Here is a 562,660-nt window from a genome sequence, read left to right as displayed (position 1 = left end):
GAGTAAGGAGAATGCTCAAGCTGCATACATAGCCTTAATTCTGACCTCTTTTATGTCTTCATTATTCTCCTCCATTTTTTCTAACTTTAGTGATACCTTCCTGACATCTTGAAGTACTAGATACTGCCATGCACACTGTAGCTTTTGGCTACAAACTATTTTATAATTTTACTGCAAGGTCAAGGAAATACAAACAGGAAAGGATCAAGGAAATAAAAGCAAACATACAGCAAGAAAAAAGCAACCGTGGGGAAGACAGCATGAAATACTACACAGTGAGGATCAAGAAAACAGAATTGGAGATTAAGGTTTACAAATTTAAATTAATTTAAAAGATTATGGGGATTTTTGAGAACTGAAAACTTTATAGGGATAGGAGGAGAATGGATAAACAGACTGACAGGTCCCATGAGTATCATTCACATAAAGAAATTCCACCTTTTTCAAAAAAACTCAGTAGTCTAGACACACCCAAGGGCTGATTTCCATTAGAGCTCAGCACCCATAGCTCTTGCTTATTTCATTTGGAGTTGCAGTGCTTCGCACCTTTGTAAATCAGACCTTTCTAAGGTCACATCTATATGTATCGGCGGATCAACACTCCAGAGGTTGATCTTCTGGCATTCGATTTAGCAGGTCTAATATAGACCCATAAAGTGAACACTGAGGGCAGCTCTGGCCAGCCTCTGTACTCCTTGCAGTCGCAAGGAGTAAGTGAAGCCAATGGGAGTGTTTGCTCCCACTGTCCTCAAGCTGCATGGATGGCACAGAAATGAGATTTAAGATATATCGACTCCAGCTACATAATTAACATAGCTGGAGTTCCATATCTTAATTCGACCTCCCACTGTAGTGTAAAACTGTGCGCCCCAGTTTTCCCAGGTGTAAAATAAGGATAAATAATATTTGCTACCTATCTTATTGCAAGACTAATTAACGTTTGCAGAGAACTTTAAAGGGGAAACATATTGGCTACGTCTAGACTGGCATGATTTTCCGAAAATGCTTTTAAGGGAAAAGTTTTCCGTTAAAAACATTTGCAGAAAAGAGCGTCTAGATTGGCCCGGACGCTTTTCCGCAAAAGCACTTTTTGCAGAAAAGCGTCCGTGCCAATCTAGACGCGCTTTTGCGCAAAAAAGCCCCAATCGCCATTTTTGCGATCGGGGCTTTTTTGCGCAAAACAAATCTGAGCTGTCTACAGTGGCCCTTTTGCGCAAAAGCTTTGCAAAAAAGGACTTTTGCCCGAACGGGAGCAGCATAGTATTTCCGCAAGAAGCACTGATTTCAGACAGTAGGAAGTCAGTGTTCTTGTGGAAATTCAAGCGGCCAGTGTAGACAGCTGGCAAGATTTTCCGCAAAAGCAGCTGCTTCTGCAGAAAAACTTGCCAGTCTAGATGCAGCCATTAAGTATAGTTATTTAAAAGCTATACTTGGCTCTTTAGGGGAAAAAAAGCTTAAAAAACGAATGGCCCTGTAGCACCTTAGGCTGTGTCCAGACTCAAGGGTTTTTTCGAAAAAAGTAGCCTTTTTCGAAAAAGCTTCACCTGCGTCTAGACTACAGCCGCGTTCTTTCGAAATTAAATCGAAAGAACGCGGCTTTTCTTTCGACGGCGGAAAACCTCATTTCACGAGGAAGAACGCCTTTTTTCTAAAGTGCTCTTTCGAAAAAGGCGTTCTTGAATGCAAACAGAGCTTTTTTGAAAGAGAGCATCCAGACTGCCTGAGTGCTTTCTTTCGAAAAAGCGGCTTGCTTTTTTGAAAGTACTGCTTGCAGTCTAGACTCTCTTTTTCGAAAGAGGATTGCAGTCTAGACGTAGCCTTAGAGACTAACAAAAAATATAAATAGTAACTGTATGAGTCGGTGGGTTTTCTGTAGAGAGTGGTGTCTAATTTTCCATTGTTGATTTGTACGGTGGTGTCCAGGAAGTGGATCTCTCGTGTAGAATGGTCCAGGCTGAGGTTGATGGTGGGGTGAAGACGGATTACAAGCAATTAGAAACACTATCCCAGAGGACACTACTGCCAACCTGATAGCAGACCTATGTAACTTTGTTCTCACCCACAATTATTTCCGGTTTGAGAACAACTTATACCTCCAGATCAGCGGCACAGCCATGGGTACACGCATGGCCCCACAGTATGCTAACATCTTTATGGCTGACCTAGAACAACGTTTCCTCAACTCCCGTCCCCTTTCACCCCTCCTCTACCTACGGTACATCGATGACATCTTTATGATCTGGACACATGGCCAAGAAACACTGGAGATATTCCACAGAGATTTCAACAACCTACACCCCACCATCAACCTCAGCCTGGACCATTCTACACGAGAGATCCACTTCCTGGACACCACCGTACAAATCAACAATGGAAAATTAGACACCACTCTCTACAGAAAACCCACCGACTCATACAGTTACCTACATGCATCCAGCTCCCATCCAGAACACACCACACGATCCATCGTCTATAGCCAAGCCCTTCGATACAACCGCATCTGCTCTAACCCCACTGACAGAGACCAGAAGCTTCAGGATCTCTACCAAGCATTTATAAATCTCAACTACCCACCCAGAGAAACAAAAAAGCAAATTGAAAGAGCCAGACGAATACCTAGAAACCATCTACTTCAAGACAAACCCAAGAAAACCAACAATAGAACACCACTTGTCATCACCTACAACCCCCAACTTAAACCTGTCCAACACATTATCAATAAACTACAGCCTATATTGGAACAGGATACCATACTCAAAGAGGCTCTGGGAGACAGACCCATAGTCTCCTATAGACAACCACCTAACCTCAAGATGATTCTTACCAACCACCACAGGACATACCACACTAATACCAACCCTGGTACCTTCCCTTGCAACAAACCCCGTTGCCAGCTTTGTCCACATATTCATTCTGCTGATACCATTATTGGACCTAACCAAGTGAGTTATAAGATCAAGAACACATATTCCTGCGCATCCAGAAATATAATCTACGCTATCATGTGCCGAAAGTGTCCGTCTGCTATGTACATTGGACAAACATCTCAGACACTTTGCCAAAGGATTAATGCCCACAAAACAGATATCAGACAAGATCACAAAGAGAAAACAGTTTCTTGCCACTTTAACCAGAAAGGACACTCTCTAAATGACTTAGCCACCTGCATTCTGCTACAAAGACCTTTTACATCTGCACTTGAAAGGGAATCCTCTGAACTGTCATTCATGTTAAAATTCGACACTTGCCAACAAGGACTTAACAAGTCTTTGAACTTTCTCACCCATTACCAAGACAGTTTCCCCAATTATCACCTGTAATACCATTAACTCACAAACATCCCACTCTCCCTACCTTTAATATCAGCAATTCACAGACACTTACCTTCCTTCCTCCCCCTTCCCACCCCCCCGCATCCCCCTTCTGTTCTGCAATGTGATTTGTCCTTTTCATATTTGTTCATTTTTTTAATTGTATCCTTTGGTATATATGGTTGTGACTACTTTCTTCCACTATTTGATCTGAGGAAGTGGGTCTGGCCCACGAAAGCTCATCATCTAATAAACCATCTTGTTAGTCTTTAAAGTGCTACATTGTCCTTCTGTCTAGTTGGTTCCTGACAACTCTTATTTTGTAAGAGAATGGCCACTTTCAGTTTCATTAGTGAGTGAGTGTCTGAGCAAGTTAAAATGTTCCCCAACTGGTTTCTGTGTGTTGCCATTTTGAATATCTGATTTGTGTCCATTAATCCTTTGTCATAGAGTGTGTAGTCTGGCCAATATACATGGCAGAGGGGATTGCTGGCACTTGATGGCACAGATCACATTAGTTGTATGAGCCTCTGATGTTGTGGCTTATGTGGTTAGGTCTTGGGATGATGTTGCTTGTATAGCTATGTGGAGAGAGCTGGCAACAGAGTTTATTTCAGGGGTAAGTTCCTGAGTGAGTATGTTTGAGGTGTGATGTGTGGTTGGTGGAAAGAATTTGTTTGAAGTTCGGGGGTTGTCTGTAGGCGAATACGGGCATGTCTCCCAAGGCCTGTGAAAATGAGGGATCTTTTTCCAGGATAGGTTGCAGATTGTTAATGATGTGCTGCAAGGGTTTAAGTTGGGGGCTGTAGGTGATGCCAGTGATGTTCTGTTATTTTGGTTTTGGGCCTATCTTGAAGAAGCTGATGCCTGGGTACTTGTCTGCAGTGGCAGATTTGGAGTTAGTGGGGCCCTGTGCACAGCTTCCTTTTTGCCCCTTTTTCCTGGACCAACCCAAGAAAAGGAACATTCCCTCTTCTTGAACCTCCCATTTTTCATTATTTTTTCATCCTCCTCTTTCTGTATGATAAGTCCTAAGAAGTAAATGAAAACAAGCGAGGTGTCTTGATTGTTTTGTAGTCGAACTTTTTTTCACAGACCACTTGAAAATTGCTGAGGGTCTCAGTGGACGACTTAATGAGCTTTCCAAATATTCTGTGTGCGATTAGCTATTGTACAGTGCTTTGGATAAAGGCACTTTATAAAAAAGACATCTCCATGGCCGCGGAGGGCGGCTTCAAGCAACCCAGTGGCTCTGCACTGGCTGGCCCAGAGAAGGGGGCAGTGACCCACACGTTCTCTATCTAAAAGTCAGGGGGGCACAGTTCCAACGGCCACCTGAGTGCCCCCCCCCAACCCCGGCCTCTCTATCCCTCTGCCACTCTCCTCTCGCCAGGAGACAGCTGCCACTAATTAGGTGGCAGCCAATAGCAGGAACACAGGCTGGAAGGTCTCAGAGGGGCTCTAGTAGCCACCCAAGCAGTGACTGGAGAGAAGCAGCACTTTCCTGCTTCAAAGTGCTGCTTTTCTCTGACCCGCTGTGTGGCTGCCCGATGCTCCTCTGAAGCCTTCCAGCCCGTGTTTGTGAGGCTTGACACCTCCTGCTGGTTCTCCTGAGGCTGCAGCCTGCAGGTGAGCCTCCCTGCTCTCTTTCCCCTCCCCCCGCCAAACCTCGCTGCGGTGTGACTGGTCCCCTCACAGAGCAGCTACCCTCTGCATGAGGGGTAGGGAGTGCCGGACCCCGTGCTGCACTGCCCCGCCCTGGGAGCCCCATGTCTCTAGGGGGAAGACCGTGCCAGGGCACAGTATATTTCGTTGTTCTACTCGTCTGGTTCTGTCGATCTGTATTTTAACTTCCCTGGGTGGGTATTTAAGTTTTAAGAATGCCTGAAAGAGATCCTGTAGGTGTTTGTCTCTGTGAGATTGGAGCTATTCCAGTTGTATCTTAGGGCCTGGCTGTAAACAATTGATCAGGTGATGTGTCCAGGCATGTAGGTAAAGTATAAACATCGGTAGCTTTTTGGTATAAGGTGGTGGAAAAGTGGCCATCACTTAATTGTACTATAGTGTCAAGGAAGTGGATGTCTTGTGTGGACTGGTCCAGGCTAACTAGGATCTACATTATATGTCCCCTGCTATGCCCAGTGCAAAGAGAATATGTCTGTTACAGAGCATTCCTCTTTAATCTAAACTTCAAAAACTCACACAGTTAGCTGTTCCAGTCCCCACAGCATCCACAAAGATGGGAGCTGTAATACAACCTTGACATCTGTGTGCCAATTGACAAGGAAGGTGTCATCCTTACTGTTATTTTCAACGTAGAATCAAGATTTAGATTAATTAATTAGTTAGTTCTAGTTCAGCAATGAAACGCTCCTGTGTTTGGCCCTATGTTTGTGTTTACAAACATTTGGATACACTGTTTTTCAGTGCAGGTTCACCACATGTTCTTCCACATTCTCTCTCAATGCTGTGATACCTTGAGAAGGTACACCTATTATCCAAGAGTAAAATAGTTATAGGAGTAAGTTTCGCTAAATGCACAACCAGTTTCCACATTGAATAATTTGGCAACATTTACAGGATTGCACAATGGGAAGCCAGCTGGATCTTATGCTAATGTAAGATTACTTTCTCCCTAATGCAAAACATTTTACTTTATTATGCTTAGACGGGAGGGGAGGGGGGGGAATGTAAACTAAAACATTAGAGAGAGAGAGAGCACATTTTGGCTTTTAAATGTTTTTTTTTTAATGTAGAGAACAAATTTGTCATTGCTCAAAAGTCACATTGGAAAAGTAATGGAAATATTAAGAAATCATCTTGTATGTCATCAGATCCCTCTCAGCTGGTAGAGTCATGTGAATGTGATGTTTAATGACTGTTTTACATCTCCATGACTCTTCTATCTTTGATGGCCTTCCATGCCTTTTGCGGTCCTAAGCCAAAGCCTTCAAGAAATGTTTTAAATTTCAGTTATCATAAGTGGGCAATTACATTCTAGAACTGGGTCAGACTAAAGCCTGATGAACTTGTCTACATGGGAAGAGAACATGGCAAACCAGGATATGAATCTACTAGTTTGCTACATGTTGATATCCTGGGTGGACGCTGCTACAGTGCATTATAAAGTTCTATAGTGTGATTTGAGTAACTGCCATTTCAAACATCAATATGTCAAAATGCATGTGCACTAAAAAACTTTTTATGGGATGTTACTTCCCAACAAGCTAGTCCATTGCAAATTCGTACTCTGGCTTGCCGTGCAAGGCTGCCACTTATGGGGGGGGGCTACGGCAGCAGTGCTCCCCCTCCTGAGTTTGAACCCCCCACCCCTGGATTTCATACTTGAGGTCTGCTTACAGCTGCATGCCCTGACTCCAGAAGCAGTTCTTAAATGCAACAGAGTTTGAGCTGCTTGCAACTTTGCCTTTGGGGCAGGATGATTAAAAATAACAAAAGGCTGAGCATTCCAGTAATTGAAGGGTAGTTAGATCATCATGAAAACATTCTGGGGTACTCCACTTAAAAGATAGGCGGGAAGAGTTGGAATGAGTGTTATGCTGCTGGGATTTGTGTAAGCTGGGGAATGGTCCCGCTATTGTGGGGAACTTTCCTGGCTTCTATACACCCCGGTGAAATGGACCAGCGAAAGGATCTGAGTCCTCGCTCCCACTTCCTTTACCCCACGGCTCCCCTGATCATGAAGGCTACCCCTCCACTCTCCTGAGTAGCAGAGTCCTCGAAACCCCAACAAGACTGGGCCCAGGTTTCCTGGGGCTTAATCCCTGACCTTGTAGTCACTAGGGGCAAGAGTTAGGGTGTCCCCACTCTGAGGTGCTCTCTTTACACTGCCTGCTTTCTTGGCCCAGTGATCATTTCATCAGGTTCAAAGCAAATACAATTTATTAAACATCAACTGATTAAAGAGAAAAGAATAAGAAAAAAATGAGAATGGTTAAATGAGAACACACAGCCCTGCTCTGTAGCACAGGGACATCAAAACAGCAGTCTGCAGAGTGTAAGGACAGTTCACAGTCTCTTCCTTAGAGGCCCTGGATGTGCTGCAGGGGCTGCAGGCTGGACACGCTTGCTCTGGCAGTGACCACACAGCCTCAAGCTCTAAATTGCCAGACCCCTCTCCCAGTCCAGAGCCTCTCCCAACACTTTGCAGTTCCCAGCTGCTCACCACATCCAGCTGTGCTGTGTGGCCAGTCTCTAGCTCCTTGCGTTGCTTCTCTGTTCCTTTTGGCTCTCTGAGCACTGCCAGTCTGCTGCTCAACACAGGGTCTGCACTCCTTGAGCTGTGTATACCTGGCTCTTGTGCTGTAAAACTGTCTCTCCACACACCTTGCACTCCTTGGGCTCTCTGTGTCTGGCTCTGCTGCTGCAAAGCTTCTTCTGCACACAGCTTGCACTGCTCCTAGCTGTCTCTCAGCTCTCTCCTTGCTCAGAGAGACCCAGAACAATCCCAGCTCACACGGAGGCCAGGTCCTGGCCTCTTGCTTTTCTCACTGGCCTGTCCAGCTTGTCAATCAGGCTGAGCTGGAGTGTTGGCTGCTTTCCATTGTCTCTGGAGTCTGTCAGTCTCATGGACCCTTCCCCTTTTGATATTGGGAGCTGGCAAACCAAAAAACTCCCACAGAGTTTCAGTAAGGGGCTAACAGTCCCCTTACATTTGCATTTAGATGACAACGTTAAAACTTACAAATGTTCTTTAAAAAAGGCATGAACAGGAACTAATCCAAAGCTAACTGTGAAGAGCTATAAAGGGATTTCACCAAACTGGGTGATTGGGCAACACAAAGGCAGATGGAATTCCGTGTTGATAAGTGTAAAGTAATACACATGGAAAAATAAAATCCTAACTATAGATATAAAATAGGTGTTACCACTCAAGAGAAAGATCTTGGAATCATTGTGGATAGTTCTTTGAAAACATCTGTTCAATAAGCAGTGGCAGTCTAAAAACTAAAATAGCTAACAGAATATTTGGAATCATGAAGAAAGGAATAAAAAATAAGGCAAAATACCATATTGCCTCTACATAAAGTCATTGTATGCCCACATCTTGAATACGGTATGCAGGTCTGGAACCCCATCTAAAAAAAGATGTATTGTATTTGGAAAAGGCACAACAAGGGCAATAGAAATGATTAGGGGTAAGGCACACTTCCATATGAAGAGAGATTAACAAGACAGGGATTTGTCAGCTTGGAAAAGAAATGACTAAAGGGAAGGGGGGTTTTAGATGTCCAGAAAATCATGAAAGGTGAGGAAAAATAGAATAAGGAAATGTTATTTATTCCTTCACTAATATAACACAAGGGCTACGTCTACACTGGCATGATTTTCCGGAAATGCTTTTAATGGAAAAGTTTTCCGTTAAAAGCATTTTCAGAAAAGTGCGTCTAGATTGGCAGGATGCTTTTCCGCAAAAGCACTTTTTGCGGAAAAGCGTCCTTGTCCAATCTAGACGCCTTTTCCGCAAAAAAGCCCCAATCGCCATTTTCGCGATCGGGGCTTTTTTGCAGAAAATAAATCTCTGCTGTCTACACTGGCCCTTTTGCGCAAAAGTTTTTCGGAAAAAGACTTTTGCCCAATTGGGAGCAGCATAGTATTTCCGCAAAAGCACTGACAATCTTACATGAGCTCGTCAGTGCTTTTGCGGAAATTCAAGCAGCCAGTGTAGACAGCTGGCAAGTTTTTCCGGAAAAGCGGCTGATTTTCCAGAAAAACTGGCCAGTCTAGACACAGCCAAGAAGCTGACCCATACATTTATAGGCAGCTGATTTTAAAAGAAGCAAAATAAATTATTTTTTCACGATCAGCCTGTGGAACTCTTTGTCAGGAGGTGTTGGTAAGGCCCAAACTATAGCAGGGTTCCAACAAGAACAAAATAAGTCCAAGGAGGATAGGTCCACCAGTGGCTACTAGCCAGAATGAGCAGTCCCGGTGTTTTCCAGAAGCTGGGATTGAGCGACAGGGGATGGATCATGATGATTGCCTCTTCTGTTTATTCCTTCTGAAGCACCTGGCATTGGCCACTGTCAGAAAACAGGATAATGGGCTAGAAGGACCTTTGGTCTGACCCAGTATGGCCGTTCTAATGTTTCTATATAGAGCTGAAATGTATCTACCCCCTTGCTGTAACTCACTAGACCCTTCCAGAGCTGAGATAGAGCCCAGGAATCTTGACAGGGTCTCTCTCTCCCCACAGAGTTAGTAACAAAGTAAGAATATACATTAAATATATATACATTTTAAGACTAACCAGTGTCCCTTAAGTGACTTGCCACAAGATGTCAGATTATGTTGGTTTTAGAGCTGTGTGGGTCTAATATTTATGCATCTGACGAAGTGGGTCTTTGCCCACGAAAGCTTATGCTCCTACACTTCAGTTAGTCTATAAGGTGCCACAGGACTCCTCGTCGCTTTTTAATATTTATTTAATTTTCTTTCTTTATATTGGGATGTAAGCAACTAATCGAGTAGACTACTTGACTACTTGCATTCTCCTCCACACACCCCCACTTGCTGCCTCTGTATTAGAGGCAGCAAGGGGGGGGGGGGGAAGCAGAAGTTGGTGCTGCAGTGGGGAAGCAGGAGTTGGTGCTGCAGGGAGACGACATAAAAGCCGGTTCCCCTCTGCACTATCTCTGTGGTGCCGCTGCCTGCCCCCTGCCAGCGCAGCTGCCTCTATCAGAGGAGAGGGTGGATGGGACTGGTTCCCCCCATCTTCATTTGATGCTTGGCTTGTACTGAGCATGCTCAGAATCATTACTGAAACTTCAGTCCTTGGTTCGCCCCCCCACCCATGATTTCACTCTCTCCCTCCCCCTTCAGCCCATCATGGCATGCACTGGTTGGTCCGTCCTCTCCCCTCCCCACCAAAATCTGAAATGACACCCTTGTTGCCGTGTACCAATTCACTATTTAAATCCCTTAGAAGACAATGGAGATGCACTTTGGATGAATTTAACTTATTAAATCCTCATTGTCCCTCCTCGTATTCCTTATTTTCATTAATTGTCCAAGCCAAGTAGTTAAAACATCAGTGCTGTTCCCTATTAATGTCTCCATGTTTAAAGAATGTAAACAGCTATTTGGATGGTATGTACATGATTCATAGACAGCTAATTATATTCAACTGGAAGATTTACCTGACAATGCTTGGGTCCTAAACTCAGTTCATTTTTGTTTTTGTCTGGCTGGTCCTCACTCTGGCACTCTGACTGCAGAAGATGGGGCCCCACAAGAGACTTTAAGTACCTTGCGTCTATAGGCTCTGCTTACAAAAACTACCCAGAGTCACAGATTCCCTGACTTTTGGGGGGAAGTAGCTGCCACCACCAAGTGAAATAAAAGAAAGCCCCCTTTCTTCTTGAACCCAGGCAGAAGGCACTTGGACTTCTTCCAGAGGGGTACCCACGAGCTCCTTTACCACAAAAGAGCTTGAACACAAAAAAACAACAACTGCAGTCTCTGATTGCTGACTTTTTAGTCTGAGGCATGCATACACACAGAGAGATACATAGACCTCTTACTTGTTTCCAGGACGCAAGACTCAAATCATTTCCTTTTAAAAGGTGATTTTATTAACAAAACAAAAAGATATACTTGATAAAGCATACTTAGTTGTTAGGTGTTACAGAGCAACTTAGTAAAACAAATTAAAACACAGAGAACATCTCTGCGTATGCTCTTAGATAGTGAGTGGGGGAGGGAAGACACAGATTCATACGGAGAAGTTTAACCAAACAACCAATACAAAGAAAAATACCCTGATCACGACTGAATACCCCTTTCCCCTCTACTCATGATCCATGCTGATCCGTACTTCAAGGCCCAGTTAACTCCCATGTCCAGTGTTTCTTATAGGCATGGTAATTCTGATTACTGCATCTGCTCCCTCCGGTCCTTAACTTAGAATTCTCTTTCAAAGAAAGCAGGAAAGCTATCTAAATACAATTCCAATTGCAGCACTTTATCCCTATTGGTTCTTCTGGCCCCCTGCCAACCTGAGTTGGCTACCTGAGTTTAACCCCTTAGTCACCAGGTGCTGGCCAGTTCTCCTATCCATCCCAGGTTTTATTTAAATCACTGCAGTGGCGTAGGGCTAGAGATGAGGGGTTCAGTGTGCAGGCTGCCCCAGGGAGAGAGGACTACCCCAGCCCTCTCTCACCACAGCAGCTTAGGGCCAGGCGTGAAGCTGCTTAATGAGTCCCACCCATGGGCTCAAGGCTGTGTCACATGGAGCTGCCTGGCTGGGGGAGGGACACTTCTTCAGCGACAAGAGCAGCTCCCTGCTGAGGACAGAGCAGCAAGTCTAATGGTCCCTTTGTGTAAGAAATCTGGCTGCTACTCTGTCCTCAGCAGGGAGGTGCTGCTGTAGCTGAGGGAGAAATGCCCCTCCGCCAGCGAGGCAGATCCATTTGCTAGGGTTGTCAGGTGTCCGGTTTTCGCCTGGACTGTCCGTTTTTCGGGTCCCCCATCCGGTAAAAAGACCAGAAAATACTGGACATGTGAAATGTCCTGTATCCCTCGGATGAAAGCCCAGCGGGGACAATTTTCCCCTGCCGTGTCTGGCGGGAGGGGGGAGTGAGGAGCGCGGGGCCAGCATCCTTTTTTTTTTTTTTTTTGCTCAACAGATTTTTTTCCCCAATGTTTGTTTGTTTTTTTGGTGGGGGGGAGGGGTCGATATTTTTGTTAAACCATCTGGCAACCCTACCATCTGCAGCAGTCCTGAGCACCTGGGCACATCCTATTCCAAGCAGATGCCATTTTCCTGGCACAACCAAACCCTTACCTTGCTCTAAGTCCTACCTCTTACTGCAGAGGAGGGGAACCTAAGGGCCAGGGGCTGTATCAAGCCCCTGGCTTGTCGGGATCTGGGCCCAGAGGCTTGGAGCTCTCCCTCCACCCCTGTGTCAGGGAGCTGGAGCTGGCCAAGCTCCTCGCTGGGAGGTCAGGCCAGAGTCAGGCAAGCTGGGGCCAGATCTGACCTATGGGCTCTGCCTAGCGGAGGAAGGAAGCAGCAGTGCATGCTGCTGCTCCCCCTCCTCCACTCCCCAGCTGCGGAAAAGGCAGAGCAGCAAACGCTGCAGTGAGGCTTTTCCCCCACCACTCCGATTGGCTGGAATCGTGGTCAATCGGAGCAACAGGGGTGGTGCCTGGGAGCAGTGGGGAACACAGAGCCATGTGTGTCCTTGCAGAGCTGTGCCAGGTAAGCATCCCCCATTGCTCAGACTCTGCACTTCCAGCCTGTTCCTGCAACCCCCTTCATGTGCACATCCTCCACCCCAGCCCACTTCTGCAACTCCCTCCCCATCCAGACCCCACTCTGCATCCTCCCTCCTGTCCAGCCCTCCCACCCCAGCCCACTCCTGCACCTTATCACCCTCCCAGACCTACCAACTCCCAGCCAACTTCTGTACCCTCCTTCTTGCCCAGACCCCACACTCCAACCCCACTTCCCTGCAGCCCTCTCCCCCACACTGAACCCCTCACTTTTTACTCCACCCCAGAGCCTAGGGGTACATCAGTCCACCCAGGCTCTGGTGTACAAGGGGAATATGGGGAGTGTCTTTCTGCTTCTGTCAGGGGCCATGTCAGTGAGGTGATTTTGTTTTTTTTTGGGGGGGGGGGGAACAGTTGCTTTTTTGTGTGGCCCCCAACTGATTTTTCTGTAGGTGAGCAGCCCCCAACCCAAAAAAGATTCCTCATCCCATCTTACCATTTAGGAGTTATTGAACAAACAGAAAGACAGACTCTTTCAAATATAGAGTGCATTGTAGATTAGTACCATGTGAAACTGGAGCTTCAGGGGGTAGCCAAGTTAGTCTGTTACAGAAAAAAACAACAAATGGTCTAGTAGCACTTATAGACTAACAAAACATGTAGATGGTATCATGAGGTTTCGTGGGCACAGCCCGCTTCTTCAGATGACTGGAGTTATGAGTAGGAGATTTGAAAACCCGAAATAAATAGGAGAAGGGAAGAGGGGGAGAGAATGATGCTCTGTCTCCCATCCTCCTTACTGTTGTTTTTTTTAAGCATCTGGAGAATGGGTGCTAAACCTAAGCAGATAAAGATCAAAGTCAATAGATAGATTGCTAAAACAGGAAGGATACCACTCAGAAAGGATACCACTCAGAAACTGGGATTGTCATCACGGCAAAAAGTACATGTGGGGGGAAGATACTGGGATTGTGGATGTGGCAGTTGGGGAGAGGAATGCTGAGATGGTGAGGATGAAAAGTACAGTAAAACTCCATTAGTCCGGCAGCCAATGCTCCGGGACTCCTGATGGTCCGGCACCATCAGGAACCCGGAAGTGCTGGGGCAGCTGGACAGGCTTCCCCCATTCAGCTGCTGCTGAAACTGACCAGTAGTTGAATCGGGGAAGCCGGGAGCAGAGCAACTGGGGTGCTGCCGGGTTGGTCTCGTAGCGCTGCCCCTCGGGCAGCTCTGCCCCGGGCTTCCTGGAATCAGCGGCTGACTTGGGGACCCCTGGGGCAGAGCAGCTGAGGTGCTGCCGGGTTGGTCCCGCAGCACCGAGGGGCGGCGCTATGGGACCAACCTGGCAGCACCCCAGCTGCTCTATTGCAGGCATCCCCGATTCAGCTGCTGCTGAAACTGACCAGCAGCGGCTGAATCAGGGATGCCTGGGGCAGAGCCGGACTATCATAAGGGGGGGCTATGAGGGGTCTGGGGTGACATCCTCTCCCACCCCACTCCAGACCCCTCATAGCCCCCCCTTCTGATAGTCCGGCATATCTGATAATCCGGCACCCTCTGGGTCCTAAAGGTGCCGGATTATCGGAAGTTTACTGTACTTCATGGGTAAACGGGTCTGACAACCAGGGGTTCTGTTTGTAGGTAGGGCTGTCAACAACTTTCCTGACTGGATGGACAGACCAAACACTATATACAGCCATGGTGACATCTGGACAGTCCTGTTGGGAAAGTTGGCACCCTATTTGTAGGGCACTCAGACACAAAGGCAAGGGGAGCCATGAATGTTTCTACATAGATAGGAGAGTGGGAAAAGAGAAATGCTGGGATTGTGTGTGGCCACTATGAACCATGCATGTGACAAATGAGGCTGGAGAGTATAGGACATGGTTTCCTCCTAATTAGGACCAGCAGGGAGATGAAACAGAGTAACAAGGATTGCATTTTACCCCTGGTTATTCACAGGCATTTAAAGAGCTGTTTAATCATCAGATGGAGGGATTAAACAGCCTCCAAAACATAGGATATAGTTACAGTACCGAAAGTATGTAACAAGATAATTTTCAAAGTAATAATGTATTTGTCAAAACAGTCCAATTAAAGCTACAATGTAAAAAGTTTCACTTACTTCAGTTGGCTACCACCGCAGATATAGATCTAAACCATCTGCTTGAGTGTCCCTGTCTCTGTAACTGCTGCAATATATTATCGGTACTTGACATGAATGCCAATTCATCACACAGCCAAAAACAGAGAGAGAGAGAGAGAGAGAGAGCTGCATGCAGTGGAAAACTATGGGGAAAGTATTAAGGATTTAAAAGTAGTCTAATATAACAGCAAAAACCCGCATAGCTAGTGTTTTCCTGAACTGATTTTGCTTGAGTGTATGATCTTATAGAACTTTAAAGAGTTAATATCCCTACAATGGCTTGATTTAAAGCAGGGGTGGGAGGCTGGATGTGGCCTTCAGCTTCCCTGTATCTGATCCGCAAAGGTCAGTGCTCCTTTCCCACCCGGCACTGGGGAGAGTTTGCTGGCACTCTAGCCTACCCCACCCCACCATGGGGCTGGACCACACAAAATCTACAAGTTTATGCCCCCCTAGGGTCTGCTATGCAAAGGGAATGTGTGGAGTGGCTTTCTGCTTCTCAGTCAGGGGCCATGCAAATGAGGGTTTTTTGTTCTGTTTTGTTTTGCTTTGCTTCTCACTTGTGTGCAGCCCCGACTGATTTTTTCTGTGGATGAGTGTCTTCTGACCTAAAAAAAGTTCCCCATCCCTGATTTAAAGTAAAGGAGACTGAGCAAATAGGTGAGTGGCAGCTCACAAGATATTGCAAAATAAAGTGAGAGGAAGGATTATATCTGTAAAAATCCCCTGTGGTGTTTTGCAAACTGCATAATTTGCAATAGTCCCCAGCTCTCCTATATACAAGTTAGATGTGAACAGCAGATGGTGTGAAATTGAGCAAGGCAAGTGTCTGACTTTTGTTACTGATACCTCTTCCTGTTATAGAAAATGAATGTATAACAATTCATTATTTTACAGGAAAGTATGTAACTGCTGAAAAAAGTGCATGTGTTTATACTTGTGGTTTTACTGTACTTTTTCATTTGCTATTGCTATTTTCTCCTACAATGAAGTCATCTATATTTCAGCATCTGCTCTGAACCTAAGTTAAATTATGTTTTCAGTTGTAAATGTAGGTAGACTTTATCATACAGTTCTAGTAAAAGATGTGCCATCTATTCAGTAAACTCTCTCCAGTAATCTTAGTCTTAAGTACATTGTGGGATATTGACAATCTCAAATAAGATAATTTAAATCATATAAAGCCTGATCTTTCAGAACTGCCTTGCCTCCCATAAAAGTATTTGGATACCGAGGTGAGAAGCACATTAACCTAGCTAGCTAATTTAATGTGAATGAAACAGGATCAGGTTCCTTAATGATTATTTTCTCTATTTAAGAAGTGTTTGAATTCTTTTTCATTTTGTATCTTAAACTCCTATTTACTTGGCAACTTTCAGTCTCTTAATTGGAATCTTTACAACAATCTTAAGGGACTGATTACTTACTAACAGGAAACAAGGAATAGTGTCTCAAGCCAGTATTTGCACAGATTATCGGAAGTACAGGTACAAGCCTGATCTGAATCTCTTTCAATTCACTGGGGTCTTCCTGTGTGTATAGCTCTCATGGGCAATCTCAGGGTCCTTGAAGGACTCCTTTTAAAGTGTTGTGTTTCTGTTATTATTGTTATTTGTATGATGGTGGTGATCTTTAGATAATGGCTCCATTGTGTTAGGGCATAGTGCAAGCATGTGATGATCAGTTTTTTTACTTATAAAATCTAAAGTGGGTCCTAAACTTCCTGACACTGACCTTTTAATGATCTTGTCTGACTACCTCTAAATAATTATCTTTTCCCTATTTATGCCTGTGTACGCTGTGTAGGGGAGAAATCTTATTTGGAACACTGGTGCACAGATATCAATGGATTCCCTGTGTGGCATAACACTGGTGTTGCTGCTTTGGTGTGGAGGATCAGGGATTGACAGGAAGCAGGAGGGAATGTATTTCGAATGCTCTGGGCTTCAATAATTGCTTATAAATGGAGCAGTCCTCTGAGGGCATTCTTGCCAACATGTGCACAGCAGCCCTTGGTGTAGTTTCCAGCCAGTATTAGGATATGGGAACAGAACGGTAGCTTATATTTCTCAACCCAAGTCTACACTATGCATATTTGATGGGCCCCAGAAATCTGGCTGATTTTGTTTAATCAAGAACAGAGGTAAGCAAAATAAACACTTATGCAGCGAAGTAGATAGCCAATGGAGATTCTCCAAAAGGAATGATTCTGCTAGAGCTTATATCAGTTCTTACATTTTCAGCAGAGTGACTGGCAAGGTTTTCTTCTCACCCTTTATTCTTTAGGTGTGAAGGTCCAACTCCTACTGTTCTTATTACTCATTTTGGCAGGATTTGGTCCTAAAAGCAAACCTAAAAGCACAAGGCAAGTTAACACAGGGAACTGAATACATCTCACTCTTTTGCATGGTATGCATTGTTTACAATGCACTGACTCCTCCACTCCCGTGGGTCTGGTATATAAAAACAAACGCATTGTGAAAGGCTGGTGTTATTTCAGAAAACAGAGACCACTTATTTATTTACCTGGAGCCTCATTTTAGCATCTTTTACTCTCACTAGTAGTGCTGTTGTAACCCACACACCTAGTGGGTGTGGTTCATGGTCCCATGTAGTGGCATCTAAATCATTTACAGAGAGATTGAGTTTTCTAAGAATCAGTTGGCTTTATAGTTCAAGCTATAGAGGCTCGTGTACTAAACTCCAAAGGTCCCGGGTTCCATTGCACCTTTTGGTGTGACACCGTGACTTCGGTGGGTTTACTAAGATGAATAAGTGTTGCAGTGATTTGGCCATTTATTTAAAAATCTGCTTGCTGGGATAGTCTCATGAGAAATACTTTTAGTTTTCCTGAGGGCATCAGTAGACACTAGTCATACAACCTGATCCCATCACCCTTCAGCACTGCATAAAAAACTTAAGGATACTCAATGAAACCAGAAGACAAAATGCAGCAGTCACAATTTCACTTTGCTTCAGGAATTAAACATGTTTTCTGTAGTACAGTGAGCCCTCGCTACTTCGCGGTTCGACCATCGCGGATTCACGACTTCGCGGACTTTTTTCATTACATTATGTATATACGTGAATCCGCGATGGTCGAACCGCGAAGTAGCGAGGGCTCGCTGTATACATGTTAAATATACATGTCCCTACTTCGCGGATTTTCAACTATCGCGGTCGGGTTTGGAACCTATCTACCGCGATAAACGAGGGTTCACTGTATGTCTACACAAGGATGGTCTCAGTACTGGGTCCTGCCATGGGGGCAGAGGACTGGACTCAATGACCTCTCGTGGTCCCTTCCAGTCCTAGTGTTCTATGATGCTATGACTGCAGTTAAAGACCTAGGGTTGACCTGGATCAGCTGATTTGGGCTCAGTGACTCTATAAAACACCAGTGCAGACATTGGGAGGGAGGAGGAGAAGGAAGGTCCCAGAGCTGAGACTCCAGCCCAACTCCAAATATCTACACTGCCATTTCTAAACCTCACAGACAGCCCAAGTCTGCTGACCAGGACCAGCTGCGGCTTTACTGCAGGTCTTGTGTCAAAGGTAGCCACACTCTTAAAAGAACTTGGAGGCCCTATTTCCCAAGAACAGATACGTTACTCCAGAGTTTTTTGATGATAATGCCTCCATCCCTTAGGTAGTTAAATTCTAGCCTGAAGGGAAAATATTAATACTTGGATTTCTATGGCACCTTTCATCCAAGGGTCATATATCACCTTACAAACCTCACTGAGCCACCTGATTCCATAATATGTGAGAGAGGTCGATATTATCATCTCACTGATCTTGTCTCAGTAGGTCAGTGTTTCTCCAAGTGGTCTGTGGACCCACTCGGAGAAGGCTGCTACAGGGCTGCTCCAGTTCATTTACTTACCAGCTCCACAGGCACTGAGCCTTGCAGCTCCCATTGGCTACAGTTCGCTGGCTGCAGCCAAGGGGAGCCGTAGGGAGCAGCGGCCCAGGCAGCAATGTGACAAAGTTTACACAGGCTGTCCTCACTATAAGTCCAAGGTACGTTCCAAAAAACTTGGACTTAACAGCGAAACAACTTAAAGAAGGGATTTTTCCCCTGCAGCTGATTTCCATTTGCACAAATTGGGAGGGGGGGGGGGCGGTGTTGTGCGACTTAAGAACTGGGAATGGGAGGACTTATAACGCATCAGTTCCTACAACTTTAGTGCAGAATGGAAGTATATCGAGGCAACTTATAGTGGGGACACCCAGTATTTGGCCAGGAGGCTCCGTGGGTGTTGAGCTGGTAAGTAAACAAACTGGAGCAGCCCAGTAGAAGTTATCTCAGAGTGGGCCCACGCACCACTTTGAGAAACACCACAGTAGGTGACATAACTTGCTCCCTGTCACAGCATGGCAAGGCAAGAGCACAAGAAAAATAAGTGGATTCTTGCACTCCCATGAAAGTTTGGTAACACACTACCCACCATAATCTACCTTTGACTAGGGGGATGCAAAGTGTGTGTGTGTATGTATATGTTGAGGTGCATGGTGGACAGCATCTCAGTGCCCAGTCTGACAGCAGAGAGGGAAAAAATGTATTTTCAGGACTGATTTCTGCCCATCCACCTTTTCTTTGTCTTACCAAACATACAGTTAGGCTATATCTACACTACACTGAACTATTGGAAAAAGGTACGCAAATTGCGCTCCGCAATTGTAGACATGCCCTAAACGGCTGGGACTGGGCCAGCCCTAGCCATTTTGGTGCCCTGGGCACGCAGCGCTGCCCCCGGGTGCACAGTGCATGTGCGGACCTGCCTCTGGGGCGCGGGCCCACCCCCCCAGCATGCACAGGCCTGCCCCCGGGGCACACGGTGCATATGCAGCCATGGCCGCTGGCGTGAAGCCTGGGGCCCGCCCCTGGGGTGCACGGCGCATGCACTACCCAGCCCAGCTCAGCCACCACTGCTGGCTCATAGCCCGGGGCGGGCCATGCTTGGCAGTACAGGGGTAAGGGCGCTGCTGGCCGGTGCCGTGGGGATGGGGGGACCGGCACTGCAGGAGCCGGTGTGCGGCTCCTGATGGCAGCTATAAGGGGAGCTGTGTGCCCCTTACAGCTGCCATCAGGCACTCCCCATAGGTTGGCGCCCTAGGCAGCTGCCCAGCTCGCCCACCCTTTAGTCTGGCCCTGGGCTGGGAGATGGTGCTAGGGAAGGGGTGGAGCCTAAAACGGAAGGGGCAGGGGCAGGATGCTTCCAGGCTTCTCCACCCACAGACTATGATTAATTGGTTGATACAGCCAGGTCAGGCCCCAGGCCAACTAGGGCCTGGGGATGGGGGAAGCACATGAAACTTCCTCTGCCCTGCCCCCACCCTGCGAGGCACACATGCCACTTAGAAAAGTCCGGCGCAGGCCAGATCAAACCGCTTGGCGGCCCAGATCCAGCCCTTGGAGGCCCTTTTGCCCACCCCTGTGCTAGGGAACCAAGTTTTAAGCCAGCTCCCCCCAGCACTGGCTTCTGCTTCCCCCTTGCAGCCTCTCTCTGATGGAGACAGGGGGAGGAGGGGGGGGGGAAGGCTGTTCAAGTCACTAGTCGACTATACTATAAGCGTATGCTTAATTGGATATTCGACTAGTCGCTCACATCCCTCATTCCCGTATGCAAGTGATTCCAGGTGTGAGGACCTCAGGTGGAAATGACACCTTGCACCGCAATGCGGATGTACCCTTAGGGACAGCGGTGACCTGCTAGGGGGCAACGGGTTTATTGCCCTGTTTTATAGGTGGGGGAGAACTGGAGGCACAGAGAGAGGATGTCCCCCACCCCCAAGCACCCCACAACTCCTAAGAGGGGGGCTGGCACAGACCCTGGTGACTTCCCCTCGAGAGACAGGCTCCCTGCTCTGACCATTAGACCCTTCTGCCCTGCTCCAGCCCTGAGTTCTACCCCCCAGCTCTACCCACTGGCCCAGCCGGAGGGGCGCCGCTACTCCACACAGTACGGTAGGGGTGAGCTCCGCCCCTCTCCCCTCCCCTCCCCCGGCCCGGGCGCCGCCAGCGCAGCAATGCGAGCCGGGCGGGCGCCCCGCGCACGGTGCCTGGGGGCGCGCCCCGCCAGCCCGGGGGCGGCCAGCGCGCGGGGTGAGGCGCGAGCCCCGCGCCCGGCTGCAGCATGAGGCTCTACTGCAAGGTGGCGGCCGCGCTGCTGTGCCTGGGCAGCCTGCTGCTGCTCTGCCGCCGCGCCGCCCCCCCGCCCGCGGGCCGCGCCCCCTTCCCGGCCGGGCAGGCGGCGGCTCCGCTCCCCAACCGGGAGCCGCGGCTCCGCAAAAGCCCCGGCCGGCGCGGCGCGGCGAGGGGGCGGCTGGCGGACGCCGGGTAAGCGGGGCCGCTGTTGTGGGAGTGGCGGGGGCGGGGGGGAAATCAGGGGAGGGGCGGCCCAGCCGCGGCAGCCCCCCCCTGCCCCCGGGGAGCGGGCGCTCGGAGGCGGAGCGGCGGCCCCGGTCGCGCATCCTGCGGAAGGTTCGGCCCGGGGCCGCCGGAGGCTCCTCCCGGGTCGAGTCGTGGCAAAGCCAGACCGGAGGGCGCCCCCCCGGGGCTTAGCGCACTGGGCTTCTCCGCGGCTTTCCCGGTGCTCTGCCCTGCGGCCCCTTTCCACACTCAATCGCCTGCTCTCTGAAGTGACTCCTAGCTGCAAAAAACCCGGCTACCTCCGGGAGATTCTTCCAGTTGAGTATGAGGCGCTTTCCTAGGCAAACCCGGTTCACCATATGCAGTGGTTTGCCCTCCAAAGCTCACCCTACTCTTTCTAAATATATAGGATTTGTTAGTCTCTATGGTACCACGGGAGTGCTCGCTTTTTTCTTAAAGTTGTTTTTAAAGTTACAGACTGACTAACAGGGCGATCCCTCTGAGACCGATGTTGTAAGGAAAAGTTGATGATCAGACAGGGGGAAGAGGTTTACATACTTACAACTGCTGTATGCAGTGCAACTAATCCCTGGCCTTGTATCCTAAAGGAGAGAGGGTGATGCCAAACTCATCTGCAAGTTGAAACAAAAGACAGGACTGTGTAGCACTTTAAAGACGAACAAGATGGTTTATTAGGTGATGAGCTTTTGTAGGCCAGACCCACTTCCTTAGATCAATATGTAGAAGAAAATTGGCACAACCATATATACCAACGTGATATAATAATAATAAAAAAAAGTGAACGCATGTGAAATTGACAAATCAAATTTTAGAACAGAGTGGAGGGTGAGGGGGGAAGGTAAGTTTCTGTGAGATAGTGACATATGGGGTGATAAAAGGGGAAGTTTCTGTGAGGTGATGACATTAGGGTGATAATTACAAAGCAATCTTTGTAATGGGTGAGATAATTAGGGTTTGTCCACAAAAGCTCATGATATTATACATACATTTTGTTAGTTTTTAAGGTGCCACATGACTACTTGTTTTTTTTTAAGTGGTTTTTAAAACACTAGTATCTAAAACCTTTGGTATATATGGTTGTGACCCTTTTCTTCCACTATTTGATCTGAGGAAGTGGGTCTGGCCCACGAAAGCTTATCATCTAATAAACCATCTTGTTAGTCTTTAAAGTGCTACATAGTCCTGTATTTTGTTTCAGCTACACCAGACTAACACGGCTACATTTCTATCACCAGTATCTAAGACATCCAAATGTTTCCAGGGTATCACACAGCGCTCTGTTTCTGACCTTTAGAGAAGAATTCCCATTTTTGTACAGGTAACAGACTTGTGCGGCTCACCTTTGTGAGAGAGGTTTTGCTTATAAAGACTTCCTTCTGGCTGGTCTTGTGGTTCTTTTGAAGTATAAGACCAATTTTTTAAAAAAGATGTGTAATATGGTAGTGATAGATCACAAGTAAATGAGGCACTACTGTCAACCTCAAAGGCTAATCTTGTGCTCATTTTGTACTGAAATGGTGTGAAAACAAAATGGAATGAGATGAAAGGTGAATATCTATTTGTGTGTGACATTAGTAACATTCTAATGTGTTTTATAGAATTATTTGATATAAAACACATAAGAGAATAAGGAATACATCTTGTTTTAAAATAGCTATTTTTTGTATATGAGTGCTGTTAACAAAACGTTGCTAAGTGACATGTAAATGAATGGTTTATATATGATTTAGCTTTTAAAATATTTTGCAACTGCCGTTTTTAAAAAAGTTACTGTGATTATTGAATCAGAAAAGTACAAATATTTGCACTGTTTTTACTGTGAGTAGACTACTGCTTTTCTCTGCATTTTAGCTGTATTATGGTGAATGTGACTAAACTATCTAATAAACATTGTATCTTTGATTCATGATTTCACAGAGAAGTTGTGAATGAGACTGTCTCATTGTATAAAACCTTATTCTTTAAGCAGTTAAAGCAGTTGGTTTCTTACACGCATTGTTTCATACTGAGTGCAAGTGATGTTTACTGTGACGGGCATGAATCATGAACGGAATTCAAATTGATGTAGTGAAGCAGAATTACTTACATTAGCAACTGTACAGCCTGAAGTCATTTTTCTTTGGAGCATATCTCTAGATTATCATGGAAATCATAGACAGTACTAAAAGAATGAAGAGCAAAAGTAGCAAAATCTTCTGAAGAGGGTAAACAACTCTCCCATTTCAATGAATAAGAATCATCTTATGTTCTGAAATTTGACATTATCAGGCTTTTATTTATTTATTCAGTTCAAGTACTTTTTACAAGGTCTGCACAAGGAAACATTCTTAATCAGGAGCACTGCAAAAAATGCTGCATTTAAAAACTGCTTTTTTGTTTGTTTTGTTTTTCATTACATTTCTGTGCTCAAACAGTATGATCCTGCACCACTGAGGTTAATGAGAGTTGTGTCCCTGACTTCACCTGGAGCAAGAGAAAACAGTTAGGGGACAATTCTGATATCCTTACTGATACGTTCCTTATTGCACTAGCCATTCCTTTGTTTTCTCTGGGACTGCAGCCAAAGAGTATTACTCAGTTCAAGTGAGGATATAATTTGGAAAATATGAAAAAGTTGTGTCATGGCTAGAAAAAAATATTTCTTTAAGTAGTCAGAAGAATAGTGAGAGACCTGGATTTAGGCTCAACTTCTCCTCACTGGCCTGGTGATGTCCAGGACTTGACATCAGGCCCTGGAGAAATAGCCCCTGATTTAGTAAGCTCCTTTTGCCCTTGCCTAACTTAAGGTATGTGAGTAGTCCCATGCATGTAACTAGGGTTACCCATGTGTTCACAGTTAGACATAAGTTTAAGGGGCCTTACGCCACTTTATCACTGCCATACTCTCTACATGGGCAAAAAACTTGGGTTTTATTTTTTTCAAATGAGTTAACTACCTTGATTGAAACCCCAGTGCCATAATTCGTTTAATTTGCCTATAGCGAGAACATCATTTCACACCCTTACAATCATTTGACCTGTAACTAGGTAGGCTGCCACAAGACCAGACTTTGTAAACACAAAGTCTGTCAACACGGGCATTGTGTGTGTGTGCGGGGGGGGGGGGGGGCAATAATTGATTTAACCCAGTTGAATAATATGGCTTGATTGGGTAAAACGCACCATTTTTATTAATGTAGACAGAACCATGTCAATGGTAGGAAAAAGGCATGTTTTTAAAACGTAAGAGCTCATTTGTTTTAAAATATTGTTGGAGACTAAATAAATGTAATTTTAACACATTAGATACTACCACCTGCTCATCTGAAATGGAAGATTAAATCCTCTTAGCTGAATTGTTTTCAAAACGTTCCATTTTTCCTAGTATGGACAGAGCTTTTAGAAGGTGATAGTTTTACTCAGCCAAGGACAGCAGCAAATATCCCCACTTGTGCTGTTTTGCTTAAGTATGGTTTTGGGATTATCTTTGCATTAGTCTCTTAAAGATCAGCGTTGTTTGCAAATTCTCTATTGCAGTAGTTGGCGAAGGGCTTGGTCTTGCAAATACTGAACACTTTGAGTAATTTTCGGTGGGATTGATGATGTGAATGAGGGTTAGCCGACTCTGGTCCAGGAATGTAAAAGGCTGTCTCACATCTAAGGGAGGGGAAAAACAAACTAGGATTTATAATAAACCCATGTGGGGTTTTCCCCTTGGGAAATAGGACTGGAATATCTTAAAATGATTCTTGTCAATATATTTAGGCTTCCCCAAAGTGCTTGCTTTAAAGAAAGATGCTCTTTCTTTATATACTATATTATTATTAGTTTTTACAAATATCCTTTGTTTGACTCTTCATCAACCCAAACAGGAAATGTTCAAAAAAAAACCCACCCCACCCCACGTTGTGGGGATTTTTAAAAAAAAATTGCTGTTTTTCCCCCATCCTCAAATTTAGAAATGTGACATTTCAGCAACATGTTTAATATTAGGAAATTTCAGTCACATCTAATGGTAAAAAAAATCATACAGGCAGTCCCCGGGTTACATGGATCCGACTTACATCGGATCCCTACTTACAAACGGGGTGAGGCAACCCCGCACTAGCTGCTTCCCCCCAGCAGACCAGGGAGACGCGAAGCTAGCGTCCCCCCCCAGCAGACCAGGGAGACGCGGAGCGGCTTTTCTCAGCAGACACCTCAGCTTGAGAATAAAGGACTGAGGGCAGTGAGGTGTGGTAGAATAAAACTGAGCTCTGGAGAAATGTTTGCTATAGTTTCCCCTACAATATGTACCAGTTCCGACTTACATACAAATTCAACTTAAGAACAAACCTACAGTCCCTATCTTGTACGTAACCTGGGGACTGCCTGTATTTTTAATTCACAAAATTTTTAGCCTCTCTAATATAATTTAAAATGTCAGTGAATGTATTTTAGTTCATCCACAGCTATTTTTTCAGTGCCAACACCCAGGAAAGAAGCTTATTAATGAATCACCAGTCCCTGTAAGATTTTCTTTTATAGGTCAACTCTCCAAGCATTGCCTAAATCTAACCCTATTTATATTGTGAAAGAGGATGAGATTAAAAAATGCCTCATGTTTTGAAGTATGACATCGTGTCCTATAGGAATGCTGCATGGACTCTACCTTCTTCCAAAAAATGTTGCAGCCTTGAATAGATTAGCAGTCTGTGTAAGGAGGCACAGATGCTTTGTTTTGTATGGATCTGGATTGATTCCAGGCAGCTTATGGACTGATTATGTTCAAGACTTTGGGTGTGACAAATGAAAAAATTAGATTTAATGTAAACCCCATGGAGTGGAAAGTGTACTCATGTGCATGGGACCTCAGTCTCTTGCCACTGTGTCTGTGCCCAGGAGACCATGAATATAAACAGTGTTAAAGTCAACAGGTAGACAACTGAGGTGGGGGTGAGGGGGTCGGTGATGCTGTATCCTTGAAGGGCCAGAACTGGACAGCATTTTTATACACTATTGGGTGTTAACAGAGCTGGCTTAAATTTCTCTATCATAGATGTTGAATGTTTATGATATGCTTTGCGAGTGCTTGCCAGTATTTATATAATACTTATTGTAAGTACTCCTACTTAATATTAAAGCTGTCTATACTTGGACTAGTATGTAGTTAAGGCTGTTGATGACATATTAAAATCCGTCTTAGATGGATACTGTGGGGAAGTTTCTGTTCTGAATTAATCCTTATCCGTTTCTTTTCTCCTGTCTTTCTTCCTGCTCCCCACTCTGCCTAAATCCACCTTCTTAAACTAGGTTTATTTATTGGGCTTAGTGAAAGATGATCAAGATTGCAGAAAGCTCCCATTTTATGTAATCACTTTCTGTCTTAATGTCCATCAAATATCATCAGCTTTAGACCTGTGTCATTCTAATATTTTAAAATTCAGTATTCTATTCATTTAAAAATGGAAAGAACATGATGAAATCCAGATGTGTAACAGCCATTAAAAAAACAACTTCTTCAGTGACCACTCAATCAGTTTACAGATAAATGAACACAAGTATGCAAACATAGGGAGGGTTTGTTACTAATTGATGATATAAAGCACTAGAAGTGTTTGAGATTCCCGTGAAGCAGGTGGCTGTTGTTGTTGTTATAAGCTCCATTTTACAGATGAGGAAACAGAGTCTTAAAGACTTGATGTGTTGCCCAAAGCCTCATAGAGAAAGTGTCAAAGATGGAATGCTTTGTTTGCAGTCCATTTCAGGTCATAACTAGTTATGCCTCTCTCTAACGAAACTATTTTAATATCTTAAACTGCTGATAGGATAAAACCAGAATTTTTCTTAGCTTCAGTAACTTCTTATGTCTCACTTAAACACATCCTGGAGCCTTTATGGAGGTTACCACAGGATTTCATAAATGTGTGTTCTTTGTTAAAATTATTTTAGGCATCTAATTTGCATCAGTCATCTTATTGACTGATGTAGCAGTTTCCAACCAGACAAAATGTCTGAAAACTCTCTGCTTCCAAATGCAATTGTGACAATTAGTGGTTAAACACTAGCCAAATATAAAACAAATTGGAGAAGACTTTATATAATAGCTGGATTCACTGAGTGTGGGCCCTGTACGAGACTGGGGCCCAGATGCAAAGTGGACCTCTCTTGTCCCAAAATAAAAGCTCTGTTTAGTGAGCTAACAGTGTATTTTTCCTCTTACTTAGTGTTACTCACCAAGCTTCTCTAAAAAGTAATTGTGTTGTGTCCATCACTAGTGGTTTTTCTACACAGAGACTAAGATTGCTACTACTGCTGTTAATGCATTTTCTTCTTTAGGTTAGCTAGAGACTTGTGCTTTTGTGTGGAATGTTCCAGGTTATATGCCAGATCTGTAGCCAAGGTAAATGGCTGAACCTGCAGTGAAGTTAATGGGATTATATCAGTGTTTCTCAACCTTTTTCTAGAAGTACCACTTTAAAAAAGTATTCCCAGTACCTAGTTTTCAGACACAAAATCTTTTTCTACTATGGAACACATTTGTTTAAACAAAAGCAGGTGATGAAATTTTTGGGTGTAAAAAGGACAAAAATAATAAAGCGCTGTAAAGCTTAAAACAAAAATTCAGATTTCTCCAAATTTCAGTTGTGTTGGCGTACCCCCCAGACTTCTCTCAAGTACCCCTAAGGGTACTTGTACCCCTGGTTGAGAAACATTGGGCTACATCAATTTACTCCAATTGAGGATCTGGCTTTGTATCTCTCTTTGCAATCCATAATGATATTTAAGAGCTGATTCTGTCCATTACTTGGTAACCTGATACTCCAGCAAAAGTAACCATATAGGGTGTGTCTAGAGTACATGGCTCTGTCGACGGAGCCATGTAAAGTAGTTTACTTGACATACTCAATGAAGCGGGGATTTAAATAATCCCCGCTTCATTAAAATAAAAATGGCTGCCGTGCTGTGCTGACAATCAGCTGATCCGGCACAGCGCAGCAGTCTAGATGCGGATCGGTTGACAAGGGAAGCCTTTGTCGACCGTTTCCTTATGCCTCGTGAAATGAGGTTTACAGGAAGTGCGCTGGCTGCTCACCTCCTAGAGCTCTGTGGCGTGCTGGGCGCGCTGTGGGAGGGGATGTCGGCTCTGGAGGAGGAGTGCAGCATGGGGTGAGTCGAGCGAAGGGTTTGGCCCCGGGGCAGGCGCCCGCGGGGGTTTGGCTGCGCCGCGGGAGGGGGTTGGCCCCGGGGCAGGCGCCCGCGGGGGTTTGGCTGTGCCGCAGGAGAGGGCTGGTGCGTGCAGAGGTTTGGCTGTGCCACGGGAGGGGGGTTTGGCCCCGGGGCAGGGTTTGGATGCGCTGCAGGAGGGGGGGTTGGTCCCGGGACAGGCACCCGTGGGGGTTTGACTGTGATGCAGGAGGAGGGTTTGGCCCCGGGACAGGCACGCACAGGGGGGTTTGGCTGCGCTGTGGGAGGCACGCTCCAGCCCTGGAGGGGGCACGCACCGTTTTCCCTCTGGGGAGGGGAGGTGGGAGAATCTTGGGAGGAGGTGGGTGCAGGGGCGTTTCTGTCCCCACTGCCCCCTTGTTCCCTCTCCCCACCCTCAGAAACCTGTCCCCACTGGCACCCTGTCCTCTGCCCTCCCGGCACCCTGTTCCCTCTCCCCGCTCCCCAGCCCCCTTTCTCTACTCCCCAGCCCCCTGTTCCCTCTCCCCACTCCCCAGCCTCAGAAACCTGTTCCCTGTCCCCTGCCCTCCCAGCACCCTGTTCCCTCTCCTCACTCCCCAGCCTCAGAAACCTGTTCCCACTGGCACCCTGTCCCCTGCCCTCCCAGCACCCTGTCCCCAGCTGCAGAACTCTGTCCCCACTGGCACCCTGTCCCCTGCCGAAGCACCCACTAGCACCCTTCCCCAGTACTATGTCCCCTGCTCCCACCAACACAGTTGGGGCCACAACAGTGAAACCTGCCCTGAGCCCCTCACATACCCCAACCTAAATGCCTGAACCCTCACATCCAGAAGTCTGTGGCTTACTTAGTACCCTAACCCTACATCTGACCCCAACACTGCCCGGCCTGGAGCCCCCTCCCCGAGCCAGTGTTCCCTTATCCACCTTCTCCTGCATCCAGATTTCCTCCCAGAGCTTGCACCTCTCACCCCTTCCCGCACCCAAATCCTTCATTCCCACCCCAGAGCCTACCCATCCTTTTTCAACCCAGGGAGGGTACAGCTAGACTGCAGGAGTTTTTCAGGATTTCGGAGATATCCCAGAAAACTCTTCTGCTTCTAGGGATGCATTTGTTCTTCCAATTCTTTTAGTGGAAGAGCAAACATGATCTTTCGGTCAACCCTATATTCCTCTTTCCACAAGGAATAAGGGGGCTTCCAAAAGAAGGGGTTTTTCTGACATTTGGTCCAGTCTAGACAGGCCAAATGTTGGAAAAACTTCTTCCTACAGAAGAATTGGGGAAAAAAGCAGCAGTATAAGGGTTGGGGATAGCAAGTGACGGAGAGGAGGAGAGGGGCTTCAAGGAAGGAGCGGGGCTTCAAGGAAGCGGTGGGGCGGGGTGGTAGATCTTGTCTTGTTCTGTCATTTAAAAAGTGATCTTGGGTGTAAAAAGGTCGGAGATCCACTGACTTAAGGTCTGCAACTCCAGCTACATAGAATACATAGCTGGAGTCGGTTTACTTTAAGCCGAGCTTGGCAGCATCCCCATAGGGGAGGCCAAAAGGAGCCAACAATCCTGTTGGCTTTCCTTACTCCTGGTAAGAGCAGGAGTACCAGATGCTGGCTGGGGTGCCCTCTGAGTTCGATTTAGTGAGACTTAACTAGACTCGCTAAATCAAACACCAGAAGATAGATTGCGGCAGTGGCAATCCTCCACGGAGTGAAGATGTGTGAAGATGTGACCTGCATCACACAGGGCACAGAATTTTTCACAGCACTTTGTTATAAGTTTTAAGTGTAGACCAAGCCTAAAGACATCAGTCATACTAGGAGGACCAATAGGGAACCGCCTTTAGAGTGAACCCATTAAGGCTTTGCTGAACATAGGGAAGAAGACCTTTTTCACATGGCTTGGGAGGTTTCATTTTGAGATCGCTCTCTGCATTTGTGGCCAAGAATTGACATTGGTTAATGTCCAAAAAAACAAAACCAACCAACCAACAAAAAAACCAGGGCTTTGGGCATTGACACAGGGATTTGAAGAGTCCTAATGCAAGGTTAGAGCTTCTCCCTGCTCCCATTGAAGTCTAGTGGCCATAAGCTGTATCAAAGTAATGCATGTTTATATTCTACATATGGCTTGATTTAGAGACTCAATTAAGAGGGAGCATTAAAGAGATGGTTAGAAGGAGGGAGGGGGAAACAGGATCTGTATGAGGAGCCAATTACTCATTTTAATAATTCAGTGGTTTTTACACTAATAGTCTAGAAAGTAAATACCACTTCACATAAATGTGGTATTTCATTATTTATACACTGTTGAAATTGAGGCTTAATTATGACTAAAGACTTCTAAACCATTAATGCAACATGTTGCTTTGTGCAGTCTGTAAAATACTGGTGGCCTAAACTATAAGCAGATTATTCTGCAGTACCGGACAACAGCTCTCATGCTAGGTCATTATGAATATTATGTTAGTTTCTAGAAAGAGAGATTAATTAATTGCCATTTCTCTTTGTTATTTATTTAAGCCTACATTTTGTTTTGTTGGGAATATTAGCAATACTGATTAGTTGTGTGCAGGTCAGTTTGTTTCTATTGAGCTGGGACCAGACTAGGAAAGGAATTATTCCCTCCCTTCAACCATATATCACCTTTTCCTTTTGAACAACCACCCGGTGATACCTGTGATACTTATGGTATTTTTTTCTGTCAGCATGCAAATAGGACAAACCAACAGGAATACATTCTAGAAAGGGCTTTATTTCTATACTAATAAAGACAAAAATTAAGGTCAGAGTTTTCAAACATGACGAGCCATTTTTGTGTGGCCAATTTGAGGTGCCTTACAAGCACTATATCAGAGTTGGGTACTTTGTTATAAAAGGGTCTGGTTTTTCAGAAAGTGTTGGAAACTCATTCTGTAAATACCAGACCCGTTGAAACTAAAGTGTCTCAAGTAGCGCAGCCAGAAATTTGAAGCATCTGAAATTACTATAGCTTGAACCTCTCTAATCCGGCAATATCTGTGGTCCGGCATGATTTTACTTAGTTGGATGTCCACTTATCATGGGTGTGGCCAAGTTTCTCATGGTCCCATAAAGTTTACTTACAGCCACCAGTCTTGGCTCTCAGTGTTCTGTGCTGTTATTTAGCTCTAATTTACTCCAAATGTCTTCTAAGAGCCGAGTAAGTAGTGAAAGCATTGGTAACGGAGCTAGATAATATCGTTTGGCTCCTATGGTTTGGCAAATTCTCTGGTTTGGCACTGGGCAGGTCTAGGGATATAATAGTGTAGTCGATTAACCAATAAGTAAAGCTTATAAGTTAATGCTATAGACTACACATGTTTCCTTTTCTTCCCCCACCAGCAAATTTTTTAGCAGGCTGGCCAGAAGCCCAGCTCAGTCCTGGCTTGCAACAATTCCAGGACCTCCCCCTGCTGTGGCTCTACATTTTAAGTGTATTAGGAGCCAGGCGGGCAAGCAACCCAACTCAGTTCTGGCTTGTGCCGGGTCCGGGAACTCAGAGGCGACAGGCAGCCAGTCTGTGAGGGGAGCTATTTTTTAAACTGGCTCCTCCTTATGTACCAGCTCGTGTCTGGCACCCCATGCTGCTGCCTTTGATACAGAGGCAGCAGCGCAGAGTTGCAGGGGACTCCTTAGGAGTGGGGCCTGAGCACACTGGCTGCCGGCCCCACCCCCCAGGACTATAGAATAGTCAACTAATCGATAAGAATTCATGAAGTTACTCGACGAGTCAGTTAATTGATATTTAACATCTCTAGTTGGGTCCCAAGGCTGCTAGACTAGAGAGGTTCAACCTGTAGTCACTTTTTAAATGGAGGTAATGGGCCCATCCCTTTTCTGACTGAAGTTAGTGACCCAGGATACAATGGGAATAAGATGAGGCATAATATGATGATTATAAAGGGTGCCTGAAAATGCCTTTTACCTGTCAATTTTGGATCTGTATGTTCCCCTTTTATGTACTAGTCAAACGTTCTACTGCAACTAAAAAAAAAAAAAAAAAATCTGGATGTGAAAGACACTCTACTCATAGACATAATGGACTTGATGGAGGTGGCCAGACTAGATCCATGGCAACCTGCAGCCGAGGAGAGTCCTTTGTGTGGCCCACAGGACATTTTGTTTACTGTTGCCCATACACAGGGTTGCCAGATTCTGCTCGTTTCTGTTCAGGTAGTTTTTTTTCCTGCCGATATTATTAAAGTGACAAACGCACAAAGCAAAGGCACGTGAAGTGAGGTGCATGCTGATTGCACACAACGTTGACTGTGAATCGTGCTCCCTGTGCAGCTAATCCAAGTGTTGCTGTAGTTTGTGCCGTGAACAGATACGGATTTTGTACCTGCTTTTGCAAAAATGATCCGCAGGTATCTGCAGACGTGGATACCCGCAGATATAAAGCGGATGTCTGGGGATTTGCAGGGCCGTCGCTATGGTTCAGTTGGCACATACTGCAAACCCAGGTACCTGTACCAAGTGCAGTTAGCAAAACTACCCTATCCTCAAAGACCATCTTGGTTATGACAATCGTGTGGCCCACTGAGATGGAGGAGGGCCACTCATGCGGCCTACTCGCTAACCTAGGTTGCCCATCACTGGACTAGATGATGAATTGTTCCTGTTCGGCTGTAAAGTCACTGAATCTAGAATAAAAACCTCACTCTTCAAAAGCCAAAAGAGTGTGCTGTTAATTCAGTTTAACTTGAATGTATAGAGCTAGACATGAATGCAGACAGGAAGAGCCATCCAATCTTTTATAGCTAAAGAGACAGAAAATAACATATTTCTTCACGTTCTAATCTGATAGCATTTTTGACTGGAACCAGTGGTTCATGTTCAACATCCTGTTAACATTACTCTTGTAAATCCACCTCCAGGTAGATGTACAAAAATCTTCCTCCATTCTCACTTCAGTGGAGTCTTTTTAATTTATATTTTATTTTGATACACACACACTTACTTTTTCAGAAGGCCTGGTGAACAGAAACACTTGAAAGATGTCCCATCTCTGCAATGGATGCACCTGGCAGTGGTGGCATGTGGTGACCGCCTGGAAGAGACCCTTATCATGCTGAAATCAGCAGTTCTGTTTAGCTACAGGAAGCTCAAGTTTCACATCTTTGCTGAAGATTCCTTGAAGCCTGAATTTGAGAAAAAGGTGAGTCTGCTTCTGTTTCATTTTTAAAAGTTAAAATGCAACGATTGTAGCCTGCATATCTCTGATAACAAATACGTGGCTACCAACAAGTTAATTAGTCAATAGCATTTTTTAAAAGAGCTTTTTCGCTAAACTTGGTCTTTATAAGCTTATCTTTTTAAAAATTGTTTGATTATTTAATAGTGTTGCAGAAAACAATGTGTCTGAATTTTAATCCTTCCCCCCCATGTTTTTCAGTTAAGGGAATGGCCTCCCGCTTACACAAAGAAGTTTGACTACCAAGTCTACCCAATTGCCTTTTCAGTAGGAAATGCTCAGGAATGGAAAAAATTATTCAAGCCTTGTGCTGCCCAGCGCCTCTTTCTTCCGGTAAGGCACCTGGATTTCTGAATATGCAGCTTCAGGACAAGGCCTGCTGTGCCAGTAGGAGATTGGAAACATGTTCCCAGATGTAATTTCCTTTCTAGGACATCTTTATCTGTTCCTTTATCCACTTAAAAAAACAATCTGAGCATTCCTCCCCCTGGCAAAGAGTGCATGCTGCTTGTCGGATGCCAGCTCCTTTTGTGTGTCAGTGCTGTTTGGCTATAGTACTGCACACTTTCCAAATGTCGCACTCCTTTAAAGATCCAGTCAGCAGTCCCCTTTTTCTTATTCCTAGGGGCCCCCTTTGAATGGAGGGCGGATGATTTTAGGACTCCTCCTCCCTTGCAAACCCATTCTGTACCCAGGAGGCATTTCTCTCAGGGCTGTTCCTAGCAAATGCAATTCCGCAGCTCAGAAAAATGTGATGCCATGTGAGACTCAAAATTGTGGCATGTAAAAAGCCCATCTGTTAGCTCCTCCAGTGTCTGTGCATGGCGCATTGGCACCCTCGTGCTTCACTGGTACTGCCAACCGTTCTGTTTGGTAAATAACAGTTAGGAGGGAGGCTTACAAAGGTGCCTGATTCCCATGGAAAGTCAGTGACAGACCGGAGGGAATGGTGGGGCTAGAGGCAGACAGAGCTGGGGGCCTCAGTGAAGGGTGTACACACGAGGTGTGCAGGCCAGCCATGCTAGTAGCGGTAGTGCGGCTTTCCTATGCTGCCCACTGCACAGATGCAGAGCTTGCCTTCTCATAGATAGAGCTTTGACTTTGTACGAGTCCCGCAGCTAAACCCCACCACACACCAGGAAAATGGACCCTGAGCTCAGGGGTGGCGCGCCTAAGACCTGGGGGCTGGTTGTGGTCCCAGGCTTGCTTGGATCCAGCCCCTGAGGCTCAGGGCAGTCCCCCAGCACTGGGGAGCCCATGCTGGAGTTCCAGCCCTTCCACTGCTCCCCTTCTCCCCCCGGTGGGGCTGGAGAACACAAAATCTACTAGCCTGGGCTCCACTAGGCTCTGGTGTATGAGCGGAATGTGGGGAGCATCTTTCTGCTTCTGTCGGGGGCCACATCAGTGCGTCTGTGTGTTGTTTTGTTTTTGCTACTCACTTGTATGTGACCCCCGACAGATTTTTTTCCTGTGGTTCAGCGGCCCTCGACCCCACCCCTGCTTTAACTTAGTTCATGGAACAGCACTTTCGTTCTGAGCATAACTCAATTTAAGAAGAGCCTTGCTGTAAATGTGCCTGATCCTCCGATTCCTTGCACTTCTGTAATGCCACTTGGATTGAGGCTTGTTGGGCACAGAGACTGCTCATTGACTGCTGGTCCCTGTACGTCCTTCTGGTGATGGACAAAGGTCAGGTGTCCATGTTGATGCTATTAGGGCTGTCAGCAGCGTTCACCTGCTTCTGCTACAAGGTGATTGTGGAACCTGCATGCCCTTCCAGGGACAGGGGGAGTTGTTCTCGAGTAGCTGTGTTCTTTGAGAAGATGCAGAGGGGAGTATTGGACAACTATTGTTAGCTCCAAGGGCTGGCTTGTGTAGGGTGCCCTGAGGTGCTGTCATGATTGCTGTACAGAGGAGGCGAGATGATTGAGTGACCTGCCTCCGGTGTCTCTTTCCTCAGAGCAAATCAGTTTGGTTTTTCAGCTTTGCTTGTGTCTGGCTGAAACTGGGGCTTGGATGAGAGCGAGGTGGCTGAGCACCATTGGGACTGAAGCTAAGGTGATGATGGTGAACTTGGGGGAAAAGAAGTGGTGGAAATAGCTGGGATGGTGAGCGACCCTTCGGTTGAGGGAGCACACTTACCTATTGTTACTCTCGCTATCTGGAGTCTTACTGGACCCTGAGCTCTTTCTGGGTAACCAGGGTGGTAGTTAAAGCTTTCTTCCTATATGCTCAGCTACAGGGTTCCAGCCCTTCCTTGTGAGTACCCATTCCTAACTTTGTCCCTTGGTGCTGAATCACTGCAGCACATGCTCTGTTTGCCCATACGAAAACTGGCTGAGACAATTCAGCTAGTGCAGAAAGCAAATATTTCACTGAAGAATATTGCACCTGTGATACAGAGGTTACACCAGCTCCTAGTTTGTGTCATTGCGGAGTTCAAGGTGTTTGCTTTACACCCAGGAAGCTCCTCCTGGTTTGTCCCTTGACTGTCTAAGGCCATGTCTTCTCTTGCTGCGCTGGAGATCAGTCTTCTGGTGTTCAGTTTAGCAGGTCTAGTTAAGATGGCTTGGAAAGGCGCATGTGTCAAAGGGACGGGGACCATGTGTTTGTACCGCATCTAACACAGCCAGGGCCTTGTCCAGGACAAGGACTGCTATGGGCTACTGCAAAAGAAATAATAACAACAACTACAAGCACCTGCTTTTCTAATGAGCAAGACGCTGCTGAGATGGAGCCCTGTTTGTGTGAGCAATTTACAGACATCTGAGTGAAAACAAGATGTGTCTTGGATACACAGAGGCTATATCCCATCCCAAGAGCTGGGGTGGTCCTTTCTAGTTGCTGCATGGAGCTGCCAGAAACACTAAAAATATACAGAGCATTTAAGGAAGATTTTCATCTTAACAATAGCTACATTTCTACAGAATCTTCCATCCCAAATTCTCCCAGTACTTCACACAAATAAACCTGTGAGGTAGATTAGTATCATCTGAGTCTGTTGAAGTGACCTGCCAATGGCCATGTAGTGGGATCAGGAGCAGAACTGACAATAGACTCTAGGGCAGGGGTCTGCAGCCTGTGGCTCTTGAGCCAGATATGGCTCTGTATGGAACCAAATATGGTTCTTTTGTCATTCCCAAAATGCCTGCAACTTTTTAAATTAAAATGAAAAATTAATTCAAAATTTTAAAAATGCGTAATTACTCATGTCCTTTGAATGTGTGCATGAGCCTGAATTTGACCAGTGATGATGTAAGCGTCAAAGAAATGTATGAAAGATGCAGCAGCAGAAGTCCCATTAAACTGAGTCTGTGACAACAGTGTTTCATTGATGCTGTTTTTAATCATCCTGTCAATTATCAATAATATTAAGTTGCATATTTTCAGTCATGCAAATGGGCATTCTGATACTGGCTCTTTGTTGACCACTTGTTCTGAATTTTGATGTAGTTTGGCTCTTTGGTTTGAAAAGGTTGCCGACCCCTGCTCTAAGGCATGGTTCTGAGGAGTGTTTTTGGATCTATTGTAAGTGGAGATAGCTCAGTGTAATTGACGTCCATTAAGATAGCTGTGGGTGCTAATGTCGATATTTCCCAAACCTGTAATCCTGGTACTGGGCCAGCTGGACAACATGCAGGAGTCTGGACTCACTGGCCAGTTTGAATCAGTCTGCCACACTGTCTCTCTTGGCACTGGCATATGCATACCTGCCAGCATGTTATGACTTGCCAACCTTGCTAACGTAGGGAGAATCCACAGAGACAGAAGTTGTGGAATCAAATTACAGATAATTGAGTGTTTAACGGAAGTGTCAAGTTAAATATAGCAAGCTCTGGAGAGAACTCTCAAAAGATTTATTAGCAGAATGCTTCGCAGCTGCAAAAAACATTGAGATGATACTCTTCGCAACTGTAAATGGCTTGTAGGAGGAAGGAAGGGGACAAGGAAAAGCAGGAATCCCATATTTCCAGTTGGTCCTGTTCAAAAGTCACATAAATGGGAGGCTGTGATAGACTTCCTTTGTCTTAAAACTTGTCTGGAGACTTGTTTGTTAGCATCGAGTACATCTGCTATTGACAAAGAGACGTTAAAAGCTGGGATTTTCAAAAGCAACTCAGTGAGATAAGCAAAGCATCCAGTGAGAAGGGAGCGACTGTCTCCCTTAGCAGCATATGGAAATCTCACCCTAGCAGAGCTCCAAGGTAATTGTAAATATTGCATGTGACTTGATCACGGGCAGCACCAGAGCTGCTCAAACCAAATTCCCTCCTTGGTTTGACCCCATTGACTGCAGTGAGGTTATGTGAGGGACTCATTTGGCCAAGTTATGCTAGAAGTTAAATTGCTGTGCTGAAAGCCAAATCAAACGCACGTCCAGGAAGAGATGTGATCTAATCACACTGAGCTCTGCAGCTTAAAGATGAATAAGAAAAGTGCTAATAACTTAGAATAGGGGGTGGGGAGGGCCCTTAAATTTTGGTGCATGGTCACAGGCTGGCTCTACCCCTTGGACTAGCCTCTCCCCAGAATTGTCTGGGGCTGGAGACTTTGAATTAAAAATACAGCAAAGGGATCGCGGCTCGTGGCCCCGTCACTACCATAGAATCATAGATTCCTAGGACTGGAAGGGACCTCAAGAGGTCATCGAGTCCAGTCCCCTGCCCACGTGGCAGGACCAAATACTGTCTAGACCATCCCTGATAGACAGTTATCTAACCTACTCTTAAATATCTCCAGAGATGGGGATTCCACAACCTCCCTGGACAATTTATTCCAGTATTTAACCACCCTGACAACTAGGAACTTTTTCCTAATGTCCAACCTAAACCTCCCTTGCTGCAGTTTAAGCCCATTGCTTCTTGTTCTATCCCCAGAGGCCAAGATAAACAAGTTTTCTCCCTCCTCCTTATGACACCCTTTTAGATACCTGAAAACTGCTATCATGTCCCCCCTCAGTCTTCTCTTTTCTAAACTAAACAAATGCAATTCCTTCAGCCTTCTCTCATAGGTCATGTTCTCTAGACCTTTAATCATTCTCATTGCTCTTCTCTGGACCCTCTCCAATTTTTCCACATCTTTCTTGAAATGCGGTTCCCAGAACTGGACACAATACTCCAATTGAGGCCTAACCAGCGCAGAATAGAGGGGAAGAATGACTTCTCGTGTCTTGCTTACAACACACCTGTTAATACATCCCAGAATTATGTTTGCTTTCTTTGCAACAGCATCACACTGCTGACTCATATTTAACTTGTGGTCCACTATAACCCCTAGATCCCCTTCTGCCGTACTCCTTCCCAGACCGTTGCTTCCCGTTCTGTATGTGTGAAACTGATTGTTCCTTCCTAAGTGGAGCACTTTGCATTTGTCTTTATTAAACTTCATCCTATTTACCTCAGACCATTTCTCCAATTTGTCCAGGTCATTTTGAATTATGACCCTATCCTCTAGATTAGTCGCAATCCCTCCCAGCTTGGTGGTATCTGCAAATTTAATATGCGTACTTTCTATACCAATATCTAAATCGTTGATGAATATACTGAACAGAGCCGGTCCCAAAACAGACTCCTGCGGAACCCCACTTGTTATGCCTTTCCAGCAGGATTGTGAACCATTAATAACTACTCTCTGAGTACGGTTATCCAGCCAGTTATGCACCCACCTTATAGTAGCCCCATCTAAGTTGTATTTACCTAGTTTATTGATAAGAAGATCATGCAAGACCGTATCAAACGCCTTACTACAGTCTAGGTATACCACATCCACCGCTTCTCCCTTATCCACAGGACTCGTTATCCTATTAAAGAAAGCTATCAGATTGGTTTGACATGATGCTGGCTGTTCCCTATCATGTTGCCACTTTCCAAGTGTTTACAGATGATTTTCCTTAATTACTTGCTCCATTATCTTCCCTGGCATAGAAGTTAAACTAACTGGTCTGCAGTTTCCTGGGTTGTTCTTATTTCCCTTTTTATAGATGGGCACTATATTTGCCCTTTTCCAGTCCTCTGGAATCTCTCCTGTCTCCCATGATTTTCCAAAGATGATAGTTAGAGGCTCAGATACCTCCTCTATCAGCTCCTTGAGTATTCTAGGATGCATTTCATCAAGCCCTGGTGACGTGCAGGCATCTAACTTTTCTAGGTCATTTTTAACTTGTTCTTTTTTTATTTTGCCTTCTAAAACTACCCCCTTTCCACTAGCATTCACTATGTTAGGCATTCCTACAGACTTCTCGGTGAAGACCGAAACAAAGAAGTCATTGAGCATCTCTGCCATTTCCAAGTTTCCTGTTACTGTTTCTCCCTCTTCACTGACCAGTGGGCCTACCCTCTCCTTGGTCTTCCTCTTGCTTCTAATATATTTATAAAAAGTCTTCTTGTTTCCCTTTATTCCAATAGCTAGTTTGAGCTCATTCTGTGCCTTTGCCTTTCTAATCTTGCCCCTGCATTCCCGTGCTGTTTGCCTATATTTATTTTTTGTAATTTGTCCTACTTTCCATTTTTTATATGACTCCTTTTTTATTTTTAGATCATTCAAGATCTCGTCATTGCCTGGTAGCCTCCTGGGGTTGCTGTGGCTATTTAAAAGGCTCACGGCTCTGGCCCCTCCTGCAGTAACGCTGCAACTGGGAGCTGGGAGCCATTTAAATATGAGCTTGCTGCCTGAGCCACCTCCTGGAAACTTGGTTTCATGGGCAGCAGGATATAAATAGAGAGTGGCCAGATGTAGTCTCAGGGCCGGATCAAAGTGTTAGGTGGACCAGATTTGGCCCTCCAGGCTGCATCTTGCTCAGTCCTGGCTTAGAACAAATAGCCGTGCCTCCTTTCAGCCTGCTAGGAAGATTTTTGAAGGACACCAATGAGTGAGTTACGCAGGTCCTTAAAACTCTTTTTTCCCATGCTGCCTACAAAAACTTGACTGTGGTTGCCCAGTGGTGTGCTGAGACCACTCACTGCCTGTTATGCTAATATTCATTGTTTCCTTGCACTCCCCTGCTTGTCTGGGTCCATCTGTTAGCTCTTGTCTTATACTTAAGCCTTGCCTGCACTTAAAATTTAGGTCAACATAGCTTCTTCAATTGGAAGGAGGTTGAAAAATCCAACTGCCTGCTGACATAATCTCCAGAGTAGAAACAGGTAGGTGCTTCCGTCAATGTAGCTGCTATTGCTTGGAGGTGGTGTTCATACATCCACGGAAAAACACCTTCCTTGGGTGTAGGTTGCATCTTCACTACTGGATTATGCCAGCATGGCTGTGGTGCCATATCTGTGCCAGTGTGGCTGCCGTACTGTAGACAAGGCTTCATTTTGTAAGCTCTTTAGGACAAGGACTGTGTTTGTACAGCTCCTAGCACAACAGGGTTCCGAGCCCCGAGCAGAGTTTGTAATAGGGATGTAAAATCCTGTTTAAAAAGTTAACTGGGATCCTGTGGGTGGGAACTACTCCAGCCAGGCCAGGCCATCGGTCAATCAGTTACCCCAGTAAGCATGCCACTAAGGCAAATCAGTTAACTGTATAACCCTTTACATCCCTAGTTTCTAAGTGCTATGATAACTCTAATAATAATAATAGACTCGACTACAGTGTGCTGCCAGGGAAGGGATTTTTAGCCAGCTGCCAGGGAAAGGATTTTCAGCTTATCTTCATTTAGCTTCCTCCAGATCTAGCAAGAGAAACTCAAGGCCCAGTTCTCTATCTGTCCTCAGGAGCCCTGACTCCCAGTCTAAACCAGTGTTTCCCAATTTTATTTGGCTACGGAACCCTTCTTCAGATTGAAAAAATTTCAAGGAACCCCTGGGGTTGTCAGGGTAAAATTTGTCGAGCAAAAAAAAAAAAAGACCGGAGTCCTGCTGCAAATTGTTGAGCAAAAAAAAGTCTGTCTCTTTAAGAGGAGGCGAGGGAGTGCCCAGTTCTTGTGGAACTCCAGGGTTCTAAACCAAGCTCCTGCCTCTCTAATCTATAGCTTTGGACTAATAATAGTATATGGTTTCATTGCCATCTCCCTGTCACTGGTTGTGTTGTCTAGTAACAACCAGTGCCCCAATATTCTGCACCACTCAGATATTGTGTATGCCATTATCTACAGCAGGGCTACTCAACTTTGGAAGCCCCGGGGGCCACAATGATACTCACAGCACATGCCGAGGGCCGCAACTTAAGTGTGGTTGCATATGTAAGAAAATATGTATGCAAATAGCTTCTTTCACACTGACAGGCGTGAATGAAAAGAGTAAGGCAAGACTATACAACACACCGGTCCCATTTAAGTCAGTCCTGCTGATACTAATAAAATGCAATATTTACCCGATTTCCACCCATATGACAGCACTTTTAATGAGCAATGACAGTCCAGAAATTTAACTGCTAAAATGCATCTCAACTGAAGACCATTATATTGACTCCTTTTTTGTTTTGGTGCCCACCTATGGGCCATGTGTTGATCCCCGTGTAAACCCAAACTGCACCACGGGCCACAAACAAACGGGCCACATGTTGAGTAGCCCTGATCTACAGTTAGAGCCGAATGTATTATTCAATAGCCAAGTGAGTAATTCTCTGCGTGAAGCCCTCATTAGAGATATTCTTTTTCACTCTAAATAGTACAGGCATCTCTTTTACTTATCAGGCTGGGCAGGAAGAATGTGCGTTGGTGTTGTCAGAATGGGGTGAGGCTTTCATTAGGCTAAATATTGATCCAAATCCCAAAGCCCTGAGTAAGGAGAAAATGGCATTTAAGGAGTTAGTCCACTTTTAACAGAACCCTATTGAGCATGCTCAGAAGTCGTTGGGTTTTTTTGGGTCACTTGTCACGTTAATATTAATAACTCAGTTTATCCCATGGTTGCAAGGCAAGGGAGGTGGGGGGGAAACCTCAATGAGCATTGTGTAAAAATTCAGCTGGGCTTTGAGTAATTGAGTAAGGAGGGAAATGTGGCTGCTGTGTCTGATTGTTTGTCTTCTTCCCCAACCTGACTGCGATCAATGGCTGAACGGAAGTGACAAACAAACAAAATTTGGGTGAGACCAAGGCTAACAAGTGTCAGCCCTTCAGCTTTTTGGATAGTTTTGGCAAATCAAAAAGTAGCATGGGAAGGTTATAATGACAACTGATTTTCAACTTTGACTTATAGCATTTACTATTTAGCAAACAGCATAATGAATAGCTGACTGTCTCTCTGGCTACATCTAAACTACACCCCTCTGTTGGCACAAGGATGTAAATGAAGCTCTTCAAAAGTGCAAATGAAGCGGGGATTTAAATATCCTGCGCTTCATTTGCAAAATTGCGTCATGGCACTGTTTCTAACAAACGCCATTTCAAAACTGAAAGAGCAGTTTAGACACGTTTTTTTTCGACAATGGGGTGATTTTTTGAAAGAGTACAGGATCAGGAGTACAGGATCTTTCAAAAAATTGCCCCATTGTCCAAAAAAAGCATCTAAACTGTGGTTTCAGTTTCAAAATGGCGCCTGTTTGAAACGGGATATTTAAATCCCCGCTTCATTTGCACTTTCAAAGTGCTTCATTTACATCCCTCTGCCAACAGATGGGTGTAGTTTAGACACACCCTCTGATGGAACCATCAAAGGAATGTTCACACTGTTAAAGTTCTGTATTCTCTTCCTGGTAAAATTATCAGTGAATGTGTAAGTAAATGGAGTTCCACAAGAGGGCATATTGCAAGCAAGAATAGACTAGATATGCTGGGCCTGATTCTATTCTCCCTTATGCCAGCTTTCCCCCTGTGTAACTGAATTGACGGCCATAACTCCTGACTTACACTGTGGCAACCGAGATGAGTTTCTGGCCCACCACTTGCTTTTTAAGACTTCTTTCATTTGGCTGGTTGCATGTTTTCCTAAAAGGCAAAGAATTAAAAACTCTTTAGTGCAGGTGATCTACAGTTAATGTTTTTACATTTAAATTGCATGAAAGCGCATGGCTTTCGTTCATGTCAGTAAGTGGGTATGATTTGCCCAATGAGGGAGCTGAGAGCTGTAACAGGAAAAGTAGGCAATGGACAGGAGTAAGGAAACATGAATCACTAGTGTCCATTATAGCCAATCTGGGATCTAGGTTTGGCTGTCTGGCTAGACTCCTATCCCCGTTGTGGTGCATACTGTGGTTTTATATAGATAGATGGTTGTAAAACGGTTTCTTTTTTTTAATAATTGTTTTCCAAAACGTTTGCCTTATGACATGCCTAAATTACATACCTACATTTTGCAAATGGGCAATTGGTAGTAAATGCACAAGCAATTGGTCTTCGGAAAAACTAGCGAAGTTAAACTAGTGCAGAGGTAAGTGTTTTATTCGTAAAATCAATATGAAATAAGCTTTGTGGATTAGATCTCAAGTTTTTATGACAGCGAAGTGGATTATTGTTGTGTGAAGACTGGCCTTTGATTATTGCACTTTGCCCTAGCTATTTGTCATGCTGGTTGCTTTTTTTTTTTTTTTTTTTTTTTTAAATCTACCTACTCTCTGTGACTCCCACAGCAGTTGGCAATGTCAGTCTTTTGCACGAGTGCATAATTTAAAATACAAGTAATTCTTGAGAAGGAATCAATTTCCTTTTTTCTCTCTGTCTGGTTTCTTTTCCCATCTTCCCTTACTCCCCCACCTTGTAACCCCCTAAAGGTGATTTTGAAGGATGTGGATTCTCTTCTTTATGTGGACACTGACGTTCTCTTCCTGAGGCCCATTGATGACATCTGGAGCTTTCTGAAAGAGTTCAACTCCACACAGCTGGCTGCAATGGCCCCAGAGCATGAAATACCAAAGATTGGCTGGTATAGTCGATTTGCTCGCCACCCTTACTATGGAACAACTGGAGTCAATTCCGGAGTCATGCTGATGAATTTAACCCGGATAAGAAACACAAAGTTCAAGGTGAAAACTCTTTAGGGGCACCTATGCTTGCATAAATCAACTTGTATAGTATGGAATTAAAGGATGCTGGACACACTTTGTCAGAACCAAGCTTTTAGAAAAACTGATACACGTTAAACCTCCCTAGTCTGGCACACTCTGGTCTGGCAACTTCCATGGTCCAGCATGATTTTAGTTAGCCAGATGTCCACTTAACATGGGTGTGGCCAAGTTTCCAGTGGTCTCATACATTTGTGTATAGACACCAGTCCTGGCTTTCAGTGTTCTGTGCTGTTACTTAGCTCTAATTTACCCCCATATGCCTTCTAAGAGCCCCGTAAGCAGTGGAAGTGTTGGTAATGCTGCTAGACAATATTGACCTCTCATGGTTCTGCAAATTCTCTGGTTTGGCACCAGTCAGGTCCTGAGAGTGCCAGACTAGAGAGGTTCAACGTGTAGAAAGGTGTCCTGATATTAAACAACACCAATGAAAATTATTATTTTTAACAAATAAACATTTTCCCCAAAACCAGAGTTTTAAGACCCTGAAAGTTCAGCCGCCTAAAGGCAAAAGGAAATCTGGTATCATTGATTGTGTCTTCTCCCATTGGAGACACATGGAAAAAATAAACTCAGTGCTGAGCATGCTGGAACTTTTAAAAAAAAAATCTCACTGGTAATGAAATGAGGGCAGCGTGACTGAAATAAGGTGCTTTCTTTGCATTGAATGAGGCCTGCTATTGTGCTCCCTGACACTCTTGCAAATCGCAAGTGGATGTCAGTGGAGCTACTGGAGGAAGCAGGGAGAGCATTGTGCCCGTTGGCTTTGTCCTTTGCATGTCAAAGGGCTGGGCCTGTGGAACCGTTATTTACCATGGTGAGCACATGTTCGCCTCACTCCTCTTGTGAGTAAGTGCCTGGCAGTGTGAAGAAATGCAAGGCTCCGGGCATAGCTGTGCCAGCTCATAGGCAGCCCCAGGAACGAATCGTTTCTCCAAAGTTCTGACTGTCCCCTGCTCAGAAAGGGAAGTAAGTTACCTCAGCATTTGAGAAGGTGCCGCAAGCTTCCCCCAACTGGCACATGCTCCCTCTCTGGCCAGTGAGTAGGAAGGCTGGAGCCAGAGCTGTACCCACTCCCACTCTTCTTTTCCCTCTCCCCGGCCTATTGCTCTCAAGGGCAAACAGGCCGCGCGCCACGCCAGTCCAATACTCAAGTGGTTTTGCTTCTCTGTTCAGCTGAGTAAGATGAGCGTGGCCCAACCTTCAGTGAGTCCTGCCACTCCACTGGTGGCCCGGCCCAACACTTCCTCAAAGTGCCCCTCCACTCCTCTGGGTGCGGGAGCAGGGCTGGGGAGAGTTCTGCAGATGTGGGCATTAAGCCGGGGCTTTATTACCCTGTTGTTTGGTAAAACATTAACCCTCTGGCTCTGATTTCTTTCTGCCTTGTAGAACAGCATGATACCAACAGGCTTGACGTGGGAGGAAATGTTGTACCCTTTATACCAAAAGTATAAAAACTACATTACATGGGGAGACCAGGACTTGCTAAATATTATTTTTTACTTTAACCCAGGTAGGTAATGATTCCTGTTAGTCTCACGCTTCTCTCGTAGCAAATGACGGGCTAGACCTGGTGTAATCCAGTCATGGGGTGGTTCGTATTGAAACACGTACATGAGATTGAATTCTGGCCTGAAATGAATAACCTAAGGAAGTGGTGGGACTCTGCACCCTGCAGGCCACATCTGGCCCATTGGGGTTCCATGCATTCCCATTCTGACCCCCTCCCCTATACCTCTTGCACATGGGGGGCCCCGCACTTACCTACTTCTTCCCCTTCCTCCCAGCATTTCCGGAGCATCGTGAATCAGCTGATTCAAAGTGTTTAAGCTTGAGAGGAAGGAGCAGGGATGGGGTGCGTCAACCAATTAATGGGGCTCAGGAAGTGCTGGGAGGGAGGGGGAGGAGCAGGGATGGGACACACTTGGGTGAGGAGGCAAGGAAGAGGCAGACTGAGATTTTATGATGTATTGTAAAGGAAGTGTTATTTCAAGTAGATAACAGTTCTATTAATATATGAATGGTTCAAGCATTTCCATTTGTTCTGAAGGATGCAGCATGCCATGTGTTCGTGTATTTCATCTTATTCCTGGGGTCATGGCTAGTGCACATGCCCGATTCCAGTCTCATGGCCCACTGAGATGAAGAGCCACTCATGTGGCCCACTCATTAGCTTTGGTTGCCCATCCTAAACTGCAGTCAGGTATACACATGGGATTTACACCCACTGGGACTACTCTGGGACATAAGGGATGGAGCCAACTTCCTGTGCAGAAGTCTATTTATATTCTCTAAAGAGTCTGGAAAATGGAGAAGAGTTTTCTGGGCATGGTACTATCTGCAGGCTGAATCCTGAGTTGAAGTTAGTCACGCACATACTTACATGCTTTGCTGCTTTGGAGCCTAGCTAAGCGACATTTTTGTCTTCCAATTCATGGATGTTTATCTGAATCTGACATTGCCCGCCTTTGTCCAAATCCACAGCTACTTCCTGACGTTCAGCTCAATCCCAAAATTGATTAAAGGGCTGACCGTGTCAAAGCTGACAGAGGCAACTGCTCTGAAAACAGCATTTAAAACCCTTTTTTCTCCCTTGAAAAATGTCTTCCCTTTCCAACCCTGTGCGAAAAGCCAGACCTTCCAGACAGACATTGTGCTGGTTCTTTGGCTGAGTTACCCAGCCCAGTAACCTCAGGATGTTCAGATCATTTGTATTCCCAAATGCGTTGCATTCTGTGCTCTCCTTTTTCCTGCCTGCTCTGGGCCTGTGAACAGGAAGGAAAGGAAAACCCTACAAGACCATTTGTTATTAGAGAGCAAATTTGATACCCCACTTGCCTAAGAGAGTAGATAAAACAAGCAGAGGGACAGTGTAAGCTACAAACGCAGGCCACGAACCCAAACAAAACAGCATATTTGTTTCTGACTTATGCCCACCAGCCTGGCACAGGGTCTTTTTAAGCAGCTTACTTTATTTTTGGCTTTTCCCCTAGTTCGTCTTGAATGTACGTCTTAATCACAAAGCTGCTGTATGTTTAGAAGTGGCTAGTGATTTTTGGCTTCCTCAATTTTAAAGGGGTCTGAATTTCAAAAAGGTGCTAGGCACCCTCCTGTGAAATCAGGCCCCTTGAAAGGGCCTCATGTTGGTCTCGGACTTTTCCACAATCATGTCTCAGTTTTGAAAACTTAGTCTGAAGTTCTGTGGCAGGGTCCCTGCTATGGATGTTAAATTGCAGCTATATGACTAATCGTGGAGTCGATACAATTTGTATCGACTACACGATTCGTTGATAAGGACCTCTCTGCAGAGTCATAGCAGGGTTAACTCCAGGAGCCGGGATTGAGCAGTCCCGGCTCATGCTGGCTCCAGGAGCCACCTTTGCTGCGGCTCTGCATTCTAAAGGTAGGAAGAACCACTGGGGCTCTTGATACATTTAAAATGCAGAGGTGCAGCATCCTGGACCAGCATGAGCTGGGACTGCTCAGTCCTGGCTCATGCTGAGTCCAGCAGCCCCTGTTCGCGGCGGCCCACCCTGCTGGAGCAGCCTTAGCCCACTGTGTGCCTCGGCAGCTGCAGGCAGCGGCTTCTTCGCAGCAGCTTCCTCCACCCCCCACTGCCTGTGATAGAAGCAGTGGAGTGAGGAGGAGGCAGTACTGTGGAGCTTGTGCTTGGCCAGCACTGGTTCCTGTCCCCCTCCTCCCTTGCAGCGAGTAGTCGATATTCCAGTCGACTACCTGGTAAGTACAAGCTTATTGGAGTTGTCGCCTAGTCAACCACTCGCTAACCTAGTCCCTGCTCACTTGAAGAATTTGGGGCCTTTTTTCTGGACCTACACCATCATGCTGGTATGCCAGTCTGACCTGCTTTGACTCTTCCCCCTTGTTCCCTAGCATGATCTGGAGCACAGCTTGAATATGGAAGAACTTTTATTCTGTTCCTTTTTGTCAGTCTATCAAATTGTCAGGCAAGCGACAAGGGCTATAATAAAATCCAAACAAAAATCAGAAAGTCGAAACGGGAAATGCAATACAGTAAAACAACTGTTATGGCAACAGATATTTAATGCAGATAAATGTCAAGGCAGAGATATGTAGTAAATGTCTGGTCATTCTCACTGGGGCACCTGGCATTGGCCACTGTCAGAAGAAAGGATACTAAGGTAGATGGACCTTTAGTCTGACCCAGTCTGGGTGTTTTTATGCTCTTATGTCCCCAATTAATGTTTTGGTTGCACAAGTAATAGCCTCATAATCCTAGAAAAAGGCTAATGTCGCAGAGTTCAAAATCTGCATACTCCTCATTATTAAATGTTATAATAATTTCCAAAAAGAAACCGACATTTTGGGCAATACAGCCTTGTGCTGCAGTTTGTGGGGAAGGAAAGAAGACAAAGCTAGTTCAGACTCGCAATGATCCTTTATCGTGGGGGAGAAAATGGAGAAACCACTTGAATTCTGGGACTAGCAAAGTCCTGATTAGTTCCACATGTGAATATTGCTTTTCATTTCATAGGCCCTGTGTTTTCTTCACATCTGGTAAATATGCTCACAGGAACTATTTGGTATTTTCAGCCTTTCAGAACAAACAACAAAACTTTCCTTTCCATTGCCAATTTAGAAAGCCCTATTACAAAGGGCTATCAATTTAAAAACAGAGAAATTAGAGGACAATTAAATTATCTAGTCCCATCCCCTGCAGCTTTTCCAGTGAATTAGCCAGGCATATACCTAGCCATTTTATCTGGGCAAGTATAACCTCGGTCTCCTGAAATAACCCAGCCATGCAAAAGAAACCAAATCCAATCCGATAACCCTTGCACCCCCCAGGCAGCTCTGATATTAATAGACTTGAAGGAGTGACTCTAATCAGCACCTCATTGAGTGCTGAGACAGTGGAGGGGTGGGAGAGAGGAGAATGGGTAAACGCTACATGTGAAAGCTTAATGCAGTATGGTGCTTTGTTCAAGGGATGCCAATATCCATGCCAGAAGTTAATCGGTTAAATGACATAATTGTAATTGTTTAACCAGTGAACTGTGCAGCTGAGGAGTGGGGGTGGGGACTGCTTAGGTCAGGATTCTGCCAGACGGGGTGCAGTAGGCAGGGGGGCTGTTCCCCCTGCTCGGCCCCCTGTTAACTGGTTACTAAGCAAGCATGCCGGTAAGGCTAATGCTTACTGGTTAACCTTTAACCTTTTATATCCCTATCTTGTTCAGTATTAACGGCCAGGCGGGGAGGGAGGGTTTATGCTTGTGCAGAATGCTGAGTACTGGCATCATTCTGATAGAGCCCTTGTTCTAGAGCTCATTGTATCCAGTGGAAAGACCCCCATTGGCATTAAGGACCTGAATCCAAACCCATTGCAGCTTCCACTGATTCTAGCATGGATGGAGCTAAGCATGAGAAATGTCGTGCTGAACTGAAGGAGCTTGGAGAGAGGCCATCACGGCCACCTCCTGCATTGCGGGAGGTCAAAGTACTTCTGCTTCCCCCTGCATGAACGCACACAAGGGCCAGTTGCAGCTGTACTGGGCAGGATGAGTGGAGGCCCAGGGAAGGCCAAATGAAAGAGTCATTCTTCAGTGCTTATGGTTCAGCCATGATTCTGCTGTCACGGAGCCGCAGCCAGTGAGTGCTTCATTCTCTGGCTGGGAGGTGACCTCCCGGACTTGTCATGAGTGTGCCTAGCATGCTGTGGGTGCTGGGACTGTACAGAGTCAATTGAGAGAACAGGAATAACATAAGCCTGTTCCTACGACACTTTGCAAGGCAGTAGCTGGCTTTGGGACTCCATCTGGAACTGCATCGCTCGCAGACAGAAGGGCTTAGAAACAAGAAGAGTGGTTCTGTGCATACAGCGTGCGCTGTGTGCTAGTGACCACACAGATCCCCGTGGAAATAAACCATCTCATTGTATGCTCTGGGAATCCATGGTGCAACAAATGGCCTTCATCAGGCTTGGCAAGTCAGCAGCCTAGGTGAGAGTTTCAGTGGGAAGCATGGAAATAGTTGGAAAGCTTTGTCGTGCTGCACCAGTTGGAGTCCAATTCAGCCAACCACTGCAAGTCTGCCTTCAAGTGGGATGTAGGTGACGGTGGCTTGCACGGCCTCTCTCTCATTGCGTAGCTTGCCTGTACACAGACATGGCTAGAGAGGATGCTGGACCTCAGGCACGGGGCCAAATCTCCAGTGGTAACAATCCCTAGGCCCTTAATGGTGGGACTCTGTCATTTCCTGAAGAAACCTGGGTTAGAATGCTAGGCTCTCTTCCCTGAGCCACTACCAACAAAATGACTGACAACCTTCCTGACTAAAACCATGAGCAGTCCTGTCGCACCTCAGAAATAAATAAATATGGTATCGTGAGCTTTCGTGGGCAGAGCCCACTTCTTCAGATGAGCAGAGTGGAGAGAAGAGGGGGAATCTCAAAATTTATAACAAAGGGTTCCCCCTTTTCTCTCCACTCTGCTCATCTGAGGAAGTGGGTTTTGCCTAAGGTGCTGCAGAACTACTCATTGTTTTTAAAGCTACAGATGAACGCAGCTATCGCTCGGAAACCTTCCTGACTGACAATCCGCTTGTGGTAATCGTTGAGTTCAATCTCTCTCTCTCTCTCTCTCTCTCTCTCTCTCATTGATCTTGCCAGAGTGTCTCTATGTGTTTCCCTGTCAGTGGAACTACCGGCCTGACCACTGTATGTATGGGAGTAACTGTAAAGGCGCAGAAGAGGAAGGTATATCGGTTCTGCATGGTAACAGAGGGGTCTACCATGACGACAAGCAGCCTACTTTTAAGGCACTCTATGAAGTGATACGTGATGTAAGTGTTTTGCTTTCTGGTGTTTTTTATTTGGGAGAAAGTAGTGCAAGATCTTATGGCAGAGTGCTCCATGGACTGAGTAGATCAAGTTTGAGGTAGGGATGTTATGTTGCGGTTAATCAGCTAATTGAGTAGTCTGTGGAATTTCCATCGAGTACTCGCTTAGTTGATAAGGGGGGAGGGCACTGGCTACCACCACTGCGGCTCTGCAATTTAAAAGTAGTTGAAGCCAGGCATGCAGCAGGGTTAACGGGCATGTCTAAGGACTAAGCAGTCCCAGCTTGCACCGGCCTCAGGAGCTAATCCTGCTGCGGCTCTGCGTTTTAAATATATTTTAATGCATTTTAAATGTGTTTTAAATTTAAAATGCAGAGTTGCAGTGGGGCTTGTTCCTGAGGTTGGTGCGAACCGGAACTGAACAGTCCTGGCTCATGCCAGCTCCGGGACACTGCAGCTCTGCCTCCCATCCCCCCGCACTGTGGAGATGGTGCTGGGGGGAACTGGCTCCTGCTTCCCACCCTCCCCAGACACAGAGGCAGCGGGGTGGGGGTGGGATGGGGGAAGCAAGTAATTGACTTGACTACCCGATGTACTTATTGGGTAGTCAAGTCAATTACTCATTTCCCCCGCCCCCCACCCGGTGCTGCCTCTGACATTTATGCTTATCGGGTAGTTGACTACTCCCTTACATCCCTAGTCTGAGGCTACGGGTCCTGTATACATACACATTGTTCACAAAACTGTGCTGGTCTCCTCCATCTTACAAAGTGTGTGCACAAAGGTTGATTGAAACTTTCATCCTCGGTGTTAAACTTCAAACACTAAGGCCTGGTAAACTGCTTCTCTAGGGTACCAATGGAAACAGGGCTTTGAATGAGCTGGCTCTTACATCCTTAGCTATGGCATTAGAACAGACTCCAGAACTGTCCTAAAGAGCCTGATCCTGGCAAGGGCTGAGCACTCTCAAATGCTCTGTACCTTCAAGTGAATGCACGGTGCTCAGCACCTTGTACAAGTTGTCCCTTGTTTCCCCTCGATGGGATGGAATTCTAAGGTCAGCTGCTGAGCTGGGGGTTTTGCTAAGTGTTTCAGGGATTCTCTTTGTTTCTTCTTGAGAAGCTGGATTTAGTTCTCTTCCCGTATTCGTTAACTAGAAGATTTACCTGGCGTTGCTCAGGTCCTTAACTCAGATGAGTTTTATTTTTCTTCATTTAAATCATTGCTCTGGGGTGGGGTTGGAGCGGGGAAGGGGAGGTTCGGTATACAAGCTGCCCCAGGGGGAGAGAACAACCCCAGCCCTCTCTCACCGCAGTAGCTTGTGGCCAGGTGAGAAGTGCCTCTCCATGGTCACTGCAGCTCCAGTGGGCACAGCCAGAGGGGAAGTGCAAGTCCCCTGGCTGAGGGACAAACACACAGACAGACAAATTCTCTGAAATATATAGTAGATAGCTGTCCGTTTCTCCACCCCTGCTGGCCCAGTGAGGTTATAGATGTCTCAGTCCCCATCTCTGGCCCCTTGCTGTCCCCCTGTGGTCATTCTGCAATACCACTCCCTTCTACCTGACTCCTCCATTTTCATTTTATGAGAAACAATCAAATTCCAGGCATGTCCCGTTGTCCTGGCACAACGTAATCCTGACCTTGCTTTAAGTTAGATTGAGAGGAAGCTGCAAACCAAATTTGGTGGTGCTAGCACTTACTGTTTAGGAGGAGTTCCTGAACAAACTGACTCATAGACAGACAGATGCACGTGTCTAAATATATATAATATGGGACCTATGTGTAAGCTGCATAAGCACAGCAAAAAACCTCCAGTTACTCTGGCTTCCTGCTACTTAGCAGGCTGACTATAAGTGTCATGGTCTCATGTAGCAACAGGTCCACATACGGGATAACAGCCTGCTAATGCAGCCAATTAATGAAGTTATTCCTAGCACAAGTGGCATAGGCTTGTGCTTAATGAGCTGAAGTCCCTGGTTTAGGTTTCCGCTGCTGACCCCAATTGGGGATTTTTACAGCAGCCTATCATTCTACAACATAGTATTCTGTAGTATCTCAAAGATTGGAATAGAGCTGCCTCAGACTTCTCAGTGGAAGAAAGATTTCCATCAATGAGCATAAGAAAATGCATGGCCCCAGTTGTATTTCCCCCTAGTCTAGGCTTTAAATATGTGATTTCTGAGAAGCTGGCTGTGCCACACAACATGGCTGGGCAGAGCTTTCTGAAAGCTCACAGTCTCAAATGGATTTGACAAGTGGTTTCAGTGCATCAGAAGTCAGTGGAGACTCGGGAGCAATCCAGTGCCAATTTGTATAGGACCAGTTTATGGGCTGAATAGTGGCCCTGTGGGAATTGAGGATGTTTAGCTCCCTGGGAATATCTCCTAACTAAAAGTCGTTTTAAATTTTCAAATGTTATTTACAGCTACTAAAAATAATCAGTTCTCTTCTCTGGTTTCCTTCCCTTTCAGTTTCCCTTTGAAGACAATCTCTTCCAGTCCTTGTTCTACCCTCTTCAGTCTAAGTTTCTGGATACTGTGCACACTTTATGTGGGCGAATTCCACAAGTTTTTCTGAAGCAGATTGAGAAAACAATGAAGAAGGCTTACGAAAATCGTGTCATTGTTCGTTTGGGAGTCAATTATCGATACTGAACATTGCTAAATTTTATGTGGTCTTTTTCATCCTTGTATCCAAATATTGGGAGGCAGATGAAATGAAGGTTAGTTTAAGATTCATGTTAGAAACAAACCATTGTCTAAATTGGAACAATTAACCAAGGATCACAGTCAGTGTTTCCTCTAATCTTTTCCTTCCATGTGCGGAATACATTTTAATATGTACAATGGCATGTGCAAATGTGCACCACCAGTAGGAACAGAACACCGAGCTGTGGGCATTTTGCTAATCAGCGGGGTGGCAATTGAATCTCTCCTGAGCCATACAAGCTAAAGGCCACACAAGCTTGCAGTGAATTCGGATCATGGTGGATTCTGCATCGCTGATCACTTTTAAATCAAGCGTGGGTCTTTTTCTGAAAGATCTGCTCTAGGAATTATTGTAGAAAAGTTCTGTGACCTGTATTATACAGGGAGGTGTGAGTAGATGATCACAATGTTCTGTTCCAGCCTTGGAATTCATGAATTTATCTGTTATGTTAAAAACTCCTTAAATTATTAAAACAGAATTTTAAAAATCCATGAAAATTGCCACTGCTCATGCTCTTTGTTCACGTTCTGCATTTCTCTCAGCTTGAGCAAGGAGAACCAATGGTTTGATTGTCACTAGTATGAGTTACATGTTTTTAGTTGTGCCCTGTTTAAGTTTAAACACTTCAGGATTTGTTTAAAAACAAATGTTTTCATTGGCAGTGTTTTTAAGTTGTTGAATTATCGCTATAATATTTTATAAAGGGTTTTTTTTCATTCTGCCAGATTTAAATTTGGGTCTAGATATAAATTGACATCATCACTGACTTAAAAATAGATGTTCAAATCATCATGACAAGGTAGGTTAAAAATGACTGTGTGAAAGGGAAACCATCTGCTTAAAAATCATTGAAAGGTGGGGGGGGGGGGAGACTGTTTACTTCGTGCATTTGACAGCACTTTGTATCTAGTGAGTATTATTGTTCCTGAGGTTGAGTTTCCCTGTTTTGTGTGGGCCTTTCACACAGCAACAGGAAGGAGACCCATTAAAGCCACTAAGAACAACATATGCACAGATATTGGGAGAGGGCTGTGGAGATAAGTACATACCTGAAACTTTGTGTGAAATTGCCTAGATTTTAAGTGTCTGTTTTTAAATTCCCCTCTGTGTTTTAAATGCATTACCTTTTCTTGCTATTATGTGGATTTAATTATGTTAAAAATAGGCCAAGAACATTGTGAATGAACTGTAGGAAAATAGGTACTATTGATCTGTTTTCCTCATTAACCTTCTTTTAATTGCTATTTACTGCTTGGGAATAATTCTGTACCACCGAGAACCTTTCTTCCAGCCAAGCATGACTGGGAGACTGAGATTGGATTGTTGCATGTGACTGTTTTTCCAGTATGCCAGAAATCCACTTGGTTCTTGGACATAAAAAAATAAAATCCACATCTTTGCTTGGCACTTTCATCCCTTGAAGTTCACTATCTGTGTAGGATTTTAACTAATAGCCTCAAAGTGGAATGGGCTACAAGATGGGTTTGATTATTGTTTTACTTAAAATATCTAATTTAGGTTAGATTTCAAAAGAATGTTCATGTTGTAAGTAATTAGAAGGTTACAGACAGTGTTAACACAGCTCATTAAAATTTGCAATAGTTAAGATGCTGAGAAGAAGCTGTTGGAAATCTGAAACTAAGGAAACTGTAAGGCCTTGTCTATACTTACCAGGAGGTCGGTGCTGCAGAGATTGATCTCCTGGGCTCAATTTAGTGAATCTAGTAAAGACTAAATCGACCACTGATTGTGCTCCTGTCGACTCCAGTACTCCACCGGTTTGAGAAGAGTAAGGGGAGTCAACAGGAGAGGTTCTCCCGTTGACTCCCTGCAGTGGTAACATGAATTAAGGTATGTTGACCTAGCTACACTATTCACATAGCTGGTGTTGCGTACCTTAGTTTGATATTGCCTCCTAGCATAGACCTGGCCTAAGTTAAAATCTTGAGGGATGTATACAGCTGAAGGGTGGTTTTGTTCAGCATGTGGAAGGCAACTGAATAGAAGTCCTTACCTTATCTGTTCATCTGAAAAAATCAGCCATCACTTGGAACTCTCTCTTAAGTGTAGTACACAAGGAGTTGAGGGTGAACTATTCTGTAATGAGCCAGTTGCTATGGACTGCACTGTACTATGCATGTAATAGCAGTGCTTTTCCAGACATACCTACTTACCTTGCGTGGCTGGTGAGTGTAAAGGGCAGATCATTTTAATAAGACTCTAGAAGTTCAAGACAGCCAGCAGTGTTGGTATTGCTGCCTTCACCACTCATGATTGATAGTTTTGCAAGGGAACTGGTGCCAACCGAAAATCCTTATGTTTGTCCCTATTCTCCAGTAACAGCAGACTGTCTGTCTCTCTCTTTCCCTTTGCCTAATCAGAATGGTTTACACAAATGTGCCTAAATATAATATCTGGCTAGGGAAGAGGAAGACCTGAAGTTTGCTGGCAGCTAACACTGCCAAATGGGCAGGTTGTACACAGTGGTAAGTGTCTGTGGAAACCTTTCACAAATACCTGGGGTGTGAAAACATGTGACACATCTGTAGGCATATCCGCTTAATGTCCTGACCTCACCAAAGTCAGTGATTTCACCCCAGGGCTGGACTAGTCTTTAGAAGAGACACAACAGACAAAAGAGCAGTTCTTGGACACGGACACGCACGCACACACACGCACCGTGTACCTTTGACTCATGTGCACATTATCTCATACTCTTATGATATAAGAGATCAAAGTACCTTAACTAGCAATGGACAGAAGCGGGCATTCTAAACAGTCATGCACTCATCACTCTTACGAGGACCAGAAAGGCATTTAAACCTATGTAGTGCAGTCGTGGAATATTTAATTTTAATTCCTGGAGGCAGGCGAAGTCTTCAGAACTTGAGTTTTCATTTAAAAAAAAAAAAAAAAAGGAAGTTTTTGGCCCTGGTGATTGCAGAAACGAGCTTGAAAACGTGACCTGAGTGCACCGCAACTACTTAAAAGCTAGACAACAAATAAAATGACCCTGAAGTGCTTTCTCTCAAAAGCTTCATGGAACGTATTTTAAATATATCCTCATGCTGTCTCTGAGCTTAAGTCATGATTTGGGGTTGGCAATAGTGCACACTTAAGAAATAGTTTTATTCTTCCTATGTCAGGATAAAGCAGCCTGTCTGTAGGTTATATTGTGTTAGCTTTGATGTCTTCTGAGCATTTATAAATTGCTCATCTCTGGTATCTACAAGCTACAGAAGTTAGTAGAGCAAAAGTCTTCTTGCTCAGAACTTGAAACTCTGGATTTTAGAACAGTTGGGCTCCTCATATTGCAGTAAAGTTGCTAACTCTTAGACGCTTCTTAGGCTATGATTATGTTCATTATGATGCAATAGAACTGGAAACCATGAAGACGTTTGTAATGAAGGAATCAAATAAGATACTCTAGTTAATTATGAAATAAAGGCATTATTACTTAAACTTTATTCGGTATTGAAACTGTTTACAGGAGGTGCTATATTTTTATAAAGAATAATGTTATAGTAACAGTAGAGTAAGGCATAAGAAATACGCATTTTAATGTGAAAATAACTTTCAGTATAATCTCCAGGCAATTTATGCAGGAAAAAGTAATTTTTTTGTAAAGTGCTTTTCTGAAAAAATTAATTGAACTGTAATTTGAAAACATCAAAGCCTTTTTTAAAAGTGGCGTCATTTTGTTTGTTCTCATTCCAACTAGAATTATTAATTTATATTTTATTACTGCTTTCAAAAACATATTATGTCTTAATTTCAACAGCAGTTGGTTTTAATATTAAGCTTACTTTAATCATATTCCATACTCATGGCTAATTACTTGTAAATTACCCTCATTTACTTTAATAATGGTAAATAATTATCTAAGATTTATATTTGTTTCTCCCCCTCATATGTACTATTACTTATTAAGTTTAAAAAAAAAAAAAAAGCCAGCAAACCTCCCACATTGTTCATGTACCACACTAAACAATTACACCATAATGTATGGTGTACTAAAAGAGGAAACACAAATGTAGTTATCTATAAATGAATACAGATTCCTTCTTTAGCACATTCAGAGTGTTGGTAATCCATATTTCATGAAGAAAAATTAATCTGCTGCATTCAGAACAGTGTGGTCTGATACAGCCTAAGGAACCGACTCCTAGTTAATTGAACGCAGGCTGTGATCCTGCAAAGTCTTACTCATGTGCTTAAACTTTTCACACTGTGAGTAGCCCCACTGCAGACCAGGGAACTACTCACCTGTGCCTAAGGGCATGTCTTCACAACAGGCTGGATTGATAGGCAGCAATCAATCCAGCAGAGGTCAATTTATCATGTCTAGTATAGATGCAATAAACCGATTGCTGAGCGCTCTTCTGATGACTCCAGTGTTCCACCAAAACAAGAAGAATAAGCCAAGTCAACAGGAGAGCATCAGCTGTCGACGTGCCCTGGTGAAAATACTGTGGTAAGCACACCAAAGTACATCAACTTCAGCTACATGAGTCATGTAACTAAAGTTGTATAACTTAGGTCGACGGCCCACAGTAGTGTAGATAAGGCCTATGTCTTGGAATGATCAAGGCTGTAAAAGCACATTTCCAGGTTTTAAATTTTCAGTGTTGTACTTGAACTTGTTAAAATTAGACACATAAGGGCCTGACACTGAGAGGTGCTGAGCACTTCCTTTCAGCCCTAAGCCCATTAAGGAAGTGTCAGAATAACAATATTCATTATACAGTGAGTAACTGCCAAGCGGGGAGGCATTTGTTTGTAACATTTTTATAATGTGTGGCTATTTGGCTGACCATTTTGCTGTAATTTCTTTTTCTTTACAGGTGGAAACTGGATAACATTTTGGGATATGGGTGTGCATGTATGAGTGTGTGTGTATGTGTGTTTGCAAAGAATTATGATCAATTTCTGTATCATTTAAATGCTTGTATATTTCTATCTGACAAGTGCACCAATTGTTTATAGCTCCCAAGGAGGCATTCCAGTGCATTTCTATGTTTAAGATTCTTTGGCTTACAGTATAAATAAATACACTTTTAAGCAGACTTCGTGTTTTCATGGTTGTTGGTTTTTTTTGTTTTTTTAATCAGAACAGAGTGAAAGGATCCTAGTAATAGGTCTCGTTACTTTAAGAACCATATTTTGCCCTGACCTCCTAAATGCACAACACAATGGAGGTTTGGCAATTGCTGAGTGTGGTTAAGCAGTTCTGAATTAGACTGTTCTGAAGATGTTGCACATTAAACATAAATGATCATTTTCTGTTATACTGTTTTGAAGTACAAAACTTTATTTTTCCATAATGATTTAAGATTAGATTGTAAAACTTTGGTTTTTTTAAATTCCATTCTGTGGAATTTTTAACATTTAGCAATGAAAATATAATCCAGAATGTTCCAGATCAAACTGTTCTCCTAGTACATCTATGTACCAGATACACCCACAGAACTGCACCCTCTTTCACCAACAATGAATTTGGCTCTTTGATGTCAGAAGTCTGTATTTGCGTAACTGATGGCATAGTGGGCACTAATCTTTATACCTCCCCCAGGTTTATTTCAGTCATCCTTTCTTGGTGAGCTAGTTTGTATAAAATTGACATCAGAGCTCTGAGCTTTCTCTTGAATACATTTGTGCCTTTGTAAATTCATTACTATGATTTGTGTGCCTTTAAAGATCTTACCTGTTCAAGATAAATGGCATGTGCAACGATCGAGCCTAAAGAGAAATTGGTCCTCTTTCTGTCATGGGTGGTTGGTGAAGATAGGGCTGAGCGAGGCTAGCCCCCATCCTCATCCCCACCTCTTCTGCTGAGGCTCTGCCAGCCATGGGAGCCAAGCTGCCTCCCCGCCCCCTTCACCATGGAGAGAGAAGAGGTGGGCACATGTGAACCCAGTCTCCCTGGCCCTGGAGCAGGAGGAGGGCGGGTGGCCCCAGCCTCCCCACCCCCAGAGCAAAGGGAGGGAGAGTGGCTTGTGGCTCCAGCCACCCCAGAGCACGGGGAGGGCGGGTGGTGCATGGCTATAGACTCCCTGGCCACAAGCACTGGGGGCAGCAACACTCTATCCCCAGAACACCTACAGCAGCATTCCGGGGGCAGAGTGGGGCCAGGCTGGCAGTTTGGGAAGGCTGTGCCTTCCCCCTCCTATTATTCCGGATGCTCTTCATACTCATTAAATTCAACAAAGAAATTTGGGCCTATCCCAGCAGAATAATAAATATGGCTACTGAAAAGGACAAAATACGTGAATTTCCTTCATAACGACAAGTGCTTCTGTTCCTTACTCACTTGACTTACAGTGGTGTAACAGAAGACTCTGACCCAATATGTGTGTTATATAATACAGGCAGTCCCCGGGTTACGTACAAGATAGGGACTATAGGTTTGTTCTTAAGTTGAATTTGTATGTAAGTCAGAACTGGCTCCAGATTGAGCAGCTGCTGCTGAAACTGACCAGGGGCTGAGTACAGGAAGCTGGAGGCGAATTGCTCTGCCCCCAGCTTCCTGGAATCAGCCACTGATCAGTTTCAACAGCAGCTGAATCTCGAGCCTGGGACAGAACAGCTGGGCTGCCAGGTAGGTCCCTGCAGGACCAACCCGGCAGCACCCCAGCTGCTCTACCCCAGGGTCCACAACAAAAGCCTGGTCTGCTGGGGAGGGGGGTGCGCACTAGCTGGGGGGGGCGCGGGACCCCGCCGCCGCTGCGGCTTTGCTCCCCGTGTCCCTGGTCTGCTGGGGACGGTCCCCAGCAGACCAGAGGCACCCGGAGCAAAGCCGGGGAGGCGGAGGGGTCCCGCGCCTCTGAGGCTTTGCTCCCGGTGTCCCTGATCTGCTGGAGACGGTCCCCAGCAGACCAGAGGCACCGGGAGCAAAGCCGCCGCGGCAGCGGGGTCCCGTGCCTCCCCGGCTTTGCCACAGCAAAGCCTCAGAGGCGCGGGACCCCTCCGCCTCCCCGGCTATGCTCCGGGTATCCCTGGTCTGCTGGGGACCGTCTCCAGCAGACCAGGGACACGGGGAGCAAAGCCGCAGCGGCGGCGGGACCCCTCAGCCTCCCCAGCTTTGCTCCGGGTGTCCCTGGTCTGCTGGAGACGGTCCCCAGCAGACCAGGGGCACCCGGAGCAGCTTTTCTCACCCCGGAGGTCGAGGTGGCGGGACCGCTGCACTCTGGGCGGTCCCGCTGCCTGCGAGCTCCGGGGCGAGAGAGCCCCATTCGTAAGTGCGGATCCGACATAAGTCGGATCCGCGTAAGTCGGGGACTGCCTGTACAGCAACATCTTAGTCTAATATTAACTAAAATAGAGATGGTCAGTTGTACATGGACTTTCAGGATTCAACCATTAAGCATAATTTTTCTTCCTTTCTCTACTGATTCTTCATTATCCTTTATTGTCTTTCCTCTTAGTATCTGTCTCCTTATGAACTCAGTCTCATACAATTGCTGCTATGAGTGAACTGGCTTCTCTGAAGGACAGAAAATTTCCAGTCTGTTTCTACAGCCAGACCAAGTTGCCCATATGACGATGGTGTCTCCTTTTTTTTTTTTTTTTTTTTTTTTTTTTTTTGAAGGAGAGAAAGGGGATCTGATGCAGTTCTGTGGCATTGCTCATTTGTGTTGCATGTTGGGCCTCATCCTCTTTTTAAAGTCAAGGACAAAACTCCTTAATGACTCTAGTGACAGCAGGATTAGGCCAATATGGAATAAAGTGGTTCTCTATCTATGAACCATTAATGGTCCTGGAGTGCTTTCTGGCTGTCCCCATGATAAATTAAGTGGTAGGGAACTGAGGTGTCGGGAGTGTGAGTGGATCCATTAGAAAATTCTGAAGGAACAGTGTGTTCCACAGAAAGGGAAGACTGGAGAAAAGTTAGTGAGAGTTGGATTAGCCATCTCCAGCACTTTGCTTTCCAGAGTGAAGATGGATATTCTCCTTTTTGTCATGGGAATTGCGAGTAAGAACAAAACATTTTTAAAATTGAAGTATGTTGTCTTATCAAAGCTGAAAGTCTTGTGGTGAGAGAGATGCATCTGTTTTGATTATATTTTGAAGGGCGAAGGTTTCTAGGATCCAGGGTAAGATCTCCAGAGAGAGCGAGATAACATAACCTGACCTGTCTGTTCCAAAAACAGATGTGTTGACCCTATTCCATTTTGATGCCGTTCTGTTTCACAAAAACACTTAGTTTGTTTTTATTCCAACACGGAACAAAAAACAAACCTTGAAAGTAATATTGGGATGTAGCAAATCAAACATAAGCAAGGAGCAGCTTTGCAGAATCTCTACCTATTGGCTTCCCCTAAGGCACTGTTTAGCAACAGCCAGACCAGGCAATCTCTATAAGCTTTGTCCCACAAGGACTCCTATCCTCTTTAGGGATGAATGGGTGATGCTCTATCACTCCTTGGCCTTTCTGCAGATGTTATTAATTCATTTATTTACCACACTCATTTCTAAAGAACTGATCACTGTAATAAGTGGGCACCATTCACACAATTTAGTTAATGCAACACTTCCCAGTGTCTTTTCGTTCTGTGCTCCATTTCAGCCACTGCTCTCCAGATTGTCAGTACAGGCAGTCCCCAGGTTACGTACAAGATAGGGACTGTAGGTTTGTTCTTAAGTTGAATCTGTATGTAAGTCGGAACTGGCATCAGCCGCTGCTGACACTGATCAGTTTCAACAGCCGCTGAATCTGGACACCAGTTCCACTTACATACAGATTCAAGGTAAGAACACCAGGCGTCCCCAAGTCAGCTGCTGCTGAAACTGATCAGCAGCTGATTCCAGGAAGCCCAGGGCAGAGCAACTCTGCCTCGGGCTTCCTGTAGTCAGCCGCTGGTCAGTTTCAGCAGCGGCTGACTTTGGGACGCCTGGGGCAGAGCAGCTGGGGTGCTGCTGGCTTGGTCCAGTAGCGCGGCCGCTCCTCGGAGCTACTGGACCAACCCAGCAGCACCCCAGCTGCTCTGCCCCAAGCATTTTGATTCAGCCACTGCTGAAACTGATCAGCAGCTGAATCAGGACGCCTGGGGCAGAGCAGCTGGGGTGCTGCCGGGTTGGTCCAGTAGCGCCAAGGAGTGGTGCTGCGGGACCAACCGGCAGTGCCCCACCTGCTCTACCACAGGCCCCCGGCTTTGCTCCACGTCTCCCTCGTCTGCTGGGGGGGGGGGGGGGGGAACGCAGCCAGTGCCCCCCCAGCAGATCAGGGAGACGCTGAACAAAGCGGTGGAGCACCCGGCAGGACCCGCGCCGCTTCCAGCTGATCTGGAAGCGGCCACGGGTCCGGCCCCTGGTGCTCTGCCACTTTGCTTCCGTGTCCCTGGTCTGCTGGCGGAGCCAGCAGACCAGGAAGACGGGGAGCAGCTTTTCTCACCCCGGAGAACGTGGGCGGTGGGACCAGGCGTCCCGCTGCTCTAGTTCTCCGGGGCGAGAAATCCCCGTTCGTAACTGCGGATCCGACATAAGTCGGATCCGCGTAACTCGGGGGCTGCCTGTACTGTTGGTGCATTTTATCATGTGCGTCTCTCCACTAGGAATTGGCCTGAGACCTGCTCGTTTCTTCACATTGCCTGTTGGAATGCTGTTACACAGTGATAGCTTTTGGCTACCTACAACCCAGGGCTGACTTGAATTAGTATCCTTGGAGTGAAAAAGCTCACTGTACTCACTACCAATTCCCTGTCTTGAAAGTGCTGCAAAGTGGAATTGTTCTCTAGACAGCTCTAGTCATGGGCACTCAAACAAACAAACGAACAAAAGAACCCAACACAATCCCAAAACAACAACAAAAAATGGATTTGTGGTACCAACAGTAGCATTATAGAAGAATACTGTCTTTCATAATTCAATTGGAACAATTGATGTTGAGGTATCTGTTGTCAAACAACTTTTCTGCATAGGGATGTCTGAATTTGTCAGCAATTCTCCATCTTCTCCTTAATGTGGATGCTCAGGCCTGCTCTTTGGCTTTGTCTACACTGCAGGGTTTTTTGCGCAAGAAGCTTTTTGCGGAAGAGATCTTCTGCAAAAACTTCACGCAAAAGTGTGTCCACACCTCAAAAGCAAACCGCAAAAGCAAGGTTTTTTTGCGCAAGAGAGCATCCACACTGCATGGACGCTCTTGTGCAAGAAAGCTCTGATTGCCATTAAGGGAATGGCCATTAGAGCACCTGTGCTTTTTCTGATAGGCTCTCTTTGTGCAAGAAACCCCTGCGGAGCATCCACACATGCCTTTTTGTGCAAGAGCTGTAGTGCAAAAAGAAGTTATTCCTCGTGGGAAGAGGAATAACTACTGGCAAAAGCCATCTTCCCTGTTGATTTACTGTGTTGTTGTTGTTTTTTTTTTTTGTACAAAAATGTGCTTGAGGTGTAGATGCTCCGCCATTTTTTGTGCAAAAACCTTGTAGTGTAGACATAGCCTTTGGGTAAATGCACACCTGTGGTCTTCTCTCTCACTCCAGGACTGCCACTCCAACTAACTGCACACGTCCACTTGCATGGTTCCAGTTCAAAAACAGTCAAAAGCTTAATTCAGCTGAGCAATAATCTATCTGAACTTCATATTATCTGTCTGGTTGTGCTCACTCAACCTTGAAGAGTCCTCTTGCAGTTGTGTGGAATGGTAGCCGCTAACTTGGACTTCAGTGCCTCTTGTTGGCTGACTCCAGATCTTCTGGGACTCAGCTTTCTAGCCAAGTCACAAAGTTGTAACCTCTTCCAGGAGAAGTCCAAATGAATCTGGATAATTCTTCCATCCCCTCGGGCTACCAAAGTGGTTGTCTTGTAAAAACACATTTTGGAGCTTCCCTTGCAAGAGCCTGCATTGCCCTCATTAGTGTTGTCTGTTACCCTTCCTTGGGCTTCTTTCAGCCAGAGAGACTTCACTCTACCTACTATGGCTTAGTTTTGCTCCCTCTGGCTGGGAGCCGGTTAACTACTCACTTCTAGAGGAGCAGAACATCCCTAAGTGGATGCATTTTTTAGCCTTGCAAGTCAAGGGGGTTAAACCCCATCTCAGTTCAATAACATACAGGAGCACGCTTGCCAAAATGTGATTTAGGACTTTGCTAAATGCTATGGGAGACCATAAACTCTTCCTCCTCCTCACTTGAAATAATTTGCTAGAATATTTTTCCAGTAATTTCTTCTGAGTATTTGGATAATTATCTACTGTCAAGGTCAATTTTGGGTTTAAAATATCATCTGCTGTAATAAAAAAATTGGGGTAAGTGTAGCGTAGCTCTTTGCCCCCAACATCAGGTCCTAACAAAACACCTGTTCTAATCAGTGTTCCACAAATGATACCAGGGAAATCAAAGTGCTCCTGAAAATCCAACTACAAGCTCAGTGCTCAACTGTATTTCATGTATATGCATTATGACCTGTTGTGTGCAGTCTGGAAAGCAGTTGCCATCAACCAGTTCTTCCTGGAAAGGGTTTTGAGATCCTTATTATAAAGCAATCAAAAATAGTCCATGTTAGCCAGTTAATGCAGTGATGAATTGGCAGTGCTCATCTGAAAACTGAAATATCAGAAAGGTTTTCCTTCTGCACCAGAAGAACTTGTGAAAAATGACTTGTATTGCACAATAATAATTCATAAAAGTCTTTCAGCAAATGATCGAGTGTCTTCTCTGAGTGCGCATTCTCTCCATTTTACATGAGGCATCTTTGACTTTGACCGTAAGTGACCTCTGACCCCTACTTCCTGACCCAGGCATAGGCAGGCTGGCTCCAAGAGGCTATAGGACCTGCGGGGTTGGGGGTGTTCCCTTCAGAAAGCAGAGTCATAGCAGGGAATGAGAGAGACTTGAGTCAAGTTCATCTTCTGCTTCAGTGGAGATCCTGGGGACTTTAAAGGGACCATGTTCCAACCCCTGCCCCAGCTAGGTTCATGCCTGGCTTTGGGTCCCTTCTTGTCTTCCTCGAGGAGCTGGGGGTGCAAGCCCTCATGCAGGGGCCTGCCCACATCCCTTTGCTTCAGGATCCCATGGGGGCAGAAGGAGCTGAGGGTCTCCTCTCCCTCAGGGTGTGTCTAGACTACATGCCTCCGTCGACGGAGGCATGTAGATTAGACAGATCGGCAGAGGGAAATGAAGCCGCGATTAAAATAATCGCGGCTTCATTTAAATTTAAATGGCTGCCCCGCTCTGCCGATCAGCTGTTTGTCGGCAGATCGGGGCAGTCTGGACGTTCCCCTGTCGACAGAAAACCCTTTTGTCGACCGCCCCGTTATGCCTCGTGGGATGAGGTTTACCGGGGCGGTCGACAAAAGGGTTTTCTGTCGACAGGGGAACGTCCAGACTGCCCCGATCTGCCGACAAACAGCTGATCGGCAGAGCGGGGCAGCCATTTAAATTTAAATGAAGCCGCGATTATTTTAATCGTGGCTTCATTTCCCTCTGCCGATCTGTCTAATCTACATGCCTCCGTCGACGGAGGCATGTAGTCTAGACACACCCTCAGTGTCTCCAGCAGAGGGACTTGGGGAAAAGACTCCTGGCCCAGGGGAGATTGGGAGCTGACTGTAGAATGCTGATGGAGCCCCCTCTCCTTCCCTTCCATTAGAACTCAGCACCGTTCCCCAAAGCCGGGAAAATGTGGCCTACACGCAACTGTCCATCAGTGACCCAGCCAAAGACGTTGGCCAGCTGGCCAGGGAGGGGATTTACCAGGTTCACAAAGTGCTGCTATGCCAGAGGGCCGGCAGGTTGTGTGGAAGGCAGAGGATCAGGGCGGGGAAACCAGGGCCTGGAGGATTGGATCCGATGGGGCTCGGAGGCAGAGCAGTCAGCAGGGGCCAAGGGATGGGGGCCACTAGAGCTGGTGCTACCCACAGCACACAAGGAAGGGAAGCGGTATGGCACCTGGTCAGGCACCCAGCCTGGCTGGCAATGTTGCCACTAGCAACAGCACAGATGGAAGGGGGTGACATGGTCTGCTGTTGCCCCCCTTCCTTCGGTGCCACTGCTGGGGGCAGCGCTGCTTTTCATGCTGAGGGGCTGGAGAGTGGTGGTTACTGGCGGGACACCTAGCTCGGAAGTCAGTGCTGGCCCCTGGGGCAGCACAGAAGGGCGGCATGGTAGGGTATTGCCACCTTTCCTCTTGCACTGTTGCTAGTGGCCGTGGTGCCTTCTGAGATGGGTGGCCACAGAGCAATGGCTTCTAGTCACGTGCTTAGCTCAGTGGGCAGCATCACTGCCAGCAAGAGCACAGAAGAAGGGTGGTGAGGCTCGGGATGGCCACCTTTCCGTCTGTGCTGCTGCTGGTGGCATTTCTACCTTCCACGCTGGGTGGCCAGAGAGAGCGGGAGCCCAGCTTTGAAGTCAGTGCTGCTACCAGCAGCAGCGCAGAAGGCAGTGTAGCAAGCTAGGGCATTGCTTGTGAGCTGCTGCTGGCAGTGGCAATGTTTTCCAGGCTGGGTGGCTGAGAGCAGCTGCTGCTCCTGCCCCCCAGCTCTGAAGGCAAGGAAAAACCCTGGACATGTTCTCCTATTTCCAACGTCTGCCTGGATGGAGATCAGGTCACTAAAGAAAAGGCCACAGTCAGGCAAACCCAAAAGCATATAGTGACCTGTGTCAGGGTGCTTGCCCTGCACTGGCCCTTGAAGGGAAAAATCCTAGCCTGGAGCAGGAGCTAGGAGCAAATCCCCAGTTGAGGCAGTGGTAGCTGATGAGGGCCCAGCTGGTAGCTAAATAAGGGGGAACTGAGAGCTGCTCTGAGAGGAGAGCAGTGAGGGCCTGGCTGCTGGGGAAGCTGGAGGCTCCCTGGAGCTAGAGCAGTGCTGGGGAGGCAAGGGAAGGTTAGGGGAGTGCTAGCCAAGGAAGTTCCCAGGCTGCAGTGCCTGAGGAGAACAGGGTGCTCTGGGAAAGAGAGGGCCCTGGGGTGTGAGCAGAGTGGACAACAACTACCCCAGAAGGGGGGCTTGGACACGTGTGGGCACTGCCGGAGGGCAGTGTCTGGAAGAGGATGCTGTGACATGAGGAGAAACATGGGGTGACACCACCTAGAGAAAGGCACCCAGCGAGGCACACAGAGCTAATTCGCAGGACAGTGGCTGGTGGCACTGTGGCGGTGAGTTGGCTCCTCACATGACCCTACTAGCAACCCTCCTGTATTTGCGTTGTCATCCTTTTTGGGGTGGGACCCCCAGTGTGAGAAACCCTGTACTAGGGGATTCCTCTACAGCCCTGAGGTCCAACACGACCAGTAGTTCTTTGCAGGCCCTTTCCCACAACTTCCAGGGAAGTTCTTGTAGATTCTCAGCGAAGTTTTTCATATTTCAAATAGCTGGAGACTGGAGGATCACAACGGAGGTAAAGTCCAGGAAAACAGATTCATAATATGCCTGTCAAACATCAGCATCCCTTGCATTAAGTGACCATATGCTTCTTTGTATAAAGAAGCCTGTTACTTACCCTGGAACAAAAATATTGTCTACGTGCCATTTGAATCAGCCAGAATTCATACAACCTTCTGCTAGCTCTGTAGTCTCCTGCCGCCTACTGCCGCCGCCTCAATTTCCTGGAAGAGCAAAAATGAAACAGCCTCCGAGAGATGCTACATCAATGCAAAATTCTTCATCCTGGGAGCATAGAATCATAGGACACTAGAACTGGAAGGGACCTTGAGAGGTCATTGAGTCCAGTCCCCTGCCCTCATGGCAGGACCCAGTACTTTCTAGATCATCTCTGATAGATGTCTATATAACCTGCTCTTATATATCTCCAGAGATGGAGATTCCACAACCTCCCTGGGCAACTTATTCCAGTGTTTAACCCCCCTGACAGGAAGTTTTTCCTAATGTCCAGCCTAAATCTACCTTGCTGCAATTTAAGTCCATTGCTTCTTGTCCTATCCTAAGAGGCTAAAGAGAACAATTTTTCTCCCTCCTCCTTGTGACACCGTTTTAGATACCTGAAAACTGCTCTCATGTCCCCTCTGTCTTTTCCCTTCCAAATTAAACAAGCCCAAATGACCTCTGCCTCATGTTGCAGAGGAAGGCAGCCTTGCCCACGCAACCCCCCACAGTCTGCAAATATGACCCATTTAAAATTCCTTCCCAGCCCCAAACATGGGATGAGTCAGACCATGAGTATTTTGGCAAAACCCATGAGCCAAACACACACATGGGAAAGAATTCTCTGTAGTAACTTAGCGTGCGTCTACACAGCAGGGCTTAACTCCAAATAAGCTACACAAATTGAGTTACATCAATTGTGTAACTTTATTTTGAAATTGGGAGCGTCTACGCAGCACTATTTCAAAATAGAGCACTCTTCCTCTGACTTTTCTTACTCCTCATATACTGAGGCTATGTCTAGACTGGCATGATTTTCCGCAAATGCTTTTAACATAAAAGTTTTTCTGTTAAAAGCATTTGCAGAAAAGAGCAACTAGATTGACACGGATGCTTTTCCGCAATAGCACTTTTTGTGGAAAAGCGTCCATGCCAATCTAGACGCGGTTTTGCGCAAGAAAGCCCCAATCGCCATTTTCGCCATTGGGGCTTTTTTGCGCAAAACAGTTTTCAGCTGTCTACGCTGGCCCTTTTGCGCAAAAGCATTTCCGGAAAAGGGCTTTTGCCCGAACGGGAACGTCAAAGCATTTGCGTAAGAAGCACTGATTTCAGACAGTAGAATGTCAGTGTAGACAGCTGGCAAGTTTTTCAGCTGCTTTTGCGGAAAAACTTGCTGGTCTAGACGCAGCCTGAGGGTTACAGGAGTCAGAGTACTGTCAAGCTGGAGGACTTCTTAATTTGACATTATTTCAAAATAACTGCCTGCTGTGTAGACACAGACTAAGTTATTTTCTCTTCTGCTCATTCTGTCATGGCACCTGGCATTGGTGGATCAGATACTGGCTAGATGGACCTTTGAGCTGACCCAGCATGGCTGTTCCTATGTTCATAGAAAAATAAGAACAGGCTTGCCTGTCCCTGTGGTATACACTCCTATTTTAGCTGATACGACATCAATTAGTTACGGATTTTTTTCTAATCAATTTTAGTTCCAACTGACTTGAAATGCTACACATACTGCTGTCACACTCTAATGAATTAAATTACTCCAGGTCAGGTCAGGTCAAAGATCACTAGATACCTAATCTGAGTTTGATTACTAAAAGCAAAGGTAACTGCTGGACACATGCCTTACACTTTTTAATCAGTTAGGCCTATTTATGATCAAATGGTGCTGCAGGAATTCTCCAGTCTAGTGTATGATTCCATAGAACCTTTAAAAAGTCTTTACAATGCTGGGGCTCAAGAACCAGACTTTCTACCACATCCTGGGAGAACGACACACCTTCCACCCCTGGCAGGATCAACCTGTCCCCAGTGTGATGATTCCAGAGAAGCTCATTGTACTAAGTTCTGAGCCTTCTGCCTCCCCCTCCCGTGTACGGCATGATCGGGACATAATACTGTCCCTCTTATGTTCGCTCTGTCTAAAGTGCCTTAGGCCTGTGGAGCCTGGGAGTGAGTGATCATGTACAAATCAAAAAACTGCAAGATCTCAACATAAGGCTCAACTATGCAGTCTTCACTGTGCATTGCCTCACTCTGGGAAGTGTGACTGAGAGCTCACGTCTGCCCTGTAGCACAGGTGTAAAGGTCTATACAAGTTGTAAGAATGTGAAGAATCAGGTTTTGTGCGCTTCTTGGTTAAAATTCTGCTGTGTTCTGAAGCAGCAGTCTTTCTTTTATTGCTTCAAGAGGTATATCTGCACTATGCAACTTTTAGCGACAAGGCTGCGTGAATGCTGTTTGTCATCACTTTTGCCAATCAAATACTCCTACCTCCTGATAAAATAATGTTCACATTCTTACTTACAATGACAAAACTTTGTCATGGGCAAGGGGGGAATTGAGCACCTGTGTATAGCAAGTTTTGACAATCAAGTGCAAGTGTAGACGTACACAAGGACACATTACAATAATGTTGTATTGACTATGCCGAGATACACAAATGGTAGAGGCTACTAACTAAAAGAGCTAATTGCGGAACAGGTGCTGGTGAGCTGTTAGTTCAGAGGCCACTGGCTACCCCCAGCTTAGAAGATAGTAAAAGTGATGCACAGAGAAGCTGTAAGGAACTTTTCCCTCACACTCAGATCCTACAAAGAGGTGATCGTGACTTATGCCCTCCATCAGCAGATGAACTGTGGGGGTGGGGGGGCCATTGATGATATTTTCTACCCCCTAAAATAGGAGTATCCTTGTTACACAGCAATATCAATGGACTGTATTACTCGTCAGTAATGTAAAACAAGTCCAAAACATAACGTAAAACACACATCAAATGCAAGTATAGGAAACCAGCATTTGAATCTAATCTTTAAATCATAGAATCATAAGATTGGGGTGGAAGAGATCTCAGGTGCTCATCTTTGTCAAGCCTGCCTGGCCTTGAAAACCTCTAGGGATGGAGATTCCACCACCTCCCAAGGCAACCCGTTCCAGTGCTTCACTACCGTCCCAGTGAAATGGATATTAGGAAAAACTAATCTAGATCTCCCACACTTGAGATCATTACTTCTTGTTCTGTTATCTGCCACCACTGAGACTAGGCTAGCTCTGTCCTCTTTGGAACCCCCCTTCAGGTAGTTGAAGATTGCTATACAATTCCCCCTCATTCTTTTCTTCTGCAGATTAAGTAGACCCAGTTCCCTTAGTCTCTCCTCATTACTCATGTGCCCCTGTCTCCTAATCAGTTTAGTTGCCCTCCGCTGGCCTCTGACTGATTTGTTCACATCCTTTCTGTAGTGGGGGGGACCAAAACTGGATGCAGTACTCCAGATGTGGCCTCACCAGTGACAAATAACAGAGAATCACTTCCTTCAGTCTGCTAGCAATGACCCTAGTAATGCAGCCCAATATGCCATTAGCTTTCTTGGGAAGACAGGATGCTGAGTTAGATGGACCATTGGTCTAACCCAGTATGGGCATTCTCATGACAACAAGGGCACACTGTTTACTCGTATCCAGCTTCACGGTTATTCTCAGGTCCTTTTCTGCAGAACTCCCACTTAGACAATCAGTCCCCACCCTGCAGCAGTCCATGGGATTCTTCTATCCTAAGTGCAGGACACTGCACTTGTTCTTGTTGATCCCTTTTGATCCAATCCTCCAATTTGTCTAGGTCACTCTGGAGCCTATCCCTACCCTCCAGTGTATCTACCTCTGCCACCAATTTAGCGTCATCCAGGAACTTGCTGAGGGTGCAATCCATCACATCATGCAGATCATTAATGAAGATGTTACTTTAAGGTGGTGTATAACTGGTTGGATAACCATTCTCAGAGAGTACTTATCAGTGGTTCACAGTCATGCTGGAAGGGCATAACAAGTGGGGTTCCTCAGGAATTAGTTTTGAGACTAATTCTGTTTAATATCTTCATCGACAATTTAGATAATGGCATAAAGAGTACACATATAAAGTTTGTTGATCATGCCAAGCTGGGAGGGGTTGCAACTGATTTGGAGGATAGGGTCATAATTCAAAATGATCTAGACAAACTGGAGAAATGGTCTGAGGTAAATAGGATGAGATACAATAAGGACAAATGCAAAGTACTCCACTTAGGGAGGAAAAATTAGTTTCACACATACAGAATGGGAAGTGACTGTCTACGAAGAAGCAGTGCAGAAACGGATCTAGGGGACCACGGCTAAAACAGCGTGACACTGTTGCAAAAAAGCAAACACCATTCTGGGTTTCACATCGTAAGCAAGACATGAGAAGGAATTCTGCTCTACTTTGCACTGATTAGGCCTCAACTCTAGTATTGTGTCCTGTTCTGGGCACTACATTTCAAGAAAGATGTGGAAAAGTTCAAGAAGGTCCAAAGAAAAGCAACAAACATGATTAAAGGTCCTGAAAACATGACTTACGTGGGAAGACTGGAAGAACTGGCTTTGTTTAGTTGTGAAAAGAAAAGACTGAGAGGGGACATAACTTTCAAGTAGCTAAAAGGGTGTTACAAGGTGGAGGGAGAAAAAACATTCTCATTAACATCTGATGATAGGACAAGAAGCAGTGGGCTTAAATTGCAGAAAGGGAGGTTTAGGTAGGACATTAGGAAAAACTTTGTCAGGGTGGTAAAGAACTGGAATAAATTATCTAAGGAGATTGTGGAATATCCATCATTGGAGATATGTAAGAGCAAGTTAGATAAATATCTCTCAGGGATGATCTAAACAGTGCTTGGTCCAGCCGTGAGTGCAGGGGACTGAGCTTAATGACCTCTCAAGGTCCCTTCCAGTCCTAGTATTCTATGATTCTATGTTGAACAAAACCAGCTGCAGGTCTGACTCCTGGGACACTCCACCTGAGACCAGCTACAAACTAGACATCAAGCTTTTGATCACTACCCGCAATTAAGTTGGTCAGGCATGACTTGCCCTTGGAGAATCCATTTTAACTGTTCTGATCACCATCCTCTCCTCCAAGTGTTTCAAAATGGATTTCTTGAGGATGTGCTGCTCCATGATTTTTCCAGGGACTGAGGTGAGGCTGGCTGGTCTGTAGTTCTCCAGATTCTCTTTCTTACCTTGTTTAAAGATGGACACTACATTTGCCTTTTTCCAATTGTCCAGGACCTCCTCTGTTCACCACATGTGTTCAAGGGTAATGATCAATGGCTCTGTAATCACATCAGCCAATGAGAAGGGTCACCTGGCTGAGCCTGCTAAGACTGAGATAATTCTGCATTTATTCCCAGAACTTGTCAGTCTTCAAAAGACGAACCCAAATCTTCTAAAATCCGAATTTGTAGCACTGATGTGTTTCTTTAGGCTCAGAAGTGAAATATTTAATAAAAACTGTATGGGTGTTGTATAGTTCTATTACAAATTATGCTGATGAGAATTCATATTTGATAACAATATAGTTCTGCAGTTTAGAAAAAACACTATCAGAGTTCTAAATTATCTCAATTTAGAGAAAACACATTCTTCATTGTCTGTAACATGCTTTTCAGGGTACTCTACTGAACTATTTCAATACACGTTTCCTGGGAATTTTTTGTTTGTTTGATTGATTGATTGATTTGACCGAGGCTGATACATAATTTTTTGAATGGACACTTAGAATATAGGCCATATGCTGATCTCTATAACACCAGCAAATGGAAAGCAGTTTCACAAGAGGGGTGGTTTGGCCTAGTGATGTTTTTGTAGTGGGCAACATAACAGGACCCATACATATGTCCTGGTATGTCTGTTATGGCTCTTAGTCTCTCCCAGGGAATTCCATTTCCTAGAACTCTTGTTTTTAAAGAGCCTAAGTCATGGTCATGTGATCAGAGAATCAGGTGACCAACTTTGAGAACTACGGGAGAAGGCTAGGAGAATTCTGGGGAATTAGTCCCTGGGGGCATGTCTACACTAGGAAGCTATTTCGAAATAACTAAAATTGATTTAATAACTCCCAAAATAACAAAATCGAAATAGCGTGTCCTCATTACAGGGAAGCCTCAAAATTAGTCTGAGGCAGGCTCTTTTAATGGGAATGTGCTACCTTAACTTAGAGTCCCTGGAAGCACTGGGGAATAATTAGTTTGAATTACTCTGGGGAGTAGTTATTTCGAAATAGTGGCACCGGAGCATCTATACTACTGCTATTTCGAAATAACTCTTTCAAAATTTGCATTATTCTTCGAGGAAAGTAGGAGTACAGATTTTGAAATAAGCATCCTGTTATTTTGAAATAACGGGCTTGGTAGTGTGGACACTTTGCTTATTAATTCGGCCTAAGGGGGGTTATTTCAAAATAAAGCCCTAGTGTATACCTGGGCTTGGGGAACTGTAATGGGGCATAAGGAGACAGGAGCAACTACTCAATGGAAAGAGTGTATCTTCCTTCCTCCCTCCTTCACTGCTTCGGAAAGCCGAAGATGCCTGACTTGTCTGTTGCCAGTATTTTCTGCTACTTTGTGTTTTGGCATCTGCCCTACGTAAAGCAGGGTGGGCCCTCCGGAAAAGAACTTAAGCTGAACTATAGTTTTTAAGCTTATATTTTCCCTTCTCCCTTGCAGTGGTGGATTTGGAGTTAGTGGGGCTTTGTGCTCAACTTCATTTTTGGGGTCCCCCTGGAATCCAGCCAAGAAAAAGAACATTCACTCTTCCTGTCTCTCCCACTTTTCATTCTTTTTTCTTCATCTTCCCTCCTATATTATAAGCAATAAGAAGTAAATGAATATAAAGTGAGGTGCTTTGATTGTTTTTGTAGTCTAACCTTTCTTTCACAGATCACTAGAAAACTGCTGAGGGTCTCCATGACTGGATCTCCATTGCTGGATCCAGTGTTGGACTTGGGGGCCCTGTGTCTTTTGGGGAGCCCCTGTGCTAGGGCACGGTATGTTTCATTGAAAATCCACCTCTGCTCCCTTGCAGGCATACCAGCTCTCAAGCCACAACACCTACATTTGCTATTACATATCCATTCCTTGCACTGAAATTTTCTCCTGCCTTCAACATGCTCTATGGGCAAAATTCTTTCCTTCCTCCACTGCAGTAGAGCTATGATGTAAGTCTTTTCCTACAAGGGCAAAATCACCAGTAATAAAAAAATTAATATGGGGTGGGCAACACATCAGGAACAAAAGCAGTAGTGATTTTCTCAATGGGAGCATTCCTTCCTTCTTTCACTGCCACTCAACTTTCCACTGTAGATCTGTTGAGGGAATAGCGTGGTCACTGCATAGGACCAGGAGCTAGGAACTCTAGCATTCTAATTCCACTTCAGACACTGAATCCCTCAATGGCTGAGCAAATCATAGCCCCTTTTCCTCAGTTTGCTTATGTATACAATGTTGCTAATGTTACCACTTCAAAAGGATGCTATAATACTTAGTGTGTGGAAAATACATTGAAAATGAAAAATTTTGTAAATCTTAAGTACTGCTAGTCTCAATACTATTGCTGTTTTCCCCTGGAAATTGAGTTCAGGGAGCAATGCTATTTTTCTTTTTTAAATTTGAGGGTTGACCTATGGCACAAAAAATAACATTCTTTTGTAAAATATTTATAATTCCACTGTCTCTACTTCCTTTGGGTTATTAGCAGATATCCAGCTTCAGCCAGGGAGGACCTCAAAGTGTTAAATCTGAGATATTTCTACAGGATTAAAAATATTTTAGAAAGTTTACAAAACATTTAGAATACATTTTATACAGTGTGTTTTAACAAAGTGTATTTTTATATTGCATCACAAAACAGTTGATTTATATAGCATGTTATAAATATGAAGTGGTACGTAGCATTAATCTTACTAACATTAAATGGTACTCCAAGCTCCAAAAGGTCTACAAGGATCTCAGTTCTAAAGCCCATGGAGTTCTAAATACGGGTTGTGGTTCTCCACTTTATAGAAAAAAAAACATGTGTGTGGACATGGTTAGACTCTAGGAACTGGATTATCCCTGATGCATGCCAAAACTCACACAGAGAGCTCCTGGGGAAGTGGTCCCCAGGCAGAGCACCCCATATTGTTTGGTCAAAATTACTGGTTTTGTCCTCATCCAGAAAATAGACTGTACCCAAACCAGGTTAATCTCTTAGAGCACATCAGCAGTCTGGCAATGCAACTTTATTGGAATTGTTCTGCCAAGGACCCTGAACTGGAATATTCAGGAAATCTCACTGGGATTGGAGGGTGGACAATGTACATCATTATCAGCCATGCTCTGGCCCTCCTACTGTTCCTTGCGGTCTGTCAAATCTCTAACTCATGCTATTCATACTCTGTATTCTCAGGAAAAGTTGGTAGAGGACGACGAAGAATGGTTCACAGAGATTACTGATTCCCCCTTCCTCCTTTTTTTGTATGAGAAGAGGGAAATCTATGGGCACACGTCCCTGCATATTCAGATCCGGGGTAGAGTGTGGGAGATGATCCAGGCCTATTCAGGATTTTACCTAATAGTAAATGACAGCAGATGTGCCAGCTCACATATGCCTAAAATAACAGTTAACTGCAATATTTGGCTACTTTATTTATGACTTCATTTTTATGGGCATTTCCATTTCCTTCTAGGAATCATGATCCCGAGTGCCTCAAAGTGTCCACAGTAGATACGTTTGTGTGTGTGCAGCTGGCTGGCTGGTTAAAATCTGCAGAGCTGGGCGCTCAGATTCCCATGAATCCCACGTCTCTCTGTTTCAGTTAACATCCCTGTTGATTCTGGGACTCAGTCCAGGGAAGTATGGGGAAGATTGTACAGATTTTACCACTGCTCTGGGTGTTTGTCCTTTGTGGGCTTTTGTGTAGGGAAATTGATGGACCATTACAAGAATATATATCGAAAAGACATTTCTAAAAGTGCTTTTAGAAGTCCTTCACACTTTTTCAGTATTTCTGTTTAGTGCATAGATCTGTTTTCTCCCTCGCCAGAGGCTGTCATTTTAATTAAACTTCTCAATAGAAGTCCCTTTTGATGATTTTCAAACTAATGCCATGGCACTGTAAATTACTACATATGTGCTTAATTTTAAGCATGTGAGTGGTCCCATTGCCTTCAATACAACATCAATGGGAACCACTCATGCTCAAAATTAAGCACACCACTGTTTGCCAAATTAGGGTCTCAGACTGAAAGGATCAGCTTTTCCATTACAAATAATAGAAAGCATTGAAAATCAAGGTTCTGTAATTTTTAGAAATATATTTGCATAGTTTTGTTGTGCAAAAGCGGTTTAACTATCATTTCCTATTTATCAATTCCCAAACATGATTTTTCTAAAATTGTCAGATCAAATATGAGTGACCATCTAAATATGTGAGTCAATGTGTGTGTGCTTATATATAGCATAATTCATTTCATTTGTGGAAAATCATGCATTTGTATAATTGTGTATGTTCCTTTTCGTGATTACTGCTCAAAGTGTACCCCTTAATTAATGGATATGGGACTCAAAGATATTATATCTCAAATAAGGAATATCCTTCCAAGTTTGGCTGGATGATCATCCTAGTCAATTCTATTAGATGTATACATAAGAAATGATTACTGACTTTTAATGCAGCTGGTCAGTTGCACCTATACCTGAAAGCAATAGAAAACAGTAATTCATACCATGGTGTACAATGGTATTATAGTACAAAGCATGCTTATTTTAGATGGCATCTTTCATATAAAAATTACTGCAAAAATACTTAAGGTAAATAATATAATAGTCAAATAGCAGAGACAGTGCAGCTGGTGTGCAGGTAGTGCATAAGGGAGTATGGAGTCTCCTCAAATCTGAGTGTGGCAGAAGTGTGTGTGTGGAAGGTGATGGGAGACGAGAAACCCCTCCCCAGAGTACGGATGTTGTGTGGGGGGCTAAGTATCCCCTCAGTCAGAGTGTGGAATGTGGGAGATTGGGAAGCCTCTGTGGAAGGGCCAGAAGGGGTGGGGAAGCCCCTATTGGAAACATGTGGGTGTGGGAGAGGGGTTGGGTAGCCCCCCAGTCAGTATGGAAGATGGGGGGAGCTAGGGGAGACCCCTGTGGAAGGGGCAGGAGGGATTGGGAAACCCATATGACAGGGGTGAGAGGATGGGGAAGCCCCCCCAGTCAGTGTGGAAAGGGGGGTGAGGAGGCCCCATGGGCAGATGCAGGGGGATGGGGTAGCCCTCCCCAGTCAGTGTGTGTGGGGGGGTTAGGAGGCCCCTGGGCCAGATGCAGGGGGATGGGGTAGCCCCCCCAGTCAGTGTGTGGGGGGGGGGTTAGGAAGCCCCTGGAGCAGATGCAGGGGGGATGGGGTAGCCCCCCCAGTCCGTGTGTGTGGGGGGGTTAGGTGGCCCCTGGGGCAGATGCAGAGGGAGGGGGTAGCCCCCCACAGAGTGTGTTTGGGGGGGTTAGGAGGCTCCTGGGACAGATGCAGGGGGATGGGGTAGCCCCCCCCCCGAGTCAGTGTGGAATGGGGGTGAGGTGGCCCCTGGGGCAGATGCAGGGGGAGGGGGTAGCCCCCCAGTCAGTGTGTGGGGGGGGTTAGGAGGCCCCTGGGGCAGATGCAGGGGGATTGGATAGGCACCCCAGTCAGTGTGGAGGGGGGGTGAGGTGGCCCCTGGAGCAGAGGCAGGGGGGTGGGGTAGCCCCCCCCAGTCAGTGTGGAGGGGGGGTGAGGTGGCCCCTGGAGCAGAGGCAGGGGGGTGGGGTAGCCCCCCCCAGTCAGTGTGGGGGGGGGGTGAGGTGGCCCCTGGAGCAGAGGCAGGGGGGTGGGGTAGCCCCCCCCAGTCAGTGTGGGGGGAGCGAGGTGGCCCCTGGGGCAGAGGGAGGGGTGACCCCCCCCAGTCAGTGTGGGGGGGCGAGGTGGCCCCTGGGGCAGAGGGAGGGGTGACCCCCCCCAGTCAGTGTGGGGGGGGCGAGGTGGCCCCCACTCAGAACGCAGAAGGCGAGGGCGGGGCCCCCTCCCCGCGGTACGTGCGCAAGCGGTGCGCGTACCGGCCGCCCGCCCGCGCCGAGCCCATCCCCTCGCGCTCCCGCCTCACCCAGCCCCGCCCCCCGGCGCGCCACCGCTCCCCCCGGGAGGGGGCGGGCCGTCGGGGGCGCGCACGGTGGCGGCCCGGCGCCATGTTGGAGGCTTGCTAAGCCCGCGGTGTGTGTTCGTGCCGCTGCCGGTGCCTGTTTCCTGTGCGGGGCGGGGGGGCAGGAGGCGGGAGCGGCGCCGCGGCGGACCATGGATGTCGAGAGGCTGCAGGAGGCGCTGAAAGGTGGGGGCCGGGCCGCGCGGGGGGCGCTCGCGCCGCCGCGGGTGGGTCCTGGCGCTGAGGGAGGCCACGGCCCCTGGGGCAGGCGAGGAGGCGGCGCCCCAGGCCGGGCGGAGGAGGCGGTGAGGAGCAAAGTCCCCTCCCCCCCGTCGCTGAGGCGGCAGCGCTCCCTGGGACACGAGGGAGAGCGCGCGGGGGGGGGTGTAGGTGGGCGGCTGGGGGGGGCAGTGTCTCTTCTCTGCCCTTGACCCCCCCCCTTGCCCCGCGGAGCCCAGCGCCCCCGTTGTCCCCCCTCCCCCTATCCCCCGCCTGCCTCCCTGGGCGCAGCCGGCTCTCTCGTGGCTCCAGCCGCTCCTGGGAAGTTGCGAGTCAACTTCGAGTGACTTTCCGCCGTTCAGGTGCAGGCGGTTCCCCCCTCAGACAGCGGCGGGAGTGGGGTACCGGGGGGGGGGGGTCTCGCTTTCCCGCACACTGGGACTTGGCAAAGCGTCTTGTGGGACCAAGGCCACTGATGGTAACTGGGATTTTCTCATCCCCCTCCCCCGCTTCCCTTACCTGCAGATTTTGAGAAGCGAGGGAAGAAGGAATCGTGTCCAGTGCTGGATCAATTTCTTGGTCATGTTGCCAAGACTGGGGAGACAATGTAAGTCTGATTCCTTCCCCACTCTTATCAGTTGAGGCTCATAAGAGCTTTTACCAATTTTAGGCCCAGAGCTAGATTTAATGCCCGAGTTTTGTTGACATGTAGCTTGATTTTGTGACCTAAATATTTTGCCCTTCATTCTAGTGGCAGTTCTTAGTGATTGAAGACCTCTCCAGTTTTGTTGGTTTCTTTCCTTTCATGCTTGTAGTTGACCCACAGGAGTCTGATATGATTGAGAAGTTTCTCCTTGTGTGTTGTATAGACTTGGTTCAGGGTCATCTGTCGGGTTTTGTGGATCCTGTTAATGCCTGTTGCTTTCGCCGCATTTTATATAATACTCATATCTGGTTGCATAGCCTGAAAGAGGAGAAGTTTTTTTTAGTGTGTATTGTGAAGTCTTTCAAACGTGATATCCCATAGCATGATTCACAAAAGCAAGTGACTTGGTGATTTAGATGAATGTTTGCAGGCTTTGTGTACTATACTCACAGGCTGCCTTGCATTCAGTTTCTGTTTTTTAAGTCAAAGGTGAAAAACATAATTTAGAAACTGTCTGCCCAAAAGGGTATGGGAACTAACTTGTTACCTTGCATTTCATTAGGTCCTCCTTTCTTAGTCTACACAACTGTTCCCACTTCACTCTCCCTAGGCTTTTCTTTCATAGATCAGCATTAACTGGGGTTAGGGCCGCTTTTTTTTTTTGGAAGGGACATTGTATTTATCAAAGAGCTGGAATATCTCTCCTTGTCAGAGATAATCTCTGGTGCTGCATTGTGTTACTTCCTCGGTGCCTCACCATTTGGCAGGAAGGAGAAAGGCTTCCCTGGGTGCCTTGCTGGTGAATTGCTCACTTTCTGGCTCCCAGGCTGCCTCCTTGTTTTTTGAGGCCTAGTACAGGCTTCAGAAAGGAATGTGTGTCTATACCAGTGTTTTATTAGGAACTACTGATTCACAGAGGCTTTGTTCTAGCTTATAGTGTGTCTAACTTGCAAGAGATCTGATTTTTAATATAGTGTGCTATTACTCGTTGAATTTGTGGCCTTTAAAGGGAAAACTCAAGTCCCGAAATGCACTTTGCTCTTTGAATCAAAGGTTTCAGCTCAGCAGAAAAAGGCACAGCTGTAATACAGATATTTTTGCTTAATGGATTGTTAGATGGTCTGACTTGAAAAAAATGCTATTTTTGTAAAGTGTAAAATTACTCTTTAAATATGATAGCTTATATTTTGTCTGAAATTTTGTCAGGCTTTTGTTGACTAGTCTGTGTATATGGTATTTTGGAAGCTATAAGATATTTGTAAAAGTCACCTCACAGGAAATATGTAAGAAAACATATATGATAGGGAATTTAGACCCAGGTGCTTTTGCTTGCTTTCTTTTTAGGAAATATGTGGATTAATTTTGTATTCATTTACACAAAGGCCTTGATCCTGCAATGAGCTCTGTTTGAGATACAAATCATGGACCTGTACATTCTCAATATTTCTCTTAATTTCTTAATTACTTGGTATTGTAGTTGCTGTAGCTGCTTACTAGTTTCTCATTTGTTAGTAATAGTTCAACAAGTCTCTAGTGTTCTCTTTTGTACACAAACAAGGCAATATATGGAGTGACTTTGCCATTACATTTAATTTTGCTCCCATTAGACTGCAAGGTCTACATTATTTCTTCATCTGATATTTTGCAAAATTTATTTACCAAATTCATTTTGAAATATTCAAATAATTAGGACCCTCTATTTAGGGAGAGTCCACCATGTTAGTGATTCTGCGTGTTGGCAATGTTTCTCTTTTACAAGTACTGTGTAGAGTTGTACATATTTCTGCTGACATGTAACATAACGAACAAAAAAGGATTTTGTGTTAGGGAAGGAAACAAATGATATAATATAACAGGCTATTTTGCTGTGTTTCATTTCAGTTAATGTTATTTCTCTGGTTTTCAAGTAAAGGTATTGTGGCTTTCATAATGTTTTTTCCAAACTCTGTGTATCCTTGATTTAAAAAAAAAAAAGATAACTTCTGTGGCATTTGTACTTTCTGGTAGATTAAGTTATTAAATGTAATTAATGTGGTATTGAAAAATAAGATAAAATGTTTAAAAAAAGGTCTTTGAGGCTCTCATGGACATGCTATAAATTGCACATCTAGCATTGTAGGTGTTAATCATACAAATACTAACTTAAGTGAGTTGTTCCACCTGACTCAGTGGGACTTATTCACTCAAAATTACTTTTTATGTCGATTGGGTTAGAAATTAAGAATCTTATACGTACATTGTGAAGCCTGAGTATAAATGTGCAGCTGCTAAACTTAGTTTCTAAGGTTTGTGGCATCTTGCAATAAAAGCTGCAAATACTCAAGTACATGCATAACTTCACTTATTGAAAGTCTCAGTGGGGTAGCCCTGTTAATCTGTAACTTTAAAAGAGTAGTCCTGTGGCACTTTAGAGACTAACAAAAATGTATAGAATCATGAGCTTTCTTGGGCAAAACCCAGTATTTCAGATTAGGGATGTAAGCGAGTAGTCGCTCAGACCTCCCCCCTCCTGCCTCTATCAGAGAGCGGCAGCAAATGGGGGGAGCAGGAGCTGGTGCTGTGGGGAACCATCTTAAAAGCTAGTTCTCCCCAGTACTGTCTCCGTGGGTGGAGGGCAGGGGCCTAGCGAGGAACTAGTGGCACTTCGGTCTTTGGAATGTAGTAGGAGCAGGCCTCTTGCTACATTTCAAAAGCAAAGCACAGGTGGGGAATACAGGCCCAGCAGGGGACTCAAGCAGTCCCCCCACTAGCTTCGCGCTCCCTGCTTTTGAAATTTAACGAGCTGGCAGGGCTATATTTCAAAGGTGCAGGTGCCCTTATCGACTGTTCGAATTATTTGATCTAAATTTAACCTCCTTAGTTTAGATGAGATGATCTTGAGACTTACTGAAGTCAATGGGACTATTATTGTGAGTAAAGTTAAACACATTCTTAGGTGTTTGAAAGACTATGGCCTGAATCTTTAACCATTAAACACCAGGGAGCTGTGCAAAATAATATTGATGTCTTCTAATTTGAGAAGTACATTATTGAACAAGACTTATGCTTATCTTTTCCCTTTTAAGTGCTCTTGTTTTCTAAGTTATCCCAACTCTAACTGAATACATAGGATGCCACCAAGAGCCATTATTCAGTTCCTCGTGTTGGCCATTCTCCCTAGTCAGGTTGCTTTGATCTGGCCTGAGAGGCTTGGGGCTCCTTCCCTGGGCAGTGGGGAGCCAGCGCTGGTGCTCCAGCCATGCTGGGGTGTGCCTAGGGTTGCCAGGTGTCTGGTATTCAACTGGACAGTCTGGTTTTTGGGCCCTCTGTCTGTTTTTAAAAAAAAATCAGAGAATACCGGACATGTGCAGTGTCCGGTATTTTCTGGTTGGGCGCCCAACGGAAGCCTGGCGGGGGGGAGTGTCTGGGATGCTACCTGGTAACCCTAGGTGTGCCAAACAGCCGCAGGGAGATAGTGGGAGTGGCCCTTCTAGTTGGATCCAGGCAAGCCTTGGGCCAAATCCAGCTCATGGGCTGTAGGATCCCTATTCGAGCATTACAGTGTAGTGCTTTTAGTAGTAAGTATAGATAAGATCACAGTACTACTTATCTGACTTTCATTTTTAACTTCTTTGTAAAGCTCCTTTTTATACTGAAAGAAACACAGAATGGAGTTGGATTAATGTTGATGGGGGGGGGGAAAGAGGTGAATTGATTCAACTGTTTAAGTTACAAGAGATTTTTTTGTTTGTTTGTTTTTTTACTTTGATGTCTTGTGGCAAGCAGACTTTCAAACATAAGTCAGAGAACATAGGTGATTCTTAGTGAGGAATGCATTTTTTTGCTTAGTCAAGTGAATTAACTATGACTTAAAAATGCTTTGCCAAGTACAATATAACACTTTCAAATAAATACTGTGCATCCATTCTTTATCCCATACCAAAATGGGCTTATTTTTGGATGATCTAACATCGTTAAACCCTTAGTTAAATTTCTGAGGTTTTTGGGTTTAAGGATATAATAGTATAACCATTTAAATCAGGGCCACTCAACTTTGGAACCCCCAGGGGCCACAATGATACTCACGGCACATGCTGAGGGCCTCAATTAAGTGTGGTTGCATATGCATGCAAATATATACACACACATATGGAAATAACTTTTCACACTGACAGGCATGAATACGAAGGTTAAAGCAAGACTACACAACACACAGGCCCCATTTAAGTCAATTCTGCTGATATTAATAAAATGCAGTATTTATCCGATTTCCATATGACAGCACTTGCAATGAGCAATGACAGTCCAAAATTTAACTACTAAAACTCATATCAACTGAAGACCATTATATTGACTACTTTTTTGTTTTGACTCCCCCCACCCACAGTCCGCAAACAAGCAGGCAATGTGTTGAGTACCCCTGATTTAAACGGTTAACCAGTAAGCCTGGACTTATTGGTTACTGTTAACGATTACACATGGCTTCCAGCCCTGCACATGTGGAGCAAGCTGTCACCCTGTGATGCAGGCTCTGTAACAGAGGCAACAGTGCAGAGTGGCAGCCAGATGTATCCCTGGGAGCGGGGCTGGGAGGTGGGAGCTTATACTTCAGAGCCTGCAACGCAGCTGGCTCCCCGGGAATGAAGACCGCTGGCTCTGCTCCCTGGGAGTGTGCAGTTTATAACCACTACGATCTTCAGTGGTTACATGGTTATCTAATTAATCTCTTTTTAATATTCCTAGTTGAGTTACTACACCAGGGCACGGGTTCTCAATTGTTTTTTTTTTCCCCCCAAGCCCCACCTAATATGTTATAACAACTGTACAGCCCATGTGTGCCCAACTATCTTTGGCATATGAAAGCTAGAGCCAGCATTATAGGGTAACAAGCAGAGCTGTTGTCCTGGGTCCCACGCCATAGGGGGCACCATGAAGCAAATTTCTCAAACTTTGGCTTCAGCCGTGGGTGACGGGGATTGGGGTCTCAGGCTGCAATCCTGCATGATGAGGCTTTGGCTTTCTGACCTGGGTCTAGTGAGTCTTAATCCTTGATGGACCCCCTGAAACCTGCCTGCTCCCCTCTTCTGGGTCCTGTTCTCTCTCATATGTCCATGTACAGAATTAATTTTATGTGCACCAGTATGGAGGTGATGTGACACATCACATCCATATTGGTGCATATTGCAAAACTCATTCTGCACATGGTGTGTGTGTGTGTGGTGGGGCTGGGTCAAGGGGGTTACCTGTGTTTGGGAGGGGACTCAGAGTTGGGGTGTGTAGGGTGAGATCTCTGGGGGTGTGAGAGCAGGAAGGGGCTCTGATCTAGGGTGTGATGGTGGTGAGGAGGAGTGAGTGCTCCAGATGGGGGATGTTGGCTCTAGGGTGCAGCTAGAGGGGGTGTAGGCTGCCCTGGGGGGGAGATTAATTGAAGCCCCCTCTCACCTGAAGAAGTTTGGGGCCAAGTGAGAAGTGCTTCAATACATCTGCTCCAGTGGAGCCTAGGCAGGGAAAGGTGCCACTTCGTGACTGTGGCATGTTCAGGCTAGGCTGGATGGGAACTGGGGAAGGGGCAGGTCTGTACTGGGGCTAGAGTAAGGATGCCTTTCCCTCGGCCATGGCAAGTCTAGCGCAGCTCTACCTTGGGACTGGCAAGCGCTGGTGTCTTTCCCCACCACAGCCCTGAGCCCCTGTGCAGAGTTTGATAGGCAGCTGCTGAGGCACACATCTTAGAGGAAACTTAGCCCGGGACTCCTAGTTGATAACCACTGCCCCAGAGTACAGTCAGGCCTAGAAAGCACAGGAAGTTTAACTGAAGGAACCTTCCCATTTGTCTTTTCCCTGGTGGTATATTTGTTCTCTGGTTGCTATGGAAGTATAGAAGTAGTGCTTATGCTTCAAGGATTATCTGTGTAGTTACGGTGACCATACACCTCTTTTTCCAGAAGCAGCTGGGGCAGGAGCTGTGGCGACTTCTGGGGCCCGACCACAGACTCCAGCCCCGCAAACTGGAGGGGAGAAGGTGGGGGAGGGGCAGGGGGAAAACTAGAGGGGTGGAAGAGGAAGGGAGTCGTGCCGAGGGGAGGGGGCAGGGCAGGAGAAGAAAGGGGAAGGCACCAAGGGGCTGGGTGGAGGAGAGACAAATGCCAGGGGGCCAAATGGAGACAATGAGGAAAAGGGCAGGAAAAGAGAGTGGAGGTGTCAGTGGGAGGGAACAGGGTGATGCTGGGAGAGGAGAGGGGAGGGGGATTGGGGGCAAGAGGCTGGAGGAGGAGATGCTGGGAGAAGGGTTTAAAGGAGGAGTGGGTATGAGGAAGGCAGGGATGGAGCAAGGGCACAGAGGGGCAAGGGGAGAACTTGGGCAGAGGGTGTGGGGGGTGGGCATCAGGGAAAAAGAAGGCAAGGGGAGCAGGGACAGTGAGGGAAGGGGGAGGCACCAGGAGGTTGCAGGCGTAAGGGAAGGTGCAGGTGACGGGATTCTGGGGGTGAAGCAGAAGGCCAGACACCTGCAGGGGAGGGACCGCAACCAGAGGAGAGAGATGAGGGATGTGTTAGGAGAGGGGATGAGGAAGGGTAGTTCAAATGATCCAAGTGGGACTACTGGAGGAGTGGGCACGGGGGGTGAGAGAGGCTGGTGCAGGTGGGCAGGTCCTACGAGGGCTGAGGACAGTGAAAAGGGCAGTAGTCAGGAGGACAGCAGAGGAGGGTGAGGGGGGCAGCAGGGAAGCTGATGGAGTAAGGGGAGGAGACAAGGTGGTAGAGGTTTATAAGATATTTATTAATAACTTCGGTGCCACAGTGGTACATCCAGACAAGCTGCATGAACTCAGTAGTGATGCACAACACAAAAATGATTCTGCTCATGGGAGGAAACTCTTATAGGGAACACTCTTTTCCTACCCCCCGAGTTAATGTGACACTAATTGGGTTAATGCAATTGCAGGATATTTGCATGAGAGGGGGGGGTTGGGTGGAGGCCAAACTCATCCCTATTGGTAGGCAGATGGTGGGAAAAGTTCTTGGGGGGGGGGGGGGCGGGTCACATGATACTTTTACTTTTTGGTCATGTATCCATCTTGATCCTGAGAGTTACCTCTAGGGATGTGGTTAATGGCCATCAGGAGGTGTGGCTAATGTGTCCCTAATTTTGGTTCAGAAAATATGGTCACCGTATGTATAGTAATTATTCAATTTCAGTATGGTACCTTTCAGAGGCATCATTGTGGTGTACACAAAGTGTAGGGCTCATATTCCTGTACGTCCAGCAATGTGATTTATGCCACCATGTGCCAGCAATGTCCTTCTGCAATGTATATTGGACAAACTGCTCAGTCACTTTGCCAAAGAATTAATGCCCACAAATCAGACGTCTTCAAACAGAAAAACCTGTTTGTCAACATTTTAATCTAACTGGCCATTCTCTTAAAGACCTGACAACATGCCTCTTACTTCAAAGAGACTTTAACACCAGATTACAGAGAGAGACTTCAAAACTTTTATTCATGCTTAAATTCGACACTTTGCGAATGGGCCTTAATAAAGATACTAATTACCTTACACATTACAAAGACAGACCAGAAACTTCAGAATCTCTACCACGCATTATAAACCTCAACTACGCACCCGGAGAAATAAAAAAGTAAATTGAAAGAGCCAGACGAATACCTAGAAACCATCTACTTCAAGACAGACCCAAGAAAACCAACAATAGAACACCACTTGTCATCACCTACAACCCCCAACTTAAACCTGTCCAACACATTATCAATAAACTACAGCCTATACTGGAACAGGATACCATACTCAAAGAGGCTCTGGGAGACAGACCCATAGTCTCCTATAGACAACCACCTAACCTCAAGATGATTCTTACCAACCACCACAGGACATACCACACTAATACCAACCCTGGTACCTTCCCTTGCAACAAACTCCATTGCCAGCTTTGTCCACATATTCACTCTGCTGATACCATTATTGGACCTAACCAAGTGAGTTATAAGATCAAGAACACACATTCCTGCGCATCCAGAAAAATAATTTATGCTATCATGTGCCGAAAGTGTCCGTCTGCTTTGGACAAACATCTCAGACACTTCGCCAAAGGATCAATGCCCACAAAACTGATATTAGACAGGATCACAAAGAAAAAACAGTTTCTCAACCAGAAAGGACATTGTCTCAATGACTTAATTACCTGCATCCTGCTTCAAAAGCCTTTTAAAACTGCACTTGAAAGGGAATCCTCTGAATTGTCGTTCATGCCAAAATTCGACCCTTTACACCGGGGTCTTAACAAAGACTCTAGTTATCTTACCCATTACAAAGATAGCTTCCCCTATTATCACCTCTAATACCATTAGCTCACAGACATTTACCTCTCCCCGCATCCCCTTTCTGTTCTGAAGTTTGATTTGTCCTTTTTATATGTTCATTTTTTTTAATTGTATCCTTTGGTATATATTGTTGTGACTATTTTCTTCCACTCTTTGATCTGAGGAAGTGGGTCTGGCCCACGAAAGCTCATCATCTAATAAACCATCTTGTTAGTCTTTAAAGTGCTACATAGTCCTGTATTTTGTTCCCTACCTATTGATAATGTAGTAACTCCAGATTAGCCACTTATTGACTTACAAGAAGCTATTTCATCCTTGCTTATCTCTTCCTTGCCCCTCACCCCACCTTCTATTCTAATATCTGATTTGTTAGTTCATCATTTGTTTACTTTTCATTGTATTCCTTTGTTAAATATAGCCATGCCAATTCACTTTCATAATATGATCTGAAGAAGTGGGTCTGCCTCTCAAAAGCTAATAAACTATCATGTTAGTCTTTAAAGTCCTACATATTTTTTCCTTTTCTTTTACAAAGTGCAGTGGTGCCTCCCAGAAATGTGAACTAGTCTGTGTGGTGTTAGGGATGTTAGAGCAGGGCTGGGCAAAATACGGCCAGGGGGCCAGATCCGGCTTGCCAAGCCAGTGGATCTGGCCTGCGGACCACCCTGCTGGGACCCTCAGGCACGCTGCTGTGGTTTAAAGTGCAGTCTCTGCCCTACTGGGAGGGGGAGGCTTTATGTGATCTCCCAGCCCAATCCTCAGTTCCTACTGGCTGGTTGTTTCCAGCCTATAGGAATTGACCCCAGCCAGTCTATCAGCCCCTATTGTCTGGAAACAACCAGCCAGTGGGAGCTGAGATATTGGCCTGGGATATGGGGGCAACTCAAGCTCCTTCCTGGAGCTGAGAATCATGTGGCAGGAACAAGCCTGCTGTTTATAGTGACCTAGGGCTGCAGCAGGCAGGGAGCCCAGACTGCCTTGGGGGTGCTGCAGGGCTGCTGGCTTAGGTAAGTGCCACTTAGTCAGAGCTTGGCACCCTCTGCCCCTCTCATACCCCAGTTCCCTCCCCCAGGTTACCATCCAAATCCTCTGCATCCCCCTGCCCCAGGTCACAATTCCCTCCCAGACTTTGTACCTCCTCCTAGAGCCCCTCCCCCAGCACATTATCCTCTCCTTCACCCTTACTTCTTCCCTGACCCTACACCTCAATCCCCTGGCCCAGGTCACAACTCCCTCCTTCACCCAGACTCCCTCTCAGATCTCACACCATCTCCTTCATCCTAGGCCCTTTACCCTGTGTGTCCTTCTGCACCCAACCTCCACCCTAGACCCCACATCTCATCCACAGAGAAGTGTGGCCCTTGACCAGTTTCCAAAATCTTGGAGTGACTTCCCCCCAAAAATTATTGCCCACCCTGTGTTAGAGTATAGCTGATTAACCCCTAATGGATAAGCTGATGCTTATCTGTTAATGATCTTGGTTATTCAGCTGGCTCACGGGGAGGCATTTCCACTACAGCAAGGCAGCGAAGCCACCTCCCCAGGAGCTGGGTGGGCAATGGCTGACTGATGGGGTTACATGGTCATGCTATTACACAATTTTTAACATCTCTGGTACTTCGTTGTGATTTTTGGGACTGAAGAGAAAGGGACAAATAATCAAAAGGTCAGATTGTCTGCATCTAGTGGCTCAAGTTGTGGAATTTGGGTGCTAAGTGCTTCTGATTCTGTTTCAGAAATTAAATGTTTAAGAAACATTAGGGCAGAATTTACATTTTTGATTAAGAAATGCATAATCCAAGATTCTCATAGTAATGCTAACATGCCACATTGAATGAATGTACAGGCAGTCCCCGACTTACGCGGATCCAACTTACGTCAGATCCACACTTACGAACGGGGCTTTTCTCGCCCCGGAGCTCACGGGCGGCGGGTCGCTGCCCGTGTCCTCCAGGGCGAGAAAAGCTTCTCCCGGTCTCCCTGGTCTGCTGGGGGGGCATCCAGCGAAGCCGCTGGACCCCCCCAGCAGACCAGAGACACCCGAGCAAAGCCGCTGCCTGGGCGGCTTTGCTCGTTTGCCCGGGAGCAAAGCCGCCCAGGCAGTGGTACCCACGCTGCCTGGGTGGCTTTGCTCCTGTCCCCCTGGTCTGCTGCGGGGGGGGTTCAGCACCTTTGCTGGACCCCCCCCCAGCAGACCAGGGAGACAGGAGCAAAGCCACACGGGCGGTGGGGTCCCTCCGCCTGTGCGGCTTTGCTCGGGTCTCCCTGGTGTGCTGGGGGGACTCCCCCCCAGCACCCCAGGGAGACGGGAGCAAAGCCACACGGGCGGTGGGGTCCCTCCGCCTGTGCGGCTTTGCTCGGGTCTCCCTGGTGTGCTGGGGGGACTCCCCCCCAGCACCCCAGGGAGACGGGAGCAAAGCCACACGGGCAGCGGGGTCCCTCCGCCTGTGCGGCTTCGCTTGGGTCTCCCTGGTCTGTTGGGGGGGAGGGGGCGTAGCTAGTGCGCCTCCTCCCTCCCCCCCCCCCCCAGCAGACTAGGCTTTTCTTGCGGGATGCCTCGGGTAGAGCAGCTGGGGTGCTGCCGGGTTGGTCCTGTGGGAACCTACCGGGCAGCGCCCCAGCTGTTCTGTCCCAGGCTCCAGATTCAGCAGCTGTTGAAACTGATCAGGCTGATTCCAGGAAGCTGGGGGCAGAGCAACTCTGCCTCCGGCTTCCTGTAGTCAGCCCCTGGTCAGTTTCAGCAGGAGTGGCTCAATCTGGAGCCAGTTCTGACTTACATACAAATTCAACTTAAGAACAAACCTATAGTCCCTATCTTGTACGTAACCCGGGGACTGCCTGTATTGTGTATCAACCTTGCAGAAAGTACATTATTGCTTAGGCTGGAAAATTTTCTATCTTACAATGACAAAGTCCATGTGTGTGAGCATATACTGTTACATACAGCTGTCTGATGTTTCTGTACATACTCGTGTGTATACCAGGCTTCCCAAGCTCACTTCACATAATTGCTGCTGTTCTTGTAAATTTCAAGCTGTTGCTCTCTCAGGCTTTTCCTACAGTAGCACTTTCATTGGTAAAATTGTCATTTGAGGGTTGAAAAAAACACCCTCTCCTCCCCCGACGGACATAAATTTCACCCAAGTTGGTGGGAGATTGTCCTACTGATTTAGTTACCACCATTGGAGATGGCTTAATTATGCCAACAGGAGAGTTCTCTTGCTGACATGAAGCAGTTACACAAGAGACTATACAGTAGTGCAGCTGTACAATTGCTAGGTTTATGTGTGAGGCCATATCTACACGGCAGAACGCCTCTTCCCCAACCAAATATGCACACTAGGGATGTAAACAAGTATTCAGGTGTACAATTAACCAATAAGCCTAAGGTTAATCTTCTCTACTATTCACATTTCCCCTTTCCGCTGCCTTTCTGAGACGAGCTGGTGCTGGGGGAGCTGGCTTAAAAGCCAGTTCCCCCCAGCACCAGCTCTGCGGTGCTCCCCCTCACCACCTTCTTCCCCCTCCTCCCCCCACTTGCTGCCTCTTCTGCTGTGCCTGCTGTGGGCCTAAGCTGCTTTGCAGCAGTAGACCCTGACGGCAGCATAGAGGGGATGTCCACCGGGAGCTGGGACCAATGTTTCCTCTAATAGTTGGTTTTTTTCCATCCACTAGTGTGATAAATTTTATGTGTACCCTAATGTGTCTGTGCACCACCAGTAAAAATAAAAACCTAGCTGTGGGCACTCTGCTAATCAGCTATGTGGAATTGGAATATCTCCTGAGCGGCTGCACAAGTGCACAACTTACAGGGAACACTGGCTGGGACCCCGCGCAGACGGGCTGTTGTTGGATCAATCTCTGTTGGTGGCCATTCCAGGCCTCCATGGATAGAGGTTGCGTCGCAGCAGCCTCCTGCATTGGAGGCAGTAGTACGGAGAAGCAGGCAGCCAGTCTGCATGGGGAGCTGGTTTTTAAACTGGCTCCCGCATGCCACCTGGCGCTGCAGCCTCTAATATAGAGGCAGCAGCATGGGGTGGTAGGGGCTCCCCAGGAGTGGGGCTGGATTGCATTGGCTGCCTGCCCTGCCCCCAGGACTATAGAATAATTGAGAAACTGCTAAGGTTTCATGCAGTTACACGACTGTTCTATTACCCGCCACCTAACATCCCTGATGCACACTTTACCGTTGATTCACTCTGCCAACCAATTTAATCATACCCAGGCCTATTCACTTTCCCCTTCTAGTCATTCATTAATGTTCTCATAAGTTGTTACTTCCACTAATTAGGTTTTTTCTCCTCCGTATCTTCATAGGTTCTTGTCCTCTGTAGCACAGATGCTGTAAGCACTTCAGTGTAAAGGAGTTCTGGAACAAACGGACTCACTGATGGACAGACACACATTTCTAAAACACATAGACTAATCATGTTAACCTGGTATAGCACCACACTAGTTTTAAACGGTTATAATTTCTCCTGTTGAATTAGCTCATTTACTTGCATATCATCTCTATGATACATTAAAGTAAGTATCAGGGAGTGAAATTCTGGCTACATTGACATTAATGGGACTTTTGCCATTGACTGTAATGCCACCAGGATCTCATCCCAGGTGTTTCAGAGTTGAACAAATGTCCTCCACTTCCTAGCTGTCACCAGGACTTGTGGTAAAAATTGTGGGTACACAATGATCCTTTTTTTTAAAAAAGTGAAAGAAAAATGTGAGCATTGAGGTATATCCAAAAATAGTCAAGGGTAATTTAGTTACTGTTTGCATCAAGGGCAGGGAAGAATATTGCAGAATATTACTCCTGAAGTTGATGTTTAAATGGATGCAAATTTCCAGGAGTGCATTGTTTCCTGGCTTCAGTCTGAATTTTTAGATAATCCTAGTAATAAATGTATTTCAGTTCGGTTTTCCCAGCATTTGCTAACACTAGGAGACTAAATTAGACCATTTCATGCTAGTACTGCCAGTACCTCTGGGGAAGTAGTATGTTCAGGAGCATATCTTTCTCAACAGTGGTGTTGTACAAATGGATAGGAAGAGGACAAACTGGGGCTGTTAAATGGCATTTAATCAGCTAATCGACTAGTTGATAAGGGGTGGGGGATTGCAGAGCCACAGTGGGGTTAGCTACCAGCCCTGGGAACTAACCCCGCTGCAGCTCTGCCTTTTTATATGTATTAAGAGCCATCATTCCTGGCTCACGTCCGGTCCCCTGCTACACCTCTGCCTCCTATGGAGATCGTGCTGGGGGGCGGGGTGGGACTGTCTTTTAAGCCAGCTTCCCCCCAGCACAGGTTCCTGCTTCTTTCACCTGCTTGCTGTGCCTCTCTTTGGTAGAGGCAGCAAGCGGGTGGAAAGTAACTAGTTGAGTCACTAGTCAACTATCCAATCAGCGTATGCTAATCGGATAGTCGACTAGTTATTAACATCCCTAAGACAAACAGTGACTGAGAGCTAAAAACATAACTCTATTTTTGTTTTGTTGTATTTAAAAAGTCATAGTCTGTACTAAGCAAACCCATACAGAAATAAAAGAAACTGGAAGAAAAAATGCACAGCACTCAGTTGGCTTCAAAGTCAACAATAATACTTTTGGGGATAACTATTAACATATGGAATTCTTTTGCTCTCTCCCCCTATCACAGAGTATACTGAATAAAGCCTTCATTCTGCTAAGTTAGTTTTCAGCTTGTCCTTTGGTTTTGAATATTCATGTTTCATGAACTTCTCCCAGAAAATGTACTTTGTTTTTTCTTTAGGCTAACTGGAAATGGAATGCTTGATTGTACTTTCGCAGTAAAGCTGTTTCAAATCTTTGTTCTTTTTTCACTTTTCACTGGGCTGCTGTTCAGGGTGGGGGGAATAACAATCCTCTTCTATATCTGAAACTTGTTTCTTTTGTGGCCTCACAAGATCACAAAATGTAGTAGTAGGTGCCTATTGTTTCCCTTTATTTTTTTGCTTGCTTTCTAGTGTTATGACTGGTTTATTTTCAGAACACATAGGGGTCCTCTTAACATTTAAACCAATAACTCCTTAAATTCAGCATAATCAAAATATTGCCATCCACTGAGATTCCTTGGATTCTAATATTACAAGATAACCAAGTTCTCCAAAAGTTCAACATTTCCCCAGGATGATGTGATTTTTTTTTTTAATTAGACCCTTATTCTGTGACACAATTCCAGTAAGATTAAGAGAATTTCAGTATCTTCATTTAAGATTGTGCTCTGATCTAAATCACATTTTCTCCCCCTCTGTTCATATTTCTTTAGACCTCATTCTGACTTTCCTGCCCATAGATACTACTGAAGTTTACAATTTTGTTCTGCTATGTTAAATGTCCCATCTACTGAACAGAAACAGTAGGGGATGTGTTTACTATACAGTAGTGTTTTATAGGGATGTGAAAATGTAACCATTGTACATGGTTAACCAATGAGCCTGGGCATACGGTAGCAGTTACATGGTTACTTAAACAAAATACAGGACTATGTAGCACTTTAAAGACTAACAAGATGGTTTATTAGATGATGAGCTTTCGTGGGCCAGACCCACTTCCTCAGATCAAATAGTGGAAGAATTTGAACTTCCACTATTTGATCTGAGGAAGTGGGTCTGGCCCACGAAAGCTCATAATCTAATAAACCATCTTGTTAGTCTTTAAAGTGCTACATAGTCCTGTATTTTGTTACAGCTACACCAGACTAACACGGCTACATTTCTATCACCATGGTTACTTAAACACGTTTTAACATCCCTTGTCTCTTACATAATTAAAACAAGATGTTAATGTCATCGTGTGGGCAGATCTGAAACTTGCTTTAACTGTATTCTATGCTGTAATTCTGTTAAGACCTGTGCTGTAACAACACAGATAAAATATGGTAATGCACCTCAAGATCAAACCTTATAGTAGTGTCAGATACTTAATGCAATACTGTTACCAAGGCCTCAGGCCAGATTAACTCTTCCAGGATTCATGGATTTTGTGGGCCCCCTAGGCTCTGGGTTCGGGTGTGGGCCACATCAATGAGGATTGAGCGTTTTTGGAGGAGCTTTTTTGATTTTCACTTAAGTGGACCCCAACTGATTTTTCTGTGGCTCATTGGCCCCCCTACCCAAAAAAGTTCACCACCCCTCCCATGCATAAAGACAATGTTGAAACATTTTAGTGTTGGGCATAATATTTTAATTTATTTAAAATTAAGCATGACCAGCCAGGCCCCTAGTAGGGCCCAGCCCCCATCTGGCTGCAGCGTCCTGTTCCCAGCCCCGATCCTGGGGCAGGCCCTGTGGTCCAGCCCCTATCTGACCACAGACAGGGATGCTGGTAGCCCCCCTTCTGCTGCAGTGGGGGTAGGAGGAGCAGCCATGATCATGCTGCCCTGGACAGAGGAGGGTTGGCAAGCATAGCAAGCAGGGGGTGCAGCCTGCAGTAAAGCTTCGCTTTATACTGCAGAGCCTGCAGTGAAGCTTCCCTGGGAGCCCGGTTGCCAGTCCCTTCCGGCCTGGCTCCCAGGAACGTGGCTTCTCTGCCAGAGGGAAACCTCCTCCCTGGGACCTGGACTGCTAGCCCCTGGTGGCTTCCCTGCTGCAGCCACCTTTTCACTGAGTATATCCAATACTGTTAACCGATAAGCATCAGTGTATTGCTTATATGGTTATTCTGCTATGTTCTTAACATCCCTAGTTCAAACATATCTTGAATAGTTCTCTTCAGGAACATATCAATGGGCAGATGTGTTTGTATGTTGAGGACAGCTGCAGTTTCACTTTTATTTATGTATTTAGGCACTTCTCTTTGTGGTCTGTTACCTGTCAGAGATCCAGCACTGAGGTACTATTCTAAAATCCTTTGGATTCTAGGATTTTCATCATTTCTAGTTTTTATGCTGCTTTTTCAGTCATTTGGATGCTTCATTTTGTGCCAGTTCCTTTGTTTAAATGCATTAAGAGAGTTTATGGGTTTTTTAAAAGTTTTTTTGTTTTTCTTGATTACGAAATGTGAAGTCTGATCATTCCAGGTAGGATAGTTGAAAGGCTAGTGAGGAGATAATAAAACTTACCTGGTGCATGCAAAATGCTTTCACTGGTGGTGAGTAGGAAATGGCCTGATACTGAATGGGAACAGATGGAAAAAGCTTCCCCTTTTCCTAGTAGTCAGGGAGAAGGGCTTCCATGGTAGACTGGGTGAAGAGGGGGAGAGATACTTTTCCTACTTAAGCGAATGTAAGGCCTCCAAGTAAGTGATTGGTGGAGCAAAAAAGGGGGCCTAGCACTTCATTGCTGTCCTTTCAAAGCTCCCAAAGAGGTGAGAGTAACAGCGTGATTGGGCTCCTTCAGTTTGCAGTGAAACTATGGATTTTCTGTTAGTTGGTTAGAACAAGCTTTTGTATCATGTACCGTATTTTACAACTTGGTAGTGAACTACAAAGTGAGCGCATTTCGTAAAGCGTTTCATGTGCTTCAGTTCTTGCATGAAATCAAAGTGTAGCACTAGATTCTGAATGAACTACTGTTCTTTACATTCTTTAAAAGGCTTGTTAATGCATTTCAGTAATGAAGCCATGGTAACGAGGAATGAAAACTGTAGCAGACAATGTCAAGCTATGGGGGAAAGGCAGCCTTTCCTTAGGTTGGAAAAGTATTCCTCAAAGAATTGGTATAACTTTAAACTGTGACAAGGAATCTATATTGGGTAATATGTGCACTTTTGAAGAAGCAGTTCTTATTCCCGCTCGTCTTTATGCAATATAATTGCAACTTGAATTACCTTTGACTCTTCAGTTTTATTTCCTTTTTCATTCAGGTCCTCAGCAAATTTTGCTTCTTTCATTTCTAAAATTCACTGTTGCCTGTCTATTTCCAGTTCTAGGCTTATTATGATCTTTCCCATGAAATAGGGATGTAAAAGAGTAGCTGATTAGTTGACTACTTGTTCCCCCTCCCTCACTGCCTCTATCAGAGGCAGCAAGTGGAGGGAAGTGGGAGCTGGCTTAAAATCCAGTTCCCGCTAGCACCATTTCCCCAGGTAGAAGGGGGGAGAAGTCAGCTTGTGCTGGATCCCCGAACTTAGCCTGCGATTACTCGGCCTTTTAAATGTGGTAAGCTGCAGCGGGGTACGTTCAGGTCCTGGTGCAAGCCAGGACTCATCAGTTGCAGCTCGTGCTGGGTTTGGGACCTTTCCCTGTTGTGGCTCTGCAGTTTAAATGTAATAGGAGCTGGGCTGTCCTGCTGCAGCGGGCCCTCTTATTTACTAATTGTGTACTTGATACAAATTGACTAATTATGTACTCAATACAGTTACTTGGTTTTTAACATTCTCGCCATGAAGTATTATATTTTTTTGCTATCTCCTCACTAACTTTCTTCTCTCTCTCATTCAACTTTTAGCCAATAAAACCCATCTTTGTGTTCTGCTTTGACCATGCTATTGTTCCCAGCAACTTATTGCTTTGACCCATAAGGGTCAAACTCCTTGGCAAAACAGTGTACAATGGAGACCTCATCTTTTCCTTTTGTTTCCCATCTTGCATCTTCATCTCTGTCCACTCTTCTTATTGCTTCAGTTTGTCTATTCCTCACTCTGTCCTTTGTTCCTGTCCGTATAATGGATTCTATGTCTCTGTGCAAGCCTCCTCTTTTCATCAAATCTCACTTTCTACTTGGAAAATCTCTGAGTATCAACTCCAGTGTTGGTTGCTTCCTTATTTATTTTCTTCAGTCCCGGGTTTAAATTTCAACCTATTTCTATAACTTTTTTGTTTTTAAATCTTTCTTTCTGTTCCCTACATGTTTTCTTTATTCTTTAGTTGTTAGAGTTTAATATCAGAGACTGCTTTTTTATGCTAGTGCAGAGTGTTTGGTTACTGTTGCTATGTAGCAGTAGTGATTAACAGGTTTTTAAAACTAGAACATTGTGTCTTGTTTGATTTGTGGAGTACAGCATGAAATAGGAAATCTCAACTGGAGAAACCAAACTGCAGATAACATTAAAGTGTAGCAGTTTCCAGGTTTAAGTTACTGTACCATTTTAATACTTTGGTGTTTCAAGCCTTGGGTTGCATTAGCCATTATTATTGATAAAAATGCTGCTTGTTACATACTTGCATCATAGCTGGGAATTAATTTTTTTTCTTGTTGCACTGTTATTGACATTAAATACATTGATAGTAGGTGACCAAGCTATTTGAGCACTTAAGAAATGCATAGAATTTGGGTATACTTAAAAATATTTGTTAGCCAGAGTGTTCTAGTTTTTACTTTTTAAGACAAGCTGATTTTCTTTCACTCAGAGTACTGTTTCTAAAAGTATTTGTACAATGTGGAGGAATACTCATTGGAACATGTTTTAAAACATAAGTTACACATGTAAATAATCTGCCATCCAGGGTTCTTTTAAATTGCTAGTATAAACTCTTAGTGTCAAGAAAAAACTTGTGGCACCATTATTTACCTCAGCTTGCATTTGGGAAGAACTACTTACCTTAGTGTGCAGATATGGAGATGACATATGTCAGGGGAAAGTTTTTGCATGCCTATTCAGTGGGTGCATTATCTTGAGAGTACTGTCTTTTCCATGCAGAATCCTCAGTTGGATATTTTTTTAAGAGCTTGACGTTTTTCTAAATTATTCTTTATTGTAAGAACTTCACATATACAATTACTTTCTTCTGTTTTTATTTTCATTAAGCTGCTCATTGGTGGAAGCTTTCTGTAGTTCAGCTTCTGCTATTCCTCAAGGGGAGAAATTCTGTTGATTCACACAAACATCTGCCTTTGTAGCAAAAGGCTATGTTTACGTATCTTAGTTTGAAGAGGGCATTCTCAAGGTGTTTTTGACAAACTGTACATATTGCTTTACTTAAAACAGAAATCAGCCTATTTTCATTTTTTCCTTTCTGATTACTGACTTCTTGTGGGAATGCTTCAGGTGCTGAATTATTGGCATGCATTTTGTTTGTCATGTTTAGAATAGATCTAAGTATTTGTGCTTTTGACAAATAATAAACTTCATATACCTGTTAAACAGTCCACCTTTGATAGTCTTTTGTAAATTGATTTAAGGGTTCAATTTTCAAACTATAGGTGTGCAATTGTATGTCTAAATTGTGCCCATAACTTCCAAAGTTGAATTAGGAGTCTTGATTTTTAAATCAAATTGATGCAAATTACTAAGATGGTTGTGTGTGAAAATTCTTGTGTTCAGTGATGGTGTATTGGAAAACCAAATTCATACCCTCAGTCTCTTAAATTTCACTTTCATGGTCTAACTTTTCTAGCAGGTGCAAGCAAAAAGCACTAACTTAAGCTTGTGCGAGGTGATACAATATTCTTAAAGATTCAGTGAAGTTGTGTGTTCAGCAATTCTTCTAAACAAGGAACTTGTTTCTAGCAGTCCTACCTAGATAAATGTCTTCACTTGAAATCTGCACATGGGAAACAGTCACAACAGTCTAGGAATGATAGGATTATAGGCAGAAAACGTATCTGTTGGTGATGACTCTCGTCTTTTTTTGTTAGTTGCTATCCCACCCTGCTGTTAAGCATGCATTACTGCACTCAATAGCCCTAGTCTGCCTCTGTGCCAGTTTTTTGGTTGCTTTTCTGCTTCTCCCATCAACCTAACATTTTTTGGTAGGAAGATATTCCTGGACAGATTGGGAATCTGGGGATGGCTTGCTTATGGCTTCTATAGTGATTGACCTTTCTTTACACAGAGTTCCATTTCAAAGGGGCTTCTACTTCTGACTAAATTCTATGAGTTTGCAGCAATGCAAGGAAAAAATATTAACTGCTAAAGGTTGTTTGCCTGGGCCAGCACTTGGCATTGATCGGTACATACAATAAGCTAGAGAAGATAGATACATCTGCTCAATATGGCAGCTGTGGAAAAAGAGACAAGTGAACAGGTTAATAAGAGGGAATGGAAGTATTTCATATGAGATACTGTTGATGCTGAAGCAGCATCAAGTGATGGTGACTTCTTTTGATCTAAATGGCCAACGGATGGCCATGGCTCCAGTGTTCATTCCTTGTTTTGCTCTTTCTCCTCAACTGCCTCTTCATTAGGGAAGTGAAAGGTTAGCCAGTTAACAGGTGATGCTTACTGGTTCCTGTTAACTGTTAACCTGTTGTCTGGAGGACCAGAGTAGCCCTTACCCAGACCCACCACAGACAGGGCTAGAGCAGCCCATGCCTTTGCTGGGGGGCCTGTGGCTAGAGCAGCCCTTGCCTGCACCCATGCTCCCTTTAACTGGTTAAACATTTTACATGCCTACTCCCCATTATCAAGCAGCTGTGGTCTATATCATTTCATCTTTAACACACTTTCCACTATCTGCTCCTACTTCATTCAAAAATTCTGCAAGATCTTAGATATTTAAAATGAGAACAAGAATTCTAAAAGCAGCGTGTGATGTTATCATGTGTCTTATCTGCTTTGTGGACTCTAAGTGTGCTGTTGGTTCTTTTTAGGGATGTTAGTGTGTGGTCAGTTACATGATTAACAAGTAAGTCTGGGCTTATTGGGTAATCCTAATGACTAGGCAGCAAGTGTAGGGTGGGGAGAAAGTTGGGAGCTGGCTTTTAAACCAGCTCTCTGCATGTCAGCTCCTGCGAGCCAGCTCTCCCACCCTTGCTGCCTCTGGGGGAGGGGAGTGGGTGGGAGCTGGTACACATGGAAAGCCAGCTTTCACTTTCAGGGTCCTTCATAGAGAACCTTCTGCCCTACCTGTTCTCTCATTCACTGTCTGGCAGTTGACACTCACCTCTGGTAAAAATGGTGTTGATGTCCTTCTTGTTAAAGATAGTATTTACTTTCGTCCTGTGTACAATTCTTGGAAGAGTCTTAGCCAACTGAGACATTTTATATGCTTAAAATCATTAAATCTTTGAACTCCCTGGCTGTAAAAATTCATCTCTTTTAAGATTTTTGCTTTTGATCTAAACAAAGTTATAATATGGATATTTTGTGTGTGTCTTAAACCACTTTTTATTTAACCTTTTTTATTTAGGATTCAGTGGTCTCAGTTTAAAGGCTATTTTATTTTCAAACTGGAGAAAGTGATGGATGACTTCAGAACCTCTGCACCTGAACCGAGAGGCCCCCCTAATCCAAATGTGGAATATATTCCCTTTGAGGAGATGAAGGAGCGAATCCTGAAAATTGTCACTGGATTTAATGGGTATGTAATTTTTAATCAAATCTCATTTGGTTTTAAACAATTTTTATCTCAAGACTAAGCAATAATCGTTAACCTTCACAGTTGACCTCTTGAGGTCCTTTCCAGCCTTACTGTGATTTAGTTCCACCTGTTCATTTTGCTCAACGCTTGCCATAGACCACTTAATTTCCAATAAATTGATACCTATCAACTTAAACTTATCAACTATTTTATTGTATATGGTATCATGAGCTTTCATGAGCAAAGCCCACTTCTTCAGAATCTGAAGAACTGGGTTTTGCCCTCGAAAGCTCATGGTACCATCTACATGTTTTGTTAGTCTTTAAAGTGCTACCAGACTATTTGTTGTTTACATTTTTCCTGTTACAGACTAACTCGGCTACCCCTCTGAATATTTTGTGATAACTTTTAAAAACCAAAGTCCAAAATCTGTTTAATTATTACTCTAATATCTTGTCACTCTTGTAAGTATCTTCAGTTGTTTTAAAAGCTGTGATTAACTTTTATTATTCATACAATACAAAAAGGATGCATAAAAAGGGGTATGTTGGTAGAAATAGGCACTAAAATTTACATTTATTTTAACCCATTTTTAAGTGCTTAGATTTTATGAACTGTAACCCTTTGATATTTGTCCACTTAATTTGCATGTGGCAGTTCAACAGCTCATTCAAGACAGTGATTTATGTGACAAACAGTGCGACTAAGATGGTGTATCTATCATGAATTGTTAAAACTACAAATTCAGATTTGTAGGCCAACCCCTTCCCCCCCCATGGGTTTACTGGCTGTTAAACTATCTTTTTAACATTGAAAGTTTATTAATTTCTCTAGACTACCAAGTGTATTCTTTTGTAAAAGGACTTTTCTGAAGTTCACTTTTGTTTCATTTAAATAAAACTTTTGTTTTCCATGGGCGTCTATTCTCATTTGCTATTTCTTTGTAATGGCTTCAGAGTGCTTTCTTGAGCCTAAACTGAGCCGCGGATTTGTTGTCCAGTTAATCAGTGTTCTGTTTATTTGCACCAACCACATACCTGATGTATTTTCATCTTATCAGTAAATGGACATGTTGGAGCCTTCCTCCATGTTACCCCTGAGAATACCAATTTTAAAGGATTGTGATGATTCCTCTTGAGATTCACACAGTGGACTTAGATCAATGGTTTTTACAGTTACGTTACACTAAGACTGACATTAAAACACGGATTGTGCTTCAGAATTGACTCCATTGAAATAAATACGTCTGCATATTCAACGTTTCAGGTATTTTCACATTCAAATTTCTGGCTTAGCAAATCTTGGCATAAAATTTATTAAGAAACCTAAAAATGGTAACATGAAGTCTGGCATTCTGCTGGCTAGTATTAATAGTAGCCTACTTCAAGGAAACCTGTTCTTGCGTGTGGGCTTTTTGTTCTAGTACAGGCAGTCCCCGACTTACATGGATCCGACTTACGTCGGATCCCTAGATACGAACGGGGTGAGGCAACTCCTGCACATGCGCAGCAGCATTCCCGGGCTCGCTCACCTGGGTCCTAGGATCCTCCTCCTCCTCGGGCCGGCTCCGACTGGGGTCCCGCAGAGCTGCTGGGCAGAGGAAAAGTGCCTCCCCCTGCCAGCAACAGGCTGCCCCCTCCCCTGAGCAACAGGCTGCCGAAGAGACAAAAGCAGCCTCTCTGCCCCTCCTCCCCTCTATACATGCCGGGCTCCCGGAGCGCAGCAGCGTCCCCGGGGCTCACTCACCTGGGTCCTAGAATCCACCTTCTCCTCCTCTTCGGCCGGCTCCAACTGGCCTCTGCCTGCAGCAGCTGGCCACAGGGACAGGGATCCCGCAAAGCTGCCGGGCAGAGGAAAAGTGCCTCCCCACGCCCGCTGCCCCCTCCCCCCCACGGCCTCGCATCCTGCACGCCTCCCCCCTCCCCCTCTGCCAGCAACAGGCTGCCCCCTCCCCTGAGCAACAGGCTGCTGAACAGCAGACAAAAGCAGCCTCTCCGCCCCTCCTCCCCCTATACATGCTGGGCTCCCTGGGCAAACAAAGACTCCACCAAAACAAACAAAGTGCTGGCCTCATTGTGTTAGCAAAAAAAGGACCCTCCTCCTAGAACCCTGGGTGGTGTGTGGAAATAAAGCTATTAGCTCAAAGCATGGTGCAGAGCTGTTTGGTATTTGATGAGTTACTCCTTTAGTCCTGAGTTTGTCACAGGGACAGAAATAGATGTGAAATCTTCTGAACAGGGGAACAGACAGCAAAACAAACATTAGAGGGGAGTTAACCTTTCCCTATGCTATCCAAAACTAAAAAAAATGTTTGGCTAGAGTTTCCCCTACAATATGTACCAGTTCCAACTTACATACAAATTCAACTTAAGAACAAACCTACAGTCCCTATCTTGTACGTAACCCGGGGACTGCCTGTATGTCAAAATTGTTTTTTGCTTACATTGCATAGCTTACATAAACTCATAAACCACGCAGAGGAAATGAATATCTAGGCAACCACCACATCATATAGTTCCAAGGCACATGTGATACTTCTGGGTGTCTGACCATCTTTCACTACAAAAAAAAATTTGCTTTGTTGCTCCAGTATTTTAAAACGTTAGTGTTCTGCTAATTGAGAACTCCCAGCACTTTCCTCATGTGTTCTTTAAAAGTGGAAACCAGCTGGTGTCACCAGTTGGAAAAAGCAGAGGCCATGTAGTAATTGCTTCTAAACAAATGCTAAAATTCAAAATGTTTCACAACCAAGAATGAAATAATTTCATATACAGCTTTGTTTTGGACTATGATTCCAAAACTACTTACGTGATCACAGTCCAATGATGTATTTTCTAAAGCAGGGGTGTGCAACCTAAGGCCCGGGGGCTGCATGCTGCCCCCAGCATTGGGGAGCCCATGCTGGCTCTCCAGGCCCTCCAGCCCCCTGCTATCCCCCTGCAGGGCTGGAGCACCCAATCTATCTTGGGCCCCCCTAGGCTCTGGTGAGTGTCCTTCTCAGTCAGAGGCCACATGAGCAAGGATTTGGTTTTGGGTTTTTATGCTTCTCGCTTTTGTGTAGCCCCTGACTGATTTTTCTGTGGCTGTGGCCCCTGACCCCAAAAAAGATCCCCACCCCTGATCTAAAGCAACATAACACAGACTATAGTTTTTACAGTCTGATACTCATTTGCTCTTTTGCCATCCATTAACTAAACTGGCTCAGTTTAACAAATTTGAGACCGTTCTACACTTGGGCCTTTAATACAATAGCAATGCATACAGTTCAAAGGCTTTAAAATATGGTATATGTAGCCTGCTCCAGAAAGCCCATGCCAGTGAAGACCTCAGTAACTTTGTTAGCAGAGTAAAAATACTTAATTTACTAGAGTTGCATAAAATGAGCATTTTTTTGTAATGTGATGTTGGACGTTTATTTACTAGAAAGTAAATAACTCATTTGTATCCTTAGGCTCATCAGTCTTTTTCTTTGAGCTCTTCTTATCTGCTCCTGACAACCAAGTCAGCAGCAGCCAATCAGCTGAAGATTTCATGTTACCATTATAGGCGGCCTCCTGCAGACGCCACTTCTCTTTATAAGAATGTAGGATTTTTCCCTTCCTCGTTGGGATAATGGGCCCTCTTATTTTTTTTCTATACCATTGCTATCATTTAACTCCTTTGGAAATCTTGACCTGAGAGAGTACCAGTGGCCTTAGAGCAGTTGTTTTCAGGCCTTTTACCATTTTAGTTTATGGATCTTCTTCAGATCATTGCAGGGTAGTCTGAAAATGCAGATACTTATTATGACCTGACCTAACAGGGTTTTTCCTAGCCTTGATTCCCGTGTGCATAAAATAGGAAGAAAGGGGGCACATTTAATCTTTCCACTTCATCTGTAAAGGAAAGGATCATATAACAGTAGTTACTAAAGAGTGATTTTCTTCTCCAGCAGTCAGTAACTTTGGATGAAATGACTGACAGACAGAAGAAATATGCTTTTTCTTTCAGGTGGCTGCAAAGTGACATAGTAGTACTTGTTTAAACCCAGAATATCAGTTTGTATTCATCTGACATTGTATGGGACATGGCCAGAGTCTCCTGCCACATGTAAGACACTTTTATGCCAAAAAGACTCTTGAGACATTTCCCATGTCCCTTTTTCCCCTTTCCTAGTAAAGTGAAACTATTTCCAAAACTAACGACTGGAGGTTTATGGCTCATGGAAAATTCTTTGCAACAAGAAGTAACTCTTCCCTGGTACAAATAGGGCTAATTTTCATATGTATGCATTGCACACATCTGAGTTAAGGTTTCTGGCTTTTTAGCACCACTTCCATCCAACACAGTGGTAGAAGTATGCTCGGTTTTTTTTGGTTTTATTTTTAAAAATAGAGGTAAGCTTTTTTTAATCTTGAATATTTTTGGATAGGTACTGGTCCTCAGTTGTGATGACTAGGTTAGGACTCTTGTTTGGTGACCACTGTTCTAAGGTACCTAACCAGTAGATTGAGATCTATTGGTACATGTTGGAGCCTCTGACTGATGGTCTGGACTGGTTTGGCCAAGAGGCTATTAAGTGCAGCACTTCAGCTGTCCCTCCCCCTACTGCTGTGCACCTCCTGCCCTTTGCCTTGGAGTTGTTTCCCTCTCCCATCCTGTATTCTGTCTCCATGGAACGGGGGTGGGGCGGGGGCACAACAGGTTTTGGGATGGAGGGAATTTGCTGGCTGCTTTTGAGAGTGGTTCAGGGCCAGGGCAGTGGTAAGCCTGCCTTAGGCCCCCTGCACCACCACACAGGAGCCACCTGTGGTAAGCAGAGTCCAGCTAGAACCTGCATCCTGAATCCCTGTCTGTCATGTACCCTTTCCTGCATCCCAAGCCCCTGTCCTAGCTCTGAGCCCCCTTAGATCCAGACTCCATTACAGAGCTTTACCCTGAACCATCTCCTGCACCCCAACCCCTGCCCCAGGCTCAGCTCAGAGCCCTTCTCTCACTCCAGATACCTTAGTCCAAGACCAAAGCCTGTGCCCCAACCCTCTGTTCCTGCCTGATGAAAGGAAGGAAAGATGGAGTGAGCAGGTGTGGGGCCTTTGAGAAGGGGCACTGAGGAGGTGGGGCAAAGGTATTTGGGTTTGAGTTAGATCCTGGATTGCACTTATATTCAAAAAGTGATCTCATACTTTAAGAGGTTGGAGACCACTGCCTTAGAGAAATGGTCATGTTTGATGATGATAACTTTGTCTTGGCTCACCTTTATAATTTAATCATGTGACCAACTAAGATGGTGAAGCTGACATGTTCTCACTCTTAGAGCACTGTGAACAATGGTACTGGGAAGGGCAGTTCATAATTAAATGAAAATGAGCAGGAATTCCTAATCTCTTTGCTCACTTGAAGAAATCTTAGGCTTTAGTGCATTCTGTGCATGGATTTAGGTAAGAGTTTAGAAACCTGTTTTGTACAATAGGTGTAACTTCCTCAGTATGCTCATTCTGAAATTGGTTTGTCCATGAACAAAGCTATCCTGATTTTAATTAAATCCATTTAAAGCCACAGCATTAAAATTTCTGTATTATGTACTTGTATATGATTTTTACATAGTTTGTACCTGAGATGACATTCCCACTGGAAGTCTAATTAAAACATTTTTTACAAAAAATCAGTAACTCAATGTTGTCATTTTCTTGGAAAGCACATACTATAGTACTGGTGCCATCTACTTTGTGTTAAACAACATTCACTATTTTATAGCTGCTTAAAGTGACAGTACTGCTGCTCTTCAGATCAAAGATTATAGTGTAGGTTAAAATAAATAATTAGAACTTAAAATTTACTTTGAAGCAAACCCTATAAAATAAGATTTGCAGTTATCACCTAACTAAGCTGAAATCATGAGTTTCATGAACTACTTTCTGTATGTTTGTCTTTGTAGTTGTATCACATGTCCTATGGTAAAAATTAACAAGCTTCTACATACCATTTTTAATTTTTGTTACTGCTTAAGTTCTGTGTAACTGGATGTTTAAGGCTACAGATAATTTGGAGTTAAATGGTTATTTGTTACAACCTTTGGAAGTCTAGTACTGTCCCGTGCCTCCCTACAGCGCTCGCCCCCCCCCCCCCAAAGTATCTGACAAATGGGCAGCAGTTACATCTTTATACCTCTGAGAAATTACCAAAATTGGGGTGGTAAGTGACTGAAACTACTAACAAGGGAGACAAATTGAAGAATTTGAAGAGGGATTGGAAAACTCGACCTCATTTTACTCAAACTGTGTAAGGAACAAAGTTAGAAAAGTCAAAATATCACTTTGGACCATGGTAAGCAGATGAGGTCCAGCACCTGGTGGACGGGTAAAATGTGTTTGATATAACATTCACTCACTTACTACCTTTCAAGTAATTTTCTTTTATGATGCAAAATAAATTTACAATGAAGGTCTGTTTTGGGAATATTCTTGTCCTCTTGCTCTTTTGCTCTTCTAGCAAGCCTCACATGCATTTAATTTTCTACCATTTGAAGTAGCTCTGTACTGACCCACAAAGATTCGCCTATCAGAGTGACGGTCTTTTTTTGTTCTTCAGGAGTGAAATAAAGATGAGATTATCATAATTTAGATGTATAATAAATATTGATCCACTGCATAGTTGTGTTGGCAACATGCCATAAATGAAGATTCTGCTAGCTCCTGTCTTATAGCATACCTCTTAATTGTTTTGGGTCCACTGTACCACAACACATGGTAGACGCTGCAAAACGCAATAAAATCAGTGATATTTAGCCTGGTTCAGTTTCTGCTTATTTATAGGAAAAGCATTGGCCTTGAGGGCTTTCCAATAGAATTAATGCCAGTAACCAATATGACTGGTTGACAATTCCTGACTAAACCGGCATATTCTTGGTGGAAAAATCAGATCTGTATACATTTGAACAAGATCAATTTTTTATCAAATGAAGTAGGCATAAATATGCTTTTCTAGCTTGAGTAATTTACCCATTGCAAACTTGATTTCATCTTGTTTTCTTATAGCAATTAGCACTATAATTTCTGAACAAGACAGTTGTAACCATTCATAGTAGGAATGAAATTATGTTCAGTGTGTGTACAAACTGTTTTGGTATAATGTTTTAAATGTCTTGCATATATAAAATATAGTACTCATTCTTCAGATTGTACTAAGCAATTTGTGTTTCAAGTATAATGACTTCAAACTCAGCTAGAATAATGCTTAAAAATATAGTAATTCTGTACCATAACTCAGTTTTGCTAGAAATGCCTAATTATGTAACTATACTGTAAATGTATATTAAATATTGTTATAGGAAGTGCATATAGGATCAGCTGATCTTAATGTTTGATCCCATTATACATTGCTAAAATGAAAAATGTTAGTTGATCTTGCTAATGTTTGTGTTAAATCAATTACAAAATTTCTAGACAGATGCATCTGTATGAACAAAATATTTAATATGGGTATATAGTCTGGTCATATTTCAGTACATTAGAAAAACTAATACTTGGTGTTTTATGTGTATATGGATATACCAGCAGCACTAAATGTATAAATACCATATTTTTCTGAATGAACTGGTTGTACTGTTTACAAAATTTAACAATTACATATGGACTGTAATGCCGAAGTAAGTCTTGAGAATCACCTTTTTTTTGCCAGGTCTAGAAATGTGAATCTTGATTTTAAAACAATTTTTACTGTTTTTACATTTTACCCCCATAATTTTCCTAATAAATGTAACCTTAAATTGTAACTGACTTTTGATTTCCTGAATTGAAATCTACATGTAACTTAATTATTGAATATAGTGTACTTACTAACTTGTGATTTTTGGGATGGGTTTTTGGGGGGCTTTTAATTAAAGGCATGGTGAATGATGTATTTCCCAAAAGTTTGTGCTGTGTTTTCTAAGTGTTTATGCAAAATGAGAAATGTAAATCAGAGATTAAAACTATGTCTGCACTTGGGAGTTAGGAGTGTGAGATTCCCAGCTTGCATAGATGTAATGGTACTAAAGAATCGAGCTACTTATTAAAAGTGGTAGCATAGATGCAATATCATGGGAAGAGGCAAGTTGTAGCATGGGCTACCCAAGGTACCTATCCACAGCATGTATGTACTCAAGGCAGCTAGCCCAGACCATGACTGCGCATGTTACTATGCCTGCACTGCTGTTTTCGCATTCTAGCTCAGTGACAACTAGTGAGATGTGTTTACATGATCTGGGAATTATACCTTACTCCCAAGTGCAGAAGTAGCCAACTATGTTTTTACTGCAAGCTTTCAGTTAAATTCCACTTTCTCTGTTTGAACCTTTTCACCCTGCTGGGAGAGCAATAGTGCTGTTGCTTCCTAGCAGCCTTTTACACATTGTTTTACATTGCTACGTATTTCATTGCAGTATCCCCTTTACTATTCAGCGACTTTGTGAGTTGCTGACAGATCCAAGGAGGAATTACACAGGAACAGACAAGTTTCTTAGAGGAGTGGAAAAGGTAAGTAGTCTTCATTTCAGAGGCATTGGAGCTAAATTGTAACTACTGATTGTATAACATTTAAATGACTCCCAAAGTTTTATTGGTTTCATTATGACTGTAATAGCAACTGCAATTTGGTTAATTTTAAAAAAAGAACTGCAAAAAGCTATTCTAAAATGTTTGACCCAAATGCAAATGCAGAATTGAGTCTTTTTCTGTTACTGTTGGAGTGCGCCAGTATTGCTATGTATACAGGAAATAATATTGCTTACTGTTCTGAGCCCCACCAGTAAATAACTGAGTGATAAGAAATGCAATGGGTACAACCATGTAAGTTATTAAGTCTAGCAAGTTCTTCCTTCCTTGCTTTGTAGGTTTGAATTAGACTAAAAAGCTGAAGCAAAGATTTGTTTTTCTCAGATCTCCAGCAATTTTAAGCACATTAAAATCCTCATTAATTGCATACCAAACTTTTTTTATAGTCTCTTATTTAGAATGTTTTCCAAAAGCATCCAGTAATACTTCCAGAATTGATGTCAAACTTGTTCACCTGGGAGTGCCCAGTTCGATTCAGGGCATGTGGAAATGTGCATGGTTTGCAAATTAGGGCCCTATACTGCTGTTGGTCAGTAGTGGATCTGCCAGTGATGCCTATGGTTGGTTTGAGGGTAGATGATAGCCCTCATTTAGTAACTAAGCTTCTGTTAAGTAATGCTGATGTAGTGTGCAGCAGTCAGTGAAAAATTAAGTATTGTGGTTCATTCCTCTAGTTGCAGCACTGTACCTGCCCTTTCCATATGGCTATATGTAAATGTGGCTATTGATCATGGGCATCTAAAACCCCACTGAAAAGAATACAGCACCACTTAAGAGTTGTTGCACACTAAGCTGGTGCTACATTTGAGTTACAGATTTAGGCACTCAAATTTAAAAATCTTGGCCTTGATTTTTTTTTAAGTGTAGATTTTACAGTCTGACTTTATCATGGGGGAACAAGAGCAGTTTGACACATACGATAAATCTACTACTAGTTTGACATCTTCGTTATAAAACTAATCACTGCTGCCTTTTACTTCTGTTGATGTTCTGTTGAAAGATGTTTGTGGTGGTGGACTATGTTTTGGGCTGTAATTAGTAGTAACCAACACATCTTTTAGTATTAACATTTCATGTTGTAGGCTTCTCATAATTCACCCTAAACTATTTTGGAATAGTACTCTTGTATATGCATTACCTATTTTTCTACCCATCAGCCATTTCTTTCTGAAATTCTCACAGTTGCTGTAGCACTAGTGAAGCTCTTCTGGGGCTAGTACTGTTGGGTGCACTAGTATAAACCAGCAGTTGGTGATTATGTGACATAAGGTTATAACTAGTATAACTTTGCCACCTACCACTGGGGAAGAGCACTGACTAGCAGCAACTTGAGATTTTCAGCTTCATGTGGAGCATCAGCTGCTTGTAATTAGAATCATCTAAGTTACAGACCTCACCAAAATGTGGTTTACATTGCTTTGACCTCCATTGTAATTGCAATATGGTGTAAGTCTTATTTGGTTTGTATTCTTCTCATCAGCAAAGCACCTTTACCATTGTTTGAGGATTTTAGTAGGTGAAAACTACTCTGAAGGTCGTATTTGCCTTCAGAATAATCTAATTTAACATTCTGTAGTGTTACTTTTATCAGGTAATTTTTTTGTTTAAATCTTGCTTTCATGTATAAAACTTCAAGTTCTGTCTGGATCAGAAACGTTTCCTTCTGCTTCTAAACTCACAATGCTTTTTTTTCCTCTTGGTATTACAGAATGTCATGGTTGTGAGCTGTGTATACCCGTCTTCAGAGTAAGCATAAGATTAATTTCAACTATTTAAAGATTTGGGAGTAACATAAGAGGTTTTTTGTTCTCCATGTTGCTGGCAGTAATGATATCTCCTTGCCAAGATTCATACATGTACTACAAAATTCAACTTCCATGTCAATGAGTTAAACAGATGCTCTTCAAATCTCTCAGGCTTTGTGTGGCAAAAGAGGTGAAGGTGTCCTGCAGGGATGTATTGCTTGCTTTTCTACCTGTATAGTAATTTTGGGATGAAAACCAAGCTCCTGAGCCAAAATGTACAGCACAGGTTATTCATACAAAGCAATGCATAAGTGCATTACACAACGACTCAGTTATAAGAGTGAGGATGATGCCATTCTATTAGTGGTTTGTCAGCTTTTTTAATAAACTCTTTTCTTCAGAGATTAATTCTTTCTGCAAAAATTTGCTCTGAACAGCAGTTTGGCACACACAGTGCTAAGTGAGGGCACAAAAGTGGGGGTAAATTTGGGTCTTTTAAAAAAAGATTAGGATTTTATTTGAACAGAATCAAAGGGAATATAGATTCTTGCCTTCCACGGATCCTTTCAAGAGAGGATACCTACCCCTACCAAGGTTGCCCTACAGTAGATAGTTTGGTGCTCCTATGACTATTTACATAAAACAAGATCAAGTCTGAGTGCCTAGAAGATTGCAAAGTAATATACAGGACCTGGAGACAGTGAAGGGGAAATGAAGGGGAGTAATTTGATAGAGAAATGCTAGTTGTATGAAAGAAAATTGACTTCAGAAAAGTGGCTTTAGTGCCATTGAGTTGTCTAGGAGAGGAAAGCCGCCTCTTACCATACTCATTCGAAGAAGCTAGGTAAAGCACAGAGAAAAATTCTTCCAAACCTTTTGTTTTAAAATGAAGTTATAATATAGCAGTGTAGAAGTGGTAGGTCATGTAGTCTAGATGCCTTCATTGAGGCAGGACTAAGTATTACAAGGACAGTACTGCGCTTGTCATATTGGTTAAGGACGGCACGTGTTACACACAGGTAAATGAAAACCCCACATGTCAGAACCTGAAGATGTTGAATAGGATCATATAGTGTAGGACAGGGATGGGCAATAATTTTTGCCTGGGGGCCACTTCAAAAAATTTTAAAATATCCCCTGACCACCCCGGAAGGGGCGGGGCCTGAACAGGAAGGGGTGGGGCTACCCACCCCCAGACCATGACTTTGCCCTCCCTTTGCCCTCCCCCTTCCCACTAGGCACCCATGCCCTGGAAGAAGATTGGCATGCTCCCCCACCCCCAGGCTAATCGTCCTGGGGGGTGGGGGAGTGCAGGAAGCCTCCTCCCTCTGTGAGAGGAGCATGTGGCACTTTGAAGTGCTGCGGGCTTCTCGCAGGGCCGGGGCAGGGCAAAGGAAGCTTCATGCAGCTCCTTCTCACCCAGGTCTTGATTGGTCCTGAGGCAGGGGAGCGCACAAAGCCTCCTCTGCTCCCTCCTCACTCCCTTCCTCCCTGCCTGCCCTGCAAGCAGCATGAGGTGCTTCAAAGCACCATGTGCGCCTGGCAGGGCGGGAGGAGGCTTCATGCACTCCCCTGTCCCCAGATCAATTAATGCCTGGGGGTGGGAGAGTAGCAAGGCCTCCATGGGCAAGATCCACCCGCTTGGCGGGCCGGATCCGGCCCCCGGAGGCCCTTCTGCCTACCCATGGTATAGGATATCAAGGTATTCTTACTGGATCAGCACCTGTTCTGTGAGAAGAGTATTGTCCTCCAAAGTATGTGATATGAGGGAAACTGACGTTTAATGAAGGTTTGTTGTCATGGCAGTTTTATTTTTTGTATCTATCCATGGTGGCTTACATATCCAGTAGACACTGTTCCTGCCTGCAGAGTTTAAAATGTAGAACCCCAGTCCAGCAAACACTTACGCATATGCTTCACTTTAAATGTGTGTATAGTCCTGTTGAACATAAATATGCCTTTTATTTTATTTATAGGAAATTAGAGGATGTCAAGATACGCAGGGCAAAGGCAGATGACAGTGTGCTTAATTAGTCACTTAATGGGTATTGAAGTCATTTTAGTTAAAGTATTCCTATACTCTGTTTTAATTGAAATCTGTAATTACGTTTAATCAAGAAATTATTTTTTTGATCTCCTTCTGGGAACTAAGGAGCCTTAAGTTGCTAAGTGTAATTTTTGATTTCTCATAGGAAAAATAATTCCAATAGTTTAAACAGGATGAATGGTGTTATGTTTCCAGGAAACTCACCAGGTTATTCAGAGAGGTAAGTTGAGTAGTTTCAAGAGGCAACATGTTTGTGTGGGGGTGTGATAGGATGAAGAAAAGTTCTACGGTTTTGGAAGCAACTGGCCAGGACATCTTGCCATAGTAGTGTTATTGACATGTGAAAATTTTTTTAGTCCTGTTCATATAGAGGTGGACTTGATTGATTTTTGCATGATGAGATGTGTTGGAATTTGAGCTAAATAATTCAGCTTTGAAAATGAAAATAAGTGACCAGGTTCCTTTTCCAGGTTTTTTTAATTTAGAGCAGGGGTGGGCAATAATTTTTGTTGAGGGGAGCCACTCTAAGATTTTTATAAGTGGTCAATGGTTGCACTTTTCTGTGGAGATGTGGGGCCTAGGGTGGAGGTTGGGTGCAGAAGGGCACAAGGGACTGGGGTGCAGGAGATGGTATGAGGTCTGAGAGGGAATTTGGGAGAAGGAGGGGGTTGTTAACTGGGTCAGGGGATTGGGGTGTAGGATCAGGGAGGAAGTAAGGGTGCAGGAGAGGATTCTGGGCTGGGGAAGGTGCTCTAAGAGGAGGTGCAAAGTCTGGGAGGGAATTGTGACTTGGGGCAGAGGGGTGCAGAGGTTTTGGATGGTAACCTGGGGGAGGGAGTTGGGGTGCAGGAGGGGCAGGGGTGCCAGGCTCTGACTGGGAGGCGCATACCTAAGCCAGCTGCCCTATAGCAACCCAAAGGCAGGCTGGCCTCCCCGCTTGCTGCAGCCCTAGGTTACTTCAAACTGCGGGCTTGTTCCCTCCACATGATTCTGAGCTCTAGGAAGGAAAAGAGGCTTGTGCTGCCCCAGGCCAATCTCTCAGCTCCTATTGACTGGTTGTTTCCAGCCAATAGGAGCTGAGGATTGGGCTGGAGGCTGGGAGATAACATACAGCCTCCCCCTCCCAGTAGAGCAGAGAGCCTCATGGACTGCACTTTAAACTGTGGCAGCAGCGTGCCTGAGGGTTCCAGCAGGGTGGTCTGTGGGCCAGATCCGGTGACTTGGCAGGCCCGATTTAGAGTGTATTTTAATTGTTTAACTAAAAGGTGTAAAATGAATTGTTGTTTTTTAGATCTAATATAAATGGTCCTGGAACTCCCAGACCAGTAAATCGGCCAAAGGTTTCTTTGTCGACGCCTATGACAACAAATGGTTTGCCAGACAGCACAGACAACAAAGAATCAAGCTTGCAACAAAAGGAAGAAAAAACCCACAGGTTTGTAGAAAATAATACCTAATTCAATATTTCATTACTTTCATGGTCTGCACTTACAATTTTGTAAAGATTTTTAAAGCAAAATGTACCTTTGGTAAGAATCAGTTCTGCAATATGAATTTTCAAAAAGATTGTGGTACATACTCACCTCCATTAGATATATACTTTCTATTTTTTGTTGTTCTGGATATGCAAAGTGAAGATTTGTATTAGTGTGACTCTCTGTAATGGAATAATGTGTAATTGAAACTGTTCCTCGGCTTTACTTGCTGAGTTTTTATATATTTATAATAGTCCAGTTCTTTTCTGATTGTGTAAATATCTGGTAAGAGTGCGAATGAAAAATAATGTTGCATTAAGATGGGATTCCATGTTTCCACATTTAACTACTGCTGGGATGGTGCATTAAAACCAGTATATTTAAAATCATAAATGCTTGTTACTTATAGATCTTCTTTTCCTCAAATTATAATAAAACATAGTCTAGGCCTATTATATATCAGCCCAATTCACTCTTCTGGCAAAAAGAGTGGTCTGTACTTCACACGTGAAAATTTAATAATGCCAGACTTTGGCCAGTAATGAGCAGATTGAGTTCTACAGTGTAGAACCTCTCATGGAGAACAATACCTTGCAAGGAACAACCTCCCATATATATCTCTGTTGATCTCAGAGGGGCAGTTTGAGAAATGGGGCAAGATGTGAATGTTTTTTGATACCCAGACATGACTTCTTTGGGTCTTACAGTGAATCACCAGCATCTGAATCAGAAGGTACTCAAGGCAGCCCTATAAAAAATAAGCATCCTGAAGATGATCCTGTGGAAGCAGAGGGACATGAGGTAAAAAGACTTAAATTTGACAAAGAAGGGGAAGCAAGAGAGACATCTAACCAAACTGCCTCGAGTGAAGTCTCCTCAGTCATGGCAGAAGAGACTGAAACATCTACATCTCAGGATAAAGAAAAAGATACTAGCTGTGCCAGACAGCACTGTACAGAGGAAGAGGAAGAAGGTATTTCAGATTTACCCATATTATGTAATCTTTAGCTAGGGACAGGGAATCCTCTAGATTGTATCCAGTTCTACTCTGGGACCTTCCTTCTCTTGAAGTCTGGTTACGGTGGGACTACACTTGACAGTTTGCTGTAATTTAGGAATAAAACTAAGTGAACATAAGATGATTCTTTTCTTTGGGGCTGAGCATCATTCAGCAGTTTGTAAATCTCTCCAACAGTGGCAGGGTAGCAAATCAAAAACGTAACCACCATGTGAGTTACAATGCTGAGCACTACCCAAAGGTCCATGAATCAGGCACTAGTGCAGAGTAAAGAAATATATATTACTATCTAGAAGAAGCTGGCATGAATTGATATCAAGGTTGTACTTCATATTCTTTCTCTTTTCTGTTCTGATTGCCTATATTCAAGGTTCACTGCTTAGTTTGTAAAATATCCTGCTGGATGGAATTTTTGATGTACACTTTGTTCAATCTTGTGCTTAACTATTATCAAGAACAGTAGCTATCCTTGGGGAATGTGGAAAAGTAAGAAAAGTCCATTCATCATTTAAAAGCTTCTGTGTATAAAATCACACAGCTGAATGTAGTCTGACACCATTAAAATTTATAATATAATATTGTATATAACATGATGTTGTGGAAGTTGGTAACTTTAAGTATGTTTAAGACAGGGCTACTCAACTTTGGAAGCCCTGGGGGCCACAATGATACTCTCAGCACATGCAGACGATGCAACTTAAGTGTGGTTGCATATACATGCAAATAGCTTCTTTCACACTGACAGGCATGAATATAAAGATTAAGCCTTAAGCTGCAACGCTGGACACAAATGTGGCCAGTCTGAGTCAGTTAGCACCTCTCAGGCTCTGCACACAAGGCTAAGCAGCCAGCACTTCCCAAAGTGCCCCGGCACACCCAGCACCTCCTCCCTCGGGGCTAGAAACACGAACACCCTGTACCTGTCTGTCCTAGCCAGCCTCTTGCATCTTTCAGTGCTCACCCTCCCTGGGAGATGCCTCACAGTTGTGGAGCATGTTCCTAGTCCAGGTCATGTTCAAAGGATTCCACTCGTGGGCAATGTGTTGAGCCCCGCATAAACCTGAACCGCACGGTGGGCCACAAACAAACAGACCGTGGGCCGCATTCGGGCTGCATGTGGAGTAGCCCTGATTTAAGCTGACTCAGTTTAAAATTTACATCAGCTCACTTTTCTATAGAGGAAAAATAGACGAATGCATTTTTATATTATAAATCAGTTTCCTAGTGTAAATGTTTGGGGATTCAAACTAATTTAATACTATTGATGATGTCTTTTAAAAAGAATGCATTGTTAACACTGTCATTAATGTAAATGCTTTCAGAGTCCTTCATGTCCTCAAGAGATGTTGCTCCAGAAAGAAAAAATCAAGAAAAAGACACTGAATCCTTAAGTGTGAATGAAGAGATCTCAGAGGAAAATAATCAAATGGAAGAATCTGACCAGTCTCAAGTAGAGAAGGTTTTACGTTCTGAAGACAGTGAAAGTAGTGGATCTGTCATTAGGGGAGCTGACTGCAATGAAACTGAAGAATTAGAATCATATGCCAGTGAAACTCCTGAAACTTCATCAGAGACCCCTATGGAAAACAGTGATGAAGCCACAGAAGCTGCAGAAGAACCAATGGAGCAAGACTAATAATTTAAATACACTTAGATGCAGTATTTTCCATAAGGCTCTGATTTTACACTGTATAAATAATTTTATGTAATAAAGTGGACCTTTAGTTTTACAAGAGAAGCAGGCTGTAAAATAAACTTCTCCATGGATTGAACCCTGAAGGAGTCATACATGTTAAGAACTGTGAATACCAGCTCCTTCAGGTCCTGCTTACCGCTGACTTTTCGGTTTGGTCAAATCAGTGGTTTGTGTATAGTTTTTTTTATTTAGAATAAAAGTTTTTAAACTGGAAGGTGATTATAATTTTGACAACTTTTTTGGAGATTATCACATTTAGTTATACGTATGCAAGAAAGCTTAGTGTCTGGTCTTTCTCTGACAGCTATAGCAGTTACTTCATAATTTGGTTACAGTTTCAACATGTGAACCATAAGGTTTCATGCTGGTTTCCAGACTTTTGACTACATACTGTGGAATCTTAAATTGTGTTTAAAATGTTACTATACACACACACACACTATTCTAAGGGGGGAAAATGTTATATTTTTCTGTTTCTACAAAAGATGAATACAGTGTACACTTTTTCTATTGGAAAAGACTGAGTTCACCTCTCAAGGCAGTTTTTTGCCTCTTAAGAAACCAAATAAAATCTGGCCCATATGGAACACTGGACATCCTAGCATTATTGTAAACACCAGGTTACACACATTCCAAGAAAACTGTTCAGACTACAATGCTTTTATATACTTCTGAGGTGCCTGAGTGAAAAGATTTCATTTGAGAAAATGTGCTTTATGTTGAGAACAAAGTAATCAAAACTCGAGCTTAAACTTTTGTAGATGGAACATTTGCAAACTTGATAACAAATTGTCTGAAAAATTGGACAGCTACCTGCCTTCAAGTGCTTCTCAGAGCATTGTGAATATTAGAGGGTTTCTTTCAGAATTATTCAAATGTATGCAAATGGCATTGGTAGGGTACAACACTGTATTAGAAGAATTAATATATTACCTTAGTTATGTACCTGAGCTAAATAACTAAACATTTTAGGAGTGCATATAAATCACCATAATTTATAAAACATTTTGGAAGTGAACTAAATATTTTTGAACATGCTACTTTGACAGCCAGTGTTATTTTTTTTTCAAACCAGCTCAAAGCACAACTACTGCTTTAAACTCACAATCTTTTCAAATTCCCATATTTAAAGACATGCAAGCTGCAACCTCCCAGTCACAATTACTGGTTGCCAAATTTATACCTGTTTCTTCAATTGTACCTTTTTGATATTTAGAGTTTTTAAATTTCTGTAGATTTTTGTAGATTGTAATGAGTGCTCACTGCCATTGTGAAACGGTATATAATTGTATAATTTCTGTGTGTAAACTGAATGCTTGGGCTTTCAATACAGTATTCATATAAAGCAATAAATATTAATGTTATAAAACATTCGAGTACATTTTTATCACAATATAAAAGGATCCCATTTTTTAGTTGAAGTTCAGATTCCTGAAGTACAAAAATGACCCCCAAAAACGCATGCTTAACAGTATCTTGTTACTATGTGGTATGCTTTATATATATGTTTGGGAAAATACAGCTTTTGAATAATACCTGAATAATTTGGCTCAGTTTGTATATTTGTAAGGTAATGTACTACTTACTGACTTTGTTGCCCATCTAGTTCAAAGCTGACAGGATGAGTTCAGGGGAGAGGCTTGCTTGGTTTTTTGTTTTGTTTTGTTTTTTTTAATATATTCTAGGGGTTAGTGTTCCCTGAACAGAAATCAAACATCCATTTTTCTTTTTTGCTGAAGGATAAGATATGTATAATAAAAAATGAAAGGACTGCACCAACATGTTGGAATTAGGGAAGCTTTTTCAAAAAATGACAGCTAGTGACATCTTACTTTTTTGAAAATATTTTGCCAATGAGAACAAAACTCAATTTTTAAAATTTAGAGATTTCTGAAATTTTCTTTAGAATGTTTGTTTGTGAAAATATTGTCAATAAACCTATTCTTTAAACATCTATGACCTTTTGATATGTTTATTTTAGCAACGTTACTGTTGCAGAACGGTTTTAAAACTTGCTTGAATGAATGAGAAGGATCCCCTTGTTAATCAGCAAATTTTACTTTTTTGCAGAATTTTTTTTAAAGTAAATTCAGCTTGAATACATCCCATACAGAGTTAGTTAATGGTTAAATGCAGAAATATTTAATAACTTACAAAATAGCACAGGTAAGTGCACACATTGCAAACATTCTGCATATGCTAGTAGTTGGTATCCTGTGATTCCAAAGTAAAGGCATAGTCAGATCTCCAATATGTGTGACTGCATAGACAGCCTTTGTTTCCTACCATTATAAATGAATGTAACTACATGTACTCCTATCTCCACATTTATGGCTTTATTTTTAAAGAAGACTAATATCTACAACTACCACAACTGCATACATTTTGTACATGCTATTTTAGCATTTACATACATGAATTAAGCATGTAGCAGCATGTGCCATCTTTTTTTTAATTGTACACCCTCACTTGTAAGGAATAGCCAGTTATTCTAAGAATAGTCCTGTGCTCGTTTTGATGAGTGTTAGTCTCTCAGACTTAAGGCTGCAAACAGTCAACATTCAGAATTCAGTGGTATTGCGGAAGATGCAATACTACTCTAAAAATCTACATTACTAATTAACATTTTTCAACTAAAATATTTGGGTGCTATATAACACTATTACAATTTAGACCTGACTGCTGTGGCACGTGGTTAAGTCTAGTTGGTTTTACTTTACACTGTGTTCATGCTACAACTATTAATACTGTAATAGGGAAAAACTGAAGATGGAATAGTCCTTTTAGTTTTCCTGCACTGGAATTAGAATTTGGAGTTGACGTTTTTAAATGTACCCATTTGAGGCATTTTAATGGAAATTGCAGGTGCCCATCACCTTTCAGAATCTGGCCCTCAGGCAGCAGACTAAATAAGTGATGGGTCTGATGGAGTGCTTTTACATGCTCACACCTTCAAGATTGTCTATTTACGATCCCAGAACTACTGGGCCTACATGAACAAGTTCAGTTTTACAGAACGAGAGAGGATGTATAGTTCCTTATTTCACAAACTGAGCATGATAAAACCTGACCCCTTTGTTATTTCCTTTGGATTATCCAATGTGTGCAGCACCCACCCCCCCCAAAAAAGTTAGACCCTCCCATACCATCTTAGAATCTATCTTTTGCATACCACACACAGCCAAGTACAGGTTGGATCTAAACTAGTACCCTAGGATCATCTGTTGATGTAGATGGGCAAGGTAAAAATCCATATCCAAACTTTTATATCAAATCTATGCCTAAGGCTTTTCTGTACACAGCACAAATGTTTATTTAGCCCTCTGGCTAAATAAACATTTCAGGAGGGAGTACTTAATTTGGAAATTGAGTTTGAACTGCATTCAGCTCTCTTGGTGTAGTTTGTTCATGAAATAGTTGAAACCTGCTCTGTTAAAATGGGCTTTTAATAGGTTTTCCTCCCTAAAGAGGCAGGGTTTACCTCTGGTAGTTAGTGCAAAGGAACTGATTGCCTGGTTTCTCCTGACTGCCACAGAATCTCATTGTGTGAGCAGGGCAAAGTATTTAAAATTCTCCAAATGCAAAATGGACTGTATTGGGGGGGCTTGCTTTTCTTTTTCCAAGTGGATGCCAAACTTGCATGTGCAATTGCTGTAGGTAAAATATAATAGAGCAGGTAGGTACTTGCAGTAATGGGAGGTTTGTATGTCTCTTGATGCAAGCACATGCATTTGCTTCTGAGATAATAGATGTTGTTCTTTGAGTGATGTCCCTGTGAGTACTCCAGTGTAGGTATCGGGTTTGTCCCAGTACTGCAGATTGGAGATTGGTCAGCAGTGGTCTGCTGGACCGCGCATGTACTCTAGGCGCCTTGTGCCCTTCACAACATTTCTTAGTGCACATGGTCTGGCTCCTGCCAGTTCATCCTAACTTTTCCTCGGTCGCAGATGGAGTGAGCTCCCTCTCCTGAAATCCTGTCAGAACAACAAAAAATTAGTTAGTTCTTAGTAGTAGTAGTAGTTTTTAGTAGTAGTTAATTAGTCTTCAACAATAGCTTTACTAGTTATACAATCATTTTAAAAAAAGAGAGAAAAGGAAAAGACAAATGTCTCAGTACTGCCCATTTAAAAAAAAAAAAAAGAAAGGGGTGGGGAGGAGGGAGAAGACATGATGATGCCTGGATCACCCAGGTTTAAAAATGTGATACTGGCTGGGACCTGATGCCCACGTCAGATGGCACTCCCGCTGTATTCGGTGTTTGGGAGAAAGGCATATTCCCCAAAAATGCCTTCATTGCTCTAAATTAACAACTCAAGCAAGAAGAGAGAGGGAAATGAGGCTTAGGATGCTTTTGTTTGACACAGCACTCCAGTAGTCCCTAGGGACGGAGCCCTCCCCACCTTGGTCGACTCCACCAGAGCCGACAAAACACCAGGCCACTTTGCTGCCATTTTGCTATTTGGTGAAAAAGAGACCCTCTCCACCAGATCTCTGCCACCAACCTCTGTCAGCGTCCATGACAAACCAGGCACTTCGGGCACAGCTCTTGCCCGCTGCCCTGACAAAATGAAGATGGGTCACAATATGTCTACACCGGATTCCAGCCTGGTGCAGAAATTGCTACTGGCCCATGAGTCGGCACCGATGTCACCTGTGGCACAGCTACCAGTGTCGGAATCAGCACCAATACTCAAGCCAGCATTGACAGAGTGCTCTGCACCGGTGGCACATTCCGCACCAGCACCACTTGCCTCACCATAGCCGTTGCTGGCACTGATGTCAGCACCAGACAGAGCCTCTACTTTACCGAGTCCATTGGAGGTGGCATCAGCACAACTCTCAGCACCAACTAAGGCCCGGCGTCAATCACATTGGGTTGCTACCCCCTCCCCCAGCCCTGAATGCATCACTTTTTCTCTGGAGCCTCTTTTGCCATCACCGGCACCATCACCTCCACCTGTTCAAGTTCCAAGACATTGTACTACTGCGGAATACCATAATGCAATGGCACACTGTTCCTTTTCACCTCATTATTATGATCAGCACTGGCACACATCTGTCTCCTGTATCGTCAAGATCCAGATTGCCCACACTGCCAGCTTATGCTTGCTGTCATGGCGATTGCAGGAACACCATCTCCTCTAGACATTCCTCGCCTACCAGGCATTACTGTGGTTGCCACCGCAGTTACAATTGTTATGAATATCATCGTTCAGCACATCATTTCACTATTCTCGCCACTGGTCACTTTGCTGTCACCGATGAGATTCACGATGAAGCTGTGTGGCCTCTCCTATTCCAGTTGACATGCCCCCTCACCTCCCCGCACACAAATTCCATCCCAGACACCCCAACTCACTGACCCTGAAGAAGGTCAACTTTCTGACCACAACCAGCCACAGAGAGTCTCCCTGACGAATCCATCTTCTTTGCCCGACGAGGCAGTAATTCCATGGGTCTCATTGCTGACTGATGACCCTCTGACAGTTTCAGGACCTCTTTAAGCGAGTTGCTGCTAGTCAGGAGGTCCAGATTACAGAGGTGCAAGAGAAACAACACCATCTCCTGAAAAAGTATAGCTCTCCCAAAAATCAAAGGTTACCTTGCCCCTTGACAAGGCTATTTTAGAGATAGTGGATGACATTTGGCAAACACCTGCTTCAGTCCCCGCAACCAACAAGAGAGCGGATAAAAAATATTCCATACCCGCCAAAGGGATGGATTTTCTCTTCACACATTCTCAACCCAACTCCTTTGTGGTTGATGTGGCACAGCAGAAGGCCAAGTCCCCACAATATAAAAACAACAATGACAAAGATGCCAAAAGAATGGATCTTTTTGACAGAAAAGTTTATTTGTTGACCACATTGACGTTTAGAATGGCCAACTATGTGGCCCTCCTCGCTAACCATAACTTTGATAATTATACAAACTTGACCACACTTATAGAACGTCTTCCAGACAATGACAGATTTTAAAATCGGTGGTACAGGAAGGTTATGCTTCTTCTTGTACAGCCCTCCAAATTGCGTCGGACATTGCAGATATAGCCGCGTCAGCTACTGCAACATCAGTAGTGATTCACAGAGCTTCATGGCTTCAGTCTGCGGGGATGCCCAAAGGACTACAGTCTAAGGTGGAGGATCTCTCCTTTGACAGACAGAAACTATTTTCAGAGAAAACAGATGAAGTCCTCCATACCAGTAAGGACTCAAGAACTGCCCTAACAACATTAGGCATGTATACGCCTCCCTACAGGTGCAGATGCTACGCACCCCTACCAAAGTCACCAATCCTTCCCTTACTCTGCACCTCAGCATAGAGGATTCAAACAGCATCGTCCAAAGCAGCACCCCCAAAACACCCGCATGGTGAATCAGCAGAATAACAGGCTGAAAGTTGAGGTTGAGGGTTTGCAAACCATCCTGCTTACCAGTCACCAATGCAAAGATGCTTGGTTGTTTCATCATGGCCTAAGACCATACCAGCAGTGGTGGGCTGCTATCACCACCCATCAATGGATTCTTGAGCTAGTAACATCCAGCTACTCGATTCCCTTCACTTCTCTCCCTCCCTACCCTCCCTGTCCCTCTTCAGGGACTCCTCTCATGAGACTTTCCTAAAACATCAGAGCGGTAGAGAGAGAACCTGAAGAGTTCAAGGGAAGAGGCTTTTACTCCCATTATTTCCTCACCCAGAAAAAGTCAGGAAGATGGAGGTCCATCTTAGACCTCCGCCGACTCAACCGACATCTTCGCAAAAAGAGATTCCGGATAGTGATGTTAGCATCTATTATCCCAGCTTTTGACTCTGGGGATTGGTTTGCATCCCTCAACCTACGGGATGCTTATTTTCATGTCATGATTCATCCGGCACACAGGTGCTTCCTGAGATTTTTGTCAGATCTGAACACTTCCAGTTGCTAATTTTACCCTTTGTCCTGTACTCAGCACCAAGGGTGTTTTTTTTTGTTTTTTTTTTGTTTTTAAGACTCTTGCAGTTGTCATGGCACATCTGCGTCAAGCTGGGATTATCATATTCCCCTATCTCAACAACTGGTTGATCAAAGGTCCCTCCTTTGCCGACACACTCCAATCCACCATTACAATGAGAGCAGTTTTCGAAGCTCTCAGTCTTATAATCAACTTCAAAAAATTGGCTATAACACTGCTACAATTGCTGGAATTCATTGGTCTGTACTCCTCCAGTGCTCGAGCCTACCTACTGCTACACAGATTTCAAGCCATTCAAGATCTTATTCAGATCCTATCCATGAGCCCCACAGTTCCCGTACTTACCTGTCTCCAGCTCATGGGACGCATGGCAGCTACCACATATGTCATATATCATGCAAGGCTCCACCTACGGTGTCTCCAACACTGGATAGTTTCCATCTAAATTCCTGGCAAGCACAATGTTCACAGATGCATTTCAGTGCCACCAAAAGTAATAGAATCCTTGAAATGGTGGACCGTTCCCACAATCATGTTAGCTGGTGTTCCCTTCCACCGGCCTCAACCCATGATGCAAATTATGACGGACGCATCTTTGGTAGGCTGGGGAGCATATCTCAATGATCATCGAATTCAGAATCACTGGTCTAGAACAGAAACCTCTCATCATATCAACCTTCTAGAATTGAGAGCAGTTTTCAATGCATGCAAACACTTTGCCACTCTTATCCGGGGCCTCATCATCAGGGTCCTTACTGACAACATGACTACTGTTTTCTACATCATCAGCAAGGAGCTTGATTGCATTCCCTCTGGGTAGAGGCAATATGTCTATGGAACTGGTGCATCCGGCACAATGTAACAATTCTGGTGGCATATTTACCAAGCAAGGATATTCTCAGCAAATACTTCATCGTGGACCATGAGTGGGAAATACACCATTGGGTACTATGAGGTATTTTTTGTCTCTGGGGTTTCCCCATCATAGCTCTATTTGCAACACATCGCAATGCAAAATGCTAATACTTCTGCTCAAGAGCGGGAATTGGACCAAGATCCTTGGGATGCCTTTCTTCTCGACTGGAGCAGTCAATTGTTCTACACCTTTCCTCCGACTCCTCTGATCCCAAGGGTCTTAGAGAAGATCACCAGGGACAACACAACAGCCTCATAGCCTTGTTTTGGCCCCGCCAGACGTGGCTTCCCTATCTTTTTTGTATGTCTCCGCACCCACCTAATCCCTTGCTCACACGCCACAACCTCCTGACTCAGGATCAGGGAACCCTAGTACATCCTCAATCCAATCACCTCCACCTCACAGCATGATTTCTAATTGGTTCCAGGATGAGGTCAACTGGATGAGATGAACTGTTCCCAAGAGGTCAAACAGATCCTGCTATAAAGCAGAAAACCCACCACCCGGACCACTTACTTGCATAAGTGGCGTAGGTTTAGTTCTTGGTGCATGGACAACAGTCTACATTCCACCTCGCTTCCGATCCATTGCATTCTGGATTACATACTATTTTTAAAGCAGTCCGTCCTAGCTCTGTCATCTCTCAAGGTCCACATTGCTGCTATCACCGCTTTTCACCATACAGTGGATGACTATTCAGTGTTTGCTCACCCAACCACCAGAAGATTCATGAAAGGGTTGGCAAATCTCTACCTGCCACATAGAGAGCTCCCTCAGCCATGGAATTTCTTAGAGCTGGTCCTGGATGCCTTAACACGACCTCCCTTTGAACCCTTGGCGACCTGCTCACTACTGCTGTTACCTACCAAGTTTGCTTTCTTACTAGCAGTAATGTCTACACGCAGGGTAGGAGAGCTTGCCGCTCTCTCTGTTACACCTCCCTGTACAGTGTTTACAAGTCAGGGGGTGATACTCTGCCCTCAACCAACCTTTCTACCAAAAATAAACTCTGAATGTCACATCAATGAGCCAATCGTCCTTCCAACTTTCTGCCCCAAGCCACACTCCTCCCAATGGGACGCTAGGCTTCACACGAGATGTATGCAGGTCACTGGCCTGACCTTCTACATCAATAGGGCATGACCTTTCTGGAAATCTCAACGTCTGCTCATTTTGATGGCTCACCGTTCTAAAGGCGAGTTTCTCTCTGCACAACGCATCTCCAGACTCATCATTTCCTGTATAGTTCGTTGTTACTCATTACAGAATTACATCTCTGCCAGAAACACCAAGACCCCATTGTACCAGGGCAGCATCAGCTTCTACAGCATTTCTAAAGGGGGTTCCCCTGCGTGATATTGTCGAGTTGCCACATGGTCCTCTAATTACACCTCATTACACTATTTTCAACAATTTCATTAGTGACTCAGCAGTTGCCTCCGCAGTGCTATCCACAGTGGTAAAACTTTAACTACGAATCCCGCCTTTCTTATTCTCGGGTTTCTGCTACAAAGTCACCTACAGTGTAGCACCCACAGGGACATCACTTGAAGAGGAAGTTACTCACTTCGATGCAGTAATATCATTTCTTTGAGATGTGTGTCCCTGTGGGTACTCCACTACCTGCCTTCCTCCCTGCTTCTGAGTTTCTCCTTTATGTCTTTTAGCTACTCTATTAGGAGTCACTGGCGGGAGCTGGACCTTAGAAAGCCACTCTAAGAAACAGCACGAATGGCATGAGGCGCCTAGCACGTATGCACGCTCCAGCAGACCACTGGTAACGAATCTCCCATCTGTGGCACCAGGACAAGCCTGACACCTACAGTGGAGCACTCACGGGGACACACATCTTGAAGAACCGTCGTTACTGCACCGAGGGTGAGTAACTTCCTCTTTCATAAAACAAATCGAGATGACATTGTGAGTCTGAGTGGGCCCCTTTCTGGCTGAGACGGTGTGCTGTGGTGGTCTTGGGAGATGCTTCCAAGCTGTGGGTGGACTTGGTCTAGTTAGAACTGCTATTGTTTTGTTTTTTTCTGGCGGAGCCAAGGGTTGTGAGGAGGCGCAGGGCTGGCTGTGAGCAGATGGCATTCAGGAAGCCCCCAGCCTTCCTGATTTGGGTCTGACCCAGGATACTAAAGCTACTGCTTTCCTGAGAGCAGTTTGGTAGCTCCGATGAAATGAGGATGTCATCTCTGGCCCCCAATTTTACAGCATGTCCACATTGCGAAAAAGGTGAGTTCTTAATTCAGTTTACAATAGCAGTGAGTGAGGACACAGCAACTGGGGTCAGCATCTTGAGTTGAACCTCAGGTTCCTTTCGGATTTTACTTACGTGGCCTTTTGGAGTGAGTGGGAGGGGACAGGCTCTGTCTAGTGGAGCTTGCTCTAGTGGTCAAAAACAACTACATAGACTGTGCTTGCAGGTTGCAGTTTGGGTGGAGTTTGGGATCCATAGGCTTGAACTGGAGCTGTTACAACCCAAATTGCCGTGTCTTTGCTGTTATAGCCAAGTTGTCTAATGGGGTTTGTCTAATCTGAATTATGAACACTTTTTTTTTCTTTTGCATTATAGAGAGATCCAAAGTCCAGACCACACATTCAAATTGGCACCCTTCTGGCATCCCCCTCCAGAGTAAGAGAGAGGTACAAGTGGAGCAGAACATGGAATTTAACGCTACAGCTTCCTGAGCTTACTGTCATCCTGGACACACACACGTGACTAGATTGTTCTGTAATTTTCAGCTGAGACTTGTGAGTATCAAACTCCCTAAAAATAAAGGGAATTAACAAGCTATATCAGAAAGTTTCAGAGGAGCAGCCATGTTTGTCTGGAACTTTAAAAGTGAGTAGTCCCGTGGCACCATAGAGTCTATGAATATATAGGATCATGAGCTTTTGTGGCTAAAACCCACTTCGTTAGATGACCTATGGAGGAGGGAAATGAAATGGGGAGCATTCAAAAATGCAGCTAGTGTCAGTCCTTGGAATAAATGTTGTCTTGCTCTAGTGAGTCCCACTGTGAAATTCTGTTAAATTTTCACAATTGGACCATTTCCATGTGCAGAAAGGGAATACAATAGTTGTATCAAAGTACTATCTTTTGCTTCTGCCAACATCTCTTCCACAGCAGCCCTTCTACAGCCTGTTCAAGTGGGTTCGTTCTGCCACCTACTGGCAACAAAGGGAAAGTTCAGGTCTGTGGTGTATTTTATGGTCTTTATTTTTTTATGCTCCATATGTTTTGAGTCAAGTACAAACTCTGAAATCTGACAGTTCAGTCAAAACAATGTATTCCATGGAACTTAAAAGTAACCGCAACAGAGGAACTGTGGAAAACATTCAACTTTCATTGCAAAGCACTCACAATTAAAGGAGCCAAGATATTTTGAAGGAATAACAATGAGCATTAGTACAGAAGCGAAGGTTAAGTCAGATGGGGAAACAAAAGGGAATGAGATTAAACACTTCAGATGTGTAATAAATCTAACAGGATGAAAAGAAAAATAATCAAGCAGTAAAGAAAGAGGAAGGCTGGAATTTGCCTTTCTTAATGCTTCTGGAAAGCAAGATTGAATGGCTAGAAATGGATGAAATAATCTTGTGACTGCACCATATCACTTTCATGGTTAATCTTTTTAGTTCCCTGTTGTCTCTAAGTTTTGCATCAGGAAACCGTGGAGTTTAGCAGTCTAATTTAGAGATGTAAGCAGCTAATTGAGGAGTTGACTACCTGATAATGGGATAGTTGAGTCGACTACTTGACTACTTGCATTTCGTGCCCCCCTTGCTGCTTCTGTATCAGAGGCAGCAATGGGTGGGGAAACAGGAGCTGGTGCTGGGGGCAGCCGGCTTAAAAGCTGGTTCCCCCCAGCACTGTCGGCCAGGTGCCACCTCCCTCCACTTGCTGCTGCCTCTATCAGCAGGACAGTGGCTGCTGTCGGAGCTGCTTGTGTTCGTGGCTAGCCGGGGCCGCCATGGATGGGGGCTGCTGCCGTGAAGCAACCCCTGTCCTTGACGGCTTGGGCTGGCCGCAAACAGAGGCTGCTTCCGCAACAGCCCCTGTCCGGAGGGAGGTCCCAGCTTCCTTGGGTCCCCCCTGCAGACAGTGGCTGCTGGATCTGGCGCATGCTGGGACTGAGCCAGTCTGCATCCAGGACCTACCCCATTGCACCTCTACATTTTAAATTCAGTTCTTTAAAGCACTATATTTAAAATGCAGAGCTGCAGTGGGGGTAGTTCCCGGTCCTGGCCTGAGTCAGGACTGAGTAGTCCCAGCTTGTGTCAGGATCGGGACCTCTGCAGCTCTGGATTTTAAATGCAATAAAGGTGGCTCAGCAGCGGCGGTAGCTCCTGGACCCGGTTCCAGCTGGGACAAAGCGCCTTCCCTTATTGATGAATCACGTAGATCAGGGGTCTCCAAACTTTTCAGCCCGAGGGCCGCATTAACTATCAAATAGCAGTTCGGGGGCCGACTACACACTTGAGGTCCAAATAAAAAACAATCAAAACATGGATGTTGTTTTTAATTATTTATTTAATATTATTTTATTCAGTTATTATTTAATAACACATTGATACACTACACATGAACACCTGTATTAGTGTGAATGGTGAAATTGTTTCCTGGATGCCAAAATAGCAGACATTTCTGGCTTTAGATTTGTTGTCCCTAACATCAACAGTGACCTGAGATTATCATCGGACAAGTTTGTTCTCAAATTGTTCTTCACGTATTTCATTCTTGAAAATGTTTGTTCACACAGGTATGTTGTTCCAAAGATTGAAAGGTACCTTGATGCAAAAGTTTTTTCCGTAGACAAAAAGGTCTCCACGGGCCGGATGAGAGGGCCTCGCGGGCCGCATCCGGCCCGCGGGCCGTAGTTTGGAGACCCCTGACGTAGATGATACAAATTATCGACTACACGATTACCCAATTATGTGCCTCTTAAATTCCTACGTCTAATTGCACAGCCTACCATGAGGACAAAATTACCAGCTAGACCCTTCAAAAATTTGCCCCCACCATGTCCATTACTTATTATGGTACATGTGGGTAGTCCAACAGAGAGAACATCCATCTTAAAATCCATTTGGATTTTTGCCCCAGTGCCATGGAGGCTAGCAGTTGTGGGTGACCTGGATCTGTGATTGGCTAAGCTACAAAATGATAGTGTTCAGTCAGGCTTGAGGAAAAAAATCACATTGTTTGATGGCATAAGGATCATGAGATTTTGGAAAGCATAGAGTAGGGCAGGGGAGCGGAACCTTTTTTGGTTCGGGGGCCGTTGACCCACAGAAGTGTCAGCTAGGGGCCGCACACAAGTGAGAACTGATGTGGCACCTGAATGAGGAGGAGAAACGCACTCCCCACATTCCCCTCACGCACCAGAACCTAAAGGGACCCAGGCTAGTTGATTTTGTGTGTGCCAGTCCAGCTGTGGGGTAGCAAGGAGGCTGGGCTGGAGCACAGTGTAGGCATCCCCAATGCTGAGGGAGATGCCCCTGAGCCTTGGGGCTTGGATCCATTCAGCCCCCAGGCCTGATGTTCCCCACCCCTGCAGTTCAGGCAAAGCGAAGGGAGGTTTCAGGTCTGTGGCGTGGTCTCATGTCTGCCAAGGGTTTTTCTCATTATCAGCTGATATGATGCTCAACAAGCTGTTGCAATAGTGGGTCTCATGGGTTCTAAGGCAGAGAGAAACGAACCTTAAAACCACTGAAAAAGCTGGGCACAGATGAGTGCAGTGCATTTCTGGTTATATTAGTGTGACACACAGGAGTCATTGAATGGTTGTGGATTTGAGGTCAGCCAGAACTCTCTACCAGCTCCCCCGCCTTGCTCTCCCCACAGCAGGGAGTCAGCGTGGGTGCTACAGTGTTACGGTCCCCTGCAAGACTGGAGCGTCAGCGCTGGCTTCCTTGGGGATATGGCGGATGGGGGAGGCGGGGGAGAAAGCCCCGAGGGTCTCCACCGGATACAGAGTGCAGGGATCAAGTGGAGCAAAAAATGTCTCAGTGCGCTGCTCTTTTCCTTCCCTCTGCATACGGAATACAAGCAGTCAAAATGGCTCCACCATGCGCAGGGCCCTTTTTTGTTCTCTGGGAAACTTCTCTGGAGACTTCCCCTGCGAATCCTTTCTGGAATCTTCCGGGGAATGGGAGCAGCGGGGAGCCATGTTACACGGTGCCTGCCACGTGGCATGCAAACAAGTGCCTTCCACCCCCTCATGCCCAGACCCCCCCACTTATCCCTGCAGCCAGACATCCCCCTGGCCAGACACCCCCATCCCTCTTGCCAAAATCCTCCCAGCCCCCTGGCCAGACACCCCCTGCTTCCCTAGCTGGAATCTCCCCCACACACACTGCCCTCTGCCCCCTGGCCAGGCAGCCTGCCCCTTGGCCAGACCTCGCACCCTCACCTCCTTGTAGACTCCACTTCCCCTGCTTAGATCCTGCACTCCCATCTCTAGCCCATTCATTGGCAGTCCTGTCCTGCACACTTAACCCCTCATTTCTCCCCCCCAAGCCGGGGGGGGGGGGGAGGGCACAAAATCCACTATCCCTGAAACCCCAGACGAGGCCTGAAGCCTTGAACCACAGTCCTTCCTGCCCTTTCCCCTATTATGGGAGTGGAGCACCAGGAGAGTGAGGTGTTTCAGTTGGGGGTCCCATCAGGTAGGGTTTTTGGAGGGTTTTCTTTTGCTTTTCACTTGTGTGGTCCCCGACTGATTTTTCTGTGCGTCAGTGGACCCCCACAGCCCAAAAAAGGTACGTCACTACTGCCATAAATCAAGACAATGTTGAAACTTTTTTTGTGTTGGACATAATATTTTACTTTATTTAAAAATGAAGCCTGGCCAACAAGCCCCCAACTGGGGCCAAGCCCCCATCTAGCCACAGCGTCATGATATTCCTGACCCCCGCACACACCAACCTGAAGTCCATCATAAACTTGAACCTCCTGCCCTGAGCCCCTCATACCCCCCAGACTCCTGCACCCCCATGTCCTAGTCCCCTGACATAACAATCCTGAATCTCCACTCACTTCAGTCTTGTGCCCTGAGTCCATCATACACCCAGGCTCCTGCCCTGAGCCCCTCGTATACCCCAGCCCTCTGCCACAAGATTGACAGAAGACAGCCTGAATGCATGCATGGAGTTGAATTTAATCAGTTACAATGTAAACTTCAAAGAAATGTGTGAAAAGATGCAGCAGCAGAAATCCCATTAAATAAAATCTGTGAGTATGTTTCATTTATGCTATTATTAATCATCATGTCAATTATCAGTAATATTCCATTATATTTTTTCAGTCCAGCAAATGGGCATTCTTATACAACACTTTGTTGATCACTTGTTCTGAATTTTGATGTAGTTTGGCTCTTTTGTTTGAATAGGTTGCTGACTCCTGTTCTAGTGGTATCATGAAGAGGTCTAGACAGTGTGTCCTTTTCGTCTACGACTGGAAAATCAAATTACAATAGGGTTAAACAACTCTGAGTTAAACTAGACAATTGAGCTGAATTCTTGCCAGTTTAACTGAAACACTTTTCAAAGCCAGTTTATTTTAACCCAGCTGAAGACTGGGAAAAAATGCCTCAATTTTCTCTTGTATCCTGTCAAAGGTGTTTGGACTGGTTAACAGTAAACAGCCCTTACCCATATTCAGGGAATGGGTGAAAACTTGGGCTCCTTATTCTCCTCTCCCACCTCCAATTCAGTTTCTTTTGTATCTGTTATTGTGTAAACCAGAGCAATTCTGCTTGGTACTTGCAGGAGCGGCTTGAGGCGGGCTGCGGTAGCTGGCACCCCAGGGGAACACGCAATTAGCGCCCCGGCCGTCAATGAGGTGACGTCGTCATTGGGTGCCCTGGGCACCCCGTGATGTCATTATCGGGCGCCCTGTGCACCCCGTTGAAGGTGGCGCCATAGGTCACTGCCAAGTCGGCCTAGAGTCATGGGCCGCCCCTAGGTACTTGTAATATTAGAAACAAACTGTTCTCTAAGAAGCAAAATGCTGTAATTTAATTTATTGGTATGTAAAAAGGAGATGTTAAATGCAGGGAAGGTTGGCTTTATAATGCAACATCCAGTTAATGTCTTTGGTCAAGCCCAGGGAAACTGTCAAATTTGTAGATGAATATCAATTCTGCACTCTCTGTAATTGGCTGGTGAAATTCCTTTGTAGAAGAATAGCTACTTTTAAATCCATGATTGAGTGATGAGGCAGGTTAAAATGTTCCTCTACAGGTTTATGAGTGTTAGTTACCATTTCTGATGTCTCACTTGTGTCCATTTATGCTTTGTTATAGACTCTGTCCAGTTTGGCCAATATACATGGTAGGGGGGCATTGCTGGCACTTGTTACTGTTTGTGTTAGTCTATAGGACCTTAGTTAAAAATCCCCTTTAAAATATTTTATTAGTCTGTTGCTGAAGATTATAAAACCATATCTTTAAAAAAAAATCCTCCTCCTCTCCTACCCCTGCGTTGCTGTCAGGCATAGAGGCATCATTTAATAGTATTGTGTAGGGGCCCCCTAAATCTTAAGGATGGCCCTGGCTTTAGTTGTTTGTCAGGTTGTAACAGTGATGCTCTTACCACAGGAAGTCCAAGGGTCAATCAGAGTGTGTCGGCGAAGATGGAGACTGTCACGCTTAGAGATAGTTACAGCACCATTTGCTTCTTTCTGTCACTAGACTATCGACAACTGGAGGATACATGACACTGAGCCTGCCTCCCATTGCTGATCTGCAAGTGCTTGCGAAAATTACCTTTGCTCAGAATACAATCGATCCAATGAGCAAAGGAAGCCATCTTAATGTCAGGAACTCTGCTTGCCTTTTCACAGACATGACAATCCCTACCGTTCAAGACTTATACCAGAGCAGAATTGGAATATAAATAGGCTAACACAGATACTCGAAAATCATTTAACATTTTAGCCCCTCTGAGCAGTGATTACAACTTCCTTGTAACTAACAAATATAGATTAAACCCTGTAAATAAATTCCTTAGTGTAGCACAAACATTGGTGTAGCACACCAAGAGGATTTAGACTTTGCTGCTGGTATTGTGTTGTTTACCAGCATCCCAAAAAAGAGCCAGCCTGGCAAAAACAGAAGGCCAAGTAGGACTCTCAATGAATTATGCCAGCACCAACACCCTCAAAACCCAGACATCAAGCAGTGACATCACACAAGAAGGCAAAAGCATAAAAAAGGATAATATAGTTCATCTACCTGGGCATACTGGCCAATGGAGACCACAAGAGGGAAGTGACTCCCAAGGATAGAAAAGGCATCCACAGTATTTACTAAGCTCACCATGGTATGGAAATGAAAGAGATGCAGCACCAGAACAAACCTGAGACTTGTCAATTCAGTGCTAACATGGCTGTAAGAGCTAGAGATCTACCAAAATGCTCAACAACACTTTCCAAATAAGTGCCTACGAAAGATCCTGGGCATTGAATGGGAAATCTTTATCACCAATGAAGAGACCTGACCAATTCCCAACAAGCAGCTCGTCTCTACTAGATTTTGTAGGAAGCTTGGGATGTATAGATGCCAACACAGATTCCCACATGAAGTCATCAAGCAGAACCCAACTGATGTGTGCCAAAAAGGGCACCCAAAAGATACCCCATGAAGAACATTTAGCAGAGAGGGCAGAAGAGTTGACCGTGACACCATAGAACAGATGGAAAATGTCAGAGATGAAAGGAAGAGACTAGCATCTGTGTAGCAGGCATGTGAATGGTTAACCCCTAAGCCTCATCCTCAATGGATGAGATTTACCAGTTCTGGTTAACCAGTGGGGGCTGGAGCAGTTCCCCATCCGCTGCAGGCAGAAGGCTGCTCTAGCCCAAAGGAACCTGCAGCGGGAGCTCCTGCTGAGCTGGAGAAGCCTCTGTCTGCAGTGGGCCGTCCTGGGTGCACTGCCAGCAGGGGTGCTCCAGCCTGACCGGAACAGCCTCTGTTGGCAATAGGGGATTTTACATCTCTAGCCCTGGTCTACACTAGGGAGTTAATTTATTTAGAAATAATAAGTGGAACGTCCACACTAGGAAGCCTGTTATTTCAAACGGGCTGGTTATTTTGAAATCTGTAGTTCTGCTTTCCTCGGGGAATAACACTTGTAACCCCCTTTTTCCTCCCTGGGTTACTGGGGAGCAGGTCACACTCACAGGTGTGCCTGGGCGCCTGGTGTTTTAACCCAAAAGAGATCCTGAGCACCCCAGTGGTGATGGTGTTTAGCTGGGGAAAGCCCTATCCACCCCTTTGCTGCAGTCCCTTGCTGGCAATGAATGTAAAGTGGCGGCGTCTCCACCTGGCTGGCCTTGTACACGCACTGGTGCCTTGAGAGCCTCCAGGAATATACTCATTCCAACATAAAGCTGGATCTAATTCCAGAACAACTACAAATCATATACATCTAATAGAATACTTTAAAATAAACCATCTTTACTTAAACAGGGATTAACAGATTAGCAAGGAATAGCATTAACAAAACACATAACAATAACTGAAGCTTATATAGCTAGACAACAGTGACCCCACCCCAGAGTGTGCACACCCTTAGACTCAGTCCTAGACACTTGCTTGCGTTGGCGCACTGATGTTGCAGCTGGGTTTGGTTTGGTCCAGGCTAAACAGCAGCTCTGTCCCAGGCAGCACTCTTCCAGCAAGGCCCAAACTTACTGCCTCATGCTGTGCCTATAGGAAGCAGCCTGCTAACTCCCAGTTCCAACAGGCATGTAGTAGCTGCATCCAACAGCCCTGCACTGGGTCAATGTCCTTGGCAGCAGCCTGGCTCCCCCTCTGGTTCCAAACTCCAAGGCAGAGTCCCAGACTGCTAGGCCTCTTCTTCAAGCCCATGGAGAGAGCCTCCTCTCTCTCACAAGAGTCCCCCCTACCTCTTTTGTTCCAAGGGCTCATGGGAATTGTAGTCTGGATTGTAGCACACAGGGTCTTTTTAGAATAAAACAGAAGCCCCTTTAGTAAGGGGACTACACACTTATTTAAAAATAGCTGTTTCGAAACGACGGAAGTGTGGATGCTACACGGCTGCTATTTCAAAATAACTACTCCCCAGAGTAATTCATAGTAATTACTCCCCAGTGCTTCTTGGGGCTCTGAGTCGAGGTCGTGTCTGTAGTAAAGGAGCCTGCCTCAGACTAATTTTGAGACTCTCCTGTAATGAGGACACACTATTTCAATTTTATTTCGGGAGTTTTTTAGAATTTAGTTATTTCAAAATAATTTCCTAATGTAGACATGCCCCTACTGTGCACTGCATCAGCATTGTGCAGGAATGATGTAAAAATACACAGCTCTTTGTATGAGGGTTGTTTTTTTTTTAAAGAGTATAAGCAGGAGGCAAGCAGTGCCTTGGCCTTCTGCAGGCCCTTTGCAGAAGGGTGAATATCATTCATACATATTTATGGCTTCTCTGCAACTTCTAATATGCAAGCTTAAACGAGCCTGCAAATGGAAAAAACATACCTCATGGTGCTATTTTGTCTTGTACAGATCAAATAAAAGGAAAAAACCCGATCATCTCTATTCACAGCTGTTTTATCACATAATTCTACCCCCAATATACTATATGCCATTGTTTCACCCTGTTATCTCTCTACTAAACCCAGTACCTTGTATTTAATTAAATCCTATCGTCTTTGCTAGATTAAAGTTCTTTAGTATTCAGTATTTTCTCACCTTTGAAGGTACTTACATACCATTATAAAATCACCTCTCAGTCTTTTTATAAATGAAATAAGCAAATTTAGCGCTTTTATCTCTATCTAGTAGACATTTTCTTCAAACCCTGAATAAATGTGTGTCTTTTCTCATTCTTTCCAGTTTTTCATCATCCTTTTAAAAATGCAGAGCCCAGAACTTTAAGCAATATCCCAGTAATGGTCTCATCAATACTGCATAGGGAGATAAAAATCACTTCCCAAATTACTACAGTTTGAACCTCCCTGATCCGGCATCCTGGGGACCTCACTGGTCTCGGGCCAGGGAATTTGCTGGATCAGGGAAGGCTAGTGCACTATGGTCTCTACTTTCCTCCTGTCTGCTCCTCCTCCTATCTCCCCACGGCTCTGCTGCCACCCAGAGCTCCACGTTTGCCCAGTGGCTCTGCTGCTGCTTGGGAGGGGAGACTCTGTGCTCTTCCCGGCAGCTCCGCTGCCACCAGTGGTCCTGTGCCCGGAGCACCGTGCTCCATCTGGCAGCCCCTGACCCCATGGGCTCACCCTGATGATACAAGATCAGCGGTATTGCCAGACGAGGGAAGCCCGGATTATGGAGTGTTAACCTGTACTTGTTTATACATCTGTAATGAATAGGAGGAGTGCTGGCCAGCAGCCAGTTACAAAGGGATTAAACTCAGGTAGCTGGCAAGAGTGTTGGCAGGGAGCCGGAAGACCCAATGGGAATACGGTGCTGAAATTTGAATTGTATAATGTACCTTGCCTGCTTTCTTTGTGTGGGGAAGTTAAGACAGGAGTTGCGAGATGCAGAATGATTTAAATCCAGGTAGGACTACCATGTCTCCAAGGAATTCAGGGCATGGAAGTGGACTGAACCAGGAGGGACAGAGAGTAAATAAAAGGGAAAAGTGTATCTAGTCACAATCAGGGAATTTTTCTTTATTTTTGTGTTTTGGTTTGAACTGCTCTGTGAGAATCTATGCCTCTCCTGCCCTATTCACAATCTAAGAGTTGTTCCCGGAGATTTTCTCTGTGTTTTAATTTGTTTTACTTAGTTGCTCTGTAATATTTAGCATCAAGTATGCTTTATCAAGTTTATCTTTTGTTTTGTTAATAAAAATAACTTTTTTAAGGTGATTTGATTCTTGTGCCCTGGAAACTAACAGGGGTATGTGTGTGCCTGCCGGAGACTGGGTGGTTAGCTACCAGAGGTGGCAGCTAGTTTCTCTCTTCTCTTTTTTTCAAGCTTTTAGGGGCAAAAGAGCTTGGGGTACCACGTGGGGAGGAATTCAAATGTTCCCCCTGTTTTTTTTAGTGTAAATCACTTGATGGTGGCAGCTTTTGTTTTTTTCTCAGAGCCAGGACATCTGTGACTCGGGGAGTTTTTAGAAGCAGAGCCTAGAGGCAAAGATATTTAAGGTCTTTGCGGGCCCCCACCTTCTGCACTCGCATGCCAGAGTGGGGATCAGCCCTGACAACATCCAAGGGTTGCATTATCCCTTTTGTGCCACGGCATCTTGTGAGAGCTCATGTTGAATTGCTTGTACTCTCTGAACTCTAAATCATTTTCAGAGTCTTTGTATTCCAGGATAGTCTCCTATTCTGGAGGTTTGGCTTTATTAAAATGCATTTTGTTTCAATGGGCCCGGATTATCAAGTGATCCAGATGACTTTGTATGACTTCGTTGGCCTTATCATTTCTTCTGTCAGTCTTTATCATCTGCATATTTTATTAGCAATGGTTGTATGTTTTTTCCCACATAATTGATGAAAATATTCAATAATAGTGGGCCTAGTCCTGATCCTGTGGAATCCCTATGATGGGTTGAATCACAGAAGTTCAATTGGGGTTATCTCCTGGTATGCTAATCATGCTACTTATACCTGCTTTTTTTTCTCTCTGGGGCTCCCCATCACTCTTTCCTTATGGGCCAGATCCAGAAGTTACCAACCCCCTGCAGAGCAACACAGATGCTATAAAGCAGTTCAGCTCCTGGAGGGCTTAGCTATAAAGCAGTGGTCTCCAACCTTTTCAACCCCAGATCATTTTTTGAATATAAGTGCAATCCAGGATCCACCACAAACCCAAAAACTCTTTCCCCGCCTCTTTCCCACCCCTTCTCCAAGGCCCTGTCCCTGCTCACTCCATCCTCCCTCCCCCATCCTCACTCACTTTTATCAGGCTAGTGGGGGTAGTGGGCTGGAGTGGGAGGGGAGGGAGGAGGATGCGGTTTCTGATTTGGGGCTAAAGGATTTGGAGTATGAGAAGGGTTCTGAGATGAGCCTGGGGCAGAGAGTTGAGGTGCAAGAGTGGTGCAGGCTCTGGGAAAGAGTTTGGGTGCAGGGGGACTCAGGGCTAGGACTGGGGTTTGAGGTGCAGGAGGGATTCAGGCCTGGGGCCAGGGTTTGAAATGCAGGCTCCAGCTGAGCACCATTTATCACAGGTGGGTGGTGGTGCAGGGAACTAAGGCAGGCTCTCCCCCACACTGGCTCTGCACCACTCCCAAATGCAGCCAGCAAACTCTCTCCATCCCTGCCCCCCCTCTGCTCTGTGGAGATGGGGTATACGGTGGAGGGAGGGGCACCCTGACATCAGCACCCCCTCCTCTTCTTCCTATGCCCTGCACAGCAAGCAAGAGACTCCCAAGGCTAGGAGGCAGCTCCTGTCATAATTATGAGAGTTAGCCAGCAGCCTGGGGATTAAGGGGTTAACTACACCTAGCCAGATGGAGTGACCAGTAGGAGTGTAGGTGGGACTTTCAAACTGGGACAAAGGAATTTGTTTTTTTTTTTCCTTTCTCCCTTTTGTCTCTCTGGGTGAGTTCTCTGCAGCTACAGAGAGGGACGAGCAGGTCTCTCTCTTTCCAGGACACCATTCTTCATTTTCTGTAAGTAGGGTAAAGTTTAGGTAGTTTCGTTAGGCTTTATTGTTTTAAGGATTGGGTATGGGATCTGATGTCTGGCACTGTTTAAAAGATGTTTTGGCTTTTCTTTGTAACTAAGTTCTAGGCCCATGGAGTTTCTCCATGAGTATATTTTGTTACCTTCCCATCTAGTCATTATGCTTGCAACAGGAATATTGTTGTAATAATAAAGGTTCTTTCTTTTCTTTTTATTAACCTGGCAGTGGTTAATTGTGTGCCTTGATTTTTATTTTAGGGGTGAGATTTTCCAAATGATCTTTCCCCTGATTTCTTTATCAACATTTGGGTGGTGGCAGCGGAAGTTTTATTCCCAAGATCTAGGTTTTTAAGATTTTGGGGGAAGTTTTATACCAAAGCCTGGTAGATAAGGCTTTGGGGTACTTGCTGGCCCCCACTTCTGCATTTATCATGCCAGAGTGGGGAGGAACCATGACAGCTGCAAGGCAGAGGGCAGGAGCAGCATGGTATTGCTGAGAAGAGCAGATGAAGTGCCAGCGCTTGTTAGCCTCCCAGCCAAACCAGTCAGGATCACCTGTCAAAGGCTCCGAGATCTACCAGTAGACCCTGATCTACTGGTTGGTGACCACTGCTATAAGGTCTCAACACCCAGGAAACTAACTTCACAACCCCATAAATGTCCATCTTCTCTGCATAAAAGTTTACACAGAAAACGCTCACAAGGGTCCACCCCTTTATCAATGATAGAGAGAGATGCACAGTGGTTGTTCCCCTCCCCAAGTTATTTACAATGGGCTTGATAATAAACAAAAGTGTTTTATTATGTATAAAAGTAGGATTTAAGTGGTTGCAAGTGAAAACAGATCAAGATAAATTACAAAATAAAAATAAACAAAAAATGTGTAGATAGTTCTAATCCACTAAGAAACTGGTTACACACTAAACAGCTGTTTTTTTCTCAGGCAAAAAGCTTCAAGTCAAAGTTGATCTTTACTTTGGCCCAGGTCTTCGGCTTCTTTAAAGTACATGGTATCCTCTTAGGGCGGGTCAGACAGTTTCAAAGGTCAGCTGAAGACAAAGGACTGATGACTTCCCATTGCTTAAATAGTCTTTTCACCATTGCAGAACCTTTGTTCGGCACTCTTCATTCCTATGGAAAAATACCAGGTTTAAGATGGATCCTAGTACCAGATGGCATGGTCATATGTTTTTCTGGGACCAAAAACAAGTTGGACTTACAGGACAAACACAGCCATTCACAGATAGTTGGTTTGAGTACTGAGTCATTATGTTTCTGGAGCATCAATTATATTCCTTATTAGCATATTTAGAATTATAAACAGATTCACACCTTATATTTCTAACTTCAAAGACAACAATGCACACAAATAGGATATACAGATTCATCTGATTGTGACTGAAAAATTAATGTTACATGACCTGTTTTGCATAAAGCATCTTCGAGTTGTGCACATTCATATCCATAAGCCAATTTTTCATTAAGCACCCAATCAATGAGTTTTCATTGACAGTTACTTTTTTCTATTAAAGATGTGGTTTACTTGATATTGAATAGCGTTAAACTCTAGACGTACTGTTTTGTGATGCTTAATCAGATGCCTAACAAAAGTTCAAGTATGCCACACTCATGGAAAATAAGTCTTGTCAGACAAACCTGTCTTCATTTTTTTTATTGAATTACAAATGTGGTTGATACAGGAAACTACATCTATGCAGTTTTTCAAAATAGCTGTCAGCAAGTGTGTCTGTAAAAATACAGACAAGCAGCAAGATTCAAGAAAATATTTTTGACAAAAAAGATTCTCTATTAGCATATTAACGCAGAACTTTGAGGAATAATTCATTGAAACGACAGCACAGTATTTCCTGCACTTCTTAGAAGCAGTGCAACGGCTTGGGAGAGCCAGGGGTAATGGAGGAGCTGAGGGAGAGAAGTAATTGCTTGGGAAGGAGCGTTGGGGGGTTGTTGGGTGTAGGTGGGAGAAGAATGGAACAGAATTTTGAGGAGGATGGTTGCTGGGGTAGAATTTTTAGGGTGTAGCCCAGTAGGACTCTGGGTGGGGCTCCTCCCCCTCTTGGTCAGTGGGTGGCCACTTCGCCCCACTATATGCCCGCTCAGTTTCTCTGGAGGAATCAGTTGCATTGGGTTTTGGCTTTAAGGTAGTCCACAGTCACAGATAGCAAACCCAGGCCCTGGTTCAGGGCAGGACCATGATAAACCGTTCAAGCTCAGGCCTTGGTTCAGGGCCCGGCAGCCACACACAGTCCTTAGACTTTGGCCCTGGTTCAGGGTGGGGCAACAAACAGTTCACAGTTCAAATGGCAGCAACCACAGTTGGGTCCCCTTGCTCAAGCGGAGGTCTGACAAATGCAGGCTGTTGTTGAGGAACAGCCGAGGGGGGAGACTGTCACCCAGGAGTGGGGTGGCGGGCAAGGAGAGGGGGGATGCAGGCCCGCCCAGTTCACTGCGTCCCGGCCCAGGACCCTAACAGCAGCAGATTGGTCTGCTGCTGAGTCAGTGGGGATCCTCACTGCAACTCACAGACCCCGGTTCTGGCTCAGCCAAACTATTGGTAGCTATCCCTGCGCTGCTTCCATTTCTCCCCCTCGGCATGTACCTGGCTCCGGTGCAGGTCTGCTGTGCTCTCCAGGGCTGGAACCTCTGGCCAGGCAAGCATTTCTTCCAAACTGTGGCTCCACTGGGGGGCTGGTGGACCAGGCCAGTTCTCAGCTTCCTGCGGGTCTAGCTCCCCATTTGGAAGTGCAGGGGAGGCCTCAGGTTCCTCTGGGGGTTGAGGGCTGACTGGCCTTTCAGGCTGGTCTTCTATAGTCCTAGCTCTGCCTCCTGACTTCCAGTCAGGTGGGGTGCTGGGGCCAGGCACCTGCCCACCAGGGCTCTGGGAGGGGCTCCTCCCCCTCTGGGTCGGTGGGCGGCCACTCCACCCCACTACATAGACACCTGCCCCCATCCCAGACACCTGCCCCTTTTGCGGCGTGAGGGAGAACCTGGCGCATGCCTACCTTGAATGCGCCAGGTTGCAGCCCCTATTCCGGCTCCTCCAGAACCTTATTGAGGTTCTGGCTGCACTTCTCCCCTCACCTTTTCCTGTACGCCCGCCCTATCCGTGGCCCCACAAAGTCGCGAGACCTCCTCGTCAACCTGCTCCTGGCCCTAGCAAAGACTACCATCTACAATACCAGGAGCAAGATGGTGGGCGAGGGGGTTCTCTGCGACTGTGGGGGCCTATTTCTGTTCCTCCCTGGTTTCACGAATCCGGGCAGAGTTCCTCTGGGCGACGTCCACTGGCTCCTTCGATAGCTTTGAGGAGCAGTAGGCGCTGTCCGGGGTTCTCTGCTCGGTGTCCCCATCCGGTTCCCTAGTTATAAACCTTTAGCCTGCACCCCTTGTCCCTTTTGTCATTATTTGTCCCAAGTAATTGATTGAGCACGGGTCCAGTCATCCCTCCCGCAAGGCTGGGGGAGGGGCTTTTAGAAAGTGGGTGGGCTTTGCCCGCCCACTCTCCCGTGTCCTCAAATAGGACCCCACTACATAGGACTTTGGGGAGCCTCCCGCTGGCAAACCCTGGCTGATCCTTAGCCTCTCTCATTGTCAGGGACATCTGCCCCATCTCCGTGGGACCTCACCCCCCCCTCCCCCGTCGGTCTGCTTCACAAGCCCTTCTGAGTCACAGTCTCTGGGACACCCCGGCCCCCCCAGCATTTCAGGTGCTCTCCTCTGTCTGTCTCTTCCCTCCTCCCTGATAACTGAGGCCCCTTCATCTGGCTTTGTGGGCAGGGCACTGAGGAATGCAACCTCTCTTCCTCCCTGTCTGGTGCTGGCTGCTATGTGTTGTGAGCCAGCTGCCTTCGGTTCTGGTGTTACAACAGCCCCTGGTGGACAAAAGACACAACTGCAGCACTTCTCTGGCAGAATGTATTTTCTGCAGAGAAAGAAAAGCCTGCAGGGGATATGAATTCTGTGCATGCTCAGTGGCACAAAATTCTCCTAGGAGTAGTAGTTAATCTTCCTCTTGTCATCCTATACTTCTTCCAGCTATAGAGCAGAAATAATCAATGTTTTTATTGTCTCATCTTGTAATGGGCCCACGCCATTCGTTAGGATTTCTTTGGTTCCTAATCTAAGTAAAATGCTTCAGAGCAGTGGTTCCCAAACTTTTCGGCATCATGCCCCCTTTGGATTTTTGAGGAAACCCTCATCCCTCCCCATCTCTTCTTCACCATCATCCAACCCCCCCTTTTAACAAAAAATTCCATTTGTAATTTAAAATTAAAAATAAACACAAAAACTTGGAATAAAAATGTTTATTTAAAATTAAAAATAAGCACAAATAGTTTTTCTTGGCACAAAAATGTAATAAAAATGTAATTTAACATAAGAAATAGCAGAAACAAAACGATTTAATGTGAAGGATGATCCTGGATTTTCTTCACAAGTTGGGAAATCCTAGATTTGAAAGATGAAAGGGCACAATGCAAATCGTTTTCAACATCCAGTCGATTTCTTCGTTTTGTTTTTAATGTGACTAAACTTGAAAAGCTTAGGTGCAAGCTCAAGGAGGGAATTTGGGTGGAGAAGGGGCTACTGGCTCAGGGAAGGGGCTCCAGGCTTGAAAGTGTTGGGGTCAGGTGGAGGGTCGGGGTGCTGAGTAAACCACAGGCTTGTGGATGTGAGGGTGTAGGAGTTCAGATTCGGGTGTATGAGGGGCTCAGAGCAGGGGGGTTGGGACTATGATGGGCTCAGGACCCAGATTTGCAGTGTGTGGATTGTGCAGTAGTGTTGTGGCAGAAGACTGGGGATGTGAGAGGCCTAGGACAGGCGGTTCCAGTGTGTGATAGGCTCAGGGTTGGGGGGGATGCAGGGGTGTTATGATGCTGCGGCCAGATGGGGGCTTGGCCCCAATTGGAGGCTTGTTGGCCAGGCTTCATTTTTAAATAAAAATGAGTCAGGGACCACACAAGTGAGATGCCAAAAAAAATCCCCTCCAAGTCCTCCCAAGCCTCACTGGTGTGGCCCCAACTGAGATACCTCCCTCCCCAGGTACCCCAGCCCCATGGTGGGGGGGGAAGGTAGGTAGGACTGAGGTTCAAGGTCTCAGGCCAGATTAACTCTTCTGGGGTTCCAGGGTTAGTGGAATTTATAGGCCCTTCTACACTCTGAGGTGGAGCCAAAAATGAGGGATCCAGTGTGCAGGATAGGGATGGGGTGCAGAATCTGGGTGGAAAATAGGGCACAGGAGCAAGCTGGGGGTATGTGTCTGGCCAGGAGGGAGGGGGCAGGAGCAGGGTGCTGGTGGGTGTCTGGCTACGAGGCAGAGGCAGGGTGCTGGATGGGGTCTGGCCAGGGGGCAAGAGCAGAGTGCAGGTGGGGCCCTGGGCAGAGGTCAGGTGGGAGCCTGGCCAGCGGACAAGTTGCTGGTGAGGCCCTGGGCAGGGTACTCATGGGGGTCTGGGCAGGGGGCAGGGTACTCGTGGGGCTCTGGGCAGGGGGAGGGGACAGCTCAGCTGGTACCTAGGGCTCCCACAGCTGCACTCCTGGTCCAAGACTCAGGAAGTGTGTGCGCTGCTTCCCTCTTCCCAAACAGTGCGTTTCCTGAACCTCCGAGTCTGTTGTGCCACTGGGGACTTCCTTCCCCCTGCTGCCTTTGTGTGTGAGGGGAGAGAGGGGAAGGAGAGTAGGAGTCCTGGGACTGCACCAGCTCAAACTGCTCAAGCAGCGTGCACCCTGCTCCTCCGCTCCCCATGGAAGCTGCACGCTGCCTGAGCAGTTGGAGCTGGCGCAGTCCCGGGACTGCTTCACCTCCTCCACTCCCCACGCAAGCAGGAAGCAGGGGAAAGGAAGTCCCTGGAGTCATGACAGACCTGGCATTTCAGGAAAAGCGCTGGCGGTTTGGGGGAGGGGAAGCAGCGCACATGTTTCCTGAGATGCCGGGTCTGGCTTGCTGCTACGGGACTTCCTATTTCTTCCCTCCCCACTGCAGGAAGCCGCCCAGTGTGGGAACCGATGCTTTAGAGGTTGAGCCATCAGTGGATCTATTGATGGAATTAGAACGATTCAGTAATAACAACAAATATGGCTAGGTCTGGCTCAGAAAACTTTGGGCCAGATCTGTGCTGGATGAAGTCTATATGCAGAAAGCAATCTTGCGCTGACCTGGGGGATTGGCTAATCCACCTACAAATCTCTTGCAACTCAGATTCTGGACCTTGATCTGAATCTCCTAAGAGTTCTGGGAGAACTCATGTAAACCTTCCTTTCCCTGCTTGAGAGTCTACAGGCTTAGGGGTCATAGTACAAGTGTATCCCAATCTTCAGCGTGTGTGAGGCCTGATTCAAAGAGGATATGAAGTCTGCTGCAGTGCTAGCTGTGGGACTAATTTAACACAAGGCACAGATGCTCATGCAGGTAGTTCTATAGGGCCCAGTTCAATCCCTAGTGATAGTCACCATCTGAGCAGTTTGGGTACAAAATAAACAAGTTCTCTGAGTGAGATGGTGGATGAAATGAGCAGGAGACAATTGACTGGTTCTAGCACATTATGGCTGGGGCTACTAGAAGTTACAAGAAAAGGCAAATTGTGTCTTCGACTGTCGTGCAGCAAAGGCAGAGAAACTTTTTCCTCTATGTGCATTGAATGCGATATGTGCACTTACCTGCACCCTTAGAAAGTGCCCAGTCCACTCCGTAGGCTGGTGCAGGGAGGTGGGTGCAGGATCCCACCTTTCCCCTTTCTCTGGTGGTAATGGATGTTGGAAAGAAATGGTCCTAGCCTAGTGAGATCTGTTAATGTGTTTCTATCAATGATTTAGATATCGGCATAGAGAGCACACTTATTAAGTTTGCAGATGATACCGAGCTGGGATGGGTTGCAACTTTGGAGGATAGGGTCATCTTTCAAAATGATCTGGACAAATTGGAGAAATGGTCTGAGGTAAACAGGATGAAGTTTAATAAGGACAAATGCAAAGTGCTCCATGTAGGAAGGAACAATCAGTTTCACACATACAGAATGGGAAGCGACTGTCTAGGAAGGAGTACGGCAGAAAGTGATCTAGGGCTTATGGTGGACCACAAGCTAAACATGAGTCAACAGTGTGACGCTGTTGTAAAAAAAAAAAAGCCAACATGATTCTAGGATGCATTAACATGTGTATTGTGAGCAAGGCATGAGAAGTCATTCTTCCGCTCTACTCTGTGCTGCTTAGGCCTCAGTTGGAGTATTGTGTCCAGTTCTGGGCACCACATTTCAAGAAAGATGTGGTGAAATTGGAGAAGGTCCAGAGAAGAGCAACAAGAATGATTAAAGATCTAGAGAACATAAACCTATGAAGGAAGACTGAAAGAACTGGGCTTGTTTGGTTTGGAAAAGAAAAGATCGAGAGCGGACATGATAGTAATTTTCAGGTATCTAAAAGGGTGTCACAAGGAGGAGAGAGAAAAATTGTTCTTCCTGGCCTCTGAGGATAGAACTGCAGTAAGGGAAGTTTAGGTTGGACATTAGGAAAAATTTCCTAGTTGTCAGGGTGGTTAAACACTGGAATAAATTGCCTAGGGAGGTTGTGGAATCTCCATCTCTGGAGATATTTAAGAGTAGGTTAGATAAATGTCTATCAGGGATGGTCTAGACAGTACTGGGTCCTGCCATGAGGGCAGGGGACAGGACTCGATGACCTCTCGAGGTCCCTTCCAGTCCTAGTATTCTATGATTCTACCCTTAGGGTGAGTGTGCCAGGAAGGTGGAAGAAGACTCCGTTCACTCCTCTCCCACCTGCACATCTTGTACACCCTTAGAAGGACCAGGCAGGATTGGACCACAACTTGCCAAACCTAGGTAGCTTCTGTGCATGCCATTCTCCAAGTCCCTGGTAGACACAGCAGTTCCTGATCATTAAAGGTAAATCCAAAAGTCCCATTTCTGTTATTAGTTACTTACACAGCAAATCCAGGTTGCCAAAGAACCTGAATCCCATGCCTCTGAAGTGTTCAGAAGGGGACTGCTAACACCTAGGCTTATACTATGATCTGTGCAACCAAAATACCCCAAAGCAGGCTTGCATCTAATGGGGTAGCAAAAAGCTGGAAAGAAATTTGCATAAAGAACTAGTGCAGCCAATGGGAGGCCAGTGCAGCAGATTTTGTTCCCTGAGTTGGTTTTTAATAACGAATAGCATGCCATCTAATTTAAAAGGCTGGTATCGTTTATGGGGGTGGAGGGAGGCAGGGGAAAAGGAGTAATGTTTAAAATAGAGGGCAAAGAGATCTTTGAGTAAGAGCCAAAGAGGAATGACAGAATCTCAATCTTTTGGAAAACTACAACTAGAAGACAAATGCGAAGCAGAAATACAAAAGGAGGCATGTCAAGCCAGTGACTGACAGGTAACTGTAGCAGTGCTGCTTCAGCAGGGCCAATGACGATTTAGGGCCAATAACATGAGGCAGGCCAGATGGGAGGGAACACCGCCCAGGTTTATACAGAAGCTGTGTGGGAGTTGGGGAGGTGTGTGTGTGTGTGTGTGTGTGTGTGTGTTGTGCATTCCCTTGAGAGACTCTTGATGACTCAGTGGTTAATTATTAGCTGCGAACAAAAAAGATACTTGATCTCCATAATTGGCTGGTGGCTATCTGGCTTGCTTTTGTCCCTCCCAGATGGGGTCCGTATCTCTCCAGGGAGGCATATCTTGCTGTTGAAGGACACTGTTCTGTGTTGATTTAGTCTTGCAAACTGTACAAAGATAGGTTTTCAAGTATATTGAGTTTTCAGAAGGGCATTGCTATGATACTTAGAGTATGGCTAGCTGTACCCCCTTGCCCAACTTTCTGTATGACAAAATTGTCGGCAATGGGGGAAGTCTGTAGTATAGTTCAGTGGTCTCCAACCTTGTTAAGCATTAGATCACTTTTTGAATTTAAGTGCAATCCAGGATCCACCTCAAATCCGAACGCCCTTGCCCCGCCTCCTTCCCACCCCTTCTCTGAAGCCCCGCCCTGCTCACTCTATCCTCCCTCCCTCCCTTCCTCATCCTCCCTCATTTTATCAGTCTGGGCGCAGAGAGCTGGGATGCAGGGGATGGGAATATGGACTCTGATCTTGGGCTAACAGTGGTCTCCAACCTTTTTACACCCAAGATCACTTTTTAAGTCTCAGAACAGGTGAAGATCTACCGCCACGCCCCTTCCTTGAAGTCCCGCCCTCTCTATTCTCCTGTCCATCACTTGCTATCCTCAGCTCTTAGACACTCTGCTAAACAGTTTATTTTTAAATTATGCAATATATAAAATTAAAATCACATGTTTATAGTTATGAAATAAATGGTCTGTTTTTAATTCATGCTATTTAAATGTCAAATGAAGCATTTACAATTATACATTTTGTTCTCTGCTATTTTGTAAATCTAAAACCAAGTATTGATAATTACATATTTTTTCTTCCAATAACAAAGTCTCAGTGTGACACCTGTGACTGAACAGTATCTGCCAGTGTCTTGAAGTCTGGGTTGTAGTCTGAGATTGCTAGTTGTATACAGTCCATCAGATGGGCATCTGTGATCCTGCGCTCAGCTTGGGAAGCTTGCTCCAGCACAGCCGGAGGTAGAGGCAGCCTCCCTGGGCTGAGCGCAGGGCAGCCGGGCTGGAGGGAAGAGAAGTGGCTGCCCGGCCAGCTGGCCATGGCGCTCAGCCAGGGTGCACCAAGCTCCGCGTGGGCAGGCGCAGAGGAGAAGCTGCCGATCAGCTAGAGCACGGGGCAGCCTCTTTCAGCTGAAAGCCACAGTCAGCTGGCTGGGGTGTTTCAGCCCTCCCGACCTCCCAGCTCCCACCATTCCTCGCAGCTTCTCACCTGTGTTGTTGCTGGGTGAGTAGCTGCTCCTCAAATGAGGAAATCTAATGTAAACATACTGTGCATGTGCGCAGTTCAGAGAGGGCTCAAAAGCTACTCTTAGAGCCCCTGAGATCTACCAGTAGATCGCGATCTACTGGTTGGTGACCATGGGGCTAAAGGATCTGGAGTGTGGGAGGGGTTCTGAGCTGAGGTTGTTGAACAGCAGGGGGGGCTCTGGGAGGGAGTTTGTGTGCAGGTGGATTCAGGGCTAGGGCACGGATTTAGGGTTCAGGACTGGGGCCGGGGTTTGAGAGCAGGCTTCAGCTGGGCATCGCTTACCACAGATAGCTTCTGGGTGGTGGTGCAGGGGACTACGGTAGGCTCATCCCTCCTCCCAAAAGCAGCCAGCAAACTCTCTCCATCCCTGTTGTCCCGCCCCCCCCGCTCTGTGGAGATGGGGTACAAGGTGCAGTGTGGAGAGGGGCACTCTGAGATCAGCACCCCTTCCTCCTCCTCTTGTGCCCTGCACAGCAAGCAAGAGGCTCCCAGGTGTGGGAGGCAGCTCCAAGGCAGAGGGCAGGAGCAGCAGGGCAGTGCTGAGAGGCGCAGCTGAAGTGCCGGCACTTGATAGCCTCGTGGCCAAACCAGTCAGGATCACCTGTCAGAGGCTCCATGATCTACCAGTCGATCCCGATCTACTGGTTGGTGACCACTGGTATAGTGAATGAGACATCTCACAAACTTCTCATAGCTGTAGAGCAGAGAAAATAATGTGTCATAATATACATATAACACACGACAATGAAAGCCTATGGACAGTTATATCGAGAGAGATTAATTCCCTGGCAGGAAAGCTACTCAACAATTAGACAGAGAGAATTTTTCCCCACAAACAAACCATTAGTTATTGTGAATGTACCATCTACTTTGTAATGCTGGCATACTTCTATATACTTCTGCAGATAAAATAATTTCTCATAAATATATGGCTCGGCAATTAATTATTTATCAAAGAATAGCATTAACATTATCTGTGCATATCTGTCTATAAGCCTGGTCACTTGTATACTATATCTGGTTGTGCAATATTTCTAATGGCCAGTAGAGAGAGCACTGTGTTTTGTAAACCAACCAAAAAAAAACCATATTTAGTAAGAATATTTTAATATTTGATAAAAAACTGTGAATAATGTAAAAACGATAATCACCCACTCTATGTATGCTCTGTAGCAAATGAGATAAAGCTGGAAGGTCCCGCTCTGGAACGATGAAAAGTTTAAGCATAAACATGGCCAATATACATACATTAACTTTCTTAAATAATTAATGACAGGAGTGCAACATTAAAGGAGGTAATATTTGTAATTGGTTGGTGCTGAGATGTGTATTCATCTCTTAATGAATAAATAACTATCTTTCCTCACAGGACTTGTTAGTTAATACATGTCATGAAAAGCATTGTATACACGTATCAATTAATATCAGTCTATCACACAACATAGCTATCTAATCATTATGCTCATGTATTTAAAATGGTCATTAAGAGACGAGAACATACATCATTTTCTTCTCCCTCCCTCTGGAATGGATCTGAGGTACAGTGTAGATATCGGCTGTGAAAGATTAACTATCACGGGGAGAGTGGAGAGGAAGGAAGTGGACATGAAATATGTTTACTAGTTTTGTGTGGATTTAAATTTAAAATAATCTTAAACCTTTCAGAGTTGGATGTAAGTTTGAACACAGCTAACGGTGGATGTTTCCAGCCTTAATTTATGATATTGCCAATCCCCAAGTGTTGAAAACTTGAGTGACTTTCTGGGAAGATTTTCCTGGTGTTCATCCTAAATTTTCCTTTTCTTTATTTCATCGCATAATTAGACAGACCTCTGGGTATCCTAATAATGTTCTTAATCCTTGAAGTTCAAATATCTATAGGTGATATCAAGTCTGCTTTTTTCCTTCCAGTCACCACTTAGTCAAGCAATTTGTACTTAACTCTTTTTATCTTCCTTCATTAGCATTCCAGACTAACATTGCCAACTTTGTGATGTTTAAAAACCAGACTTCAGCAGGAGTGCTGGAATCTCCCCTGTCCCACCTCTTTTCCCAGTGGCCTTCCCCTCCTTTTCTCCTTTTCCCCCCTCCTCCCCATGGCTCTCTGCTTTTCCCTTTTCCCCCCAGGGAATCGTCTACAGAATCGGTATGGGGAGCTGCAGTTGCCTGTTGCAGATAGGAGGTAGCCCTGGCTGAGCAGAGGCTGGTGCTGGTCATGACCCAGTGTCCCTGTGGTCAGTAAATCTGACTGGATGTTGTGATGTCCCCAGGCCCACTGATAGGAGCGGGTGAGAGACAAACAGGACGATTGCATAGGGGCCTGGTGTTTCAGAGGGCCCTAGAGCTCCTGGACGCTTCTGTTGCCACAGTAGCAGCAGTGGTGGCCATTAGCTCCACGCCTCTTTGAAATGCCATGGGAGTGCTGCTCTGCAGATCTCTGAGGGAAGAGGGAGGACTCAGTGCTGTGCTCTGGGCAGTGCTAAGGACTGACTGCCCTTGGCCCTGCCCCTTCTGCCTGAAACTTTGCCTCTTCTGGGGTTAGGGAGCTGGTTCTCCCCCCCCCGCACCTTGCCCCCAGGCCCATGGTGGCTGTCGGCTCTGCTGGATGTCCCCTTTTCGACTGGACTTACCAGTAGAAAAGTGGGCACCTGGCCACCATCAAGTCCCCTGATACTTTTGTTGCTCCTCTCTGAACGTCCTCCAATTTGTGTACGTTTTTCTCAAAGGGAGATGCCCAGATCTGAACACAGTGTTCCTGGCAAAGTCTAACCAGAATTCTAGGTATGTTTTTGCTGAGTGATGTATGTAACTTGCGGAGGGTGTCTAGAACCTTGGGCAAGCGTTTTCTTACATCACCGTCTCTTGGGAGCACCTTTTCACATAGCCACTTTTATTTAAAAAAAGTTTGAATGCTGCTGAGTTGTGTATTTCCTCAGAAAACTGCTATATTGCATGTGCACAGCTGTGCCCAATATATAGGGGATATGAAGATGAGAGAGCAATTCAAACCCTAACAGAAAATGAAGAAATCAAAGCGGAAATAGTTGATCCAAAGTTCACTGAAAGTCACCATCTTCAGTGGGCCCACAGAGAGCAGCCCTTCGAAGGCAGAAAGCAAAACTACAACATTAATTCCATGGCCTGTGTTGAGCAATGCTTTTCCTGTACTCCAGGTTATATGGGAAAAGAATTACCACGGATGAGTGACTGGAAGTAATGGACTCAGAAATCCTCAGTGGGAACCACCATCCTTCCATGTGTGTAGGTTTCCAAATAGGCTTTACCCTCTTTAAGATGAATTACTTCTTGTCTTCATCTTCTGGATAGGACCCTAATGACTTAGGCACTGATATTGTCAGTTTACTCCTCCAGACCAGGTTGGCTTGAAGCCTGTGGGTTCTCTTATTATTTATTCATTCAGCACCCAAAAGTCCTATGCAGAAAATAACAAGAAGAAAAGGTACATTTTTCAAAATACCTCAGTGGTTTAGAAGCCTGGGTATCACTGAAAATCAAGATGTGGGATTTAGGAGACTAAATCAGGTCATTTTGAAAATGGAAATTAGGAAAGCTTGAAAAAAATTAGCCACAGTCCTTTCCCCCAAACAGCTTGTAATCTAAAAAAAGACATGACAAGGCCAAGGATGAAACAGAGGGAGTGGGTAGGTGTGCTGGAGGCAAGGTAGTTAATTAGAAGTTCATCAATTTAGAGGGCTTGTTTTAAATTATGGACAGTATTGGTGGCGTCACTTATAGTTAAGGTTGCTTAAGGCTTTCTATCACAAACCACTGTTTTAAATTCTTTATAATTTGGCCAAATTATAAACTTTTAGACTGAAAATTTCCACACTTGCTCTGTACCCTAAGGCTGAATTCAGCCCCTTTATGACTATGTAGTAGGTGTCAGTAATTGATTGTATATCTCAGACTATTTGTTTTGGTTGCCTCATTCAGTGCACAGTGAGGATAGCAGAGGGCTTGAGAAGAGAGGCTGTTCCTTTATGCTTAAGGCACTGGATTGAGAATCAGGAGATCTGCATTCTATTCCTGGCTTTCCAAGATTTCCAATGGAACATTTGCCAATGTAGCATCATGCCTACGCACAAGAGGTCCAATTAATATTGTGTAGTGTGATGGGGAATACTTGGCCTTTGCAGCTCTCTACCAGAGGCCCTACTATACTCCACCCCAGAAAGCAATGATGTGGGAGGAGAGAAGCAGAGGTGGATCTTGTAGGCCTGTGTGGAGAGGCCTCTCTGGAGCAGCCATCTTGGAAACTACAGAGACCTGATCCTTCAAGGGCTAGAAGGGTTAACAGCCAATCAGAGCCAGGAGGCTCAGATAAAAGGAGCCGCAAGCCCCTAGGTGGGCGGTCTCTGAGTAGGATTAGAGTGGTGTGGTATGGTGTGCCATACCTCACCTCTCTGACCAGATGAGGCTGAAACTAGGTAGGGTTTATTTATGGTTGCGAGGTGTTGAGAGACCTGAGAACTTTGGACGTGAGCTAGGTGTGAAGATAAAGGAGCCAGCTGAGAAGAGGCCCAGGAAAGTAGCAACAGCAAATTGAATTCAGCCATACATGGATACTGTTCGTAGGGACCGAGAGGACAGGATGGGTCTAGATTCCTCCACTGGCAAAGTGGTATGAACCCTGAGAAGAGGGTGGGAACAAACATAAGCTAAGCCCCAGAAGGGGACAGAGCTCATTTGGAAGTCCAAGTGAAGGGCTAAATTTACAGGCTCTAGGATGGGGCTAAAGACCATGGTGATGGCAGATAAATGTTTTGGACTCTGTTACCCAGGAAGGGGTTCATTTTGACTGTGTGGCCCCACTTAAGGGCTGACTCAGAAGGCCAGCTGGGGCAGACAGATGGGTCACAGCGGGTGGCAGGACCAGGAAAAGGGATGCAATATGACACCTACTCACAAGGAGATGCTGAAGTGGTGAGTAACTCCCTTGGGCACAGACAACCCTAACACTCAGTGTGTTGGGGGTAATTTTATGTAATACACAACCATAGGCATGTGTTGTATTATTACAAAATGGATTTCTTTAAATGCTTATTTTCTTGGTACACTCTTAACACAAAATACAGTTCTGCACCAATCCGAAACTTACAGGTTACATTGCACTTCCTCCTTTTGATTCTTTATTCCCTTTTTCATTCTGTTTGACTTTCAACTTGGTTGAAGAGCTTTGCTCCAGACTCCAAAGGCCTCTCTCTTCTGATCTCGCTCCCTGACTGTGGGTCTTAGATACATTTTAAAATATATTTCTAAAAAGGAAAGGGAGGGGTGTGTGTGTTAGGATCAGGTCCTTTCTCTGGCTTCAGGAGAGATTTTCCTGCATGCAAGGATTTATAAGTTAACAGGACTTGGCCAGCTCCTGTGAATTAATTTCCCTCTCCTCCTCACCTCCCTGAAGCATATAAAAGGGATGTGCTGGTCAGAGGTAAATTTTAACGATGAGAATCAGCGAGGGATTATCTCTTTGAAAAATGTTGGAGTGGAACAGAGCACTGGTGGCGTCCTTTTCTCCCTGGACTTGCCTGAAGAAAACCAGGCCACGAAGCTTTTTACTCCGGACTTCGATTAAAGGATGCCCTTTTGTAGTAGGTCCTTCAGCCAGTCCTGCCTGTTTACTTTGCTGGTGCAACACACAGAGGTGTTCAAATCCACATGGGGATGCAGAATCCATTTCTGCCTGTTACACAAATCCCTTTATAAACAGTGTTTTCTAAAATGTCAGAGATTGGCAATTTCCTAGTTCTAGGGTTCTCTTTAGAAAGTGGATCTCTGCCTTTGGAGTCCAAAAGGACAAAAGGGCACCTGAACACAGAAGGTTATGCACGTTCCACGATTGTTCTAAGCCAAAGCCATTAATGTAGGATTCAGAAGGCTCTCGGCAGGGGCAGATGACCGTTTTGCGGGGCCCAGGGCAGCATAATCTTGCGGGGCCCCCCTTTGCCACGGCACATGCGCGGTGATGCAACGCGCATGCGCGGTGGCGCCATGGCGCATGTGCGGGGCTTTTTGAAGCACGGGGCCCGGGCGGCCACCCCACTCGCCCTGCCGTATATCCGCCCCTGGCTCTCGGTGTCTTTTTTGGAGGACAAATATGTCCCCCAAGAGCATATGGATATCTTGTATATCTGACAACTATGTGTGGACATGAAATTCACAAGTGAAAGTCTTTGGAATTAGAATAGAAAATTGTTTCTGTGCATTTACAGTAGTTGGCCTTTCAAAGGAAATATTTTCTGCATTTTAGGTTCATCAAACTGGAGGCAATTAATGGTCATGTTTTGATTTTTAAAGTCTTCAACACTTGCTCTATTTTTTTTTAAATTAATAAAATGATTTGTTTTTCGCTTGAGGACTTAACACATTTTGGCTTCAGCCCATAGTGTGGGTGTTCCCTCTAAGTGCCAAGAGACAACTGTTTGTGGGAGAAGCTGCTTTTCTCTTTCTCTTCTGCGGTGCTGTGCACATGCTCACTTCAGAAGAACCAGTCACTTGAAATCTGGATATTAAACCTACAGAAATTGCTTAATAAGTGGGGGGAGGGCTAGAGCTCTAATAGGGTAGATAGACCATGCTCTTAGTGGAATGGGAATAAAATAATATAAAACCAGGATGAGGAATGAGATACATTCACCTTCCCTTGAATGGGCCATCAGAAGGGTTTGAAGCTGGAACCTGCACTGCCAACTTTCTGACTCAAATAAACCCAACATACTGGTCCCACTCTTTCTCCGAGCTCCTGCCTCACTCACTCCATCCCTTCCTCTTCCATCGCTCACTCTTCCCCACCTCACACGCTCATTTTCACTGGGGTGGGGAGAGCCCCCTTTTGACTTGGTGTTCAGTTGAAAACTAGACACCAGGCAACCCTATGCAGCATAGATTTCTACTACCTGGTAGTAGTAGTAGATTTGTATTCTCTAGTCAACCAGACACTAGAGGGGAATATAACATACACTTGGCCAGTGGGTTATGTTCTTCCCTGATAAGAGGAAGCTTGTCCTGAGTATCTGTGGCCTACCAGCAGAAGCCAGCCCTTGGTGGGATGTTGCCTTTACAATAATACCGCTGCATGGATCATTAGCAGTGTTAGAATCTGGATCCTTTATTGTCACAGGACAGACTTCTGTTACCTGAGCAAAAGGAGCAGCTTCACTGCCTAGTACCAGGAGCAAGTTGTCATCCTTTATTGTATCAACAGGTGTGTTGTAAGCAAAACTCGTGAAGTCATTCTGCCGCTCCACTCTGCACTAGTTAGGCCTCAGCTGGAGTACTGTGTCCAGTTCTGGGCGCCACATTTCAAGAAAGATGTGGAGAAATTGGAAAGGGTACAGAGAAGAGCGACAAGAATGATTAAAGGTCTAGAGAACATGACCTATGAAGCCAGGCTTCGTGAACTGGGCTTGTTTAGTTTGGAAAAAAAAAGATTAAGGGGGGACATGATAGCGGTTTTCAAATATCTAAAAGGGTGTCACAAGGAGGAAGGAGAAAATTTATTCCTCTTGGTTTCTAAGGACAGGACAAGGAGTAATGGGCTTAAAGTGCAGCAAGGGAGGTTTAGATTGGACATTAGGAAAAAATTCCTAACTGTCAGGGTGGTCAAATATTGGAATAAATAGCCAAGGGAGGTGGTGGAATCTCCCTCTCTGGAGATATTTAAGAACAGGTTAGATAGACATCTGTCAGGGATGGTGTAGACGGAGCTTGGTCCTGCCTTGAGGGCGGGGGGCTGGACTCGATGACCTCTTGAGGTCCCTTCCAGTCCTATGATTCTATGATTCTATGGACCTGGCAGTAGAAGGGGGTTTACATGAATGGGTTACACTAGATCTAAAATGAAAAGGCTAAGCTTAGGAAACCCCCAAACCTAGCTGGTTGCAACAGCCTGGAGGAGATTGAAATTCAACATATATTTCAACACATTGAGGGTGCAGTCTGGTTTTCATCACCTTTCTGTTTAATAGGACAAAAAAGCAACTAATCTGCTCCTTAAAAATTTCCCATATGACTATAGGAAGCAATAATGTATGGAACAACCTCCTTGCCCCAATTCGGGGTTGTTGACTTCAACATGCAGGGCTTATGAAAGAAAGAAAGTGTGAGGTGGATTCTGTAGGGAAATGAAGCACTAAAAAGGGTATGAACTTCTTTTACTGGTTACCAAAACGTGTTTTGATGTGGTTTAGGTAAAGCGGAAGATACAGGATTAGTAGTATCCCATTCTGAGTTGGATGGGGCAGTCCCAAAAGGTATATGTCAAGTTCCAGTCCTGGACTGAATGACTTCAACAGAGCATTTGTGCCGGATTCTTTGCAGTGCTGTTCCACACCTGGTGTGGGGGGAGTCTTAGCCTCCCCTTACCATGGAGCCCTGATTTTCCTCTTCCTGCCCTTAAGGCCATGCCCAGGAGCTGGAGCTGGAGCTGGGTAGCAATGAAAGCTACCTAGGTAGCCATGAAAGCTACCTAGGTAGCCTGGCTGCTTTGGGGAGGCCTCAGACCCTTTACCTACTCTAGGTGGTGAAACCCACAGTTGTGGTTTTGGAGCTGAGGGAACTAGAGCAGAATAATTCCTCATTATTTAAAAAAAAAAAAACTTTCTCACATTACCTGACTCAAAATCCCACGAATCGGGGTGAGAGTCAGCGTGAACAGGGAAAGGGCGGGAAGGGAGAAGTGGGGATGGAAAAGATGTCATTGAGTCATTCGAATCTCATTTTTACTTACACCCTAAACCAACTTTCATCTGAAATCACCAAGGGCACCAACATCCCGCACCACAAAAGCATTCTGTCGTGTTTTATTTTCTGACGTGAGGTTATGCACAGAATCTGGCTTTGTCTGACAGTGCTAATGGATGGAAGAGCTGGTTGTGTGAAAGGTTATTCGGTAGCTAAGATTGCTTTAGGTGGCTCAGCTGTATCGTGTCATAAGATGTGCCATCAAAGCAGGAATTGGCAGTAAAGTATCCTTTGTATGCTTGTAAATGGAAAACACATTTACGATGTGGCAATAGAATGTTTGGCAGACAGTCAGCTGGTGTACCTTTTACAAACCCCATTTATCTAGGATTTAGTGTTTGAATCTGATTAACTGCAATGGGTTAATTTGATATAAAGCAAGTTGTACCTTGGGTACAACTTTTATTCTCAATAGTTGGACTCAGATTATATTTGCTTGTTGTCCACATATGAATCTAGTGAGAGCTGTGCATGTACGCTAATGGGATGATAAGCATCTCTGCGTCGTACTGACTGTGACATGCTGTAGGATAAAAAATGGCAAATCTTTGCTGTTGCAGTGGGAAGAGGTGATCTTACCAAACTGCAAACTTTTCACAGGTATCAGCATGTTATTTTAGTCTCTCTTGTGTATGTTTTACAGTTAGAGATGGTCTCAATCTGTTCCCTTGTGTAGCTTCTTGCTCTGTGCAGAGATTAGAATAAACACTGGTGTGAATAACACAGGCTGATACCTTGAAGAAGAACGATGTTGTGGTTAAGGGACTGGACTGGAACTCAGTATATCTGGGTTGACTCCTGGTTGTGGCCAGACTCTGTGACTTGGTGCAAGTCACTTAATTTTGTTGTGCTTTGGTTCGCTACTTTTTGTCTTGTCTTTTCTGTTTTAGGCTGTAAGCTCTTTAGGGCAGGCACAATGTTTTTATACTTTTGTGACACACCAGGGTACAATCCAGTCTGATGAGCAGCTGTCACTCCTGCTCTGCAACCTCCCATGCCTTTGAAGATCTTGCTGATTCAGCCCCTGTCTGGCACCATCACAAACAGCTTTGCATCTTGCAAGCCACACTGAGTGACTGTGTCTAACAGCGGCCTGCCAGCCAGGCTTGGTTTACATTCTGGCTGTCACCAGCCTTGGTTACTGCTGGGTGACCCCAACACACCCCAGTCTCAGTTTTTTCATATAGTGTACTGTCCTGCTCAGACCTCTTCTGGACAGTGCAAATTATACTGAGTCTATTATTCCTTAAGAAAATAATGAAGAGAGATTTTAAGCGAGTACAAATAGTGCAGCATAACAGTCAGCAGTGGTTACAAGAAAATAAAGAAAACATTTACAAATGCCTGATTTCACAACCTATATCAGATTTAAGTAAAGTTTCTTACCACATGCTTTCAACAGTTTTAGGGTATGTCTACACAGCAGGGCTAAAGTTGGAATAAGCTACGCAACTTCAGCTATGTCAGTTGCGTAGCTGAAGTTGAAATAGATTAATTTGGCTTTTAGCGCTGTCTACACAGCAGGGGATCGAAGGAAAAACACTCTTCCTTCAACTTCTCCTTACTCCTTGTAAAATGAGGGTTACCATGAGTCGGAGTAAGAAGTCCTCCAGCTTGACGTTATTTTGAAATAAAGGCTTGTAGTGTAGACGCTATTCCAAAATAACACTGCTATGTAGACATATCCTTACACACCAAGACTTGTAGGTCAGGGTTTCATTAAATAGTTCAGCCAGAGCTTGGCCATCCCAGGACATTAACCCACAGAACGGTAATGATCATTTTGACTCTCTGCAAGTCATTAACATTTCAAGGAAAGTTTAAAAATCAATTAGGCTGCTCTCCTGCTGAACAATTATACAGGGCATGAAGATCAGATGATTCTATTGTCTGCAGTCTTGGGAAAACAACAGTCTCTCCTTTCAGTGCTGGCGAAAGTGACCATCTCCCCCGACATTAATACAGCGAGGGAGGAAGGATTGGAATCTCCATTAATCAAAGTGAATATCTATAATCATAATACTTTGTATGAGCTTGTTTTGGACTTAGCCTTTATTGAAAGGTCTTGACCATGGAAATATTCTAGGGCAGTGATTCTCAAACTTTTGTTGTTCTTTGTTGTGGATCACTTCACATTTTGGATAAAAGTGCTAAATTAAAAAAAAATTTGTCTGGACAAGTGATTTCCATTAAGTTTGTGTCTCTTCCCCTCTGCAGCAACTTCCAAGCTAGGGCTGGGAAGGAGGGTGGGGTTTCCCCAGCTGGAGCTGAGGAAATTCACCTCTTTTTCGGGCAGCCACTCCCCCTCTAAGCTGAGCACTTGGGTAGCTGCCCAGCTGATTAGCAGAGCACCCACAGCTGGCAGCAGCCATCAGCATGTGTTTCTAGTGGAGGTTCACATGTGCACATGCCTCGGTACACATAACATTTATTCCACACATGGATGGGAAAAATTAGAGAGAACACTGACTGCATCCCCCACCTACACCATATCCTCTCCCAAGGTCACCACCTCACCTTACATGTGCATCTTCCCCATGGTGCAGGCACCATGGAGCCAAGCCTGCATGAATAAAACGTGAATAAATAAAGAACAGCTAGTTCCTTCTAGTGCTACTTAAGTGTAAGTGAACAATGAGCATACACCTGCCTGTGCTATAATGACACTTTCCCTTTGCATTGTAGACATATCCTTACGCACTTCTCCCCCACTGGTGCGGTATACGAGCACACCACAATGTTTGTTCTATTTATCCTCACAGCATCCCTGTGCGGTTGGGATAGTCTACTGTCCTGATTTTACAGATGGGGAACCAGGGCACAGAAAAACAAAGTGACTTGCCACAAAGGAAGTCTGTTTCACAGCCAGGAACTGAATCCAGCTCTCCAAAGTCTCAGGGTAGCGTCTAATTCCCTGTCTAGCAACAATAGTATGATCCAGACCAGAGGTAGGCAAAAGCCAGTCAGTGGACCTTCTGAGATCTCTTCCAGTTCTATGATTCTATGATCCAGCCCGTCTAGCTCTTTGATTCAGCCGGTGCAGCAATTCCTGGCCCTGCCCCCACAGTGCGCCCTTTCAACTGCTTCTATTTAAAGGGCTTGCATCTTCCCCGTGGCTGCCAGGCAATGGCAGCTGCAGGGAAGGCACAAGCCCTTTAAATAGAAGCAGTTGAAAGAGCTCATATGTTCCGGCTCCGAGGCAACGCGCTAGCAGCAAGGCTGAGAGCAGTGAGCCCTTTAAAAAGCAAGAGTTGAAAGGGCTCACAGCTCCCGCCCCTGGCTAATGTGATGCCTGGGAGTCCAGGGGAGGTGTGAGCCCTTTCAACAACTATTTAAAGGACCTGCCCCTTCCGCCTGAGGCCCCACCACTTCCGGGGTGGCCCACGATTACTTCAAACATTTTCAAAGTGGCCCCCCCTTCAAAAATGATTGCCCCCCCACCCCCTTCAAAAATGATTGCTCTAGACTCAATAGGAACATGGTCTGGAAAAAACTCAAAACTATATGGTAGATCTCTATTCAGACTGGATAGAATGTTTTGTTGGCAGACACGGAATGTAACTGAACGTAAGGCATTGTTTCTTTTCTGATCAGGACTGTTCCTGTTTTAATTATAAAACCTGAGTAAACATACCTATTGATATAAATATTACTAATGTTGGCAGCAATTGAAGGTGTCAAATATGTGTATCAAGACATTTTACAAAGTAATCATTTATGAACATAGCCCTATTAATTTGTTTAGTCAGATACAGAGAAGCAATAAAAGTGATTGACTAAAAACAATTAAAACAGTAAAAGTAAATTGTTTGTGTCCATTAAAACCTGCTGAGCCTGTCAGATGAAAATTGTGGGTTTAAATGCGAAAATTAGAACTATTGATTTTATCTATCTAGTATGTATGTGAATACCCAAGTCCTAATTTGTTTTCGTTTTCCTAGCTAAAAGCCCTGGAGCTCAGAATAAAGGTATTCCCTAAATTAGCTCCTGCAGACACAATTTATAAATCTTCAGAAAGTCATATGTGATAACATCTCAGGGAATATTTTTTGGAGAGAGAGCTAATGTTCAATATCAGTAGCTCTATGTTGCTGAACTGAAAATAAATATGTACCAATAATGATAATTTATTGCATTTTGAAGGAAGGGAAAAATGAGAAATCGACATCAGAAAAATATGACATTTATACAGGTTAGATTTTAGGGCTTCTCTCTTAATTTGTATGGGTGACTTTATTATCATTTTATATTTTACATGGTATACTAAATCTTTGACTCTCTGAACTATTATTTTTTAGTGTTCAATTAAAATCATAGCATAAAAGGAGTGTTGTGTCTGAGCTGGTATAAAGAGAGCAGGGGATAAGACTCCAGCTGTCATGTAGGGCTTCAGAAAGGGCTAATGTCATGAAATTAAACAAACCAGGGCTTTAAAGGAGTATAGCATGTGTTGACGTACCAATGTTAAAAGTTAGATCTCTGCATTAGGCTGGATATTCCTTTGTATAGTCCATTTATGTCCTTAAGAAATCACACCTTTAGACTGTATAATGTAGCATTTGGTGGTTAACTATTTGATCAATGAAGAGCGTCTTTTCATCTTGCTTTGGGGGATGCAAGTCACTTTTCCAGATCATCACTGTTTTTAGAGAGGTGTCATTAGCAGCATACCTGCACACAACCTCTGTTTCTCCTCTTGCTTTTTAAACGCAGGCAGGAAAGATCAGATGTGTTGTGATGCATGAATCTAATAGTGGTCCAATATTTCTAAATCTGGTCATGGCAGGGGGATGGATGACCTCCAGGCATGAGTCCCTCCCTCTGATAAGTATACATGGAACAGATACTCAGCCACCAATGCAATATGGGTCTCGGCTGCAAAGGGTGGTGGGTCTCTGCCAGGTGTGGTGGTCAGGCTTTGCAGCCTTTACTAAAGCAAAGAGGTAAACACAGACACCCCATCTTCATCCCATGAACAACTGAAGAGAATTACTATAAATGGATCCCTTGGGTTTTGCTCTAGCAGGGAATGATTTGGCCATTTTATTTCACAGAGGTGTAATAAGGAAGGGTCTTTTCCTGAAGGAGAGAGGGGAGGATTTTATCAAGCACATGGGGAAACCTCTCAAGTTCTGGCTGTTTTGCACCTCCCCAGGGAGTGAGGACTGGGTGAATGGGAGACCTGGGCCCTTCAGTACTTTTGGGTTCTCCTGTTGTAAAATGTGATGAGAAAATACAGCAGTAAATGTGGAGCTATGCCAAGGGATTAATGTTGGATACAAAGGGACAGGAAGGGCATGGCAGTGTTAAGTGCTGCTCTATGTTCAGAGTCCTCCATTCTTTCACATTCTCTCTCTTTTTTTCCCTTGTGTGAATTTAGTGCTGCTGAAAGATGAGGTACTGACATCTCCCCTGTTTATCTTGGAGCTGCTACACTATGGGAAGCGGCAGTATGAGTCTCCCCATGCCACCTGGTGGATGTACCCCAAGCCTGGCCTGACAGGAAAGGAAGCATATTCTGTTGCACACAGAGGTGCTACTTCCCTGCTAATAGGGTGACCAGATAGCAAGTGTGAAAAAGAGACAGGCAGTGAGAGGTGCCTATGCAAGACAGAACCACAAATATCAGAACTGTCCCTATAAAATGGGGACATCTGGTCACCCTGCCTCAGGGCTGGGCAAAATATGGCCTGCGGGCTGTATCCGGCCTGTCAAGCCACTGGATCCAGGCCGGGGATATCACTGGATCCTGCCCCACACCTGCTGCTGAGGAAAGCAGTTGCTATGGGGCCCTGTTTGAACAGCTGAGAGCCCTGGGGAGGAAGGAGAGCCTTTGTGAGCTGCCCCCGCCCCCGCCCAATCCCTTTGGCTGGTTTCTGGCCAGTGAGAGCTGCCTGTTGTTAACCAGCAGCTTGCAAAGCACCTTCCCCCCTCTTCTGAGGTAGCTTTTCAAAGACCAGTGGCTCCTGCAGCCAGCGCGAGAGCAGGACAAGCAGGGAGTCTGCCTAAGAAGGCTGCTGGCCGGGAGTCCAGCAGGTAAGTTTCCTAGCCAGAACCTGCCCCCCTCCTGCATCCCAGTCCCCTGCCCTGGTCACAATTGCCTCCTTCACCCAAACTCCCTCCCAGACCCCATTCTCCCTCCTGCACCCTAATCCCTTCCCAAAGCTCCCTTCTGCACCCGGCCTCCATCCCGGACCCCACACCTCCTACATTAATATTGTGAAAGAGTGATACCCTCGACCACTTTCCAAATTCTTGGTGTGGCCCCCCCCATCAAAACCTATTGCCCACCTCTGCCCTACCTACTAGTATCAGGTTTGCCTGCAGGCACTTTGGACTCTGCTTTGCAATGGTGTCACCTATTCTACCTTCCTAATGACATGATACCATTGCAGCCGAACAGTGCGTAAGCACGAGTGCATGGGGAAAATAAAGCAGGAGAATCAGAAGCAACCACTGGGAAAGGGTGAAACCCAATTAACAGGCTCAAGAGGCAGCGGGAGCCCCCTTGCTTGTCTTACTAGCAAGAGCAGCACAGCCAGAATTCACAGGCAGTTTTTCTCTTCATACGTGAATGAGGTTTTTCTTGCCCTATGAAAAATTCAAACACTATAGGCCAGAGAACATAAGAACATAAGAACGGCCGTACTGGGTCAGACCAAAGGTCCATCTAGCCCAGTATCCTGTCTACCGACAGTGGCCAACACCAGGTACCCCAGAGAGGGTTGACTGAAGACAATGATCAAGCAATTTGTCTCCTGCCATCCCTCTCCAGCCTCTGACAAACAGAGGCCAAGGACACCATTTTATCCCCTGGCTAATAGCCTTTTATGGACCTAACCTCCATGAATTTATCCAGCTTCTCTTTAAACTCTGTTATAGTCCTAGCCTTCACCGCCTCCTCTGGCAAGGAGTTCCACAGGTTGACAACACGCTGTGTGAAGAAGAACTTCCTTTTATTAGTTTTAAACCTGCTACCCATTAATTTCATTTGGTGACCTCTAGTTCTTCTATTATGGGAACTAATAAATAACTTTTCTTTATCAGCCCTCTCCACACCACTCATGATTTTATAGACCTCTATCATATCCCCCCTCAGAGGCACCGGTTTTTTCGTTTCCCTGGGGATGCTCGACCGTCACTCCTCTCCTTCCCTCAAAGTTCCACCTCCACTTCTTCCTGTCCCATTTCACCCCTTCTGAGTGTGCCTCTCACTGTTCTTGCCCCCACTCTACCCTTCCCTGCCTCAGGCCCACCAATGGGGGCGGGGGAAGGGCAGTTGCCCCAGGGCCCAGCAATCCAAAGGTGCCTGGGGCTCCTGGAAGCTGCTGCTACTGCGGCAGTGGCTAGAGACCCTGGCCCTTTAAATCACTTCTGGAATGACACCCAGGGCACTCTGCATGGCTCAGAGGTGGGGGGAGGGAGAGGACGTGTTCTGTGTGGTGCAGATTCCCGGCCCTACCCCTTCTGCCCACATCCATGCCCTTTCCAGTGGCACGGAGCCAGCCCCTTCCCATCTTGCCCAGCGGTCTACAAGCCACTGAACAGCTGGTCACCAGAAGGCAAGAGGCACTCGGGGCGGGGGAAAGAGCTAACTGGTGGGGCTGCCAGTGACTTTTGAGCGCCCACTATTTTTTCCTGTGGGTGCTTCGGTGCCTTTATTGTGGTCAATCTGCTCCATTTCCAACAGTCTCTTAGGAAATGCTTTGTCAGTTCCGGTAGAGGAACTTGTTCAACATAATACACGTGGGAGAACTAATAACAGGCAGTTGCAATCTGGCATCTAAATTGGACTGTTCTGACTGTCATAAATGGACCTTCATTAGTGTGGGACAACGTGAGCATTTCAATATCCAATACTCCGTCAGAAAAGTCTTGAAGGAGCGTTGGTTAAGGTGACTGTGTATGATGCGGCTATTTAAACCCATTACTCCTCATTTAGCAGGCAAGGCAGAGGTGCTGTTTTTCTACTGCCTGTACCTTGCCAGACTGGATTTTTTAAGTGAAAAAGCTACGCAAACCTGCGTTTTCAGCTCCACTACTAATCCACGCTGTACTCCAGTGAGGTGTCTCCCCCTCGGCCCTGCCTCTTCCAGGAGCACAGAGCTGCCCCCTCCCATCTTGCCTGGGGACCTGTGGAGGCTATTGGCTTTGCAGAACCCAGCAGTCCTGACTCCAAATCCAGTGCCTTAGCTGCTAGGCCAGTGGTCACCAACCTTTTTCAGCACAAGCTCGCTTTTTGAATTTACATGCAACCCAAGAACTACCCCAAGGCAATGTTGCGGAATAAACAGTCTACTTTTAATGTATGTGGCTATGTCTACACTACTGGGTTTTTGTGCAAAAACACATATTTTTGCGCAAAAACCCGCAGAGCGTCCACACCTTAAGCATGTTTTTGCACAGGAAAATCTACAGTGAATCGACCGAACAGAGGGCTTTTTGCGGTGTAGATATACCTCCATCTACGAGGCATAACTCCTTTTGCAAGAGTTCTTGCACAAAAAGGCGTGCGTGGATGCTCTGCAGGGGTTTCTTGCGCAAAAAGAGCCTTTCACAAAAAGCACAGGTGCTCTGATGGCCGTTCTGTGAATGGCAATCAGAACATTCTTACGCAAGAGTGTCCATGCAGTGTGGACGCTCTCTTGTACAAAAACGCATTGCTTTTGTGGTGTGGATGTACTTGTGCACAAGAAGTTTTTGTGGAATATCTCTTTCGCAAAAAACTTCTTCCCTAAAACCCTGCAGTATAGACACAGCCTGGTACATAAATCTAAATCAAGTATATATAATTATACCTTCTGTCCTACTCACCAAGTCTCAGTGTGACACCTGTGACTGCACATTATCTGCCAAATGTATACTTCTCGCTGTCCGTCAGTATATGATCTGCTAGAGTTTGAACCCAGCAGGAACAACCTCACCCCACCCTGGCTTCAGTTGGAGCAAAGGGGGGGCGGTTGCCTGCCCACCACGCAACCCATCCAGAACCCACCAGGACGACGTTGCCTCCACCACTCACCTTCTGATCCAGCAAGACAGTGAGTTGCGGCTCTGCAAATGAGGTGGGTGGACCTAAAATTTCTTGTGTGCAGCCGCGCAGCTCAGAGGGAATCCTGAGATCAGCTGTTGGAGACACCACGGTTGACCAGTCGATCATGATCGATGGGTTGGAGACCATTGCTCTTAGACTGTGGAAGAGAGCCTTCCTGTCACTTTATTAACTCTTACCTCCACAAGAGGCAATGTGAGGAGTTCTCCCACCAACCTAGCACTGTCCACACAAACACTTACTGGTATAATTTACATCACCTAGGGATGTGGCTTATTCACACCACTTAGCCTTGTAGGTTATACGAAGTAATTTGTAGTGTAGATGTTACCTGGGTGAATGACTCACTCTCCTTACTGAAATACAGAGAAGGGATAAAACACTATTGCCTGCTTCGAAGCTGATCTTTTAATTCCATGTATTAGAAGGGGGGAGGGATAGCTCAGTGGTTTGAGAATTGGCCTGCTAAACCCAGGGTTATGAGTTCAATCCTTGTGGAGACCATTTAGAGATTTGGGGCAAAAGTTTGTCAGGGATGGTACTTGGTCCTGCTGTGAAGGCAGGGGACTGGACTCAATGACCTTCAAGGTCCCTTTCAGTTCTAGGAGATAAGCAATCTCCATTAATTAGAATGTGTATTTGTAGGTACACAGGTTTATAAAAGACAATAATGGAATTAACCCCCTTCCTTTTTCTTTAAGAATTAATCTTTTATTCTAGCTAATGAGGGATCAGGGCCAGTATGACTGATTGGGAATGAACCATAGCTCACAGTGGGCTGCTGTTCCTACAGAGCAGTGAAATGGTTAAATTTTATGGTCCTATATATGCAGCAGATGTTCTGACTGTGCATTTTTTATATAAATAAGCATTTATTCACACCAATTTTATTTTATATTCAGTGGTCTTAACACTCAATGTGTTTTACATTTTGGATTATCACAGGAGGAAACTATTCCCTTGGTAGCAGAAATATAGTGAATTTCCACATAAGCACCATCCTCGCGTTTCCTTGCTTGCAAAGACTGCAACATTCAGCAATTCCAATTCTGCTGGGACCCATAGAATGGCACCATGATAGCAAATAATTTGAGCAGTTATGTTCCTAAGTACTGTTCCTGGCAATACCATGCTGAGCATTTCAGGCGAAGCAGGTGTGATTTTTATCTCTGGCTTTAAGAAGAAGAGGGTTTGCTTTGCTTTTCATAAAGATACAGCTCAGTGCAAAGGCCAGTGCATCAATATATCAAAGTGAGTGATGTGAGGTTAAAAAAAAATACAAAGATCAGGCTTTCCCTCCTCTGCCATCTAGCCTCTAATCCTATTAGATTAAGTGCCAATTAGAGATTAAGGGTAAAACAACTTTTAAGGGAAAAATTCTGCTCTTTTTCACACCAGTGTAAATCTAGAGCATTTCCATTAATGCAGTGGATTTACACCAGCGTGGTTTAGAGCAGATTATGGTTACAAAATCTTATCCAAAAACTGCTGAAACAAATGGGACACTTTCCATCGACTTCAATGGGCTGTAGATTGTACCTTGAAAGACCTAGGTCTTTTCAACAACAGACATATGGCAAACTTGACATGTAGAGCCTGGTATGGGAATCTTTACTCGCATGAGTAGTCCTTCCTCGAGCAGTCCCATTAATGTCAGTGGATTTGTGCGTGTGAGTAATTGTGGGATTGGGCCCATAGTTACAGTTTACTTATTAAGGGACAAGACTTTTGTGTTAATAAAACAAGTAGATATCTATTAAAAGTAATATTAAAAACACAGGTTCTTGGTCAGTGTATAAATCTGAAGTGATTTATGGAAGATAGCAATAACTAGCAGGTTGCTGAGGGCTAGAATAGATGCTAATGCTGTTAAGCTGCCTGCAGCTAAAGCCTCCTAGTCCCTAATAAAACCGCTGTGTTGATTCTTTTCAGCACAAACCTCGGAGCCTTCCTGGTGAAGCTCACAGCAATGAAGGTGAAATATTCATTATATTCGCTTTGAAGTGGTTTAACATAGTTTTGATTAATAGAATATTGGTGGTTGCATGTATTCCATTTTGTATGGCGAGCTCTGCTCAGCTACAGAGACCAGGAGGAGCTTGGAGCAGAGAAATGGAATGATTCTAATTAATTGCTTTAGGATGAACTGAATATTACTTTTCTTTTTTTAAAAAACCACAAGCCTTTCTGGAATGATATTTTGTCTTGGTTGTAATGCTGAGTGATGTGCGATCAGAACAGAGGGGACTGTTTTCACCTGCTGTACTCGCTCCTCTAGGCCCCAATCCAGCAAATTGCTTAAGCAGACACTTAACTTTAAGCATGCACACGATACCCAGCCATGCAATGAGATGAATGCAGGCGGACCTTTGTGGTAGGCCTCAGTGGAGTTCTGTGCAGGCTCAGCAGTTCTGTGCATGTCTCGTTGCAGATGCGGACTAATGGGGCTATGCCTAAGTGCACTGCTGCATCGGGGCCCTATTGATACTTTTCCCCCTCATTCCAAACATAAGTATCATTAATATTTGTGTGTGCACGGGGAGATGTGCCTCTTTGATATAATTAACCCAGATGATTGATGCCCATGTGCATAGGGTTGAACTGGTTATTAGAATTGGGGTTGGGAAATAAATTTCCCTTAGCAGGGCATATTTGGCAGGGAATAGGGGGTTTCTACAGTTCATAGGGCACTGAGGAGGAATCATCTGTTAGGATCATGCTAACAAACTGCATATGATTGATTTCCTGCAGTCCTATGGAGCAGGCACTGGTGGGCCTCGATCCAGCTCACTTTTAGTTTCTGGGATGAATTAGAAATGATCTAGCGTAACTAACCAGTAGGGATGTTAAATATGGGTTAATTGAATAGTTGATTAACCTCATGAATTTTTATCCGTTACTTAACTATCCTATAGTCCCCAGAGGTGGAGTCGGCAGGCAGTGTGCTCCGGCCCCACTCCCGAGGAGCCCCTCACACTCCTTGCTGCTGCCTCTGTATCAAGTGGGAGATGGACTGTGAGGGAATCCAGTTTAAAAACCAGCTCCCCATACAGAGTGGCTGCCTATTGCCCTGCGCTGCAGCCTCTGTATCAGAGGCAGCAGCATGGTGTGGCAGCAGCCCCTGTCCAGGGAGGGGTCTGAGCTTCCGGACCCAGTGCAAGCCAGAACTGAGCCGGGCTGCCTGCCCACCTGGCTCCTAATACACTTTAAATGCAGAGCCACAGTGGGGGTAGGTCCTGGACCCAGCGTAAGCCAGGACTGAGCTGGACTGCTGGCCAGCCTGCTAAAAAAATTATTGGCTGGGGGAGGGGGGGGCGAAGAATGGGTGTACTCTATAGCATTAACCAATAAGCTTTTCCTTATCAATGAATCGACTATACTTTAACATCCCTACTAAATAGCAGGTGTTAGGCAGCTACACACAAAGGGACAAATCGTAGCCTGACCTTCAGGGTGACACAAGAAGATGTGGGATGACCCCTTGTTCCCTTGCTCCAGCTACATGCATTACAAGGAGCGGAAGCAGGCTCTACTGTATCGTTATGTTCCCTTTCCACTCTTCCAGGTGGGTGGGTGGAGCCAAGGTGCTGATACCTGAGTGTTCCCAGCCACGTAGCTGCACTGGCATGGTGACTGTGTAAGTGGGCTGGGTACCAATTCCAGGTGGATCCATTACTTACCTGGAGCAGATGGGAAATTTTGAGTCAGTCTTCCTCCTGGCCTACTCAGAGGGCAAGGCAACAATTGTTACCTCATGATATAGCCCCAAAGAGCATTCCCAATGGGAAACAGGAAACCCCGCCCCCCATTCTGTTCCACAGTGATAACTCGACCCACGCTGTATAACCATTTGACCTGCACTCCTTTCCCAAGCGAGAGTTAGCATCCCGCAAAGTCACAGGGTGTGTCTAGACTACAGGGTTTTGTCGACAAAAGTGGCCTTTTGCCGACAAAACTATACCTGCGTCTACATTACCGCTGAGTTCTGTTGAAATAACGTCGACAGAACTCGGCAGTTTTGTCGACGGTGGTAAACCTCATTCTACGAGGAATAATGCCTTTTGTCGACAGAGTTCTGTCGATAGAAGGCGTCATTTCATCTACTCTGTCCTTTGCGTCTACACTCTCATGTCGATAAAGTGGCTTGCTTTGTCGACAGAACTGGATGTAGTCTAGAAGCTTTGTTGACAGAAGCTTTGTCGACAGTATATGTCGACAAAGCCTCTGTCGACAAAAGCCTGTAGTCTAGACGTACCCACAGATATCCACTTTATTTCCATGGGTATTCGCATTCTAATGTCCACGGCTCATTTTTGTATCAGTACAGGGCTCTAATTATAGTTTTCCAAAATATGAGACTCTGACTGAAGTCTCAAGCCACTCCTGTTTTTGCCAATCTGCAGACCTGGATCAGAACATACATCAATTTACCAACCCCCAAATGTTGCAGGTTCCAGCCAGTAAGGAGGACTCAGTGCAAATGCATGGTTTGGGTTTTGCAGAACTGCTATCAGTTTTGCTAGTCTCTAGTTCCCCAGGGAGAGTGTAATCAGAATATTTTGAGGTAACAACATATTCTAAAACAAATTAATAACATTTAACCTGCTTTTGTTCCCATTGAAATTAGTGAGAGTCTTATTGTTCACTTCAATCAGAGCAGAATTACGCCCGTGTAGGCAATTTTTTCAAAAGCCACCCCCATGACTCACAAGTGGACTAGTTGAATATTTTCAGATGAAACCTTTTTTTGTGTGCCAAAAATGCAGATTCATCTTGACCAGAACATTTCACAAATGTGTCAAATTTACCACATTGCTTTGCATGGGGAACTCGCCTCCCTAAACCCTCTGGCCAAACTGAAATGATTAATTTTGCCATTTTCAAGACAAAATGTTTTGATTTTTTGTATTCAAAACATTTTTTTTGTTTAGAAGTTTATTTTAGTTTTGTTATAAAAAAAAAACCAAACCAACCTTCAGAAAAAATGAACTGGTTTGTTCATCCCCCAAACTATTTTTTCTCTCTCTTTTTTTTTTTAGGTTGGCCAGGAAATCAAACAATTAATCACTCACATACAACTCTGCTCAGGAGCTGAGGTCCTGGGGATTTTGAAAAATTTCCCCATTGTCTCTTGCACTGAAGCAGATTAACATTATTTTGTGAACTGCTTGTTTTAATTTTAATCTGCTTTTATCTTTAGATTATGAGACTTGAGGGATTTCCACCACTTGTGTGTCCTTATGAAAAAAACAAGAGTGCTCTAAAAGATACTGCCCTTTGAAGAGTGGTTAACATTCAACATTCAATAGTTGACTTCCATGGGAGCATAGTTAGGTCAAATACTGAATGCTTTTGAAAATGTCACCCTTATATATTTAGTCTCCCAGTGTGTTATTTTTTCTAATTTAAAGGAAAAGAATTAATTAAATTTAAACAAACCAAAAGAGACAGAAAATCCTGTTGGAAAAGGTAATTTTGGTGGTAGTAATGTTTTGTAATTAAGCAAATTTATCTCTAGTTGATTTTAAGAACTCATAGTGTGAAACAGTGTTATGTAAAAAAAAAAAACCCTAAATAAAATCATGAAAGTTTATTATTTATATCTATATTTTACATCTCTCTCTAGTTCCCAAGTAAGATCAGGGACCCATTACGTTAGGCACTGTAAAAGCCTTGTCAGAAACAGTCACAGCAGTTCTCCCTGTTGACATAAGATATAAAATCGAACTTTATTATAGCGCGTTAATGCATAACACTTCCTGCAGTGCTATTTCAAATGCATATCGTGGTTAATATATATGCAAATAATTTGTTTTATAGAAGTAAAACTTCATATAAATTAAGTAGATAATTAGTGATCCAATTTGTACAGTTAATGTGCATCATGAAATTAAACTGTTAAACAGACTCTGTACAAGATTTTAACTAAGATTTTAACTAGTATAAAACAGCCCAATAAACAAACATGATGTTTTTCTTAAAGGCACAACCCACCTCATACAGAATTGTTGGCTTCACTGGGACTTGGATCAGGTCCTTACATCTGGAATTTGTATACCACCATCATTAAGGTTTACCAACTGCTTGAAATAGGATCCATCCAAGATTATATTTATGGGAACGTTTTTATATGTGAGTTTTATCACATTAAAATCAAATGTGAAAAAGAACTAGTCTGGTTTTTATTCTGTTAGGGCAAAACACTTCCCTAAGGCTTTGTCTATACCAAAAAGTTAGATTAACCCACATCGCTCCGGGCTGTGAAAAATGTTATTCCCTGTGCAACATAGCCAGTCAAACAATTCCCGCTATAGACACACCGAGGTCGACAGAAGAATTTCTTTGTCCACTTCGTTACCACCTCTCAGAAAGGTGGGTTAACTACATTGCAGCCTATTCTGTTGATGTAGGTAGCATCTACTGTATGGTGCTGCTGTGCAGCTATAGTGTTGTAGACATACCCCGAGTGCAGGTCTTTAGTTTTCTAAGTTGATATTGGTCTGCTGCCAAGCTTGTGAGTTTTGGTGGGAAAGAGCACTGTCTAGCAATTAAAGAAGTGTGTTCCCTTCTGGCTGGATGATGGAACGATAGTGAACCCATGAGTGTCCAGGAACATCTCTTCTGATTGTCTAGAACCCAGATTCTCTTAGGTGGTGGTAAGGGAAATAGCGGGGAATGATAACTCAGGCTCCTGTGCTGTAGGTTGATTTCAGAGGAGGCTATGGATATAGTGGCCAGCACATCCACTTTTGTTTCTAGCCAGGGTTAAGTGTACCTTACCAAACATTTCTCATGGCTGGTGCGTCTAGAGAATGTTTTACTTTCGAAAGAAGATATGCAAATTCAGTGGGAATTTGCACATGTTCTTCCGATTGCTTTTTCGGAAGATTTTTTTTTAAAAAGCAAGCAGTCTAGATGCAGTTCTTTTGGAAAAAAAAACAACCCTTTTTTAGAAAGAACCTTATTTCTCAAAAATTGAGGTTTACAGGTTCTTTTGAAAAAAGGGTTTTTTTTTCCCAAAAGAACCGCGTCTAGACTGCTTGCTTTTTCGAAAAAAACTCTTTTGAAAAAGCGACTGGAAGAAAATATGCAACTTCCCACCAAATTTGCATATCTTTTTTTGAAAGTAAAACATAGTCTAGACGGACCAAGAGAGTAGAGCTGTGTGAAGTTTTTCATTCACATGATGTCAAGTATCAGAGGGGTAGCCGTGTTAGTCTGAATCTGCAAAAGTGGCGAGGAGTCCTGTGGCACCTTATAGACTAACTGAAGTGTAGGAGCATAAGCTTTCGTGGGCAAAGACCCACTTCGTCAGATGCACCTGACGAAGTGGGTCTTTGCCCACGAAAGCTTATGCTCCTACACTTCAGTTAGTCTATAAGGTGCCACAGGACTCCTCGCCGCTCTTTAATTCACATGGTTAATTTGCTGGAAAAGAGTATGTCAGGGTGATAGAAAAAAATTGCAAACTTTGCAAATAGTTCCATGATGGACATTTTTCTTCTTGTTGAAAATGTCATAATGTTCATTTCACCTTGAAAGTTTCAAAATGTGTTGACTCTCTTTCAAAATGATGTTCTGTTTAGAAATGTAGCAAAATTTGTCTTCAACTTGATGTAAAATGTTCTAAATTAGAACAAAATAGAAATGAAACTAGTAAAACTGAAAAAAGAGGTTTAATTCAAAATACAATTTTTCTTTGGATTTTTTGATTCAGTCACCAAACTGAAGAACCAAAGAACTCTGTGATAGAGAGAGACAGACATGTTTTGGTGTCACTTGAGCATGTTCTCATGGGTGGAGAAGCCCCATAATGAAACTTTTACCACTGAGCCACTCTAAGAGGGATGATCTGTCAGAGAAAGCAAAAATCTTTCCTTTCCTCTGATAGATTTTCTAATAAATTACTTGACTGGATGGAGAGATGCAATACCTAACTTGCCATGCATGGTATAAAATAATTGTTGAATAGTATAGAGCACCAGTTTTCAGTCATAGATCTAATAACACATTCAATGTATTGGCAACAAAACACGCAGAGCTGCTGAAAGATTTTTTTTTCTTTTCCAGTTTTGGCTGTAATATCTTGTCCGTTACTTTTATAAAGCATCTACTTAAACACTTTATACCAGCAAAGCTCAAATACTAATGGGCAGTGTCATCAAACAGATAGAATCTCATTGACATTTTCAGCTGGTTAATTACTTCGTTTCCTTGCAGCCAGCAGCATAATTCACAGTATATACAGTTGTATTTTTGGCCAGTTCTATGAACACTGCAGATTCTTCAATGCTATACTGCTCTTCCAACCATCTTTTTGTGACACATTTGAGTTCAGCTTTTATGTTTAAACAAATATTTTGCAGCTGTAATGTCGATGAAAATCTCTTTGTTGGCTTTAATGAAGTTGTTTTTATGGAGCCAAATAACATCAGTGCCTTAATTACTACAAATGGATAATAAACCCTTTCGCATATATGCGAATGGGAGACACACAGAGTGAATGTCATTAGGAACAATTGGATTTTTTCACTTGATAATTTAGTAAAAAATGTAAATACTACAAATAACTGCCCTGAAGGGAAGTTGGGTATCTATCTACATCAGGAACTATATAGCATAACTGATTTTACAGAGATTGTTCTCTGTACTGTCTGGCTGTGCTGAGAACAACAGCAACAAAACACCCATTCACCCACAAAGTACAATAATTTTTCATTCTGTGAGAACTGTTTCATTTCTTCCCATAGTTTTAAGGTTTCCGGTACTTAATTTTCTAATAGGACATGAGAGAGCTGAATATTTGCATATGTTTTGCAGAGTTATAGCCATGTCTGGGAGCCAGTTTTCTTGGTTACAACATAATTCCCCTGGCTTCGGATAATAAAACCAATCCCTTGTTTCATGGCACGATAGCTGGAGCAGTCTCTGTGCTTTCATATATTAAACAGCTTTATCTCTTGTGATTTGGGGGCAAACAAGAACTGCTGATCACTCTGTTGGTCTGGAAATCGGCCATCTCTTTTGCTGTCTGTCTACCTCCTAAACCAGGGTTGCAGTCCTGCAAATGCTTACACCCATGCTTAACGTTAGACACATGAACATTCCCACTGATTGCAAGAGGGGTCAATGAGTAGTCTTATTTGGGGAACTTCAAGAGTAGCTTCACTGGGCATGCATAAGACTTTGAAGAATTGAGTCCCAAATCATCACCCAATCAAGGTAAGGAGGCACCCTATGGAAGAACTCTCCTGGGTTCTGACACAGTGATCTTGGATACATCACTTGACTTTGCTAAATCAGTTTGTGTAAAATGTGTGAGGCTTAGCTAAGGTTTATAAAGTTGTCTGACAGGCTTCGATGGACAATGTTATAGAAAGGCAAAATATTCATAATAGCTAGATAAATAATAACCCACCTACCTCAACTACTCTGCATTAGAGTGGGAGGGCAGTGTGTGTCCTTCCTACCTTCTCCATGCTCTGCTGTGGTATTGGAAGGCCATGCAGTACTCTGGGTAGATAGACACTGATTTAAAAGAACGACCACAGCATTCTTTGTAAGCACCCCTCTCCTGTGATGAGTTGGTCTTAGCCTTTCAAAAACCCTCTTAACCCTGTATGTGGCCTTTACCAGCTGCCTATTGTGTTTCCTCACTAAGGAGCATCTTATTGTAGACCCTAAATGTTCACCCTCTCTTGTTCAGTTGACACTTGGTCTGGAAAAAGTGTAAACAGCCCCACAGGGATTTTGTGAATCAATATAAAAAAGGACCATTCTCAACGCGGATTTTCTTTTTGTTATGACTTCAGGCAATTAGAGCTTAGGGGGACTGATACTGTTGGAACATTTTTTTTTCATTGCTGACACTTGGTTGACATTTCTTGCTTTTGTGGCCAGTCATAACGGAGCATTCATTTTACCCTTTCTTCTCTGGACACTTTCAGGTGTCACAAGAGAACTATAGCAGAAGACTTGTCCCATTCCAACACTCTCTCTAGGAAAAACTGGAGTATTCTGAAAAATATTCGCAGTAGACGAGGAAAGCGAAAGCTAGGGCAGGTTGGGTATTCTAGTGATGAGGGCTTAAAAGTTTTCTGTGTTTCAGAACATACACCAGGATTTGGGATGCTGTGTCAAATGATGGAGAAATCAGATGCTGGAACTGTCAGAATGCCTAGCTCAAATTTTTTTTTTAAGGGCATCTGTCTTGACTGAAAATATAAAAAGCTCAGATATTGGAATATTGTCCAGGATAGACAGGAGATCAAGTTAGCAGCTAATCTTAGGCTCTTAATTCCATATTTGGGTGCTTAAATAAGTAGCCTGAATTTCAAAAGGGCTGAGCATCCCTGCCTTGGAGTCCAGAAGAGTGTCTGACTGTTCAGATAGTGATAGAGATGCAGCCGTGTTAGTCTGGTGTAGCTGAAACAAAAAACAGAACTATGTAGCGCTTTAAAGACTAACAAGATGGTTTATTAGGTGATGAGCTTTCGTGGGCCAGACCCACTTCCTCAGATCAATATGTGGAAGAAAATCGGCACAACCATATATACCAAAGTGATACAATCAAGAAAAAGTGAACGCATGTGAAATTGACAAATCAAAGTTTAGAACAGAGTAGGGGTGAGGGGGGAAGGTAAGTTTCTGTGAGGTAGTGACAGGGGCGGTAATAGGGGAAGTTTCTGTGAGGTAATGACATTAGGGGTGATAACTGGAGAAGCTATCCCATTACAAAGATAGCTTCCCCAGTTCTCACCCTAATGTCATTACCTCACAGAAACTTCCCCTATTATCACCCCTATGTCATTACCTCACAGAAACTTACCTCCTCCTCCCCCACACTCTGTTCTAAAATTTGATTTGTCAATTTCACATGCGTTCACTTTTTCTTGATTGTATCACTTTGGTATATATGGTTGTGCAGATTTTCTTCCACATATTGGTCTGAGGACATGGGTCTGGCCCACGAAAGCTCATCATCTAATAAACCATCTTGTTAGTCTTTAAAGTGCTACATAGTTCTGTCTTTTGTGACTGTTCAGAGGTTTTGTGATTCAGGCCATGTATTTGGGTACCTCATGGATTTGGAGCCTAATTTTAGATTCCTGGAAAATCTACTAGAAAGGAGTGATACCTCAGACAAAAAAGCTCCTGCCACCCCACCCCCAACCAACACTTCTCAGGTGAAGATTTGTGAAGGTATAAACATGCTGACTCTCACCATGAGCATTTGCAGTGAAGAGCAAAATATCAACAGGTCCTGAAGAGAGCTAAAAGTCAGATGGCTGAGAGCTTTCAATGTGATTAAATTTGAAACTTTGCCAGGAGCAAATGTCAGAGTAACTTAACCTTGCCGTGAAGATGAGCAGAACTTTGCATGTATTGAAAACATTGGTTTTGGCTAGAGGGGAGGCCAGCTAAGAGGAGCGTAGTATGGAATAAACTGAACTCCTGTCAATGCTGCTGAGCGATGGGGGAGTTAACCTGAGTTTTCCTAGTTGCCTTCAACAGAAAGGTGACAGATAGCTCAACCCTTCAGCCAAATTAAAAAGAAGGGAGTAGAGTCACCAAGTCTACTTCTTCCTGAGACCACTTTTTTTTGAATAACAAATACATTTAAAGAAAAATACTACCTGCTTGTGAACACGTCATGGGAAGGAAAAGAAGTGAAATGTATAGAATAATTGGCACAATACAAACTTTTTCTGTGCTGAACCGTCACTTGAATAATGTTTGAAGTTTTCTACACATCTATAATGGCTTACCTTTTAATATTACAGGGAATGGGAAAAGAAAAAGGTGGTTACAATGAACTATATAGTCTACTATATTATTTTTATGCCTGGGACCAGAAGTAATCAGGCTGAAGGGAGACTATTTGCCATTACAGAGTCAATAGAGAAGTTAAAAAAATTAGTAACTACATGTGGATGTTCCCAATGGTGATTTCTTAATCAAACCCAATAGTGAGCTTTTTATTTAAAAAAAAATGTTAGAAATGGATTCATTTTTAAAGGACACATAGGGGCTATGGATTTAATATCTTTTAGCATCTATTATTGGTTTGTTTTAGGGTTTAGTGACTATTTTTATCTACACAGAGCTGCAAGTCATATGTCTAGAAAACTGTGTCTGGTAGAATTTCCTCAGAACATGTACAGAATAGCTTCTGGTTTATTATCTCTGTGTCTTGATTGTTAAAGAAAAAACAAATCCAAGGCTTTTTGCAAGTATCGTGAGTAGTTTGCACGGGACAACAGATGAACGCCGATAGGGAGGGTCATTTTTCTTTCTTTTTTAGAAAGATGGTCACAAAAGTGGAGTGTTTCCTGGTGCTGCCTCTCTTTTGAGGATTTAAATGGAATTTAAGTTCCGCAGAGATTTTTATATTGCCTATCTGCATGGGGTCAATGCTACCCAAAGGAAATTGACCACCTGGAGGCTGAAGTCCTCTGCCTTAGCCATAAAGAAGTGCAGTGCTAGCAGTTCACTGCAAATTGCCGTGAGCAAAAGAGACCTCCTGTAGCTCTAAGGGTTTCATCCTCCTAGGCCCTTCTTTCACTAAATGCAGAAACTCACCCCCAAGGGTGACAGTAAGTGCCCATGGGTATGTTTTTCTGGAATGAGCACACCAATGTACTTCATGTGGACCATCCAACCAAGTACCTGAAGGCCTTGACTCTTCAAGTCCTTTAGTGGTATGTGAGAAGAAATGCAAGTGTGAGCATTCCCTGTGATGAGGCTTAAACAATAGCAAAACTGTCCTGCAATAAAAAACAGTAAGGCTATGTCTACACTTGCGTCGTCTTGCGCGAGAAATATGCAAATGAGGCTAAGCATGGAATATCGCTGGGCCTCAATTGCATACCTAATGAGCCACCATTTTTGCAGAAGAGGTTCTTGCACCAGAAGGAGCTGTCTACCCCTTTCTGCGCAAGAAAACCCCTCTTGCGTAATGCTGTTCTTCCTGAAAATAATCGGCGTAATGGCATTGCAAAAGAGGGGTTTTCTTGCGCAAGAAGGGGCAGTGTAGACAACTCCCCATTAGGCTCATTATGTATGCAAATGAGGCTCAGCGATATTCCACACTTAGACTCATTTGCATATTTCTCGCACAAGAAGCTGCGAGTGTAGACATAGCCTAAGTCTCCAGACACATGTGTGAACCCCTGTCTTATTCTAAAAGCAGAGGGTCAAAAAGCTACAGGTAGAGAACGGTGAAGTCTAATAGCTTCCGGGTGATCTAAGAACACAAATGAATCACTCAGCTACATAGTGTCTAACTCCTATTAGGTAGAAATAATGTGGAGACGATGGTGTGCCATGGCTAGCAATGCAGGCTCAGGTTCCTCTACGCGTCACTTTTAACCAGTTGCTGATGCACATTCTATATAGCACAGGATTAAGGCTGGAGTGCAGAGGTGCGTTGTCAATAAAAACCTGTTATCTCTTTTGCTTGCAGATATTAAAATCAATGAGCAGGCCTTCTGAGGGAGATAAAGAATACAGAGGACTCTCCTTGACACTCTGTGTGTAGGCTTGCACTTTGCTTGCTCTTTTCCCTGGTTTCTATTGCACTGTAAATCTTCATTTGTAGGAAGCGGCTATAAATCGAGAAGAAGGCAAACATAAGACAAATTAGCCAGACCGTGCTGTAGACGGAAGATTTCACGAGACATTTCTCACATACAATGTTGCTCCACCAGTACTGCCATTGTCTCTAGCTCTCAGAATGAAGACCAATGAATAATGGCTTAGCCAAGCAATAAATACATAATGCAACATCACCTTTGAACTTTGTAGCTGATGCTGAGGTCAAAGATTATATGGGTTGTAATCATGATTTATGCTTTCAGTCTCTTTGCATTTTTCAGACCCTCTTTGCCTGTCTCTTGGTTTGATCTAAATTATTTAATTGTTCTATTTTTTATAGTAAAGTACAACAATATGCCCATGTCGTTTGTATTGTACAAAGTTCAATTTTCTGTGCAGCTTAATTTTTGATTTTTTTTCTGTACATATAACTTATTCTTTCTGCTTAGGTAAATTTACTTTGCTAACTTACTTACGAAGTGGGTTTTGCCCATAAAAAATTCATGACACTATATGTTTTTGTTAGTCTCTATGGTGCCACAGGACTACTCATTGTTTTTATTGTAAAAATGTAATTCCATATCAACAGATTAAATAAAAAGTGTCCTGTCCATGGGACTTATTTTCAAGGAATGCCATATCGTAGTTGTAAAAAATTGTGCTTTATTATTGTCAGCAGGTTTAGCAATCACATGTCTGTTTCATTATTTGAAATGTGAACTTGTTTTCTAATTGCTATGCAACAGAAATCATAATTTCAAGGCAGCCTGATGGCCTCTTAATTCCTTTCTCTCACACTTAATTCTGTTGATCAGATGGTTTAACTGATGATGAAAATGTATCCCTGATTGCTTTCAAGCTTAATACTATTTGATGTTAAAGTAGATCAGTCAACTTTTTAGTATAATTTGAGACTACAATTTGACAGTGATAAATATTTAGTTCTTACATTGCTCCTGTTGATTCTCTGGCTTTGTGCCTCAGTCAGAGCAATGTACATTAAGGACACAGAAATAAAGCTGAAAAAAAATGGCATCCGTTTCCAAAGCCTCCTACTTCATCCCTTCACGGTAGCCAGGGAACATTTAACATGCTACTTTACACAAAGCCAAATCCACTCCTTCCCTCTTTTCACCTCCCAGCCCAAGCCTGAGTTGTCAGCCTTCCTGCATTGGATTTGTCTTTAGGTGTGAAGAAACAGCAAAGCGACTCTACAAACACAACTTCAGCCTAGCTCAGTCATGCTAGTGCTCCATCCTTTCTCCCTGGGGTCACTAGCTGATGGTTCTCTGCACCTGTGGATACTCCAACCCCCACCTCCAGTCTCTTCAGTAATCTAAGAATACTTTGCTAGTGCTGTGCTGTGCAGTAATAGCTGGGAGACCAGGCTTTGAATCTCACTCCTAGTTCCTTGGTTCCTGGATCAGCTGGGAATGCCTCAACTCTTCAAGAAGGGGGAATTTGTTTACTATAGTTCAGTAATTGTGACACAGGCCTCCAAGAATCAACATGAGTGGCAAAATGAGCTCCCAACATACTAGCTATCTGCTAGGGATATATTAGAGCAATGAATCTGTTCTGTATATGGGTGGGAAGATAATGAAACCTCTGTCTTGGTTTGTTCTCTTTCTGTTCCCCTCAGTGATATGTATTGCCAACACCTCTAATTTCCAACCTGATTTTTACCAGCTGTATGTCTTGTGACTGTTTCCTGAACATTTCACATTTACACTGTTAAACTTTTGTACTTGGGAGCGGATTGTAGGGAAGCACGGAACATAGGGGTTTCCCAGCTGGTTCAGGTCTGTGGTTTATCTAGTCTGGTGACTGGCTGCTGCTGAGGTTGGCTGGGATTAGATGCGTTGGGGATGCAGGCAGCCATAAGCTGGGTAATGATGGAATCCTCTGTCCATAGGGGAAGTTTCTTCCTTACCTCTTCAGTTTGAGGTCAACGTGTGTCCTGAAGCACGAGGATTTATACCCCCCGGGAGCAGGCAAGCCTTGACCTTGTAGAGAGGAAGCTAAGATGCTCTTCTGAGCGCAGTCAGTGCTAGCTAGACCAGCCTGCAAGGCTTGTTCTGCCTGGAGGGAGGGTGTTTAAAAGGGGCAAGTCCCGCCTCCTCTCCCCCAAGAAGCGGGAAGTACTTAGGCGAAGGCAGCTCTATCTTGGAGATAGCTGGCTATAGGGAAGAGGAAAAGAGTTGTGGCGCCTGCCACAAGCGACAGAGCAGGGTTATTAAAAAGAGAGAACGTAAGGACAGATACTAGCCCTGATCAGGGACACACAGGCCTGCAGATGAGTTGACACCCAAAGGGGTGACTGAGAGACTGCCCAAGAGACTGAACACCCTCTGGCTTTCTTTGGAGACAATCTCGTGTTTCACATGCAGAAGGATTCTGTAAGTGCCAATAAATAAATTAATGGAGATTGCATATCTCCTAGAACTGGAAGGGACCTTGAAAGGTCATCGAGTCTAGTCCCCTGCCTTCACAGCAGGACCAAGTATCATCCCTGCCAGCAAAGAGAAGCCACCCCAAACTGTGGCCTTATGAGGCCGTCCCCCTCTCAATTTTTTTTTTTAAATAAAGATCCAGTCTAATGTGACTGGATATGTTAATTGTCCATATATGAGTCCAGTCCCAATATTTTGTGCAGGGAGTTCCTCTGGTTGATTGAACGCTAAGAATAAACCTACTTCCTCTGGTCTGTTTTACAGTGGTTGCCTTTCAAGTTATATAGGTTATCAATGATATTTCAAAATACACTGAGTTGAATTTTCTTCCAGTTTCACCTGTGCCATTGGATCCAAATCCATTGGGTTAGACATAGGTCTAACTGGGGTCCTCAGTTTGGCCATTTTGAAGACAACCTGAGATACAGGCTTTGGTAAAACGTAACCCATTCTAAACGTATGCAGTTAACAGCAGAGTGTAATTGCAAGGAATAGTATTTGGCTTGAACAACTATATTCTGGCCCCAGGACATTGTGGCAGATGTAGCATAGGGTCTAATAAACTATAAGTCCCTGTTGCCAGTATTGCTATATAAGAAGAGTAATAAAAACACAATCCGAGAGTGAAAACATCCATCAAAAGCTGACAAACCTCTGATACAGATTTTATTTTATTTTTATATTACTAAAGAAGCTACTTAAGTCTGATGGAGCTGCTAATAAAATTTTGCTGGTGGTCTGAATGAAACATCGTTTTGTGCTTATTACTTCTTTTGTGTGAGGTTTGTGTTAAGAAACAAGCCTTTGAGTGTTGTTAAAATTACAAAAAATAAATAGTAATATGCACTCTGATGAATCATAGGCACAATAGCTGTGTTCAGAGAGGGGACATGCACTCCAAGACATTGCGAAGAGTGAATCTACATATGTTTATTTTTAGCATACCAGCTGTGCCTTTTTTAACACACCCAGAAAATTTGGTAAACAAATGACTTATTTCAGATTGTGGGTGGCCCAGATGCAGATGTGTGGTGTTTTTCTCTTAAAGCCCCATAAAAAATGGATTCTGGTGCATGAGATTTTTATGCCAATGGGACAACTTGTGAGTAAAATAAAGCTCATACATATTTCATTTGCTACTGTCACTGTAAGGGCTGGGTTAAGATTCCTTTGAAAATCCCCCACCCCCAAAAAAGCAACAAAATTTGGTTTAGACTTTCTAGCAGGGGAAGAAGTTGCAAGTAGAATTATGACATTCTTTCTCCTGTTGTAGTGTTTATTGCTTGATGGCCTTAATTTGTACTATTCAGAATGGTATTATTATTTATATTGTATCTTCTTGCTAGAAGAAAGGTTTAAAGTAGAGAGTGAGACTGCAAGAGAGAGAGAGCGAACCCTTGATGAAATCAAGATGTGGATTCAAGTTCAGATTTCAAAGATGCAGAAAAACATTGGGATTTGTTCAAAATCTTGAGTTTGTCATCAAGCTCGTCCCTAGTGCTTACATAAGTCAATAAGATCTGAATATTAATTATTATTATTTAAAGTATGTCAGCACCACAGTGTGCTAACGCACTTTCCAATCCCAGAAGAGGAAAGCAACCTCTGCTGCTGCAGAGAATGTCTGGACTAATCTGACCTGTGTTGTTAAAATGAATTTCTTTTGTCAAAAATATGTTTTTTATGTGTCTTACCAGATATTATATTTGTGACCAAATGGCTAAAAAATACACTGACTTCACAAATACAATTTATGCAGTCCTTACAGCTCTTTACCTAGAGATGGTTTCTGGCAGATTTAAATGAACCACAAAACTATGTAACTTAACTTAAACTGTTAATTTTTGTCTTGATTAGAGTCAAAGAACACAAAGCCCAATCAAGGATAAAAGCATAACAGGAACAGGCACAGTTCCCCCATTGACTGAATAAAGGAACTGTGTTCACCATATCCAAGCTGAGGGGTTGCTTAATGTTGCATTGTTCAGTTGGAATAGCTAATATATTAGACATATCCCCAAAGGATTGTTGTGGTCTTTAATTAAGTTCTTTCCCATAGGCTTGCAATATAGCATTGTACAATATTTGGTCACTTCCATAGCTTTGCCCTTCCACTCATATATCGGACTTATTGGTTCTCATTTCCTGGGGGAGTGTTATGAGCACAGACAAGAAGGATTCATCAAAGGAGAAGTTAATTGTGTTTAAAGTGTGTGTGTGTGAGTGAGAGAGAGAGACAGAAAGAGAAAAATTCCATCCCATTGTGCATCTGTTGTAAGATAGGTAGACACCTGTGTGTTGGCTTATTAACCTGGTAACACAGCAGAGATGTTACTACTTGTGCCACAGAAAGGACAAGTACATCACAACAAAAGTATGTGAGAAAAGACTAGGATCACACAACCTGGAAATGATCAGCAAATCTAATTGACATCAAAGCAAGACACAGTGAAGAGGCTTGTGCTAATTGGGGATGACTGTTTTATTTTAGGCCACATCTCCATTTATCAGAGGATCAGGGCTCTGGTGATCAATATTCCAGCATTTGATTTATCAGGTCTAGCAAAGACCCACTAAATCGAACACTGTGGGCTGGTACACCTTGCATGAGGAATAAGGGACATTAATGGGAGCATTTCTCCAGTCATCCTCCCGTTACGGAGACAACGCTAAGCTTGGCTTAAGGTACATTGACTCAGGCTACGTTATTTATGTAACGAGTTCATCAGCTTAAGCTGACCTCCTGGATGTAGTGTGGACCTAGTCTTATAGTTTATAGTCAGGACCTTCCTGCTAGATTGCATTATTTAAATTAACAAGCAGCACAAATATGCAATCATAACCAAAAGTGATTAGATTTAATCTTTTTCAAACCAAATATAGAACAAACACATCAGATCTATTATCTTTGTCTCCTTTAAACATTGATTATGTGGGATCACGAGGCCTGTCAAATCCCGTTGTCTTTGGCTGCCATTGAGGATGGTCAGCATTTTGTAGGATCAGGTCCTTACTTAGGGAGGATGAAATTCTGCTCCCTTGCCCCCAATGCATGGTCAGAATTGAGCAAGCCAGCCTAGTTCTGCTGTATGTTGGAGCCCGGATTAGGTAGTTCTTGTATGGGGACTCAGCCCCTTGTGCATTGTGGCTCTACTCAGTGGTAGCACAAGTAGAAGAGGGGGAAAGTAGGCAACCTGGGGAAGTTATGGCATGATCAGAGCATCCATGGGCATGACCCCTGCATGGCAATTAGAGGGTGTCTGTATTGGACTGAGCTTCCTAACTACCATCCATTGTGAGTGCTCTAGGCCCTGCCCGCCTGGCTCACTTATGCCACAGCTACTTGGGCCTTGTGCAGTGACATGAATTCCCAAGTGAATAATAACATGAAGAATAGCAGCTGTTTCCAAGCAGGATTTGCAATATCCTTCTCATTTGAGATGTCCCTGGTGTTTAGTGGGGGGAGGGCTTCATAGGAACAGCTCTAGCCATGCAATCTCTGCAGCTCTTTACCTAGAGATAGTTCCTGGCAAGTTTAAATGAACCAAAAATCGATATAACTCAACCTACACTGCCAATTTTGTCTTGAGTAGAGTCATAAGAACACCTAGCTCCAATCAAGGGTAAAGGCGTAACACTATTCCCCTATTCACTGAATCAAAAAAACCATCCTTGCTTAAAATCTAAGGCCCAGATCTTGTAAAACTGTCTGCCAAGTACTTAACTATACTATGTAATCAATAGGACTGCTCCTTATTATAAGCTAGCATGACTGCTAGTATTTTATGAGGCTTGGTGCTTAAGTAATATATCTGCATATACATGAATATCATCATTGCAGGGCCAGTCGTGAAGATTACATTTCTGATCTATCTTAAACATACCTCTGCCTGTGAAAAAGCATGCAAATGTACCCTGTTATGTTTTCACGCCTTGCCTCATGCTCCGGTTATGTCAATCAGCGAGCATGCAGTCTGAATAATACTACACTATTAAAAAGAATCCTGTCAGATAACTAATAGTTAAGAATAGTTAAGACATTGACTTAACAGCACTATTGCTATAAAATGCAGAGTCATGTTTACATCTCGGGTTGATGTGGACATATATTTTGAAAACCGAGTTTAATAAAGTTTGCAACTGTGCTTTGTTGCAGCCATGCCAGGCAGAACAATGAGCTAAAATCAACAAATCCAGATCTGGTACACACCAGTGTTCCCTCTAATGCAGGGATGGGAAACCTCTTTTGGGGCAGGGACCACTGACCTACAGAAAAATCAGTCAGGGGCCTCACACTAGTGAGAAGCAAAACAAAAAACAAACCCTCCATGACCAGGCCCCCGACTGAGAAGGAGAAAGACACTCCCCACATTCTCCTCGCACACCAGAACCTAAGTGGGCCCAAGCGAGTAGATTTTGTGCGCTCCAGCCACACGGGGTGGGCGGGAGAATGGAGTCCTGAGTCTCAGGGGCTGGATCAAGGCAAGCGGGGGGCCGCATCTGGCCCCCAGGTCTTTGGTTCCCCACCCCGAGTTTAATTTTCCCACACACGGGCAGAATTTTGTTACGTATGATTTGGTGCACATAAAATTTGTCATGTAGTGGGGGTGGGGCCAAAGGATTTGGTGTATAGGAGGGAGCTCAGGGTGGGTGGAGAGGTTGGGAAGGCTCTGGCATGGAGCCGGATGAAAGGTTTGGGATGCAGGATGCCTGGGGGAGAGGGGATGGTGAGGACTTCCTGCAGCTCTCTCCCCCCGCAGGAGCACCTGGGCTGGTGGGGGGAGGGAGAGGAGGAGGGGGAAGAAGTGCCTCTGCCCTGGTCATGGCAGCTCTGGACTGGGCCTGGGTTTGAGCTGGGGGATGGGTATTTCTCCCCTGGCTGTGGCAGGTCAGGGTTTGGCTGAGTGCCTGCCCCTGGCTGTGGCAGGTCCAAGCCATGCCTGTGATGCGGCTGGGGCAGAGGCATCTCTTTGATGGCTGGGGAAAGGACTCCTATTCCCAGCTGCATTAGGTTGGGGGAGGGGGAGTGGGGCACCTATTGCCCAGCCCGGGCCGGTCAGAGGCCAGGATGGGCTTGGGCCAGAGGCTCTGTCTCCTGCCTATGGCAGGTAAGGGGCTGAGCTAAGTTGGGGCTGGGAGAGGGTGGGGTCCCTGAGTACCTGTGCATTTCTTAATAGACTGATGAGCAGCTGCAACTTAGGTGCACGTGGAACCCACACACCTGCTGGGTGTGGCGCGCTGTCCCAGCTAGTGGCACTGAGACTACTCACAGAGAGAATAATGAGTCTGCTCCATAGCGTTAGCTGAGATCCAGCTGGCTTTTAGCTCATGCGGTAGAGGCTCACGCACTAAGCTCCAGAGATCCCAAGTGAAATTCTGTCTATCAGCATTATATACGCCTAATATCCACTCAAGGAACAGAGCTGGGACATGGCAGGGCAGGAAACCGGCAGGAAGAACAGTGCAGTGGTTCAGACACTACCTAGAGAACCCAGTTCCATTTATGTCTCTTCCAGACTTCCTGTGTGATCTGAGTTAAGTCATTCAGCCAGTCCGTGCCTCAGTTTCCCTTGTGTACAGTGGGATAATAGCCTTGGCCTGCCCTGCAGGGACATTGTGAGGATAGACAACAAGACTATGAGATACTTGGAAACTCTGGTAAGAGAGGCCATATAAGTACCTAAGCTGTATAGAGAGGCTGTGTCTAGACTGGCAAGTTTTTCCGCAAAAGCAGCTGCTTTTGCGGAAAAACTTGCCAGCTGTCTAACTGGCTGCTTGAATTTCCGCAAGAACACTGACTTCCTACTGTTTGAAATCAGTGCTTCTTGCGGAAATACTATGCTGCTCCCATAAGGGCAAAAGTCCTTTTGTGCAAAGCTTTTGCGCAAAAGGGCCAGTGTAGACAGCTCAGATTTGTTTTGCGCAAAAAAGCCCCGATTGCGAAAATGGCGATCGGGGCTTTTTTGCGCAAAAGTGCGTCTAGATTGCACGGACACTTTTCCGCAAAAAGTGCTTTTGCTGAAAAGCGTCCGTGCCAATCTAGACGCTCTTTTACACATACGCTTTTAATGGAAAACTTTTCCGTTAAAAGCATTTGCGGAAAATCATGCCAGTCTAGACGTAGCCAGAGGAAAATGCTACCTGTCTCATTTAAGAATAGTGTGAGACTACAAATAATCAATAGACTGACCATAAAGAGTCCATAACACAAACTGCTAATGGAAAATGGTTCTGACCAGCCCATATAAACTATCCTGGATCCCTCTCAGCTAATCCGTGCTGACTAACCTCTAACCTAGGGTTGTTCATTAAGTCCTATCAGCACCTGAAGCTAGGGGTGTGCTTCAAGCAGACACAATTACAGTCACTCACATGACCTCAGCACAGTGAAAGTAGTAGTGTAGCAAAGGCAATAGTACAGGCTCACTGCTTCTAGCCAGAGGTCCAGAAGATTTGCACTTAGGACTGTTAGCCTGTGCCACTGCCCTCATTGCCAGGACTAGTCTACTATTTTTAGTGTGGGGCTTCAGTGAGAGCTAGCAAGACTGTGTCTACTGGAGCTGCTCCACTATAAATATACAGAGCTCTAGGCCCGCCCCACTGGTCCAATCAGAATAAGTTTGTTTGAGGGAGGGGCTTCTTTTAGAAATGGCTTGGCCTCCACGTTGTTTTTGTTACCCAAGGCAAGCAGTGCGCCTGCTGCAGAGGAGCAGGTAAGGGTTAAACAAACACAACCTTATAAACAGAGCAGGGGAAGCAATGTCATTAACTGGGATGGAGGGGTCACTCCCCCTTCCCTTTTCTCCTCTTTTATTAAAACAAGAAATGAGGGAAGTGCACCCTCTCTCTCCTTTGTACTCCTTGGGATTGTCTGGGGCTGGAGAATTGCAGGTCAGAGATATAAATAATTAACATTAGAAATCTGAAATGATGGCTTCCAAAAGAAACTATTGAGTTATTAGAATGCTGTTTGCAAACTTGTGTTTTGTGTCTCTGATGGCCATTACTTCTGCTTGATAGGGATGTATGTGTATGTGTTTGCAGGTTTATTCAATTATAAATCTGAGTTGATTCATTGTCCTCTTTCTGTGCTCTGAACTTTTCTCCCCCAAACAGAAAAAGTAAACTAAATCCCTGTTTGGATGAAGCTTAAAACTTTGTAGCTGGATTCCCTGTGATTAATCTTGATGTTTTTCTAAATCATTTGTCTGTTTTGCTGCTGCTGGAGAGCCAAATAGGATTTCAGACTAGGGTTTGTGGTTGAGGATTTTGTAATTTTTTAGTATTCAATGGTCTTTTTATTAAAAAAGATAAAGAAACATACAAAATGAATTTTAGTTTACAGGGATCTATAAATATGTTGTAATTATTAATTACATAATTGAATTATAGGTGAATAGAAACTGATAAAAGCTCTGAATTAATGTATATTTAAGAAAAAATTTATTATGTCCCACCTTAATAAATGCCAGGTGCTGCACCTTAATATTCATTTAGCCATTTACTCTGGTTGAGATGCTGAGATTTTTAACTTGGTTTTTACTCTGCTATCCTCTGTCAAGAATTTTGTCTGAGGAAGAAACTTGCAATTTTCTCTGTTGTTTCTGACTGCAGAAAATGGTTTAAATCTAGAAGAGAATATTTTCCAGCACAGCATGGTTGCAGATCACTCTTGGCTCTGTTGCAATAGCTCTTGTAAAACTTAGCACCTGTACACTTTATAGCAAAGAGATTTTCTGCTAATTAAACAAGAGGTTATCAGGACTTTTAAAAAAATGCTTTGCACATGTATTTAATATGTACTATCTACAATCAGGAGTTGATAGCACATATTAAATAAACGTCTTGAGAAGGGAGATCTACTCACCTTTTTCAAGGCATAAGACAAATCCTGGTTCCAACAGACGAGGAAGAAACTTTCCTGGAGGTTTACTACTTACTACCCCTCTATTTCACCTTCCATTGAAGCATCCACCAGCAGAGACAAGATACTGGACTAGAGCAGTCATTTTCAAATTTTTTTTTCTAATGACCCAATTGAAGAAGTATTGATGCCTATGACCCAACATCATTCGACTAAAATGTGGACTCTGGGGTAGGGCAAAGGATGAGAGCTTTGGCTTGGTGGGGGAGGGGCAGGGCTGGGGCTTACTTCGGGTGGCTCTGGGAACTACAGTTACTTCAGCGGCTGGGAGCCCTCGGCCCCTTTGATTCGCTAGAGTCCAGAGCAGTTGCTCCCTCTGTGCCCCCCCCACCCTGTCAGCAGGACTGTTCCTAAGTACACTGTTGCACTTATGTCAGAAATATTAAAGTTAGTGAGCACAATGGTAGCATAAAGCCGTAAAACTCTTTTTGTTACATTTTTATTTAGGGTTACAAATAAAGCTGGGTGCGGTATTTATAAGACCGGTAACATCTGAGTATGGCACTGTCTCCTAATGCTGTTTGTGAAGTTTGCTGTTAGCCTTGGCTTATATAGTTTGTGAGGACCTGGTAACAGGCAACAAAGAAGCGTCATTTTATAAGACGTTGCTATTGAGGCTGCAGTCTCAGATGGAATTAGATGCCACTGATCTTGACTTGCTATGTTTGTTCATCAAGACAAGGACTCCGAAGGTGGCAGGTTTGTGCTTTATAATTTCATGCAGAGGTCTCCCATTTTTGGTTGCTGCAGGGATCCATATTGTCTTCATGTTGATGATACTCTGTGATGCAATTTTTTTCTCTTTCCCTCCCCTTTCCCCCCAGATGAGCCATTCAAGATTATCTCTTGGCCACTGGACCATTGAGGTGGCATTTCTGTTTTGCTGAACAGAGGAAGCACTTTCTCTTCCAGCTGCATAGATGACATATGCAAGCCCAGAAAGAATATTAAGGACGTGCCTTCATTTATTAATGGTGGCCCTTAGAACTCACTGTGAAGCAGAAATAACCCCCAAAGAGCATACTGACCCATACTGAGCCTGCTCCCTGAGGTGGCAAGCATATGTTTTTGATGATTGCCGCTGGTAGGCAGGCCAGCTGGCTGCCCTCAGCCTGCTGTAGTGTGTGTACATAGCGTACTTGTCAGGTGCTCTTGTCAGCTACTCCTGCTGTCCCTCCCTCTCTGGTGGGCTGGAGGCGTTTGCACCTGGCATGTAGCATCCTCCACGTCTGGGTGGGACTAGTGGTGGGGCTGGAACAGAGTCTACCCGGGGGATGTGCGAGCTGAGCTCCATTCTCAGATCCAGCAGAGGCTGGTGCTTGGGGTGTGTGTCACACAGGTCAGGTGTGTGTGTGCGCGCGCATATGAAAACCATGTGTCCCCCTTGCAAGAGTAAAACCTGTAAAAATGGTGTGCCCTCTTCGTGGTTGGGATGGGGTAAAAGCTGCACATTCCTCAGTGCTCCTCCTCTGCTGGTTCTTCCTGCCTTCAGCTGGTAGCTCAAGTGTCTTGCTGTAAGTGGCTGTCCTGTGAGTGAGGGTGGGGACAGGCAGCCCAGATGTGCCTACCTTTAAGATGCAATATGGGCACAGTATAACACTTGCTTTTCACATTTTTGTTTTGTCTCTAATGCTGCCTGATTGGTTACTGTCAGTTTTACATGGGGTCTAGTTGACTAGTCTAGTTAAATCACATGATGCCTAGTCTATAACTCTAGTGTTCCTATCTTCGAAGTTCTACTCCACTACACACATTCATGCTCTAAAGAATCTTCAAAGTAAATGTTCTTTGGCATATATTTATTATTCATTTATTATGGAAGATCAATACTGGTGTTTGGCACCATGCCACAGAGAAATATAAAGATCCAAATTGCTCACAACCTGTTATAAATCCAAAACAAATTGCAGATTTATACTGAAACTAATTCAAGGCACAAGACAGACAGAAATCCATTAAAAAACATGTTTGCACCTCTTCGGTACATTTCCTAGGAGGTTTTGTCTCATTGGGTTGAAACATTACATATTTTGCCCACAATAGTGGATTAAGCCTCTTGGAAACGAAGTACAGTGGCAGGAAAACCCCAAGACCCAACAGCTGGTATCGAGGCAATGTTTTAGATGCAGGGATATCTGACTGTGAGTCAAGTTTCTCCAGCCTACACAAATAAATCTGCCCCATGTGCTTGGTCCTGCCGTGAGGCCAGGGACTGGACTTGATAATCTCTCGAGGTCCCTTCCACTGCTGGTATTCTATTCTATGATTCTGTCTGAGCTGTTCGGCACCAAGTTATCTTTATGGCATTTGGCATAGGTACAGGGTATGTGTAAGCTACCCACTTGGAGCGTTCAGCCGGCTCTTGATAATAGGCATAAAAGAAGGGATGGCATTAGGGAGGTTATTTGATTAAATAGGTAACCATGTAACTGCTGAAAATCTTTCAGGGCTATATTACTTCAGGGCTTTATACATGTTGCAGGCTTTATACTTCAGAGCCAATAGCAAAACCTCCCTGGGGCGGGACTTCCAGCCCCTGCCGGCTTGGCTTTCAAGGAGGTGGCTTCCCTGCCACAGAGATGCTGCCTCCCCAGAATCCGGGTGGCCAGCAGCAAAGCCCGCAGCCCTGGCCTACCTAGTTTCCAGCAGGGAGGCTTTGCTGCCATGAAACTGCCTCCCCGGGAGCTGGCTGAGTATAACTGACACCGTTAACCGGTTAAATGTTATTCCGTTGCATTCTAACATCCCTACATCAGGGCTGGCCTTACCATGAGGCGAACTGAGGCAGCCGGGTGGGGAGGGGGGGTGCCACTAGGACCCAGAGTGTCTGCTGCTGGTGTAGCAAGAGGGCATGGGGCTGGTGTAGCGAGGGGGCTCTTGAGCTCCCCGCCTCAGGTGCCAAAATGTTGTGGGCCGGCCCTGCCCCAGATGGTATGTGAGAGAAGACTGTGAGGCTGGGAGCTGATACAACAGATCATACTTTTTGTATGTGTTTCCAGGGGATGTAAGCAGGGTTGCTAGCTCTGTGAGATTGGCCTGGAGGCTCCCAGGATCGGCATGCATCTCCCAGTGACCTCTGAAAGCGAGCCTGGCCATTTTAATAGGCTATTTTAAGAAAATGGCATTGCATTATGTTGGGGGGTGGGAGGAATGTCCCAGAATAGCTTCAGTCAGAGCTGGCTACTCTAGATCTAATGAAATAGTTAAATCCCTTCCATGGGCAGCAAACAGAAATCTGCAGGAAAGGTGGATTCTGTAGAAGTGGAAATACAGAAACTTGTGCCTATTTTATTGCTGTTCCCGCTTTAGAACTCATTATAACATACAGATGGTTTCTCCTTGGCCTACTAGAGAATCTGCTGCTGAGTACTGCAGAAAATATCATTGCTTGGGCTGTCACCAGGGCAAACCCACCTTTGACCACAGCAGTTTTACCAACTGATTTTTAACACCTACTTTGCAGAGTGTGTCACTGGTGAAGCTTTAAGTCCCAACAGAGATGAATTATTTAATATTTTCCTTCCCCTGCTGGAGATTTATGGCTCTTGGTAAAAGAATACTCTGGGCTTTGGAGTATGATGCCAAGTATCAGTTCTCCAAAGATCCGTTACAGGAGGAGGTTTCATGCTGAGGTGCAAATAATACTCCAAAGCTACCGTTGCACATATGCCCTTCTGCAGCTAAAATTCCCCAAGGAGACTGGCAGTTCAGCTTCTACTATCCTGTCACAGTTTGTTCCATCTGCCACGGCTGCTTCCCTGACTACACTGTGAGCCTTCTGAAATAAATAAGGGTTGGTCAAACCCATTTTGCTAGATTGACAGCTCACTACAAAACTGTGTTTCTAAATTTAGTACCCACCTGAAAATGATAAAGGTCTAGATTAAAGCCCCCCATCCTGTAAAGACGCGTATGCATGCTTAATGTCACGATCGGAGTTTTCCCCATTGATTTAAATAGTGCTATTCATAGTATGGTAATTTAAGCGTCTTTGTGGGATTAGGGCCTGAAGGAGAATTCAAATAATTTGAATTTGTAGTTTTTTGGCTCCTGGAGATTATGCATTCTAGGCTGATACATGTTTTTAAAATGTATTTTGCAGGAAACAGGGCAAGAATTATTTTCAGTCAATAACTTCATTATCTATAAAGTAATGATTTCCAATTAATGCATGTATACGTGACTCCAGTCTGGACTTTGGGATGTGAATTCTAGTGTGCTCAATCTGCCCTGGGTAAATCCTGTTGGCACAAGCTAACAGATACCTAAGTCACTTCATACAGCCCTGTTTGAAATGGGACTATGCCCATGAGAACTAAGTATCTTTTCATTTGTCTGTGTGGGGCAGTTAGACTGAGACAGTTTAAAGAGCTCTACAATTCACACATCCCTAGTCTGCACCATGGCATTGTGTAGACAAGCAGTTAGACACTGGAGTGAGTTTATTATGCTCCTTTGGGGAAACAAATGAAAGAAAAATGTTCCAAAATTGTATCAAATCCAAAGTTTTCTTTAAAACTGGTTTTGTGAAAAGTGAATCTGCACCCTGGTTCTCATGGGGAACTTGAATCACCCTGACATCTGTTGGGAGACCAATACAGAAGTACACAGACAATCCAGGAAGTTCTTGGAGAATGTTGGGGACAACTTCTTGGTACAAGTGCTAAAGGAACCAACCAGAGGGCTATGTGCACTTGACCTGCTGCTTGCAAACAGGGAGGAATTAGTAGGCGAAGTAGATGTGGGTGGCAACATGGGCAGCAGTGATCATGAAATGGTCGATTTTAGGATCCTTAAGTAAAGAGACAGCAGCAAAATACCCTCCCTGGACTTCAGAAAAGCAGACTTTGACTCCCTTAGAGAACTGATGGGCAGGATCCCTATGGATGTTAACATGAGGGGGAATGGAGTCCGGGAGAGCTGGCAGTATTTTAAAGAAGCCTCATTGAAGGCACAGGAACAAACCATCCCATTGTGCAGTAAGAAAAGCAAATATGGTAGGCAACCAGCATGGCTTAGCAGTGAAATCTTTGGTGAGCTTAAACACAAAAAGGAAGCTTACAGGAAGTGGAAACTTGGACAGATGACTATGGAAGAGTATAAACATATTGCTCAAGCATGAAGGGGTGTAATGAGGAAGGCAAAAGCACAGTTGGAATTGTGGCTAGCAAGGGATGTGAAGGGTAATAAGAGAGGCTTCTACAGGAATATTAGCAATAAGAGGGTGATCAGGGAAGGTGTGGGACCCTTACTAGATGAGGGAGGTAATCTAGTGACAGATGATGTGGGAAAAGCTGAAGTACTCAATGATTTTCTTTTCTTTGCCTGTGTCTTCAAAGACAAAGTCAGCTCCTAGACTACTGCATTCCCTAGTGCAGTAAAGGGAAGGAGATGGGCAGGAGTGGAGAAAGAATGGGTTAGAAAAGTTTAGACTGTTTAGAAAAGTTAGACATACACAAATCCATGGGGCCGGTTTTAATGCATGCGAGGGTGCTGAGGGAGTTTGCAGATGTCATTGCAGAGCCATTGGCTATTATCTTTGAAAACATGTGGCGATCAGAGGAGGTCCCAGATGACTGGGAAAAGGCAAATGTAGTGCCCATCATTAAAAAATAGAAGAAGGACAATCCAGGGAACTCCAGACTGGTCAGCCTCACTTCAGTCCCTGGAAAAATCATGGAGGGGATCCTCAAGGAATCCATTTTGAAGCCGTTGGAAGAGAGGAAAGTGATCAGGAACAGCCAATATGGATTTACCAAGGTAAGTCATGCCTGACCAACCTGATTGCCTTCTATAATGAGGTAACTGGCTGTGTGGACATGGGGAAGTCAGTGGATGTGATAGATCTTGACTTTAGCAAAGCTTTTGATACGGTCTCCTACATAATTCTTGCTATCAAATTAAGGTGGTATGGATTGAATAAATGGTCTGAAAGGTGTATTGAAAGCTGGCTAGATTGTCAGGCTCAACAGGTAGCGTTCAATGGCTTGAGGTCTAGTTGGCGGTGGGTGTCATATGGAGTGCCTCAAGGATCGGTTCTAGGGCTGTTTTTTTTTTTCAACAGAATTATAGAACTAAAAGGGACCTCCAGAGGCCACCTACTCCAGTCCCATGCCCTTACGACAGAACATCGTTATTAATGACCTGCACAAGGGGAAGGAGATTACACCCTTGGCATTTTGGCAGATGACATTAAGCTAGGGGGAGAGGCAGATACGATGGAGGGTAGGGATAGCGTCCAGAGTGACCTAGACAAATTGGAGGACTGGGCCAAAAGTAATCTGAAGAGGTTCAACAAGGAGAAGTGTAGAGTCCTGCACTTAGGATGGAAGAATCCCAAGCACTGTTACAGGCGGGGAACTGACTGGATAAGCAACAGTTCAGCAGAAAAGGACCGGGGGGATATAGTGGATGAGAAGGTGAATGAGTCAGCAACGTGCCCTTGTAGCTAAGAAGGCTAATGACATATTAGGGTGCATTAGGAGGAGCATTTTTAGCAGATCCAGAGAAGTGATTATCCCACTTTATTTGGCACTGGTAAGGCCACATCTGGAGTATTGCATCCAGTTCTGCTCCCTCCACCACTACAGAAAAGATGTGGATGTATTAGAGAGGGTTCAGAGGAGGGCAACCAAAATAATTAAGGGGTTGGAGCACATGACCTACGAAGAGAGGCTGAGGAATTTCAGCTTATTTAGTCTGCAGGAAAGAAGATTGAGAGGGGGATTTGATAGCAGCCTTCAACTTCCTGAAGGGAGGTTCCAAAGAGGATGGAGAGAGGCTGTTCTCAGTGGTGACAGATGACAGAACGAGGAGCAAGATCTCCAGTTGCAGTGGGGGAGGTCTAGGTTGGATAGCAGAAAAAACTATTTCACAATGAGGGCGGTGAAGCACTGGAATGGGTTTCCGAGAGAGGAGGTGAAATCTCCTTCCCTAGAGGTGTTTAACTCCCTGCTTGACAAATCCCTGGCTGGGTTGATTTAGTTAGGATTGGCCCTGCTTTGGGCAGGGGGCTGGACTTGATAACCTCCTGAGGTCTCTTCGAGCCCTAGCAGTCTATGATTCTACCAGTTTCTCCAAGGGTTGCAAACTTTCCAATGGCACAAAACTGAACACTCTTACTTTGCCCCTGGTCCCTGAGGCCCTGCTCCTTCTCCGAGGCTCTGCCACCTGGCTTACTCCATCTCATGTCACTCGTCTCCCCCAACCTCACTCAGATGCTTATTTTCACTCAGCTGAGGCAGGAAGTAAGGTGCAAAGGGTATTGACTGAGGTGTAGACTCTGGAGTGGGCCAGGGATGAGGGGCTTGGAGTGAAGGAGGGGGTACCAGGATGAGATGGGGTTTGGGGTGTGGGAAAGGTTATGGGCCCTTGGCTAGGTATGCAGGCTCTGAGCTGGGGATGCAGGCACCACGGCCACAGCTCCCATTGGATGTGATTCCTGGCCAATGGGAGCTGCAGACTCATTGCACAGAATCCTCATGGCCATCTCTCCACCTGGGAGACAAGGGACATATTGGTGTTTCTGGGGCGTCACGCAGAGCCAGGTATGGAGCTTGTCAGCATTGGGATCATATTTTCAAAAGTGGTCAGCACCCAGCATTTCCGAATATGACACTTAGGCACTGAACATTTGGAAAATATGGCCACTGATTTTGGTGCCTGAATGGAAAGCTGACACAGAATAGGGGTTACTAAGATTTTTGAAAAATCTGGTCTTTGAAGACTTCCCCCCTCTAAAATCTCCTCCTCCCACATCTGTCTCTTCCTGTGACAATTCTTTCATTAAATCTTTAAAAAAATCTGCCCAGTCTAGTGAAACGGAAAAGTCAGAGTTGCGATAGCTTGGACTTTCCCCAAAGAAATGAGAAACAGCTACAGACCAAGCATTCAAAGATGAAATGGTAACACACAGAATACAAGGGCCAGAAGCAAGGGTCTGCAATAATGTTTATAGATTTTTGTTTGAGAAGATCCAGTGGCACCAAGCGAGAGGCATCTAGAGCCTGTCAGAAGTAATGATCGTGTATAGAGTGTGTGTCAACTAGCTAAAACTGTAATGGCTTCTCAGGAGAGGGAGAGCAGCCAGTCTGTGAAATCTGTGGGGAAGAGAGGGAGGATTCTCTTGATACACATAATGGAAAGTGGCAAGGAAGACGCAGGGCAGTGTCTCATGGAAATGTAATGGGGGGATCAAGTCCAGGCTCCTGTGCTGAGGCAGGTCTAAGGAAGCTCTGATCTTTCCTAAGCAGCGTTAGTTTCACCTCTTCTTAAAAACCTCCAGGGATAAGGATTCCATCACCTCTCTGGGAAGCCTATCCCAGAGCTACCTACTCCTATAACTGGATTCCCCTCCCCCAACCTAAATCCCCTTTGCTATAGATGAAGTCCTTTACTTCCTGTCTGACCTTGAGTGGCAATGGTGAACAATTCATCACTTTCCCCTTTATGACAGCCCTTAACGTAGCTGGTGAGTGACACAGAGGACAGTTCATTGACAGAGAGCAATCTGGATTGTTTGGGAAACTGAGGGGCAAGCTAAAATGTCAGTCATGCTTAGAGAATACGGGACTCTAGCCTGGAAAGCAGCGACTCTCAAAAAGAGTAGGGGGTGAGGAGGATAATCCCTGGAACATGAGCTCCGGTGTGACGCTGGACAAAAGAGCGAGTGAAATCCTGGGACACATGAATATGGCCTGTCCGGGTAGGAGTTGAGAGGTTATTTATATTTGGGACTGGTTCAGGGGGGCCCGATGGACTCCTGGACCAAGTGGGGGCGGAGACAGCTCTGTGCTCCCAGGAGATGCAGGGCCAGGACAGCCTCCCCAGCGTGTGCCGCCCTCCTTGTACCATCTGAATGCGCTGCCTGGGGCATAGGGCTCCAGCAGCAATTTAAAGGGCCTGGGGTTCTGGCTACCACCACTCCACAGTAGCCATGGTGGCTGGGAGCTCCTGGCCCCTCTGAATTGTTGGGCCCCAGGGCAGTTGCCCCTTCTGTCTTCCACCTGCCCCCATTGGCAGACCTGGGTGCGTGTGACCATTGCTGGGACACTGTGCCTGGTTCTGGTGCCCGCAATTTGAGAAGGATGTTAATAAATTGGAGAAGGTTCAGAAAAGAGACAGTGGAATGATCAAAGGCCTAAAAACATGCCTTACAGCACTAGACTCAAAGAGCTCAATCTATTTAGCTTAACTGAGTGAAAGCTAAGAAGTGACTGTTTTTCGTATCTATAGGTATTTACTCGGGGAACAAATATTTTAGAAAAGTCTCGTCACTCTAGCAGAGAAAGGTCTAATTCAATCCAGTGGCTGAAAGTTGAAGGTAGACAAATCAGAGTGGAACTGTGCCGTCAATTTTTGCCAGTGAGGGTAATTTAGCACCGGAACGTTTCACCAGGGTTGTGGTGGATTCTCCATCCTCGACAATTTTAAAATCAAGATAGATGATCTTCTAAAAGGTCTGATGTATGAATTATTTTGGATAGCTACTATGGCCTGTCTTTTAAAGGGGTGAGACTAGATGACCACGGTGGTCCCTTCTGAACTTGGAATCTATCAATATTTGAAGACTTTATCATGTCTCCCCTTAGTCTCATTTTCTCAAGATTAAACGTGCCCAGTTTCTTAACCTTTCCTCGGACATCAGATTTTCTGAAACTTTTATCATTTTGTTCTCGTTTGGACTTTTCCCAATTTATCTCCATATTTCCTAAACTCTGATGCTTAGAACTGGACACAGTACTCCAGGTAAGGTCTCACCATGGCTGAGTGGTATGGCACAATTACCTCCCATGTCTCCACTCCTATCATGTAATAATATTACTTTTTTTTTTTTTTTTTTTTTGCAACTGTATCACACTATTGATTCATATTCAATTTGTGACCCATAAAATCCCCCAGATCTTTTTCAGTAGTATTATTGCCTGGCTTGTTTAGTCACCATTTTATATTTGCGTGTTTGATTTTCCCCCCCTTTCCTGGGTATAGTGCTTTGCACTTGTTTTTATTGTACCTTGTTGATTTCAGAACCTTTCTCCTGTTTGTCAATATTGTTCTGAATTCTAATCCTATCTGCCAAAATGCTAGCACCCATCTCAGCATGGTGTCATCTGCACGTTTTATAATCCTACTCTCCACTCCATTATCCAAATCAGTAATGAAAATACTGACTAGTACCAGATCCAGGACTTGACCCCTGTGTGACCTCATTACACGCCTGCTGGTTTGACAGCAAGCCATTGATAACTAGCCTTTGAGTTTGGTCTTTCAGCCAATTTTGCACCCACCTCCATAGTAATTTCATCGACACCACCTTTTCCTAGTTTGCTTTTGAGAATGTCAGGTGGGATGTGTCAAAAGTTTTACTAAAATCAAGATCTATCACATCTATTGCTCCCCCACCCTATCTATTAAGCTAGTAATCTGTCAAAGAAGCAAATGATAGATTGGCAAGATTCTTATATTCCTTTAATTCTGTTATCCTCTAGATGCTTACAAATTGTTTAATGTGTTGCAGTGTCTTTTCAGGTACTGAAGTTGGGTTGACTGGTCTGCAATTTCCTGGGTCCTCTTGGTTCCCCCTTTTAAAGCTATGTAGTATTTTTGCCTTTCTCTAGTCATCTGGGATCTCTCCAGTCCTCCATGAGTCCTCATAGAGAATTGCTAATGGTCTGAGATGACATCATCTAGTTCTTTAACTACCCTAGGATGAATTTCATCAGGATGAATTTCATTTCATCATTAGAGTACACAGGGATGATAGCAGAGAATGGAAGCAGGTTTAGGGAGCCGTGTCACAGTGGATGTGGTTGTAGACACTGTCATTGTTCAACCACTGGAGAGAGAGAGAGGCTGACAAGCCATGGAATATCATGCTCTGCTGTGAAGCACAGGGTGTATTTATGCTGCTCCTGAGTCTTTTCCTTTGGGACACATGACATTAGTCACAATTATGTTATGTGCCAGGAAACAGAAACTGAGTCAATGGGCATATCATCTGCTTTTTGGATATGACACGTCCCATATGGTAAATGTAGCATGTGTAAATGGAAAAGGAGTTGGCCGGCTTAGGATATTTCATAAAGTTTTACTAGAAGTTGAGAAAGTGAAAGAATAAAAAAGTTGGCATGAATCTGAATCTCAGAATCAGCTATGGATGTCATTTGGCAATTTCAGATGAAAATGAGCTTTGAAAAGTCAAGTATTTGTTGTTGTTGTTTTCTTACCTAGCTGCACAGTTATAATTCTGAAAGAGCTGATTTTTGGATAAGAAAGGAAACTGAGGGAAACAAATTTATCCAAGACAAATTCTTCCCATGTTCATTCTATGGTGCACATTCTGCAGCAATTTGATCCTTACTAAATGTCTCAAGCTTTGGCAGTACATTTTGAAGCAACCTGATGGGGATGGTGGAATTCTGAGAACAATTGTGGGTGATATTATCAGTTCTCATTCTGCAATCTTGTGATCCTTGGTGAAAGCTCCAACCCTTGAATGCTAATGAATGCAGAGGTTACAGTCCAAAGCCCTGTGGTCTGTTCCTAGTTTTGTCATTGACCTCCCTTGTGCAGGTCACTTCGCCTGTCTATTTCACTTTCCCCCTCATGATTTGTCTATTTGGTCTGTTTAGATTGTAAGCTCTTTGGGACGGAGACTCTCCCTCATCCTGTATGTGTATAGTGTATGGCATGGCGAGGTTAAAATGTAAGTTGGGGGTTACTAGGGTCATTTAAAATCTAAATAAATAACAGTAATTAAAGAAATTAGCAATAATATGCATAGAACCATAACTCCTTAGCTGCTACCGCAACATGGGCTCTCCCCTTTTGATTTGGGCAATCTGTAAAGGTGACTGCTTCTGATTCCTTGTTCTCTGATTACCAGTCTGTTCAAGCTGTACTGTTAATACTTGACTATCCAAAGAGGAATTTTTTTAAATCATGAGCTTGCATATGCTTAGTTATCAATGTAAACAGATGTGCTGTGATCAATCTTGTGTGAGCTGATGTCTGAGTACAGTTGAATTACTGCTAGCTACAGCAAGAAGGAAACCTTCACTGTGACTTTCTTTTGGTTTTCTGTTTCAGGGAAGAAATGTCTTCAGGATCAAGTAGAGATGCTTTCTAGATTCAGGGTACTGCACCAAGATCAGTTATCTCGTCGACCACCTCTCCAAGTTATTGGTAGCCACTGTAGAGCTTCTTTCTGCTCAATGACCTGAGTCTTTATATAAGCAGCAGCTAGTTTGGTTTGTTTGGAGAAATATGTAGAAACCCCGTAAAAACAAATGAAAGGCAAAATCTTGGTTCTTCTGAAGTCAATAGCAAAACTATTGACTTCACTAGGAATAGCCTATGTCCCTAAATGCATATTCTTGCTCAATTTTATTTATTTTTATTGCTTTCTTAAAATTATCAGCTGTTTGCAAGGTTTTTCCTGTAACTCCCATATATTTTTCCAAATAATCTGGGTGGGAACGGTTCTGTTAATTTGATTATGCTGTGTATATATGCAACATGGCAGAATTCGGGCTCATAATGAACCTGGAAAGCTAGAGTAAAAAAAAAAAAAAATTGGTATGTTTTTGTTTCATTTTTTTAACATTACCCAGAAGACACAAAATATTACTTCTGTGTTGTAAAGACTCAATAATGTTTGCCTTGATAGCAATTTTTCTGTCAATAGTTTATAAAAACCAGGCTGCAGAGGGTTTTTGCTGCTCACAAGTATTGACTTTTGTTTCAGCCATATATGCCAGAGTATTTTATATTTCCACTTCCAGTCCTCCCTATGAGAGTCTTCAGCAAAGTCGGTCTCACTCTGTGGATTTCTGACTTGGAGTTGTGTCAGATTGACTGACTTTTTTTCTACTAAGTGGAGGGTCTCCCGACATCTAAACCACCAAAAAACAGTAGCTTAAGGGACTGCTCTCTCAACTCTCGGTGTTGACAATAAATAGAACATAAATGCAGCACTTTTTGGACTATTTCCAATACTTCCTCCCTGATTTAAACCTCCATCTCCACCTCTGCTTCATAGCAACGGTGTTGGCTGTATCCAATCTTCAGCAAGGCAGATGGGTTGACAGCCTCCAAGCAGTTCCCTAATGACTTGCTGGCAGGAGCTAAAGGGTCTGACACAGCAGGATGGTCTGTGACATTCCCCCCCACCTCCCAAGAGGAAGAATGTCACTTCCATGTGGTATCTGTGCATAGAGGCGATTTTAAAAGTAGCATTTTGGCCCAATAGATCAGAACAGATTCCTGGTACAGTAAAATCTCTGTTACTCGGCAGCGGGGCGGATGAGAGTTTTGCAGGGCCTATTGAAGCGTGAGGCCTGGGGCAGCACAATTTCGCGCATGCGTCACGGCCACAGCCGACAGGTAGTAGCACGTGCGTGGGGCCTATTGAAGTGCGGGGCTCGGGGCAGCTGCCCCGCTCACCCTGCTCTATATCTGCCACTCCCCGGCAGAAAGCTCAATTAACCGGCATTTCTGATGTCTCCCAACACAAAACTTCAATCTAGTAGTTAGGACTAGCTTACTGCCAGCATGTTATGCAATTGCATATTCAGCACTCAAGAGCCACACTTGCAAATGTCCCCTTTTTCTATAATTGACCAAACTCAACCCTGAGAATTTTGGAATGATTAAGAATCCTGCCACTCAGGCTCTTCTTTAGGCATATTGCAATGCCTGTTGAAGTCACTGAGGGTCTGCCCATTGTCTTGGAAGGACTTTGAGCCTAGACATTATCCTTACAAATGCTAAGGAGATAGTGCTATACAGGCAGTCCCCCGGGTTACATGGATCCGACTTACATCAGATCCCTACTTACAAACGGGGTGAGGCAACCCCGCACTAGCTGCTTCCCCCCAGCAGACCAGGGAGACGCAAAGCTAGCCGCCCCCCCCCCCCCAGCAGACCAGGGAGATGCGGAGCGGCTTTTCTCAGCAGACACCTCAGCTTGAGAATAAAGGACTGAGGGAAGTGAGGTGTGAGAGAATAAAACAGCTCTGGAGAAATGTTTGGCTAGAGTTTCCCCTACAATATGTACCAGTTCCGACTTACATACAAATTCAACTTAAGAACAAACCTATAGTCCCTATCTTGTACGTAACCCGGGGACTGCCTGTACATTGGTGACAAGGTGGACAAGATCCAGATGATAGTCATTTTGAAAAGTTTAGGAGCAAGAATGGGGGTGGGAAATCCATCATTTGAAATTAAAAGTGGTACCATATTTTAACTATTCATTAGGTCCTTGACTCAGCAAAGTATGTTAGCAAAGATTGAACATGTCAGTGGGAATAAGGACATGCTCAAAATTTGCTTATTGACTAAAGTGCTTTGCTAAAGAGAGAAATTTAAGAACATGCTTAAGTGTGTAATGGCCAACTTTGAGGATCAGAGTCAAAAGTCAAACAGAAGCTCAATGATTTCCACAAAGAGCTAGTTAATTTTCAATTAGAATTTCCACGATGTACCCAAACTAAGACATATGCAGTGATCTTTGCCTTTAAGTATTTCTTGATACATATAACTAGCTCATGTATTCCAGAGGCATTCTGTTATTAAAATAGCTTATATAGTGTGGTAAATTTGTATGGACTTCACTATCATAAAGCATAATAAATCGCTGTCCTGAAAATCTCATCTCAACCCATTATGCCACATATACTGTGCATGTGGCGTTGAAAAATAAAGCAATAAAACAGATTATTTAAAAAAATTGGCTGAAGAGGATGCTGATTTGTAAGAACGTTATGTGAAAAAAATTAATATGGCTGGTGTCTGTACGCATGAGTGAACAGAACTGCATGCTTGATGCTCTGACTTATTTAATCACATAATCACCACCGCTTGGATTGTGAATTACCAGAGCAAATAATACGCTGCCTCCAATGGGAGCCATAATAAGGTAATGCGTGCCACAAAATACCCATTTAAATTATTTTAACCCCTTTGGAAACTGTGGACTAATGTACATGCTCTTTGGGATGTTTGTCAGACTGAAAGCTCTGATCATGTCAATGCTAGAGGCATTTGCAATGTTCCGCCTGCTGTCTGTCAATGAGATCTGTATTGTTTCTTGTATACGCCTATAGAGAGTCAGATAAATATAGAGTTCAGCTGGACTTGAAACATCAAATCCATATAACTACCTTCCAGGAAGCACAGGGAACCCGGTACCTTAACTCCTATGAAGAAAGAACATTCATGTACCAAGGAGGAATGTGACTAACCAGGAATAAGGCTTTGTCCATTGAGAGAGGCCCAAAACACTGCACCTCACTTTATGTTGGCAAAAGCTGCTTAGTCTTAGTTAGTCATCTCACTTGATAAAATTTGCTCTTCCCATTCTAAATCCCATTTGGGTCCCACTAGATCATCTCATCCAGGCCCTCCAGGTGGTGGTGGTGGTAGGGAAAATGGTCAGTTGCCAGATCCAGGTGATTCAAAAGGCTCTGGGGCTCCTGAGGACCAGCGCTACTTCTGTGACAGAGGCCTCAGCCCTTTAAATTGTCACTGGAGTGCTGTGTGCTCCATGCGGCTGAGGGATGGAGCGGGGGCACCGTGCTCTGGTTGGCACTGAGGGCTGGCTGGCCCTGGCCCTGGCCCTGCCCCTTCCACCTGAGGCCCTGCCTCTTCTGGGAGTGCAGAGCCAGGCCCCCCTCCTTACCCAAAGGGCCACACAGGCTATCGGTTCCCCATATCTCATCAGACCTGCGAGTCACAGGCCATCATCACCCCTCGGCACCCACACACTAAACCCAACAACAATTAGACCAAAGCAGTACAGCCCCTAGAAGACTAGGCTAAATTATGTGCTCCAGGCAAGGAATAGGATGGACAGAGTGAGACAAACCACCCACCTTTCTCATAAGCGTGGAAACTGAACCACCCCTCTGGGTCCTTTTAACTGACCCGGAGGAAGAACTCTTTCCAGACCCCCACGTACGGCAACCAATTAGTCCCTGAACACGGGAGCAAGAACCACCCAGCCATGCACCTGAGAAAAACGATGCTTGGTGCCACCAGATCATCAGCCAAACTGTCCTGTGTCTCATCACTTACTGCCCATTTCTGAATTTTCAGAGGAAACAGACACACACGAACTCCCTCCCCCTCTCCAGTACAAAGAAAAAACCCAGAATACATTTGGGGAAGGAGAGGGATAGTCCTTGCTGATCTCAGCAGGTGACTGCCAGCATGAGATTTAAGAGCATCAGACTCCCAGGGTTCCTGAGCCTGGTCTCCCACGATAAGAATCAACCTCATCATAGTATTTCTTCTCATAAATGTGTCTGGCTGTCATTCAGAATTGTTTGTCTCCAATTCTTACTCCTGTTTCAAGAAGAAGCTGGGTTGGAAAGTTTATATGCATGTAGCCCTCAAAAACATAGAAAGATTTGGGGGTCTAGGTGTTGTAAGAGGCAACTAAAGCCACCTAGACCTGAAAGATGGGCTTACGCTATACAGCTCCAGCTATGTAAAAGGAAGAGGGTTGATAGAAGCAAATGAGAGGAGTACCAGTGCTGAGCAGAGCCACCCTCAGCATTTGATTGAGCAGGTCTTAAGAAGACCTGCTAAATCGAATACCACAAGGGCAGTCTCCGGTGTGGTAAGTCCCACTTTCGGCTAGTTCAGCTTTGGGCAGGGAGCTGGACTTGATGACCTCCTGAGGTCTCTTTGAGCGGTAGGATTCTATGATTCTAAGTGAAGGTGAGGCCTTAAAGAAAGCTACTTTGGCTAAATCCAGCTGTGAATGCTCCATCATGCAGCTGTGCTCTGCCAAGCACTGTGCGTGCAGATGGGATGGCAGCTTGGTATTCAGTAGGTGGGCAGTCTTCTCTTTTTCTAGGCATTGTCCTTCATTGCAGTCATTGTTTTTTTTACATTCACTTCCCTTTTTTCAATCAGTATGATGAATCCGTTCATGTGGTTAAATAATAGACCAGGAGTGCGTTAGTTGGCAGTTATGTTAAAATACCTTGTAATAAGCAAAGGAGTAAAGAGATCTTTAATTAGTGAGAGCCAGTTGAAGCTTTGTGTTAAGAAGACGGTGCTGAAATGTGAGTCCTTAGAAGCGTAGATTTTTCTAAAGCATCCTTAGATATCAAATAATGGGGAACATCCAATAACAGGGATGTACCAAACAAGGGACGAGATGTGTACTGAAGCTAGTGTAGGAAATAATGTTCTCATTACACTCAGTGGGAATATGAGGATCAGCAGCATTTCCTTGTGTTGCACTCATATACAGACTCAGCAAGGTATGCATTCCGCCACCAGCAGCATGCTGATGAAAGCATAATTGCAATGATGAGTCGACTGGAAGTTGTTCTTCCTATGTGCATTTAAGCTAACAGCAGCTTTCTCTGCTATTATTATTTAGCCATGGAAATAGTAACTCTCTCTAAAAATATCTTATTAGCACATTTTATTTAATTTGTTTTTTGTTACCAATTTACTCTTGTGCAATTATTCCTGCAAATTGTAGCATTGAATTTGTTAAAAGCATTTAGTGCCATGATGAATTCTGCTGCGATTAGCAAAGAATAATAGCTTCAAAGTCAAGACATTCCTTAGTCTGAAAAAATAAGAAATGTAATTGCAATATAAAGTTTACTGGTTTGAACCTTTTATCTTCTCCTTTCTTATATTGCCTAAATCTATGAATATAGGACTCATTTAGAGATGGCCTGAACAAGAATTCCTAGAATACAGGTCTGTGTTGGTGATATGTTAGAACTGATACCCAAACCAGATTCAACTTTTGTACATGTCCTTTGGGTAAATTTTTTCAGAATCCCGTTCCATTGATTTTCACTGAACCTTAGATTCCTATATGGAACTAGGTGAAGTTTTCATTTAAGTGGCTGGAAAAAATAATTTTGGTTAGGAAGGTTTTGTTCAGTCTGAAATTAAATATTTAATTTTGGGGTATTTCCCCATTTTTTTTCTTTTTGAAATTTAACTTACATCTAGGTACATTTCTTAAAAAGCAATTTCAAAACATTCTATTTTTTTAAAATGTCAAAATAAAACCTTTGGACATTTTGGACTTTTTTCCTAATTTATTTTTTCTGGTTGAAACAATTCACAAAGTCTATGAAAACAATTTTTAAAATGCTGAGACTTCATTTTTACCAATGGATCAACTATATTTCGAGTTCATAAGAAAATGTGAAGATAAGGAGATACCCCCCCCAGAAAATCAGTGATTATTTTCCATTCCTTTTCTAGATTCTGTGAGGATTTATGTAAATTGGACTTCGAGTCACTAACCTTTCTAGCGATGCCAAGGCCCGAGGGTGACCAGATGCCCTGTTTTTAAAGAGATTGTGCCATACTTAAACTCTCCTGCAGGTGTCCTGACTTTTTCTTAAAAAGTGACAAATTGTCCCATATTTCCTGCCTCCCTTCAGTCAGTACTGGCTGGTCTTGCTGCTGACTGGATCCCTGTTTGCCAGATGTCTGGCCACTAGCTGAGTGTGTGTGCACGGGGTAGGGGAGAGGTTGTCTAGTGGCAGCTGATGGGGGTGGGTGTGTAAGGCTGGTGGCAGGGCAAAGAGGCACCACAGAGAGCCAGCCACCCCCCATGTTGATTCAGCCACGCAGACCGTGCTGTGTGTCAGCTCTTGGCCAGCAGGGCCCAGTCCCTACATCACATAGTCAGTGCTGGCCAGAAATGAGTTGTGAATTGTGGCCAGTGACATGCTGCCTCTGCTGCCCACCCATTGGTGCCTTACATGCCCCCACCCTGGCTGTCCTCTCCGTGCTTTGCTTTGCTGCTTCAGCCCTGCAGGTCTGCTGCTGCTCCATATCACCCCTCCCTAGCGGCACGTGCCCCACCCTCAGCACTCTGCAGAAAACCAGCCTCTGGTCAGAGCGCTGAGCTTGTCAATAGTCTCATTGGAAGGTCCTTCCTTCTCCCCTGCCTCTGGCTGGAATGGAAAAGCCGAAGACCCTCTGGTCTGGGGCGCTGACCAAAAGAGCTGAGCGTTCATGTGCCAGAGCCCTGCACAGTGCTGGCAGGGGGAAGCCTCTTTGCCCCTCAGCGGAGCTGTGGACAGGGGTGGGAGTGATTTCTATCCAGCTCCCATCACGAGCCTGCAGGATCTATAGCAGCCCAACCTTGAGTCATGCTCTTGGACTAATCCATCTCCTAGGCACTGGATCCTGCTGAGCCACCTCTCTGTCCAGATTTGCTGAAGCCCTTCCTGTCAGAATCCCTGAGCCCTGGTGCACAGTGTATCCTTAGGGCTTAATTCCTTCCTGCCCATGCTGTAGCCGGAGGGAATGGGAGACGATTGGGGTATGTTGGTGACCAGTAGCAGCTTGGAGATGTTAATTGCCTTTTGATATTGTATGGGCAGGAAGGGCCAAACTGCTTCTCACCACACAGGGGTGGAAAGGTGGGAGGAGAGATGAACTCTGCAAGCACACGGGCCAGCTCATCCCTTCCTCTTCAGGAACAACTCTTCCCTTCCCTCCCAAACAGTGTTGAAAGGCGGCTGCTGGCCACATTCTGGTGTGAACTCTGGCAGAAAGCTGGCGAGGGCGGGCACGTGACCTTTCATGTCCACCATGTGTGGTCTCAGGAAGTCATGGTGCCAGGAAAGAGGGATTCATCCCTGGGGACCGTCCAGGTCTGGAGGGTGGAGACTGCTGGGGCAGACAGAGTTGGGCTGGTTGCTGAACCCCTTTGTGTGTGAGAGAGATGGGTGGAAGTGTGTCTGTGTGTGTGTGGGGGGGAGGGACAGGGTGTGTGGAATCCCCACCCCTTTTGAATTCCAAGGTCTGAGCGATAAGAAGGTAAATTAAAAAGAATCCAACAATGCGATATTTCTTTTTAACAGCAGCTCAGTCAGCTTCTATTAATTTGAATGTATTGCTTAGTTCTGATTGATTGCTGCTGAGCTTGCTTGAATACATGTCATTTTACCAGGTGTCCCATATTCAGCATAGGGAAATATGGTCCCCCTAAACAGGGAGAACAGTCTGTTTTTGAGATGGGGATATTAGACAGCTGTTTATAGCTTCCAGTCAGGCACACGCTGGCTTTGTAGGAAGGATGTAGATTGTTTTACTTTAGGCTGTTCTTTGATTCATTGGTCAGAGGATTGATGTATCACAGTCATGTTTTGCCATGTCCTGGAAAACGCCTTTCAGCAGTTTACATTCTTGGACATATGCCTGCTAGTGTGCTTCTGCCCGTTTTGCTAGCATAGAATCACAGAACACTAGAACTGGAAGGAACCTCAAGAGATCATCAAATCCAGGCCCCTGCCCTCACGGCAAGACTAAGCACCATAGATCATCCCTGGTAGATGTCTATCTAACCTGCTCTTAAATATCTCCCTAGGCAATGTATTCCGGTGTTTAACCACCCTAACAGTTAGGAAGTTTTTCCTAATGTCCCACCTAAACCTCCCTTGATGCAATTTAAACCCATTCTTCTTGTCCTACCATCAGAGGCCCTCCTCCATGTAACACTTAGATACTTGAAAACTGCTACCATGTCCCCTCTCAGTCTTCTCTTTTCTAAACTGAACAAGCCCAATTCTTTCAGTCTACCCTCAGCTCATGTTCTCTAGACCTTTAATCATTCTTGTTGCTCTTCTCTGGACTCTCTCCAATTTCTATACATCTTTCTTGAAATGTGGTGCCCAGAACTGGACCCAATACTCCAAGGCTGTGTCTACACTGCACCCCTTTTCCGGAAAAGGGATGCAGATTAGACACTTTGGAATAGCAAAATCTGCGGGGGATTTAAATATCCCCGCGGTATTTGCATTAACATGGCTGCTGCTTTTTTCCGGCTTGGGGATAAGCTGGAGAAGAGCGGCAGTCTAGACGTGATTCTCCGGAAAATAAACCCTTTTCCGGAGGATCTTTTATTCCTACTTTCCAAGTAGGGAAAAAAGCGGCAGCCATGTTAATGCAAATACCGCGGGGGATATTTAAATCCCCCGTGGATTTTGCTATTCCAAAGTGTCTAATCTTCATCCCTTTTCCTGAAAAGGGGTGCAGTGTAGACACAGCCAAACTGAGACCTAATCAGCACAGAGTAGAGTGGAAGAATGACTTCTCGTGTCTTGCTCACAACACTCCAGTTAATACATTCCAGAATCAAGTTTGCTTATTTTACAACAGTGTCACACTGTTGGCTCATATTTAGCTTGTGGTCCACTATGATCCCTAGATCTCTTTCTGCACTACTCCTTCCCAAACAGTCATTTCCCATTCTGTATGTATGGGTTTCTTCAGAAAGCTAAGGTGTTACTGTCCAAAGCTGAAAGTTTTACTGGCATCATGTGATACAAAATCATGTACACCACTCCAGATGATCTCCACTTCATTTGAGCAGGTGTTGAGATTAGGTTGACAATCATTAATGGTTTCTGCGTATTTCACAAATTCAAGAGGATCCTTTGAAAGAGGCCAGGTATTATAATGTTGATGGGCATCTGGCTTATGAGGAGCTGAAAGATGTTGCTGCACAAGGGCTAATTTATGGTTTGAGTTCGCTGTGTGCTTCTTTGTCACCAAAGACCCAGTGAGATTTCATTATGGAACGATTTCTGAAGAGGATGGGGTCAATTTCTTCTGTGCCACCTTCACTGTTGGAAATCCAGTTTCAGTGATGCTTTTTAGAGTTCCTGAGCCAGGAACCTGTAACAGACAAGTCACTGTTGGCACAGAATGACAAAAGCTGTGTGTCATTTTCATTTGGCAAATTCAAACCCAAGGCACCTCTCAGAACTTCATACCCAGTTTATTGCATGCAGTCTCAGCATTGAAAGCTCCAAGTGCCAGCAGGGTGTCACTCCTAGCTGGTGGTACAATGTGTCCTTCTTTGCAGGTATTCTATCTTCTGCTATAGAATAGGCCACAACAACACATTTTAAGTGTCTATCAATCTTCCCTCTAATCTTTTCCATCCACAGGCATTTTTTTATGTGCAAATGTGTACCACCAATAGAAACACAAAACCTAGCTGAACGCGCTGCTAAATCAGTTGGGTGGCATCCGGATCTCTCCTGAGTGGCCGCAGAAGCGCACAGCTTACAACACAGGCGGGGAGCCTTTTTTGGGTCGGCAGCCGCTGATGCACAGAAGAATCAGCCGGGGTCCGCATAAAAATGAGAATTGACATGACCCCTGACTGAGGAGAAAGACACTCCCCTTGGGGACCCTGGCTAACAGATTTTGTGGGGCTCCCAAGGCTCTGGTACGGGGTCAAAAATGAGGGGTTCAGTGTGTGGAAGTAGGCTTCTGGGAAGCAGGTTTGAGGTGTGGCGTTTGGGCAGGAGGGAAGGAGGCTCAGGCCAGATCCAGGCAAGCTGAGATCCATATGTTCCCCTCCCCTGGCTTACAGGGAACACTGGTGTCCCCCACCAAGTTGGAGGCAAACATAGGGTAAGCATGGGGAGATGGGGTTAAGTCTGTGCTAAGCTCTGTCTAACAACAAGTGCTGTACCCTGAGTTTGGAGTAGACCCCTGCAATAGAGGGAAGTTGCTCCTTCTATGGTAACTTGATCGCTTTGTGGCAGATGGGTCTGTGTGATGTCATCAATTATGATCTTCTTTTAGCAGATGAGTTCTCATTTCCAGTGCCATTTTCAGTGTTAAGATGCTCCATGCTGGGACTGGGGAGACACAGAGGAGATTTATTTTGGGAGACACCGTCCCCCTTTCCAAAGGCTCTTCTGCCAGATGCCATTAGTTCTTCAGTTTGCAGATGAGCATTAGCTAGATTTAACTCTTTCTGTGCTATGCCATCCATGTATCTTCAGTTGTAACTCATACACCTTCACCACGGATGGGGAAATTGGCCTGTTGCTGGCCTTGGTTCATTATCCTGGGCAGGGGCCCTTCTCAATCCAGTTGGACCCAAGTCTCACATGAGCAGGCACACTCACATCATGAAGTAAAGCAACTTACACCACTTCTTGCCTCTGTGAGCAGAGGCAAGAAGACTGTCAAGGAAATTGTATGTGGGTTTCTATGCAGTTTTCATAGCTATAGTATTTGATTGTTGTGACAGGAGAGAGCCTGTTACTTTCTATTAAGGGACACTACTCCAAAATAAGTCAATGGTCTAAATCCTTAGCCATATTCTTTATTCCCTTGTGAGAAGATCAGTTGCTGGGCTGATGCTTTTAATGCAGTGGCTTTCTTTAAAACTTTCTCAAAGGCTCTGTGTACTTAAGGTCGCTAGTTTGCGTAACGCTGACAGGCGGAACTGACCCTGGGATCTGTGGAGCTTAGAACATGAGCCTCTACTCTTTGAGCTAAAAGCCAGCTGACTCTCAGCTAAGGCTGGAGGGCAATCTCATCCTTTCTCTCTCTAAGTGGTCTACGTGCCACTAGACAGGACAGTGAACCACACTTGGTGGGGAGGTTACATTTGCATCACGCTAATGCTATTTTGATGCCTTTTTAGGTCAAAGCTCCAGGTAGACAGAGGAGCTCCTTATATTCTGCATGGACCATGCTAGAAGCTTTAAGGCGTGCTCAATCTTCCTTGATTTCTATAGATCAGTGTTCCTCAAAGTGTTCTGCAGCTCCTCTTGGCTGTAAATAGCAAACCAGAGCCAATGGGAGCCGCAAGGCTCTGTGGCTATGGGCCCTTTAGGTAAATGAAGTGGCATGGGCCTGCTAGTGGCTTCTGCAAAGTGGACCTGTGGCTTACTTTGAGGAACACTGCTCTAGGTGAATCACAATGCCGAACAGTTGACCACACTGCTCCGTATGTTTTGCAGTACCTACTCTGTGCAGCATTTTGGCCTTGAACTCTAAATTCCCTGGCTTTCTGAGAGCTTCAATTTGCCTGTTTTGGCTGTATAACAAGCAAAGTCCTGTATGAAATATCTAAACCAAGCATATTACTTAACCAAAGTAAATTGATACTAATTATATACTTTTTAGGGCTCTCTTGATTTTTTTCCCCGCTTCTATAAGCAAGAAAAAAACCTCTCTTTAAACTGGAACGAAATACATAATCCACCCGTTTGCTTAAATCCTCCCAATTCACAGCAGGCTCACCACCTGCTTTGCTTTCACACATGCAGCCTGGGCTCTGCAGGAAATAGTTGATTGCAATCAAGATTTCAATACAATCACAAGAGGAAAAGCAACAACTCAATTTTCCAGCGAAGAGAAAAATGATAAACAAATACATTAGCGGTTAGGTTTGTGGTCATTAAGAGCAGCAGTTTTCAAACTTTTTTTTTCTTGTAACCGAGTTGAACCAAATTGATGCTCACGACCCAACATAATTTCACTACTGTGGTCTCCAGGATGGGGCTGAGGATGAGAGCTTTGGGATGTAGGTGAGGGCTCTGACTTTGGGAGTGGGGTCAGGACTTGGGCAGGAGGGGCTTACATTGAGCGGCTCCCAGTCAGTGGTGCAGCGGGGGTGCTAAGGCAGCTTTCTGCCTCTCCTAGCACCACAGATCATGCTGCCCCCAGAAGCAGCCAGCAGCAGGTTTCCAGCCAATGCAGAGAATGCAGAGCTAGTGTTCGGGGAAAGAGCACTGTGCAGGGCCCTGTGTGCTCTTCTCCCCTCCTAGGAGCCAGGCCTGTTGCTGGCCACTTCTGGGGCGCAGCGCAATCTGCGATGCCAGGACAGGCAGGCAGCTGCCTTGGCACCCCCAGTGATCACCCTGCAGCAACGAGAGCCAGTGCATGACATTCTGAGACCCAGTACTGGGTCGTGACCCGTAGTTTGAAAGCCACTGATTAAGAGCATATTTTGTGTGCATGCACCTAGGAACTTGAATATACGGAGTGGGGGACAGGAACCTGGCCTTTCTGTAGGGGGTATTGTACATTGAAATTAGGGGAAACAGATCACGTGTATGTATATGTGTGTGTGTGTGTGTATATATATATATATATACACTCTCCTCTTTGGAACATTTCTGCATGACATTAAAGAACCCCAGTCAACCATCCCGCCTAAGTGCAACACTGAACTTTAATTTGCCTATTCCACCTTCAGAGTAAAACCACACAGCTCAGATGCTTGGATGAATTTATCATCTGTGCAGGTTGGCAACACTCTGAGCCCCACTAGGAAATCTAGTCAGTGACTCCAAAAGCAGAATGCAGACTCTGTTCCCTGAAGCCCTTCTCTGCCCTTCTGTAGCACTCACAGGCTTGCTGTTAACTGTACACAATGCTGCCTCCATGTCTGACGCTTTGATAGCATCCCGATGAAAAACAATGTAATCACAAAAATGACAAAAGTAATCCACGAGGATCTGGAAAGCCATTACTTATACAGGAAAGGCTTGGCAAATATTGACCTTCCCTTGTACTCGTTACTAACCCAATAGCTGATAACCAGGCACTGTAGTTATTAACAAAGACAGTCCTATGAGTCTGATATGGTCAAATGATTTAGCACCTGCAGGTAAAACTTTTATACTGAGACTTAATTTACTACTCACTAGTGACCCCTTTTTTAATCAGTCAGAACAGGGTAGATTAGATCTTGCATGTAAATTTTATGTTTTGTCATCTAGTAGATTTATGATTTTAGTTGTACCTAGTGCATTCAATGAGGTAAAGCCATGTAATAGTCAGACAAGCCATCTTACATTGCCTGAAACAGTAAATCATTATATAGTATTATACCCAGAAAAGCAGCAGACACATGAGGGTTTTTCAACCAAAATCTAGTTCCGGCTTGTTAAACTTTAAAATGGAAGAAAGAGTAGACTATCACAGGATAATTAATCCATTTGGGCCTTAGGAGCAGTGAGTTCCTCTGTCGGAAAAAACGATAGTCTATTGTTAACAAAAACCAGTATGTCTGAAGTTAAACTCAGCCTTTCTGGGATGGGAGGGAGAGTGTTTTACTCTGTCCACATGTTACTGTCCCTCTTTAGAATCTGTTTCTACCACTTGACATGTTATATTTTCCCTGGAGTTGAGATGTTCAAAGAAGTCCAGGGAATTTAGACACACAGATCCAAGGAGCATACATGTGGATGAATGCATCCCAGGACCATTTCTTCTCACCATGAAGGCTCTTACACCCTTAGGGATCTAGACTACATAACCTAACTAAGGCCTGGTCTACACTGGAGCGGAAGGTTGACCTAAGATATGCAACTCTAGCTATGTTAACTGTGTAACTGGAGTTGACTTATCTTAAATCACCATCCACACAGCATGAGGTAGATGGGGCTTCCCTTACTTCTCAGACAGTGGTGTTCTCTGAGTTCGATTTAGTGTGTCTTCACTAGACCCACTAAATTGAACCCCAGAAAATCAACCACAGCATTGTCAATCTTCCCTGTAGTGTAAACGTACCATAAGGGCCTGACCTAAAGCCCAATAAAGTCAAAGGGAGCTAAGTCAGACTCTAAAGCCTGAGCCTGAACCAAAGAGGCACTGAAAAGCCACAGTCCCAAGAGTTTCAACGGACACTGATGATGCTCAGAGGAGCAGGCAACACCTAAATAGTATAAAATAGCTGTGCAAGACATTACTTTAAACACAATGCCCAGACTTCCTGTATCCACTATCAATCATTCTTAACCCTTTATATTATGCTAGTGTCTATGTACCTATCGGCGCCACGTTTGGTTTGCAACAAATGCTCAAAGGTAACTTTAATATAGAGCCCTTTGGGAGGGAGGAGAGAATGAGTCCATTTATAAAGTGGCGTTAAGAGGTGAGAGCAATGCTAGATTCAGGGGTTGGTATCTGATCAGAAAAACTCATTTGAAGGCATTTCTGGACTCCGAGACATGCCGTAACCTAATTTTCAAAGGGCTTTTCCATCAGGTTCTCAAGCCAAATGAGATTACTTGCTAAAGCGCACGTGGGGAGAGATCAATTAGATTAGAAAGAATGATTTAACTTGATGCCTCCTTTCAGGTTCAGCTACAATAAAACAGAATTTTGTTTTCATGTGTAGTTGCTGTAGTGCTTCCACCACCTTCCCACCTGTCCCTTCCCCAGATATAACCTTTCAATGAAGATTAAAAATATCGATGCTGGGGAAGCATAGATCACCAAAGATGATATTTCCTTTTCTTTTGGGCTTCTTTTTCCTCTATATCCCAATCAGAAAGGACTAAAATAGGCTTGGAAATAATTTTTCCTTAACTTTCAATTTTTTTAAGTTGCTGGGAAACGAGGCGTAATTAAAGAAAACGTATCTATCCTGCCAAGTTTTGGGTTCTATTTTAACAAGAAATGCACAGTTAAGAAGAGAAGAGAAAAGTGTGTTTTCCATGTTGAGCTTTTTAAAAAATTTTTCACAGACACACTTTAATAAAATATATATTATATATTATGTAGGGGCCTGATTCTGCAGTCATTCGCAGACTGTTGTACATGCTGCAGGTTTAATTTCAACACTGGTTGGAATATTCTGCTCAATTTTCATAGAATCATAGGACTGGTAGGGACCTCAACAGGTCTTCTACTCCGGTCACCTGCACGCAAGGGAGGAGTAAGTATTATCTAGACCATCCCTAACAGGTCTTTGTCTAACTTGCTCTTAAAAATCTCCAGTGATGGAGATTCCACAACTAGACAATTTATTCCAGTGTCTAACCACCCGGACAGTTAGGAAGCTTTTCCTAATGTCCAACCTAAACTGCCCTTGTTACAATTTAAGATCATTGCTTCTTGTCCTAGCCTCAGAAGTTAAGGAGAACAATTTTACTCTCTCTAGCTTGTAACAATCTTTAATGTACTTTAAAACGGTTGTCATGTCCCATCTCAGTTGTCTTTTCTCCAAATTAAACATACCCGGTTATTTCAATCTTCCCTCATAGGTCACGTTTTCCATACCTTTAGTCATTTTTGTTGCTCTTCTCTAGACCTCAGTTTGTCCACATCATTCCTGAAATGTGGCACCCAGTACCAGAGACAACACTTAGTTGAGACCTAATCCGTACCAAGTAGAGCGGAAGAATTAATTTTTGTGTCTTGCTTGTAATAAGGTTCTCCCTTTTATATATTGACTCTATATTTGCCCTTTTCCAGTCCTCCAGAAGCTCTGCCATTTCCATAACTTTTCAAAGATAATTGTTGATAGCTCAGATGCATCTTACCCACTCAATCAGTTCCTTGAATATTGTATTTCACCAGTTCCTAATGACTTGAAGACACTTAACTTATTAACTTCCCTATTATAGCCTCTGATTCTGCCTTATTTTCACTAGTATTTATTAAGTTAGATGTCCAACTGTTACTAAACTATTTGGTGAAAACTGAAACAAAAGGTATTTAGGACTTCTGCCACTTCCACATTATTGTTTTCCTACCTCATTGAGTAACAGACCTATCCTGCCTTGATTTTTCCTTTTACTTCTAATGTAGTTGTAGAATGTTCTCTTGTTGTCTCTACCTAATTGAATCTCTTTTTGTGCCTTGGCCATTTGATTTGCCCCGATATACTTGTGTTATTTTTTTAGGTCAAATTACATAGGATGAATATAACTTTTAATTTTGTGTACAACTTTTTTTTTTTTTTTAGGTTTTAGGTCATTGAAGATCCCCTGGTTAAACCAAGGTGATCTCTTACCATACGTCTTATTTTTCCCATTCAGTGGGATAGTTTGCTCTTTTGCCCTTAATGTCTGTTTGGAAAACTGCAAATTTTCTTAACTTTTTCCCTTTAGAGTTGTTTCCCATGGAATCTTACCTACCAAATCCCTGAGTTTCCTGAAGTCTTCCTTCTTGAAATCCATTTTCTTTATTGTTCTGTTTTCCCTCCTACCGTTATGATAATTCAAGCTGCCTTCCACTTTCAAATTCCCTAACAGTTCTTCCCTGTTTGTCAAAATCAAATTTAAAACAGTCTCTCCCCTATTGGCTTCCTCCTCCTTCTTAAAAAAAAATGTCTCCAATACATTCTGTACTGACCTAGTACAAGCCTATGGAAATCATCAGAGGACTATGGACTGATGGGGAAGCAAAGTAAAACAATGAAAACTGGTCAGCCCAATAGGCAGCAAGGTGAGCACGCCAGCAGCCCAATCATTGTCCAGTTTTGATTGGCATCATAGCAAAAAAGCATTTGTAGATGGATAATGAAGTGGTTTTGTGGATGTTTACAGGGCGCTCCTCCTAACATGAGGGGCAACAGTACAAAGGGGTTTGTTGAAAAAAAGTATCAAAAGGGCAATGGAGGCTGGTCTCTCAGGCCAATCAGAGTCAAAATTTCACTAGCGAATGAGAGCTGATTGGTAGCGTAGGTGTAGGTCATGAAGGGTATTGAAAGTGAGAACTCTCGTGTGGAGGACAAACTGTTGGATGCTGACTAAGAGCATGTAGGGGTAATTTGAACACCCCAGGGAGTGTGATGCTCTCCCTAATATTTTAGCTACAAGACATAAGGTCTCTCCAGATTCCCCATTCGCCGTTGATGGTGTGTATCCCTGAGGCAGGCACTTAAAAGGAAATGACCACTGCAAATGAGGATCCAGTCATAGATACAGCAGATATAACACTAAAGCACCAGGCTATATTAACCTTCATTTCCATTCCCACTATAATTGCTATTTCAGTTCATAATAAACTCTTTGGAAAGCTTCATATAGATGATACACATCTCCCTTCAGATCACATCCCCTTTGTAATGAGGAAATATAATTAAGTGTTGTGTTTTTATTGTTCGGGGCTTTGTTTTTTTGAGGGAAAGAGGGGTGCAGTTTTGTAAGACCCAGACTAATATCCTGACTGGGGGATCAAATCATACAGAGTACTAGTTTTAAAATAAAGATACGTTCTAGCTGGGTTTTAAAGATGATTTGTCACTAATGCTTCAAACCTGTAATTGAAAGTATGGACAGGCAGATCTTCATTGATTATCATTTGGTCAGCTGTAGGATTGGAAACTAAAGTTTCAGCATACCCATTTTCAAGCACAATTGTGAGTGTCTCATAAAAATGTAGCATTTATTGGCACGTGAAATTATCTTATATTCCAGAGGTATTTGTGCTGCCCTGTGTGTGTTGTGTCCTCTGAAGCTGAGAATTTCAACAAACTAGCTGGCAGCTTTTCCACAGAAGGGTCAATGAAAAGATGAAAGCATGACATTTCTTTTTGCATGACTGTGCCAACATTTTTCCTTATAAGGGATGGCACATGTGACAACTGACAGTTGGAATGGGATGGACAGGTGTCTGATTACATATAATATCATCATTATTTACCAAGCCACATCTGAGCTTCCTACGGATTAGGAGGTAAAAGAAAACAGATCAGATATAAAGCAGATTGTAATTCAGCAAGACAGAGCTTTGTTTAAAGATAAATCTTGATTCTACATTTCATCAAAATAACCTAGATTGTGATCAGTAAGGCAATCTAGCCTGCAATACATCGTATTAATCATGCATCAAATAAGCTTTGGAAATGTTCTGTTAAAATCATTGTTTGGGATGAAATTTTACCAAAAAAAGATTATCAAATTAAATTACATAAATATGTATCGTTAAATTAGCTATTTAACATATAAGAATATAGCCTCTGTGACCTAGATTTTTCCACGCATAGAAAATTCGAGAGAATTTTTATTTTTAAAAAATCAGATGTAGCACGGAGAGATTTTGCATTTCATGGCTGAATGTAAGAGAATGCTGAAGGTAACTAATACATTATGAAGGAAACAACCGCCTTTCCAGTGAAAACTTGGGAAATGTAAGTTTAAAAAAATTCTAAGAGAATTCCCCCTTATCTTTGAGATTTTCTAGAAATTATGGCGTTGGAAGCCTTGTTCTTAGTGACGACCAATCACACACTTTTAAAGTTGTTCCTGAAGGTGAAGCATCTGCACTTGAAAGGGAATCCTCTGAACTGTCATTCATGTTAAAATTCGACACTTACCAACAAGGACTTAACAAGTCTTTGAACTTTCTCACCCATTATCAAGACAGTTTCCCCAATTATCACCTGTAATACCATTAACTCACAAACATCCCACTCTCCCTACCTTTAATATCAGCAATTCACAGACACTTACCTTCCTTCCTCCCCCTTCCCACCCCCCCGCATCCTCCTTCTGTTCTGCAATGTGATTTGTCCTTTTCATATTTGTTCATTTTTTTAAATTGTATCCTTTGGTATATATGGTGTGACTACTTTCTTCCACTATTTGATCTGAGGAAGTGGGTCTGGCCCACGAAAGCTCATCATCTAATAAACCATCTTGTTAGTCTTTAAAGTGCTACATTGTCCTGCATTTTGCTTCAACTACCCCAGACTAACACGGCTACATTTCTATCACTATTCTACATGCAAGGCACTACATTTAGCCGTTTGGAATGGAAATCCATCAACCATATGAAGAAACTCGCACAGATACAGACAGACATCATCTTTCTATCCAAGTGCAAGAAAATGGACATCGTACCCAAAGGACTGAAAGTGAACAATCCACTAAGATCAACATACTTCACTGACTACAGTGAAAGACTCTGCCTCACACTATCCAAGAAATTAAGAAACCACCTGATAAGTATTTTATACAAGAAACAGAAAACCATCAAGAATGACATTTCTAACTTAGATCGTCTCATCTCAAGACAAACATCCACACCGACTGACACCTTGCAAGACTTTTGTTCCACCAGACAAGAAATCTACTATACACACTTCTATTCCCTACAACAAAGAAAAGACAATAAATTTTCTAACCTGCTCCATACCACTGGCTACAACAGCAACTGCCTCAACCCACCGGATAATATTGTTAACCTCTCCAGCTACAAACTCAATCCAGCAGAAGAGTCTGTCTTGTCCCGGGGTCTCTCTTTCTGCCCCACGTCCCCCACAAACTGGATACAATTTTGTGGTGACCTTGAGGCTTTTTTTCGCCGCCTCCGTCTCCGAGAATATTTCCAAACCACCACTGAACATCAATCTGACCTACCAGATCCCCCCTACCAACACCAAAGGAAAAATAATTCTATATGGACTCCCCCTGACGGTCGGAATTACAATCTGGATTTCTATATACACAGCTTCCGCAACAACGCACAGACTGACATTATTCACAAACGACAACAAGCGACACACAATCTTAGCCGCGCTGAACACCATGCCATCCAGAGTCTCAAAAACAACCTGGACATTGTAATCAAACCAGCTGACAAAGGGGGTGCTGTGGTCATTATGAATAAGGCCGACTATAACCAGGAGGCAACCAGACAACTCTCGAACACCACATTTTACAAACCTCTCCCCTCTGATCCCACCTTGGACTACCAAAAGAAACTACACTGTCTCCTTAAAAGCCTCCCCACAGCTACTCGGGAACAAATCCTCACAGAATCACCTTCTGACCCCCGACCAGGATTGTTCTATCTACTTCCCAAGATCCATAAACCTGGGCACCCCGGACGTCCCATCATCTCTGGTATTGGCACGCTCACTACTGGTCTATCCAGCTATGTAGACACTCTTCTCAAACCCTTCGTAACCAATACCCCCAGCTATCTCCGAGACACTACTGACTTCCTAAGGAAATTACAAAACATCGATAACCTCCCCAATAATACCATCCTTGCCACCATGGATGTAGAAGCTCTATATACCAACATCCCACATGAAGACGGATTACAAGCAATTAGAAACACTATCCCAGAGGACACTACTGCCAACCTGATAGCGACCTATGTAACTTTGTTCTCACCCACAATTATTTCCGGTTTGAGAACAACTTATACCTCCAGATCAGCGGCACAGCCATGGGTACACGCATGGCCCCACAGTATGCTAACATCTTTATGGCTGACCTAGAACAACGTTTCCTCAACTCCCGTCCCCTTTCACCCCTCCTCTACCTACGGTACATCGATGACATCTTTATGATCTGGACACATGGCCAAGAAACACTGGAGATATTCCACAGAGATTTCAACAACCTACACCCCACCATCAACCTCAGCCTGGACCATTCTACACGAGAGATCCACTTCCTGGACACCACCGTACAAATCAACAATGGAAAATTAGACACCACTCTCTACAGAAAACCCACTGACTCATACAGTTACCTACATGCATCCAGCTCCCATCCAGCACACACCACACGATCCATCGTCTATAGCCAAGCCCTTCGATACAACCGCATCTGCTCTAACCCCACTGACAGAGATCAGAAGCTTCAGGATCTCTACCAAGCATTTATAAATCTCAACTACCCACCCAGAGAAACAAAAAAGCAAATTGAAAGAGCCAGACGAATACCTAGAAACCATCTACTTCAAGACAGACCCAAGAAAACCAACAATAGAACACCACTTGTCATCACCTACAACCCCCAACTTAAACCTGTCCAACACATTATCAAGAAACTACAGCCTATATTGGAACAGGATACCATACTCAAAGAGGCTCTGGGAGACAGACCCATAGTCTCCTATAGACAACCACCTAACCTCAAGATGATTCTTACCAACCACCACAGGACATACCACACTAATACAACCCTGGTACCTTCCCTTGCAACAAACCCCGTTGCCAGCTTTGTCCACATATTCATTCTGCTGATACCATTATTGGACCTAACCAAGTGAGTTATAAGATCAAGAACACATATTCCTGCGCATCCAGAAATATAATCTACGCTATCATGTGCCGAAAGTGTCCGTCTGCTATGTACATTGGACAAACATCTCAGACACTTCGCCAAAGGATTAATGCCCACAAAACAGATATTAGACAAGATCACAAAGAGAAAACAGTTTCTTGCCACTTTAACCAGAAAGGACACTCTCTAAATGACTTAGCCACCTGCATTCTGCTACAAAGACCTTTTACATCTGCACTTGAAAGGGAATCCTCTGAACTGTCATTCATGTTAAAATTCGACACTTACCGACAAGGACTTAACAAGTCTTTGAACTTTCTCACCCATTATCAAGACAGTTTCCCCAATTATCACCTGTAATACCATTAACTCACAAACATCCCACTCTCCCTACCTTTAATATCAGCAATTCACAGACACTTACCTTCCTTCCTCCCCCTTCCCACCCCCCCGCATCCTCCTTCTGTTCTGCAATGTGATTTGTCCTTTTCATATTTGTTCATTTTTTTTAAATTGTATCCTTTGGTATATATGGTTGTGACTACTTTCTTCCACTATTTGATCTGAGGAAGTGGGTCTGGCCCACGAAAGCTCATCATCTAATAAACCATCTTGTTAGTCTTTAAAGTGCTACATTGTCCTGCATTTTGCATCTATTATCCAGGCCTGTCCATAGGGGTGGGGGTGCAGGAGGCAGTTGCTCTGGGGTCCTAAGGCAAGACTTGGTGGCATCCACATAGCAGGAGGCCAACAGAAGCAAATGCTGCCATCGGCTTCCCTTACTCCTTGCAAAAGGAGGAGTATTGGGTGCCAGCTGGGGCTGCTCTCTGTTCCATTTACAGGTCTGTACTAGACCCACTAAATGGAATGCCAGAAGATCGACCTCTGGAGTGTTGATTTTTCTGGTAAGGATAGATGTGCCCTTAGATGCTTTTGAAAATCCCACTCGTTGCTGCCACGCTTGTTTCTCCTCTAGCTCTATCAATTGTGCTCTTCACTCTTCACCTGTCACATCTCATCTTTATCTAGACTCCAATCCTGCAGAGAGAACTAGGTGGTTACTTTTGCAGAACTGGAGCCTTAGATTAGAAACTCTTCGAGGAAAGCAAGGTCTGTTGTCTTTCTTTTTTTTTTTTTTTTTTTTTTTCTTGTCTGTGCAGCACCCAGCAAATGTCAGTCCCAACCCTTACTGGGACGTCTGTAAGTCAATAATAATAATAGACATAATCTAAACTCTATTTCACCCTTAGAATTTGTAGCAAAATATGCAAGGTGGTATTAGCTTTAAGCTTGGAGACAATCCAGTGTTCTGGGCTAGATTTTATTCTGACTAGCTTTTAAACCCCTTTTTATTATTTTTAAGTGAATGTACTGATTGAAGTTAGCCCTGAAAAGTGGCGCCCCCTGTGTGCCCACATAAGGGTTACAATATAGGAAGTGTCTGTGGAAGCTTTATAATTCTGCTCCACCCACATCTGTTAGTGCTGACTTGGAGAGGCCACATGTAAAGCATGAGAAGGTAGCTTAGTTTATTTTCATCAAGTTGAGATTTCCAACCAGGGAGTCAATTGCTATCCTGCTGTCTATAATCCAGGTTTTGTCTATTAGGAACTGAACTGAAGTCACTAAGTTATTTCATAACACCATGGAACAGCCTTATGGGATTCTGGGCTTGATTCACCAAGGCCAGCTTTAAAGAGAAGTGAAAAGTTCCAAGTTCCTTTGGCAATTTCCAGAGACACCCTCACTCTCCCTTTCATAAATAGCTTTTGTATTATTTACTTTACAATGGTGGGACTATCCCTTTACATGTTCCAGATATTAGGAAACTAAAGAGGTAATCTATACGCGTGAAAGGTAGATATTGAACTAGATTCCCCGAAGCAGAAGTCACCAACAGGGAGGTAATATTTTAGAAGGATGGAATTGATTTCCAAGCCATACGCTTCAGCATCCTGCATTCATGAGAGTTGATATTTGATGAAAAAAGCCAACACAAAAAGGTAATATGAAATATCAAAGGCTATAAATTACACAGTAGGCTAACAATGGATAATTTATACACGATGGTTAATGAAAAACTATATGAAAGTTGGCCTTATTTCAGTCTCTTTCCACTATAAAACATACAATTTCTTCTTTATGGTTATCAGGTAAAATTTTATGGTTTGCTCCTGCCGGTCTTAGCCAGGTGAGTGGCTTTTATTCATTGAGTCCCAAGCTTGTTGACACCTCAGGCTACCTAGCAGGCTAGTACACTTCTTGCGGATGAGTTTTAACTGCTGATAGCAGCCGTCTTAAGGTGCATGGCACAGAACTGGGAAAAAACTGGCATGGTTTGTTTTTTGCCTTTTCAAGCAATTGCCCGTTTCTGACTGCTTTTCCTTCTATTCATGTTCTGTGCTTCTTCTAGCATTTATATCTTTCTCCCCTAAATGCACTTAGGTAAAAATATCGGATGAACAGCCAAAAAGCACAATTTGAAATCTTCAAGGAATGCTGAGTCTTTCCCTTAAAGTTTTCATATTTTAAGCAGGACAGATCTTTTTATGCTATATGGGTGTGCCAGAGATGAACATCTCCACAAGATTATTTTATATTCTCTTCTCACACATTAAAAGCCTAATTCTGTTCACAATTTTTTCCAGTGCCAATCTGGATAAATTTGAAATGACTGGAATTTATCTCCTGTATTCAGAATGTACCCCACTGTAACTGAGAGCGCCTTCTCACTGGTTTGTTTAGTCAAAACAGGCAAACTGCTTTTCTTTTCACAGTCTAAGTGTGGCTAAATTAATACTAGGATATTTTGTCATTTCAGTTGCTACCAAGAACTAATAAAGCACTTGTAAACAGGAACCAAGACATTGACTGTGTCTTGCACAGGAAGAGTTTTAGCTTTCCTCAAAAAGCGACATAATAACAATGCCAAGTTCTGTCAGATTAAAATATGAGACAAATTAACCCTCATTAAGAAAACGCACCTGCAACACAGTCTACCAACTGTGAAAAAGCAACTGTCCACAAGTCTGTCTCCATATTGTCTTCACCCCTCATTAAACAAAGCCAGCTAGATTTTGCTGAGCAGTAACTGGACATTACGTGTTCAGAAAGAGACAGCTCTTTGTAATCATAATGATTTTTAAAAGTTGGTTGGAGGGGAATACATAGGTTTTCCAATTAAAAACATATTCATCTCTCAAGAAAAATGTAACTTTCAATGCAAGGGAATTTGTCTTGCTATAATGAATACACTTTTGGGGAAATATTCTGTGTTTTTTAAGTAATAAAAAGTAGATTTGGGGATTTCTCATGCTTTTTTGAGGACCCATACCATTAAAGCAGCATAATAAAACATTGAGGATATGTCTACGTTGCCACCCTAGTTCGAACTAGGGTGGCTAATGTAGGCATTCGAACTTGCAAATGAAGCTTTATTTGCATGTTCCCGGGCGCCGCCATTTCAACTTTGAAATTTTACTATGAAGATCAGAGCTGTTTTACCATCTTGAGTTATGTCAATTTAAAAAAAAATTGCAGGAGGAGTAACAGTAGTTCGAATTAGGAGCTTTAATTCGAACCTAGTCCGTGCTGCGTGTAGCCGCGGGCAGGGAGTTCGAACTATGGGGCATTTAAAAATGGCGGCGCCCGGGAACATGCAAATAAAGCCCGGGATATTTAAATCCCGGGCTTCATTTGCAAGTTCTAATGCCTACATTAGCCACCCTAGTTCGAACTAGGATGGCAGTATAGACATACCCTGAGTCCTGGTAGTTACAGCCTGCCATTTACAAGTTTGTTCATTTTTAAAGGTTTTTACAAAATCTAATCCTAATAAAAGCATTTTTGTTTATTTTTAAAATTACATTGGAAACTTTTTTTGATTGGATGTAAGCATTTTTCCGCAGTTTCCAACCTATCAGTTGCAGACACTGGGAATAAAATGAGGAGTAACATTAGTTCGGACTAAGGGCTTTAGTCCGAACTAACACGTCCGGGCGCGCACTTCCTGGTTCGAATCAGCTGTGATTCGAACTAGCGCGCCGGCGAGATCATGTTAATGGAGCGTGGGATATTTAAATCCCCGCTTCATTAACTACTTCGGTTGTCTCCATTTGCATCCCTAGTTCGAACTAGGGATGCAGTGTAGACGTACCCAAAGATAGCTTCCCCAGTGATCACCCCTAATGTCATTACCTCACAGACACTTACATTCCCCCCCTCACCCCTACTCTGTTCTAAAATTTGTTTTGTCAATTTTATGTGTTCACTTTTTTGATTGTATCACTTTGGTATATATGGTCATGCAAATTTTCTTCCACAAATTGATCTGAGGAAGTGGGTCTGGCCCACAAAAGCTCCTCACCTAATAAACCATCTTGTTAGCCTTTAACGTGCTACATAGTTCTGTCTTTTGTTTTAGCTAGACCAGACTAACACGGCTGCATCTCTATCACTATAGAATAAAGGGCTTCTTCAGGGCTACTTGATAAAAGTACATGTAAACCCGAGATCTAGGCCTCCATTCCTACAGCCGTGCACTTGACTTTAAGCATGTAAGTAGCTCCATTGACTCCAGAGCGAGCAGCGTGTGGATGATGCTTTGCAGCCAACCTGCATGTTCTTTGCTTCTGCGATACATAAAACCAAGACAAAAATGTACATGGGCAATCAGCTGCTCCTCAGTGCCAGACAGCATGGATTTGCATGGCTCCTGAATTTTTCAGCCCAGTTATTTACGTGCACTTCTCACCAAACCCGTCAACGATCAAATTGCCAGTCAAAATGTTGAGCTCATCAACAACAGCATCTGTAGATCAGGTCATTGGGCTAACAGACCTGTGCATGTAAACCCCGTGTTTAGTAACTGGCAGATACCAGTGTTCTACATATGGAGAGTTTTGCATGTCTGGCTCACAGGTGGGCCATACTCTCTCTACCAGCTACCCAGGCAGTAGACAGATTTGGGGGTTTTTAGTTTGTTTTTTGGGGGGGGGGGTTTGGAAGGGAGGAAGAAAAGAAGGAAGTGATGAGTAGGTAGATGATGTTCTACAGTCAGTTTCATATGAAGAGAGTTGTCCAATGACACCAATTCTTTACTAGAAGCCCATTGCTAGAGCCAGAGTCATAACACTTATTGTGCCCCCCAAATTCAAGTCACCCACCTTATATTTCCACAGTCACCTCTACAGCTAGGCTTTAGGTTACTCTATTCTCAATATATAGGAATTAATAATGCATACCTTTGGCACCCTGAGACTTTGGTTCCACACAGATTATCTTTTTTCCCCTCCATGAAATGTCATTGCCAAATTTACTGACAATGCAACTCTGCAGTTGCAGAATTTATCCTCCCCAGTGTCACTTAACACGCAGAAGGGAAATGCACAGGAAAGGCTGGCCACTGCAGCTCCTTGGAAAGCCGCTTTGAACTGACTGAGTAAGCAGTTTGCTGCACTGAACAGGAGAAATAAATGTTTGCCGTGACTAGGTGAGGGTGCTGTGCTGTGCTGCAGGGCCCAATCCTGTGATATGCTGAACTGGGCTTTTGCAGGCATAGGGTTATCATCCTCTTGCAAGATGAGGCTTTAAAAGAGTAGCAGATTGTTCTCCATCAGCTTTAACAGAACCACCAGAATAACTGAATAGCACAGCAGTTGAGTGTGTCTGTCTCTTCTACCGGTAGTAGTTAAAAGCAGAGGTGGACTAAACTGTTTGGCATAAGAAACCTTAGAACCAGTTCTCATATTTGAACCCAAACATCTTTGCCTTTTTTGCAGTGTCCTGATGATGATGGATTTTGTAACCTTTGCACATGAAGGTTCTCAAAAAAATTCCACAGTAGTGCGCCAAAATACTATTGGAAAAATGGCTCTTCCCAGGCCTGACAAGTTCATAAGGAAACCTGTTCTCAGGAGATTGCTATCTAATTTTGCCAGCTTTAGAGCCCAGAAGGGTCCAAAACAACAAGGCTGAAATCGGACATTTTGTGTCTATGGCTGTAGTTTGACCTAGAAAAACACTGGACTCCACCAATTAAATCTCTGTTTGGATTCAAAGGCAAATATCAAATGGTTGGTACATATTAACACAAGGGCTTTGGTCTGACACATTATTTATTCAGAATGAGGTTGTATTATATTTGGAGATGTACAGATCAAGAATTTTGATCTAGGCCCATCTGTAGAGGTGTCTAATGATCTTAATATTTCACAACAGGTCATTGCTAGAGCAACAGCCATAACCTTTTGTATCTTTCCTCAGTCTGAGCACCTTTGAAGTCTGGGTCAAACAATGCAAACAGGTATCTAATAATCCAGATGTTTATCCAAAACTGACTTTGAACCATTTACAACTTACTAACACTTACGTTTAAAGATCAGCAAGGCTCTTGGAGGAAAATGTGTTTTTTTTTCTTTTTTTTAAAAGCTTTCTTGCAAAACGTATCCAGCTGCTACACGTTCGCCATCTATGTTAATTCATTTACTCATAGCAAGTGAATGGGGAGGGGAGGAAGGAGTGGGAAGAGGAGACAGGAAGTAGATGTTACAGGCATCTCTTTAGTTGAGTTCTGGATCCCTTTACCTATAAATCAAATTAACCACTGCTCAAAAGAGAGGTTTAGCGTATGTGCGATATGAAAGCGCAAGTCAGACTCCAGGCATGTATTTACCCTCTCCACTCTTGCCAAACGTAACGGAGATCCACAGACACCTAGCTATTAGCAGGGAGCTAATGCCTCTCAAACCTCATTTGGTTTCCTGGTATATGTGCTCTTTTAAAACTCAGTGTAATTAAACTGAAGGATTTAATATTCATGGATCATAGGTGACCATTGCTCATTGATTTTAACTTATTTCACAAACCTGACTCCTTCAAAGTTCATCAGTCATTTGAATGGCTATATTATATATTATTCAGGACAGGGGAAGGAAAATCATCCTGCAATGCTTCATCAAGAAATGATATATATTCTGTAGTCTTTAAATATATTGTTCACATGTATCTTATACAGTACAATCAGAAAATGTATCACAACTGTAATAGATATATTTTTTACAGTTCTGATATATTGTGTATGTGTGTATAAATGTGACTATATATCCTGTATTTCCACTGGAGCCAAATGTTGGCTTTCCATTTAGATGTATAAATCTTACAAAGAATATATATATTTAAAACTATACCAAAATCTCATGGATGAGGCCATTTTGATTATGTAGACTGCTTTCTAGCATAACACAGGGCAGAGAATTTAATCTAGCAATTCCTGCTCCAAGCCTGCCAGTTCAGAGTTAGTCTGTAACTGGAAAAACTTAAAAAACAACAAATAGTCTTATAGCACCTTCGAGACTAACAAAAAATGTAGATGGTATCATGAGCTTTCGTGGGCACAACCCACTTCTTCAGATGACTAAAGTTATTAATGGTCCATTTTCTAAATAAATAGGGGATTGAAGAGCAGGGGGTGAGAGAAGAAAAAAGAGGGGGGGGGGGAAAGACAAAAGGGGAAAACAATAGTCAATTAGAGTGTCCGTGCTATATGAAGCTGATAGAGAAGGTACTAATTGTTCTTAAGTTGTTTGTTGTTTTTATATCATTAGGATGTGGAATGTAGTAGGCCATATAGCCAATGTCTTTATTCATACCTCTGTTATAGGCATCAGACTTGTAAATGAAGTTAAGTTCTAAGGCTTCCCTGTGTATTTGGCTTGTGAAATCGGCCTGAAACAACACGGTGACTTTGAGATCCATTAATGAGCGTCCGGGCAAGTTAAAATGGTTCCCTACAGGTTTCCTTGTTACCTTTTTAGATATCTGATTTGTGTCCATTAATTCTTTCCCGTAGAGACTGTCCAGTTTGGCCAATAACATGGCAGAGGGGTGTTGCTGGCATTTGATGGCACAGAACATATTAGTGGATGTGCAGTTAAATGAGCCTCTGACGTGTTGGTTTACATGTTTAGGTCCTGTGATGATATCGCTTGTATAGATGTGTGGACAGGGTTGATTGCAGGGGTGGGTTCCTGTATGAGAGTGATGGAGGTGTGCTGCGTGATTACTGGAAAGAATTTGTTTGAGGTTAGGGGGCTGTCTATCCCCCAAGGCCTGTGAGAGTGAGGGATCATTTTCCAGGATAGGTTGTAGATTGTTGATAATGCACTGAAGGGTTCAAGATGTGGCCTGTAGGTGATGACAAGTGGTGTCCTATTGTTTTCTTTGTAGGACCTGTCTCGAAATAGCTGATGTCTGGGTACTCTTCTGGCTCTGTTGATCTATTTTTTTCATTTCCCTGAGTGGGTATTTCAGTTTTAAGAATGCTCTATATAGATCCTGTAGGTGTTTGTCTGTGGGATTGGAGCAAATCTGGTTGTATCTTAGGGCCTGGCTGTAAACAATAGATTGAGAAATGTGTCTTGGATGGAAGCTAGAGGCATGAAGGTAAATGTAACAGTCAGTTGGTTTCCTGTATAAAGTGATAGAAATTTGTGTAATTGGGTACTGTAATTTCAAGGAAGTAGATCTCTCGTGTGGACTGGTCCAGGCTGAGGTTGATGGTGGAGTGGAAGTTGTTGAGATTCCTGTGAAATTCTTCCAGGGTTTCTTTCCCATGGGTCCATATGATGAAGATGTCATCAATGTAGGGAAAGTTGAGTAAGGATACTAGGGGGTGAGATTTTCTTTGAGTATATTTTTTCAGGGAGATCTTCAGTCTTGATTTAAAGGGCGTGGCTATGCTGCAATGTAAACAAAGGGTAAGTAGAACTTGAGTTAGCAGCCCCTGGGGTTTGAGCATCTGCACTCATTCCAGGTTAGGAATTACTGCACCCTGAGTCTCAGCTTGGAATTCCAGCATCTACACTGTCTGATGCGAGCCTGAGTCTGGCCATCCCATATTTTCTTACACCTGAAATGTGACCATTGTTCATGGTGCAGTTACTAAGGAGGTAAAAATAGATTATTATAATGCTCCCTTTTTTGGTCTTATAATCTATGACTCTGTTGGCATTGTGTTCTGTCTGCTTCCCTGATATATCTCAGGGGTCAGAGAAGCTGAAAATCATCCAAGAGATTTGCAGAAAAATTACTAGAGTTAAAGCCTGACTTCTCTGGTTAACTTTCCCATCTCAATCAATGGAGTGACATTAATAGCAGAGACCACACACATTTGCCAGAACCGAGTTGCCATAGAGGCTGCCAAAGAGCAAAGGGATGGGGGAGAGAAAAGTCAAGACAGAACAAAACAGATGATGCTGAAAATGTAAGCAGAGCAATACTCATGGATCCCCAAACCATTATCCACAACCAGTGGGGTAAAAGTTTTAGAACAGTTCTGCCATAATCTGTTCAGGGGCCAACAATCAACATTGTAAGTCAGCATGAGAGAAAACAGGCTGAGTAGTGGCAAGTCATGTCTGAATGAGCATTGATTGTTCAACGAGGTTTGATTTCCATCCAAGATCCGGAGCAGAGCTGTAAGGGCAGTAAAACACCCACTGTAGCTAAGTACCTGCTGATGGGCATAATTAGACACATCTCACTGAGATCCACTCTTTGCACATAGCCAGCACTGCATTTGCAAAGGCAATCTCATCTTAACTCGACTCTCTCTGATTGGTGGCATCTTTGGCAGAATTCCCAGCAAAGAGTAGTAAACAGTTAGACTTTTTGCTTTTTGTAAAACAGAGTTATAAAAATGTTTGCCTCACTCTTACGATGGTCATGGTGACCTCACGGCTTGAGTGTTTCTATTCTGCTACTGGAAAATCCTGACAGATTTACTAATGTCTCTTTTTGTCTTTGTGCAGATCTGGGTGTCTTGCTTACCCTTTAGCCTTGTTTATTTTGGGAATAAGGCAGTTTCTTTTTAACAGTTTGCATCTTCCCAGAGTCTTGTGCAAGTGTTTAGACCACTCTGTGAAATGCTGCCTTTCTGAGAAGTATTTGGGCATCACTGGATTGACACTACAGATTGAACCTCTTCAGTCTAGCACTCTGTGGTCTGGCAACATCTATGGTCCAGCATGATTTTAGTTAGCCAGAGGTCCGCTTATCATGGTTGTGGCCAAGTTTCCCACAATCCCATAAAGTTTGTTTAAAACCACTGGTCATGATTCACTGTTCTGTGCTGTTATTTAGCTTGAAATTACCCCTAAATATCTTCTAAGAGCTAAGAACCCGGTAAGGATGTGCAAGTGAAAACATGTTCACAGTTACATGCAGCCCCCTCCCACATGGCTGTGCTTGTGGGGAGCTGGCCTAAAAACCAGCTTCTGTGTGTACTGGCTCCTGCCTGCCTGTGCAGCTGCCTGCACAGCTCAGGGAGGGGAGGAAGGCGCCTCTGTGGGAGCCAGTATGCATGGGAAGCCGGCTTAAAAGCTGGCTCCCCGAATGCATCAGCTCGCAGAGAGCTGCGCTCCCTTCCCACATGTGCATGTGTAACCGCTGAAAATTTTTACCTAAATAAAGGCATTGTAACATCCCTAGTAAGCCTTAGAAGTGTTGGTAATGCTGCTAGACAATATTTATGTCGTCTGGTTCGGCATCGGTCCAGCCCCGAGGGTACCAGACGAGAGAGATTCAACCTGTATATTGCAGTGTGACATTTGTGAAGAAATTCATGCTTCACCCTATGCCCTGCCAGAATCAATACAATGGAAAATACATTCATATGCAATTTGTTGCCTCTCCTGCTGGGGTTACAAAGCCATGGCTCACTGTGTGCGTTGCTCTGCATCCTGAGCAGTGTCAGGGATGGGAAGGGTTAGTCTCAGAAAGATGCTGCCAGGATTGATCGTTGACTCCATCTCCTGCCAGACACTTCAAGTAGTTGGGACAGTTGCTTAGCCATGGCCACTCGTGAGCCAAGATCAGTGATCCACGCACCTTCAAACCTTTAAAAAACTGGATCCACCACTGCAGTGTGAAGCCATCTCTAGTCGGGTTCTCAAGTGCTTGGAGGGTGCAGCCATGTTCAGGTTGTAAACAATGCAGGGATTATTGCATCCAGAGTAAGCCTGCTTGCAGTGACATCGTTACAAAAAAATCTTAAGAGTGGATTTGTATTTTTAAATATGTTCTTTGGAAGTTAAACTTCTTGACAAAGTTCCTCTGAAAAGGATGCAACGCTTGTCGTCTTTGTCCCACACAACTGTGCCAGGTGTTAACCATCTGCTAAACTATTTACATAAGCACTTGGAGAGCCTGATGTGACTGTTCAGCGTTCTGACCTTTTTAGGCCAAATTCAGAGATTGGGTAGAAAGTACATTCTTCATCCTTTAGCTTGTGTATTACAATGTTGATTCCCTCTTAAACTCACACACTTTCCTCCATCATCAACTTCACTTTTGAAGCTTATCTACTCACGGTCTCTTTTTTTTTTTTTTCTTCCTCCCCTCCATTTTTTTCCTTCTCCCTCCCCCCCCCCCCCCCCTGCTCCTTCCTTTATTTATTCTCGGATCTGGACTTCCAACACTTCTGTCATCTGAAGAAGTGGCTGTGCCCATGAAAGCTCATGATACCATCTACATGTTTTGTTAGTCTTTAAGGTGCTACTAGACTGTAAGTTCTTGGTGAATTTCTTGTTTGTATTGGCCAGCAGTGGCAAGCATTCTTGTGCATTATGAAGTGGGGAATGTGTCATTTAACCCAGGAGAAGAACTAAACCATATTGGGCATTGCTTTGACAGGTGATGGGGGGGGGAAAAGGATCAAATGCAATTTGATGCCTGAACTGCTTCTAGATGTCACCTTGCAACAGTGTTAACATGCGCACATGGACATACACGTGAAAGATTTGCACCTATGTGAATTATTTGCTACTTCATGCAAAATATTCCATGCTTCTGTGACAGCTCAGTAGGTTGATGCAATTTCGGATGCAGACACTATTCCATCAAGCCAACAACCAGCTGGTCCCAGGAAACAATCAGGGAGGTCCCAATTGGCGGACCTTTCTCTAACCCAGCCATCTCCTAGGTCATATATTGAAGACTCCTATCTTCATTTTAGGGCATGAACTATCTAATGGGAACAGTGTTCCTGAAACCTGTGTCTTAGAGCAAAAAACCTATTCCCCTCTCCCTGCTGCCACAGTGTTTCATAGCCTTTGGTGGTTTCAGGGTTCTAACTAAAGCTTCTGCATGGCCCTCCTTGCTGTGTCATAGTTCAAGAGGGCAGTCAGCCTATGCATCACACTTGTCTTCATCTACACAAAAGATGAAGCAGCCACATAAGCTTCACTGCAAAATGCCAGGATTAGGATGATCCTTTCTAGAGGCAAGCTTGTAATTCATTGAGATCCCTGGAACCTTGGCATTTGTAGTGGCTATTACAGCAAACATGTCTTACAACTGATGTGGTCTTTTTCAAGATGCAAGCACTTCATCCCCAGGGAACTGGAATGGGACCACCTCATGTCCAACACTGTCCTCTTTTGTTCCTGGTACTCAGTTTTCCCTTCCTTGCCTCTGTAAAATATCTTGAGCACTCCCACTGTTATCCGATTCTCAAGAAAAACATTCTAGGAAAGCCTAGCTTCATCTAATTTCCTAGCTTCAATCACCTGCCCTGACAGCACATTTTACGTTTACTACTATTTCCATATAGTTATTCTGACCTCCGTTTTGCTAATTCTCTTTCCATACTCTCCCATTTGTCCCAAACTCTCAGCGCAAATGTTTTGTAGATTTTACAAATGTCCCTTAAAAAAAAATCAATATTAGCCTACAAGCTCCCCATATGCTGTGCATAAAGATTGATCTCTGTCACTTCTTATCCTCCTGACCTCTTTGGAGAGTGGTGTTGCAAACACATTGCATCACTTAATTGCTGCAGTTCACTCTTTCCAAGTGAAACACACTGGTTAATCTTTCTTCGATCTCTGCTCCCAACACTTCAACTCACCTTACCCAGCTGAGCATGAGTTGATTTTTACACGCTGCAGCACTGCCTAAGCTGTGAATTAAGCAAAACAGGATGCACACTGTGGTGCGTATGAATATTCATAAACTGCACTGCAGTTGCTTGAATTTGAATCACTATCAAGTGTTCCAGGTGTCTGGAAATTGAACTTGCCACACCCCAATCACTACCTCTTTTAAAATTTTTTTGTCAAAATATGTGGTGGAGGAGGTATTTTAAAGCAAAAAATTCACTTATCTTTCCTTTTCCCTTTCGTCCTGACTTCTTTTCTTACTCTTAATCCTTTTGTCAAGCATCTCATCATTCACAATCTCCTCTGGGCATGTCCACTCTTATAGGCCAGGTCATCACTGGTGGAGAAAATCCATGCAAGATACACAACTCCAGTTACGGGCATTGTGTAGCTGGAGTTGACGTACCTTGATTTGATACTACTTTTGGGGCAGCTCCACAGTGGGACGTCAACAGGAAAGATGCTTCCGTCAACTTCCCTTACTCCTCATAAGGAGTACCAGTGCCGATGGGGGTGCTCTCCATGCTCAATTTAGACCCACTAGATCAAACTCTGGAGGATCCATCACCAGAGCATCCATCCTCTGGCAAGTGGAGACGTGGCCTTAATCACCAGATTACAGCACCCTCTTCCACTCGCCATCTGCTAGAGATGAGAGTAGACCAGACCTATGGGGATGTCTGAACCTGCACTCAGATTCTGAAAATCCACAAATAGGAGCTGTAGAATATTTCAGATTTATATCTCTCATTACTGACACCCGTTTTATTCCCTCTCCACTTGCCACAGCAAATACTGGAATAATGCATCCTACTCCACAACACTCCCTCGCCTTATTGCCCAAAGAATCTAGTTAAGTTGTATACACAACAAGAATTCAGCATCTAGCTAGAAAAGCGATAGGAAGCTTGCCATCTCTGAGTGCTACATTAGCATGAATTTATGTCATCACTAGGGTAACCATATTTCCCTATGCTTGAATATTAGTAATTTTACCAGGTTCAGCAAGTTCATGGCAATCCATCAGAACTATGCAACACAAGCCTTTAGCTAACATCAAGTCAACTGAGCCCCTGTTGAAAAGAAATACTCTATAGTTGGATTATTTGTATTTATCTTCTTATTGTTCAGGCTTTAGGATTCAAAAGAGGTAGGGATAACAACACCCCTTCCCCCACTGTCCCCGCACACAGACACTTCTATACACGTGTGATGGAGCAGGGATTGTGTTCGCTCTGTTTTCTTTGTTATATATGATACCTAATGTCCTGTACTGTTCTGTTGTAACCTTGTGCGCATGCCTCAGTTTCCCGGGGCACTGCTCCTGGTTCTTGTAACGACAAGTCTGTGCTACCCTGTGTCCCTGTGAACCAATAAACCCTCTTCTTCTGCTTGCTGGCTGAGAGTCACATCTGACTGCGGATGGGGGTGCAGGGCCTGGTGACTCCCCCACACTCCGTGACAGCTCTCACGTTGGAAGGGGTTGAGTGACCAACCCAACCCTCCCTAGCCCAATATTCTCCACCCTTCCTACCTGGCTGGCCCCTGGATGGATCCACCTCTCCTGGTGGTGCCATGTCTTCTGAAGATAACTCATGGGGGGCATACAGGGTCACCCCCCCTAGGTTTCTGCCAGGATTCACCTTTCGACACTGTGGCTTCCAGCCACTGTGGGGGATAGGGAAGGAAGGGATGAGCTGGCTCCTGTCTTTGCAGAGCTCATGTCTTCTTCCGCCCCACCCACTGCTACAGAATGAGTGACAAACATTCTGCTATCTGAGGAAGTATAAAAGACCATCCAGAAGTTATTGAATGGGCACATTGCTGGACCTGGTGGTCTTCCTCTCTTCGGGTATGCCTATACTTGCAGCCTATTTTGGAATAGGGCTGCAAATGTAGGCATTCGGAATTGCAAATCAAGCCCGGGATTTAAATATCCCATGCTTGATTTGCATCTTCCTGGCCAGGCGCCATTTTTTGAAATGTACAAGCCCGGAAAAACTGTCCGCGTCGATACGCGGCTGTGAAACGGGCATTCGAAATAAAGCCCTATTTCGAACAACCTGTTAAACCTCATTGCAGGAGGAATTAACAGGTAGTTCGAAATAGGGCTTTATTTCGATCACCCGTTTCACTGCCGCATGTAGACGCGGGCAGTTTGTCCGGGCTTGTAAATTTTAAAAATGGTGCCAGGCCGGGAAGATGCAAATCAAGCACGGGATATTTAAATCCCGGGCTTGATTTGCAATTCCGAATGCCTACATTTGCAGCCCTATTCCGAAATAGGCTGCAAGTGTAGACATACCATTCCTGTTCATTGATGCCTTGAAACTAGCAGACGTTGGCCTACATTAGTAGTTCTTAAAAGTGTGGGCGTCAGGCAAAGTAGCAGGAGAATGGAAGGATGGCCTCATAGGCTATGTCTACATTTGCGCTTCTTGCGCGAGAAATATGCTAAGGAGACTGTGTGGAATATCGCCAAGCCTCATTTGCATACCTAATGAGCCGCCATTTTTGCAGAAGAGGCTCTTGCACCAGAGGGAGCTGTTTACACTGCCCCTTCTTGCGCAAGAAAAACCCTCTCGCGCAGTACCGTTCTTCCTGAAAAGTAATCAGAGTAACAGCATTGCGCAAGAGGGTTTTTCTTGTGCAAGAAGGGGCAGTGTGGACAACTCCTTCGGGTGCAAGAGCCTCTTCTGCAAAATGGCGGCTCATTAGGCATGCAAATGAGGCTCAGTGATATTCCACACTTAGCCTTATTTGTATATTTCTTGCGTAAGAAGCCTCGAGTGTAGACATAGCCATAGCGTCCCCGTAGAAGGACAAAGAATCTCATGGTAAGTTTGGCATCAGGCTTGGGAGGTGAATGATGTTGCCATTGCTGACGTGGGAACAAAGAGTAAAATCCGGGCCCTGTTCATGCTGATGGGAGCCTTGCCACTGACATTAAGGGAAGGGAGTCACATGTCAGGATTTCACCAGGAGGAAGAATCGAGCAACCAGCTCCCCTCAAGAAATTCTTTGTGGATGCAGGAGAGGGAAGGTGGGCTCCTTCCCGTCTCCCTGATTGGCTTGGGAATACAGGCCATCAGAGCCCTGTCTCAGAGCTAGGTGACGGTACGTAGGCAGCAGGAATGGGATTGAAGGAGAATGAGCAATATCTGATTGGTTTGTCATTGACAATGCTTTTCATTTGGGTTCAATGTGAAAAATTCGGATTGTGCTGGGCGTGGTGAGGCAGCTCCCAAAAGCAGCTGGAACATATGTAACATGTGCCTGTGACACAGCTGCTCAGAAATCTGTGCAAATAAATTGTCTAACATTTTCTATTTTTTTTTACTATTTTTATAAGAAATGCCTGTGGAACTTTTGTCCATTTGTTTTTCTCATCAAGATTTGATTTTTCTAATTTAAAACATCATAAAAGGATTGAAATGGGGGGGAGGGGAGAAAAATCGACCAAGTAATCCGTGTGTGTGCAGGGGTGGGGTGGGTGTGGCAAGGAAAGAGTTCCAAAAGGAATGAAAACCCTCCAACTTCCAGCACACTGAGTTCAAGCCCTTGAGTGCTTCTGTTCATCTTGTGTGGTGCCCAAATTCTGCTGCCTTCCTGGTGCAAAAACGTAATAGGAAAAGGAAATAATCTCTCTTAAAAAGTCTTATAATCGGTGTCTCTGAAGAATCAAAACAGTCAAGGTAAGACGGTCCTTGAAAGGTTTTCTGCTCCTTGCGGGTCCAGCTGAAAGCAGCAGGGTCGACATTGAGGACCAGACATATACCATAGACAGAAGGTGGCAATGCCAAGCAGTGGCCGATATTTTCAAGCAGTGGCAGCTGGAGAGCTCTTTTCCCTTCTCTCTTGGCACCTGAGCTGATTTCTCCTTAGATGCGTGTGGGGTTCTAAAGTAGCCAGCCTGCTGTGAGGTTGTCTGGTTGATATTAGCTCCCTGAGCAATCTTTTTTTTTTTTTTTCTTGGCCTCCTTGTTTAAATAGACAAGTATTAGCACAATAGCTGTGTTTGTGCCTGCTAGCACTATTACAATGTACGATCTGTCAGCATTTTCAGGAAAAGGTGTTAATTTCAGGCATTTACAACTCAGCAATAAAAACTTGCTCCAAGCTGGAATATGAAATGCAAGTGTTTTGCACTGGAATTAATATTTATGTACAATTTCTCATAAAGGCCTGGCAAGTTAAAAATTATTCTGATTTAACTTCTCTAACTGTGTCTCAAGTTTACTGAGCCCAGCTTGCTTTTAATATGATGATCTAGGCTCTGGGTGGGTTTAGTGTTGGAAGCCTCTTTGAGTCTCTAGGGAATAGTCTCGTTTGAATGAGCTGAGACGGGAAGAATGCTTAAACCTGCCAGGGGAAATCCTAGCTGTTCTGCATGAGTGTTTATACTGCGCTCATCACTGAAGTATCTGACTATTTTGTGGGAGGGTAGCACGTGAATGAAAAGTAAGGGGATTCTATTTAAAATAGGTCACTGGGCTAAACTGCTAGCTAAGTGCTTTACTCTCCAGTGAAAGGTTCAGCTGCTTGCTCAATTCTTCTAATGCCGACTGCTTTCTTTGAAAGTTTCTCAAAGGAACTGTGCAGTTAAAGTCTGATGAAAGCTAAGGATTTTCAAATGTAATGTTGTTTGGATGCCATTTTATGTCAAAGCTCCAGATATTTGGCATTTTTACAAAAATTGGGCCATTTTTGAGCTAATGACTTGATAGTCCAGGTAACTGTCAGTTTACTGCTGCAGTGCCTCCTGCTGGTCAAGCTGGAAGTTAGCATAGAAGCATAGAATGACAGGGTTGGAAGAGACCTCACAGGGTCATTGAGGTCATTCCAGCCCCCTGCCCAAAGCAGGACCAACCCCAACTAAATCATCCCAGCCAGGGCTTTGTCAAGCTGGGACTTAAAAACCTTTAGGGATGGAGATTCCACCTCCCTCCCTAGATAACCCATTCCAGTGCTTCGCCATCCTTCTAGTGAAATAGTTTTTTCCTAATATTCAAACTAGAACTCCCCCACGAAGCCATTGCTCCTCGTCTGTCTTATGTCATCACTGAGAACAGCCTCTCTCCATCCTCTCCAGAACCCCTCTTCAGGTAGTTAAAGGTTGCTATCAAATCCCCCACTCAATCTTCTCTTCTGTAGACTAAATAAGTCCAAATCCCTCAGTCTCTACTCATAAGTCATGTGCTCCTGCCCCCTAATAATTGTTGTTGTTTTCCAGTGTGTCCACATCTTTTCTGTAATGAGAGGGATGGGGTGCCAGAATTGGACATAATAACCCAGATGTGCCCTCACCAGCGCCAAATTAAAGGGAATAATCACTTCTCTAGATCCTCTGGCAATGCTCCTCTTAATGCAACCTAATATGCTGTTAGCCTTCTGGGTTACAAGGGCACACTGTTGACTCATATCCAGCTTCTCATCCACTATAATCCCCAGGTCCTTTTCTGCAGAACTGCTACTTATCCAGTTGGTCCCCAGCCACTAACAGTGCTTGGGATTCTTACGTTCCCAAGTGCAGAACTTTGCACTTATCCTTGTTGAACCTCATCAGATTTCTTTTGCCCAGTCCTCCAGTTTGTCAAGGTCACTCTGGACACTATCCCTACCCTCCATTGTATCTGCCTCTCCCCCTAGCTTAGTGTCATCTGCGAACATGCTGAGGGTGCAATCTCCATCCCTTTGTGCAGGACATTAATAAAGATGTTCTGCTGAGATGGCAGGGCGCTGGAGTCGATGGCTTCTCCAGGTCCCTTTCAGTTCTATGATTCTATGTTGAAAAAAACCCATCCCTAGAACCGATCCCTGGGGCACTCCATATGACACCCACCGCCAACCAGACATTGAGCCGTTGATCGCTACCTGTTGAGCTTGACAATCTAGCCAGCTTTCAATACACCTTACATTTATGCAATCCATACCTCCTTAATTTGATAGCAAGAATTATGTAGGAGACTATATCAAAAGCTTTGCTAAAGTCAAGATCTATCACGTCCACTGACTTCCCCATGTCCACACAGCCAGTTACCTCATCACAGAAGGCAATCAGGTTGGCCAGGCATGACTTGTCTTGGTGAATCCATATTAACTATTCCTGATCACTTTCCTCTCTTCCAACTGCTCCAAAATGGATTTTGTGAGGATCCCCTCCATGGCTTTTCTGGGGACTGAAGTGAGGCTGACCAGTCTGTAGTTCCCTGGATTGTCCTTCTTCCATTTTTTAAAGATGGGCTCTGCATTTGCCTTTTCCCAGTCATCTGGGACCTCCCCTGATCACCACAAGTTTTCAAAGATAATAGCCAATGGCTCTGCAATGATATCTGCCAACTCCCTCAGCACCCTCGCATGCATTTAAACCGGCCCCATGGATTTGTGTATGTCTAACTTTTCTAAATAGTTGTTAACCTGCTCTTTCTCCACTGAGGGCTGCCCACTTCTTTCCCATACTGTGTTGTTTAGTGCAGTAGTCTGGGAACTGACCTTGACTGTGAAAACAGAGGCAACCCCCCCCAAAAGCATTGAGTGTTTCAGCTTTTCCCACATCATCTCTCGCTAGATTACCTCCCTCATCCAGTAAGGGCCCCACACCCTCCCTGATCACCCTCTTATTGCTAATATGCCTGTAGACACCTTTGTTGCTACTCTTCACATCCCTTGCTAACTGCAATTCCAATTGTGCTTTGGCCTTCCTCATTATACCCCTGCATGCTTGAGCAATATGTTTATACTCCTCCCTAGTCATTTGTCTAAGCTTCCACATCTTGTAAGCTTCCTTTTTGTGTTCAAGCTCACCAAGGATTTCCCCGGTAAGCCAATCTGGTTGCCTACAATATTTGCTTTTCTTATTGTGCATTGGGATGGTTTGTTCCCGTGCCTTCAATAAAGGTTCTTTAAAATACTGCCAGCTCTCCTGGACTCCATTCCCCCTCATGTTAGCATCCCAAGGGATCTTGCCCATTGGTTCCCTGAGGGAGTCAAAGTCCGTCTTTTTTACGTCCTGGTGGTGTGTTTTGCTGCTCTCCTTTCTTCTTTTCATCAGGATCCTGAAATCGACCATCTCATGATCACTGCTTCCCATGTTGCCACCCACATCTACTTCCCCTACTAATTCCTTCCTGTTTGTGAGCAGCAGGTCAAACTGTGTATGGCTCCTGGTTGGTTTCTTCAGCACTTGTATCAGGAAGTTATCCCCAACATTCTCCAAGAGCTTCCTGGATTGTCTGTGTAGTGTTGTAGCACAGTTTATGGCATGCACCACCTTCTGGTTGTGCCTTGGCTATTGTCTGTTCTGAAGAACACCTTATTTCACATATTGACTTCTGTGGAATCTCCTAAGCTGCCCAGCAGGAATAAGGATATTCGTAGCTGGCTGTAAAATACTGGGGACCTCTGCAACGGTTGAAGTTCGGGTTTGGTTCAACGAGAGTTCAGTGTGGTCCTCGGTCTCTCAGAGCTGCCTTGCATCTCCCTTTCTCTTTACCCTTTCCTGCGGTAGTAAATTTTGCTCTGGCTGACAGCAGCGGTAATTGCTTTATGTAGAATAAAAATCCTCCATTCTCTTGCTCTATTTTTATAGTATATGAAACCTTACACAGCTAAGTTTAAAAGGACAGAAAAATTCATGGTGTTTGCAATAAGAGCATGTTTTATGCTTGGTTGGTACTAAAGGAGAGAGAATGCTGTGCTGATATGGAAATGTCAGGGGCATGGGGCTGTTTCTGAGGCAATAAATGTTTCTTTTATTTCCTTTTCCCTTTTACACTGGTTGCTATTAATTTTAAACATTCCTGGCATTTAGAGCAGTAAAAAGGGCAAAAATCCTAGAGCTCTTTTCTTTTGCTCTTGAACCAAACTTTCCTGCTTCCATTTTTGCTGAATTTCCCTTCTAACATTCAGAAACAACTGGGAACTCAATTGAAAGGTGTCAGCCCCTAGTTACTTGCCTTAAGAACATCAAGTTTGGTATAGACACACAATTCCTTAAATATCCATATTTCACAATGAGTTTGGTGGCTAGTGGGCTACTGACTCTATGTATCTCTTTGCCCAGAGATCCCTGGACCTCAATAACCTAGAATAGACAGCACCAAAGAGAAGCTTTTGTCATCCAGGATAAAAAGGAGTCATGAGCATCACAAGGAACATGGCTTGCGGTAGTAACTAAACAGGAAGGTAATACTTTGGGCCTAACCAAAAAAAAAAAAAAAAAAAAAAACCCAAAATGCTTTTATAAACCAGGCTTCCTGTAGTGTAAAAAAACTGGATAACTGTTGATCATCTGGATCTTTTGGGGCCGGCAGGGACTGTCTCTTGGATCTGTGTATAGCACCTAACGTAATGGAACTTTTTGATCTCATTGGTTGCCTCTTGGCTCGAATGCAATACAAATAATAAACAATGCGTAGATTCGAATCTAAAATCTGGTTCCTATGCACCTACCAAGCCATGCACATGGGCTGGAATCCTGTCTTGCATGGCCAGCAGGGAATTCCCTTGACACAGAAGAATTCCCCACTAGCATAAAGGTAAGAGGTGCAACTCCTGTGCCCGTAGTTCCCAGTTTAGGGAGCATTTAACAGAAGAGAGAGGAGGCATAAGTGGGGTAGGGAGGGATGTGTCAGAGCTCCGGTCTATTCTGTTTCTCCCTCCACTGAAATTTGATCTGTTTTCTGTCCCTGGGGTGTAAATTAGAGCAGTCCCTAAGTTGCTATAGCTCTCAGCACAGATCACATCCCAGAATCAAGGAACCATGGCCACTCCCTGTTGATCCTGTGCCAGTCTTGTGCTGTGCAGAGTCCTGCAACTGGATTTTGAATCTGCAACTCTAGCAGCACTTGGAAACATGGCTTTATTATGGAAACAAGCTCCAGGAGGTTTTTACTAAGATGTCCCATGACATTTTGAGAAACAGAGTGAGTGTTTACCTTTCCAGAGTAGTATTTCCATTATGTTCTACCCAAATAAGCAAGGCAATAGCCAAAGAAATGCAGGATATTTGCGGATATTACAGCAAAGGGGATTTATTTGTGAAATATATATTCTCAAATCTTTATAAAGGCGTCTAAAATATTTACGGTGGTTTTTAGTTTGGTTTGCATGCCATATTGCTCTCCTCTGTTAAACAGTCTTTGCAAATGTGGGCTTTTCACATTAATCACTGACGTCTGTGCTCAGCCACCTGAACTGAAGAGACATCTATTGCATTCCAGCAGCTGGAGCCCAGTGATCTAATTTCTCTGTTGGCTGTTTCATCCAATGGTTCATAAACCTGTAGCTGTTATTACATTAGCAAAGATACATTTTGACAGCAAAGTGTCCTGCTGATGTTTCCCATTTTGCTCCCTCCTTAGAATTCATGATCAAAATGGCATTTGAGGACATTACATGGCAATTTCTCCCTGATTTAAATTAAAATCTATAACTTGTGTAGAGTAAAAAAACAGATTTGATTGAAGTAGATCGGATTGTTTTCTCTTGCGAAGGTACGGGATACTTTCAGAACTTCCGTCAAACATATATGTGAGTGAGTGAGTGAGTGAGATATATATATATATATATCCAACCTTCATAGAAGAAACATGGATTTAAGATCTGTTTTACATCTACTCAGTGCTGCATATATATAGCTATGGGACTTGATTCTTCTTGCAACTACATTAGTTTTACACCATGGAATTTTAAGTTTAGTAGCATTAGCTCTGATTTACATTGGCTCTACAGGATTCAACTATATCTTGTTTCATTTATGACAATAGGAGTTTGCATGTATCCTTAGTCTCAAGGCAGTGTAGCTCTCCAAACCTCTTGGCTCAGGTCTGCCATGTTTGCTGTGGTGGACTTTGTTAGTCTTCTGTCCCATTTCCACTTTGAAAACTGTTCAACAGAGTTTTCAGCTACTAGGAGATAGCTGGAAATGCAAACAAAAGTTTCCTGTAGAATTCACATGAGCAGCTGTTCATTCAGCTGTAGTCAGGTCTGCCGACAGGTAGGGTGTGTGTGTGTGTGTGTGTGTGTGTGTGTGTGTGTGTGTGTGTGTGTGTGTGTGTGTGTGTGTGTGTGTGTGTGTGTGTGTGTGTGTGTGTGTGTCTGTCAAATGGAACATCTCTCTTGGGGTCTGACCATTAAAAAAACGCCCAAGGCTTCTAGTTGCTGCTGCTACTATGGCAGGAGTGGTGGCCGGAGCTCTGGGCCCTTTAAATTGCCACCAGAGTCCTGCATGGCAGTGTTGAGGATTGCCTGAGGTAAGCCAGCCCCAGCTCTGTCCCTTCTGTCTGAGGCTCTGTTTGGGCTCAGTTGCAGGTCAGAGTGGTTGGCTGGCTGAGAGAGCAGCAGCACAAGAGACAGCTCAGTGTGAAGAGCTGTTGAGAGACTGTTGGACTTGAAGGTAGCCCTGAGCTAAGGGCAAAGGAGATGTCTCCAGGAAGGGAAGTGCTGGAGGCCCCACTCTGATTCAGGGTAAGGCAATAAACTAAGAGAATAGCATTGAACTGAGAGGTGTTCTATAGAGGGCACCAGGGTGGGCCTCTGTTAGCAGTCTGTGTTCGCACAGAGTGTGACTTGGCTAGAGGGCTGAGTAGCCACAAGACTTTTAAAACTGAGGCCGTGCAGGAAGCTTCACTCGTGTGAGGTGAGTGCTTACCCCATTACAGCTGTCTGTACATGTAATAGTTCTCCACATAACACACCTTTTCCAAGAACCTTTAGTACTATTTTCTATAGTGTTTTTTAATTGCTAATGAACAGCATTGCACAATATTTCTCTCTCTCTAGCACATAAATGATTACTTTGGGTAGAAACCTAAAAATCCATGAAAGCAATCAAGACATTAAATTCTATCTACTTAATCTGCAGTCGAAACTCTCTTGAATCACACAAGTCTGCTCCCTATAGGATTTAAGTGTATCCGCCTGTCTCTGAAACAAAACGGTCAGAAAAGATTTTTATCATGGCAACGGGCCTGATTCCCTTCTCATTGATATCCCTAACGTTCCCTCTGAATTCAGAGGGAGCTGTCCCTGAACATGTTGCATTAATGTTGTATTACCAGTTCCGCTCCCGCTGCATTGGCCACTCTATTACTACTTAATAGATTGACTATTCCAAAGGGGCTGTCAACTCTGGTGAGGACAGAACCTAAAAGCACCAAACCTACAACTTCTCAGTGTGTGAACAAAGAGCCAGAGTGATTCATTAAAAATACATGACTACAGATGGCTGTAAGTAAGAAAGTCACAGCTGCTCATTCCCTTACAATTCTTATCACATGTTCTCAGCTGAGGTGCCTAAATCTTTAGAAAAACCTTTAAGCAAAAAGGCACAGCGGGGGAGCGGTGTTATTCTGATATAATGATAGCCCCACCAGCATTATAAAGCATGAAGCACAACCAAGCGCTTGCATCCCACAGGGGTATGATTATTTCATGATAACAACACTCCCTGGAGTGGCCTTATTGGTGTTGTAAAAAGTGTTTATTGTGGAGCAAACCTATATTTTTGGTCCTGGTAGTTAAGAATATTGAACAGCGGTTGCAGCTGAGGTGGTGATTCACAATGATTAATCCAGCTCTTTAGAATTCTCATTAGAATGTGTTAAAATAAAAAGGAATTCTTAGATAAATATGGATAAAAGTGTCGAGATTATGGTGGTTCTTCCTGCACCCTGCTGCAAACAGCAGCAAATAGGCAAGCCCCATGAAAAAAATACATAAAATATTCCTGCCGGGAAACAAAATTCTGGAGTCATGTCCAGAGGTGGTAATTTTGATCATTGATCAATCAGTTTTTGCCATGTATGCTGAGAAACATGTGAGGGCAGCCAAAATATAACAAGAAGCTGTACATACAGGCAGTTTCTTCATCTTGCTTAACTCTAAGAGGTATTGTACTGAAAAATGCACATGTGGTAAATGGATGAAGAGGATACCATTTTCTAAATTGCCCTCAAATAATTGCTCCACTGGGCTCTGGATTTGCATCTCCTGCCCAGTATAAACATCTGAGGATACAGTGCATTGTATAACATTGGGGTTCAGGTGCTGTTATGCTGGGGAAGGATTTTAGATGAGCAATACTGCTTTGACATGTTTAACACATTTCAAAGCTTAGAAATCCTGTCCATGTTTTCCGGACAGGGAATTGCTGTGCAAAATGCCCAAGTTGTCTCATGAGAATTCTTTAGAGACCACTCATCCTATCTTACATATTAGCAAACGTTCTGTAGCTACCTACTGAGAAATTAGTTATTAAAATTTACTTTGCATATTCTGCAGTGCCAAGTACATGAGCAGATATTCAGAACAAGAAAGAAAATATAAAGCAATATATTGTCATGGTTCTGTATTGGCATTATGACCCACAAAAAGGGAAAATGGAAGGTTTCTTTAAAAACAGTATGTGCCAGAGATGGTAATAGTGTAGTATAGAACTGGTACTATCATTGCTACAAGTGCTATGAGTACCACTCCAGTTATTAGCAATATAGAGCCAAAGAGCATTACTGAATGATATGCAAACAAGGCTCTGCCCCAAGGAATTTGCAGTGTACAGGACATCCTTGCTATAAGTTGCCCCTGTATTTATCAGTTCTGCACTAAAGTAATTGGCACTGGTAGGAACTGATGCGCTATAAGTCCTCTCATTCACCACTCTTAAGTTGTGCAACACCCACTCCCCCATTTCCCTCCCTCCCCCTCAGTTTGTGCAAATGGAAGTCACCTGCAGGGGAAAAAAATTCCCCACTTTAAGTTGTTTTGCTATATGTTTTTTGAAATGTATCTTGGACTTATAGCAAAGACAACCTGTAAATGAATTACAAATGCAAATAGATTTACAACATGAAACAGTGTAACTGTGACAGAAACCTATCAGGAGTCAGGATACTGCTTCATCAGTTGAATAAAGAGTAAGTTTGGAAGAAACTGCTGGAGAAAGGCTCACTCCCTCTTCCTTTTATTCAGCTGAGTGTTTCCCCAAGTGCTTTGAGAGAGCAATGTAAATCCAAGATGGAGCTTTAGCCGTGAAAATGTTAGTCATCTTTGGAAATCTAGACTTCTGAATATCCTCTGGGTTGGTTCCTGTGGGTTTCTAGCCCAAGATGCATCATTAAACTTTCACATGCTGGAAGATTTGATTTGTATAAAGCTGACCCCTTGAAAACAAGCTCTGAATCACAACTGTGAAGCTGAATACAGAAGAGCACCAGGATTTAAGCAGGGGAAAATGAGGCTCAATTTGTGCTGTAGCTTACTGTCGATATTAATGAAGACGTTTAAAAATCAAACAGGATGCATTTGGTTATGAATGAGGAATTGAGAACAACAGCCCCAATCAATGTTTGTTTGTGGTCATTGTTACTTTAATAGAATGGATGCATTTTTATGATAATTCACCAATGTGACCATCTCGTCGATGGCCAATCCAGAGGGGAGCAGTAGCTAACTTTATAAATCATTACAGAGTGACCTTTGCTCATTTGTAGGTGTGATGAGAATGCATGTGTATCCAAAATCAGGTTTGTTCCAGTTATGTTGTCCAAGCATATTAGAAAGACAAGATGGGTATTTCACCAACTTCTGTTGATGACAGAGATCTGCTTTCAAGCTTATACAGAGCTCTTTGCCAGGTCTGGACAGTATTTTAGGCAGTGTAGTGTTTTGAATTTGTAATATAATCTGTGATGAAGCTGTGAGATGAATACAAATAACCATACTGTATAAAATGCTGCTCCACCCTTGCAAGGAGCTCTGGGTAAACAAAAGTTTGTCTTGCTCCCCAACAGCTATTGGCCCAATAAAAGATATTACTCACCCATCTTGTGTCTTTAATATCCAGAATCACTCAAGAGAACATACTGTAAAGCCACAAAAATGCTCAGCGCCTTAGTCAAAAACCCAATTTTCCATTGGAAAAACACACGTGATGGGAAAATTTCAATCAGCTCCAGACATAACAGTCTCTGTTCACTTTATATTGGTGATGGGCAACCTAGGCTAGTGAATGGGTTGCATGAGGGAGGTTCCAGAGAGTCTGGAGAAAGGCTGTTCTCAGTAGTGACAGATGGCAGAACAAGGAGCAATGGTCTCAAGTTGTGGTGGGAGAGGTCCAGGTTGGATATTAGGAAAAACTATTTCACTAGGAGGGTAGTGAAGCACTGGAATAGGTTACCTGGGGAAGTAGTGGAGTCTCCATCCCTAGAGGTGTTTAAGTCTCGGCTTGACAAAGCCCTGGCTGGGTTGATTTAGTTGGGATTGGTCCTGCCTAGAGCAGGGGGCTGGACTTGGTGACCTTCTGAGGTCTCTTTGAGCTCTATGGTTCTATGAGTGGCCCTCCATCTCAGTGGGCTGCAAGATTGTCTTAAGCAAGACTGCCTCTTGGGATAGGGTTATTTGCTTACTACACTTGTACACCTAGAATTTGTGGGGTGTGCTGACTGAACTGTAGCAGCACTCTGATTGGATGCAGAGGGAGCACACGGCTCTCCCAGTCAACGTCATATGCAATCAGCATGCACCTCACCTCATGTGCCCTTGCTTTACAAAATCACTCAGCCAAAACCCAGCAGAATCTAGTAACCCTGTATGTTGCAAAATGTCTCGTGGCCCATTGAGGTTCTATGAGTAGCCTGCAGGTGGCCTGCGGGTTGCCCATCACTGCTCTATATGGTCATGAGGTGTTTGTTGCTTTCTGGGCTCTTTATAACTTGTATATGTTGAATATCTCGGGCTGCGAATATACTGACTGTTGAAGCCTGGAGCCAATAAAGCGGTGATACAGTCTCATTCTTGTGAGGAAACCAACACTCAGTGCATTAGCAGAGCCTAAATATCTTACCCTCATGAAGTGCGTTGGAACACGTCCTTAAATACATTTGCAGAAATAAGGCCAGGCTTCTAGATCTGAACTTCCCCAGAGTCAGAGATGATCTTGGGTTTCTTTTGGCCCATCTCTGTGGCAAGCTGTGTATGGAAGTTATATTTTTTTCTGAAAGCTATCTCACACTACAATACATGTCATTGTGTGGACAAAACAGCCAAAGAGTTTTAAATGTACCTCTATGATACTTCCATTTTAGGCATTTTATTCTCTGGGGGCAAGGGTTTCCCCTCTGAATTTTACTGTTGGTATCAGAATAACATCTCCAAGAGGTTTTTTCCTTACATAAATGAATTGAAGTTAAATCCAGCAGCTGCTTTCATAAATGTCTAAAACTCCAAGGAAAGCTTGTATTGTTCATTAGATACCTGTCTTCTCTAGTCCCTGGATTCATAGGATTGTCCCTTAAATGGCTGATTAGCTCTGTGTCTTTGAAATAGTTATTAAAGGCAGCAATCTCATTCTTAGGTTTGCAGAGATTTGTATTCAGCTCCTGACTATCCTTAGCGCTCCTTGTTCACTTCCTTTACTGCCAGTCTAACTTTATCATGTGCTCAGGAATTTCAAAGTATCGTAAAATAGCTTTCCTCTTGATTGATTTTTCTGCAGGCAAGTGCATGTGTGAGAGAATATACTTCATTTTATACCTTTAACTCTTTTGGTTTTCTTGGTGTTTTCTCCTGTGATGCACCTTCCCTGCCATTTTGAAGAAAATGTCAAACAGTCAGGGTTATGGTGAGGTACCATGCAAGTTCCACCTGCAAAGTTAGTAATGCTACCTTCTTCAGCAGTGATACAGTCATTGTTAATGTGTTGTGTCTTCCTCGGTGATTGGTCCATGAGGGAATGTTGTGAGTGCCTTGGGATAGGTATTGTCCTTTTGTTCTGTGGTGGGAACAGGAATAGTCCTTTCGTTCAGTGTAGGGTTGCCAGGTGTCCAGTTTTGAACTGGACAGTCCAGTATTTGAGCTTTCTGTTCAGGAAACAAATTGAGACAATATAAATGAGAAAATATAAATGTCTAGTATTTTCTAAATAAGGTGTAATGTCAAGTGCGTCCAATATTTTTGTTGAAACCATCTGGCAACTCTAGTTCAGTGTTTGAGTAGGGCTTAACACAATGGAGTCCTTGTTCATTGCTACTCCTATAGCAATATAAATAATAACGGCTGCTGCTAATGCTGCTAGGTAACGATCTTAGTGCTTTAAGTAAAAAGGTTGATGTCTTTTCTCTGGTGCTGAAGGACCAGGGTCAATGGGGCCTGGTAAGAGTTGTTATATTGGCATTGAAAATGGAATACATTTGCAAACCTTCCCTTCTATCCATTCATTTTGAATTTTTGTTTCCCCCATTTCTTCCTCTTTACAAATCACGTTCTTAACCTTCTGAAATAAAAGGGGGGATTTTGCTTTTAAAAGTGGCAGAGAATAGAGTGAGGAAAGACCATAACTTTTAAACTTTTTTTTTTCCAGTGGGTGTGGGGGAGCATAGGGGAAGAACATGTGACTTTTTTTTCTTCTTCACTTTCTCTGTTTTTCTGTTTGGCCGAGATCCTGAGACAGAGGGACTGTCTGCACAATGTTTGATCTAAGGATGTTAAATATCGAGTAATTTACTAGTCGAATAGTCAATGGAATTTCCATCGACTACTCGACTAGTTGATGGGTACTTCCGCATTCCTCCTTTGAAATGTACCAGAGCCCCCAGCGGAGGCTTTTGTGCATTTCAAAGTGGAAGAGCCCTCATGGGGTCTGGGGTCAGTGGAGGACTCAGAGTCCCCTGCTGGCCCCAGGCTCCATGCTGCGCAGCCACTTTGAAATGCCACGTGGAGCCCTGATCCCGGACTCCATGCAGCATTTTCGTGGAACCCGGGATCAGCTGGGGACTCCCTAGCTGACCCTGGGCTCTGCATGCTGCCTGGAACCTTGGATCAGCTGGGGTGTCCCCAGCTGACCCCAGGCTCCACCCCCCCCCCCCACAACAGCGTTTCAAAGGGGTAGCACCGCACAGCTGAGTCCTGGATCAGCTGTGCAGCACTACTCTTTTGAAACACTGCCATGGCATTTCAAAGCAGCAGCGCCTCACGGAGCCTGGGTACGGGCTCCGTGTGGTGCTGCTGTTTTGAAGTACCCTCTCTTCTGTCCCCCTTGGCTGCCTCTGATAGGGGCAGCAAGGGGTGGGGGGGGGGGAATCGACTAGTTGACTGTCCAATAAGCATTTGCTTATCAGAGAGTCAACTAGTCCTTAACATCCTCAGTTTGATCCCCTCTGTTCCAGGGCATATAACTAAAATGTGTTACACTTAGAGCATGTCCAGTCTCTGTCAGTGATTTGCTCTCCTCTCAGAAGTCCTCTTAAAGTGCAGCAGGGGAGGTTTAGATTGGACATTAGGAAAAAATTCCTAACTGTCAGGGTGGTCAAATATTGGAATAAATTGCCAAGGGAGGTGGTGGAATCTCCCTCTCTGGAGATATTTAAGAACAGGTTGGATAGACATCTGTCAGGGATGGTGTAGACGGAGCTTGGTCCTGCCTTGAGGGCGGGGGGCTGGACTCGATGACCTCTTGAGGTCCCTTCCAGTCCTATTATTCTATGATTCTATGAAGTCAACTTGCAAAGCTCTGAAAATCAGTTACCGCTCAGCAGAGGGGTGAATCTGATGTTAGACAAGGTGCAAGAATACTTTGCATTCATTGTACAATCTATGGTGAAGCTGTGTGATGAATGCAGATACCCATACTGCATAAAACGCTGTCGAGGCCAGAAGAAGACCTCTGTGGATGTGCAAAAGCTTGTCCCTCCCACCAACAGAAATTGGTCCATTTAAAGGATATTACCTCACCCACCTTGTCTCTTTAATATCCAGAATCACTCAATAGTACATGCTGTGAATTCCTAAGAATGAACCTCCCAAAAGAGCTTAGCATCTAAACAGAATGATGATCTATTCTAAAGAGTTCTAAGTGGCTTTGCCCAAATCACTGGAAAGCTGGAGTAGAATCCTGGAGTTCTAATTCCCAGCCTACTCCTCTAGCCACAAGAGTAAATTCCCCTTTGTTCCTTCTCCAAAATGAATCTGGTGTGGTGCCGTGATTTGTTTGTTTGTTTGTTTTTTAATAACTAGCTTTAAGGCAGTAACAGGCAGTCAGTGTTGTGCTGATGTATTCTAGCTTTGATTTCAGGCATTACACAGGGGAGCTTACCATATCCGCATCTTCCCCTAGAGCTCTTTAACAACAGCAGCAATAATAACAATACGAGTTATTAAAAAGGGGGTGGGGGAGGGGGGGAGAGAGAGAGGAAGCATCCACTGCTCTATTCTTCCCTAGAGCAGCAACAGAAAGCAAGTCCCCAAGCTAATGTGGCTGGACACGTCCACTCCCATATTGTTACTGAGAGCAGCTGACACTAAACACAGGCTACACGTATTACCAGTCGACATCACGTAGAATGATAATTTGCAGTTTGGGAAAATTAATTTTTATTACTGTCTGAGGAAAATAATGGCTCTTGACAAAGGAACCCCCATGCTTTTGTTGAGGTAGTTTATTTTCGCTTGCCTTTGTCAGAGCAAGTGAGCGTGGAGGAAGGGTGGTAAAAATCCCGCAAGTTGGGGATGGGTTTGACAACTTGGCAGGAGGTGCTAGGTTTGCCGCAAGAGCTGGGAAGATCTGATGGCAAAGTGATAGCTGGAGGCTTGGTAGTGAGAAATGGGACCCATTAATAGAGGGGTCTTTGCAGTGGGATAAAGGTCTGGCGGGGTTGCTGTGTTGTGCTGTCTGTAATTTTAAAGCTGTACTTGAGGAATACAGTACCCCCAGACCCTGTGCAGGTTTTTCAGAGTAAACCCTGAGCTCTCTCATAGACTTTGTTCTTTTCTTCCTTTGTGTCCTTCAATGGACAAAGACAGTCAGGCTGGGTCGTTGTTGGAAACGGTATCAGGTGATTTATGGTTTTGTTGGGTGGTTTTCAGATGAGAATGTGACCATGCAATGGGAGAGGGATCAATGCTTTGGAGAGTAGCTGTACCAATCTTCCCAGTTCCTTCTGTGAGTGTGTTTGATAACCTTTCCGATCAGGAGAGGTTCATCTGCTTTTTCTGAGTTCTTAGAACTTTACGAAGTATTTTATCAGAACGGAAACATTGAAAACAAAACTTCTTTAAAGGACTGGGGAGGGGGAGAGGTGATGGGAAGGACAGCATTTTACAAAGCTTTATTAGGAGCTTGACCTGTCAGTCATCCCCAGAACAGAAATAGGCCAGAGCTTCTGTTGGAAAAATGTACTCTTGTCAGGTGGTTTTGTGGGAGAGAGTGAAAGTAATACACAAGTCCATAGTACGCACATGGCATTATGATGAGAGATGGATGGATATACTAATGTAAAAGATTCTGAGCCACTGCCTTCCAGATAGGGGATGATATAAAAATTGGAGGGGTTCCCTTTTCTGACTGATTTTTGGAGCTGTAGTCTGTTCCTAGAGTCCCATAGTAGGAACAAACATGAAACTATCTTTATTTGGGGGGAAAAAAATGTGCGCTAACCTGGAATAACTACCTGATGTAAAATAGTTGAGCACTGTAGTTTTTAATCTGAGTATAGTTAGGGAATATTGGATTGACTCAGTTTTTCCCTCCGCAAAGAAGTACAGGCAGTCCCCGAGTTACGCGGATCCGACTTATGTCGGATCCGCAGTTACGAACGGGGCTTTTCTCGCCCCGGAGGACGGGAACGGCGGGACACCCAGATGAGCTGCGGTCCCGCCACCCGCGTCCTCCGGGGTGAGAAAAGCTGATCCCTGTCTCCCTGGTCTGCTGGTCAGAGCAGGGAGACACAGAGCAAAGCCGCGGAGGACGCCCGCAGCGGGACAGCCCAGGCGCGCCGCGGCTCTCCCGCTGCGGGCGTCCTCCGCGGCTTTGCTCCGCGTCTCCCTGGTCTGCTGGGGGGGGGCAGGGGCGCAGCTAGTGCCCCCTCCCGCCCCCCCCCCACCCGGCAGACCAGGCTTTTCTGCCCACGACGCCTGGGGCAGAGCAGCTGGGGTGCTGCTGGGTTGCTCCAGTAGCGCCGAGGAGCCGCGCTACTGGAGCAACCCAGCAGCACCCCAGCTGCTCTGCCCCAGGTGTCCCCAAGTCAGCCGCTGCTGAAACTGACCAGCGGCTGACTACAGGAAGCCCGAGGCAGAGTTGCTCTGCCCCTGGCTTCCTGGAATCAGCCGCTGATCAGTTTCAGCAGCAGCTGACTTGGGGACGCCTGGGGTTCTTAAGCTGAATCTGTATGTAAGTCAGAACTGGCATCCAGATTCAGCCACTGTTGAAACTGATCAGTTTCAGCAGCGGCTGAATCTGGACGCCAGTTCCGACTTACATACAGATTCAACTTAAGAACAAACCCACAGTCCCTATCTTGTACGTAACCCGGGGACTGCCTGTATCTGTGCTTTTTCACCTCTAGGATTTTACATCAGGTTTAGTTAGCTATCTTGTCATAAAAACGCACCTGTTTTTTACAGCGAGGACATGACATGAACTTTTGTGAAGTATCCACTCTAGCAAGCATGGTGATCACATGTTACTTGGTGATCAGTTAACAAGTGCTAGGCAGCGTGATCAAAATACTCTTAAGACAAGGTCTCTCTGATTATGTCCCCTTATAGACATGTCAGAGAGAGTGAAATGGCACCAGATGCGCCAGTTCTACTCTAGAATAGACAATTTCATTTTGAGACCAAGGACAGGGGAGAAAAACATTTTTCTTCCCCCCCTTGCGTTATGCTTTTCTGTTCTTCAAAACAAGGCATTAATCAATGACAATAGCAACCGCAGCTCTTAGTGTCGCCAATGTTTATAGCTTTAGCTTTAATAGCACACACATAAATATATACTTTTCATTACATTTTCACTGTTATTTGCTCATCATCCACAATATCTGAGGTTATCATAACTCTTTGGAAGCTATTAAGGTTATAGTTTGGCGCTCACCTTGGCATCAAGCATACCGAGACAGTCATAAAAGCGGAAAACCTCTGAGATTGAGATAAAACTATAAGCTACCATTGGTCATTTTCTCATCATTCCCTCAAAGTCAAGCCTCCCCTTGGTGATGGTGACTTTAACCTTCCTTTTTTTTTTTATTTCCTCCATGATAAAATTCCTCCTCTGCAGCTGAAATTAAAACTCTGTTTGCCTTTGCAAGTGCAGGAAATGGGGTTTCTCTCTGATTGCTTTTAAGCATTGAAAGGTTACTGCCCATTTCAACAAAAGGAGCAGGAAATGTTAAGCTTAAGTAGGTGACTTCAAGCTGTGTGCGCGTCTGCTTTGATGATACTACAATGGGAGGACTACACTGCCCATTTCACTGTTAGATTGTGACTGTGACAATAAGGTTCTTTCCTGGATTTGGTTTGTTGTAGCTTGATATGGAAACAAATTCCAGCAAAGCTTTCCATCTCTTAGGGTATGTCTACACTACAGAGTTTTGTTGGGGGAAGAAAAGGGCTTTTTTTCTGACACAACTTGAGGAATGTCCACACTGCAATTGCGTTCTTCTGCAAGAAAATCCAAAGAACAGAGGGGTTTTTCTGGCATTGGTAATCCTCGTTCTATGAGGAAGAAGTCTTTTTTAAAAAGAGAGGGAGTTCTTTCAGAAGAAGAGGAAAGAGGAAAAATGGTCCTGGTGGCCATTCCGTCCACTGCAATCACAGCTTACATGCAAAAGAGCATCCATTCAGTGTGGATGCTCTCTTTCAAAAAGGCAGATCACTTTTTTGATGCCCTTCTGCAATGTGGACGCTCTCTTTCTGAAGAAGTTTTTTCGGAAGATCTCTTCCGAAAAAAGCTTCTTCCGAAAGAAGCCTGAAGTCTAGATGTAGTCTTAGACTCAGACATGTTTGGGAAAGTTCTCCCATGGAAGTCTTCCCCGGGGGCAAAACCAAAGACCTTTCTGTTTTTTGTTTTTTTTACCCCTCCATGAAAACTTAAGACTCATGATCCCAAAATAGTCCATAGCCTGATGGTTGGGGCACACAGATGGGATCAAGGGACCTCGGTTCCAGTCCCTGGTCCAAATCAGCTAGAGCAGGAACTCCAAACATGGTCTCTCCAATGCCAAGTGAGTATCCTAGACACCAGGTTATTAGGTTGGGGAGGGAGGGAGAGGGTCTTCCCTCTGGTTTTGACCAGGTATTCCATCCTGGGTCTGAGAATAATTTCTGATGAAAATTGTAATAAAAATTGATGTTTGGATGAATTGGCATTTTAGGGGGGGGAGGGGAGTGGGACCCAACAACAACCTCAAAACACCCAAAACATTCTGTTGAAAAATTCTTGGTCTATTGTAGCCTAAGAATTGATGTTCCACCTTTGGCAGGGTCAGTGCTATGCCAGGTGTATTAAAATATAGAAAAAGTGAAATCTTCCATTTTCTCTTCCCATCCCTCTTCTAGAGCAAATCTCTATTGCATAGTGTTCACTCATTTCCCCCAATGGGCATCCCCTTTGGCATTTGGTGGTAGAAGAATTTGGCCTAATTCATTCACTTCAATAGAGTTGTTTGGGACATATTCCTTGTCATACCCTATCAGTCCACCATAATTATAGGAACACTTAATTCACAGTGCTTGATCCTAGTGCCTGTTTGGTTCAGTGATCCAGTGCCTGAAGACTCAAGGCTATTTCATACTCTCCTGCTGTTAATATATTGAAGTCCAAGTTATAAACTGACTAAAGAAGAGTGGCTTTTTAATCTGTCCCCATTCAGAAATGTTTAGTCAGCAGTTAACAATGTTTCATTTTTAGCATCTTCCCTGCTTTCTACAAAAATCCAGTTTTTAAATACTATATTTCCAAGTCAAGGCAGTTTAGGCCCTATTTTACCCTGTTCTATCTCACGCTATTTTGAGATCAAAGGGGGAGAAATCCAATTTTATTTCTTTTCTAAGGAGTGATCCGATACTGCAGTTTCAAAATAAGGATGTTAAATTGTGGTTAATTGGCTAGTCGAGTAGTCATAGGCACTTCTGCATTTCTCCTTTGAAATGGGGTCTCTTGTACATTTCAAAGGAGGAATGCAGAACTCCACATGCAGCCCAGTGCCAGTGGGAAGTCCCGCTGACTCCAAGCTGCACACGGGCATGCCTGCTTCGAAATGTATAAGAGTCCCCAGCGGGGGCTCTTGTGCATTTCAAAGCCAGCCATGGAGACTGAGGTCAGCGGGGGCACTTCCTTGCTGATTCCGGGTTTCGCTGAAATGCCACACGGAGCCCCTTTGAAGCACCAAAATGGCGTTTAAAGGGGCAGGCCATGGAGCCCGAGGTCAGCTGGGGAGTCCCCAGCTCATCCTCATGCTCTGCAGCATTTCAGCAGAACCTGGGAACACAGCAGATCTACCACTATTGAAAAAGTCATGACAATGGTAAACTCATGAAGTTAAATCTCACAGATGAAATAATGTACCCCTCTCTCCTACCAGGAATTTTTCTACCTTCCCTTCAGCATAAACAGTATGTCCTTGAGACCTTGTATCTCAGTTTCTCAGCTGCCTATGCTTGTCTTTCAAACTCTTCTCTTCAGCCAGTTCATGAAGACAAAAATAATCCAATTTGTCTAATTTCAGATTGGATTTGTTTTACATTTCCCTTTCTCTCTTTGCAACTTCATTAATTTCTGGTAAACTGCACTGTTGATGTAAGAGTCTAATTGTTATATTTTGTCCTTTCTACATTTCTCCTCTTACTCCTTCCCACTTTTGTTCATCCTGCTTCCCACAATCTTGTTCTTAACCATTTGTCTATTTCCATTTCTAACTAATAGTCACCTTCTGGTCTAACCTTGATGACTGAAAATATTCTGCCTCTGATTTTTCTGAATGTAATTCCCGTCTCAAAATCTATCTCACCTTCTCAATGTTACTTCAAGAGATTATCTTCCTCTTTTTGTAAGCACGGCACTTTTTCCTCATCTGAGGACCACCAGTTGTTGATGTGTGCTGTTTGTCATGTCAATGCTGTTCTTTTTCTGTTACCTTTGCCCCCCGAGACTTTAAATCAAAGCTATCTTGTCAATATACAAACTGTAATATGTAATGATGTGTTGTGAGGTGGTGAAATGTTCCATGACATTAGGATGTTGCACCAATCAAAGACAATTCAAAGGCCTTTTCCTCATTCCATAGAGCTGTCCTCAGAAATGCCACAACCATCTGCCAAAGCAGAACATGGAATACATTTGCTCTACCAGCAAATATGGAAAATTATGTGTATTTTTTAACACTGGGTAAAACTCAGTTATAGGGAATACAACAGTTGATTGGGTTTAAAGATGCATTTTTCTAGAGCATTCTAGAGGAGCTCAATTTTACTAGCATCCATATGGGGCTACCAGGTTCTGGATTGTGGAATCTGGAAGTGTTGAATTTCAGCTATTAACTTTAGCTCTAGGTTTAGATTCAGTCTGTTTTCTACCCAGAGCGTATAAAGAGGCCTGGTTACAGTTGTGCTAGACCTAAGCTGGAGACAGGGCCGGACTAAGGGGTAGGAGAGCCGGGCAGCTGCCTGGGGCGCCAACCGATGTGGGGCACCTGATGATAGCTGTAAGGGGTGCGCGGTGTCCCTTATAGCTGCCATCAGGGGCTGTGTGCCCGGCTCCTGCACCCCCCCATCCCCGCGGCACCGGCCGGGCTGCGCTGGGAAATGCATGCGCCGTGCACCCCAGGGGCAGCGCTGCACGCCCGGGCCCGGGGCACCAAAATGGCTCGGGCTGGCCCTGGCTGGAGAGATGCTTGAGCTCAGTAGGGTCACCGGTGAACAAATGCACATGCGTCCACTAAAGAATTCCTATTTCAGAAACCAGTTTCGGGTGGGGGGGGGAGATTTATCGGGTGTACTCGTGCAGGGTTGTTAGCGTATAGTCATTTGAACAATTAATCGATCAGCCTGGATTTCTCAGTTAATCCAAATGACTACACACACTCCACCTCACCCTCCCCTGACGCCTCTGTATCAGAGGCAGCAAGGAGGAGAGAGTGCAGGTGGGAGCTGATTACTGTTGGGAGCCAGTTTTTAAGCTCGCTCCCACGAACACCAGAGCCAGCGGAATGGCCTGCCCTTCCCAACCCTGCCATGCTGCTGCCTCTGATAGAGAGGCAGCAGTGTGGACAGTGAGGGGGGCAGGTGAGAGACTTGGGAAGCCGGCTCCCACAGAGCTGCCTGTCCCCCTGTACTGCTGCATCTATCAGCTGATACATGAGCACTGGCTTTGTGGAGTTGCCACTCCCTTCTGCATGCTGCTGCCTCTTTAACAGAGGTAGCAGTGTGGGAAGCGATTGGGGGGGGGTATTTAGTTGGGATGCTGGAGCAGCCCCTGTCTGTGGGCTTTATCAGCTGCAGCAGTGCAGGATGGTCGGGAGTTCCCCGGGAGTAGGGCCGGGAGTGCACTGGCTGCTGGCCCCACCGTGGGGACTATCAAATCATCGTGTAACTGCTAAAATTTGGTGCAGTTCCAAGATTATTAAATTAAACGATATCTAACAACCTTACTCGGTCCTTCGGTCTTCTCTGTGTCGTAGTCTTGGTTCCCTGAATATGGGCTAAATCCTGGTGTTCTTCAGTCAGGGTTAACCCTCCCTCTCTTAAGCAAGCACCTATTAAAGTCAGTGGGAGCCTTGTACTGAGAAAGGACTCCAAGATTTGGGCCAGCCTCCTGTTCTAAAAAAGCTACTTCTTGTACACGTTTGCTCATGTGGTCTATCCTTGGAAATAAGGGGGCATGCAAACCTTGTCCATGCTTGTTTAAAGCCAGTGAACACACCACTGTTTTAAGATCACTGATAGTTTAGGGACCACTGAGTTAGGCTGTGGGTCAGGACCCCAAAGGGGTTGCCAGGACTGTCTTTAAGCTGGCTGAGACTCGCCTTGAGCTTCAGCTTTGGACTCCTGCTTTGGCTTTGCACACTCCCCCCTCACCGTGGCAGCAAGGCTCAGACAGGTTCAGGGATTGGTCTCCCTTGCCCTCCTGGATTGTGGAAATTTTTGTTGTCAGGAGGGCGTCACGGTGCACTAAGCCCCTGGCCTAAATCAGCTGACTGGAAAGAAGTGTTGAATTAAGAGAGATTTGAGGAATTGTCCGAGTAGCGAGAACAAAATGACAGAACATGACAAGGGTTTGTAGTGCATGTGTCTGGCCACATTGTGAGGCGATAAGGTGGAAGTCTATAGTAATGCTATTCCTAATCCAACACGGGCAAGAGAAACCAACTCACCTCTTACAAGTTAATCTTCCAGAGCCAGGGCTGCTATTCTAGTCTGAGAAATCAGAGTCCAATTTCTAAGCCTTGAAATGGTTCACGTTGTACACTTGTTATGTGAGATGTTGATGAGTTGAGGTCTAGAGCTCTGCTGGGAATGTGCATGTTCCTTTGGCAGGCACAATTATTTATTAATCTGTTAGTAGAATGGCTGCTCTGCCCCTCCTGATGGCACTAATGCCCATGCTGGGAGATAGAGTACCAGCTGTGCCTAGTCCTCCTTGTACTATTTTGACACATTGATGTTCATCCATTTAATTTGGAAATATTTCTGAATGCTCATCCACACCATATGCAGGCAACTGGAAGTGCCATGTTGGCTGTTGACTTAATTTTGAAATTGACAGATTCTATGTTAATATAAAGCACGGGGGAAGGAAGATTTCACTGTTCAGGATCTGGGTGCAATTTGTGAGAGTTTGAGGAGTAGACTCTGAAGGTTGCTGAGTAAAGCTTCTTCCAGTCACGAGGACTGATTCTGCTTTCATTGAGTAAAAGAAGAAACTGGATCAGACACAAAAAGGTGCCCTCAACACATCTGCAAAGGACCCAAAGACTACACAGAGAACCAAGAGAGGACAGACACTCTGTGTCTCCCCCTCTATAAGCCACAAATGCACACAGAGTGGTGATGTTCTAATAGCACAAGAGCCTTTTTTGTGACCTTTGTGTTGTCTTGTTGCATCAAATACATTCTTGTGGGAGTAGTTATTTTGGGGGTCGGTAAATGTTTCAAGCACATGTGCATGGAAAACTAGCATAAGACCAGAACACTTGGAGAAAAGAATTTTATTTCTATCCGTGTGTCAAGGGGGCAAGCCCCCACCGTGCCTCAGTGCCCCCTGACTGTCCTCATCTAGCCCCTCTCAGGGCAAGTTGCAGTCTGTATGGGTTGCTCATCATTGGCATTGGGTTGTCTCCACTATCCTGCTCACCTAGTCGGCTTCATGATCCGCCCCCTAGCCAGGGGGACTCTTGGCTGGCCCTCTCCCAGCCCTTGCTGGCTATCCCCAGCTTGCCTTCCTACTAGGAGCTCCTGCTTCCTCCACTGGCTCCCCATAAGCAAACTGGGATTCGCTATTTATAGCTTCCAGCTGGGCCCTTCCTCGCCCTAATGGCTTCAGCTGGCCGCTCTGTTACCAGCCCTAGCTCAGGGCCTGAGTCCTGGTCTTAAAGGACCAGTGCAGGGCAGGCGCCCTGTCACACCGTGCTACAGGAAGAGTCTAGAGAAAGTGGTTGGGCAGGTGGCAAGTAGGGATGTTAATGGTTAACCAGTTAACCTCACTCTTAATGGGCGAGGCTTGCTGGTTACAGATAATGGGTGAGGACTAGGGATGTTAGATATCAGGTAATTGAATAGTCATGTAACCACGTGAAATCTTAGCCATTATACAACTTTTCAATAGTCACTAGGTGTACAGCCAACAGCCAGTGACTCCCAGCCCAACTCCCAGTGAACACTCTGCCACCCCACTCTACTGCCTCTGTATCAGAGGCAGCAGAGCAGGGTGACAGGGGGAGCCGATCCACAAGGGGATCCAGTTTAAAAACCAGCTCCCCACGCAGACTGGCTGCTTGCTGTCCCGCGCTGCTGCCTCTGATACAGAGGCAGCGGCGCGGGGTGGCAGCAGCTCCTGTCCACGGGGGCTCTGAGCGCTGCATCCCATGGAGCAACTTCTATCCACGGGGAGCTCAGACTCCCCCATGGACGGAGCTGCTGCCGTGAAGCAGCCTCCCCTGCCCACACCCCAGCTGCCTTTGATTGATAGATGTGGGGGGGGGAAGGGGTGGGTGTGGCACGGTGGACCTCTTTACCTGTGTCCTCAAATGTCTGGTTTCACAATCAAGCTGAAAAAGATGGAAATCAAGTACTAGCCAGCACCAGACCATCACCACCACAAGCATCAGGATCCCGTCATCACAACTGATTATACACCCCTCACCTTGGTCAGCAAAATCTGCTTCTTAGCATTTCAGCAATGGCAGGTTGGATGATGAGATGATTCAGCCACTGGCAAAGGCCAGCTTGGAGGGCGTGTGGAGTCTGTCTCAGAACCAACACAAACAACCTGCTGTATTGTTGTACTCGTCTCACACCTCCACAGTTGTGAGGTGTGACTGCTCTACTGAATGCCACATCTAACAGCTTCCCATAAGAATATCTGTTCATCTCATGGGGCATGCTCCTAAACCCACTAAAATTAATGGGAGTCTTTCCATTGACATCAGTGGGCTTTGGAGGTAGGCCCATGGATCAGAAACCCCTAGCCCAACATCACAATCACCAACTGTCCTCTACACAACCCGCAGTTATACATGAATGCTTCAGGCATGGTCTACACTGGAGCAGAAGGTCTACCTAAGACACGTAACTTCAGCTATGTTAATTATCTAGTGGGAGTCAACGTATCTTAAATTGCCATCATAAAGCAGGAGGTTGACATGGTCAAACTCTCCTGTCGGTTACCCGGGCTCTTTGAGGAGCAGGTGTACTGGTGCTGATGGGGATGCCCTCTGAGTTTAATTTTAGCATGTCTTCACTAGAGCTGCTAAAGTGAACACCAGAAGATTGACCCCATCAGCATCGATCTTGCCCGTAGTGTAGATGTGCCCTCGGTGTATTAACTGTTCAGCTTCGTCAGAACACACAGCTGCCCATCGCCTAGAAAATGGCTGAAACAGGATCACAAAACAAGTTTCCTTATGGAAGCACCTGACACCCATGCTACTCTGCACCCCGGTAGACATGTTTCTTTGAAGTGTCATTAGTTCTGCATGTTTCCTTTTAAAAGAGCAATACACTTTGTAATTGTTAGCTAATGAATGTTAAACTCTGGATTCCTGGGAATTTGTGTTCAATGAAAAACATCACCCCTCGTTAGGATTAACTCTGATTGGAAGCCTAAGAAAAAAATGCCTGCTAGGGAATTGAAATCCAACCATGGTGGAACCCCAAGCAGAATCCTTTTTTGTTTGCTTGAAATGAGGAATTTAATCAAAGACTGGGACCTCTGCATTGAGTTACAGCATCTGCTTTGACAATTCTGGCATCTTACTTTTGTTTCCTTACTTCTTTCAAATTAGTTGATATTCCATATAAACCCTTAATAAAAGGACTGTGTTGAAAACAATTGAAAACAAAATAAAGAAGAGGAGTTTAAATTGCTTATGGCTTACTTTATATGGCTTCCAGGCATTTGAGCAATTTTGCTAACAAGTATCCTGTAACCTATTTCCAAAGGCTACTAGCAGATAATTATATTTTGGTTAATTTACATACTTTCAGTTTATAATCCTAATTAGTTCTCCAACCAGTAGTCCCTAGGCGATGTGTAGTCCTACCTCATCTTATTTGTGATCTTTAATGTGCAAGATCTCCTTGTTTTAATTTAAAAAAAACCCCATAAAATGCTGTTAGGTTTGGTTCAAGGCTTTTCCATTTCAGTGTGTAACTGATTTGAGTGATTCTATGGTGATTCAAACTCTGTTTTCAAGTCTATTTTAATTATTATAGATCATCCTTTAAATTGTGACCAGGAGCCTTTCCCCACTTAAATTGGGCTTCATAGAGCATGAATCCATGCCGGATTTGGTTCAACATTTAAAATAAAAATAATCATGGTGTCACACTTAAATCAGTTCCTTTTAAGCTCCACGGGATTGCACGGGGTATACATGGGAAGGAAATTTGGCCTAATATGTTAATTCTTTAATTGGTCTGTCCCAGTGGTTCTCAAATTGGAGTTGGGACCTCAAAGTGGGTCCCTACATCATTTTGATGGGGCTTGCTGGGGCCCATGGCCAAAGCCCGACTCTCACCACACAGGCTAAAGCCAGAGTCCACTGCTGGGGTTGAAGCTGAAGCCAAAGGGATTTAGCTCTGGGTGGGGGGGATCAAGTTGCAGGCCCCCTTCCTGTCGCTGAACATTTTGGGCTATGGCCCCTTTGCCAGTGCAGTAGGGGTCAGACGTTTTGCCCCGTCCCCCCACCTGGGGCAGCAGAGCTTGAGCAGGCTCAGACTTGAGCCCATCCTCCTCGGGTCGTGTAGTAAATGTTGTTGTCCAGAAGAGGCTCATGGTGCAATGAAGTCTGAGAATCCTTAGTCTGTCCAAGCAGTGGTATCGTGTCACCCTGGCAAAGTGTGGGCAAGGGAGTGTGGGGCAGGAATAATCAGCCCCTCCTAGGCAACTGGGGGGAGGAAATCTCCTTGAATTTCTTCTTGGCAGTCTCCCAATTTGTTTCGCTACAACAAGTGGTGTTGCTTCTCCACGTAAAGGGTTTGGGTCCCTTTCACACTGAGGACTTGCACCTCCATGCTTTCCCGGAGCCTCAGCTTGCCTTGAACTCTGGGTTATACTCAGGGGCTGTGTCTAGACTGGCAAGTTTTTCCGCAAAAGCACCTGCTTTTGCGGAAAAACTTGCCAGCTGTCTACACTGTCCGCTTGAATTTCTGCAAGAACACTGACGATCTCATGTAAGAAATCAGTGCTGCTTGCGGAAATACTATGCTGCTCCCGTTCGGGCAAAAGTCCCTTTTGCGCAAAAAAGCCAGTGTAGACAGCTCGGATTTGTTTTGCGCAAAAAAGCCCCAATTGCAAAAATGGCGATCAGGGCTTTTTTGCGCAAAAGTGCGTCTAGATTAGCACGGATGTTCTTTTCCGCAAATGCTTTTAACGGAAAATTTTTCCGTTAACAGCATTTGCGGAAAATCATGCCAGTCTAGACGTCGCCAGGGCGTATACTCTTCTACTATTGCCCAGTGTCAAGGGAGGTGGGATTAGGGCAAATGTAGAAAAATTAATGCCGCTAATGTGTAGATTTCTGGGGTAAGCAATAAGTGTATTCCCAGCTCCCCCCACTCCCGTTCAGTTCCACATTGAGTCTTTCTCTTTACCAATTAGATCATTCCTTCAACCTTTATTCATAAAAATAATATAAAATTGAAAAGATCATCTCTTCCAAGCCACCAGAGTGAGACCATGTGTAGAACTGTGACATACCTTGGGAAAATAAATTAATCAAACTGAAACTAAAAATCAGTAGTACATGTGCATCTGCAGAAAGAAAACAAGGAGCAAAATTTAAGTTTGGCCCACCAGTGTAAATCAGTGTGTGGAAAAAAGTATATCCATTTATGAACATCTTGAATATTTGAGGGTTCTTTTCAAGTTGTAGGATATTTCTCAAGTATGGGTGATTGTGGTTCTTTTAGGGGATAGGAAGAGTATTAGCTGGTAGCCATTGCTGTGCATTGAGGGCATATAATAAAAAAACACTTTCAATCTTAATACTTTTTAAAAAAGCTTTTGGGGGGATTTGGACAAAAATTGGTAATTTGGATAGACTCAGAAATTGTGCTGGTGAACTTGGCATAAGTGAAACAGGTCAAATGAAGAATGTTAGAATTTTACAAATTGTATCTAGGAAGAAGTTCTACCTCTGACTGCACAAGCTGAGTGAAATCTCAATAGTTGCAATTGCACATCTCTGCTGTAGAAATGACTTCATATTCAGGGCAGAACAGTCTGTTGACAAGAAGGGGCTGTGTGTCAGTGCTATTGTTCCTGTGTTCAGAAAAACACGTGGACTATTTCCCTAGACCACTTAGCTTGGAATGCCATTCCATAGCTCATGTAGGGCTGCTAAGATGCCTTCTCTTAGATTTTAGAGACAACTTGACTTTGAGTAGAAAAACATTATCTTCTGATTTATTTTTATCCTGCCTTGCTATTTAAAATATTTGAGGCAGCTTACAAAATTTTAAAAACACTATAAACACTTACCTATCTATCTACACAAACATACATAAAATAAAAAGAATAAACTACAAGACCCCCGAAGGGGGGACACAAAACCTGCTAAGACACCTCAGGAGGAGGGACACACACAAACTCAGAACAGATAATACACCACTTTGCTGGACAGAAGGCTTCCTGATCCACAGGTTTTTGGCCTTATCTGGATTCAACGTCAGCTTATTCAATCTGATCTAGCCCAGCACCACTTCCACATACTGGTTCAAATTGGTTGCCGCCACACCTGGATCCAATGTTCAGAGAAATAGAGTTGGGTATCATCAGTATATTGATGGCACTGTCTTCTAAATCTTCTTATGACCTCTTCCAGCAGTTTCAGGTATATGTTAAACAGCATAGGGGACAAGATGGAACCTTGCAGGATCATGTAGCACTGTCATCATAGCACTGTCATCATGGCACTCCAAAAGGCGGCAGCCTGCAAGAGACCTTAAAATGCCTTGCTTTTATAGGTTCTGCTTTAAAAACTCTCTGGAGTCACAGATTCCTAGCTCTGGGAAAGAGGCTGTCATCTGAATTAAATGAAAACCCTGAAAATGAGGAAGAAACACTTGAATTTCTTCCCCAGGGGTACCCCCAAGCTCTCTTGCCACAAGAGGGCTTGAAAAAACAAAAACCCCACAGAAAACAAACTGTCTCTGATAGCTGACCTCTCAACTAGGCAGGGGCACATGTAGACCTCCTGTTACCTTCCAGGACACAAGAATCAAATCATTGCCTTAAAAAAGGTGATTTTTATTAACAAAACAAAAAGGTATACTTGATAAAGCATACCTGGTTTCTAGGTGTTACAGAGCAACTAAGAAAAGAGCAGATTAAAACACAGAAGAAAAAATGATATCTCTGGGCACAGTTTGATGTATATTGAATGGGAAGAGGGAGGCACATGGATTTTACACAGAGAAGTTTTACCAAACAGCAAAATAACCTGGTCGTGACTAAATATATATTTCTCCTCTACTCACGATCCATACTGATCCATACCTCAAGACTCAGTCCATTCCCATGCCAATATTTCTTGTAGGCATGGTAAGTCCGATTGATTATTTCATCTTGTTCCTCTAGCTGCTAACTTAGAACTCTCATAAAGAGAAAGGGCAGAAGGATTTAAATTTTAGCACTGTATCCCATTGGTTCTTCTGGTCCCCTGCCAACACCCTTAGTTACCTCAGTTCAACCGTTTAGTCACTGAATGCTGGCAAGTACCCTTCTTATCCATCACAGTCTCTAATACCCAACCCTGCCAGATACTCCAGAAGGATACCATAGTCAATGGTATCGAAAGCTGCTGAGAAGTCCAAGAGAATCAACAGGGACACATTCCCCCATCTATCTCCCAGCATCGGTCATCTACCAGGGTGACCAAGATGCTTTTTGTTCCAAAACCAGGCCTGATGCCAGACTGAAATGACTCTAAATAATCCATTTCTGCACATGGATTTTCTTTTAGGAAACAATGTGTTTCAGGAACCACAGTGGTGAGTCAGGTTCTATTCAAATGGCTTATGCAATTTTATGTGATTCCTGGGTTGATTTTTGCTGAAAATATTGTTTTATCAATGCCAATGGATTGAATTCTGATATCATTTTTCTCCTGTGTAAATGAGGTAAAAATTGGTATAAGAATATGGTAATCCCCAGTATTCCTATTTTAAGCAATACAAAAAACTGAACTCGCTCCTTTTGCCATTACAGAGAGCACTTTGATAAGGCCAGAAAAAAGAATGGTGGTAATAAACATTTTTAGAACAAGAAATAAGCTCAGGAATCAGAATCCAAAGAGCTACAGAATGCATAGTTTGGATAATTTTGGTTAAGGTCTGCTGGGTGACTAAAGATTCTAATCTGAATCTTTCTAATCTGATTTTTGCTCTTTTTGTGGATTGCAATTAATATGTAAATAATATTACTAGTAGATAAATGGTGATTTTAAAATGTTAAAAATTGTATAAAAAGTGTAATTAAAAAAAATCCAAGAAAGGCACTGGAGATAGAGGAAATCTTTAGCCAACAATATGATTTAAGAATCTGAGTGAGGTAACTTGTATTTTTTATGCTTTGGCATAATTTATGATGTCTGCATTTAAATCTTTTCTTCTAAAACACACTAATATTTTTCCTGCTGTTCGTTCATTAGTATATAATATAATTGACACTTGTGCAACCAAGGACAAAAGGAATCATGTGATAGTGTTGTTCTAAAGGATGATTTTATTTACGGGAAGTGTCTCATCCCCCCAATAAAGGCATGTCAGGTCCCACCGAAGAACTGTACTTTGATACACACGCTGGTACTGAGAAAGTGTTTATAGCGGAAAAAAAATCTGGTTTAAGTATATTTTCATACATGGCTTATGTTTATGTATTGTGATTCTAATTGAATTATAGCTTTGCTCTTCCACCTAGAGCTCTTGACTTTATAAGAGAGAACATTATGACATAGTGAATGTTGTTATAGTTGGATTAATATAGAATCATAGAAAAGAAGGGGAGGAAGCAATCTCAAGAGGTTGTTAAATCCAAACCCTCTGTGCTATAGCAGGATCAAGTCAACCAAGACCATCTCTGACAGGTTTTTGTCTAACTCGTCCTTAAACCTCTAACAATGGGATTCCTTACTTAAATGGCTATTCAAGTGGTTAAGTATCCTTACAGTTACAAAGCTTTTCCTAACATCTAACCTGAATCTCCTTTGTTGCAGATTCTTCACTGAACATGGAGAACAATTGATGAGTCCTCTTTGTAACAGCCCTTAATGTATTTGAAGACTGTCTCCTTTTCCCTAGACTAAATATGCTTGTTGTTTTGCTTGTCCTTCTAGATCAGGGTTTCTAAACCTTGTATCATTTTTATTGCTCTCCTCTGGACTATATCCAGTGTACCCACCTTTTCTAATGTGTGGTGCCCAGAACTGGACACAGTCCTCCAGCTTGAAGCCTTGTCAGTGCTGTCTAGAGTTGGACAGTTAACTCCTGTATTCACTTGATGACACTCCTGTTAATACATCTCAGAACATTTGCTTTTTTGCGCAGCTGCATTATGCTGTTGGTACTCATTCAATTTGTAATTCACTAAAACCTCCAGATCTTTTTCAGCAATACCATTGCCTTGCCAGTTATTCCTCATCTTGTAGTTGTGCATTTGATTTTTCCTTCCTGAGTGCAATACTTTGTACTTGTCTTCACTGACTTTCATCTTGTTGATTTCGGACCAATTCTCTGATTTGTCTAGGTTGTTCTGAATTTTAATCCTGTCCTCCAAAGTGTTTGCAGTGCTTCCCAGCTTGGCATTATCTGCAGATTTTATAAGTGTACTCTCCTATGCAATCACCCAAGTCATAAATGAAAATACTGAACAGTACCAGACCCAGGACGGAGATGTGCCTTCCCAGTTCGAGAGCAAACAGTTGATAATTACTCTTTGAGTATGGTCTTTCAATCAGTTTTGCACCTACCAGATAGTGACTTCATCTAGACAACATTACCCCAGTTCGCTTATGGGTCTGTCATGTGGCATTGTGGCAAGGGCCTTACTAAACTCAGGAAATATCTACTTTCTCCTTATCCACTGGGCCAGTAACTGGTCAAAGAAGGAAGTGAGGTTGGTTGGGTATAATTTGTTCTTGACAAATCCATGTTGGCTATTCCTTATAGCCTTATTATCCTTCAGATTCTTGCAAACTGATTATTTAACAAATTGTTCCAAAATCCTTCTTGGCACCAAAGTTAGGCTGACAAATCTATAATTCCCTGGGTCCTCTTTTAGAAGCCCAATTAGAGCAGCTTGAAGTCAGTGATGGAGTGTAGGAATCTGCTGTGTGTACAGTGTTATCAATCAAGTTATTTCTTCTATTCTGTAGCATTGGGGTGGTAATGGTTTGAAGCGTGTAGGATGAAGCTTTGGGGCAGAACCTTAGCTGGTGTAAATGTCATTGTCTATTGTCTTTAAAGGAATTAGGATGGTGATAATTGAGGATCTGTTTCCTAATATCTAAGGTAGCTTGCTGAGGGTGTAGCAGAGATATGCTTACTATTGCGTTTCAATGTGACTGCCGAATGATTAAAAAATGGACTTGCACACAGTTTGATTATGGACAAAATAGGCTTTGAAAGGTTGCGTAACTCCTCTGTCAACACACTTTTTTAAACTTTTAATATATCAGGAATACAAAGTTTGTCTTTTCTAGTTGCTTTGGAGGAAAGGTGTGTACAGTGAAACTTAATGTACCATTTGAGGGTCTTCTAACCAAAATATTAATGTCGTTGTAGTTAAATAATTAACAAAACAGATTTGAATAGCCTACAGATCTTTCCTATTCATTATCCCTGCTTCTTTTTTTAGCAAAGTTGATACCGTCATTTCAGTAGGTCTCTACTTTTCTAGGGTATTCCCGCCTACACCAGAGCTCAATTTCTAACAACACCTAGAACAAAAAAAATTAGGAAAAACAAACAAACCTTTTTTGGTGTGTGGGAGGACTCCACACGAAAATTTCAGGCCATCTTTACACATGATAAAGAAGAAGAAGAAGAAAACAAAAAACAAAGCAAAAACCAAAAATTCCATTTCTTTTTTCCTTTAATATATGCTCAATTAGCTGAAATAAGATTTAAATATGTGTTTTATAATTGTAGTCTTCATTGTGTGAAATTATCCATAGAAATCAACAGTGGTTGACTTAAACAAAGAAGGAAAACATTTGCAGTGCATTTTTGTCATGATGATTTAGAACAGGTGTGGGAAATAATACGGTGGTGGTTTGCCAGGGTTAGTCCCTGGTGGGCCACTGCCTCTATATTTACCTGCACAGCCACAGGTACTGGTGATCACAGCTTCTGTTGGCCACGGATTGTCGTTCTTGGCTATGGAGCAGCTGGAAGCAGCGTGGACCGGGACACCGCTTCCCGTAGCTCCCATTGGCCAGGAACAGCAATCTGCAGCCAATGGAAGCTGCGCTCACCAGTACCTGCGGCTGTGCAGGTAAATATAGTGGTGGAAGCCTGTTAGGACATAACCCTGGCAGACTGGATCCAGCCCAGTGGGCTGATATTTGCCCACCCCGATTTAAACCCTACTAGTTTGTCCAGTTGGTCCTTTACCATAGATCTCTTCTACTGTACTATAGCAAATGTTTAATCTAAATAATGTAAATTGAATAAGACTTTAGGTTAAAGAAAAATTCAAAACATATGAAATATAAAACAATAATTTATTTACTTGTTAATGTTTATAACTAATGATTTCATGAAACTGCTCTTACAATTCAGTACATTCAAATCTACAAAGCAAAACAGTTACTACAATGGGCAATTCAACTTACACAAACTGTTTTGTGTAAACAACTTAGCTGTACATGCACATTCTTTCAACAGGTTGCAACACTTGCAAACATGCTTTAAAATCCTTCAAAGCTCCAATATAATGTAACTTTGCTTCAGGCCTTTCAGCTGAAACCTATATATTTCCTTTAGATATCTAAAAAAGAAAAATGTTTAAATGCTGATCATAACTCTAAAGCCTGCAGGTATGATAAATGTTAAATATTACAGGAGAATGGCTCTATCAGGAGTTCAATACTTTTGCGATTAACCTTGAGCTAAATATTGATAAACAGCAGTGTGTGCAGAAGTGCACCACGGCAAAGAAATATCACAAAATATGCTTTCATAAAAATACATATTTGCGGTTGCTTTTGTGGTTTTTAGGCAAAGAAAAGCACGTGTAACCTTTTATATGAACACAGTTTAAACAAATTATCGGCTTAAGTATTGTAAATACATTTTCTGATATTTAAACACTTCATGTAAAAGGTAATGAGTAAAAAAGTACAATCAGTATTCCAAAAAAAGACGTTACTATTGCCTTCAAAGGAGATGGGCAGTTTCTGTCTCCACTTTCCGATAAAGAATGTTGGCACCCAAAGTTGTAGAGTTCAGTACTTTTAATTATAAAGTTGATGACTGTATCTTATATACAAAAAAACTTGCCACATTGAACGAGGCAGGAATTTCTACTCCAAAGGTAGCAGTTTATGTACATAATTCAGCAACGGTGATTATACAGTAGTTACTGACAGGAAAGAATTGTACACTCTTGTGCCATCGGGGGACTTTGTGCCATGAGTTAAGAGTTCTTGGATTGTCATCCAGTTGTCAAAGATTTTTTTATTCCTCTTCTTCATCATTTTTTTGTGGCTCAGTTCAATGATGTTCATCTCTTTCTTTTCTTCCACCCCTTGCTGTTCCTTTAAACAATCTAACCTGCTCTGCATCATAAACTCGCGTCGCCGCCTCTGTTCCTTCGCTTTCACCAAATGCTGCTTCCGTTCCTCCTTGCTCCAATAGCGGCCCATTTTCATCTCACTTATAGCGTCGTCATCTGTCGTCATCCCGCTGCGCTCTTCCTTAATCTTTATGGCACGTTCTCTCAGTAGCCTGTCCCTGACTGGCCTCTTGGTGATGTAGCGGGTTCCATCGCTCCTGACCTTGACTTTCCATTCCATCCGGGGCTCGCTTTGGCTTGACGAATTGAAGTCTTTGCACATGCTCACTAGACTCATCTGGCTCTGTGCATATTCCACAGCTGACTTCTGTTGTATCAGCTGCATGTAGCTCTGGTAGTGCTGAGCGTGGGCTGGGATATGAGCGTGTTTATAGGGAGAGTGATGATATGGAGAGATGTAGGAGCCAGCCAGTTTTTGAGCTGGGCTTTTGCTTCCATCACTGGCTTTTCGCTCTTTGCTTTCCAGCTGCTTGCCAAGGTCCGTCTCTTTAGGGGACGAGAGATATTTAGCAGAGCTGGCTTCGTGACTTTCTGAGCTAGGGAGCAGATTCTTCTGGGAGACATATGCCCCTGCCCCCTCATTACCTTGACAGCTGAGGCCTTCTACTGTTCTGTGCAGAGAATTCTCAGGGGAAATTTGCAGGGTGAGCGGTGTGCTTCGACAGCTCTCACCTGTGTTGTATGCACTCGAGCTATCCTTGTCAGATTTCTCTGGGAGCTCTGTAATGTCTGAGAGCTCGTGTCTGCGCGCATCAATGGTTGTATTGTAGTTACGGAATCCGCTGTTATGGAGCATCCAGGGCTCCCGGTATTGATCTTTCAGCTGTTGCATTTTGTGAGCTCTCACGATATTCAGACACTCTAGCTCAATATTCCGCAGCTCCTCATTCAGCATCTCCAGCTCCCTGTCAACGCTCTCGTGGTCACTCTTACTTATATCCGAGGCACTGTTATGATAATATAGACTGTACGGGTTGGCAGACTTGACTTGGCACTTCAGCTCCAGCAGTTCACGGAATCTCTCGCATTCATCCACTGGGATGCTGAGGAAGTCTGTGTCTGTGCAGTCGGCCGAGATAAACGACTCGTTGCTGAACGGCATGTCACCGCTTCCTAGAGTGTCATGACTGTACGCCAGCTGCTTCTGGCTCCCCAGGGTGTTAGAGGAAGTGGTGTGATCGTCGGCATTATTCTCCTGCTCAGAGCTTTCGTCATTTCGCGTGCTCTCATCTGTGCGTCCCACACCGCTGTCCTTCTCATGCTGATTAGATAAAATAGTGGCCGTGTCTGTGGTGCCGCCATCTTCTTCATGCTTCTTCTAAAATCAAAAATAAACTATAAACATAAAACCCAAAGACAAACTATTTGCAAGTTCAAATCATGATAGAAGCCCTGAGTCCTTCTGAGTTTTCTTACTCCGTCATGCATGTTCCCTTATTACCTAATGAGTTTAGAAAACCTATTAGCGACTGGATTTTCAGTGGCGCTCAGGACCAGATTTTCCATTGTGCAGCTTCCATGCAAAGGTGCTAGATTTCCAAAAGATCTGTAATCCCATTCAGTTGCTGAAATTAGGACCCAATTTTAAAAGTTCAGCATTTAGCAGCTCCAGCTGCCACGCTTATGACCCAATGTGCAGAGCTCTTTCAAAAAACCTGACCTCTTGTTTTTGGGGCTTAAATGGGAACAGAACATTCTGGAAAATCTGGACCCAATAGTGGATAATGGAATGGAGTGGAAAATTCTTACCCAGAACTGCAGCATTATACAGGAATTAGCATAAGTGCAAATGCATTTTAAACATGTGGGATCAAGAAGTCAGATGGTCTTGTTTCCCAGCACAGAATTTTAACCACAGGAAATCTGGATTCACTTCTTGCCTCTGCCACATACCTTTTTGTGTGTCCTTGAGTAAGTCACTTGTTCTCTGCCTGAGTTCCCTATGTGTAAATAATACACCCTTTTCCCAATGTTTTGCCTTACTGTCCATTAAGACTGTAAGCACATCAAGGCAGAGATAATTTCTTACTAGGGATATGTACAATGAATGCACAGCAGGGCAGGAGACTCTAGGTACCACTGTGATAATCCTTGTCTTTGACACACTTTGTCCACTTCACTACCGAGTCTATTAAATCTGACTTACAATTCAAACTGATTCAAGTTGTCAAACACGGAATTTTTTTCCCCAGAATTGATTTATTAATTAGCCTCCGTTTCATCTTGCTGTCATGTAGCTAATGCTATTCAACTTAATGACCACAACCAGAATGGTGAATGCCTAAAAAAAAGGCTATTAAAAGCTTGAACTGCACTCATGTTTTAAATGCAACCCCTCCCCCCCAAAAAAACAAAACCCCACACCTAGTAGCAGATTTGAAAATGTATGGTAATTTAGATTAGGAATGTGAACATGCATCCAAGTACATGGTTAACTGATCCATTGGTTAACCCTCTTAGTTACATGCATCCTCTATCCCCCCCACCCCCCGCTGTTGCCTCTATATCAGTGCGTGGGGAGCTAGCTTTTAAGCTGGCTCCCTGCATGTGCCAACTGTCATGGAGCGGTCTCCCTCCCCCCTGTTGCCTACCACAGTGGCAGCAGCATGGGGTAGAGGGGACAGGAGGAAGCTGGTACATGCTGGCTTTCAAGCCAGCCCCCCATGTGCACTGGCTCCCATGGAGCTGCCTTCTCCCTTGTCCTTGTGCTGCTGCTTCCACAGAAGCAGCAAGGCTGGGGGTGGAGGGAGGGAACGGGAACAGGCAGGAGCTGGTTCACGTGTAACCGCTAAAAAATTCAGCAGTTAGACATTTACACAAATAACTGCACTTTAACATCCCTAATGTAGATGGCGTTTTCTATGCAGTTTGCAGATACAGTCCTGGAACAGCTACATTTTGCAGAGCGTCTTTCTGCTCGGAGCGTCATGAAAGTTACTGGTTGGTTCATTCAGATGAGTTCGGTATCCTAACATAAGGGTCGTGTGACATTTTGACAATGCTGCACCATGAAGCGGCGTTACCTGCTGTAGGATGCTGGCAGTAAACTGCATGGCCTGGTGGTGCTGTTCCTCCAGCATGTCCATGTGTAAGTCATCCAGAAAATCATTTCTGTCATCGTCCATCCATCCTTCATCCAGCTGCATGAAAGGGGATAAATAAAAAAACCAAACCCACACATGTCGTGTTGTCATAAGGATGAAAACTGACATAAATATATTCTCCCTCTTTGTGGAAAATAAGGAGAATGAGGGAAGCTGCTTTCTGCCACCTTGCTGTATATCACTCTGTGTCTGACCTGTTAGCCCTCCCCCTCAAAGGAAACGTGCACGTTTTCGAAATCAAGCCTGGGAGCACAAGCTGATTACACTGCAAGACACTAAAAAGTGTGGACTGAACAAAGACACTGTGTTTATGGCTTATTACAGCAATCTGGAACCCATTAACTCCCCTTTTAATCTTATGAGCACAGAGATGTTAATAGGCGACTCTGCCTTAAATGGTCCTTTACTACTTATGCCAAACAACCTGTCCCACCTTACATTTTGCTGTGAGTACCTTCCCCAGACCTGAAGAACAGCTCTCTATGGCTCAAAAGCTTGTTTCTCTCACCAACCGAAGTTGGTCCAAAAAAAGGTACTTCCTCACCCACCTTATCTGTAATACCATGGGACCGACCCAGCTACAACTACACTGTGGAAATGAATATGGATCTCTTCGTTATGGGCTATTCTAAGTGCAACCAAAGAGCTGCCACAAAGACCACTTTTCAGGTTCAATCTCTTTTTTGCACATGACTGTTTGGATTCCCAGTAGTGGGATTTGGCCCATAATCCTAGGGTGTGTCTAGACTGGCAAGATTTTGCGCAAAAACTTGCCAGCTGTCTACACTGGCTGCTTGAATTTGTGCAAGAGCACTGACTTTGTAATGTACAAAATCAGTGCTACTTGCGCAAATACTTTCATGCTCCCGCTCGGGGGGAAAAAGCCCTCTTGCGCAAGAATACTTGCGCAAGAGGGCCAGTGTAGACAGGGAAGAACTGTTTTGCGCAAAAAAAGCCCTGATGGCTAAAATGGCGATCGGGGATTTCTTGCGCAAAATCACGTCTAGACTGGCCATGGACGCTTTTGCGCAAAAGCACTTTTTGCGCAAAACATCTGTGCCAATCTAGACGCGCTTTTGCGGAAATACTTTTAACGGAAAAACTTTTCAGTTAAAAGTATTTCCGCAAAATCATGCCAGTCTGGACGCAGCCCTTGATTTTTCTACTCGCTCAGTTGAGAATACAAATCAATTAAAACAAAAAAGTCCCTCCTCCTTTCTCTCCTCAAAAGTTCCTCTCCCCTACTCCTCCCCGCCCTGATCCTCTGCTGGTCCTGGAAATATAGCTGTTTACGTCTGAGATGGGTGGTTGTTTTGGTGCATATAACTAGAATATTTGCATATTCTAGGCTCAAATCTTCAAGTTATTGGTTGGCCTGGGTGGTCAGGCTGGGTAGATGCCATTCCAGGAAATACTGAAATGTCCAGTATTCTAGGGATATGAAAGTGGCCACCCTATCCCTCCTCTACCCCATTTCCAAGGAAAGAACAGGTGTGTCCAAGTATCTGTGGATTCTCCAGCTTGACCCTCCCCATAATTCTCCCTTCCCCCGCATGCACTACTGCAACACAATTTGAGCAAGGGGGACATATCCCCTGGACAACCATAGTACTACTAGGGCTTGTCTATGCTAGGAAATGATTTCAAAATCACTTATTTTGAAATAGTGTGTCCACACTACAGGCCTTGAAATTAGTCTGAGGCAGGCTCCCTTAATATTGACACCCTACCTCGACTTACAGCCCCAGGAACCACTGCGGAGTAATTACTCTGAATGACTCTGCGGAGGAGCTATTTCGAAATAGCAGCAGTGGAGCATCCACACTAATGCTCTTCTGAAATGGCTATTTCAAAATAGCGTTATTCTTTGTGGAAAGCAGGCGTTATTTGGAAATAACCTGCCCGTTATTTCAAAATAAAGGACTTGGTAGTGTGGACGCTTTCCTTGTTGTTTCGAAATATGGGTGGTTGTTTCAAAATAACTCCCTAGTGTAGACCTGGGCCTAGCATCTCCTGCACTATGTGTGTGACACTCAAATCCAGCCCTGGAGCAAGCATGTTAGGATTCAGCTTCAAACCCGGGTCTTGCAGCTGCGAGAAGAGAGCCATCTGTTAGATATGACCAGAATGCCAGCTATGCACTACATAAAGGCTCCATTTAAAGATGGTAGAGAAAGAGCTAATTGATTAATAAGTACAGGTTCGACGTCCCTGGTCCGGCATCCTCTGGGCCTGAGCGGTCCTGAAGAAGAGAGTTTGCTGGACCAAGGTAGGTCAGACCTCCAGGCTCTCCAGGGCTCTGCTCCTGGCCCCCAACCGCAGCCAACACGTTGCCCCTGGCCTGTCTGTTGCCCCTGGCTGGCTGCTAGGCATGGGGTTCCCTGCCCCCTGGTCAGTGGTACTTGCCTGGGCTCCATTCCTGGCCACTGGCCTTGTGGGCTGCTGGACCACAGACGTTGCCGGACCAAAGGGTCCCGGACCAGACTGGTTCAACCTGTACTAGTTAATTAATTGCTATAGAGTATTATAGAGATCAGTGTATTATTTGGAACCCTGGCATGTAATTATCCACACCTTACACTGATATATCTATAACCACCTGTAACAGGTCCTCTTCATATCTGTAACATGGTTACATGTTTAATCATTTATTAACCCTTTAAAGCGAACCTTAATATAAAGTGTGACAATGTATGTGAATGTTCATGAACTTTTTTCATGTGTCGTGTGTCTCCAGTCTAACCGTATATGACTTTTTTAAAATAGAAAACGAAATCACCTCAAAATCCACTCCCAGTAAGTAAATAATAGTCTCTATGTACCTGAATTTCTGGTCTTGCTACAAGTAAGGAGACATTTTTGCTCTCTTCGCTGGTTAGAAGTGCCACAGCTTCTTCTCGGTTCTGCACCTCAATGCCATTAATCTAAAAATATATATATAGTAAAAAACCAAGTATGGGGGGGGGGAAGGGAAATAATGTTGTCATTTGAATGCTCATATTCTTGGTGATGGGCTCCATTGAGGTGCATGGCTACACCGATTGTCACATCAGATATGCTGCAAATTGTCTCTGTACAAATCTGCAACAGCAGAGCACATATGTGGCAGATATTTTGATGGAGAACACATGACATTGGCATCCGTCCATGTTTTTCATAGTTTGTGCATATGTGCAGGTACGTGGAAGCAGTCTTGTCATAGAGCTGGAACCAGAGAGGATGGGAAAGGTATGGGTAGAATCACAACAGGGAACCAAACTAGTTTCATAACTAGATATGGCCAAGAGGGATAGAATTTCCCAATGAAGACCACATCAGCAATTAAAAAGGAGGTGGACTTCTAGTCAGAATGATCTTGAGCTCTAAAATATTACTAGATAAATCACTCCTGAAGCTGATATTGTATTGTGGGGGTACTACTTTCATTGGTACAAGTATCGGGACACTCACATTGCCACAGCATCAGTAGAATTACGCTGGAATGGATCTTATGCTGTTCCACAGAGGAGAATAATTGTTGGAAAAAGCAGAGGGTTTCCTTGGTAGAACACAAAATTAAGCACAGATATGTGGCAGGTTGTGCAGGAAACAAAGTGGGGGGCGGAGGGAAGGGTTTGCTGGTAAAATTCTAGTGTAGAGCAGGCCAGGGGGTATGATATAAAGTGATTGAAAACGAGCCACTATTCTAGGAAATGAGGCAGTTAGCTAAGTGGAAAATGTTGGCTAGCTTTTCACTGCCATGCAACTCAGAAATGGCTTATTTGGTTTCCACTCAGTCTTTCCAGTGTGGGCTAGTACACTACATCTGCAGCTTGACCAATGCTACCAAAACTTGGTGTGAGGGTGTGTCTAGATGAAGAGACTATGCAGCAGGCTGGATTGTAAATCAATCGCGCACTAACCTGCTGCCTGTTAACTTGCCACGTGGACCCTACTACAGTGCACTAAGGGGAACTTACAGTACACACTACCAGAGGTCTGCATAGAAAATTACATCCCATCTTGATGCACTGTCTAGACAAGCCCTAAACCTAAAACCAGTAGCTCGAAGGAAAATTTTTGAGGAAAATTACAAGGGAGCTCAGAATTATTAGGGCTATAATGGAATGATTCACTGCAGCAATTCTAAAATAAAGTGTGGGAAGCAATGTGATATGTAAGTTCAAATAGCTACAGAATAGCGTGGAATGCAAGTAATCCATGAATTATTTGCTCACATACTTGAATAATGCGATCTCCCTCTCGTAGGCGACCATCTTTCGCAGCAATGCTGTTGGGATCAATCTGCAAAACAGAAGACTTGTAAACAGTGCTTAATTTGTAAAGAAAGAGGTGCTGGGGCTCATGTTATTTTTTTGTATTCATAAGCCTGGAGACATTGGGGTTATGAACTGACAAGCTTAGAGGTGCCAGGGGCTCAGCATAACAAATTAAGCACTGCTTGTAAATGCTACAGAGGTTTAAAAGAGAGGTTTCAATCTTTCACCTCCCATTTTAAACATGGCATTTACAATGCAAGTAAAGTGGGTTGAATTGAGATGTCAGTATCCAGCGCTGGGTCCATGGTTTCTATCTCATAAATAATTATTAGCGAATCTCCCTTGCTTTCATGAACCACAAATTAAAATGACTGGGTTAAATGTAAAATGTTTTCTTTCTGACATGAGCCTCCAGAGAAGACAGGCTTGTGTTACATATGAGAAGTTTTCTCATTTGTGCTTTCAGAAGTAACATTTAAACTTTGAAAAGCAGCTCTTTGATGATCTATGCCTTACAAATGGGAGGATTAAGTCCTACTTGATGTGTTGTAAAGGAGGGTGTATTAAATTTAAGGGAGTTTTTCTCTAACTATTTAATTTGAAATGGATAAAAGGTTTGCTAAGTATAAATTAATAAATGATATAAAGTTAGGTAAGTCCATGTGCAAATTATTGTTTGCATTAAAGGAAGCACAGAATGCCAAGCAGGCATGAAATATTTAGTTGCAACCTAATAGAATTGCTTGCAATTTTATTCTATTTATCTGGATGTTCACAACAATCCACAACAATCAAAAATAGACATCAGATGCAGAGAGCATGAAGAATTCTTGGCACATTTAATCTGAAGTAAAATGCATTGCATGGATCTATTTCAGTAAACATGAAGATTAGGTGTCAATGTCATGATTGTGATGTCCAGGGACAACACTGTTTTACGGAGCTAATGACACTATTAAAAATATGTATTTTTATTTCATGGTAGAGAGAATGTGGCATTTCATGTTTGTTGGCACAATCACTCAGAGAAATAGGTTTTTTCCTGGGACTTTCTATGCTTGGATATGATAGAGGTCTACAAAATAATGAATAACACAAATAACACAAGAGTAGGAGGTTACCAAATGAAATCGATAGACAGTAGGTTTAAATCAAACAAAAGGAACTACTACTTCATACAATGCACTGTCAACCTGTGGAACTCATTGCCAGGGGATATTGTGAAAACCACAATTAGACTGGGCTTCAAAAAAGAACTAGGTAAGATCATGGAAGAGGCGCCCATCAATAACTATTGGCCAAGATGGTTAGAGCTGCAACCCCACATTCTGGGTGTCTCAAATTTCTATTTGTTAGAAGCTGAGAATGAGCAACAGGGTGTGGATCATTTGATGATTACGTGTTCTGACCACTCCCTCTGAGTCACCTGGCACCAGCCATTGTCAGAAGATAGGATACTGGCCTACCAGGACCATTGGTCTAACCCAGTATGGCCTTTCTTACGTTATGCAATTGTTCTGGAGTAACTCTAAAGGTGGTAGAAAGGGTACAAAGCATCTGTTTTGCCCTTTGACATAGTCTCCAGATTATGTAACAAGATTACCCAGGGGTTCTCAAATTTGAGAGCACAACTAAAGTTGGCTGGGACATGTTTTTAAGAAAATGAAAGGTTTTATTTTGCAAGACACTTTTTCATCAAAAGATTTTGAGTTTTCATGAAAACATGAAAAATTTCATCTAAATCAGTTTTCATGGAAATTTCCATGTTGATAAAAAATGAACATAAATTTCCCTTGGGAAGCTGAGAAGATTTCTGTGGGATTAACATTAGTGACACCAGATTCAGGCTCTTTATGTATATACCAACGACGCCTTTCAATTTTTTGGGCATCCCATGGGACTGTGGGATTTTGCTATGGTTGATGCTTCTGTGAAGAGTGTTGTTTCACTGGAGAGAACAAGAGGCTAGTCATAGGAGCCTGAGGTGAAACCTTTTACAGTTGAATTATATCATATTTTCATACATGTCCAACATTCCAAATTAGTAACATGGAGTACAGCTTTTAAAAAACGGTTGGGTGGGCACATAGCACAAGCAGTGTAGCCTTCTGACCGCATGGTGGGGTAGAAATAGTTGCATTGTGGGGGCAGGAACAAAGGGAGGGATCAGATTATACAGGAGCCTCCAACACAATGGGAAGCTGTGCAAAGGGGAATTGTTGCCAAACTGACTGATGCTAGTAATAACTGGTTCTAAAGTTGGCCAAAATTAGGAAATTCTGCGGGTGGTTGACCTAGAACAAATGCATGGGTCTTTAAATTGAAGAATAGACATATATGTCATGTTAGAGACGAAATCGCAGAAGAAACATAGATGAGAAATGCCAGAGGGAAATAGTTGTCTATTGTAAGGTACAATCTTGTCTTTGGTTGTGCACTAAACTGAAGTATTGGGTGAAATCTTGGCCCCACTGAAGCTAATGGGAATTTTGCCATTGACTTGAATGGACACAAACTTTTACCTATTAATTGTGTAAAGGAAAATAAGGAATTATCTTTCAGTTATTCCCCTCGCAAACATGTTTAGAATATCACCAGACATGACTGAGTTAGGCACAGGGATGATCTTTTCTTATCCCCAACACTATAGTTTAAAAGACCAATTGTACTCTATATGAAAGCATCTCAACCGTACCTCACTAACATAAATACCAATGTCATCTTCATCATCAGTTCGATAACACACAGTAAGGCCGAGCTTGTCCTGGCTGTTCACTCTATGCAAGTCCACTTCCTAGGCAAAGAAAAGAATGTTCTGAATGAGACATCAGTGAGTGATGAAAGCCATTTTTTAAATGCAATGCAAATATTTTGCTTCAATGATATACTGGATCTCTTTTCGTTTTACTGTGAAGACCATGTTAACGTACTGAGTGAAAAGTGGATTATATGCAGACAATCGATAGCTAGGGCATTTCTGACCCTTCAATCAATATAAAGTCATTTTGAAAACGGACCATTTATTGATCTTAAAGAAGAAAAATTACCTATATTTCATGTGGTGGCAAGAATTCCAATGCTAAAATATTTTAGAAAGTATTATTTCAATATTTGCGATAGGTTGCATATATTTTCCTATGCACAATGCAACATTTGACAATATTTTCTGATTTATTTGGAAGAGTACGGCATGCTGTGGTACATTAATTTTAATAGTTTTGCAGCTTTCAGTGAGGAATGACAATAAGTTTCTAAAGATAAGAAACACGCTGGTGGCTACAAGATTTTTTTCAGCAGCGGGTGTGACATTGTTTGTAGAAATATATTTTAGCTTGACCAGAGTATGGATTGACCAGGCAGGCCACACTACTCCAGCATTTGCTGGTGGCATGGTCAGTCTTGGAGGAATGTAAGTTTTAATTTTTTTTTAAAAAAAAATGAAGATTTAGACGTTTGCTGTGAACAAACACCCTCTGCTGGCTTCTCCCCATGTTCATGGCTCCTTTGCATTCGTCTGTCAGAACAAAGGTTGGTAAAACAGTTAATTTGACCGGCTGAAGTTTTTCATTGTGTATAGGACTCCCCATCTCGTATAGTCTGCATAGCTGCCTCCTCCCCCTGTCTCCGTCTCGAGAGTGGTGTGCTAAGAATCACTGAGCATTTCAAGCACTCTCAGTTCTCTGATGTAAGCCCTTGCCTGGAGTTATGTCCTACTCCTAGCCAGTCTGTGATTCTGCTGAATCACAAGTGAGAAGGTTTCCACAAGTGAGAGATATGATGCCCTTTCTACATACCTTCTTCCTCCCCACAGATAGACAGGCAATAGTAAGGCTAGCAAACTGTTTTTAGAAGGCCCTGACAGCTGATCAATGAAAGGGACCATACATTCTTTGCAGCTTGCTCTAGGCTGGAAGCAAAATAAAGATGCTGTGATGGAGACCTGCTGTTGGAAACGGGATTCGAGAGACCTGAAAAACTGGGCAAAAGGACATGGGATCAGAATGTGGGCATGAGCTCAGGTATGAATCCCTGAACCTTCCCATGACAAGTCACGAAGCAACCCTATTCTAACCTAGCAACTTTGGACTGGACAAGAAGCAGCAAATGTAAAAGTTCTGATAACCTAATTAATTATTTCTCAACATCTCTCCATTTCATCCTGCGGTGCCATTCATACAGGGAAAGAGAATGAAACAAGTAGATATGAATAATTTATTGGCTCGCTTAGATGACAGCTGCCAAGATCAGCAGTCTCTCGTTATTTACTTGTCAACATGTGTAATTTTTTTTTAAACCGTAGCAGTAAATGTCAATGACATTTCAGATGATATTTAAATGGTTTCAATCAATAGTATCCATGTTGAACTATAGTTTTTCCCCCCATCTTACGTTACATAAAGGTTGGCTACCTTGCACTAATTGCTGAATTTTTCCATATTTTCCATATTTCCATTTTCTGAAGATTTGTCATTTTTAGAGAGGAAACTGAAATTGTTCACTGGGAATCATTAGATAAAAGTGGGGCTGATTCTGATCTCAATTGTGCTGGTGTAAATCCAGGGTATCTCTTTTGATGTCAATGGGTTTAGCCTTGATTTTATGGGGAAGAATGAGGCATTATGCCCCTAAATTAGGTTTAGCACAGTTCTTCTGCATTTTTTGTGTACCTTAACAAAGGGGCTTCATGTCTTTAAGACACTCTACACATCTGAGATTGTGGCTGTGAAGAAAAGAATAAGAAATAGCATTTGGCTGCTGTATAAGATCATACTGTCTGTTCTATCTGCAATGAAAGAATACACAAAGTTAGATAGATCCTATGTGATGGTTAATACTTTATTATTTTTGGGGGAGATAGGCAAGGTATTTGTCTCTTCTTGCTTATAGCCTGTATATAACAATATTCATTGGTTTCAATACATTTTACGTAATTATACATTTTATACTGAAGCATGAGAAATAGCATCTGATATATTCAGAAGGGGATAAATCACCGCAGGGAATTTTAAAATAACCAATCTTTGGACAGGTGGCCTTCTGGAAAAAAATCCTGCAAAAAGAGACTCAGAGCAGGTGTTTAGTACCTGATTTTTTTACACATAATTAATTGATAGACTTATCCTTGGGTAATCCCTCTAGCCCCGGAATAAATAGGATTTCATATTACTCTACATATGCTAATTTTGTGTACTTAAAAATAGTTAAGGCTCTAGTATGTGCATTAATGTTTTAATGTAATCATAAAGTTCTGAAAGATTTTGATAGATATAAGTATATAAATCCAAATTCTTCAAAGCAAAGGCTAATTGCAAGATTAAGGGTACATCTACACTGCACAGCTATTTTGGGGTACAGGGCCTGGTATTTTGGCATTCCGGTAACCGGTTAAGGGATGTCTCAAAATATAGCACGTTCTTTCGAAATTTGGTGCTGTGTTAACATGCCATATTTTGAAATTCAGTAGAAATAAGATATGCATCTTACTTTGAGTTTCGGGTGCTGTGTAAACACACCCTTGGAGTCAAGTTTGTTTAGTGCATGGGTTCTATTATATGAAAAGAATCCCAATTTGCAAAGCCTCATGATAGTTTGTCCATTTTTACTGAGAATGTTCAAGTCTAGGAATTAATATTGGCATTTCAATTTTCCTTTGAAAGGGTAAAGTAAAACTTGACTCCTCTGAGTCCTTCTATATCTCCTCCCTACCACTCTGGAGTTTCTCTATCCTGCAAGCCCTAGTCTGGTGGCAGATGACTAAAGTTTCATGCATAGTGACTGCTAGACTGCTCCCCAAGTCCCTCCCATGTGGACATTCTGGGCACGTCTACACATCAGAGCTAAAGCTGAAATAAGATACAAAACCTGAGCTATGTCAATTGTGTCGCTTAAGTCAAAATAGCTTATTTTGGCTTTTGGCGCTGTCTACATAGCAGGAAGTTTGAGAGAGAGCACTCTTCCTCTGACTCCCCTTATTCCTCATAAAATAAGGGTTACAGGAGTTGGAGTAAGAAGTCCTCTTGCTTGATATTATTTCGACATTGTGTCGAAATAACGGCTTGTAGTGGAGACACGGACTGTATTATTTTGGCAAAATGTCAGTTACTCTGTGTAGTGGGGTGGAATGGCCACCCTCTGAGCCGGAGGCGGAGGAACCCCTCTGGGAGCCATTTTGGGGCCAGCCTAGCCCCGCCCCCTCACCTAACCAGAAGTCAAAGGGCGGGGCTAGGACTATAAGAAGGCTGCCGTGGAGCTCAGTCAGGGCCCAGTCTCCAAAGGAGCCGGAGGCCTGTCTGGAGCTCCTGCCTGGGGAGGCTAAGACCCGGGCTGGGCCGCCCTCAGCCACCTTCCCGGAGGCCGGCCAAGGCTTCCCTGCCCGGGCTACTGAGGCCTGGCCAGGCCCGCCAGCAGAACCAACCGCGGACCCAGAGGACGGGACCGAGCCGCTGGACCAGCTGGACCCCCGATGGTTACTGGAACGCCGGGGCCGGACAAGCCCCGCGGGATGCTACAGAGCTCCGACCTCTTGACCCCTGGATTGGGCCGCCCGGCCCTGCTGAGACGACACGGGCCTCAACTCCCCGACAGGCCTGCTGGAGCTACAGGTACCTGGGAAGGGGGGGAGATGAGAAATGGCCCGGGGGTAGCCCGGGCGGAGAGCCGCCCGCAGCCAGCAAGTTACGGGCTGGAGCCCTGCTGAGCCAGTCGCAGCTGCACGGCTGCATTCAGGGCCCCTGGGCCGGGGCGCAGTGAGGTGGGTGGGCCTGCGCCCCCCCCCTGCCACCCCTCTAACCGGGTGGCAGTCTCCCCCCCTCACCGCTGCTGCAGGTGCCCTACTGGTCCTGCTCCTGAATGAGGAGCTCCTACGAACTTGTGTATGTTTGCAGCCATGTCTTGCCCCAGGGCCTGGGCGCCAGTTGCTGCCCCGCCCGGAGTTAGGGCCTGGGTTTGGCTGGATGTGTTGCTTGGCCTGCCTGGCTTGAGGGCCAGGCCTTATAGACTGTATGTGTTACCTGCCCTGCTCGAGGGCTCGGGCTTACCGACCGGGCCTCGGGCAGGAACTCTTAAAGGGACAGGACTAAACTGGGCACCCTGCCTTGAACTGTGCGATAATAGACTTGCTGAGAGGGGTTGAACTTATCCCTCTGCGGCCCGGACCTGGAGCAAGGCCGGGCACGCGAACGATTACCTCTCGTCCCGATGTGAAGAAAGGCGGGGAAGAGGCTTGTCTCCGTCCCCTGAAAGGGGGGAAAGGCTTTGGCTGTGGTGGACATTGCTGGAGGGCAGTGTCCTGAAAGGGATCCGGCCACCTGCCAGCCGTTCTAATTCCCCAATTCGACGGCAGGTGGCGCGGTGGCAAGCGGGAAGCCGCCACACTCTGAAATAACACTGCTGTGTAGATGTACCCTCTTTTAGCTTAGTTTGGTGTTCCATAATAGAACAGGGATGGAGGAATATTTTGGGCTAGATAGGTGCTCAGACGTCATAGTGATGATCCCTGTTTAAGATCATAGCTACATTATGAAACCCATCAGCTACCTACACTGGGGAAGAGGAGCCAATGTATGCCTAGAATACAGACATTAGATACTGTAATGTCGGGAGAGTTTTAATACAATACAATCAGAATTATATACTAGGTGTTTTGCTGTAATATAACCTTTATAGACATAAGCAAAATGACTGGGATCCTTTGCTTGCATAAATCAGGTAAAATGTTTGATGGAAATATTAGAATACTCTCATATTGAATATGAAATTTTCTTAAAAGAATCGTCAACTTAGAGACAATGGGAACTTAAAATGTGGGTTGCTGAAATCTGTATGACATTAATAGCCAGGCAAGAAAAATGAACATGCACTATGATACTATTATGCCTCCATACACTTGTAATAATAGATTCAGAATTAGTGGTAACAGTAAATTAACATCTTTCCCCAAAAGGACTTTCATTCTCAGCAGATTATTGAATTGCTTTACAGATGATCTGAAATTATGTCCACTTTGCACATTTATAAAACCCCAGACCTTTGCTTAAAAGGGTAAAAATGAGCATTAAACGCTTGAAAAAATGGCTAGTGGGGACTGAAAAATTCAGAGATTCAATTTGTATGTCTAGCCAAATAGTTTTCTTGAAGTAAACACATTTTTTAAAATGAAGCTTTTTCTATGCTGAACCTTGAGCTACCAAACCAACAGGCCTTCTACTTTTGTGCCAGTCTCCACAGTGGATAAAAAAGCAGAGATGGGGAAACATCAACATTAAAATGTTGTTAAAATATAAAAAACAACAAATGGCCTAATAACACCTTAAAGACTAATAAAACATGTAGATGGTATCATGAGCTTTCATGGGCACAACCCACTTCTTCAGATGACAGGAGTGTAGGAAGTCCAGATCCAAGAATAAATAAGGGAAGGAGGAAGGGGGGAGAAGGACCAAAAAAGAAAAAAGTGAGCAAGAGAAAAAGAGACAGTGAGTAGATAAGCTTCAGAGGGGTAGCTGAGTTAGCCTATAACAGGAAAAACTTAAACAACAAATAGTCTAGTAACATCTTAAATACTAAATAGTTATGAGAGGCTGATAAGAACCATTAGTTTGCACTTGGAAAGGAAGACGACCAACACCAGATTCTACACAGACATCAAGAACCATTAGCACCTTCATTGTTTGTTGGTTTGTTTGGTTAAGTCATTAAGGTGTGGAAGCCAGCCGATATCCCGGTTCATACCATTTGCATAAGAATTAAACTTGTGAATGAAGTTAAGTTCCAACCCTTCTCTGTGTATTTGGATTGTGGAGTTGGTCTGAAACAAAACGGTGACTTGAAGATCCATTAATGAGTGTCCAGTCAGATTAAAGTGATCTCCAAAAGGTTTTTGTGTGTTGCCTTTTTGGATATCTGATTTGTGTCCATTAATTCTTTCCTGTAGAGACTGTCCAGTTTGGCCAATAATATATTGCAGTGGGGCATTGCTGGCATTTGATGGCATAGATCACATTAGGGGATGTGCGGTTAAATGAGCTTCTGATGTGGTCGCTGATGTGGTTGGGTCTAGTGATGAAAATGCTGATACAGAGTTGTGGACAGAGTTGGCACTGGGGCTGATTGCGGGGGTGGGTTCCTAGATGATTGTGGAGGTATGTTGCGTGGTTACTGGAAAGAATTTGTTTGAGGTTAGGTGGTTGTAAGCGAGAATTGACCTTTCATCTTAGGGCTTGGCTGTATACAACAGATATCATCATGTAATTTTACTGTCGTGTCAAGGAAGTGTATTTCTTGTGTGGACTGATCCAGGCTGAAGTTGATGGTGGGGTGGAAGTTGTTGAAATCCCTGTGAAATTCTTCAAGGGTCTCTTTCCAGTGGGTCCATGTGATGAAGATGTCATCAATGTAGTGTAAATAGAGTAGATGGCAAGAACTGAGGAAACGTCATTCAAGGTCAGCCATAAAGATGTTGGCATATTGTGGTGCCATGTGGGTGCTCATGGCTGTGCCACTGACTTGAAGATACAAATTGTCTCCAAATTGGAAGTAGTTGTGGGCTCATTTAAACACAGTTGCAGAGCTCAGTAACCAGGTGTACAGTGCTGTCATCGGGGAATGGCGTGCCTGATAGCCTGTAATTCGTCTTCATGTGGAATGTTGGTGTAAAGAGCTTCTATATCCATGGTGGCTAGAATGATATTTTTAGGTAGATTACTGACGTTTTGTAGTTTCCTCAGGAAGTTGGTGGTGTCGCGAAGGTAGCTAGGAGAGCTGTTATCACTGAGGAAAGAGTCAATATAGTCAGATAATCCTGTTGTAAGTGTGCCAATGCTTGAGATGATGGGTCGTCTGGGATTTCCAGGTTTGTGTATCTTGGGTAGCAGATAGAAAACTCCTGGTTGGGGATTAGGGAGGATGTTAATGTACATTTGGTCCTGAGCAATATCAGGGAGTTTGAGCAGTTGTTTCAGGTTTTTTTGGTATTCTTTAGTGAGATCACAAGAGAGAGAGGCTTGTAGAATCTGGTATTGGTGAGTTGTCTAGTCGCCTCTTGTTCATAATCTGTTCTGTTATGATGACTACTGTACCCCCTTTGTCAGCCTCTTTGATTATGACATTAGAATTGTGTTTGAGGCTGTGTGTAGCAGTGCATTCTGCATGACTGAGGTTATATGTTGTTGTTTGCTGACAATGTCAGCTCAAGCATGTTTGCAGAAGCAGTCAAAGTAGAAATCAAGATTCTCATTGCGACCATTAGTAGGGGTCCACATAGAAGTCTTCCTCTTGTGGGACTGGCGGGGAGGAGCAGCAAGGTCACTGTGTTGTACATCGATGTGCTGGGAATATTCCTTTAGGCAGAGGCAGCAAAAATAGACTTCCAGATCGCCACAGAACTGAATCATATTCATAAGGCTGGTGGGAAAGAAGGAGAGTCCTCGAGATAGGACAGAAGAGGAATCTATCCTAAGAGAGTGGTTGGATAGGTTGACAATGTTGCTAGTGAGTTGAAAGTATCAGGAAAGAGTGATCCTGCGGCCTGTAGGAGTTTGGGTAGTTTATTGTCTGTTTTCTTCTGAAGGGAGATGAAGTGATTGTTGAATGTGGTTTGTTGAATTTTAGTAAAGTCTGGGAAAGATGAAGTGGGTGTGGGGAAGCTTGTTTTTTTTATGACAGTTTCTAATCTTGAGAGCTCCTCCTTGATTGTCTTCTGTATGTATAGAATGCTGATAAGTTTCTTTGTGAGAGTGTGGCATAATCTCTGGCTGTAGTCTGTGGGATACGTAGATTGCATTTTTCACCCTCAGTCTCTCTATCATAATCATCCAGGAACCCACCCCACAGTCAGCCTCGGTGTCAACTTTGCACTAGTGATTTAATCACTGGACGCAACCACATCATTCACCACATCAGAGGCTCATTTTAACTGCACATCCACTAATGTGATCTATGCCATCAAATGCCAGCAATGCCCCACTGCCATGTATATTAGCCAAACTGGACAGTCTCTGTGGGAAAGAATTAATGGACACACATCAGATATCAGGAGCCCCACCTCGCTCTTCCCCAGAGTTAGTTTGTCAATCAGCTGCTCTAAAATGTTTTGCTGCCTCTGGATGTGTTCTAATGGAAAAATGTCAAAATATTTATTTAGGGTCTTTCAGTTTCAACAGATGACCACTTAACCTATTTAGAGTTATTCACTGCCTGGATGTGCCTATGGGAGTGTCTTAGTGCATCTTTGAATCTAATGCCATGTGCAGAACTGGCACTTAAGCAGACCCTAGAAAAAGGTCTAAGCTCAGCTGATCAACCGCACAATAGATGACAGAAAAGCGTATCTGTCACTTTTCTGACAGGGATCACCCCCTCTCTTGCTATCTTCATCCCTGGCGTCCAGAAATAGCTGAATAAAGAGATCAGTCAACATCACAGATGGCCATGGCTTGGGGGAGGGAATCAGGCACTCTGGGCACAGCAGGAACAAAGGTCTGAGCTGCCCCAGGACAAAACAAGAGGCTAGACAAGTGGGTATGTGCATGCCAACAGCATGCCATCTTTGATCTGATTTCAGCGCAAAGCTTCTTCCTCTGGAAGAAAGACACCTGGATGAAGGAGCTTTGAATTTAGGATGGAGTAAACCCTGCTGTGCACATGGGGACTTCAAAATACAATGGTTTGAGTCTGAACATAATGTGAAATAATTCTGGGTTGTCTTTGTTTGCAGAGAAGAAACTGAAGGTAGAGGAATCTCACCAGGGTGTCAATGCATACCTGATGGAGTATCCTCTGGACCTCCTAACCAGTTTTCAAGTATGATTCCTAAATGGACACTAAAGCAACAAAATACCCATTTCAGGCTCTGAGTAGATTTTGGTGATCAAAGTGTCTATTGCCAATGATTAGATACTGGGGGGGAGGGGTGCACCAGGGCAGAAGAATGGCCCTTGGCTAGCATAAATTGTGTATAAAGGTCCCAAGTGGGACAAGTGGAAGAACTTGGAAGAGTTGAAGGGCTATCTCATCCTCATCCGTGGGACACGGCATCTGAAAAGCTGTATCTGCCGTTACCTTTTGGGCCAAATTATCTTTTTAATTTAAAAGATTGTAACATCTGAACCTGGTCCTCTTTGGCTGAGGGTTGGGGAGGGGCGAAGGAATTATCTCTTGAAAGGGAAAGTGACCAAAGTAGCTTGATTGTAAGGGCTGGACCTACACAGCTGACTCTCAGTTCAGCAGGGGATGGTGAATATGGTAATGTTGTTACAAAAAACAGATAAACGGACAGATGACTTTGCAGGGAACAATCACCATCAGTTCTAAAAGGGGAACCAATTGAGAGGGGGAAAAATTGATGCATAATGTCTTCCTTTGAACTAAGGTATGTTAACCTCTTTTACCAGAGTCCTGCTAGTGTAGCCTTCACTGATCAGCAATGGAGAGGTGCTAAAATCCTTCAGATCTTTTAAGGGACACCTCTGATTTCCAAGGGGCTACTCATCCAGTTGCTTCAGAGAGCAGTTATTTTGGATGAAACTAAGTGTTGGGATTTTATATTGTGGGCAATAAGAACTGCATCAGATTTAACCATCTGTGACATTGTAACCTAACCTAACAGGTCCTGTCCTGATGCAGATGTCTTGGAGAGAGCGAGTGAGCAGAGAGCTGCTAGCTTTAAGTAATCAACCAGACAAAACAGTGTTCTGTTGGATCCCCCACCCCAATGTTATGCTTTGTCTCAAACAAATTTAACTTGGAAGAATTCCTCTCAATCCCTGTACTTGTGATTAAGACATTTGCTTGGATAAATAGGAAGTTTGGATAGGGCAATAACATAGTAAATGTTGAGAGAACAAGTGCACGTATCCTCAGTTCAGAATTTTCTCCTTTGTAGACCAAGGGAATTAACATATTGAAGGAAGCTTCTATAGTACCTGTCTGGCAGCTGGTCTGACTTGCTCTGAATAAACATTTAATCCATAACGTTCAGGGAAATCCTTCAGTGATATATTACTTCTCTTTGAACCCGAAATTAATTCTGTCTGGGTCTTTTTGCAAAGTTGAATGTATTAGCTATCTTAAAATGAAATATTAATTCTATATTTTTTCAATGAGACTCTTGTGTAAGAAATGTCCAAGTTATTTTGTTTGTGTATTTTTACTGAACTGAACACATGATAGTTAAATCTGGACCATGAATCATTTTTTGAGAGAATCTTTAGGAGAACAAAATGGGCTCTCAATTTTCATGGCTTTTAAATAATTCCAGCATAGCCGATACCCTCTAGACATTTATAGAAAAATGTTGCCAAATGGTGTGTTTCACTGGTTTGACCTTGTTTACTTGTTACAAGTCAATAACAAGACAGTTATAGGTCGTAAAAGTTTAGACAAGGAGCTCTGATTGAAATTCAGAGCACATTTTATAGACACAAAAGCCCAGAAGGGTGACTTGATGGTTTGCTTGCTTTAAACAATCCCACCACAGTCAATGAAACAAGTGCCTTTGTGGTCTGTAAAAACGCATCTATCAATAGGCAAACAAAAAAGCAACTAGCTAGACGAGTCTTTGTTATAGCACGTTGACTCTTCCATTGATCTTGGTTTCCAAGATTGGAACAAGAATCATCAGTGGTTTTTAAGAAATACTATTAGGCTACAGAGATGTTTCTGATGTTCAGCTGCTTGTGTTACTAAGCTGATCACCTTTTGCCACCAAGTACTATATCAATGTCAAAATTATTAATGTTGGGGTTTAAGCTGGCTACTGAAGTGCACATGTTGAAAGAGTTTTCAATTCAACTGGCTGATCTTCCAAAGGAAGCAGTGCAATTTAGCCACAATATTAGATTTTTAAGACACAGTTTTGAAAAGACAATTGCAGAAGATGCTAATGTGCTCAACATTTCCCTTAAAACTGAAATCCATATTGTGTAAAAGACACTGTGGAGACATTGTAATGACAAAAAAGTCGACAGCTGCTGATTAAATTTATTTCACTGATACCTTCTCATCTGATTTCCATTTGAATTGGTATACAGAGGCCAATTACAGCCAGACCTGTAGATTTTAGTTATCTTGTAAATTTTGTATGTGGATTTAAGGCTTTGAGCCTTCAAACACTAATGTAGGTGAACAACTTCATGCTCATGGGGTGAGATTCTCAATACACTATCTGTGCTGGCTTAACTCTGCTTGCAACTAATTCACTGGTAAAACTTACACTATTTAACTGGTGAAGAGCTTGGCCAGCACTGATCTTTTTGGAAAATGAAGTATTAGCAGGACTGAGATGCAAGAAATATGTGGTGCACAGCAACTGAGAGTGACCTTTTGTGTTTCACTGGCACATGGACAACCAAGTATATATTAACCAGATCAGACTTCAGAGACCAAGTCAGATGTACTAGCCAGTGGCTACAGAAATATTAGGACATATATTACCAGAATAAATGTAGAAGTAAAAATAGTAACTTCAGTGGAGCTACTCATGAACGTAATGTTAGGCACATACTTCGGTACCCTCCTAAATCATGCCCCATGTGTATAAATTGCACTCTCAATGGCAGGAGAGTTGGTAGTAATGTAATGAAATTCATAAAGGGAAAACTGAATAATAAGCTTCTGGTTGAGATATATAAGATTTTCCCAGTTAAGTGTTGGAACTTTCATCGCTGAAAGACATTTTAAAATGGACCGTACAAAAGAAAAAAATTGCATTAGCAGGAAGAGGGATTTAGATCCACTCATGTGTCTGTTCTGCTTTTAATGTCTATGATTCTACACATATACTGCTGTAACTTTTCAGTTACGATAATGGAACATTTTAGTAATTTGAGATTTTCCTTGATTTCCTTCTACAACTTTAAAAATAACTTTACATGAGTAAGACTGGCTATCTTTGTTTCCAACCCTGCGGATATTTAGAAAGAATATACAACTGAAGTGTAAAAATATTGTACTTGGAATTTGTGATCCATGGTGTTCCACTTACAAAATCATTTTTTTCACATTGTGTAATAAATATGTAATTACATATGGCTGGATCCTTAGGTACTGTACATCAGTATAGTTCCACTAAAACAATGCCATTTTACACCAGCTGAGGATTTAGCTTATAATTATGACATAGTTGTATAAGCTTTAATTTTTGCAGCCTGCAGAGCAACTGAAGAGTAATATGTTATGTATTATTCCTAGAAATGCCTTTTGACATTCTATATCTATAATTGTAATTTAATGCTGACTACGATCTTGACACATGACGACATATTAAACGTTTTGAATGTTAAATATTTATTAATAGTTGTTAAATACCTCTAATTCTAACTCATCTCTGTCCATTTCTTGATGAATGCCTCCCATGTAGTCATTTGGATCATAGTATTCATGCACCGATGAATGACTGGAAGAATAAAGTATGTTTTAGGATATTATGCGCTGTTCTAATTAGCATATCCAATCCATCCTAAACCCACAGCAGATCATCACTAACATGACGGATTTATAATCAGACCTACAAGTACAGTGGAGTGTGTACTGTTTATAATAATACATTAGGTGAAAGCCATACAAATATAAAAATTGTGCTGCAACTTAAACATAATGAATATAAAGACACCCTAACATGTTTTAGAATGGCAAATTTAAAATTTATGACTCCCCTTTCTCTCCCGCCTCCCCTCCCCAAAGCCAATCCCATAAAACAAAAAGGAGTTGGTGAGGTGAGACGAGAGCTCAATGGTGAAATTAGGACAAAATTGTATAAGTAAAACCATCAATTTTCTGATAGATTGGCAGATGTTGCACGCATAGATAATTCTTTAGGATTTCTGAGTAAAAAATGGGGGTTGCAAAGTGCTAAGTTTTTTCAGAAAAGATCTTACAGTGCACATATACTTCACATCTGAATAGTCCCTTTCATCAAAGAATGTCCAATGGCTCGGGATACATGAAGATATGCAATAGCTCTGAGGGGTGCAGTTTGTAGGTTGGGCTACTGAGACACAAAGAAGTTAAAGTAACTTGCCAAAGGAAGCACAGTGAATCTAATTGAGAAGGGATTAGAGGCGTGCAGTTTGAGGAAAGATGTAATCTATATGAGATTATGGGGATCAGACCTTTGACAATGTTACACAAGAATAACTGGAGTGTGAGAGGTGAGCACAAAAGGAGAGATCAACAGGATACAGCCAAAGATACTGGAGGCTCTCACAGTTTTGCAAATGCAGCTTGGTTCTTGCTTGCAACACCACTACTGTTTCTTCTGGTTTCTGCTAAGTAGACACTTCCAATTGTTCTCAGCTGTCTGGTGATGGCTGTTTTGTGATATGGACAAATGTTCACTGGAGAGTATGAGGAGAATACTACGTTTGCTTTTACTTATTAAATAAATTGGATATAAGCCCGGGTATACAGAGATGAAATTACCTTTGCCACCTTAGTTAATATTTGTACTTTACTTTGAAGATGTAAAGTACTATCAAATTGCTAAGTATTACTATCATCATCATTTAGTCCCCAGCAATTTAGGATTAAAACAATAGGCTATTAGTGATTGGCAATTGAAACACAACGGGCTGTGTTTAATGATTAGCAATTTAAATACACGCCACTCTCTGTAAATTGCCAATCATTATTGGCATGTTTTTTTTAAATTCCCGTTCTCCTGAGACAGCTAAACTTACTTGCACTTTTGGGATTTTCAGCAGTATAATGCTTTGGCGATCACCAATGACTGTGCAGCAACTTTATTTACTTCTAAGATTGAAGTGAACTCCATTTGATTCCTTGTTAATCAGATGCACTTTTCTAGGTAAGTGAGAGGCTATTTAAAAAACAGTATCCGCTATTTTGCTGAAATGTCTGGGTTGTTCAAGGAGCAGGCTGATTTTAGTGGACTATGAAATAGGCAGTGAGAGAAGCTAAACATAAAGGACAGTTTTTACACTGGTACCAAAAAAGCATGAAAACCATCAGAAAAAGTCTTCATTTGCATGGACAGTTGGGTTAGTGGGGTGTATAAATACCGCTTTGTATGCACAAATGCCTCTTTCCCTGTGATTGAGTTTTGTATGCATAGTTGTTCAGATGCAGCTCAAAACCAGGCCATTGTTGGCGTTCCAACTTCCAATCAATGTCTAACGTGTGAGTGGAAGTGTTAGGATCCATCTTACAGCTGGGCCTCTTTCATGTACACTGTAACCGAAATGGCTTCTCCCATGAATTCCTTTTTCACCACATGTATAGGGGTAGTAGTTGCATCACAGTGCGCGGCCTAGCAGCTGGAAATTCAGGCAGATGTCTCCTCAGAGACTGTAATAGCATTAACATCAACCTCGTGGGTATATGTCTATGGAATGTAATGCCGCGAAGAAGAAGAAGAGCTCTAAGCTTCACTGCCAGTTGACTGTCGGAGGGCTTCAAAACTAGCCCTCTATGCAACAGTAAAAAGTGGGCTGGAAACAAAGGCCCCAGAGTAGTTGCCCTTTGGCCCCACTATCGGTGAGCATGCCTCTCCCACGAAAAGAATGAAACATTCGGAGCACCGTGCACTTATAGTCGTGCGACCAATGTCTGGCTCAGTTTATGCATGATGACATGGCACAAACTCCACAAGCAGCATTGATGTCTCTTCCTGCTCTTTCTTCTCTATGGGAACCCTCTGAAAGGAGTCTGGGAGGGCACAGTGGGACGATTCTTATGTTCATCCTCATAGCCAACCTGGCCTTGCTCAGACATGATCATACACTAGGAACTTGGGTAACTATGTTGCTCGGGGTCTGGTTTATCCATAGTTATACAGACCTAACCCCTGGTGCAGGCAGCACTATAGTGACAGGAGGGCTTCTCCTGTGGACATAGCTATCACCTTTTGGGGAGGTGGAGTATCTACATCGACACGAGAAGCTCTCTCCTGTTGGTGCAGGTCGCATTGTCACTAATTGCTACAGCGGTATAGCAACACCAGTTCAGCTGTTAAGACAAGCTGGAAACCTTCTGGACCTCTACACTGCACAGACCGAATAGGGGGTGCATATTATATATGTGCACGTATTTCAAGGAAGTTACAACAGTTGATGTCTGATGCTTTTGTGTCATCTTCTGTGGCTAACAGAGGTAAATGTGGAGGGAATGGAGACAATTAGCATGGGTTTTATGGGGAACTCTTTTCCCTTCAAACAGTGGGGGGGGGGGGGGGAGGCGTGTGGTGCATGTGTGTATGAAGATAATTACAGTTTTTTATTTGTAAGTACAAAAGCATCAAACTACCATTAACAATAATTACATTTTGATTCCAAAACATCCTTGACAGCATTGGTGAGTAATTTCAGTCCTAGAATATAATTTATGTGAGTAACACTGCTGCAGGGTTATAATAAAGTAATTAATACACCGGAACAGAAAGCAGCTGTTCTTAGCAGTATGCAATTTATGGCAGCCATAAAAAATAAAGTTAAAACATAAGCAACCCAAAGAGGTAGTGAGGGGAATTACAAGCAACATTAACCTTTTCCTTTAAAACAACTACACACACACAAGATTTATAGAGCCTGATTGTGAACTCGGTGGGATTACTCATGTAACTGTTCACCAGTGTGTGTGTGTGAAGGGTTCAAAATCTTGCCCTGAATGTGGTAAGTTTTAAGAAAGAGTGTTTAGTGCGGTACAAAAAACTGCTACTTACTCCTCAGGTAAGAGGTATGGATCTAGTACTGAGACTGCTGGAGGAGGGGATCCCATCTTGGTCAGAGCCATGATATGTTCAAAGGTTATATCGGTCTGGGTGCCCGTATCTACCAGATAAGACTCATGAGAAGGGCTGAAGATCTTAGTGCGTGGGGTTCTCCTCAGGACCTGCACCACGATGGGCTCTTTGGCTGTTTTGAATGCTTCAACTGCCTGGTCATGTGTTGCTTTAGATAAATCTTTCCCATTTACCTGTGGAAAGAGGGAGAGGGAAACGATTAGAAGAGAACAGGGGATGATAACTTCCAGCCTTCATTTGCTAAAATGCCTATGAAAAGTCAGGAGTGAAAAGTCTGCTCTTCATCTTGCCGCCTCCTTTTAAAAAATATATTTGTTGAACAGATACCATGGTGACAGTTGCTGTGTGAAACCCTGAAATACGTTAGTGATATGCTCTGAGAGTCAGGGACGCATCTAAACAATGTGGCTTACTTAAAGCCTGGGGACCTTCAGGGCACTATGTAAGTGATAATTAGTAAGGGTAAAACAGGAGGTAGAAGACTAAGGGGATGGATAATGCAGGTTATGGAGCTTCTTTCCTCAAGGGAGGAAGGATGGTCTTGTGGTGAAGACAATGACTGAAATTCAGAAGATGTGGATTCAATTCCTGGTTCTGCTACAGCCTACTTGTGTGTCCTTGGATGTGTCACTTGGGAGCCAAGTTTTCACAAGTGTGCAGTATGTTGGCTGATGAACTCTCCTTTTAAAACAATCTGGCCCTGTTACGTCAGCCTCACTGAGAGCCTGGCTTCAGTTCCTCTCTGTAACTGGGGGACACTTTTCTAACTTGCAGGAGTGTAGTGAGGATAGATTCATTAGTGTGCTCAAGGTGTTTAGTTACTATGGTAATAAGGAAGCATGTGACTACCTAGTGAGGTAGGCCACCAATTTCAATGTGGATCAAGTTGACAGTGACCAAAAGGGGCATTCACTAGATGCCTATTCAGTGATCTATGAGAAATGTTTCCAGTTATTAACCTGTAATAAAAAGGCACCAACAGCTTATCATAATTGACCTCCAAATGGTGAGCAGACCTTGAGAGTGAAGAAGCAAATGGTGTGGGAGGGAAGGTTGCAAAGTCACTGGGCAGGTTTTACTAGTTTTATTTGTTTAGTGGAGGGGACTTCACTTCCCTTTGCTGCCCAACAGGCACTTTCAGGAGCTCTACATTCACTTTAACCTTTAAATGCTAGAGTGGCAGCAGTGGTTGATGTCTCCATTCACTGCCCTATCTGTCTCAGACAGTGTGGCCACTACTTGTGAGTTTATTGTAGGTCTCATATAGTTAGTTCTTTTCTTAAAGTTCCCGCTGCTGGAAGCAAGCAATTACAGGACAATCTCGGCATCCACTTAAAAACACGATGTAAGTTTTTACCCCCCGTACAGAGAAACTTGGAGACGGGAAGTACATGTAGCCTAAAGAGCCAAAAAACCAGGAAACAAAGAAAAAGAACTAGAAAGAGTTTTATTATAAGCCAATCTCATGGTATGTGGGGGCCAGAGTCTAACTACTGAACGCTTGGAGCTGGGCCCTTGTTTTTATGTGTATTTAGGAAATGCTAGGGCTAGTTATTTATGCAGCGCTCCTCCTATGTGTGACCTTTTCTTTCCTCTCCCAATACATGAGCACGTCTTAAATCTTGATAACATTTACCTTTCGCACCTCTCTGTGCCTATAATGCGAATCTGTTCACTACAGTTTCCTGATGAAGCTGAGCACTCCAATCTCAGTTTGCCAGAGGGTGGGGAACTGAATGCTACTCTCACGGACCAGAAGCATAATCACTCCCTTCCCAAAATCAGACCACTCCACTGCTTCCCTTCCTAATTTAAAGATTCTGTTCACAACTCTCCTCTCTTAAGTTTTGCCTCAGAATTGCTCCCTTTTCTGTCTCTTTACGTTATTGGTACAAGAGTGTTCTTGCCTGCAGCCTGGAAATGTCCGTATGTTTTTCTCTACCCTTTTGGGACAGAGTTTGCAGGAAAGACTGTGTAAAATGTTGTATTTACACATTATTTTCATTCACCGGGTAGCAACAGGTCCCATATTCTGCTGTTTATTTCAGCTGTAAGATTTCTCTAGGTTTAATTGTTTGAACAAGGCACAAACTGGCACCCTGTTTACTTCTTACAGATTAGAAGTCCCTCAGCACTTGTCCAAGCAGAACAAGATATTGATTCTGCGGCTCTGTTTTCTAGTTTCTTGCAAAATCATTTCCCCATATTACCGTACTACAGAACTATTGGGACAAGACCTTTGAATAAGGAATATTCCATCAGTACCTTGTAAACAACTTTTCTGATGAAACATTGCAGTGGTGCCTTAGCATCATAATAAAGGCTAAGGGTATGTCTACCCGCCATGCAGTGCACTCAGACAGAACTATTTGAGCTAGCCAAGCTTACAAGGGGATTTAAACACACAGTTCCCCTTTAAGTTGAAGCCTGAGTATCTAAATCACCTAATCAGATTTGAATACCACAACTAAGTATTACAGAAAAAAAGGACAGATTAGTGAACCATACTTTGACTAATGAATGACTGACAAGTGGAGTATGTCTATAATATATAATTTTGATTTTGGCAGTTTTATTTTCTTGTAGTCATTCGTACCTTATCAAAGATGTAATTAAATGTATTCTTTTTATGATACTTGTAAAAATTCAATTGGTTCAATGTAAAACAAGTTTGAGATTTTAGTTCTTTGGAAATGAGTAGTTCCTGGAAAGATGAGATTTATGGCAACCCATAGATAATTTTATACTAGCTAAGTAATTTTCTGCCTGGTGACCACACAACCTACCAAACTCTGTGTTCTCCTAAGTAACCAATGGATGTGTAACTGGTTCATCAGTCAAAAGGAAAGCTTTGTTAGATGTCATCTTATCACTGTGGCAACCTCTCTAAAGGTATGAGACTTTAATTACTGTGGTAATTCACTTTATATACACACACACACACACACACACACACACACACACACACAAAATAATCAAAGTAATTAGTAATTATATACATTTACACATAGGAAGAGAAGCTTATTTTTTAAAAACACAGATGCTGATGATACGTGTGTGATTAAGACATATGTAGAGAGAGAGAGACCGACCGATCAACCACTGTTTCCTACAGTGGTCCGCGCATTCACTATGAGAAATCTGCTAACTAATTTGTTTAGTTACAGACTCTGTAGCCATGAAGCCTTGCCGCTCCCATTGGCTCTGGCTTGCCATTTGCAGCCAAGGGAGCTGCGGGAAGCAGCGTGGGCCAGGCCACTTTTTCCCGCGGCTCCCCTTGGCTGCAAACAGTGAACCGGAGTCAATGGCAGCTGTGAGGCTCCATGGCGCCAGATCTGGTAAATAAACAAATGGTAGCAGCCAGTTAGCAGGTTTCTCAGAGTGGATCCGTGGACCAATTTGAGAAACACTGATATAGACCATATCAGTATTGCTAGACACAGGTTTAGTCCTATTCAGTTTAAACATACGCTTCTCTTCCTAGGAATAAATAAATTTCAAAACTTGAAAATACCTTTTTTGATTAAGATGCTTTTTGGCATCAGACCAGACTCTATTCTTAGTTCCTCTGAATTAACATTTAACGCTTCTGAGTGTCAGGGAATTACTTCAAATGTACTCAGGGTTGCTGAGATCAAGATCTGTTTCCACATCTTTAACACTAGGACACATACAACAGTGTTGTTTGGGAATGAAGAGCTAAAATGAGCAGAATGGCTATTTCCCTCAGGAAGCCAATAAACTTCAGTTAGGAAGTACGGATAAGATCAGTGGAGTAAGATAAATCACTGGTCAGTGTGTGCTACATGTTTCCCATCTGTGCCTGATCCACAAGTGATGAGTTAAACTCCTGGTTACAGAATCTGGTTCTTTAGCTCAAAGTGTAGAGACTCATTCTCTTAGCTGTGAACATCATTAGTTCAGTTCTCAGAGTTGGCGAAGATGGTAGCCAGGGCAGTACGGAATCCTGCTTGATAGATCAATTGAAGAGCTGTGTTAATAGGAAAACCACCGATGACGTGGGTATGTGCAGCTGTGCTGATACGGATAACAGGGATACAGTGATTTATAGTAGCTAGTCTCTGTGGAGACACACATCCCAGTATCTATGCACAATAGATACATTTAAGACATCTTGTTTTCCTCTTGTCTATTAAGGTGTAAACTCTGTATGTATTTAACTTGAGAATTACAATCAAACGTGTAGCACAAGTCTTTCAAGACAGCTTCCTTGTGAAATGTAATTACACTGGTGACTCAGTAAATACTTTGCAAATAATTCTGGCATACTAGTTGACATTTTCTACTGTTTTTATTATGGAATAAAACTAAAATCAATGGAAACATAAATTTAAAGTGTTGTTTAACTGTATAATAGTAACAAGGGTCCATGTCAAGTTATTGATTTTTTTAAGCAGATCTCTTCATTAATTTCAAACAAGGAGCTCATAAAACTGAAGGGACCATATGCACTACTTTCTAGAAAATTCATGTGGAAAAAGTAGATGGTGTAGGTCCAATATGCAAATGTGGGTACTCAAAGAAGACATCTAAACCCTCAGGCTGGCCCTTAGTGACTAAACTTACCATTTTAGTGCCTACATGCTTGTATGAGAACCCAAGTGTAAGACTGGAATGTTCTGGGCCAGTTTTTTGGTCTATACTAAATCTTTGCATTGCTCCACCGATGCACCCCTAGGACCAGTGTCGCCAGTCATGGGCGCTAAGTTCCCTCTACGCTGTGTGGCCATGCAACAGGCTATCAAGGGCCAGGCACGCATGGAGCTACAGGGGCTTGGAGAGCAGAGTTAGGAAGTGGGCAGGGAGCAAGTTGGGTCATGCAAGTCCTGGAGCTGCTGTGAGGAGAGACGTCTGAAGGGATTCCTCTCCCTGTCACAAATCTGGGGCAGCCTCCATAATAAATCCCTTAACCCTGGCCCTACCCCACAGCCAGTGGGGCCAACAGCCACCTGAGCCCCGGGGCAAGATGTGTGCGCACGCTAAACTCTGCACCCCCAGAAGGGGTGTGGCTTAAGGTGGAAGGAGCGGGGCAGAGGCTAGTCAAGCCACCAGGTGGCAGCAGTCAGGAGCGCCAGACCCCATTGAATCTGTGTGCTGCCTTTGCCCCACCTGCCCACAGCCCTCCCCAACCAGAACTTTCACACGCTCTGCCCTCCCCCCCGAACTAAGCCTAACCCTCTGCCCTATTCTTGCGGCTCCTGAACACCCCAAACCCTTCATCCCTGGCTCCACCCCACAGCCTGCACTCCTAGCTAGAGTCCTCACCCCCTGTACCCCAACCCTCTGCTCCTACCCTGAGCCCCCTCCCACACTCCGAACCCACTGGCGCCCCCCCCCCCCACCACACATCACCACCATACTGGTGAACTTAGTGAAATTCATTCCACACAGATGTAAGAAATTAGAGTGAACTGTAGAGTTTGGCTTGGGCAGAGTCATGACAGGGCAAGAGACAGAACTTTGATTTCTCTGACCCAGTTGCAGCCGAACAGGGTGGCCTATAAATCTTTCCCGACAATATTTATTGAAGGAACAGGAATTAATCCAGGAAAATCTTATGGCCAGTATTGTACAGGAGATCAGACAGTGCGGTGTCAGGGGTCTGTTGCAGCCTATTAGCTGAGAAACTGTGCAAGCTGCAGTTGCCGGTTTTTAACCACAAAACAGTCCTAATATTGAGGATTATCAGAATCTGACAAGCAATTAAACCAGGCTATTGTAGCTACTCATCTCCTGCCCAGTCTGATCAATTCAGTTCTATGTGAGAGCACAGCTGTAACCTTTTACATTAATATTATTTCAGTTCCACATAAACCTGAAATGAAAGACTGTAATAAAAGTTCTGACCCAATCTTCACTCTAGACCAGTGGTCCCCACACTGGAGGGTGTGGAGCAATATTCAGGCCAGACCCCAGCTACCGCCAGCCTAGCTGTATCCATATTCTGCCCCCTGCTGCATCCCCAAGCCAGCTCAGCCCTCATTCCCTCTCTACTTCCACCATAGCTCCTGCCTTATCCCCACTTCTGCCACTGTGCACTAAGTGGAGGGGTTGGGGGTGGGGGGGGGGGTAGGGGAAGTTCCATTACTGGTAAGTGGGAGGGTGCAACAGGAAACGTTTGGGTACTGCTGTTCTAGACACTTATCTAGATAGGAAAATTGCATTGTTAGCCCATGACCTTCAGGACTCATGTTAACTGCCTGCATTACAGGCATCTTGAATTAATCTTGAATTTTCAAAACTTTCTTTGACAAATGCTTCAAACCAACTTTTTTCCTCATTATGGAGCTAGCACATGATGTGCATGGGTTCTATTATTTACTGTAATGCCACAGCAATGGAAGCTATGTCTAGACTGCACTGTTAAATTGGAAAAGGATACACCATTTGTGGTATGCAAACTGCATATCTTTTCCAATCTACTTTCGAAAGAGGCTTTTTCGAAATTTGGCACATCTACGCAGTGCCAAATTTCAGAAAAAAGTGCTCTTTCGGGCCATCCCTTATGCCACGTAGAATGAGGTTTACAGGGATGGCGAAAGAGCGTGTCCATACTTTTGAAAAAAAATTCGAAAAAGTAGACACAGTCCTTGGATGCGGCGTTGCTTTTTCGGGATACCTCCAGTAATCTAGATGTAGCCTTAAGAGCTCTAGTTGTGGACTAGGTCCCCTTTGCACTAAGTGCTATACAAACAATAATAATAATAATCTGCTATATGTTTGAGAGAGTTTATCTGTCCGTCCGTCTGTTCAATAATGTCTCCTAAACGGTAAGATCTAGGACCCCCCACATTTGATATAAAGCAGGGGTAGGGAACCTTTTTTGGGTCAGAGGCTGCTAGATTTTGTGTGCTCCAGCTCCATGGTGGGATAGCAGGGAGGAGATGGTGCCAGTGCAGTCCTCCCGAAGCCTAGGGAGTTCAGAACCAAGCAAGCCAGGGGCTGCAGATTTCCCACTCTTGGTATAAAGCTTCCTCTTACCATAACGTAAAGCAGCATAAGGGTTTGCTTGTGCCAGGAAAATGGGATGTGACTGGAATGGGACAGAATCACTAGGCAGCTGAAAGGTGCTTGCGGCTTTTCCCACCCGCCCCCGAATCTGGGACTGTCCTAGCCCTGCACCTCCCAGGCACCCTTTATGGACAGCAGGGCTGAAAGTTCCCTCCCCTGTTCATGCAGGAGCATTGCTGGCTATTTCCCTTTCATCAGGGAATGAGGGGAATGTGCTCAGTTGGCTGAATTCTCCACTCTGGCTGGGGAGTTCAGAGGGCAGATGAATTTGGACCTGCCCCAGCTAGGGGGGCCCAGCACCCCTTCACTCCAGCTCCTGCAGGCACAGCCACGGGCTATGGAGAGGAGCTTCTCACCTGGCACCTGCTAGTCCTCTCTCCCAGGGCAGCCCGCATACTGAACCCCTCATTCCCACTCCACCCAAGAGAAATGATTTTTAAAATGTACATTTTAATTTTATTTTCCAAAAAACAAAAATTGAGTTAAGGACCCAAGCAGTGCTGGGTAAATCTTCTAGTTAAGAAATAAAGGAGTCTCTGCCCCAAAGAACTGTCAGTCTAAGATGCAAGTTTTCATTATTCTAATGATCCTTAGTTGATCTGCTTAGAAAGAACTGCAGGCCGATATAATACTGTTAGATAGAGGCACTGGTACAGGCCGAGTTCCAAATGTGAACTGTATGTTACATTGATGCCCAGTCCAACGTCAACATATCAGGAGTATTTTCAGATATTCTTAAAAATTGTTTAAAAAAAGTGCTTGTTCATTTAATGAAAATTGCCAAGCTCAGGTCTGCAGATGGCTAGCTTAACCATTTGCTCAAGCTTTCTTCTGTGGGAGGGTAGCAGGTGTTGGTATTTGATTTCTATGATTTCTAGCACAGTAAACAAAGATCACTAAATGTTCAAGAGGAATGTATTTGTACTGATATCAAGAGCTTGCTTTTTTGGTTGCCATATCAAATAAATGCTCGCAGCTAAGCTTAAGTTCTTCCTAAACTACATCAGATAACAATGCAGCATTTGAGTTGATCTAATCTGAATGAAAAGCATGAGTCACAAGAGACAAATGTCACTATTTCCAATTATTGTAAAGATGGGAAATAGATGTTTGGTTACAGTTTAAGGATAAGTCTAGATTGCCACTTTACTGCCACTTTGCCCTGTAACTTTCTGGCTTGGGGTATAAAAAAAACACACACACCCCAGCATAGCAAGTTACTGTAAAGCGCCAGTGTAAACAGGCTCCCCGCACTGTTTAGCTGCTCCCCATGTGCAGATGGTTTGCATAGAGTTCTGGGAGAGCTTTCTCCCAGCCCTCCTTAAACCATTGCCATGGTTGTGCTCTAATTTTAGGAGGACAGACAAAGCCTAAGTAAGGCAAATGCAACTGCACTGACATTCTGCTGTTTAAACTTACATTTTATTTGTAGTGATTGTAAACTGTATGCAGCAAAATTATTTTTAATAAATAGTTACATCTGAGAGAACATTTACAAATAGCATAGTTTCTTAAGAAACTTGTTCAGCATGTAGCAGAGAGAAAAGATCTTTCCATGGCAAAAAGATGGATAGATTAACTTGACCAAAACATGCAGTTGCTTAAATTTTAGATTTTTTTTGATACTTTATATTCTGGAAATATAATAGGTATGAAGGAGGCTACTATTAAATTAGTAGGAATAATGGGTCTCAATAAAATCCATGATGGAGCCAAACAATGTGAACAGCAACATGTGATGTGGAGACATAGCATTACAAGAAGCCTGAAGCTAAAGAATAGAATACACTAGAAATGCAAAAGGGTGACTAAGTAACAAGGGAAAGTTTGCATTTTTTTTACAGAGTCTGCAAATATTGTACAATATAATTAAGTTACAGTGTACATTGTACTACTGGAGCTATAATGGTATGCTATTAAGGGAAAGATGCAAGGCTACATTGCAAAGTCAAAATTTGTGAGTATTCTAGATATAATCCTTTTTAAGTAGTTTGCTTTTTTTAAGGGGTTGGAAATAGAATGGTAGTTTGGGTCTGTTCCAAGACCTATTTAAATCAAAGGGACTCAATGTAGTGCCCATCTTTAAGAAATGGAAGAAGGACGATCCAGGGAACTATAGACCGGTCAGTCTTACCTCAGTCCCTGGAAAAATCATGGAGGAGGGGATCGTCAAGGAATCCATTTTGAAGCATTTGGAAGCAGTGAAGGTGATCAGGAATAGTCAGCATGGATTCATGAAGGGCAAGTTATGCCTGACTAATCTGATTAGCTTCTATGATGAGGTAACTGGCTCTGTGAATATGGGAAAGTCAGTGGATGTGATATACCTTGACTTTAGCAAGGCTTTTGATACCATCTCCCACAATATTCTTGCCAGCAAGTTAAGGGAATGGGGAATGGATAAATGGACGGTAAGATGGATATAAAGCTGGCTAGAAGGCCAGGCCCAGTGGGTAGTAATCAATGGCCCGATGTCAGGATGGTGGTCAGTTTTTAGCGGAGTGCCCCAAGGTTCAGTTCTGAGACCGGTTTTGTTCAACATCTTTATTAATGACCTGGATGAGGGGATGGATTGCACCCTCAGTAAGTCTGCAGATGACACTGAGTTGGGGGAAGAGGTAGATATGCTGGAGAGCAGGGATAGAGTCCAGAGTGACTTAGACAAATTGGAGGATTGGGCCACAAGAAATCTGATGAAGTTCAACAAGGACAAGTGCGGAGTCCTGCACTTGGGACAGAAGAATCCCAAGCATTGTTACAGGTTGGGGACCAACTGGCTAAGTAGCAGTTTTGCAGAAAAGGACCTGGGGATTAGAGTGGACGAGAAGCTGGATATGAGTCAACTGTGTGCCTTTGTAGCCAAGAAGGCTAATGGCATACTAGGTTGCATTAAGAGGAGCATTTCAAGTAGATCTAGAGATGTGATTATTCCTTTTTATTCGGCTCTGGTGAGGTCACATCTGGAGTACTGTGTCCAGTTCTGGGCCCCCAATTACAGGAAGGATGTGGATGCATTGGAGAGGGTCCAGTGGAGGGTGACCAAAATGATTAGGGGGCTGGAGTATATGACCTACAAGGAGAGGCTAGGGAGTTGGGTCTATTTAGTCTGCAGAAGAGAAGAGTGAGGGGGAATTTGATAGCAGCCTTCAACTTCCTGAAGGGAGGTTCCAAACAGGCTGGAGAAAGGCTATTCACAGTAGTGATGGATGGCAGAACAAAGTACAATGGTCTCAAGTTGCAGTGGGAAAGATGCAGGTTGGATATTAGGAAAAACTATTTCCCTAGGAGGGTGGTGAAGCACTGGAATGGGTTACGTAGGGAAGTAGTGGAGTCTCCATCCCTAGAGGTGTTTAAGTCTCAGCTTGACAAAGCCCTGGCTGGGTTGAATTAATTGGGATTGGTCCTGCCTTGGGCAGGGGGCTGGACTTGATGGCCTTCTGAGGTCTCTTCTAGTTCTATGGTTCTATGATTCAATGGACCTTGGTTCCAGCTCTGACTGAGACAAATAAATACCTACAAAAGGGGAAAAAAACAAGACAAGATGTTATGAAGCAAAGTGAGTCCTCAGCAAGCAATAGACACGAGCTGGGTCTGATGATAGGAAACCAAGGGGGGGATATTATATGACACAACTGTCCATTAAATGAGACATGATACATGTTTTTCTAATCAAGAAAAGGGAAGAAAGATGATTAAAAAAAAAAAAAAGGAAAGGCTAAGACAACAAGTCCAGATGGAAAGTCCCTCGAATCAAGTAAGTAGAAATGATGTGTTAAACTGGCATCTAAGTCATATGGCTCTGATTAATTTTTCTTCCCAAGAAATAAAGAAAAGAAATAGAAGTTAATAAAAGGAGTAAAGGAAAGGATGACGAGTATGTGATTATAAGCTGGGAACATACCTAAATGTTGTGGAGCAGAAGCTGAGCTGTAGTGTAGTGCACTGGGCATCAGGTGAAGCTCCTAGAGCAATGTTTCTCAAAGTTGTCCATGAAACCACTTTGAGAAAGCTGCTAATTGGCTGCACCAGTGAAGTGCTAGTCTGGCCCACACTGTTTCCAACAGCTCCCCTTGGCTGCAAACGGCAAACCAGAGCCAATGGGAGCCATGAGGCTCTGTGCTGCAGCGCCGGTAAGTAAACACAGTGGTGCGGCCAATTAGCTGCTTTCCCAAAGTGGTTTCGTGGACCACTTTGAGGAACACTGTCCTAGAGAACTGACTAAACAAGGTAGGAGATGTGAACTTGAGTTGGTACAATATGATAATCTGTGAAGATATTTATGATAATGCCTATTAAAGAGGTAACAGGACTTGGGTAGTACAAGAGAGAGAAAAGGAAATAACAATGTTCATTCTATCTCATGATCTTGGTAGATCCTAAATGGTTCCAAATCTACTGTCTATTGAAGCTCTGGTCTTCTTCAGTGGTGGATGGACAGAAGACAGGGGAAATGGCAGGGTGAGAGACAAAAGAAAAAGAAAAGGAAGGAGTCTAAGACAAAGGAGATTAAATTGGGGAAGATGTTGACAACTTTAATACTTTCTAAAGAATTTGCAACATATAGGATAAAACTTCTGGGACCATAAAATCTTCTTCTTTCCATGGATATATTAATTGTTTGCATCCTTCTGGAATTTCCTTTTTCCTCTATCAACGTAGGGTGTGTTTCACAGCAAAAGGGAAACACAGCTCAAGATAATGGACATTCCTCCCCTTACATGGTCATTTATTGTATCCACTCAATGTTTTGTGTTAGTGCTTATTCTGTTTTTAAGACTTCCCCCCCCCCCCCAGTAATTTCCAGAGCCAAATGGCATCACTATCTTCAAACCACTCGCCACTCAAAAGGCTAGTTTCTTCCAGAACACATTTGACTTCCTCCAAAAACTCCACAATATTAACCCACATCATCCTTGCTACCACAGACACCATATGCACCCACCATATGCACCAACATCCCTTGTCATGACATCCTCACACCCTGTCTCAAATATCTATAAGACAATGGAGCATGCTCAGATATGCTCCCCAATACATGGCCAAACTCATCCATTTCATCCTCATTCATGTTGTCTTTCCATTTAAAAACAAAAACTTAGTCCAAACCATGGGAACAGCATATTAGCTCCCAATATGCCAATCTTTTCTTGGGCCATCCCAAAGAAGCATTTCTGGAAAAAAAAATGTGCCATGAAACCAATGATGTACATGAGCTACAGCAATGCTAGTTCACTGGACAGACAATCTAAACTCCCGCATGGATTCCCAGCACAATGTAAACCATCCATCCACCATACTCTCTCTAGAACACCCCAATGCTCCCTGGATGCCACAATCGGCTTCAGCAACACACCCTTACAGACAACTATATACATGAAATCCCACAGATCACCACATTTTATCTTCACAAGTCAAGTAACCTCCCTAGATGCACCAAGAAACATGGTATAAGAATATGCTCTGAAGAGACAGTCCAGGATATACATCTTAACGCATTTGCCTTTGTCCAACAAGGACACTCCATCAGAAAAGTATATTGCATTAAGGAACAAACCCAAGAAAACTGCCTCAATACAGATTCCTCCCACAAACGGTACACTCCTTGTTGTCACCTACTCCTCAATATTTGAACCAAAATTGGCTATTATCAAACAGTTACAGCTGAGACCACTTAAAATGGATTGGGCAATTAACACCTCTGCAGTCTTGGGACAAGAATGGGGGGGGGGATTGTTACAATTACAGATTGTTATAAACTATAAACCCTGTGCATTAAATCCAGCAGTTATGAATTTGTTCCCAGGCTCAGGTTCCCTTTGAGGATGAGAGGCCTGAGAGGTCAGATATGCCATGATCATTCTGTGAAAAGCGTTAGCCACAGGTGCTAGGGTAGTCTTGTCTTTTTATCATTGTTCTGTGTGGGTTCATTCACGTAATGATTGTCTAGTTTCACTTGCAGAGTTGTTCTTGGGCCATCTGATGCATGAGATGAGGTACACAATGTATTGTATAGTGCCCATGGATCTTGAGAGGTGTGTTGTGGGGGACACTGATCATTGTAGCAGTGGAGTTAAGGACTCAAGCAATGCTGGGTAAACCTTCTAGTAGATTATAATTGATTAGTTTAAAAATAGCCTTTGTGTAAGAATTTAAATGAGATAAATGTAGCAGTGTAAACACTGTTTTGTGTTTAGCTTTTCTGGCCAGGGGGAGAGAGAGAATTGGCAACCGCTTATGTAATGTGGGGCAATTTTATTGGGCTTGAGGGCATATTGAAGTGTGCCACCCATTTGGAAGGTGGAATTTGCATTATCCACAGATGTAGCCATTAGTGTTAGTGAATGACAAAAATATTGAAAGGCAAAGCATGGTTATGAGCATAAATGTTTCTTGGTTAGTATTTTAATACTTCTTTTATATTTTGTAAATTTTAAGTTGCAAAGTTAGTTTTTGGCTATAGGAAAAAAACTTTAAAAAAACCAACTGAAATTAATTTATTGTTTTAGCTTCAGTAAAATCCATAAGGTATTGAAAGAAAATTATTTTCCCAGCTGTCTGTCAGATTAGGTTGGTTTTTACATTGGTTTAATATCATGAATAGTAAACATTTGCCTACATTATATGGCTTGTTGGTTGTTCTGTAAATTTGCAAATGTCACAGCGGAAAACTTTTTTGCTTAAGAATAAGTTAGGAGCTTTTCTTTGTAGAAAACCATGCAAATTCTTGGGAAACACTACAAAAATGCTAGTTCTCTTAGACTACAGATGTCTGTGCCTCATTTAAAACACTTTTTATGGTCTGATACACTTCTTTAGCAAGTTCTTAAGAAGTCTGCATTTTAAGAAAAAAGCAGCACAACTTTAAAGATTTTATAGAAAGTGCAAGAGCAATAAAGCCTATTTTCTAAACCTCTTTTTCCTCAGGCATTGGAGAAAGAAGGTTCAAAATATAGGTTAATTCGTCTTGCAGCTCAGTCTAATCCTCTTTTTATTTCACTAGTATGGACGGACGTTTTCTTTTTTAAAAGCAGAATCATATTGTTTAGTAATAGACTGTTTCCATGTGTGTGCATTTCCCTTCTTCCCTGTGAGCCATTCATAACAAAAAAGTTAAGACTAAAGGGAAATTCTTTACTTAAGACAGAGTCCATTTGTTTTCCAGAATATTTAGCTTGCAAAAAGAAAATCTTAGGAGGAGGAGCCTGGAAATAAAGCCTACCTCTGTTAACATTTAGACGTGTTAATCAGTAACAGTACAGCACAAGGACTGTCATAGCATATTGGAAATTATACGTTTTTAGTGGTATTCTCAGACTCCTGTCAAATTGCTCAAATGGGAGTTATACCATAGACTTCAATGGAAGCAGCAATAAGCCAATACTGAGAGAGTCAATAGTTTGAAATTCAGACCTTTGTTTTTGTGTGGCATGTTTATCATGTGAAATGGCAGAAGAAATAACTGCAGACTCCACCAACCTTATATTGGTGAGCTCAGGAGTATCTGCTTAATAGGTTAATAACTGACTGGTTCATATAAAACATAGATACAAGTTTACAGGCCCTTCTCTTTAATGAATCTTTCTACCATTTTAATGAGCATGACCTAGAGGAAGCCAATCAATGATATTTGCGTGTGAGAGACAAATGGCAGCCATAAATAAGCATGAATTGCCCACAAACAGAATTTAGCAGCAGCAATTAACTCAGTTTCTTCAGCTCACCAGAAGAGCTGCAGATGATAGGCTTTGTGAAGTTACCTTTCTTGGCAGGCTATGTTGTAATGCACTGCTCCATCCCAAGTACACAGTGGAAGAGGCAAGAACTGTGTACAAGATCCTACTCATGAAGGGGATTTTATAAATGACTTTTCCAGGTATAGTTAGAAGATTGGCCCCTTATAATGGAAGTAGTGTCAAAACCCAAAGTCTTGTACAAAAGGATCATTTTAAAGGGAGTGTCTTTTTTCAGCAATGTCTCTCTTCTGAGCCATCGCTTCTTTCTGTCCTGCTGGCATCCCTTCCTCGCAATAATAAATATTAGAAGGTTTGCTAGGTTAAGTAACAGTATGAAGGTGCATTGCTTTAGCTACATCATGTAGATTAATCTAGGGGCAAGCTAAGCCAAGGTAAGAGCATCCACACACAGTGTCATACTGGCCTGGCTAAATTTATTTAATTTTTACTTACATGAGTGATAAACATCCTGGGTTAGAGAGACTGTCCTTCATCTCAGTGGGCCACAAGACTGTCATAACCAAGATGGTCTCCTAGGTTAAGGTAGTTTTGCTAACTGCACATGTGTACCTAGAATTTGATTCCATAGCAGCACTTGGATGGGATTCAAAGGGAGTGCACGGCTCTCAAGGTCAATGCTGTGCACATTCAGCACGCACCTCGCTTCAAGTGCATGTCACTTTAGTAATGCTTGTAGGGGGGAAAAAACGTGACGCATACGGAAACCAGCGGAATCTGGCAACCCACCATGTGGTCAGTGACAAAATGTCACTGTGGGCTCCAGAATGGCCACCACTGACTTACACTCATGCATGTTTGTGTGTGGACTAGTTCTTATTCTTACTACAATCATAATTTCTATTTTAGTAGCACCTGGAGTCCTCCACTGAGACTGGCCTGCCATTGTGTTAGCTGCAGTGTTTAGACAGTCCCCGTTCGGAACAGCTCACAGTCTACCAGGCAAAGGGAGTGTTTCAGAGAGGAGGAATCAAGGCACAGAGATGAAGAAACTTGCCCAAGGTTCTCTGTTGAAGCTGAGAATTGAACTCTTGAAACAGGATACTGCTTTGAGCACATGACCATGCTTCTGCTGTACCCAATCTAATGCACCACATTCTCCTTCCTCAGCTGTCAACATGAGCGGTGGATAATGTAGGCAAGGGAAGGCCTTCCTCAAACTGCCTACAACCTCGGTTGCCGGGGAAGGCAGGAGCCGGAGCTGTGGCCAGGAAGGATCAGGATGGGATTGGGTGGGGCTTGGCTCCACAGGCAGAGGGAGGAAATGATGTGGAAGGGGCAGGGCCTCAGGTGAAAGGGGTGGGGTTGGGGGTTAGTTTCCCCAGCTGGAACTTCACCCACCACCCATGGCTGTCAGTCTCCCTTTCGCCATCTCCTAACTCCCCCTTTGCTCTCCTCTCCCCCTTCTCACTCCTCTGCCTTTCCCCTGTTTTGTGCTGCTGATGTGTAGCCATAGGCAGGGTTTTAGTGAGGCAGGGGAAGACTGGAGCAGCTATGGACAACTATTAAGGAATCGCCATCTGAGAGGGAAAGCTGCCACCAGATGGAAAAATCCTCTTGGCTAGGGCTGCAACCTGGGAATGCAGGAGCTGCTATAGCTCCAAAATGACGCACACATTCCCCGAATGAGTGGGTCTACTCCTTCGGCAGAAAATGTCTCCTGGGCTCTCAAACAACAACAAACAATTAACACATGACCCCAGGAGAGGGGCTGAAGCCTGAGCCCACTCAAGCTCTGCTGTCCTGTGGGTGCCAAAGGAAAAGGGCTTCAGCCTATGATCCGAGTCCTGCCCTGGGTGATGGGGCTCAGGTCTTGGTTCTGAGCCCTAGAAAATCTAAGTCAGCGCTCTTAACACCATTAAAATGGGGTTGTGATCCACTTTGGGGTCCTCTGACCCACAGTTTGAGAACTGCTGGAGTAGACACTGCAGACTCTTGTACAGTTTATTGCTTTCAGGTTAAAAACAGCAGCAAGCTAACGGTCTTCAACAGGGATGTAAGATAGCGGGTAACAGAATAGTCAACTAACCGCGTGAATTCTTAGTGGTTAGCTGACTATTCTGTAGTCCTGTGGGCGGAGCTGGCAGCCAGTGCGCTCTGGCCTCACTCCCAGGGAGCCCTCTGCCACGCCGCACTGCTGCCTCTGTATTAGAGGCAGCAGCGTAGGGTGCCTGGTGGGTTCTGGTTCGCAAGGGGAGCCAGTTTAAAAATTAGCTCCCCTCATGGACTGCCTGTCGCCCTGCACTGCAGCCTCTGATACAAAGGCAGCAACATGGGGTGGCAGCAGCCCCTGTCTGGGGGGGGTCCGAGCTCCACGAGCACAGAGCCTGCCTGAGAAGGGAAGTGGGGTATGGAGGCTGCAGGAAAGCAGGGGAGCTTGGATCCCCTATGGACTGGGGCTGCTGCCGCGAAGCCTCCCCTGTCCTCCCCACGCTGCATTGCTGCCTCTGCTGTATGGGGGGACGGAGGTCGGGGTGGGGAGGTGGCATCACTGAGCCGGTGCTGAGGGGAACTGCTTCCCCATCCTGTTGCCTCTGATACAGAGGCAGCAAGGGGGTGGAAATGTGAGTAGTTGACTAGATTAATCGATAAGCTTAGGCTTATCGGTTAATCATCTAGTTGACTGCTCATTCACATCCCTAGTCTTAGAACCTATTGAGGCTGTGACTCCAAACAGAGCAACTGCTATTCTCATTTTATCCTTTCACTCAATGCTGCACTTATTTCTTTTTCAAGATTTCATGACACAGGTGGTGACATGTACTATGTCAATAAGGAAAAGTAACTTCATTTTGATGAGCTGTAGCTTGCAGTGAGGGGAAGGGAAATACCCCCTTTCCCACCCAACCACCTTTTTCAGGGCTTGCAATTTACAACAATCTTGGAAGCACAGCCAAGCCCACAGGAAAGAGTTTGTCAAACTCTGAACAGCTTTCTGACTGGCAGCAAAATCAATGCAGTGAACATCTGATGTATGAGCATTCGGTACTTTAGAGATAACATGTATGATACGTAGGGTCTAATTCACCACTGGTGTGGGTGGATACCAGTCCATCAAAGTTGACAGGTCAAATTCTGTTTATGGTCCAGTTCTGGTATTGTCACTCATGCTATGCAGTACCTTACTTCTCAAGTATTCCCAGTGAGAACATTTGAGAAGTAAGGTGCTACTCAACACAGGTAAGGTTTCACCTCATTAAACACCATAAAAATGCCAGTGACTCCAGTTTGAGAACATTGTCAGAGTGTCTTAAGCAAACAGAGAATTTGCCCCCTTGTCCCTTGAACACTGCACTAAAGATTCCGCTTTTCTCTGAGACGGGTGAGAAAACATTGCTCTTTTGTTAACCAAATAACAGATGACTTCTTGTTGTATAGCTAAACAAATATTGCTCTGATTCCAATAACAGTGTTTACATTATGCTGTAATGCCACTTAATGGATGTGTATATTTCCCAGTCCCCCTTCCCTTCCACCATCCTAGAGTGGCTAACCAGTTCCGAGAGTCTGAATGGGGAACCCATTATTTGCGTTTACCCAACTAACCTTCCACCGAGTCAATCCCAGGATATACCAAGGCAGCATTCTCTTGTGCTACTGAAAATGAACCATGACCTTTCGTTTCATTATTAATGAACACAACGAAAGACAATGATTAAACCTGCACTTTTTCATTGTTCCATATGTTTCCTTTTTGCCTGCTCACGTCTGACGTGTGACAGGAAAGCACTGAATGATCGTCCCTAGTGCCTCGTCCTTTGCGACTCCTCGCCACCTGCTTCGTAGCATTAAACAGATGTATAAGTGTAAGGCATTGCAAAGCCTGTCATTTCAATCATTGATCATTTAAAAAAAAAAACAACAACCCCAAACCCAACTGAGCAAACAAAGCTGTGCCTGGGTCAGCATTTTTAGTTGTTTGAAGTAAAGGAGAAAACCACTAAGAGTAAGTGAGGAACAAGAAGATATTTCAGCCACACACAGAAGGGCACATGATCCATCTGTGCCCCAAGAGACCATAAGACATTTTGTTTATTTCATACTGACTCTTGTTTATGTTGCTTTAAGAACCAAGATATTCCTTCGGCATGGAATAAAGAGTATTTTCCACAGAGATTCTAACAGAGGCATTGCATTATTCATCGTCAAGTGAAGAGGAAAATTTCAATTGCCAGTTTCTGGTAAATGTCTAATTAAGAAAGGGGACTTCTGAGCCACAGACAGGCGCCACAATCATTAAAGGGCAGTTTTCTGAAGATTACGGTCTCCAGTCTGTCAAACAGAGGTTTTTTTTTCCCCTCTACAGCTGAACTAATTCAGCAGTAGAAAACTGCCTAGAACAAAGCCCCTGGAATTAACATCTTGTTTAAGCAAACACACTCCCACTTTGAAGCAAGTGTGATAGGTTCACCACTGTTATTGAGGTCAAGTTTATATTCTGTCACTTAACTATCATTAACTTCAAGACTACTCTTAGTTATGAATCTCAATTGAAATTTGTATGTATAGGGTCTGATAAGGATAATGTTTTAATCAGGAAAATATTTCAAATAGATCAATTTAACATGGTGAGCGTATCAATGTGAAGCTCAACTTTGAAATTTACTGAAATCTAGCCTAATTGCATATTGTGTCTGCTTCATTAAATGTCAGGGTTCACTCACCATACATTAAGTCAGTTTACTGTGTTCCCCAAATCAACCTTTTAAATTAATGTTTTAAATTATTGATGTTTATATACTTATTTTATCAATCTGCATTTTGCCCCCAATGTAGGGAAGTGTCACTATTCAGAAAGTGTAAGTACAAGTTTGACTTGGAGCTTAGTCCAACTTACTTAAGCACATGCTTAAGTGTTTAATTGAATGGGGTTCTTTCCTTGTGGCCCATTTCTTAAACTTGCTTAATTGTGGCAACAATAAGTACATGAAAATGTGAGATTCTAATGGAGAAAAAATACATTTATTTGAATATTTTATTTCTTTATAACGATTTCTGTATTTTAAGCATGGAGAGGGCAGTGACTCTTCATAGTTTCTGTACATTTGCTGTGGAAAGTTGCCAATAAAACACAGCAATAGTTAGTTACTTATCACTATGATTCTCCTAAATCCAGGACTCTATGGTCCGGCAACAGTCGTGGTCTGGCAGGGCCATGGGTGTTGCTTGACCAAAGAGCACCGGAGACAATGTGGGAGCTGGGAAGCTCAGTCTGGATCATCAGCTGCACCAGATAGTTGGGGAGCCCCTGACCTGCCCAGGGAACCCCTCATGTCAGCGGGGCCAGGCATGGCAGGGGAGTCCCGGTCCCAGCTGAGGAACCCCCAACTGCAGAGGGGCTGCGGGTGGTGAGAGGCCTGGCCAGGGAACCTCCGGCAGCAGGGGGGCTGGTGGTAGCCAGGTGGCCCCTGCCGGAACCCTGGGAAACTCCCGGTGGCAGTGGGGCTGTGGTGACTGGGAAGGGCAGGCTGAGAACACCCCCGGCTGAAGCAGGGCTGATGGAGGTGGGCGGCCCCACTGAGGAACCCCAGGAAATCACCAGCTTCAGCGGGGCTGGTCCCTTTCGGGGAACTTTGGGGAACACCCTGCAGCAGTGGGGCCACAGTAGCCAGGCAGTCCTTGCGGGATAGCAGTGTGAGGAGCCCCTGCATTAGAGGGGCCAAGGCAGGGAGCGCCAGGGAGTGGGCTTCCAGCAGGGGTTCACTGACCTCCCCTAGTTCAGCAAACTCCCTGGTTTGGGACAGCTCAGGTCCCGAGGGTGCAGTGCAGGGAGGTCCAAACCGTAGTTTAAAGCGCCAATCCGATTTCAGTCGTATGGTTTTGGTTCTGTTGGTGGGGTACGAGCCCAAGAACAGAGCTTTCTGTTTGGTTTATTCAGACACAAAAAAGTCATTATGTCAATTATTTATTTATTTTGATGGGAACTGCCGTGCTCGTGAAAGATGTTTTTGATCTGGGGTCACGGGATTTCCAATTCCATGGATGTGGAGCTCATCCAGGGAAACGGAAATCTTGTGACCCCCAGATTAAATCAGATAAAGCAGTAGCAATGCAAGCGTGTACCCTCCCAATGCATTTCAGCCCTGAGCCTGAGAGACATCCCAGACTGGTGAGATGAAAAGTACAGTCTCTAGGCCAGGGGGCTCCAGCCTTTTGAAGTATGAGATCACTTTTTGAATTTATGTGCAATCCAGGAGCTACTTCAAACCCCAATACCTTTACCCTACCTCCTTCATGCCCCTTCTCCAAGGCCCCTCCTTACTCCATCCTTCCTCCTTCCACCATCCTTCCTCCCTTTCATCAGGCAGGGACAGAGCGTTGGGGCGCAGGCTTTTGTCTTGGGCTAAGGGATTTGGAGTTTGAAAAGGCCTCTGAGATGAGCCTGGGGCAGGGGTTGGGGTGCAGGAGTAAGGCTCTGTAATAGAGTCTGGGTCTAGGAGGCCTCAGAGCTAGGACAGGGGCTTGGGATGCAGGAAGGGGTACATGACAGACAGGGATTCAGGATGCAGGCTCCAGGTAGACACTGCTTACCACAGGTGGCTCCTGTGTGGTGATGAGTGGGGCTAAGGCAGGCTCACTGCTGCCCTGGCCCTGTACCACTCTCAAAAGCAGCCAGCAAATTCCCTCCATCCCAAATCCTGTTGTGCCCCTCACCCCCGTTCCATGGAGACAGACTACAGGGTGGGAGAGGAGAACGGCTCCAAAGCAAAAGGACAGGAGTTGCACAGCAGTGGGAGTGGTGGGGTGGAGTGGGAAGGGGCCAGAGAGAGGGGGAAGGGAGGGGCAGCTGAAGTGCTTCATTTGATAGCCTCTTGGCCAAACCAGTCAAGATCACCTGTCAGAGGCACCAAGATCTACTGGTTGGTGACCACTTCCCTAGGCTCATTCACCTCTGCATCTCTCAGCTGGGAGCATCACCTGTGATGGGTGGCTTGTGTGATATGGACACCTGTCCCTCTCAGGCATTGGAGTGAACTCCACCAACGCATTCCACATGGAACAAACAACTGATCACATGGAATGATAGTGGGAGAAGCTAATCCCATAGGAAGAACTTTCAGTCACTGCTAGTGAGGTCACATTTAAACCTGTGACTTAGAGCTGAAAAACTCTGTATTCCTGTCCCTGAGAACGTAGGCCCCTTTTCAGGAAAGCACATCAGCAAGGCTATGTCTACACTGGCAGTTTCTTGTGCAAGAACATCTTGTGCAAGGCTTCTTGTGCAAGAAGTCTTGTCAAGAAAATGTCCACATTGCCATGTGCGTGCTGTGCTTTTGTGCAAGAGCTCCCATGGCAGTGTGGACACTCTCTCTTGTGCAAGAAAGCTCTGATGGCCATTTTAGCCATAAGGCTTCCTTGCACAAGAAATCCCTGCCCAGCGTCCACACTGCCCTCTTGCACAAGAGCACCTGCGCAAGAGGGCTTACACCTGAAAAAAAAGAGCGTAACTCTTGTGCAAGGAGCCCTCTCTTACCACGCCGTACAGTAAATTTCCTTGCGCAAGAGCGGGTGGACAGTGGATGCTCTGCAGATTCTTGCGCAAGAAGCCGCAAGTGTAGACATAGCCCAAGTGTTTTAGTCCCACTGGAGCTAATAAGGACTTAAGCATGTGCTTAAAGTTAAGCATGTACTTAAGTGCTTTCCTCAGTTGGGGCCTTAGTGTATGTCAGGTTAAAAATATAAAAAGATCCACCTCAGATAATGTACTTCTCTAATGTTTCTTCAGTAGTGTTTGCTTAGGATTTTAGCTGACAATTAGCTTCAATGGGAGCTGAAGATGTTGAGTGAGAAAAATGGTCTGAAAAAGAGCTTTCTGATTATACCCCACGGCACAAAGCTATTTCTCTCCTCTCCACCACATGGTAGTATTGAAAAACATCATTCAGCAAGGAAGACAAAATCAAACAGAAGATAATTCTTTATCTCAGATGTTGCACATGATAATTAAATCACGGCAGGTATAGAACTACCTTGGAAGTGCCAGGACTTATGGATACAGTGTAATGAGCAAAATTTGCTGTTGTGGGTATTAGAAGACTAGAAAGAATAATTTGCTGGTCGCATGCTATAAGCTTGGCTGTCTCAAGTGACAACTGTCATTCTAGATCATTGAGATTTTAAGTTGCTACAGTCCACTTTAAATTCATTAATACAAAGCACTGATATGAACAACATCCACAATACACTTTAATGACTAGGTGTCTTAATTTGCTTTTTATTATGTGATTAAAGGTACAATAAGGTATGTGTTCAACAAGAGGGAAGACCATCGTTCTGCATCATTAAGCTCACAGCGGCCCAAAAAGAAATTGTAGGCAATGTGCCAAAGCCCTTAATGAAGAGGATCTCTTTGAATTATCTGTGGATAAGGAAGGGATAAAGCCTGAGCCCTGGTATATTTGATCCTCTTTGTTTTCCCTGTTATGAGGATTTACAGAGTCAGACGTACTGGACCTTCTGGAATTGTAATTTATTGCAGCATTAATTTCCCAGCTATATTAAAGCTCTTGGTCTAATAGAGAAAGTGCAGTTATGTACAATTATTAATTCCTGCAAGTGTTTTCTGAATTCCTGCAGGCCAGAGTGCTGAACTTTTAAAGATAAGGTTCAGGGATTTATTTATACCAATACTTAGTATTTCATAAAACTGAATTATGCAAACTTTAGCAGAGCCAGGCTTTTTAAAAAGAATATTTCCTTTAGTTTCGTTGTAAGTACCAAAAGCATAGCTTCATAATTGTAGACTTATATGAATGTTACCAAGTAAAAAGCAAGAGCCATATTATTAAAAAGTGTTTACATTTTATTATTTTTAATTAAAATGATTCTGCATTGTTCACTCGCTGCTAAATCTGATTGACTGATTATTAAAGTTCAGTTAAAGGCTGGATTTGAGTAGCCAATCTCTTGCTAAATAAATGTCCTAAAAATAAACTTAACCTCACTATCCTAGAACATGTAGGAACTGTGCTTTTGACAGGGTATAATAGAAAACAATATTCATAAAAAACCCCGATTGCCATGTCTTAAAATAACATAATACAGTCTTTTTGGTCTCTAAACTAATTATGCACAATCATGTGTATAAACACATTGTCACTGCTTCCTTATAAGTAAAACAGAAGCCCAGGGCACTAAAGGACTTACATCTGCAGAAGGCAGAGCAACCTGTAGAAATTGAAGGCATTCGGGTCCTGGTTCAGCAAAGCATTTATGCCTAGGCTTAAAGCTAAGCATGGCTGCAGTGAAACATGTGTAAATGCCTGGTTGAAACAGGGCCTCTGTAACTTGCAGGCTCATGCCCCAGCACTGGGGCTTCAAATCCTGCAAACACCTAGGCTCATGCTTAACATTAGGCAAGCAAGCAGGCTGACTGAAATCCACTGAGACTGTACCCTGTGACAAAACTTAAGCATGTGCCTTGAGTGATTGCAGAAAGGGGACCTGAATCTGTAACTGATGTCTTGATAATACTTCATCCTGACATGAGTGCAAGAGACTGGACTAGATGACCTCTTGAGAGCCCTTTGAGTCCTATGATTCTATGTTGAAAAGACTGTCTTTCCGATATAATACAATGTTCTGCAAGCTGAGTAAACAGTTAAAATATTCATAATTTGCTGCTGTCTCAGTTTGTTCTGCTTGTTACACTTCTGACTGTGTAATGCATTGATAGTCATCACATCCAGGCTGCATGAAAACTTGGCAACACTGGAAGGCTAACTATTAGAGCAGACGCCGCCTGATCTTAACAGAAGGGTTCACACAAACAATATCAACATCAACATCAAATGGGAAACGATGTTCAAGAAATCTTGTTATCTTGCTTAAAATGTTTTCCCGTTGTGACATGCACGACAGGTTAATAAGGGAGAATGAATTGGGATAAATAAAAATGACAGTAAATATGTTCTTTTGTTTTTAACAAGTATTTTTTCCACAAAGCAAGACTGTCCTTTTGAGGGCAACACTAAATTAGATGAAAACTGTTTTAAAAAGGAGTCACTTCCCTGCTTGCAGAGCACATGGGACACATTTTATTCGCTATGTTTTCAAGGACATCAATATATCCTGTGATCAAATCCAGGTAGCACCATAACAAAGGCCACATGATTTTACTCTGTATCTCTTTTGGGATGATACTCAACACCCTCTGTTGGTGAGTGTAGGAAATTACATCTTGTACATTAACTGATTCAACTGTATGTGGTGGCTTGTGATTGTTGCACATTCTTAAAATGAGTTGTTAACTGAAAATTCCTATAATTAAAATTTCCAAGTTCTGAGGTATTTGATGCAAATGTGGCATTGTATCAATCACATTTTCAGATTCTAAAAATTAAAAGGTATTTTAATGTTTGAGGTCTAAAATAAATAAATACACACAAGTCCACCACAGTACCCTTCCAACATTTTACATAATGCAAACCTGCACTTCCACCCCAAAAGAACATTTTAGTTGGGCAGAGTAGCCTGTTTCAGATGCACATACAATACAGATGAAACTCTGAGTAGAGAAATGTAAAGTAGCACTTATTTTAAAATAGTAGCGAGTACATCCTCAATGTTCTTAACACCATCTGAAATTTGATAAATAATTCTGAAAGAAATTTACAACAAAATATTTAATTTTCTGCCAGGTCTAATCATTGGTTAGCTGATACATTTCCACACACAGTGAGTGGAGCAGAAACTGCAAGAGTTAAACATAAACTTGATTTAAAGAGCTGGTATGAACAGTTACTTTTAAAGCTGAAGTCAGAAGTAAATACATGTGTTTCACAGAAAAGTATCTTGTAACTATTTGTAAAAAGAGACAAAACCTTTCTAAGCATCAATCATCGCCCATGTCTTTCTTAACTTATTCAAAGAGTGCATGACCAAGCTATGACCCTTCTTGAGACATTTTACTTAACATATGCTGGAGAAAATGACTCTGGCACACTGGTTTGTAACATGAAGACTTGTAGCAAATTTAACTGTGTACCAATCTGAATGTAAATATTTGATCTTCCACAAGCACAGTTGGGAAGGCACATCATAAAAACAGAGTAAAAATTACACACATCAAAAAAGACAACAAACCTTCAATTTCCACTATTGCAAGCACTCTCTCCATTCCTTTCTTTCCTGCAATAACAATTGTTGCTAAGCTAGATGAGAATGTTTGGTCTTAGAAATGAAAGCCAATGATATTACCTGACAAACTTCATACAATAATTTGTACTGCTCTTCTTGCTTCTGTAGAGTACACAAACTGCATCCCATATTTAATTAAGTGTCAGAGAAAGTCTTCTTTATGCACCAGCACAGCCACAGAAATATTTGTTAACATATACACAGATATCCTAGGTGAGTCAGCTGGACTGAAACAATTCAGGTTGGCATTACACTGAATGTTGGAAAGCAACTAAGCCTGTTTTCTTTAGTGCTTTCCCTTCTTCACTCACAGTACACAACACTCCCTCTACTGCTTTAGCCAAGCTGCTGTACTGTGGTCCAGTGCACATGCTATATACTGCTACTCATGCATATTAATCAGTTCTCATTGACTATTCATAACAGACAGTGATACAGAAGCTATAATTGCCGGCTATGACAGCTGAAATTTCTCTAATTAACAAGCAAGTGCTTCAGTAGCAGGGCATAATAAAAGACACTAACAATTTTGTAAACCATTTTGTAGCAATTACAAATAAACATGACTACATTTTACCATGGTCCCACAGGATAATTCTTAGCATATTTAAGCAGAATACAAATACAGTTTAAATGTAAGTCACAACAAAGTTAATCTGACAGGACAGAAATCTCATGCACAGCATTAAATGTGTATACGTGACGTCCTCTGTTGTTTATATTGCAATTGCACCTACCAGCCGCAGTCATGAACCCAGACACCACTGTGCAAGGTACTGTACAAATACAACAAAAAAGCATTCCCTTAAAAAGGTCTGAAGAATATGTTGGTGTTTAGAAAAAAGGGCGTGTTTGCAATTTAAAAGTTCAATTTAAATGTTTTAGATTTTGTTGCGGCAGGAACATGGTTGACTTGCTCTTATTACACAATATTACCTGGTATTGAGATGATAAAATACAACATATGCATGGAGTGTATCTATAACTACATCATTTTGGTGTGCATCTAACTATGTTTATTAGACATAGTGTATGTGTAGACCTATAACATATCAAAGATCTGTCAAATCATGTAAGGAAAATCACTTAAAGTAGTCAGCTATATGTATATTTCACAGCATTGTGAAAGACACTCTAGAGTCCATGTCACTGAATTAACTAGCACAATGAATCTGGATCAGCTATTCCCTCCCTGAATAGATAAGTACCTTCTGAAAATGATTAGCACTTACCAGTTGCAAGTTGTTATAGTTATTGTCTTTTATTATGTTATAATGGAGTTAAGGGAATGGAACATCAATTCAAGTAGAAAAATACAAACACTTTGATACTGGTGTTTAAAGGTGGATGAATTGGATTTCTTCTTATGGGTCCCTAACTTGGATATGCACTCACTCAGCGTGTGCAGGGCTGCTGTGGATGAATGTGAATTTGTGCAGGAATCAAGTGCAGATTATGCAACTGAAATCTATCTACCCTGTGGATAAGAGTGGCACTGGTCAGGGAAAGCAGTCTGAATTTTAAATAGATAGCAGGTATAAAACAAACAAAAGGAAGTTTTTCTTCACACAACGCATAGTCAACCTGTGGAACTCCTTGCCAAAGGATGTTGTGAAGACCAGGACTTTAACAGGGTTCAAAAAAGAGCTAGATAAATTCATGGAGGTTAGGTCCATCAATACTTATTAGTCAGGATGGGTAGGAATGGTGTCCCTAGTCTCTGTCAGAGGCTGGAAATGGGTGACACGAGAGGGATCACTTGATTATCTGTTCTGTTCACTCCCTCTAGGCATCTGGCATTGGCCACTGTCAGTAGGCAAGATATTGGGCTGGATGGACCTCTGGTTCGACCAAGTATTGCTATTCTTAAGTTCAGATAGTGAGATTTTCCAAAAAATCTTAGACACATGCAATTTATATTTAAATTACTTGATTTCAAGATCTTCGCAAGAAAACGTGGGTGAAGTAATAACTTTTATTAGACTAACTTCTGTGGGTGATCGAGTCAAGCTTTATACAGAGCTCTTAAGTTAAGCCTAAGGCTGACTGTGAAGAGTTACAAAGGAATCTCACAAAAGTAGATGATAGGGTAGTAAAATAGCAGATGAAATTCAATGTTGATAAATACAAAATACTGCCTATTGGAGAACATAATTCCAACTACACATACAAACTGCTGGGTTCTAAATCAGCTGTTACCACTCAACAAAAAGATCTTGGAGTCATCATGAATAGCTGTCTGAAAACACTAGCTCAATGTGCAGAATCAATTAAAAAAGCTAACAGAATATTAGGAGCCATTAGGAATAACACAGAAAATAAGATCATATTTTCAAAAAAATATCTTAATGCCTCTGCATAAATCCATGCTACGCTCATCTCTTGAATGCTACGCACAGTTCTGGTCACTCTGTATAAAAATATATTGGAATAGGAAAAAAACATAAAGAAGGGCAACAAAAATTAATAGAGGCATGAAATAGCTTCCATTTGGAAGAAACTAAAAAGACCAGGACTGTTCATCTTCGAAAAGAGATCATTAAGGGAGGATAAGATAGTGATCTAGAAAATCATAAATGGCTTGAATAAAGTGAACAATTTATTTACCCCTTTCATATAACAGGGGTCTCACAATGAAACAAATGGGTGGCATGCTTTAAAAAAAAAAAACAGGAGGAAGTACTTCTGCACGCCATGCATAGTCAACTTGGGGAACTTGTTAGCAAGCGATGTTATGAAGGCCAAAAGTATAATTGTATTAAAAAAATAATTGGATACGTTCATGGATGATAGTTCCATCAATGGTTATTAGCCAAGACTGTCAGGGACACTACCCCATGCTCTGCATGTTCCTAAACCTCTGGCTGCCAAAACCTGGGATTCAATGACAGGATGGATCACTCAGTAAATTGCCCTGTTTTGTTCATTTGCTCTGAAGCATCTGCCACTAGCTGCTGTCAGAGGATGTTAGGCTAGACCGACCATTGGTCTGACCCAGTGTGACTACTCTTATGTTCTCTTGTATCTTAAAAAATAAATAAATAACCTCACCTACCTTGTATCTCTAATATCCTAGGACCAGCACTGCTACAACAGCTGCTAAGAGGATGTCTTAAATTATTTAGAGTGGCGATCTCAAACTCTGAGCTCACGGGCCATTTCGGGCCAGAGCAGTTGCACAATCCGGCCCAGGCGCCTGGTGGGCTGGGGGGTGGGAGAGCCCATCCATTACTGTCCTCCAAGCCCTGTCCCTTTCCCACCTATTGCCCCCCTCTCTCTCCCAAATAGCACCCCATCCTCGAAGAGGTGGCTTTTAGGGATCATTGGGGGGCCTAGCAGTTCGAACCGTCTGCTTTCCCTGAGGTGGCAAGAGCCACAGGGAAATGAAGCACACTCGGCAGGTGCACTCGCTCCACTTCTCTGTGCTCCTGCACCCGGGGGGTGGGGCCTGACCGCTTTTGCTGGGCGGAGAGGCCGGGGTGATGACAGGAAGGGGTGGGGTTTGGTAAGGGACCGCCTCTGCAAGCCCATCATGACTCGGGGCCAGACTGCACAACTGCTTCAGCCTGGGATGCAGTTTCAGACCCCTGATTTAAAGCCTCCATCGACGACAGATTCTCTGATCACTCTGGAACCATGAAACCTCTGCTTTGGTTCCAATAGGCCATGCTCCTTTAGGGTAGGTCTACTCAGCAAAGACAAACCTGTAGCTAGCCCACACCCACTGATTTGGGCTTGTAAGGCTCCGGCGACGAGGCTGTTTCATGGCTGTGTAGACTTCCGGGCTCTGGCTGGAGTTGGGACTCTTGGATCTTCCCATTTCACAGGGTCTCAGGGCCTTGACCAACTCAAGCCTAGACGTCTGCCTCATAGTCTGGTGAGCCCAAGTTAGCTGGCATGGGCCAGCTAGGGGTGTCTGGTTGCTGATTTGACACAGCCTGAGTCTTCCAAGCACTAGAGTCACAGAGACTGATTCCTGGTGAACCAGAAGTAGCTTCCCTGAGGTTGTTGAAGTTAAGCACGTGTTTAAGTGCTTTCCTGAACAGGGATGGTGACACATCCCTATTTGTTTCCCCTATAATAACTAAGTGGTGCTCTTCAGTAGTTATTACTAGTATGACTAGGATAGTGTTGCTGTACTATGCACAGAGATGGATATTTTATCCATGAGGTCTGTCTTGGTACCAGACCCTACCCAACTAGGGAAAAGTGGAACACCACTTCCAGTAGCTGCTGAACATCTGCCGGGGGGCGGGGGCGGGTATATTCAGAGAAACTGGAAAGAAATCTCAGAAAGATGAAGGGAACCCTGTGATTGTGACAGGGATGCTTTCTAGAAGAAGGTCCTTGGACATGAGATGGTAAGGTTGTAAGATAAATCTTCATAAGATTTGTCTTCTTTGATACTTTGGGTATCTCCCAGGTAGGGTGGTGATAGAACTTCTGGGGGGTCACAGCATTTCAAATTACTCTTTGTCTGTATTGTAGGCCTACCAAGTTGAGGAATCATCCCAGCTTAGATATGTTTCTCTGTATTGGAGTAATGTGGGGCCAACCCAAAGCTCATTGAAGTCAATGCCAGAAGGGACCATCAGATCATTTCTAGTCTGACCTCTTGTACATCACAGGCCATCCACGCCACCCAGCACCTTACACACTAAGCTCAATTAGATGAAAGCATTACAGGCCACAAGAGTCTAGATTATTATGGACCACAGGCAGGAAATAGGAGGAACCAAGATGCACTAGCGCTTAAAGCAGCTGCAACGGTGGGGAAACAACCAAGTGAAATATACCCAGATCTGGTCCTAATGTAAATGAATATGCAATCTTGTATAAAGGCATGGATTTGAATCATTCCGAAAATGCTAGAGATAATAAACCTGAATGACTTTTAAGAACAAGGACTGAATGTACTGTAGTAAATATAGTATTAGTCTTTAAATACACATATGTAAGTTATTTTAAGGTAAGAGACAATTTAATATTACCTCTTCCAGAGAGAATGTATACAATGTACCTACCTTTATGGAATATATTTAAACATTAGTTGCTCTTTAAAAGTTATATTTCAGTTATCACCTTGAGAAAATGTTCTGCGACTGTGTGTAACCAGAAATGGAAGAAGGGGCGGGGAAAGATCAAGGAACCAGAAGTTAGTTTTACTGCATGATGTGTTTCAGCTGCAATCCACATAGCAAAACATCATCCTACTATTTTTTCATACTGGTGCAGGTTGAACCTCTCTGATCCAGCAACATCCATGGTCCAGCATGATTTTAGTTAGCTGGTCCACTTACCATGGATGTGATCAAGTTTTCCGTTGTCTCAAAAAGCTTGTTTATAGCCACCAGTCCTGGCTCTCAGTATTCTGTGCTGTTAGTTAGCTCTAATTTACCCCTAAATGTCTTTTAAGAGCCCAGTAAGCAGTGGAAGTTTTGGTAATGCCATTAGAAAATACTGACCTCTCATGGTCCAGCAAATTCTCTGGTTCGGCATCAGTCAGAGGGTGCTCGACAACATGTACAATGGACTATATGAGCTGACAGTGAATCAGATACAACAAATGCCTACAGGGCCAGACTGCATTAGAAGATAAGAGTCCTTAAAAATGTCCAGAAAGTAGGCCAGGGAAATAACTTCAGCAGGGCATTGTGCTTTTCAGTTAATTAAACAAAGCTCTTGAGAGACTTGGCCTCTTGGATTAAACATCTACGCGAAAGCAAACAGTATGGTTTCATAGGTAAAGTTGGTTGGGTTGTGAGCTCTGGTAAGTAAACTGATACACAAGCAAAAATGCTGATCTAAATGCAGACATCGTCCATTCTCTGAAAATACTTCATGTTATTCTGTTGTTATAGACAGGGCTAGTAGTGTAGCCTATTGTAAAATATTTCCAACACTTCTGACTACAAGATCTTGTTTTCAGTTGCTTATAACTTTCCTAAACTTTCGCCATTAGAGCTAAAATAGCCCATCTGTGGAGTCTGCCTCAAGAAAAATCTTTCCGGAGAATTATAGTTTAGGTATTTCTGAGAATGAGGCTAGAGACAAATAAGTTGTTCTGTGCATTCTTTTGGTAACCTTCCCCCCACCACCACGCCCTCAGCATCTTGTTCTTTGAGAATCTCTAACACCCCCATTCTTTGAAACAGGGATTTGAAATGTGTTTTCCTGGGCTTTGCTTGAGATGCGTTTTTGCTTGTAATCGTGGTTCCCTGCTGCTCCAGGTAGTGCTGAGTTTGAGTCCAGGCACTGAAAACGAGAGCAGGGAGACGGTGTCTCCTGTCAGTGACCCCCTTTACTGGGCCAAGGCAGCATAGAGGAAGAATTGCCTGAACTGAATGCAAAGGGGGACTGGGAGGTTCTGGCTGGAGAAGGTGGCTGGGAGAGGAGAATCGTGCTTTCTGACACAGAGATTGCAGCAGGAAGCCCAGGAAGGAAATAGAGGTACAGAGACCAAAAGCTAATGGCTGTGTGAGTAGGAGATTTACATTGGATGAGAAGCTGTGGGTGCTGTAGAAAGAATTGGTAATGGCCGGGCAAGGAGATTGAAGTGGAGAAGCTTAAGCAGGGGAGACTCGGACTGGCTAGGTGAGGAGAATGGACCTGGGGCAAGGAACCGGATGTGGGGAAGAGATGGGACTGGATCAGGGTTGGGGTTGGAGGCAAAAGGTCTATGTCCACTAGAGCATGAGCCCCAAATGGAAGAAACTAGCGTCCTGAGTCTGACCATTCCTCTGATGTATTCAAACATCTAGCAAGGCGTCCCGTCCTCTTCTACTGTTGATCCGCGTGGCTAAAAGTTTCAACCCTGCTAATGAAGGGGGTGGATAGCAATATGATGCTAAAACAACACATTCCCAAACAAAGACTTAATTCCAGCATTCTTAACTTGGGAGTGTTTGACTTTGCAACTAGACTAGTGTGCTTTAATGCAGTTTTTTGAGTATAAGAACCATTTAAGAGCTGTTTTACTGTATGTATCTATTTATACAAGGGATTCCCACTTAAGCAGGCTGTGGTGGAACCATTTTTGCCTAATGTATCAACAATATAATGAGGTTCCTTAATGTTACAAATTTTCAAGACTCAAATGAAACAGAGAGGGGAAGAGAACAGCTGCCACTTTACAATAAATCATTCACATGCAATGTAAAAAGGAGTAAGGATGACCACAAGGAGGAGTGAAAGAGAACATTGTTCTTTCCAAAAAATAGCATTTTACACTTTAAAAAGGTCAGATATTTTTTAGACAGTGTTTTTAAGGCTCGATCAATGGGTCAGCTCCATCAATACTGCAGTACTTATGTGCTGAGAGCAAATTCAATTAGAATTCACGTTCAGTAGCTCTATTTACATGTGAATTTTCAACATTATGAATCTCTGATAGGTCTCTTAGGGTTTGACGCTTAAAACATTTCATTACTGTCGGTCCTGTTTAAAAAAAATCCCCTTTAAAATTCTTTTGTTTGCTTTTGAGAATTTGACGCAAGCCAGTATTTTCCCCCATGCCATTGTGCAAGTGCTCAATTAAAACAAATATACATATTCTGAGTAGAAACACAAAAAAGACGTCAATCCTGTAATTTCTTGCATGTGGGAGTGTCACCAAACCATGAGGATTGGCACTAAAATATATAAATTTTATACCAAAAGATAGCACTTGGAAAGCAAATATAGAATGTTGCTGGCCTTACTCCTCTAACGTTTTGTCTATACATCTAAAATTAAAGCACAGCTGCGGCAGATCTTTAAAGTGAAAGTGTGGCCATGGCAGGAGCACAGGAAGGGAGCTCTCCCACTATTCTCAGTAAACCTCCTCCAGAAGGGGAATAGTTAAAAGTGCTGGGAGCCTGTTTACACTGGGGTGGGTGTTTTTTCACACCCCCGAGCCAGAAAGTTGCAGTACAGAAAAATGGCAATGTAGACTCAGCCTACATTAACATTGGAGCTGTTAAGTCCTGATTTGCCCTTCCTCACGCCTCTGAAAAAATTCCAGTGCTTTTTAGTAAAATAAATGAAATGATTTGCCTGATTATTATTAAACACTCAATGGAACAATCCTGTCCTCTAAACTCTACTGAAAAATCTAAAGTCCCTTAGTCACATTTAACACCCATTGCTGAAACAACACAGTAAGAGGGTGTGTCTAGACTACAGGGTTTTGTCGACAAAAGTGGACTTTTGTCGACAAAACTATACCTGTGTCTACACTGCCACTGAGTTCTGTCGACATTCTGTCGACATAATGTCGGCAGAACTGAGCAGTTTTGTCGACAGCTGTAAACCTCATTCTACGAGGAATAACACCTTTTGTTGACAGAGTTCTGTAGACAGAAGGCGTTATTGCATCTACACTGTCCTTTGCGTCCTCACTGTCATGTCGACAAAGTGGCTTGCTTTGTCAACAGAACTGGATGTAGTCTAGACACTCTTTGTCAACAGAAGCTTTGTCGACAGTATCTGTCGACAAAACTTCTGTCGACAAAAGCCTGTAGTCTAGACGTACTCTCATAGTATATAAGCAGATTACTGTATTAAAAAGTAACCTTGCAAAGCAACTCAAGTGTTTCTAAGGCTGTAAAACAAGAACAATTGTGTTTCTATAGCTCTGTCATGAGCAGAAACAGTGATGACACGGTAATGTAAATTACTGGATCATATGTCATGACTGTCTTAAAATGAAGAAAACTGGACTGCTAATGGTTGTCTCATATAGCATAAAAGATCTAGTCATACTAAAGATCTACCTTTTAAAATGTAAAATATAGCGGCACATAGAGATTTCAATCAAGGATTGGGGACCTATTGTACTTGGTGAAATACCAAGATGTATAGACACCTAAAAAGAAAATCCCTGTACCACAGACTTTACTATCTACATTTACGACAAGCTGTAAGAAGTGGTGAAACAGACAAGTATATTTGGGGGGTGGCTATCAAGGAAGGGGAGGATGAACTAACAGTAGAAGCACTACACTTCGCATAATACAATACGTGCAGGTGTGAATTTGCAACCTATTTGCTCAGCTATTGTTCTGTGGACATCACAGATCTGAGGACAGATCAAAGTTTTAGCTCAAGTGCTTACAGCATCAGCCCTGTCTTCTTCCAGGCCAAGTCCACCATTGTGAACCCCACTTAGATCAGTTCTATGCTGGCTACCCACCAGCCCGTGATTCTCCCACACTATGAGAAACTTCAGCCAGCTGTGAAAGTCAGCTTTAATGCTCTTTTTTGCGGGTGAGCAGGGGTGAGCAATAAGCAGTCAGTGGACCAGACATGGTTCACCAGGGTTAGTCCTTTATTTACCTACTTTATTTACCTGCACCTTCACAGGTATGGCCGCTTGCAGCTCCCATTAACTGTGGCTCACCATTCCCAACAGAAGCTGTGGGAAACCACTTCCCGCTGCTCCCAGTGGCTGGAACAGTGAACTCCAGACAATAGGAACTGCGAGCAGCTGCACCTGTGGACGTGCCGGTAAATAAAGTGTCTGGCAGCCCAACAGGGCTAACGCTGGTGAACCCTGTCCAACCCACGGACAGCCTATTGCCTACTCATGGCATAGAGTCAAAACTGAACCCATAATTTCTACTGATGCGATAACTGCCTTAAAATGGAGGAGTATTTTAGCTATGTTGGTCTGGGACATTCCAGAGGTGAGGTAATATCTTTACTGGACCAACTTCTGTTGTTGCTTGTTGCTCTCACCAACAGTAGGGCTATGTCTAGATTACATCCCTTTTATCGAAAAAAATTAGGTTTACAGGATCTTTTAAAAAGGGGCATTTATGTCTAAAGATCCCCGTCTTAACCGCATTTTTTTTCCGAAAAGTGGCTTTTAGGAAAAAAAAGCCGTGGCTACCATTATGTAAATGAAATGTGGGAAATTCAAATCCCACCTTCATTTACAATTTCAATATGTCTAATTTACATCCCTTTTCCGATAAAGGGATGTAATGTAGACATACCCTAGGTGATCCAGTGACAGATATTACCTCACCTATCTTGTCTTCTTACAGTCAAAGAAAGGTCTGAACATACACAAAATACCAATCTGAGGGATTGGTAGGGGAAGTGTATGGTAGTACCTTTTTATTATCACAGAGTTATAATTTAAAAAAAAAATTAAGGGCATTTAAAAACTGTTCAGTAAAGGAAAACAAATTATGAAAGAGCAGCACTGCAAAGTCAAACTTTACTAATTCTTTTGTAACTATAAGGTTCATGTGCTATCAAGTCTGAAATTACTTACAGACCATCTAACCCCATTGTGCTTTCTCTATGAAATATCACCTTAGAGAGCTGCTGGTGGTAAGCAAGGACTGTTATGAATTATGGCTCATTTTAAAATAATAATGTTTTCAGGAAAGGCAATAATATTATTTTAACCATCTGAGGGTAAACAACATGAATCAGCGTACTTCAGTGCTGTATAAGAATTATTGACTTAATACTTAATCTTTAAAACTGATAGACGTGTGCCCAAAAGCTAATAAAGTTCACTGTGATACAAATGAGCAAGTAAAATAGTAGATCACAACCTATGATAGCTTTAGATCATGATCATATGACCGTAGCCCACGGATAAAGAAAATTGAAGTGATTTAGAATGGAACCCAATAGGCTATATCTGATATTAATCAGTTTGCTGAAGCAAAGCAGTAATGTCAGGAAGATACAAAGGTGTAAAATCCATTTAACTGTGTCCAAATGCTTCTACTCTTTGACCCTAATGTCTTTAAGGTGAACTCCCCTTAGGGTTAAAACAATAATGTTTAATACTAAAAAGCCATAGCTAGCTGATAGTATACTACAACTGTCTAAACCCTTTAAATGGCTGTGTGTTTTCGTTCTGATATCTATGTAAAAAAATTTGAGCCATTTCTACCTGAAAAGGTATTTAACTGTCAACTTCCTCCCAATCTGTTTAAATACAGGGCAAACTTTCTAGAGTTGATTAAACTTTCTATTAGTAACTCTTTTCAAAATTTGGTGAATCAGTGTGTATGGAGATTGGATGTAAGTGAAGTATAAATGGTAAAGTAGAGTTGTGCCCCCTCCTTGCTACACTCATTGACCCTCCCCCAGGAGTGTACTGCCAATCAAAATAGGCTCAGGAAATGGGTTGAGAACGGCCCTCCTCATGACGCCACCCCTGCGTGCCCCTCAAGCCCCGCCCCCTGCGTCATGTCTGGCACGTGGTGCAGGAAGCGGGCTGGGCTCTGCGTGCCACATAAAGCGCGGATGCAGAGCCGCTCGGAGTGAGGGGCAACGGCATGTGGACATGACAGCCCACCAGGAAATTCCTGGTATCCCGCCGGGCCGTCTGCCCCTGTTTGACCCTCCCTTCTCTGAGGGTAGGCAGTCCCAGGTCTCCTCCCTTCCCCCCGCAGTTGCCAGCGAGGGCCAGGGATGCGCCAGCTGCAGTTTCTTCCTTACCCTGGCCTCTGAGGAAGGGAGGGCTGGACTGGGGCCGCAGCATGGCAGTCCCAGCTCTCCACGTGGGTCCTAAGGAGGGTGAGTCTGGGAACGGGTGGAGCTTGGCTCTTGTGGATGCAGAGTGATGGGATGACATCACTTTGTCATCCCACAGGAAAATTTTTAAAATATGTATAGAGAGATAACAACCAAAAGGAAATAAACATTGTTACTATACGTGTATTTTTGTATTCATTTCTAGACCTTATTGAACAGTGATTAATCTGGTTTCTAATTCTGTTCCAGAAACCCCAAGAAGAAGATTCAGAAAATGGTGTGGGACTTAATGAGACATAAGGCCTCTTCGTGCAACAGAAAATGTAAGTGCAAGCTACTGGAGTATCTTTTACATTTGGGAATTTGTATTTCCTTTTAACAAGCTCTGTTTTATTAAAGTTATGCACAGACACCCCAACAAACATGACTAAGTTCTGTACAAACATACAATAAGAAACAGTCCCTGCTTCAGAAATCTAAGTAGACAAGAGAGACATACTGGGAGAGAGGAAAAATTACGCCTGTTTTTCAGATAGAGAAATTAAGTGCAGAGAGATTATGTGACTGTTCTGAAATCTGTGGCAGAGTTTGGGACTGAATCAAGAACTTTAATGCCTATGTTAGTACCTCCACCACAAGACCATCCATTCTCTCCAAGAAAGAGGACCGCTACTTTTTTTATTAATTTTACTTTTGCCTTCACCATATTCCATCATTTGAATATATAAAGGGTAGCAACTTCAATACGAATATTGCATGTGGTGTCCTGCTATTTTATTTACAGTGTAACTGTATCAGTATATGCAATTGTAATTATACCAGCCCCTTTCGTGTTTGATTATGAAATCATATTCATGTGGTGATAATGATGAAATTGAAGATAATCTAATGCAACAAAGCAGTTGGACCGCTGTGGTCCGGCAACATCCGTGGCCTGGAAGTCCCACAGATATTGTGGGACTAGAGAGCCCCAGCAGCAGAGGTTGCTGGCAGTTCAGACTGGAGCCCGCCAGTGGGCCCAGTGGGGTAGCGGAACCAGCAGCCAGCTAACTAGGGAAACTGGAGGGGGGGCCCAGAGCTCAAAGTACCGCTGGGAGCTCAGACTGGATGGCAAGGCCGCTTTGAGGCCAGCAGGGCTGCTGGGAGCTCTATCGGGGCTGCCACAGGTTGCGGGACCGAACGGCTGGAGAGAGGATCCCAGCTGGGGAAGCTGGCACTCCTCCCCCCCCCCCCGCCCCCCATGATCCAACAAACTCCCTTGTCCAGGACTGAGGGTGCCAGACCAGGGAGGTCCAACCTGTACTTGTTAAGACAGGAGGTGCGCTCTTTCTGCCTAACTTGATCACGTTGAAAACAGAATTACAAGTTTCTGAGCTGATACATTATTCTCTTTACTGCTGACATTATCCACTTAGTCTTGTACTTTTATATTAACTATTTTTCCACTCTCCTTTTGTTTTTAACAGCTTAGTACATGTATTAAACACGGAGAATCAATATGTCCACTAATATATTGGCCTTAACAAAAATAATAAATTACCTCACCAGTCTATTGTATTAGCTTACTGTGAAAGTTTATTATGTAGATACATTTTGTAGGCAATATCTCAACTCTCCCCCAAATATATTTTTATAGCCAGTATGGACTGGCCAGATTTGAACTGAATACAAACATACTGCCTAACTATTGATAGAAATATGAAAGTACATATCAGATGCTATGGTGATGAGCATTAAAAATTGCTTATAAAAGAATAGTTGTTATATGCACCAGTAGAAAATATATCTCCCCCCCTAATCCTTGGTGTTGTCATTTGCAGTACTATACTACAGCCAGAGGCTTTCTTAGACATCTTGCAACTGAACACTTTACTCAGTTTGTCACAAAATCTCCATTTTTGGAAACGGGCCTTTTTCAAGACCAATTAGAGGTAAGTACTGCATGTTGTCTTTTCCACGTGCATATTATTCTGTCATAGACACTATGAAAAATGCAAGATAGACAGTTACTATCCATTTACAAGACATATGGGAATGAATGGTTTGATACTTGCAAAATATTGTTTTGGATCCACGGTATTAGTCCAAATTCAAATTCAGTTCAAGTCAATAGAAAACAGGGATGGGAGACTGATTTGGCCTTTCAGAATAAGTTGAAGCTGTTACAATCTGGTTGTAACGTCTTTTTTTTTTGTGTGTGTTTACTAAAACACGTCTACGTTGCAGACTGTGCAACTTTTGGGACTTAGATATCGTAACACAAATTGTTAAGGAATATGTTAGTGTTTTGAGGAGGCCTTAATATCCATTGTCCATCAATGCATATAGTTTCCCTTGCACTACCCTTGAACTGTGATTGTCACTGTATGATAGAACATTGTGTATTCAAATGATTTTTGTCCAACTGTATCAAGATGTTCCTGGATATCCTGGATGTTTTCTGAGCACAGTACTAGACAATGAATGTACCATATTGTATCTGTACATGTCAAGAGGCAGACTCATTTAATGGGCAGAGAGCAAGAGCTCTTTTGATTACAGGAAAATAAACACAAGAAAGATCAACGGAAAAAACAGTAATGGTTGGGCAAAGGAGAGGGAGAGGTATCTTTATATTTAAACTTTGTTACTATGATCAACCCAGTTTTCTGTGTTGTTTGAAATTTTTTTTTACTGTTCCTAACGCAATCTGTGATATTTTAGCAACCATCAAGCTGATATTCACCAGCTTTTTTGTGTGTCAGATTCTTCTGTGCTTCATTTTGAATTTTGTGTTAAATCAGGTCATAACAGAAAGGGAAGAAATCAAGGATAATTAAAGTTTAAAATATTCTCATTTCATGGTGGGGCTAACAAGTGAAACTACACATAATGATGTAATCTAACATGTCAAAAAAGAAAATGAAAGGAGGAGACAGAAGGCAGGCCAGAGCCAAGGGATGCAATGTGCCATGTTATCTTCTAATTAACTAACTGATCCTTTAAACTGTCAAACTCAGCAAGGAACTCCGTGGCCTGGTTTCTTATTAATATTCATATTAGGGCACGGGAAGCTATGATTTCAATCCCAGTGGTTTTAGTTAAACATTTTTTTAAAAAATTCCTGGCTAACCAAGGTCTCAACAACTTCACATTCATAGGGAAATGAAGGCAGGCCACCCTGAATTCTATAATCCACTGCTGGGGAAAATTCTCTGAGGATGCATATTGATTTCTGAATTATTAAGGGAGCTTGTGTATTGAAAAAACAATTATTTTTCTTGTTGCTGCGAGCAGCCACGTAGTTAATCACATTGAGCTGTGCGTTGTCAAATAAAAGAAAGATGCATGTAACATTCTGTAAAACAATCCCGCTTTTAATTTTACACACACAAATGAATATGCAATTTAATAAAACCATAGTCAGTAGGACTAGATGAAATCATTTTACCTTGTAAGTTGCACTCTAGGACCATGTTTGCAAAACTCTGAGTCCCACCAGAAAAATAATCTTATTATACAGTTATTCTCTTACATTTCAATCTGCTGGTTTTCTCTGGAATCCGGTAGATTTTTCTCTATCCTACTTGAGGGGAGCAGCTGACATTTGGCTCATCACTGCAGATTTATAATGGAAAAGCTGGTGTGATTAATAATGTTTGTGCCCTATCTACAATGCCTGTACTCTGTTTGGGTCCAGTTCTACATACACATTTCCCACTCACTGGGACTTGCATGTGCACAACTAAGGGTGGAATTAGGGTGGTTCTGCATAACAAAGTCATTTTAACATTGACTTCAACGGCAGTTGGATCTGATCCTGAGAGGATGAGAACAGTTAATCTCATTTTACGGTTACAATTCATGTCTCTATAAAGCACAGTATATTATACACTGCACTACAGCAGTATGTTCAGCTAAGGGCTAGCTGAGCTATAAATCATGGCCACATGCATAATACTGCTCATTGCAACAATAATTAAATTGTTGGAATATCATTAATGACCTTAATGATACACTTTAAAAAGAAATATGGGCTTCCAACTCTCATTCCCCAAGTGTTCTCGCTATCCAGCTTCCTGGGCCATCGTTTTTCGGCAGTTGTCAACGTGCTGCATTAGGAAATCCAATTTTCAATCTATTACATATTTTCCACAGTGAGAAGTGTAAGTTTAACCCTTTTTCATCTCCAGGCCCAAATGCACTTGCATCCCTGGTGGTGGTGGTGGTGGTGGTGGTGGTGGTGGTGGGGGAGTAGAGAAAGAAAGAGTGCTACTTTCTCCTATCTGACATTTCTTCTTCCCTTGGATCCCCTCTCCAGGGGCTTTTGAGCAGGCGTCTCTTAATTTCCTCCCCCTCCCCCAACCCATGGGCCACCAGAGCAAATGTGTAAGCAGAGAATCCATAGTAACTTACTCTCTGCCCCTTAAATGGTTTGGAACCCCCCACTGGTGCTGTTCTTAAGGTCATCACTCATGCTGTCCAGAGGCTGCAGTGAGCCGGGATGGAACAGTTAAGGAATAGAGGCAAGGGACCGCTTCCATTGCTTTTGGCAGACCCCTAGAATCATTAGGTTTGCCTCTATTCTCTTCCATGAGAACAAGCTTTACTTGCCAATGGAGAGATACTGCAGAAAGCCTGTGCTTTCCATATTGGCTGTGTTTGTAAGAAAATGTATATACCCACAGGTGAATGTGCACACAGATGTATTTCAAACACCAGGTATTCTAACAACAATGGATGCCCTTTCCACGTCCTCCTAGCCAGATAAAGTGTGCAGATAATCTCAGGTGTTAATCCAAATATATAACTCTGCACACACATTGTACACTTTGAAAATGACCTATTCTGTGTGAATGAGAGGCTTAATAAAACACATCCAAATACATAAAGTGTCTATCAGCTAGGTTAACATCAGATGCTAGACTGCCAGACCACAAATGTTGAATATGTTGACTTTAAATTTCTACAGGGAGCATATGTTATGGATCAAAGAACACACTGATTAATCCAGTGGAGACAAAAGGCTGTCACTTTGGTCATGGTGGTATGATATCACCAGTGTTCACTAAGGAAATAAATAAAAGGAAAGCAAATTCTGGTGGAAAATTAGCAATAAGGAGAGGCTACGTTCCAAAATACTGTTTTAATTAAGTCAAATACGTTTTCATTGATACACATTTTTTAATTTATTTTCTAAATGCCATCTTTAGCAATACTGGATTTATTTTTTAGTAATGATAACCTTTTGCGATGCTTTATAATGAGTGTAATCAAATTGAGTGTTTCTAATTTTTATGGTAAAATCAACTAACTTTAATTGTATAAACCATCAAATGTACTCGGGGAACTGCAAGGAATTTGAGATTGCTGCAATGTATTATTATATATTTGTTTATGACGCTATAATTATACAAAAGCTTATTAAACTAATGGGGGGGGGGGAAGCCCTCAACCCCTACTGACATCAGTAGATGTGGAAGACCTTTCACATTTTCCAGAGCAAATCCATTTAAATATTCATCAGGATGTAATCCAAGACACACATGAAATCGATTTTCCTCTATAAACAAGAAAACACTGGCAGCAGAGTTAGCTGCACATGGGAGATGGGTATGAGGGTCAATGCCCCATATTCTACAGAGCTCACACCTCTAAAGGTAGGGGTCAGAGATGCTTCTGTACTTATCCACTACTGCAGGGCTGCACTAGGGCTGTGTTGTTACTATAACTTTGAGCTAAGGGGTTTTGGGGGATTATTCCTGCCTTTTCCATCAAACACTGAAGTCCCCATTCCCTCTTCAGTAGGGTCCTAGGTTTGGGACATTCTGCATGGTACCATTTTTTATAGAGATATTAAAAAGCGGGTAATGGGGTAACCATGTAATTGCTGAGAATCTCAGTGGTTACACAGATATACACACCTGCAGCGCGGGGCAGCAGCCAGCTCCCCCGGAGCTGGTGTACGCCAGAAGCCAGTTTCTGCCTGCTAGCCCTGATACGTAAGCAGCAGTGGAGGGTGGCAGCTAACTCACCGGGAGCGGCGCATACCAGAAGGTGACTTTTAAGAAGCGGGACGTGAACCTGCGTGTAACCATTAATGGTAACTGATGAGCCTGGGTTTATCAGTTAATTGTTTAAACAGTTATACTTTCCATCCCTAATTTCTGAGTTTACCAAAGGAACATTTTAAGCAGCCAGAGTATGTGGTGTCATTTTTCAGTTGCACCATTTCATTTATACTGTGAATAAAGACTGGGGTTTCAGATTTTCTGAGGAGTTGTGCACCTCCATTTTTTCCTCAAGAAACATTATCTGAGTGGGAGTGCGGGAGGCTGAGTATTTCTGAAAATCTTGTGTGTTGTCCACTGTGAGGTGCATCTATAATCAGAAACAGGTTTCCTTGTGCACTATGTCCCATTTGGGAAATGAAATGCTTAGCTCAACCTTACTTCTCGGATATTTCCACCTGCATATTCCAGGTATATGTTCTTATGGAAGCAGTTACATAATTTGCATCTTGAAAGGTTTCCAAAACATCACTAGAAAAACTCATGCGGAGTATTTTTTTTTTTTTTTTTTTTTTTTAAAGAAAAGTCAGACTCCTAATAAGGTATCTTACCTACTGTAGTAGGCATATTCATGAGCTTTTTTTTCTTATGTTTCCTGGTACATTTTTTCTTCTCTAATAAGTGAATCCTTCCAAACGCCTCAGCATACATTTAATTTCCAGGAATACTTGCAAGTTTCAGCTATTTCTGCTACTTTGCATTATCTCTGTACTTCATTGTCCATTTCTTTTTTATTATGCAATTGATTTCATTTGTTTTTGGATTAGTAAGAAACATGGAAAACATTGAATTATAAATCTCTGTTGCAAGCCAAGATTCAGTGTTAAAAATATGTCCTCTGCCTTGAAAAGGTATCTGACACAAAGCACAGTGATGGCTCACAGTTTGTAAACTTTGAGGTGCCTGCTCAAGAACAAAAAGACCACATATGGTGATTTCTGATTATTCTAAGAGACGTGACTGTGGGATAGGGGCGAGGAGGACTTAGTGATTCCATCATTTGCCTTTTCAACTTCCCTGAGAAGCAGTGTACTTAGTTCTGGAAAGGATTATTTCTATGAGCTACCTTTCTCTGTAAAATGTTTCACTTTGGCTGTGTCTACACTGGCATGAATTTCCGGAACTGCTTAAAACGGAATACTATTCCGTTTTCAGTTTTTCCGGAAAAGGAGCGTCTACATTGGCAGGCTGCTTTTCCGGCAAAGCCCTTTTTCCGGAAAAGCATCTGTGGCCAATGTAGATGCGCTTTTCCGGAAAAGAGCCCCGATCGCCATTTTCGCGATGGGGCTTTTTTCCGGAAAAGACTACTGGGCTGTCTACATTGGCCCTTTTCCGGAACAGTGTTCCGGAATAAGGACTTATGCCCGAGCGGGAGCAGAATAGTTTTTCCGGAATAGCGGCTGATTTTGTACAGTAGAGCATCGTTGCTTTTCTGGAAATTCAAGGGCCAGTGTAGACAGCTCGCAGCTTATTCCGGAAAAGCGGCTGATTTTCCGGAATAAGTGGCCCAGTGTAGACACAGCCTTTGTGTACCATGCATGCTTATATATATTCTTCTCTGGAAAAGGCATGTGTATTCAGCTGCTGACTCGAACTGATATATTTTGAGTGAGAATTTTTAAAAGTGTTCAGTGATAGTCAAACTCTACTCTCATTGAATTTATTTGTCCTTTTTACCACTGACTGCAGTGAGAAAGAATTAAGTCAACACTGAGTAATTTTGAAAATCACTCTCTCTTGTATATCTGTATTTTATTTACTGTATAAAATGTATGCTTTCAGACATAGCTAATACTAGAAGATTTACCCGACATTGGTTGGGTCCTTCAGGGCAGAGGGCTGGAGGAGTGGGGGGTGCAAAGGGTCAGGGAAGGGGTGTGGGGGAGGAGGCTGGGAGTGTGAGGGTGCAGGAGTCAGGACTGGGTGGGTGAGGAAGGGCACAGGGCAGAGGATGAGGGTGGCTGCTGGCTTTTCCCTGGGGCCAGCATGGGCCATGCAACCCACCCACCAGTTTCTCCCAGGGGGCTGGCTTCTCCTTGGGGCTGGCCTGGGGGCAGTGGGGGCCATACAGCCCAAAGCAGCTGCTCTCTAGAAAAGGCTGGGGCAATAGGGGCTATGCTGCCAGCCAGGTGATGCTCCCTGGGGCTGGGACACTTGATGCCCCCATGTGGTCATTCTGGGGAATAACTGTCACACCCCTTCTTTTCCATTTGATGAGAAACAGTCACATTCCATGCACATCCCATTGTCCTGGCACAGCCTGAGTTTGCTTTAAGTTACAATAAGAGGACATTGCATATCAAATTCAGTGGTCCTAGCTGTTTAGGAAGAGATCTTGAACAAATAAACTGTCAGACAGATGGACGATAGACAGATGCACAAACTCTCTCAAATATACAGTAGACATAATATGCCCACAAATGACACGTATCTACATACAAACAGATGTTGATGCTTTTTTCTCCTTTTCCCAGGGAATTACTGAATTGTTACTACTCTGCTATACTGAGTGGATTCCTTTAACAAGCTGTTAATCTGTTGGTTTTTTCATGGCCAACTGTATTTGTCCTCCATTTGTTCAGCTGTCCTAATTACATGCTATCCCATCTCAAATGTGATTCATGTACAGTAGTAAATAAAATCACATATGGGACCCAATAAAACAAGTACTGAGTGATCTCCTCTCCTTATGATGTCAGACAGCAAAGCCTGCTGTTAGTTTTGTTGAAGGTGCTCAGAACCTTACAGGACTAGGCTGGCATTGAACACAGCGACATTTTGAGAAAAGGTTAAAAAAGAAGAGCAAACTTATGACCTATTATAGTGCTTGCTTATAGCATTCACCTTCAGGGAGGTAAAGTGAGTGAGGTGCTGGTAGTAAATTCCCATTGTGCTGCTTGCTTGATCAGGTAGCATGTAGATTGCCAGAGTTGGCTCCTGGGAAGCAACATATTGCTAAAACACACCCCGACAATTGTTTAGAAGAAACAATGCTAACACAGTACTTTGAATGTATAATAGAATAAAAACGCACCAATATTTAAGTTATAATACTGGAAAAAGTTATGCTCTTTCTCAGGAAAAACTAATTAAAGTCCGTTGAAATTTTGCTTGAGTAAGCTCTGCAAGATCAGTGTTTATATTAATCACAAGCCAATTTGTGCAATGCTAATGGAATTAGTAAAAATACATATCCATTGGAGGAGAGAGGGGAAAACAATTCTTCCTATTAAAAAACACTCTGAGTCACTCAAAACAAAATACATTACATTATTCAGTCAAACTGTGATAGCTTGTTACTTATCACACAATGATGTATTGATTTTGTTTAATCTTTCCCTTCTTCCGACACTTTCATTTCCTGTTATCACCATATAACATCAACAACAGAACACAGAGCAGCAACGTGTGGTGATTGGCCAATATAAATAACCAATTTAAAAACCCTATTGTTCACTGGAAAAACAATTAGAAAAACATATCTATATTATATGTGCTCATATTATTATTTTTGCAAGTACATGTGAAATCAGTGGCCAAGTAATAAGTTTACAATAACATGCTCGAGTGAAAAAATTCTCATCTTTAATATGAAATTAACTCAGTTTCATAGGTTTTCATACATCAAAAGATTTGGTGTATCTGGCTATTGTCTGTCAAAATAACTTATAATACAATTGCTCTAAAACAGAGCAAGCATGTAAAAATCTAATAAAATGAAATATTAAAGTGGACATTCATCTTTAATTCAGCTGTTTATCCAGAAATTTACTAAATACTGAAGATGAATACTAGTATTAATCTAGCTTTCTTCTTTATGGGAAAAAGCACATGTGGATACAGATGCAGTCAGGGCCTTTACTTTCTCACGCCTACTTATAGACATTTTATAAAGCTGAGGCTATCTTAAAACCATGTGGTGAGACTCATAATAGGAATCTACAAAATGGAAATTCCCACTAACTTGGAATCCTGGTCTAAGTTTTTGTATACAAGATTAGCAAATTCCATAGCTATGTGATTAAAGGATACAAGGTTTAGCAATATAACACTGTGAAGTTTATCTGGAAGTCAGTGATTAAGTCCTATTTTGGTTCCTTGTTTTCAGCAGCTTGGCAAGGCAGTGCAAGTTTCTTCGTGCTATTTTCTGAGTGTGCACTTCCAAAAGATTCTGCTTTAAGCCCCCAATAGGGATGTAAAATCCCGTTTAATTAGTTAACTTGTTAAACTTTGAGTTTAATCAGTTAACAGATTAAATGGGGGAGAGTATCTGGGCTGACGCCTGCTGTGAATGGGGGCTGCTCCGGCTGGGTGGAAGGGCTGCTCCAGTCCCCATTGGTTAACCGTAACCCATAAACCATTAACATCCCTAGCCCCCAAACATCAAAGAAATGAAGATGGAATAGCAAATGATAGATTCAACTAGAATATTCAGGGATTAACTAATTTCAGGATCACGGGCAATTTCTGCAAAGGAATCTATGGGTACGTCTAGACTACCGCGTTTTGTCGATGGAAGTTTTGTCGACAGATATTGTCGACAAAACTTCCGTCGACAATTTGCGTCCAGACACATTGAGTTCTGTCGACAAAGCAAGCCGCTTTGTCGACAGAACTCCGTAGTCTGGACGCAGTGTTACAGGCAATAACACCTTCTGTCGACAGAGTTCTGTCGACAGAAAGTGTTATGCCTCGTAAAATGAGGTATACCAGCGTCGACAAAACCGCGGAGTTCTGTCGATGTTATGTCGACAGAACTCCGCGGTAGTGTAGACGCTGGTATTGTTTTGTCGACAAAAGTCCACTTTTGTCGACAAAACTAGGTAGTCTAGACACACCCTATGTCTCTAAAAGAAATGAACAAAACTGTTGATGTAATGCACACCTTAGAGGTCTTCTCCCGTTGGTATATTTTCACCTTTCACGCACTACATACAACAAGTTTTCACTCTTTAGTTTAATATGATTTTCACCAAGGATTACAAACTAATGCTAACTGCTGTGGTTATTTTCATGACTGTCCCTTTAAAGTTCCTCTTTGATCTGAAGTGCTATTTAACCTTAGTCTAGAGAATTTGGGAGAGACAAATTTGGGAGAATGCAAGTGACTGCTACGTATTCTAGACTCATGCAGTGGAGATTCAGAAATATTTTAAATGACCCTGCAGTTAGGTTTAACTTTTAATCTTGCCATCAGTGCAGAATTGAGGTAATGACTTCTCTCATCACTTTCTAAATCTAAACTTCTCCACGGTAAATTCAGACACCAAAGGGAGTGATGGAGAAGAGAAGGGAAAAATTATCAGCAGATCTGCTGCCCAGCAAACATGTTTCTTAGTGCTAGGAGGCAAGAATTGCTTTTGTTAAAAATAAGGCAGCTACCACCTACCTGGCTCAGTACGACACCCAGCAAAAGTTTACAAAACCTGAGATGGTCCCAACCAAAATGACTATCCAAACCTGTCCTGGGTTACATACAGAAAGCTCCCATTGGGTTCATCCAGGGATAGGTACCATTATGTCACAATGAAGCTGTTAAGCAGGTAATTCTGGCATAATGGTATTTGATAGTGTCCCTTTTTAAAACGTAGACTAGGAAACCACACATATATTGTCTTCTGAGCACTAGGGAGATAATCTCCTTGTTACTCTGGTAATTTCTCAGATTAGGCTATGGGATTTGCTCTGCTCAGCATACAAGAGTTGCTCAGATCTGAGAGATAGAAGATATGTATTTTTTAAGCCTCACAGAACATAGCAGGTGTATTATCCTTAACTATGACAAGAGTTTCTTAGGTCTCATGTACATAAGGGCTGTGTCTACATTGGCATCCTTTTCCAGAAAAGGGATGCTAATGAGACACTTTGGAATTGCAAATTCTGCGGGGATTTAAATATCCCCCGCGGCATTTGCATGAACATGGCTGCTGCTTTTTTCCGGCTCGGGGCTTTGCCGGAGAAAAGCGCCAGTCTAGATGGGATCTTTCAGAAAATAAAGCCTTTTCTGGAAGATCCCTTATTCCTCTTAAAATCAGGAATAAGGGATCTTCCGGAAAAGGCTTTATTTTCCGAAAGATCCCGTCTAGACTGGCGCTTTTCTCCGGCAAAGCCCCGAGCCAGAAAAAAGCGGCAGCCATGTTCATGCAAATGCCGCGGGGGATATTTAAATCCCCGCGGAATTTGCAATTCCAAAGTGTCTCATTAGCATCCCTTTTCCGGAAAAGGGTGCCAATGTAGACACAGCCAAGGTGGAAATCCTGCTCCTGAGTTTCACTATGTGATGAGGATTTAAGTACAGCCTCTCTCCGACTTACAAACTGGTTATGGACCAAGCAATTGGTCGTAATTCGGTTTGTTCATAAGACGAACCCCATAGAGTTACATGCGACCACGCTGTTCATAAGCGCGGATTGCATTCGTAACTCGGGGTCTGCCATTTACAACAGTTTCGGTCATAACTGTGAACGGTCGTAAGTTGACTGTTCGCAACGCGGGGACCGGCTGTATCTGTTGTGTGTGATTAAAGGTAATTTTGAGCAATTAAAGAAAACAGTTCACTTGTGACAGGTGGCAGAAAACTAAAAAAGACAATTACTCTTTTTAGCCATCTGTGTTAACTGCCATTAGCAGAATTAAATGGAGATTCACCACTTTAAAATTTGAGGCAGAGTTCCTTTTCCCTTCACTGCATAATATAACATTGTCTGAAGACTAATTAGAAAAAAGTAATTTCACCCTTCATGCCATGAGGTGTCTATTTATTGATTTTATTAGAGATGTGAGAGCTCCAAGATATGATAAATTAAACAACCACTTGCTTTAAAATTCTGTGAATACTATCAGGGCTCAGGAAAAGTAATCATTCCTTGAGGGAGAGAAATTTGTCCTATCAGTACGAGAGGACCCAGGGTAATGGGTTAACCTTCCCATTCTGGGGTGCCGCTGAGCCTGCCTGTTCCACCAGCCTGAGCTCCCTCACCCTGTCCCGCTAAGCCAGTCAAGTCAACCCCTCAAGTCAATCTAGGACAGTGGTTGTCAACCATTCCAGATGACTGGACCTCTTTCAGGAGTCTGATTTGTATTGACTAGCCCCAGGTTTCACCACACTTAGAACTCATTGGTTATAGAACCACTACATCAAACAAACTAATTGATATGGATTTTGACTCAGACCTCTAGAGTAACAAGTAAAAATGGGTATAGGTATGGATCTGGCATGAACAGTTACCCGAATCACATATCAGCATAACACTTTGAAAGCTAGAGTGTTAGCTCCCTATTTGCTCCAGATCAGACTGAACTAGTAGTAGAGGAGTTAAGCTAAAAGTTTCCCTTGCTGCCATACAGAAGACATATTGGTTCGGTAAGGGAGAGTAGGCAGTTGGAAATTACTTGCATTTACTTTGGATGTTTAAGTGGACAAGCGAAACATAGAGAAAGGGTTGCTATAGCAATGGACAAGAGAATAGTTACTTCAGTGAACAGCTGGTAACCCATATCTGAGCAGATTGTCATAGCAAGGTTTACTACTGCCTCCAATAAACGATGCATTACTGTGATCTGCTTTTACGCACCAACAAAAGCAGCAGGAGAAGGGTGGATTTTATCAGCAGCTGTCCACCAGATTCCTGATCTGAGCTGATGATGGGAGATGGGAATGCAAAGGTTGCTAATATGCGGTAAACAGAGATAGGCATGGAGTTATTTATGGGTGAGGATGATCCACAAAATGGAAGTAGGGGAGAGATAAAGGGGATATAAAAGCATTTCTACCCCAACCAGAAGTTGCTGAAGGAGGGGTAGAATATTGGAGATCCTCCCTTCTTCCAGCAGCTTAGAGTCTGTGGAGGGGGGAGAACAAATGTCCTCCTATATTCCAGCAGCTTAAAATTTACATGACACTAACTAGACAGAGACTGATAAGAAAGATGGAGCCTATGAGTAGAATCCAGAGACTGAACCTAGACAGAATTTTAATACCTTCATCCTTCTTTCCAGCAGCTGGCTATTGCAGGCTGGTTGGATTTCTCACCACAGAGTTGCCTCTGGTCCTTGTTGATGAAACCACTCATGCTTGTCTTTTGTATTCAAGTTTTGCCTAGAAAATTTAGTTCTCTGGATTAGAGGGTAACCTTTTGGGGCAGAGATTGTCTTTCTGTTCTGTGTGTATACAGTACTAGCACAATGAGGTCCTACTATGATCATTCTACGCTACAGAGTCACAGTCACAGCCACCATGCTGCTGAGATAAAAGGGTGCTACTGAAAAATTATGAAATTTCCTGAACATCTGTCGCACCTTTGAGTAATAATGTATTCTCAAGTAAACTGTCAATTCTAGTGTAAACACTATGCTAATGACCAGTAAGAGGTTTCATTTTATCACAGGTTCATCTTGTCTAATTACTGCATCTTCTGTAAAGATTAACACTAAACACAGTTTGTTAAAAAAAAAAAAAAAGATGAAGTGGCAGTAGGGGTGGATTAAAGGCATCATGTCTGGGTTTTAACAATTGTAGTCACCAATTATAAAACTGGGAATAATGTCACAGTTCCTTTCTTGTATGAAGTAATTTACAAGTGCATTTTTCAAACACTTGAGTATGTGGTTAATGACAGACCTTTTGTCACATTCTGCTGCAATCACTCTTTAAGATGGAAAGGGGGAAAAAGGGAGAAAGAAATATGCCATCAACAATGCCATCAACAATTAGATATGTAAACTGGATTCAGGTAGGGTGATAAAGGCATTAGTATGTAAAGGTAAGACAAGATGTTTGGACAAAGCGATCGGAGATATTCTTTAGAAAAGAAAAACATGAAGGGCCCAATCCTTTACTGGTACAAACTGGCATAGAACCATCAGAGTAGTGTTTGTGTGATAGGTTGTCTGGTTACACAGGCTACTACATTCCATAATTCAGTTAGAATCATAGAGCTGGAAGAGACCTCAGGAGGTCATCAAGTCTAGCCCCCTGCCCAAAGCAGGACCAATCCCAACTAAATCAACCCAGCCAGGGCTTTGTCAAGCCGAGACTTAAGTTCTCCCAGGCAAAAAGTTTTTTGGTTTTGGGGTTTTTTTTGTCATAAGATTTTCTATGAATAGGAAACAAGATGAATTCAGTATCTATGGGTACGTCTAGACTACATGCCTCTGTCGCCAGAGGCATGTAGATTAGGCTACCAGACATAGGAAAATGAAGCGGCGATTTAAATAATCGCCACTTCATTTAAATTTACATGGCTGCCGCGCTGAGCCGACAAACAGCTGATCAGGGATGAGGTATACCTGGGTGGTCGACAAATGCCTTTGATGTCAACATCCGCGCGTCCAGACTACCGCGCTGAGCCAACAAACAGCTGATCAGCTGTTTGTCGGCTCAGTGCAGCAGCCATGTAAATTTAAATGAAGCGGCGATTATTTAAATCGCCGCTTCATTTTCCTATGCCTGGTAGCCTAATCTACATGCCTCTGGCAACAGAAGCATGTAGTCTAGACGTACCCTTAATGTAGACTCAGTATTAAGCATTCCGATGTATGCAAAAAACCTATTTCATATATATATATAGAGAGAGAGTGAGAGGAGAGAGAGAGAGATTCTAGACTGATGCCTGTTATTTTGAGAGGTAGCATAACATAATGATGCCTTATGTTGCCGTCAACTTTCTCAGACTGTTGTACAGCACAGGTCCCACAAAGCAAGACCACGAACATTTGAACAGAAATTGGGTCGCCCTTTTCAGTTTGTTGTTACAGTTGATAGAGATGCAATGGCTTTCAAATGGTGGCTTGGCAACTCTTGTCACCCAAAACTGCTGGTCCACAAAAATAAGGAATGACTTCTAGTGCCAACTAAAGAGAGATCTGTAGCATGTGTGTCAAACTTGGGATTCTGAAGCTCAAGAACCCAAATTCTAGTCAGCTTTTCAGTGGTTGGGAGCAGTGATTTATGTAGAACGATAATTATGTGACTTCAGCATGTGGATTCTTTATAGTAAGAGCACAATTAACAGCCTTGCTTCTGTTCTGGAGGAGTTTTCACTTCCATGCATCCCACGTTTTGTCTTTCTAAATGTGTATAAATTAAACAATGAAGTACACTATTGTGTGTGTGTGTGTGTGTGTGTGTGTGTGTGTGTGTGTGTGTGTGTGTGTGAGAGAGAGAGAGAGATTGTATATGAAATTACTCATTAGGTTGTTTAATTTTGATCTGTACATCACCCCTATAACTTGCATGTCTTATTTAAACAGAAAACATCTCCTATAAAGGAAAAATGAAAATGTTTAATTCTAAGTAAATAGCTGCCTCATATTTAATATGAAATTGTTCCAGTCTGCTCTTCACATGGGTGATCCTGGAAATGTACACCTATGTGTTTGTGTGCAGCTGTAAAATTCTTTCTTTAGCAGAGGATAATTTTATTTCTGTTACTTTCAATCCCTTCTTGAGCTGGGCGCCCATGGAGGTTGGATACACAACTAAATAGGCAGTGGACAGCAGAGATGGCATTAGTAAACAGAAGCCCTTCAAGTAACTATTTTAGGCACATTTCACACTCCAGTTGAATAAATTGTCTATAGATCTCAACCCCCAGGTGCTTTCAGCTATCATGCCCTCAGTTGTTTATATTCAAACTAGGTAATTTGGTGTGCTTTCTAACGAAATAGATTTTACATTTGGTTTTAATAAAAAAGTGTGAAATTGCCAAGGATTCTGGTATGGAATATAGCAAACAATCAGGCAGCCCATTGTATCTCTTGGACATCAGTCATTAAACAGTTAATATTTCAAATAATGCATTATTACAGAGATATTAGCTTCTGTTTCCAGTGAGTACATCATATCACTATCATGACACACATGCACAGAGAAAGTACATATGTCAACTGACAAGTCAGCTACTGTCTGGTGTTCCCCAAGGGGAGAGATTCATGCATGGGGTTGCCGAAAGAAGGGTCATGATTCAGTCTGGCAGGGGGCATAGCCTGGACACATTTTTTCTTAATTGCCTAAATGTCATCTGTGACATGGGCTGGGTGACTTTGCAGCTGAAGCAATGGAAAAAAAATACAAAGAATCTCAGATATACCAGAATCCCAAAATGCTCTGTTTGTTTGTTCAATAATCATTAAGAATAAAAATAATTCTCCCTTCACTTCTACCCATAACTATTGCCCATCACTTTTGCCTGTGTGCAGACATAGACAAGACTACAGATTAAGAATAGCACTGCATATAAATAATCACTTTTCAATGTTTAATTTTTCACTTTTACATCCCTTCCAACAGTACCTTACATTGTAGATTCATTTAGTATGGGGACAAAGGCTAAAGACATTTGCATTTGCCTGTAAAGCCTGATGGCTGGAATGTACTAACAGTTTATTCACAGCAGGATGTGGTGTAATTGTCAGTTCTATTTTTCTCTTCTAAAGAGTAATTCTTTGGTGAAAAGGAAAAAACAAAAAACTAAAACAAAACACCACTAATGTTAACAAGGTTTTGCAACTTTGGCATGTGATATTCTAACTGAAATGGGTGCTAATGACCTAGTTGCTACAAGATAAAAACACAGGGTACAAATATTGCATAGAGTGAAAACTGTTGTTTGAAATCACACGTGAGTGCCAAAGTACAGTGGATGTAATGAAGGTAGTGTGTCCATTAAATGTGGAAAAGAATTGCACTGAATACACATGGGGATGCTTTGGGTATTCTCTCGGGAGATTGCCTAATAAGGAATGGTCTTTCTTTGTTGTAAAAGTGGAAGACTGAAATATGTCCCCACAGTGAGCCAATAATGGATACGGCTCATAGAAGGTTCCATAGTGAGATTAAAGTGTGCAGATGGAGGATGAGGGAGAGATCTTTGGGTGCATCTATTCAGCATCCTAATCTTGAAATAGGATACACAATTTGTGTATCTTATTTTGAATCTATTTCGAAATAGCTTATTTTGAAATTGGGCGCATCTACACAGTGCCGAATTTTGAAATAATGTGCTACTTTGAATAGTAACAGAGATGTAGCTGTGTTAGTCTGGTCTTGCTGAAACAAAAGACAGGACTAGGCAGAGCTTTAAAGACTAACAAGATGGTTTATTAGGTGAGCTCATCGCCTTATAAACCGTCTTGTTAGTCTTTAAAGTGCTGCATAGCCCTGTGCTATTTTGAGACATCCCTTCACCCTCGTGGAACAAGGGCTACTGGGATGATGAAATAGCATGTCCGTTATTTCAAAAAATATTTTGAAATAATGGGCGGCTTGTGCAGATGCAGGGTAGCTATTTTGGGATACTTCTGGTATCCTGAAATAGCCATGCAGTATAGACATACCCTTTGTGAAGAGGCAACGTGGTCAGATAGGCAGAGTGCTCTGTGGACTGAGCAAAGTGCTAGGAGGGGCTAAGAATTCAAATCCTGGCTCTAGCATGGTGGGTAGGAACCTAAGGCCCTGGGGCTGGATGCAGCCCCCGGCTTGCCTTGATCTGACCCCCAAGGCCCACCCAATAGGCTCGGATGTGTGAGGGGAATGTGGCATGTGTCTTTCTCCTTCTCAGTCAGGGACCATGTCAGTAAGGGTTTTTTGTTTTTGGTGAGGCTTTTTTTGCTTCTCACTTGTGTGCAGCCTGACTGATTTTATTTTCTGTGAGTCAACAGCCAGTGACCCCAAAAAAGGTCCCCCACCCCTGCTCTAGCAGGTCCACTGAACTAGATCCTCCAATGATCATGTTGCCCCATTTATACCACTCGGGCAGTCGGTCTGTAAATGCCCACCAGAGGATTCTTATGACCTAGTTGAAAAAAACTGTTGATGCCCATGACTCAGCGTAGTTACATTTTTTGACTAGAGTGCAGGATCCAGGGTGGGTCTGTGGGGATGAGAGGTTTGGAGCGAGGGAGGGTGTGGGGAGGTGAACACTTTACCTAGGAGTGTGGGCTCTGGGGTGGGGCCAGAGATGAGAGGTTTGGAGTCCAGACTTGGGGGGAGAGAGGGGATAGATGTTCAATATGTAAGTGGGGACTCTGGCCTGGGACATGGGGGTGAGATACAGGGGGTGCAGGCTCTGTCTCAGGATGCAAGCTTGGGATGGGGCCAGAGATGAAGTGTTCAGAGTGTGGGATGGGTTTTCTGGGTTTGTAGGGGCTCAGGCAGGGGATTGTTGCAGCACAGGCTTAACTCTGGCAGCTCCCGGTTAGCGATGCAGTGGAATGGTGAGGCAGGCTTCCTGCCTGTCTTGGCACAGTGGACTGCACTGCATCTTGGAAGTGGCCAGCAGCAGGACCAGCGCCATAGGTTGTCTCCACCCCAATCTCTGGTGCCATACTCCCATTGGCTGGTTCCTGGTTTGTCTCCAGGCATTGTTATGCAAAAATGGACGGAGCTCATTTTGGGGTTGTTTTGAAAAGGAACTGGCTTCATTTTTTGGTTGGTTTTGCTTTTTTATCTTGTGGAATTGGCTACTTGCCTCTACCTATGGCTTCCAGGGCTCAGTGCGGTCCACAGTGCCAGGACAGGCAAGAAGCTGGCTGTAGCACCCTTGCTGGTCATCTTGACCCAGTGCCTGTCTTTCCATGACCCAGTACTGGGTTGCAACCTGTACTTTAAAAATCACTGGTCTAGTGTGCCCATTTCAACTCTGTGACTCTGCCTCATTCCCTCAACCTCACAGTAGTGTTGGGGAACATTTAGAATATGAGGAAAAGGGAAGCTGTCCTCCATTTTGTCTTGGCAATCCTCTAGTGGACCAATAAGGCCCTCAGGTCAGCAGCAGAACATGGAACAGTCCAGAGACAGCTCTAAGTTTCATGGAGGCTAGGCCCATGTGTCAGGGAACCTTACCCAGGACTCTGAGAGCACCCAGGTGAGATCATACACAAAGCCTAGTAACACTAGCCTTTTAAGCAATCATTTACAGAACTGAGAGAAAGGTCTTTGTTTTACTTGCCCACAGCATGGTCTACTAAAGCCATGTACTTACTGTGCAATTATCATTAAACATAAACCAGTGCTTGAAAGAGTCAGCCATTTAATTGCATAAAAACAAAGGTTTAACCACAAAAGCTGCCAGGTACCTGCACAATTATCATTTATCAGTTGATACGATATCTTCAGGCTTTGTATTCGTCAAATGTTTATTGATTTAAGCCTTAGGGATTTTATAGGATTAGAAAATATCATTTCCGATTTAAATAGTGTATAGAGGACAGAAATCAAATACAAAGCAGTATTTATACAGTAACAGTTTTCTTAAGACTGGCCCAATGAAATTGTTGGGGAAAAAAGAGGCTTCCCTGAATTTTGTGGAGTAAAATTTGCTCCAAAAAGAAGCCAACCAGCTAATTATTTAAAAATAAAATGGGACTGATTTTCAGAGATCGAACATCTGTGGTTCCAACTGACTTCATTTGGAGTAGTGGATATATGGGATCTGCCTGCCTGATATATTTTCCTCGATCAGGTTGTGGTTCTGGGTTGCTCTGTAAAAGCCTGATTGTTGGTGTCTTTCCACTGACATCAGTAGGAGCTGGCTCAGATGCTACTACTCATGCTTCACTGCTATTTACTTAGAAGTGTAAGCAGCACTGAAGAATTGTTTTTGGGGAACAACTCATATAAATGTCCTTCCTCCTGCCCCAAACAGATACAGTAAAACTCCAATAGTCCGGCATCCAATAGTCCGGCACTCCTGATAGTCCGGCATCAAAATGGCAAGAGCCTAGTGAGTGAGCTTCGGCAAAAAAAGAGTCGCAAAGTAACAGTGGCAGCAGCTGAACTGAGCAAAAAGGGTAAAAAAGGCTTAAAAAACCTAAAACATTACAGTATACTGTATACAGTATGTACAATAAAAAGGGTTAAGAACACTTTATATACAGTATATAATGTACAGTATATATATAACCTGCTTATAGTACCTCCTGATAGTCCGGCATATTTGATAATCTGGCACCACCTAAATCCCATAGGTTCCGGATTATCGGAAGTCTACTGTAAAATAAAACAAGGAAGGGTTATAGTTTGAAATGTGGGTCTTTTGATCCCAGTAAGGTCTGTAAGAGAGCTTGAGCATGTCATACTAAGAGTTTCTCTAACAGATAAATGTGCACTGTTCAATAATTCTCAGCTGTTCAGCCATACCTGCTACATCTAAGCAATTTAAATCCTTCAAGAAGTTGCCTGATTTTCCATTCCTAAAGTATTGACTCATTTCATTCTCATTACATTGGGCATATTTTCAATGGGTCAAAGCTGCAGCCTTTGGCTTCAAGTCAGAAATATACATTTTAGACCATGCTGAAGAGCTTGACTGAATAAAGATAACTTCACCTCAGGCGTACGTGGTCTTGAGGTGGAATAGAAGGCTTCACAAGAAGAGAATGGTACGTGACGTTCCTCCCAGAGCGCTGTAAGCACATTTCCTAATATTCGACACCATTTGCCTTAGTCAATTCATTTCTAAAGAAAGACACTTGGACTTAATGAGACAGAAATATTTCTATCATTGAGATAACCTTAGTGTGAAGCTCCCATGCATTTTTTTGTTGTGAAATCTGGAAAGTACTATTATTTAATATTTAACCTTGGCCCTGTTACAGCCTTGCCCTATATACAGCCATAAAATTGTGGAATTTGTTTATAAGTGTCCTTCACGTGAAACAGGCTCCAGTGTGCAGCAGCAATGTGTCAATGACTACAGAGCCTGAGGCAAGGAGTAGACATTTACTTACAGAATCTTCTGACTATTTTAAATAGGCCTTTGGGACCTTACAATTGACCGGCCTACAACATGCCCCTCTGTAGCATCTCACTATGCTATTTCTTTTAATTGACTAACCTCAATACTGGCTGTTCAAAATCACTTTAACCCAAACATGCCCCTAGTCTGATGCTCCTAATGACCTTCCCTTGGCCCTAAACACATATGGCTCAGACAATGCAAACCTCATTTGGAAGATGAGTAAATTCAATAACTCAATTACCACTGCGCCAAAGTAACATTTATCAAATACTGGCCACAGCAGTTTGTATCTTTAGCTCCCTGCATTTCAATGGCAAGGCATTTGGGTGAAGGTAACTAATCAATTTAGGAATGATTAAATAGAAATTTGTAACACTTGGCATTATTAAACCTTCAATCTTCATTACAACTGCTTAATGATTACATCATGGCTGTGTAAAATAAACTGACAGGAGCTGGAAACAATCTCATATCTGAAAGCTAAAAATATCAGAATTGTGTTCAATACACAAGTCTGACAGAAATATGCAGGCTTGGTTGCAAACACTGAGATTCAAAAGTGTTTCAAATCTGAAAGACCAAAAAAATAACACATTGCCAACTGAAATATTTACATTAAAAAGTTGTATTTGGATCACCCATTTGCCTTAAATTCAGCTGAATCTTGATGAGAGAAGAGCTAACAGGACCAGAAAAAAAATAAGAATGGCCTTCGACGATCATTGCATTATTACATTGACTTATATTTATGAAGTGCTATATCGGTAATGAAAGTTAATTTATTGAAGGTAGCCTACTCTTGATTCCACCAGGTTGCATGACACCACTCTGCATTTTAACAGGAGCCTGATGACAGGTCTATCTTCTCCAACCTTTAGATTCCAGAACTGGAAGCTTCCCAGCACTGACCATTATTCTAGCTTAACACTCAGACAGCAAAAATAAAATACACCTTTTTCAACATCTGTCACTGCCTTCTTTTCAAGAGATTGCACAATCACATCCAGGAGATCTCCCTTCCTCCCCGGGGTTCCTGTTTTTGAATGATTAGTAAAGCAAAACTAAAAGTGGAATAAGAAGTTTTAAAAGTATTTATCAATGATTTTTTTGTTATTTAGAAAAGGTTATACAAACACGGACACATTTTCAAAACAAGCAATTGTTATTTGATGCCCTCAAACCCAAAATTCAAAACTTTGCAGGTTACTAAACCTGACAATATGAATGAATTACCAAATATTAGGAACACAAGGTGAAGAGGTAATATCTTGTACTGAACCAAATACTGTTTTTTTAATACATCAGCATAGATATAATAAAGCAACTGTTCTTGGCAATCATAAATGTATCCCCTTGCTTCATTATTAAAATTGAGTCTGGCGAAAGAAGACTGCATTAAAATGGCATTGGTCAATAATTTGCTTCCAATCCGAACTTTTTACTCATGATTGCTGTCATTTTCTCAATGATCTGCTTTTTTTTTTAAGCTGAGAGAACAACTCCCATAAGACAACAGCCAAGTCAGCAAAGGTCCTACCCATTCTAGGCCCGTTTGTTTGTTTGTTTGTTTGTTTAATTTTATTTATTTATTTAACTTCATTTTTGCCAAGTGAATGGAAAAAAAGATGATGATTCTTTTGGGAGAATGAAGGGAGCAAACTGTGAAACGAGCCCCAGGGCAGACCGTGTGGCTTTGGCCCTGTAGCGTGACAGCACACATGCCTACTGTCTCAAGATAACAAATGATGACACACATTTAAGGCTTGAATGCAAAAGTGTAGCATTATTAAAGCATAAGTCCTAAGGTTAAATGCACGATTATGATCTGCTTAATTAATTTTATTCCTTTAAACAATGAAGTTAAAATATTGTTGGGATAAAGCATAAATCTTTGTTTCTTTTCCCCCTAAAATAATATCCATCTTTATTTCTTTGCACCTCCTGGGTAGTACTATTATGCTCATATGCTTTCATATAGACTTCCTTAAGGTGCTGTCCTCCACTTGTTGGTATTGAGTCACTGTTAGATTTTATTTTTCTTGCTGTCCATATCCCATCGCACACGATAAATCCTCTCAAATTGGTCCATTAAAAATATTCTTTAGTGTTAAATGGAAAACTGAAAAAAAGGCCATAGATGCTCAGAGAAATATTAACCTGGAAAATTCCAGGAAAACACTCAGAGCCCTGACTGAATACCAATTTTCTGCCACTGGCCAGTCTGTAATGAAATACAAATATTGCTGATGGCTGATATGCTTATAGAACTGATTGCAAGATGTACCATGCCAAGCAATGATTGAATGTATAGTAAAAAAGAGGTCTGGAATAAAACTCCATGGTACCAGAGTAATTATGATGCAAATTAAGATACTAAAACACACACATTATGATGTAAGGGTTACCTCTTGTTCCCTAGGCTGTAGGAATTTTAGATTTCAGATTTTTAGAAGCAATTTCAAATGAGTAGCTGTTGCCTAATGGAATAGGTGTCTGTTTGTGTCTCAACTTCAGTTCTTCCACACACACAGACTAGAGATGAAATCCTGGCCCCACTGAAGTTAGTGCAAATTTTTCCGCTTACTTCAGTGGACACTGAATCAGTTCTAAGTCACCTGGTTCTAAAGCTGCTGGATATGAAAAATCATTAGAAAAATCATTCCCAGAATAGTGTTTTTTTCCTGTAAAGTACATGGCATGTGTAGAACACATGAAGGTGAAGCATGGGTTAAAGTTCTAGAGGTCCTGGTGTTCAGGGCATTGTAGGATACAGCACCTTTCTAAATCTGATACTAATGGAGACTGCGTACCACACATCCCCATGCACTCCCTGCGTACAATGTAAAGCTCTTATCTGTATGGTACAAACAGCATTACTACCACAAGTGAGTTCTGTTGATCATCCCCAAATTGCTACGTTAAGCACAGCAGTATGAAAAACTAGATTGGCTGGAGACTGGAAAAGATTGGACAAAAGCATTTTATCCCAAAATCATTGGCTTGAATTTATCCCAGTGACAAAGTCATAACTGCCTGACAGCTGTTCAGTGGCCAGTGTGAAGTTATTCAGTGGGCTCAGACCAATAGCTAGTGAATATCATTAAAATCCCATCACGCTGGCACTTCTGACAGGAGTCTGAGAGGATAACTACTGAAGTGGCCTGGTGAAAGAAGTTGCCACTTGCTCCAAAGCAACAGGTTTGAGATGTACTAGAAGGACATTGTCATATGCTACCACGGTTCTCTAAAAACATGACACCCTGGTTTGTAAGGACAGGAAAGCTGGTGCTGTTTATGCAATGGCATGTCTCCACACTCATCTTCAGGGGCCTGATCCAAAGTCAATTGAAAGCCTCCCATTGATTTCAAATGGCTTGGGATCAGGCCCTCTTGTCCAAGATAAATGTCAAAAAGTCATTAAGTCTAGAAATTTCAACACATTTCCTGTTCGATTCATAGACTTTAAGGCCAGAAGGGACCATCTTGATGTTCTAGTCTGATCACTTATCACAGGTTACAGAACCTCACCCACCCACTCCTATAACAGACCTATCAGCTCTGTCTGAGTTACTGAAGTCCTCAAACCCTGATTGTTTTATAACCAAGCACATCAGTCAGATGATATGTATGGCATTGTAGCAACCATGCATAAATGGTGCATTTATTTGCATTAGCTGCCACGCCCAGAGTAAGAAACCCAGAATAAGAACTCTAATACACTAACCCAGCATGCTACCCAGTCCTCCCTTTATGAAAATTCATAATAGAAAGTACCTTAACTCGACTCTCTTGATATACATTTGCAGTACTTACAAGACTTGCTTTAAAATAAATCACAGGTTATTGTGGCATCTACCTAATGACAAGGAAAAGATCAGACAGAAGCAAACAGTTTCTTGTTAGGTTGATGTTGCAGAGAATCAGTGCACATAACAAACACTAACGGACCAACATTTGATCCAATCTCCATGTATATTTGGTCCACCCCCCCCAATTATAAGTAATATTGACCTTATCTGTCTAATCTGTCCAACCTGAATGTGGTTTAACAATGAATCACTGCCTATTCTGAATTTTATCTTCGCAACACTGAAGTCTGAAATGTACAGTCTATGCCTACTTCTCAAGGAGAGTAAACAGTGCATCTTTTCTCATGCTTAACTCTGTTAAGGTTTGTTTAGTTTTAAGACTTGCTACTGTCATATATCCCTCTTGTTTTGCACTAAAGTTAACTGCGGAGTAATTGAAAGCAGATGTAGGGTAATAATGCAACAAACATGACTGTCTTCTTATCAGCTCATAAGATAGCAGACAATCCTTTCTATTTTCTCTATAGAAAGATCCTTTGTAATAATTAGTGTTGCAGGAACATATTATCCATGCTAGGGATATGATAATCTACTGTCAAAGGCTGAAGAATACAATTGTTGGGAGAGCAGTAACTGCTAGGACTCAGAGTAAAGATATTTGAGTTCAGCACTTCAAATGTCTGTGTTTAGTCATGTGGCTCATTTATTTTATGGAGAAACACAGAATGGGAAGCAAAATAGCAAGGCGGATCTGCAATGTTTTACCTGTATCTATTTCAGTGAGCTGGGGTAATGATAATTTGGCAATAATCTTGCAGTGATATTGGGTGCATCACTGAAAGAATGTGATTTGTGCTCATAAACATCCAACTGCTTATGGAGCAGGAGAAATTATTCCCTGGGTTCTCAAGCCGCTACTGAGCAAGTTATCATTATTCTGTTTAACGTTTTCTTTGGCCTTTATGGCTACCGCCAGGCAGGGCAGTTAATCATTTGGGGACATCAGAATGCATGGATTAGGATAATGGGAACTAGCTGCAACATCAACGGTTAGCAAGCTGACTGGCCCAACACTCTTTCCAGTCAGTTTAAAGCAGGGGTAGGGAACATTTTCTGACCTACAGAAAGGTCAGTCCCCACATTCCCCTGACACACCGGAGCCTAGAGGGACTCCAGCAGATTTTGTGGGTTCCTCTGAGCTCTGGAGTGGGGCAAAAATGAGGGGTTCAGTCAGTAGAGTGGGGGGAGCAGGGTCTGGGCAGAAGGCAGGGAGTCTGGGAAGAATTTTGCTTCCCCATCCCTGGTTTAACGACTCAATACCTATCGTGCATAGAGGTGAAAAGTGCAGATATTAGTACTCTATTCTGATTGCCGTGTTTGGAACGTCAGATGCATAACAGAGTTGATTGTCATTTGGGATGACTGGCCCTCCTTTAGACCTGCTGTCACACAGTAACTTATCAGATAAATGTTTGACGATACGTTTAGTGGATTCCACAGAACAGCAAGTGCATTTCACCTTTATGTACCCAGCACCTTTGCATTCTGTCCAGTAGTTAAATCAATCACATTTATAAAAAATGGATACAAAGGATAACGTGGTTCCTTGAACCGCACTTTTCTATGACTCTTCCTCACATTTCTTTCTGAAATATTAGACTGGATATCCCAGTTCAGAGGAGAGTGGGAAGCAGTCTGTTTGGCTGTGGTTTCCCCTGGATAGTTTTCCCTGGATAGATTATTCCTAAACAGGACATTATGGCTCAAATGTTCTTGCTACCTTAACATTCCTTATACAACGTGCATTTAAAGTTCTGTTTACTTCCTTATGAGCTGCAACAAATGCAAAAGCAAATAAACCAATAAGCAACAACCAGGTGAGTTTTTGTAATGACTTAATCAACATCAAATCCATTTAATTTATTTTTAAAGCCATTTCCTGGCCAACGTCTTTGTACAGCAATTCTTAGGCAAGGTCATACTTCAGTTCTGAGTTATAAACCTATGAAAAAAGAAGTTTACAATGTAGGTACCAACACAGCCTTAATTATATTGGTGCAAATGATGCTGTTCTGACAAAATAATCAAATTGAATTTCATATAAACTGGTCTATAATCCAATAAAGCAACAGCCTCTTTTTTTTTAACCTTTATCAATCTCAATCTGTAATATTTACATACATTTCATAGAAAGGGAATTGGAAAAACTGACAGGCACAGTAAGATAAGTGAGAAATAACCCATCATTATGGCAAAAGACGCGAAAGTCGGCATTATGTAGAAACTTTATCTAGTAATTAATGATCTATCTTGGAATAATTGCATGTGACTCACCGTTCCCATTTTCTTTAAATGAATTTAAAACCTATTAAATATTCCCTCACCAGTAAACAGCATATGAGATACTGCTTAGCAGCTTTTGTGCACAAGAATTTTATCTTAATCAGTGGATATGGACAGCAGTGAGGAAAAGTGGTTAGGTGGATAGTGTTGCCTTGTAGCTGAGAAAATGTCTAAAAGGACTGGTAATGGCGTATGGAACTTTGCATTCTAAGACAATAGTTTCACGCTTATGCATTAATTTTCCTGTCTGTGGATTACAGAGCACAAGTTTAGTTCACTGACAAGGAAGAGAAACGAGGGGCCAGTCATTAGAATGCTAGTCTGTCGCTTTGCAGACCCAAGTTCAGTTTCCTTCCCTGACTTTGCAGATGGCTCCGAGTTCAGACACGCCCCTGGAAAGCAATCCAAGATAGGCATTGAAATACCTTTGAGGATATAGATCTTCTTTATTCTCTGCCTCAGTTCCCTATAAACAGGAATAAGAACATAAGAATGGCCATACTGGGTCAGACCAAAGGGCCATCTCGCCCAGTATCCTGTCTGCCGACAGTGGCCAATACCAGATGCCCCAGAGGGAGGGAACAACAGGTAATCATCACGTGACCCCTCTCCTGTCATCCACTTCCAGACAAACAGAGGCTAGGGATACCATTCCTACTCATCCTGGCTAGTAGCCATTGATGGACCTAACCTCCATGAATCTATCTAGCTCTTTTTTGAACCCTGTTAAAGTCCTGGTATTCACAACATCCTCTGGCAAGGAATTCCACAGGTTGACTGTGCGCTGAGTGAAGAAAAACTTCCTTTTGTCTGTTTTAAATCTGCTGCCTATTAATTTCATTTGGTGACCCCACGTTCTTATATTGTGGAAATAAATGAATAAGAAAAGTTATTTACTTTTTCCACACTAGTCATGATTTTATAGACCTCTATCATATCCCCTCTTAGTCTCCTCTTTTCTAAACTGAAAAGTCCAAGTCTTTTAAATCTCTCTTCATATGTGACTCGTTCCAAACCCCTAATCATTTTTGTTGCCCTTTTCTGAACCTTTTCCAATGCCAATATATCTTTTTTGAGATGAGGCAACCACATCTGTATGCAGTATTTAAGCTGTGGACGTACCATGGTTTTATATAGAGGCATTAAGATATTCTCTGTCTTATTCTCTATCCCTTTTTAAAATTATTCCTAACATTCTATTTGCTTTTTTGACTGTACACTAAGTGGATGTTTTCAGAGAACTATCCACAATGACGCCAAGATCTCTCTCTAATAAAAATGAGGATAATAAATCCCTATTTCATAGGTGTGTTGGGAGGATAATTACATTAAGGATGGTCATGAGGGCCATAGGATAAGTGTCTAACATAGATACATAACAGGTATCAGCTGGCCTAATGATGGAGCATTTATGGCGCACTCATTGTATGCTCAGTACTATACAAATCTATAGTTATACATATAGTTATATCCCTGCCCAAAAGAACTTACAATATAATTCTGACATAACCAATTTTGGAGGGAGGCAGGTGCAAGAAACATTGGTAGCTTCTGTTTTTGGGGTGCCCAATGTGAAACACCTTAGGCTATGTCTACACTGCCCTCTCTTGAGCAAAAAATATGCAAATGAGGCAAAGCGTGGAATATCGCGATGCCTCATTTGCATAATTAATAAGGTTCCATTTTTGTGCAAGAGGCTTTTGCACAAGAGCCATTCTTCTGCTTTTTTCAGGAAGAATGGCTCTTGTGCAAGGTTTTTTTTGCCTCTTGTGCAAAAATGGAGCCTAATTAATTATGTAAATGAGGCATGGCGATATTCCACGCTTCGCCTCATTTGCATATTTTTTTGCACAAGAGAGAGCAGTGTAGACGTAGCCTTCATGTTTAAAAGGCTGAGTACCCAGGGTATGGAAATCCAGGCCACCTTATGGTGCATCAACTAATGGCTGGCAAAATATTTAACCTCTTCTGAAAAATCTTTGCGTGTGTGGGTGCACACGTACTCTCCCTTTCTCTCATTCTCTCTGGATCTCCTGGAGATGAAGCTTTCTGAATGGTGTCAGGGAATACCTGTGTTTTAAGGAGTGTGCTGCTAGAATCGAGTGGGGTTTTCTTGGCGTGCAAGAAGAGGGAGGGAGTTCACATCCATGGGGCAGTTAACATATAGGCTGGAATAAAGATGAGAACAATCCATGTTTGAGCAGGTAGGCTGGGGAAAGAGAATCAGGAAGAGTAAAAGGAGCAAGATGCAAAGCACGGGGAATTGCAAGCAGATGTGTAAGCGCAGAGGGTTAGTGCAGGTTACGGTGGACGCAAGGAACCTGCTGTTTTAGCAGGATGGAGCCACCAAAGTTACCTGCTTTTGTTCAACTGCAGCATAGACATCTTTTTTAGAAAGCAAAACAAAACCTTTCTAAACTGAATGTGGCTGCATATATTATGGAAATATTATGGAATTGGAAAAAATTGCTGTAAAGCACCTTCACCTGCTCCTCCCCACCAAAATCCCCTACTAATGTGTTCATTTACATGTTGCTTGAGAAGCACCATTGCAGACTTTTGGCCATTATCTATGGCCAGCATTTATTTGTGCAAACCTTTAAAAGGCCCCCATCTGGCTTTGCCTCTGCATTTGTTGTAATTGAGAGAGATGAGAATGGGCTTGTGCCTCATTAGTATAAGCTCACTTGCCTTTGAGTCTGTTTTACAATGGACAAGGTCAAAGAAGCATCACCTTAATGAGTAAATGTCTCTCAGCTTTGTGTGCAACATAGAATCCTATGTAAAAAGTGGCGACCCTAAATTCCTTTTTATTCATTCATTCTGCCTCTTTCTTTAATCACTCTAAAATGGTGTTTGACCCCACAGTACTAGGCTTTTACTGAATATTTTAAATACGGTACATTTTTAAATGTGAATTTTTGCATATATCTGTATTATCTTGCTACTATATGAGCTGATCATAGTAAGGTATTAAATCACAAAAGAATCCTAATATTGCTAGAGTAAGAAAGCAAACATCTCAGTATCTCAATCCTCAGAAATCAAGGGGAGAAAAACTTCTGCAAAGTAGCTGAAGATTAATGCTATTAAAAGAGAAAACAGTAAAGAGAGCAGCAAAGAAAAGACAAGGCAATTTAGTTTTCTTTCAGAAAGATCTTCACCCACCTTTCTCACTCACACAAACAAAAGTCTGTTAGTTCATGACACTATTTTCCCTATAGGCTGAGAAGGAAGAAAAAAGGAGACATTGTTACAGTTGTTTTTATATTCTTAGCTGGTGCTAAAATTACATAGAGCACACGCACATACACAATAATTATGACTCAACACACACAACTGCCATATCAGAACTACAGGGTCAGATTCTCAGCTTACATCAATGTTCAAGTTCAGTATGGCAGATTTAAGCAAGGCTTGTTAGGTCAGGTGGCATTCATTCCTCTCATTTAAGCAATGGGCCCCTAGCTGCAGCAAGGGAGGTTTAGGCTGGACGTTAGGAAAAACTTCCTAATTATCAGGGTGGTTAAACACTGAAATAAATTTCCTAGGGTGGTTGCACAATCTCCATCATTGGAGATATTTAAGAGCAGGTTGAATAGACATCTACCAGGGATGATGTAGGTGGTGTTTGGTCCTGTCGTGAGGGCAGGGGACTGTACTTGATGACCTCTCAAGGTCCCTTCCAATTCTAGTGTTCTATGATTCTACAATTCATGTCTGAGATGTGACATTTCTTGCAGGGCTTGTCTTTCCTGCAGTTAACTTAAGTTATAATTCAGGTTTGCCCTAACTCAAATCCCGTGTGCACCCATAAGCCCTTAACATATGTGGAGTGCTGTTTTTAAATCAAATTGGCTGGCCTGTCAAGGGCTATGGGCGACAGCTTGAAATAGCAGTGTCAGCTGCTAATGCAAAAATTCTGTTCTTCAAGAATGATATTTTGCATCGTGCCTCTCTCGCTCTGGCTGGGCTAGGTCAAAGTGACAGATATCTCATATTAACCACGCAGCACCGCACAGTTAGACTATGTGCCACAAACGGTTGCCCATGACTGACAATTTTAAGATTGCTATTTCCATTTTCGTATGGTCTGTACAAAGGTGACCCGTTGTCCCCACCCTGTAAATCTCTCAGTTTGGCTCCCACACGAGGATGGGTAGAGTCCGATCCCCGCAACATCCCTCAATCCGGCGTGCGAAGTTGGCAATGAAGCTGCTGCCCCTCCTTTCTCTCCATTTGGGGAGGCGGGGTAGGGGGACCCGGGCCCTCCCACTCTCATGGATCCCAGCCCAAGACTCTATTGGCGTCCTGTCTGGCTGATGGGGGTAACACTCACAACACACCAGCCCACCGGCAAATCCTGTGATGCCCCGCCCTGGGCTGCTTCCTACCCTGCTGGTGTCAGTGCCGCCGAGCCGCCATACCACCTTATGCCCGCTCTCACCTACTCCTCCCCCCTTGTGTCCCTATTGCCCCTTTTAGCCCCCTACCTGGGTCGCCTTCTGGTGACGTCACCCACCAACCCAGGGTTGTGGACATTCCCCTACGCATCCAGAGTAGTCCCAGCGTGGAGGGCTTCCCGGCTGCCAGTCCCCTTGCCAGTCAGCTGGGCCGCAGCCTCAGAGCAGCGCGCGCAAGTGGCCCATGCCTCTCGGCCTGCCCTGAGGAGCGCGTGAGCAACCACGGGCGGAGTGCGGGGCGGATCGGCCCCATTCTGGCAGGGCATCTCCGACCCGTCACATGGTCCCTTACACAATGGGATGTGAAACAGTTAAAGTGAAGAAAGTTTAGCTGGTTCTGAAATCTTTTTTGTATTCAGATTATTCTGTAAAGGAAGACCACCCATACTATAATTGTCACAGTTGAAAAAATGCACATAGAGGTAAGACTGTGATGGTTGATATACACAAAGTCTCCCAAACAGGGTCATAATCCCTTTGTGCTACACTCCCCTTTGACTGGAAGCTATGTAAAATACAGCAGATAACTCCCAGAAGGATGATCATATGTGATATATAGTCCGGCATTAAAAAAATTTAGATGGAAAATTATTGAGAGGTCTGAACCAAAACTGTGCTTATACACAAATGCTAGAAGTCTAAATAGTAAAATGAGTGAACTAGAGTGCCTACTTTTAAAGGAGAATATTGATATAATAGGCATCATGCAAACTTGGTGGAATGAGGACAATCAATGGGAGACAGTCATACCAAGGTACAAAATATCTCAGAAGGACAGAATAGGTGGTGCTGATGGGATAGTGGCGCTATATGTGAAAGAAAATGTATAATCAAATAAAATAAAAATCTTAAACGAGCTAAAATGTTCCATAGAATCTCTATGGATAGTAATTCCATGCTCCAATAATAAGAATATAGCAGTAGGGATATATTATTGATCACCTGATCAGGACAGTGATAGTGACTATGAAATGTTAAGGGAGATTAGAGAGGCTATCAAATTAAAATACTCGATAATAGATAATAATTGCCAGTGTGATCATTCTCATGACATCCTAGACTTTGGGACGCTTTTACATCTGGATTGCTTTACACAAGACATTTGTTGCTGATGCATCTCTCTTAATTTACAGAATGCAGTATCAGTAAGTAAGGGAATGGGGTAAAAACCTCCCATGTTTGTTCCAAATATACATTATTTGGGGAATAAATTGAAAACAAATATTGAATCCAGGCGACGACGTCCAGCATGTATTTTTTTGGTTGTCTAGATTATAAAAGCTACTTTTTAACACCTGGCTGCTGTTATATAAACTTGAAAATCATATGTTTTGGTGACATGAACATCTGCACCAGAATTTAGGTTTGGATTAGAGGTCATTGGAATATTTGCTGAGATTTCCCCCCTTCTCTTTGTTTTATTGGGGGAAAAAATAAACTTTTTGGGCAAGCTCTTGTTTGGACACTTAGGGCTTATCTAGACTACACTGAAGTTTCGAAAGAGTTCAATCTCACTTTCGAAAGTGGAGATTTCAAAAGTGAAAGTAGTCGGGACATGGTTTTTCCGGCAGCCCCGCCTCCTTTTTCAAAAAGCCACTCTTCCTCAAAAAATGAGGTTTATGCAGCTATTCAAAGCAGAGCTTTCGAAAGTGAGATGGAAGAAGAAATGCAAATTCCCATGTAATTTGGTAGTCTAGATGAGCCCTTAGAATTTAGGAGAAACATCTTCCAAATCGAAAGGTGGTTGAGTAGAGTGAAAGTGAAATGGTTTCATTGTTCACAGTTTAATACGATAGCTACTCAATTTAAATGTAGCTCTCTTGGATGCCTTTCCTACATAAATAGTTTTGGGAATAGGATCATCCCATAAAATCATGTGGTAAACCCTACAAAAGTCATTGTTGCTATGGTTCTTTCTCTTCTTTGATTGAAGAGCTTAGTACACAATTGTTAGTGCATTTAAATAAAGCTACTCCAGGGAAGTTATATGAACATAATTTATGTCTGCCTTATGCAAGGTCATTAGCTCTCATACAAAATAATACAGATGCTAGAACTCCTCTTATAACATTTATCTGGGGAAATATTTATAACCTATGAAATAATATTTTTGAAAAAATGCTTTATGATGACAGCTTCTGGATTGCATTTATTGTACTGGAATATTTAAAGGTTGCTGATGTTTTGGATGGAACTCTCCTCTGCCCGAAGTTTCATCTGTAAACTGATTTGATTAACCGTACTAGGCTGTCTCTCCTTGTGCCAGTGATGGGCAACATGTGGCCCATTGGGGTAATCTGATTGTGAGCTGCAGCCATTACTGTCCCATGTAGTGGCACTTAGACCACTTATAGCAAGAGATAAGAACAAGGGAGCTCTATAGCCTAAGCTGAGAGCCGACCTGTGGATGCTCCTACACAAAGCTCCAGAGGTCCCAGGTTCAAATCCGCTCAGTGGAGGCTATGCTAGCTATTAAGAGAGCTTGTGCCATGATGATGGCCCTCTTGAGAAAGCCAGAATGCATAAGAGAGGAAAAACATCTAGAGCAGAGACTCTTCTAATTGAAGGAGGGGAAACGATATTAGAAAAGATAGCCGTTTACAACTGCCAATTGAAACATACGATGTACCTAATATCTGAAGATGACGCAAGTAGTAAATTATACCTAGTACGAATCTTTAATTTCTCAATCACACAGTGGGCCAATGCCTTATTAAACTGAATTGACTCTTTGCAATAATCATGCAGGAAAGCCTATTTTAGCACTGCAAATGAAGTCCAATTATTTCATTTTACAATGGCATTCAAGAAAATTACCAGTAAATAAAACAATTGGCAAGACTTTAACATCCACACGTATATACAACAGAGTTACAAACTAAATAATATAGTTGCTGTCATGTTATGATGTGGGTAATAAGACACAGTGGGTCCAATTTTCCAAGCTTCATAATAATCTGAAAAGCCCAATAGAGTGCTTGCTTTTTGCTTGTTTATTTTGCTTCCTTAACAAGGGCTCATGATTAATTTAAACTGTATAATTCAAGAACAGTTATCTCATTGTTTGGTGAGCCTTATAGAGTTTTCAGATACAAATACGGTAAGGTTGGTTAGAAACAACTGTGGAAATGATGAAGCTGTCACTGTATTTACCTTTGTCCCCTTTATTGAGTTTATCATCACGTAGGGCAGGTCTACACTATGCAGCAATGTTGATCTAAGATATGCAACTCCAGTTACATGAATAGCATAGCTGGAGTTGATGAATCTTAGGTTGAGCTGCTGCACGGTCTTCACTGGGGGAGAGGGATTGATGGGAGAAACTCTCCCTTCGACTTCCTTTATGCTTCCAGGGAGTACTGGCGGAATACTGGAGTTGACAAGAGAACAATCAGTGGTCAATATAAACCCACTAAATTGACCCCCGGGAGAATGACTGCCACAGCGATGATCATCTAGACATGCCCCTAGCTTCTGATCTTGCAAATCCTTACGTGTGCTCTTAAATGGGTATGCCAGACGAGAGGAGAAAGAAGCATGGAATACCATGTAGTGTCCTAGCAGAATTGTAGTCTTTGAGGTCCTGGGAACGTAGAGATAATTTGGCCAGAAATCTATGGGACAGCCATGGCTGCACTCCTTCCTAGCAGCCCTGCTGCTGCGGATGGAGTACAGGGGATAAGAGCCATGGCTATGGTCTGTCTCAGTCTTCTCTAGGACAATGTTTAACTCCCACCTTCCACCACAGGAACAGGCTGGTCAGAAGGAGTATAGCAATGGGCATGCTTCCCCTCCCTGTGTGAGAACTCCTGGAAACAGATTGCACCTTATGCACTGCCCTTTTTCCCTTTGCCCCAAGGAACTCTGGGATATATTCTGCTTGCCTGGGACAGACCTCTCTGCCATCTTTGCGGTGCATTCTGCATTGCTCTAACAATGACCTATGCCTAGGTAAGGTCTATTTACATAATAGCTGGGAGGATCAGGTCCTCCTATCATTCTCTGCTACTCTAACGTTGACCAGTGTTGAGTGCCAAATGGAAGGTAGATCTAACAACCATCAGGCTTATTGTAGTGGAAACAAAGATCCAGCCCACAGCTACTTCCAAGCTGGGTGCATCTTAGCACACAAATAAATCCACTAACAACAACGAATGGCCCTGCATCACCTGTCAGCCTTTTAGATGGGCATCTCCAGGCCACGAACCGTTGCTATATTCATGAATGTTTGTGCCTGCCATTCCTCTAGGATTGAATTTGTGCCATGAATAGCAGAATACTTAACAATTTTTTTAAACAAAATGACTGATAAGCAGGACTGATAAACAGACAAAAGTGTTAAACAGATGGAATGCCTTGGTACCATGAACATTCATGAATGAAACCCACATATGTATTTCAACATCACACCTCCAATGGGTGGTGAACAAAATCAAATGTTTTCAAGCAGAGCGCAGATTGCAGGTAGGGGAAATAGATCTGATTGAAAAATAGGAAAATTCTTTGAGCATCTTAATAAAAATGTTTAAACATGGATTTTCTTTACTGGGTCTTTAAAAGGAGGTTGGGAGAAGGGTGACTGGGTGGGTAGAGAATGTGGTACTTTCTAAATCTCCATCCACAACCAGACTCTACTCATGTATAACATAAAAATGATAGGCTACTCTCACTAGATTGTGAAGATCTTCATAATGTGATAGGCGTTCTCTCTCAAGCTCTTTGGCAGCAACGAAATAGTTAACAATGTTGACATTTAAATTACCACTGTTCTTCAGCGTCAATACCCAATTCCAACGAATGGTGCCAATTCACATTCCTCTCAGAGCTATTTCACATTCTCTTCTGTTAGATAATACTTCATCAGCTGCCCTTCAAATTGGGTATTGAAGAGTTTCTTTGTAGCCTGAAGGGCAAGAGATTGAATATTGTCTTTTTTTGTTTAATGTTTTTATTTCATACAGGGGGAAAAAACCCTGAAGTAAAATAGGAAAAACAAAAGGATGTACACTATAAAGCCATATTTGTCATATGAAAGGAAGCCACTAGAAACAAGGGAAAGATGACATGCAAGAATATGGCACATGAGGCAGAAGAAATGCTATACCCATCCCAGAGACTTACACTGAATTCCTGATCTCATTTATGGACAACAGAAAAGTTATTATCTTAAAACAAAAGCTTAGATTCTGAAGCAAATAATGGCAGCTACCTGAGAAAAACACCAGCTTGCTGAGCCATGAGATGCTGACTCAATCCAAAACCACTTCTGAGCCCGGGGACTGAGTATTATTTTTGGCATAATTTTGCACCCTCTCTAACTGCATTAGCCATTATACAGGGATTTGTATATAATCCAGTGAGAGAAATGTGCAAATAAACACTATGGTGGGAGTGCGTCAGGGATCTACGACAGTGGGGAATTGCAAGTAAAGTGCCAATAGCAGTGAAAGCAAGTACGGTGGAAGGGAAAAGCCCAGAGAAAAGTAGCCTTTTTTGAGACAAACAGTGATGAGAGATGGAGGAAGCAAGTGAAGATCAGCTGAAAAAAGGCCAGCTGGCTGAGAGATGTGGAGAAAGGCAGCTCGATGCGGAGGAGCTGTCAAAGGTATAGCTGGTTGACTTGCTGTCCTCAGAGGACCAGAAAAGGAATGATGGCCTAGGATTGTAGGGAACATCCAGCCCAGTGGCAGAGAATCCAGCCGGTGAGGGAAATCTTGGCTACACCTTCCCAAAAGGAAGCAGGGATAAGGCTAATAGAGAGAGCAATGTGTTCCATACAGATTGATTGCGCGAGTGCAGCAAATATTGTGGATAAATCAATAGCAAGAGAAGCTGCAGCTGGAGAGGGACAGACTGTGTCTGAAAAACTCAGCAGCTTGCAGACCAGGTGCAGGAGAGAGCAGACTGGGCGAAGCAGCCCCAGCAAAGAGGAGAAGACAGTGGGAGGAGGATCACTAACATTAGCGTGATATGGAGAGACTCACAACAGCAAAATTCTGTCTGGTAGGTGGAGCCTGCCCCCAAGTACCCGTCCTAGTGTGTAGCATAGACACCAAATTATTTTTGTGCTTTAGGGAAAGGACTGTGTTTCTAAATGTTTTTAAAATGGGGCTTGATCTAGGTATGACAGCAGGACCTGGAAGGTTACCTGGCTCCACCACTACCAAGGACAAAGGCCCAAGACATTTTCACTCATTTGGATGGAGAAGAGTATAAAGATGATGGGCTATATCCTCAGGCTTTGATGCAACAAGTTAAATTGACCCCTGCAGAATACAGGAAAAAGTTTCACAGAGTTCAAAAAAGGGGGCTATGAGCTATGTTGAACTGCCAGCCCAAATTAGGGGTTACATAACAAAATGGGGAACTGGTTGGGGAGTTATCACTGTGGATGAGGTCTATGAATTAATAGGGTGACAAACTCTGTCACCCTAACCTAAGATATTTTTTTAATTGACAAAGAGCCTAGAGATGTAACCCTACCCAGGAACCTGGCAGACCATTGTGCGGATAGGAGGCCTGGGTTTGATAGGACCCCCAGTAGGAATGGAATGATCATCAAACAAAAGCTTAGATTCTGGAGAACATGCTGGCAACCACCCAAGAGGAACATCAGATTGCTGAGCCCTGAGAGTCTGACTCAATCCAAAACCAGTTCTGAGCCCAGGGGGATTGGGCTCAAGCCAATACCCAACATCTATGGGATGGAAACAACCTCCCAAAGAAGCCTCAGGATGAGGGAGTCAAAAGTAGTAATCCATCTGTGTCCAACAGGTCACTTTCCCCAGGATTGCACGTTGAAGCCCAGTGCTGGAAAGACGGTCCATAACCTAACCTCCTCAAGCTACCTGTGTAACTGGATCTCCGGAGGGAGGGAGTCAGACAGCCTTTCTGCAGATGGCATATCGTGTTCAAACTGAGCCACCACACCCAAACCCCTTCTGGGTGCAGATCCATTGGACCCTTCCATCCATGGAGCACAAGGTAGCAGTAAATGGGAGGACAGTCTTTGGATGGAGATATAATGGGATTATTAACATTATAGATAAGCCCTATCCCATGAAGCTCTCAAATGCTCAGGATGCAAAATCTGGGTTAAAGTCCCCAGTTTAAAAGGCATCACTCTACCTACTGCACAGACCCACTGTGGTGTAATACAACATGTGACCGTGAAAAGCTGTGCGCAAGGAGGCAGCAGGGAAAGGCTCTAGTAATGGGGAGGCAGTTGGATACTAATTGCAGTGTAGCTAGAGGAGATACTGGCTGGGTGTGTAGAGAGCCATGTAAGGTAGATATCCTGAGTTCTGACAACTTTCCTCAGGGCCTCGCTCTTTTAACTACTGTTTATGCCCATGCTAGGGGTATTCTATATGCCTCTGTAAATGTTGACAAAGTCTTATTTTAATCCATCCTGTGCCTTTACCTAGACCCAATTATAGGCCTTTGCGTGTTGTGCTAGATAGAAGCATCTTTTTAGGTGCAAATATAGTTTTATTGCACCAAATGACTGAGTTTTCCAAAACCTGATACGATGAAATTCATCTGTGTGTAAAAGGCTGGCACTGGGCCTGGTCATCACTTCCAATTTCTATTTTAAAGGCATCAACAGGATTTACACAGTGCATGGGTTACTCACAGAGAACAGTTATTCTCTTTCCCAGGTGTGGGATTAATTTGACGACACAGATTAATCAATCTTATTTTCCTCACTAAAATGCTTCCAAGATGATTTGACGAATAAAAGAATCAAGCAAGTATCCAGCATTCACTCAGATGCGAGGTCCTCTATGGTTGTTATTGTCCAATGTTACACAGAGTTAACCACGGAGCAGCTGCCAGCACTTCAATGGCCAAATCACCAGACGTGGTGAAGCAGCGGTGAGATGTGTCCATACCGATCTCCTTAGAAGTGTTTCAATGCTATATAAAATCATGGTCAATGAGGAAAAACAGAAACACTTGATTCAATCAAGGACCAATCTGGGGAGGGGCTGCTGACTGCAATGAATTGTGGCAAGCAAATGGGGGGCAGAAGGATTCATCGGATTAAGAGTACGCTGGGAATGTGACATGTTAAGAAAAGTTGCTAATTGCCTTTTACGGGGTCTTCTCTACAGAAGTCTCCAAAGAATAAAGCTCAGTCACCCTTGTCATTGCTTGATATGAAATGGGGCCAGGATGGTGAATCATTGGCATCTTTTTCATTTCCATGGTATTGTCAGCTGCTTGAAAAGTCTATTAAAAATATTACCGATGAGCTCATTAACCAACTCTACTTCCTAAAGATCTTCAAGTACTTGTAATATGGCACAGCAGATTGTTAGATTGGCACCCTTTCCCCCCTTAGTTCAAAATAAATGAACCTCTCTATACAGTCGCATCTCCATTTTCTTCCTTCATTTTTTGACTTACCAAATGGTAATAATTGTAACTAGGGGTCTCAATAAAAAATCTGGGATTTATGTATGTTTGGACGAGTTTATGATATGAGTTATCCTAGTTCTCAGGAACTAAGGATTTGCCCTAAACATAGCCATGCACAATGTATCCATTCAAAACATATTACCCTTGAGAGTAACTATTAGATCCTGGTTTCCAACTCGGTCTCCTTTACACTGCTTTTGGTTTATATCAAGCCTAGTACAACTGGCTCTGGGTTACTCTCTCCTCCTGCACGTCAACCCAGGTTGTTGTGAGGTGGTCAGTGGTATAGCGAGGAGAAAGAGGTTAGAGTGACAGTATTCCAGCCAGTTTAATCTGGACCACCCTTTAAGCTGAGAGAACGGGACTGGAAGGCTGACCTTCGGTTCTGTGGTATTTCAGGTGAGCTTCATATGGGGATTCTTTATGCAGTTTTACATACAGAACCAGATCTTGCTCAAATCAAAATTACTAGAAAACTCTCGTTGATTTCAGTGGAAGTAAGGTCAGGCCCAACATACCACAGAAAAAGAAGAGAAAACAATAGGAATAAAGGAGTTTTTGTCATCATGGATGCTGTATTGCAAAGTAAATAACCACAGCTTCATTCCAAACCTAAGTCTGAGGTTTAGAAATTGCTGATCTTACAGTCCCTCAGAGATTTACTCCTGTTCCAACTCCACCACCCCCATCATTACAACAACTGCATGTTTTAATCATAGAAAGAATGTCACCTTCATATTAAAATGATCTAAACCAGTTTTCTGGGCATGTGTGTCAGCAAAGTCCTTAGAGGGTAAAAATGCAGTCCCAGTAATATTCATTGTTTCATGCAGAATGAAGAGAGAAAGTAATTCACTGTCCTTTTGTATTGGGAACAGAATAATATATGTGATTTTCCAGTTTGTAAAGATATTTAGTAATCCTATTTAATGTTGAGTTAAACATTTCATTGTTTGCCATGACTAATCCATGGATTTGAAGGAGAAATTCCACTTTAAGGTGTAATGGAGCTTCTTTACTCCTTCTCGTTTGAATTAGTATTAAATAACACCATTTTGAAAATAAATTTGCTCAGATATTTTCCAGTAGGTGCTTTAACATACTTATCATAAGTACAGTGAAATAGCGGGCACTTTGGATAACAAATGCAAATTCTTTTACTCTAATAAAACCGGTGCAATCTTCACTTAGAGAAACCTTCTAATTAAATGAATAAAATTATTTTGAAAAGATGTTCAATGAAGGGTGCAGAATAGGATTATTCTACTCCATCAAGCACCCTTTTGATGTTTAATGAATCTGCAACACCAGGTAAATTATGGTTTTGTGTTCACTGCACACTTTTAAATGAGATTATAAAGAAAAATCTGCAATAAAATGAGTGGGCCAGATATATTTATATAGAGGAGAGACAACCACTACGCTGTTCATTTGGAAATGTGATTAGCTAATTAGTTGACGATATAAAGAACACTTCAATAAGTGCATCGCTATTAAAACAGAAAGTATTGAAATGTGCTGCCTGTTGTACTTTTTGGAATCACAGTGCTTATGCACTGATTAGTGGGGCCTTGTATTAAAAATGTTTAGGCATTCAGTAATAAGCAGTAAAAATGACCAAATATTAGCCACATAACACGGTCCCAAGAATTTGGCTAGTTCAGTGAAACTCTGTAATGTGCACAGGCACAACACCTAAATGTGTCAGTTTACAAGTTCAATTTTCTCTGTATAAATACGTCATGGTATGTAACATAACACAGATATGGAGATTATATCAGTGCAAAAGTACTCAGTGTCTGTCTGACTCTACTTCCAAGGAAGTCAAACTCCTGTTGACTTTAATCGACACCCAAGTAGGCTACCACTAAGTGCTTTTGAAATGCCAACCTGTAATAAATTGTGATGCCATCAACCTCACCTGCCTGTTCCTCACTAATCCATCTTCCATGAGATCACTGCCAACACTCCACACTTCTAAGCGGCTTCTTTCAACCTTGCAAAGATCAGTTTCTTCCTCTTTCCCCTAGGCCAGGGGAGAGCAATAATTTCTGATGAGGGGGCGCTCCAAGATTTTGGTAAATTGTGAAGGGCTGCACTTTTCTATGGAGAGGTTGCCGTGTCTGGGATGGAAGTTGGGTGCAGAAGGTGTTGGGGACTAGGGCGCAGGAGAGCCTCCGGAAAAGGGCGCTTTTTCCGGAGGATCGGGGCCAGTGTAGACGCTCTTTTCCGGCTTTTTTAAAAGCCGGAAAAAAGCGGCGGACATTTTTATTTAAATGACGCGGGGGATATTTAAATTCCCCGCGGATTTCCCTACTACGATAGGTGAAATTTACATGCCCCTTCCGGAAAAGGGGCCAGTGTAGACGTAGCCTGCGGGAAGTTGACTCTCTCATTGACTTCCCTTACTCCGCATAGAAGCAGGACTACTGGCATCGATGGGAGCCCCCTCTCAGTTTGAAATACCATGTCTTCACTAGACCCACTAATTCGAACCCCGGAAGATCGCCTGCGGTGCTTTGATCTTATCTGTAGTGTAGACATGGCAACAGTGAACTTCATTTCTGCATGTAATTATCTCATCACAGGATAACCCATTTATTCTTTTGAACTGCATACTATTGAATATCTAAATTGCATAGCTTTGAACGGTTGAAGAAAATGTCTTAGGAATATCTGAGTGCTTTCTTACAAATACTTTATATTGCATTGCTAATGCAATTTAGAGAAAATATAGAATGCCTTATTATATTCTCCATACCATTAATAGAATTCTTCAGAGAGAGACTGTGGTAGGACAAATCTACTTGCTTGGTAAACACAAGATTTAGGGGCCAGTGTCACATCTGGTATATCCCAGTGAAACTTCATTGGAGTCAGAGAAGCTATGAAAAATTGCACCAGAGGAAGATCTGGCTCTAGATCTTTATTTTTTAAGCTTCAGAGGAGTCAGAAGATTGTGGCCAGACTACTTACTTGCTCCAGGAAGATGACACATAATACCCTAGGGTACAGCACACCTTCACTGGCTTTCTATGTTAGCCCTCCCCCACCCCTCCCAATTAAAGCTCTGTGGAGTTTCTGCTTGATGTATTTAGAATCTCTCTGAGCTTATAGTTACTTTTTCATCCATTTTCTCTGATCCATGAGTCTTGGCCTCCTCTCTCTTTCTCCTTCCTAGCATTCATTTATAGCCGATAGTTGTTCTAATGCCTTTGTTGACCCATTATTTTTTTGGTTGAACTTTCTTCTCTCCTCGTTTCCCTGTGAGCTGAATTACTTCCTCTGCTTAAAACTTCCCTCAGGCCATATCTACACTTACCCGGAAATTCAAATCAAAATAATGAATTCCAGTTAAGTTAAGCACTTAGCTGGAGTTTACATACCTTGATTTAAACTTTGGCCCCATCCCCACAGCAAGAGGTCGATGGGAGAAATACTTCCGTTAACTTCCCTTATTCCTCATAAAATGTAGAAATATTGGCACCAATGGGTGTGCCCTCAGCATTTGATTTAGCAGGTCTTAATTAGACCGGCCAAATCGAATGCCAGAAGATTGATCCCTGGAGAACAGATTCACAAGTAAGTATAGACGTGGCTTAGACTTCTCCACTATGCTTTACCTTTTGGCCTTCTTTGTCAAAGATGAAAGAGGTTCTCTCTGTCTCTGTCTCTGAGTTTATCAGACTACAACATGATTTATTTTTTATGATCATACTAAGCACAATAGAAACCTCATCTTTATTATAGCAGTGGTTCTCAATCTTTCCAAAACTCCTGTACCCTTTCAGAAGGCTGATATGTCTTTTATACTCCCAAGTTTCACCTCTTAAAAGTAATTGCTTACAAAATCAGACATAAAAATTCAAAAGTTTCACAACACAGTATTACTGATAACTTGTGTACTTTATTACTTTTACCATATAATGATAAAATAAATTGATTGGAATATAAATATTGTACTGGCATTCAGTGTGATCTTTACTGTATAATAGTATACAGAGCAGTATAAACAAGTCATAGTATGAAATCGTAATTTATACTGATTTGCCAGTGCTTATTTATGTAGCCTGTTGTAAAACGAGGAAAAATCTAGATGAACTGATATACCACTTGGAGGACATCTGCATAATCCCAGGGAAATGTGTACCCCTGGTTGAGAATCATTGTATTACACAACTTATGTTGGAGTTGACCTACTCCATTGTATGGCTTACTCAGTGGTTTATGATACTCTAGTGCCATCTAGTGAAACACTGTATTCATGGTGGATACATGTTACAATAGTTCAAGGAAGACATTTATTCTCCTGTTATTAAATTGAACAATATTAATGTCCAATAGCTATAATACTGAACGTATAACTGTTGGTGCTCTCTGTGTGTCTATGTAAACTTCAGTTGATTAGAAAAAAACTGCACCATCCCATGTAAAAGCACAAATAAGAAACTTATTGCTTTGTTTTATGTTATGCTATTTTCTCTAGAATGTTTGGTTTTCTATGGTAGTCTAAACTGTACATGACTTAACATTCCACTGCAAATAAAAAGCCTAGTTCTTATAAGTCTTTAAGTCCATTCCAAGTAGAAACAAAGGTGCCTTAGTTAATTTTAACCATTTTGTAGTTTAATCTACAATTTGTATAATCAGCTGTTTACATTATTTACTGTGCTTATAAGGAAATGTGTAAGGGCCTGGTACTTACCTGAAATAGCTTCTTAAGGTCATAAATCCTGCACAAGTTCTCATTTGTAACAGATGGTTAAAACAGCTGGAAATGCAGAACAGGATTCCTTGGCTTTAGATTGATAATTTCACATTTTTTTTAATCTCAAGAAAGTATGATGTATTACTACTAGCTTCTAAAAGGCTGTTGAAACCTCTTTCAGTTTATAGTAATTACTAGCCCTGAATAGTTTTTCTTTACTCTGTGAGTGACATTGCTATCCATTAGTCTGTTTCAGTGAGAAATGAAAAATATGTCCACCTGTTCCTATTCGATTACAGAATTTGTTAGGGAAAAAAATGGGTACAGCTTTAAACAATACACCAGGCTTAAACACAAGCTCTAGGCAAAGATTTCAAAAAGAAACTGGAAGTTGTTTTAAGACCTTACTACAGTATATGTATTTCTTTTTACTGTTACTGCTGTGAATCTTCATACTTTTTACAGATATAGGTTTCATGATCAGAAAGGAAAATATTCATATTTAAGGGTTTAACATCTATTCCCATCTCATGGCTCTGATTCAGAGCCCCTTGAAATAAATGCAAATCCCTTCCAATAACCAGTGGGCTTTCAATCAGGCCTGAAAACACAGTGTATCCCAATGGGGTGAGAATTTCCCTTTGGATGATATTTTGGAATTGGTGGTATACTTAAATTTCTGTTGCCATGGATTGCAACATATGATATAATATTTTACACCAGTTTGATACATACACCAGAAATCTTATTTTAGTTATTTCTACGACTGCTTTATTTAGTGTAAGGAAATTGGTGTTAAACTATTGGATATATTTACATGTTCATATTAGCATGTCTGGAGTATCATGCTACCTATAGTATCCGATTTTCACCATTAATTTAAAATCTTATGAGGTTAAATACACTTAGGAAATCGGATTGGCGAGCAAGTGTTATGTGACTTATGAACCTCTATAAAACTTAATAGTGATTTAATTAGTTGATAATGGATCATTAATTATAAAGTTAGCAAAATGAAACACATTGTAATAAGAACACATAATGGAACTATTGAAGAATAGATTTGTTTTTACTAAGTACTCCTCTGGTAAGAAAACCACCTGTGCAAATAGCTGGCTCAAGTCAGATGACAAGCAGATTTTTTTATTGTACAAGAAAGGTTTCCGTTTCCATGACAATGCACCTAAGTCAAAATAGCAAAATGTATTTTTTCCCCCACAACAAACATTTAATTCACCACAACAGGTTTAACATTCAATTTTACAAGGTGTTTAAAATATATTTATTAGCCAGCAATTATTTAATATGGTGGCTTCTGCCCAGTACTTAACTGTGAGTGACTAGTGATTCAGCTAGGAGTGTATGAGATCTATCCTAAGACTTCTGACATTTCATACAAATGCTGTAATGCAGTTTTGCTCATAGTAACCTACTGTGAACTCTAGGGGAAACCAAGTAAATATTTTAAAAATTACATAAAAGTTTTATTTAATTGAATTCAAGCATTTATAAACTGATATTAAATTAGGTCATATGGTTAGGTTCTACAGTATTTAACATTCTTAGCAGTTGTTACATATACATATAATTTAATATTTAATGACATTATTTAGAAAAATGGCTTCTTGATCTAAGGGCCAATATACTTTATTTATAGGGCCTTTTCTCAGACTGAGGATGGAAAGTACAAATGTGTTATTCATTAAGTCCTGTGCTGTTACATGATCGGACGACAAAATCACCACTTCACCCATAGGGCGCATAATCCAAAAAGGACTAGAGTCAGCGAAAAGAGAAAAATATGTGTTCTCATTTCCAGGGATCCAAATCAAGGAAGCAATTGGTAAAACTTTGAAATAATGAGGGTTTTATTCATGAGACTTGCCTGAAAGCCGCTCTGAACCTGAGCTGAAACCATTTGCTTGAGATTTGATGGAATTACATTTTACAGGACTCGGGCAAAGAACAGTAACCACTCCTACCTTCCCTCCTCCACATGGTACCTGAAGGTTTATTATGAGCTGGATCCAAAGTTCACTGAATTTCCATTGACTTGACGGGCCTTTGAATTAGGCCTATTGTTCCTTGGTCTCTAGGGGCAACAAGTTTTGATGCTGATTGAAATAATTCGTTGCTGGATAACACCTTACAAATTTCCAGTTTCCCAGTATTTACATTCATTTTTGCTTTTGACAGAATCCTCTGGGATCCCTTTATTAGTTACCACTCACCACACTTCAAAGAGTCAGTGGCACAGCAACTTTTTTTGTTTTGTTTTTGGCTAAGAATTCCGAAACAAGAGACAAATGGGACAATTGCATTAGAACGTGCAGCTGAAGCACATGTTAAAGATAGGTAAACCATTTTTGAGGGCAGCTTATTGATCAGTGGCTACTACAGGGGTAGCCAGAGAGGTCAGAACTTTTCTCACCTTTTCTTTGACTCTGCTCCCGTACTGGAAATTCACTGGGGGGTATGTCTACACAGCAGCATTATTTTGGAATAACTAACGTTATTCTGAAATAACATAGTGTGCATCTGCACTATAAGCCTTTAATTTGAAATAATGTCAAGCTGGAGGACTTCTTACTCTGACTCATGGTAACCCTCATTTTGCAAGGAGTAAGAGAAGTCGAAGGAACAATGTTCTTTCTTCGACTTCCTGTTCTGTAGACAGCACTAAAAGCTATTTCGACTTCAGCAATGCAATTGATGTAGCTGAAGTGGCATCTCTTAATTTGACTTTAGCTGTGTAGATGTACCCTGGGTGAAAGAAAGAGGAAGGGCTGTTTGCCTCCCTAACAAACAACCTTCTACAAGAATCATGTTTTTCTTTGATATCAATGACCCACAACTGGTGCTTAAGAAAAAGTATTAACCCCAAAGAAATTTATACTAAGATTTCTAGCCCTAGAAGTTTGAAAGGTACTGGAACTTAAAAATCATATAATTCTCAATGAAATCTTGATTTTTTTCCCTCTCCCACTTCAAATCCAACATGGTTCAACAAGCAAATGAAAGAGTAATAAATGCCACAGTAGGTACATGTTGAACTTCTCTAATCCAGCACTTTGGAGACTTGATTGCTGCCAAACCAAAGAATTTGCCAAACCATGGGAAGTCAATATTGTCTAGCAGCATTACCAACACTTCCACTGCTTACTGGGCTCTTAGATGCCATTTAGGGGTAAATTAGAGCTAAATAACAGCACAGAACGCTGAGAGTCAGGACTGGTGACTGTAAACAAACTTTATGGGACTGTGGGAAAATTGGCCACACTCATAAGTGAACATCTGGCTATTAAAATCATGCTGGATCATGGATGTTGCCAGACCAGAGAGTGCCAGAATAGAGAGGTTCAACCTGTAGCACCAATGTTGAGCTCTTGAATTTCTCAACAGAGTAGCTGCTATGTATGGAGGTAGTCTGACTACAGAGGGACTTGCTTGAGTAAGGTAAAAATATTAGGTCGGTGGGCTACATCTCCTGAGCTAAGCCTAATAATCTTACTCCAGAGAGGACTCTTTGCAACAACAGTAAGATGGGGAAAGGGGGAAAATTAGACTCTGTAATGACTTATTACTCTAGGGCTGTGTCTACATTGGGACCCTTTTCCGGAAAAGGGATGCTAATGAGACCAGTCGGAATTGCAAATGCCGCGGGGGATTTAAATATCCCCCGCGGCATTTGCATGAACATGGCTGCCGCTTTTTTCCGGCTCGGGGTTTTGCCGGAGAAAAGTGCCAGTCTAGACGGGATCTTGCGGAAAATAAACCCTTATCCGGAAGATCCCTTATTCCTACTTGAAAGGGTTTATTTTACGCAAGATCCCGTCTAGACTGGCGCTTTTCTCCGGCAAAACCCCGAGCCGGAAAAAAGCGGCAGCCATGTTCATGCAAATGCCGCGGGGGATATTTAAATCCCCCACGGCATTTGCAATTCTGACTGGTCTCATTAGCATCCCTTTTCCGGAAAAGGGTGCCAATGTAGACACAGCCTAGGAGCCCTGAAGATATTTACTGTGACTCTTTTAGCAGTAAGGGGTTACTAGATAACATTTCAGCAGAGAATTCAGAGGGACTTTATTTGTGGAAACTATATCAGTGAAACAAAATGACCTTCCATTCAATTTTTCTAAGATAAATCCTTGTATTATGAATGAATATGTACAACTTATCAATATTTTAATAAAATAATTTTAAAACATCCCTGAAGATACATTGGCTCATGTCAACTGTTTTTTAAAATGTCTTTCCGCAGGAAGGTAGCCAAGCCTTTTCCTCCTTTGTGAGTTAAAGTGAAATTAAATGGAACAGTTTGCAGAGAATACAAACCTACTCAGGACAATTAAGTCCACAGAGATTGCGAAGAATATTTTTGGAACACAAGCTGTTTCAACCGTGTCCCTTCCTATCCTCAGTGTCCTTTTTGCCCAAGCACCAGAAGGACTGGGAGCAAGTAACACTGGCTCTATTATCCTCCCCTAACTAAAACCCTGCTAGCTACCTAGTTATTCATCCTTCCACCCATTGCAGAAAGTATTAACTGTTCTGTGTCATCACTTGCTTCCTCCCTCTGATGGGAGGGTGGGAAGAAGGAAGGAGTGAAGCTCCTTGACTACCGCAAATGCTTACATTATTTTTGATTAACACCGTTTATCCTATATCTCGGTTTCTATATCATCCACAATAAGGATCCAATCCTGCAAACACTGGTACAGGTAAGTAGGAAGTGGGGCCATTTGTATGAATAGAGATTTGAAGGACTGAGCCCCCAGCTTTTACTGGCCATATTATGGTTCCCTATATTTCATTTTGCATGTTGGTTTGTTCTGAATTTAAAATAAAACAGACCAGAAATGTAATGGACAAACCTAGCAATTTGTTTGACCAAGGAAACAAATTGTCATTATGACATTTTGAGCAAAGCTTCCTCATAATAAACTTAAAACTGCAACTGATCACATCAATGTTATATTCATTGGCTTTGAATCATTAAGATTGTCTCAAGCCCTTGATTATATACTACACACAGTAATTCTGAATGTGTGTGTTTGTGTGTGTGTGTGTGTATAATTTAAAAGTGAAAGTGGTGCTATGACTTCTAGGTGAATATAATATACACTGTGAATACTATCAGAGGAAGAACTTAATGCACATCTTGAAACTCTGACTAATAACTGAGGAAAGGATGTGGATATCTGGTCTAAAAGTAATGCTGGACATTAATTTTAACCCCCTCTTCTGGAAAAGCAAGGTGATGCTGGCAGAACTACCACCTGTCTGATTGGGTTGTGTGATAGAGAACTTCGTGACCCTTTGCAGTATCACAGAGTGCTTAAAGATGGTAATCTTATTAGGCACATGCTAGTTGAATTCCACTGAAGTCTTTTGTTCTGTTTTATTCATCCCATTCATCTTGTGATCTCATCTTCATATGATATCTGAAGAGAGAACTGAAGGAGACCTCTCTACTCTCTGTTAATCTTCATGAACAGTAAGCAAAGTGCTTCACCATTCCTGGGACAGAACATTTCCTATACCAAGCAGGGTTGTTTGGGGAGAAAGATGGGGTAGGTGTCTCTTGAGGTGAAGGAGGCGGATTTGCTGTGGGAGCAGATTATCCAAAGATCTTGGTTTGGTTATCAAATAGGTAAACAAAGCCATTCAAAAAACTGTGTACTGCAGGTAAACCAAGGCCAAGGTGTTCACTGTCCATTCCACTGGCTTTGGCAAGTCTGTCCATGAAAAGGGATTGGGGTTATGCACTTCCAGATCTGTGTACAAGCCCAATGGAAAATAGCCACCCACATTTATCACTTCATTAAAGATGTGACCCCATATTTGTTGTGTAATGAAAAACTGAATGGGTGGTGCTGCAAGGATGATGAAGCACGTATCGCCAGCAGTGATGTTGTGGTGCTGTGAGTTACGTGCTTGACCTGCCATGTCTGAAGGAGTTTGTACCTCCCTCATGTGAGTGCTAAAGCGAGATTAAGATGAGAACAGTGCTGATGTATTAATTGGGATCTTTCTCATATGGCGCTGGAGTTGCTGAAAACGATTGAACTTGTTGATTCTGGTGTCCATGAAGATGGTGATTTTTCATGCTCAGCCTTCAGTACTATTTTGGCTAAAATCACAGAGCAGGGATCATTGGGACATTGGGCAAGGATCAGAAGTTAAGCACATGAAGAAAATATTATACCTTTGTCTTGGATGACTATTTCATCACGTGATTTGTGACTGGGGCATGCGCAGGCTATTAAAGCAAGGGACTTGAGTTGACAATCTGCCTTCTGCAGGAAATGGAACCAATGCATTTCTAGGTTGCTGGAAATTAGAATACTTCTCAGTGACAGAACTCTCTTCTAATGGCCATGTATGACTTAAGTATAACCTTTTGTCTTCTGTTGTTCAAACAGAGGTCTCTAAAATTGCTCTCTCCCTAGGCCTTGCTGTCACAGGTCACAATGTTCTACAGCTAACCTGTAGCAAATGACAGAGAAAGAAGGATCATTTGTGCTGATGGCAGAGAGCTTTAGGTGAATTTGACTGATTGCAATATACAGAATTTTGGAAGTCCTTGGTTGCCTCTGTGTGGGAATTACAGAAATCATTCCTACTTAAAGCACCCATGAAAACTCACAGGGCAGAATAATCCTATATAGGGCAGTCTAATAAGCCCTGGCTAGCTTCACTTGGTTCAATTTTCTTGCTATGGTGGATTTTCCTGCTGCTTTGCAGAAAAAAACATTTGAATCTGGACTGATGTGTCTAGCTTTTTCAGAGTGTGTCAGTTCTGCTATATTGATTCATTATTTAGGGATATTGTTAGATCTGTTGCTGCTGACTGGTCAGGCAGCAGCTGTCATCCATAGTCAAATGTGTTTGGGATGGGGACTCTTTAAATCATGCTTTAAAATGGCTGTTGTGAACTGCTCTCAATCAGATTACTGTTCGAGACAGGGTTACTAAGTGGTACCGTATTTAAATAGCACGCACATGTACTTCACACTGGCTTCTTCTAAACTTTCAGTGGGCTGTAAGAATTTTAACCTACAAATGGGTTGAAACATGGAGATATAATTTGTCCCCATCTCTGCTGGAATCAGCTGGGACTCTGGAACTTGGGAGACCCCTCATTTAAAAGAGAGCAGGCTGATGTCAGGTGTGGAACTTGCTTCCTAGCTTTGGTCCACCACATCTCTGCAAAGCTCATCTCTCCTTTCAGGCATTTGGAAAGGGATGGGTAGTTTGAGAAAGAGCTGATTATATGTGCGGGGTGTGTGTGTATGAGATATTTATTATTCATATTTTCTGGATTTTCTTTTTGTCTGAAGGTGGGGTGGATTAAAGGGTGTGGTTATATCCCCTATACAATGCAATCTGCTGGCTAGAGGAAGGGACATTGAGTAAAGATTCACTATACTATCCATTATCTTCTGTGGAATTCCCAGAGACATCAATGTCACATGTAAACATTACCAAAATTCTTGCTTTCTATTGCTCTTCTAATCACTTAGATAGGAATTTTCAGGGAGGCCGCAATCAGCCATCAGATTTTCCAAAGAGCTGAACTCGTTGGATTGTGTCACAATGGGAAGTCACTGGTATTCAGCGGTCTTGAAAATCTGCCTCCATGAGCACTTGAAAATCTGGTCCTGAGAGACGCGCTGAAAACTGGGAGTTTCATTGAGTCCATCTGTGATACCCAGAAATAAACAAAAACCTAACTTCCTCTCTAAGCAAACTCTTGTAAGTTGATATTCTTTCACCATGTCACGTATTTGCAGTCCTAAAGTAAACCTTTCCAGCTGGGGACCATGTCGTGGTAGTGTAAGTCACAAGGACGACCACAGCATATTTTTGTAGTCTAAGAAAAATGCGTGTGATGTATCCTAGAATCCAAGCTCTGTAATATTAATTTTCCAATATAAATCAAATCTTATGGGGGTTTATAATGCTGAACACAAAAATTTCTCATCAAAATCTGAAGTTAACAATAATGATGCATCTCTGTCATGAATAAGAGCTAGATTGTGATTTTACAGGTCTCTCTCAGCATGGATTGTAACAGGAGCAGACCAAAGAATGAATTGTACCTGTATTGATCAGGAAAAGTGGTGTGTCTCAGTGTTCCCTCTAAGCTTTTCCATCCACTTACAGAATGATTTTTTGTGGATAGCAAGGCATGGGCGAATGTGCACCAATAGTAGAAACAAAAAACCCATCTGAATTTCTCCTGAGTGGCCGCACAAGCGCATAACTTACAGGGAACACTGGTGTGTTTCAATCAGGTTAGCTTAAGACTATTGAAAAGTCCTGTTAAGATGCAGACTAATATGCCTATAGCTGTGTGAGCTGGCTGTATTCTGTAGACTAAGTCCAAAAAGTGTAGTTTATATCTTAACATGATTTTTCAGCCATATTGAGCTTCCATAATAGAAAACCCCACCTTTTTTGCTTATCAAAACAGGCCTTAACAGTCCCATTTCTCCTCCTCCTCCTCCTCCTCCCTGAGGCTACGTCTAGACAGTAGGGATACCAGAAGTATCCTGAAATAGCAATTCTGAGTCTTTAAATGTGCCCATTATTTCGAAATATATTTCAAAAGAATGGGCTTGCTATTCTGGTGTCCTTGTAACCCTGGAAATCTAAATACACAATATTCACTGGATCCTTCTTGTCCACATGCTTGTTGACCCCTCTCATAGAATTCTAATAGATGGGTGAGGCATGATTTCCCTTTATAGAAACCATGTTGGCTCTTCCCCAACAAATTATGTTCCTCTGTATGTCTGAGAATATTTTTCTTTGATAGTCTCACCCAGTGTGCCAAGTACTGAAATCAGGCTAACTGGCCTGTAAGTGCTAAGATCACCTCTGGAACCCTTTTCAAAAATTGGCCTCACTTTAGCTTTCAGTCATTTGGTACAGAAGCTGATTTAAATGATAGGTTACAGACTACTGTTAGTTGTTCTGCAATTTCATATTTGAGTTCCTTCAGAACTCTTGGGTAAATACCATCAGGTATCAATTGGTTCCAAAGCCTTCTCTAATGACACCTCAATCTGGGACAGTCCCGCAGATATATCACTTAAAAAGAATGGCTCAAATCCATATAAATGGATGCACTTAAAACCAATCCTTCACTGTAATCACTTTAACTCAAACCTCTAAGAAGTTGAGCCTGTCCTTTAGATGGCTAAATCAATTCTGACTCTATTTATAATTCGGAATACGAACAGGTAACCAACATCCCTGCAGGCTGGGGGCTGTTCCAGCTGTGCTGAAGTGGTCCCCCACCTAGGATCACACTTAACGGGTTAATCGGTTAAATCTAACTGAATAAGTGGGATTTTACATTCCTATTTATAATCATCTGTGTATATGCTTAATGACTCTATTTCACAGAAGGCAAAGGTGTTAACAGTACAACTGCTTTCTGAACTGGGAAGTAAGCCTCTGACTAGCAACTGTATTTGAAAACATAGCTTATGTTTTCTTGGCATGGGTTAGCACACTTCTCTAGAAAACCTTAGCCAAGATCTAAAAGAAGGAATTATATAGCAGTTCATAGGCCATATGATACATGCTCTTCTCAAGTGCATCTTATGCATTACATAAAACTTGTCTGCATTCAGTGACTTTAACCATTTGTGTTGTGAAGCGTTAGACACAAAGTAAAATATTTCTCTGCTGCATATTAAAGCTATACAAGCATTACTTAGAAAACCTATCGTAAGCTAATAGCCATTCCAAACTTCAGACAGGAAACACCTGGACTTCTGTGGTAAAGCATCTCTGTGAGTATACTGTAAATTTTGGAACAGATCATTTTGAATTGTTAATAAATATTCTTCTTGTTGAAGTAAAACTCTCTCTGGCCAATTTTATAAACATTGGTGCAGCAGGAATAAAAATATACGCTATGCTTCTCAGGGTACGTCTACACTGTGGGGAGGTATCCTGGAAAAACTCCGCCACGTCCAGGGAACACGTCTGCTCTTCCACTTTTTTTTGAGGAAGTGCAAACACGCTCTTTTGGAAGCCCTGTCTTCCCCATTCCATGAGGAAGAAGGGATCTTTCAAAAGAGGGGGATTTTCCAAAATCTGGCCCAGTGTAGATAGGCCAAATTTTGGAAAAGCCTCTTAAAAAAAAATCAGAAACAAAGCTGTAGTGTAGACCTAGCCTTAGATTTTCCCCAAAATTCATACTGAATTTTTCACAAGTACGCTTGAAATTTAAAACTTGTGGAAGGCATATGGTGGTACCATAGGACATATCTATTAAATAGTTCTAATGCTGTTATGTTTGTCTTAGTAGTACACTCTCGTCTCTTTAAGTTTCATTGTTCACTGCAACACTGTCTAAAATAAAGACAAGTTTTCTTGGTTTTGGTTTGTTTTCTGAGAAGAGATTCTACTTTGGTAAACAAGCACTTAGGAATCTGCCTGGTCGCCTTGATTTGAAAAGCAAAACTCTATATGTGCCACTAATTAAATTAAACAGTGAAAATCCTAAAATCCTTGTTCATATGGGTAGATCTAATACACACATCTGTTCCTATTGAATTTGTGAGACTGCCTATGTGAATAAGGGTTGTCGGATTGGCCCATAAATTAGTATCAGACTTCAATTAATCAAAACAAATCGATTTTGAATTGAGGGTGAAACTCCATCTTTAACTTTTTGTGCCCAGGTGCAGTAGTATATACTCACATAGAACAGACATTGGAGAGTAAAAGTCTGTATGTAAAGCTGGGAAAGAAGTTATCTTTTAACAGAGGTCATTAAACAGTTTTGCCTTAAAAATAGCAAAAGGGCCAAGGCATTATTATGAACCTAAACCTTAAAACAATATTTTAAGAAGTATTTGAAGGTAAAGGTGTTTGTTTTCTCAGATTACCTGGATACTTTGTTCCTGATACAGGATAGCTGCCCAAGTAGAACTTGAGCACATGCTTAAGTTCCATTCACGCATGCTTAAAGTTAGGGGATGCTTGAATGCTTTCCTGAACTGAGGACGTGAACTGTAAAGTACTGAAGTTCACAAACAAACCAATAAAAGATTTTAAAATAGTACAGAGACTGTGTATTCCCCTTCCAGTGCCTCTGGTTGCGGGAGACATGATCCTCAGAGGGATGGGGTAGAGATTAGGTTCATTAAGGATAGCCTGGCCTGTGAGCACTTTGGGAGCAAGTGAGAGCAAGTTAACATAGGGGCCAGGGAACTAAGGTGAATGTAAATGAACAGAACTGTCTGCACTATTGACTGGCAGTGCCTTTTCAGAGATCTGCAAATGAGCAAAAACCCTGTAGAATTCTATGGGCTTTTTCTTTTAAAAATTAGACTGTTTCCGTGAAATGGAATTGTGTCTGCCCTCTGCAGGGGAGAAGGTCCATGAAGGCCCGTGGCTTTGTCTATGTCATGCCTAGGCAAAATACCCTCCGCGGGCCGAACGTAGACTCCCTGTCTCCCTTACCCCGCCGTATGCTGCTGAGAAATGCGGCCGTTGCAGGGCTGTTTGAACAGTTGCGAGCCTGGGAGAGGGAGGAAAGGGTTTGCATGCTGCGTCCGTCCCCAGCACAATCCCATTGGCCGGTTTCTGGCCAATTGCAGCTGCCTGTTGTTAACAGGCAGCTTGGAAAGCACCTGGGGAAGGCAGGGGGCTCTGCTTGAGAAGGCTGCCAGCTGGGAGTCAAGCAGGTAAGTCTCTTGGCCAGAGCCAGCCCTCTTACACCCCAAGCCTTTGCCCTCCCCACCCGACCCCACATAATCCAAACCCTCTGTCCCCCTCCTGTCCCAATATCGCCTGTCAGATCTTGCACCCTAATCCCCTGCCCCAGATCACAACCCAAATCCCTGAACCACAATCCCCTGTCCCAAGTCACAGCCCAAACCCTTCTATCCCCCCCTTCTGTACCCTACTCCCGTTCCCCAGGTCACAACCTCCTCTTGCCAAAGGTCACAACCCAAATCTCTGCACTCTAGTCCCCTAACCCAGGTGACAACTTCCTCCTTCACCCAAACCCTCTCCAGCATCCAAATTCCTTACTGCAAGCTCCGTTCTGCACCCAACCTCCATCCAAGACTCCACACCTCCTCCATTAATATGGAAGAGAATGTGGCCCTTGACCACTTTCCAAATTCTTGGAGTGGCACCCCCAACAAAAATTATTGCCCACCTCTGGTCTACATGCACAAATTGTCTCTCTTTAAATATACAGGAACTAAAAGACTTACTTGGCATTTCCCAGGTCTGGGGCCAGCCCAGAGTGGTGGGGTCTGCCCTGCCTGCCAACAGCTTCTCCCCAGGGGGACTCCACACAGTCTGCCTGCAGGCTTCTGCATGGGGCCAGGCTGGTGGCGGGGCGCATGGCCTGCCTGCCAGCTTCTCCCTGGAGCTGGCTCAGCGTGTTGGAGACCACATAGCCTGGCTGGCAGCTGCTCCCTGGACCATGCCGGGGTGGTGGGGGTCGTGCTGCCAACCAGTGGTTGCTCTCTAGGGCTGGGGTCTTTGCTGCCTCCCTATGGTGAGTATAACTGTCCCTCATATCTCACCCCTCCCTTTCTGTTTGATGGGAAACAATTGCATTCCAAGGACATTGCATTGTCCTAGCACAACCAAACCCTGGCCTTGCTTTAAGTTATAAGAAAAGAAAGCTGCATGCCAAATTTGGTGGTCCTACCTCTCACCGTTTAGGAGTTCTTGAGCAAACAGACAAATGGACACACGGACGGATGGACACACAGACACACGCACAAATGCTCTAAAATATATAGTAAATAATTAAAGCATTACTACCTCCCAACTGTGGATGCATTTATAAAAATGCTTACACAGGCACAGCTTTTTCCTGTAAGAAAGACAACTTTGTGTGGGTACAGCGTGCACACTATAGGTTGTACTGGTACAAGTGTATGACTAAAACTCCCCCCCAACTGAAAAAAATATTTTGTACAAAATCTGTGTGTAGACATTGCCCTAGCTATTGGCCAATATCCTGTAGCATCACTAATGTGATGGTTTTAATGCCAGTTAAGTTTGGCAACGGTGAGAGTGTGTTCTGATTTGTAAAATGTTGTGGTTATAGGTAATGATAAACAAATCCTGTATGCATTCTGTAACATATGCTTACAACTAAAGTTAATCTTTAACACAGTATTTTGATCAGGTTTAAGGAGCTGTTTCTAATGTCCAACTTGCTTAACTAGTGTCCTTCTAAAGCAAACTTGCTAATATTCACATGAGCATAACAGGATCCATGGTTTAATTTAAATAAAAGTATTCACAAAGTTTCTGTTAAAATTTATTGTGGAGGAAAATGATTTTTTAATAATAACTCATCAGTATATTTTTTTCCAAGCATTTTACTATTCAGGAAAATAAGGAATCTAAATCTAAGGAATAAAAAGTTGCTTTTGACTGAGCAGCAAAATGAAAAAGCAACGTCCGTCATGCATATGTCACCAATTTTCAAAGTCACTTCCATTTCTGATAACTTAAACTACTGAATCAGTTTCCTTCAGAACTGGCTTATTTCTTAGATCACAAGCCCAACAAATAAAAAGCCATATTTGAACGAAATTTCTTCTACATTGTTTTGTTTTTAATGCATCCAGGTCTCACAAATGGCAGAGCTAGTTTTGCTGAAACTTTCCCCCAAATGAAACAAGGGGAAAAAAGCTACCTGAATTTGAAAAGAAATCAGGCATGGAAAACTCCTGGCCAAGAGGAAATCATTTGAGAAAGCTATAAGCAACAGAAAAAACAGATTTTACTTCGGGCTTTTGCACCACACTCATCACCACGATATATAAGTACTCTGAACTTTTCAAACATTTTGTTATACACATTTAAAGTTTCTTTCTATCCCTTCCAATTACTTATTGATGTGAAAAGTAAAGAAAATGAAACTTTTTTGATGGTGATAAGACTCTTGGTGAGAACAGACATGGAATTTCAACCTTAAATTCTTACCAGCCTTTCAGTGATAGCAGGAATCAAGAGGCTAATCCAGATCATCCCTCCACAACAGCAATAGGGGGCATGTAGTAGGGATGTAAAAGGTTAACCTGTTAACCAGTGCTAGGGGGGATAGAGGACAAGAGCTCAGGAAACATTGTTCGAGGTCAGCCATAAAGATGTTAGCATATTGCGAGGCCATGCAGTGCCCATAGCTGTGCTGCTGAATTGAAGGTATAAATTGTCCCCAAACTGGAAATAGTTGTGGGTGAGGACAAAGTCACAAAGCTCAGTCATCAGGGACAGTGTTTCTGACATCTAATAATCCATCATCATTTGGAATGTTGGTGTAAAGAGCTTCTACATCCATGGTGGTCAGGATGGTGTGTCAAGGAAAATTGCTGATGTTCTGTAGTGTTCACAGGAAGTCGGTGTCTTGAAGGTAGGTAGGAAAGCTGGTAGCAAAGGGTCTAAAGAGAGAGTCAACATAACCAAATAATCCTGCCGTAAGTGTGCCAATGCTTGAGATGGGATGTCTGGGATTTCCAGGTTTATGGATCTTGGGTAGCAGACAGAATATTCCTGGTTGGGGATTTGGGGTGAGTGAGTTTGTGTAGATTTGGTCCTGAGTTGTAGCAGGAAGTTTCATGAGCAGATGGTGTAGTTTCCTCAGCTCTCGTCCCATAGCACCCTTACTCTACTTATGCTACATTGACGACATCCTCTTCATATGGACCCATGGGAAAGAGACCCTTGAAGAATTCCACAGGGGTTTCAATAACTTCCACCCCACCATCAATTTTAGCTGGACCAGTCCACACAAGAGATATATTTCCTTGACATTAGAGTACAATTAAATGATGGCCACATAACCACCACTTTATATTGCAACCCTACCATTATGCCACTAGCATACATCCAGGACACATCATCATATGAATTCTTTACAGACAGGCCCTAAGATGCAACTGAATTTGCTCCAATCCCACAGAGACAAAAACATATAGGATCTTTATCAGGCATTCTTAAAACTTAAATACCCACCTGGGGAAGTGAAAAAACAGATCGACAGAGCCAGATGAGTACCCAGGAATCTGCTTCTTCAAGACAGATCCAACAAGGAAGATAACAGAACACCCCTAGTCATCACCTACAGCCCCCAACTAAAACGCACCATTAGCAATCTACAACCTAACCTGGAAAACAATCCCTCACTGTCAAAGGCCTTGGGAGACAGGCCAATCCTCACCTACAGACAATCCCCTAACCTGAAGCAAATTCTTTCCAGTAACCATGCAGCACACCACAGACATACTCACCCAGGAACCTACCCCTGCAATGAACTCATTGCCAACTCTGTCCAGGCATCTATATAAGCAACACCATCACAGGACCTAACCACATAAGCCCGCACATCAGAGGCTCAGACAACAATAGGCCTCGTGATCTATGCCATCAAGTGCCAGCCATGTATACAGGACAGTCTCTACGACAAAGGATAAGTGGAAATAAGTCAGACATCAGAAATGGGAACGCACATAAACCTGTAAGGGAATATTTTAACCTACCAGGGCGCTCATTGATAGATTTAATAGCAGCCCTTCTTCTACAAAGGAATTTCAAAAACCAGCTACAGAGAGAAACTGCAGAATTGGCATTCATATGCAAATTTGATACTCTCACAGGGACTAAACAAAGACATGAACTGGATGGGCCATTATATTCAAAACTCAATTGACACCAAAAGCTAAGTAGGGGACACATCTAGCCAACTCAATTAACCTCATTAGCACCAGCACTACAACTGACAGGTATTTCCTCCCCCCTTCTTTTCTGTTATATATTGTAAGCTTCCCCCTCTAGTCTCTCCTCTGCTCATCTGAAGAAGTGGGTGTTGCCCATAAAAGGTCATGATACTTTATATATAATTTTGTTAGTATCTAAGGTGAGACAGGACTACTTTTTTTTTAAGTTAGAGAGTAACACAGCTACCCCTCTGAGACTTTTGAGCATTATTCAGTATCCTGCCTTTTTTTTCCTCTTCTTTTTTGACTGGATGATCATCCATAAGTGCAAAGTGAGTGGGAGAGGAGGAAGATTGTTTTGTCTGCTCTGAATAGATTTAGTGATCCTCGATGTCTTTTTTGGTCAGCTCCATCCTGGGGAGCTGCTGCTGGGGAGCTGATGTAAACAAGACTTCCTCCAGTCTCCATCAGACTACTATTACTGTAGCTAAGGATGGGAGCGTCCATTTTGTATCTACTGTGTAACTATGCTGTCAAAGAGCATGGAAGTAACTCCCACAGCACTACAGAAGTCCAAGTGGAGCTGGTCTTGGTGGGCTTTTCAGTGTTGAAGACAAATGAGCCTTACACAGCACCTTGATACCTTTGATTTTAGAATTTAATCTACCTGAGGCTTGAGAATGATTGATTTTTTTCCCTCTTGATAATCCTGCTCCACTCTGCAATGTTGAGAAAAGCTCAAGCTTTCGAAAAGTTGTCCTGCTTTCCTGAATGACGTGTGTGTGTGGTTGCTTTAGCCACTGGTCCTGTTAATATGAACACTCACTTCATTACTATTTAACTAACATCAATCGGTTAAAGACTAACTGTGATGTACTAGCAGTATATTTTATTTCATGAGATGTGACTGATGTAGAATAGACAGAGGAAATGGGGGACCACAATGATTTGGTATCTAATGTATTATGTAACAGCATTATCCAAGTGATTTAGGTGTGCATGGAGTAAGGAGCATGATACCAATATCATCCTTTAGACAAGAATCAAGAGGTGCTGCTAACATATGTATTTATTTGCAAATATTCTACAGATTGGACCTCCTTGGTTCGGCACCCTCAGGACCTGACCTGGGATTTTGCCAGACCAGGGAAGGTCATTCCTAATCTTGTCCCCGCCTCTCTCTCCCCCTCTTGGCCCCCTCCCCCCCTCTCGCTGCCAGCCTCCCACTGGCTTTCTCCTGCTGTTGGTCCCTCCACACAGAAGGCTCCTGGCCCCACCGTGGTATCCCTGCTGCCAGCATGCACAACCCCAGTGTCTCCCTGATGGAGTCTAGCTGCTCCACAGGGTGGCAGCCCTACCAGGACTTCAGCCTTGTTTGGCAGCCCCACAGGAGGGAAAATGGAGCCTGGAAGGGAGTTTGGGTGAAGGGGTTTGGGATGTGACCTAGGGTAGGAAGGGACTGTATTCTGGGGCAGGAGATTGGGGTGCCAGATTTGGGAGGGGATATGGATACAAGAGGGGGACAGACGGTTTGGGTATGTTGATGGGGGAGGGGCTGAGGTGCCTGAGGCAGGTTCTGGCTAGGATACTTACCAGGCAGCAGCCAAACCAGCCTGCCTGCCTGCCTGTAGAGCTAAGGCTTGCAGAGTTTAAAATGTTTCCCGGCCGGTTAGCAGGCCGGCCAGCCTTCCTGCCTGGCCATGTGCTTGTGTGAATAGTTTAGCTGAGGAGAGGGAGTGTGGTTCTTGGCTGACTGTTATTCAAACAGGCAGCTCCCACTGGCCAGTTTCTGGCCAGAAACCAGCTAATGGGATTGTGCTCGGGGTGGGGACAGCTCCTAAAGCTTTCTCCTGCAGTTTCAAAACAAACGGGGCCTGGCAGCCACATTTCTGAGTGGCGTGTGGGGCTGCAGGGCAAGCAGGGGAGCCTGCCTGAGGCTTCCCGCTGCTTCCGCGAGCTGGATCTGGTGGCTTGGCTGGCCGGATGTGGTCCATATTTTGCCCAGGCCTGTGCTTACAGATGATGTTTTGTCAATGTTTTCTCCCTAAAGCCAAATCAGGCCATGAGGCCTCTGTCTTATTCTCAGAAGCCGGTTACTTATTTTCCAACCTACTTCTACTTCCTTCCAACAGCAGTGAAAGGAAGCTCCTTACATGGGAAGGTTTACATGGGAAGGTTGGTCTACATGAGAAAGTTGTATCACTATAACTTAAGATATGAATTTAAATGGATGTAGGTAAACTTATGAAAAGGCTCCATGAAGAGAGAGATTTCAACACAAGAGTGCCTTATTTTCGTTTCATTTCACTCTTAGAAAACAGTTTAACTACACTGAAATAAGTCATTTTTATACTGTAATAAGTGCCCATCCAGGCTTTTGCACTGGTTTTAACTACATTGGTTGAAATTAAAAGCAGATTCAAGTTAAACCAGAACAACTTCTGCCTGTAGACAAGCCCTTGAATTCTCTAACACGTTGAACTTTTATGTTCCCTATAAATTGTCTAACTTTCCACTGTAGTCTATAAAGAGATGATAGGCCTAATTCTAATTTCATGCCCAATTATGGAAATGGGACTAGAATTAAGTCTAATATATTTATGGGATGAAGAAGCAAGTTGTTGATGCAAAATTTGAAAGAAAACTAATTTTGCTTCTTTAGTTTTAATACACTGCATTATTAAATAGAGTAAGAAACCTAACGTTGCAATGGTATGAGTCATTATATTGTGCTGGATGCAGCTACATTTTCCATTTTAGCAAAGAACATCAACATTTGATATTGATTTTTTTCCCCAAAAATGTTGCATATGTGTGCAACAGCATTCAGGGGCAGTTTCAGTAAGATCTAAGCCTTGTTCTGATTAACAAATTAGCCAGTTCTGAACAGATCAAGTAACAGTCAGGAAAGCCAATGACCCTTGAAAGCAGGCTTAAACCTTAGACCACTTATTACAGACCACTTGCTCTGGATGCAAACAATGTCAGGTGTGCCTTTAGAGCAGAAAATCTCTTTATTAAAAAAAAAATGAAAGAGCCCTTGGTCTTATTAGTTGCTTTGATGTAAGATCAGTTATTCTGAATAAGAGGGATTTTCAAGGACGAGACCCACCAAGTTGGATTCTGCATTGAGGATTGGTCACTTTCACCGGCATACTCTAATTTAATTAATTCAGATTTATGAAGAAAAGTGCTCTATTAGTGGCACTCTTAACTGGGAATGCAGAATGAAAAAGCATTCTATTCAACTGAGTTCAAACTTTTGGAAAAGGGCCAATATCTCCTCAGGTCAAACTGAGCAGAAAAATGAAGGTGGATATGATGAATAATTTGTAATTCAGTTGCTGTCATGGGTGAAATGAACATGTGTGCAGTATGGGCCTGAACTGCTGCCCATTGGAGCCCTTTCATCAACTTCCCTGAGCATGGGATGAGGCAATTTCTACATAACAGTTAACTCAAGTAATAGCTAGAAGGTTTTTTTTCCTTCTGTGGTTTGTTCAGTGCATGTTCCCTTTCAGTTCTACCTTCCAAATGCCAAAGAGTTCACGGCCCGGTCAGTATACACATTGCATGTTCAGTATCTATCTACAATGGCTGTAACAGCGAGGGATGTTAACTATTGTTTATTTGTGTAAATGTGTAATCGCTGGAAATTTTAGGGGTTACACATTTACACGTGAGAGGAGGTGGGGAGGCAGGCAGGAGCCAGTGCTCCTCATGAGTCCTCACTCCTGTCTGACCCCTCTCCCACCTCTGATAAAACGGCAGTAGTGTGAGGGCAGGTAGCTCCGTGGGAGTTGATACAGATGAGAAGCCGGTTTGAAAAGCTCTTCCTGTGTATATCGGCTCCCACCATGTACTACTGTTCCTGCCACTCCCTCCCCACACTGCTGCCTCAGTGGGAGGCAGGCAGGGGGTAGGTGGCTTTGCAGGAGCCAACACGCACGGTGAGTTGGCTTACAAGCTGGCTTCCCATGGGCACCAACTCCCACCATCCCCCCTCCCCGTTGTTGCATCTGATAGAGGCAACGAAGGTGCGGAAGTAGTGTGTAGTTAGTGGGATTAACCGATAAACCTTGGCTTCTCAATTAATCATGTAACAGTCTACATGCTAACATCCCTAGTAACAGAGTAATGGGTCCTCTGCTGATGTAAGCCAGCATAGTTCCACTAGCTCAGAATCTGGCCCTCTGTGTTGTCTTGCTCAAATTTAAAGGGCCGCCAAATATATTCAAGTGAACATAAAATTAATGGGTTATCACCATCTGACTTAAGACATTAAAAATAACAAACAAACTTTGACATCAGAAAAATAAGTATCTGAAAAATAGTATAAAGGCATTCATGAGAGGGTTACCTATTTCATTTGTAGTAAGACTATTCAGTAAAACAAATACAGCACACAGTTTTTTTCACTACATTTCACATTAATTATAGATTCAGAACTCAATTCTTCTTCTTCTATGCTATCACAGGTTACAGCACTCAGGCACGATGCTATACCATATGCACATCTGGCTCAAACACACAATTTAGATTTGTGTCCCTGAAAATGAAGGGTCTGACTTGGCAAACACTTTTGTAGGTGAGTAACTTGAATAGTTGCATTCCAGTTAATATGTATATCAATACAGACTGAAATCTTCAAACCTGGAGTGTCTTCCTGCAAGACAGTTTCCAATAATTACTTTCTCAGTAATTATCATTGCTAATCAAGCAGCAAAATTTGATTAATTCTCCAACATTTACATATCAAAACTTATCCAAAGTTAATTCCAATAACATACAGGCTACTTATTTCAGATACTTATTTTTCTGATGTCAAAGTTTGTTTGTTATTTTTAATGTGTTAAGTCAGATGGTGATAACCCATTAATTTTATGTTCACTTGAATATATTTGGCGGCCCTTTAAATTTGAGCAAGACAACACAGAGGGCCAGATTCTGAGCTAGTGGAACTATGCTGGCTTACATCAACAGATCTCACACTCTTTACTCAAACACTCCCAAGGCTGATAATGAATTTATTCCAGAGTGGCATCTGACACACAAAGTAGCAGGTCATATTTTCAGGGACTACAGACTCCTAGTTTCCACTGGAAATGGATTCCATAATTTGATTTAGTCCTACTTTCATAGAAGATTCTAGTTTCATTTGGTTTGATTTCTCTCCAGTCACCAGTTGATCTTTATTTGTTTGTTTGTTTTTAAGTATTTCCTGTGAAAATTTAGCTTAGGTTATCAAGGAAACATTAAACAAAATCAGCCTTAATCACAGTTCTTTGTCAGTAGAATAGGAATTGTTTTCTTTGAGTCTTTGTTGTCCTGGAGACACTGGGGAACAGAATTGTATCATGTCAAACTATTTATTGTTTAATAAATTAAACTATTTAAATAACCTTGTGTTAATCATAATTAAAAGTAAAGCTTAGCAACAGAAGAGGGGGAGAGTTTTTACCAAAATAAAGAAAATTACCTTCTGGGAATTCGGTATTCCTGATGACTGCAATAATTCTCAAATGGAAACTGCGGATCATTTATTAATATGGTTGTAATAGTTATTATATAGCTCTCCTCATAGCTCTGTTAAATGTACAGCTACAGAATGTCCATTGTTAGGCAGCATTTCTTCCATCCTTTTTACACACAATATCAAGTAGCTAGGGATTCTCACAATACCTGATGCCATGGCACCACCATTCCATGTTGATTGCATTGCTGTGGATCCTAAAACCTCCAGGATCCAGTGGTGAAATTGATATGCAAATAATCCAGGAAGAGGATGAAACCAGTGCAATAGGTACAAAATCTTAAAGGGCTTGTCTACACTACAGCGAAGATCAACCCCCCCAGAAGTTGATCTTCTAGCGTTCAGATTAGTGGGTCTAGTGAAGGCCTGCTAATTCGATCTGGGAGGACGCTCCTGTTGGTGCCAGTAATCCTGCTCCCATTGACCTCCTGCTATGCAGACAGACTGAAAACACCATTTAAGATATGTTGATGCCAGCTAGGTAATTAACATAGCTGGAGTTGCATATTTTAAGTTGTCTTTCCCCTTTAGTGTAGACTAGGGATGTCAATGTGTGGTCGACTATACGATTAACCAATAAGCCCAGAAAAGCAATAACAATTTGCTTTATAATCTGTTTAGGCATGCCAGCTTTCATTAAGGAACATAGATACTTGGCTAAAAAAAGCTCTGAAAAATCAGGAGATAAATTTCCCCTTTGCTTTGCAGTATTATTTCAAATATTTCCCCTCCCCCCCCACCCGTCTCCAAGGACAAAGACTGCTGCTATGAAGCAGCCTCTGCCTGAAGCAGGCCCAGGCTCACCATGGACAGAGGCTGCTCTGCAGGATGCAGAGCAGCCTCTGTCCACAGGTAGCTTGAACCCTCTGGCTCCTGTTCTCCCTCTACCGCCTAGCTATCCCGTGTCTTAACAAGCCACCCATTATTTCAAAATATTTTTCAAAATAACGGGTGTGCGCTATTTCAGCATCCCTGCAACCCTCATTCCATGAGCTGTGTAGATGTGCCAAATTTCAAAATAAGCTATTTTGAAATAGAATCGAAGTAGCTCAAATTGCATATCTTGTGAAGATAGCTCAACTGGAATCGAAGTAGCTCAAATTAGCTTTATTTTGAGTTTAGGGTGCTGTGTAAACGCATCCTTGGACAAAGACTCCAGGAAGACATGATGGAAATAAGGCTGGCTAGAAAGGGACGTGAAAGGAATGTTCTCATGGTTTAGGCAGCTGAATGCTCACCTGGAGAATTGGATTCAATATATTCCCCGCCACAGAGTTCCTGTGTGATGCTGGACAAATCATTTAAAGCAAACTTCCAACTGGTGGACACGCACTACAAGTTCCACCTTTTATGGGTGCCCAACTTGATAACTTTGGCCTGATTTGCAGAACTACTGACCACTCAGAGCTGCAACTGAAGTCATATAAACTCTGAACATAAAAAAGGATCATATTGCTCAGTACTCAAAAAAATCAGGTATCTGACAGATCCAAAATTGGAGGATAATTTTGACATTCATTTTTTCTGTGCTTCAGTCCCCCATGTGAATATACCCTTAAACAGGAATGATATGAAAATTAATTGTGAAAAACTCATAGTGATGAGTACCTAAAAACCCCAGAGGAAAATAAATAATTCTGCATTCAGAGTAGAGTTTGTGGTATGCAGTAAATAAGGCACTGAGACACACAGTGAACAATGAAAAACTGTATATAGAACTGCTACTCAATCAGTAAGCACAGTCCATCAGGTAGAAAAGAGAATATGTAATTAATAATGTATGATGATGCACATTTCCTAACTTTTTGCTGCTTGGGTCTGCAATGTTAATGTTCTTTGAACATTTTTGGGGCATGGTATATATGAATGTACACAGGTAAGATTCCTTTTACAACACACTATGGAGGGAGCTAATTGCTGTTTGTTTAGAATTTGCTAAATGCTCAACAGACTTGGGTCTGCACACACAATAACCATTAACAAATAACTCTTGCTGATATTCAAGGTTGTTAGGGTCAAGGTCAAAGTTCAACCCTTTCTGATGTCAAGGGCCTTCCACTAAAAATCAAAGAACCATGCAATGTAGGAGTGCTCTTTAATGCCAGCTGCCAATTTGGCTGCTTTAATTCATGCTTGGCTGGAGGTTGACTGGGGACACTAGCTTACATGAGTCACCAGTTTAAAGCGCCTGCTAGTTAATCCTTCAAACATTGCAACTACTCCTTTCATGGAATACACTGTGAAGATTAAAACTACCTGGTATTCTTTTTGAAGTTTACAATAAACCAGCTACATCGCTTGAAGCCTGTAACTGCATATAAGAATGGAATGAATAGAAACAAATAAGCGAACAATATAAAAAATACTCTTATTGTTTTCAGACAAGTATCAAGTGACTATTTTACAAGAATTATAGAAAAATAATTGTCAATATAGATTACCTATTTTATTATATTTGAAGTAATACTGCAGAGCAAAGGGGAAATTTACCTCCTGATTTTTCAGAACTTTTTTTTTTTCTCTTTAGCCAAGTGTTTATGTTCCTTAATGAAAGCTGGCATGCCTAAACAGATTATATAGCAAATCATTATTGCTTTTCTGGAAAGAAGTTAATAGTGAACATGAAACAAAGCCTGCTATTTCAAACTTTGTTAAATTGCATATTAAATGTGATATTTGTAATTCTGATCCCAGCAGCATTTGTCTTATTTACATGTTCTAGAGACTATACAAAAATCACAAAATGAACAAGGTTAAAAATTAAACTGATTTGTAAAAAACGCAAGAGTCTTTACGTTAGTCCAAGAATGTAATAGAAAGGTTCATACTTGCTCATTTAAATTAATGCCAAACATATACAGTAATTCCTCATTTAACATGTGCCCGCTTAACACATTTTCGCCATAGCACGATTTTTTTTAGGGAACGTTTTTGAATTACATGACCGTCCCCAGAATAACACCATTTCCCTAGCCGGCCCGTTGCCGGCAGCTGCACAAGGCTTTCCCCGCCTCCCTGCAAAGCAGCAGAGGGTTCGCTGCTCGCTGCGCCATTCCTCGCTGATTTCCCCTCACCAGACGCCTTGCCCCCTCTCCTCTGCCCCTGCTTGCAAGCCGGCGCCTGGGTTTCCCCAGCCAGCCCATCGCTGGAGGCTGCACAGGGCTTCCCCCACCTCCCTGCAAAGCAACGGAGGGTTCACCGCTTGCCGCACCGTTCCACGGCGACCCCCATCACCAGACGCAGTGTGGGTCCCAACAGACCCATTATGGGCATACTCCCAACTCTATCCCCCACCCCTCTCCTTCCCTTCCCTCCCCCAGAGCCAAATACCTCCTCTCCCTGCTGTAACCCAGTCCCCTTTCTCCCCCAACCTTATGTCCCAGTCCCAACAGACACCACCGCTTGAAATGCAACCCCCACCTTTTCCGTTATTTTCAATGGGAAAATTGACCTCGCATAACACATTTTCACGTAACACGATCATTTTCTGAAACATACCTATAATGTTAAATGAGGAATTACTGTACTAAACACTCGTACTAGCAGTGAGACGAATCCACTAAAAGATAAATAATGCATTAATTAAAATAGTAGAGATTGCACAAATGATACCAGTTTTATTATTGCCTATTTAATAGATCAACTAAATTTAGACACTGTGGCTAACATTAGATTTGAGTATAGGGAATATGGCAAAAAGATGCTAGTTTTATTAATTTTAAGGTAGCTCTACATGAAATAATCCCCAATTAATAGTACTGAACACAAAAGTTTAACCGTGGTTTTCATTTGTCATTTCTCATGCTGGGTTACTTGGGATTGGTAATGTGACTAGAATCACATGGGCATGTGTGTGTGTGTTACTTCCCAGCTTGCGTGTGGTCAGGAAGCTTTGCAAAAGCCAGTTTTTACTCTAGATTTCAGAATGAAGTAAAGGTTTGTTGTGTGAGTTCACAGGGCTGTCTGCAAAAAAATTTTTCTGTATTTACTAATCTTTTTAAAAAGAAACTTGCTTCTAGTTCCTTTGCTGCCTTGCTAGTCGCCAGGTAATGAGCTCCCGCAACCTGACGTTTCCGTTCAATTGGTGTCTTTAATAAAGACTCCTCTGTTCATTACATAGAGGAGCTTCCTTACCTTTTGCAAACGCTGAGAAACAGAGAGACATGGGCCACAAGTCCTGCCTTTCCTTTCCTGTCCCTGTGGATCACCTATTTTTTCTCTCTCTGTCTCTCCTCTTCACCCTTCTGACTTTTTACCTTCTGCAGCATTCTTTTTCTCCAGTTCTTTCTGGCCCATAATTTCTGTTGTGCTCATACTCTTTAAAGGATCCTCACTTAAAATGGTAACACACGTGATTTTTCCTGAAGGGACTGTGTTGAGAGAGATCCAAACAGTATTTATTTTTCAAGTCCTTCAAGTTTCAGGGCCCATTTTTGCAAGGTTCACATATAAAGAGTCTTCGTGATCATACATGAATATTTGCTAAAGCTAAACGAAGAAAGACTGGTAATGTCATATCAATTGTTTCATTGTTCTCTTTATTGACTTTCCCTCCTTCACCATTTTTATTTTTTTCACTTCTTTCTAAAAGTTTCTGAGGTGTCTGATTGTTTCAGCAGTCAATTAGAGTCTTGGAGTGTGGCAAAACACAGTGAAGCTACTCAGGATGCTGTCTCACCCCTTCATTAGTAATTTCCTTTCTTCTTTTCTTCATAACTGCATTAAGACACATTAAAGTGGACTTGCTAATGTTTGTATTGTCCTGGAAACTTTTTTTCTGCTTGTAATATACTTTCATTACCAGATAATTTAGAAGATGCCATGATAATGGCCTTACATTTATTATCTTAATGAACTTGTATTTATACAATATCTTTCCTGTAGTCAGATCCCAAAAGCAGTTTGCAAACTACATAGCCCCATCTGAAAAACAGCCACCTGTATGTTGAAGTAAAGTATCTGTTTAACAGTATTCAATACCACTATACAGAAATTAAGGACAGGAGGTAAATATTATACTATATCCTGTTGAAACTCCAAAGGGACTGTAGGTCAGTGGAATGACTAAAACACCTCTAATCTTACGAAATGTGCCATAAGATTTTCTGTAGGATATTGTTTTCTTGAGATTATATAGCTGCTTTTCCACATAAATTCGATATTTTTTCTATATTTATCTGAAGTATCTTGGGGAATTATATTTTCTCTAAAGCTAATTATGTCATCCATGTCCTTATTTCATAAGATGACTAGAACAAACATACATTATTCTGTTTCCATCCTCTGATCAGTCCAAATTCTTACTGTAATCAAGTACAAAGGTAAAAGTAACCACAGAATAAACATTATTGTTTGGCCCTATACTTCTCATTCCTTAAAGTTCATTTTCTACCCTCCCGATCTGCCCAATTCTTCCACTCTTAAAGACAAGACAAAATCATGTCTTACTTTCTGAGTATTTTTATTAGAATCAATGTGTCTGAATACAGAATACACAACACAACTCAGGGACTGTGATGGAGAAGAAAGGAGGGTTAGAAACTTCCTCCCTGTGATTATCAGTTTTAGCAAACTCTAAAGATCCACCCATAGTATCTCATCTGTGGTCCATTAGTTCCTGCAAACTATCTCTTTGAAAATCTTCCATAAGGGTCTGTCAAGGAGTGTGAGGAGAAAATATATCTTGACGTGATGCTTGGTGTGAATTTTTTCCTTATTGAACAGTTCGCTGTGCTTTTCTAATGGTAGTTTCTGCTTCTAATTTACTGATTAGTTTAAATAATTCAAAACTAAGTGCAAATCATCATTCTAAGCAGCAGAAATATTTGCCTAGGACTGTTGCAGTTTCCACCTCTTGGCATAGAACATGTTTTGATTTCAGTTCTGCAGATGAGCACTGAAGTTTTCCCCAATGATCTTTCTAAGACATTATAGTATAAATTTTGAATGTTGTTGCACTTATCCGCATAGGAATGAATGCTTGGCTCAGTGGGTTGGTGGCATCTGAAATTTATTTGGTATGTATCCCTAAAAACACTTTTTTTCTCTTGGTTTGAAGTAAATTTGTGATCTTTTGCCAATGTGCTTGCTATTGTTTTTTAAAATGCTAAAAGACGATATACTTTTCTTCTTACTTTAATGATTTTCCTCCTGCCTTATGGAAGAGGTCTGTCCTATTCATAATAGATATTGGAAGATGAAATAAATAACTCATTTTATATTATAGCAGCCTTTTCCTTTATTAATCTATAGATCAAAGGAAATATAACGTGTATACATTAAAAATAATATATTTTTGGATTCTAAACAAATTTTCTCAGCATTTTTTTCACGTTGTGATTTGGTAGGGCACTGTAATATGCTTATTATATACATAGCTAGTAATGAAAACTAGGGATATAAGCCAGTAGTCGAGTTGACTACTTGACTACTCACTCCCCCCTCCTTGCTGCCTCTGTATCAGAGGCAGCAAGGGGGGGGAGGAGCCAAACTAAAGTAATTGTTAATACTAAGACAATGGATCAGATGTTCTACTGGTGTAAATAAATCATCATGTGCTGAATCACATCAGCTGAGAGGCCTGACCCATTATCTTTAAGTCCAAAACACCAGTGACATGGTGTTAAACTTACAATTCAGTGTAGTGCAGAATCCATATTCGTCAGCATTTTATTTACACGGTTTTACGTAGTTAGAGTAATTTCTTCATCTCTCACCAGTATGTTTCAGTTCACTGAACAGTACTTGAATACATTGAATAAAGTTATAAGGTTTAAACTTACTATGTAATGCTGACCTTTTTGTGCCTTTTCAAGATTTGCTCTACTTGTATATATTTAACTGTACACCTGAGCAGTGTTAGGCATAAAACTAAGCTAATATTTGACTCTAGAATGAAGCTGTTATGCATGGTTGCCTGGCCTCTTTACTCAGGTTTATAGTATAGTTTTGTAGTTCATAATATGGGTAATTTTTACAGTATAACACCCATGATAATAAAAATAAAATTGATACATAAAACCACTACTAAATAACGAAGCCACTACTATGTATAATTTTCCTATTAAATTATGTGCAGCAATAAACGTTGTTATAGAGTTTGTTATGAATGTGACTAACCTCAAGACTAGTGCCAAAACTTCAAACATAAGGTTCTGTAAAATGTAGGCAAATGACATAATATTATGCAACTTAACACACTTTACAAAACTGCAGGTAAGATTCCATAAGATCAAACTCTTGATAACATATATACTGTAGTAACCATACAAAGTGCAAGCCCAACTGCTAAATGATCATACAGCTCACATCTCCACATAGTTATGTAAAAATGAAAACAGCCATTTTTTCCTGATTAACTCATACAAGCAATTTCTATGTAGCTTTCATGAAAGATTCAAATGATTGTGTGTATTTGTTTTAAAAGATATAGTCACTTGGTACACTTCTGTGGTTTCTGGCAAGTTGCCATTAAAGTCCTCAGTGTTGCAGAGTTTGAGTTGTGGGGGATGCAGGTGATTTACAGAGTGTAAAATCTCTGCTATCAAATTTAAGGGAATAAAAATGGCATATAGCACGACTGATAATGCCTCACTTCAACTCTGACAAAATATTATGCAGCCCTGTAGAATGACAATTGCTTTTCCAGTGCAGCTCTCTGGAAGGAGAAAGACGAAATGAATCCTTAGCAGAGGAAAAGCTCTCTAAATTGCTACTTTATTAGAAACGCAGAAAATATGATAAATGTCTGGTCTTAAATGAATCTTCCCTGTGACCTTAGATTTTGATTTTAATCCTATAAGCTTAACATCAAAGGAAAAAGATTCACTGGCAAAGTTAAATGAAGCAACAATGAAGGACTTATAAAAATATGGCCAATACCCACATCAATCTTTCTGTCTTAATTAAGAGTATGTTTTCCTAAATACTTTTGGCAGGAATTAATGCACAGTGGCCTAAGCCAAAGTAGCACATATTAACCCATGAACATTTTTTATGTTTACTTAGTCTGACTGGAGTTTAAGGCTGCCATTTTACAGTATGTAACTTTTTTACATACTTTATAAAGTCTGGTTCCTATAGGCTATTCTTTAGATAATTAGTTTTGTTCTTTTACATAATCAAGAAGCCCACAGTACTATGCTGCCAGTTACATTGTCAGAGTCTGGCTTTCTGAGCAGATGTTTTTAGTAGAAGACATAAATACTATCAATGAAAATTATGTATGAGCAACAAATCTATGGAATTGCTTCCTGTGTGTTCCCTAACCTTCCTTTAAAGTCCCTCAGGCAGCCGTACTTTAGAGGATAATTCTTTGAGTTCTCCCCATGCTGAGTTGTTTACATTTCCCTGGTTATTATGTATCTCTCTGAAAACTGGTATGAAATCCTGCATGGAAGTGGTTACTGGTATTTAGCTGCATGGCTCCCACTAACATTTATGAAAGTTGTGTGTGGGTAAGTTCTGGCATGCCACATTCAGCATTGACTGCTTGCTGCTCACTTTAAAAAAATAATAAAAAAACCTAGCTCAAGCGTGGTTTATTGCTAGACATAGGCACTCAGAGCCACTGCAGAATATAGTAAGTGGATTTTTCCTGTTCTAATAACAGAACAGCTGTTCATGTTTGTACTTGACTGAAACCATTTGAGGTATTAGGACTGATAAGCCTTTAAACTTTCCTGAATAGGCTTTTTTGGTCACCTGTTGAATTGTTCCCTATTCTTCCAGGTATGTCTTAATTTCTGGGGGTAGGGGCAGTCTATCAGGAAGCACAATTAATACAACACTCAGAAGCCTGCTAGGTGACGTTCAAGCCCCACAGCGGAGGGAAGGAGCTGTCGCAGGTGAAAAATCATTTTGGAATGATTACAAAATGAGTGATTTTCTCATACCCTTAGTTGCATCTCCTACTACGTCCACTGACCTTCTCCCTGAATAAATGTATGCTAGCTGGCTCTAACAAATCTGCATGGGAAAGATTTACAGAGGTATTTATGTAATTAAAGACAGAGACGGGAGGAAAGTCAAATGGGAATCAAGCATCTAACTCACTTAAGTGCTTTTGAAAATCTCATTAGGAACCTGTCTTCCCTTCTAAATCTGGTCCTGTAAGTCCAAGGCTCTCCAATTAGGGATGTTAAATTTAGATTAATTGGCTAATCAAATAGTCGATGCAATTTGCATCCACTATTCGATTAGTCAATAAGGGCACCTCTGCATTTGAAGTGTAGCAACAGCCCTGGGCAAAAGATGAAAGCGCTGCAGGGAGCACGGGGCCAGAAGAGGACTCAAGTAGTTCCCCGCTGGCCCTGTGCTTCCTGTGGCATTTCAAAGCAGCAGTGCCACATGGAGCCAAGGGTCTGGCCCAGGGCTCCACATGGTGCTGCCGCTTTGAAGCACCCCCCGCCGCTCCCCCCCTTCCTGCCTCTTTTTAATAGAGGCAGCAAGGGCGGGGCAGAGAGGGAAGCGACTAGTCAACTAGTGTGTCAACTATCTGATAAGCATTTGCTTATTGGATAGTTGATTAGTCGTTCATATCCCTATCTCCAATGACTCTCTATAGCTGATACATGAAGCTGGAAGTAGACAGCTCTCCTGAGCTGGATATTAGGCCATCAGGATAAAAGACTTTCCAGAGATAAGACTGAGTAAGTTACCAAAGATCCTATTATATATAATCTAAAGTCCTAACGTGAATCTTGAGAAACTTTTCTGGAGATCAGGTGTTTAAAACAGTTAACTTGAGCCTTCCATTTATATATAATTTAAAAACTTAAAAACAATTCTGCCTATTAAAGGTGCAACGAGGTGGATGAAGTAATGTATGATACTGGATCAATTTCTGTTAGAGAGAAACCGCCTCGAACTACAGAGAGCTCTTCTTCTGTTCTGGGAAAGGTATTCAGAGTGTCACAGGTAAATACAATTTAAAACTGATTTTCACACAAGGTGTTAACATATATTCCATTGAAGGAAGATTCCATTGAAGGAAGCCGGTGTATGCCAGGAGGTGGCTTCTGTTGGCCCAAACTGCTGCCTCTGTATAGGGGGTCCTCGCTATAAGTCCAAGATACATTCCATAAAACTTGGACTTATAGTGAAACAACTTACACCGGGGAAATTTTTCCCTGCAGCTGACTTCCATTTAAGCAAATTGGGGGGAGTGTTTTGCATGACTTATAGCAGGGAATGGGAGGACTTATAATGCATCAGTTCCTACAAACGTCAACGACTTTAGTGTGGAATGGTTGTACACTGGGGCAACTTATAGCGGGGACCCCCTGTATAAGGCTGGTACAGAGGCAGCAGTGTGGGGCAGCAGTTGCCTCCCCAGGAGCCAGTGAACTCTAGGCGCCAGCTTTTAAGTCGGCTTCTGGTGAGTACCAGCTCCTGCCCGCCACTCCACTTCTGGGAAGCTAGCTACTGTCCCAAACAGCTACCTCTGTACCAAAGTGGTACAGAGGCAGCAGTGTAGGGCAGCAGCTGGCTCCCTGGGAGACAGACCAGGAGTTGTGTGTAACCATTTTGGTAATTGATAAGCTCATGTTTAAATGACTACACTCTTACGTCCCTAAGTCAAATCACACACACACACAAATCATTGATTTAAATCAAGTTACCAAAAAAGCTAAGACTCAACGTGCTTACAGTACACTTAATTTTGACATAAGCCCATTGAACTTACTGGCACTTCAGTTTTTTGAGAAAACAAGTATAGAATAGGGTTCCCTGGAAAAGCTGAGTTATTCTGAAGTAAAATAGGGAACAGACTTATGGCATTACCATTATGGTCTGAGGCCATGATGATCCAAAATAAGGGGCAGGTATTATGTAATATAAAATAAGAAAATGACATTCAGTGGCAACTGGCAACTCTAGATTTCTCTCATTGCAACTTTCTGTATTGTATACTTGAGTGATAGATTCTAAACTTAGTTAACTAATTAAACAAGCCATAAGGATTAGCTAAACTAAACATTTTTCTAGCAACATCCAACACAGCAAACAGGTTGGGAATTGACTTGTCAAATTATGCTTATATTAAAAGGCATGGAGAGAGTCTTGAAGAACGATGCATTGCAAAGTGAATTATTTAAGTTACTAGCCCGGTGATCCACAGCTTCATCCACGTCATTTTTCTCCAAATAAGGAACCTTTCTTTTGATGTTTCATTCTTGCCACTAGGCCTTATATCATCTTCTTGCACTGCTTACACTTGACATGTTTTCATTTTTAACCCAGGGAATACATTTCTTCAAAATAGTCCCAGATAGGGTCTCTGTTATGCCCAGAAGCCATGACAGCTGTTGTGTGGCAAAAGTGTGGGGGGATATAGGAAGAGGTGTGCACTGAATAATATCTTCCCTTCCTCTTTCCAGTCCACTCCATTGTTCATTTTTATGCTGCCTCCGTCCTTTCCTATATATTGTGTCTCTGTCTTTAAGACAATGTTTTAACTCACTCCTCTGCCGTGCTTTGCCATGGTTCACCACCACACAAGCACAGAACAAAAACAACCCTACCCAGCCCATGTCTCACTTTGCAGATGTGACTTTTCAGTCTGCTGAGAAATTGAACCGGAAAGCTTAAAATTTTCAAGAAGCAAGAACTAGTAGTTAGGCTAGACAGAGGAGGGCCATTAATTCATTTTTATGAGGCTGTAAGTGTAGGTGTAGCATGTTTGTGCTGAGATTTAATTGTAATTGTTATTTTTAAATGAGAAATTTAGTATTTTATTAATGATGTAAACAATAAAAAACTTATTTAAATGAAAAAAATATCATTTTTTAGCCATCCTGGCCAGTTAACACCTCAGCAGTCAAAGGCAACAAAGGAGGGAGAGTGGATTACAGATTGTTGTATTAAGCTATATAGCCCTTGCCTTTATGAAGACCATGATTTTTAGTGCTTAGCAACATGATGAATTTAAGCTCCAAGGCTCACACTTCACAGGTTTCCTTTGTGAATGAGATTTGAGTGGTCAGATACAGAGGGACTGTTTTGTGAAAAGAGCTCACTCACTGGTGATAGGGTGTTTTTATCAATACAATTCAATATATAGAGTTTCATGTTTACTATTTTTCTGTGTGATAATAGTTGTCTGATTTCACCCACATAATTTTTATCATGGTGCATTGGATGAGGTACACCCCATGCCCTGTATAGGACACGTGAATCTTGAAAAGATGTGTTGTGGGGTTTTCTTAAATCATAATAGCAATGGAAATATGTCTGCAGGTTTTATATCTTCTGTTTTGACAGGGTATGGTGTATTTTGAGCTGATGTGTCTTGCTCTGTGAGGAACTTGCATCTAATGATGAGCGTGGTAAGGTTAGGCAGTTGTTTGAAGGCAAGAAATGTAAAAATGTAACATTACTGAAGACGATATATGTCATGGAATCAAAATATTAATGTGCTTTGTCTCTGTTCCCATATAAATAACAACATGTGGCCACAGCACAGTGGGGTGTGTACTCCAATGTGTGTTTTTTGTCTCAGGGATTCAGGTTAACTTTCCATCTAGTACATATTTGGAAACTTCCAGATAAGCATAACTCAAGATTCAAGATATAGAGTTGCATGTTTACTTAAACAGTCAAAAAGTGGTTTTCTGCAACCAAAGACTAACTTTATAGAAGAAACACACATGTAATGTTACTCTGGCTTTTGCCTTAACTTCCTTCTGTTCAATAAACACAAATAATTATGACACACCGTTCCCCAGTAAGCCATTCTGACAGAGTATGGCATATGCTGATTTTTAAATAATATTACCATCCATTGGCATGCACTGATTTTCTTAATAACTTCCATCCACTAAGCAAGCATACCATTGATATGAAACAGTTTTATTAAATTAAGCAGAGGCACAAAAGATTAGCATTATTTTCTTACTAATAAAAAAACAAATGTCTACATTTATCAACACCCCAAATGGTGCAGGCTTTTTGCAAAGCTCTCCCACTGCCCCAATTTATGGACATTTAGAATTTATTTTTAAAAGACAAGAGTTCCTTAACCAACTTGCAATATTTGTAAACTTTTTGACAGTTCCTGTCTGCCTCAGCCTTCCTTGTATCCAGCACCAGCTGTTCCCTTTTTCATTCCTCCCCTCTCTCCCCCCGAACATGCACTGTCATGTTTTGATGAAAGGTTTCAGATCCAAAGCCTCAATGATAGAGTGATAGAGAATTTCAATCTATAGAATCAATACAGATGCTACAGTGCAGCTGACCCTTACTTTGCCCGCCATGCCTCTGTCCATCCATAGAAGGAATTCCTAATTCATTTTCCATGCTCAGTCAGTCATTTGCCTCCGTTGACATTTCCAGCCAACAGGCCAATTGCTGACCACTGTTATGACTTGAGAGCATCTTGTAGACACATCTTTTAGGAACTAGTCTGACAAATCTCCAGTAAATCATTTAATAGAGGACACTCATCAATGATCAGATGGCAACTACATTTCGTCCCTGTCAGTATTGGCTAGATCCATGTGTCTCAACCTTTTCAGACTCCTATAATTCTTTTGTGAGTCTGATTTATCTTGTGCACCCCAAGTTTTACTTCACTTAAAAACTACCTGCTTGCAAAATCAGACGTACAAAAATACAAAAGTGTCACAACAGTGCTCTTACTGAAAAATTACTTTTCTCATTTTTCTCATATAATTATAAAATAGATCAACTGGAATATAAATGTTGTTCTTACATTCCAGTGTATAATATAGACCAATATAAACAAGTCACTGTATGAAATTTTAGTTTAACTGACTTTGCTAGTGATTTTTAGATAGCCTATTGTAAAACTAGGCAAATATATAGATAAGTTGATGCACACGCCCCCCACAAGATCGTTGTGTACCCTCAGTGCTACCTGTACACTTAGTTCAGAACCACTGGGCTAGACTGAATATATGATCTATAAGTGAAAGTGCCTAAAATCCCTGTCCCAACATAGCATTAGCCACAAAAAAACTCTTAGCATTGGAATTGTAATGAACAATTAATAGTCTTGAACACTGAAAGTTAACATATAAAATATATAATAGATATTCAGAATCTAATAGTTCTCATCTTTTAATTATTATTCATTGTACACCTGTGTTTAAAATATTAAAAAGTTCATTACTTGGTTATATATATGTATGTTACACATACCTGAATAGAAGTTAAAAACAAGTAGTCCTGTGGCACCTTAGAGAAGGGATGTTAAAATGCGTGTAATTAAGTAACCGTGTAATTGCTGAAAAAAATTTCACCGGTTACACACAGGGCGGAAGGCGGCTCCCACCTTCCGCCTCTGAATCAGAGGCAGCAACACAGGACTGCAGGTGGCTCTCTGGGAGACAGTGCATGCAGGGAGCCAGCTTTTAAGCCAGCTCCCTGTGAGTACCAGAGCCTGTATGTAACCGTAAACATTAGCCGATGAGCCCAGCCTCACTGGTTAACCGTGTACATGGTTATACTTTCACATCCCTATCTTATAGACTAACAAAAATATATAGGATCATGAGCTTTCATGGGTAAAATTCATTTAATTGGATGAGTAGATAGAGTGAGTGTACAGAAGTGTATACGAGTATATAGAAGTTGAACTTCAATTCAGCAGCATACATTGAGAATTTAAGAGCAATTTTAAAAAGTCAGTTGGTTAGTTATTTGTATAGCTGTATATTAGCCAATGAATTACGAACTTAGCCAATAGCCTTGAATTTGCATCACATATAGCAAGATGCACTCAATACCCGATCAGAGTAGCCCTCAAAGTCAGACATCTTTATGGGTCTGCAAGACACCTCTGCTGCTTAGATGTTCTGTGCCAAATTAAGACTTGTAGAGGCAAGCACATGATGTAGGAGGGGATGGCTGGAACCATATTGACTCAGGAGCCACACTTGAAACATTAAGAGACCTTGAGGATAGCATCCTCCCCAGCAGTCCTGATACATATTTTGAAAAGGTGGCACACCTATACCACCCAAAACTGATTAGAGTGACCAGGATCCTTGGCATCTTCAGAAACTCTGATCACCTAAATCACGCGAAGTGCCCACTTAAGCTAAAAAACAACAAACTAAAAGTCCCTGCACAATATGGACGTGAGGGATGGAAGAGAAACCTTTTAGTCCTTTAGAGAAATTTTTTAATGCTGAGATACCACTCTAATAAGAAGGGTGTAATGCTAAATGCAAACTAATGACATCAAGGCCACTTAAATTAACAAAATCAAGAACTTCCTTTAGTGTGGAGGAGTCCCTGCAGAACACAGCGCACGTCAGCATGTGTCATGTCTAGCCATGTTCCCCAGTTATTTGCTGCTATGCCTCCTCAACCAGATAGGTTTGATGCTCCATCATGAGACACTCTCATGGGTAAGAACTTTAACTGGGTCAGAACATCCAAAGCTTACACACAGACACATACAGATATCCAAAAGTGAAAAATCTATTATGATACCTTTGGAGAATATATACAGACATTTTACTTTAAGTTTCTCACTTTTCCAGCAGAGGCTTTCTGGAGTCTACAGCTGTTTCACAGTGACCACAAAGACAGCTCTTAATTGTATGTGTGTGGAAAACAGGCTTTAAATTTCCTTGTATTGTACAAGCTCAAACTGGGAACCCTTCATCTCCATTGTGGTTGTCTGATCTTATGTAGTTATGCTATTAGTGCTTTCTGGCGTAGCGATGTCATTTCAAATTGGGCATCAAGCTGAGAAACAGTGCGAAGGCTCTGAATCATGACAGATGAGACTTTATTTGGAACACAACAGATACATTGCGTCCATGTACTCAATCCTTTGCTGCTTTAGTATAGAAGGTGCCATACTAGTTGTATGGTAGCACCATGCTATATCGTACTCCTTTCATTTGTTTTTGTTTCTTGTGTGCAACAGTGTCATATTAGCATTTACTTGATTCTTCTTTAAAGCAGCCTCCAGTTTAAAAAGCGATAGTAGTGCACATTATCTATGTGCACCTTTGCAACCACAGACCTGCATCACCTTTTTTTTTTTCTATGAAAGTTAATAGCATCTTGTTGAAATCCTTTTGTTTTCTCAGACGATTTTTAATTTTCCCCATGGAGATATGCAAGATAAAATTCAAGAACCTGACAAAGAACTGACAGGCATGGCAATAACAGCCATAAGTATGAAACATTTGAGGATTACACAGATGTGGGAACTTTTTAAAAAGTTTTTTTCTCTCTGACTTGCTGTTAACCTCTTAAGAATTTCCTCTATGTTTTCTAAAAGACATTTATAGGCTCAAAGTGATGGTTCTCATAGCAACAGTAATTTGAGACCTTACATATATATAGTATTCTGCACGACTGTACACACTATTTAATATGTATATACACAATGTGACTAAGTTATGGTTCCCATAGGAAGCACAAATTCGATGTTCGCGAATTGCACATTTCAAACCTCAGTCAGAATGTTGCATTAATTTGCTGCAATGTCTTTTGCATTTAATTTCCTTTTCAATATAAACAGGCCAAAAAAGTGTCTGTGTGCTAACCTGATCATGCCAACTTTAGGTCACATGTTACAAATTATACTCTCAACTGGTGTAAATTCATGTATTCATTGAAATCAGTGGAGCGAAGCTGAAGAGCTGTAAACTTATGTGCATTTGGAAGGCATCATGCCTCCACTAGGTTGGCAGATTTTTTGCAAAGTCACTGGTGCTGGCAATTTTATATTTCATGGGCCAGATCCTTAGCTGGTATAAATCAGCACTGTCCTGTTGAAGTCAATTAAGCTACGGCAAGTGACAGTGTGAGGATTTGGAGCTGTGTGCTCAGGCACGTTCAGCGCATTGTCAGAGCACATGAAGTGTGAGGTACAGCTGTTGTCCAGCTATACTGGAAGAAGGACAGGAGATACTTGATACAGTTTAATCACTATGCAACTTTATTACTGGATATCTGAGACTACCCATCAGATAAATTATACAGTGCAAGATAACTCCATAAACATTTCAATAGTACCTGGAGGCTTCTGCCAATACCCTCCTTTTCCCATAGGGCCACATCTCCACTTTCCGTGCTGGAAATTGAGATTCTGGTATTAGATTTAGTGGGTCTAGTAAAGACCCACTAAATCAAATGCTGAGGGCGCTCCTGATCAGTGCCAGTACTCCCCATAGTCGCGAGGATTAAGAGAAGCTAACAGGAGCATTTGCTCCCATTGACCTACCACTGTGAAGCCGGTACCAAATTCAGCTTAGGGTATATCGACTTCAGCTACATTATTTACATAGCTGGAGTTGCGTACCTTAAGCCTGTCTTTTAGGTATCGTGCAGAACTGGCCTAGGTCTCCCAGGGACTTAATCATCCCCCACCTTCAACTGAGGGTCAAGGTGAGCTATAAGAAAGGAGTGTCACGCTACCATACCAATCATAGGAGCCCTGAACTCTCCTGCCTCCTGCTATTCTGCTCCTCTAACAAACACATTCTTTTAAAATCCCTTACCAAGCTATTTATCTGGTCACTGTAATGCTGCCCTAGGCAGTACCACAACTGGACATCCACCCCACACTTACAGAAGTTGCAACATCACAGCCTACTTCCTTTCCCTATTCACTACAACAAAGTCCTCCTTGAACTCATCATAGGGAAGGCAACTCTGTCCCAACTCCACCCTGGCCAATCTGGTGGCAAAGGAAAAATTCCTTCCTTGCATCTTTAGAAAGGAGGAGCTAGCATGATGCCTACAGCAGGTCCTGACTAAACCCAGTATTTTGTCACCTCCAGGAGGAGGGAGGGTGGGTGCTGTTTCATCTAGTCCAGAGATCAGGTGTTTCTCCCATCGGGCTTGCCGTTGATTAACAATCCAATCTGGTCTCTGAGGGATGAGGCTGGGTTGCTACACTAACCCACTCTACATTTACAGCACTGAGCCTCTCCCGCATGCCCTGTTCATAATGTGCAATACCCATTTCCCCAGCAAACCAGAAAATGCCATCTCTCCCCTCTTACGGCATGGTGATCCAGCAAAAGCTAATAGTCATTTTGGTCCTCTCCCATGGGCTTCTGGAAGACCCTGCAGTGAATTGGAAAGTGTGAGAGAAAGGTGGCTTGTTAGGGTTTGGGGGAAAGGATATCTAGGGTCTTCAAGGGATGCCAATGATGTACATGGATTTCCAGATGGATTTAAGCTTGCCATCTCCAGGGTAGACATAAGGTAAAATTCTCAAAAAGAACCTAACATGACTTAAGAGTCTGTCTCATTGAAAGTCAATGAAACATCCAAGTGCCTAAGTCACTTTTGAAAATGGGATGTACGTTCTTAAGCCACTTGGGTACTTTGAAAAGTTCATCTTTACTCAGTAAGGATGATAATGTGTGGTATGTGCTCTGTACAGTCTATACGTTTCCTCAAAATGTGTGTTCACGTTCATAAGTAAACTGAGAGTGAATCTTTCACTGGAAATCAAACACAAAATCAGCATTTTAAATCAACCTATTTTAAAATACTTCCGCACCTCTCCAATAGTAACTGTATCTGGCTATTTTAAAACGTCATCAAAATATGCACTAAGTGATCTACAGGGATTCAGACTGCTACCAAAAATGGAGTCGGCATGATGGGTTTCTAATGTTAGAATTGCGAATGGCCTTTCCCCACTATGCTTCGCACACACATTTGCCACTTTTGTACACCCAGAGGAGGCTTTCCGCGTTCCCGTCTCCATGCCGTAAATGTATCTGAGAGATAATATCAGCATTTTTTTCACAAGCTGTTTCGAGAAGGGGAAAGAGGGAGATGAGGCACAGAAATAAGCCAAAAGCGTGCTGACTCGCTCTCTGTGTTGAAGTGTCTCAGCGAGTGCTATGCCAAGAAAAACAAAGTCCAGAGCAGTGAGTGGTAGGGAGATCTTATTACAGCCATCCAGCACGTCAAGAGAGGCTGCTGCCTCCGGTGGGGGGAGGGAAAGAGAGAGAGTGAGTGGGGCTAAAACATTCACATTTTATACAGCCCAGTTATATTCTTTTATTCATTATGGACAAGGCCAAGTTCCGCAACCCTTACTCATACAAATGGTCCCAGCGTAGGTAGTGAGGTTATGTACCTGAATAAGGCAAGCAGGATCTGGCCTGCAGCATTGAATAGCTCTTGCAACTGGGGAAGTTAGTGAGATTTCTAAATTAGCCTCATGAACGAAGGTACATTCGGAACTCAGGAAATCTGAATCTTCTACTGAAGCAAGTTACTTTTGCCAGGAATCAACACTTGGCCACTATGTTTGGCACCATCTTTTCAGAAACTTAAAAACAATATGCCTAAAATATGAGGCAGGAAGGGGGAGGAGAATAAAATTAAAGGTTTTTTCCCCAATATTAATCTTTTATGGAAAAAGCAGATCTCTACATCCATGTGGTATAGCCACAACAGCAAAGTTACTTAGTAACAGCAGCATATGACTTGCCCTACATAACTGTGCAGGAAAATAAAAGAGGATCATGCACAACTTTATGCTCTCACGAGACCTCTTTGTACAGTCTGTGCATAAAAAGGTATGCAAGGCCATCCTCATGTAGTGAGGGGCATGTGTAGAGAGCAGCTGAGGCAGCAGGATGAGGGGAGCAATCTGTTACTGGTATGGGGCAGCAGTAGATGTCTTCCACCTTGGAGCAAGAGGAAATGAGCAAAGGAATTCTGATGCTTTCCTTAGCCTGTTCCAGGGAAGATGCAGGGCTGTGCTCTCACCCACCTAGGCTTCTAGGTGAAGTCCCATTGTCACTTGAAAAGAAAAGGTTTGACAGCCCCACAAGAAACTTAAAGCAAAGCCTCTCTATTCATTATTATAGAGCTGATTTTGCCATCTACACCGGGGTAGCCAACCCGTGACAGGCAAAGAGCCAAAATAGTGCTGGATAGAGTGCAAAGAGCCACGTTGTTGAGCAACGTTTCGAAAAGTGATCTGGGTCTCATAAGATGTTAACAACCTTTCCAGTTCTGATATCATCAGCAGACTGGCAGTTCTCACTTTACGGCAAGCCAAAGCCTGGAATAGCAAGGTAGCTGTAGGTCACTGGCAAAGCTGCGGCCACCTCAGGCTCCTGTCGGCCAGCGCCATCTTGCCAGCACCATTTTGCTTCCCCACGCCGGATGGCTCCCCTGCACCCAGTGGGCACAGGGAACCAGGGACCGGGAGCCATTTCTAGGGGCGCAGGGGCGGCTTCGAGAACCATGGGGGACGCTTTGCGAGATGCACTTTAAGGGGGGAAAGCCGCATGCAGCTCGCAAGCCATGGGTTGGCCACCCCTGACCTACCCTTGTTACAAATCACTCCTGGGAAATGGGCTACGTCTGCAAAAGCGTGAGTGGCAGCATTGGACAGGTATATATTTTTGATTTCACACAAAAATGAGCGACAAAATCGTTATCTTGAGACAAGGATGGATTGAGCAGGTGCTGTGTGAGCTTCCACAGCTTTGCCAGTGACCTACAGCTATGCTGCTATTCCACGCTTTGGCTTCCCCTAACGTGAGAACTGCCGGTCTACTGATGACATTATAACTGGAAAGATTGTTAATATCTTAGGAGACCCAGATCACTTTCTGAAAGACTGCCGCACACTGGGGAGCTCCAGAGAGACAGCCAGGAATAAAAAAACAGAGCTGTTCTGTATCTTGGAATCATAGAATCATAGGGCTGGAAGAGACCTCAGGAGGTCGTCAAGTCCAGCTCCCTGCTCAAGGTGGGAAGATGAAGCATGAGACCTTAAAGATAGAGTGGCTTCAATACATTAACTCCAGATTTACACTGGTGCATCTGAAAGCATACTGTAGCCCTATATGTTTCTCCCAAAAGCCTGAAGAACCATGACGGAACTCCATATATCAAAGGCAAGAAAATAATTGGGGAGAGGTGGCTAGAAAGACAAGGGAGGACAAAGCAGAAATAGAGGACACATCACATGAGTGATGTTTTGGGAAGTGTACTCCCTGTAACAATGATGAAACCATATTTACCTGCAAGCCCATGTCACTGCTGCAACACAAGAATTTTCCACTGTAGTGGAGTGTTTTACTTTCCCATCAAAGTCAACTTCTTATTGTACTAGTTCAAGAATCACTTTCCTTTCCTGATTGTATCTTGTAGCTATAGCTCTCTGCCCATTAGTTAATTGTGTTCTAGAGGATCTCATTAATAAACTAGGGAAATTCAATGCAGATGGGGTTACTATAAGATGGGCTAACTATTCCCAGAGAGTACTTATCAATAGTTCACAGTCATGCTGGAAGGGCAGAACAAGTGGGGCTCCACAGGGATCAGGTTTGGGACCAGTCCTGTTCAATATAAATGGCACAGGGAGTATGCTTATAACGCTTGAGGATGATACCACTTATTGAGTGATCCCTGCTTGTCCCGGGTTCCCGCTGGTTTAATCCCTGCTTGTGCCACTTGCCCACTGCGCCTCTGCCTCCCGTGCTACACCCCACCCCACAAGGCAGTGCTGAGGGGAACCAGCTTTTAAATCGGCTGCGCGCAGCACCATTACCTGCTCCCCAGACTTGCTGCCTCTGATACTGAGGCAGCAAAGGCGAGGGGAGCGACTAGCTGAGTAGTGACTCGACTACCAGATAAGCCTATGCTTCTCCCTTAGTCTGTGGACAGGCAGCCTGGCTCAGTCTTGGCTTACACCAGGTCCAGGACCTGCCCTCGCTGCAGCTCTGAATTTAAAGTGTATTTGGAGCTGAGCAAGCAGGCAGTCCAGCTCAGTTCTGACTTGTGCCGGGTCTGGAAGGCAGCAGCATGGGGTGACGGGCAGATGGTCTGCAAGGCAAGCTGGTTTTTAAACTAGCTCCCCTTATGGACCAGCTTCTGCCTGGCACCCCGCATTGCTGCCTCTGATACAGGGGCAATAGTGTGGAGTGGCAGGGAGTGTCTTGGGAGTGAGGCAGGAGTGCATTGGCTGCTGGCCCCAACCCAGGGGATTATAGAATAGTTAATGACTTAGGGTATGTCTACACTACCACCCTAGTTCGAACTAGGGTGGTAATGTAGGCTACAGGAGTTGCAAATGAAGCCTGGGATTTGAATTTCCTGGGCTTCATTTGCATATTGCCGGGCGCCGCCATTTTTAAATGTCCGCTAGTGCGGACTCCCTGCCACGTGGCTACACGCGGCACGGAGTAGGTAGTTCGGACTAGGCTTCCTATTCCGAACTACCGTTACTCCTCAAGGAAGCCTCGTCCGAACTACCTAGTCCGTGCCGCGTGTAGCCGCACGGCACAGAGTCCGCACTAGCGGACATTTAAAAATGGCGGTGCCCGGCAATATGCAAATGAAGCCCGGGAACTTCAAATCCCGGGCTTCATTTGCAACTTCGGTTGCCTACATTACCACCCTAGTTCGAACTAGGGTGGTAGTGTAGACATACCCTAACTTATAACAATTCATGAGGTTACTCGACTATTCCATTAACCGATATTTAACATCCTAATACTGACACATCTAAAGTCTTGTGTCCTCAATTCCAATGGAGGGTAAATGATTACACATATAGCAACTTGTCTGTATCTGCTATTAATTCAATTCATTCGCTTTTATCCTCTTCGTTTTTTATGTAGCTAACATTTTGCCTCAAACATACATTTTACCTCTACACGACTGTGTACAGGCAGTCCCCGACTTACGCGGATCCGACTTACGTTGGATCCGCAGTTACGAACGGGGGCTGCCCCAGAGTACACGGACTGCGGGACCTCGCGGTCCTGCCGCCCGTGTACTCTGGGGCTTTCTCTGCGTCTCCCTGGTCTGCAGACCAGGAAGACGCAGAGCAAAGCCGCGGGGGGGCTCAGGCAGCGAGGACTCAGCCGCGGGGGGGCTCAGGCAGCAAAGCTGCGGGGGGGGCTCAGGCAGCGAGACAGCCCAGGCGCACCTGGACTGCTCTGCTGCCGGCTTCCCCGCGGCTTTGCAAAGCTGCGGGGGGGAGGGGGGGGGCTCAGGCAGCGAGGCAGCCCAGCAGACCGGGGAGAAAAGCCGCGGAGGACCCAGGCGGCGGGACCGCGGTGCGTCTCAGTCCGCCGCCCGTGTCTTCCTGGTCTCCTGGCGTGGGGGGGCGCAGCTAGTACGCCCCCAGCAGACTAGGCTTTTCTCCAGACGCCTGTGGCAGAGCAGCTGGGGTGCTGCCGGTTGGTCCCGCAGCGCCACTCTGGGCGCTACTGGTCCAACCCAGCAGCACCCCAGCTGCTCTGGTCCTGATTCAGCTGCTGCTGGTCAGTTTCAGCAGCGGCTGAATCAGGACGCCTGGGGCAGAGCAGATGGGGTGCTGCTGGGTTGGTCCAGTAGTGCCGAGGAGCGGCGCTACTGGAGCAACCCAGCAGCACCCCAGCTGCTCTGCCCCAGGCGTCCTGATTTAGCCGCTGCTGAAACTGACCAGCGCTGACTACAGGAAGCCTGAGGCAGAGTTGCTCTGCCCCGGGCTTCCTGGAATCAGCTGCTGATCAGTTTCAGCAGCAGCTGACTTGGGGACGCTTGGGGTTCTTAAGTTGATTCTGTATGTAAGTCAGAACTGGCGGTCAGTTTCAGCAGCGGCTGAATCTGGACGCCAGTTCCGACTTACATACAGATTCAACTTAAGAACAAACCTACAGTCCCTATCTTGTACGTAACCCGGGGACTGTCTGTACTACTATTTACTACATTTGTAAAACATTTTTTAAATGCAGGAAATCCAAAGAAGATTTTTAAAAAATCCTTCCGACATCGTAATTGGACACTAATACCTGTCTGAACAACATTACCTATATTTTCAAAAACACATCCAGAAATGCACCATACTACCACCATGCAACTCTGTAAAACTGCATATACAGGAATCAGTGCCTGAAAAATACACACACAAGTATTTTCAAAGGCAGAACAGGAAACAGAAAATCAACTTTCCGTGTTAATAGCCTAAACATGTTTAACATCAGTATAAAAATATTAATGTTTGTACATCTACAGCCTTTCATTCAGCTCTCTCAGCGCACGTATAACATTTAGTGCCCAATTGTTAGGGGAGGTCAACCAAATTCATGGTTCATTTTGGTCAATTTCATAGTCATACGATTTTTTAAAATAATCCATTTCATTATTTCAGCTGTTTACATCTGAAATATCACATATTGTAGTTGTAGGGGTCTTGACACAAAAAGGAGATGGGGGGGAAGGAGGCGTTCCACAGGATTATTATTGGGTTGATTGTGCTACTGTTACCCTTCCTTTTGTGCTGCTCTTGCTGATGGTACTGCCTTCAGAGCTGGGCAGCTGGAGAGCAGCGACTGGTGGCTGGAAGTCCTGCTCTGAAGGATGGTATGGCATGATATTGCCACCCTTACTTCTGCACTGCTGCCTGTAGAGCTGGGCCCTCAGTCAGCAGCCGCCACTCTCCAACCATTCAGCTCTGAAGGTACCAGCACAGAAGTAAGGGCGACATGGTATGATATTACCGCTCTTACTTCTGCACTGCTTCTGGAGGAGTGCTGTCTTCAGAGATGGGCACATGGCCAAAAGTCACAGCTAGTCAGCTGCCTCTCTCTGAAGGCAGCACAGAAGTTAAGTTGACAATACTACAATCCCCCTAAAATGACTTTGAAACTCCCCCCTGCCCACATCCCCCGGCCACTCCCTTTTGAGTCAAGACTTCGATTTGAGAAATGCTGGTCTCCCCCATGAAATCTGTATAGTATAGGATAAAAGCACACAAAAGACCATATTTCACAGACATGAATTTAGCAGCGCCCTAACAGCTGTATAACTTAAATCACTTTTCTTCTGATGATACTTTCCCCACCACTGCAGTAGAGCATTCCGGAAAAGCTACACACCACTACATAACCATCGAGGTCAGGAAATTAACAATGTTACATTCTACTGAAACACAAGGAGATACTGACCATGTCGGAAAATCACAAAATGTAGTTTGGTTTTTACTCTTGTAACTTCTACCAAACACAGTAACAAACAAACATACACCATGGAAAGCAGCTTGTTTTCGTGATGGAATATCGTATGCAAAATTCTAATCCAGGAGATATTTTTACAGAGCTACAGAATATGGTTTTACAGCACAAACAATTACTAGCTTCTTGGTATACCAAGTCATCATGCATCTTTTCTCTGCAGACTGCATTTGTTTACTATGGCTCAGAGCCAATATTGTAAATGAAGCTATGGTAAGTCATATTCCTGCACTAGTGTTTAGTGTTTCTTTCCCAACCCCTTCTCTTGGGATAGTGCCCCCCTCTTCCCTATTGTACAAGCCCACCAAATCCCACACATTTTTTATCCGGTTTCTCTCTCTAGTTTACCCCAACAGCAGATCCTTTCTGGGTGGGCAACTCAGTCTGGAATTTAATATTCAGGATCTAAACAGCAGGAGGTCTTGGGGAACTTCATACAAGAGCCTTTAATGTTTTCTCTTCACAGAATGACTTTCTTTCTCACAAAAAATTCAATGTCAAAGCTCCTAGTGGTAGCAGGCAGGACAGCAATGGAAGTTTGGGGGGATTTCTTTTGCTACAATAAACTCCAAAAGTGCTCCTCACCATCCACTGATGTGGTGAAGTAGCAGGATGAGGGTCAACATGAAATCTTCCAATGACTTCACCTATAAAGTCCCCAGAGTGATGTGAATTCTTCCACTTCTCACAACCCTCTTATAATTGTTGCGCAATCCCAAGAAAGAAACGTGGGTTTTATTTGCATGATGATTGTACTGTCTAGAAATCATTGCTATGACACAAATTAAATGAGCAAGTTGCTTAGTATCTTCAAACAATGACACTGTGTCAAATTTACTCTGTACAAAAAAGCCTTGTTTCCTTTTTAAATGACATCCCTGCAGATTCAAGATGGGATGAGATAGTCTGCCTGGGTATTTTTTGGCTCACTACTTTCTGCATTTTGCCCTTGTCAATTAACGTATGCTGTTAAGAATATGTGAGTTACGAAAAACCCTAAAGTTAAGGCCATACAAAACTTTCCATGGTTAGAGTTTTGTTATGATATCTAAACTTAGCCCAGTGATGAGTGAATGTGGCCTGCCTTTAAGTAAACCTGGTCCAATACATTGTTTCACAATAAAACCATATGGAATTTATCATTTCACAGTATTTTGACATAAAATTATTCACATTACTTCACATTATTCAAACTTGAAGTGAAGATACAAATTTATCTATAACTCAAAACCAATTCTCATGAACCCAGTGAAAAGTGTCCAGTTTTCAGAAAACCCAGTCAAAAAAGTAACTGTAGAGGCTCCAGTTTGCTGATCGGGCCATTAAAAGGCTAAAATGCAGGGCTGGCAGGCTCCCTGTCTGGGTTTGCACAAGGAGGAAGGAGAAAATTTGTTCCTCTTGGTTTCTGAGGACAGGACAAGGAGTAATGGGTTTAAAGTGCAGCAGGGGAGGTTTAGATTGGACATTAGGAAAAAATTCCTAACTGTCAGGGTGGTCAAATATTGGAATAAATTGCCAAGGGAGGTGGTGGAATCTCCCTCTCTGGAGATATTTAAGAACAGGTTAGATAGACATCTGTCAGGGATGGTGTAGACAGAGCTTGGTCCTGCCTTGAGGGCGGGGGGCTGGACTCGATGACCTCTTGAGGTCCCTTCCAGTCCTATTATTCTATGATTCTATAACTCCTGGGAAGCAGCAACATCTCCCTCTGGCTTTTAAGAATGGTCTCTGCGGCCCCATGAGCTACCCCCACCTCCAAGCAGCAGCTTGCAATTCCCATTGGTCAGGAACAACAGCCAATGGGAGCTGCGGGTGGAGGCAGTATGCCGAGCCACCTGGCTGAGTCTGCACTTCCAGGGATCTGTCAGAAGTGAGAACCACACGAACCCCACAATCCTCACTCCATCCCACATCTTAATCCCCAGCCCTGAGTTTCCTCCTGTGCTCAAACTCCCTGCCATAGCCCTCTCCCTGAAACCCCCTCCTGTGCCCCAACACCCTGCCCCAGCTTGGAGCCCCCTCCTACACCTGAAACCACTCATCCCCAACCTTAAATCAGAGCTCTTATCCCCCCACCCCTTAATCCCCATCCCAGCTTGGATCCCCCTCCTGAAAGCTGAACCCCCCTTATTTCTGGTCCCATCCCAGAGACGATACCTCCTCCCACACCCTAACTCCCTGCCTCAGCCTGGAACCACCTCCCACCTCTTATACTCAGCTCAGAGCCTCCTCCTGCACCTCAAACCTTCATCCTCAGTCCCACCCTAGAGTCCTCACCCCAATTTATGATGTATCATACTGACCAACTGGCCAGTTTGCTATCACCATATTTTATTGGAAAGCACAAGATATGAGGCGAAGCAGACAGGGAGAAACTGGTCTTAAGCATAATACATTGGACAGGGATGCAGGGATCTGGGTTTACTGACTGACTCTGCTACAAACATGTTAATCTCTGGGCACGTGTCTGAACAGTGCTTAGCACAAAGGGGCCTCATCTTGTTTGAGCACTCTGGGCACTACCACAAAGCAAGCAAATAATACTGGATACTCATGGTGTTAGTTCAAGGGAAGTCGTCATCTTTCGCTGTGCCTCAAATCCAACCCAAATCAGTAACTGACCCAAAATTATTACCATTGTGGCTAGTGGGCCTTTGGGACATGAATTGTGAGTTTCACAGCACAAAACACAGCACCACAATTGGCACTGCACTGACTGACTGAGCAAAGAGGCTAAATGTTAACTGGATAATCGAGACTGAAATCCACTCTTGCCTATCAGGACGAGGAGGTGGTCCCTGCAAAAAAGGATGTAAGGACATAAAAAAGTGCCAGTGTCACAGTCTATTCTGTGGATCGTTAGGGGCAGTGTTCCCTGTAAGCTGAGTGTTTGGGCAGCTGCCAGGAGAGATTCGGATACCACCCAGCTGATTAGGAGAGCATCCACGGCTGGCACCATGTGTTTCTACTGGTGGTGCACATCTGCACATGCCTCATGCATAGAACGACATTTATTCTGCACTTGGATGGAAAAAATTAGAGGGAACATTGGTTAGGTGACTTTACTTTCCAGGGCTATCAAGCTGATACCTGAGAATCAAGTACAATAAATTCACATGAAAAATTCTGTAAGAGAGGGGAAAAACAGCAGTAGTGAATTCCACACAAAGTAGTAACTTTTTACAACAACTTGCTAATTCTGTGCACTAGAAATCATAAGAAGACATTGAAAAGCATGCCAGTTAATGTTTAATGACTGGAGCCTTTCACAGCTTTGTCCATTATGCTCTAGGTAATGAGAGTAGGCTGACTGAGATGTTGAAGAAGTGCTGGCTTTTGTTAGTGCATGCATGAATATAAATGTAATATTTAGTAACCGCACACAGCACTATTTAATGGAGCTTTTAAAATGTCATTTCAAAAGATTGTAATTTAAGGCCTTAGCCCAACTGAATTTTAAAATAACATAAGTTCACTGCAGATAAATGACAGCTGTTTCAAAAATAACAGCTCAGACAGTTATTCTTCACCATATTAAGCTTTCTGTCCCATTTCTGAAGAAAAACAGTATGCTGCTTTTAAGGAAAGCAGCTGGTTTGAGTTTATGAATTTGCATTATCTTTTCTTGGAACCTGATCATCGGCCTTAGGTTGTGAAATCTGGAAATATTTCTCATCTGATTTCCTTTAGTGTGTTTCTTCATTCTGACTTCAGTAATAAACCGAAGCAAGCGGTCACAATTTACCCTTGATTCCCTAGGCAGTATCTTTCTTTTATTGGGTAAAGTTCTGTTGTTAAAAGAGACAGCTTCAGAGTTTTTCTTCAGGATTTGAAGAACTTGGTCCAATAAAATATATTACCTCATTCATCTTGTCTCATTGAACTTAAAAGCACGACTGTCAAACCTTAGATATGTTAGAAGTGTTCAAATAATGTAAAATGTCTTTGAGCATTGTCTTTTTTTCCACTCCAGCTCATCTGAAGAAGTGGGTTTTGGCCACAAAAGCTCATGATGCTATATATATTTTTGTTAGTCTCTAAGATGTCACAGGACTACTCGTTTTTAAAGTTACAGACTAACACGGCTACCCCTCTGAGACACTGTCACTTATGAAAGACAATTAGTCATAACTCTGCAATGATATGAAGAGATTATATAATATACAACTTATGTTTGGGAAAGTTTTCGAAAACATCATATTTAAATGTTTGAATCATCTGTGTTTTGCTCAATAGATTTTTTCTTTGTCCTTTAAAAAGATATCAAAGTTGTTTTAATATTGATCTTTACAGGCTTTCTTCCCAATAGTTTCTTCTTTCCAATTTAGGAATTCCTGCTTCAAAGTCATCATACAAAACAGCTGTTTTCTGTCTACTCTCCCATTTATGTATATTACCTATTAGAAGTATCAGCCATTTCTAATGAAAATACATTCTGATACCATCAACACAGTATTATGGGCTAGATCCTCACCTGGTGTAACTTGACAATGCTCCATTGAAGTCATGGAGCTACATCGAGTTACACTGATGAGCATCTAACCCCATGAGATCACTGGAAAATCTAGTGGGAGCAGTAGCTAGCTTCTGAGAAGAATATTCAACAACAACTGCAGAAGGAAATCAGATAATTGTTAACAAAGTATAATAACATTCTGTTTATACCTTCTCTCTTCCTAATCTGCCAAAGGGCAAATAAACATCTATAAAATAAAATGTACAAACCCCAGAAGATTACTCTATTAAGGTTGAAAAAATAGTAGATAACGTCTAGATAGTCTTCCTGTGCCACAGTAAGTGTGTTTTAGTATGAGCAAGGGACTAAGAATTGGGGTTGTAAAATAAGAAAGGGACTAAGTTCTCTTGCAGTTCAATTAACTTCAGTTCAATTACACCTTTTGTTCAATCACACAGTTTTCTTCTGAGTATTTTTATGTTTTAATTTTTAAAAATTAAAAATCATTTCAGGATGAAAAGTCATTTCATATTAAAAAAAAAAAATCAAAATCCTTTGTTTTAAAAATGTCCAAGTGAAATACTAACTATTCCCTCCTCACACCCTGATGGAAACTACTCTGCAAAACTGACAGGAACTCACAAAATGTTCTAGTGTCACTGAATCTACTTTTTCGCCAAATAAAATGTTTTGGTTATCAATTTTACCCCGCTCTATTTTGGAATGTATGAGAGGGAAAACAGAGGATCACTGAACCTCAGCACATTTGAGCAGGAGATACTGCAGGTGCAGAAATGAAGGACTACATCCTGCTCAAATTGCTGCCCTATGTACACATCTGGCATGTAGATCAATGGGAAAATCTACAGTGACTTCACTGGGGCCCCATTCAATAAACTCAGTGGGACTACTCATATGCTTAATTTAGGCGTGGGTATGAGTATGTGAACCAAGTGTCAATGAAAAATGTCAGTGCTGCCAAGTGCATTTACTGAGAATGATATTTACTAAAGTACTAATCTTGTGAGACATATTCTATCTATTCCTCAAACTTCAGTTTTAAAACGTATTGTTCTGTTATAAATAAATATAACAAAAGAGCCAGTCAGATCAGTGCTCCTAATATTGTTCTCTATTGGCATAAGTTACTAACCAAGTACTAGTAATAAACATCATCTAAGTATGGCTGGGTTTGTTTGTTTTAAATGCTCAACGTTCCAGGAGAGCTGGTTAATAAAATATTGTTTTTGTTATTCTCAGATGCTCCAATAATGCCAAAAAAACCCACAGGATTAAATCATTTTAGATTGGTGCATAAAATTATAGCTGTCAAAATGTGTTAGCTAGTTAAATGTGTTTTATCAAGCTCTTAATTTACTTATAATAAAAATACACATAATTAGAACAAAAAAACATAAGAATGGGTACTGACCAAACATACTGGGTAAGACCAAAGATCCATCCAGCCCAGTATCCTGTCTGCCAACAGTAGCCAATGCCAGGTGCCCCAGAGGGAGTGAACCAAACAGGTAATGATCAATTAAATTTAAAAAAATAATAAAAATTAAAAAAGAACAAGTTAAAAATCACTTAGAAAAGTTAGATGTCTGCAAGTCACCAGGGCCTGATGAAATGCATCTTAGAATACTCAAGGAGCTGATAGAGGAGGTATCTGAGCCTTTAGCTGTCATCTTCGGAAAATCATGGCAGACAGGAGAGATTCCAGAAGATTGAAATATAGTACCCATCTATAAAAAGGGAAATAAAAACAACCCAGGAAACTACAGACGAGTCAGTTTAACTTCTGTGCCAAGAAAGATAATGGAGCAAGTAATTGAGGAAATCATCTGCAAACACTTGGAAGATAATAAGGTGATAGGGAACAGCCAGCATGGATTTGTAAAGAACAAATCATGTCAAACCAATCTGATACCGTTCTTTGATAGGATAACGAGTCTTGTGGAAAAGGGAGAAGCGGTGGACGTGGTATACCTAGACTTTAGTAGGGCATTTGATATGGTCTTGCATGATATTATCAATAAATTAGGCAAATACAACTTAGATGGGGCTACTATAAAGTGGGTGCATAACTGGCTGGATAACCGTTCTCAGAGAGTAGTTCACAATCCTGCTGGAAAGGAGTAACAAGTAGGGATCCGCAGCGGTCTGTTTTGGGACCGGTTCTGTTCAATATCTTCATCAACGATTTAGATATCGGCATAGAGAGTACGCTTATTAAGTCTGCAGAAGATACCAAGCTGGGAGGGGTTGCAACTGCTTTGGAGGATAGGTTCATCATTCAAAACGATCTGGACAAACTGGAGAAATGGTCTGAGGTAAACAGGATGAAGTTTAATAACGACAAATGCAAAGTGCAACAATCAGTTTCACACATACAGAATTGGAAGCGACTGTCTAGGAAGGAAAACGGCAAAAAGGGATCTAGGAGTTATAGTGGACCACAAGCTAAATATGAGTCAACAGTGTGATGCTGTTGCAAAAAAAGTCAACATGATTCTAGGATGCATTAACAGGTGTGTTGTGAGCAAGACACGAGAAGTCATTCTTCCGCTCTACTCTGCGCTGGTTAGGCCTCAGTTGGAGTATTGTGTCCAGTTCTGGGCACCACATTTCAAGAAAGATGTGGAGAAACTGGAGAAGGTCCAGAGAAGAGCAACAAGAATGATTAAAGGTCTAGAGAATATGACCTATGAAGGAAGACTGAAAGAATTGGGCTTGTTTAGTTTGGAAAAGAGAAGATTGAGAGGGGACATGATAGCGGTTTTCAGGTATCTAAAAGGGTGTCACAAGAAGAAGGGAGAAAACTTGTTCTTCCTGGCCTCTGAGGATAGAACAAGAAGCAATGGGCTTAAACTGCAGCAAGGGAGGTTTAGGTTGGACATTAGGAAAAAGTTCCTAACTGTGAGGATGGTTAAACACTGGAATAAATTGCCTAGGGTGGCTGTGGAATCTCCATCTCTGGAGATATTTAAGAGTAGGTTAGATAAATGTCTATCAGGGATGGTCTAGGTAGTGCTGGGTCCTGCCATGAGGGCAGGGGACTGGACTCGATCGCTCTTCTGCCATCCATCTCCACCCTCTGACAAACAGAGGTTAGGGACAGCATTCCTTACCCATCCTGGCTAATAGTCATTAATGGATTTAACCTCCATGAATGTATCTAGTTCTCTTTTAAATCCTTTTATAGTCCTAGCCTTCACAGCCTCCTCAGGCAAGGAGTTCCACAGGTTGACTGTGCACTAAGTGAAGAACTTCCAAAAAAAAACCTGCTGCCCATTAATTTCATTTGGTAGCCCTTAGTTCTTATATTATGGGAACAAGTAAATAACTTTTCCTTATTCACTTTCTCTACACCACTCATGATTTTATATACCTCTATCATATCCCCGCTTAGTCTCCTCTTTTCCAAGCTGCAAAGTCCCAGTCTCTTTAATCTCTCCTCATACGGGACCTGTTCCAAACCCCTAATCATTTTAGTTGCCCTTCTCTGAACCTTTTCTAATGCCAGTATATCTCTTTTTGAGATGAGGAGACCATGTACAACTCTGGTCTTCAAATATTCAGCAAGATTCAGTAAGTAAACTTCTCCAAGCCTCCAAATTCTTGTAGACATGAGAAGACATGCATGAAATCACAGAAGTTTTGTTTTTGCTGAGAACTTAGCTCCATCACAATAACTTCAGGGTATCATTAGAAGTGTAATGTGGTAATGATAATTAGAAGGGAAGCTTGAAGTTCATGTGACAAAGCTAAGGAAAGTTTTGGCTGAAGATGTATCCCTCTACATGTTGATACACTTGGTACTTAAGTTAATGTGATGAAGTTCAGGCGCTGTCTACACTAACCCCTGCTGTCAGTCTAATCTATGGGATTTTCAGATACACAAATAGCTACTCTCTTGTGCAGTAAGGTTGACAGGGGCTGCTCTCCTGTTGATGCCAACTACTCTTCTCGTCCTGGTGGAGTACCAGCATCAATAGGACAGCGCTTGGAGATCGATTTATCACATCAGTCCCCAGAGTAGTGGAGACAAGCCCTCAGTGTACCAACATAATCTCCTCACCCGAAACTTCCCTGTATGCAGGAGCAAACTGCAACCTCAAAATGAACTGTGGGTGCAAATCTTGGTAAGATCTGGACCTGCAATCTGGATGTTAGAGGTGCACTTACTCATGCTTAAGCTTCCAGGTGCAAATTGCTCACAAAGGAAAGGCCACCTTTCTGAAAATGTGCCTGAAAGATGAAATTGCCCTTTTACTGATGGGACCCCTATAAGGAGGACTGGAACAGCTGGTCATTAGCTATGTTCAAAGAGCAATCTTTCTGGTACAGCAAAGGATGGCTCAGGTGGGCATTGAGCAAAGAAGCTGCCTGGTCTAGCAGCTTACTTTCACAACAAGGAGAGGACTCCATCATTTGTTTCACAAGTGCTGATCTGCAGGGAGTTTTTGGAATCCTTCAGCTTTCCACTTTCATAAGCCCCACCTACAAAGAGCCACAATGAGGGACGCCATCCAGAACACCTGAAGTCTGCCCATATTACTCTGTGCACTGCTATTCAGCAATGTGAGGATTTCTTGCACTGCTCCTGAAGCACAGTTCACTCTGGCATTGGAACCCCAGGACAGACACTGAACTGAGCTTCTCAAAAGGCACATTCGAGCATTCCCTCAGTGGGACCTTGGGACACCCTAGGTTTTGGGATGCTGTTTCTGCTGAAGCAGGGGGGCAGCCCAGGACCCCACACCTGGTCATGAATGAATAAGTAAGAGGAAATTCAATCTCTGGAATAACTTAGGCCCATATTTTTAAAGGTATTCAGTCAATGCGGCCCTCGGTATCAGAAGACCAACTGAGTTAGGAGCCTAAATGTCATTTTCCAAAAGGCATGGGGGTATTTAGCAGTTTACACTCCACTGAAATTTGGTGGCATTTAAATACATGGGCCCTAACATTTATTTTAATGGCAGAGGAATAAGGCCCATGATCTTTTATTTGTTGAAACATCTATAGTCAACTGGAATTCTCTCACAGCAATAAATTCCCTTAAATATTTCAGCATAGTTGGATTACCACAACTTCAGTGCACTTAGCCATGGAGACACTGATGTCTTCACAACAAACTAGGGATTTAAAAAGTAGTTGATTAGCTGACTACCCGAGAAATCTAGGCTTATCAGGTGGTTGAGTTGACTGCTCGCACTCCGCCCCCCCCCCCACACTTGCTGCCTCTATATCAGAGGCAGCAAGGGAAGGGGGAGAATCAGGAGATGGTGCCATTTGCCTCCGCACCTGCCCCGCGCTGCTGCCTCTATTAGAGGCAGCAGCACAGGAGTGGGAGGCAGGGAAGGCTGTTCCAGCAGCAGCCCCAGTCTGCAGGCGGTCCCAGATCCCCACTAAAATCTCCCACAGACAGGGGATGCTGGATTCAACATGAGCTGAAACTGAGCAAGCTCAGCTCAGTCCTGGCTTGCACCAGGTCTAGGAGCTACTCCCACTGCAGCTCTGTAGTTCAAATGTAGCAGGAGCCGGGCTGTCTGTGCACCCGGCTCTTACTATATATAAACTGCAGAGCCGCAGTAGGGTAGCACCTTCCCTTACCGACTAATTGTATCAACTACACGATTACCTTGTGACTTGCCTCTTAACATCCTTACAACAAACATGTGTGCAGTATGATTCTCAGGAAGGAAAGACTTCCTTCGGAAATGTGATGAGTTTTTTTTCTTTTCAACTATCAGAAGGGTAAGATGTTTTGAGGTAGCAGCTCTACACGTGTATGTGTGGTGCCACAATCATCAACAGGTGGGATTGAACCTGGGACCTTATGGGTCAAAGCCATGAGCCTCTACAGCACGAGCTTAAAGCCAACTGCCTCTCAGCCAAGGCTGTAGAGAAGACTTCACTCTCCTTTTCTCTGTGGTCTCAGGTTGGGCAAACACTAAATCATAAAATCATTGTTCTGAAAAAAAAATGTATGCAACACATACATTCATGTACTGTAACTGGTGGTAAATAGCAGACTCATTTGGGAACTGGGAAGCAAATATTTGGATCAGGGATTTTGGCGCTTTGACAGGAACCACTATAGTCTATTTATACAGAGCCCAACCTGCATAACATCACATCATTCTGTGAGGTGCATGGGGAATAAACTTTGCAGTGTTTATCAGTGTATATGTGATATTTCCATGGAGTACTCTTTGTACAACAGTTCTTTTCATGAGATATGCATTCCTGTCCCTAACTGGTCGTTAGTAAATAGTGAAAAACCAAGTGGCTTTACATTGAAGAATGTAAATTAGCTGTATTCAAGGCTTGTTAGTGACACTGGGTCTGGAAAATGTTGGCACATACCTGTCTATATTAATTATGATTGCTGACATATTCTTTTCTTCATTGCATTAATGATTCAGTGTCTGTTTCCAGTTTTTTGACACTAATGCGAATGATCATAATTTATAGTATGTAACTTTATTAACAGGAAATTCCTTGTTTTTTTTTTTACAAGAGCTGCTACCATGCATATTTTGCCCCACCCCAGCATACTTACCAATTATTTTTAGAACTTGCCTTACAAATAAAGTCTTAGTTATAAAAATTTACGATTTTTTTTAACATCTGGGTCTTAAGTACTAAAGCATGACCATCACCAAGGGATTTCATCACACTAGATTATGTTGTACTATCAACTCCTAATCAGAATTTGCTATTAAAAAACAATGGGAGTTCATCTTAAAAATCAGATGCACAATGTGGGATACTGTTGTTCAATGACCAGCCTCATGGGTTTAGTTTTATGTGGCCATCTTTCTTGCTTGTTGCCTGGAATAAGATGCAAACACATGAGTCAAATTCTGCTCTCAGATCATAGGGTTGGAAGAGATCTCAGGAGGTTTTTGAGCCCAATCCCCTGCTAAAGGCAGATAAAAATATCTATTTTCTAAGTAACTGCATTGAAATCAACAGTTACTTTGGGTACACACATCAAGCGTGGCTAAGAGCAGTACGTGACTCATGCTCTTTAGATGCATTTGTAATACTGAACCACTTCTTTGTCTCTCTAATGAGAGGCACTTAAAATCTCTGAAGCTAGCCAAGTCCACTCAGGGAGCAGCTGCAGGATTGGGACCCTAATATGTCATACACGTAATATTCATAAAAAAGAAGAAAATATAAAGGTTATCATCAAACATATTCCTCACTTTGTATAAAATGTTTCATTGCAATAAGAAGAAAGTACAGCAGTGATAAATCAGAGGAAACTGTTGCAGTTGAACTCTGGCTTAAATGTAGTTTTTTGCTTCAAGTAATATATGAGATGTAAATAGGTGCAAAATGTCATTACAACGCACAGCCGATGTTTGGTGTCATTCACAAAAGAAATCACTAAATTTGCCCAATATAATTTGCTACAGTCATCAAATGGATAAACAGAGTCTATGGAGATTTATGACTGCACCTCAGCTAGTGTAAACTGGCATAGTTCCAAAAACTTCAGCTGAGCGGTGAGAAGTTACACCAGTTGAGGATCTGGCTATGCTGTTGCAAGTATGGGTTAAATACAGTAAATACTAAATATATCTATGCATACAGCACCTCAAAGGACAGTTTCCAACATTAAGGCAAATCATTCTACATGGATTTGCTAGTGGATCTTCCCCTTTCCACTGAGAGGAGGGAGAATGCCTCCCCTGTTGTCACTGTCAATTCTGCTCCACTTAGCCTCCAGGTAGAGGGAGTCACATGGATGTTTTTGGGTCAAGTGTGGACCTGGAAATGGCAATGCAGCTCTCTATGCAACATTAGCCCTTGCTCTATCCTGAATTTCTACATAGAAATAGTGGCAACAGGCAATACAACTTTATCCCAGTTCTGGATTCCGTCTGTAGCTGTTACCTAGCAGTCCAAAGGTATGGACCTAACCAATGGCAGCATGCCAATGCCTTCATGCCCAGCAGAGTAGCGGAGTAGTAGCCTACGCTGCAGAGATCCCTGTGATCTGCGGTACTGGAGGGAGTACTGGAAATCTGCTGGGGATCTTCAGAGAGTTGCCTCCTTCCACAGTCTTTTTCCACAAGAGGGGAGAGATCTAGTCCTAATTAATTAATTTTCTGCTTAGTGAGAGAGAAATATTGTTACCCCTTTTGTAATTAAGTAGATTGGTAGGAGCTGCCCATCAGGTTTCCAGTCAGTTTCACTTCCAGCATTTTGAGGGTAAGGTTGATCACACATCTATTAAGTGCCTTTACATAGTGATTAGACAGTTCTGTAAGCTAATAAATCACACTTTCCTCGATTCAGTCTGCCACATTTTATGCTACCTTTAGAGTCAAATTCTCTTCCACTAACTCCAATAGATATATTCCAGCGGAGAATTTTGGCCCAACATTTTTTTTTCAAGCCAACCTTCTACCAAATGCTTAATCTTAAACTACAGGTTTCTGCTTCAAGGTTGTCCAAATAAACAGACACTAAAAGACAGTTAATGCCCCATGAATTCATTGCTGTTTTATAGTTTTGAATGTCAGAGCGTTTATAGGTTACTTGCCACTTCAAGGATTGTCTTTCTTCACATATACAGAGTGCATGGACTTTATGCTTAGCAACAACTTAAACAACGGTGGTGCTCTGGCCCCAACTCCATAATATAATTCCCCTTTTAAAGGAAAGAATACTTTTATTTATTGGGGAAAAGAGTTTCAGAATTATTAGATTTAATGACTTATGGACTTTTTTATATCTTGTAAATCTCACTGAGCAACAGTGTTCCAACAAGTAAAAAATGCAAATGTTTCCTTTGACATCTATATTTCTGAAGATTCACTTCTGACTGTTTTCAACTTTTCTCTCTCTTAGGGGGACTGGATAAGGACATTAGATTCATATTACTTTGTCTTTTGGGTTACAGATCTGCAGCATAGTTAAATCTATGTTTTTTAATGAAAACACCCTAACTGGTAGGATTATTTGTGCAGACAGATGTGGATACAAATTTTGCATTCACACAGGACTCTATAAAGGGGACTGCTCAGATGATTTCAGTAAGTTATAAAAGTATGCTTCTAAAATACAGCAGTACTGCAGATAGTGAAAACAGGTTTGTTGGTAATACTATTAGGATTGTACTGTATAGCCTTTGCCACTAGTAATGCTGTAGTTCAGACTGTATCAAGACTTCCATCATCATACTTTTTAGGGTTCTATAACTCAACTACAAAAATCTGTTTTACCTGGAATTGCTGTTCACGTTCTTGGGGTTTGGTTTTTTGGGTTTTTTTGGGGGGAGGGGGGCAACAGAGAGGTTGAACCAGGTTTCAAATATTTTTAAAATATACATTGGCAAAACAGTTTAAGCTTAGCCAGTGCTATCCTGACAGTGTTTAAATTCAAAGATGAAATATGGAGAGATTATTAGATGTTTACTGTGCAACTTTCCACAAACACTTTCCTTTAGATAATTAGAGAGGAAAACTTTTTTATTACCCAAGGGTAAAGGTTCACTCTTTAGAGCATCCCATGTTAACCTATTTAGGAAGCAACACTTGCCTCAAGTTTAGATAAAGTTACTGTTTGCATTCTTCACATCATGGTTCCTCACAAAAGACCACACTAGAGACTCCTAAAATATTGGGGAAATGAAAAGCAGTGATGCTAGAATTACTGATCGTATGAGTTAGTACTGAAGGAAAATGCAGCCAGAACTAAACTGTGGCCGGTGTTAATGTTATAAGGGACGTTGCAACAAAGTTATACTACATTTTCCAGGATAGCCCTTCTATCTTATCTACTATTCACAACATTCCTTCTGTTTGCTATTCAATTGCCCAGTGTCTCTTTTTATATAGACCTATTTTTTTCCTGATGGCTGGCAACGCTCTATTCTCGGACTGTAAACACACACATTCAGAGTTCACGTTCCCTTCTCATTTGTGTTACTCTTTCCATTACCAGCATTTTCACAGTTGGCAGAGGTATTTGATTAATCTATAAGGGTATGTCCAGACTCCATCTCTCTTTTGGCAGAGGGATGCAGATTAGGCAAGTCGACATTGCAAATGAAGCGGGGATTTAAATATCCTGAGCTTAATATGCATACAAATGGCCGCCGTTTTTGCAGACTCAGCACTTTGTCAGCAAAAAGAGGCAGTCTAGAGGGGGATCTGTCTAGAAAGAAAGCCTTTTTCAACAGATTCCTTATGCCTCCTGCTTCATTTGCAATGTCGACATGCCTAATCTGCATCCCTCTGCCGACAAGAGGGATGCAGTCTAGACATACCCTAAAACAGGATGATCAAGTGACATCAGCCACAAATAAAAACAAAAAACCAAACAAAAACAAAAAAGGGGGTGGGGAGAAGAAACCTCCTCTGCCATCTTATTTCCCAGGAAGAATTATTATTCTTATCCAGAAAATGGAGAATAAAAAAAATCTCCTTCCAGTCCATTAGTCTATGTCTACATAGCAGCTTTATTTTGGAATAACTAAATTCATTCCAGAATAACTAAGAGTGTGTCTATACCGCAAGTCATTATTTCGAAATAATAGCAAGCTGAAGGACTTCTTTTACGAGGAGTAAGGGAAGGCGAAGGAAGAGTGTTATTCCTTTGACTTCCTGCTGTGTAGACAGCGCCAAAAGCCGAATTAAGCTAGTTTGACTTCAGCTACACAATTGACAGAGCTGAAGTTGTGTAGTTTAATTCGACATTTGCCTTTTTAATTCAGCATTTGTAGATGTGCCTTTAGAGATCTCACCAAGCAGATTTAACTTTCATGGAAGGAATCCTTAGATATTATGGCTATGAGTGCTGTAGCAAATCTTAAAATAGACAGTTGACTTGCAAACTCATTCTACAATGGCAATCCAACTGAACATACTGTTTCACTATTGTCAAAGAATACATGTATTCATGTTCCGAGGAGATTTTCAAAAGCAGAGCTGGCTGGTGGACACCCAAACTTACTGATCTGCAACAGAAGTGAGACACGTAATAGCCCTTTTGTATCTGAATTTAATTCCTTTGCCAAAATGTTGCTTTGCACACCCAAATCTGTCTGCATGATCCTACCAGAAAAAATTGCCTACCTTGTTCTGTACGCATAAGGTACTTGTCATATTAGAGTGGGAACACTTAAAAAGTTCCATTAATTGGAAAGGTTCTACTGGCTCCAGAAACTAGGGTGATCAGATAGCAAATGTGAAAAATCAGGATGATATTGGGTAAAAGGTGCCTATATAAGAAAAAGATCTGAATATTGGGACTGTCTCTCATAAAATCAGGATATCTGATCACCTTACCAGAAACAAACCCTCTCTACAAAGGAAGTATTCCCTTAGCACCGACAGAATCTTTCAAATTGCAAAACCTTGCTGTGGAGACCCACTGTGTTTTTAAAAATCTTACTCACTGCTTACAGGAATAGCCACTGGAAGCCTGAAATTGAAATCTGTTTCTCCTTCCGCAGGCATGCACATTTGTTAGTAATTTAGGGGTTCTCATGAACTCTGAAACATTTGCTAAAGACATACAGAATTATGTGGGTTTTATAAATATGTATAAGAAAAAATACCCAAACAGATAAAATGTGAGGCCTCCCTCATTTAATAGTGACCCCTACTCATCTTATTGTAAAACTGTTTTCCTCCCCTGCCTATGCAACATCATCCCCCCTTGTCACTTTAACTCCTATCCTTAAAACCCTTCACTAGCTTCCTTTCTCCACCAGGCTCCTTATTCCCACCTGTAAGGTTCTGCATGCACATAAATCTATTCATGCAAGTAGTATCAGTCACAGCAGTGTGACTACTCAACTCAGCAACTTGACTACTGTTTCACTTGAGTGACAGTTTGCACGACTGGGCCCTAGGAGAACAGTCTGAGCAAAAGGATTAATTTATTCTTGAATAATCTCTAATGTTCAATAAGCACAACAGCCTTTCTTTCTTTTTGCCACTATTTTTCTTCAAAGTATTATTGTAACAAATGCCTAGGAAATCCTACTTCTCTATTTGTTTCATGTCTTGCATATGTCTACTGCAAAATACAAAGATAGTGATGCATACTGTGTCGAATCTTGTTTGAGACCTATGGTTTCTTTCCCGTTTGTTTGGTAATATCCCTCTGCACAACTTCAGTACAAACTGGAGATCTAGCGAAGTTTTGCATCTGAAATATCGTGTTTTTAACTATGTTTTAACCACAGCATACAACTCTATTTACTAACACTGGTGCTTACACAGTTCTTGAACACAAGAACGACTATACTGGGTCAGACCAAAGGTCCATCTAGCCTAGTATCTTGTCTTCTGACAATGGCCAATGCCATGTACCCCAGAGTGAATTAAGAGAACAGGTAATCATCAGGTGATCCCATCCCTGTCAGAGGCTAGGGACACCATTCCTACCCATCCTGGCTAATAAGCATTGATAGACCTATTCTCCATGTATTTATCAAAATCGGGACTTCACAACATCCTCTGACAAGGAGTTCCACAGGTTGACTGTGTGTTGTGTGAAGAAATGTTCCTTTTGTTTGTTTTAAACCTATTAATTTCATTTGGTGACCCTTAGTTATTGTGTTATAGGAACAAGTAACATTTCCTCACTGGCTTTTTCCACGTCAGTCATGATTTTATAGACCTCTATCCTATTCCCCCCCCCCCCCCCTTAGTTTCCTCTTTTCTTCAGAATGACCCAAAAGATTCTACTCTCTATTTAGTACAGATAGAAGCCAGGTACGGCCCAACAAGGCATGTGATAAAAACAAATGCACCCAAGTCCTCTTGTCTTGCACAGATTTTATGTTGGTATAACTCTGGGTATGCCTATACTACCCCCCGAGTTCGAACTAGGGGGGGTAATGTAGTCATACGGAGTTGCAAATGAAGCCTGGGATTTGAATTTCCTGGGCTTCATTTGCATAAAGACGGCCGGCGCCATTTTTAAATGCCGGCTAGGTCGGACCCCGTGCCGCGCGGCTACACGCAGCACGGAGTAGCTAGTTCGGATTAGGCTTCCTATCCGAACTAGCTGTACGCCTCGTGGAATGTTCGAACTAGGGGGGTAGTGTAGACATACCCTCTCTTGAAGCCAATGGAGTAATAATGATATAAAATGGTTATAACACAGTGGAGAATCAGTCTTATACAATTCAAACATTAATCTCAAACTGGTGTTATGAACTGCTGCACTTAGAGAGACTCAGAATTTAAAACTGCATTTAAAGCTTTATGCTAACTTTGCATGTAAAGGGTTCCACAGATGCCTCTGAGCCAATCAAGGCCAACAAAACAGGCTGCGTGTGCATTTTATTTCACACCTGGAAAAGATTGCAATGATCTAAAAAAAGGAAGGGGTAGTGTTCTGAAGCTCTGCATTTCATGGTTATTACTCATTTTGTACGAAGAAAAAAGAAGCAAATTGCCCACATGCTTTTGAATAGTACTGTCAACATATTGTATTTCTAAATCAGCTTAATCCATTTTGCTATAAATGGAAACCATGTTTTCAATACTTCTGGTGGGAGTTAGTTAACTATGTGCTAAAGCTGTATTGTATATAAAAAAGGGGGGAAAGCTTTATGAATCAAAAGCAGTAGTTGGCTGCAAATAAGTAGACTTCCAGAAAGAACACACTCCTTGTAATCACATCTTGATAGGTTAATTCCTGGTATAAAACTATTTTCTGCATCTGACTGTGTTTACAATTTGGAATCTGAAGTCTACCCTTCTATAGCTACCATTTCATGCAGTTTAATTTATGGCCTAAAACAGAACTGGCTTCCTACTTGTAGCTGCTGGTATATTTATTTAGCAGGTGAGTGCTGAGGAATTTAACCATTTGTTCATCCCTTCTGGAATTATAAAATCAGAAGTGTACAAGAAGGGATGTCAACTGACGTGGATTTGACTGTACAGACACCAGGCTACCATCTGATACACAGTAGGTGTCACTAGGGCTGATCAAGATGCTTGTTTTGCCTGGGGGCTGGGAAGGCCCTTTGAGGGAGAGATACTTTCAGCTGTCTGTTGGACAGAACTGGATTTGATTTATGTGATTTACAACTGGTGGGAGGGGAGAGATGTAAGTGGCTAGTAATGATTGACCGATGCCACGCATTTAAGAGAATACATATAAATAAATAAATAACGGTGCTGCACAAGTCGTATTATCCCTGCAACCTCCATCCAGGACTGTGAGCTCTGGAATGGTGTTTTTTTCTTGTTACTGCAGATGCAATAGAGCATGTGGTTAAATTCAATCAACATAGTCATATACACAGGATCAAAACCTTAACAGAGTTTTGACCCTCTCAAAAAACAAGGATGTTGTGGTGCAGGGCGACAGGCAGCTGGTCCGTGAAGGAAGCTGGTTTTTAAACTGGCTACCTTTGCGGACCAGCTCCTGCCTGGCACCCCGCGCTGCTGCCTCTGATACCGGGGCAGCAGCGCGGAGTGGCAGGAGTCTCCTCGGGAGTGGGGAAGGAGCTCACTGGCTGCCAGCCCCACCCCTAGGGTCAATAGAATAGTTGAGTAACTGATAAGAATTTATGAGGTTACTTGACTATTCAGTTAACTGATATTTAACATCCTTAGTGGTAACATCATCCTAGGTTTACGCACACCTGAACTTCATACAGATTCAGCGATTCCAAGGACCACTGTGATCATCTAGTCTGGCCTCATGTGTAACAAAGACAATAGAACGTCCTCAAAATAATTCCTAAAGTAGATCTTTTAGAAAAGCAGCTACCCAATACATGCAGATTTTACTATGTATATTCCCAGATACATATTAACTGTTTAATATCAATCTGACATTCTTGTTTCTGATATTACATTTTTTCCAAGTATATCCCACAGATGAGGATTATTATTATTTGCTCTTTATAATACAGCAGTACCCAGAGGCGGGAATATATTTAGGAAGACCTGAGGGATCTGGCCACACCTCCTTTTTGCAATATAATGCCTATATTTGCTGTGTGGCTTGTGAAAAGCAAGCAAATCCCAATCCGTGTATTTTGCTCCCCTTTTCTTCCTTTCCTCTTCTGGTCTGGTTACATAGTCTCTCTCTTTTTTTTTTCTTTTTTTTTAAGGGAAGTAATTTGCCTTCCATGTAACTTGTAGCTTTTTCTGCCAAATATGCTGCATACCAGGTGGGCCTTGGTTTTCTGCAGCATTCATCTTATGATTTGTTTGCCAAGTATGAGCCAAGAGTGTTTTTGCTGGATAAGGCAAAAATATTGAACAAACAGGAAATCTCCTGAAGACTGGAGAGCTAACAGTAAGCAGGATTCATTTCAGGCTAAAAGACTGCACACAATCAGCGGCAGATATAGGGCAGGGCGAGCGGGGCGGCTGTCATGGGCCCTGTGCTTCAATAGGCCCTGCCCATGCGCTACTACCTGTCAGCTGTGGCTGTGGTGCATGCGAGAAATTGTGCTGCCTCAGGTCCCGTGCTTCAATAGGCCCCACGCCCTGGGACCTGCAAAACTCTCATCCGCCCCTGCACACAATGCATTTGTGTGATTTTTAGCCTCTAAATATGACATTGGGCTTTGTCCCATCCCACCACTATCATTTTTGCCATAGATCAATGGTCTTCTGGATATCCCTTTGCTTTGCCTGCATTGCAGCACTATTTTCTAAGGCTGCGTCTAGACTGGCAAGTTTTTCCGCAAAAGCACATGCTTTTGCAGAAAAACTTGCCAGCTGTATACACTGGCCGCTTAAATTTCCGCAAGAACACTGACGATCTCATGTAAGATTGTCAGTGTTCTTGCGGAAATGCTATGCTGCTCCCGTTCAGGAAAAAGCCCTCTTGCGCAAATGCTTTTGTGCAAGAGGGCCAGTGTAGACAACGCAGAATTGTTTTGTGCAAAAAAGCCCCGATCGTGAAAATGGCTATTGGGGCTTTCTTGAGCAAAACCGCGTCTAGATTGGCACGGACGCTCTTCCGCAAAAAGTGCTTTTGCGGAAAAGCGTCCGTGCCAATCCAGACGCTCTTTTCTGCAAATGCTTTTAACGGAAAAACTTTTTCGTTAAAAGCATTTGCGGAAAATCATGCCAGTCTAGATGTAGCCTTTGTGTATACAAATTCCAACCCTCATGGGAGGCCTGTCCATGGAATTCTGGGATATGAGGGAGACAGCATAAAACCCGCTCCCATGAATAAAGAGTCCTCTCCTCATGATAATCTAGAAAAGACTCTACCTCCACCCATGAAGTAGAAACTAAAACTAACATCTATTTTATAGAATAAACACATGTCATAGAAAATTTCATTACCACAATGAAAAAGAGCTAGTTTCTCCTTTGCATCTAACCTCCCACAGTACTGTGAAATTAGAGATGGCCATTCAAAAGTCAGTCTGCACCCACCCTTCTTCCAACACAATTTAGGATAGCTTAAGAGTAAAATTATTTGGAAGAGAATTCTGCATTGTCCAAATATTGTATATTATCCACCCATTATCTATTTTCTAGTTCTATAATCTATTTGTTGTGAAATATTAATGGGATTAGAAGTACAGACATCAAGTAGAGCCAGTATTATTATTGTGCCAATGATGCCGTGGCAGGGACATGGATGTTATCAAAGAAAATGTCTTTTCCATCTCTAATTTTGATGATTTCATAATATTTAATACCCATCATGCTCTACTATGTATTGATTATTACATGGTTAGGTGCTGTAAAATGGATAGGTTACCTGTGTTTGTCAATTTCTTCATATATCTAAACTACAAAACATGCTAATATTGCACAAAAATCCTGGATTAACAAAACAGTTTGATAGTATTTTGCCAAGTACATCTCCCAAGCCCAGAGGAAAGCAACTCAGTTGGCTCAGCATTGAAATGTGAATCTGGTCCATATTCACAAGTATATTTCCACAGGGATATTACAGTTACCTTTCATATGGTCCTAATTTGGAATCATCCCTCTGTTTCCCCAGAGATCTAGGATTTGTGTGTCAAAAGAGCAAAGATGACATCAAAGGACAACATTTAGCATCATTTTAACAAAAGGAAAAGCAGAAACAACCTATTGTATAAGAGCCCACAAAGCAAGAGTGCCAAAAAAAATGTATTTCCTAGCACTTAAATTTACTTAGCGGGAGTCTTTGGTTGAAACAATTAAAATAATATGGGTAAAAAACATGGAGTGCTGTTCTAGGTAAGACTTTTTAAAGGTTAAGTTGTTAGCTGTCACTGTTCAGTTATACATCACATTGCTGCTGGGGGAAGGGAGCTTCAAGCACTCTAACTTTTTCCAACTCTGCAGCCAGACACACTCTAAACAATTTCCTGCACTGAGTTCACGTAAGAGACTAAATTGTTTCTAATACAAGGAATGCAGTTAACCATGGCCGATAGACAAATACCTTTTTCTTGTCACTAATGGATTACAACACTTGACTGCAAAGCCATTTAAACGGTACAGACGGCACATTCTATTCTCTACCAACAGTATGTGCACAGAACTGTTGTTACAGCAGCTTTTCATTATATCTATTAGCAGCAAGAAAAAATGGATTGCATTAAAAAAATATAGGAATGCAACTTTGTGTTTTTATCTCCTAAATCTCCAAACATTTGATAGCTGCACAGGGAATATTCTGTGGGTTTTGTAAGCCAAATGCTGCCTATTTGAGAGTATGAGAAATGCACTAGTGGATCAAAACATGAGCGAGAGAGAGGCTTCAATCAAGACCCAGGCCCCACTTGGCTAGGCATTGTGAGAAAAACGTCAGCTGTGTTTGATCACATATTAAGAAAGTTTATCTGCCCCAAAAAAGTAGATGACACACACTCCAAGCAGGGAAGCAATTCAGTTTGATTACCTATATTTTCAGATAGAGATCTATAGGCCCAAGTGATTATGGGTATGTCTACAGTATATTTGAAAACCCATAGCAGCAAGTCAGGGAACTCTGGGTATGTCTACACTACCACCCTAGTTCGAACTAGGGTGGTAATGTAGGCAACCAGAGTTGCAAATGAAGTCCGGGATTTGAATTTCCCGGGCTTCATTCGCATCTCGCCGGGCGCCGCCATTTTTAAATGTCCGCTAGTGCGGACTCCGTGCCGCGCGGCTACACGCGGCACGGACTAGGTAGTTCGGAGTAGGCTTCCTATTCCAAACTACCGTTACTCCTCATTTCACGAGGAGTAATGGTAGTTCAGAATAGGAAGCCTAGTCCGAACTACCTAGTCCTATCTGTAGACCCAGGCTCTGAGGTTCACTGCTGCTAGTTTCCAAACCCATCATGACTTTTGCTGAAAGCCAGGCAGAGAGTCTGTGGCAGCGCTGGGAACTAAATGCAGATCTGCCAAGTGCCAGAGCCACAAGATGATCTGTCCTCTTATCGATAGGCTGAATGCAAGAAGCAAACAGTTGTCACTCAGGCCTGGTCTGCACTGGAGCGGAAGGTTAGACCTAACATAGGCAACTCCAGCTACGTTAATTGCGTAGCTGGCGTCAAAGTCTCTTAAATCACCATCCACACAGCAGGAGGTCGATGGGAGCAAATACTCCCGTCGGCATCCCTTACTTCTAGGGAGGAGCAAGTACCAGTGCCAACAGCGGTGCCCTCTGAGTTTGATTTAGTGTGTCTTCACTAGACCCACTAAGTCGAATCCCAGAAGATTGACCACGGCTCTGTCGATCTTCCCTGTGATGTAGATGTGGCTTCACTGTTGACTTTTGCTGCTCTATCATTGTATGTTATATCTATAGAACACTGTCTTTGTGCAATCTTACATTTTGCTGTTTCTTTCAGTTGACTATCTGAATGCTTTCTTTATTCCTGATGAAAGGCCCCAAATTATAGAACATCTGCCTCACTGTTCTGGGCACTTCCCAAACTTCACAGCAGTTTGTCTTTGCTTAGAACAGCAGATTGTTGATCAGCAAGGCTGCACGAGACAGATTTAATCTACGACTAGTGCATTTGGCGTCCTTTAAGAGCATTTTGTCCATGAGGAATCTATTCTCTGCCTACGCAGTCAGCAGGAGCCCTGCTGTCAATAGCAGTGTTTCCCACTCTTTTGATTTTATCATGATGCTCCTGACATTTGGTGTCTTTCTTAATGTCTCAGCTTGTTATAAAATAGGCATCTCAGCTTTCATTCAAAAATGTACATTTCTTGCCTTGCCTTCATCCTTGGGAGGAAAAAAACAACCTCTTTTAAATGTGAATCTTAAAGTCTCAAAACTAGACGACAAATGTATTGTTTTTAAAAATCTTATAATTTTAAGGCAATCTCATTATATTTTTGTGGCCTGATTTGTGCTTTTTGAACACTGGGGACTAGCAATTCTGCAGTGTTGGGACTATTTTTGAGTTGCAACTGTTTTACTAGGCTATACTGAAACTAGTAACAGCAATATTTAATGTAAAACTCAAGTTACAGAGCAATAATATTCCATCTGCATTCATAACCTTCTATTCATATCTGAAACAAAATGATTCACAATAGTAGTTTTAAAAACTAGTAGTCCCGTGGCACCTTGGAGACTAACAAATTTATATGGTAGTTTTGTACATGTGAAGTACTAGCAAAGAGAACTGCAGTAGATTTAGGGCTTAGTGCTTCAAATTTAACCATCTATGATCTGATCCTGAATTACATAAACTCTCTCACCGTGTGTCTACACTGCACCATTATTTCAAAATAACAATGCAAGTGTCTACACAGCCATTCCATTATTTCAAAATTATTTTGAAATAATTTTGAAATAACAGACAGCTTATTCTGAAATATGTAAACCTCATTCTATGAGGAATAATGCCTATTCTGAAATAGCTATTTCAAAATAAGGTGTCTGTAGATATTCCATTGCTGCTATTTCAAAATAGCCCTTCACCGGAGCCATTCTAAGTTATTTGTCTCCAGTGCCTCCTGGGGCTCTAAGTCGAGGTAGCATGTCTACATTAGGGAAGCCTAATTTTGAGGCTTCTCCTCAGTGTAGACGTGCTATTTCCAAATAAGCTTTTTCAGAATAACTATTCCGGAACAGCTTATTTCAAAATAAGCGTGCAGTGTAGATGTAGCCTAATTTCCCTGTTATTTCAATGGGAGTTTTGTTTGTAAAGAATATATCCTTAATTAGTGACAATATGGACTGTACCTTTATGTTGTCCATTACTCTCAACAGTGCCCACATACAGTACATTTCAGGCAGTAAAGTATTCAGTGTAAACCATTTGATATGACAACATGTGATGTAGGCTTGGAATTTGCTGGCAGCCAATCAAATCCAGTTTTGACATCCTTGTATACTGATCCTTATCACAGTCCTAATTACTGACAGGTGATATTAGCAACCTAATTACATAAGTATTATGACAATCAGCTAACACCCTAAATCAGGAATAAAACATGCACAAAACAAACACTTTCTGCTTGTTAACATAGCCTGGCATGCACCGACTACTACATAAGGCAAACATATTTCTCTCCTTTTTGCGTGTGATCACAGTATTGCTACACATGCCCTTTATTCATTCACTCTGTTACAGCTCTCTGGGATAACAGAGACCCTTTTACACAACAGTATGTATTTCGTAATTTGCAAGTAGTGGCCCCGTCTTCCTTTTCCCACTCACAAGCAGCCAGAGATTTCCAGACAGGCACAGCCTTCTGCTTCACTGCACTGAAGAGAAGCCAGGAGTATAGTGTAGAGTTTTCAAGGGGTGCAAGCAGTCCTTTTTGAGACAGTACAGGAACAACTGTACAGCAGCCACAAATCCCTCCCTTCCTCCCAACCCTCTTTTTGGCTCTAGCAGCCTGCCCTGTTGTTGGCTAGCTGCCCACCTCTTCCACAGGCAGAGGGCTGAGGGAATTATTGTTACTCTTCCATGCTGCCAGTTGCATTGCCTCAAAAGAGGAACACGCGCATTGTGCAGCCGCTGCTGTTCAGCCAGCCCCGTACCTTGTCTTCCCACAGGTGCTTATAGAGAATGAACAGAACAGGAAATCATCGAGTGAATCCAACCCCTGTCGCCCACTCCCAACTTTGGAGAGAGTGGGCTACACAAACTGGGACAACGGTACCAAGTAACTATTTCTCCCCCTTCGCACAGTGCCTGTCTCCCATCTGTGTATGTTTAGACACCTTTTGCTTCTCGGGTATCTGAGGTATCTGGGCCTCGTTTTCTGTTGCCCTGCAACATGTGCTGTGGGTATAAAACACAAACCAAATCAAGAAGGTACCATTTTACTCCACATTTGCATGGGTGTAAATGACCTTATGAGGTGCATGGCAATGAAGAATAGGGTCTATGGGGAAACCAATGAGCAATGATCTCTTGTTCAATGTATTCAAGTCACTCACATTGTGATATGTACTGTACTAAGATGGGCTGAAAGTAAAATCTTGAACCTAACCCACACACTCTTAGAAAAAGTGTAGTCTAAAATCTCTAAGCTGCCAATTTGCATTTACCACCAGAAATCCAGATCAGAGTGCCTAAAGATTTGAAGACTGATTCTGAACTTTGCGTCTCAGGCTCCCCTGTGCTTAGCTGTAATTCCTCAAGTTACTGCAAGCCACCCACTCCAAGGTAAATAATGACACAGTCACAATAACTGTGCTATCTTCAGATAAAACAATCAGTAATGTGTCACTCCCGCAGCATATGAGTAATGAAACCTCAGTGAATAATGACTCTTTTTACGATAAATCCCTAAACATATTTGTCTAAAACACATTTATGTTATTTCGTTTCACACTGGGAAAACTCTGGTTTCAACACAAATGTCAGACGTAACAAAATGTTGACATCCTTAAGTAAACAAGTTCTTGGGGTGGGTTTCATAGAAGTATATTTTTTTAGAAACTGATGTCATTTGTTATGAAGCTTGCACTGAACTGTCAGCATACCTTTCCAATCAAAGTACCAGCTGCTAGACTGACACAGTGCTTCCCCAGGATGGGAATGCCTAACTGCATCGCATTACATACCCTTGCCTTACCTCAGGAAAGTATACAGGCAGTCCCCGACTTACGCGGATCCGACTTATGTCGGATCCGCACTTACGAACGGAGCTTTCTCGCCCCGGAAGTCGGGGCGAGAAAGCCCCGTTCGTAAGCTGCTCCGGTGCCCCTGGTCTGCTGGAGACCGTCTCCAGCAGACCAGGGGCACCGGCCCGGTTCCCGCGCTTCTGAGGCTTTGCCAGAGCAAAGCCTCGGAAGCGCGGGAACCGCTGCTGCTGCCACTTGGGTGCCGGTGCCTGTGGTCTGCTGGGGACCGTCCCCAGCAGACCACAGGCACTGGGACCCAAGCGGCAGCAGCGGGCAGGTTCCCGCGCTTCTGAGGCTTTGCCAGAGCAAAGCCTCAGAAGCGCGGGAACCGCTGCTGCTGCCGCATGAGACCCGGTGCCTGTGGTCTGCTGGGGACGGTCCCCAGCAGACCACAGGCACCCTGACTGAAGCCGCAGCCGCGGGGGTCCCGCGCCTCTGAATCTTTGCCAGAGCAAAGCCTCAGAGGCGCGGGGAACCGCCGCTGCTGCCGCTCCAGTCTGGGTGCCTGTGGTCTGCTGGGGACGGTCCCCAGCAGACCACAGGCACCCTGACTGAAGCCGCAGCCGTGGCGGGGTCCCTCGCCTCTGAGGCTTTGCCAGAGCAAAGCCTCAGAGGCGCGGCACCCCGCTGCCGCTGCGGCTCTGCTCCCCGTGTCCCTGGTCTGCTGGGGGGGGGGGGCGCAGCTAGTGTGCCCCCCCCCCCCGCAGACCAGGCTTTTGTTTTGGACTCTGGGGCAGAGCAGTTGGGGCGCTGCCGATTGGTCCTGCAGCGCCCGTGGGCACTACTGGACCAACCCGGCAGCACCCCAGCTGCTCTGCCCCAGGTCCTGATTCAGCCGCTGCTGGTCAGTTTCAGCAGCGGCTGAATCAGGACGTCTGGGGCAGAGCAGATGGGGTGCTGCTGGGTTGGTCCAGTAGCACCCCAGCTGCTCTGCCCCAGGCGTCCCCAAGTCAGCTTCTGCTGAAACTGACCAGCGCTGACTACAGGAAGCCCGAGGCAGAGTTGCTCTGCCCCGGGCTTCCTGGAATCAGCTGCTGATCAGTTTCAGCAGCAGCTGACTTGGGGACGCCTGGGGTTCTTAAGTTGATTCTCTATGTAAGTCAGAACTGGCGGTCAGTTTCAGCAGTGTCTGAATCTGGACGCCAGTTCCGACTTACATACAGATTCAACTTAAGAACAAACCTACAGTCCCTATCTTGTACGTAACCCGGGGACTGCCTGTAATCACTAAAAATGGCAACAAACTTTGGTGGTAGGTTATTCAAATATTGCGTGCTAAAGGCAAGTGAATGAAACAAAGGGCAGAGTCCTGCTTGGATACAAAATTTGTATCTGCATCCGCAAAAATGAGCCATGAATACGTGCATCCACATCCACAGACGTGGATACCCATGGATATAAAGCAGATATTGATGGATTTGCTGGGCTCCAGAAATGGGCTGATGGGAGGAGGAAAAAGAAAGGCCAATTGTACCTAAGCCCTGATCTCAGTCCTCCCTCACCAAATGTCTAACTTTTATGAAATAGGAGGGGTGGGAATGTGACCTTCATGAACATGATGTACCTGTGCCTCAAACTTCTCTTGAGAGGTCACCCAGACGACATCCCTAGCACACCCAAATCTCCCATTACAAGTTTTAGATACAAAGGAATAAAGAATAGGGCTCGGTATTTCTAAATTGACTCAGTTTTGATTTAACTTTTTACAAGGTATTTATTAGTTGCTAATTTATTACTATTGTTCAAACAAACATTTGTGTAAACCACTGTTTCTCTGAGTGGTCCAGAGACCCACTCTGAGATAGTTGCTACCAGGCCACTCCGGTTTGTTTATATACCGACTCTGCAGCCCCGGAGCCTCGTGGCTCCCATTGACTGCGGTTCACAGTTTATAGCCAACGGGAGCTGTGGGAAGCAGCATGATTCTTCTCACCGTGGCTTTTATGCTGACATAAAGCCATTAGTTTTGTTTAGACTAATATTAAAAAAAAGTTTGAAAACACATTCTAACATAGATCTAAAAGTCTAGTGTAGACAAGGCTGTGTAAACTTGAATAGATGCTAAAACAGTCAAGTTAAAACCTTGACTTCCCGGAGGTTTTAACTTGAGTAGTTTAGCATAAAGTATACACTGCCATGTCTACATTCAAGTTTTAGAATTTGTTAGTTAACATAGTCTAGTGAGCCACCTTTAAATGCCAGTCTAGACACAGACGTCAGCAGAATTACTTTGGATTTTCATCAGTGTAAATGAGAGTGCAAGTTTGAACTGGGGTCTATAATTGTGTGAGGTTATTAAGCCTCCAGGGAAAGGAAGGCTGTTTTGGGGCACTGCACTGAACTTGAGAGATCTGATTCTATCAGCTCAGCCACCTCGCTCAGCCACAACATTCATTTGTGACCCTGGACGAGCCTCTTAATCTCTCAATGCCTCAGTTTTCCCCTTTCTCCACCCTTTGTCCGAACAATTTTACTTCTAAGATTTGGGGGACAGGCCTGCAGGTTGTTCAACACCTAGCACTTCACCACCATAATCTGAGGTGAGGCCTACAGGTACTACCAGAACATAAATAACAATAGACAATATCCAACCCATCCTATAAAAATTAAGTAAGGGCCAGGATAAAGTGGGGTCAAAACTGACTTTGCTCTCTGGAGGCAACAGAACAAAATACCTTTGTTTATTCACACTTGGTGATGAATATTGAAATAAACCCACAGAAGTCAATGTGAACCTATACCTCCAGGCACTGCCTCTGGATAATTTGAATTAGTACTCAACATATATTGTGCCACTTGAAAAGAAAAAATAAATAATAAATGCTTTAAATATAAATATTTAAAATAAATAAATAAATATTCTGATGCCATAATGTAACAGAAAAACAGTCTGTGTTGGCTCATTGAGGAGACAGACATATGTGTCTGCTATCTAACATAAATGGAACATAAAGTTACTGTGTGTTCATATATCCTCTAGGCATGAGTGGTTGTGAGGATGTGAGAAGACCAGAAAAGGAAAGAGCAAATGCTCTTTATCCTTGTACAACAGTTGTCAAAACAAGCTAGTTGTAGAACTGTCAGATATTCGACACTTATGGAAAATAAAGTCTAGGATCTGTTCTGCATGCACTCTGCCTCATTGGCTTCCATCCATGCCAATGTGCTGGTCTCCTATTGATTAATACTGATATTGACTGACATTTCTTGTACAAAACGTTGACAATTTTGTGGCAACAGTATGACAATGGTGTCTATACTGTGCTGTGATAAATTCAAAAGGAGAAATTTTTTGACACCAAGAAGATTACACCATGAATTCTGAAAAACAAATTTGATTTTGTTTTTAGGAGCCTGAAACTACACCATTACTTTAAGGATCCAATTTATATAAATATATGAAATTAAAATATTTATTTCACTTACTTCAAGCTTTATAATCAAATAAACTTCAGACTAGATTAGCTATGGAGACCTGCATGTGACCGGCTGTGTCTCATTGTATTTTGCACCAATCTCCTCCCTGCCTTTTCAATTTTAATGATACAACCAGCTACCACCCCTCTTGCCTTTGACTGTGTAAAGTTATCTCTTTTCAGCCACAAAAATTCCCTTTCACATGAGAGTATCAAAAAGGACAAAAGCTACAAGAAAAGGTTGCCCAATGGTAGACACAGGCTTCTGCCTCATCTGATAGCATGAGGTAACTGAAGAGAAGAGTTAAGTCCTGAACAAGTTATATACCCTTTAAATATGTACATTTCCAAAACCAAGTAGGCAGGTTTAACTGATGATGTCTTTCCCCTATTTCTGGGTTAGCCCTTTAGGTAAAACATGTTTTTTTAAAATTACCTCTCTCTCTCTCTCTCTCTCTCTCTAAAAAAAAAAAAATTCCTGGCGCATGACAGAATGATGTCATCATGCTCTCACACATTCTGTCCGCGAAAGGTGCCAGAGAGAGGTGGGTTGGCAAGCGTAGCAAGCAGTGGGCGCAGCCCCCTAGTGTATCACAAATAGCAAAATGAAACAAATTAAAAAATCATAGAATCGTAGAACACTAGAACCTTGAGAGGTCGTCAAGTCCAGTCTTCTGCACCCAGACCAGCACCAAGCTCCATTTAGACCAAGGGTGGGCAATAAGCAGCCCGTGGGCTAAACTCGGTTTGCCAAAGTTAGCCCCTAATGAGACACCAGAGCTGCAGTAAGTGATACAGACTGGGCCACCAGTTCTCAGAGCCTTGAGTGTTCTAGCATGCATTTCATCACTGCCTGGTTACTTGAAGACATCCAACTAAGTTAGGTGTCCAATTGCCACCAACCTTCTTAGTAAAAACTGACGCAAAGAAATCATTAAGCACCTCTGCCATTTCCACGTTTTCAGTTATTGTTTTTCCCTCTTCGCTGAGTAACAGGTCAGAATTTACAGAGAAAACTGAGTATAGATAGCAGCTATGAAACTTTCATAGTTCAGCAATCTTGATGTCTATCTATTACAGTCAATAAAAACTAGTGTTACATTAGAACAGAGGTGGGCAAGAGAGACTGCGCAGGCCGAATTCAGCCTGCCAAGGGGGTTGATATGGCCCACAACTGCTCTGCTACTCTCCCACACCAATCAAGACCTGGGGACAGAGGAGCACGTGAAGTCTTCTCCCCTCCCGCCAGGGGCGCATGGTGCTTAGAGTGACCTCTAAGCACCGTGCACCCCTTGCAGGGTAGGGGAGTGGGACAAAGACTTTGCGCTCTCCCACACCCAAACCAATCAGGATCTATGAGCGGGGGAGCACGGAAGAGTCCCGTCCCTGCCCCTTCCACCTGAGGCCCCACCGGGGCCACTTCAGAAATTTGTGAAGTGGCCCCTCTTCTGAAATGATTGCCCAACCCTGCATTAGACCAAGAGGCTACAGTGAATATGTTTGTATGTGTCTCTTGATGGTGGATAACTGGAAGGTATTTTGATTTCTGTCTCCAGGCTGGTGTTGCTCTTGTTACTGTCCAAGGGTCAGATTCTTGCCCCTTGAGGTCTGTAGGAAAAACATTTGGCCCTAGATAATTCTACCAGACTGCACAAAGGCCATGGAAGCATTCGGTAGAGATTTGCATGCAATACAAATGTCTGTAACAATCCACACACTGAGGACAGAGCTAATTTCGTAACCAGCTCTTCTCCTCTAGGGTTTAATCTACCCCATATTGATGTCATGGAAGTATTTCTATTGCCTCCGTAGGAGTTGAATCAGACCTATATGCTCAATAAAGGCTTAAAAGCAAAAACAAGACACCTAACTACTGTGTGCGTCTCTGCATAATCCATTTAGATGAAAGAAACACTATCAAATACATTATGACACACGAATGATAGAAATAAGAGATTTACTCACAAATGGGTATTGTAAAAAGCCACCATGAGTTTGACTCACAATAACTCACCTACCTAAATTAGACATATTTTGTGTGGCTGAAATAGAAATCTCGGAAAGATTACAACTTTTATGAACTGCAGTTTGACTCTAACCACCTGTTGCAAAAAATCAAAACAGACTGTTATATCTTCTCATGTCCTGAGGCTACAGTAAAGAAGCCCCTACAAGGGCCATTCCAAGCAGCAAGACGCTGCATCTGGAGATGTGAAAAAACTTTTCCCTGGTGCTATACTCTATATTCATAAACACAGCTAATGTGAAATTCTGTCTTAATTGAAAAGGAACAGAAACATGTTCATTCCTGGAAATGCTTTGGTTGGTTGAAGAGTTTAGAAGTGAAAAGGCTTCCTATGACACCTGTTAAAATCCATCAGCACATCACTTTTCCTTCACTGCACCGAATAGCATTTACGGAGACTAGCTAAGCATGCCAGCTGAGAACATAGCAACCAGACACCTGTTTGTCAAGTGCCAAGGCAATACCGTGCTCCCCGGCCAGCATGAGGAATGTTGCAAATTGTGCACTTTCGCCTCGTCCCAATGAAGGGAAACAGCCAGCAATGTTCCTGTTCAAATGGGGAGGGGAGAGCTGCAGCAATCCTGCCCTCCCTAAAGGGCACCTGGGGGGTGGCAGGCTCAGGGCTGGGGCAATCCTGGATTGGGGGGGGAGGACCCCCAGCCAGCTCCTTTCACCTACATGGTGATTGTGTCTTGTTTCAGGCCCCCTCCCCTGCACAACCAAAGCATTACCTTGCTTTTAAGTTATGATAAAAGAAAGCTGCATACCAAATTTGGTGGTCCTAGTTCTTAGTGTTTAGGAGGAGTTCTTGAACAAATGGACGGACAGACAGACTCACTCGCAGACAAACTCTCTCTATATAAGTAGATTAAGAACTATTGCACAAGAGTTAGTTTTCTTCATCACCATTTTGTGAAAAATTGATACTGTCTTTTAAATAAGCATAGGTATATTCAGATAGCCCAGTGCATTGATGTGTGGTTAGACTCCCAAAGTGACCAAGAGTGAGAAACAAGCTGTATATACAGTTTGTGGGGGAGGGGGGGGAGGATGAAGGATTCCAGCCTATTCAATTTAGAGTCTTATCTTGTGCCCTTTACAAAGGTAGCTGAATGCCTAGAACACACACAGCAGGGAGAAGGAAACTGAAGTAGAGGTACAAGAGGCAGAGTGAACTCAGAAGTAAAAATGCTGTCAATTTAATGACATATATACTCAATCTAACAATTTTTTAAAAAGCTGAAATTAATTTCTAACAACATAATTGTGCTTTTGTGTCCCAATTCCAATTTTTGTGGTTTTGCCATTACATGCCTCCATTTTCAATTTATTTTTTCTTCCCTGAGTCACTGTGTTAATGACCCTCACAAATGACACAGGAAGCTAAGTGAACAACTGACCATATAGATCAGTGGATCTCGAAGTGTGGTCCATGGACAACTAACAGCCCACAGCTGCCTTGCAAGTGGGCTGCAGTTCAAGGCTCAGCCCTCCCCGCCACCCACAGTGGGGAGCCCACACTGGTGCTCCAGCCCAGCATCCCCTCCCCATGAGGTTGGAACACCAGTGCCAGCTTCCTGTGACGGGGGGGAGGGCGGGGGAGCGGAGGGGAGTCCCAAGCCTCGTGGGCTGGATCCAATTCACAGAGGGAGCAAATGGCTCTGTGCACTACCATTCCCTCTCCCCACTGGCTGGGAGAACAGCAGTGCTGCCTTTCCTCACTGCTTCCATTGGCTGGAATTGTGGCCAATGGGAGCAGCGGGAGGTGGTGTCTGGGACGTGGTGCTCTTTCTCTCTCTCTCCTGGCCACATCCTGCATACTCAGCCTGCTCCCACACCCTCCCCCCAGACTCCTACCCTCAGCCTGCTCCAGCACCTCGCATGGCCGACAGCCACCACAGGCCCTAGGACCAAAAGCAGTCAGTCCTTAGTGCCGCCTGGGCCATGGTGTGGGACCCTCCCAGCCCTCAAAGCTGTGTAGAGTGCCACACCCGCACAGTTCAAAAGAGCTCCGGGTCCCTTTGAATGGCTGGGCCCCAGGGCAATTTTCCCCTTTGCCCCCTCACTTCCTACCCAGATCCCACACCACCATTCCCTCACACACCCATTTTTCATCATGGGTGGTTGGCTGATGGTCTGTGGAAAGGTTTGCATTGAGTGGGGTGGGTCTTATAAACTAAAAAGTTTGAGACCCACTAATAACAGGGGAGCAAGGGAAATCTTATATACACAAAGCAAGCTGACTAACAAGGAGTTAAGTGTTTTTTCCTCCAATCCCTTTCAATTATAGCAATTTTAAGTGTTAGCTAGAACAAAATAGGTACACACTTTTAAGATAACAGTAAACTTTTAAGTTCAGGGATCCCTTTAAACAGCACATCAAGTTCCTTTAGCTAATTTGTAGCCAACAGTGTTAACTGTGAAAATGTTGAGTTACATAGCACAAATCTGTTGTCTGAAACAGTTGTGTTTTGGTATCTCTCTCAGTTGGGTATTATTTTAAAACAAAAATTGTTTTCACTCTGAATTCCTTTATCCTGACTCTTTCTGCTTTATTCATTCTGAAAATTATAAGAACAAATAACCAGACTAAATTCAGAGGCAGGATTCGAAAGAGGAGGCATTTGCAAGTTTTCTAAGGACAATTAGGGCGATGTGCTTAAAATCGGTCCCCAAAAGTAGAGAGTGATATATCTGTCTAACCTCGCTAGCTAGCCTCCTATTAGATTTCTGTTCATTAGTTTTCTATTCATCTACATAGTGAGAGCCCTTAGAGGATGTCCAGTGCCTTCTGCTCTTCTATCTGTACCTTCCTTATTAGAAGAGGATTAGCTTGGGATATATTTTTTTCTTTCCTTTTCTCCCCACATATATAATATGATTGTTCTCCGTTTAACAGTAGAGAGGAACTTAAGGCTTGATCCTACACTAAAATATAAAGATTTTATTTAGTGGACTAATGTTGTGTATTATACAGTATTTACATAAAAGACTTATATAGATATTATTCACGTAACTCCGTGATTAGTGTTACAGTGACTGCGGACAGGGTATAGAAATAATAATATTGCCTCATTTAATGTTTTGGTTTAACATTTTGATTGGTACTCTTTGTGACTTTACATTTAACAGAATACTAACAAAACTCAACCAGATTATTTTCCAGTAAATTTGTAAATTTCTGCCAAGTTTTATTTATTTGTTTATTGTACTGCTACATGGGTTCTAAATCCTTTACAATTTAAACTTGACCCAAAGTCCCAGCCTTCCTAGGTGGTCTGTAACATTAAACCATCAACCATTAATTTTATGCTTTTCCTTATGATGCTAGCAACAGTTTTATTTTCACTTTCAGGGGTAGAACATCCTTTCTGACTAGCATAGTAAATCACAAAACAAAACAAAAATCAAGACTATTTGAGGTTTTATAGATACACTTTATGCTTTTAATGTCTGAAATTTGACATTTTCACATAAAATATTGCATTGTAAGATTTATGAAATGATAGATAAAATGCTTGCTAGGAGACAAACTAAAAATCAGAGCTATCAACCAAATGTTTTCTTTACAATTAACCTTGATCTAGGTGTGGCATTAGTGGCCTACTTTGTTCACCGAACCAAAAGGAAATGTTTAACTATGGATCTGAACCATCCACTCTCAAGGAATTGAGAGAAAAATGTATTTACATTAAACAGGTAACCAAAGCAACATTTTACAATTTGAGAAATATAATCAAGTGGGAAGAAATCAAGACAACACAACAGTAATGCTAAGTTTAACCTCTTATATCAGTCACAAAAAGGAGAGCAATTCAATGTGTGCCCATTATCAATTATTATTCCAAGTTGTGTGTGTGGTTATATGGTCATAAATCTAATAAATAATGAAGAACAGCAAATCTTTAGGGCAACATTTTTAATTGTAATGAAAGAATCCTAATTAGGGATTTTTATCATTATGATGATGAAACAAAGAAGACAAAAAATATGCTTTGTCATGTTCTAATGGGCAAACAGCTCTTAATGTCCTATAGATAAGTGTAATAAAAGCAGAAGCAACATTACATCAAAGAGACATGCTGTACTGTACTTTATTTTGTGGAGATGGCTCATGTACAAATCATAAGCCTATGTCAAGGGAAAAAAACTTTGAAACATGGTAATTTTTAGGTTCCAAATCTCAAGTTTAAAATGAGTAAAATTCAAGGTAGTTAAAAACATAAACATGGCTGTATGGGTTGGTTTTGGGAGGTCTTAGTTACATGTAGTAAAAGAATGGACTAAACAAAATTCTGACACGGTTTTCTCTATAATCCTCAGTCCTTACCTGTAACAAAATATTTTAACTTGTATTTGCTTGTAAGTAGCTAAGGTTTTACATTTTAAGAGGTACTTTAAAAGTACTTAATGAAATGTCTTACATTTGAAATTACACACAATTATGTGGACTGTTTTAATATACTCATTAAGTCCTACATTTTGCCTCGTACCCAGAGAACAGTATCTTAGACCCCAATTCTTCAAATGCTTGCGCACATACTTAGTTTTAAGTTTGAGCAGTCCCCTTGGCTTCAATGAGACTAATCATATGCTTAAATTAAGAACACGTGGAAAGTGCTTAGCAGATCAGGTTTGCTTCTAGAGTAGTCCCAATGGGCCACATGATATTTTCACTTACATTCAGTAGCACCTTACTCTAGGAGGACTTTAGTGGGACAACTTTTAGTGTAAGGTTATATTGTGAATATGGGTTTCACAATCTATTCCAGAGTGAGTAATGGAGGCAGAATCTTCTTCTTGCTGTTAAGAGATGCATGGTTGGATCCCTACCTGGAGTAAAATACCTGCCTGTTGAAAAAACTTAAAAAACAGTGAGTAGTCCTGCAGCACCTTAGAGACTAACAAAAAAATGAAGATGGTATCATGAGTTTTCGTGGGCACAGTTCACTTCTTCAGATGACTGGAGTAAGGGGTCCAGAGTTGCAAATAAATAGCAGAAAAAGAGGGGATGGGGAGGGAAAGGGAAGGAAAAAAATTGTCAGTGTCAATTAGTGGGTCCATGCAAAATGAGGCTAATACAGTGGGCTATATAAATACCTGATACTTAACTTGTAACGTCATTAGGGTGTTGAATGTAGTGGCCCATCCAAGTAAGGTCTTTGGTTCAGACCTTGGTTCAAGGTATCAAATTCATAAATGAAATCAAGTTCTGCAGCTTCTCATTCCAACTGGTTTTTGAAACTGCTTTGTAAATAATAATATTGTCACTTTTAGCTCCATTAGAGAGTGCCTGAGCAAGTTAAAATGTTCCCCAACAGGTTTCTATGTGTTACCATTTTGAATATCTGATTTGTGTCCATTAATTCTTTGTCTCAGAGTATGTCTACACTACAAAGTTAATTCGAACTAACAGACGTTAGTTCGAATTAACTTTGATAGGCACTACACATGCAAACCGCTAGTTCGAACTTAATTCGAACTAGCGGAGCGCTTAATCCGAACTAGGTAAACCTCATTCTACGAGGACTAACGCCTAGTTTGAATTAACTAGTTCGAATTAAGGGCTGTGTAGCCACTTAATTCGAACTAGTGGGAGGCTAGCCCTCCCCAGCTTTCCCTGATGGCCACTCTGGGCACCACCAGGGAAACTCTTCTGCCCCCCTCCCGGCCCTGGAGCCCTTAAAGGGGCAAGGACTGGCTACGGTGCCCATGCCAGGTGCAAGCCTGCCAGCACCCAGCCAGCAGACCCTGCACCTGGCACGGCTCGAGCCAGCCACCCGCTGCCACCCAGCCCTCCCCCTCTTCCCGGGACCAGGCTGGCGGCTCCCGGGAGCCTGCCCAGGCACCTCAACCACGACCTCCGCACTAGGCACAGGAAAGTGGCTGTCTAGGACAGGATAGCTGCCAGCCTGGCCACCCAGGAGCAGGTTTGCATGAAAATCAAGGTGGTCCAGTGAGACCCCCAACCCTGAGCCCTGAGCTTAGAATGGCTGTACTGGGTCAGAACAAAGGTCCATCTAGCCCAGTAGCCTGTCTGCCGACAGCGGCCAACATTAGCTACACTGGAGGGGATGGACCGAAGACAATGACCAAGCCATTTGTCTCGTGCCATCCCTCTCCAGCCTTCCACAAACAGAGGGCAGAGACACCATTCCTACCCCCTGGCTAATAGCACTCCATGGACCAAACCTCCATGACTTGATCTAACTTCTCTTTAAACTCTGTTATATTTCTAGCCTTCACAGCCTCCTGCAGCAAGGAGTTCCACAGGTTGACTATTTGCTTTGTGAAGAAGAACTTTCTGTTATTAGTTTGAAGCCTGCTACCCATTCATTTCATTTGGTGTCCTCTAGTCCTTCTATTATGGGAACTAATGAAGAACTTTTCTTTATGCACCCTCTCCACGCCACTCATGCTTTTATAGACCGCTGTCATATCCCCCCTCAGTCTCCTCTTTTCTAAGCTGAAAAGTCCCAGTCTCTTTATCCTCTCTTCATATGGGACCTGTTCCAAACCTCTGATCATTATACAGGTAGTCCCCGAGTTACGCGGATCCGACTTATGTCAGATCCGCAGTTACGAACGGGGATTTTCTCGCCCCGGAGGACTCGAGCGGCGGGACACCTGGTCCCGCCGCCCACCTCCTCCGGGGCGAGAAAAGCTGCTCCCCGTCTCCCTGGTCTGCTTCCAGATCAGCTGGAAGCGCCGCGGGTCGGGCCGGGTCCTGCGCGGCTTTGCTCATCGTCTCCCTGGTCTGCAAAGCGGCGGGAGCAAAGCGGAGCAAAGCGGCGCAGGACCCGGGGCCGGACCCGCGGCCGCTTCCAGCTGATCTGGAAGCGGCCGCGGGTCCAGCCCCGGGTCCTGTGCCGCTTTGCTCGGCATCTCCCTGGTCTGCAGACCAGGGAGATGCCGAGCAAAGCGGCGCAGGATCCGGGCTGGGCCCGCAGCGCTTCCAGCTGATCTGGAAGCACCGCGGGTCCGGCCCCGGGTCCTCCGCCGCTTTGCTCCGCGTCTCCCTGGTCTGCTGGGGGGGACGCAGCTAGTGCCCCCCCCCAGCAGACCAGAGAGATGTGGAGCAAAGCCCGGGGCCTGTGGTAGAGCAGGTGGGGCGCTGCCGGTTGGTCCCGCAGCACCGCTCCTTGGCGCTACTGGCCCAACCCGGCAGCACCCCAGCTGCTCTGCCCCAGGAGTCCTGATTCAGCCGCTGCTGATCAGTTTCAGCAGTGGCTGAAGCAGGATGCCTGGGGCAGAGCAGCTGGGGTGCTGCTGGGTTGGTCCAGTAGCGCCGAGGAGCGGCCGCGCTACTGGACCAACCCAGCAGCACCCAAGCTGGTCTACCCCAGGCGTCCCCAAGTTAGCCGCTGCTGAAACTGACCAGCAGCTGACTACAGGAAGCCCGAAGCAGAGTTGCTCTGCCCCAGGCTTCCTGGAATCAGCTGCTGATCAGTTTCAGCAGCAGCTGACTTGGGGATGCCTGTGGTTCTTAAGTTGAATCTGTATGTAAGTCAGAACTGGTGTCCAGATTCAGCGGCTAAATCTGGATGCCAGTTCCGACTTACATACAGATTCAACTTAAGAACAAACCTACAGTCCCTATCTTGTACGTAACCCAGGGACTGCCTGTAGTTGTCTTCCCCTCTTCCACCCTTTCTCTTCCCCTCTCCCACCTCCTTTTCCCAGTCTCCCCCAGTTTTGTTCAATAAAGAGAGTTTCTATTTTTGAACACACATGTCCTTTATTTTGTACATCAGGAAGGGGGGCTAGGGAGGGGTAAGTGGAAGGAGGTGAGGGAGGAACGGGGTACGAGCCCCCGATGAGGAGGACTGGGGTGGCTCTGCGGGCTCCTCGGGGTGTAAGCTCTCCTGCAGCCCCTGATTGACCCCCCCCCCGGAAGGCAGCCTGCGGCAAGTGCAGCCGGGCTGATGGCCGAGTGCTGTGATGTGCCCAGTGTGGGCACTCAGGGCACTCCAAGCCAGGACTGCTTTACAAGTGGGGAACCCCTGAGAACTGTCTGTCCGGGGTGGGGGTTGGGACCCTTTAAGCACAGCCCTCGGCTAGCCTGAGACAGCAGCTCCACGCTCTAATTCCTATTCTGATGCCCTGCCGGCACTGCTTCCGGCCATCCTTAACCTCGGTTCAGGGTCCACTCAGTGTGGGCATGCTAGTTCGAATTAGCAAAACGCTAATTCGAACTAGTTTTTAAGTCTAGATGCGCTAATTCGAATTAGCTTAGTTGGGAGATCTGGCATTGACATTAGGGGTGACAAGATTTCACCCATGATACAGAACAGCAAAGTTCCACTGAAATCAAAGGAGATATGCTAATTTACACAAGATCAGGATCTGGCCCCAGGTTACTAACAACTGTAAAAAAAGTATCATTTATTTTCTGACTGCATGATGCTTGGTTTAAAAAAAGAGGTGTGATTTCTGATTTACCTTTGAATGAAGACTCCATAGTTTTAAAATATTGTGGTTTGCAATTAACAGTCTGTTGGCTAATACTGAATTAGATGAGCAAGACTTTTTATTCTGTTAGCATCTGTTTAACAGTATAAACATGTGTTTAGGCCCACAGTCTTGTATCCCATCTAGTTTTTTGTGAATATGAATGACCTCAAGTGACTACTGACCTGGTGGCAAAAAGCACTCCAGACCTTTCCCAAGACCTCCATTTATGGCATTGATTTGCATTCTGCTACAGTGATAGCCAAAGTAAATTCAACCATGGTTTATCGCTTCATTGACAGCTCACTTTAATTAAACAACTGCGATAAAGGCATTGCTTCCTGAAAACTGTATGGAAACTTCTTCTAAGGGAGCGGGGAGGCTGGGAGGGGAGCCAACTTTTAGGCTTAGAGGTTTTTTTCAAGGATTCTAAAGGAAGGAAATGCAATATTCACAGAGAGAAATAAAGAGCAAGGGCCAGTTTCTGTGGCCCATCCTCATTCTATGGACAGAACCTTTCTCTGCAGAGTAAGAGGCTGGTCAGTGTAAGTAAGGGTGAGAATTTAGGACGCTAACCTGTCCATCTAGGATATGTTCATTTTATAAGTTTGGATAATGGCTATCAGGTTTTTGGTTTTTATATTTCTTTTCATATCATGACACCAGCGCTCAAAAGGTGATACGTAATACAAAGCATCAAAGACTAACTGTGACTGAGAACTCAGTTTATTTTTCAAAATATGGAAGGACATCAGCTACAGGGCCAGCACAGCTAATGCCTGTCCATGGGGTTTTACTCCAGCTCTACAGAAACAAGACACTTTCCCCTCCCTGTAGACCCAAGCTCCCACCCATCCCCAGCCACAGATAAGTTACCAAGACACTTTTGGTTAATCTAAAGAGTTCAGAGAACTATCAAAGAGGCAAGGCAAGCTGCGAATATTGTCACAGGAATTCACAATGTCAACTCAGTGAAAGTAACTTTAATTATCTACAGCGTTCGCTGATTTTCTAGACTGCATGAGGGTTTATACATTCCTATGTTTATTACTAATTTCTAGTCCTAAAGTATGCAAATAAAATGACCGTCATCAGTTGTACAGTCCACAAAGCAAGTAAACTCACTTTTTAGGGGATCTGAAAGCAGCTGAGGAAAAGGGAAACCTATTTTAACTGTTCACTGGGGTAAGAACTGGAAAAAAACTGAAAACAAACAGACAAACAGTCTAGTTGCTAGAAAAGTATCCGTAGTAGAAAAAGGCCACAATTCCCCTGATGCAGAGCAGGCTTTTTCTTCAAAGTTTTTAAAGGAAGGAGGGAGGCCAAAATGAAGGGGAAAGAATAAGGGATGTATGATTGCTTTTAAAAGGCAAGCACATGTGCTGACTCCTTAAAATTCAAGACAAAAGTGAGCTGTGTGAAATCACTTAAATATAACGCAAGAATTGTTAGAGGGACATTGTCAGTATGAAAACCACACCTCAGTCTGAACATTTTCCACCTACTTTTGTTCCAAGTTAGACCCACGTTTACAATTTCTGAAAGAGACCAGATTCAAAGAAAAGTTTCTAAAAAGTTATGCTCCAGAATTGTTCTTTAGGTTTCTAGGGTCCAGATCTTGCAAACAGTTAAGAGTATGTCTATACTGCAGGCTCTGACTCCGGTCAGAACCCAAGCCCCTCTTCTCTCTGTACACAAATCAGTTTGCCCCAGGGCAGCAAGCACTCAGGACTCAGGTCCTAGGGCATGGATAGGGAGGAGGGCTTGAGTCCTCCTGTGATTCTATTCCAAGCTCTATCATTTTGCAGGTGAATGTAAGTCGAGTCGCAGACCCAAGTCCAAAGGTCTGAGTAGGGCAGCACGGACACGTTAGTATGGCTATGAGCAGGGCCCTACCAAACTCTGTCTACTTTGGTCAGTTTCATGGTCATAGGATTTTAAAAGGGTAAATTTCATGATTTCAGCTATTTACATCTGAAAATTCATGTTGTTGTAATTGTACGGATCCTGTCCCAAATAAACGAGTTGGGGGGGAGGTCAAGGTTATTGCAGAACTGCTAGTTTTACATGTGTGCTGCTGCCAGTAGTGCCATTGTCTTAAGAGCTAGAGAGCAGTGGCTGCTGGGAGAGAGCCCAGCTCTGAAGGCTGAGCCACCAGCAGCAACAGCAGAGCAGAAGCGGGGACGACCTGATACTGTATTGCAACCTTTACCTCTGTGCTAGGCCCTCACTCAGAAGCTGACACTCTCTGGTCGCCCAGCAGTGCAGAAGTAAGGGTGTCATCCTATGCTGTTGCCACCATTACTTTTGTGCTGCTGCTGGTGGAACGCTGCCATCAGAGCTGGGTGTCTGGCCAACAGCTGCTGTTCTCCGGGTGCTCAGCTCTGAAGTCGACACGGAAGGAAGAGTGGCCCTGACCCCCCTAAAATAACCTTGTGATCCCTTTACAACCCCTTTTTGCAGGACACCCTCTTTGAGAAAGGCTGGTCTCCCCCGAGAAATCTGCATTGTATAAGGCTGTCTACACATTGGCACCCTTTTCCGTAAAAGGGATGCTAATGAGACACTTCAGAATTGCAAATGCCGCGGGGGATTTAAATATCCCCTGCGGCATTTGCATGAACATGGCTGCCGCTTTTTTCCAGCTCGGGGCTGGCGCTTTTCTCCGGCAAAGACTGGCACTTTTCTCCGGCAAAGCCCCAAGCCGGAAAAAAGCGGCAGCCATGTTCATGCAAATGCCGCGGGGGATATTTAAATCCCCCACGGCATTTGCAATTCCGACTGGCCTCATTAGCATCCCTTTTACGGAAAAGGGTGCCAATGTAGACACAGCCTAAGGGTAAAAGCCCACAAAAGACCAGATTTCACAGTGTGTGAGACGTGTGTTATGGCCATGAATTTGGTAGGGCGCTAGCTATGAGCTCTGGGTTCATCAATTGTAAACCAAGGTTTACAATGTGGGTGCTCAATCAAGAGTTCACAAGCCCAGCCCCAAAAGGACCCAACAAAACTGGTTTGCCAAGGAGGACAAACTAGTTTAGTCTAAACTATTGGTGACAGCTCCACTCACAATTGTTTCTATATCAAGGGTGGGCAAAAGGGCCTCTGCGGGCTGGATATGGCTCACCAAGCGGGTTGATCTGACCCACAGAGGTCCAGCCGCTCCCCCGACCCCAGGCCAATCAAGTCCTCAGGACAAGGAGCACGCAGTGTTTAGAGTCAACTGCCAGGGTTGACTCTAAGTGCCACGTGCTCCCCTGTCCCGAGGACTTGATTGGCCTGGGTTCAGGGAAGTGGCTGGACCTCCAAGCACTACATGCTGGAGGGCAGGGAGTGAGAGACTTCGCTCTCCCCCTTCCCCGCCCCCAAACTCTGATTGACCTGGGAACAGGATAGGAGCACACAAAGTCTCCTACCACCACCAGCGGCACAGGCGCCTAGAGGGTATCACCAGCTGTTCTTACCGGGAGGGAGGGACACAAAAACTTCATGTACTCCCTCACCCACAGACCAATCAGGGTCTGTGGGTGGGGAAACATGGAAGTGTCTTGGCCCGCCCCTTCCGCCTGAGGCCCCGCTCCTTACGGGGCAGCCCAGGGCCACTTAAAAAACGTCTGAAGTGGCCTCTGGTCAAAAATTATTGCCCACCTCTAATCTATATGCTGATCCTCTATGCAGGGGGACTATTTTGGGTAACAGCAGCAATCAAGATAACCACAAAGCCATGTAGGAGCTGAGTTGCCAGGCTGAGGATTATTAGTCAATGTGGAAATCAGTGCTTCCTCTTCAAAGATCTGTGAATTCAAGGGCTAAACTTCCATTCTAAGACACAGAGCCTAAGCATTATGAACTCTGGGCCAGATTCCAAATCACACTGAATAATGCGGTCTTCCATGTTTATTTCCATTTAAATCCATGTGGTACAAATGGAAAAGTCTGGCCTTCTGAGAGTTGTGTATGGGAACAGCCTACCTGGGGGAAGATTTGCCAATTAGTTTTAGGGCTGCGTTATCTGCTACTAAGCCATCATTGCTTTATTTGTTTGTTTTCATTTGTTTTTTGTACACTACTGGAATTAGCTGTCAGTTGATATTTCAAAAGACTTTATAGGGAAATTTATAAACATTCTAATCAATAAAAGAAAGAAAACAAGGTGTTTTTTTTAAATTACATATATAACTGTTGTATGTATCTGACAGTGTTTTAGGATGACTTTCATAAAATACAGTGAAGGTCAGAAGGTAAGTTTCATACATACACATCTGTCTTCCATTCCTTTATGAGATTTACTGAAGACACACAATAGATTAATGTTAGATTTAGATTTAAATGCACAGAAAGAAGGAAAATGAAAGAACACAAAATGCACAAGGGCAGACAATGGGCTCCCCTGACTATACAAAGCTTGTTTTTTTCTTCTTTGATAGAAATCTGCATCATAAAACAACTGCACAAAGGGATTCTTCCTTTATTTCTTCTCAGATTTTGGCAAACTGGCTTTAAACTCCCATCAATAGTCTCAAATTCTGCCACATAATTTTTGCATATACGTTGTATGTGCACCAAATAAGCTATTTGTTAAAAGCAAACACACACCATCAAAAAAACTGCGTTGGAATCATGCCCAAAGGAAAGAAAATCTAAGAATATTACATAGCTGCTAACAAATGCATCCTGATCCAATTCCCAGTGAAGTCAGTAGAAAGACTCCTAGGCTATGTCTATACTGGCGCGTTCTCTCGCAAAAACTCTTTTGCGGAAGAGTTCTTCCGCAAAAACTCTTCCATAAGAGAGCGTCTACACTGGCATGTGCTTTTGCGCAAGAGCATCCATGCCAGTGTAGACGCGCTCTTGCACAAGAAATCTCTGATGGCCATTTTAACCATTGGGCTTTCTTGCGCAATAAATTCATGTTGCTTGTCTACACTGGCCTCTTCTGGAAGAGCTCTTGTGCAAAAGGGCTTCTTCCTGAGCAGGAGCGTCAGAGTTCTGGCGCACGAAGCCCTGATTTTATACATTAGAATGTCAGTTTAATTGCGCAAGAACATGTGGCCAGTGTAGACAGGCAGCAAGTTTTTACGCAAGAGTGGCCGCTTTTGCGCGAGATCGCGCGAGTGTAGACACAGTCCTAGGGTGTATCTACACAGCAGCGTTATTTCAGAATACCGGCCGTCATTCCGAAATAACAACACGAGCGTCTACACAGCAATTCTGTTATTTTGAAATAAAATCAAAATAACAGATGGCTTATGCCGACTTCTGTAAACCTCATTCCACGAGGAATAACGCCTATTCCGAAATAGCTATTTTGGAATAGCAGGAGTGTGGATGCTCCACCGCTGCTGTGTCATAATAGCTCCTCCCTAGGGCCATTCAGAGTAATTACTCCCCAGTGCCTCCTGGAGCTCCATATTAGGGAAACCTGCCTCGGATTAATTTTGAGGCTTCCCGGTAGTGTAGACATGCTATTTCGAAATTAGCTATTTTGGAATATTTCTTCTGAAACAGCTTATTTCAAAATAAGCGTGCAGTGTAGACATACCCCTGCTGACTTATAGGGAAGTTGCATTAGGCTCATATAAAGAGCCAGTTGGGTTCTGGTTTAAAACATATACAACCAAATACAAGGCAGTGTGGATGCACAGTTTGTAAATCAGTTCATAATTTTTCTGTATGTCAGATAAATCTTGGTTTCTTCAAAGATTAATGCCATTTAAGAAGAACAATTTACACATTTTAATGCTCTCTTTGACAAAGAAATCTGTCAAGACAATCTGGCTCTAGAGTAGCGTGGGCAATAAGCTGGAGGCAATTTGCCAGGGTTAGCGTGACCATGGATACGGGCGGTTGCAGTTCCCATTCACCACGGATTGCCATTCCCTGCCAATAGGAGCTGTGGGAAAGCAGTGTCCCTGTCCTCACTACTTCCCACAGCTCCTATTGGCTCTGAACTATGGCCAGTGGGAGCTGGGAGTGGCCGTCCCTGCAGATGTGCAGATAAATAAAATGCTGGAGGCCTGCCAGGTGCCACTTTTTGCCCACACCCACTCTGGAAATAGCCTCTAAAGCTATGGTACTACAAAATAACTAGTCTCCCTCCCCGGGAAAGTCCATGGGTCTTTCTTCCAATTATGTAAGGGGGAGATTGATTGGGTCCATGGTTAGCATTCAGCCATTACTGTATTTATGCTGAGATGAGTCTCTGTTTATGTATTTTTATCTGTCACGTGCATTCTCAACCAGAAGGTGATATGCCCAGACATGGAGCATCAGTCGCAAGGAATCCTAATTCTGGTAATGAAGCTTCATTTCTGAAAGTACTTTTTGAATGACACCAGGCTGAAATTAGACTGTGTCCATAGATGGGAGCCACTAGGCTGCGGGTGTGAAGTAAACAGAGCTCAGGTAGCAGGAACAATCCACATTATTCACTGTCTGGCAGGCACCCACGACAAATCTAATGAAGTATCTTACTCTTGCACTCTCTCTCAGATTTCAGCATTAAAAGAAAGGAGCATTAAAGAACCTTTTAAAAAATCAGTTATTGAGATATATTTCATATAGTCTAGTCAGAGTGAACCATCAGATGATCTCTCTGTGCGTTTCCTTGAAAAAATGTGATGCAACACCAAGTGGTCGTGTGATGTGGCAGCTGCTAAAGTTACTGCTAATTTTTATTAGTATGGCAGACAGCCCAACAAAGATCTGCTCTGTAAGCAAGGCTTTTCAAGAACAAAAATAAACCTTCTTGAACTAATGAGCACAAGCAGGGCTTAGTAGATGGAAGGGATCAAAGAAGCCAAGCCCAAATGTCCACAGCAGTGGTGAGCAACCTGCGGCCCATGGAGGCCACATGTGGCCATCATGGTTCTATGCATGGCCCGCGACACATTTAGTTTACTGTTGCCCACGTGCAGGTTGCCAGATTCGACTGGTTTCCATCCGCCTCGGTTTTTTTCCTTCTGGTATTATTAAAGTGATACACACATAAGGCAAGGGCAAGCGAAGTGAGGTGCATGCTGAATGCACACAACATTGACTGACAGCTACATGCGCAGTCTTGCATCCAATCAAAGCGCTGCTACAGTTCAGTTAGCACAAGCCACAAACTCTAGGTACGGAAGCACAGTTAAAAACCAGGAGACCATCTTGGTTCCGACAATCTTACAGCCCACTGATATGAAGAACAGCCACTCATGTGGACCACTCACTAGCCTAGGTTGCCCTTCGCTGGTCAACACCACAGTTTTACAGCCCTATAGCCCCAGTCAGCTAACATAGGCTAGTTATGGGTGTTTACATGCCACTGACCACAATTCATAACTAGAGCTCTTACAAATACTACTAATACTACTAATAGTATCTAGATCTAGAAGTATTGTCACACGGCACAAATGGCAGGATTGAACACACTACTTCCATCTATAGTCTGGAAAAGTGATCATGGGGTGTGAATTTCACCCTATGGAATCCTGCATTTCTTTCCTTCACAGCACACACATCTCTCCGGTATCTTTTACAAGGCTGGCAAAATGAATTATACCAGTCTTGGAAAGACCAACTTCCATTTAACAGGTGACCCTTTGCTCTTCTCTCTTTACAGAGAGAATTGTTTTACATGTATAACCATTATTAAAAGCCATCAGCTTTCTAAAGATTGTATATAACACAATTATATTTATGCTGGATACTAAAACATGTACAGATGATGTGAAAGCAACCATTGAAGCAATACATTCTGTTTAAAAGCCCCAATGCTGAAGCAAAAAACTGAACTACTACTGTTGTTGGTCCAATACCTTTAATATTTACGAGGGTCTAACAACTTTACAAGCCCTGTGGCTGCTCTCAGTAGTGAAACCTGAAATAATAAAAATATATTCTATTATTAAAAATATGAAAACTGCATTCATCAAGTACAGAAGCAGACAACAATATTACATAAAATTAGTAAGCTGTCACCTCTTGATGAGTATTTAAGTCAAAGAATTGCCATTAATTCTGAACAGTTTTGTGGTACAAAGAGTTAATTAACTATGCAAGAAAACTTCATGAAGAAAAGAGAACATGAATTGAGTAACTTAACTGCTATTCAGTTTTACACAGCAAATTTGATCATTTACTAATCAAGCATCTTTATTTACATTTTTTCCCTTTTGTCTATAACACAAACCGTTTCTTGCCATATGCTAACAATTAGCAATTCTTAAAACACCAACTCAACGGCACATTGAGATACATTTGTCCTGGTTACACGTGGTGTGGGGGTATAAAAAATTTATTTGATTCTAACACTTTCAGATGTTAATCAGAAGCAAATTTTCATTATTTTTGTTACTAGAATAGACCCCCATATTTGATTTCATTTACTACTATGTACGTGATATAGATTAAATATGAAGTTGCAAAAAACAAGCACATGTAAGCCCAGAACTGTAATCTGATCTGCATGGTATGCCCTTGTTCCAGGGATGCCGACAGACTTTGCTGGGCCCTAGGCAAGGGCGGGGGGAGGCACTCAAGGTCCTTGGAAGATGGGTGGGGACTCAGATGGAAGGGGCGGAGCTGAGAGGTTAGCCTCGCCCAGCGAGCCCTTCAGCGCCATCTGGAGCAAGGCTCGAAGCACTCCTGTGGCCATTTAAAGGGCCTGGGGCTCCAACTGCTGCTGTTGCTTCTGTAGTGGCAGCCAGGAACTCTAGGTCCTTTTAGATCACTGGGGCCCAGGGCAGCTGACCTCTTTCTCTCTCCCCTCTCCCTTCCCCACTGGCAGGCCGGCCTTTTACTAATGCAAAAACCCACTGAAGTCAGAGGTTCCTTGGAGACCCAGCAAGATTCAACTACAGAATCGGGACCAAGTTGAAATGCTGATAGAAAAAGACTGGGTACCACTCACATATCCAGTATATTAACATTTTCTGGAAAATCACCACGTACCATTTAACCCACTGTAAAAGAAGCCATGCAAGCTCTATTCAAGCACATTTTGAATAGCAATGATCTGAACATACAATCACTTTTGTAGTTAATTTGCGCTTATTTTATTCCTATCTTTTGATACAATTGACATGGTAATTCCCTGCACATGTACTAAATTAAGGATGATTGCGCCTGATTGCCCAATTATTGTAAAATGCACAAACTGTGTGAAAATAGTTGATAGGACAGTGCATGTTTCTCTACAAAGCCTCTCAGAGTACTTCAAACCTAAAAAATAAAAAACCCACAGATAATCGTAACAGTTTGGCTTCAAATGTGGAAAACTGAACAGGGAATGATTTAAAGCTCAAGGAATGGCACCATATGTGAAAAGGAGATTAAATCATCTCATTGTTATAAATTCAATATGTCACATTAAAAGAAAGAGTATCAGTCTACTGGAGTTTGACACATTTCTATTTTGTTCTGAAGCATGAAATAGGAAATAGCTATTTATCAGTTTTCCCCTGAAATAATACTAATCCAAATGCATACAACATCCATTATCAAAGCCTAAGCACATCCGGTTTTCTTCCCCCATGTTATGAAGAGCTATTCCTTCTGCTATAGAGATTAATAGCTACACCAGAAGCACAACTACCGAAAAGGTCAGATGTTCCACTGCTCCTGTAGTCTTTTACCACCATACAAAGTCAGGGAGATATGGGTGAAGCATGCTATCACGTATCAGAGGGGTAGCCGTGTTAGTCTGAATCTGCAAAAGCGACAAGGAGTCCTGTGGCACCTTATAGACTAACTGAAGTGTAGGAGCATAAGCTTTCGTGGGCAAAGACCCACTTCATCAGATGCATCTGACGAAGTGGGTCTTTGCCCACGAAAGCTTATGCTCCTACACTTCAGTTAGTCTATAAGGTGCCACAGGACTCCTCGTCGCTCATGCTATCACATCATTCTGAGAGCATTTTGCACTCACTTTACAGCTGTAAATGACTAGGCAAGGTTTGATACAGCACAGAATCAACCTTAGAGAACATATTCTTCATAAGTACTTCCTTTTTCACTCGAGTTGTTCCCCGTTACATAGTACCGCAAAGACACAGATCCTGTTATGTACCTAACTCTTATGCATGGGTTTTGGAACCTATTCTTTATCTAGTAGCATGATGTAGAGGAGAAATAGGATCTTCAGTTACCGTTGATTCAAGGAGCTATGCCACTTTACACCTTTGGGGGATCTGGTCCTTTTTAACACCTCATATTATTAAGGAAACCAAATAAAAATAAAAACATGTTCCCAGTGACTTAAAAGGGTTGTCTGCTTCCAGTCACTGCATGTCTGTGATTTATTCCTGGCTTTGGAGCTCTGTTGGGATGATTTTATTACCTCTTTTTAATTTAAAGATACCCATGAGGGAGATCTTTATAAGCTTCTATGGATCCAAAATGCCCACCATGGGCACAGAGTCAACATGCTGTGGGTTTTTATTAAAATGGGCAAAGAAAGGAACATTGCTGGTGCATGAAAGGGGAACCATAGAGGGCACTGCTTCCGGAGTTACAGCATGAAATATACTTACAGCTGGAGACTGCCAACCGCATACTGGTAGAGAGGAGTTGCAGAAGGGCCATTATTTTCTCTCTTTGCGGTATTTTTTTTATTATTTTCCTCTTGTCAAGTTGATTTTCTCTGTTTGTTTGAGGTAAGAACCCATAGAACAGAATTTAATATAAGATATTCTTTTACATCTTTTTCTTTTTAATGTGGACCAACGCTCAGTTTTGGCTTTTCTCTTTGATTCCACACTTCTGTGCTCCAACTCAGACTACAGCACTAAATCCTTAAAGCTAAAGAATAAATCTATGAAGGGGGAGGGAGTTAATAGAGTGAGAACCAAGGCCTCATGTTTTCATTTGGGCCTACAAAGATTTCCTTTACACTTGTTACTTTTCTCTTTCATCGGTTGCCAAGTTGCCCCATTCCCCCTTTAGCAGAGACACGAACACGCTGCTCCTTTCAGAGACATCATTAATACATCAGGGTAAATGTCTCTAAAAGTTTCCTGCAAATATGCATACAAATGAAAAGCTGAATTTGCTTCCGCTGTGTTAACAGTCCTTTGGTGTTCACTCCCCACAGCTAGGCTTAGTGTGCTTGACTATCCTGGCAGGAACATTCACAGAAACAGCCAATTTTAAGTGAAAGTCTGAAAACATTCCTAAAACACAGACTTGTAAGCTTATAGAGCCACACAGGAAATTGAGTTTTAAGAGCTGTGCTCCTCCACTTATGGAACAGAAACAATGCAATGTGACTGCACTAAAACTAAACACCAGCTAGAATTTTAAATCTCAACTGTAGTGAATACTTGCATGGAACGTCTCCTGAATAATTTACAGAGCAAGGTGTATTTATAAAACTAATGGCTGAGTAATTTCAAATTAATTAACGACCTCCCAAGATAATAGTAAAATTCTCATGGGTAATTTGCAAACTGAAGGCTAACTTCACCTAATAAATTATTCTATTCACTGCTCATTATTTGCAAAGCAACAGGGTTGGATTCTGATACCCTTGCCTTAATTAGTGGTTGGCTGATTAGTTAGCAGTCAGCCCTATACAGGGGAGGAGAAGAAGAAAGAAGCTCTTTTCTCTTTCTCTCCAGGAGGGTTGAGTTCCATCACTGACTGGCCTGTGCTAGTCTACAGCACCTAATAGAGAAGATGACTTGTGAGAGGGTCCATGGCCTCTTCCTGCCTGTGCTTCTAGCAGAGCTGAGTTTGCTTAGGGAGGCACATGTGAAAAGGTGGCAGAGCAAAAACTTTGATGACAAATCTTTTGTTGGCATTAATCAGCACGAGGGGAAGAGTGAAATTCCAACTGATCAACTCCCAGGCAGAGCTGGCGTAAGACAGGTATGATAGGATTGTGTGTAGTGCCCTGGCTCCTGGAGTTATAGGAGTACATCATAATCTGTTTCATTTAAAGTATAAACCCTCCTGATTGCAAGGTAAAGCTCGAAACCATGAACCCAGTGTAACAGATGCAGACACGCAGCTCGACACAATAGCTCTGAGGGGTGTGGATTACCTCAGCTTCCACACCCACTGCTTTGGGGACTTGCAAACACTGTCCGAAGAAGGGAGATGAGTGCAGCCAGACCAGCCTGCTCTCTCCAATAGGTGCACGCTCGCCACTGGGGAAAGTAGAGTTGCCAGGTTTCTTTTATTCACCCGGATGGTCCGGTATTTTCGCCTCCTGTCCGGTAAAAAGAAATTCAGAGAATACCGGACACCTGAGATGTCCATATTTTCTGAATTTCTCCCCGGCCAGGAGGCGAAAATGCTGGGTACCTGGCAACCCTACGAACACTCAGCGCCCGCCCCGCCCCCCGATGAGCCACCCCTTGGCCCTCAATACCCCCAGCCCCCCGACCCCAGCCTTACCTGGTTCCCTAAGACTGCCAGCACAGGAAAGACCTAGGGGAAGCAATGCTTCCCCTGGGTCTTAGTGCTCAACCGCTCCCCAGTTCCTATCCCTGAACTCACTCTTAAAGGGGACATGCTGTTTTAATGCTGTTTTATTTTATTTTGGCTTAATAAGACCTTGGAGTCCTTTTGTTGTTGTTGTTGTTTGTTGTTCAACAACTTTGGTTTCCCCCCCTTTTTTCCCTTCAACAGAATTTTTTCCTGGTGTTTTTTTTTGGGGGGGGGGGGGAGAGGTGTTTGGTATTTTTGTTTCAACCATCTGGCAACCCTAGGGGTAAGTGCCAGGGACCCCTCTTCCATAGCTCTCCAGGGTGGAGATCTGTGCTGCTGGAGATGTGGGATCAGAGTCACAGGGGCCCCAGAGTCATAGTGTGCCTAAGGTCCCAAAATCCTTTAGGCCCCGGCTTCTACACAGCTGCCGTCTTCCACAAGAGACACACACACCTGAATCAGGAACCATTCAGAGAAACTCTAGAAATCAGCCAGGAATCTACCACTCCAGACAAAGTGAAGGACAGAGGAGACTGACAACCCCCTGCCTGCTAACCCACCTCACACATACGAGCAAGAAAACCTGCAACTAATCCAAATAGCTGGGCTTGGAAATCACACCCTACATGAGGCAAGCAGGTGAAACACCTCTCAGGTCTTTATAAAAATAAAACAGCCCCTGCCTCCCAACCCCAGCTGTTGCCGTTCCTCAGCATCCACATTTTATTTGTCAAGAACGGAACATCGTGCTCTTGTGACCTTTCCTGCTGGTGAGTGATCCATCCGTGGGTGTGTGATGCAGCTTCCGCTGTGTTAATTTGGCTTTGGAGCTCTTACTCAGGCTGCATAGTTCACACAGCTGCCAAATTCAGTTTACTTTATGACGTACTCTGTGTAAGCTGAGAAATGGCACTGCTTTTGGAGTAGATCCTGCAGGGCAAACTGAGAACACGCTGCGACCAGCCTCACCGAACAACAAATGATCAAACAGATCTACACGAATGCAGGGCACTTTGCTCAAATCTGTGAACGTGTTTATGTGACGACTGGTGATGAAAACCACTCAATACAAAATCAGCCCGTAATTCCTAGTAAATGAGTACACTCTGGGGTGTGACTCAATCAGATCATTTCTGCACTAAGACATGTCCCAGCTCCCAAAAGAATACACTCTGCAACAGACAGCATGATCCCTGAAACGCACCATCAGCTAGGATGCATTCTCAGAACGCTAGCAAAACCAGTGGGGTTCCGACAATTGACTCCAGCTGACGATTTGACCTAGGGATGTGAATGGTTAACCAGCTAACCGGCCGGGGATGGAGCAGTGCCCAGCCCACCAGGGAGCCTGTCGCAGGCACGGGGCACTCCAGCCCAGTTGGAGCAGCCCCACCCAGGATGGGCCTGGCCTGACATGCTGGGGGCAGCAGCATTCTAGCCCAGCCAGAGCCCCCATGATGGGGGAAAGGAGGCTGCTCCAGCCAGCACTCCCCCCATTAACTGGTTAAACATAATGTTTAACTAGTTAACTAATTAAACACGATTTTACATTCCAAATCTGCCCCAATGTGTTTAAAAGTATGTCGATGGGACGTATGTATCAGTAGGATACTTAATAAGTCTCCTTCCTGTGACAGCACAGACGCTGAATAAGCTGATTCACTAGCTACAGTCAGCAAAGAATGTCCTATTTAATCTATTCTCCTTCAAAAACTTAACGTAAATTTGGCCTCTACCTAGCTGAAGAAAGATCATATTCTCGTCTATGGTACTAAGTATCAGAGGGGTTGCCGTGTTAGTCTGAATCTGTATTAACAACAAGGAGTCCCGTGGTACCTTATAGACCAGTGGTCCCCAATCTTTTGGGGCTGCTGGGCACCTGGGGGCGGGGCTACTCACGTGCTGGGTACCCGGTGACGGGGCCATGCACATGCCTGGGGGTGGGGCCACCCATACGGCACGTGCCCGGTGCTGGCGCCACCCATGCACCGCACTCCCGGGGACAGCACCGCTCCTGTGCCGCGCGCCCAGGGGCTGGCACTGCCCATATGCCGTATGTTCAGGGCCAGCACAGCCCTTGAGTTGTGCACCCGGGGGCGGAATCACCCAAACGCTGTGCACCCGGGGGTGGGGCCACCCATGTGCTGCAAGGCTGGGGCCTACGCTGTCCATACACCGTGCACCCAGGGGGCCGGCACCACCCATGCACCGTGCGCCATGGGGTGGGGGCGGCCCCATTCACTTGGCGGGTGCGCAGAAATGGCCCGGCGGGCGCCATGGCGCCCTCGGGCACCGCATTGGGGACCACTGTTATAGACTAACAGATTTATTGAAGCATAAGCTTTCGTGGGCAAAGACCCACTTCGTCAGATGGAACTAAGCAGGCTCTTACTCAGAGATATAATGAGCTGCCACTTTGCTCCCAAAACAAAAACATACTCTCTGATTATAGATAGCCTTCTCATAAAAACATTGGTGTCTCTAGGGTACCTAAGTTCACCTCTTTTTTACCACAGGTTCCAAAACTGCTTCAGCTGAAATAAGGACAAAATTCCCACTGACTTATCTAGGGAAGGAGCCAAGCCTCTTACGGGCATGTGTTTGTGAATACCTACTTAACACAGCTTCTTCTGGATCTTACCACGGAACATGTTTAATGTAGCACTAGTGGTTTACTGTATTAAGTACATTAAACTATAATTTCTCTAATAGCAGTTTGCCTTGTATTTATAGACCATGGAAGTTTATGGTTCAAGAAAACAGAAGGCAGAGATCCTGCCATTATAGGGTTACTTACTTACCTTCCAAGTAATTCTGAAAAAATCTAGACGCAGATTGAGTCCAGTCATTCAAAATTATTTTAGAATTTATTCTAGATAAAGGCAGTTACGGGTACATTGAACATAGGACAGGGATACAGGCACTCAGCCTTCAAAAACATACATAAGAACGGCCATACTGGATCAGACCAATGGTCCATCTAACTCAGTATCCTGTCTTCTGACAGTGGCCAATGCTTGGTGTTTTCAGAAGGAATGAACAGTACAGGTCAACAGTGAGTGATCCATGCCCTGCCATCCACTTCATCCAGAACATATAGTTGTAACCCATATAGTCACTGTTGGATCTATCCTCCATGATACTGACTTCTTCCAGGAGTCATTCTGCCTCAGGTTTCCCTATCTGTAAAATGGAGCTAATACTTCCCCTACAGAGACAATGGAGAATTATTAACTAGTTATTATGTGCAATACAACCTGAAGATATAAAAAACACCAATTATTGTTTTTAACAGATTCCACAGGGAGAGGCAACCTAGTTTTTCTTTGTGTCTGTTGTGTGTAGTTTTAAACTCCTGAAACATGCAGCATTCATCTAGAGGATAGACACTTCATCAGCAATAGGGATGTGTCTTCATATAATGCTGTTTCTTTACTATAAGTAGGCTACCATGTTTGTGATACACAAGGAGTTAAGAAATAACTTTCTGAGATTACTGAAAAATAAGGAGAAAGGGCTGTTCACTTAAAAAAAAATATTTTCTTGCTTTGCATTTAACTCTTCAAAACTGGAAAGAGAGAAAATCCAAAGCCAACCTACATAAGGAAACCAAATTTAAAATGATCTCAGACATTTTTCAAAAGCTTATCTTGGTATCAGACTGTCATGGGCCAGCATTTGAAAGCAAATATCAATAGAACAATAATTTACTATTAGCTATAAAAAATACCACTGTATTCCCTGCACATCTTAAAAAACACATAATCCCTGTTGAGCAATTTGAAGATTTTTGATAGTTCTGAAGATGAAAAAGGCACGCCTTTATTAACAGGCTCTTCAGAATGCATTCAGCAGGAGACATGCAGAAAGGAGAGGTTCCGAAAAGAAATGGCTCAATTCACTTTCTATATAAACAGTAAATTAACTATGATCAGAATTGTAATTAATTCTGGAGTTTTTGTGCTTTCCAGTTTACGCTTTTGTATTGCTTATTGCACTGGAATAAGAGTTCTTTTCAAAGCGTTCAATTCAAGGTCATGCCAGCAACGTGTATACAGCCCTTAATTTAAAATGAACAAATATATAATAGCTTAGGCTCTAAATACTTGGGTTCTCTATCCTGTGTTCTCCCAAGGCAAACAGCACCAGCCAAGATGTATGTGCTCTCTGTCCTTAGGTTCCATCTACTTCCTAATGCCCTCTTCTGTTGGCAGGAGACTTTCACAAATCTACCAATCTAAAGATAGCCACCAATGCCATTCTATAGCGGCTTGGCAAGGGCTTTGTACAGGCTGAACCTGCATAAACCGGAGTTCTCTAGTTCGGCAACATCCGTGGTCTGGAAGGACCATGGATGTTCCAGGACCAGAGTCCCGGTGCCCTGCAGGGGGTAGAGAGACTGGGAGCCCAGTGTGTGTAGAGGAAGGAGGGAGAGAGGGGGAGGGGGACTGGGAAGCTGGGTTTGCAGCTCAGCTGGGCTGGGAAGGGGCAAGAGCCAGCATGTGGCTCAACTGGGCTGGGGACAGGGGCAGGAAACTTGGTGGGAGGGGCGGGGAAGGGCAGGGCATGTAGCTGGAACCAAGGGGGCCAGAAATGACCTCCCCTGGTCTGGAAAAATCCCTTATCCAAGACCAGTCAAGTCCCAAGGGTGCCGAACCAGAGAGGTCCAATCTCTATTTGGGTCAATTCAAATTTGTTAACCTATTTTCATTAGCTCTTGCTTATCTACTCTCTTCTCCCTTCCCCTTTTATTTTGGCAGATTGACTGATTTTTCCTCGGGAATGTTTGACCGAGTTTATTTGATAAATGTTCTATGTGGTTACACCATTCTAAACACAGCCAAGAATGATACAGTATAGACAGATTTTTGCCACTCAACTTAGAATAGGGCCTTACTTCATAAGTAGTCACTACAAAAACTATAAAAATTTCAAGCAAAGGTTCTACTTAATGTGAGTAAAACTGGTGAAACTGAGCCTCACATAAACAAAATACATGGTTAGGATTATGAATGGAAGATAACTTCAAACTATTACCTTATGGCTATGCCAATAACTATTTTTTGTTAGGTCCACTTTTTCATTGATTATGTAGAATTGCTATAAATTAAACAGCTTCAGCCTTGCAGCATGACTTAAATATCGGACTTTAGACCATCTCAGTGTATTTGGATTGTGTAAACTGCACCCTAACGTGAAAAATGGGGTTCAGACTAGTGATGTGAAAGGTTAACTGGTTAACTAGTAAGCATCCTTAATGGGTGATGCTTACTGGTTCTGCTTCACTGGTTGGGGTTGGAGCAGCTTAGGGATGTTAAATTTCAATTAATCATCTAATCGAGTAGTTGATGGAGCCCCCGGCACTTGTAGATTTGAAATGGGGAGACGTGGGTTCCCTCTGCCTCTCTCCCTCTGAAATGGACAGGAACTGCCCGCGGCTCTTGTAGGTTTCAAAGGGAGAGAGGCAGTGGGAACCCGCAAAGCAGTCCCCCTGGCACAGGTTCCCCTCTGTCCTCTTCCTTTGAAATGTACACGAGTCACAGGCGGCTCTTGTACATTCAAAAGGGAGAGGAGTGGCAGGGGGACCAGCGCAAGTGGGACTGATTCAATCGTTTCCCCGCTGCCCTTTGCCCCTCCCCACAGATACGGTGTTGGGCAGAAACGGTGTTGGACTCTGGTTTTCAGACGGCCTCCCCCTCAGCACTGGCTCATGCTCCCCCCCCTTGCTGCCTCTCTCTGACAGAGGCAGCAAAGCGGGGGGAGTGTGGGAAACGACTAGTCAAGTTCCTACTTGACTACTCTATACGCATTTCTTATCGGGTAGTTGGCTAGTCGCTTACATCCCTCGAGCAGCTCCCCGTGGGCAGGAGGCTACTCTAGCCCTAGGGGGCCTTCCACCGATAAGGGCACCTCTGGGCATACAGAGCAGCTCTTGTCCATGGCGGCTCAGGCGCGTCACAGGCTGGGGCTCCTCCAGGTGTGCAGAGCTGCTCCTGTCTGTGGTGGACCGGGGAATAGGCACAGGCAGGCGCTGCTCTAGCAGGGTTGGGGTAGCCCCTGCCTGCAGCAGAGGGCTGTTCCAGCCTGACCACGGGAGGGGAGATGCGTCCCCCCCTGAAAGGTTAACCAGTAAAACTTCACGTTAAACTCCCCATCGGTATTAGGGCTATCACAATATATGAAATGTAACTTCCCTATAAAGAGCGTGTCTTAGCTTTGAAGCTTCCAACACATGTTTCTGTCGAACACTCACAGGAAGCATAGAAGATAAAGCACTGGGACCATTTTGCACACAGAGAAATGTCAGGACTTTGGAAACTGCATGTTCAATTTTGATGAAAGGTGCACAGGTGCTTAAAGGCCCAGGAATGAGTAATTCATGTGTCCTGTCAGCACAGCTGATACACTGTACCCAGATGGGTGCCTGATGAAATCTTGGTAGGTGATAAAAGCCACAAATAGCCCTGCGGCCTGTATTCTAGGGATCTAATTCACACACGTGGACACCACTGCAGAGCAAATGGCTGGGTGTGTGGATGGGGTGACACACAGATGCAGTGCCTGAGGAGCAGACCAGAGCAGGAGCTGTGACTCAGAGTCTCCTACTCTTCCCTTGCTCTAAGTAGGAAGTTGCTTCATCCCTGCCTGTGGAGCAGCTTTCTCCCCCTATGTATCTAAACAGCTGTTCCCGCATGCAACTGTGGGTGTGGAGTGACCAGGGCTCCTTCCCTGACCAATTATTCATAGCAGTGAATATGAGGAAAACAGCTCTCCTCACCACAGCTGGAGTTGCAATCTAAGTAGGTCCAAGCAGGGGAGGACTGGGGGCCTTATTTCCTGTGCGGCCAAGGGTAGTGATAATCGGGCCTGTATGGATTCTACAGAACCACACAGACCCCAAGAGGCAGATTCAGATCTCTTACTCACCGTGAGTAATCCCTTATTCCTGGAGTAGTCAGCTGGAAGTCAGGGATGCTATTTGTGAAATGCAGAGCGCTACACAAGGCAAATAAGAGTACGAGAATTTGGGTTCACACCAGTAACTTATTCCAGCTTTTTGATGAAATAAGTCGGGTGAAACGAGAGCTACTCAGAGAGACAGCAAGCGAACAGAGAAAGGACGAGGAGAACTCCATGACCCACTTTCCGCGGGTTGCACATATTTACATTCAGCACAGCATTGCTCACTCTGTCTGGAACCCCGGGGGCTCTGGCAGCATGAGGTGCTCAGAGTGTTTCCTCCAGGTCTCAAAACCAGAGCCTCTCTGAGTGGGTCTGGTACATGATTAGTGCCGTATAACAACAACAACAGCGCAGAGCCTCAGAAGAGGTCATTGGCCATTCCCTAGGCACAGCATAAAAACTCTAAAAGCTAGAGAAAACTAGATAGTCTGGGGGCTTCCCAATCAACCCCTCGCAAGCCTTAGGGTAGAGAGGGGACAGGGCTGGAGGCAAGCGGAATTTGGAAAGGACGGTGGCGATGGGGACAGGAGATTCCAAACAGCACTGCTGCCCCAAGATAGGCTGCTGTACTTTAGGGTCTCAGACTTGTCTACGTTACATCAGGTATAAGAGAGCAGTCTAGGTTCAAGAGAGCCCAAAAGTAGCTTAGATCCCCCCCAGTGGGCCGTGAGAGACACAGCACAGAATCTCACCCCACAAGTCTATTTTACTTTTCTCTTCTATTCAGGCCCTTTGCTATGATATCTGAGCTCTTACTCTAGCCTATGCTACCCCTGCTAGACACTAAACACTCGAGCTATGTCTGCACTTAAATCCCTACAGCACAGACACTTGCTATGCTGACAGGAGGGGTTCTCCTTTCTCTGTAGCTAATCTACATCCCCGAGAGGTGGTAGCTAGGTCAATGGAAAAATTCTTTGGGTGACTTTGTGTGGTCAAAACCAGGGGCTATATCTAAAAATTGTCAGGTGTCCAGTTTTTTAACAGATCACCCAGTCAAAAAAGTACCCAAGCGGCTTCAGTTGGCACTACTGACCAAGCCATTAAAAGTCCAGGCCATGGTGCAGCAGAGCTAAGGCAGGTTTCCTGCCTGCCGTGGCTCCACACAGCTTCCGGAAGCAGCAGCATGTCCTTCCTCCAGATCTTATGTGTAAGGGCAGCCAAGGGGCTCTGGATGTTGCCACTGCCCCAAGTGATGGCTCTGCAGCTCCCATTGGCCGCGAACTGCAGCCAATGGGAGCTGTAAGGCGGCACTTGTAGATGGGGCAGCGCACAGAGCCACCTGGCAGCACCTCCATATAGGAATTGGAGGGGGGGGGGCATGCTGCTGCTTCCGGGTCACCTGGAGCCTGCACTCCTGAGCTCCCTCCTCCCCATGCCTCTGCCCTAGCCCTAATCCCCTACCACACTCCAAACCCTTTGGTCCTAGCCTGGAGCACCCTCATACTCATGCCCACCCAGAGTCCTCACCGCTTTTCACATTTTCTGCAAGCAACGGCGTGGGGGGAGGAGGGGACAAGGCCTCTGAGAAGGGTCAGGGCAAGAGTGTTTGATTTTGTGAGAGTAGAAAGTTGGCAGCCCTAGTTAGCTCAGTTTAACTATGTTGCTCCCGGGTGGGGGCTTTGGGGTTAATTTTTCCCCACTGAGCACTATAGCTGGATTGGTCTAATTTTTAGTGGGCATGGCCTCAGAGTATGTCTATACTGTTAACTGACTAAGGCTAGCCACTCAGGTTCAAGCCTTCAGGGAAGCCTGGGGTTGAACTGAATTGAAAATTGTGTTATCTGTGTCTCTGCTTTTAGCTAACCTGAGATAGGAATAAGGATGTTAGCAAATACCTGGTGTTATAGTTACCGGTAAGCCTCACTCTTAACAAGTTAAGGGTGATGCTTGCCAGGTAATAGTTAACTGGTACTCCGGAGCAGCCCAGCCAGGCATTCCGTGCGGGACTGCCGGCTGCCAGCCCACGTGGGGAGGCTAGGAGCTGCAGTGGCATGCCCCACGACGGGGCCAGGAGCTGTGGTGGTAGACCCCTTTAATCAGTTAAACGATCAACCGTGTTAGCAATGTGTTTAATCAATGAAACTGAGGGTCACATCTCTAGTTAGGAAAGCTTGGTTTTGGGGTTTTTTGTCGTGTAGACATACCATCAGAAGTGGGTGGGCAGAGTTAATGACAATGAGGAACAGAAATAGCCATTTGCAAGGAAAATCAGACGCTGCAACAACAACTCCGTCAAAAGGCACATGGTGGCCATATTCTTCTGCCCTGCATGAGATAATGCTGTGCAATGACTGAGGCAAGGGTTCTATTAAAACCTGTGAGATCATAAAATTCACTATGATATCATAATCAGTGTTCCCTGACTGGGCGGGGCTGATTAATCACTCCCAGCACAGCTTCACAGGTGATTAATCAGCCCGGCCCAATCAGAGGCCCAGGACCATGCTCCGAGCTGATTGACTGGGCGGAGCGGATTAATCACCTGTGAAGCTGTCCTGATGCACAGTTTAGAGGGAACACATAATACATATACACAAAGAAGCTCAATTAAGGTTGTATGAGCCACGTTAATGATGACATTTCTTGACTCCTGCATACTTGATCTTGCAACCTTAACACTCCTTTAACGTAGTATGTATAACTGTATACAGTAGAACAGGGCTACTCAACACGTGGCTCATAGCCTGTCTGTTTGCGGCCCACGGTGCGGTTTAGGTTTACACCGGGCTCAACACACGGCCCGCGGGTGGGAGGCAAAACAAAAAAGGAGTCAATGTAATGGTCTTCTGTTGCTATGCATTTTAGTAGTTAAATTCCTGGACTGTCATTGCTCATTAAAAGTGTTGTCATATAGGTGGAAATTGGGCAAATATTGTATTTTATTAATAGCAGAACTGACTTAAATGGGGCCTGCGTGTTGTCTTAATCTCTATATTCATGCCTGTCAGTGTGAAAGAAGCTATTTGGATATATTTGCATGTCTATGCAACCACACTTAAGCTGTGGCCCTCGGCATGTGCTGTGAGTATCATTGTGGCCCCCAGGGCTTCCAAAGTTGGGTAGCCCTGCAGTAGAACTTCAGTAATGAACACCTTGGAAGTCGAGGTTGTTCTGAACTCTGAAATGTTCAGAACTCTGAACAAAATATTTTTTTTTTCAAATGTTTACAACTTAACACTGATTTAATACAGGCTTGAAACTTTACTATGCAGAAGAAAATGCTGCTTTTAACTATCTTGATTTAAATGAAATAAGCACTGAAACAGTTTCCTCATTTTGCCAAACCTTTTTTTTAACTTTCCCTTTTTTTGCCGTTTATGTTTCACACAGTACTATACAGTACTGTACAGAACTTGCTTTTTTCTCCCCGCCCTGCTGCCTGTTTGCATACTTCCGGATGCAAATGAGATGTGTGGTTGACTGGTCATTTGTAATTCTGGTATTCATATCTCTGAGGTTCTACCTTATTTAAGACAGACTTACCTACAGATGAAGTTATTAAAAATGTCGTATTATTAAAAAAAACGTAACTTCACTGAAGCTTTAGAGGTATATTGTTTTACAGCAAGATTCTTTATAGAGAAGATTTATATCCGGGACGGGGGACATTTTTGAGTCGGGGGCCGCTGACCCACTTAAAATCAGTTGGGGGCTGCACACAAGTGAGAAGCAACCCCCCCTCCAAAAAACAAACAAAAAAACCCACACTTCACTCACAGAGGTGGCCTCCAACTGAGAAAGAAAAAGACATTCTCAACATTTCCTTCACACACCAAAGCCTTGTGGGGCCCAGGCTAGTAAGTTTTATGTGCTCCAGCCCCATGGGGAATGGGAGGGGAATGAGGGGGGGGGGGTGGCTGGTGCACCAGCGCAGGCTCCCCAATGCTGAGGCAGAGCTCTGAGCCACAGGGGCCAGATCCAAGCAGCTGGGGGCTGCATCCAGCCCCCGGGGTCTTAGGTTCCCCACCCCTGATTTATATGGAGTCTCTCAGAGTTTTGTAGATGCTTTGTGGTTACAGTGCATCATAAGCATAACTTAAATCAGGGATAGTACTTCTAAACCATTCCACAGCTCAGTTATTATCTTTTAATGACCATGATACTGTGATTCTATTCTTTTCCTCCTCCATACCTAGTATATTAATTAATATTTTATACTCCCTAAATTGTGAATGCAATTTACCATAACAGTGCAGAAAATAGCAAATACACATTGTACTTTGCCAATAGAAAATCCTTTACAGCTGTTTATTGCTCATTTGCAAAACATAAGAGCAATGGAATTCCATTACTTAGAGGAACTGGCTCTTCCATGATATCCTTGGCAACTAAAGCTGCACTTATCTTTTTTGAACAATAGACTTTCAAACTTTCCTCCTCTTACAAACAAAAAAGAGAGACAATAAGGGCACTTTTTAAACTTTTAAATGGCCTAATCTGACTCTCTATAAATTCCTTTTTGTTTCATGAAATCTAATACAGTTAACCCCCTCTCCTCCCCTCTCCAAAAAGTCACTCACTGCAACTTATGAAAAATATTTCAAGCAACCACCTCTTTAACAGGGAGGATATTTTAGTGAGGTCAGGACTTCAGGAAAACTAGAGGAAATTCAGACTGCAGTCAGAATAATAGTAGGAGTCCAGAATAACATTTAAAAAATTACTTAGGCAAGCTTATAACCATCTGCACCAAAATTCTGTAACAGAAACTTTTGTCCTCGATCTGTTCAAAGCATTCTGCTACCCCTATTGAAATGTCTTAGAAACCAAGCTAAATAAAGTTACGGTTTATACAATAGATATTTCACATATGGTTTTAACTAAATAACTTAGAAGTCTCCACCAGCTTTAAAAAGAAATAACTGCAGCATACCAAATAGATGCTAGTTCTTCAGAAAGCCAGGACATGAACATACCAGCCATAATCTGGTTTCTATATTTAGATAAGAGCTCTACGTGAAGCCAGGAAGGTCAGCATTGACTCTCGTCAAACATATTTTAGCAGATATCTCTTCTAGACAACATTTACCAAGCTACATCTCTCCCAGTTCCATACCACAGATTATGCCTTACAGAAGACATAAGATGGAACTTGGCCTATTAAAAGAGACTGGGCAGCGTGTTCACATACCTCAATAATCCTGTCGTGAATCTGCAGCCCTCCTTCTTTGGCAGCAGGCCCACTGTCAATTATTTTCGATATAAAAATTCCTTCACTAGATGAGCCATCTTGATTGTCCTTTAGGGATAAAAAGAAAACGAATATAACATTGTACCGTATACCAGCTCTAATTTGTCTAAAGCTGAAATTATAAATGACACTGCACACAAGCTATAAAATGCTCAGAGCCAACCTACAGGAATTAATTTCTATGGGCTAGATCAGGGGTCTCCAACCTTTTTAAGCACGAGATCACTTTTGGAATAGAAGTGCAATCCAAGATCTACCTCAAACCCCAATACCCTGGCCCTGCCTCCTTTGTGTCCCTTTTCCGACACCTCGCCCCTGCTCACTCCATCCTCCCTCCCTCCCCCATCCTCCCTCACTTTCACCAGTCTGAGGCAGAGGGTTGGGGTGCAGGCTGTGGTCTTGGAATAAGGGATCTGGAGTGTGAGAGGAGCTCTAAGCTGAGCTTGGGGCAGGCAGTTGGGACGTAGGAGGGGGTTCTAGGTCCAAGCTCTGGGAGGGTGTTTGGATGCAGGGGTGCTCAAGGCTAGGGCAGGGGCTTGGGGTACAAGAGGGGGTTCATGACTGGGGTAGGGTTTCAGGATGTGGGCTCCAACTGGGCCCTGCTTAACTCCGGCTGCTCTTGGGAGGTGGTGCAGTGGGGTTAAGGCAGGCTCACCCCTGCTCTGGCCCTGCACCACTCTCAAAAGCAGCCCTGTTGTTCCCCCTCTCTGCTCTGTGGAGATAGGATACAGGGTGGGAGGGGGGGACCTTGACATCAGTACTCCTCTTCTCCCTTCCCTCCCCTCCCCTGCCCTGCACAGCACAGCACAGCACAGCAAGCAGGAGGCTCCTGGGGATGGAGGGAGGCAGCTCCAAGGCAAACGCCAGGTGATGTGCAGCAGTTGGGGGAGAGCCGCTGCAGTGCATGCACTTGATAGCCTCTTGGCCAAACCAGTCAGGGTCACCTGTCAGAGGCGCCAAGATCTACCAGTAGGTCCCAATCTACTGGTTGCTGACCCTGGGGCTAGATGCTTAAGTGCTGAGTGTCTACAGCTGTCATTTAAAAATGAAACCACAGACAGGCTTCTATATGTTCTCTCACTTCACACTGATAGTTACCTAAAGCCAGTTCCTGAGAGGTGCTAACCTTCTATTCATTTCTGCAACTATATAATGCAAGAGAACAAATGGATCTTTTTCTCTATCCAATCAGAAACAGCAATGGCCAACGAAACAAAACTAACAAGCTATTATTTTTGTCCCAGTGGGCCTGCACAATGAGCTCCCATATGTTCTAAAAGCAGCAGAAGTGTCGTTAAAATGTGTTAATTTTGAGGGAGAGAGGAAAAACTTCAATAAGAATCTGCCAAGAAAGTCCGCATTTCAGTCACATTCTTGAGGCAAAGAAGCTGTTCTAGCAAAGTTCAGTCGTTTCCTTTCCGAGCTAGCAGGCCAAGTTAAAGTCCAACACCTGACCTAATTCAGGTCACATGATGTTGACTCCAGCTGGTCAACATCAAGAGGAAAAACTGCTAGTAAATGTTCCTGTAAGAAGTTTAGGCCTGCACACTTGCACAGGCAAAACTGCCACGGAAACCAAGGAGTTCAGAACGAAGCAGACTGGGTTGTGTGAATTATATCCTTTCAACAATACAGTGGGCTGTTTAGTGTCCGAAGGAAGGGACAGTAAATTTCTGAAGCCTCACCAGCAAATGCAATTTGAAACAAGTTGTTAAAGGGCCCAATCCTGTCAACTTTGAACTCATTGGACTACTTATTGACAGAGGTGTGGTCTGCAGGAATGGGTTTTATGTGTTTCAGTGTGGATTATGCGATCCAGATGTGATGACACATCTATATCTCTTAAGTGTAGCTGGCTGCAATCATGGATGAAGAACAGTGATAAGGGGGAAAAGGAATGTGTAATCAGCGAAGACACTCCGTATCAGTGTGAATATAAGGCATGCATACTCTGAAACCATCTCCTATGGAGCTAAATATGCAGTCAACAGATTTTCTTTTTCCAAACACTGATCTACATGCTCTCCCTAACAGGAAAAGGCAAACACATTTTAACATACCACACATGGGCGGCCACCAATAATATTAAATCCAAGAGAACCAGAGTCACGATGCAGGACAAGAGTCAGTGCCTTAGTCTCTTCACCCTAGGAAAAACAGGTAAAAGCATTCAAAACATGCACATGTAGGCAGATGTTAAGATGAGTCATGCTTCCATCTAAATATTTAGTTTGCTCATGAATTCCAAGGGAAGCTGTTTATGGCCTGATTTGCAAGAGTGGTCAAGACCCACCATTCCCCTTGCTCTCACATTCTATCTATTGCTTTGCGCTCAGCAGGAATTGCTGAGTGCTTAGCTCTTCTAAAAATCCAGAATTTAACATTTATGTGTTCTTTTCTTTTGTAAGCTAGAACAAAGAGAACCCTTTGCTGTACCCAGAGCCGGCCCAAGCTACTGGCTAACCAGGCTACCACCTGGGGCACCCCATTGTAGCAGGCGCCGCGCGGGGCTGCCAGGCTGGGCGGGGGCGGCGCCGTGCATGCGCTGCGCACCCAGGGGCGGGGCTACGCATGCACCACACGCCCGGGGATGGGGCCACGCATGCGCTGGGCGCCCGGGGTGGGGGTTGCTGCGCACCCAGGGGCGGGGCCGCGCATGCGTCACACGCCCGGGGACGGTGCCGCGCTCCCGGGGCCCAGTGCGCACGAATGGCTCGGGCCGGCCCTGGCTGTACCATGTGGCCCAGGTCCACAGCCACAGCCTAAGGAAATAAAAAAATGTTCCTACGCTGTGTACAGGCTGGACCTCCCTGGTCTGGTACCCTCAGGCCCTGTGTGATGCTGGAGGAGTGATTTTACCACACCAGTGGCGTCAATTCTGGTCCCCTTGCCACTGGCCTCTACCTGCTCTGGCCAGGCTGCCTGCTGCCAGCTCCACTGTGCCCCGAGCTCTTGGGCCCACCAGGTACCCTGCAGCCTCATTACCGGGTTTCCAGCTCCACCGCCAGCAGCCCCGCCAGGTGGCCCCACCGGACAGCTCTACTGCCGGGCTCCCAGCCCTGTTGGACTCCCACCCAGCAGCTCTCCCCCAGGACTCTCTGATCCTGGAACATCTGTGGTCCTAACAGACTATGGAAGTTGCCGGATAATAAAGTCCCAGTTTAGAGAGGAACAACCTGTAGTAATTACAGCTACCTGATGTGATCATATTTGGTGTATCAAGGTCATTTATAATATGAAACCTGCCCTCTCTGATTGTTATGATTGATTCCTGGGATGGCATATTTATATTGCCTCTCTTTGTCTTGCTGTTTACATTACACTATCTTAAACAGTGAAGGAACTGAAGCAACACCACACATCAGGGTGGACTGATTTAAATCATTAATTTAAATCAAGTTATCAAAAAAGCTGAGACTGAGGGTATGTCTACACTGCATGCTTATTTCAAAATAAGCTATTCCACAATATTTATTCTGAAATAGTTTATTTCGAAATAGCACGTCTACACTGCAGGGAAGCCTCAAAATTAGTCCGAGGCAGGCTTCCCTAATGTGGATGTGCTCCCTCGTCTTAGAGCCCCAGAAGGCTGATGTGTGGTGTTGCTTCAGTTCACTCACTGTTTAAGATAGTGTAATGTAACCAGCCATGGTGAGGGGCTTTCTGTACTGTATAGTCGGGTGATAGATTCTAAACCTAGTTAACTAATTAAACAAACCGTAAGTATTAGCTAAGCTAAACTTTTTTCCCTAGCAACATCCAACACAGCCAATAGCTTGGGAATTTGTCAAATCACACTTATACTAAAAGGCAAAGAGAATCCTGAAGAATGATGCATTGCAAAGTGAATTATTTAAGTTACTAACCAGTTGATCCACTCAGCCATATCCACGTTCTCATCCACATAATTTTCTCCCAATAAGCAGTTTTCCTTATGATGCTTCATTCTTGCAACTAGGCCCTGTATCGTCTTCTTGCACTGCTTACACTTGACATATTTTCCTTTTTTTACCCAGGGAACAAATTTCTTCAAAATATTCCCGGATAGAGTCTCTCTTACACCCAGAAGCCATGATAGTTTTTCGTGGCAAAAGTGTAGCGGGAGAGGGGTATAGGAAGCTGTGGGTGTGCAGAATAATGTTTTCCCCTTTTTCTTTCCAGTCCACTCCACTGTTCCTTTCTATGGTGCCTTTTCCTTTTCCTATATACTGTCTCTGTCTTTAAGACCATGTCTTAACTAACTCCACTGCTGTGCTTGGCCAAGGTCCACCATCACATAAGCACAGAACAAAAACAACCCTACCCAGCCTCTGTCTCTTCACATGTGACTTTTTAGTCTGCTGAGAAACAGCAACTGAAAGCACAGAACTTTCAAGAAGCAAGAGCTGGTAGTTAGGCTGGACAGACTAGAGCCATTAATTCATTTTTATGAGACTGTAAGTGTAGCGGCGTAGCATGTTTATAACTTATAAATAAAACACTAAATTTCTCATTTAAAATGATTTTTAAAAAATAAAAAAAATCCAATTTTAAATAAAATATCCAATTTAAATTAAAAAAATCTGATTTTTAATTAAAAATAGATTTTTATTCATCCTGGCAGATATGAAGTGTTATGAGACAGCAATTCTCTTATAAATTTTAGCAGGCAGAACTGAGAAAACACCAGACTCCTGTTCAAAGTGACTATTACAGAAAGCAATTCCACTGAGATTCTAATTAATTTGGATGCTCTCTAGCAAAGCTTAACAGTGATAATAATAGCAAACCTCCTTCGCTGAGAATTCCCCAACTCCCAAAATAGAGAACCCTACACTAGCAGGTCTCTGGTTAGACCAGCGGGAAGGGAGATCCATTTCATGCAAGATGCGCAATACAGAAGAGGTGAAGGAGATACTCCACATGAACATGATCTGCTGTCTTGTCCTGTGACCCAAGCTTGCTCCCAACATAAGAATGTCATTGGCTTATATAATAACATCCTTTCTGTAGAAACGCTGAAGTATCATCACCCCTCTTAGTTGGGTTAAATTACACAGAAGGCAAAATTAAATTCCTACACTGTTAATGAGGATCTATTTCAGTCTCAGTCAAGTAGCAGTTAATAATAGCACCTTAAGTCTGGGGGAGGAATCCCCATTTTTGTATCTTATGGGTTTCAGAAATGAGACTGTACAGATATTCGGAGTGATAAGGTGTGTATCTAAATATAGATAAGATACAGATAAATCTGATTATAAGTTGAACTTTGCTATCTGCAAATTTCTAAATTTCTAACTAAAAAGGTGGAAAAAGTTATGAACACTTAAGTTATCTGACACGTCTGGTTTTCATAAACAAATTAATGACATAAATTACAACAGTTCCTTGGTAACTCAATGCACATATTTTTAAGTTTGCTCATTCTTTTCGCATATCAACTTGAAGTACTAAATCAAATATTAGAAATGTCTAAATGTCAAAGCAATCCAATATCTCTGAATCACTCATGGAAAAAAGTGATGGGGCCAAATTTTCTGCTGTTGAAAATTGGCAACGTTCCAATAACTCAGTAGTGTTTGACAGAGGGACTCTCGGTGTGTTCCTCCAGCTGCTCAAAAGCATCTCCTTAGTGGAGCTGCATCAATATATACCAGCTGAGAATTCGGCCTAGAATGTTCCTCAGTTGTTTTCCTGCAGATCTCACATAAGTAGATTGAGATCTGACCCCAAGAGGTATGGAGCATTCAGAGCTTCCATTGATTTCAAGTGAACTTGCACATACTTAGCACCCATCAGAAATCAGACTTGCAGGGAGGAAGGAAGTACTAGGTGTTTTCCTAGACATTTTCAAACCCAGACATTAAATAATATTTCAAGGAGAAAACTTCCAGTCCTGTGAGACCACTTTTAAGGTCTGGTAGGTTCAACAATTGAAACTAATATGCCATTATCACAAAAGCAGTTTTTCTCTCCTTTCTATGACACTCCTTTATGAAGGCAAATTGACAAGGTCACTCAAGAAACCATGACTCCACTGCTCTCTGAATGGTTGCTGGGATTAAAACGGAGTTAAGTATTTCCATTACAACTCTTGATTTGGGGGTGGATTTTATACTTTTAATACCTAGGAATAGGTGTTCACTATTGTTGGTCCCTCTCCCATCCCCTCATTTCCACAGTTTGAGTTAAGCATATAGGAGGGTTTTGGAGCAGGCTAAACATATTGGAAAATAATCTTTTTATTTTTAACCTTTTTCATGAAAAATAGCCTTGGTTGTTTTTTTAAGATCCCCAAGCAACTCTATTCTGAATCCTTCCTGCTCCATCAGACATCACGTACAAGGTTTGCCATCCCAGTTGTCACTCGAAGCTGTAATTTGTATGTTGTCAGTGCTGTGCCCCACAAAATTTTCCCCTCAGTAGTTTTTGACAGAGGGACTCTTCCAGGATCCCCCTTTGGTGTTTTCCTCCAGCTGCCCAATAACACGCCTTCCTTCCATGCCACTTGATCTGGCTTCATTCTTAAAATATGTTTCAAATATTTCTGTCTTCTTTTGTGTATAACTTTGGAAATAAGGGTTGTTGAACTCTTTGCATATGGCAATGCAAAGTGATTATTCTACCATATGTGCTAAAATATCCAGGCACAAGCCACCTTGCAATGTATTCCTCTTATATTTTGTTACTTTTGTGGATTCATATCTCAATGCTCGGGGAAGGGGGCTTTAAACTTCTTTGTATGCACATTAATGAAGCTAAAAAAGGGAACAATTCTAGTAGGGCTTGGTGACTTTCTCTTCTTCCCTAAAATGTCTTACATTCCAGTGAACCAAACATTATACAGTGAAATAACTGGCGATGTAATGGCCAGCATCCTAGCCCTGCCCATATCATCTGGTTCTGCAGCACACCCTGATGGCTCCTGGCATGCTATATTCCCACAGCTAAGTAAAGCTCTTAAATATAATTTTGGAAATTACTGTATCCACCCAGTTATTTTGGAGCTAATAGACTATCTCCTGCATTTTATTCTCTACACTAGACATTTCCTCATTTCTTTAGTGATGCAGTAGCTAAGAAAATATTTCTTACCCACCAGAGAAACTCTCTATGAAGAATACAGGCTAATGGAACTATGCTAAATTGTATAGTCAGGGATGTATTTTAAGAAAAATAACCTGCTTTTACAATAGAATCTCAGAGTTAAAAACATCTCAGGAATGGAGATTGTTTGTATTTCTGGAATGTTTATACGTCTGAACAAAAAGTTATGGCTGTTCTTTCCAAAGTTTAAAACTGTCTAAACTAGGAATGTATGCAACTGGTTGACTATCCAATAAGCATAAGCTTATTGGATAGTCAACTAAGTCGACTCAGCTTAAAAGCTGGTTCCTCCCAGCACCGTCTCTGCGGGGGGCAGGCGAGGCAGAGGGATAGCGGGGACTGGGCACGAGTAAGAAATCAGCTGATTCCCAGCTCGCATCCAGTCTCAAATACTGTGCCTCTGCTTTTTAAATGTATTAAGAACCTATTGGTTCTTAATACATTTAAAAGGCAGAGCTGCAACGGGGTTAGCTTTTGGGGCCGGGTGATAACCCCACTTCAGCTCCCCCACTTATTGACTAATCGATGGAAATTCAATCAACTAGTTGATTAGTTGATTAAACTAAATTTAACATCCTTAGTCTAAACAGTGACTTAATACAGCTTTGAAACATTAGTGTGCAGAAGAAAAATGCGTCTTCTCCTTTATTTTTAGTAGTTTATATTCAGTGCGATGCTGTATTTGCTTGCTTGTTTGTTTGTTTCTGCTGCTGCCTGTTTGTGTACTTTTGGTTCCAAACGTGAGGTGTGGCTGACTGGTCAATTTGTAATGCTGGTGTCAATTTGTAATGCTACCTCTGAACTTCAATTGCAGTTTGGAGCACTTTGTCTTTTATTTGAAAAAAAAAAGTCCAGAAGATACTGTTTTCATAAAGACCCCATTACAGGTACTGTGGACCAGGACCTTGACTGGTGCAAACTGACCATTTCATTGATTTGGCTGGCCCTATGCTGGTTTAGCGCAATTGAAGATCTGCTCCATATCTATTTTACCTACCTCTGGAGTCCCTCTCACTGCAGCGTCAATGCAGGTTTAAATACAGTAAAATAAAAGGACATAGGACTTAAAATAAGGAAGCTCTGCTCTGGCCTTTCTGGATATTGGCTACTTGTACATTTTTCAAATGAAATCCTCAGTGTTTCTGTTAGGGAGTGGCTTTTACGCAGGGCTCTGAAGGTCAGACTGCAGCACAGCTTCCAGTTTGGGAGGAGGGGTCCACGGCCTAGGACCCAGCCTCCAAAATATCTTGTTAATTCATCCTTGCTCATTTCTTCCCAATGACTTCAACATAAACCATGTGCATACATGCCAGGGCAGAACAGAACCAACTTTATCAATAGGTTTGAATAATGGTATGTTTCAGTGAGGATCAAGCACAGTTTAAATAGCCTGAGGTTTTGCTTTTGGATTTATTCAGACTTTGATGTATTCAGACTGACTTTCTTAACCAAATGAAATATTCATTTTGGATGAAACACATCATCAGCTCCCCTTCAAACACACATGAAAGCCCTCCCTCACCTCAAACCTCACTGCCTTCCTTCCAAATACAAGGCACACGTCTTTGACCTTGTTTTCGGTAATAAACACACACAGCGCAGACAAAAAATATATAAATACCTGTTATAAAAAACAACCCTCACACTTTCTCCTCAAGGATAAGAAAGGAGAGGGGGGAGGGAGAATGCATGCAAGTCACATAACTTAATGCACTTCTAAAGGATGCTCAAAAAACTACGTAGATAAGATGGTACAGGAAGCTGAATAAAATAGAATAAAATACCTAATTAACTGGGCTTTGTGCAGAGATCACTGCTGGGATTACGTATGTAAGAAGGGGAATGGAATTTCACTTTCCTCAGTGGATGGACTGTCCACATCCATATTTCTTCCTATGCAGGTTTTCGATCTACTAGATCTATACAACTGCAGCTTCAATGGTTTGGTTTACAGTGCACAGTCTCCTTCTCCACCCATATGATATTCTCTTCAGACTCCTTCCACAGCATACAGATAATTCTCTACACAATTGTCTGGTTTTGATGCCGTTAGTGCAATTCCATCATAATAGACAATTGGGATAGGAGGCGTTGAGGACATGGTCAAACTATCATTTATTTTCCCTTTTGATACATGCTTCCAACAGAATCGTGAGGAGATATCTCTTCTACTGGAAGAAGACATCTGTTATTTGTTTTATTCCACAGTGGTTCCACAGTTCTATCAATGAACATTCAGTCTGGAAATCTAGGTGTTCTTATTTTTTCCTAACATACGCAGTGAACTCAAGCCAGGGAGCACAATGTACAAAACCACATTAGGGACCTTTCCATTTGAGCAAATATGTACTTCCACTTTGACCAAGCAACTACAATTTACAGAAAATAATTGAGGTATAAATAATAATCATAATATTGGTAATGAAAATGCACAGCTATTTTTGAACCTGGACAAAAATGGAGAAGTCAGTTATTCTATACTGTCATACTCCTAATGCAGGTGTTCTGGGATCAGAAAGTGCCAGAGTCAAATATGTGTTCCTCACTAGGTGTTTATAGCCTTCATCCTGTGCTGCACATATTTTGTTGGCAACACTATATGAATAAATAATCCAGGACTAAAAAATCTGGAAGCAAGCCACACATCCCAAATTGGAGCAACATCTCTAGCTGTAGGTGACCTTGTCCACATGGTCTTTTTCAAAAATCTCTAGCACACAAACATGCATGTTTCCTGATTGTACTTGTCTTGGAGCTGGCGGACCGAAATTGTTAACTTTGGAAAGTTGCCCAAAATGCTGTGAAAGACATGTAATTGACTGACCGCTAGACCACAAGTTTGTGGTGACACAACACCTTTTGGCTTTCTGCACATTACGCAATGCTTCAAAGAACTGCATAACAGCCTTTTTGTAGCAGGGCTGAAAATGAACCCAGTCATGTTGGTCAGACATTTACAGACATCTGATAAAAGTATTACTGGAAATTACATACTGTAGCGATTATCATCTATTTGTAATAGCACCTTTCATAAAACTGCATCCCACAGCACTTTACAGAGCATATTGAGAGAAATTAAGATGTCCAGATAAGGGAGCAAAGGTGTGATATTTGGATCAGATTTAAGATGAAGCTGATGAGGTAGAAAGATACAAAAAGGCAATTCCAGATGGTGAGAGCTGTAGAGAAGGATTTCACATCAACTACAGTGTGAGAGTAAGGACCAGATGAGTGGAGGGAGCAGGGTAGGGTGCAGAATGAGAGAAACTGGGTGGAAAGGTGAAAAAAATCTGAGTTAAGAGGTATGATTTTGTAATCCAAATAGTGCTTTAAAAAAAAGACAATTTTGATCTGAATTAGACCCTAAAACTAAATTATGGAGTCTGTGATTTCTTTTATTAGTTTCATTTAGTTATTAGCCAGCACTGTCTTCGGATAGCATCTCCATCTTTTAAAAAAAGCATTTCCTTCATTGAGATGGTGTTGCTTTTATTCATCTGAAAAATACAGGGTTTTTTTCTTCCCATTAATTTCTAATTTGCTAGAAGATTATAAACACTTTTGTTTTGTTTATGTTGCTGTTTGAACATCAGCATCATCAAAAAATCATCTGTGGATGTGGCAAATTGGGAAAACCCCAAGCTGCGTCCTCAGTGTTTCATCGGGAAGTTAATTGGTTTTCTGGTGCTCCCCTCACGTGGAAGACTTGTTCTGATTAATAGTTCAGGGTCACTAAAACTCTGTGCTGTGTAGCTCTGCTTCCTGAAGAATCTGCTTCTGGTCATCTTGATTTTATAAAAAGCCCATTCCAGATAGCTGAAAGTCAAGATACATTTACATTTGGGAAATCCTGCTTTTGAAAACCCTTATTAATATAGATGGTTCAAGAAAAGGGGACACTCCAAGTAGATGATCCATATTTGGACAGACAGTAGAAACTCCCCAAGTCCACACGATTTGATTTCACATCAGAGAAAGCTCACTGCTCGTGGCTACCAATTGTGCCCAGTTTAACTGAGGTGTATCTGTGTTGTGTAAGGGCTAATCCTAGTGACCTCATACTGTGGAAAGCCATATTATGGAAAACCCACTGTAGAAGACTCTGGAATGCTGAACCTGGAAAGCACTAGGCCACCAAAAATCTTTTGCAAATTATTCTGTTTAGTGTTACACCCAGTAAGCTGACTTCTGGTGATTCCATACCATTGTGTGTCCTGAAAATCCCATTTGTTGTGCTTGTAGGGCTCTTCGGGAAGGATAGTGAAAAAAGAGATTTTAACCTGGATACGTGAGCATCACTGTAGTATCTTTAGCTCAGGTCCCATTAGAAATCCATGCACAGTAACAGATTGTGGCAATTAAAGACCAGAGCTCAACCTCATATTTCAAATGACTTTTTTGTCACACTCACTTATCAAAGCAATTACTTCTTAATGACAAGCATAACATTCCTCACTCTCTCTAGCACCCTACATGTCAACTCCCCAAAACACATCAAAGCGCACCAAGAGTTATGAGCACATGTAATGCAGTTATTCTCCAGATTTCAGTGGAAAAGCATTACCTTACAAAACCCTACCATAAGAAACAAACTAATTTAAAAAGAAACAGCATACAAACTATGTGGTGTGAGGAATGGCCCAGAAATAAAACTCAGAGGAGTAGTAGCCCTGAGTCTATAACTTTAAAATGAGTGGTCCTTTGGCACCTTAGAGACTAACAAAAATAGAAAGAGAATCACAAGCTTTCCTGGGCAAAATGTCACTTTAACATAATCCATGACAAGGGCTTGACGCATTTTTTAAAAATCAGAGAGAGAACCACAGCAGCTCTCTCTATATATATTTCCTCCTGGATTTTGATAACTCCCCCTTTCTTCTTTAAGGCTGGTCCTGTTTCTTCAGTTGGTGGTGAGCAGCTAAGCTGTAAATATTTGTCCTTCACCCAGACCTGCCAGCTGGCTGAGGGCTGCAGCTGACAGACAAGGCTGAGGGTGAAGGGGGGGAGAAAATACGTCCCAAAGGAAAAAGACTTACCAGACCTTCCTAATGGGGAAAGAGAAGAAAACTGCTTCCAGTGGGGTGCCCCAGACACATTCCCCCTCCCAGAGCCCCAAAATCTGGCACTTAGATGCTTGTTTCAAAGGGACTTTTCCCCACTAGTGTATTCCCCCCTTCTTTTTTTTCTGTACTTTCTGTCCCTTCTTTTCTCTCCACTCTGCTCATGCGAGGAGGTGGGTTTGGCCCAGGAAAGCTCAGGAGACTATCCATTTATTTTTCTTAGTCTCTACAGTGCTACAGGACGACTCCTTGTTTTTTAAAAGTTACAGACACACAGGGCTCCCCCTCCCAGACTGTCCAAAGCTGGGACTCCACCAGGTTCAAAGACGCTGCCCGCTCTGGGACTGGGTGGGGAGCAGTCTCCAAACGAGCCCCCCTGCGGGGTGCCTGGAGGGAGAGTGCGAGAGACGGAGGGAGGGATGGAGCCAGGGGGAGACAGAGGAGCCCCTAAAGGCGCTGCCTCCTTGGGCCAGGCGCGCAGGCAGCCAGCGGGAGCGGCTGTCCCCCTCCTCCCCGTCCGCGGCCGCCCCCTTACTTTGCAGGACGGCGCGGCCAGGCTGCGGCTGAGCGAGTCGAGGCGGGCGCTGTACTCGGTGAACTTCTTCTGGTAGCGCAGGGCTGTCATCTGCAGCTCCAGCTGCACGGCCGAGAGCTGGGCCAGCAGCGACTTCTCCCGCTTGCCGGCCCGCAGCGCCTCCTTCTTCAGCTCCTTCTCCAGCCCGCCCAGCTTGGCCTGCAGGCAGCCGTTGTGGCCCTTGAGGGCTTGCAGGCAGCAGTGGCCGCCGGCCTGCTGCTCCCGGTGGGTCAGCACCAAGCCGCAGCCCTGCTCGCAGATGCCCACGGGCCGGGCCTCGCAGCTCTCCCGCATGTGCGCGTCCACGTCGCGCAGGTTGAGCACCTGGCCGCAGCCCTTGTGGCGGCACCTGGCCGGCGAGAAGTCGCACATCTCGGCGTGGGCGCCCAGCTGCTGCAGCTTGACCACCTGGCCGCAGCCCCGCGCGTGGTGCTCGCACTTGATGTCCAGCTTGAGGATGAGGCTCTTGAGCGGCAGGACGTGGTTGAGCTCCTTGGCGGAGATCCGCTGGCACTGCACCGGGCAGCTGCCCTGCTGCACCACCCAGGGCAGCACGCAGCCCGCGCAGAACACATGGCCGCAGGGGGTGGTCAGCGGGTCCTCCAGCACTTTGTGGCACAGGTTGCACTTGAAGTCCGGGTCCACCTCGCCGCTGAAGCGGTCCAGCTCGAACCCCATCCTCCCCGAAGAGCGGGGCGGGGGCGCCACCAGCCCCCCCCCCCCCTACACACACCCCCTTCCCGGGAAAGCGGGGAGCAGCCCGCCCGGCAGCGGTCCTCGGGAGTTACGGCGCCCACGCTCGGCTGTGCTCGCGGGCCATCGGGAGCGGCAGCCCAGACTGGCTGGCTGCAGGCTGGCTGCTGGCTCCGCTAATTGCCGGAGACTTCCCTTGCGAAGGCTTGGGAAGCAGCCCTCTACCGTATTGGCTCGAGTGCACGCGCACGGAGTCGCGCTGTTCCCCTTCTCACGCTCCCCACCGTAGCCTCCTCGCTCGGGGCAGGCAGCGGATGCGATGGGGAGGGGGGGGGGGAGAGCCCGTGGGCCCCGCTCTGAGTGAGCAAAAGCTTTGTGGCCCCCACAGTTCCCAGCGCCCTGGGGAGGAGGGGGGGGGGGGCAGAGGACTGTGCCCGCTGCTGCTGTGTTGGGCAGAGCTCTGCAGACATGGGCAGGGGGTAGATCCATGATCCAAGGGGATGCTACTGTGGAGAAGTCAGGCAGGGGGGCGGGGAAAAGGGGTGCTTGGGGTGACCTAGGTCATGAGGGAACTTTGGGGAGGGAAAGTGAGAGGAACAAAAATGAGGGGGTAGAGGGAGGCACATGGGGGAGAGAAAAGTGGTCCTGGAGTGGATTTTGAGGAGGGGCTACAAGGAGGATGGAGGGGAAGCTGAGGAGATACAAGGTACTTAGAGAAGATGGGGAGGGAACTAAAGGGGGACAGTCACAGGAGGGAAATTGAAGGGCTTGGAGAGGTATAAGGCAGCTTGTGTGGGGACAAGTTCCACGGAGTGGGATGTGTAGTTGCCAAGCACTGGAGTGATCTTGGTGGGAGAGGTGGGGGAAGATCTGGGTGTGAGGGACAGGCGCCAGCAGGGTCTTTAGGCAAGGGTTGTTTGTCTGAGACACATAACCCAAGGTGGGGAGAGACACAGCTTAAGGAGGGAAGGTACTTGAGTGGGGGAATTGGGAGTACATGGGTACCAAGCCAGGGCTGGGAGTGGCGGGGTGGAGTTAAAAAGATTGAGGTATATAAAATATATCAAGGCAAGACTAGTTGGAGTGGGGGCAAGGGAACTAGGAGGAAGCTGGGGAGGAGAGTGTGGGACTGATGGGAGGGAAGCTGGAACACTCATGTTAGAAAACCTAAGTTTGATAGGAGGGTGTTAACCCTGTCCAAGAGATGAGTATAAACAGCACTCCAAATGGTCCAACAGTACTGTTCCTATCTTTATAAACATTTCCCAAGTTTGTGTGGTCTATTAATGTCTTATTAATGTCAATGGGAGTTATGTATGTATAGGCCCAAGAAAGTTTAGTACTTTTGAAGTCTGTCTTCACCCCGAGATCATCTCAGAGCATTTCATACCAAGCTATAAAGTGCTAGTGAGGCCACACCTGGAGTACTGTACAAAACATTGAGCACCATATTTTATGTCGACAGTGAAGAATTGGAAAAGTTATAAATTAGCATTGCCTAGCTCAGATTGTAAAGCAAAATTCTCCCACAATTCCCACCCACATATTCCATTTTGATTGGTCTTTGATTGCAAATTGCGGATCTTATTTCAAAAGAGGTTATTTTGTAATTTGGCACTGTCCATACAGCACCAAATTTCGAAATAACCCCTCTATTCCAAAATGTCCCTTGCTCATGGAATGAGGTTTACAGGGACGTCAGAAGAGCAAGCCCGAAAAAATAGGCTTGCTATTAAGACGTGGGATAGCTATATCGGGATACTCTGGCATTGCAGTGTAGACGTAGCCTAAGTGTGCCCTATTTTACAGTAAAGTGGGTACACCAAGATCTGAGGGCTTCAAGATGACCGTGAGCAGCCAATTATTATATCATGGTAGAATGATTTTCTGAATGTCTGAGATGATTATTTGTTTGGAACTGACCTTTCAAAAGTTGCAGTCTAGTTGTCACATCCTGATGTTATCTTGTCAAGCACTGGTGTTCTTTATACTGTCAGTTACTATGGGACGTAGGACTCGGGGCAGAGATCCCATTGACTTCAGCAGCAGAGCTTGCACAGTGCAGGTACATGGTGGGCAGGTTTATTTCATATGTCAGTAATACTGACTTCTTCATTATTTGATCTCATTCCTGTATAGGATAGTCAAAATTCTGATATCTTAATTAGTCAAATTTTCCCTTGTTTACAATGGGAGTTTAACTGAGTGGAGCCTTCGGGATTGGTCCCTATGTTGTATTACCTGTTCTGATAATGTATGCAGTATAAGGACCTGATCCAAAGTCCACTGAAGTCAATGGGAGCCTTTTTATTTACTTCAGTAGATCCTGGATCTAAATAGTGTAGGCCTTGTCCACGCAGGGATATTAACCAGCATAGCTATTATGGAATAAGCTAGTCTGCAATAGTTATTCCTTCATGGATATGCTCTTCCAAAATAAGCGTCTTTATTCTGGAATAATTTACTTCTCTCACAAAATTTATTCCTCAACAACTATCTAGTTAATTTCCCTGTGCAAGTAATGCCTTACTCAAATATTTTACCGTTTAAGTTCTTAGGGGCAGATACTGTCTCTTTTTATGGTTTTTTTGTAGTACTTATCCCTTTTGGATAATATTACATTAGCTACATTATCTCCCTTAAATATAACTATTAGAGATTAGATGAATTAGTTAAATCCTAATATCACTGTACCTTCCACTGCTGCTATTGAAACCAGTGAAAAAACGTCCATCGACTTCAGTGAGAGTGAAATTAGGAACAGGGTTCTTAAAAATTATTAAGAACTGTACAAATATCTGGATGGAAAATGTAGTCCAGAGCCTGTGTAATGTTTTCATTTGGAGTCACACCAGGCAGATGCTGATGGGGAATTATGTGATCCACTTTAATACTGCTTTTATGTGTGCACAGGCTTTTATTTATGAATTAAATGAAGTTTCAAGAAAGCTTTTCCAGGCCACCCACCATGTGTCACGTCTTTCCTTTATAAATTAGTTTGAGATGACGACAGTTGAGTCTCCTTGCTGTTGTTGTGCACAGTAGAAAACTGAATGGAACTTTTGCCGCTTGAGACAGACACTTAAATTTAGTTTTCTGTGACGAAAAATAATCCTTACTGTGAGCCTTTAATGTTGTTTTTCAAAGGCTGAGATTTAAAACTGAAAGGAGGTTTGGTTTCTACTGTAATTGCCAGCAAGACTGGAATTATGCTGCCTAGTTGTCGAGGGAGGGTCATTTTCATTTAGCTGGGTCTTTCATCATTAGATGTACGGTACTGGGGTGGGACCGCTTCTTGATCCCTTAGGGCTCTTTCATTTAACATTGATGTCCTGTCATAAGCATGAGGGCACCTTTTTGTGTTACTGGGAAAAGCCCAGGCATCGTTCCAACACTAGAGGGTTTGTGTCAAGCTGGGTTGGTGCTTACCGGGGTTCTGCAACAGGCTGTGTTTATTCAATGTTCCTTGTGTTTCTGTGAGGCCAGAAAGTTTATCAGCTTCAGAAAGAACTGAATGGAACTGAACTGGAGTACTCATTCAACCTAAGTAGGTTTGTGCCGTTGCTATTGAGAGCATGATTTTATGATCACTTCTGAGATTTTTGAAAGGAAGTTTCCTTTTTATACCTTTCTACCTTTTAAAAAAAGAAGCTGTTCAGCGAAGCTGGTTATGCAGTTGTAGCATGAAAATTTGCTCTATAGAAGCTGGCCCTATGTTATCATGATCTTCTGATTTATTTGGCTCCAATAAAACACTGAAAGGTAATAGAATCAGTTCACTAGAGCATGATTTTCCCCCAAACTTATTCTTGAGCTTATCTTTGTATTTCATCAGGTTGATTCGTACTGAAATTTGCGACTCGCTGTGTCCCTGATTCAGCAAAGTATTGAAACACATGCTTAACTTTTAAAATGTGTGTCTAAATCTTTTAGGCTGCTTTGGGGATTTCAACCAGAATTTTGGTGTCTGCCAAGGTGGATATAAATGTGTGGTTTTGAAAGTTTCCATATCCTATTATCCTTTGATCCATCTAGGAATTCATATTTTCTTATATGATGTATGTGCTTATCCTCTAAAAAGTAAAAAAAATGGCTTTTATTTTATTAACAAAAGAATGTCGGCCACATCTCTACTTTCCAGAGGATTAACACTCTGGTGATCAATATTCTGGGATTCGATTTAGTGGGTCTAGTAAAGACTCGCTAAATAGAATGTGAGGAGTAAGGGAAGCTGTGGAGATGGCACCAAGCTTGGCTTAAGGTTCATCGACTCCAACTACATTAGTTACATAGCTGGAGTTGCACACCTTAAGCTGACTTTCCAGGTGTAGGGTAGACCTGGCCTAATACATCCATTAGTAAGGCACATGCACCATAGATACAGTGACAGAGGAACACATGTGGGTATGTCTACACTTGCACCCTCTTTCAAGAGAGGGGTGCAAATGGAGACATTTGAAATTGCAAATGAAGCCGGGATTTAAATATCCCATGCTTCATTTGCATATTCACGTATGGCACTATTTCAAAATAGCGCTATTTCGAAATAACAGACGCTGTTAAGATGCAGTTATTTCGAGAGAAAATCTTTCGAAATAACTGGTAAACCTCATTGTATGAGGACTAAGGGTTATTTTGAGAGAAGGGTTTTCTCTCGAAATAACCATGTCTTAACAGCATCTGTTATTTCAAAATAGCGCTATTTTGAAATAGCGCCATAACACAAATATGCAAATGAAGTGTGGGATATTTAAATCCCTGCTTCATTTGCAATTTTGAATGTCTTCATTTGCATCCCTCTCTCGATGAACTTTTTCAAGAGAGGAATGCAAATGCAGAGGAACGAAATTGCAAATGAAGCGCGGATTTGAATTTCCTGCACTTCATTTGCATAATTGCATCCGGGTGCTATTATGCAAATGAAGCACGGGAAATTCAAATCAGCGCTTCATTTGCGATTTTGTTTCTCTGCATTTGCATTCTTCTCTCGAAAGAGGAATGCAGTGTAGACATACCCACATAAAGTGTCAGAGGGTTATTGTAGAATAACGCAAATGGGCTCCCAACAGGGCACTATCACAACACAAATTAATAATCATAGTAATATTTTTGCAAAATAGTGTTAGTAAGGACATTATTTATTTTAGTTAGGTCAGGACTTCACCCTACACTTATGCATTTGTGATTGGTGGTGGTGTGGAGAGAGATGTTTAGAACACAATTATATATACTGCAACACAGAACAATAAAATAAGAAAAAAATGGCTAATGAACAAGATGAACCACATTATTGAGTTGTGATTAATTTTATAACAAAGGGAAGTAATATAACTAAGTTGATTAAGCATAGTGCTTTTTAAAGGACTACTCAACAGAAACGTGGACATTTTCCCCTTATATAGTAGCCCAGAATGCTTTTGGTTTTGAAAAATATGTTTTGGTATTATTTCCATATGGGAGAGTTAAATATGAGAAGCTTTGGAACAAACATTTTTTATGTGGAAGGCTGTTGTATTTGTTTGTTCATTTATTTATTGCAGTTTATTTACTCAGAATTCAGTTCTTTTTATCTAGATACTTATAGAACTCTGATTCTCATTGCCATAGAACTTGAACACCTACAATTGTTCATGGATTTTAGTCTCGAAACTCGCCTGTGAGGTAGGGAAGTATTAGTCCCATTTGTACATGGGAAACTGAGGCACGAGGCAGAATAAGTGACTTGCCCAAGGTCACTCAGGATGTGCATGGCTGAGAGCCAGGAATCAAACACATGTCTCCCCAACCCAGTCCAGTGCTCTAGCCACTTGATCAAAGGCAGGAATTGGTTTTCAGGGAACTGCTTGTTTTTGTGCATTTTGTCAGTTGCCCTGATAAGTTGACTAAGGTGCAAGGCTGTTGAGTTGTTTGCCCAAAATCACAGAATGAGAAGAAGTTTACTGGAAGCTGTCTCTCAGGAAATGTCTTGCACCTAGTCCTTTGCTCTCACTAATAAGTCACAAACTACAAGAATATTTTGTTTGTGAATGTTCAGACCTGGACAAAAATAAAAGGTAGATACCGAATTATCATGCAAACCCCACATACTGTGCCATGTCATTTCTTTGCCTTTTACTCTCTTAGGCTATGTCTACACAGCGGAGCTATTCCGGGATGCCTTCAGTATCCCAAAATAGCTATTCTGCGTCTTTAAACGCGCCAGTAATTTTGAAATATATTTCAAAATAATGGGCACGCTATTCCCGGCATCCCTGTAACCCTTGTTCCATGAGGGTTAAGGGATTTGTCAAAATAGTGCTTTATTTCAAAATAACCTCAAAATAAGCTACACAATTTGTTGTAGCGCAAATTGTGTAGCTTATTTTGAGGTAAAGATGCTGTGTAGATACACCCTTATTTAACCAGTTAAAAGAGAAACAAACTGACATATATACCTAATTTCCTTTCACACATCTTACGTGCTGTAACTAATGACAATGTTTAAACTCTGACTATAATTAACTCTGTGGTTATGAATGGAACATAAAACATAAACCCTCATTAACGGCTCTATTCTGTGAGAGGTTGCTGGCCCTCCCTGTACAGTGAATTCAGTGGTAGGAGAGGCCATTCTATACCTCAGATAATAGGGATCTGAATGAATTACTATTGTAATGCTGTTATGGCTGCATAGAAATCATGTTCAAGGATCACACAATGTTCTCTTTGGGAAAACACAAAGAGATCCAGAAAGCTGAGAAATATTGGTTTGTTGTTGTAGTTTAATTTCTGAAGTTCTTGGTCTCAGACCTTTTCCCACTGAAATCAACAAAAAAATTCCTATTGCTTTTAATAGGAGCAAGAGTAAGCCCTTTTTCAAACTGAGAAAAAGACACCAAATAAAGTGAAATGTTCACTTGTGGCTATTTGAAATCAACAACATTTGGTTTGTCAACAGACATTTTGGAACAGACTTTCCTGCTTGTGCAGAATATACATATGCCCCAATATACAAAATCGGGCACTGGCATCTACAGACTGGTTTGTTAGTTCTGGAGTTCACTCACTCAAATGCACATTCAAATTTTGTGCAAGCATAGTAAGGAGTCTCTGAAAATGTACCCCTTTTTTACAGAAAAACAACTCAAGGGAAGACACCACTGTTATAAATAGGATTTATTTTTGAATTCTTTGTCACATGAATCCAGAGGTAGAAAAAGAGAAGCATAATGTTTTGCCTATGATGGTCAAAGAATTTTGAAAAATGAAGGGAAGAAGTATAGTCGTTTAGCTCAGGGCCTCGCTGTGGTTTCTATACATTGTTTGTTGATTGCTTTAAAATGTGAGTTCCCAGTAGGGATGTGAAAGGTTTACTGGTTAACCAGTAAGCCTCACCCTTAATGGGTGAGGTGAACTGGTCATGGTTAATAGGTGGGGGCTTGAGCAGCCCTCCATCTGCTGTGGGCAGGGGATGATCTAGCCCTGCAGGGCCTGCCACAGGTGGGGGAGGCTCCAGCCCTACTGGACTGGAGTGGCTTTCCTGCCCGCCCCTGTTTAATCGGTTAACCAGTTAACTAAATTAAATGGGATTTTACATCCCTAGTTCCTGGAAGTGCCAACCATCAGAAAGGTTGTGAACCGAGGTCAGGGGATCATGTTGCCGCTGTCCTTCCAAATTGCTGTCTGGGTAGATGGAGGGAGCCGTATGAAATGAGGCATTGGTATAGAAAAGGGTGCAAATCACTTCCTTAGAAGATTTATTCTGAGAGTAATTCAGTTCTGTTTGGTAGATGAACTAGAGTTCAGAAAAGTGTTTTTCTTCAAATTCTGAAAGATTTCATGTGAAAAAGTGCATCTACATGCTGCGTGGCAATTTTATCTCTCACCTGAGTTGTACTATAACTTCACAATGGCCATTTAGAGAAAGAGTGCTGCTGGAAGATCGCTGATTTTATGTAGATCATAAACTCAAGGTGTTTATAGGAAACTTCCCACGCCATTAAATCTGAAAGTGTCTACTGCTCTGTTTCCCATCCTGAAAACTAAATGTTGTCTTTAAGGATCTTGGTTTCTGTAGTCATTAATGGTACCTCATCCAGTGGACTGAATGACTCAGAGGACTAATAAGGGGGCATGGAAACTTGCACTGTGATACAAGTCAGTTAGGTTAACCTGTTCAGTTCAGAATCTAGTGCATCCTCTATCAAGCTCCTAGAGGAGAGTGCCAACATTGCTAAAACAACCTTCTGCTGGCAGCTTCAATAAAGAGGCCAACAAGCAGACAAAGGGACTAAACTACTATCCCTAATTGACTCTTCCAGTCATATTCAACCAAAGTGACGGTGCAGTGAAACTTACTTTGTGTCAGTCTGCATTTTGTGAGTAAATACAGCACCTGGCTCTCCGGGTATGTCAATCTGTCACATTCCAAATCATAGTACTAAATGCAACTGACCTGAAAAACAATCTACTCTGTTATGTTGTTTTGTTTATCTTCTGGTCCAAATGTGACACAACTCTCCTTATTTCAATGAGGTTGTCCCTGCCTATACCAGAGGTAAATATGGCTATTTAAAAGTAGCCCATATTTAGAGAAGAGATTTAAAACTAAAGCTTCTCTTTTTAAAGCCATACATATTACAGGCATTATGTTTATACCTGAATGTGCAGCTGTCAATACAGCACGCAAAATTTGCTAAATTACCAAAATTTACAATAATACAGAATTTAGCTCCATTAATCTAGTCAATATATGGATTAATGATATTTTGAAAAAAAATCTTTCTAGATCCGTTGGGTTTCTCCCCAATGTAATAACAGTTACTCTCAAGTCACAGTAGCGTAAGTAAGGAAAGAATCAGACTATTATGTGTATTCTGATTACCAATAACTTGGTTAAAAAATGCAAATCCTACTAGAGATTAAACAAACCTAGTTTTGTTGTTGAGAGACATGAGGTATTTTTCAAGTGTGAGGGGTTAAAAGAAGGATAAGGTTCACTGAGTTTAGAGGTAGGGAGAGTCTTCCTTTTTGAACAAGCAAGGTCCTTTGGGGACTCTTAAAGTCTTTCAAGGCATGGGTGAATAGGTAAAGAGGCCCTCCAGGCTTCCACATGATGGCTATTTTACTTAGCTTTTTCACTGGGCTGGAATTAAAAACATTAGAAACATTTTTTAAAGTCATACCTTTGTTGTGAACTTCCTAGAACTTGACTGTTTTATTTTTTCACCAAATGCTCTACAAGGTCCATTTTAATTAGATTGTTAAATGTTGATATTCACAGCTATCCCTTTCTAATTGGAAACAGTCTTTGCTGCTCTTATGGCTGTTTCAGTTCCAGGCTTGTTTCTCTTTTCCAAATGTCCCTGTTTTAGCAGCTTCCAAGGGTTTTTTCCCCTGTGGTTTATATTAAGGATGTCCTGGAAACTAAGTAAAGCTTTTAGTCAGCGAGCAGATTGAAAGTGTAGCTAGTATTTCAATGTTCTTTTCTGAAAGGAAAACCAAACAGGGATCATTCAATTTCTGCCATCTCTGTAATGCTTGTTGAGTTTATTTGTAGACTTGACTTCACATGAAGGTCCTAGCAAGAAAATAACTAGAGTTGGTTGAAAATTTAAAAAAACTAATATTGCCAAAAATGAAATGCTGAAATTGTTTCCCTTTCAAATGGTCTGACACAGACCATTTTTTTTCAAAAGTATTTTGCAACTTTTGTGATGATTTTTTGTAAACTTCTCATTAAAATGTTATCAAAATGATTGTTTTATTTATTGAATGCCCACTTTTTGATAAACAAGGTTTGGTTAGTAAGTGATAATTGATGTAAAATTTTAATAAAAATGTACTGAATGTTTTCATGGAAAAATATAGCTTGAGAAATGACTATTTTTTCTATTGGGAAACATTTTTGTTCAGAAAATTTTGTTTATGAGAGGGCGGAGATGAGACAGATATTAAAAGCCTATATCTTAGCAAACATTGTGGTCAACATAATGAAAAGAGAAGCAAATGGACGTTCCTAAGGAGGAGGTTCACCAAGAGGTGAAGAGACTCCCTGGAAGAACAAAGGTAATCTATCCAAGAAGATGTTTGTTTTTTAGAACATCTGTATTTATATCAAGTATGAGTGGATTCAGCCATCCCCGAAGGTCAGAAATGTCAGCTTTGAGTATCAGTTCTGTTTCTGGCTTGTTTCACATGCTTCTTGTGATTAATATTTTTTATGGTTTGTTCACTAACCCACATGTATACACAGTGAAACAAGCCCACACAGGGTCTGAAATGGATTTGGTACAAGCATTGAGTGGTATGGTGTTGACAGCACAGGTGGCTATGTGAGGGAAGCACTCCTTGAGATCTATGAGCTAAGTGTTCCCAGCCCATTCCATTGGGTGGCTATTCTTGCCCCAAATGACATGGTTGGAGGAAATTGTATTCATACTCCCATTTAAGGAGATGGCATGGCATTTGCCAGAATTAGTCAACTACATTTGCTGTGATATTTGAATTTGTTTTCCGTTGTAAATGTAGGGATTACAAAAATTAGGTAAATCCAATGTGGTGAAGATCTATTGTATTCCAGTGCCATACTGAGTTCTTTCTGGACTTAAAATATACTTGACTTATCTTGACATGAACAGGTGTCAGGGAGTCATATTGCTAAATGGGAGAAGGTTCTCAGCTAAATTGTGGTTAGAAGAGAGGGAGTTACTGGTTTGGAAGAGGTTGGGATCCTCCGAATACTTTGCTCCTCTGCAGGTGGAGTATGGACAAAAAGGATGGCGAAAGCTACCCCCAAGCCAAGGCCGTGTGTGAGGATAGTCATGAGTTGGAAAATGGTCTCAGATTCTTTGCAATGTGCACTTGATTCTGCAAGGAATTGAGCATTCTGGCCTTCATCCAGCAAAACACATAAGCAAATACTCAACTTTAAGCACGTGAATAGTAAAACAAGCGCTTTGCTGGATCTGGGGCCTGGGTGCTCACTACTTTGCACGATTGCATTCCAGTTCCACTGGATGCTGGGGCCAATGGATCTTCATAGTCCCAGATGTTTGGCCCACTCCTAGGCTGGCCTTCTGCAGAGGCAATTTACATGTGACCTGGGAGATGCACAGGCACCTGTGTGGTGGCTGCACAATTAGAATCTTTGTTTAGCCCCCCTCCTTGGTTCATAAATGGTGTAAAGGACTTTCCACTGGTCCTGTGTGCCATGGGTGAATTTCTCGTCTACAGCGTAATATCCTTTTACAAGTAACAACTATTGTAAATACATTATGGAAAAACCTAGCAATGGTCTTTATAAATGCTCCCTAATGGAAAATGAGTGTAACAGAACATGAATAATAGATAGAGAGCAATTTTATAACATTTGTATTGTTATAGCACAGTATAAACACGGGAAGGCAAAATAGTGGCATGGCAAATAGAAATCTTCCTTAAATAGGTGGCATCAGGAAGCAGCTGCAGAAAGGGGATTTGGTAAGAAACACATCATGAGCCATACTAATTATTCATCAGATATGCCTCTGATGCTTAGCAGAAACCACTGTTTGTTTCATAGTCTTTGGGTGACAGGCTCGATCCTGAACGAACTTACAGCCTCCCACTTTAGCTGTGTGGAAGTGATTAGCAGAACTGGTTAAAAAGCAGAAAAATTATGTATAGAAATTTTATCTAAATTATTTTCCTGTTTCTGTCCATTAGAAGATCAATGGACATTTTTACTGCATAATCAAAATTTGTCCGTGGCAAATGTCCAGTTTAATGATGCCTACTGTGTTTAGACTCTCCTTTTGCTGAAATTTTATCAGTCTTTGGCCCGGTTCTGATGCCATGTACAGGCAAACATCCAACACAAGAAAAAAAGAAAACAGAGTTATATTGATATTTAGATAAATGAATTCCAGAGCATTATAAATAAATAACGAATTGTTACTGTTCATAAGGTTAATACATCACAGTAATTTTGTACTTAAAAAGTCACTGTAAAATGCACTATTTTCTTCTACAGTAAAAAAAATATTGCAGTGCTGGCAAGGAAAATTTGGACCAACAGGGGAAAAAAATCAGGAGCTGACATAAGTAAATTGTTGTTCTGCAGAAGATTATGGAAGCCTGATGAAGTAGACTCTAGTGACTGAGTCAAGTCATTGAAAAACATGATACAGAGTAATGGAATCAGCAAAAGGTATCAGTCTTGATGGCAGAGGTAAATGATCCATCTGGTTACAACTATTTTAAAGGCAAAGGTGAGAGTATTGAATTAGTACAGCAGGATCACCTGGTCAAAGGGAAAGCTGTTAAAGATGTTTATTAATTTACATTTTCAAATGTTGGCATTTTAGAATACCATAATCATTTTTATTTTAAAAAAATTGTGGCCATACTCACCGTATGGAAATCTGGTGTTTAGTTCTTATGTGGAATGTTGGAGGAAGTACTTATCAGATCATGTCAACTAATTTCTGATATCTGTTGTCCTACTAGTGATAAAAAACAGAAGGTACACTTCCAAAGTTAGGGTCTCCCCACTAGTTGTTTTTTAATATCTTAGGTCAAATATTTCATGCTCTTGTGACTTTCCATTGTATGAGGTGTCTTTTCTGAGGACCATGAGTCTTGTCTAGGTCTGACATGGAGCCAAGAGCCAAATTAGTCTCTTCTGTAAGTCAGTAGCGTTACACCAGGGAGGAATTTGGCTCAGTGTGTCTGAGATACATTTTCTCTCCCATCTTTTTGTCTTTTTCTGACTTTTCTTCCTTTCCTTTGGCCTCAGTCTCCCTTTTTCCTACTTCTCCCATCTCAATCCCCTTGCCAATTTGCCCTTCTCATCTCTAAACCCCTCTCTCCTTTCCCATTTCATTCACTCTTTTCCCCTCCCCTTGCTCTCCTCATCTCCCAGTTCATTCTTCTTCTTCTTTTTTCCAGTGCACAGCATCTGGTTTTACTTGGGTGTCCTTGGCAGGCCTTTTGTACTACTTACTACGCTGGCTTCCTACCAAGCTCAGACACACAACCTTCTGAGTCTAATATGGCCTTGAATGATGCGTTTTAAGATGGTGTAAGGGGATTTGTGACTCACTGCCCCGGCTCCTCCTTCTGGTCACTTCGGGAATTAGCTCTGAAGCTCAGCAGGGCACCTTCTTTTGGCTGGTGTATCACCCATCGTCACTCTACACTCTCTCCATGCTCGAGCTCTGGACTTGCTTCCAGGACCACAGTGTCCTCTTCAGGGTACTGCTCTCCATTACTGCCCACTACACTGGTGTCTCACCCTCTTCTAAGGATATCAGCAGTCCTCAGTCTTGCACCTGCCACCATGGCCAACTGCAGCCAACGTCTAGCCCCTCACCTTGCCTTTTATCAGGGGCAAGCTGCAGTCTGTATAGACTATGCTCCCATGGTGGCTACATGTGATGTAAAGGAGGCAAAAGGGAACCCAGGTTCACCCACTACTCTGGGTTCCAGCTCAGGGACTCTCTGGTTGTCTCTCAGGGACTCTCTTGTCCTGACCTCCTTTACTCCACTGTACTGCCTCTCATTAACTGTGCCACTTCCCTGTGACCTCTTGCACCTCCCTGGTCCTTGTGTCATGTCTTGCAACCTGGCAGATGTCAGGTTGGAGCCTCTCTTGTTCTGCTTCCTCGATCCTGCCCAGCACTGCTCCATCCAAAGTGCTTCTCAGGGAACCAGTCCTGCATTTTCCCTGGTCAGAACCTTCCTGCTCACTGCTCTGTTGAGTAGCTCCTTATAAACAGGACTGCTCCAGCAAGCCACCCTCTGTTTGGCTCCATACAAGCTTCTCGCTGATTGGCCAGGGCTCTGTGTAGGCTCCCTCCAGCCTTCTTTAACTTCTTTCTTGCTGGAGTGAGGCAGCTGCCCCACTATATATGGTAATTCTCAAACTGTGGTCTGCAGACCACTGGTTGTGTATTAGAAAAACTTCCAAGAGATTCATGGAACTGCTGCTATCATGATAGTGAAGAATATATCTGTTTTCAAGCTCAAAGCTTCTTATAGCCTAGTTTAAGACTTATTTAAATGTTCCAGGGGGCTATACAATACTAAACTTATAAACAAGGAACCCTTGACTATACTCTGCTTTATGTCTGTCTTTGTTGAACATTTCTTTGGTTTATACTCAACCATAATCAAATTGGAGAATGATGCAAATGCATTGGAGGACAGAACAAAGCTACAAAATGATTGGAAAGAGCAGAGGAAGCTGCGGTGTAACTTTGTGTGCTAGTAGATGTAAAGCCCTCTACCTAGGGAGAAGAAATAAAAAAATGAAATGAAGATGTAGAGACATAACCTGGTATCGACAGCCATCTCTTAAATAATGTTATCTTCATCTATGTCTCCTTAATACTATTCCAGTAGCGCTTTTTTTCAAGCAGCAAAAATCAGTTACTGCAGAGAAGGTGTCAAATTGTGAGGATGGGAGGGGATATGACAAAAGAGAGGGTTTTGGTCTCAGTCAGTTCTTAAGAAGAGAACTGCTGTGGCTGTACGTAAATTACTTCATGCGCAAATTGCAAGAGTGTTCAATTCTGCACAATAAACGGCAAGTTCTGGTGTAAAGTTATGGACGAATTAATGCAAAATAATGAAAACTGAGTCAAGAACTATAAAAGAAAGGTAGTTCACTTGAGAGATGCTGGCATACCTACACATCTCACATCTGCTATTGGAATCTGGCCATTTGGTAGAGTGGTAATGAAGGAATTTATTGTAGAAGAACATAAAACTTACTCTCGTGATTTCTTATCAAAGGATACTACTAAACTCAAAGTAATTCCACATTAGTGCTGATTTGGGAATAAATGAAACTCTTGCATTAGTATTTGTTGTTGATTTTTATCATATGGTTCTTCTACTCAACTGATTGTCTGGGGACAATAACATTTTCCCAATATGTCTTCAGAAATATCAGTAAGCGCTCCAATAAGATGCCAGCTAAATATTCCACAAAGTGTTTGCAGTTCATGCGCAATCTTTTCTCCATTCTCCTCCAGCTGTGTTTTAACATTAATCTAATGCATCCCCAATGAGCAGTTAGCATTTTTGTGACCTCAAGCATAGTTTTTCCTGTTTCCATATATATAAACTGAATAGTCAGATTTGCAGAAAAGTAACCTTACTGTGCACCTCTTTACTAAATTACTTTTGTTTCTTTTTTGTAATATCTTAATCTCTGATAATATTTGGAATTTCTTGAGGGAGGAATAATATTTTGCTTTCAGATTATTTTAAAACTTGTATTTTGAACAATGTAGATTGTATATGCTCATAGGTTCCCATTGAGTTTAGCAAGCTCTGAATCAGGCCCATAACACCCTATATAGCAGTCAAGTCAGTAATTTTATGAATGGAAATAAGTGCTAGTTGTAGACAGCAAGGGGCATACCAATTAAGTATTGTTTCAGAATCATAAAAACCTTGCTCAGCTCATAAAACTCAATTTTGGTTATTTTTTACTATCAATCCTTTAGTTGTGCTACCTAAAACTGTTGTCAAATAGCATTAGTTGCGGAATGACTGACAAGAGCTACTAAGATGCCCATCTTTTTTTATCATTCATTTTGGGTTAAATTTCCCTGTCTCCAAAGGGACCTTGACAGTGCTGCTACAAGGAAGGGTCTGGGACAAGAGGAGTTGTTATGCAGAGTACAGTGCAGCAGTCCAGTCTTGAAGTGGTAGGAGAGCAAGAACCATGTCTGGACAGACTGGGTCACAATCTGTAAGTCAGATATAAGTTACTATAGAGAACTTTCTGGGTGTCTGGCTGATGAGTCTTGCCCACATGCTCAGGGTTTAGCTGATCGCCATATTTGGGGTCGGGAAGGAATTTTCCTCCAGAGTAGATTGGCAGAGGCCCTGGAGGTTTTTCGCCTTCCTCTGTAGCATGGGGTACAGATCACAGCTAGAGGATCTCTGCATCTTGGGGTCTTCAAAGTATTTGAAGGCTTCAATATCTGAGATATAGGTGAGAGGATTATTCTAGGAGGGGTGGGTGAGATTTTGTGGCCTGCACTGTGCAGGGGGTCAGACTAGATGATCATAATGGTTCCTTCTGACCTTGGAGTCTATGAGTCTATAAGTGGATAAAAGTGTTCCTGGACACTACTGTGATTTGATTTTCTAGCAGCAAGGTTTAGATGGTAGACCATGGTAGAAATTGAAGGAAACACATCTGTGACATACACACACACTCCCCCGCCACCCCTCTGCCTCGTGAAAACTGGCTTATATATATGAATATGCATAACTCGAAGAGGTTTGAGACCAATGGTTCGCAACCTTTTTTATGCTGCAGACCACCAAACCCATTCACAACCTTTGGTGGGCTGGTAAAATTGTATTTGCATGTTCATTATAGCTTGGGGCCTTGCTCTCTTCTTAGCTCAGCTCCCCTCTGCCTGACCCAGGCGATTCCAGCTCACACGGAGCAGGCCTGGAGTATTGGCCTCTCCCTGTTGTTCATGGCAGGGTCATCCCAGCACCTGGAGTTGACGCCACCCTGCGCAGGCCCTGCCTCTGCTCCACCTTCCCCCTCCTCCTACTCCACGCCTTCCCCCAAGCCCTCCCCCTGCTCTACTTCCACCATACCCCTTCCCACCCCTGCTCCTCCTGACCCAAGCCAGGGGATAAACAAGGGCTGGGTGGCAGCAGGGGTCTCCCTGCCTCATCACCTGTCCCTGAAGTCACCATGGCAGCGGAAGCCAGAGTGTCCCAGTAGCCTGCTCTGCTCCACTCCACCTCACCCTGCCACCTGCTTCTCCATATTGTTGGGAAGGAGAGCACCCTGGGGCCTGGACGTTTTGCTTCCAGCTACTGTGGAGAAGCTGTGTGCAGCAGGCCGGGAGAGCACAGCAGCTGCTGGGCCCCTTCAGCTCCCATCACCACAGTGTGTGTGTGTGTATGGGGGGGGGTGACAACCGCTGTTGCAGCCCTGAACCTAACCCATCCATAGGACTATTGTAGCACCCACTGTGGGGGCCCCCAAAGTGTGAGGGTCCAGAGCAGCTGCCCTGAACTGTCCTACAGATGGAATAGTTCTGGTTCATCAGAACTGTCCGTCTCACGGTCTTGGTTTCCCATCAACCCTTCCTCTTTCTTTTCCTACTGTAAGCTAGCTAACCAAAAGTCCTCTCCCCACGGAGTTTTAGTAAGAGGCCCACAGTCTTCTTACACTTTGTTTCTTTCAGTGTCTTAGTGCAGTGTTTCACATTTCCAGATCCATTTGAGGAATGTGATCTGATGTCACAGGACTTCAGAATTCTCTCAGTGCGTCTGACTCACACAGACATATGAATCACTCTTTCTGTGGTAATGTGAACCCAGTTAAGTGTGTGTCTCTTTTTCACACACAAAGTAATTTAGCTGTTTGAGAGAAAAGTCCTACAAGGAACCCTGTCCTCCTCTATCACTTCATGGAAAATTTCTGTCAGAGGAAAAGTGATTCTGGCATGACATGGAAAATTCCATTCCTCCATATTACAGTTAAGAAGAGTCTGATTACATTTTAAGACCTATTCTTTGGAAAATTCATTGAGCAATTGGCATTTCCTCTATCTGGCAACACCATATCCCTCATCTTTCCCTGTGTATACTGAATACATGGCCCAAACAATTTGATATTTTCCAATAGATAAAATGAAGCTCTTTGGCAGACCCTTTATTGTCACCTCTGAATTTGCAGTGTAGTTTGGTTCAGTTGGAATGTGTGCTTTGCTTTGTTATTTAATTTTGCTTCAAGTCACCAGTGTGTCCACTCTATCTGTTCTGAGAATAAGGTTCTCTTTACCTTTTGTGATATCTTTTGTGCAATCCCTTTCTCTGAAAAAAAGTGTTCAGTTCTTGAAGAAATATAGGTGTCTGCCTAGTAGCCATCTCCAGTCTATATTGTACATGTACCCAGTACACAGTTTCTTTGATAAATGCTAAGAACTTTTGGCGCTCTAGCCATGTGATTTTAAGTGTACATTCTCATTTCAATACACAGTTATATGATACATGTAGACACTGTAGATGCTGGTGCATGAAAATTATTGAATTAGGAGAGAGGTGGGTAAATTAGAGTCCAGAATAAGGATGCAAAATCCCAATCAATCGGTAAACCGGCTAAACGTTAGGTGGGAACCCAGGCTGGGGCTGGTTGTAAGTTTCTGGTGCCCACACTGGGGCTGGGCCTGACTGTCAGCTCCTGGCACCCATGCTGGGGCTGGAGCTGAAGCTGGCTATTAGTTCAGCCCCCACACTGGGGATGGAACTACTGGGCCCCCCACATTCGGGCTGGGACTGGCTGCTGGCTCCCAGCCCTGGCTGCTCCTGGGTAACCAGTTAACCCATTACCTGTTTATATCCCTAATCTAGAAAGCAACAAACATGATAAAAGGTTGTAAAAGCCTGATCTTTGATGAAAGGTTTAAAAAGAAAACCTGGGCGTGTTTAGTGTTGAGAAAAGTAGGCTGAGCAGGGACCTGATAAAAATCTTCTAATATGTGGACAGGACTTTGAATCATAGATCTGGAAGAGACCTCAGGAGGTCATCAAGTCCAGCCCCTGCCCAAGGCAGGACCAACCCCAACTAAATCAACCCCTGCCAGGGCTTTGTCAAGACGAGACTTAAACACCGCTAGGGGTGGAGATTCCACCCCCTCTCTAGGTAACCCATTCCAGTGCTTCACCACCCTCCCAAAGAAATAGTTTTTCCTAGTATCCAACCTAGACCTCCCCCACTGTAACTTGAGACCGTTGCTCCTTGTTCTGCCATCTGTCACTACTGTGAACAGCCTCTCTCCATCCTCTTTGGAACCTCCCTTCAGGAAGTTGAAGGCTGCTATCAGATCCCCCCTCACTCTTCTCTTCAGTGGACTAAACAAACCCAAATCCCTCAATCTCTCCTCATAGGTCATGTGCTCCAGCCCTCTAATCATTTTGGTTGCCCTCTGCTGGACTCTCTCCAACACGTCCACATCCTTTCTATAGTGGGGGGCCTAGACCTGGACACAATATTCCAGATGTGGCCTCACCAGATCCAAATAAAAGGGAATAATCACTTCTCTGGATCTGCTGGCACCTAATGCACCCTAGTAGGTCAGTTTTATCCTACAACCTCAGGTCATAGACATATGGTGTTAAGAATTAGCTTTGAAAAATGTTGTTGCCACTGGCGGGCCCGAGCTGTAACAGAATGGAGGTCAAAAATGGAACAGGTATGAAGACTGAGTTTAATTTTTTATGCCTAGAGATGGTAGCTCTAGAAAAAGGGTTAAGTGGGGAAAGATTTGCATGTCTGCTGCTTGGGATGTACCAGTTCTGTGGATGCTGCTGACAAAGATAAATATGTTTCTAAAGTGTTTACCTGCTGCAGTGCTAAATATGTGCAAACATATTAAAATGGTACTGAGAATAATTCACTCTCTAAAAATGTGTGCATGCCAAACAGATTGAGAAAGATGAGGGGAAGGAAAGAGGAAAGGAAGGAAAGGTCATAATTACCAGGACAATAGTTGAAGTAAGACAGCTATCGAAAAGGTGCAAGCTGCCCGTGCTACAGCCATCATAGCAATGTCCAATCATTCTCCAAACTTAGAGGTCACCGTGGAAATCCCTAAATGTGGGTAGTGTCTAAACATACTGATCCATCAGGATGAGGCTGAAAACGGAAGTATCATTTGTAGCTTGGCTTTAAAAACCTGTAGTGCCATTTTAGGTTCTGATCTTGAAAGGGACCCACTGTTATTCCTTGGCAGATTAGGGTTCAGTCCAGTTGTTTGTCAAAGATGACAAAGAGCTCTACAGCTCAACTTCTCTGGCAGTGGTGGGCAACCTGCAGCTTAGAAGTCGCATGTGGCCCATTGAGATTCTCTGTCGGATCCATGAAATATTTTGTTTACTGTTGCCTATGCGCAGGGCTGCCAGAATTTATTGGTTTCCATTCACATCGGTTTTTTTTCCTACTGGTATTATTAAAGTGATACACATGTAAAGCAAGGGCACATGAGGTGAGGTGCATGCTGATTGCACACAACATTGACTGTGAGAGCCGTGCGCTCCCTCTGCATCCAATCAAAATGCTGCTATAGTTCAGTCGGCACCCCCCGCAAATTCTAGGTACGCGAGCACAGTTAGCAAAACTACCCTATCCTGTGAGGCCATTTTGGTTATGACAATCTTGCAGCCCACTAAGATGAAGATGTATCCCCCTCATTAGCCTAGGTTGCCCATTACTGTTCTATAGTCACTAAATCAATATAAATCTCTCTGGGTATGTCTACACTACCCTCCTAATTCGAACTAGGAGGGTAATGTAGGCATACCGCACTTGCAAATGAAGCCCGGGATTTGAATTTCATTTGCATGAAGCCGGCCGGCGCCATTTTTAAATGCCGGCAGTTCGAACCCCGTGCCGCGCGGCTACACGCGGCACGGAGTAGCTAGTTCGGATTAGGCTTCCTAACTAGCTGTACTCCTCGTGGAATGAGGAGTACAGCTAGTTCGGATTAGGAAGCCTAATCCGAACTAGCTACTCCGTGCCACGTGTAGCCGCGCGGCACGGGGTTCGAACTGCCGGCATTTAAAAATGGCGCCGGCCGGCTTCATGCAAATGAAGCCCGGGAAATTCAAATCCCGGGCTTCATTTGCAAGTGCGGTATCCTACATTACCCTCCTAGTTCGAATTAGGAGGGTAGTGTAGACATACCCCTCTCTCTCTCTCTCTGTCTGATTGTTGCTTCAAACAAAATCAATTGGACAATGTTTGAATGAGACAATAAGAATGGAGTCAACCAAACAAATATCATCTTACCCATTGTTATCAAAGATGTATCGCCTGGGAATTTGCATAATCTTCCATAGGAGTTCTTTTTATAGTCATCTAACTATGTCTTACATCAGCTATGCTCTACTTTGCTTTAATTGTCTGACTTTATGTTATTCTTACTATCTGTTTAATCGAACTAGGAATTAATCAATCTCTGGAAAGGACAGCTTTATGTCAGGGGAGGGAGGGAGTCTGTCTTTATATGAAGCAGACTTCAGGAAAGGCATTATTGTTCTACGTAGACTAACTAGTTGTTGCATGAATAATCTGCAGAGGCATATGGAGCACCTTCGTTGTCTGTTCTGTTTTAGGTTGAAATGAGATGTCAAAGTCCATTTGTCTCCTATTGTGTAAAAGTTAAAAAAAGAAATATCTTCTTTGTGCTACTGACAATATTGTAATGTCCCTGGGCTCTAAGACTGCACAGTGTTTTCTGCAAAAGTCAGTGTGCATTTCTTGTTCAAGGTTGATTTAGTCCTGTTTAGTTTACTCTTTGAACACACAGAAGTTTCAATTTATACATTCTGAATACACAGCTGGGAGAAACACACAGAAGAAGATTCAGCGTTGCCTAAATAAGATGACCGGCTGTGTTCTACTTGTGTAGGGTCTTGAGAAATTTGTGTATTTAAATTTGGTGTCCTTGCAATCCTCCCTAGTGTGCTGTCTCCTCATGGAACTATCAGGGGCTTTCTTCTTTACATAAGAAAAAAACAAAACCACAGTATTTCAGCTCACAGGCAGAGAATAGGAAGGGCAGAGGTGCATTAATGCTGCTGCAGTGGCATTAAATTGATCATGTTACGTATATTCAAATAATAAGAGCAAGTGACCCACACCTCATGCTGCAGAGGAAAGAAAAAAATACCCTAAAGATCACTGCCAATCTGACCTGGGTGAAAGTTGCTTCCCAATTCCATGCATGGCAAGCTAGACCCTGAGCATGTGAGCATGAACTACCCAGCCTTTTCCAAAACATGCAGTTGTCCCAAGCTTGTGCTACCCAAAGGAGCCAGAAATATCCTTAGAGAACCAGCACGTCCACAACATCTTCACTGACTTCCCCCTCCCCTCTGGCAAAACAGCCCCTAAAATAATTTTGCTGCCATTGGTGGCTGTACCAAAACTTCCCCAGTGAGGTCCCAGCTCTGGATGTTTTGTCAACATACCCTAGGTTGGAAGCAACTCTTTTAAAACCTGATTTTGCACCCATTGAAGCCAGAGTTAACTTTCTCTGAATTTCAGTGGGTGCAAAAATAGGCTGAAAGGGACTGATCGTCTTTATACATAGTACTAGAAATAGTACTTTCTAACATATGTAATCCCACTGACTCCAAAGGGAGTATTTTCAGTAATGAGCATCTGGGGGATTGGTCCCGAAGGCAAAGATCCTCCAAGGTATTTAAGTGCTTCTCTCCTAACCTTTTCCAATGAGCATTAGCCACCCGAATAGCTTGGAGGATCTGTACTGGAGGGCAATTAAGCACTGGAGTAAATTGCTTAGGGAGGTTGTGAAATCTCCATCATTGGAGATTTTTAAGAACAGGCTAGACAGACATCGTCAGGGATGATCTAGATGGTGCTTGGTCCTGCTGTGAGGGCAGGGGACTGGACTTGATGCCCTCTCATGATCCCTTCCAGTTCTAGTGTTCTATGATTCTATGAACTGAGCAGCTAGCACCTGAAATGGCTGAGATCCCAATCAACTCTGTGAAAATAACTGAGTGAATGATGATACTATATGTTTCTTGAGTAATTTATTGGGAAAATGTCATGAAATTTATCCTAGCAATTATTTGATGAATGTTATTCAACCTGGTCTCGTTGTGACACTGATCAAAAGCTCGGCTGTGTGCTGAGGACCTTTCTTAAACTAGGGTGACTCACTGTCCAAAGTCTGAGGTGATGCCTACACACCAGGCTTCTTGCGCAATAGCGCGTCCACACTGCAAAAATGCATCGAGAAAGCAATACGCTTTTGTGCAAGAGAGTGTCCAGACTGCATGGACGTTCTCTCGAAAGGAAACTCTGATGGCTATTTACAGAATGGCCACCAGGGCACCTGTGCTTTTTTCGATTGCTTCTTCTTGCACAAAACCCCCTGTTCCCTGTCCACAGACACCTTTTTGCGCAAGAGCTCTTGCGCAAAAAGGAGTTATTCCTTATAGAAGGAGGAATACCTACGCCAGAAAAACCCCACCGTGCTTTTGTTTTACTTGCGCAAAAACATGCTTGAGGTGTGGATGCGCCACAAGTTTTTACACAAAAACAGCTGTTTTGGCACAAAAACTCTATAGTGTAGACTTAGCCTGGTTTACTTGGATAGTGCCACTGAAGCCCCTAGCTCTTCACTTGAGCTTCAGAAAGCTCATATAAACTTTTCTTCTTTGCTGTCAGGTTTTAAAAAAAATCCCCAAACCCTGCAGCCTTAATTAGTGTGCAGCAGTCTTCTTTTTCATAACAAAATCGGCCTAACTGTGAGTGAGGGGGTTTAGTGTTGGGTAAAGAGGAGAGTTGCATTAATCATTTTTTTGCCCTGTCAGTAAGAGTCTGCATTTTAATGTTAGAAATGCAGACAGTTGTGTCTGAGTACAAGCTTGCTCATTCCCACTAAGCATTATCTTCAGTTCAGATGCCTCGCAAAGTCATAATCCCATGTTTATGACTAACGTGAATAAAGATAACATTACAGGAACTATTTGCTCTACCAGTGATTTTCTGAAGTCCTCATGTGACTAAAGGCTTTTGTTGGAATAACAGCTGTCTTCACCCTGACAACTTGCTTCCTTTTGTTTGAAACTGAAGTGAAAGCACAGCATAGGTGCCGGCTCTGTGGGTGTTCCGGGGCTGGAGCACCCATGGGGAAAAATTAGCCGGTGCAGAGCAATCCCCAGCACCAAGCTCCACCTCCCCTCCCCCGGCATGCCTCTTGTGTACCAGCAGCCCCACAGACCAATTCATCCTCCACCCTGCCATGAACAGCAGGTTCACAATGTTCAAGAAGCTCTGGGAGCCTAGGAGCAGGAGCGGAGGTGGGGTGGGGCAGGATGGGGGTTTGGGAGAAGGGATGGAATGGCGGTGGGGGTAAAGCAGGAGCAAGGGTTTGGAGGAAGGAGGAGAGTAAGGATGTAGCCTGAGGTGGAGCAGGGGCATTGAGCACCCCCGACTAGAGGGAAAGTCAGAGTGATCACACAGTGACTTACTCTAGAGATTATTAGTGAGACAAGGTGGGTGGGGGGAATCTTTTACTTGGCCAACTTCTGCTGGTGAGAGACATAAGCTCTTGAGTTTACACACAGCTCTTTTTCAGATCATTATTGTGATGTTCTTATGATTTCACTGCAAGGAGGAAAAATCTGCTGCTTGGTCCTGATCTTATTCTAGAAGAAGTCAGTTATGTCTAAACTACCAGGTTATTTCAAAATAATAACTCCTGACATAACTACAGGTTGGACCTCCCAAAACTGCGACTCCCTCATCCAGCAACATCTGTGGTCCATGGCAGTCCTGGCTGGGAGCCCCAGTAACAAGAGGGTTGGCGGCTTGGAGCCTGGCGGGTCTGGAGCTGGGACCAGAGCAGAGCCCTGCTAGCTCAGCAGGGGCTGCAGCAGCCTCAGTTGCAGGGCTAGAGACATGATAGCCACAGTAGTGGGGAGATGGCTGGAGATGCGGCAGCTGCCGCAATCCTGATAGTGGGGCCAGAGCTGGAGACACGGTAGCCCCAATAGCAGGGCTGGGGCTGGAGTCGCAGAAGCCTCATCAGCCCTGGAAGCAGGGCTGGGCTTGGGGCAGTCTGGGATGCTGGGGTTGCAGCAGCATGGCAGCACAATGAGGGGCGGTAGGGGCCAGTAGCAGGGAGGGAAGGTGGTCTGGGGAGCTGGTAGCAGGGGACCTCCTCTGGTCTGGAAAATTTCCTTGTTCGGGACTGGTCAGGTCCCGGGGGTGCAGGATCGGAGAGATCCAACCTGTATTTCAAAATAAGCTTATTTCTTGCCACAAGCAGGAATTATTATTTCGAAATAACAGGCTTGGTTGTGTGGATGCTCGCTTTGTTATTTTGAAATGGGGAGTTATTTTGAAGTGCAGACATGCCCTAAAGGTTTTGCCACTGACTTTAGTGGAACCAGGACTCCGCCCTAAGTGAAGTAGCACGGTGTTGCTGAGAATGTCCGGAGTATGTGGGCCAGATTTTGCTCTCACTTAAGTTGGTGGAAATCACAACTGTAGACAGTAGTGGTGTTGGAGGCGATGGCTTTACTCTGATTTTACCTCAGTGTAACTATGATAAGAATTTTGCCCCATTCTTGATTCAGAGGAGATATAACCTTCCAGATCAAATTCTGCTTTCAGGTACATGAAAGTTGTATCCATGTAAATGAGGACTGTACTGCATCCTAATGGTAAATCCTCCCATTGTTTATGTAAACAGCATCTCACCAAATTAAATAGGAGATATTTGTGCACTTCTCATAGCAGAACTTGGTCCTAATAAGTTATCCAAGCAAAACAACTAACTATATGAATAACATCTGATTATTTAAAAACAACAGATTGTAAAGTTACCTTTAGTATCACCTTAACTAAAGCTGTAGCAAGCTGGTATCTTTGCAAAGACTGTGCATTAATGTTTGTTTCAACTCATCCAGCTTGATAGAAGTCCTAAAGTTTGACACCAGCATAAGTACTAGCTATAATAGCAAACAGATCCATATAATTCACAATTTCTTTTAAAGGAACCCTGTCAAAAAGTTGAGGAAAATCAATCTTTTGTTCAACTGAATCTTGATTAAAATGGATAAAGAATGATTTTTTTTCCCTACTAAAACAGAAAACAAAAACAAAGCCCAGCCTGGGCTAGTTCATACAATGGCAAAAGTATCAGAAATAAATGGAAAATTATTATACTCTCAACCCGGCCTCATGCTACTTTACAGCACTGATTTTTTTAACTGAATGAGACAAATGGGTATTGATGGTGACTGTTGAATTGTTCTCTGCTCAGTTAGTTACACAGTTAGAGGCATCCTTTCCCCAAGCCATTTACTGCTAGAAGAGAGCTGTATCTACTGGCAAATTCAAGAAAATTATCCTGAGGAAAGCTAATGAGGGATTTAACCTTCACAGATGATCTGTAAGATAGTTGAGAAATTCCACCACATATTAAAAAATGAAGTATATCTGAGAGTAGATATAATGAGTATGTGATAAATGGCAGGCTCACATGGTAACTTGTGTTCATTATACTTAGTGCTCACTTGCGTTCTGCCCACTTTATCCAACTCTTCCTGGACTCCTTCTAATACTCCACTCTTCTTAGCTTCTCAAAAAAGCTGACATTTTCAACCTTTTCTTTGTCATTCATCTCAGGTTAGTAACCATAATCGGCACTCAGAACTTGCAAAACCAGAAGTGCAGCAAGAGTGTTCTGCGCTTGGGGGCAAAGGAAAAATTTACCCCCCCCCCAATCATTTGTTACTATGTATGTGTTATTTATTTCTAAGTCAGTAAAAAATAAGAACGTAAATAAAAAAAGAACAAATATTACTAATATCCACTGATATTGGGATCAGTTAGTAGATCGTAACTACAGACAAATATAAATTATAGATTTTGTGGTTTACATTCCGTTAAATAATTTTTCCTCTTTAATTTGTTCATATCCCGTTCTCATTAGGTTCATGTCTTTTACATAAAAAGTCAAATGCTTAAATTATGTACCTTTTATAAAACACAAGAGAAATAAATATTATACAACCTAAATATGAATTTCATCTCTGTATTTCAATCAAGCATTTAAAACCACTGTTATAGCAAATGAGTAACTCGTTGCTTTAATGAATAAAAGGTAAAAAGTGTATCAAATTTATTGTAAGCAATCTGTAATGCTTCCTAATTGCTTAGTTACTTACCCAGTTAACCTAGTTGTTTTTCGTACTATCGCACAGTGATGAACTACATCATAGTTATGAATGTAAGAGATTAACTTACCTGTTAAAATAACACTCAGAAAAACTTTTAAATAAAGCTAACACACGACACAAGAATCGCCTTCACTTTCTTGAAGGTACTTGAAGCAATAAGCAGCCTCACTGAGGTTACACGGCAAGCATGGCTTTCTGTCTGCCATGAGGACTTTTTCCTTCAGGCTGCCGTGAGAGTCTTCCTTAAGTAAAGGAAAGAGGTCTCTCTGAGCTGCTCTTCCAAATTTCACACAAGCCATTCAACTGAAGCCAGAGATGTGAAGATTCAAGGCCAGCCTTGCATTGGAAGACTGCCTTGCCAGGTGTTCACAATCACAACATCCGAACATGTGTAAGACTTTTAGCTGAGAAAGCCACGTTAATCCCAAGTCTCTGCTATGACTGGGAGATGTGGGTGACCTATAGAAAACACCAGCATTTTCTGTGGAAAATCTGCAACAAAACGTGGGGAGATCAATCACCTCAGTAATTCCAACTCCTTTAGAATGGAGGCCCTGATTATCCAGCACCAGCTGAGGTAGAGCAGGCATTGTGTGCACGTCTGATATATTTTTACCAAAACTGTCTACCTGCCTAACTCATCAAAGGAGAGAGTAAACAGGGAGGCCAAAGGAACGGTTTAGAGCAATGTTTCTCAACCTTTTTTTTATAAAGGACCCCTTTTAAAAAAAAATTGTAAGTACACCCAATGAACCAACCCCTCCCCCAGAGCCAGGCACCCCAGCCCACTGCTCTAACCCAATGCCCCACCCCTCTCCCAGAGCCAGCCCCCCCCGCTCTAACCCAATACACCTACCCTTCCCCCAGAGTCAGGCACCCTCAACCCCCCTGCTCTAACCCAATGCACCCACCCCTCCTCCAGAGCCAGGCACCGGAGGTACGGGTAACCCGACTTTTGAAGTGGCCGTTCTCACCGCCTGGTCCTGCCTCGGAGGCTTAATTGCACAGGGAGCATGTGGCAGCTCCAGACTTGCTGTAACATGTGAGGCTGTGCACTCCACTCCCACCCCAGCCTGGCACCCCCCTAGTAACTGCCCCCTGCCCTCTCCTCGCTACGCCTCTGTGCAAAACCGAATCAAATGACTGTATGTAACTGTATGGATTTACCTTACACCAGGGGTGGGGAACCTTTTTGGGCCAGGGGCCACTGACCCACAGAAAAATCAATGGGGGGGCCACACACAAGTGAGAAGTAGAAAAAACCCCTCACTGTGGCCCCCAACTGAGAAGGAGAAAGACTTCCCCTCTCACACCAGAGCTGGGGGGGGGGGGGACAGTCTAGTTGATTTTGTGGGCTCCAGCCCCCGAGGGACAGCAGGAGGACTGGTGTACCAGCACGGGCTCTCCAATGTTGGGGCGGGGGGGAGGCCCTGAACTTCGGGGGCTGGATCCGGCTCCCCAGGCCTGAGGTTCCCCACCCCTGCTTTAAACTGACAACTGCCAGCAGGCCAAAATTCTGACCTGCAAGGGGTATAATGGGTTTGCATGGGATATAAATCAGAACAGAATTCAGCTCTACAAATTCTGACAGGAACTGGTAACAAAAAAGCAAAAGCTAAATGGTGCCTGGTTGGAATAGAATGCCCTAGCCTTGAACTGTAAGAATCTGGGATGGTTTAATTAATATCAACACCAGAACCTTTTTAACAATCCTGGAAGATCAAGTTCCACTCCCAGTTACACCTGGGGTTAATTGTAAGATCATTAGAGCAGGGACTGTTTGGTACTACATGTTTGTACAGGACTAGCACTATGGGGCCCCAATTTTAGTTGGAGCCTCTCGGCTGTACAATAATGCAAATAACAACAACCATGGCCACCTACTGGGGTAAAGGAGTCTATACAGCTGTGCTCTGTGCAGGAGTGACCGTCGCTTTGCATGCACTCAAGAGCTCCGGCTGCCACGATACAACACATCGACACTGATTCTGCTACATCCAGGGCCTTCCAAGGTCGCAGTTGTGTGTGGGTGGTTTGAGAATGTGCTCTATTATGCTAATTCTCCTTGAGAAACCATGCTAGTTGGACCTATGGTAAGACGGTATTTAGGGTACCTATTGCATAATATAGATATAACTGAAATCAACGAGAATCTGTACAGTGGCTTCAGTGGACTTTGGAATCAACATACAGTAAAGGTCCTGAGAGTCATTATTTCAGCAGAGGGATTGTGTGTATAAATAAGTCAGTGTTGGATGTTAATGTCTTTATATCACAACATTGTAACATTCCCTCTAATTTTTTCATCCATGTGCAGAATACATTTTGCATGTGCACCGAGGCATGTGCGGTTGTGCACCACCAGTAGAAACACATGTTGCCGGCTGTAGACACTGTGGGCACACTGTCCATCAGCTGGGCAGCATTTGAATCTCTCCAGGATGGTTGCCCAATTGCACAGCTTGCGGGGAACATTGATTGTAACCCATTATTATGTTTTATGGATTAATTGGTTGCCAAATTTCAGATGGCAAAGACACGTAAAGCCCCTTAACCAAACGTTTTTGGGAGAATAAGCTTGCTCATGTTCTGAACTAATCTATGCTAAATTTAACCCACACTATATTTTTGTAAGAAAGTAAAACCTCCCTGAAATTAGCGTGATAATAGAAGAGGTGACGTACCATGCAGCTGTGAATGAGGGCTGTATGCTGAGATGAAGCAGTTTATGTTATGGGTCAAATAATTCATTCCAAAAGTTCTTTTCCCATCTCTTCCAAAGCCTCCTGTAGTTCATGCTGATTTGCTCTTTCTGTCAGCTAAGTAAAGTAATCTCTTTTCAGTTGCTTATAGTACTGCTGAAGATGAAAGGGTTTAGCAATTGAGATTTCAGTTTTCTCTTTTGTTAAATGAAATTAGCACTGAAGAAATGCACCAGATCACTAGCGCTACATGCAGATGCAAGAGGCACACACAGTCAGAGGTAGCTGATTCCCTATGCTGCTATTGTGACTTAGTTACAAAACACCTGTGAGAAGATGATTCAGGTTTATACAGTATCAGAGGGGTAGTCATGGTAGTCTCAATCTTCATAAACATGCATCTGACAAAGTGGGTCTTTGCCCACGAAAGCTTATACTCCAATAAATCTGTTAGTCTATAAGGTGCCATGGGACTTCTCATTGTTTATATAGTGTGAGCCAACAGCCCATTCATATGACATCAATTGACCTGCATAGATTGATTTTGGGTCAAACTGTGCCAACCTTACTGAAACTGAAATCAGAATCTAGTGACTAGAATGGAATCACTGAATTTGAAGTGATGGTAGTAAGGGCCACATTGTGATGCCCTTTCTCTAAGTACTCCAGGAGTAAGTCCACTGACTTCTGTTAGACTACTCATCACATAAGATAGTAACCAATGGAAATATGGTTGCCAATCTCTGTATTGATGTGCTCTGTTCCCCTATCCGTACTTTTAAAAAGTTTTAAAAAGTTTCACTCCTAGGGTAGATTCTGATATTCTAACTTACATGTAATAGCACCTTCTTCCATGAGCAGTCTCCTTGAAATCACTGGGTTTAGTTGTGGAGTAAGTTGCTAATCAATGAGCATAAGGGTAACAAAATCTTGCAGTAGTTATTGTGGTTAAATTGAATTTAGTATTAAAGACCTAGTATAGCCAGTTTCTCTTCTAGCTTTTTTAGAGGTGTATGACAGTTGAACATGCAGATACCATATTACCTAAACATCTTTAATGCCAGATGTGGCAAGTGATTGCAAATTGTCCTTCTTTGGCCTTTGATTTCGGAGCAAGATATGAAGTAGCATTCTCATGCCAGGGGTGCTGTGAAGAAAGAAGGCCATTACTCAGCTGTTCACGATGTAACAAATGGACAGCCTTTGGTGTAAATACCAGTTGACTTTGTGATGTGGGAGAGACAAGACTTATGAATTGCTAAGAGTGACAGGGTTGATAGCGGTGGCACAAATGGTTACCAGTGAAACACATGTTCCTCTAATGAAAATCATACTGGGGATTTTACTAAAAATGAGGGATGGGGGCCCAGTGGGATCAGTTAAGCTGCTTGCCTCCGGACTTTGAGAATCAATAGGAATTAAAGACACTCAGCACCTCAGAAGATCAAGCCCTAAGAAACAAAGGAGTAGCTTGTAGGGTCAGTTCCTTTTTACGGTGTGTTACAAAATGTGCACATCCTGGGAAGAGGAGCTACCGTGTAAGGAAATACAGTGCAGAATGAACTTTCCCAGGTTGTCATGCTCTTTCCTTTTCCTCTTGTATTCCCTCATGAATACTGCGATCACGTGAATTATGCTAAGTCCAGAAAAGCTGCTCTGTTAGATTGAAGCTGTGCAATCTAACCTGCTCTGTGGGTATCACCATTAGCTGTGCTGTTATTCAGATATTTTCCTATACATCATAAAACCGTTTCTTTTGGCTCAACATAGATAGTTAGTGGAACATGTCTGATTGGATTCTAATTAGTTTTATAAGGAAATATCAAGAAGGAAAGGCCTGTTTAGGCATTTTAATGTTGTGAATTAAGTGGCACTCAAGCCATGAAGTTAAAATTGAGGTTGGCCATGCCAAAGTTCATGCGCTTCCAAAAGTGGGTTCCTAGACAGGACCCGAACAGTGACATTTGTGAGGAGTCAAACATTGCCAGAGTTCGAGAGGGTTTGATTCATTGTCTCAGACTGGACATCAGTCTGATGTATAAATAGAATAATTTGTAGGCGTGAGCTGGGTTTAAATGACTTATTGTCAGGAAAGGAGAGACAAGAAAGCAGGAGCCTGCCTCTCGTTCCTTAGCTCGCTGAAATGATAAATAATGCCAGTGCCCATAAATAAACATTAAAAAACGTATCTGCCTAGTGGAGCTGCCTTTTGTGCATGTATTGCAAAAGGAAGCCTTGATACTTGTGAGTCTGCACATTTCTTTCTCAGACAATATTGATGTTTATCAGTTTTCAAGGGCAAAGTGGTACATATATCGGTAGCTGAACTGTTTAATACCTTCTTTTCTGCCAGGTGGACATTGCGTATGCTGCCCTCCAACCCATCCATGAAGATTAACTAAAATTTATTATCTCCAGTTTTTCTTCCAGGGTTAACCCTGGGACAGAGATATGCACTCACCCCTCCTTCACAGCGATCTCAAAGAAGGGCAAAGCTTAAAGATGGCTTTATTTGGGATGTGATGGTGGCCTTGGCTTCAAAAAGTTCTTCTGGTCTTGTTGTTTGCATTTGATTTGCAAACATGTTTTTTTAGAAATGGGTCATGCATTTGGGAACTGCGTGGTGAAATCAGAAATGCTGCTTAGTTGAAAATAGCCCGGAGAGGGATCCAACCTCTGCCTTCAGTCTTTTTCTGAGCCAAGCTCCACCTGGCACGGATATGTCTCTGTTTACACAGTTTCACTTTAAATAAATACAGTTGTCACTGAGATGTTCAGAAACCTCTTGGTGCTCCCAGCCGTTTGCTTCTCTCATGCAACACTGTTTGAACCATTCTTAGACTGTTTGAGATGAGGGTTTATCTACCTCAGCTCCTTTTCCCTGTGAAGTAGATAAACAGGATACCAGGCTACTGATTGGCTGTGGGCCTTTGAGGTGACACTTTAATATATGAGGTTCTTTGGACACATTCAAATACCATGGCATAATTTTTATATTAAAAAAAGAGGAGTTCCTTGGAGTCCTCATCAAAATGTCCCCTACCTCACAGTGGTATGACATGTTGTGCAGTGGACAGCTACCATTCTCCACTGTAGATGCATTGATGTTTCAGAGATGATGTAAACATTTCAGCCCAAATCTTGCGCATAAGACACTTTTGCACATAATTAAGTTTAAACCTAAGAATCATCCCATTCAGAACAGTAGTCACATGTGCCAAGGTTTCCAAAGTATGTTGGATTCTGACGTACTTATAATTTGTGGAATACTCTGGATTCCTTTGGGCTGAAAGGGGCTCAGGAAATGTAACATTAATACCTGCTTCCTTTGATTTCCAGCGCATCATAGAGAATCTACTTTTAACTATAAGATTCCCTGATCATTTAACTACTTTTTGGTTCTAATGGGAAACTCTGGAACTTAAAATTCAGGAAAAAGCATGGAGTGTTTGATGTTATCGGTATGGTTGACCTGGGCACTCTTGCATAGAATGTCAACTGATTAAATCAACACATGGGACTCGGAAAATTAAGTCAAGCCCTTAATGTTGTTTTGATATTCTCAAGTTTAGTAATGTTTATACCTTTGGAACGTGAAAAGACTGTCAATTTCAAGTCTTCTAGGAGGTCGACTGGAGCCCATATGAAAATTATTAAATGCTGCTTATAATGGAACCAAATATCCTTGGAATATGATAGCAGCAGTTGAATGGAAACTTCAGCAATTACCATATTCATGTTTCATGCTACAATATTTTTTGAGATCAAGCTTGCTTTATTAAAACAATGGCAATAAAAATAACAAAATTACTCTTTGTAAAACAAATAGAGCTTACTTGTATTGGAGAGAAGTTTTTTCACTGAAATCTTTATTTTGAAAGGGGTAATGCATTACAGATTTCTTTGCTGCACTACTTTGATTCATTCATTACAATGTTTTTAATTTTAGCATGTTGTAAAGTTCCAAATGAAAGCATTTTAGTTACATAAATATAGACTCCATGGACTCCAGTAAATTTGGAAAACTGTCAGTTACTTTGAAAATATACAAAGACCAAATCATAGTTACCATTTTCTGTGTATTGCAAACATTCTTACAGTGTGGGTATAAATATCTCTTCTTTGATTCAGTGTATGCCGGATTTCCTAGTAAAGAGATAAAAAAGGAACTCAAGAAAAGAAATTTTAACTTTATCAAGAAGCTCTTAAAAGCAGTGAAAGCCAAACAAGAAAAGAACCTACAAAAATTCTAGGGCACTATATACAGAGAAGACCCTAAATTTATAATAATAACAATATTAAATATAATCTTACTTTCATAAAACATTTGTATCCCAAAAGTCCTCTCATGACTTTGGAAAACGTAAGAAATATTTTTGCAGACTGTTTGGATAGCGATCTAGCTATTTCGGAGCAAAACACGACAACTGCTCTGAAGCACACAGCAATGTTTTACAACAGTTTAAGACAGGAATTAGCCAGCTGTGGAGTCTGCATGGAGTTTAGGTCAGTGGAAACCTAAATGTTTCAAGACTAGATTCCAAATGGAACCCTTTTCACATTCTCACTGGAACAGTTTGCCTCGAGGATGGGTTTGTTCCACTACTCTTTTAGGGTATGTCTACACTACCCCGCTAGTTCGAACTAGCGGGGTAATGTAGGCATACCGCACTTGCAAATGAAGCCCGGGATTTGAATTTCCCGGGCTTCATTTGCATAAGCGGGGAGCCGCCATTTTTAAAACCCCGCTGGTTCGAACCCCGTGCAGTGCGGCTCCACGGGGCACGAACTAGGTAGTTCGAACTAGGCTTCCTAGTTCGAACTACCGTTACTCCTCATTTCACGAGGAGTAACGGTAGTTCGAACTAGGAAGTCTAGTTCGAACTACCTAGTTCATGCCCCGTGTAGCCGCGCTGCACGGGGTTCGAACCAGCGGGGTTTTAAAAATGGCGGATCCCCGCTTATGCAAATGAAGCCCGGGAAATTCAAATCCCGGGCTTCATTTGCAAGTGCGGTATGCCTACATTACCCTCCTAGTTCGAACTAGGAGGGTAGTGTAGACATACTCTTAGATTTCTGGGGTGTAAGAACATAGGCATTATCATAAAGATTGGATCCATGGTTTGTCTGGTCAAGTATCCTGTGTCTGGCAGTCCTCCTACCATCTGTTTTAGAGAAAGGTAAAAGAAACCACCCTAGTGAACCATGATGAAATATTTTGCACTAACTGCTGGAGTTGTGGTTCTCAAAGTGTGGTCCGCGACCATCATTCAGGTGGGCCTTGGGCTTGAGGGTCACCCCTCCCTGTAGCAGGGAACCTATGATGGTGCTCCAGCCTTGTGCCAGCCCATGAGATTGGAGCTCCAGCACCAGCTTCCCTCTGCAGGAGGGGGAGGAGGAGCCTCACGGGTTGGATCCAGCTTGCAGGGGGAGGAAGCAGCTCCATACGCTGCTGCTCCTCCTCCTTCCATCTGGGGGAATCGCAGCTCAGGAAACTGCTCACCTGGCATTCCCCACTGCTCCCATTGTCTGAAGTCAATGGGAGCAGTGGGAGGCAGTGCCAGGGAGCAGTGGGAGGCGCAGAGCCAGGTAAGCGCCGTCCCATCCCCCTCACGCTTTCCCCTCCTGCCAATGCCCCTCCCACATTCTCAACCTGCTCCTGCTCCTCCTCCCATCCCAGACATCCCCACCACCAGCCCAGTCCTGCACCCATTTTGTCATCATGGGTGGTTGGCTAGTGGTCCGCGAAAAAGTCTATGTTGAGTGGGGTGGACACCAGGCCAAAAACTTTGAGAACCAATGTGAGACAGGCAAGTGGATAGTGTATGCTTTAAACACGAGGGGCTGTAATCCGTGAAGTGTGTATTATCCCATCTGTAAGGTGAGGAGTCACTCCTGTTCTAGGCTCCAGCCGACCCATAAACCAGAAACCGACCTTGTGACTCCCAGACTGCGTAACCGTGGCAACCAACTCCCCAAAGCATAGCCCCACTTTTGCTCCAGCCTTCCTCTTCATCCTGCTTCAGCCCCATTCTCAATCTCACTTTGCTCCTACTCCTGCTCCTGTTCCTAGTCATGCTCCCACTCTGGTCTTGCTCCAGCCTGTTCCTAGTCTTGCTTCAGTCCCTCCCTTGCTTCTGCCCTGCTCCAGCCTTGCTTCTGTTCTGCCCTGGACCAGTGGAGCCAAAGGCCTGGGCAAAGCATGTGAGGAGGCAACTGTGTGCTCCTGTAAGGGGTGGGGCCAAGAGTGGAAGGGAAGGGGCAGGGCTGAGGGCAGCTGGCTCTCAGCATCACCCAGAGCACAATGTGCCCCCCCCTTTGTGCTTAGCACTGCCCAGAATGCGTGGCATGGTGCTCTGGTGGCAATTTAAAGGGCCTGGGGCTCCAGCTGCCATTGCTGCTATTGTGGTGGCGACCAGAGCCCCAGGCCCCTTGGAATCACTGGTCTGCAACAGCAGCAGCAGCAGCTGGAGTCCCAGGCCCCTTTGAATCACCGGACCTCAGGGCAATTTCCCCCTTTGATGCCCCCCCCCCCCGCCCTTCCCCTCCCCCTCCCATTGGCTAGTCTGCTCTGGACTGATGATTCTGGCTCTGACCACTAGGCATGACTGTCCCAGCTCCAACCACTAGGCCTGATTTTCGTCATCACCATTTCTGACACTAGCTAATATTATTGCTAATGGTCTCATTCTCCAGGTACAAATTTAAGCCATGCTTCTCAATCCTGCCACGCTGCCAGCTATATCTTGCGGCAAAGAGCTCCCCAGGATAGTTGCATATGAAATATTTGATTTCATTCTGAGAGAAGGTAAACAGGAGCACCCAGTTTATCTTCTCTGCCCCATTCATTACTTTGTAAACTTCTGCCATAACCCCTCTGGACCACTGCCTTTCAAAATAGGTGAGATGGATAGATATGGACCTCTTGGGTGGGTGTTGGGAAAGAAACCTGGGCAGCTTGGAAGGTGAAGGGAACATGGAAATAGCTTCACAGAGTTTGATATGTAACAGACTGCCTTGGGAAAGGAGGGTTGTTAAGCAGCTCCTAACCCCATGTTCTCCCATTCCCAATGGTGGGGCACAAAGTCACTTCCTGCAGCTTCCTTGCCCCCTCTGCTTTCTCTCTCCTCTCCTTGCACCTGGCTGCTTCATTCCAACCAGGGAGAAGCAGGAGCGTGGGGGGAAGGGAGGTTTCCTGAACAGCTGGCAGCCCTGTAATCTTTGGGGCTGGAAGAAGGAACTGCTGGGAGACCTCTGTCCCCACAGGATTCAGTTTAGCAAGGGTGAGGAGAGGACATAGGTGCTGTAGACACAAGTGCCTAAGGCGACATGTGCCTGGGGGAGGCTGGGAAATAGACTATTTACATTAAAGCCTAAAATGAATTGCGATTGTTTTGAATCCTGGAAACATTTGTCTTTTTAAAAGTGTCATGGTCCCTTTAAACTAGGTCTAAATGTACTGGTTTGACATTCATTGAGGCAAATCAAATCACTCAAGCAGAACTCCTGTTGGAAACCCTTCCTCAGCTCTTCCTATTCAGCCCAAGCTCCTGGTGCCTCCCGTGCCAATTTTTTACTCAAATCCTGAGTAAAGGCTTCAGGATGTGGCTGATACTGAAGAATGAGCGTTCACTTTAACTGCCATAAAAACCTGCCAGAATGGAGTGTTCTAAAAAGGATGCCCTTTGAGCTGGCCTGCAGGGGATACACTGTAAATATGATTTAAACATGTTTCCTTGCTACTACTGTCTGATCTTATCGTTAGATGTTACCGTGGAATTTGTCCATGCACACCCTGGAAAGGCCAACAGCTTGGGAACATTAGCTTACACTGTGAGAAAATACCTCTAACTTGCTTTGTCTGGCCTAGAAAGCTGCCTTAACAAACATACTGTCAAAAGGAAACGTAAATATGATAAATCTGGCCTCAGTCTCTCATGTGGCTTGCAACTTAAAGTTTTAGTTTTGCTTACCGCTGCGTTGGTCTTTGAGCGCAACAAAGCTCCATTTCTTTCCACCTCTCTCTGGTCAGAGGTTCTTCAAGTTTCAAACTGTCCTGACACTAATTTTAACGACACATCTCTGAGCCCCGTCATTGTGCAGAACTCTGTTACTGGCAAAATAAACCAAATCCTTTTTATATGCTGAGTCGTGTACATATCTACAGTATCATTTGTCAATTTGCAGATTGCTGTAGAAACTAGCTGACCTTTTCAATGGAGCTATCTGCATCACCTGCAGTGTATCAAATTGTCTGTAGATGTTGTAGCTTCTGGGTGTTCATTTTTTGTGTGTTGGCTTCGGGGAGACAACAGGAGGAAAAAAATGCTATCTCACTCCTATCTGAATGGTGACATGGGCTGAGAACTGAACTCCAATCTCTGGCAAAAGTCAGAAAATGTTTCAGTAAGGGCTGCAGGATTGATCACTGGGTCTTACAGAAAAGCTCATTTAGGAGTCTTCTAAATGCAGGAGCATCATATTATCAAACATGGAGGGAGCTGGAAAATGATATAATATTGTCTTGCATTGTAAAGATGTTCAAAACAAATATGGAAAATTAAGTAAGGTAGCTAGTAATTGAAACTCTGTGGATCATTAAACCATGCTGACACGGTTACAAGCATGCTCTTATTTTAAAGGTCCAAGGGTCAGATTCGTAAAAGCATTTAGGTGTCTAACTTCCATCTGGCCCTTAGTACCTTAATGGAAGAGAACTCGTAAAAGCTACTGTGATTAGACAATGAATGGCTTATAGGACCTTGGTTAGAAGAATTACTTACCTGTGGATGGCAGTCACACAGACTGGCATTTCTGAAGATTTGGAGGAATAAGGCAACCTGATTTACATTTAGTTTTTACTATTTGTGTGAACACTATATTTGGCTTGCTCATACTTTCTTTATTCCCTAATACAGGCAAGGGGCTGTATGTAACTGCTGATTATGACTTCTCATGGAAAAGAAATACATTGGGGCTACATCTACACTGGCAGCTTCTTGCGCAAGAACTGTTTTGCAGAAGAGTTCTTGCGCAAAAAGTCTTCCACAAGAGCGCGTCTACACTGATGTGCTTTTGCGCAAGGGCGTCTATGGCAGTGTAGACGCTCTCTTGCGCAAGAAAGCTCTGATGGCCATTTTAGCCATAGGAGTTTCTTGTGCAAGAAATTCATGTTGCCTGTCTACACTGCTTATTCCTCATGGGGAGAGGAATAACTCTTCCGGAAGAAGCTCTGTTTTCTGACGCTGTACTGTAAATTTACTTGTGCAAGAACACGCGTACAGTGTAGACACACGGTAAGTTTTTGCACAAGAACAGCTGTTCTTGCACAAGAAGCCGCCAGTGCAGACATAGCCTGGGATTGTACAGCGGCTCGGGACTTTCAAGGGACTTTCAAGTAGGTATAAGGGATCCTCTGGAAAAGGGCTTATTTTCTGGAGAATCATGTCTACACTGGTGCTTTTCTCCGGCAAAAATCCCGAGCCGGAAAAAAAGCGGCGGCCATGTAAATGCAAATGCCGCGGGGGATATTTAAATCCCCCGCGGATTTGCAATTCCGAAGTGTCTCATTAGCATCCCTTTTCCGGAGAGGGATGCCAATGTAGACACAGCCCTTGGGAATGGAGATTGTATAACTCTGAAATGTTCATAACCTGGAACAAAACTTTCAAAAAATTAACAATTGAACATTGACTTAATACAGCTTTGAAACTTTACTATGAAGACTAAAAATGCTGCTTCCCCCCTTTTTTTTAGTAGTTAACATATAAAAAAGCGCTGTAGCGTATTGCTTAATTTATTTAATTAATTTATTTATTTATCTGTCTATTTATTTAATTATTTGTTTTTGTCTCTGCTGCTGCCTGATTGTGTGCTTCCGGTTCCAAATGAGGGGTGTGGTTGACTGGTCTGTTCATAACTCTGGGGTTTGTTACTCTAAGGTTCTAATGTCATTCCACCCCACATAGAGTTTCCTTATCCTGAAAAGGGTGAAGATTCAGCGACCTCAAAACATCCACTATGGACTTTGCTGTTGCTAATTGGTTTTACCTAGAAAAGGGGTGGGGAACCTCAGGCCTGGGGGCCAGATGCAGCCCCCGGCTTGCCTGGATCCAACCCCCAAGGCTCAGCATAGGGGAGCCTGCGCTGGCACTCCAACCCCCCTGCTACCCACCCGCAGGGCTGGAGCACACAAAATCTACTCGTTTGGGCCTTACTAGGCTCTGGTGTGCAAACGCAATGTGGTGAGTGTCTTTCTACCTCTCAATCAGGTGCTTCTCACTTCGCTTCTCACTTGTGCATGGCCCTCGACTATTTTTTCTGTGGGTCAGTGGCTTCCGACTGAAAAAAGGTTCCCCACCCCTGACCAAAAAGATTATTACATGCTCCAGGAATGGGTGGCAGTATAGACAGAGCCTGAAGGGATGTGGGAGCAGACAGAAACACTTCTGAGGTTTGCACCGTTCGTGTTATAGACTCAGACCGCAAAGGCAGGGAAGCCAAATGGATGCTCCATCTTCAGAATAATGGAAATTTAGGGAAATGTTTCTAAAAGTTGGTATGTTTAGAGGAATGATTTATGTATACAGGAAGAATCTGGATAAAGTAAAGTAGAAACAGCAGATATGATTAAAAATACATGTGGACATACATGACTGGAAGCTATGTGAAGCATAACAGTTGAAAGAAAAGACTTTAAAAATTCCATCAACAGAGCTCTTCATTTTTATAGAAGAAAGGTTTAGGTATGGGTGTAAACAGGTCTCCTTGTGATGAGAGTATATAAATAGATTGGGCTTTAGATATTTTGTATTATCTCAGCTGTTGTTTATATTCTGTTTTTGAAGTCACTGATGATACATACTCTGTTGTGGCTCACCTTTCCCATATGACTTTGTCTAAACACAAAAACTACAGGCAACCAGAACAGAATAAAGAAGCCACTTTTTTTTCAGATGCAGTAGTCTTATTCTTTTAAGCAGCACTCAATATAGCCAAATAATGTAAAAGTAATTGACAGTTCTAAAACATATTGCTCTCTGTGGTTTATATTTATACATATGGGTCACAATCGCTTCTCACTTTTTATAGCTCTGAATCATGCATAACTTGATTGAAGTCAATGAAGTTGCACTGGTCTAAAACTGGTGTAAGTAAGGAAAGAATAAGACACATAACTTTTCTTTGAAGCCCTCAGTTTTTCCCCTCTAAGGGTATGTCTACACTTGCACCCTAGTTTGGACTAGGGATGCAAATGCAGGCATTCGAAATTGCTAATGAAGCGGGGATTTAGATATCTCATGCTTCATTAGGAAGATCTCGCCGGCACGCTAGTTCGAATCACAGCTAATTTGAACCAGGAAGTGTGCGCCGGGACGCGTTAGTTCAAATCAAACCCCTTGGTTTGAACTAATGTCACTCCTTATATTTTGAGGAGTAACGTTAGTTCGAACCAAGGAGTTTGGTTTGAACTAAGGCATCCCGGTGTGCACTTCGTGGTTCGAATCAGCTGTGATTTGAACTAGTGTGCTGGTGAGTTCTTGCTAATGAAGCGCGGGATATTTAAATCCCCGCTTCATTAGCAATTTCGAATGCCTGCATTTGCATCCCTAGTCAGAACTAGGGTGCAAGTGTAGACGTACCCTAAGAGAACAATCACAAGAAATGGCAGTGATTAGAAAATTACAGATATGTGCAATATAGAATTTAAGTCAGTGATGGGCAACCTAGGTTAGTGATCAGTCTGCATGAGTGGCCCTCCTTCATCTCAGTGGGCTGCAAGACTGTGGTAACCAATACCGTCTCCTGAGATAGGATAGTTTTGCTAACTGCACTTTAGTACCTAGAATTTGAACCATAGCAGCACTTTGATTGGAGGCAGAGGGAGCGCACGACTGTTAAAGTAAATGTAGTGGTCAATTAGCATGTACCTCACTTCATGTGCATGCCACTTTTGTAACTCTGGTAGGAAAAAACTACGTGTACAGAATCTGGCAATCCTGCATGTGGGCCATGGTAAACCAAATGTCTTGGGGGCTACACAGAGAACCCCAATGGGCCACATGCAGCCTACAGGTTTAAGGTAGCCCACCAGTAATTTAAGGGCAAGGAGCACTTAACATTTTTTACTTCCTTAAAGAATCTACCCTGATTCTCACTTACACTAAAACACTTTGCATCACTCTGCCATTGTAAAGAGGTCTTAAAGAGAACTTCAAGTTCATTTTATGTTTACAGTCAGAGAGAGGCTACGTCTATACTGCATCTGGGCAATAGTTGCCCAATCTAACTGAATGGACTCACACTAGCAGGGCTTGAGCAAGGATGCTAAAAACAGCCATGTGGACATTACCATTCGGCTGCAGCTCAGGCTCTGAAGCCTGTCTGACCTCTTAGGTTTGAGATCCGAAGCTGCAAAGTTCATATTGCCTTTTTCAGTGCACTAACTTGAGGCTTGCTAGTTCAAATCTGTTTACCTGGACCAGGAAGCTTGATTCCAGTGTAGACGTATCCAGAGATGAGTAAAGAGGCCCCATTGTCCCTGAAAATCGGGACCCTGGCTGTATTTACCAACACTTTCCGATTCAGACAAATGTACATTTTTTTAAGATAGTAGAATTATTTTATTTTAAAACAGAGCCTATATGTAAAATATGCATAACAGTCTTACAAATGTTTTATGTTCATATTGATGAGCCTACATTCACTTGCATGTTGATAGCACTGAGAAAGGCACATACTTAATTTTGCCTTCTGTTTTTCTGATTATTTGAATTCCAACTAGGAAACTACACTTTGACCTTTCACTTCCACTTTAAATTGAATCTGAAGTCTATAGATCTTTCTCTTGGACTGTATCTGAAGAGAGGCTTGTCAGGGGCATCTTGTAACACGGTGGCTGCAAGGTATTCCTTATTAATTAAAGAAGTTTTCTGAAGAAGTTTGATTCAGTTCTATAGTCGGGGACAAATGTGGAAAAGAAAGGCACATTGTTCCCGCACACAAAGGCAGGCTATCAATTTTCATAAATCTGCATTCCCAAGACAACTGTTCAAGTCTGGTGAAAGGTCCATTTCTTTGAACCTACATACCAGAAAGCTTTTATTCCCCCCACTCCGCAGCAGACAGAAGAATACAGGTTAAGTATATTAGACCAATGTAAAGTTTTAAATGATTCAGTGAAAGTAATTTATCTTAATTCTTGGGCACTATCTAATCCAATAAAAAATAGAAGGATGAAGCTTCAAAATGTTACCTGTGGAGCCAGACAACACGTTGAAAGGTTTAATTTCTTGATGTTTTCTAAGCTCAACTTTTAAACTTAACTATCCTCCAGTCTTAGATGTTCTAATTAAAGACCAAGATGAATGCTTATTTTTCTCTGACTAACTCACACCAATATTCTACAGATGAATATCCTGCCCAGACTACATTCCATGTTTCTGATTATTCCGATTGCTGTTTGCTCACATTTAAAATTAGCAATATTCAGCTACAGTAGGAAAAAAGATAGACAAGTGCTGATGTCTGTTAGCTGTCACCACAATTTAAAGCTCTTTTCTTTGGGAATCACAAAAATCCTTGTCAACATTGGATCATTTGGCCATTTATACATGTAGGGTATGTCTAGACTACATGCCTGTGCCGACAGAGGTATGTAGATTAGGCTACCCGACATAGTCAATGAAGTGGGGATTTAAATAATCCCCACTTCATTAAAATAAACATGCCCGCTGTGCTGTGCCGACGATCAGCTGATCCGGCACAGTGTGGCAGTCTAGACGCGGATCTGTCGGCTGGGGAAGTCTTTGCCGACCAATCCCTCATGCCTTGTGAAACGAGGTTTACAGGATCAGTCGGCAAAGGCTTCCCCAGCCGACAGATCCGCGTCTAGACTGCCGCGCTGTGCCAGATCAGCTGATCTTCGGCACTGCACGGCGGCCATGTTTATTTTAATGAAGCGGGGATTATTTAAATCCCCACTTCTTTTACTATGCCAGGTAAACTAGTTTACATGGCTCTGTCAATGGAGCCCTGTAGTCTAGACATACCTGTAGATTTGACACGTTCCGCTTTCATTTCTACATGTTTCAATTCTTAAATCAGTGGCTTTCAAACTTTTTTGTATTGATGACCCCTTTCACACAGCAGAGCTCTGAGGTTTACCCCTCTTATAAATTAAAAAGAGTGGGGTTAATTTTATGGGGACTCAGGGCTGCCACCAGCTGGCATCTTGCTATCCTGATGTAACTACCTTGTCACAACCCCCAGTTTGAGAACTCCTGGCCTCAACACTTCTCTTACTTGGAATGTAAGATTTTTTTTTGTATGTCTCTTCAATCTTCTTCCCCTTATTTAGGTATTTATATGTATTATGGCAGCTCCTAGAAGCCCAGGGTGAAGCTGGGGCCCCTTTGCACTGAGACCTGTACACACATGTAAGGAAAGGCAATGCATAATCTGTGGCATTTACAATCTGAATAGAGGAGGCAAAGAGCAGAAGGAAGAATTGCTACTTATGTTGTCAACTCTTTGGGGCACGTCTTGTCTTTTTGTTCCGGGTTGCTGTCATGTCTAGCCATAGAGATTCTGATCTATGACTGGCACTCCTAGGTGCTACTACAATGCCATTAATTATGAGTAATAATTAGTGCAATTATTTTCATTTTGCCTGTGGGGAACTGAGGCCCAGACTTGCTCAAAGTCACACAGGATGTTTGTGACAACATTTGGAATAGAACACAGATCTCCCTTTTTGTGAGGGGTGGAGAGTAGTAGGGGTTTAGAGAGAGAAAGTAAATAGTGTTGTGAATGCCATTATTGTTTTGCAGTTATTGGAAATTTCCTAGCGATGTTCAAATTCTGTATTCACCTGATCTCCACTTGAAGTCCATTCCATTCCCAGATCCCCTCAACTGAGATCATAATAGTCTCACTCATCTGAGTACTAAACTCTCATATCTACGCTGGCGCGATCTTGCGCCAGAAGTATGCAAATGAGGCTAAGCGTGGAATATTGCTGAGCCTCATTTGCATGTCTAATGAGCCACCATTTTTGCGGAAGAGGCTCTTGTGCCAGAAGGAGCTGTCTACGCTGCCCCTTCTTGCACAAGAAAAACCCTCTTTCGCAATGCCATTACACTGATTATTTTCAGGAATAAAGGCATTGCACAAGAGGGGTTTTCTTACGCAAGAAGGGGCAGTGTAGACGCTCCTTCTGGCGTAAGAGCCTCTTCCGCAAAAATGGTGGCTCATTAGGTATGCAAATGAGGCTTGGCGATATTCCACGCTTAGCCTCATTTGCATATTTCTGGCGCAAGAACCCGCCAGTGTAGACATAGCCTAGAAGTGGTCCCATGTAAGTGAATGGGACTCTTTTTGTGAAGTATGGGGTTACCTTTATTCATGCGAGTTACCAGAGTCTAGGGATGTAAAATCCTGGTTAAAAAGTTAACCGGTTAAATGGAATGTTAAACAATCCATTTAACAGGTTACCCTCCAGGCTGAAATGGCCCCTGCCCATGGTGTAGTGCGAAGGCCCGGTTAGGCCTCGAGCTGCCCCCGCCTGCGGCACAGTGCGGTGAGCCCAGCCAGGGTGGAGCAGCCCCCCGTTCAGGGTGCATCCCCCCACGGACGGGGGATGCTTGGGCCAGGTTGGGTCTGCCATGCCACACCACAGCCTGGGAGCTGCTTTATTCCAGCGGGGCTGCTGTTTAACCGCTTACCCAGAAAGTATCACCTGTAAGGGTGATGCTTCCCGGATAACTGTTTAACTAGTTACCCATTAACATCCCTATCAGAGTCTGAAGCAATGTGAACAGCTGGGCCAAATAATCTACTTTTGGTAGAGAAATGAAAATATTAAAGGATTTTGGCTTGTGGTAAAAAGGCATCATAAACTAACGGCTGGTCTACACAAATGTTGTACGAGCATAACTATTTTGGTTACGGTGAGCTTTTTAAAATTGAAATAGTTATACCCATCCAAGCCCTAGCATGGATGCAATAATATCAATATCAAGGTGCTTATGCCTATATCACTTATTCTCCTTCTCATATTGGAACACCTCTGTCAGAATAAGCACTATTATATCAGTATAGCTCCATCTGTACAAGGGCATTACCCTGATTTAAATATACAAATATGCTTAAAGTGGCATAACTTTTGTGTGTAAGGAAGATACAAGTTCCAACATTTCTATTATGTTCAAACTCCTGCTTTAGCTGAGTCGGGTGTTGTTGGTTCTTTTCCCAAACTTGGTGAGAATAAGTTTCTGCGTTCCTCATTTCTAGCTGAATCATTGTAACAGGAAGAAAGCTAATAGCCCACACTGGCCAGAGAGCTTACAGAAATCTGGGGAGATTTAGCATTGGAAAAAATGACCAGACTGACATGATTTGTAAAATAGCTATTTGGTTATGTGGCTACCTTTTATTACTTGAACTGTAAGAAGTAACTGGCATAAGAAACCATCATCTTTTTCTCCTTATTGAAACTTTATTGACCTCTTCCTGGTTTGTTTGTTTTGGATTCTGAGTCAATTTTAAAGCTCATTGGATGCTTGAACCTTGCTGTTCTTATATATTTAAATGTTTACGACCCATGTGAGTGGGCCCCAATACTCTGCCCAGTGCCTGACCTGAATAACCAGAACAGATGCTGAACAGATGAGTGGAGGGAAGGGGATGAAGGAATCGACCGTGGAGTAGCAGCACTCCTACCTAAGAACTAAGGGAGGATCCATGAAGCTGTAGGCCAATTCCTTCTAGGCCAGTCCCTGCCATTGGCTGCTCCATGCCTGTTCCCCTCTCCAAAAATGAATGCCTAGGAATAACTTTCCACACATGAGTAAAAAATGAGCTACAAGAATGCTTTGGGACCCTGACAAACTGGCTACCCCAAGAGATTTAAACAGTTCCATCTATTGAAAGGTTAAAATGTGACTTGCTCCTGGGCTATTCATTCCTACATGGGGAGTTTTCATTGAACAGGAAAAGACACAATGGGCTCTAGTGGCTGAAAGCTGAAGCCAGATTAGGAGTAAAGCACTCTTTTAACAGTGAGAGTAGTTAGCCATTAGAACAATTTACCTCAGGATATGGCAAATTTTCTATCACTTAAGCTCTTTAAAGTAAGACCAACGGTACATCTGCAGAGCCTCTGTTAGCAAGCCTGAATTGACAGACCCCCTTCCTTAGGCATCAGAGTCTGAGGTCCAGCTCGAGCTGCAACATCACAAGCACACTACACAGCTTTTTCGAGAGTATTAGGGTGAGCCCTGCATATTCAAGTCTGTGGACCCGGGCTGGATGCTCTCTTTTCCAGGCTGCAGCAGGTTTTGTTTACGTTCCCCTAACATATTCCTAAAAGAAATGCTCTAACTTATCAAGGAGGCATGGGGTGGGTGCAGACGAGGTTCTGTGGCCTGCATCATTCATGAGGTAAGAGGAGATGATCATGGGGATACCTCTGGCCTTAAAGTCTATGAATCTGTGTATAGAGTTAAGCACATACAGAAGTGTTTTCATGGCTGGGTCCTCAGAAACCAGACTGTTTCCTTTTAAAAAACTGACTATAATAGTCAACAAAACCAATCAATAATTGCCCCCACCCCACTACTAATATTTATTTTCCCACGTGTACTTATAGGGAGTATGCAAAGGGAATTTGATTTCCTACCACTTGAAACAAAATACACCCCAGAATTATGGGCTGGATATGAGAGAGAGAGAGAACCCTCTGTAAGGGGTACTTAATTACTACAATGATGTACAGTGACCCTGAGTTTATTTTGCATTTGCTGTTAACAACATGTGCTCCATTTGGTCCCCTGTCCAGACAGTTTAGGGAAGTTTGGGTGAGTCTGAGGGTCAGAAGAACTAAAAAAGAAAATGTACAGTGCATGCAAGTGTTTTCTCTTGGTGCTTTATTTTTCTAACAGGGTTTGGTTGAAAAGGTAGCAGGCCATTTGGCCTCATATATTCTGTACTTAGTGCTAATTATCTTTTGCTGTACAGTCTAGATACAGCAGGGGATGAGACAATAGGGAGAAGATTGCTACTCATGTGGCAGGGTGTGCTCTCTATTTATTAGCTTCTGGAAAGAGAACCCAGTCTCGGGGTCTTCTCTTAATAGCAGGCTCCACGGAGCCAGATATTGGTGGTTTTAGGATTAGATCTTCTGTACTGCCAACCCCAACTATTCACAAATCATGAATGGAGCCTCAAAAATATGAGATTAAAAAAAGGTTGAGCCTTTAGGATTCACTTAAAAAAAAGCACCAGGATTTTCATGTAATCACAGGACTCCACACGCTGGGGATGTAAGAAAACAAAACACAAAATATTGCAAGATTCATAACAAAATTGTAGATTTTTCAGACTCCCAGAGGAGGAAGAAACTCCTGCTTCCCACGGCTGCTGTTGGCTGGAAATAGCAAACTAGAGCCAATGGGAACCACGAGGCTCTGTGGCTACGGAGCCTTTAGATAAAGCAGAGTGGTCTGCTAGCGGTGTTCCCAAAGCAGGCCCGTGGCCCACTTTGAGGAATGCTGTGTTAATCAGTTAGTTAATTCATTCTCCTAACTGCCTAACCTGGGTTCCTGTGAGCTTTTGTCTCCAGCTGCTCAGGGAGTGTTATGGCCATGTACTTATAGCATAGTATCACGGGTATCTAAATGAAGGTGACGCCAAGATCTTTTTCAATCCAGAATTCCTTTCGGTCCTTTCAAATCCTCACACAGAAATGGCATTCTCCTGTAAAACTATCTGTAAGCTGTTACACTGAGAAAGTTATTTCACCTTTTCGTACCATACTTTCCCTATCTGTAAAATGGGTATAATGACAATAATTACATAAAGCTTCTATTTTGGGACCTACACGTGAAAAACACTATACAAGTCCCAAGTGGTGTTACTTTTTATTGGCGAGAAATAATTGTAAAGCATTATAAATCCCTTTCTTCCTATATATATGAAGCAGAAATTTGAATGCATATATTTACTATATATTTGAGAGATTTTATCCGTATGTCTTACTGTTTGTTCAAGAACTCCTTCTAAATGGAAAGAGCTAGGACCACCAAATTTGGTACACAGCTTCCTCTTATAACTTAAAGCAAGGTCAGGGTTTGGTTGTGCCAGGAAAATGTGATGTGCCTGGAATGGGATTGCTTCTCATAAAACCAAACAGAAACACAGAATCACAGATAGGTGAAAGGGGCTGGCTGGGGGCACTCCACCCCCCATTCTGGACTGCCCCAACTTCAAGCCTCCCACCTCCCAGGCACCCTTTAGGGATTGGGGTGATGAAGTTCCCCCATCCCAAGATTCATATGGGGAAATTCCTGGCTCTTCCCCTTCATCAAGGAGTGAGGGGATAGTGCACAGTTTGCTCCTCACTTTGTCTGGGAGTGCAGGGGGTAGATGAGCTGTGGACTTTGCTCTTGCTCCCTGACAGGGAGAGGAAGGGGAAGAGCAAGCAACCCTGGTAAAGTCTTGGGGGGGGGGGGGGGCAAAGCCCCCCCAAACCCATCTCCTGCCCAGAGCCCCTCCTCAGCCAACAACCCTGACTCCTGCACCCCCCCAAACCCTCAGCCCCCTGTCCTAAGCCCCTCTTTAAGACTCAAACAATGCTAGCATTTATATAAACCAAGTTCAAATACATCTATTGTGTTCAGACTCCTGCTTTATATATATATATATATGTAAAACCCCCCACAAGTTCATGTGTTGATAGAATGGGCCAAGTTCTCTACTGCTGTAAAACGCTGATGTTTCATTGACTTCAGTGGAGTTTTGCAGAAAATGTAGCTCAGTATCCCAAATGATCTGCTGGCAATAATTGTTACACTTGGAGCGAGTATTGTATTCCCATATACCTGTCACGCAGTGCTGACACTTGCAGATGCCCTTTGTTGTAGAGATTCAAGGGCACATTAACTTAGTGTAGCTGAAATCACGCTGCCAAGCACCTTAGGTATTGCAAAGCAGTTTGTCCTTTGATCTGCATGTCATCACAGCCATTTCTGTAGTATTTTAGGGGTCTTCTTAATCCTCAATGCACATATTTGTGAGCTTATGTTCCTGCTTATTCCTAGATGTTTTAAAGTTTCTTTAATCATATCCTTTGACAGTCTTAGAGTCGCCTGTTCTCTGACAAAGCTAAAGAACTTCTAGCAGATACAGTCTATCTTTCTTGGCACTCTGTCTCGTGGCCTATGTCTGCATGGTGCTAAGTGCTATTCATTGCTAGACTTTGGTGGGAGCTGAGTTCTCTCAGTGCATTGCAGGAGGAGGCCAGCACAGCATAGGACTCTAAAGGAACTGTCAGCTCAAAAGCATAATCACAACCTTGAAAAGCATTATATATATATATATATATATATATATATATATATATAAAATAGAAAAGGAAAAAAAAAAAAACCCAGGCAGTGTCTGGATAATAAATAAAATTTGAAAAGCCATATGCCAGATAAGAACCTGAGAAAAACAGGATTTCATTCTGTCTGTCTGAAATGCTTCTATACTGAATGACTGAAAGATTGAGGTGATGTTGCTATAAATAGGCTCCGTCTACAGGAAAAGCTAGCAGCAGAGGATTAAATCCTAATGAGCTGGAGAAAGCCACCCATCTCCCCCCCTCTCCTGCAGATAATGTGACGTCATGGACTGTCTAGAGGCATCTGATTCCTCAGCATTCCTAACAGAGAATACTCTTGAGCCCTTCCAAACTTACAGTTCACCAGGACAGAGCAGGGAGTGAGTTTTGTGGAAAGGCCGAGTGGGTCATCTGAAAAGCAGTGATTATTAATAGAACAGAGGGAAAACATACTTCCTGAGATAAGAGAGATGCATAGGACTTGTAGATTTCAAACAAGCCCATGACTCATCCGCTGGCCATTTGTTCAGTAGCTTGTTCTTCTCCAACAAAGTGGTAAGACTCTGGGGAGAGAAACTTGTTTCAGAAAGTGCAAGAAGTGTGAACCTGAAAAGTTTCCACTGAAAAAGGGAGCAGGACAAGGAAGGCTGTGTACTGCTGCTGCCAATTATTTTATTGCGCTATAGGACTTCATTGTGTTAATGCTGTGGATAATAGGTACTGATGCTTTATTAAGGGAGCAAGAAGCTTGCTGACTGATCTAGGCCATGTTCTCAGTGTGATTTTGATATGGAAGATACCAGATAAGATGCGATAAATAACAATGAAATAGGATCTGGAGGCAAGGAAGGTCAGTTATCTCATTTGATGCTTAAGATCCAAATATAGACAAGTAGCCTGCATCGGCACTGATCAAATTATTGTACTGTAAGGCCAAAAAGAGGAAAGGGGAGACCTGTGTATGTAGGGGCAATCAGGTCTGGATTAGATGTCATACACGGAATGGGGGAAAGCAGATTTTGGCAGCTAAAGGTTTTGCTAATAGACATGTAATTGGAATTGGTTCGGTAGCTTTCTGATCATTGTAATGGTAATTGTTGAGGCTGATCCAGAAAGAGGAAGTGTAGCCAGCTGCTTTAGGGGGAAGTCACAAAGTAGTCACAAAGTAGTATGGATTCATTCTAGGTTAAGGTTTGAATCCTTAACCTCCTGGGATCCAGGCTTGGGGGATATGGGTGGGAGATCCCCAAACTGTTGGCAAAAGCCTGAAATTATGACTAGTTTTCCTTTGCTCTTTAATTAGGCCCAAGTGCCCAGCTGGGAGGGAATAGAGGGGCCCAGGAGGCGGTAGGGTTATCAAGTGTCCGGTTTTCGCCCAGAGAGTCCAGTATTTGTGGCTTCTGTCATGTAAAACCCCCCAGAATGTCTGGTATTTCTTGTACAGAAGGCCTCTTGGGACATTCTTCCCCCACCACGCCTCATGGGGGTGGGGGAGTGTGTGGGGATTTAAAGGGTCTGTGACTCTTTTTTGATTTTTTTTTTTGCTCAACAACTTTTGTTTTGTTTTTTTGCTCAACCAATTTTTCCCTGCGGTGTTCGGTATTTTTTGTGAAATTATCTAGCAACCCTAGGGGCCTAGTGCTGTGTGGTTTTAGTACAGGCACCAAAGTACGGACAAATGAAGAGACTCTAACAACTACCCTTCCCGTGCAGCAGTCTAGGCAGCAGAGATGTGTAAAGCAGTTTTGTTGGGAATCTGCAGTTGAGCATTCAGTCTTGCTTTTTTTGAACTGTGCATCTGTCACTGCTGGGACGGAAGTTCTGTGCCA

General features: G+C 43.2%; 3 protein-coding genes across 6 annotated transcripts; 2 read left to right on the top strand and 1 right to left on the bottom strand.

Annotated features, from left to right (window-relative positions):
- Positions 1 to 20,724: 20,724 nt before the first annotated feature.
- On the top strand, positions 20,725 to 58,972 carry GXYLT2 (glucoside xylosyltransferase 2). Its single transcript, XM_075938648.2, has 7 exons — positions 20,725 to 21,037; positions 33,215 to 33,404; positions 33,642 to 33,773; positions 44,088 to 44,339; positions 45,768 to 45,891; positions 51,025 to 51,197; positions 53,669 to 58,972. Exons 1-7 carry the CDS (start codon positions 20,835 to 20,837, stop codon positions 53,849 to 53,851), a joined length of 1,257 nt encoding a protein of 418 aa, XP_075794763.1. The 5' UTR covers positions 20,725 to 20,834; the 3' UTR covers positions 53,852 to 58,972.
- A 20,478-nt stretch (positions 58,973 to 79,450) lies between these two features.
- Positions 79,451 to 120,317, top strand: PPP4R2 (protein phosphatase 4 regulatory subunit 2). Its single transcript, XM_075938649.2, has 9 exons — positions 79,451 to 79,619; positions 80,178 to 80,259; positions 101,642 to 101,812; positions 110,211 to 110,304; positions 112,091 to 112,128; positions 114,320 to 114,394; positions 115,466 to 115,609; positions 116,357 to 116,622; positions 117,990 to 120,317. Exons 1-9 carry the CDS (start codon positions 79,586 to 79,588, stop codon positions 118,301 to 118,303), a joined length of 1,218 nt encoding a protein of 405 aa, XP_075794764.2. The 5' UTR covers positions 79,451 to 79,585; the 3' UTR covers positions 118,304 to 120,317.
- Positions 120,318 to 276,241: 155,924 nt separating this feature from the next.
- Positions 276,242 to 511,214, bottom strand: PDZRN3 (PDZ domain containing ring finger 3). Of its 4 annotated transcripts, none has more exons than XM_075938653.2 (10): positions 510,282 to 511,214; positions 499,661 to 499,747; positions 497,541 to 497,648; positions 303,370 to 303,623; positions 300,000 to 300,087; positions 287,392 to 287,490; positions 284,659 to 284,721; positions 283,260 to 283,361; positions 280,357 to 280,473; positions 276,242 to 278,648 (listed from the first exon to the last, which is right to left on the bottom strand). In XM_075938653.2, the coding sequence occupies exons 1-10, from the start codon at positions 510,996 to 510,998 to the stop codon at positions 277,107 to 277,109; spliced, it is 3,177 nt and encodes a 1,058-aa protein (XP_075794768.1). In that variant the 5' UTR covers positions 510,999 to 511,214; the 3' UTR covers positions 276,242 to 277,106. The 4 variants fall into 4 exon arrangements, with proteins under 4 accessions (XP_075794768.1, XP_075794766.1, XP_075794769.1 ...); XM_075938651.2 differs by having other exon boundaries at positions 276,242 to 278,651; positions 510,282 to 511,212; XM_075938654.2 differs by lacking the exons at positions 497,541 to 497,648; positions 499,661 to 499,747 and having other exon boundaries at positions 276,242 to 278,651; positions 510,282 to 511,213.
- Between the last annotated feature and the right edge of the window lie 51,446 nt (positions 511,215 to 562,660).

This window comes from Pelodiscus sinensis, chromosome 11 (genome assembly GCF_052426305.1).
Source record: "Pelodiscus sinensis isolate ZL-2025 chromosome 11, ASM5242630v1, whole genome shotgun sequence".
Classification (NCBI taxonomy): Eukaryota; Metazoa; Chordata; order Testudines; family Trionychidae; genus Pelodiscus; species Pelodiscus sinensis.
The sequence above is the reverse complement of the archived record's forward strand: the minus strand, read 5'-3'. Positions and strand labels throughout refer to the sequence as shown.

Excerpts from the sequence above, each read along its gene's own strand:
- PDZRN3 (XM_075938651.2), bottom strand. The coding sequence starts at position 510,998 with ATGGGGTTCGAGCTGGACCGCTTCAGCGGCGAGGTGGACCCGGACTTC. Across the intron at positions 497,649-499,660 it reads TTGGTGGCCGCCCATGTGTG|GACAATCAAGATGGCTCATC; the intron begins GTATGTTAAAAT and ends TTATCCCTAAAG. Across the intron at positions 300,088-303,369 it reads CCATACCTCTTACCTGAGGA|TCATTCATCGGTGCATGAAT; the intron begins GTAAGTAGCAGT and ends TTATTCTTCCAG.
- PPP4R2 (XM_075938649.2), top strand. The coding sequence starts at position 79,586 with ATGGATGTCGAGAGGCTGCAGGAGGCGCTGAAAG. Across the intron at positions 80,260-101,641 it reads GCCAAGACTGGGGAGACAAT|GATTCAGTGGTCTCAGTTTA; the intron begins GTAAGTCTGATT and ends TTTTTTATTTAG. Across the intron at positions 115,610-116,356 it reads AAGGAAGAAAAAACCCACAG|TGAATCACCAGCATCTGAAT; the intron begins GTTTGTAGAAAA and ends TGGGTCTTACAG.
- GXYLT2 (XM_075938648.2), top strand. The coding sequence starts at position 20,835 with ATGAGGCTCTACTGCAAGGTGGCGGCCGCGCTGCTGTGCCTGGGCAGC. Across the intron at positions 33,405-33,641 it reads AGCCTGAATTTGAGAAAAAG|TTAAGGGAATGGCCTCCCGC; the intron begins GTGAGTCTGCTT and ends CATGTTTTTCAG. Across the intron at positions 51,198-53,668 it reads TCTATGAAGTGATACGTGAT|TTTCCCTTTGAAGACAATCT; the intron begins GTAAGTGTTTTG and ends CTTCCCTTTCAG.